The sequence below is a fragment of the Bos indicus x Bos taurus genome, chromosome 27, assembly GCF_003369695.1.
Source record: "Bos indicus x Bos taurus breed Angus x Brahman F1 hybrid chromosome 27, Bos_hybrid_MaternalHap_v2.0, whole genome shotgun sequence".
Taxonomy (NCBI): Eukaryota; Metazoa; Chordata; class Mammalia; order Artiodactyla; family Bovidae; genus Bos; species Bos indicus x Bos taurus.
In genome coordinates, this window is record NC_040102.1 from 24751001 (window position 1) to 25327716 (window position 576716).

The 576716-nt window shown below is 42.2% G+C and overlaps 2 protein-coding genes, 3 long non-coding RNA genes, 1 other non-coding gene and 2 pseudogenes across 8 annotated transcripts; 4 read left to right on the forward strand and 4 right to left on the reverse strand.

Annotated features, from left to right (window-relative positions):
- Positions 1-64791: 64791 nt before the first annotated feature.
- LOC113885050 lies at positions 64792-68086 on the forward strand. Its single transcript, XR_003509116.1, has 2 exons — positions 64792-64891; positions 67761-68086. It is a non-coding gene; the product is annotated as an uncharacterized LOC113885050 (long non-coding RNA).
- Positions 68087-107770: 39684 nt separating this feature from the next.
- On the reverse strand, positions 107771-111049 carry LOC113884964. The gene is made up of 2 exons (XR_003509068.1): positions 110762-111049; positions 107771-108252 (listed from the first exon to the last, which is right to left on the reverse strand). It is a non-coding gene; the product is annotated as an uncharacterized LOC113884964 (long non-coding RNA).
- Positions 111050-119748: 8699 nt separating this feature from the next.
- Positions 119749-239373, reverse strand: LOC113884994. 2 transcript variants are annotated; one of them, XR_003509089.1, is made up of 4 exons: positions 239150-239373; positions 204611-204818; positions 153293-153365; positions 119749-119918 (listed from the first exon to the last, which is right to left on the reverse strand). It is a non-coding gene; the product is annotated as an uncharacterized LOC113884994 (long non-coding RNA). The 2 variants fall into 2 exon arrangements; XR_003509090.1 differs by lacking the exon at positions 119749-119918 and adding an exon at positions 151982-152021.
- Positions 239374-239468: 95 nt separating this feature from the next.
- On the forward strand, positions 239469-401194 carry TNKS (tankyrase). Its single transcript, XM_027530098.1, has 27 exons — positions 239469-240211; positions 262615-262839; positions 281441-281536; positions 321554-321590; positions 322351-322426; positions 341175-341269; positions 342722-342788; positions 343086-343272; positions 347117-347238; positions 348678-348769; positions 348861-348939; positions 360153-360324; positions 361468-361547; positions 363363-363508; positions 365288-365453; positions 366780-366999; positions 367285-367394; positions 371313-371501; positions 373649-373886; positions 374879-374961; positions 381562-381682; positions 383366-383463; positions 385286-385360; positions 386048-386153; positions 386698-386884; positions 388831-388987; positions 395565-401194. Exons 1-27 carry the CDS (start codon positions 239539-239541, stop codon positions 395649-395651), a joined length of 3984 nt encoding a protein of 1327 aa, XP_027385899.1. The 5' UTR covers positions 239469-239538; the 3' UTR covers positions 395652-401194.
- LOC113884993 lies at positions 348946-351222 on the reverse strand (annotated as a pseudogene).
- Positions 401195-408621: 7427 nt separating the features above from the next.
- On the forward strand, positions 408622-412391 carry LOC113885015 (annotated as a pseudogene). The gene has a single exon (XR_003509098.1). The product of XR_003509098.1 is annotated as a ubiquitin carboxyl-terminal hydrolase 11 pseudogene (transcript).
- Positions 412392-418608: 6217 nt separating this feature from the next.
- Positions 418609-435670, reverse strand: DUSP4 (dual specificity phosphatase 4). The gene is made up of 4 exons (XM_027529968.1): positions 434778-435670; positions 424619-424764; positions 423424-423643; positions 418609-422790 (listed from the first exon to the last, which is right to left on the reverse strand). The coding sequence occupies exons 1-4, from the start codon at positions 435208-435210 to the stop codon at positions 422405-422407; spliced, it is 1185 nt and encodes a 394-aa protein (XP_027385769.1). The 5' UTR covers positions 435211-435670; the 3' UTR covers positions 418609-422404.
- A 72512-nt stretch (positions 435671-508182) lies between these two features.
- TRNAE-UUC lies at positions 508183-508253 on the forward strand. Its single transcript has one exon. It is a non-coding gene; the product is annotated as a tRNA-Glu (tRNA).
- Positions 508254-576716: the final 68463 nt, after the last annotated feature.

Below are 576716 nucleotides of genomic sequence, written 5' to 3' on the forward strand. Positions count from 1 at the left end.
TATTAAGCTAGAATTTTAAACCACTGTGCTAAATTTTCCCATAAGTGATTAAAGTGATACAAATAGGGATTAATACTCCAGGACTGACTCACTTATCAGATCATGTTCCAGTCCATAGGTTCTGATTTGGGGTTGGAAACCTTAGACTCTACATCCAAGTTGCACTCACATGGCAGGCTGATCAGAGGGCCCAGGTGTAACTTACCATCTCAGCAGACCCTCAAGTCCCCAGGGGGCCACATGAAGTTAAACCCAGGACCAGGTATTTCAAGGGTAGCTCCCAGAGCTCTTTGCATGGTTGTACACAGAATGCCAGAAGCTGAACTGCAGTCTCTGACCCCTTAGATCCTTGGAGCTCTGGAGAGGCTACTTCTTCTTTGTGCAGAAAAAGCTGAAGCCTGAATGGTGACTGAATTACAAGCAGGGAACCACGTGTGGCAGCTGAACTGCAGGACATGTCGAGTCAAGACAGGGTAGCTCTTAAGTTCCTGGGAAACCTGGGTTTTCTCAGCATCTAGATCCAATGTAGACCAGCACGTCAGCTCTGTATCCTCAGGCAAAGGACCTGGAAAAAGAAGGCACATGCCATGCTGGCATGTTTTATGTGTGTTTACGTAAATGGCCTTATTTTAGGGATAAAAACAATACCTCCATGTACACTTTTAGGTAAGAAGGGTCCTGTGGTTTGTTATGCAGGCCAAAGTCTCTTCTCTCTTTTTCTTATATAATCAAACCAAATACAGTTTCATCCTGAAACTAGGAAAGAGGCAATAAGTTGGAAAATTCTTGGCCAGCTGTCAACTTTGGGATGAAATTAAAAAAAACAAAACCTGCATACAAATTCCAGTCTTCTCTTTCATATGGAAATCTCAAGTTCCTTCTTGAACTGTAGTTTTTCCAAGATGAGAGTGTATCAGTTCTTTGAGTTCTGGTTTCCCACCTCAATGTACTTATTCACGGATTGATTTATTTTTTAATCTATGGGCTGACTTTGATATGTTTATAATGGCTGTCGGTTGTAGAGCACAGTTCCTGGGCTTATTAGGTTTATGATCCAGAAGGGGACAGCAAAGCCACTTTCCTTACAGAACCATGGGCTATTGGAGTTGGACTCTTGGATGTTTCGCTTCTCTGAGTTTTCCATAAAAAATATATAGTAGTGTGTATATGTTAATCCCTAACTCCTAATTTATCCCTTCTCTCAGTTTCCCCTTTGGGTAGCCATAGGTTGGTTTTCTATGTCTGAGAGTCTATTTCTGTTTTGTAAATAAGTTCATTTGTTTCATTTTTTAATATTCCACATAAAGTGATATCATATGATATTTGTCTTTCTCTGTCTGACTTGTTTCACTTAGTGTGATAATTTCTAGGCCCATCCACATTGCTGCAAATGGCATTATTTCACTCATTTTTTGGCAGCGTAATATTGCATTGTGTGTGTGTACCACATCTTCGTTATAAACATTGAGTAGTTTAGACTTGAGGTCAGAGGAGACCTCTCTGCATAGATGCTCTTTCTTGGCTATGTTCATCGGTGCAAAATGCATTGTTCAAATCTGTAGCCCACTGTGATTTTCTAGATACCATCTGAGTTGAGGCATGAATGATTTGAAGCCAACCATGTGGATTCCTGCGGAAGAGTGTTCCAGGCCAAGGGAATATTTGGCTTGGGAATCCAGAGTTGAGGACAATGAAGAGACAAAGTCTGGTGTGACTACAGTTCGGGATCAAGGCAGAGATGGGCATATGATGAAGACGGAGAAGTTGGCAATGTCTGCAACTGCAGAGCCCTGTGATCTATGGTAAGGAGTTTGAGTTTATTTCACATGCAATCAGGAGACTTTGGAGAGCATTAAACAGGGTAGTCATGGGATCCAGTATATGTTTTCAAAAGGTTGCTCTGGCTGTTGTGTGGAGAATGGATGTGGTGGGGCAAAGTGGAATAGGAAGACCAGTTAGGAAGCTGGTGGCTGAGTGCAGGTGAGGTTGATGGTGACACGGATGAGAGGATTAGAATGGAGATGAAGGCAAATGGAAGGATTTAGGGTACACATTAGCAGTGGCACCAGCAGGACTTGCTGATGGGATGAGAAGGAAAAGGAGAAATCAAGGAAGCCAGTGGCTGCCAAGACTGGGAGGCAGGCAAGTGTTTTAGCTGGAAATGATACCCTCCATTTTACATACCGTGAGTTGAGGTTGCCAGTAAGACATATATTCCTTTCAATATTCTCTGATTTAGTTTAACATTTGCCTCTATTTGTCTGAATCAAACGAGCCTCCTGTGTCATGCTCCAGAAACTCCGCTCGAGCTCCTGCTTGAAATTCTGAACAAGAATTGGTGGTTCCCCAGTGGCAACAGTGATGTTGTAGACTTGAGAGGATGTCCTACTGTCCCATTTAGACAGGCCCCTCCTGGTCTCTGGTTGTGCTCAGCTTTTCTTTCCCTTTATAGACCGCCCTGGGGCACCTGCATTACAGGTGGGAGAGGCAATGGGCAGGTAAACCAAGGACACGCAGGAGGTAGAGAGACAACTGGGTCATTGACCCCAATATGTGACCCTCAGGAGCCCAGTATTGGGTGGTTAGCCTTTGGGCTCCTTTCTATTTAGGTTTGGCTGGTAAACAGTAGATAATCAAAGACAAAGAGACCATATGACATGAGATGTTTAGTTAGTGTTAGTCGCTCAGTCATGCCCAATGGCTCCTCTGTCCATGAGATTGTCCAGCAAAGGATACTGGAGTGGGTTACCATTTCCTTCTCCAGGGCATCTTCCCAACCCAGGGATCAAACCCAGGTCTCCTGCACTGCAAGCAGATTCTTTACTGACTGAGCTTGGGAGAAAATTAAGGTGAGGGGAGAAAGCCAGCATCCCACTGGGAGAGAGGGGTGGGGATCAGGACTGCTTGTGCATGGATATAGAGAAGCCAGAGGAGGGTCTTGAAGAACCAAAGAGATGAGCTCATTTCCTTGAGGACCAGGAATCTGGAGAAAGGATGTGTTCCGATGAGTATGGAAGACATAGGTTACAACTATGAAGAGATGTGAGCCTCCCAGATAAGCAGTAGCAGAAGACTGGGCTGTGGGTACAGGGTGGATTTCAAGGACTAAGCAATGCACTGTAACTCTGTTTTTAGAAGTGTTTTTTCTCTCTCTCTCTCTTTGTTTTTGTTTTTTAGTGCAAACTAAAGCGATCTCTAGGGCTTCACCTGTGGCTCAATGGTAAAGAATCTGCCTGCAATGCAGGAGATGTGGTTCGATCCCAGGGTCAGGAAGGTCCCCTGGAGGAGGACATGGCAAACTGCTCCAGTATTTTTGCCTGGAGAATCCCATGGACAGAGGAGCCTGGTGGGCTACAGTCCCTAGGCTGAAGCGACTGAGCACACACACGCAAAGCAATCTCTAGAGGCGACTGACCTGAATGTTCGAGACCATATATTTGACTTTTCCCCACAGATCTTTATATCACTGATATTTCTACTATTATCATGGAGCTGAAATGTAATGTCTGCTCACTAATCTCCATCTATGAATGGTGAAGAGCAGGGGCACAAGAGTCAGAGAACCTAGGTTGGAATCCTACCTGACTCCCATCTACTATGAAATTGGATATATTACTTAAATCCTCTGGGCCTCAACTACTTCATCCTTTAAATGGGAGCAATTATAGTCCCTACCAGGACTGTTGTGAGGATAAAAGGAATGAATACATATTTAGCTCTTGAAATAGTTCCTGGCACATACTAAGCTCACTAAAATACCATTTCTTGCAGGAAAAAGAACAGAGGAGAAAACAGGCCAACACGTTGTAGCCCCCCACGTTTTTGTGAGATCAAGGAAGAGGCCAAAGTGCACCTAGGTCATCTTGGCATGCTGGCATGAGTACCTGGGGACCCACTGGGTCCTACATTAGAGGAAGAAGAGGGTGACTACACTAGTCAATTACAAAGTATGTGGAAAACATGAAAACAGCAATCCAACGTCTGAATCTGCCTCCTAAAAGCATTACTAAGTCATTCCCCGAGCCTGAGACATAGGCTAATGGTGAGATCCCTTGAATCCTCGAAACACCACTGTGACATGTCTGGAGGCTTTCTAGATTAATAGCATTAGAAAAATACTGTTAGAAAAATCCTGCATTAGAAACAGTCTATGCCTGGCTTTTACCACTGTCCCCTTCTATTAATGCCATTTTTCTCCCGAGGAAATGAATGTTTAAAAATTATTTTTAAATGTAATAGAAAGAATTATCAATCCATTAAGGAAAACAAAACCATTCTAATTAACCACCATTCATGGGAAAAGAGCTCGCTGCTGCAGGGCCAGATAAATGCCAATCCAAAGCTACATAAATTTAGCCAGCCACACAGTCAAGTTCAATTATATATCATCCTCACTCAGCCAAATTGATATCTGATTATTTTGCCTCATGGATGCTGATGGAGAGAGAGTGATTTCTCCCTTGGCTGGACCCAGCATCATGAGCAGCTTCTGGTCTTCTGTTCAAGGGACCAAAGAATGTACAGGGCATGCTCAACAGGTAATCTTTCCCCAGATCAACCTGCCTGAGGGAATGGAGACAGGGAGTCTCCATGAGTTCAGAGCAGAGACCACCCCACCCCATCACCACTCCCCCTGGTTCAGAGTTCTTTATGTCTCAGCACAGAGAAGAATTCAGGGAGAGCAAAGTGATAGGTAGGAAGTGATTTATTAAAATAGGATGCTGTGAGGCTTACAAGCAGGTAGGTGAGAAATGCTGCACCCAGGAACTTAGAGGGTTACAGTTCTATAATCAAAGGAAAAGTGGAGAAGGGGAGAAGAATTTATTGTCTTTCTTGAGTAGAGATCATATTTCCATCATCAGCTTTGCCTCCAGGTTGGGCAGGAGAGTTTGCTTGTCCCTACGTGGTCAAACTGGGTCCACAAATGATTGTTTTTTATGTCCTAAGGATCATTAACTCACTGAGTTCACTGGGCAGGAGGTGGGGCTCATGCCGCCCTTGTTTTATTGTTTGGGGGCATGTCTCATACCTTTGCTACATGGTTTTGTTGCTAAGCAAGCCTGCTTGATTTTGTGGTCAAGCAAGCCTGGATTCTTGAGTAATCATTAACTTATAGGAGTCTCCCATAGTTTCTCCTACTTACAGTCCCCCAGTGGGATTAACTATTTAATCACCTACCTTGTCGCTTCACTCTAACACTCGGGCAGAAAGAAACTAGGTAGTGATATTTCCCTTTCCGTCAGCAGAAGCAGTTATAACAGTGACAATGAATGTTGCTTTTAAAAATAAACAAATAAAGCCTAGCTTTAAATGACTAAGTCCTTCATTTCATTCTGTTTCATGACCTTGATAGCTAAATGGTTATTTAATGAAGGATTTGTAAGAGCTGTTGCTTCGTATTCAAGAATTAGGGGAGAGCATGGGACTTCTCAGGCGGTGCGAGCAGTAAAGAACCTGCCTGCCGGTGCTGGAGATGTAAGAGACGTGGGTTCAATCCCTGGAGAATCCCAAGGACAGAGAAACCTGGTGGGCTGCAGTCCCTGGGGTCTCAAAAAGTCAGACATGATTGAAACAACTCAGCATGCACACACGTCCTTCAGATACTCGTATCCACAGTGAAGTAGAGATAATCTCTGAATTTTCCTTTGAATGATTAGGGAATCTAATCCCAGTCCAGGGGATTAGAGATCCCAGTCTAGAGATTTCAGCACTAACCAAGACAAAGAAGTAAATTATAGAGCTAATTATCATCACCCAGGCAAATAAATGCTAGCCATTCAAATCTGCTCCTGTTCAAAAGTGCTGTTTGTTGAACTTCAGCAATGCCATGGGACATAATGATATAAATGTTTCTATTTGCTAGAAGGGCCTGCATGGAAACAAAGCCCCAAGAATCCAGCAAAGACTGAGACTGAGAAACATCAAAGAAACACTTCATCACGTTAGGTATCCCTGTGGAACCTTACTGGACAGCCGACGACTGTGGGGCTCTGTCTTGTTTTGATGATAATTCAGCGGGAAGAACTCTTGGACACCTGCCATATCAGCAAACTGTTCTTTCCCAAGAGAAAATTCCATATATTGGTCAAGAGAACCCATATGGGTTAGTATGAAAAATACACACGTAGGGTTTTTAGAGTAAATGGTGATGACCTTCTACTCAGAGAGGCAAAGACCCTGTGTGTCCGAGATCACAGTTAGGAAGGGGCAGACCCAGGACATGTAACCACCACGTTTTCTAGACAGCCGAGTCACTGCTCTTTCTGTTTCACTGAGCTGCCTTGTAGGGAAAACACTGGAATTACTGGAGTTAAAAAAAATCAACAGAAATATTCAACTTGCTTTACCCTTGAGACAGACAGCTCTCAAGTGCAAAGGAAAAACTGCTCCATGTCTCACAGCCCACCATGTCCTAGATTTGGGTGGAACTGATGTCTCAGGATCGGTGGAAGTGAGGCAAGCTGCGATCGGGGCTAGACTAGGGACAAGCTGGAAGTGGCTCAAAAGGGTTCTAGCGATCATGAGAGTTTCCCAAAGTACCACTGGGTTATGGCCCAGGGACTACAGGAACTGAGTGATTGGGAGGAGGCATTCCATCTGGGGAGGACAAGATGGGGGAGGTACGTTCTCTGAGAGAGGAATCCACATCCACACTCTGGGGGTGTGTTTGTTTAGCTGTTTGTTGTTATTGTTGTTCAGTCACTGAGTCGTGTCTGACTCTTCGAGACCCCATGGACTGCAGCATACCATGCTCCCTTGACCTTCAGTATTTCCCAGAGTTTGCTCAAATTCATGTCCATTGCAGACGTTTACTGAGTCTCTACTATGTGAACTGCATTGTATCTTTTAATGAAATGATTATAAAGGGAACACTTTATAAAGTACACACTTCCATGTGTGTACATAGAAGTGAGGATTGAAGAATAGAGGTTGTGCTTAGTATAAAAGTCATTTGCCTTGAAGTTCTATGTCAAGGGCAAAAAGGACTCCGAATGGGACTAGAGCAGGCAGAACAAGACTCCTGGTCTCAGGTAGAAACAGGAGTCAAAGCCACTTTTCTTTTCTCTTTTTTTTTAAAGGGTAAAGAAAATGGATTTTTTTGTTTAATATTTTCAGTTATTAGTCACTGAAGAGGAAGAGGAGGAGGATGTTATCTGCTACTTAAAATTCCCAGCAATTTCCAGAAAAGTTTTCATTCCATATTTGCTAGACACAGTCTATATTCATTGTGAAATGGAGTGGTGAATGAATTGGTGAAAGAACAACTAGTCAGATCTCATTTGAAGAACCGTGTTGAGTTGGCTGATTTTTCCAATTAACTAGGATTTCCTATAGCTGTGGAGTCACCTGGCTTTAACCATGTTATTTGATCATATTTTTAGTGCCTCAGTCATGTTTCTTTCTTCTTAAACATATTTTATGGAACATAATTTTACCTTTTCATTGGTTGCTTTACTCTGTACAACTATGGCTTTGGGGTGTTGGAAATGTGAGTTGTTTGCCCCCACCCTGCAGTGATTTTTTTTCTTGGAGCTTCTGTCTCCTTTTCACCTTACCCATCATCACGAGTGTGTGCTACCATGAGCCAGACTTGCCCTAGGCACCTGGAAACAACAGTAAACCAGCTGGATGTGCCTCCTTTACAGAGTTTCCAGTTTAATCTGGAACTCAAACAAACCAGGCAAATAATTACAATCTCAAGTTAATTCTTTCTTTTGCTTCAGTTCCCTGACCAAGGATCAAACCCACGCCTCCTGCAGTGGGAGCACAGAGCCCTAACCACTGACCACTAGGAAAGCCCCTGAGGTCAATTCTATGAAGGTAACTGCTAAGATAGAGAAAAATACTAGAAAAAAGTGAGTGTTCCTATAGCAGGGTGAGTCCTGAAGACCATGCCCTGAAGGTGACAGTTTAGCCACGACCGGAAGGAGGAGGCAAGTCAATTGTGGGGGAAATGCCTGGCAACTCTTCCCCTCAACCTTCCCCTCAATCTTGTTGCTAAAGTTGGCCAGCAAATATCAGAAACTCGCGTCTGTTAAATCATTAATCACATGTTCACAGGAAATATAGATGTTGCTCTTAAGGGGATTTCAGGTTTTCCTTAGGTGAAAATATATGTTTGTCACAGCTATTTTATTCCCTCTTCATCTCACTTTGGAAAGACCTGCAAAGCACTGACTCACAGGGGAGTGAAAAATGAATAATGCACGGCCCCCTCCACCTTAGGAATTGTGTTTCTCTAGGTGAGTGAGGTTGCTTTGTAGTAACAGGTAATCCCCAAATCTCAGTGGCTTAATGTATTAGTAGTTTATTTCTCACTCACACAATTTCCAAAGTGGATCAACAGCTCTCTTACAAGTCATTACTCAGAGATCTGGCCTCGTTTGATCTCCTGATTCTGGCCCCCTTTGATCTCCTGATTCTGGCCCCTATCCACAGAAGGTGAAGAGGGGCTGGAAGTTCAAATATTTTTAAAGACTAGTCTTGCAAGTTGCATTAGATTATTTCCACCCAAATCCCAGGTGGCACTAGTGGTAAAGAACCCACCTGCCAATCCAGGAGGCATAAGAGACTTTGGGCTGGGAAGATACCCTGGAGAAGGGCATGGCAACCCACTCCAGTATTCTTGCCGGGAGAATCCCCATGGACACAGGAGCCTGGCGGGCTATAGTCCATGGTGTTGCAAAGAGTCAGACACGAATGAAGCAACCCAGCAGGCACACACACTTGCAAGTTGCTTACATTATTTCCACCCAATTCCAAGCACATAGCTTCACATTAACTGCAAGGGGACTGAAAAGTGGGATATCCCTATGTCTCCAGAAAGAAGAAATGGGAGTGCTGAAGATACGTCTGGCCTCCATTGTAGGACGTTCTTAATTTAGTGGCCCAGAAAGATCATTAGACACCACAGTGTCCTTATTTGGAGAAATTATCAAAAGTGTTAACCAGAGTTGGAAACAAAGATGGGAGTCCACAGAGGTGACATTGATTAATTCCGATTAATCAGTAACGGATAGCTGAGAACAAGTCTGCTAGAGAAACCGGGTTTGATCAGGATCTTATAGGATAAATAGGTATTTAATTTGTAGAAATAAAGGAGTGAAGTTAGACAAAGGCACAAAAATGTGAAAGTTCATACCAGCCAGAAAGGGTAAGGCATCTTGTAAGACTGGAGGAAACAAGAGTGGAAAAAAAAAAGATGGACTAGATTCCCAAGGGCCTTGGATATGAAGTTAAATAGTTTGGCTTTTGGTCTATGGAAAACAGGAAACCATGAAAGCTTTTCGAATAGGTGGTAATATCATGAATTTTGTGTTTTAAAAAGAGGTATTTTCTTTTCCATGTCTTTGGTTGTTGGCTGAGGTTAGTGGAGAGCTCAATGTCTGGTAATTAAGGATGTTACTACTTCATAATAGGTTATTTCTTTTCTTTGGAGAATTGATAATACTTTCTGTGTGCTGGAAAAGCTCATTAGTCCTCCATGTCATCAAGAATAGCACTGATGAATTAAATATCCCTATAAGGCCTATGTACTTTAGTGAACTGTGGCACAAATGACATGTAAAAATGTTACAAGTTACATCATCTGTCAGCCTTGCAGAGAACTCGATCCAAATGCTATTAGGAGAACCGGAGCCATGTGCCAGCTCCTCAGCAGAGCTCAGAACACTGACATTAGAGTTCAGGGATTGTTGGCAACCCTTTGGCTCTGTTGTCATCCGTACCTTTGAGTTCCAGCTTTCAACTTGTTTCTGGTTGGCTAATAACAGCCCATATACCTTATTTTATTTTTAATTGGAGAATAATTGTGTTACAATGTTGTGTTGGTTTCTGCTGTACAACAACCTGAATCAGCTATAAGTACACATACATCCCTCCTACCAGCGCCTCCCTGCCACCCGTCTTGGTCATCGCAGAGCACTGAGCTGAGCTCCCTGTGCTCTCCAGCAGCTTCCCAGGGGCTGTCTGTTTCACACACGGCAGCCTATATATGTCAGTGCTCCTCTCTCAATTTGCCCCACCCTCTCCTCCCCACTCTGTGGCTACAAGTCTGTTCTCTGCATCTGCATCACTATTTTTGCTCTGCAAGTAGGTTCATCAGCATCATTTTTCTAGATTCCATATATTTGCATTAATATACTATATTTGGGGTTTCCCAGGTGGCCCAGTGGTAAAGAATTTGCCTGCAATACAGGAGATGTGGGTTCAATCCCTGGGTCAGGAAGATCCCCTGGAGGAGGGCATGGCAACCCACTCCAGTATTCTTGCCTGGAGAATCCCATGGACAGAGAAGCCTGGCAGGCTACAGTCCATAGGGTCACAAAGAGTCAGACATGACTGAAGCAACTGAGCATAGCGTGGCACAGCACACACTTTATTTGTTTTTCTCTTTCTGACCTACTTCACTCTGTATGACAGACTCTAGGTCCATACACCTCACTGCAACTGGCTGAGTTTTTGTTCCTTATTATGAACCGTCCATATCTTAAACTTTAACCCAAAAGATAAAGCTCCATCTCTTCGTGGAAACTCAGTCCCACTGCTCCTCTGTAGTGTTAATAATTACACGTACTTCTCCATTACAGCGTTTGTCTAAATGCACGGAAATTTAATTTAAGTCCTAACATCATCGAAGTTTCCTTAGTTTCTTTGTAGCTCTTCCACCAAGGTCCCAACCCTTTTCATTCCCACATCCCCAGTCTGAAGAACGATTAAAAATACAGAAACATAAAAACCCTGATGCTATGCAATCTTTCTCCAAGGAAGTTTAACACACCTCTCTTAAGTAGAAGTCTCTGTTGGTTCTTCATCCAATGACCAGTTCTTTCCTTATTCCTTGGTGTCAAAACCCTGATTTTGTCCAAATATCCTGAACTTTCCCCTCATCTGACTCAGGAATAAACCCAGATTAGTCTAGCCATGGCATATTTGTGTTCCTTGTCAGTGATGGACTTAAGGGTGACCCAGTCTAGACAATGAGGCATGAGTACAGGTCTGCTTGGGGGTTCCTGGGAAATGTCGCCTTGATTTTGAAGAGCACAGATACCAGTCTTTGTTTCTCTTCTTCCTTTGGATGCTGTTGTGTCAAGAAACAGTGCCCGGCACAGCAGTGGCCACCTTGCAGCCCTGGGGGAGCCCCACTGAAGCAATGCCAGTGCCCTGGGGAAAACCAAGCAGGAAGGTGAGAGGAGCCTAGGGTTCTGGTGGCATTGCAAAGTCACCACCTTAACCAAGCCCAGAGGAGGTCTCCATCAAGGACCTCTTTTATGTGAGATGACTTCTTTTCTTTACTTTTATAAGCTGATCAGTTTGAAGTTTTCTGTTACCTACAGCAGAAGCACTGCGGTGATGCACACCATTTCTTCCCATCCCAGTGAGGAAAGCAGATAGTCAAAGCAGAGGGTTCCTGTTACATCACTCCAGGCTATACCACCAAATCAAACCAGCCAATCTTGAAGGAAATCAACCCTGAATATTCATTGGAAGGACTGACGCTGAAGCTCCAATACTTTGGCCAACTGATACGAAGAGCCAACTTATTGATTCTGGGAAAGATTGAGGGCAGGAGGAGAAGTAGGTGATAGAGGATGAGATAGTTGGGTGGCATCATCAACTCAATGGACATGAGTTTGATCAAACTCTGGAGATAGTGAAGGACGCGGAAGCCTGGCGTGTTACAACTGAACAAGGATATAACGTAATCGGCGCCCCTGGGCCTGAACAAAGAAGGTTCCAGAAAGCAGGCAGTGAGCAAATGACTTCATCTGAGTCACAGAGGAGATCAGGGAGAAAGCCAGGGAGAAGGTAACCAAGACAGTGGCTTCCTCCTCGAAGGCCAGCTGAAGCATGAAGCCTGGTGCTTCTGGCTCTGATTCCTTCTGCCCACAAACTTGGGCCACTTCGCTCAACATCTCAAAGCTTCAGCATTTCTCATCTGTAAGATATATGCCTCGCGGGTTGTTGGGAGAATAGAAAATAATGCACGATACTTCCTCTCCTGTAGTACTTACAGCCCAGGCAGTGTGGGCATACAGTGAATGTATACATTTTATCTTAACAAGCATGATGATTCTTAAACTTTTGCTCCATCAGATCTTTGATGGTAGCAAAGACCCTCTGGGTCATTTACTCTTTTATTGTCAATTGATCTACCAATTTATAGAAGAGAAAGGAAGGAAAGTGTCCCACGAATGAGGCTCAACTCACAACTATGATCAGGGACTCATGACTTCATATCTGACACCCAAACAACTCCATCTCCTGTACGTGAAAGCTCACACGGATCAAGAAGGATCTCAGGATCATACCCGAGAACCACTTTTCCCCCTCAGATTTATTGAGAAATAATTGCCATATAACATTGTGTAAGTTTAAGGTGTATAATATGTCAAATTGATACACTTATATATTACAAAACGATTACCACTGTAGCTAACACCTGCATCACATCATATAATTGTTATCCCTTTTTTTGTGGGGAGAACATTTAAGATCTACCCTCTTAGCAATTTTCAAGTAAATACTTAAGATAGCATTATTAACTATAATCACCATGCTGTGCATTACATCAGGTCCCCAGAACTTATCCATCATATAAAGTGGAAGCATGTATGCTTTGACCAACACCTCCCCATGTCCCCTACCCCAGGCCCTGATAACCACCGTTCTAATCTCTGTTTCTATGATTTCAGAATTTTTAGATTCCATGTATAAATGATACCATATAGTATTTTTCTTTCACTGACTTATTTTGCTCAGGCTGTTGGCCTCAAGTTCTGCCTATGTTGTTACAAAGAGCAAGATTTCCTTCTATCTTAGGACTGTATGTACATCTTATGTATTTACCCATTGATAGATACTGATTGTTTCTATATCTTGACTATCATGAATGAACACAGAGTATAGATGTTTCTTGGAGAATCTGATTTCATTTCCCTTGGATATGAACAGAAAGTGGAATTTCTGGATCATATGGTAGTTCTGGGCTCCCCTAGTGGCTCAGTGGTAAAGAATCTGCCTGCCAATAAATGTATAATTATGGTTGACTCACGTTGTACAGCAGAAATCAATAAAATGTTACAAAAATTTAAAAATAAATGACAAAGAAACAACAAAAAAAAGAAATCCACTTGCCAATGCAGGAGACGTGAGTTCAATCCCTGGGTCAGGAAGATCCTCTGGAGAAACAAAGGAAAACCCACTCCAATATTCTTGCCTGGGAAATCCCATGGACAGATGGAGCCTGGTGGGCTGCACTCCATGGGGTCTCAAAAGAGTACAACTCGACTTAGCGACTAAACAATGACAACAACATGGTAGTTCTATTTTTAATTCTTTGAGGGAACTCTGTATTGTTTTCCATAGTGGCTGGACAATTTATATTCCCACCAGCAGTGCACAAGGGTTCACAGGATCCATTTTCTTAAGCTATATTGCCACTTACAAATGAAGGAAAATTTGGTATGGAAGAACCATTTTGACTGAGTGTTGTGCCACTTACACATATGCCACATTATTTTTTTTTTCATAATTACTTGTTAGCCTCCAGTTTGAGAGAAAGAGAATAAAAAAAACCCTGGAACGTTCTTGCTTGGAATGATAATTGCTCATTAGAACCTCATTTCGTTATAATTGTACAATTCATTATGCTGAGCACTTCGTTAGAAGTATTGTAAAACTCCTGACAACTTGAATATGTTACATCGAATATTGGAATGTATCTGATTTAGAGCTTTACTGTTTCTTGAGGGCATTTTCTAATTAATGCAAGTCTGAGAAACCAGAAAAAGTGAGAGTCTCCATAGTTTCTTCTGGGGGTCATTACCGGAGATGTGTTTTAAGAAAATCAGTTTGAAACAGGAAGCTTTCTTTAGCTCAGAGAGAAAAAAGTAGTCCATAAACCTGAAATAGTCACAATGAGGCCACATCTGTCTTTACAAATACAAATAGCTCAGAATGATCTGCAATTAATACAAAACTGATCTTTTTTGAGTGCTGTGAGGGACTTTGGGGTAAAGAGAGCAGATTGAACATTTTCATTTATTGCTCTTTCTTCTTGAAAGCCTACTGAAATGACAGCAACAGGGGCTCAAAAAACCCACAAGGACAAAGGAAATGAAGGAGAAGAACAGAACTGCAAAGTCCTGACAGCTGGAGGCAGAGGGACAAGGACTATTGACTTTTCAGACCCAAGAGCCAGAATCCTAAGCCAACAGCGTGGGAGGTGAGATGAACGCTCATTGCACTCAGCACCGGGAATATGCAGGGATTAGTGGCTCCAGTGATTGGGGTTAAAGGTGGAGTTCTAGAAGGATCCACTGAGAGTCTGCTTAGGAAGCATTTGAATTCCCAGCAGAGGGACTGTCACTCATCTCCACTGGCACAAGTCAAGAAGTTTCTCCCTCTAGAGAGGGTGGAAGAGGAGCCTCAGTACTGGAGGATCCTAGAAATAGTTGATGGCAAGTCTACCATAGTACAGGCTTCCCAGGTGGCCTGGCCAGTAAAGAATATGCCTGCCATGCAGGAGATCTGGGTTCCATCCCTGGGTCGGGAAGATCCCTTAGAAGAGGAAATGGTAACACAATCCAGTATTCTTGCCTGGAGAATTCCATGGACAGAAGAGTCTGGCAGGCTACTGTCCACAGGGTCACAGAGTCAGACACAACTGAGCGACTAACACACACACACACACACATACACACATACTACCATAATACAGTGGGGGGATCAGAGGAGCACTTACACGCCTCATGATGAGATCTTCCTTCCAAGCCCTCTTGGGTGAACAAGATGCTGGCAGCAGAGCCTAGACCCTGAGCATGAGTTAGGAAGATGCTTCTCTGAAGAAGCTGACCATCCCCAGGAGAAACACCAAACATGTCCACCTCAGGGAGTTCTCAAGAACACAACCAGCTGGAAAAGTGGTTCCCAAAGTGTGGTCTCCAAACCTGCAGGTCTGGTACCACCTGGGAACCAGCTAAAAATGCAAATTGCTGCACCCTGCTGCAGACCTACAGAATCAGAACCACTGGGGTAGGACCCTGAGATCTATGAATACTTTGAGAAGCCCTCCAGGTATTTACTAAAATTGAGAAGTACTGCTTTTGTTGGAGATAAGAAAACTGGGGCTTAGAGATGAAAACTAACCTGCAGGGAGGCAGACAGCAGCTCACTGCTTGCAAGAATACCCCAACAGTCTGGGTTCTAGAAAGCCTGGTGGTCAGCCTCATACAGAAGGGAAGTCCATGGATGCTGACATTCTTGTCCTTTATGGCTTCTAGGAGAAGTGTGGAAAAGGTTCGTTTCCTTCTTGGTTGTGTGTAGCTATCAGGGAACTTTCGGGGTGTCCAGGGATATTTCTCTGTCCTCTGCCTCAACCTACCGAGTTGTGCAAGCAGGAGTTGGTCCATGAGAACTTGGAGGCAGAGACCCTCAGGGCTCAGTCAGGCTCTCTGACTTGCCTCCTCTTCATCTCCCTGCCCTCCAAATCCTTCAGAGACAAAAGCTGGCCCTCAGATACTCTTCCTTCCCCAAAAGGGTACATAGCAAAAGCAGCTACTCTAGCTTTGCTACCCACATTGATTTACTTTTTTTTTTTTTATAACCCTTTAGTTTCCTCTTGATAGGATTATTCCCAGCAGATATATCAGGAGGAAACCTTGACTCAATGATCTGCAAAATTCCAATAACTCTGAAATTCTGTGATTCTGCTGTTATATAACTTAATGTTATATGAAAGATAAAGGTATGTATCACAGGTTTTAAGGGACTCCAGAAATGTCACTTGCTATTAGTCAAGGCTATGGTTTTTCATATGGATGTGAGAGTTGGACTGTGAAGAAGGCTGAGCGCCAAAGAATTGATGCTTTTGAGCTGTGGTGTTGGAGAAGACTCTTGAGAGTCCCTTGGACTGCAAGGAGATACAACCAGTCCATTCTAAAGGAGATCAGCCCTGGGATTTCTTTGGAAGGAATGATGGTAAAGCTGAAACTCCAGTACTTTGGCCACCTCATGCGAAGAGTTGACTCATTGGAAAAGACTCTGATGCTGGGAGGGATTGGGGGCAGGAGGAGAAGGGGATGACAGATGATGAGATGGCTGGATGGCATCACTGACTCGATGGACATTAGTCTGAGTGAACTCCGGGAGTTGGTGATGGACAGGGAGGCCTGGCGTGCTGCGATTCATGGGGTCGCAAAGAGTCGGATACGACAGAGCGACTGATCTGATCTGATCTGATTAGTGCTTTCTTGAAGTCTCTTTTAGGCATTGACAGCTGGGGTCACATTTCCACTAGGCTGAGGAGAAATCGGAAGAGAAAAGACTTTGAGCTGGCCTCATGCAGGCTGCTCTGTGGTCAGCTGAGAGCTCCTTTGTCCACTATTATCCACCCCAGTGCAGAAGGGTCCATGAAGAGTGCCTGAGGATAGACTACCTTAGAGGGGACATCTTGGGTTGAGCATGAGCTTGGTTATCAAACCCTCCAGGGTTCAACTCTCAGCTCTACTATTGACTGGCAAGGTCACCCTAAGCTCTCAGCCTTCTCAACTGAAAAAGGAAGGTTATGCCAACCTCTTCCTAGGACTATGGTGGGAAGGATCCACATATCATTCCCACCTGATGTCATGCCCCTCTCATAGTAAGAACTGCATCATCTGTAGCTCTTAGTCATAGCATCCCTAACAAGGCAAATTGTTTGCAAGGCTCAGGGCATGTAATGCAGGACTGGGGACCACTCTCATAGACATCAGGACTTTGAATTTTGATGACCACTGATTTGCAAGAACTAAACTAGAAATAGTTACAGCTATCCCTACTGTCATTAAAAAGAATCAAGAGTTAATTTTGTGAATTTGAATGGATTTTTAATTGGAGGTGGTTGTTCTCATCAGTGATGACGAATTTTCTGACACGTATAGATAACCAAAGATGGGCTGGTGGCTTCAATGGTGGGAGGGTTCATCTCCATAGCAGGGGAGGCTTGGGGCTGGGCCAATGGACCGCTTGGCCGGACCATATTAGAGGATACTGAAGAGCTGGTAATGGTTAGTGTGGCTGAGTTAAAGTTTTCCAAAATTTCCAAAAAGCCTCACAGCTCTCTGAGCTGCCCTGGTAATTTGTTGTTTTTGCTTCAAGTTTCTTTGGTCTTATAAACTACCCATCAAGTAATTGAGAATCTATAAATAAACATTAGAAGCCAGCCCCTAATTGATCAACTTTCAGGGTTTTTTTGATGAGTTTTCTTGAAAGTCGGTTCTGGTGTATAATTTTATTCATGCATCTCCCGGGGAAAGACCCTTCCCCCAGTCTTTGAGGAGGGCGGCAAACAGTTGCAAAGTCAAGGCAAGGAGACAGCAGTGCTGCGTTTGCAGAGTTAACAGCCAAACCTACGAAATGAATACCATTTCCATGCAAGGAGGAGGGAAAAGGACAAATGCCTGCCAGACCTGTGCATTTCCTGAATCAATGCCAGTCCCAGGCCACAGAGCCCTGTACTCAGATGCTTCAGCTGGATTGCTTGAGTATTGACATTGCCTCGTAAACTGAGACCCTTCAAAGGAGTAAGAAGAAAAAATACATTTAGAGGAACATTTACATAGAGGCTTCCCTTGGGTTCCTGCTGCCCAACTGAATTAACATCAAACCGTTGCCCTGGAAAGGGGTCGTGAGAGGTGGTTTTTCCTGGCCCCACACAATGAGCGCAGTCAATATGGAAGCTGCCTGGTTTTCATTTGGAAGAAATTTACATTTGATCCCACCCTCACCCCCAAACAGCTACCCTCCTATCTGTTTCACTCTATCATTCTGAGGCCCATATATTTGCAAAAAAAAAAAAAGCCTCCACTGTTCTTTCCCCTGACAATGTGGCTCTAAAGTTCCTCTCCCTCAATCTTTCTTCCACCTCAAACAAAAGTCCCAGTCTTCGGTTCGGACTGATATCAACGAGTTTGGAGGGAAAACGTAGAGAGAACCAATTCATCCTAAAAAGTCAATAGCTGATAAATTCTTGGAGCAGTCCTAACAATTTTATGAATTCAAATATCTCAGCTTTATAGTTCCAGGGTTTAAAAGTTAGCCTCTTGAACAGTTCATTTACTAAGATCATTTCATTCACTATGATCAAGGGCAAAAAAGAAATCTGAGCATCAGAAGAGTTACTCTTCTGTGTTGCTCCATCTGATAAGAAGAAAGTTTTACATCTGGGAAGAACAGATGCTAATGTTAATTCCCCAATATTCAGAAATCCACGGTCAGAATACATAAGAATCATGGAAGCCCCCTTAGACATACACGAAAAGAACAGTAACCCCACACAGAGTCCTCAAATTCCTGGTCCTTATCCTAGGGCCTCCTTTTTTTTAAAATGGTAATATAATTAGAGTCATGTAAGGTTCTGCTGCACAGTGAAGTGAACCATCCATAGGCATATATACATCCCCTTCCTCTCAAATCTCCCTCCCCTTCAACCTCATCCCACCCCGCTAGGTCATCACAGAGCATGAAGCTGAGATCCCTGTGCGTTATAGCAGGTTCCCACTGGCTATCTATTCTACACATAATAGTGTATGTACATCAGTCCCAATCTCCCAATTCACCCCACCCTTTGTGTCCACACATCTGTTCTCTACATCTTCGAGTCTATTCTTCCTTGGAAATGGGTTCATCTGTACCGTAGGGATTCTCGGGGATGAGCCTCCCACTCCTATTTATTCTTTATTCTCCTTTCCTTCCTACTCGCAGTGCCAAATACGGAGTGTCTTTGTCCTTAGGGAATGCGGGCAGAAGTAGCATCGTCTGATGTTAGAGTTTTGACATTCAAGTAATGTGTTAAAACTTGTCAATGGGTTGCTACATGTTACTACTGCTCTAAATGCCTTCATTCATTCATTCAACAAGTATTTACCGAGTGCATCCTATGTGCTAGTAGTCACTTCCAAATGCTGTTTATTCATTCATTTATCCAGTGCTTGACCTCTTACGTGTCAAGTATTGTTATAAAGGCTTTTCATTCTTTATTCATTCATTCAACAAGGATTTACCAACAGTCTCCTCTGTGTCAGGCACTGATCTAGACTCTGTAAAGGTGAGCCAAGCAAAACTTCTGCTACTTTATTGAGGGCTGCCAGGCAATACACACACACACACACACAAGAAAACATACCGTGTATCAGGTGACGCTAAGTCCCACAGAGAAAGATCAGTTCAGGGGAATGGACAGGGCACCGGGTAGATGTTGCTATATTTAGGGCTCACTGATGCATTTGAGCAGACAGGGAGCAAACAGGACAATTCAGAGGAAACACCAGTATGTGGGCCCTGAGGTCGGGGTGTGCTTGGCCTAGCTGAGAAAAATCAAGGAAGGAAGGGGTGATGTGTGCAAGAGGGAGAGGCATGCCTGAGACAGAGGGAGCTGGGAGGAAACCAGCAGGGACTCTTCGGGCTCTGCAAGGGCATGGGCTTTTACTCCTAGTTGGACGGGAGCACACTAGAGGGCTTTGACCATGGGAATGACTTGTTTTAAATGCATCCTCCAGCTGCTGTGCTGAAAATAGACTAGGACTTCAGGGTGAAAATCAGAGGGTCAATTCAATGGCTAGGAATCCAGGCTGGAGGGGATGGTGGCTGTGGGCTGAGGCAGTGACCGCAGAGGTGATGCTCAGGCCCTGGTTATCTCTGAAGGTAGAGACTGCAGGGACTGATGGACCAGATGTGGTACGTGAGAAATTGAAGATGGTCCCATGGATTTTGTTCTGAGCAACGTCATGGCTAGAGTTGACATTTACTGAGATGGTGGAAGTGTCAGAGGAGCTGTTCAGGGGAAGAGCTGGAGGCGGGGAGTTCAGTTCGAGATGTTATTCAGTGGCAGGTGCTCATGATAATCTCAATAAAAAGCCTGAGGCAGCAGCAGCAGAGCATGCTAAGTCTTCTAACAGTTAGAGGGTATGGCATTAGGTTGTCATTTATAGAGAAGAGGACTGTGGGTGAGGGTTGGCATTGACGTAGGGGTGTCTGGTTACGAACTCCACACTCCCCAAAATTTATCCATGAACTGATGGCAATCTCCATGTGATGATAAGCAGCAAACTAAAATGTTCAAGGTTTTTTTTTTTGTGTGTGTGTGTGTGTGCTAGGTAAATGTTCTTGTTAGAGCAGTCTTCATACACTGGTGCTACATTAAAATTTTAAAAGACTATTATGCTGAAATTCGTAAGTTCAAATGTAGCAGGAATGAACGTAGAGCCATGAGTTCAGTTTCCAAAATATCAACAGGGACAACAGGGAGGATATTTGTTTCAACAGCAGTTCAAATGAAACAGACGCGAGAGCTTTTGTTTACAACTCAGTAAGAACCAGAGGCATGAAGCGTGTACTGAAGAGCTGACACGATCTTGGACAGTTTCCACAGAAGGACAGTTTCTGAATCAAGGCTGGACATCACTACACTGCGCTCTTAAGTGATTCAGCCTTATCTGGAGAATAGGAGTTGATAATTAGTTGCCACATCTTAACAGGGACATTGATAAACTTAGACCACGTTCAGAAAATAGAGGGTACTGGGGCTAGAAGTCTAAATACCATGATTTATTATGCCTTGAAAGAGCTCAGAAGGTTTAGCAAGAAGAAACAGCTAAAAGTGGCACCAAGACTGATTACCTGATACTCTAAAATTCATAAAACTTTAATGACTATGAGGCAATATCCATAATTTATCACCAAAGGACCTGGGGTTGTTGAAGGTGGCATCCACTGGCACAAAAGTCTCTGCTCCCTTCACCCAAAAAGTATTCCAGGTATAAATTAAAATGCTTCACAAACCATTGTTCTTCATAAACAAGCGGTTTAAATTATCCTGATTCACGAATGAAGAGCATCCATATGTTATTTACCCAAATAACCAGTCTTGTCTGAAATCTTAGGTCATTCCACCAATAGATTTCTTCTATTGCTCCGAATCATTAATAAGAATTTTGATGGCCATAAAAACAAGAAAATAAATCAATCCTTAATAAATAATAAATGCTCTTTCTCTTTTGACAATGATTTATTAATATCCACTCCCAGAACTTCTTATTCCCTTTTGATGCAGGTTTTTAATTACGTATGAATTTACCAAACCATATTTCATTCAATTAATACACTTCTATCTGTTTTTAAGGAACTTTAGCAAGTGCTTTGCTGTGCCTGTGATTCCCCGTATGTGCTACGATATGAGCGCTATGAAAACTAATGAGGTTATTACTGCACAACTGCTTTTGTGATCGCTCAGCTCCTTATTTTCTAAGAAGCCTCAATTTTTCTGTTTAATATTCAATTGTCAAATTGTACCAGGAAATAACAATCTTCTTGCTCCTAGGTTTGAAATTCATCTTTTCAAAATTTAGAAGATCCTGTTCCCCAAAGAATGTTTCAGAGATTATAACCAAGGTTCTGGGATCTGCCTCTAAGTTCTTTCTAGACTCTTCAAGACCTCATCTAAACTGGGGAGGGGGCAACTGGCGTAGAAGAGGCAGCTTTGTGGGAGCAGACAAGTGCAGTCAGTGGTGATTGCCCAAGGGAGGCATTGAGCTGGCAGGATTCTTAAACCTTGTCCGAGTCACGCCATTGTGCCCTGGGCCATGATCTGTCACTGGCTCCCATGAGAAGAGTGGTGTGTGGGAACTCAGTGTTTCCAATCTAGAGCTAGGTGGTTTTGTCTTTGAGGTTTTTTTGTCTTTTTTTTTTTCTCTCTTTTACTATTTCTTTACCCCTCTAAGCCTTATTTTCCTTCAGTGCATCTTTTTTTTTACTCTTTTTCATTTTGGAGATGTTTCGTATAAAGGGATAAAATTGAAGAAAAATTGGAAGGAATTAGTTCTGTTGTTTATTAGTCGTTGTTATGTCGGACAAGTTGCTTAACCCCACTTTACAGTGTTCAACTTAATTTTTTCTTAAGCTAACTTTCTGTATCTGTGACTATACCATCTCAGTCTTCTTAAGTTCTCTTTCTGTCCATGGATTCAATCAAAGGCACTTATTACCCTTTTAAAAACATTTTTATTGCCATAGTTTATTTTTCCTCAGTTTTATTGAGATATAATTGACATATGACATTGTCTTAGTCCAAGGTGTAAAACATAGTGATTGATACATGCATATATTGCAGAATGATTGCCACACTAAGTTTAGCTAACATCAGTCAACTCACATAGATAACAAATGTTGGTGAGGATGTGGAGAAAAAGGAGTCCTTATGCACTGTTGGTAGGACTGGAAATTGGTGCAGCCACTATGAAAGTCAATATGCAGTTTCCTCAAAAATTTAAAAATAGGAACTACCACATGATCCAGCAATTCCACTCAGGTATTTATCCAAAGGAAATGAAGTCACTGTCCAGAAGAGATATCTGTACCCCCATATTCACAGCAGCATTATTCACAATAGCCAAGACACAGAAACAACGTAAGTGTCCATCAGCAGATGAATAAATACCCATTTTTAAACTTAAAAAAATGTTTTTATTGGAGTATAGTTGATTTACAACATCTTTAAGCTTTTAAAGCTTCCTTTCTTTACAAATTTATCCAGGCTCATTTACTCTCACAATCTCATGTGACCAATCTTTACTTTGGATTTTGGTCCCCATCTCACTCTTTGGACTGGTACCCTTGGGTTGTTCTGTGGTCCCCTGGACATCTTTTGCAGGCACATCCTGGGGAGTTCCCTGAGCTTTCTGCCTACAGACTCAGGCCAATCCCTGTTCCCTCCTGCCCTGCCCTTCTCCTGACACCCACACTCCAGGCTGGACAGCACAGCTTCTTAGAGCAGGAAGGCCAGAGAGTGACATTGAACTTGTAATCCTGCAAGTGAGAGCGCTGGAAAGCCTGTGAAACCTCTAGAGAGCTCTACATTGCAAAATAATCTTAATCCTAAAATGCAATATACTTGAAGACAGTATCAGTTCAAAAAACTTTTTTTTAGGGGAAAAATAATAGATGCACACTGGGATTTCCAAGGGATTGGATTTACGAAATATTTTAATGTTAAAAAAAAAAGAAAAGCGTGTCTTAGTACTGGGGAAACACAGCATTATTTGTTAGCTTTCAGCCCTGCCCTCTCTCCCTCATGTAACTTGTTGTTGAATACGCTGGAGTGAAATAGGAGAGAGCTTTTGGTTCCCCCGCCACGAATGCTGGCCCTTAAACCCACCCAGTCAGCTCTTTCCTCCCCAGGCCTTGGTGTCATCTCAGGCAGATTTTAGAATGCTTTGGTCCCCTTCAAGTCTAAAAAGTGAAAGTGAAATTCACTCAGTCATGTCTGACTCTTTGCGACCCTACAGTCCCTGGAACTCTCCAGGCCAGAATACTGGAGTGGGTTGCCATTCTCTTCTCCAGGGGATCTTCCCAAGCCAGGATTCGAACCCAGGTCTCCCACATTGCAGGCTGATTCTTTACCATCTGAGCCACCTTGGACTTGAGGGAAGTCCAACAGTTTGAATTTGGGAGAGTAGGGATTAAAACTCAGATGCCTATGATTATTTTAACAATATTCTGGAAAACTAATCTTGGGATATTCTTGCCTAAATGTTCATTTAAAGATTAACAACATTCTCTCTCAAGTCATTAAGTAAGTGTTAGTCACTGAGTCATACCTGACTCTTTGTGACCCCATGAACTGAAGCCCACCAGGTTCCTCTGTCCATGGAATTCTCCAGGCAAGAATACTGGAGTAGATTGCCCCTCCCTTCTCCAAGGGATCTTCCCAACCCAGGAATTGAACCCTGGTCGCCTGCATTGCAGTCCGATTCTTTACCGTCTGAGCCACCAGGAAAGTCCAGTATAATCCAAATCAAAACTTTATTCTGTCCTCCAACGGAAGCTTGTCCCTTCTCTCCCTGCCTCTTCACCTCAGCTCAGGTCAGACCTACTCCTTCTTCCTGTCCCTCCCCTGCCCTCTCTACTGCTTCCGGGTCCCCTGGGGCCAGAGGGGCCAGAGCTGGGGCACTACTGCTTCCGGGTCCCCTGGGGCTAGAGCCCGGGCAGTGGAAGGGCCCTGTGCTGTGTATATGCTCCCTCTTGTTGCTTATGCACATATATTGGGAAATTCCTCTGGGATCCTTCTGTGGGTTCGCTGAGTGAACCTCCCCACTGCTACCATCCCACCATCACCGCCCCTCCCCTAGATGCACCTCGAAGCTGGACAAGGACCTCAGCCCCCGTCAGGGGCCGCGCACTTGGGGAGGCCCGTTTAGGAGCCCCTCCTCTCTTCCTCTCTGTACTTTGCTCCTGGGCTCCCTTCCCCCAAGCCCATGGCCCTCTTGACTGTGGTCCTTTCCAAACTGGGGCCTAACGGGCACCCCTCCCTCTGCCCTTTCTCCTCTCCTGGCCCTCAGTGGCGGGGTCATCCAACACCCTCCTTCTGGCTGCTTCAGCAGAGTCAGACCCCTAGTCTTTTGACTAGCAAACCCAAGGGCCACATTTCAAGCTCTCCCAGGAACCCTCCTGGCCCATCAGTCCAGCCACAGCAAAGGGAAGGCTGGAGAGTTTGAGCAGATCAGCCAGCATGTGGGCCAGCGAGTGGGCTGTCAGTCCCCCCTTCCTGAAAACCACTGGCATCTCCCTCTTCACTTATCCTGGAGGCAGTGGTAGGTGGAGGAGGGGCAGGGAACCCACAAGGCTCTCTCTCTGATTCTAGGCATTCTCTCCAAAGAAATCTTTCTTCCCTCTAAGAGCCACGAGCCTCCTCTGATGCACAGGAGGTTGTTGGGTCGCTTGGCCTCCTCTGTCTAAATTCGGAATCACATGGTTAGCCCCTCCCCTTTGAACGGGGATGGTGCTTGTCATCCACTGTCTTTGGTTTGGAGGCTTGGGCAAAACTATGACACAGGAAGCCTTCCTTCTACCTGTTGCTCTTGTGCGACTTAACTGAACAAACTTCGAGTGTATGTTGCTTGCCAGACATCGATCTAAATGCTGAGATTACAATGTGAGCAAAACATATCCATGACCTCCAAAGCTCAGGGCAAAGTGGATGCGCTAACAGGGGCTTCAGATGCAGCCTGGGTGCCTGGGTTTGAATTCTTACCAGCTGACGGCCACTGGGCAATTCGCTTTACATCTCTGCACCTCCATTTCCCCACCTGTGCCATGGGGATAACCATAGTATGGTTATTGTGGTACAAACATAAGTACATAGAACAGAGCCTAGCATGCAGCAGTTAAGTGCATTAAACATAAAACACTGTGCTGTCCTTACTATTTACAAGTTTCAGCTCATCCTGGTATTTACTTTTTTCTCTCTACTTGCCTTCCAGATTCAGGCTCGTCCTTTGCCTGAGTCTCCAGACCTTGTCTTCTTTCTAGCTTGTTTCCCTGTCCTTTTAAGCCCCCACATCCTCATTGTAATTCTGTTTTTCAGAGTGCCTCATAACCTGGCCCCACTTTAGTTCCTCACTGTGGGTACCTTTGAAAAGTATACTTCCCCCTTCGAAATATTCTTTCTAAAAACAAAAGGTGGATATCTAGTTACACCCAGCGTTCCCTTCAGAACGTTCATACCAAGTTCAGAGCCCTAGTCCTTTCTCGTTCTCCTGAGAAATGAATCCAGGAGTAAAATCAAGTCAACATTTAGCACAATTAGATTTCTAGAAGCTCTACAACCACAAATGACTTTTCAGTCAACTCTTATCCTCTATGACACTGTTCTAAGGAGTTACTGTAATGAGATGGCCACAGGATATTCCTCCTGTAGGGAAATTTGGGTGAGGCCCCCAAGCGGAGAACTACCCTAAGACAGTGTTAGATCATCTGTGTGGGGCTGGCACAGGGGTGGTCCCAAACATGTTCCGTCACCCACCTCGAGAGCTTCAAAGAGGAAGCTGGGAACTTATTAGGAGCTTGAAGCAGCTAGTGGCAAGGATTAGTTTGAAGAGAGTTGGCAGGAGCTGGACATTCCCACCATTCTGCTCCACCCCACCCACCTGCTTGGGAGGAAGCAGATGGATATTTCCCCATCACCTTAAGCAAAGCGAGAGAGACTTCAAAACTCAGCTTTATCTGTTGAGGCTCAGAATTGGGTGAGTGCAGACTGGTAGCTGCCTTCCATCTGCAAAACCCAAAGAAAAGATGTGTGTTCAGCTGCCTCTGCCAGGGAGCAAAGAGACAGGGCTTGGAGGGAAGGTACCTGACTTAGAGGTGCACCAGGGGCTACTAGGGTGGTGGAGAGTGGCCGGCTGCATGCGACTTTGGCTTCATTAAAAGAACTGCTGGTTGGAGACCCACATGACGTTAGGCGAGATGCCAAGGGAAGACCCCCAAAGAACCCATGAAAGTGCCACGTGAGAGAAAAAAGCATCCTGACACCAGACTGCAGTGATCTCCACCAAGTGAGCTTGTTGTTGCTCCCGCCCTGTCCTTCACTCCCCTCCAGTACTGTGGGAGCCTGAATTGAGAAGGATTTTAAGCAGTGATGAAGCCAACCAGCTCCTGCACCACCGCCAGCTCCTTATCTTGTATCAGGCCCAAGCTGGCAAGAAGAGAAGAGTCTAAATTGTATGACAAATTTGAATCCTGGATTGAACCGGATGTTTTTATTATCTGAAAAATGAGGCTATTTGTTAATTTCATAGGACCTGCCTGAGATTTCATCCAGGAGCAAAGAAGCATTCAACTTAGCACATAAAAAATAGTGTAATTGTTTTCTGCTTGCACTCGTTTGTGCAGCTCATTTAAGGAAATGGTGACTCAGTAACAAGAAAGCAGAAATTGTATCATTGAGGGTATAGATGCTCTGTGGACACAGGATGATTTGTCTGGAATCTTGGAAGCATGAGCCTCACATTAAGCAGCTCCTACCCATTAGGAACCCCGCCCTGAATGACAATCCCCTCTCCTTTTAGTTTCATCCATATGCTTTGATTTTCCTTCATGGTGAATAGAAGATGCGATAGGACCGGGGGATTCCTGTTGCCATCCTCAGAAAGCAGCTGAGGTACAGCAGCTTACATGCCCTTGGGCATGACAGACATGGGCAACATCTGGAAAAAGACGGAACCCAAGGAGTGAGAGGGAAGCTTGGCATCCAAGGCTAGAGACGGGGTCTCCATGGTGGGGGCACCCTGTCTACAAATTCAGTACTTCAAGATGGGTGAGTGTGGCTGGAGCCACAGAAGCAAGCAGATGTGTAAGAGCTCAGGGTGTGGAGGACCCCTTAGGGTCTGAAAGGCTAGGGAAAGTAGAGGGTGAAGAGAGTGAGGGAGAACTGGGCAGAAGAGGAAGTCTCAAAAGTGAGAGAAGAAAGAGAGAAGGGCTCTGGCAGTGAGTTGCCAGTCCTAGCAAATAAAAATACAAGACACCCAGTCCTTTGTTTTCTTTTTTTTTTTTAATTTTATTTTATTTTTAAACTTTACATAATTGTATTAGTTTTGCCAAATATCAAAATGAATCCGCCACAGGTATATATGTCATTCTACTCTGCTGCTGCTGCTGCTAAGTCACTTCAGTCATGTCCGACTCTGTGCGACCCCATAGACAGCAGCCCACCAACTCCCCCGGGATTCTCCAGGCAAGAGTACTGGAGTGGGGTGCCGTTGCCTTCTCCCATTCTACTCTAGAGAGTAGAATTCTACTATTGGGCCAGGCGAATGAGAATCAGTATCGTTAGCATTTGCTGTTGTGGCCAGTGGAGTCATCCAAACTCAGGATGGAACCAGTGTGGAAATAGATTATTCTCCATGTGACTCAGAGACAGAGCAAAAAATGTTAGAAGTACTGAGGTGCACCACTATCATCATGAGAAAAGGGAGTTATATGGAAGATACATGACATACTTTAGTGATGGAAAAGACACTAGAGAGAGAAAATTTACATTACCTGCTTTACAGATAAATGGCTTAGATATAAATGACTTTAAGGGAAGTCATATAACAATGTAAAACATATTAAAAAGTAAGTACCTTCAGCCTTTAATTTAATTTTGAGTCAAATAATCAGGTTAAATTTATTCCTTGTGTGACACATAATTTCTATCTTTTATTATGCATTTCTGACAATTCAATTTAAATTGTGGGAGTCTGTTTGGCACAATTAATTTTAATGATATTTACTATCTGCTGGATATTCCTAAAAGGCAGAACATCTTGAAAAATGTGTTCGAGTTATTTCAAACCACTTTCAGACCCTTGTTAGCAAGCAGGAGCCGAGCTCCCGTCAGCAGAGGCTTTTGAAAAACTGACAGACACAAGTGCTAATCTGCTAGCAGAATCAGAAACGTGATTTTCATATCAACAAATTCCTGTGCAAGAGGAGGTCATTGGCACTGCCTAAAGGGTCCCCGTGACAGGACTTCTCAGCTTGAGTCATGTGATGAGAGCCAGCAATAGACATGTTCTTACAACAAAATAAAGCTGCCCCCACCCACACCCCAAGTATCTGAAAATCTGAAGCTCTGCATGATTGAGCAAAAAGTGCCTCACTTTCTCCTGTCCTCCACCCACCTGCCACTCAGATGAGCCGTGAGCATCTTGAAAAATGATGCTGAACATACTTTAGGATAACAGGGCATCGATGGATAAATCAGGAAACCCTTCAGGATGCAAATGGATGCTGCCCGAATTAAAGGGAGAGATGAAATGCATCTTGCAGATCTAAAGGGAGACGTGAAGCCCGGGTGGGTGAAATGATTCACTGAAGATCAATGAGACAGGGCCAGAGAGGCATTCCTGAAACCTGGACTTAATTCAAAACTCTTAAAAATCTTTTTACAATTTTTAAAGGTTACTTTCCATTTACAGTTATCACAAAATAACTGTATTCACTGTGCTGTACAGTAAGTCAGACAGGAAAAGACAAATACTGTCTGATAGCATTTATACATGGAATCTAAAATATAAGACAAACTAAGTGCATATGACAAAAAAGAAGCAGACTCAGAGATAAAGAGAATAACCTAGTAGTTACCAGTGGGGAGGGGAGAGGAGCAACCGAGGGGTGGAAGGGTGAGAGGTGCAAACCACTGGGTCTGAGACAGGCTCAAGGATGCATTTACAATAGAGTCAATATTTCATAATGACTGTAAATGGAAAATAACCGTTAAAGATTGTATTCAGTACCCTCTTAACATCCAGGTCTAAATTCCAGGGTTTTTTTTTTTTTTTCTTTAATTGGGTTTTCTTAAACTGAAGAGCACTTATACCTGTGTTGACATCAGCACCTTAAATCACAAAGTTCCTCTGTAAAGAATATTGTGATGTCTCTAGAAATTTCTCTCACTGGGGAATCCCAAGCTGTTCGCTCCTCACTGTCCCAAAGCTGTCATGTTGGGAGCCCAGGTGGGTCTCCCCGATGATTTGCTACACCTGAACTTGTACTTCGACCATGACCCGGCACTCTTACCTTCTTTTTGGATGCTGCATGTCCTGAAAACAGAACAGCTGCTCTTGGAAAGTCTGCAAAGCCTCTGTCCACTCACCCTCCTGAGGACGGAGAGCCCTTCTCCCACTTCCTGCCTGCACCTGCTGGCGTTCCCACGAGGGGCTTTGACTTCCAAGGTGCAGCAGCATCTGAAGGCTGACAGAGGGTTTGGGGAAGGCCAAGTGCTGTCACTCAACATGACTGCCCGTGAGTGCCGAAATTGTGGGTGTTGATAAGGTACCGCTAGGAAATCTTTGAAGGTTAGGATTTTGATGAATTCCTCTGTAAATCCAGGGATGTGGTAATAAGACTGAGAATAGTAGGAATTAACCTCTATTGGGGTCTTACTCTGGTTCCAACTCTTTTTAAGTAATTTACATGTTCAGTTCAGTTCAGTTCAAGTGCTCAGTTGTGTCCGACTCTTTGCGACCTCATGAATCACAGCACGTCAGCCCTCCCTGTCCATCACCAGCTCTGAGTTCACTCAGACTCATGTCCATTGAGTCAGTGATGCCATCCAGACATCTCATCCTCTGTCATCCCCTTCTCCTCCTGCCCCCAATCCCTCCCAGCATCAGGGTCTTTTCCAATGTGTCAACTATTTGCATGAGGTGGCCAAAGTACTGGAGTACTTTCTTTCCCAGAAGAAGTACTTCTGGGGAAAAAAAAAGAAAGAAATTGCCTTCTTTCTTTCCCAGAAAGAAGGCAATTTCTTTCCCTCCAAAGAAATCCCAGGGCTGATGTCCTTCAGAATGGACTGGTTGGATCTCCTTGCAGTCCAAGGGACTCTCAAGAGTCTTCTCCAACACCACAGTTCAAAAGCATCAATTCTCCTGCTCTCAGCTTTCTTCACAGTCCAACTCTCACATCCATACATGACCACTGGAAAAACCATAGCCTTGACTAGACAGACCTTTGTTGGCAAAGTAATGTCTCTGCTTTTGAATATGCTATCTAGGTTGGTAATAACTTTTCTTCCAAGGAGTAAGCGTCTTTTAATTTCATGGCTGCAGTCACCATCTGCAGTGATTTTGGAGCCCAAAAAATAAAGTCTGACACTGTTTGCACTGTTTCCGCATCTATTTCCCATGAAGTGATAGGACCAGATGCCATGATCTTAGTTTTCTGAATGTTGAGCTTTAAGCCAACTTTTTCATTCTCCTTTTTCACTTTCATCAAGAGGCTTTTTAGTTTCTCTTCACTTTCTGCCATAAGGGTGGTGTCATCTGCATATCTGAGGTTACTGATATTTCTCCTGGCAATCTTGATTCCAGCTTGTGCTTCTTCCAGTCCAGCGTTTCTCATGATGTACTCTGCATAGAAGTTAAATAAGCAGGGTGACAATATCCAGCCTTGATGTCCTCCTTTTCCTATTTGGAACCAGTCTGTTGTTCCATGTCCAGTTCTAACTGTTGCTTCCTGACCTGCATATAGGTTTCTCAAGAGGCAGGTCAGGTGGTCTGGTATTCCCATCTCTTTCAGAATTTTCCACAGTTTATTGTGATCCACACAGTCAAAGGCTTTGGCATAGTCAATAAAGCAGAAATAGATGTTTTTCTGGAACTCTCTTGCTTTTTCCATGATCCAGCAGATGTTGGCAATTTGATCTCTGGTTCCTCTGCCTTTTCTAAAACCAGCTTGAACATCTGGAAGTTCATGGTTCATGTATTACTAAAGCCTGGCTTGGAGAATTTTGAGCTTTGCTTTACTAGCGTGTGAGATGAGTGCAATTGTGCGGTAGTTTGAGCATTCTTTGGCATTGCCTTTCTTTGGGATTGGAATGAAAACTGACCTTTTCCAGTCCTGCAGCCACTGCTGAGTTTTCCAAATTTACATGTTAGAGGATATTTAATCTCAACTACTGAAGGGGTGGGCATACCACTACTAGGGGCTTCCCAGGTGGCGCTAATGGTAAAGTGTCGCCTGCCAATGCAGGAGACACTGGAGATGCAGTTCATTCCCTGGGTCTGGAAGATCCCCTGGAGAAGGAAATGGCAACCCACTTCAGTATTTTGCCTGGAAAAATCCCACAGACAGAGGACCCTGGTGGGCTACAGTCCATGGGGTTGCAAAGAGCTGGACATGACTGAGTTTGCACACACATACCATTACTATCCCCACTCTATAGATGAGTAAACTGAGGGCCTGAGTTGAGATTCAGAGGCTTGCCCAGCAGTACAGAATCTGTTCATGGTGGAGCCTGGATTGAGACCTCAGCAGTCTCGTTTGAGCCCATATTCCTAACTGCTAGGCAGCACTGCCTCTGCCCAGCTGCAGTGGGCAAGTGTTTGGGTAAGCACACTGTCAGGCCTGGGAACCCAAGGCTCACTGTTCCAGAGACAGAATCCAGGAAAACAGAGACAGATGGACAGTTGGCAGGATGTGCGTGGCTTGCCCTTGGCACCCTGAGGCAGCCACTGTCTGTAAATAACAATTTGGGGAGTTTAATTAACAGCCCACTTGCAGGAACGCCAAAAACAACGGGAACTCCATGGGTGAATGACTTCGGGGTGAAAATCAGAATTGAGCGGCCATCTTTGCCATCTTTCAAGCTGCTATGGATAGCAACAGACAGACTGAACTGGCCAGGTTTTGGCAGGAGAGTGGGCTCCATTAATTACACAGATGGATCGCTTTGCTCAGAAAAAGCCGATGGATGGTTTGATGGAGTAACTTCTGCAACCATAAAACCAGGAGATGTATGGCCTTCTCTGTACTAAATGGGGCCCTGAAGAGATTAACCTCACATACAAAGTACAAATGATATGCATGAATTTCACCAGGTAGGGGAAATGCCTCCTGACACTTGATTTCATGCCAGGGATGCTGGATTCAAATGTCAAACGATAGAAAACTTTTCTTGAAAGATGGTCTATGAGTCTGTAAGGAGAAGTGCTGGATTCTGATATACAGATGAGAACTTGATGTCAATGCCTTGAAGAGATCTTTGAATACATAAGCTTTAAGGAAGGGATGGAGTTGGGAGTTGTATTTATTTTATGGTCAAGATATATATTCAAAGCAAATGAATTTCGGTGTCATCAGCCCCGCTATAAGCTTTGTGACCTTCCTTCTCTCCCAGGGGAGTGTGAGAGTGGAGCCAGTTGGATGGCAGGCCAGGCTGTTAACCTCTAGGTCAGCACCCCTTACCACTTCATCAGCCTTACTAGCTGGTCCTGTGTGTGGACTGCATTTCTTTTTTTTTTTTTTTTTAATTTTTATTTTATTTTTAAACTTTACATAATTGTATTAGTTTTGCCAAACATCAAAATGAATCCACCACAGGTATACATGTGTTCCCCATCCTGAACCCTCCTCCCTCCTCCCTCCCCATACCATCCCTCTGTGTCGTCCCAGTGCACTAGCCCCAAGCATCCAGTATCGTGCATCGAACCTGGACTGGCAACTCGTTTCTTACATGATATTTTACATGTTACAATGTCATTCTCCCAAATCTTCCCACCCTCTCCCTCTCCCACAGAGTCCATAAGACTGTTCTATACATCAGTGTCTCTTTTGCTGTCTCGTACACAGGGTTATTGTTACCATCTTTCTAAATTCCATATATATGCGTTAGAATACTGTATTTATGTTTTTCCTTCTGGCTTACTTCACTCTGTATAATAGGCTCCAGTTTCATCCACCTCATTAGAACTGATTCAAATGTATTCTTTTGAATGGCTGAGTAATACTCCATTGTGTATATGTACCACAGCTTTCTTATCCATTCATCTGCTGATGGACATCTAGGTTGCTTCCATGTCTTGGCTATTATAAACAGTGCTGCGATGAACATTGGGGTACACGTGTCTCTTTCCCTTCTGGTTTCCTCAGTGTGTATGCCCAGCAGTGGGGTTGCTGGATCATAAGGCAGTTCTATTTCCAGTTTTTTAAGGAATCTCCACACTGTTCTCCATAGTGGCTGTACTAGTTTGCATTCCCACCAACAGTGTAAGAGAGTTCCCTTTTCTCCACACCCTCTCCAGCATTTATTATTTGTAGACTTTTGGATTGCAGCCATTCTGACTGGTGTGAAATGGTACCTCATAGTGGTTTTGATTTGCATTTCTCTGATAATGAGTGATGTTGAGCATCTTTTCATGTGTTTGTTAGCCATCTGTATGTCTTTTTTGGAGAAATGTCTATTTAGTTCTTTGGCCCATTTTTTGATTGGGTCGTTTATTTTTCTGGAGTTGAGCTGTAGGAGTTGCTTGTATATTTTTGAGATTAGTTGTTTGTCGGTTGCTTCATTTGCTATTATTTTCTCCCATTCTGAAGGCTGTCTTTTCACCTTGCTAATAGTTTCCTTTGATGTGCAGAAGCTTTTAAGGTTAATTAGGTCCCATTTGTTTATTTTTGCTTTTATTTCCAATATTCTGGGAGGTGGGTCATAGAGGATCCTGCTGTGATGTATGTCGGAGAGTGTTTTGCCTATGTTCTCCTCTAGGAGTTTTATAGTTTCTGGTCTTACATTTAGATCTTTAATCCATTTTGAGTTTATTTTTGTGTATGGTGTTAGAAAGTGGTCCAGTTTCATTCTTTTACAAGTGGTTGACCAGATTTCCCAGCACCACTTGTTAAAGAGATTGTCTTTAATCCATTGTATATTCTTGCCTCCTTTGTCGAAGATAAGGTGTCCATATGTGCGTGGATTTATCTCTGGGCTTTCTATTTTATTCCATTGATCAATATTTCTGTCTTTGTGCCAGTACCATACTGTCTTGATAACTGTGGCTTTGTAGTAGAGCCTGAAGTCAGGTAGGTTGATTCCTCCAGTTCCATTCTTCTTTCTCAAGATCGCTTTGGCTATTCGAGGTTTTTTGTATTTCCATACAAATTGTGAAATTATTTGTTCTAGCTCTGTGAAGAATACTGTTGGTAGCTTGATAGGGATTGCGTTGAATCTATAAATTGCTTTGGGTAGTATACTCATTTTCACTATATTGATTCTTCCAATCCATGAACATGGTATATTTCTCCATCTATTAGTGTCCTCTTTGATTTCTTTCACCAGTGTTTTATAGTTTTCTATATATAGGTCTTTAGTTTCTTTAGGTAGATATATTCCTAAGTATTTTATTCTTTCTGTTGCAATGGTGAATGGAATTGTTTCCTTAATTTCTCTTTCTGTTTTCTCATTATTAGTGTATAGGAATGCAAGGGATTTCTGTGTGTTGATTTTATATCCTGCAACTTTACTGTAGTCATTGATTATTTCTAGTAATTTTCTGGTGGAGTCTTTAGGGTTTTCTATGTAGAGGATCATGTCATCTGCAAATAGTGAGAGTTTTACTTCTTCTTTTCCAATTTGGATTCCTTTTATTTCTTTTTCTGCTCTGATTGCTGTGGCCAAAACTTCCAAAACTATGTTGAATAGTAATGGTGAAAGTGGGCACCCTTGTCTTGTTCCTGACTTTAGAGGAAATGCTTTCAATTTTTCACCATTGAGGATAATGTTTGCAGTGGGTTTGTCATATATAGCTTTTATTATGTTGAGGTATGTTCCTTCTATTCCTGCTTTCTGGAGAGTTTTTATCATAAATGGATGTTGAATTTTGTCAAAGGCTTTCTCTGCATCTATTGAGATAATCATATGGTTTTTATTTTTCAATTTGTTAATGTGGTGTATTACATTGATTGATTTGCGGATATTGAAGAATCCTTGCATCCCTGGGATAAAGCCCACTTGATCATGGTGTATGATCTTTTTAATGTGTTGTTGGATTCTGATTGCTAGAATTTTGTTAAGGATTTTTGCATCTATGTTCATCAGTGATATTGGCCTGTAGTTTTCTTTTTTTGTGGGATCTTTGTCAGGTTTTGGTATTAGGGTGATGGTGGCCTCATAGAATGAGTTTGGAAGTTTACCTTCCTCTGCAATTTTCTGGAAGAGTTTGAGCAGGATAGGTGTTAGCTCTTCTCTAAATTTTTGGTAGAATTCAGCTGTGAAGCCGTCTGGACCGGGGCTTTTGTTTGCTGGAAGATTTTTGATTACAGTTTCAATTTCCATGCTTGTGATGGGTCTGTTAAGATTTTCTATTTCTTCCTGGTCCAGTTTTGGAAAGTTGTACTTTTCTAAGAATTTGTCCATTTCTTCCACGTTGTCCATTTTATTGGCATATAATTGTTGATAGTAGTCTCTTATGATCCTTTGTATTTCTGTGTTGTCTGTTGTGATCTCTCCATTTTCGTTTCTAATTTTGTTGATTTGATTTTTCTCCCTTTGTTTCTTGATGAGTCTGGCTAATGGTTTGTCAATTTTATTTATCCTTTCAAAGAACCAGCTTTTGGTTTTGTTGATTTTTGCTATGGTCTCTTTTGTTTCTTTTGCATTTATTTCTGCTCTAATTTTTAAGATTTCTTTCCTTCTACTAACCCTGGGGTTCTTCATTTCTTCCTTTTCTAGTTGCTTTAGGTGTAGAGTTAGGTTATTTATTTGACTTTTTTCTTGTTTCTTGAGGTGTGCCTGTATTGCTATGAACTTTCCCCTTAGGACTGCTTTTACCGTGTCCCACAGGTTTTGGGTTGTTGTGTTTTCATTTTCATTCGTTTCTATGCAAATTTTGATTTCTTTTTTGATTTCTTCTGTGATTTGTTGGTTATTCAGCAGCGTGTTGTTCAGCCTCCATATGTTGGAATTTTTAATAGTTTTTCTCCTGTAATTGAGATCTAATCTTACTGCATTGTGGTCAGAAAAAATGCTTGGAATGATTTCTATCTTTTTGAATTTACCAAGGCTAGCTTTATGGCCCAGGATGTGATCTATCCTGGAGAAGGTTCCATGTGCACTTGAGAAAAAGGTGAAATTCATTGTTTTGGGATGAAATGACCTATAGATATCAATTAGGTCTAACTGGTCTATTGTATCGTTTAAAGTTTGTGTTTCCTTGTTAATTTTCTGTTTAGTTGATCTATCCATAGGTGTAAGTGGGGTATTAAAGTCTCCCACTATTATTGTGTTATTGTTAATTTCTCCTTTCATACTTGTTAGCATTTGTCTTACGTACTGTGGTGCTCCCGTGTTGGGTGCATATATATTTATAATTGTTATATCTTCTTCTTGGATTGATCCTTTGATCATTATGTAGTGACCTTCTTTGTCTCTTTTCACAGCCTTTGTTTTAAAGTCTATTTTATCTGATATGAGTATTGCTACTCCTGCTTTCTTTTGGTCCCTATTTGCATGGAAAATCTTTTTCCAGCCCTTCACTTTCAGTCTGTATGTGTCCCCTGTTTTGAGGTGGGTCTCTTGTAGACAACATATGTAGGGGTCTTGTTTTTGTATCCATTCAGCCAGTCTTTGTCTTTTGGTTGGGGCATTCAACCCATTTACGTTTAAGGTAATTACTGATAAGTATGTTCCCGTTGCCATTTACTTTATTGTTTTGGGTTCGAGTTTATACACCGTTTTTGTGTTTCCTGTCTAGAGAATATCCTTTAGTATTTGTTGGAGAGCTGGTTTGGTGGTGCAGAATTCTCTCAGCTTTTGCTTGTCTGAAAAGCTTTTGATTTCTCCTTCATACTTGAATGATATCCTTGCTGGGTACAATAATCTGGGCTGTAGGTTATTTTCTTTCATCATTTTAAGTATGTCTTGCCATTCCCTCCTGGCTTGAAGAGTTTCTATTGAAAGATCAGCTGTTATCCTTATGGGAATTCCCTTGTGTGTTATTTGTTGTTTTTCCCTTGCTGCTTTTAATATTTGTTCTTTGTGTTTGATCTTTGTTAATTTGATTAATATGTGTCTTGGGGTGTTTCTCCTTGGGTTTATCCTGTTTGGTACTCTCTGGGTTTCTTGGACTTGGGTGATTATTTCCTTCCCCATTTTAGGGAAGTTTTCCACTATTATCTCCTCAAGTATTTTCTCATGGTCTTTCTTTTTGTCTTCTTCTTCTGGAACCCCTATGATTCGAATGTTGTAGCGTTTAATATTGTCCTGGAGGTCTCTGAGATTGTCCTCATTTCTTTTAATTCGTTTTTCTTTTATCCTCTCTGATTCATTTATTTCTACCATTCTATCTTCTAATTCACTAATCCTGTCTTCTGCCTCTGTTATTCTACTATTTGTTGCCTCCAGAGTGTTTTTAATTTCACTTATTGCATTATTCATTATATATTGACTCTTTTTTATTTCTTCTAGGTCCTTGTTAAACCTTTCTTGCATCTTCTCAATCCTTGTCTCCAGGCTATTTATCTGTGATTCCATTTTAGTTTCAAGATTTTGGATCAATTTCACTATCATTATTCGGAATTCTTTATCAGGTAGATTCCCTATGTCTTCCTCTTTTGTTTGGTTTGGTGGGCATTTATCCTGTTCCTTTATCTGCTGAGTATTCCTCTGTCTCTTCATCTTGTTTAAATTGCTGAGTTTGGGGTGTCCTTTCTGTATTCTGGCAGTTTGTGGAGTTCTCTTTATTGTGGTGTTTCCTCGCTGTGTGTGGGTTTGTACAGGTGGCTTGTCAAGGTTTCCTGGTTAGGGAAGCTTGTGTCGGTGTTCTGGTGGGTGAAGCTGTATTTCTTCTCTCTGGAGTGCAATGAAATGTCCAGTAATGAGTTATGAGATGTCTATAGTTTTGGGGTGACTTTGGGCAGCCTGTGTCTTGAAGCTCAGGGCTGTGTTCCTTTGTTGCTGGAGAATTTGCTTGGTATGTCTTGCCCTGGAACTTATTGGTCCTTGTGTGGTGCTTGGTTTCAGTGTCGGTATGGAGGCATTTGATGAGCTCCTGTGAATGAATGTTCCTTGGAGTCAGGAGTTCCCTGGAGTCAGGGTTTGGACTTAAGTCTCCTGCTTCCGATTATCGGTCTTATTTTTACAGTAGTTTCAAAACTTCTCCTTCTATACAGCACCATTGATAAAACATCTACATTAAAGATGATAAGTTTCTCTACAGTGAGGGTCACTCAGAGAGGTTCACAGGGTTACATGGAGAAGAGAAGAGGGAGGAGGGAGTTAGAGGTGACCCAAATGAGATGAGGTGAATCAATAGTGGAGAGAGTGGGCTAGCCAGTAGTCACTTCCTTATGTGCACTCCACAACTAGACCACTCAGAGATGTTCACGGGGTTATACAGAGAAGAGAAGAAGGAGGAAGGTAACAGAGGTGGCCAGAAGGATAAAAGGGGGGAATGAAAAGGAGGGAGACAGATCCAGCCAGTAATCAGTTCCCTAAGTGTTCTCCACCGTCTGGAACACACAGAAATTCACAGAGTTGGGTAGAGTAGAGAGGGGTTAGGGAGGAGACACAGGCGACCTGGTGGAGAAAAAGGAGGGTCCAAAGGGAGAGAGAGCAGTCAAGCCAGTAATCTCACTCCCTAGTGAAAAATGGGTCCTGAAGATTGGGTCCTTAAAGGTACAAAATTGGTAACAAATACATAAAAGCAAAAATTAAAAATCTAGAGTAGAGTTTGGAATTTCAAAAATACGATGTTAAAGAAAAGAAGAAGGAAAAGAAAGAGAGAAAAAACGAACAAACAAAAACAAACAAGGTCGCGAAAATTATAAAGAAAGTACAGGTACAAAATTGATAACTAATACCAGAAAGCAAAAATTAAAAATCTAGAGTAGAGTTTGGAATTTCAAAAATACAATGTTAAAAAAAAAAAAGAAGAAGAAGAAAAATAAAGAGAGAAAACAAACAAACAAATACGAACAATGTCACAAAAATTATACAGAAAATACAGGTACAAAATTGATATCAAATACCAAAAAGCATAAATTAAAAATCTAGAGTAAAGTTTGGAATTTCAGATATACAATGTTATATAAAAGAAGAAGAGAAAGAAACAGAGAAGAAGAAAAAAAAAAAAAGTCACAGAAATTATATAAAAAAAAAACTATAGGTACAAAATTGATAACATATACCAAAAAGCGAAAATTAAAAATCTAGAGTAGAGTTTGGAATTTCAAAAATACAATGTTAAAGAAAAGAAGAAAAAAACAAAAACAAACAAACAAAAAAAACAAGGTCAAAAAATTATAAAATATATATATATGAAGTTTGCTGAAGAAGAAAAAAATAGGGTCTTTTTTTTTTTTTTTGCAAAGTAATAGGTTATAAAAGTGAAAATTAAAGGAACAATAGAGGACTTAAATTTTTTTTTTTAATTAAAAAAAAAAGAAAGAATGATTGTAAAAATAATAAAAATATATCTAGGACTTTTTTTTTTTTTTTTTTGTGGGTGTTGTGGGTTCAGTTCATTTTTGGCTAGTTCCTTGGTCAGATTTATATTTCTCAAGATCTATAGGCCCCTTCCTATGTAGTCCGTAGTAACCACAGGGTTTTGATCTATTGCCTGTAGCTTCCAAGGCGTTTCCCTCTGTTATATCTTCTTCTGTTTGCTAGTCTCTTCAGTATCTGGTTTCCGCCCTGACTCAAAGGGCACGGTGGAGGACACCTTTTTTTTTTTTTTTTTTTTTAGGCTTACTTGTTCAGTCGCGCTGTGGGGAGGGAGGGAGGGAGGGATGCTGCAAACAAATAACACTGGCGTGGGCTCGCAGTGCCTCAGCCATCCTGGGTCTGCCCCCGCTCACGGCGCGTGTAGCCTCCCTGTCCACACTGCTCAGACTCTAGGTTGTTCCGCCGGGAACAATCCGAGGCTGGCCCTGGGCTGCATGCACCTCCCAGGTCCAAGCCGCTCAGGTTCAGGCACTCGGGTAGTCCTCAGAGGCGCAGACTCAGTTGGGCCTGCGTTTTGTGCTCTTCCCAGGTCCGAGCGCCAATTTGCTCTTCCTAGGCGAGCGCCAATGCTGCGACTTATCGCCTCCCCGCCACTCGGTTATCTGGATGTAAAACCGGCGCACCTTCTCAGGCAGATGTTGACCGTCCAGACCCCCAAGAAGTTTTAGTTAGCAAAGAAGCCTGCTTACAATTTTATAGATAATGTCTCTCTGGGGCTGCGATTGCCCCCTTCCGGCTCTGGCTGCCTGTCACCGGAGGGGGAAGGTCTGCAGCCGGCTATCTCTGTTCAGTCCTTTGTTCCGTGCGCGGGCCTGGCGGTCTTAGGTTAGGGCTGGCTTTTCGCGTGGTAGGTATCCCACAGTCTGGTTTGCTAGCCCAAATTATTTCGCTCAGATAGCGCTCAGGGTATTCAGGCCAGATTCTTACTCTCAGCGATGCAGCCCACGCCGCGCCTCCCTGCCCAGCCCCGGTTTGCTAATGGTGGATGCAGGCGTCTGCGCTGCTTCTCTGCTGGGGGAGTTACCGTAGGGCTCGCAATCTGCGAGTTTTAAATTGTTTATTTATTTTTTCTCCCTGTTATGTTGCCCTCTGTGCTTCCAAAGCTCGGCACAGATTCGGCAGTGAGAAGGTTTCCTGATGTTTGGAAACTTCTCTCTTTTTAAGATTCCCTTCCCGGGACGGAACTCCGTCCCTCCCTCTTTTGTCTCTTTTTTTTTTGTTTTTAATATTTTTTCCTACCTCCTTTCGAAGAGTTGGGTTGCTTTTCTGGGTGCCTGATGTCCTCTGCCGGCATTCAGAAGTTGTTTTGTGGAATTTACTCGACGTTTAAATGCTCTTTTGATGAATTTGTGGGGGAGAAAGTGTTCTCCCCGTCCTACTCCTCCGCCATCTTGGCTCCTCTGAACTGGACTATCTTTGTGGACTGCATTTCTACAAGCTGTGTGGAGACTGCTTTAGACAGGCCACTGCAGCGAAGCAGGACGAGTACAGCATTTCAAGTGTGAAGACAAGCGTTAAATCACAGCTCTGCTACTGGCTGATGATATACTGTTGGATGAGTCAACAACTCTGAGCCTCAGTTTATCCATCAGTGAAATGGGATAATAATCCCCCACAGGGATGCTGGAAGGACTGAGATAGTGACTGGCGTATGAGAGCACCCATAAGCTGCAAACACCATGAGATGTTTCTGTAGTTAGGATTTTGAGGGATAGTTTACCTGATAGCCTCCTTCTACTTCTGGTCTTTCACATTCCCCTTTTGTTTTATTTGCTTTTGCTATTTTTTAATGCACTAAAATACACTCACATAAAGTTTATGATTGTAGCCATTTTTAAGTGCATAATTCAGGGATGTTATTAATAAATACATTCACAATGTTGTACAACCATCACCACTATCCATTTCCAGAACTATTTCATCATCCCAGACTGAGACCCTGTACCCATTAAATAGTATCTCCCCATTCTCCCCCCTCCTCAGCCCCTGGTAACCTCTATTCTACCTTCTGTCTCTGTGAATTTGCCTTTTCTACATAGCTTCATATAAATGGAATCATACAATATTTATCCTTTTCTGACTGGCTTATTTCACTTAGCATAATGTCCTCAAGGTTCCTCCATGTCGTAGCACGTGTCAGAATTCTCTTTCTGTTCAAGGAAATAATAATATGCCATTGTGCGGAGAGACCACGATTTGTTTATGCAGTCATCTGTCGGTTGTTATTTCCACCTTTTGACAATTGTGAATAATGTTGCTATGAACATTCGAGTACAAGTTTATCTTTAATTTCCTGCTCTCAGCTCTTTGGGGAATATGTCTAGTAGTGGAATTGCTGGATCAAATGGTTATTCTACATTTTTTGAGGAACTTTTTGAGGGACTGCTGGACTGTTTGTTACAGCAACTGCACCATTTCACATTTTCACCAGCAATGTATGAGGGTTCCAATTTCTCCATATCCTCACCAACACTGTTGATTTTCCGTTTTTAAAAAATAAGAGCCACTTAATGGGTGGAAGTGGTAACCCCATTTGCTTTGAAGGTATCAGTTCTATCTCCATATGGTAAGAAACGCCAGAGTAGATAAAGTTGCCTGTCTATCTCGGAACTGTGGTGTATTAGGGAGCACAGCTGGCACCAGGATTTCTGCAAAAGTTTTTATCCATTTTATCCAAACAAAATGATTTTCCAGGAAGCAATTGGGAGAACACCTTGAGACCATAGTCACCTGACAATTCTGTCCATCTATTCATTTATCCATCCATTCATTTCTTCACTCATTTCCGTGTTCCATAGATATTTCTTGAGTCTTGTTTTGTAGGGAGGAGGGAGGAATTATACTGAATGTTGTGGCAACTAGATTTTAGAATCCGCAACACCAAAAATTGGGAGGGATCTTAAGAATCCTCTTGTCCAAACACCTACCCCACTCTGCCATGTTTCTTAAAACTAGAGAGAGGGACAGAGTTCAGGTTTCCAAAGTCAGTGATCAGCCAGGAAAGAGGGACCCAAGCCCTGAGGCAAAACTCCTCAGACTTGTAGGAGAATGGGTTTAAAACAAGGGCAAGCCTTTGTAGGGAAGGTCTCTTTTCTTACAGCTCACTAAACAGTCCAGTCGCTTGATAAGCCAGTGGGATTTGAACACAATAAAACAAGTGTCAAGAAAACCTGATTAGATAAGACCTGAGCACTCACATGGTCCTTATATTGTGATAACCTCCCTCCCAAATGTCACACACAGGCTGTGTGCGATGAGGATACTGCTGACTTGAAAGCCAGGCAGGAGGATGAGTATTTGATTTCAATCTGGGAAAATTCCAGAGGACTGGATTCAGAGGATTTATGAACACCGTCATATCCAAACAACTGGATTTCATTAACAAACACAGACTTATTTTCTAACTCAGACTGGGATACATCAACTATGTGAAAAGGCAAAGAGAAAGAGATGGAAACAGTGGTCAGAATGCAACTCACAGATAAGAGTCCCCACATATATGTTTATTTTACTCTGGTCAATGTTTAAGCCTCAGAAGCCCAAAAATAAACGAGGATCATAGCATCATTTCCTAAAACCACGTTCTCGTCTAGATCCCGTACACCTGCCAAAGCCACACAAAAGTGCAAGATGGACTTCATGCAATCAAAGTTTCCCAGTCTTCATCACCATGACCATGGTGTTCAATATGATGGCTGCAGAATAAGATTAAATCCCATTACAGTGAACTTCCCATAACTTGGATGCCAATAGCCCTAGTTACCATTCCATCTGTATCCCTGGTGCTCTGCCTCATTTAATATTTTACTACCAATTTTTTTGTACATGTAAGTACTTCACAGAAGTAATTAATGTTTTAAATATATGTAAGCTCTTGGGGGCTTCCTTGGTGGTGCAGTGGTTAAAAATCCACCTGACAAGGCAGGGAACACGGGTCGGATCCCTGCTCCGGGAAGATTCCACCTGGCACAGAGCAACTAAGCCCTTGCATCAGCCCTACTGAGCCTGTGCTTTAAAGCCCAGAGGCCACAACTATTGAAGCCCACGAGCCTAGAGCCTGTGCTCCGCAACAAGAGAAGCCATTGCAATGAAGGGCAGCCCCTGCTCAGCGCAACTAGAGAAAGCCTGCCCATAGCAACAAAGAGCCAGTGCAGCCAAAAATAAGTAGATTACTAAATCTTTTTAAAAAGGCATTAAATATATATAAGGTCTTTCCACACTGGACTGCTAGGTTCAGGATTATTCTGTTGGGTGCTGCAAGGTCCTTTGTTTGTGTCCAGATTTCTGTGCTTATACAGCGGGATGCCAGACTCTTCAGAGGAAGCAGAAGGCTGAAGACTAAGGACCACCCTGCAACCTGGTAAGTGAAGAAGATTCAGCTGGTGCTTGAGTCATCTTTTGTCCCTAACCTCCCTGACTGCCTTCTGCTCCTAACGCTGGACCCTATTGAGAAGCCCTTCCCAACTCTGATCTCTTCTCCTGTCATTCATGGCTCAGCACCTTGAGCTGGTCTTGTATGGTTCTGACCTGCTTCCTGCTGCAAACTCCACCACCATCTAAATATTCACCCCATCCCATCAGCCGAGGCCTGTCTCAGATTAGTCCCACGGCAGGGGCTCTCCAAGAAGAGCCTAAACTCCTTCAATACGTTTTGGAAAGATTTGCTATATCACCAGCCTTTTAAAAGAAGGAGCAAGGCATCAGTTAAGCTTAACATGAAATTAAATATAGTCTTGCTACAAAGCATTCAGCTAATTGAGATTACCATCCAAAAACTAATACAAGGTTTGCTGCAGATACTAAAGGAGGTTATGGAAAATGCTATGCAGACGTCTATCTAAGAGGGATTGATGAGGAAATTTTTTAAAAGATTTTTACATTTTTATTAAGATATAATTTACATATATCATTGTACTAGTTTTGGGTGTAGGACATACCAATTTGATATATGTATATATTAAAAAATGATGACCACAATAAGTCTAGTTAACATCCATCACGCCACATAGTTAGAATATTTTCTTGTGATGAGAACTTTTAAGGTCCACTCTCTCAGCAACTGTCAAATACACAATACAGGGTTGTTAACTACAGACACCAAGCTGTGCATTACATCTGCAGGACTTATCTTTTACGTGGAAGTACTTTTTAGGCCTCTTCACTCATTCATCTCCCTCCCCACCAAGTCTTTAATGAAATTTTTCAGGGGGAGTTCGGGGTAGGAGATTGAACAAGGTGACCTTCCAACTGCAGGATTTGGTGATTATAAGATCAAGATTGGTAAGATTAGTCCTAGTTAATATCTAGATTTGCTAGTTTTCCATCACTGGGTGGACGGGGACCAAATCACTAGACCCTCGGGGATTGCAAACTGCAGAGGAACACGGTCAAGCCTGGGAAGGACTGAGCATGCGCCTTGAGCTCCAGGAGCGGATGTTCCTGCTGGAGGAAAGAGGAACACTTAAGAAGCATGAGAGGTACAGGAAGGTTTCGGGGGTCCCCATTTCACCTGTGTAGACATTCTTTTTCTAACCCCATTATTCACGCTACACTAGCTCAGTGTACCGGCCTCTCTGGGCTTGGAGAGTGCAGAAGCACCAAGCCACGTCTTGGAAGGTCACAGGATGCTCAGAGAGAGGCCTGTCTCTGCTCAGTTAAGGGAAAACTTATCATACAGTAACTGCAGATTCTAGCTGTTGCTCTATAAAGGCAGAGAACCTGCTAAGGAGTAGAGGCTTTTTTCTCCTGTATTTGTGCTTCCATGAGAAGGAACCTCTTTTAAGGTCACCCAGAGCTTCCATCCTCCCATTTAGTCCGGGAAGGAAGTCAATCGTCTGGTCTAGCATCGGGAGGAGAATCTGAGCCTGCGTGATTCAGCTCTTCCTGGCTCCTCCTAGTTCTAGATCTGCCTGTGGGCAGCGCCCATCCTCCTATGCTCTCTGCAGGTGTAGGGACCCAGACCCCTGGGAAGACCTGCTGTGTTCCCTGCCGGCATTTCAGAGGCCAAGTCACAACCATCAGTCTGCAGATCAACAGCACGCTCACTAGCTGGCTTATTTGTGATAAAGCTGACATGTGCATCCCCAGTTGTTGACTGCCTGTATCTTTCTCTCTATGGATTATGAACTCAGGTGGAGAAGATGGGTGTTATGCGTGAGCCCCTAATTCCCAAACAGCTTCAGCATTCAGAGCTTTCTTTATTCTAATTGTCCCCCAATCCAACGCATGTGCCTGGGTGTGCACACCCACACATTTCCCCCTCCTGTTTCAGAGGCCCTGCCCTCTGCTGTCTTCCTCTTGAGGTCCCAGGCACTTAACACATCAGTCTGGGTGATCTGGCCTGAAAGAGCTCCTCGCTTCCTTTCACTGAGGGGGTGCCATGGGTCATGCCCTCACTAATCTATCACATGGGTGTGTCTCTTCCACTGGGTGGATGGATGGACGTCACTGAACCCATCTTCCATGGAAGACCCTGGGCCTTCTTTTTGTCAGCCCTGACCTCCTTTTCATTCAGGATTCCTGGGGCTGTTCCCTCAACCTTGACAACGGAAGCCCTGCTCTGCCCAGCAGGTTTGGCCGGTCATTTATAAGACATGGGCAGTTTCTGCCAGGAAACCAACCACCAAGGAAATAAGACTGTCTCCACAGTCAGGTCAACGGCAGGTCAGATAAGACAGCCTGGAATTTTCAAGTACCTGCAGGAGCTGGTCCCACAATCTCATCTCACTCGTGTGTGAGGCTGGGGACACTGGTGATTTTCTGACAGTTGCCAGAACCTGGGCTCTGTTAGAGATAACATGTGAATGCCGAGTATTCCCCCACGATGGTGATGACGGAGAATTCACTCCCAGTAACACATGGTTCCTGACGCCACTCACCCAGCTGCCAGAGCCTGGGGGACCAGGCAGAGGCTCCAACACACCCTCCTAGCTCTCCAGCTCTGAGGATTGCTGGGCACCTTCCAGATGTGTTTATCAAAGTGTAAATGGGGTCACACGGGGTGGCCAGTGCCCCTTGTACAGGGGAGTGGGTGATAACAGCCCTGGAGTCATTCATTGTTCAACCAGAGAGACGTGGGACCACCCTGGGTCCTGGGGAGACAAGCAGGTTCTCACTGAATGGCCCTAGGGGGCAATTTTGCCACAGTTTGGGTTGGATTATCAGCTTCAGAGATTTGGTCATTTCATTTATGAGGGGAGCAGAGGCCTTTCTTAGAGAAGGAGCATCCTGAACCATGTTCACAGAGGCTGCTATGAAGAAAAATAGCAAATATTCACAACACGGGGAATATAGCCAACATTTTTAATCACTGTAAATGGAGCATGGCTTCCCTGATGGCTCACTGGGTAAAGAAACTGCCCGCAATGCAGGAGACACACGAGACTCATGTTTGATCCCCAGGTGGGGAAGATCCCCCAGAGGAAGAGATGGCAACCTACTTCAGTATTCTTGCCTGGAGAATCCCACGGACAGAGGAGTCTGGCGGGCTACAGTCCAAAAGGTCTCAAAGAGTCAGACACGACTGAGCACCCAAATTGTGAATCATTATGTTGTATACCTGTAACTTGTCTAATACTGTACAGCAACTATATTTCAATTTAAAAGAGAGAGAGATAGAAATGCACCAGCCACTCAGAATGGACCACTTGGGTTGGGACACATTCTCTGCGGACGATGCTATGACGGGTAGAGTGACCACTCACCCATGGTGTTCTCAGCTGTGTGGTCAACCGTCTCTTTTTCTGATGGCCATAGTCTTTCTTTTATTTTTATTTATTTATTTATTTTGCCATACTGCACAGTATGGTGGATCTTAGTTCCCCAACCAGGGACTGAAACTACGCCCTCTGCAGTTGAAACACAGAGTTTGAACCACTGGACCACCAGGGAAATCCCCACAGTCTTTCTTTAGAGATGAAGAAATGTTTCTACGTCCCTGTTGTCACCACGTCCTGCTGGAAGCAGTCTTTCCTAGATGACTTCATACCTCTTGCTTTGACCCACTCTGTGCAGCCCTAAACACACACACACCAGGCTCTCTCCCTGTTCTGTGACTTTGCAGATGTGAAACCCTCCATCCGACCCCTGCATCCTCCAAGCCACAGCTCTGGACCCCCTCCTGCAGGAAACTTTCATTTTTTTTTAATTAATTAATTTATTTTATTTGGATGCTATGTGGGAAACTTTCTTAACCTTCCTCCCCTTGCTGATCTCTCATTATCTGAAGCTCAATAGTACTTGGAGATAATGGAACATACTTTAGCCTTAATTGGATACTGGCTGGGTATTGATCACTGTCATTTCCTCTGTCTTCTATTGCACCAATCAGACTCTAAAGCCATTTGAGCCCAGAAAATGTATTTCATATTTCTTCAGCCTCCCCATCATGTCTAGTACATTGAAAATGTTTCTAGGCCTTGAATAAAAAGGTGCATATTAAATAATTCCTTGCTTCTTCAAATACCACTGTATATTTTCTATGCATTTTCCAGGAGACCTTCCCCAACCACTCTGGTTCACACTGATTTCTTGCCCTTCCTGACCACTCAATACTGTCTGGGCTGTGCATTTCATCACTCAGCTCTCTTCTGTCTGAATGTATACTCTGCTTAAGGTACGAAAGTCAAATCTATACATCTGTAGCCAGGGTTGGGTGATTTAGCCCCAGGCTGAGGTGCCACCAGCCAAGGCCCTGCGTCAGGGTCTGACCCTCGTGGATCTCAGCCAGTGTGTGTTGTTGCCCTGAAGCTCAACCTACCCAGCCTTGAGGGGCATGTTTAGCACCAGGTAGATCAGGCATGAGTTCTGGAGTCATCACTTACCAGGCGTCCCTCCAGACAGGACCTCATCTGAGCTCTCTAGACTTTCACCTGTAAAATTGGACGGGGTGTAATACCCACCCACCATCCAGAGCTTTATGAGTCTTAAATGCCATCATCTACTGAAAACATTAGGCAAGGAGAATAGGTGTTAAGATCAGGGTCCTTTGAAATCAACTCACATGACCTTGACCAAGAGACTTCATTCCCTAAACTTCATCTGTATAAAAGAGATTATCATGTGAACTTCACAGGCTTCTTATGGGAATTATGCCAGATGATATTAGGTACTTGTATGTTACAAATTATTGTAGGTAGTAGTAGTAGTAATCATAAAAGACTGTTAACACAGGACTGGCACATGAAAAGTACTCAAAACCTGTATCTCCACCTCACAGTGGGGCTTGTGGTCTCCTATTTCTCCCTGAGATATCAGTCTAGGTCCACTGACCCCTTTTCCCACATCTGCCATTAACACAGCTCAAAGTAGGGCTTGCAGCCTCGGCAGACCTTTGCAGTTCCTGGGAAAGCAAAGACTCTGCATGCCCTCAGCCCCGCCACCCATGTTACCCTGAATCTCCAACTCCTCCATGCTACAGAAGAGCTGTGATAAATTCTTACCGGAGGGCAGCATGTAACAACATGTAGCACAATAGAATCTGCAAGATTCTTCCCATGGCAGAAATTTTGACAGCAGCTCTTTCCCCAAAGGACAGTACATAGGATGCCTGCTTTAAGGGAAAATAAGCTCTCAGGGGGAGCCAAAAAAAAAAACCCTCTGGCCCACAGGGCAGGGGAAAATCAGCATTTTCAAGAGTTTGGCTTAGCTGTTGAATCCTGTAGTTGCAGATCTTTTGATGTGCAAGCTGTTAGCCCACCTCATTTGTGCAGGACGAGCCAGGTACCACCTTAGAGGACTGAAGTTTTCCACCCTTTGGTCCTGGGCTGATGCTAGAAGGCTCTCTGACCTCTCTGTCCTTTACCATGCACCACTGGTAGATTTCAAGATTGGGATCTACAAATGAAGACTCAGAGCCCTGGCTGAATTGAGACCTTTAGTACGGATAGCTTCTGAAATTCTTCCTTCAGGTTCTGTCGCTTATGGTGTTTTTATCTGCACCTTTTAGGTTAGTGATTTTAAAGCAGCTAAACAGGTGCCATAATTTACTCGTCCGAGGGCCCTGCTTTTCTGTAATGATGAAGAGATCCGTGTATTCCCTCTTAATCATATTAGCCTAAATTTGTGGGCTGCCTCCAGGAAAAAAAGAGAAAGATATAAAGATGCAGTGTGGCTGTTGTTCATTTTTTTCCCGTAGCTCGTTCTCGCCCATTTAATTATTGGATTTCAGGATATCAAGACCATTTAATCGTGTCAAGGGCACAGCAGGAAAACTGCAAAGAGGCTGTAATGACTCAGGGGGAAGAAGCCAAGTCCAGATGTAACAAAGGATGATTCTAGAAGCTTAACCAGAGCTAAACATAATGTGCTACAAACCCAGAAGGAAGAGCTAATGGAAAAAAAAAAGCAACACAGGGGTAATCAAAGCCATGATTTGCTGATAGAGGAAGGGAGAGATAAAAAGAACATTAAAACCACTGATAAGTCTAAAAATGCATTCACTTTTGTCTGTGAAATATAGTCATGCCCTAGGTCACACACCTAGGTCGCCAGCATCACAGAATAACATCTGTGGCTCCAAGAGGCTGCCTGCCATCCAATAATATACTGCTGCTGCTGCTAAGTCACTTCAGTCACGTCCGACTCTGTGCGACCCCATAGACGGCAGCCCACCAGGCTCCCCTGTCCCCAGGATTCTCCAAGCAAGAACAGTGGAGTGGGTTGCCATTTCCTTCTCCAATGCATGAAAGTGAAAAGTGAAAGTGAAGTCGCTCAGTCGTGTCTGACTCTTAGCGACCCCATGGACTGCAGCCAACCAGGCTCCTCCACCCATGGGGTTTTCCAGGCAAGAGTACTGGAGTGGGGTGCCATTGCCTTCTTCTAATATACTACTAATATTAGTATATATACTAATATATATACTACTAATAATATACTACTGACCCCAAATCAGTTTCGGTAGAGGTGGGGGGGGGGCGGAGAACTGTGACTCAAGAGGTCTGGATGGGGGACCATTTTAATAGACACCCTCAGGAGGTTCTGATGCAGCTGGATAATAGACCACACTTGGAGAAACTCAAGAGGAGATGACTCCAAGATTTTTCAGCTGTGTATAATATACACAGACTCTCTAAACATTCGACTCTTTGTATATCTTACACATTCATAGCCTCTGTGTACATATGCAGGGAAAGACTATACACCATCTGTCTCTCCTGTGTATATGGATTCCACTTGCCCCTCATTTGTAATAGAAAACTGAATTTTAGAAGTTTTTGGTAAAATCAAATAAATACAGTGTGTGGCTTTAAGTATTTTCTTTTCTTATTTGGCCCAGGAGAGAATTTAATTTCTAAAGGATGACCAGAATCACAAACAAAGCTCGGAATCTCTGAGAAGTAAATACAGAAGCGTTTGTATGCCCGACTTCAGGGACCATTCCAAACAAACATGGGTGTCTCATCTCTGCTGTTCTGATGGCTCCTCTTTCCTTTCAGCCTCAAATCTGGAGTTGGATCTGCAAAGTCAGAAGGCGTAAGTAGGCTCTGGCATGAGGGAATTATTACTACTGGGCTCTGCCCTGCCCTGCCCTGCCCAAGTGGAAAGGAATTATTTTTCTCCTCTGTTAACCAGTCATCTTCAGGGATGGCATATAGGCTTCAGCTTGTGGGCTGATTATGAGCATTTTGCAGAGGCTGAGCAAAGAGGGCGTAGAGGATTCTGAGGCTCTGTGTGGGCTCCAGATGAAGGTGTGTGACCTTGGTCCCTATGGGTCAGATGGATCCTTTTGTATCAGCTAGGTGATAGGTGATGGATCTTTTTGTATTACCAGTCCAGCCTTGGATTTTTTCTTTCAAAGGCTTACTCTTTGTAACCATAATTTTAGAACTGGAAGAGAACTTAGAGATTTGATGACTAAAGGATACAGCTTCTGCCTCCTGACTCCAAATTCCATGTCCTTCACAATAATCCCTCCTCTCCACACATTTATTATTTCTTGTCTTCCTGACAATAGTCTCCCAGATGATGTGAGGTGATATCTCATTGTGGTTTTGATTTGCATCCCCTTATGACTAGTATCTTTTCATACTGTTGGACTGCAAGGAGATCAAACCAGTCGATCCTAAAGGAAATCAACCCTGAATAGTCATTGGGAGGACTGATGCTGAAGCTGAAACTCCAATACGTTGGCCACCTGATGCAAAGAACTGACTCATTAGAAAAGACCCTGACGCAGGAAAAGATTGAAGGCGGGAGGAGAAGGGGACGACAGAGAACCAAATGGTTGGATGGCATCACCGACTTCAATGGACATGAGTTTGAGCAAGCTCCAGGAGATGGTGAAGGACAGGGAAGCCTGGTGTGCTGCAGTCCATGGGGTCATAAAGAGTCAGACACGACTGAGTGACTGAACATCAACAAGGAAATCTGAAATCTGAAAGGGTTCTATCCCGAAAAGCATCTATTTTGGTAAAAGGAAGTGAGAATTCAAACAAAGACAGTCCATGAAGTCAAAAGGAGCCAGACCCAACTGAGCGACTGAACAACAGGAATGATTAGCGTGACTGAGCACCTTTTCATGTACCCGTTGGCCATTTGCATGTCTTCTTTGGAAAATTATCTGTACAAGACCTTCACCCATTTTAAAATCAGATTATTTATTTGTTGGTTATTGAGTTGTATGCATTCCTTATGTGTTTTAGATATTGACCCTTAACAGATATATGGTTTACAAATATTTTCTCTCATTCCATAGGTAGTCTTTTCATCTTGATAGTTTTTTTAGTTGTGCAAAAGCTTTTTAGTTTGAGATAGTCCTATTTGTTTATTTTTGCTTCTTTTTGTCTATACTTTTAGTAGTATATTTAAAAAATCTTCACCAAGACCAAAATCAAGGGGCTCTTTCCTTATGTTTCCCTCTAGGTGATTTATAAGGTCTTTCTTTCAGATCTTATATTTAAGTCTTGAGTCCGTTTCAAGTTTGCTTTTGTGAATAATGTAAATGAGATCCTCAAGCCTTCAGTAGCTTATCAGAGATTTCTGCTCTAGACTCTATCAGAGTCTTCCACATCTTAACCCAATGTATAGATTTATCAAGTTTGCTGATTCTAAGGCTATGTACACTCATGAACCAACATACGACAAGCAGACTTTAACCTGGCAAAGTGTATGCCTCTTCCTCCAATTAGCAGGAATCCCAGTGGACACAGTTTTCTCTAGAGTTCTTGCTGGGCACTCTTATGATTCATTGGCTTTATTTATTATTATTTTTTTGACACAAGTTGGGGGAGGAGTGGAAAGAGAGATTGAATTAACAGGAAATAAATATAATTCCTATCCAGCACATAACTCCTTTGATTTCAGACAGGCTGATTTAGTGATCAGAATCCCAAGTGGAGGGTAATAGGAAAGCCAGAAAGGAAGGGAAGCTAGTTATAGGTAGATGAAGTTGAAAGAAGTCATGAGTTATTGGATAGCAGTACTGTTCTCATAGCATTTCTGTTGTATTGTTTTATTGTAAAGAAGAATCAATTTTTTAAAAAAATGATGCTCAGGGCTTTTAATTTACTAAATCTCAACCAGGATCAAATCTAGCTGACAGTAACCTGACTTTTTAAAATGCAAACACTGAGCTCAGATTTATTAATTTTTATGTTATGAATATTTAAATAAGCCTATCCCAATGGAGTCATTTTACACAGAGGTAATGCACTTACATTTTTAATGAAATGAGTAGTCGGCCATTAAAAATAAAATACTGGTATGAATTGTTAGACTAATTGATTGAGGAAGAAAGTTATTGTGCAGGCAATCAGAGATTTTAGAAAAATGAATAGAAATCAAACAACAATTATTGTTGACCCTTGGCCTTAAGGAAGACTCTATACAACTTATCTTTTTTATAAACAATTGCCTTTCAAAACACCTAAAGAAAATTATCGTTGCAAATCAAGCCTCAGGTAGGAAATCTGAGTCAGAAAATATATGATCTTCAGCAGCGGTGTTTAACTGCTTAGCTCCTGCTACAAAATATGGGAGAGGTGGTCTTCTTTGAAATTCAGTCCCCAAACTTGCTTTTTCCTGGATTCCACATAAACTCTAACAACTCAAACTGAAGGTGTCTCCTCTGAATTTTAAGACACCCATGCTCTTATCAAGATGTGAACAAATGTAGTTTTTAAAGTCACTTCAAAAATGACTCCGTTAAAGACCTTTTGAAGTCTTTTAAGTGGGTGAATTATAGTTTAAAGCAAACCCTGGCATTCCTTCTCCTAAGTATAATTTTCTGTGTTTGATCACCTTTAAGTGAAGCATACCTTTCTTTGAGTTGAAGGTTTAGGCTTAACTGATGAAGACTGCTTATTTCTCAAATTCCTTTAAGCAGTTGAGCCTATAAATGGACGAGCACAGTTTTCCCTGCCACGTTACATTTTTTGTGGGTCAATGAATTCTTAATTCCTATTCAGTTAGGAGTAAACTGATAAACAGAAACAGTGAAAAGAGCTACAACCCATTCAAGAGAAGATTGGGCTCAGGTTTCTCTCTGAATTTCTCTCAGGTAGCTGTTTGATGAGCAAGGTGTGTATTGAGTCAACAAAACAGGAGACCTTAGTGTGTAGGCACTGGGCGATCAAAGAATGAGAAAGGAATGGAGGAGGTGAATTGCTGGCATTTTGTAGATGGGAAAGGGAAACTTGAGGAGTGGGTGAATTGAGGATATTGGAAATAAAATAGTTAAAGTAATGCACTAGGGAAGGGAAGTGGAGGGCGTGGGGAGGATATGGGAAGAGCCAGGTTTGGGAGAGGCAGAAACCGTGGACCAAGAGAGGAAGGAAAGTTCAAGCACTTGGCAAATAGTGTCATTTAGAGCAGTGAGTGCTTCTCACACATACAAATCCCCCGGGGACCTTCTTAAAATGCAGATTCTGAGTCAGTTGTTCTGGGGCAAGCTGGCTATTCTGCATTTCTACCACGTTCCCAGAAGGTGCCAAGGGGGCTGTTACTCCAGACTGAGCTTGGAGTACCAAGATTAGAGGATCCCAGTTTCATCTCTCAGAACGTGAAGAATGTCGGTACCAATGAACGAATTATTTATTAAGTGCCTGTTATGTACCTAGAAATCTGCTAAGTGCTCTGAAGAGCAGAAAAGGAGATAAGAACCCCCTTGGGCAGGAGTTTAGAGTCTTAGAGAGGAGATAAGACATGCAAACACAAAGCCACAGGAGTGAAACAGAGGAGACAGTGTATTAGAGAGCCGATGTGCGGCCGGAAGGCTTCAGGAAGAGACGGGGTCTGTCTAGGTTCCGTGCGGCCGCGACCGGCAGAGGAGTGGCCCGAAGCAGAAATGAGCACAGAGGGGAGAGTGTGGAAGGCGGGTGCAAAGGACTGCAGAGACCTCTGTGGGGCCTGGGAGAAAAACATAAATAATTATGATAGCACGATAATATATGGAAGATATTTCAGTTCAGTTTAGTCGTTCAGTAGTGTCCGACTCTGCGACCCCGTGGACTGCAGCCACAGACACCAGGCCTCCTTGTCCTTCACCAACTCCTGGAGTTTACTCAAACTCATGGAAGATATTTAGTTCCCTTTTTAAAAAAATTTTATTTAACTTAGATTAGGAAAGCATGCATCATTTTAAAAAAATTTTTATTGGAGTATAGTTGATTTACAGTATTGTGTTACAATTTCAGGTGTATAGTTGAAGACGTTCGTTTCTTATTTGCTTTTACTTTACTGCTGATATTAGATTATGTTTTCCTTCTTGCTATCTTCTCAGAAGACCAACCACGAGTTTTTGTTAGGGTTCAGACTCTCTGAGTTTTGAAGTCTTACAGAATCAAACCCCTCCTAACTTTGGGGGGATCTGACCCACTCTAGGTTAGGCTGGAGTTGCTAGGGAGAGGACTCTCTGTACCCACAAGTCACGTGGGTCACATACTGTAACGTGATGATAAACGTGAGCATCTGGATAACTCAGCCAGGGCCAGGAGTGACAAGTGTGCCTGGAAAACAAGGGGAAGACTTCAGCCAGGAAGGACAAAGGTCTGGGCTTGAAGGATAAAGAGGAAGCTGCCAGCCGCTCCAACAGATCGGTGGTGAAATCCCTTTGTTATGAGAACGATGTGCCATGGATTTTAGTTGACTCATGAGGGGCTGTGACAGGAGGTGAGCACAAGACGGCAGGCGAGGACAAGCTGAGAGGGATTCAGTGCCAAGCAGCAGTTTAGACCTCATCCTTGTGGGACACTGGTGTTAGCCACGACTTTTCCATCTTGCTTGGGTAAGGTGTTACTGTACTGGCTTTAGACCACGTTTAGGAAAACAATGACATATTTGCTTAAACTTCCATTAGAAATCTTTGTCTTTACTCAGCTGTTTCCTGAATTATATAGAAATCAAAGAATTAACTGGGACAAGTGAACCACAGGTCAGTTGCTGTGCAATTTTTGTCAAGGAACAACTTCTCTGAGCCTCAGTTTCCCCTGCTGCACTAGGAGGAATGCTTGTTCTGGGACAACAACCTCAGGGGTTCTCACAATGACAGTTCCTCTGCGCTTTCCGTGTGCCAGTCACATGTATCAAAAATGTACAGTCATTTTGCAATATATAAATGTATATGTTGTAAAATATATTTATATAAATGTATATTTATATATTATAAAATTATACATTCAGTTCAGTTGCTCAGTCGTGTACAACTCTTTGTGACCCCATGGACCGCAGCACGCCAGGCTTCCCTGTCCATCACCAACTCCCGGAGCCTGCTCAAACTCATGTCCATCAAGTCAGTGATGCCATCCAACCATCTCATCCTCTGTCAGCCCCTTCTCCTCCTGCCCTCAATCTTTCCCAGCATCAGGGTCTTTTCCAATGAGTCAGTTCTTTGCATTAGATGGCCAAAGTATTGGAGTTTCAGCTTCAGCATCAGTCCTTCCAATGAATATTCAGGACTGATTTCCTTTAGGGTAGACTGGTTGGATCTCCTTGCAGTCCAAGGGACTCTCAAGAGTCTTCTCCAACACCACAGTTCAAAAGCATCAATTCTTCGGCGCTCAGCTTTCTTTATAGTCCAACTCTCACATCCATACATGACTACTGGAAAAATCATAGCTTTGACTAGATGGACCTTTGTTGGCAAAGTAATGTCTCTGCTTTTTAATATGCTGTCTAGGTTGGTCATAACTTTTGTTCCAAGGAGTAAGCATCTTTTTATTTCATGGTTGCAGTCACCGTCTGCAGTGATTTGGGAGCCCAAAAACATAAAGTCTCTCACCGTTTCCATTTTTTCACTATCTATTTGCCAAGAAGTGATGGGACTGGATGCCATGATCTTAGTTTTCTGAATGTTAAGTTTTAAGCCAATGATACATTGCAAAATGGAGAAGGCAATGGCAACCCACTCCAGTACTCTTGCCTGGAAAATCCCATGGATGGAGGGGCCTGGTAGGCTGCAGTCCATGGGGTCGCTAGGAGTCGGACACGACCGAGCAACTTCACTTTCACTTTTCACTTTCATGCAATGGAGAAGGAAATGGCAACCCACTCCAGTACTCTTGCCTGGAAAATCCCATGGATGGAGGGGCCTGGTAGGCTGCAGTCCATGGGGTCGCTAGGAGTCGGACACGACCGAGCAACTTCACTTTCACTTTTCACTTTCACGCAATGGAGAAGGAAATGGCAACCCACTCCAGTACTCTTGCCTGGAGAATCTCAGGGACGGGGAGCCTGGTGGGCTGCCATCTATGGGGTCACACAGAGTTGGATACGACTGAAGTGACTTAGCAGCAGCACATTGCAAAATGTATATATTGCAAAATGATTACCACCATAGCATTAGCTAACACTTTATGATATTGTGATTTATAAGAGAAATAAATATTTGATCATTCACATGACCAAATATATGCTTCTCATATATATTTGGTCTTCATCCACAGCTCCCAAAACCCTTGTAATTTTCTGCCACCACAACTGGGTTCATGCTAATGAAGGTGACTTTTAAATCCTACCCCAGAGTGAGGGCTGCTGCTGCTGCTGCTAAGTCGCTTCAGTCATGTCCGACTCTGTGCGACCCCAGAGATGGCAGCCCACCAGGCTCCCCCATTCCTGGGATTCTCCAGGCAAGAACACTGGAGTGGGTTGCTATTTCCTTCTCCAATGCATGAAAGTGAAAAGTGAAAGGGAAGTCGCTCAGTCGTGTCCAACTCCTAGTGACCCCATGGACTGCAGCCTACCAGGCTCCTCCATCCCTGGGATTTGCCAGGCAAGAGTACTGTAATGGGGTGCCATTGCCTTCTCCGAGAGTGAGGGCTAGTGGTCAGGAAAGCCAACCTTGTGATTACAGGTAGTAGTTACAGTCTCGCCCCTTGATTTCTGGGGCTGGAGGTTGAATCAACTGTCATCGGCCAATAATTTAGTCAATCATGACTGTGTAAGCCTCTGTAAACCTCCAAAGGACAGCTTTCTGACTCTTTTTCAGAGATCTTCCACCTTGCGGAATCAGAACACTTCTGTGTGCCTTTGTGCTGGGTCCCATGCTTCATGAAAACAGAAAGACCTCACCCTGTGTATCTTTTCATCTGACTGTTGATTCGTACCCATTAATATCCTTTTTTAATAAATCAGCATTCTAGAGAGTTCAAGGGTTTTCCTGAGCTCCGTGAGCCTTTCTAGTAAAATGAATGCAACCCAAGGAGCAGGTTGTGGGAACCTCTGAGATTCATATCCAGTCTATTAGAAGAAAGCACCCAGTTGTGTGATGGGCATCTGAAGTGGAGGGTGGTCCCATGGGACTGAGCCTTTTACCTGTGGAGCCTGATTCTATCTCCAGGCAAACAATGTCAGAATTAGGTTGACTTCTCAGACACTTGGCTGGCATCTGAGGCTTGCTTGTGGGTGTGGGGAAGTCCTCCACACAAGTTCAAATCGGGCCTGGAACACGTTTTCCAACTCCATCACATCAACCTTCTCATTTTATAAAGGGGTCAGTTAGTCCAAGAACACCTGGTAACTGTTCAGAACACAGAGAGAGTGACCCAGACTCCCAGCCCCTAGTCCAGTTCGTTTCTGTCATCCAGTGCCACCCCCCCCAAAGCTTTGAAATAAATGTCTGAGTGCTTTAAATAGGCATCTGCAGTTTATTATTATAGTGGAAAGTCTGAGTCTCCACTGTTCCTCTACGTGATTCCAGCAGCAAGCCCAGTGCCAGCTGAAATCACACTGCTGACTTGTAGCCAGGGTAGTTCTGTACTAGTTGGATCCCGGATACTCTTGACCAGAATGGCAACCACTCCAGGAGCTGGACTCCTGGCAGAGTGCGTGTCCAGGACCTGTGACGGGAATCCGAGTGGCCAGAATTCATGAAGGTGAAAGGGAGACGAGTGTCCCGTGAATGTAGCATTTTCAGAAACTGGGTTCAGCACACTGGTAAAGTGAGAATATTCTTAGCCCACTTCATGGAAATGGCTCACTTCTTCCTCTACTTCAGGCATCCACCCCAAGGAGACAATTGCCCTTGGAGGCAGAACAGTGAGGAAAGGTTGGGGTCCATGATGATAGCAAGGGGTTCCAATAAACAGAATGAGGCTCCAATGCAGAAAATCCTATGAGGATGGAAATGATGGATGTGGTGATCATGGAGGGAAATGGGCTGGGGGCAGAATCGAGCTGAGGGCAAAGGGAGAACCCTTTGGGAAGACATGGGGACCCCTTTACTCCTTCCAGGGCAGTGGAAGTGCTTTAAGCTTTCTAAGTCAGGGACACACATGGAATGGTGGTCTCAACATCAGACTCTAGTACTTTCTTCACTGAACGCTGCCCAGCCCTGTCTGGTTCCCGGAAGTATCCAGTTCATTCTAGTTCTGTTGGTACCTGGAATCCCAAAGCACCTGGAAGTGCCTGGGAGCAATGTCACGTTGGTATAGACAGCAACACAGGTGGTGATCAAAATGACTAACTATCAGGAAGTGGGGAGGGGGAGGCGGAGTCGGAGGCAGAGGGGGACGGGGAGCCTCTTCCAAGGTTGGAGGTACAGAGTGACCTGATGGTGACAGTAGAGGTCATCAGTGTTTGCAGGAAGATAAGCCTGGCTTCAGTTCAGTTCAGTCGCTCAGTCATGTCCAACTCTTTGCAACCCCATGGACTGCAGCACGCCAGGCCTCCCTGTCCATCACCAACTCCTGGAGTTTACTCAAACTCATGTCCATTGAGTCAGTCATGCCATCCAACCATCTCATCCTCTGTCATCCCCTTCTCCTGCCTTCAATCTTTCAGAAGCAGAAGCAGAAGATATTAAGAAGAGGTGGCAAGAATACACAAAAGAACTATACAAGAAAGATCTTCACGACCCAGATAATCACCATGGTAAGATCACTCACCAAGAGCCAGACATGCTGGAATGCAAAGTCAAGCCTGGCTTCACAGAGGCCATTTCCCAAGGACAACCTCAGGTGGAGTCCTGCCCTCTGCTTCTCATTGCCCAGGCATCTCAGCAATCTGGGGGCACAGACTGTCTACAAGGGGGTCAAAGAAAAGAGAAGGGACACTTAAAGCCAACTCCCAAGTCCTCCTTGGAGAAGCAACGTGATAGGTTTTGTCCCTTTAAGTCTGTGTGAGGCTGGAGGCCCTCCCCCCTCCGGAGGCTCTCCTCTGCCAGGAGCTGGGGCCAAGTCAGGAGTGAAGGCCAGACTTGGCGCGTTGACTGATGGCTCAGAGACGCACGGAGCTATCTGATGCTTCCTGAGGGTGCCTGCGTGGACCCCTCATGAGAGGGACGGCGGAACTGAGTCTGCCAGGCCCCCACCCTTGGAGAGCTCTCTCATGTCTGACCCTGGGGGCTGCCCCACACAGCTGAAGGCAAAGTTAGTTCCTGCTAGCTCTGGCCGGAGCAGCAATCCACTGGAGAAGAGCCCACTTTCTCTCCTCTCATTCGTGTTCAACATGAGCAAGTAAACGGACACAATTCTAGCAAAATAGAAAAGTTGAAAGAACTTGTTTGTACAAGGAAGACGGATGAAGAGGATAGCTATTCACACCGCCCCTCCTTTTCACCCCAGGACCTGTACGTTCAGGAAGAAGGCCTATTCTCCAGGGAAAGGAGAGGAGATGGGCAATATTTTTTTGTTGTTTGTTTCAGAGCACAAGAAAACTCAGGAAGCCTGGTCCAACTATGAAATGTGAATTATCATACACCAATAAATCTCATTTTTCATTTGCCCACTCTCCAACCCAGAGAAAGAAGAATCCAGAAGAATCTGCTCTAGATAGCCTGTCTCTCCAAAGAAATGCCAAGAATGTTTAAAGGGTGCAAGGTTTCCACCATAAGATACTCTGAAAGTCAGAAGCAGGAAAAATGGAGAAGGATGAAGCAATCCTTAGTAAAAACTGCCTACCTGACTGCTTCTCTATTCACTGAAGCCTGGGATGGTGGCTGCAACATGACAAGTAGTGGGCATTCATCTCTTTTTATTCCCACCTTTGGCTTAACAGGTTTCCAGGGAGTGAAGACTCAGGGATTAAAGGATAGGCAAATTCCCTCTAGAAATTCCACACAAAACAGGAAAAGTCAGTAGATTCTGGAATAATTTTCATCATGTCATCTGGGGTTACCTCCAAGTTGCAGGTTTTTATGGAGTTTTCCTTTGCTTTTTATATATATTTTTTCTGGATTATTTGAAATTTTTCTTTATAATAAAACTGAACTATGTTATAATCAGGAACAAAGTAAAGCATAGATGCAACTGTGGTTTTCTTCTTCTTCCAGAGACCTCAGTAAAATAAAAACACAGGGATAAACTTAACAGTCAAAATAACTAGAAGAGACAGTGAAGGACAGACCCCAACACATTTTCAGAAGAAGGGAATAAAAGCCCACTGATGGATAATCAGATCTCAGAAGCCATATTGCAGAATGGGGGTGGGGTGGGGGATGGGGTGGCAGAGGAGAGAATTCCAATTGTCTGCAGATGCACGAGCCAGTTGGTGGTACCCTACAGGCTCCTCACCCACCTCTGAGTCTGGACCCTTGACAGCCAAGCAGAAATCAGAGCTCCCTTTTCTCCAGTTATTGATATCCTTTCTGAGAAGTAGCACTTTTAGAGTAAACACTCTAAAAAGTGCTCGGGTAAACAACTCCCTCCCCGCCCAGTTTTTGACCCTTGAGAGCCTCCTAGCCAGACTCCTCTTTGTGCTCAACCAAAGTGACGCCTGCTTGTCAACAAGCCCCATAAAACAGCAGCATGATGGCCACTGTGAAAGGGTCATGAATGGAATCCAGCCACCTAGCGCACGCTTCCTGATTAGGCGACCATAGTATCGACAGAATCTTGGCTCAGCATCTGCCTGTGTGTATGGGGAAAAAATTGATTGATGTATTAATGCTTTCAGTTTATATTAACATAAAGTTGACTGGTTTCCCACCTTGAGAATCAGCCTGATAGAACACAGAAGTCTTACATATGGTTATAGGAAAAAATGTAATATGATCAACCTCAACAGTGTAAAAACAAATTCCAGCTGTCAGAAAATGAGAAGAATATGGGGAGAAGAAGGGTGGGGTGCTCATATCTTAATCTCATTTTGTTGGGGATCAGGAGGCACCTTCTATGTCTATTGGTGCTGCCCTTATGGGAAGTAGTATGGAGTTTCATCAAGAAATTAAAAATTGAACTTCCATATGACCCGGCCATCCCACTTCTGTGTGTATATCCAAAGGAAACAAAAAGAAGATCTGAAAGAGGGACCTGCTCTCCCATCATTGCAGCATTTTTTTTTTTTTTTTTTTACAAAAGTCAAGACAAGGAAACAAGCTAAGTGTCTACCAGTGGATGAATGGACAAAGAAGATTTGGTGTATATATGCCAGAAATAGAACTCCTGCGAGTGACAAGAACATTTCAGTAGGTTAGTTTCAGGTGATTGGATAGTTTGATGGGCTGTGATTTCCAATTTTCACTGCTAAACTTTCAAATCTCATTAAAACAGCTCTTTGTTGCTATTTGCTGAGTTCAATCAGCAGTGATTCAGCAAATAAGCGGACACAGCAGGTTCCCTCTTGGCAAGTAGAATCAGGGACCTCCAAAGTAGACAACTGAGAAGGAAAAGTGTGGTTTCAGAGCTAAAGCATGGGGAACGCCTTCCTAAGGATTGTCTTCTGTCGATCTTAATTGATCTTTATACGTGAATGACTCTGGAAGGAAAAGAAGACTCTTTCTTCTCCCTGATGTTGCAGTGTTTGCACTGGCAGCAGTCCGGGACGAGTGCATTGCTCAGGAGTTTGGAAATGTCTGTAAATGTCTGATGCAACCTGGTGTCCTGAAGAACATTAATTTTAAAAAAAAGTTCTGGACTAGGAAGTGTCGCTTTTAGATTTAGAGCTGCCTTTAATCCCCTCGCTGGCCCTTACCTAGGTTTTTTAAAGTTTTTCTTAGCATCTGGCCAGAAGAATCATGAGGAAAACATTGCAATGGCTCCAAATTTATTGCATGTCTCCCAGGGGCAAGGGATCATGTTGGTGCTAAGTCAGATGGAGTCGTCTCTCAAGTGGCTCTCCGTCTAAAGACGGAAGTGGGATGGGACTCTGAGAACTATAACTCAAGGGCCAAAGAAAGAAGGACCCTGAGAAACGCAAGGCAGGGACAAGTCCTACAGAAAGAGCTAAAGATCCACGTGCTCCTTCTGATAAGACTTGCAGATTTCCAACGTGGATGTGTCTAAGGACCCCCGTGATAGTGACAGAGGGAGATTAGGCAGCTTTGGGGTGATCTGAGGAGACAGGGACTTGTATGAGAATGTAGGGGAAGACTGGCCTTTAGGGTTGGGTTTTTTTTTTTTTTTTTTTTTTTGATGTGGAAGGACCATTTTTTAAGTTTTTATAGAATTTAAAGTTTTTATAGAATTATACAATATTGCTTCTGAATTATGTTTTGGATTTTTGGCCTCCAAGCATGTGGGACCTTGGATCCCTGACCAGGGATTGAACCCACACCCTCTTCGTTGGACAGTGAAATCATAACCACTGGACCACCAGGGAAGCGTCTGGCCATAGGCTTGAGTCATTGTGGAAACAGGACCTGAGAGGACCGATCAAAGGCAGATGTAAAGAGAGCCAGCCCCTCAGTGCGGTGACCTCCCCTCCCTGACCTTGACTCCTGCCTTTGGTCTTCGTGTGTATCTCGAGTGTGCTCAGGCTCTGAGTTGGTCAGCGGGGACATATTCCTGCCTGTCTTCATCCTGTCACCTTCTCCTCCCTCCCAAGGAGCCAGGTCTCTGCCTAGTAGGGACTCAATTACTCAGTGACCCGAGTGACCAAGTTGGTAATGGCTGCACAGATTTGCCTCTTAACAACCTGTCTCTAAGAATGCGCCCTGTCTCTCCACAGGAGGCCAGCAGGAAGACGTTTGAGGGCTTGGACATGCAGTCCAGCCTCTGACCATTTGTGTCCAAACTTCCTAAATCCACCCCGACAGGCAGCCAGCCCGCCCCCAGCCCCTCCTGCCTGTGGGTGACTCAGAGACCCATCCCATGAGTGTCTCTACCTTGGTAGCATTCAAGAGGATTAAGGTCTGAATTAAGGGCACAAAGCCCCTCTTTTCTTCAGCCCCAGGGTGGCGGGGTGGGGTAGGGTGGGAGGGGGCTCCTAGCGTTGGGGAGACCTGGCCCAGCATCAGCAGAGAGAACAAGCCGCTACTCAGGCTGGCCGGCTGTTTACACCGGGGACGCAGGCCCCACACCAGCTGCCCGGGTTTGTGGCTGCTGACAGGCCGGGGGGATAATGTGGGCATTCATCCCCCCAGCTGCTCTGCACAGCGTGCACTCGGGGCACAGAGGGGAGCGAATGGTGGGGAGAGGGAAAGCAGAAGGAGCAGGCGTCCGACTGCAGGGCCCTGTTGGCTCCAAGCGGAGCCATGGGCTGCAGGGGAGGATGCATGCTCTTGCCTGACCTGCCAAAACCTCTAACGAGGCTAGTTAAACATTCCCAGCATTTCCAAATCATCTTCGTGATAATTTCCCCCAATGAGCTGTCTGCTAAGAAAGGGTGGACAGACCCAGTACCCTCAAACCAATTTGGATGCACTTCAACCTTCTTTTCCGCCCCCTGTGAAGATGAGCTGGGTCAGTGTTTCTGTGATTTCCTGATAAGAGTCCTGGGTGGGCAATGAGGAGAACTGGCCTCAGCACAGTGACCATGACCTCAGTGTAGTTATGTAACTGTTCCAAGCTTCTGTGTCCTCACCGTTAAAATGGACATGCAAACGGCTGCCCTACCTACTTCACAGGGTGGCTATAAGGATGCAATGAAAGAACAGCCATAAATCATGCCATACACGACAGACCAAGAAGGCCCTGAAACCCGGGGTGGGCAAGCTTTTCTGCAAAGAACCAGGTGGTAAATATTTCTGACTTTATATATCATGTGAGGCCTCTATTGCACAGTCTTGTGTATGTTTGTGTGTGTGTGCGTGTGTGGTTTTTTTTAAACAACCCTTTAAAAATGCAAAAATTATTCTCAGCTCCTGGCCTACAGACACACACACAACAAACAAACAAATAAAAATCCTGGTTTGCAAACCTCTGATCGAGACAAACTGCAGGCGAGGACTAGAGGCAGGATCAGCCTTCAGTGGCTGTGATAAATCTAAATATAAATAAATATTAATAAATATATATGGATAGTCTGTGAAAGTGATTGTCGCTCAGTTGCATCTAACTCTGCAACCCATGGTCGGTAGTCTGCCAGGCTCCTTTGTCCATGGAATTCTCCAAGCAGTAGATTGCCATTCCCGTCTCCAGGGGATCATCCCAACCCAGGGATCGAACCAGGGTCTCCTGCATTGCAGGCAGATTCTTAACCATCTGATCCACAAGGGAAACCCTGGATAGTTTGTGAATATAAATAAATATACATCTAGGAGTTCTTAAACAAGATGGCCAATGGGCTTGGGTTCAATTTATTTCACTAATAGGGGCCACAAGTCAGAAAATACTATGAGGATGTTTATTTATTTGATAGTCTGTGAATATAAATAAATAAATATCCTCACGGTATTTTCTGACTTGTTCAGTTCAGTCACTCAGTCGTGTCTGACTCTAAAGAACCAATCAAACTAAAGGCAAGTTCTGTGTTACTTGGAAGAGTTGTAACCTCTGCAGCCCACATTCCCACCTATTGAAACAATGGAGATATAACACTCGCCCTGCCCATCTCCCAGAGTCCTTAAGGTAAAATAAAACAGCTTCCATCCATATGTGTGTGTGTGTCTGTGTGAGCATCAGTCGTGTCCGGCTCTATGGGACCCCATGGACAGTAACCCACCAGGCTCCTCTGTCCATGGGATCCTCCAGGCATGAATACTGGAGTGGGTTGGCATGCCTCCTCTGGCCCATCCATACAGTACTAATTTCTATGTAAGTTCTAAACTCCAGGATACTGTATTTTCATCTTTCAACCTTCAAAATTACTCAGGCCAGTGACTTAACACTTAGCTCAGTTCAGTTCAGTCACTTAGTCGTGTCTGACTCTTTGTGACCCCATGGACTGCAGCACGCCAGGCTTCCCTGTCCATCACCAACTCCCAGAGCTTGCTCAGACTCATGTCCATTGAGTCAGTGATGCCATCCAACCATCTCATCCTCTGTCATCCCCTTCTCCTCCTGCCTTTAATCTTTCCTAGCATCAGGGTCTTTTCCAATGAGTCAGTTCTTTACATCAAGTGGCCAAATTATTGGAGCTTCAGCTTCAGCATCACTTGTGGCCCCTATTATAAAATAACTTGAACCCCAGCCCATGGGTCATCTTGTTCAAGAGCTCCTGGAATATCTTGCCATTTACTGAGCTATTTGTTGTCTAGACTGGAGTATCCATGCTCACTGCTTAGCTGTCTTAAACTGGAGGCCAACCTTCAGCCTCAACTTGGCCCAAGATGCTCACTGGGTCCTCATGATGAGACCCAGAGCAGACCACCCTGCCTCCCTAGCCAGTGCTGCCTGGGTGCAGCTCCTGCAGGATGAGTGGGTTAAGACCTTTATTTGGGGACCACTACTGTCCGGGTAAGAGGCAATTAATGTCACTTGTGACAATGAGCACATAAACAGTACTTTGTTGACGATGGGTTTTTAAGTTGTGTCTTATTTCTCCCATAATACCCTAATAAGGTAAGCTGGCTTTGTCATTGTCATCTACAAAGGGGAATTTTGAAGCATAGTATTCAAGGCACTAACCTCCACTTTCATGGGGCGCTGGTTTCTGGCTCTTTCTCTCTCTGGTGAAGAGTCACATCCCTGTTTCTCCACGTATGTCTCTTTTTATGTTTTCTTGTCCTCACTCCTTGTTTGAAAATATTAGAAGAGGCTCAGAATGAAGCCAGGATGAAAACAGGAGAGAACAAAGAGTCTGTCTCATGGTCTGCACTTGTAAAGAATTTTCTAAAAGAAACGGCAGATCAGTACCATGATCTAGACTAGAATAATAAAAGCAGCCAGATTCAGATATACCCATACAAGAGGCAGCACTGATCTAATAAACGTTGCTTTTGTTCATACTGTGTGGAAATGTGATGAAATAAATGCAGCGCTTTAGAACCAGGTACTTAGATAGAAGAACGTTCTTTTTCTTTTTTTCTTTTTTTAATTCTACTTCATACCTTTTCTTTTCTTTTACTTCTTTTTTTAATTGGAATATAATTGCATTACAATTTGTTGTGCTAGTTTCTGCTGTACAACAATGTGAATCAGCCGTAAGAATACATATATCCCCTCCCTCTTGAGCTTCCCTCCCAGTCCCCCATCCCACCCCTCTAGGTCATCACATAGCACTGAGTTAAGCGCCCTGTGCTCTGCAGCAGCTTCCCACTAGCTGTCTGTGTTACACATGTGCTGGGTCACTCAGTCATGTTCAACTCTTTGCGACCCCATGGACTGTAGCCTGCCAGACACCTCTGTCCATGGCATTCTCCAGGCCAGAATACTGGAGTGGGTTGCCATGCCCTTCTCCAGGGGATCTTCCCAACCCAGGGATCGAACCCGGGTCTCTGGCATTGCAGGCAGATTCTTTACCAGCTGAGCCTCCAGGGAAGCCCCATGTGCTACACGTGGTAGAGTATAAACGTCAGGGCTGCTCTCTCAGTTTGTCCCACCCTGTGTCCGTAAGTCCATTCTCTATATTTACGTCTCTGTTCTTGCCCTGCAAATAGGTTTATCAGTACCATCTTTCTAGACTACATATATATGTATTAATATACCCTTTTTTTTTTTAGCTCAACCATAAAAAGGAATGAAATTGAGTCGGTTGTAGTGATGTGAATGAACCCTGTACCTTCTTATGACAAGAAGGGCTATGTGAGCCAGAAAGGGTGGGAGCTTTTCAGGAAGATGGCTGGTGTACAGAGCTGAGCCCGGCGCTGCAGATTCTGCCTCCGGACCAGCGTGTTGTCTGCTACGTCCTGTGTTTCCCAAGGTGCCAGCTGCCCCCATGGCCACATCCCCACAGGGCTACGCTTCACATTCGTCATTTCGTTGTTGTGATCTGGAGAAATCTTTTCCCACTGCAGATGAAGAGCACTGTCATTTCTAACTGACGCAATGTTCTTCCTCTGAGTGATTATTTCATTCTGTTAGTGCATGGAGCTAGAAGGTCAACACTACCACTCCACTGCACTGAGTAAAAGTTCTATTCTGCAGAGGAAAGTTCTAGTCTTTGAATTTAGACCACCTCAGACATGGACCAAAGATCTTACAAATGTCTGACCCCGATCACAAGAGGGAGAGCATGGGTAGTTCAGGGCAAGTTTGGCATCCTCCTGGGAAAACAACCCAAAGGACCCATCGTAGAGATGGTGACCATCTGCACCATTTTCACATATGAAGGAAAACACTTTAGAAATGAAAACCTAGCTCAAGACCCAGCCAAAGTAGTCCTCATGAAGCCTTTTCCTTTCCCTATTCTCCTTTTGTGCAAACTGTGATGATAGATATGTCTCTCCAGGAGCTATTTATTTACGAGTCTACCTTTTCCACTGGCCTGTAAGCTCCTGATCTGCTGGGGCTCTGATTACTTATTATTACGCCCTGAGCCTAGTCCCATGCCTGGCCATCACAGTCACTAAGAAATGTTGAGTGAATGAATGAATGACCTGGGACTAGGTCTTAGAAGGCCTTAGTGACCCAGCAAAATGATGCTATCTCAGCCATTGTCAGTGGTTTCCACAGTGGGGTATGCAAAATGATCCATTGGAGGACAGGGAAAAAATATTAGAACTGCTATTTGTGCTTGCCAAAAGATGAACAATGAAAATAAGCTTTCCTAATATTTTATCAGAATCTAGAGTAGTAAATTGGTATATACATTAAGAACGAAGGTATGCATTTAAAACATTCTAGGCTACTGTTCCATACAAGAAGTCACTGAAAAATTCTGAACAGGGAAAGACCATGAAAGAAAGGGAGTGTGTAGAAGAATTGAGCTTGTAGACTGGAGGGCAGAGGGCATGAATTGGTATGGAAAACACTACAGAGGTCTCTGCACATGAGATTAGAGACACGTATGGGGGCCGTAGGAATGGTTGGGGGGAAAGGAAAATCTACTAAAAAAACTACTTCATTATCATTATCTTCATTACGATCATTGCATCAGCAAGATGAAGTTTCATATTGGCCAACAATAAGCAGAAAGCCTTAGAGACTCTAAAAGGTAGTTGGCACCTGGGGTGGGGGCCAGGGGAGTGGGCAGACAGAACTCCAAAGTAGACTTAGAAGGCTTGGCCCCAGGTTTGGATTATTGTAAGTGACACTTAAAATTTTTTTCTCCACTTGTTTGAAGGGGCAGCAAATAGGGGCCGCCCATCAGGCCTGCTCAGTCCCCAACGCGGCTTCTTAATAAAGACTATTTATAGCCTCAGGTGGTTGCAGCAACATTTCGCAATTGCTGCGTGGGTGGGGAGGCCGGCGGGCCTGGCGTGGCTGCGAGGTGACAGTCTCCTGGCTGCTTCCTGCTGGCTTAGGAAATAACAGAAGAAGGTGGGTTTGTTTGTCAGTTGAGCAACCAGTCATCGCCTGGGCTATGCCTGACTTTCTTCCTTTAAATATTAACCATCTTTTAAAACATTTGGGTTCTGTGCCCAAGGCCAAGGGGGCCCCCAAGAGAAAGGAGAGGAGAAAAGGTTAGAAGAAGAGAAGGGAGGGAGGAGGAGGAGGAGGGTTTGCTGTATCAACAACTTATCTATCCCACAAACAGCATGGAGCCTCCACACTGACACAGGTTTGGAGAGCTAAGTAGAAACTGATTCCCATCCTAGAGACCCACGGTCTAGCAGAGGAGACAGACGGGTAGACACAAGACGATAGGGAGAGGCTAAGCCCTGCACTGCCTCGTGCCTTCTCAGCATCTTCCCTCTCCAGAGAAGGTTCCATGGGAGAGACGGAGGACAAGATCAGAGATGTGAAAGTTTCCAGGGTCTCTGTCCCCAGGGCAGTGATTTTAAAACTTCATTAATCAAACAGTGACCTGGAAGCACTATTTAAAAAGCAGTTCCTGGTTCAGCAGGACTGTGTCAGGGGCTCTGGAACAGGGCCCCAGGACTCTGCATGGGTCCAGGTCACTGAGCGAATTCAGATTGAGGCAGCCCCTGACCACAGAGGGGCGCTGCCCTTCCAGGGCAAAAGTCTGGGCCTGGTGCTGTGGGCCTTGATGGGAACAGTAGAGATGGTTAAGGAAGCAAATGGAGAAAGAGAAAATCCAGCTTTTTTAGAAAAAAAATTAACTTTTTCTTTTGTATTGAAGTATATCTGATTGACCGTTTCAGGTCAACAGCAAAGGGACTCAGCCATATATACACATGTGTCCATTCTCCCCCAAACTCCCCTCCCATCCAGGCTGCCACATCACATTGAGCAGAGTTCCCTGTGCTCTACAGGAGGTCCTTGTTGGTTATCCATTTTAAACATAGCAGTGTATACATGTTGATCCCCAAATCCAGTTTTCAAGAGAGAAAAGGACTGTCTCTCTAAGGAGAAATGAGCGAATGCTCCCAGGGGCCCTGGCACCGCTCAGCTGACTGGTGTCCATGTGTTAGTCATGATTTTAAGAAAGCACAAAGCATTGCCCAAGGAGCCAGCTCTGCTAGAGCCCTGGGCATCAACAGCACCCATGGAGCCCAGTCTTCTCTTCGTCACACCTCTTGTCTTTCTTCCAGGTCTGTCAGTGGCCACATCTTGCTCCTCTGCAGGTGCTGAGGCTGAATAAAGCTGTGGGCTATAGAAGGCGGTTGGGAGGGTGGGAGGGGGTGTGGTCCATGTTCTGGAGGAGGTACGCTGGCTTGACGGTGCCTTCAGTGACTTGCCTGGTTCTCGGGAGTTCTAACTACACGCCGCCCTCCACAGCCCCAGACTGGTCTGTACCAGAGCAGTGTCCAGCGGGCTCTAGGAGGAGGCCTCAGTGGACCAGGCTACAAGGAGGTTGAGCCCTGAGAGCCACCAGCAGTTTCCGCCGGAGAGTGCAGCCCTTGCTCCTCATCCTGGTGGCAGCAGGACTATTCTCTTTGTGAGACTGGTTTTCGGCCCAAAGCTGAGCCCCTGGGGTATGGCTGGTGTGACCCTAGCACCATTTGGTTATTTCTTGACTCCAGGCAGGGTGCTTCTGTTTATCCTGGCACAGTCCCTCAGTCAGCTGAGCTGTCCCAGGGCCCCTGGGACTATTGGCTCACTTCTCCTTAAAGAGGCATTCGTTTTCTCTCTGGAAAACTGAATTTGGAGATGGACATGCATGCCCTGCTGCATTTAAAATGGATAACCGACAAGGTCCTACTGTACAGAAACTTCCTCACTTCTCTCCACGTGGCCATCTCCTCACTCATTCTTTAAGCTCCTGTGCTAGTACTAGCCTCCCAAGACTCTTCCTTAATGGTCCCCTATCCAATTGGGGTCGGGGGGGGCCTTATCATATGGACTCTTGCTCTCATGCACCCCACCCATCAGACTACAAGTTTCAGGGATCTTTCTCCTGGGAGTCACTGGCCACAACAGTTGAGAACTCCCGCTGACCTGAGTCTGAAACAGCACCACCTGCCAGCTCTGGGGCCTGGTTACTCCCCTGCTCTAAGTTTCAGTTTCTTTACCTATAAAATGGGCAAACAATGGGAATTATGATTAAGATTAAATGAGCTAATAGTGAGCCCAGTGCCCTCCATGAATGCTTGCTCTTCTCCTTATTCATATGGACAGCCTCACTTTCACCCTCATCCCCATGGACTTAGAGCAGAGCAGATGCTCAGTGAATATTTACTGAATTCGCAGTGAAGACATGCAAACTTCCCACTGGATGTGTTAATTAGAACTTTTCAATAATGACTGGGTAACTTAATGGCACCCCACTCCAGTACTCTTGCCTGGAAAATCCCATGGACAGAGGAGGAAGTAGGCTGCAGTCCATGAGGTCTCTAAGAGTCGGACGCGACTGAGCGACTTCACTTTCAGTTTTCACTTTCATGCATTGGAGAAGGAAATGGCAACCCACTCCAGTGTTCTTGCCTGGAGAATCCCAGGGATGGGGAAGCCTGGTGGGCTGCCATCTATGGGGTCGCACAGAGTCGGACACGACTGAAGTGACTTACAGTTAACTTGGTGTTTTCCTTTATTTCATCGGTGTTTTATGGTGTTTCCTCTATTGGAGGGTTTGTTCACTCTATATGAGTGGAATTAATCTCAGCTCGGGTAGCTTTTTCCTAATCTCTCTTTTGCATCCATCAATTCAGCGTGTTTTTCCAACATCTGTTCTCATCCTCCTATTTGCTGTCCAGGACATGTGGCCGTTTAAAAGCACTTTAAGCTGAGCCTAAGTTCTCCAGGTTTAGAGAGGGAAAGAGCTACCGAATTCTATAAAGTCTGTTAGAAAGTTTGAATTCCGCTTCCCCCACTGTTCCTTTTCCACTTTGTGAAACGAAATGGGAAGAGCTAAGTAAACTCCAAAGTCCCTCTTAATTGTAATGGTCTCCTGTGCACAGCTGGGTCTTTTAGGGTCAAAAAAATAAAGCAACTTCTGTGAACAAACATAATTTTAATGACTAGTTTGACTCCCTGATATGGATCATCTCAGGAAGGGAATAGATACAACCTCTCTTTGCTGAGCGTCTTTCCTATTTGCCTGGAGTCACTAGTGGCCATCAGCATAGCTGAGCTAAACGTCTGGATGTTTTAAGTTCCCTCGAGGCCAGGGATTCTGAAGACAGATAACCAGGGTGGACTGAACTTAGAATGAACTAGGTTCTTTTAGTGATCTTAATCAAAAGATCGAAGGTTAAATATGAAGAAGAACCATCATAAAAGTAAGTGAAAAGTGGGTCAACAACTAAGAGCATTCCATCCCCATCCAGAAGTTGAACACAAGCCTCATCGATACCAGGGAGGCTGATGGAGGGAGTGCACCCCGCCTGACCACTAGGCAGGAGACCCCTGAGTCAAGGAGCCTCTCTCAGTGCAGAAGGAACGCCCTCACCCCAGCAGGGAGGGCTAGGGACAGTCCTTTGCCCTGTCTGTTCCTCAGTCTCTTATCCAGTATGACTCACTTTGAATGCAGTCCTGAGCTACTATTTTTCATCATCTTGTAATCCATTTTCCTTTTGAAAAGCATCTTCTAAATATCTCATAACTCTTTCCCTGGAGATTGCAACAGACACCCACTGGGCCCAGGGCTGTCCCACCCTCGCCTGGTGAGGCCAGAGCCAGCTCTGGGGCCTCCTTCTTGCCACTCTCCCTTGACTGCTGGTGACCGGTGATTGGTACACTTGTCTCAACACAGACCCAGAATTCCACAGTCAGAGACAGGTCCTAACTGAATCATCCCCTCAATTAATGCTTCGTAAGCATCGTCTACGTGCCATTAGGCGAGGCCCATGGGGTGTCACAATGGATGAACCAGGGGCCCTGATTTTCAGAAGCTCCAGAAGGTACACGAAGGACTCCAAGAACATCGGTATTGTCTAAAACTAGGTACAGAGGAGAACTTCCCTGGAAGTCTAGAGGTTGAGATTTTGCCTTCCAGTACAAGGGGGCCGAGAGTTCAAAACCTTGTCAGGGAGCTAAAATTGCCTCGCAGCCATAAAACCAAAACATAAGCAATGGAAGCAATATTGTAATAGATTGAATAAAGATTTTTAAAATAGCTCACATCAAAAATTAAATTAAATTAAAAGTACAGAGGACTGGGGGATCCAGAAGAAGGAGTGACTAGGTCTGCCTTAGGATGCTGGCAAGGTTTTGCAGGTGGAGAAAGGAAACCATAGCCAGGGACAGAGGGCAGAGTGAGTGTTGAAAGGCAGGGGTTGGAGGAAGTAGGGTCTGTTTGGGAAGTGGTGGTGGTTGTAGGGGAGCAGGAACACGATGCACAGGGCAGGAAAGGGATCAGAGAAGAGCTTGTAAAGCTGGGTCGCTGTCAAGTGTGAAGAGAAGCTAAGGTACTTGGATTTGATCCTGTTGGCAACAGTATATTCACCAGATAATGTAGCAAGGAACTGAAAAATAATATGAGTCTTAGGTCTTCCAATATAAAATTACCTGTTCAGTCAGCAGCCTCGTCAAGTAATTAGAGGTTAAACTTGAGAAGGGATCAGTGGGGGAGGAACCTCCGAGGCAGCCATGGGTGTAGTCTTGACTGGTTGATGCTGCTGTAGAAAGTGGGGATATAGTCACCCTAAGTCTTCAGTTTTCTGATTTAACTCCTCCATTAACCAAACTGGTTTCACCGCGCTCCTCAAAGGGAGTCAGCTTGGCTTCCCTGTCACTGTATTCCCGTGAGAGATGATAAGTAATCAGGTTTCTGTCAAAGTGCTTCGGAACACACAGGATGTCCAATAAATACATTGAAGTTTAGTACTGTGGCTTCCCCAGGAGGGGAGATGTCAGAAATCCCAGGCAGCATACATCCCTACGTAGATAACCTCCTTGGAGAAAGTTGTTCCCTCGGAATTTTAACAGGCACCTTTGAGGCAGAAACATCTGGTAGGAAGAGGGGACAGGCATAGCCTATCAGATCAACCAAACCAAATTTGGTGACTGTGAATATTACTATTCTCACTGTTCAGAATAATAACTGTACGGCAGAGAAGATAAAGCATGTTCTGTAGATCTCTAGCTTTCTGGCTTGTTTAGGGGAAGGGGGTCAATTCAACTGGGTTGTTTTTTTTTAACAGCAGAACACTTTAGAGCCTTGAATATGCTTCTGAGCATGTGAATTCAGAGGAGGTTTTAGACATCTTGTCTTTTGAGCTCATTTGACCACAAGCTCCCTTGTATTTCTTGGTCCACACTGCCTGGAAGTCCCCCCTAACTAAGACCCTCAAGAAATATTAGCATCCAATCTCTGGCCCTGCTGTGTTTCAAGAGGAAAAGGCCAGTTTCTGGGGGAAGTTGGAGGTGACCTGTGAGGCAGGAACTAGTGGCAGAAGCCCCAGCAGCAGCCGAGTCACCTAAGACCATGAGCGTGCCTCTGGGCTGGAGCCTTTGGGGCTGACCTGAGCGGCTTCCCCTCCTGCTTTTGGCCGTGACCTGGCCTGCCCTCCACCTGCCGCAGCCTGCATGACCATCTCCTAGTTACCAGCGCTGGCTGGGAGACTCATCCCTAATCCTGACCGTTCCTAGGCCTTGATATTTTTAGCCCTGGTGCAGAGCTTGTTACAAGAACTCAGCCAGCGGGACCCAAGGCTACATGGTGAATATTCTCTACTGGCTGTTCACACTGGCTTATGAAATGTGACTCTCTCACCTCACATTTTAAAGTTACTATTCGGTTCTCTTGGTGGGGAGGGGACAGGAGGCTCTTTTAGGACTCCTTTTGTTCCATATTCTAATTCACAAAGTTAGTAATTGTTTCTGTTGGTTTTGTTCGTGTTCTCCAGGGTTTGATCTGCATTGTCTTGTTTTCATCTCTGACACTTCAGTTATCTTTACTTGGGGGCATAATTTGGGTTTGCTTCCATGTTTAGCACTAATAAAATGTGGTTTTTTTTAAAGTGACCTTTGCAGGGGGTCATGGTGAGTTCAGAGGCACTGAGCTGGAGGACTCTTCCCTTTTTACCTGGAAGAACTATGCTCTCCTGATTTGGCCCTTCTGGGTTGTCACGTGTGTGTCTCTGCCCCTCTAAAGATACTCCAGAATTCTCTTTGCAAAGCAAAGCTGATTTCTGAAACCTCAGGATCCATTTTAAAAATTAAATCCCAGCTCCTCCGTGTGAATAGGGAAGTGGTCCTCTAGCGTCAAGCTTTACTGTAATCAGTATTAGTTTTATTCAAGTTAAAAATGTTGGTGTTTCTGGTGATCCAGTAGTCAAGACTCCGTGCTTCTGATGCAGGGGGCATGAGTTCTATCCCTCCTCAGGGAACTAAAATCCCATACGCCTGCTGTGCAGTGCGGACCAAAAAGAAAACAAAAGGCGGGTGGGGGGGGCGCCTCACAAAGAGTTCCCTGGTGGTCTAATGGCTAGGATTTGGCACTTTCACTTTGGAGGCGGGGTTCAATCCCTGGTCAAGGAACCATCCTACATGCCATGCAATGCAGCCAAAATACAAATAAATTAATACAATAAAATAAGATTTTTATTAAAAAAAATATCTTTTTAAAAAATGTCCTCCTGCTGTCCTCCTTCCACTAAGTCTTGATTCCTTTTAAAGCCTCATTTTACTCAAAATAATACACTTTCTTCCATTCTCTTATTCTCTAGGACTATATTTCTATCCATTTATGGGGAAAAAATCTCTCTGGAGGGCCTGTGGGCTTATTACACTCAGTCTGTGCTGAGATAAGGCCCACCACCCTCCCCAGCCCACCCCTGCCTTGCTGTTCTCAGACATCTGACAGCCTCCACGCAGCTGAGCAAGCTTAGATTTCTCAGGCTCATGGTGTCTTCCTTCTTCCCCATTCCACTCATCTAATCTGGTTTAATTCACTTTTTTTTTTTTTTTTCCAATTCTGAATCAGTAATTCCTCTTGCAGGAATGTCTTTCTCTTGCTCCTTTCTGCTGTTGTCAGCTCTTATCCTCTCTTTTCTGAACGGCTCAACAAGCTCCCTGGTAACCTTTATGAGAACAGCCCCTCCTCTGAATCCACCCTCTACTCTGCTGCAAGAAAGGCTTAATCAGCAATGAGTGCCCCCCTCCACTCCCTTCCCTACCAAAACCCTGTCACCTGGATCTGGCCTCAGGTCCTCAGCAGTAAATGGAGAAGTAGCCACAGGAGCTCAGGCCTTCTAGAGAACGGTTGCCGCTCACTGTGTATCTGAACCAGGAGACCCTGACTGCTCTTTTACCTGCTCACCCAAACTGCAGAAATCTTCCACAAAGGACCTGTGTTCCCATGGATCTGGGAACCCCTCCAGGCTCTCCCTCTTTCCTGGTTTCTCCACTTTCTATTCTATGCTTCATATCAAGATCTTCCTGCTCTCCTAGCTCCCAGCTAGCCGTGGCCCAGTAGGACTCTCTGATGAGTTTTGGAGGTTCATTCTTGCCTCACCCCAGGTATCCTGGTCTACTAGCCACAGGCAAGCCCTATGCTTCCTGGTGACTGGGATGCTGCCAACCAGCCCACTGGTCGAGGAGGTCCAGATGGGATGCCCAACACAGGTTTGAGACATGAAGTTCACTGGCAACCTTTTGGAATCCATAACAAAGGTTTCTAGTTTGTCCATTCATTGATTCATTTAACAAATATTTATATATAGAAACTGTCAAGTGCCAGGTACCTAGTGTTGAGGATCCAACAGTGAGGGTGGCAGACCAGGTACCTGCTCACGGAGTCTCTATTCTGATGCTGGAGGGACAGGGAAACAGATCTGTCAGCTCATACGCAGCATCAGTAACAGTCAATGGTTCCCAAAGTCTAAAGACAAGCTGTGTGATATGCAAGTGACTAAGTGGGAATGGCTATTGAAGACAAGATCTTCAAGGAATTAACCTCTGAGTATCGACGTGTGGCACTAGTGGTCAAGAACCTGCCTGCCAATGCAGGAGACATAAGAGATGTGGGTCCCATCCAGGGGTCTGGAAGATCCCCTGGAGGAGGAAACGGCAACCCACTTCAGGATCTTTGCCTGGAGAATCCTATGGACAGAGGAGCCTGGCGGGCTACAGTCCATGGAGTTGGACACAACTGAGCCAGTAACACGTTCCCGGAGGAGAGCAGCGGTGGGGAGGTAGAGAGAGGGTCCTGGGATTCAGGGAGCCTGGAGATGTGAGCTCCAAGGCCACATTATTGCAGCTCCAAAACAGATGCAGTTGTAGGTTGCAACAGGGGGGCCATGTTGGAGAAGCAAAAATACTCACACTTAACCCCGGCAGGCCCTGCACACCCTACTCTCATCTCAGTTCTCTCCTGTACAGTGGACATCCTAAAACAAAACACACGTCTGTAAAAATACATGCAAAACTGGCACTCTGATACTTATGTACGAGTGTCCAGTGTGCTGGTAGAAATTCAAACTCCAGGCAAAATGACCTTCTTGACCTTTTTAATGGTCTAATCAGCAGATCTCCCTTGAGAAGGGCTTCCTCCTATCATGACTGTCTTTTTTCTTGCATAGCTGTTTTTTCCTTGACTACTAGGTAATGGTTAAAAAAAAAATGAAAGGAAGAAAAAGAAAAAAAGCAATCCTACGAAATAGAGGGCACTTTGAAAGCACGAGGACCGCTCCGTTCTCTGTCAAGTCCTGCTACGCTGGCCAACAGTGAGGCTTTGGGATAAAGTTAGGCCTGTATGAAGGATGAATGGGCCCAGTCTGTCTCCTGCAGAGCTCTGCTGTGTGGATGGGGCCAGAGTCGTCACTTGGTTCATAAGCTTTAATAGAGCGTCTTTCATTCAACGATCCCAGGACACTTCACAGCTGCTAAAATGATCCTAAGCAAATATTTGTAGCCACACAGTACAGGTGGGTCTGTGGAGGCACCGAGAAGAAAAAAGGACTGACCAAAGACCCCAAGAGTCAATTGCAGAGGCAGGTCCAGATTCCAGGACCTCGACCCATTCAGAGCTCTGTCTGTAGGCCCAGGCCTAGAAAGGACCACTGGGGCTTTGTGATGGAGATGAGACTTGGCCAAACAAATTTGAGATCCATAGTAACAGCCAGATGCGAGCCCACCAGGTCCTAATCCTATGTCACTCGAGCACTTGTGCGTGGTGAGTTGGTGACCTGCTGCTGCCAGTGGTTGGGAGCTTTAATAATTAAAGCCCTCTAATTAGATTGACAGCATCTGTCAGACTGAGCTCACGCACTAGAGGGTGTTCTGTGTTGCTGGCAAATTCACATTCAGCTTCAATTATCCTCATTTCCTGTGTGCTGGGGCCCAAAAGACCAATGTAAAAAAACAATCACACGGCCATATTGCCAAGATTAGGGCAGACACAATACAATCCACCTGCGTAGGCTACAGGCTGGGGTCCAAGTCAGGGGGGCAGAGAGAAGATGGAATGTTATGGTCTGAATGTTTAAATATCTCTGCAAATTCATACCATGAATTCTTCACCCCTAAAGCTGATAGTATTAGTAGGTGGACTCTCAGCTTTGGCTTCACTGGTGACTCAGTGATAAAGAACCCGCCTGCCAATGCAGGAGATACAGGTTCAGTCCCTGGGTTGGGAAGATCCTGTGGAGGAAGAAATGGCCACCCACTCCAGAATTCTAGCCTGGAAAATCCCATGGACCAAGGAGCTTGGCAGGCTACAGTCCATGCAGTCTTGAAAGAGTCAGATATGACTTACTAACTAAACAGCGACAATTAGTAGATGGGGCTTAGGAGGACGTGACCAGGTCCTGAGGGTGAAGCCCCCATGAATGAGATTAGCGCCCTTATACCAGACCCCAAGGAACTCCTTTGCTCCTTCTGCCATGTGAGGACACAATGGGAAGCCTGTGACCTGGAAGAGGGACCTCACCCAACATGCTGACATCATGACCTTGGAATTCCAGCCTCCAGAACTGTGAGCAAGAGATTTCTGCTCTTTGTAAGCCACTAGGTCTGTAGTATTTCATTATAGCCACCTGAAGGGACCAGGACAGAGACTGTACTTTGATATGGTCCTTTGGGATGGGTGCTGCCCCATTCTTGCCACTGCTGACCTGAAAATAAACAAATCTCCACAAAACATAGAGCCATGACCTAGGGGCTCCTTCTTTGAACTGGCCACACTGGGATTGACTAGCTGACAGACAAGGCAGGAAGGATTCAGGAGGAAGGATGGGAAAGAGAGAAAGAAGAAGGAGTCCAAGACTCATGATGGGCTGCCTAACACTAACAGTACTTCTCACCTGATTTTCTCCCTAGAGGTTGGTTTGTTCTGGAGCTTCTCCCAGGGGCAGGATCTCAGTTGAGATCCCCCTGGATAACAGGAACTCTGCTGCTGCTGCTAAGTCACTTCAGTTGTGTCCGACTCTGTGCAACCCCATAGATGGCAGCCCACCAGGCTCCCCAGTCCCTGGGATTCTCCAGGCAAGAACACTGGAGTGGGTTGCCATTTCCTTCTCCAATGCATAAAAGTGAAAAGGGAAAGTGAAGTCACTCAGTCGTGCCCAACTCTTAGCGACCCCATGGACTGCAGCCTACCAGGCTCCTCCATCCATGAGATTTTCCAGGCAAGAGTACTGGAGTGGGGTGCCATTGCCTTCTCTGAACAGGAACTCAGAGCAGCTCAAAAATGTGTAGGCAACTGCCAGCATGGTTATGGGAGCTCAAGGGCCATTTTGGTACCAAATAGTGCTTATGAATTCAAATTCAGCCTCCTTCATTACTAGCTGTGGGATCTTGGGCAAGACACATCATCTTTCTATGTCTCATTTTTCTGGGCACATGTAGTATGTGCTTGCCAGGATTCTGAAGGAAGAAATTGGTAGAGTGAAGCACTTAGAGCTTGGTTGACAGTATGAACCTGATAAAATGTCAGCCATTATAATTACTATGATGTAGCAAGCTCAGCATACCCCAGAACTTATTAGATTTCTGGTTCCTTTTCAATGCAGATCCAATTCGCTCTTGGGTCCAATTTAACTTAGGAATTAGACACATAAGACTTAATTTCCCAATTAAAGAGCTTCAGCCAAAAGACCACATTTGTTGGCGGGTGAGGAAGGAAGCTGGGCTTTGCCTAGTGCTGCTCTCATCACTGATGTTTTGCTGGGCATCAGCCAAGGCTGGCCCTAGGTACCCTGAGAGACAGGCCAAATTTGCTTACAGGGTGCTGCTCCCCTCTGGTGCCCACCTTCCCAGGCCCACCCAGGATCTATGACCCCGGAACCCCCCAGGGAATGGGCATGGGTGGCAGCCTTCCAGTATCGATTAATCATCAGATCTGCCATGAACTGGGGAGCAGGGCCAGCCCGGTGGGGAGACCCATGGCTTGAGGCCACGGTGGGAGAGGTGGCCAAGGAGAGAGCCAGAACCCAAGAGGGGTGGACCTCAGTGCTAGGATTTGTCTCAGCAGGTCTTGGGCAATGGAAAAGCATTTTGTATACGTAAAGGACCACCCAGACTTAAGGGGTGCTATTCTATAACTGTTATAACTTTCCATTCAAAAACCACACTTGTTTAGTATCCGTTGCAACAGGTAATACAGCAAAGAAAGCCTGAGCTCTGGGTGTGCCCCGCCTCTGTGGCTGACGCACGTGTGACACCAGGGAAGTATCAAAGCCCCCCCTTTCAGAGCCTGACCTGTCCCTCTGTGAAGTCCCGGGACAACAGGGTCTTTGATGAACAGACAGTGACAACATAAAACGTCTGGCCTGTAGCAGAGAGTCAGCTGAGTCTGCGGTCCCCTCTCCCTGATGAAGACACAAGGTACTTGTTCCACATAGAAACGGAACTTCCTACTATTGGAAAACAAGACTGACCCCAGAGAAGGCGTCACTAGTAAGTGATTTTCACAGCATCTTTTCTCTCCTTCAAGACCATGCAAAGAGGGACTATTTATTTCAGCATGGTTCAGACACCAGCAGGAATTGCTCACAAAAAGTGGGGTCTAGGGATTTTTTCCATATGTGGGGTGCTTTTGTTTACTATCCTGTCTCAATGGACTCCGCCCAACAGGAACCTCCAGGTGTGTGTTGAAAGGGCAGAAGGAGCTTGCCAGGGAAGCCCAGCGTACTGGGAGCCTCAGTGCCAGGCTTTGTGTGTCGGCTGGAAGGCTTTCCCAGGCGATTAATGACCACAGCAGACAACCCCACTGGCCCAGGAAGGAGGAGGAGTGGCTGGGTACGGAGGGAACACCACTCTCACGTCCCCTGAACACAGCCAGCGTGCCCATGGCTTCCCACATGTCCCCTGGCCTGGGCTGCTCCCTAGGCTCCAGGCGGCTGGCCTGGGAGCTGAGAAGCCTCTTTGCGAAATCATCCACACCCTAGAGGCCCAGGCAGGTGTTTGTCACATGTGGGGATGGGAGTGTGCGGAGGTGGCATGGGTTTATTATTTCAAGATCAATCTGATTGGCTTCCCTCTATGCCCTGACCTGCTTCAGTTGTGCTAACGACACCACCTCATGGACAGACCTACTCACTACAGATGACGTGGGTTTTTTTTTTTTCCCCTGTCAGTGTTCTCTGGGAAAATGAACTCTTCTCCAGACATCCACAGCAACTGTCTAGGCCTGTGGGAATATGAGGGAAGTTGGGAACTCCAGGAACTTCAGCACCAGCATTTCTATATTGTCCGGAAGCTTCCTGTGGTGGTCAGGGACCACAGAGGACAACCCAAGGGAGAAAAAAGGAAGAGCCCAGGGAAGAGCAGCCCAGGAAAAATAACCATAGGGAGTGTGAGTAGATGAGACCCACGGTCCCAGAGATTATGCATATAGATAGAGAGAGAGGGAGAGAGAGGGGGGCTTCCCAGGTGACTCAGGGGTAAGGAATCCGCCTGCCAATGCAGGAGACATGGGTTTGATCCCTGAGTCAGGAAGATCCCCTGGAGAAGGAAGTGGCAACCCACTCCAGTATTCTTGCCTGGGAAATTCCATGGACAGAGGAGCCTGGCGGGCCACAATCCATGGGTTCGCAAAGAGTCAGACATGACTGAGTGAGTGACTAAAACAACAACAAACAGATAGATACCTTAGGCCTTGTACGGAGAAGGCAGTGGCACCCCACTCCAGTACTCTTGCCTGGAAAATCCCATGGGCGGAGGAGCCTGGTGGGCTGCAGTCCATGGGGTCGCTAAGAGTCGGACACGACTGAGCAACTTCACGTTCACTTTTCACTTTCATGCATTGGAGAAGGAAATGGAAACTCACTCCAGTGTTCTTGCCTGGAGAATCCCGGGGACAGGGGAGCCTGGTGGGCTGCCATCTATGGGGTCGCACAGAGTCAGACACGACTGAAGTGACTTAGCTTAGCAGCAGGCCTTGTAACTAATGTGAAGGAAGAGAATATGTTGGTATCCTCATCTGATGAGTGAGGTTGGTCTCAATGATCCTGATGTTTCCTTTCAGGGTCAGCAATCTCTAATGCTCAATGAAAAAAACTATAAAAAGTTTGAATTAACTTTAGCAATCCTAATTGAGTTGTTAAAACAATGACACAGAGAATCCCAAACAGTGGAAGATCAAAAAAAAAATTTGCATTTGATTCAGAAATGCAGATGGACCATTCTTTGTGTCATATTGATTGTTTTGCGGAGAACTAAGCGGGTCCTGGGAAATGAATAATTCATCTTAATAGTAGTTTGCATTCTATGACCACTAGTGGGGTCAGCCGAGGATGGAGTGTGTGCTTGAGAGATACGGATCCATTCACTGGTTTGACAAATATCTATTGAGAGTCTGCACCCAGCCCTCACCCTGGGAGAATGGATATATTCTGCCCTGCATCCATGCATGCTAAGCTGTTTCAGTTGTGTCCAACTCTTTGTGACCCTATGGACTGTAGCCTGCCAGTCTCCTCTGTCCATAGGATTCTCCAGGCAGGAATACTGGGGTTGATTGCCATGCCCTCCTCCAGAGAATCTTTCTCACCCAGGGATCGAACCCATGTCTCTTATGTCTCCTGTGTTGACAGGCAGATTCTTTACCACTAGCACCACCTGGGAAACCCATTCTGCTCTTGTGGGCATCCTAAAATGCAGATCCCAATTTAGTAGGCCTGGGGTGGAGCCCAGCATTTTTAAAAGGCTCCCAAGGGAAATCAGACACATGTGTGCAGTAAGACAGGTATCTTATAAGATTTTCTGTTGGTTGTTGGAGGAGGGATCCAGATCTTAAAGGCAGTGCAGTTCAAAGGTTGGGGACAGTCCAAATGTTAGAAAGGAAGGCATAGCTCTCAGAGGACGAGGATCAGACCGTCTGAGAAGAGAACGCTGCTGTCATTAAAATGTTTGTGGATAATTGAGAATTAACAGGGGAAAGGGAGGGAGGGTAAAGGAGTTCTCCAGGCAACAGGACACGGGCATTGTGATGTCAGCATGGCTATTAACATGCATCGATGGTTCTGAAACACAGAGACTCTCATCTCAAGGCTCTGGCCTTTCTATTTTTCGAACTGAGGTTTGCCTTTGACTTAATGGAACAATTTTCTTCTGGTACCACAACAGCCATTTCATTCCAAGATGGATTGCAATGTGAACGGATCTTTTTCCATTTCGTGTCCCAAACCGCAGCACAATTAGTTTCTAAATAAATGCCAGCGGCTTCTGGGGGAGGCTCTGATTGCGAGGCTGGAATAACAGTGGGCAGCCACAGAGCGGGTCCATGCTGGCTGGTCCCTACCAGGGCTAAGAGGTCCTGACGCCCCCATCCTACTTACATACGCTGGATTTCCTAAGAAGCATCCACTCTGATGAGCCCTTATTGAACATTTGGGTTGCAAAGTGGTTTTGGGGACAGTAAGAGGATGGAGTTTGTTTGGAAAGTCAACATATGTTTTAAGGTAAACACAGATCACCTCTGCCAAAAACTGTTGTGTCTGCTTCCCAGAACTCCTGATCCTGTGTCTTGACAGACTCCGATTGCATGGGGAGATGACTCCCACCGTGCCCCATGCTCTGATGTGAGAGAGGACAGATGTTAGGGGTTGAAACGTGTCCCCAGCCTTCCAAATTCATGTCAAAGTCCTAACCCCATCCCTAGTATGTGACCTTGTTTAGAAATAGGGTCATTGCAGATGTAATAAGATGAGAGATCATACTGGAGGAGTGCTCAGTCGCTCAGTTGTGTCCAACTGTTTGTGACCCCATGGACTGTAGCCTGCCAGGCTCATCCATCCATGGAATTTCCCAGGCAAGAATACTGGAGTGGGTTTCCACTTTCTCCTCCTTCATAGTGGAGGAGGGTGAACCCTAATCTATATGAGTGATGTCCTTACAAAGGGGGAAATCTGTGAAGATGGAGGCACAGACTGAGCTGATGCTTCTATTGGCTTGGCCAAAAAGTTTGTTTGGGTTTCTATTACAACAAAAACCTGAACAAACTTTTTGGTCAACTCAATACAAACCATGGAGAAGGCAATGGCACCCCACTCCAGTACTCGTGCCTAGAAAATCCCATGGGTAGAGGAGCCTGGTAAGCTGTAGTCCATGGGGTCACTAAGAGTTGGACACAACTGAGCAACTTCACTTTCACTTTTCACTTTCCACTTTCATGCATTGGAGAAGGAAATGGCAACCCACTCCAGTGTTCTTGCCTGGAGAATTCCAGGGACTGGGGAGCCTGGTGGGCTGCCATCTATGGGGTCGCATAGAGTCGGACACAACTGAAGTGACTTAGCAGCAGCAGCAATACAAACCAAGGTGGCCAGCAGACACCAGTAACCCGGGAAGAGACACGAACACACATGTCCTTGCAGACCTCAGCAGAATCCAACCCTGCCCACACCTTGACCTCTGGCTTCTAGTCTCTGGAAATGTGAAACGATATGCTTCTGTTGTTTAAGCCTCTTGGTTTGTGGACTGTCTCAGAGCAGCCCTAGGATACTAATACAATAGACTGAAATAGAGTTAGGCACCCATAATATTAAAATTTTTTCTGTATATGTCCTTGGAAAAATCATTTAATCTCTATAAAAAGTGAAAGTTGGAGCAAGTGGTTAATGAAATTCCTTGCATTCTGTGAAGGTGAAGCCTTCTGTGATTCTCAGAGATTCTAATGTATTGATCAACCAGGGATCATTTTGTCATCACACCGGCCAAGTGAGGGCTGAGAAACAACACCCACATCCACAGGAGGCTCAGGACAGGTGGAAGAGATGGAGTTCAAACTACTAGGTAACCAGGCAGAACCTTAACCCTGTGTGGCCTCAGATGCTGAACAGAGACTGGACCCTGCCTCGGAGGGCTGGGCCCCAGGAGCAGAGGGTAGTCTTGGCTGGTGGTATCCCCCAGGCTCCTCCTCCTGCAGGCAGCGTGGTCTAGAAGCAGCAGGCAGGAGTCAGGCTGAGACCGCTGGCCTGAGTTTCCATCTCCCCCGGGTAAGCAGTTAGCAATGAAAGGTCAAGGAGGACCGATTCACTAACCGTGGCAGGCAGATCAAGTGACTGTTCTGGAATACTTGTTGAAGGAGACCCTTAGTAAGTTGACGGGTAGGAGCCCAGAGTCATCGTAACTTGGGTATGAAAGGAAATGTGACTTCACATTGCGGTCACTGGTAGGTGGCATGTGGGCATTAGGGTGACATGTCCTGTGAATAGGACAGAGCAGGGGCCAGTCCACACTGCTCATTAGTGATTTCCCTAGTCAGGGCCCTGCACCTTGTAAACCATCAATTCATTACATGAAAGAAGGACGATGAAGTAGGAATTTGTTCCAGGAATGCGGGAAACAATTAGCCAATTTAGTCATTAGGGCCATGTTACCCTTCTAGACTCAACTTTAATTAGCTGCTTATTTGAATTAAGTAATTAATCACTACATTGATTCTATTTAGTGCATGTTGACAAAGGATAATGTGTATGACCACAAAGGTTAGCTTAGCAATTCGAGAATTTGAGTAGGAGAGGCAGAGTTAAGCATTCCCATATTATCAGTCACCAAATCTCAACCAGCTCTCTGATATGTGTAAAGTTTTGTGCTGGATGCTTGTAATCAATGTTCAGGGTCATGTAGAAAGTGGCCAATGATTATTCTTCAATTGTGCAGTAAGCAGAACCCCCATGCTCCCTAAACAGCTTTTGTTTTCTCTCTCTGTTTTTCTACATGTTGTTTTTCTCTTCCAGAAATGCCCCATCTTACAAAATCATTCCTCAAGGCTTCTTTCTCCAATGACTTTATCTACCTATCACCTCTGGATCTGCTGAGTAGGAGTACTTCCTCCTTTGCATACCCATCACTCATCACCAGTGTCTTCTGGAATTCATATGCAATCTTGTATTCTAGTTCACCACCATTTGCCTCATTTCTTTTACTAAATTAGATGTTCCCTGGTGTGGTGGATTGAATAGTATCTACCCTCCAGAATTTCTGTCCATCTGAAACCTCAGAATGTGAACTGATTTGCCAAGAGGGTCTTTGCAGATATAATTCATTTAGGATCTTGTGATGAGATTATGCTGGCTTTAAAGGAAGGCCCTAAATCCAATGACCGGTGTCTTTATAAGAGAAAGGAGAGGGAGATAAAGGTCACAGCAAGACACAGAGCAAAGATGACCTGCGAAGACCGAGGCAGGGATCAGCCACAAGCCAGGAGCCAGTGGAAGCTGAAGTCTTCAAAGGCAAGGAGGACTCAACCTTCCCTTGGACTTTTGTAGTAAAGTTGCTGATACCTTCCTTCCAGACTTCTGGTCTCCAGCACTGTGAGAGAAGAAATTTCTATTGTTTGAAACCACCACGTTTGTGGTCATTTGCTATGGCAGCCCAGGGAATTAATATACCTGAGTATAAGGTGATGATGCAAAGGTAATTCATTTGCATGATGGGTACCATGTTATTATTCTGAGTCACAAGTGAAAGTGAAAGGTGCTCAGTCATGTCCAACTCTTTGTGACCCCATGAATTATACAGTCCATGGAATTCTCCAGGCCAGAGTGCTAGAGTGGGTAGCTATTCCCTTCTCCAGGGGATCTTCCCAACCCAGGGATCGAACCCAGGTCTCCCGCATTGCTGGCGGATCCTTTACCAGCTGAACCACAAGGGAAGCCCATTATTAGTCACAAACCATGGGCAAATCACTATTTCAAATGGTGTTGATAATAAATTATTACATCAACTGCTCTAGACTTCTGTAGCAATGCTTTCCCCGCTGAGGCCCCTCAAGAATAGGAAAAAACAAAAGTCGAGCAAGATTTCAGACCAGAACCTCAGCACAGGGCTATTCCTTTGACATCTTGCCTCAGTGTCATTTCCTGGCGTTTCGAGTTATTTAACGCTTACATGGTGATATCTGATCTTTCCTTCTATTGTTTCCCAGTGGCCACCAGAGCTCTCTCATTCAAACACAAGCTGGTGTGAAACCAAAGAGAAGACAATAACACCACAGGGCACCACACAGCTGTGCTTTCTAGTATTTGCCCAAATGGCTTCCTAGGTTAACAGTGATCACTAAAGCACTCTGTTTTGAGTAAGCAACCTCTATTTTAACCATAGATGGCTCTGAGCATTGTGGCCCTCTAAATGATTCTAGAATACACATCCCTTCTCAGCCTCAGCATCCCAGTGTAGGAGTGTGCACTCACCAGCACGGATTACTGGTGTTTTTTTGGCAAGGCCAAGGCAGTTGCTCTGAGGGTGGGCTGGGAATGCAGCCACGATGCATTTATAAAGCAGACCTCTGCGCTTAAGGGAGAGAGTAACATGTATTGCTTCCTGGAAAACTGGACTCCATAGCTGAATCTGGGTCTATTGCCCAGTGTCTTGCTGTCTTTGGTCTGGAGGGAAGCAGTGTGCCCCATCATGGGCATTATCAGATCTTTGGTGGTCTTTATTTTTAAAAAATCCTATGCTTTGCGGTTTGAGAAGAGAGCAGAAATCGTCTATCCCTTTAAATGAATCATCTCAGACACATGGCTCTGCAGCAATGCATCCATACTCATGTGTGTAGTGTGCCTGGTTCCATCTCCACCCACCTATCTCCTCTTGACCTCTTACAGCAGAGTGACTCAGGAGAAAGGAAGAGGCTGATGAAGGAACCAGCTCTCGCATATCAAGTCGCTGCAGCCTCTTGAGTGTCTACTGCCACAAAGAGAAGCTAAGGCAAAAAGGACAAGTCTGGGTGAAGGAAAGCAACCCCAGCTGAGTAGGGGAATCATTCTAAAACCCAGCCCTGTCTATGTTATCTTGGGGGTGGGGGTGGGGATCGGCACTCAGTTGCAGGGGCAGACGGAAGTCCAAGGGGACTCCCCAATTTGGTGCTCACTCAAGGGAACACCCTTGAGTCAGTCAGTGCTTCCTGCCCCTCCAGGGGCCATATCATAAGTGGTATGTCTCACTGGGTGGTAAGATTCATGCCAACTGATGAAATCACCACCCAGAGTTGTTAAAAGACTATTGATGTCAAGCTGTCAGTGGCCACATTCCCATTGTCCAATCCAATTAAAATTAGCCTTTAGTCTCACACATGGAAACTCAAAGAATGTCCACAGGAGTAGTTCTCATTGTATGACTCACTCACAAGCAGTGGTCTCTGAGGGCTCTGCCGATGACCACAGACTGATTTCTCATAGGACAGGGAGACTGGCTCATCCTTCTGTATCTTCAAAAGCTTTCTTACTCCAGGATCGTCCCCACGGACATGTACATCTGACTTGACACAGCTCATCTTCAAAACAAAAACAAACAAATGTTCCCTTGACCTACATTCCCACACAACCGTGGTACATGGCTCCATTTCTCCTTAGAGTGCCTATGTACATGTGTGCTAAGTCACTTCAGTTGCGTCCGACTCTTTTCGACCCCATGGGCTGTAACCCACCAGGCTCTTCTGTCCATGGGATTGTCCAGGCAAGGATACTGGGATGAGTTGTCATGCCCTCCTCCTAGGGGATCTTCTTCACCCAGGGACTGAACGCTCATCTCTTATGTCTCCCACATTGGCAGGCAGGCTCTTTACCGCTAGTGCCACCCGGAAAGCCCCTCTCCTTAGAGTAAATCTCCTCAAGCATCGTGAGTTATCACTGTCTCTATCTTCTCAGCCTCCATTCTCTCCCAACTCTTTATTCCCAATTCTATCAGAGGGGAACCACTGACTCCACTTACTGAATCCAGAGACCGGTTAGTTCTCCATTTCATCTTACAAAACTTGTGAGCAGTATCGTCACGGTTGACCCCTCCCACCTTCTTAAAACTTTCTTCCCTAGGGTCCTAGGAGACCATGTTTTCTTAGTTTTCATCCTACCTACCATACTGTTTCTTTTTTTTTTTTTTCATTCTCATCTGCCCAACATCTTAATGTTAGATTCCCCTGGGATGAAATCTTCCGAGTTTCTCTTGTCTTCCCTTCCTTTTCTTTCTCTTCTCTTCCCTTTGTTCTTCTCCTCTCCCATCTCTGCACCCCTGCTCTCCACCCTTTCTCCAGGTAATCTCTTTCAGTCTCATATCACCTACATATTCATGGCTCCCAACTCTGTCTTTCCAGCCCTCATCTTTCCTCTAAGGAAGCTGTCTCCGTGACATCTCTGCTTGGATGTCTTATAGACACCTCAAATTGCATGTCTTGGCATCCCTCCAAAGCCTATTTCTCCCCCAGGATTCTTGTGTGAGGCAAATGACTCCATCATCTACCCAGTTGGCTCGTTAAAATTTAAGAATTGTTTATCTTTTATTCCTTTTTCCCCCCAGTTGTTATCTCACATTCAATGCCATAGTCCTATTAGCTCTAACTTCAGAATATATCCCAGAATCTAATCACCTCACCACATCCTTTGCTACAGCCTCATCCGTCATCATCTCCTGCCTAGCCCACAGCAATAACTCCTCTCTTTCTGTGTCCAACTTCCCCTACTGTACTGCCTTCTCTACCTAACAGGCCAAATAACCTCTGAAGAGTGTAAATCTGCTACTTTGCCCTCTTGCTTAAATCTTGTTAATGGTATCTAAATACATAACAGAGTAAAATTTAGGCTGCTTGCCATGGTCATAATCTGAGCCCCATCTACATGGTCTGACCCGGTCCTCCTTGCCTCCCTTCTCATCCTGTTAGGCTCAGTTACACTGGCCTTCTTTCTAGACCTCAGACACCCCTCGCTTGTTCCTGCACCAGTGTCTTTGCATTTGCTGTTCCTCCTGCCAGAAATGCTTTTCCCCCGACCTCGGTATAATTAACCCTGCACCTTTCAATTCTCAGCTTTACTGTCACCTCCTAAGAGAGAACTTCCCCAACTTCCGTTTAAAGCAGCTTCCAAACCTCTTCAATCTCTATCTCATTACACTATTTTCCTGCATGTTGATGAACACTCTTTTCTTGAAATGATCGTTTTATTGATTTATAGCTTTATTGATTTTTGTCTTCCTACACTGGATTATATAACAGCAATCTTGTCTGTCCTGTTCACTGTTAATTCCCTAACTTATACTAAAGCAGAGCTCATATCATATGTTCAATAAATATTTGTTGTGTAAGGAAATGCTCAATAAATTCTCTAGTGTGTTTCTGATTCTGGTTTGAAGCAACATGGCTTCTAAATCTGGCAGCACGGAAGAATTACCTAGACATATTTTTAATAATTCAGACTCTTGGGCCCCATCCCAGGATCTATTGATGTGCCACTGAGAGTGTCCTGATCTTTCCATTCACTCTGATGAAAAGTCTTGAATTGGCAAAGGCAAGATCAGGGGTTAAGATTCAGGCTAATATAATTTGTGTTAAGCGGTCATATGAGTCCTTTGTTCCACTGGAGTAAAAAACCTTTAGAAACCACTAGATTGCAGTTGCGGGTGGGGTGGAGAGAGATGAGAAGTTGGACTCTGTGGTGTGGGTCTATCTGGCTGTTGAGAGCAGAGGTCCAGTTTTACCGCTTTGGGAGCTGAGTGATTCTGTGAATTCCCAGGATACCTCTTCATTCAGGGAAAACCCTTTACTTTACATGTCCTTTACATGTCCTTCAGCTTCATGATCGAGAATCTGCTATTCAATATAGTAGCCACGATTTAAATTTGAATGAATAAAAATTAAGGTATTTGGATCAAATTTATTAATTAAGATCAGACAGAATGAAGAATTCCATTCTTCTGTCTCGCTGGCCGCATTCTAAGCACTCACTCTCGGCCTGGGCTAGAGCCTACAGCTGTGACAGTGCGTTTCCATCAGGGTAGAAAGTTCTTTGGGTCAGGGCTGGTCTGGAAAATGCGCTCCTGGGACATTTAGGGCATCCACCTGCTGTTGTGATTGCTTTAAATGCCACCCTTGTCAGTCATACACAGAATTAAGCTATATCCTGGTTAAGGGATGGGTCTCCTGAGGTCTGGGAATTTCAGTTAAGCAGGTGAGAAGCTGATGAAAACAGTTTATAAAAACACATGCCAGCAGACTGGCCCACACACAGAGGAGATGCACATTTTCACAGAAATACCTTTGTTGCTTCCAAGCACATGGAGAAAGCACATCTCTGAGATAGGGAGGACACTTTCCATAGCTTGTTCTTGAACTCTGAGTCCAAGGTCACTCATGGGAATATCAGCAGGATTTGTCAGCTAACTGTTTCTTAGGCTTACATGTTATATCCCCAGTGAGAGGCTCAGCCAGCCGCTCTAAGGCAGGGGAAATTATTTATACACTTATCTCCTCCTCGGCATTTCACATAGAGATGATAAACATTAGCACTTAGTCTAACTCATACTATAATGAGCTCTGTACATGCCTCTTTTTGTTTGCTCATGAGGTTGTCAAGGGCAAGGATTATATCTTATTCCCTTCTCTGCAGCAACTGACACTGTATGATGCATAATTGTTTCTATACAAATATTCGCTAGATTGGCTGGATAGGTGACTAGATGGATGGAGGGATGGATGGATGGATGGACTCTGAGCCACCCTGATGGAAGAGTCCACATGGTAATTTTACCACATGGTAAAAGAATGGTAATTCTGTGATATTACCATTTCTAACACATCATTTCTCTTCTCAGGACTTCAGAGGAATTCAGTATTATTCTTTCTTCTGAAGATGAAGAGACACAATCTTGTAAGTCAACAGACAGTAGATGAATGAGGGGAAGCTTTTCCAGCGTCATCAGAGCATCCTCATGGAACTTCATGGGAAAAGCCATTTCCTTTTCTTCTCTTTCTCTCTATGACAGAAAGCTCAGCTAGGGGAGGAACAGATTTAGCTCAAAAGGGAAACAGGCACGTAGGGCGCTTTGATAAGAAATTGCACATGTACCTTGCGAGGCGTTCACGTTCCCAGAGCACCTTGGGTTACTCTTTCAAGAACTCAATTTTGAGAGCTTATTATAGCTTTCAGAATCTTTTATCCCCCACATCTTGTCTCAGAGAAAGAGGAGAGTGAGATTGCATGTTGCGTAGCAATGAGGCACACGAGATCACAAAACCAGGCAAAGGCCAGCTCTGAGCCACCCGGCATAGGAGACAAGCTTGTCAGGACCACATTCCTTGTCTCCCTGCTGCTCATGACCATGAGGGTGAAAGAGCAATGGGAACTGCAACACTGCTTATTGAAGACGACATGAGTAGACTGGTCCCCCCTTCTAATACACTTTTGCATGTTAAATTATCAATTCTATAAGTATTGCTTGCTTTTCTTTTTTTGTAATTCTTTTCTGACTATAAAAATAACCCACATTCATTATAGAAATATAGGAAGGTATAAAGAAAGCTAAAAATACTTGTAACCCTCCTATCCTGAGTTTCTGCTGCATATATTTTAGTGTGTTTCCTTCTTATCCTTTTCCTGTACATATACAATATAAATAGGTATGGTTATATCTTTCTTTGAATAATGAGAATCACGGTCACACTTTGCTATTAGATTTTTATATTTGACAATGTATTATTATGAGTATATCTCCATGCCATTCAACATTTTTCAAAGCAGTCATATATAGGTAAAAAAAAACTTTGGGGAGAAGGGGTAGTTAGGGTGTTTGGGATGGACATGTACACACTGCTGTATTTAAAATGGATAACCGGCAAGTACCTACTAAGGAGCACAGGGAATTCTGCTCAATGTTATGTGGCAACCTGGATGGGAGGGGAGTTTGGGGGAGAATGGATACATGTCTCTGTATGGCTGAGTCCCTTTGCTGTTCACCTGAAACTGTCACAACATTGTTTATTTGCTATATCCAATAGAAAATAAAAAGTTGAAAAAAATCCTTCACCCCTCCTGCAAGATGTATAGGCTGTAAGTAAAGTATTATTTCGGAGAAGGCAATGGCACCCCACTCCAGTACTCTTGCCTGGAATATCCCATGGATGGAGGAGCCTGGTAGGCTGCAGTCCATGGGGTCGCTAAGAGTCGGGTACGACTGAGCGACTTCACTTTCACTTTTCACTTTCATGCATTGGAGAAGGAAATGGCAACCCACTCCAGTGTTCTTGCCTGGAGAATCCCAGGGACGGCAGAGCCTGATGGGTTGCCATCTATGGGGTCGCACAGAGTCAGACACGACTGAAGTGACTTAGCAGCAGCAGCAGCAAAGTATTATTTAGAGGAAATGTTATGGTTTCAAATTATTATATTAAGAAAGAAGAAAGGCTAAAAATTCATGAGTTAAACATTAATTTAAAAAGTCAAGAGGAGTAGCGTCATGAACGCAGGAATGTTTCAGATCTGCCTGTTGTATCTTTTTTCATTCTGTACTTTGGACTCTTTGATCCTTATATTTTAGATGTGTCTCTTCTAAAAGAGCATTTAACTAGATATTTTAAATCTAGTCTGACGTCTTTGACTTTTAACTGAGGCATTTAGTTTATTTTCATTTCAATGTAATCACTGAAATGTTTTATCTAGATCAATTTTGTGTTTTGTAATTATCCTACTTTCTCTATAGCTCTCTCTCTCTTTTTTTTTTTTTGCCTCCTTTGGACTCATCTCTTCATTTTTCTCTAGTACTTTGAAAATAATATATCTAATTCTTTTCTCCTAAAGCTTATCCTAGAACATTAATAAGCAAACTTATCATATTCTAAATGTAATTAATGTTTCCCTCCTTCCATACATTACAAAAATTTTAAAACACCTTAATCCTATTACCCCTTCCAATTTACATACTCTTGTTGCTGCATATTTTATTTCTATCTTTTACTCACAGAAGTTTATTGTCGTTGTTTTCTGCAGTGTTCTTTGGATTTATCCCTATATTTGCCACTTTCTGGGCCTATTATGCCATCTTTCATCTCGGTCTTTCCACTGAGATTATTTCCTCTGCCTCAGCCAAGCCTTTAGAATTTCCTTTAATCACAGTTTATTTTTCCTTACCTCAAAATGTTTTTACTTGACTCTTATTTTTGAAAGATATCTTCACTGCACATATACTTTTGGCTTAGTGGTTGTTTTCTCTCAGCATATTAAAAATATTTTCCCAGTATCATCTAGCTTCTCTGATGGCTCTTATGAAATCAGTTGCAAATGTGTCATTTCTTTGTAAGTAACCTATCTATCTTCTTTGCCTGATTTTTAGGTCCTCTCTGGCTTTAGTGTTCTGAGGTTTTATTATTGTATATATGAGCATTTCTTTCTCTTTTTTCTTCTTTTAAAAATACTGCTGGGTTCCTTGGGATGCCTGTATCTGAGGACTGGAGTCTTTCGTCAATTCTGATTACTTCTTTTTATCTCTTTGGAGTGTGTAAAAAGTAAACTGCTGGTCTGCCTTCCGGTTTTCTTATTCTTTCTTCAGCTATGCTAATCTTCTCTTAAACCACCCATTGAGGCTTACAAAAAATGTTTAGTTATAACATTTTTCATTTCTAGAAGTTCTAGTTGGATCTTTTCTCAAATCTGCTTGATAGCTTTTATATATCTTTTGTTCCTCACTTATACTTATAGGACATGTAGTGGTCTGAATTGTGTCCCCTCAAAATTCATATACTGAGATCCTAAATGCCAGTACCTCAGCATGTGACTGTATTTGGAGACAGGGCTTTTAAAGAGGTAATTAAAGTTACAGGAGGCCATTGGGATGGGTCCTAATCCAATATGACTTTTATGAAGAGATATGGTGTCCTTTTAAGAAGAGATTAAGACACAGGACAGACATACACAAAGGAAAGACACCGTGAGGACAAAGAGAGAAGACAGCCGTCTGCAAACCACCCAGAGACACCGCAGAAAGAGCCACCCCAGTCAGTACCTTGATCTTGGACTTACAGCCTCCAGAACCGTGAGAAAGTAAATCTCCATTCTTTAAGCCACACAGTCTGTGGAACATAGTTATGGCGGCACTAGCAAATTCACACCGACCCCTATGGCTTCTGTTTCCTTTGAGTCAAGTTCTGAATACCTGTTTTATATTGCTTGGCTGATAAATCAATATCTGAAACTTTTACAAGCTGTATCTCTGGTCTGTTTTTTCAGCTGTATTATACTTCAGTTCAGTTCAGTGCAGTTGCTCAATCGTGTCCGACTCTTTGCAACCCCATGAACCGCAGCATGCCAGGCCTCCCTGTCCATCACCAACTCCTGAAGTTCACCCAAACTCATGTCCATTGAGTCAGTGATGCCATCTAACCATCTCATCCTCTGTCGTCCCCTTCTCCTCCTGCCTTCAATCTTTCGCAACATCAGAGTATTTTCAAATGAATCAGCTCTTCGCATCAGGTGGCCAAAATATTGGAGTTTCAGCTTCAACATCAGTCCCTCCAATGAACACCTAGGACTGATCTCCTTTAGGATGGACTGGTTGGATCTCCTTGCAGTCCAAGGGACTCTCAAGAGTCTTCTCCAACACCACAGTTCAAAAGCATCAATTCTTTGGCAGTCAGCTTTCCTTATAGTCCAACTCTCACATCCATACATGATTACTGGAAAAACCATAGCCTTGACTAGATGGACATTTGTGGACAAAGTAATGTCTCTGCCTTTTAATATGCTGTCTAGGTTGGTCATAACTTTCCTTTCAAGCAGCAAGCGTCTTTTAATTTCATGGCTGCAATCACCATCTGCAGTGATTTTGGAGCCCCCCAAAATTAAGTCAGTCCCTTTTTCCACTGTTTCCCCATCTATTTGCCATGAAGTGATAGGACTGGATGCCGTGATCTTAGTTTTCTGAATGTTGAGCTTTAAGCCAACTTTTTCACTCTCCTCTTTCACTTTCATCAAGAGGCTTTTTAGTTCCTCTTCACTTTCTGCCATAAGGGTGGTGTCATCTGCATATCTGAGGTTATTGATATTTCTCCTGGCAATCTTGATTCCAGCTTGTGCTTCCTCCAGCCCAGCGTTTCTCATGATGTACTCTGCATAGAAGTTAAATAAGCAGGGTGACAATATACAGCCTTGACGAACTCCTTTTCCTATTTGGAACCAGTCTGTTGTTCCATGTCCTGCTCTAACTGTTGCTTCCTGACCTGCATACAGGTTTCTTAAGAGGCAGGTCAGGTGATCTGGTATTCCCATCTCTTTCAGAATTTTCCACCGTTTATTGTGATCCACACAGTCAAAGGCTTTGGCATAGTCAATAAAGCAGAAATAGATGTTTTTCTGGAACTCTCTATTATGCTTAGGGACCTCCCATCGTGAATTTTGTGTGCTGATGAGCTGATCTGTGCTGATGATGTGATCTGTGCTGAAGTGCTCATATTTTTTGAAAGCTTCATATGTGGCAATTCTATGAGACAAATCTGAGAGTATTCACTTTTTCCATAGTTCCATGAGCCCAGGACCACTTCCAACTCAGCAGCTCTCTATATTAATTCTCCACTTGAACTTTTGGGACTACACAGATAACGTGGATTGAGGTTGGAAATTATACAATGGCCTTGTGCTTGTGATTGCCTTGCTGTCTGGATGGTGGTGGAGAGGGACAGCAAATATCCATTTCATGTCTCTTCACTGTGTGAAGCTCTTCTACCAGATCCCATACTTTGAGAGGTCCTGAGGTCTTTCCTTTTTTGGCCACACAGGCTGTGCAGCATGCAGGACCTTAGTTCCCCAACCAGGGATCAAATCCATGCCCCCAGCCCGGAGGCTCAGAGTCATAACCATCGGATATAGAGGGAAGTCCCTGTAGGTTTCTTCTTCATGTGACCTGACCACTGGAGTTTGACAAACGCCCTTAGGATGAAAGTCAGCTTTAGAGTTGCAAAGATAGTTCCAGAAGGAGAGGTTGTTTTTCGCCCGGAACCTTTGTCTCTTCTCTACAAAGATAAGGCTGGCTCATGCTGGGAAAATTCAATGCTGCTGTCACCTCCATCTGCTGCTTTCCTGACCAGCCTCTTATTAAGAGCTGGGTCTAAAGGCAAGCATTTTCTGGAAGTCAGTTCTAGCTTGCCCGGCCATTGTTGTCAAGTCCTGGTCTGTGCACTGACTGTCCTGTGCATGAGCCCTCCTACCTTCCCCCCCAACACACACACAATCACAGAGTGCTTTAGAGATCCTGGATTCTTACCACCACCTCTCCAATCAATTTTTCTCCATTTCCTACCTGTTTCTTTGAAGAAGTCAATAAAAGAGCCATCTGTTTGGGGAGATATCTTGGTGACACTGTCCTCTTTCAGAAAGGGCTAGTAAGAGAGGCTAAATTCAAAGACAAAGTGAAAGTGAAAGTCACTCAGTCACGTCCGACTCTTTGTGAGCCCATGGACTATATACTCCCTGGAATTCTCCAGGCCAGAATACTGGAGCAGGTAGCCTTTCCCTTCTCCAGGGGATCTTCCCAACCCAGGAAGAATCCAGGTCTCCCACATTGCAGGTGGATTCTTTACCAGCTGAGCCACAGAGAAGCCCAAGAATACTGAAGTGGGTAACCTATCCCTTCTCCAGCAGATCTTCCCAACCCAGGAATTGAACTGGGGTCTCCTGCATTACAGGTGGATTCTTTACCAGCTGAGTTTATCAGGAAATTCTAAGACACGACATCCCCAAAACTGTATGAAGACAGGGCTAAGGTTCTTGTATCTGCTGCATCCACTCAAGGAGAGCCTGCCAACTCTTATCCCAAGAGGATTTTTTTTTTTTTTTTTTGGCTGCATTGCACAGCATGAGGGATCTTAGTTTCCTGATCAGGGATCAAACCTGTGCCCTCTGTGTTGAAACCAGGGAATCTTAACCACTGGACCACCAGGGAAGCCCCCAGAGGGAATTTTTTTTTTTTTTAAAGCTTAAGCCAGTGTACGATTTGGGTCTCTAACTGGAAGGCTTTTTGAGTCATCATAACACAAGGTAAGTGACTGAAGAGCGTCTACACACTCACGTGGCACTGCCTTTGATTTCCCCGAGTGCAGAATTGGACTCAGTCTCCAAGCTCTGTCTGGAAGCTCAGGGCATCCAGCATAGGATGACGGAGGCCATTGACACAGAGCAAAAATCTGCCAGAGAGATGCTGTACTTCATCTGACGATTCTCCAGTTGTAGGTAAAACCTCCAGTATGATTTATGACTAGCTCCTTTTTAATGAAAAATGTATTTTATTTCTTAAAAGAATGCATTTTATTAAATAGGTAGTAGGCTGATAGCTATAAACTTCTTCCACATCTTAATGCATTTGTTTTTCATCTTTATTGCTGGTCAGATAGCCATAACCACCTTTCCCTCAGGGATCAAGAAAGGGCTTGCTGTTACACTAGAGGAAATAATTTATGAGTCTTTAAGTGCATGTGACTTATTAATTTGCTCCCTAAATGCTAAAATACCATATTTATGATTAGTTTTTGAGTCTCTTTCTTTGGGGTTAATCTTGTTCGAGGAGCCATAGGAACTGTGTGACCCCAGGACCAAGGGTCCCTCTTACTGGGCTTCATGGTGGACCAATTTGTGCAGGTTAAGGAAAAAAAAAAGTTCAGACAATGGGCTTATTGACTGCCTTCTGACCTTTCTCATTAGCTGTTGTTGTCAGGCCCCTGTAGAGAGCCTCGGGCAATAACAAGAAAAGCTAAGCACATTTTCAAATTCAAAGTCGGGTCTGCAAAGAGCTGGGGGTGTGGACTTTCCCTGGGCAAGGGCAAGACCTGGCCCTCTCATGTCCTTACCAGCCCTGCCTTGTGCTTTCAACAGGATAAATCAGGCCAATAAACTCTGCTGTTTGATGGAAGGTAAAAGGCATAAAGGTGAATACTATTTAGGAGAGGAAAGATCAGTTAATGCTTGGGAAATGCCTACGTCAAAAGAATTCTTTTTCTATTCATGAATGTGGTCACTTGGAAATTCAGTTTAAGTTTACTATGAGTCTCATGGGTCTAAAAAGCTTTTCAAGTATTTGCCAACAGATTAACTACTGATATATATGATTTCCAAAATGGTGGAGTAAAATTCTGGAACATACAGGAACTAATATTTATAACCCCTAAACCATCCTGAAGAATATGTGGCACTGATTGAACTAGAGTGGGGCCTCCCTGCTGTCTCAGCAGTAAAGAATCTGCCTGCAATGCAGGAGTCGCAGGTTTGATGCCTGGGTCAGGAATATCCCCTGGAGGAGGGCACAGCAACCCACTCCAGTAGTCTTGCCTGGGGTGTCCCATGAGCAGTGGAGGGAAGCCTGGTGGGCTACAGTCCACGGGGTTGCAAAAGAGTCAAGCAAGACATGACTGAGCATGCACGCATGAACTAGAGCAGCAACAACAGGGATGCCCACAACCACAGCCGTGCTTGGCACGTGATAAATGTTGACTGAATGTATAATGAAGCATCAACTCTCCAGATCTAAGCAGGACGCTAACGTCTCTGAAAGTAAGTGAAAGAATTCTATAAAACCCAACCTGGGGTGCTATACTTGGAACAATTAAATTCCCAGAGAGGACACAGAGGAAAGAGGAACCATTTTCTGTAGTGATATTCTAAAGTTTCTTATTTCAGAATGGCAGGAGATGCATGGATAACATAGGATGGAATCCTTGAACCAGCCACCTGTGGGTTCTAAGACCTCCCTCCCTCAGCCCCTCTTACTGCAGAAGATAGGAAAGCCCAAAACTTAAAGCAGGTAGATATTCAGATCAGAGAGCCCAGCCCATTTGTACAGAAAACCTAGACAATAATAATTATGAATAAATTTAAAAGCTGTGCTTCATAACCTAAGGATATGATTAAAGCAATGCTCAGAGGAAAATTATCAGGTTTAAGCACTTAGCATTAATAAATAAAAAGTAATCACAATAATGCGTTGATTATTCAACTCAAGATGTCTGAAAAAGAGCCCAAGGTAATTACAGAAAGGAAGGCACAAGGAAAACATAATGCTGAGAGTTGAAATGAATAAATTAAAGAAAAAAAAGATATTTGGCAGAAAAATAAGTGAATCCAAAGCCTAATGCATTTAACTGAAATATATAAACCATTCTCCGTTAGCTATTTTGGAGGGTGGATATCCTACCCTCCAAGAAACTGAGGGTCAAAATACAAATCCATAAAATTAGAGAGGAGAATGAAGAGATAGCACAGAGATGGAGGAAATTTTGAAAAAAAAATGATGTTAAATTATCAGCAGACACATATAAAAACCTAAGGAGTTACTATTAACATATATGAAGTTGAATAGTTGTCTAGATGCCAGATCCAGATAAATTCACAAGTGGATTATTTTAAATCTTTAAAAAGTAGGTCATTCTAACACTTTAAAACCCTTCCTAGAGTAAGCAAAATACATGCTTCCAATGCCTTTGTATAAAGCCAGTATAACTCTGATGCCAAAATTTAACACTGATGGTATATCACGCACACACAGAATTCACACATAGCAGATGAGTTCTGCTAATACATCTCATGCAAGAATCTTAAATAAAATATTGATGCATTAGTTAGGATTTTCTTTTTTGCATGACATACTTTCTAATAGCTCCTTGACAAGAGAGGAAAAAATAGCTCTAACAGAAAAGAAATAATTTAAATATTTCAATGATACAGAAAGGTATTATGGGAAAACTGACTTTCGATCATGACCTTTGACTCCAAGGTCGGTGTTAGAACCAACAGGTGAAAGAATATTAAATCAGAATCGAGAGGGGGACTGCAGGTCGAGATTGCTCACAAACCCAGAATTATGCTCTGCTTTCCCCAATCAGAAGTTTCTTTGGAACAAAGTGAATGTTCTGGTTGGGTAAGTTCTTCCAAGAGGAGGCTGTGAGCCTGTGACCACATTTCCTCTTCCTGTTCTGTGATGGGGCAGCCTGGTGGGTGAGAGCGGTAGGGTGAGTAGAAGGGAGGGAGGGAGACGGGTCCATTCTCCAGAAGAATAAAGATGGAGTTTGTGCAGGGGAAGTGGATTGACAGCAAAAAGACGAGCTGGGACACCCTCAGGAGGCGCGTCCCGAGCAGCATCAGCCATAAGGAAAGGCCGTCGTGGCTGGTGGTTGCTGACAAGACCTTCACTAGTAAGAGATTAGAGCTGAAGTCCTTTAACCAACTCTGTGCAAGCTTAGCCGACTGTGCTCTGTTTAATCCTCTTAGGCAAACAAGCCCTTCTCACCAGGCCTTGGACAGCGGCTCATGCCAATTCTGGCCTCAAATGCCAGCCAGCTTTGGAAATTAGACCGGTCTTCTGCAAGCCCTGGCGGGGAGTACGAGCGCTGGTTTGTGAGGTGTGGAAAGCCAATCTGCTTATGGCACAAGACTTCCGGATAACCGCAGCCAAGTTCAGAGAGGGAAAAACAGCCTCCAAGGTAACCAGGGTGTAGCCAAGAAAGAACAAGGCTGCCACCCAACCTTGACTCTGCCTCCCCCGGGCTGGCCAGGCCCCTGAGGGGACATAAGGAGACGTGGTCCGGGCACAGGACCTGTGAGACTGGAGACTGAAACTGGCCTTTTGAGAGAACAGGACCAAAGCCAGAAACTCCCAGAGACACTCGAGATGGCTCGTTTTCCCAGAGGGAGGCCCATGTCACCTCCTGAGCCACCGCGAGCTGCTGTTATTGTCACATTTCAGAAATGCATGGAAAGTGAGTCCAGGTCTGAGACAAGATTTTCAGTTGACGGGGTATGTGAAGAACTTCCTCTGAGTAATTTCTTTCCTAACTGGCTAGAAAAAGAAGGAACAGGGCTTCCCTGGTTGTCTAGTGGTTAACTATCTGCTTGCCACTTTGCCAATACAGGGACACAGGGTCAATCCCTGGTCCAGGAAGATTCCACATGCCGTGGAGTAACTAAGCCCGCAGGCCACCACTGCCGAGCCCGTGCTCTGCAACAAGAGACGCCACCAAAATGAGAAGACTGCGCACCAGAATGGAGGCACAGCACAGCCAAAACTCAATCAATAAATAAATCTTTTAAAAAAAAAGAAGGGATAAAGTTCAGCTTTTAATTGGGTTAAGATCTCAAAGTCTGGGTCCGTCTATTTGGTTTAAGTATGCATTTATCACCCAATGTATTTAAGGGTCTTTGTTCTGGACTTGCCACCAGGTACAGTGTAAAGCAGTGTTCCCTCAAATAAATATAATGCCCCAACTGGTATTTAAAATGTGGTGCAGCCCCATTAAGAGGTAAAGGGATGTGCACTGTGAGTGATAGCAATATGCCATCATAGGTTCATCAACTGTAATAAACATCCCATGGAACTGCAGAGCATTGACAGTGAGGAAGGTTCAGGTGTAGGGACAGAGAGCATGGATGAGAACTCTGTATTTTCTGCTCAGTTTTGTTGTGAAGTGAAATCTGCTCTGAAAAATAGTCTATTTAAAAAAAAATAAAGGGGTACTCTTTCTACCCCCTTCTGATGCCTATGTCAGAAGCTTTCTCTATCTCCTTTATACTTTAATAAAAAAAAAAGAAAAAAAAAAAATCAGAAAGTGTGAAAGTGAAGTTGCTCAGTTGTGTTTGACTCTTTGCAACCCCATGGACTGTAGCTTACCAGGCTCCTCCATCCATGGGATTTTCCAGGCAAGAATACTGGAGTGGGCTGCCATTTCCTTCTCCAGGAGATCTTCCTGACCCAGGGATTGAACCCAGATCTCCCTCATTGTAGGCAGACACTTTACCATCTGAGCCACCAGGGAAGCCTGCTAAAATAAAATCAAATAGAAATTAATTTTAATAATATATTTAATGCAACCAAATATTATCATTTTGACAGGCAGTTAGTATAAGCATACAAACAAGATTGCTGACATTCTATTTTCATATTAAGTCTTAGCATTCAGCACATCTCAACTCAGAGTAGCCACTTTGAAGTTCTCGGTAGTCTCAGGGGGCTGGTGGCTACCGTGTTAGATGATGAATGTAGAGGGTTGTATCATAAGGTCCCTGGGAGCTTACAAACGGGCACCCTTATCCTGTATTCAATGCAGTGCAGGGGGTAGGATAGACACACTTACCTGTTTGGACCCCACTGGAAAGAGATGGGAACTTCTCTAGAGTTTGGAACCAGCTACTAGTACTAGGTGGGTTTCACAAAGCTCTCGCCTCTTCTCAAGTTCTAGTTAACTAACAACTTGACTACCCAACCACACCAATCAGAGCTAGTCCCCGATGGCTCCATAAATCAGATTCCACAAGACCAGTTCACATACCTCTTCTTAGTGTATTTGCAAGGTCTCCATTCTGCCCAGATTTAGGGAGACAACGCAAGGCAGGCAAGAATGAAACTGGCCCTCTGATGACCCTATAGCTTTACTTAGCTTCAGGATTGGTGCGCGCTCTTACCCGGGACCAGCACCAGTGGGAAGGACTGGTTCACACACACCACTCTTGCCACTTCTGGAGCGAGGTCTGGCCAGAACCTCCACAGTTTAGGGGTGCAGCTTTTTAAAGCACCCCTGCCTTCACATGCAGCCAGTCCCCTCTCCCCTTCCCCCTCCCCGAGGCAGCTGCAGCCGGCACACCGCAGCCAGTGCTGGCTGGGATGCCTGGTCTGTGTACTCCTCCAGCCTGGCCTCTCTTTATCCTCCAGACCCCTGATACCCGGGCTCTAATCCCTGGCTTACGCCTCAGCTTCTCAAATCCACATCTAGAGCCTTTTAGAGACTCTGGTTCTCTGACCTTAACTTCTCGCTCAGCTCTGCTTTCCTGACGCTGCCCGCACCTCAGCCTGGGCAGAAGTTCCTCTCTGCCACCAGGGCCCCAGGCGTGCTCAGGCGTCCCTGACTCCCTGCCCCCTGCCCTGGCGTTAGAGAGCCATTTGGGTGCAGTGAAGTCCAAGGCTTGACCTGCCGCTGAGGTCCTGGGCAGCCCCTGGTAGAAGGGCCAAGGGTGGGTCTCACAGTCTGGGCCTCGTCCGGCCTTTCTGCTCCCACCATCCTGCTCTATCTCCATGTCCGAGCTACTGTGCTCATTTCAGAGTGCTCAATTTCTACACGGGGCAAATTCTCAAAATTCAGCGCCTAAAATGTGTTGATATTTACTCTCTCGCTCTCTTTCTCTCTCTCAGTATTAATACAGCACAATTACATGCAACACAAGAATTTTTCTTTTTATGGGAGGTGAATACCACATCAGAATAATGCGTGATGACTTCCTTCGCAACTTTGGGTCTCTGCGGAGGCGAGGAATTGAGAGACTAATGTGTGCGATGGCACCCCATTCCAATACTATTGCCTGGAAAATCCCATGGGCGGAGGAGCCTGGTAGGCTGCAGTCCATGGGGTTGCGAAGAGTGGAACACGACTGAGCGACTTCACTTTCACTTATCACTTTCATGCATTGGAGAAGGAAATGGCAACCCACTCCAGTCCTCTTGCCTGGAGAATCCCAGGAGAGAGCCTGGTGGGCTGCCATCTATGAGGTCGCACAGAGTCGGACACGACTGAAGCGACTTAGCAGCAGTAGCAGCAGCAATGTGTGCACAGGCACGAACCCAATTGTTCAGATAAACCTGTGCTTTGGGCGGGGTGTGGTCTCTGAAGATTTCCTGAGCATGCGCTTTAGGAGAAGCTAAGGAGTTCCACTATTGCCGGCATTCCCTAAAAATCCACTGCCTTTGGTCTCCGTTTTTGCTCAGCTCCAACTAAAGAAACATTCAAAAATAGAAACCTCGAGACATTTCTATTGTTCTGAAATCAGATCACAGAGGCGGAAATGTCCCAGCTGTCCACTAGGGGGAGACTCTAACGCAGCCCAGGAGCCCCGAGGAACTATCATGGAAGAGACTGAACTGAAAAGAAATGGGATTTTTGTGAGAAACACAATTCTTTTCTGTATATTGGCTTTGATGTGATTTTGTGGTTAGATTTAAGTTGGGTGCTGAGTGGATGTTACAGCCCAATTTTTTTGTAATCTAAAAAGCTTAAACACTTTCTCTGCACCAGAGGGCTTCCCCCTCTCTCCCTTATCAAATAATACACACAATCATCTCTCTGAGCTGGGTACCTCACACGGTCAAACGAGTGGGTTAACCCATACCTCTTAGCGTTGTCCAGCCCGGTGTCAACCTCACCAGAGCCCAGTGTCCGCCCAGGCTCTCTGGAAACTGACCTCCTCATTCAGTCTGACCAGCAGCAGTGTATAGCAAAGACTACTCAATGCCAAGTCTACATGGTACAGTTATCACCCTTCCTGTATGAAAAATGGTTAAGAAAAAATGGGGTCATCCTTGCTTTTTGAATTCCTCCCCCCCCAACTGGTTGAAAACCAGTAAAATATACTTGCATCTAGTGCATTGATGTGGGGATGCTCTGCTCCAGTGCTGGGAGCACCATCGCTCTGGAGCCAGAGGATGTGTTTGAGGTCCTGCAAGGTCTCTTACCTACTGGTCCAAGGTTCTCAGTCTCACTTCTCAGGCTTCAATTTCCATCAATTAAATAGGGATAATAATGCCCATGTCATAAGATGTTTAGGGGAATGGAGAAAGATAGGCAGGGAAAAGACGCAATAGCAACCAGCACATAGTAGGTCCTCAGCTCGTTACTTCTCTCCTTTGGTCATGAAGCCTCTTTGCTGTCTCATCAGTTTTAAAGATACTCTCTCTCTATTGTTTTTTCTCATATTGCTGAGTGGCCTGTTCTCTTGGCCCGTGTGGAGAGATGGAGAGTGGGCAACTCAAAAAGAGAAAACCATTTGATAGGAACTGAGGCCAGGATGTTGTTGCATCGAAATGGATTAAAACCACTTCCCAAACAGGTGGTCAACATCCTGCTGCTTCTGCCAGAGTCCCAGCTGCATTTCTGCCCATCTCTTGCTCGCCTGGATAGTCTCCAGAGCCCGATGCCACCCCCACCAGGAGGACCTTTGTCTTCTCTTGATTGAGACTCTTTGACCTCATCCCAGGATGACAGATGTCGCAGTACTTTGGTAGATGGTATTAAACTGAGGCTCTGCTTCCACAGAACTAAATTTTAATTCTACACATTTCTTTGGAAGCTCCCAAGATTTGACAAATGATTCTGTGAGCATCTACATCCCATATTTCTCCACCCTCGGGGCTGGCTTACTGGTACCTGGCAGCAAAATCCCAACTACAGAGAGATTTCAGCTCAAGATTTATTTCCCTCTGCCTTCTTGGCTTCCCAGTTGGTAAAGGACATGCATTCCAACGGAAACACCATGCCAAGCAAGGTTGGGCTGAGTATCACTTTATTGCCTTGGTTCAGCTACATTTTGCGGAGAAGGCAATGGCAACCCACTCCAGTTATCTTGCCTGGAAAATCCCATGGATACAGGAGCCTGGTAGGCTGCAGTCCATGGGGTCACTAAGAGTCAGATACCACGGAGCGACTTCACTTTCACTTTTCGCTTTCATGCATTGGAGAAGGAAATGGCAACCCACTCCAGTCCTCTTGCCTGGAGAATCCCAGGGACAGGGGAGCCTCGTGGGCTGCCATCTATGGGGTCGCACAGAGTCGGACACGACTGAAGCGACTTGGCAGCAGAAGCAGCAGCTACATTTTGAAAGGCGGCCATGCTCACCACTCTACCACCCACCAATGTTTCATTTTGGAAAAGTTAGGCTTTTGTGGGCTGGCCTGGGAACTTTGCCATTATGTATCAGTTTGTAGCTCTGGGAGGTGAGGCCCAAATTCTAAATGACTGGTGTACCAACTTACTTTCAGAATTTACTTTCTCATACATTGGGAATAGCCGGTTCTTTTGGGAATGGCTGGAACCGGAACGGTGATTCAGATAAAGAAAAGTATTTCTAAATGACAAGAGAGCCCACAGGAAATCTGTTTGCAAGAGGGGCTGAAGCGCCTCAGGAAGACAAGCAAGGCACCCTTTGGTTCTTACAGCAAGAGTCAAGGTCAGAGAGCCAGGTGAGTGTCAGCTGTGGACACCGTCCTTCGGGTCAGCCCATGGACCAATGCCCACGTCTCAGAGCAGAAGAGAGACAAAAACCAGAGAGCCTGTAATTATTTTTAAAAAAATAGATAAAAATGATTTAGAATATCTAAAAAAGGGTTTTCACCATGAGTCCCTATGTTCCTGGGGCACTGGGCAGAAGTAGTGTTCTACAGCACACATGGAGGGAAATACACGTCAAAGAAACTCATCCTGGACCAACCATCTTTTTCCCCCATCATCATGACATCCCAGTCTCAGACCTGACCTGCCGGGCTTCGCCTCCCTCCGCGACCATGCTTGCCCTGAAGTCCTATCTCACAGACTTGGTTGTATTGGAGAGCATTTTCTAGAAAAGCTGTGTCCCGGTTTGTTTCTGATTCTTCTTCTTCTCACCCTGTGCTGTGAAGCTTCTGCTCCAGCGCACGTCAGTCGGTGACAGGCGCCTGATGGGATACCACACCGGTGGCAGGTCAGGGGAGTGACAGCCAAGAGCCTGGAGGAGACGTTCTTTGCTGTGATAACGAATGCTCTCAGAAGGTGTTGTCGCACGAGCAGAATGGATCTGGAAGAAAGAAGTCATTGTTTCTGATGCAGCTGATCTGCTGTGTGTGCACGCTTGGGTTGATATCTGTATCTCTACTGATGCGCAGCCTAGATCAGTGGTTCTTTGATTTCAATGGCCACAAGACTCACCCAAGGAAGCTGAGTTACTACAGAGGGTAGGGGAAGGGCTTTCCCAGGTGATACTGAGGCAGGAGTTTACGGGAGCTCACTTTCTACTACCATGTCACTTAAAAAAAAAATCATGTTAGGGCTTCCCTGGTGGCTCCATGCAAAAGACATGGGTTCGATCCCTGGTCCTGGAAGATCCCACATGCCGTGGAGCAACTAAGCCTGTGCACCGCAACTACCAAAGCCCAGGCACCCTAGAGCTCCGCACAAAAGAAGGCACCACAGTGAGAAGCCCTCGCACCACAATAAGAGTAGCCTCCGCTCGCCGCAACTAGAGAAAAGCTCCTTCGTCAATGAAGACCCCACACAGCCATAAATTGTAAAAAGTTGTTTAAAAAGTCATGTTATTGAGAGCCTTGTTACTTGCAATTTATATTACATGAAAATATAGCAGAGTTTCATGTCAATCTCAAGCTCTCTAACAATCCTTCCCCCACTACCCTTCCTTCCTGGTAACCGTAATTTCAAAGAAACATCTCTAATCATAAATGCTTTACAGATAAAATGGTACCATCAGGTATTATAGCTTCTGTGACTGTGCAACAACGCAGGGCGCTGGATGCCTACAGTACAGCCAGTTTATTAAGTCAGGTCAGGCTGACACAATAGAGGTCCACTAACTGGGTGGCTTCAACAACAGACATTTATTTTCTCAAGTTCTGGTGGCTAGGAATTCAATGGTAAAGTGTTCATAGGGTTGCTTCCTTCAGAGGGCAGTAAGATATATATATTTTTTTTAGTCTGCCAAGTAAATTTTATAATTGTATTTATTTATTTTTGATCGTGCTGGGCCTTCGTTCCTGTGCACTGGCTTTTCCCGAGCTTCAGCGAGTGGGGCCTGCTCCCTAGCTGTGGGGTGCGGGCTTCTCACTGCGGTGGCTTCTCTCGTTGCAGAGCGTGGCTCTAGGGTCAGTGGGCTCAGGAGTTGCACCTCCTGGGCTCTGGAGCACAGGCTCAGTAGCTGTGGCACATGAGTAAATTTAAAAGATCTTATTGGCTTTATTTGGGGCATCTCCGATGGCTGAGATGGTAAAGTATCTGCCTGCAGTGCAGGAGATGCAGGTTCGATCCCTGGGTAGGGAAGATCCCCTGGAGAAGAGAATGGCAACCCACTCCAGTATTCTTGCCTGGCGAATTCTGTGGACAGAGGAGCCTGGTGGGCTACAGTCCGTGGGGTCTCAAAGAGTCAGACACGACTGAATGACTAACAGGTGGCTTTATTCAACAGCCCCTGAATTGGGCAGCACCCAATTGAGCAGATAGGAGCTCCGAACGATACAAGCAAAGGAGAGCAGGAACAAGGAAGCTGTATTAGCCAAAAAAGCAGGTTATTGCAAAGTTACTTTCCTTTAAGGGACAGCAAGGGTCCATGAGGCAGATGACTTAACTAGTGCTGATGAAGTGATGCCTGATTGACTGGTTTACGATGACATTTCCAGGAGAGCTAAAATCATAACTAAGTTAACTCTTGGTTTAATGATTGATGTGGGGCTTAGCAAAAGTGACTCCATATTGGACTTGTTGTCTTGTTTTTAACAGAGGACAGAGCTGTCCATGTTTCTTTCCTAGCTTCTGATGGTTTGTTGGCAGTCTTTGGTTCTCCTTGTGACTGGTTGGCTTTTCCCTGTGTCTTCAGATCATTATTCTCTCTGTGGGTCTGTCTCTGTGTCCAACTTCCCTCCTTTTATAAGCACACTAGTCGTGTTGGATTAGGGGCCCGACCTATTCCAGTATGACCTCATCTTAACTCTTGCGATGACCCTGCTTCCAAATAAAGCCACAATCTGAGACAGTGAGAGTTAGGGCTTCCGTGTATGAATTTGGGAGGGACACAGTTCAATCCACACCAACCGTGATTACATAAAAACACTGTGGTTTGGGTCAAGGGCTGGAACTTGCTGAGCTTGCAGTTCAGCATGCCTATCACGGGATCACATCTGCCCTCAATTGCTTCATATGTAGCCTCCCTCCTGTACCCTCGAGTGGTACCCCACGGATAGAAACCCACCAGAAATATTTTGAGGCAAGCATCCATTCTATAATTTACATTCCTATCCCTGTCACTAGCCATGCCTTCCCACGGCTGTTTGCTCCTTTCCATATGTCATACCCTTTGCTCTTCTAAAGCTACAGACAAAAAGATTTCAGACCAGGCAACATCTCAGGGTGTCTGTACCATCTGTGAAATCGCATCCCAAATGAACAGTGAAAGGAAACACTTTAAAGGTCTTGTTTCAATAAGCTTTTCATTCTAAACATACTGAAAGTGGGATTAAAAAAAAAAAATCTTGCCCTTTACTCGCTTTCATTTTCACTATGAATAAAGAATGTGTCCTTACCTCAGGGCAGGATGCTTTCCTTCAGAGTACAGCAGCTAGAAATACGACACTGAGACAGTCGTAAATCCTCAGTGCAGGTGATAAACAGAAGGCATTCACGACCTGTGAGGATGAAAATCTTCCACAGCCATCAAGTGTCGCTTTTGGTATTCCTGTGGCTGCATCGTGGTTTGAATGATGAGGAAGGCCTTGGAAACAGCCAGCAGGCTTCCGCGGGGAGGTGGGTGACTCAGCTGCCGTAGGTAATTTCCAGCTAGAAATTACAAGTAGAAACTGTGAGTCGAACTGAACTTTCTCAACTGAAAAACATCTTCCTGGAATATTAAAATAACGTGATCTAAACCCAATACGGAGACAGCAGAACTGTAAATCTCTGGATCAGTGTGGTTCAATCGCTAAGTGGTGTCGGACTCTTGTAACCCTGTGGACTATGGGACCCCACAGAGAGGCACCAGGCTCCTCTGTCCATGGGATTCTCCAGGCAGGAATGCTGGAGTGGGTTGCCATTTCCTTCTCCAGGGGATCTTTCCCAACCCAGGGATCAAACCCGAGTCTCCTGCACTGCAGGTGGATTCTTTGTCACTGAACCACTAGGGAAGCCCCTGGATTGGTGGAATATACTTTAAAAATGTGTTTATAACTGCAATTTTGAGGAGCTCTTTGAGGAGACAGAATGAGTAATGGTTACAGGGTGTGACCTTTCTCTAAGATAGAAGCCATGCCTGTGTGTGGCCATTTGACAGGCATCCCATGGGTAATGAACGCGGGATCTTTCCAGACTCTTTCAACTTTGTGGTTCTATTAGTCTCTGAACTCTGGGAGGTGAAACATTCATAGGCAAAGCGAAGTGAGTTTGGGCCACAAATCCAAAAGCCTTTATTTATTCCAGCTCTGTACTGAAGTACTCAGTTCTGGAAATGGGGAGGAAAAGAGAGAGTTGGCATTCAAAAAAAAAAAAAAATGCAATGTGTACCCACACTCAATGGTAATTAGTTATCATTTCCATAAGAAAAGTAGGACAGTCTACCCCAGAGGCAAACTCTTAGGCCCATCTTACGGTGGATAAAAGGGATTCAAGCCATTCCAATACTTAAGCATTTAAGTCTTAGGAGTTAGTGAAGTTTCATTTGCTCTCAAATACCCCAGAATTAGACTGAGCAAAAATATCTGCCTGGTTCCTACGACAAGAAACAGCTTTGGTCACTGCTCCTAGGATAAGCCAAACCTACAGAAGGAGCAGAAGGTCACTGAGGCATTTGCAATCAAAAGAGGGAACAAGATGGCAACTGTTTGTTAATCACCACCACACCAGTGGACTCAGCCTCCCCCGTGGCTCAGTGGTAAAGAATCTACCTGCAATGGAGGAGACACAGGAGACGTGCGTTCGATCTTTGTGTGGGGAAGATTCCCTGGAGGAGGGCATGGCAAACCACTCCAGTATTCTTGCCCAGAAAAGCCCGTAACAGAGGAGCCTGGTGGGCTACAGTCCATGGGGTCACAAAGAGACACAACTGAGCACAGAGAACAGTGATTGGACTAGTCTATGATAAGCCAGTCCATTTTCTTCAAAAAATTGTGGTAAAATATACATACCACAAATTGATCCATCAAATTTTAACTATTTTAAGTGTATAATTCAGTGGCATTGACTACATTCAACAATACTGTGCACCCCATTACGATCCCGCATTTCCAAAACTGTCATCATCCCAAATAGAAACTCTCCACTTCCTCTTTAATGCAAAAGAAGTGAGTGTGCAGAGTGTCTTGTCTTTCCTCTCTGACTCCAAGCCCTACTGCAGTCCTCCTATGGAGAAATAGCAATGCTGAGAACAGGCTGCTGAGCACCAGAACTGCATGACTGTCCCCTATAAGATTCCATGACCTGCATAGGACCAGGGACCCGGATGCGCCACGCTGATGGCGAGAACACACTCACACCCTCCGTCAGTGTTTTTCCAGGAACTCTGCCTGCTCCACATGGCCCACTCGTTATGTGCTGAGATAAGTGCTCAATTAATTTTAATGATGTCATAAACTCGATAATCAGAAAATGAAATGGACTGGTCTGCTTTCACTCTTATGGGTTAATGACAGTGGACACACGGTAAACAAATAGTGTTAAGGCTGAAAAATGACTCTTGGTCATCTGTCAGACTGGGCTCTTGAAGCTCCAGTAGCTTTGTTTATTTAGGAGGCGGCAATAAATCTCTGGAATGGAATGACCAGAGCAAGAGGGCCACGGCATGGAGCTCCCTGGTTCTGTTAGGGGAAGCACACTGACTGAAACCGCCCACGCTGGCCAGGCACCATTGTATGAGTTGTTTTAGGACAAGAGGTCCTGGTAAGGAACACGGAACTAATAAGCTTCCACCAACTGGAAGAGTTTGGGAAAGGTCAAAAGGAGACACCACACATCCAACCACCTCCCAGAATCCTCTCTGGCATACATCTTGGCTGAACAAGGCTTGCACCACCAAGAAGGACTCTGAGTGAGTCAGAATGATTGGCTGAAGACAACCCAGAAACTAACCCCATCACCATAAAACCTGAGACTGCGAGCCTCGTGGTAGAGCTGTTCTCCTGGGTTCCCTTACCCTCCTGCCCTCTAACCAGGCACCCTTTCCCAATAAAATCTCCTGCTTTGTCAGCACGTGTGTCTCCTCGGACAATTCATTTCAAGTGTCAGATAAGAGTCCAGTTTCGGGCCCTGGAAGGGGTCCTCCTTCTTGCAACAGTTCTTGCTTCTCTTTAGCACTTGAGCTGTCCCACCCCCATCCCTGGGAATGGCTAACACCACTTCTGCCCCTGGGGTGAGGAAAGGTCACAGGCAACAAGGCTTCTTAGACTCATTCAGGTCTCCTTCTAGAATACAGGGTCAGTTCTAACGAGACACCAGTTCTATCTGTGCCTCTGCCTCCTCGGATCATCTCCCCTTCAGGTACTCATGGCCACCTGATTACACTTGCATGTTTTGTCTTGGGTGGCTTCTCAGCTGCGATAATAACCTGTTTCTTTCATCTCTAGGAGATAAACTGAGTGGCTGGGGCTTGTGAGTTACAGCCCTCATTACTAATGGCGAAATTCTAAAAGAACCAGTGAGCTAAACCCCCCACACTTGCCTATTGGCCAATTTCTAAGTGCTCCCTTTCCCAAAGAAACAGTTTCTGAAGACCAAAACTTGGGGCTGCCAATGGTAAGAACCAGCAGAGTCAGTAAGCTGGGAGCTTGAGACTATGGAACCAGAAACTGGACACAATACTCTGAATAATAGAATTCCAAAAGTGGAAACAACTCTAAGGGTTTTTTTAGACTAATAAGCCTCCAAAAATTCATGCTGGTTAAAATATAGATCCCTAGGCCCTTTCCTAACCTGTTCATTCAGAAACTTCTTGGAGGTGGTATCTAGAAATCTGTATTTTTTCACTGCATCCCAGGTTATTCTGATGCTGGAATAACATCATTCATATAACATCATAGGAAACAGTGGTAGCATTCATCATGCTTCCTGCAGAAGATGAATCTGAAAAGGCCATGAGACAATCTCCTCTTTGTTCTGGACTTGCACTCCTGTAAACACAGCCTGAGATGGCGTTGAATCACAGTGGAGAATCATTACTGAGCTTGGAGTCAGTGAATATTTTCTTTGCTCCTGAATCATCACCATCATATTTATTCTTGAATCTGGAAAGGCAGAAGGCAGGGAAGAGATTTGAAAAACTGGAAGCATAATTTAAGCCTAATTAGTTTCCTTTCCTATGTCCATCTTTCATTGTTAAAGTCCATGGTTTCCATCTCATCACACGTGCTGTGCTGTGCTAAGTTGCTCAGTCATGTCTGACTCTCTGCAACCCCATGGACTGTAGCCCGCCAGGCTCCTCTGTCCATGGGATTCTCCAGGCGAGAATACTGGAGTGAGTTGCCATGCCCTCCTCCAGGGGATCTTCCCATGACAGGGATCTAACCCAGGTCTCCTGCATTGCATGCGGATTCTTGACTGTCTGAGCTACCAGGGAAGCCCATCGCATCATGGGTATTTGCGGGGAGCGAGCTCCGCCCCTGGCAAAGGTCATGAGGAAGGAGGCTTGGCATATGCAAAGGCGGGATCAAGCCTCAGGAGTCTCCCTGGAAATTCTCGAGCAATCTACCCCCAAAACCAGAGTCTGCCTACTTTCTGCTTTGTGCTTTCACCTACACCTCTGACTTTACGGGGGGCTGTCCCCCACTACCTCTCTCTGAAAAAAGAGTTAGCTTACAGCTCCAGTTAATAATTCCTGGGTGTGACAGTGTTCAACCTACAAACTCCCTTGGAAGTCCTCTAGCCTGCCTGAATAGGTTTTTCCGGCCACATGTGATTGCTCAGAGCCTCCAAACTGTGAGAGGCATGAGATGTTCTAAACTGTCTAAATACAGATTCCTTTGAGCAGTTAAAAGATTGATTAGAAATTGTATTGGTGAAGGGATTTTCACTTGTTGGGCCAATGTTTGCTGCTAAGTCTCCATATCCCTTACCTGCTGTGTCCCTGGCAGTGTATTGATTAATATAATTGGTGTAAATAGTAGCTTTAATGTTTGTAACCTGGGACCCTTGAGTTAATTCTTTTTCTTGTTATAGCCCACCACACCTTTGCTCTGTAGGAATGCAACTTTATCTAAAGCTTTTTGGAGGCTGGCGCCTGACTTTAGAATAATCACCTTTAGAGAAAAAGGCCTCCGGGCCAGAAGATGATGCAAATCACCTAAACTTTTGCATATGATAAGTTTGCAGGAAGAAAGCCTGGCTTACTGCATGACTCTACCCCTTCCCCCATTATCCTCTATGCATAACTTAAGGTATAAAAACTACTTTGGAAAATAAAGTGCGGGCCTTGTTCACCGAAACTTGGTCTCACCATGTCGTTCTTTCTCTTACCTTCTGGCTGAATTATTCAGCCTCTTCTCTCCACTGAATTTCCTCACTGAGCTATCCTCATTCTATTACTCTTTATATCCTTAATTAATGTTTAATTAAGCAGTTGTTTCCTGATCCTCGCCGACGTCGTCCCCGCTTCGAATTCCCTGGATCCACCGGGGCTGGACCCCGGCAGGTATTAAATTACAACACAAACAGCAATAAAACCCATTCTATTGTGGTTCACATTTCAATTCAATAGATATTTAATTGTCAGATAATTCAGCAAATGATTAAAGTACTAGGCTCTTCATATATAAAATCTGTAACTCAAATATTCGGTTGGCCAAAAAGTTCCTTTGGATATTTCCCATTAGATCTTATGGAAAAATCTGAACGAAACTTTTGGCCAATTCCATACAAGGTGGAATTGATATTTGCCACAAGAGAGATGCAAAATGTTAGGCAAGTTCAAAGAAGGTGAAGATCACATCTGTTGAGGGTGGGCCAAGGACACAGAAGGGTCATTGGGGGAGAGGTCCCATTTGAACTGGAGCTTAAAGTACTCTACACATAGATGGGTGAAGGAAGGCACAGCAGGCATAGAAAAGGTTGTCAAGTAATGAATGTAGAAAACATGTGTGTTGAGGGTGTGAGTGGTCATATAATAGTCAATTTTAAGGCTAAACAAAGTGGGTTAGGTTAGTGCATGGGGGTCCTTTGGAGTCAAGAATTTGGATAACATTTTCCAGAAGGGGGGAGTCAAGGAGTGGCCATGGCGGGCAGACTGATGCCAGGGGAGATTTCAGTCAAGAGTTTCTATCAAGAGATGTGTGCTCAGTCATGTCTGACTCTGCAGCCCCATGGATTGTAGCCAGTCAGAGTCTTCTATCCATGGAATTCTCTAGGTAAGAATACTGTAGTGGGGTGCCATTTCCTACTCCAGGGAATAATCAGAGATAGGAGGTACTAAAATATTTACAAGTCCAAAAATCTGAAAACAATCTGTATTAGTTTCCTAAGGTTGCTCCAATAAATTACCACAAATGGCATGTATTCTCTTGGCGTTCTAGAGGGTAGATGTCCAAAATCTATTTCTCTGAGCCCAAATCAGGTGGCTCTACAGGATAATTTGTTTGCTTGTCTTTTCCAGCTTCTAGAGCTGCATTCCTTGTGCTTCTTGGCTTCTGGCTTCTTCTGAAACAAGCATGTGCCATTTTTGTAATTAAAATAAAGATGGGAGAAGTTAATGCAGGCCAGAAATAATGCAGTGAAGATGAATAGGGAGGGCGTGATATGAGATGAATCACAGAGATGAGGTCTCTAAGACTGGTTAACCCATCAGATCTCAGAAACAATGGAGGAAAAACCGCTTCCTGGCAGCAAGCCTAGGTGACAGAAAGCCCGGGCTGCCTGCAGACATCTGTGTGGGAGGAGCCAGTCTGGAGACGAGGAGGCATCTTTCAGATGTGTTTGTCCTTTCAGGCAAGCCCACTAGTACTTGGCCTTTCTGCTGTGTGACATGAAACTTTCAGAATTTCCATCAAATCGGTCAGTAGGAGGAAGGAAAACTTCTTTTAAAGAATCAAGACCCTTTAGCAGTTCTGCTCTTCCACTTCAAAGGCTCCTGACCTTTGAGCCCTAACCTTGGAGCCTGGGTCTAATGAGATGAGGCAACACATTTGTTCTGCCTGCTCATCAGATCTGGCAGCACTGAGATCCCCTAGGAAGTTCTGCTAGGTTCTGCTGCGAGGCGGAGTAGGGAAGGAATGCTTGGTTGGCAGTGGCCTTACTGGGATGGGACCAAGGATCTTCTTCGCTGCAGAGGAAGAGCTTCCACTGTCCCTTTCCAGTCCCCAGACTGGACTGGAATCTCTGTTCACCTCCCATGGCCACTCTTGCAACAACAGTGGTTGAGAAAGTGAGAGATCTTCCTGGTTAGTGAACTTATCGGAGAAGGCAATGGCACCCCACTCCAGTACTCTTGCCTGGAAAATCCCATGGACGGAGGAGTCTGGTAGGCTGCATGCCATGGGGTCACACAGAGTCAGACACGACTGAAGTGACTTAGCAGCAGCAGCAGCAGTGAACTTATGGATGTGCTGGGAGGTGTGCACAGGGACAGAAGCGCCTGTGCCGGGGCCCCTTTCAGAACTTCCCCTCCATGTCTCTTCATCTTGTTGTTCCTTCATGTCCTTTATAAGAAAATGGTAATTGGCAGGACAGTGCTTTCCTGGATTTTGTGAGTTGCTCCAGCAAATGAACAAAGCTAAAGGGGTATGGGAAGCTCTGAATTTGTAGGCAAGTCAGAGGCAAGAGAGGGTAGCCTGAGGACCCCAGCTGAGACTGGCAGCTAAAGCAAGGGCAGTCTTTTGGGGAACCTCATCTTTCAACTTGTGAGATCTGATGCTCGTTCCAGGCAGTTAGTGTCAGAATTGAGTCGTATTGGAGGACACAGTTGGTGTTGAAGAATCAATGTCAGAACTCAGTGCTGTATCCAGCTCTTGGGGTGCTCCATTTGAAAATCAATGGCAGAAGAAATAGCCTCTGATGGATCAGACAAGAAGGAACGTGGCAGCGTGGACCAAGCCCAGAGGATCTGGCCATGGGGTTTCTAGTACCGTTTCTGCTACTGCTCTAGATGAATACCTCAATCTTTCTAGGGTCCTCACCTACAAAGTGAGGCAACTTAGATCCACATCACAATCAACTGAGACACTTGAAAAATGCACACTCTCCCAGCCCTGCCCTTCAGAATTAGCATCTGAGAAGTGGGAGTAAGCCCAGGGTTCAGAGTTTGTTCAAAGCTCCCCTCACCCCCCACCCAGGTAATTCTGTTGCAATGAATGGGTAGTTGACCCAGTCAGGGTTTCTCAAGCTCCCTGATGATGAGTACAGCCTGAGCCTCACTGTAAATCCACAAAATCAGACTTTTTACTGGTGGGATCTGGCAATCAGTATTTTAAAGAGTGTTCTACGTGGACTGTAGCATCACAGGAGTTTGTGAAGTAAGACCTAGAGAAGTCACTCTAAAAGTGTGACGCTGGGACCAGCAACACCTACATCATCCAGGAATTTGTTAGAAATGCAAAGTGCCAGAGTTCGTCCCAAACCTCCTGTATCAGAAACTCCAGGGGTGGAGTCAGGGATCTGAGATTGAACAAGCCCTCCAGAGGCTTCCAACACATGCCCAGTTGGAAAACAACTGACCTAGAGAGCTGCTAAGGGTTCAGCTGTCGTTCAGCCACTCAGTCGTGTCCAACTCTGCGACCCCACGGACTGCAGCTTGCCAGCCTTCCCTGTCCTACACTGTCTCCTGGAGCTTGCGCAAACTCATTTCCATTGAATTCATGATGCCATACAACCATCTAATCCTCTGTCACCCCCTTCTCCTGCCCTCAATCTTTCCCAGCATCAGAGTCTTGAGGGTCCAGACAACACTGATAATTTCAGTTTAGACTTTTATCTTGCATGGGCAATTTTATTCCATCTCTGCTGTGGACCCAATAAAAAATAAACCCCTATGGTCAATCCTGAGATCTTACTCTCCACTGAGACTGACTGGGTAACTTGTATCACTGTCCTCAAGCTAAAAGTCAGGATGGAACCTTTCTACTATTAATTGCAGAAGAACCAGCTTTCCAGGAAAAAAAAAAAAAAATCCACTCTCTTCGTGGGACCTCTACATTGTAGAAGCTGCTTGGGCACTATATTATCCCCTTGACCGGTAAAAATATTTTCAGACTTATCTGATCTGAAACTGACAGACTCTTTAAAACTCATTGGCTCATGTTATTGGAAGAACATGGAACAGAGTTCTAGCCTAATCCCATTTTATCGGTTAAGAAAAATGGGGGGTGCCCAGAGCTAGTTCATAACTTGTAACAGAAATGGTAACACAGTTTGTAAAAATGCTGGACTCAGACCTTCAGACTCATTTCACTGACTGGCATTGGTTAGGCTTGGAAGGAACAAGTGCTTGGTCTTCTCCAGCAGTCTCCAACCTTTTTGGCACCAGGAACCAGTTTCATGGAAGACAATTTTTCCACAGACTGGGGGTGGAGGGGGGGAATGGTTTGGGGATGATTCAAACACATTACAATTATTGTGCACTTTATTTCTATTATTATAAATAAAGCTCTGATCATCAGGCATTAGATCCTGGAGGTGGGGACCCCTGTCTCTGCAAGCCCAGTGTAGCTGCCAGGGTCATCCATACCCATTCAGGGAGTTCAGGGTCTCCAGGAATGGTGCGGACTTCGGTTCCTGTTGGCACAGAGAAGGCAAGTAAGGGGAACATGGAGACATGTGTTTCTAGACAGTTACATGCTACATTAATAATAGTTCTTGCTACAGAGGTTCCCCCACGTACCAGGTAGATCTTGTCCTCAAAACAATTCCATAAAGGGGGCACAATTACCCCAGTTTTACCCATGAGGAAATGATATACAGAGAGACCAAGTACATGAGCAAGTCCAAATAGTGGACAAGGAGTGGAGGCAGGATTAACACCCTCAACTCTGAATCCTGAGCCCTTCCCAAGAAGCCCTACTGCTTCCTGGTGAATTGCTTTTGAACTAGCAGTGTGATTTCTTTCCGTCTCTGAATCTGTGACTCCTAACCCTCACTGCAGGTTAAAATCGTGGGAATCTTTAAAAAGTACTAATAGCTGCTGCCCTCCCACCCACTTCCATTAAATCAGAACCTCTGGAAGTGGAACCAGAATTATAACCCCAGATAATGATAATTGCTGATGGGCTGCAAACCACTTCTCTAAATGTTTCATTTGTTTCAAAATAATTTAGATTACCAGGAATAGACACTGTTCTTTAAACAAGGGGTAGAAATTTAATTAATTAAATTACTCAAACCTATGATTGAATTATACTTAGAAGTTAGATAAAGGGAATGGGGAAAGGAGGAGAGCTGGGTTCTGAAATAGTTTATTTATTTGTGTGCAAACTGTTGCTCATCTCGGGGACCCCCACCCGTACCCCCACACCCCAAGATTCCCTGGAACACAGTGTTATCCTAGTGTTTGAAAATGTAAACATGTTTAAAAGTAATTAAAGCAAATTGGAAGTTAATTATTCTCAACATTATTTTACCGGAGAGAAAGTTATCTTTAAATTTAACAAGTCTTCTATTTAAAGCATTTTGGGTCATGTTCCTAGGTTAAACGTAGAAGACAGTAATCTCATGGTAACTCCTTGAGTCTTATCCAAAAGTAGTCTTAATTAAGAGCACATTCATCATGGTTAAAAATAAATCTTGAACAAAAGTTTTTCTTTAATGCAATCTATACCTCCCACTCTTTAATTAAGGCTTCCTGTAGGATCCATGCCCTTAGAAATTATAATCCTTTTGATTTTTTAAAAGTTTATATCCAACGAGACTGGGAGTAATCAGCCTTCTCTTTTTAAGTATGTGAATACTCAGGCAATCACTAACCCCAGAGAGCCTCCACCTGCAGCCACCCCTCACCTCCTTCTTCACATGGACAACACATTGAACCTGATGGAAAAACCCAACCACTAACTGCAGTCTCAGAAAACTGCCATCTATCTGCCTTTAAACTCTTTTAAAACTGAACCCAAAACTGGTTTATGGACTACATGCATATGCTAAGTCACTTCAGTTGTGTCTAACTCTTTGGAACCCTATGGACCATAGCCCGTCAGGCTCCTCTGTCCATGGGGTTCTCTAATTCTGGAGTAAGTTGTCATGCCCTCCTCCATGGGATTTTTGACCCAGGGATCGAACCTGCATCTCTTATGTCTCCTGCATTGGCAGACTGGTTCTTTACCACTAGCATCACCTGGGAAGCCCCTTAGAGACTACATATTTACATTTTTTTCTGCCTGAAATTTTTCATACTTATTTACTTACACATTTATTTGGTCTTGAGACTTCAGTATTAGAGTTTCTTATGACTGGAGTAAATTTTTTTTTTCTATAAAGACCTTCTCTACAAGTTTCTGAAACATGCTTTCACCTCTCCAGGTCAGAGGAAAACGTTCAAAATTCTGCAATTTAGAGAGAAGGGTGCTGGAAAAAAATATTTGCGATAGACTTGGATTTCTTAGCCTGGAGGAAACTGGCTTCAGAGTAACTCATTAGAGTCTAAATGTATACAGAGATGACTCTGCGGAAGGGGGTAACCAGCTATTTTACACATTCACTGAGAAAAGAGCAAAGGAAGCCTAGTTAAATTGCCAGAGGAGGGATTTAGAGGGATCGATAAGGAGGGCCTTTGCTTCAGAAACAGATGAAAGAGCAAGGGCTCTTTCTTTTTTAAGCCTTAAAGAAAAAGCAACGTACTCCCTTGCATTGAGTGGTGTTAGTTATTCTTGAAGGGAGGAGAATTCACTGAGACCTTTCCACGGAACAGTGACAGAAATCCAACAACTAGCTCCTTTTCTAAAAGACGAAATCATTGGTTCATGTAAATAGAAGTCCAAGGGTTGGACTCCAGCCCTTGCTGGATTTAGGGGTTTGAACAGTAAGATGGGCACTCTGGCTCTTTTCATCTCCCACTCTGCTTGGCTTTATGCCCTGAAAGATATCCTTCTTGTGACAGCAAGATGGCTGCAGGCAGCTTTGAGCTTATTCTGCCCTTAAAGCTCCTTTTCCAATATCTGCTTCAGTAAAGGATTCTGATTAGCCTTGATGCTGCCCCTGGACCACTCACTGGTTCCAGAATAATTGAGTCTGTCAGGCTGGGTTACATGCCTGTCTTCAGAGCAGAGGCAATGAGACCCCTCTGAGAATCGGCAGAACCCACAGGTCATATGGAGTGCAGGAAAGAGAGTTCCAAAAACAAAGAGGCAGGACAGATGGAGAAATAACATGGTTACTGCAGAGATCATCCGGGAAGCATTCTTGTCTCCTGTAATCACCAGAGGACAACTATGAACCGAGATTTTAACAAACTATCCTGATGTCCCAAACCCAAAGCTAAAAAAAATTTTTTTTTTTGCGGGGGCCTATAGTTTAAGCTTGTGGTATCTTTCACTATTTTTGTGTTCTACTTTTGGATTTTTTAAGTGGGAGGGGTCAGCTAGAGGCAAAATAATAAGTTGCCTCTTATAATAAATAAATAATAATAATAAAATGATAAACAAGTTAGAAGAGGAAGCCATGTAACTGTCCTTAATCTTTGGATCACTACTAACCAATCAGAACTTGATCTGGTTTGAGTTCATGGGCCATGACTTCCACTGTCACCATGTCACAGGGGCCAGATAACTGCCCACCAATGGGATGCTGGCCTTCTTTCTCAGAGTCTAGACTGCAAACTTCCCTTGGCTCCAGAGCACAGGGAGTCCAAGGCTTCCCACTTCTGAAGCTCTAAGGAAATTGATTGTGACCTTGCTCCCAGGGCCCAGAGAAGACAATCACAATCGCTGACAGTACATTTGCCAACCTTTGGGTTGTTTGGTCTTTATTTAAACCCTGTGCATTACTCAGGGTCCTGGGAGGAAACAGAATTCATCGCAAATGGTTTGAAAGAAGAGATTTTATGAACAGCTATCTACAGATAGATGGGCAGGATTAAGAAAACAAACCAGGGACCAAAGATATCCAGAGACTGGCAATATTGAAAGCCATTATCATCCCTAAGGCAGAGAGACAAGGAGGAAATGGAGGTACCAGAGCCAATGAGAGCTGAAGACGGAGAAGGGGCCACACGGTGGGAGTCATGGAAGGGGTGAACAATTTGCTGCCTTTCTGATACCTTGGTACTGTCTCCTTGGACCAAATCCACCTGCAGCCAATCAGCAAAGGGCCCCAAGGATTGAGTCCGTAGGGGTCACTGTCCCAGGGCAGAGAAAGAATCAACTGGAAAAACTGGGTCTGGCTTCCCAACAAGGGATGTGGCATCTCAGAAAACTCAAGCTTGGTCAAGTCTATCTTCTAAAATTCTAGAGAAAGTGTAACTCTAATCCCATGATGCACTGAGTCTCTCAGTGGCCCTAAGGAACTTTTGTTCTCAAAGCTCTGAGAATTGTTTCTTCCAAATTTTATCCCAGGCAGGCATACAGTGACATCCATAATAGGATACTGCAACCATTATACCTGGGCTTCCCTGAGAATTAATGCTCAGGAACCAATTCAAATTAATTATCTGGCTACACGATGGCAGGATTAACCTTTAAAGTGGATGCAACGACCATGATTTACATAATCTATTTAATCATTTTCAATAGAGTTAATATTTAGAATGCAAGTGGGGAGAAGTAAATTACATCTTACGGCTTTTTGCGAATACCAGGCTCATCTCACAAAAGAATAAAATTAACATTATCAAAGGTATAGAACATATCAGGTGCCCAGAGCAATAAATTAGATTACAGGGATAATTAACAACCCTTCCAGAATCTTCTTGTAATATGAATTCATCCAGAAAGTAAATAAACAGTGACACACACAAGGAGCAGATTTTATTCATCACTTTCCTCTTGGATCCAAACAGAGATAGTCCAATCTGATAGGACCTTAGGAGATATTTGACAGGTGTGTGCAATAAATAGTGACGCCATTTGTTTAGGATCTGTGGGGGATATATCTAGAATAGAAGGAGCAGGCTGAAATGAAGCAAATAAAATTTAATTTGAATCTGGCTACCTTTTTATCTGATCATTTTCTTCATTTAAGTTCCATTCTGGGCAAGAACATGTGTGTTTTATTCTGCTTTCTAAAGAAACAAAGGCCATGAGACTTCCGTGGCCGTCCAGAGGTTAAGACACTGTGCTTCCAATGCAGAGGGCTTGGTTTGATCCCTGATTGGGGAACTAAGATCCCACATGCTCCATGGTGCAGCCAGTAATAATAATAAACAGTGAAGAAACAAAGGCTAAGAACTAAGCAACTGGGATGGTCTGTCCTCTGTTGCTAAGACAGCTAGTGCCTCAGAGCCATTCTTTGAGGAATCCGGAGAGTTCTTGGCGAGAGTGTTTACAGAGAGATGCTTTATTCAAAGCAAATCTCCTACAGAGCAAGTCAAATACTCTATGATATCCCTTATATGTGAAATCTTAAAAAAAATACAACAAACTAGTGAATATAACAAAAAGAGTTAGAATATAACAAAGAGAGGTAGAATCAAGTGTACACTAGAAGACACAGGGCCCTGGGAGTCCAAAGAACCAGGTCCCAGCCCTGCCCGTTCCTAACTAGAGGGTTCCAAGCAAACTCACACTACTCCTCCGGTGTCCAGGAGCCTCATCTGAAGTAAAAGAATCATATGGCATACTAGTTAGCATACATATAGACTTAGTTCAGCCTGTGTTTTGAATTTAAGACCTAATGTCTGCATGACTCTGAACAGGACATTTAAATTTTCAGCCTCGGTTTTCTTATCTGTAAAATGGAGAGATTAGTAGAACCTACCTCACAGGATTGAGATGACTAAATAAATGTATAAAGCACTTAGCACACAGAGCCTGGCACATAGTAAGGGTCTGATAAAAATTGTTTCTTACCTCTTAAAAAAACATTTTTCTGTTCATTTATGGTTGCACTGGGTTTTTGCTGTGGGACTCAGGCTTCTCATTTCAGTGGCTTCTCTTGTTGCGGAACACAAGCTCTTCTCTTGTGACGCGCAAGCTTTAGCAGCTGTGGCTCCTGGCTCAGTAGTTGTGGCATCTGGCCTTAGCTGCTCTACAGCATGTGGGATCTTAGTTCCTGGACCAGGGATTGAACCCATGTCCCCTGCATTGGCAGGCAGACTTTTAACCACTAGACCACCAGGGTCTTGTTTCTTATTACACATAACATAGCTCTAAAATCTCTCCAGCTATATTGTTCTGTAATTGCAGTTTTATAGCATAAAGAGAAAAACCCATAATTGAACAATATTACAAATGATGAGTCTGGAAGCTCCATTGATTCATGAAAACATACTAAACCATCATCTAAAGTAGAAGAAAGAAGTTGGGAATAGTTGTCCTCAGTGTAAATTTGCTGGGGAAAAAAAAATGAGGTAAATACTGACAAGTAATGGAAGGACATCATCATTGAAATAGTTGAAATGTCATCTTATCCTTTTCTCTAAAATTGTTTGAGAGTTCAGTACAGAGTTAATAAGAAACTGAAACTCCATGAAAGGTGGTTTTGTCTTCTTTTTCTTTGAAATTGTCCTGGATATGTAGAGATTACCATTTAGGGTTATAGTCAGTGCTCCAGGGCCCTTGGATAACTGTCCTGCCAAGGTGATGGATCTAGCTGTTTTGTGGCTCATCTGTAGCTTCATACAAAAAGTTTTTTCAAAATAGAAAGATAGTCCAATCTCTCCTAGTGAAGCTGGCTGAACATCTCTTCTCAGAAAATGTTCCTATTAGCTTTTCTCCAACTCAGCCTCCAGCATTTTAGGAAAAGCCTTCAAAGATAGTCTAATCCATAAACTACACAGACACACTCTTTATCAAACTTGGACTTTTTACTTCTTGAGTGTTAATGGGAAGAGAGGAGTTAAATAGCTTTGGAGCATGAGAAATCACAAGGGAGATCCTGAAGCTCTCTGGTTACTGGGATAGTTATAGAAATAAGAACAAGAGTCCAGTCACTGAGTGTTTTCTAAATGCCATGTGCCATGCTAAGAAGCACTTCACACACTGGTATTATGTGATTCTCACAACAGCTCTATGAAGTAAGTAGTAATATCGTCCCCCGTTTACAGATGAAGACATGGAAGCTTAGAAAATTTCAGTAACTTGTTCAAGGTTACATTGTTAGTAAATATCAGAGAGAGGATCTGAATCACTTTCAACTCAGTTCCAAAGCACATGATTCGAACAGTTACTTCTTAAGGTCCATCTGTTGGCTGATCACTCACCTTGACAGTCTTCCCCAAACTACTGTGGGGTCTCCTCTTCTTAAGGAATAAGGCATCTTATTGCACGAGGTTTCAGGAGACTCTTCCCCAGAGTGGGTACTTCTGTTACCCTGTAACTGGCCTGTTTTATGCCCAGCATTGTGCTAAGCTGGAAAACTCTTTGAACTTTCAGACTAATTATTTTCTAAAGAAAATGTACTGGAGCAGAATTAATCAACAGAGGAAGTTGTAAAAAATTAAAAGTCCATCCTTAAGTAAGAGACTCCTTTAAAAGTAAGCTCGAGGGCAAAAAAAAAAAAATCATCTAACCCCAAATCTGTTTGTATGTCTGCAAAAGGGGAATGGAAGAGAAATGTTGCCCATTTATCCCACAAAATGCCAACAGAGAAGATGAGCAAGATCAAGGCAAGAGAAAACTATAGCTATTTATTCCCCCAAAGAAGAGCGTTTGAAGAGACTCATCGGCTTGACATTAGCAGTCCTCCCAAATATTTATACATGAATTCTAGAAGACAAGAAAAGGACAAATCAAATGGGCACTCAGCATTTGAAACTATTGCATTGACCAGTTCTGTAGTAAGTCATTGACTGTGGATACAGGGTCACTCGTCTCCCCTGCACCTGGCTTCCTCGTCTTCCACCTCTAAGTATGAAATACAGCCTGGGTCAAGGCTATGGTTTTTCCAGTGGTCATGTGTGGATGTGAGAGTTGGACTATAAAGAAAGCTGAGCACTGAAGAATTGATGCTTTTGAACTGTGCTGTTGGAGAAGACTCTTGAGAGTCCCTTGGCCTACAAGGAGATCCAACCAGTCCATCCTAAAGGAGATCAGTCCTGGGTGTTCATTGGTAGGACTGATGTTGAACCTGAAACTCCAACACTTTGGCCACCTGATGCGAAGAGCTGACTCATTGGAAAAGACCCTAATGCTGAGAAAGATTGAGGACAGGAGGAGAAGGGGATGACAAAGGATGAGATGGTTAGATGGCATCGCCGACTCAACGGACATGGGTTTGGGTGGACTCTGGGAGTTGGTGATGGACAGGGAGGCCTGGCATGCTGCAGTTCATGGGGTCACAAAGATTCAGACACGATTGAGTGACTGAACTGATCAACTACATCAAGGAAACTGCATTACAAGTGGGCTCATTACAAGTTAATGAGCAGGAACCAAAATGGAAAAAGTCTACTTCTCAATCAATATAGTCAGTCTCTAAAGAGAGAACGCAGTCTCTTCCTGTAAATGGCTAGGAAGCGTGAGGACTGATTTCTCTTTCTCTTTTCAAGGGTGAGTTCTCCTGTGGTCATTCACAGAACAGAGCGTAAGATCAAATTGGAGGAAAGATCTTTTTGTTTCTCTATGTTGGTAATAGATGTTTCTTTCAGATCAGGGAGTTGGAGGGAGGAAAATGAGTTTGCCAATTAAGCATGAGGGAGGAATAAATTTCATCTCATGCAACTTTAAAATGGGCTACCCAGTGCTGCAGAGTTATGTCTCTGCCAGTTTCTTTAGGAAGATTCCTGACCTTAAGATAAGCCCTGTCGGAGCCAAGAAAGTGTTCCTTTCCTGTATAGAAAGTGACTTATTCACATGGATCTGGAATACACCAGTTCCCAGGCTAAAAGTTCTGTCCTCCACAGCACTGTGTGAGGCAATCGAGTTTGGCTCTCTGATCTTGAACTCTGAAAATGTGCAGACTTAAATTCAAGCCCTCAATTTCTTCTCAGCTTCAAGATCTTCTATGATTCAGGGAGAGAGAATAGAGGTGTCAAGAAACTACTGTTTACATGATAAATTACAGATCTTTGGGAACCATTGTCAAGGTTTGAGGAAAGGGAAGAGGCTTCTCACACCAGTCCTCTAAGGGCTTTATTATATATTTGAGAGAAAAATTCACCAAGTTTTTCTGACATGTTGTTTCTTCTTTTGTAAAATGGAATTAACCTCTTCTGCAGAACAGTCTACTAGAAGAGGAGTTTCTAGCGCACACAGATAGTGTCCCCCAAAAGTAGGCTGTCAAATTTTTGAGCAGTGCCTGCCACAGAGAAAATGCAGAAAAATGCCATTATTGAATGAATGAGTAAATGAAGGAAGGAGTACATCAATGGATTGACAGTAAAAATAAAAGAAAATTTATGAAGTCCTCTACACTAGTTGTAAGCACTCTTCTCCAAAGGCAATAAACTATTGGCACTTCTGTTGGCATAGTTCAGCCTATAAAGCATCTCAACTTTTGATTCGGAGCTCTTTGAATTATCGGTTTTTTAAATTCTGTTTCATCTTTGGCAAACCAATGCTAATACAAACATGGCTTTTCCTCTAAAGACTGTGCAACTCATCAAACAGCGTTCACCTAAGCTCTGTCTCATCTCCTGACTGGTCTCCAGGTAGCCAAAGGTGTTTTCATTTGTGACAGCTCAGTGGGAGGTTTTATGAAGCCGCTGCCTCCCCTGAGCTGCACTTGTAGAAAGCAATTCCCCTCCAAATATTAGTGGGAAGTGGTGCACTTAGTGGAAAATATTAATGAAATTTGAGGGTCCGGTCTCAGGTTCGGTTTCCCCAGAAGGCAAGTCACCAGAATCTAACTGGCTTCTCACATATGAGACATGCCATCTGCGTTCACCCTCCTTGTCACTTTCCCCAGGAGATGTTAGCGCCCAGCCCGTTCTGACAATGGGCCAAGCCTGCTCTGTGGGTAAGCCCAGGTCTTGTTGTTTTTCAGTTGCTAAATCGTGTCCGACTCTTAAAACCCCATGGGCTGCAGCATGCCAGGTTTCCTTTTCTTTCACTATCTCCCAGAGTTCGGTCAGTTTCATGTCCATTGAGTTGGTGATGCTATACAACCATCTCATCCTCTGCTGCCCCTTTCTCCTTTTGTCCTCAGTCTTTCCCAGCATCAGGGTCTTTTCCAATGAGTCGGCTCTTGGTATCAGGTGGCCAAAATATTGAAGCTTCAGTGTCAGTCCTTCCAATGAATATTCAGGACTGATTTCCTTTAGGATTGACTGATTTGATCAGCTCGTGGTCCAAGGATCTCTCAGGAGTCTTCTCCAGCACCACAATTCAAAAGCATTAATTCTTTAGTGCTCAGCTTTCTTTATGGTCCAATTCTCACATCTGTACATAACTACTAGAAAAACTATAGCTTTGACTATATGGATCTTTGTTAGAAAAGTGATGTCTCTGCTTTTTAATATGCTGTCTAGGTTTGTCATAGCTATCCTTCCAAAGAACAAGTGTCTTTTAATTTCATGGCTGCAGTCACCATCTGCAGTGATTTTGGAGCCCAAGAAAACAGAATCTGTCACTGCTTCCACATTTTCCCCTTCTACTTGCCATGAAGTTCTGGGATCAGACGCCACAGACACAAATACATAAAAGCTACCCAGTAATCCAAGCCAGCCCATTTAAGGGTCACCTGAATGAGCTAGAGTTGCCAAGACTCACAGGGCCATAGGAGCAGAGTCTTCAGGAAGATTCTGTGGAGAAGGTGGGCCTTGAATCAAGCAGAGGCTGTGTCTGTAACTGACCCTGCACTGAGCCAGCAGGACTCTTCACAGGTCCTGGGAAAAGTCAGCAGGCTACTAGGACTTTGGGTTTTCCTTTCTTGACAACATTTTTATCCCTCATATGGTCCTTGGAAGAATCCAATTAAATAATGGATGTGGAAGTTATTTGAAAATTCTAAACTATTATCATTGTTATTTTGGAAAAATATGGCCTGAAAACCTGACCAGACACAAATCAGGAAGGACATTGAAGTCTGGCTAAGAGCTGGTTAAACTTGAACGTCATAAGCCTGAAAAGGCAACGAACAGCCCTTGGGCTCTTCCCCACCTGCAGCTGCTCCTTCCCTCCCCTACTGGGTACCACCCACCACAGCTCAGACCTCTCTCATTCACCTAGTGGGAAAAGAAAGCTAATCTCTAAGCGTATTGATAAAGCGTGAACTCACCCCATTTCAGCTCCATCCTCTCCAGCTTTGCGTAGAAACTAAAAATGAGCAAATCAATTAACACGGTCTATTTTAGAATTCGGCAAACTCTGAACATCGGAAGCAGCACTGCCTAGCAAGAAGAAAGGATGTAGGGATCGCCTGAGCTCTCATTTAGAATGTCCCGCTGGTTAGCTGCTTAACATTGACCTAACTTACTTTCCTTATCTGGACCCCAGTTTCTTCCTCCGTGAGATGGGGGAGGGTGCTTCACATTCCCTAAGTACTTGTCAAATCCTCTTCGTGATGTTTCTGTACCTGAGTGAAGAAGGGGAAGCTCCAGGGCAGATGCTAGGGGCTCCAGGGGAAGCAGATAAACCACATGGAGGATACCCTGCCAACCACACATCCTGTCTAGAGCCAGGCGGACATGATCTGTTCTACCAACAGACACTGAGGATGGGCCAAGGAGGTCTTTGGATGAGCGACACAGAGCTTCTGCCATCACAGAGCTCACAAATCTGGGGACAAAATCAGACAAATAAACAGACCGATGCTCTGAAGCATGGGGAGTGTCCAGATGCAGCAGTGCTGGGAACTACGGGGCCAGGGGGGTGACCACTGCACCTGACAGATGTTTTCCAGCGTTTCTGTCCGGTGTGCCCTGCGGCGCTTTCTCAGCCTGTTTCCTGAATGGCTTCACCAAGAAGACCTGGACACATTCCATTTTCTGTTTTTAGGAACATTACAATGAAGGTAAGTATATCAAATATGCCCAGTGACAACGTTTGGATCCTCCCTGCCCTCCACGGTGAATCGTTAATTATCTAAGGCCCTTTCCCTGCACCGGGATCCCAGGATTCCCCATCTCAGTTTACACCAGCTGTTTCTGCGTGGTATGTACTGAACTCACTTCCAGAACCCTGCCCTTCCTTTCCCCTCCTCCATACCTGCCACTTGGCTGTGTTATACCTTTCACCAGGTGTCCAAATTTTGTTGGGAAAATTCCCTGAGTCCTAGGGCAGATACCAGGATACAGACTCAAGCAGTGATGGAGAGACAAATTATTAACCACCTGCTTGGATTTAATCAGGAAATCTCATGCCCAAAGCCAATTGAGAGTCTGCTGCTGCTGCTGCTAAGTCGCTTCAGTCGTGTCCGACTCTGTGAGACCCCATAGACGGCAGCCCACCAGGCTTCCCCGTCCCTGGGATTCTCCAGGCAAGAGCACTGGAGTGGGTTGCCATTTCCTTCTCCAATGCATGAAAGTGAAAAGTGAAAGTGAAGTCGCTCAGTCGTGTCCGACTCTGTGTGACCCCATGGACTGCAGCCTACCAGACTCCTCCGTCCATGGGATTTTCCAGGCAAAAGTACTGGAGTGGGATGCCATTGCCTTCTCCAATTGAGAGTCTATGGAATGGTAATTACTGGTGTTTAGCCACCATCTACAAGTTTTCTAAGGTTACTATTCACTAGAAAAATTCATATTTTATTTCTTTTTTGCTAAAATGACCTCTCTAAAACTCTTGAGCATTTGGTATCCAAGAATCTTGTGATCACATACACAATCTCCATCCTTTCCCTTCCCCGTTTCAGACAGCCGTCCCCTCCCTTCTTCATCTCTGCCCTTCTGGACTGAAGACCCCAGTATTTCCCTTCTGCCCAGGCCTCTGACCCCTTGATCACCTCATTGCCCATCCCTGGGCATTCTCCTATTCCATTAGGGTTTTCTTTCTTTTTTTAAATTTTTTAAATTATCATTATATATTTTTTTACTTTACAATACTGTGATAACACATTTACAGGAAACTTGGAAAAATACAGAACAAAGTTACATACAGTTCCACTACATATTACAATTATTTTTAAGTAGATAAATTAAGATTTGTAGTTAAGAGTTTCAATATCAAGCTCTCAAAAATTAATAAAATGAATATTCAGAGAAGTAAAAGGATTCAGAGAAGACCTGAAAAGCATTGTGAACCAATTCAACATAATTAAGATTTGTACAATTTTCACACAACAGTAGGATACAAACTCAATTTTCCTGAAGGCTTTCTTAAAGCAGAGATGAGAACACGCATAGCATCAAGTAAAAGCAAGTATTTGCTATTTGTTTTCAAAACTCTTCCTGGAGCCCCCAGCCTCATGCTGGCCTTTGTGGCCACATAAACCCATATCAGCCCATGAGCCAAAAGATAACATCTTGGCTTCCTCTCCCCCTCTATTCTCAGGGACAGACTCTTTCTCCAAGGCTCTCTGAAAATGACCCCTCACCAGACAATAGCAATTTCTTCTTGCTGCATGGCTGCTTTCTGCCATGGGTAAGAATCAGTAAAAAGCAAAAACCATTTGCAGCTGGGAGAATTCTAATCCTGGGGTAAGCGTGTTTATATCCCACATACATGCAGGGCACAGATTCTGACAAACAGATGACACAGGCACAGTTGTGGAAACAGAGCTGTTTAGAATCTGCCAGCTTCCTCCTGGCGCGGGGGGAGAAGCTCTCCATCACTGCCAGTCCTCGGAGTACACCCCTCCAGCACCACCCCGGCGTCAACCTCCTTTCAAACAGTGCGAGCTTAAATCCATGTGAAATGAATGAGCTGGACCGTATTCATCAAAACAGCTTCAGCAGCGATGGGAGCCATTCCCTTTCTTATGTTTGGATTCAGGACTTTTCTAGGTTTTGACAACTGAAAATTCTAACCTGGGATTTACTCCTGTTCACTCAGACACATGTGTGTGTGTGCACACACTCGTGTGTATGTATGTGTGTGTCTGCCTCCTCTTCCCCTCTCTCGTATCTCTTTCCATATTTCTATTTGCTTCTCCTTTTGTGTATTTGAGTGTCTCTTTTCTTTACTTCCTCCATCACTTCTCCTCCCCCTTTTTCTCCTCCTCCTCCTCCCCTTCTTCTTCCTTGTCTTCCTCTACTTCCTCTTCCTCTCCTTTTTCTCTCTCCCTTCCTTCCTTTTCTCCTGCTTCTCTCATTATCTCCCCTTTCCTTCTGCTCACTCCCTTCGTCCTCTCATTTTCTTCACCCACCTCTTTCTCTTCTCCTTGCTCTGTCTGTATGTGCTTCTCTACCCACAGTTCTACTAATTTCCCCAATGCCTTAAAGGCCACAAACAAGAGTTCAGCCCCACTCTCCATCACCCTCTTTGTGATGGAGGTGTCACCTACTCAGGCCCTCTCGCTATGTTCTGGGGTCTAAAGATTTTCTTTCATATGTACTTGATAAGCACCAACAACAACAACAAAAAATAAAGTAGAAAAAAGCCATAAAGATCAGATTATAATGAGCTTAACACTTCTGCACTCCCTAAAACTTGTTGATTGATACCATGGATTCTGTCAGGCTGACCTTTCCCAGCTGCAGCGTGCCATGATCTTTATTATGCCAGTGCAGAGCTCTGAAGTGCTTTCTAAAATATGAAAGAGAAAATGAAGAGCATTTGAGGGATTGTGGAAGGGCATTATATTACACTTCGATTTTCAGAAAATTGGTAATTTGTCTATGGTATAATTTATATGCTGACTTATAATCGACCAGAACATTTGATGGACCTAAACTCTTCATCCCTAATTGTGCCACATGGCAGACATGCACCATGGAAACAGCTGTACAAGTTCTTCATGTAACACATTGGAAGATAATATAGAATGTGTGTAAATGTCTCAGAGTATCCTGGAGTAGGATCCAGACGTGTGTGTAAATGTCAGCAGACCTCAAATCTCGTTTGTTGCTGTCCTTGGTGCTCTGAGGGCAATCGCAGCGGCTCTGACAGACCCTGTGGTGGGTCCATCCCTACTGACACACATCTCTTGATGCTTTTGCTCTGGGAAGGTCACCCACTCCTATTGGGTTCATCTCCCAGGCCTCTCAGGCTCAGTGCTGTCAGGTCTCAGCCTCCAAGCTGCAGATGTTTGTCATCTCAGCTTCCCTGAGAGTAGCTGATGCCCAAACTCCATCCTGCATGCATTTGGAATGAAAACATATTTTGTACTTGTCCCCGCGATCATGAATTATAGAATCATAAATCGGAAAGGAACCTCAGAGTTGTCTATTCCAATCTCTCATTTGACTAATGAGTAGGGTGACTGGTTTGTCTGGACAGTTTCAATTTATGCCTCCTGTCCCGACACAGTTATTAACAGCTCCCTCTTTTACTCTCAAATGTATCCTGATGTGGACAATAAATTATATGGTCTCCCCATAGCCGAGGCCAGAATACACACCCAGGTATCCAGAGTTTTTATTTTTTTTAATTAGTAATGCGCTGTCTCTTTTACTTTAGAGATATCCCTTTAGAGCAATGCTTCTTAACCAAAATCACCTGGATAGATGTTCCAAAACACAAATGCTTTGACCCTAATCAACTCTCAGGGTGGGGGTTGAACACAAGTCTTATGACGGAATCCCCAAGGCAATCCAGATGAACATCTCTGATTCAGAGCCACTGCTTAGAGAAAAGAGGGGGTTAAGAAAGTTTGTGCCACCTCCAAAACTGTGTGGCAAGATGTACTATTTCAGCGCTAATAAATCTGACCAACAATTCACCAAACTCTAAGGTTTCATCATGGATCCCTCCATTTTGGTTTTGTATATACTATGCGACTTTTAAATTAGGCTAAACAAGAAGCTAAAAAGTCCAAAGGAGCCTGCTCTCCTGCAACTCTAGGAGACATACAGGAAGACTTCTTTGATCCATAGAGGTTTCCTTTCAGCTTGACTTCCTCCTTCATACTGACCACATCATGCAGTCAGGGGTCAAAGAGCTAGATAAGGATAGATTGTCTTCACACTGTAACAGATGACGATTACAGCCTAAGAGTGGCTTTGAGATGGGCTAAAAAGTGATGCCAACCACCAGCAACATGGAGCCGATAACCAAAGAGATTTAGTAAAAGGCAGGAGTGCTTCTCACATTTTGGCCAGGAAGAAAAGAAATGGGCAGAAATGACTCCATGCCAGGAAGGAGAAGTGAACCACAGCTGGAAGCCTAAGAGAAGGAAGAGTAGTGATTAATCAGTGTTTGAAAGCCATCTGCTTTCCTTGGCTGCGGAGTTCAGGCCAGCAGCACTGGCTACAGATGCTTGAAAGTGGGCTGGGTGCCGGACAAGGGATAGTATTTACCTGTTAATTCACTGAAGATTCATCTTCCACAAGCCTGGAGCTGTGTGAAAGTGCATGCTTATTTAGGGCAGCACAAGTACGCCCCAGCCACCCACACACACATACCAAAGGAGTCACCCCAACATGGTGATTGTTGGTGGTCATGGTCTTGCCTTTTCATTATAGTCCTAACCACCAGGACAACATACCACCCCAAAAAGGAACAACATGAAAAGATGTTCAGCATCACTAATTGTTGGAGAAATGAAAGTCAAAACTAAATGAGCTAAGACCTCACATGGCTCAGAATGGCCATCATTTAAAAATCTACAAATAACAAATGCTGCAGAGGGTGTGGAGAAGAGGGAACCCTCCTACATCATTGGTGGGAATGTAAACTGCTACAACGACCATGGAAAACAATATGGAGGTTCATCAGAAAAACTGAAAATAGTGTTGACAATGATCCAGCAATCCCACTCCTGGGCATATACCTGGACAAAACTATAATTTGAAAAGATAACCTGCACTTGAATATTCATAGCAGCACTATTTACAATAGCCAAGACATAGAAACAACCTAAATGCCCAATGACAGATGAATGAATAAAGAAAATGTGGTGTATTGTGGAATACTACTGAGCCATAAAAAAGGAAATCATGCCCTTTGCTGCTACATGGATAGACCTATGGATTATCATACTAAGTGAACTAAGTCAGAAAGAAAAAGACATATAGCATATGATAGCACTTATATGTAGAATCTAAAATATTAACACAAATGAACTTATCTATGAAACAGAAACAGACACATGGGTACAGAGAACAGACTTGTGGTTCCCAAGGGGGAGGGAGGGTGAGAGAGGGATGGATTGGGAGTCTGGGACTAGCAGATGCAATCTATTATACATAGAAAGGATAAACAACTAGGTCCTATTGTACAGCACAGGGAACTATATTCAATACCCTATGATAAACCATAATGGAAAAGGATATGAAAAAGAATATATATATGTAACATTGAATCACTTTGCTATACAGCAGAAATTAACACAACAGAGCAAATCAACTATATGTCAATAAAATAAATTTTAAAATAAAAGGAGCAAAGGAAACTTGTTGGGAAGACACTACTTTTGGAGAACATACTTAGTAAGATCACTGAATTGGGAAACCTGGGTTCCAGCCCCCTCGGCCACTCAAGAGCCCGGTGGCCCTGGCCGAGTCATTCAGTATCACAGTTCTTCTCTTTCCTCATCCATAAAATAGGGACACTTCGCATGGTGCCTTTTAAGCTGTTCAGTGCTGTGCAATGATGGCTCCCCCCCAACTCTGGCAACTATACTTCCACATCCTCCCAGCATGTTGTACGAGAGAAAGATAGTGCAACTTGCTGGACAAGGAAGAAAAGCGGTCCATTATGACAATGACCTAGAAAATCTTAACAGTCAGAATTACCGGGAAAAATTATGGAGAACTGGGACACTGCCCTTTCCACTGTCAAGTGAGGCAGACATAATGAGGGCTGAGAGAACTGAGAAAGGAAGGCATTAGAGCCCAGACTTAATTTGACAATTTAAGTGACTCCTCTCCCCTTCCTTCGCCTTCCCCACTTTTACAAATAGCACCGGGTGACACAGGCTTTTAGCTTCACCTGCCTCAGACTTGTTCTGCTACACTTCCGGGGTGGAAGGGGTAATTATCTTCCCTCACCCCTGCTTTTTTGCATTACATAGAATGATTAGAGACTAAACTTCTCATCTCTGGAAGCCCTTCACATTAAAGGGTGAGATGTCCTGAGATGCCCGCACTGACTCATGCACGTGTATGCAGCCTGCCAGCATAGATGTCTTTGTGGGCAGGCAGGGTAGGAAGAGGGCTTCCCTGGTGGCTCAGTGTTAAAGAATCTGCCTGCCAATGCAGGAGATGTCGGTTCAATCCCTGGGTGAGGTAGATCCCCTGGAGAAGGAAATGGTAACCCACTTCAGTACTCTTGCTGGGAAAATCCCATGGACTGAGGAGCCTAATGGGCTGTAGTCCACAGGATCGCAGAAGAATCATATGCAACTTAGCAACTAAACAACAAAGGTAAGAAGGTGCTGACAGACACGAGACTCAGAAATATCTGGGGTTTTCTTCAAGAAACAGGCTAGTGCTGTCCTGAAAACAGGGGTGCACGTGTGGTTTCACTCTGGATTAAAGACGTTCTTGAATTTGTTCAGTATTGAGATACTTTCTCCATTCCCATAGCTAATGCTGGCGTAGCTACCTTATAGCAGATGTCTAATGTTGCCTGCAGCCATACTTTGGGGCAGAATTTGGCAGGAATCATTAGAGGTGCTTTAACCATTTCATTGCCAAAACAAGGAGAGGACCCTGCCAAGAACACCCACATATTAGCTTATTTGCATATGGGCACAAGGTGTTAGCCTTCTATTGCTTCCCAAATTTATCCTTGAAATCTTCCTAAAGGGCATTCCTAAGCATGCAATATGGAAAGACCTGCAATATGGTCCTTAGAGCTGGAGGACCACCAGCAATTCTGCACCTGCTACAGTACACGGCCTGCATCTTTTTACAGAAGGAATGCCTTGCAATTTGTAGGGGGAAGGAAATCCCTTTCATTATGCCATAGAACCCAAAGAGCCACATGTGTAGGACTGCCAGCTGTTTTCAGGAAAGGTGAAAATATACATATCCTCACCCCATCTGTGCAAAGATCTTCATTGTTTTAGAAATTCTCTAGAACGCAAATCTAAGCCCACAGTTCTGAACAGTATACTCATCTACACTCATCAAGGAGACAAAGAGGAAAATAAGGTAAAACAAATGCAGTTCCTCAGGGACTGAAAACAACAAATACTACAGACCTACAAGGTCATTGAGTTACATCAAGTGAGTGTTCTTTCTGCCGCTTTCATGCTGTTTCATGCAAGTATGGCTTACAAATTCATTTTTACATGACAGAATTACATTCTGTAATTCCAAACTACAGAAACATTTATAAGGCAGAGAGTGGTCTTGGCTCTAAAAAGGGAGGGAGCAATAATGGTGTTTTAGATAAAAAATTATGTTTTCATTAGTGATTCATCCACTTAAGCAATCAATATTTTAGGAGACTTCTAGGTTCTGGGATGTAGAGATGATTCAAGCCACACAAAATGATACAGTCTCTGCTCTCTGCTCTCTGGCTTGCAGAAGAAAAAGGTGAAGAGGGACATGGAAAGGCATGGAACGACGGAGAGACAGGTGAAGGCAGACGGAAAATCAGAGAGTGGATAAACATCTTTTAGCACCAAGCGTAGACCTGGGAAAGAAATGTAAGCCACTAACTGCTGTGGGATACTGGCCAACTCATTCAGTCTTTTTAGGCTTATGTTTTCTCATCTGTTAAAAGCTATGTTTTTTAATGGATTGGAAGAATTATATGATGAAATTAATTCTTTGAAGTTCTAGACACAAGAAAGCTTGATATGCACATAAGGGGAGTTTATTCACTTAACAAATATGAACAGCTGTCAAGACTGTGCCATGTATATTGCATACAATTATAAGAAAAATTTATACCATCTCTGGGTCTTACGGGGCTCACAATATCATGAAAACCCTCAAACATGGGCTAGGATCACGGATGGGACTTTTGTAAGAAAATGTCAAGTGCATAATAGAACGTAGTAATGCAATGTTCAGGTTCAGAGGAGACCCGGAGTCTGACTTGTATCCTAATTCCAGCTCCACCATTGAACAGCCTTAGACTTTGGGGCATTTACTTCTCAAAGCCTTCATTTTCTTATCTGTAAGACTGAAGCATCACTGACTCAAAGGACATGAATTTGAGCAAAATTTGGGAGATAATGGAGGAAGGACAGAGGAGCCTGGCATGTTGCAGTCCATCAGGTTGCAAAGAGTAGGACATGACTTAGCACTTGAACAAGAAGCTTGGAGCTAACAATGCTGATTTAGTACTGTTCGAGAACTGAATGACATAATGCATGGTGAGGGCTTCCCACAGTCACTTGAACACAGTAAGCATTCTATAAACTACAGCTCTTGTAATCATCTTTGAAAATCCTCCCAATTCTGAAATTTCTTGACTTGGTCTATTTTAATCTCAAAGGTCTAAGTAGAAGAGACAGTGGCACACAGCCATCTGAGCTTCTGAGGAAGGCATACTGGGAGCATGTGTCTGGTGTTGAAGATAATGATTTTTCACTTCATTAAAACCCTGTACAGGAACTAGGAGATACATAAATGCTTAAAATTCACATTTCTACATGTTGGTAGCTTATTTCCTTCTTAGTTGATTAGAGTAAGCGTTCAGTTCTGTTCAGTCGCTCAGTCGTGTCTGACTCTTTGCGACCTCAAGGACTGCAGCACGCCAGGTCTCCCTGTTCATCGCCAATTCCCGGGGTTTACTCAAACTCATGTTCATTGAGTCAGAGATGCCATCCAACCATCTCATCCTCTGTCATTCCCTTCTTCTCCTGCCTTCAATCTTTCCCAGCATCAGGATCTTTTCCAATGAGTCAGTTCTTCGCATCAGGTGGCCAAAAAATTGGAGTTTCAGCTTCAGCATCAGTCCTTCCAATGAATATTCAGGACTGATTTCCTTTAGGACGGACTGGTTGGATCTCTTTGCAGTCCAAGGGACTCTCAAGAGTCTTCTCTAACACCACAGTTCAAAAGCATCAATTCTTCGGCACTTAGCTTTCTTTATAGTCCAACTCTCAAATCCATACATGACTACTGGAAAAACCATAGCTTTGACTAGACAGACCTTTGTTGGCAAAGTAATATCTCTGCTTTTTAATATGCTGTCTAGGTTGGTCATAACTCTTCTTCCAAGGAGTAAGCATCTTTTAATTTCATGGCTGCAGTCCCCATCTGCAGTGATTTTGGAGCCCCCCAAAATAAAGTCTCTCACTGTTTCCATTGTTTCCCCATCTATTTGTCATGAAGTCATGGAACCAGATGCCATGATCTTTGTTTTCTGAATGTTGAGCTTTAAGCCAACTTTTTCATTCTCCTCTTTCACTTTCATCAGGAGGCCCTTTAGTTCTTCGCTTTCTGCCATAAGGGTGGTGTCATCTGCATATCTGAGGTTATTGATATTTCTCTCAGCAATCTTGATTCCAGCTTGTGCTTCATCCAGCCCAGCATTCCTCATGATGTACTCTGCTACTACTGCTAAGTCACTTCAGTCGTGTCCGACTCTGTGCGACCCCATAGATGGCAGCCTACCAGGCTCCCCCATCCCTGGGATTCTCCAGGCAAGAACACTGGAGTAGGTTGCCATTTCCTTCTCCAATGCATGAAAGTGAAAAGTGAAAGTGAAGTCGCTCAGTTGTATCCTGCGTATAAGTTAAATAAGCAGGGTGAGAGTATACAGCCTTGACATATTCCTTTCCTGATTTGAAACCAATCTATTGTTCCATGTCCTGTTCTAACTGTTGCTTCCTGACCTGCACAGAGATTTCTCAAGAGGCAGGTCAGGTGAGTGAGTATGAATCAACAAATAATGAGATTTGTCATAAGTGCTTTATGTGTACTTGGATCCCATCATTTGTTACTCTATGAACTCTAACAATCCATCATTTAATTGGCTTATCCTTCAAAAAGAACAGGTTTCTTTTCTAATATAGTATTTTGCTTAAAAAGGTTTGGATGATTCATTGTAACTAATTATGTATTTTAGCTGAAATAAGAATGTTTTCAAATAACCTAGAAAATACACAGGCAGGATATATCAAAGAAAAATAGTTTAGGGTGTGAGTTCACCTAAAACAATAAATCCTAAACTTCTATTACAAATGTATACTATTTTCCTTTAAATTAGGAAATTAAACTATTTTTCCCCATGGATTTACTCAAAAAGATTTTCTTAAGCATAATCTTCTCAGACTAAAAGGATTTTTTTTAAGATTAACTTTTAAGGTGCTCTTGAGTTTTGCATAAATCTCCTTTAATAATAAATTCCTGTTCAGCTATTCTGGTTCCCTCTATATTTGGAACCATTCCCCTCTTTAATACCTTTTGTCTTTTCAGTCATTTTTACAGAGGGTTAGGTAATAAAACCACAAAGAACTTATCCCACTGAAATTTCCCTGAAACATTTGCCTTTCTCAGAACGGATTGTTTTATGAGCATATTTTATCCACTTGCATAAAACAGTAAGACAAATTTTCCTTCAAAAAGAAAATAGGTTGCATGCATCTTTAACTTTATTTATTTATTTATTTATTTATTTTTTTGCCATTCTCCCAAATCTTCTCACCCTCTCCCTCTCCCACAGAGTCCATAAGCCTGTTCTATACATCAGTGTCTCTTTTGCTGTCTCGTATACAGGGTTATCGTTACCATCTTTCTAAATTCCATATATATGCGTTAGTATACTGTATTGGTGTTTGTCCTTCTGGCTTACTTCACTCTGTATAATAGGCTCCAGTTTCATCCACCTCATTAGAACTGATTCAAATGTATTCTTTTTAATGGCTGAGTAATACTCCATTGTGTATATGTACCACAGCTTTCTTATCCATTCATCTGCTGATGGACATCTAGGTTGTTTCCATGTCCTGGCTATTATAAACAGTGCTTCGATGAACATTGGGGTACACGTGTCTCTTTCCCTTCTGGTTTCCTCAGTGTGTATGCCCAGCAGTGGGATTGCTGGATCATAAGGCAGTTCTATTTCCAGTTTTTTAAGGACTCTCCACACTGTTCTCCATAGTGGCTGTACTAGTTTGCATTCCCACCAACAGTGTAAGAGGGTTCCCTTTTCTCCACACCCTCTCCAGCATTTATTATTTGTAGACTTTTGGATCACAGCCATTCTGACTGGTGTGAAATGGTATCTCATAGTGGTTTTGATTTGCATTTCTCTGATAATGAGTGATGTTGAGCATCTTTTCATGTGTTTGTTAGCCATCTGTATGTCTTCTTTGGAGAAATGTCTATTTAGATCTTTGGCCCATTTTTTGATTGGGTCATTTATTTTTCTAGAGTTGAGCTGTAGGAGTTGCTTGTATATTTTTGAGATTAGTTGTTTGTCGGTTGCTTCATTTGCTATTATTTTCTCCCATTCTGAAGGCTGTCTTTTCACCTTGCTAATAGTTTCCTTTGATGTACAGAAGCTTTTAAGTTTAATTAGGTCCCATTTGTTTATTTTTGCTTTTATTTCCAATATTCTGGGAGGTGGGTCATAGAGGATCCTGCTGTGATGTATGTCAGAGAGTGTTCTGCCTATGTTCTCCTCTAGGAGTTTTATAGTTTCTGGTCTTACATTGAGATCTTTAATCCATTTTGAGTTTATTTTTGTATATGGTGTTAGAAAGTGTTCTAGTTTCATTCTTTTACAAGTGGTTGACCAGATTTCCCAGCACCACTTGTTAAAGAGATTGTCTTTAATCCATTGTATATTCTTGCCTCCTTTGTCAAAGATAAGGTGTCCATATGTGCGTGGATTTATCTCTGGGCTTTCTATTTTGTTCCATTGATCTATATTTCTGTCTTTGTGCCAGTACCATACTGTCTTGATAACTGTGGCTTTGTAGTAGAGCCTGAAGTCAGGTAGGTTGATTCCTCCAGTTCCATTTTTCTTTCTCAAGATCACTTTGGCTATTCGAGGTTTTTTGTATTTCCATACAAATTGTGAAATTATTTGTTCTAGCTCTGTGAAGAATACTGTTGGTAGCTTGATAGGGATTGTATTGAATCTATAAATTGCTTTGGGTAGTATACTCATTTTCACTATATTGATTCTTCCAATCCATGAACATGGTATATTTCTCCATCTATTAGTGTCCTCTTTGATTTCTTTCACCAGTGTTTTATAGTTTTCTATATATAGGTCTTTAGTTTCTTTAGGTAGATATATTCCTAAGTATTTTATTCTTTTCGTTGCAATGGTGAATGGAATTGTTTCCTTAATTTCTCTTTCTGTTTTCTCATTATTAGTGTATAGGAATGCAAGGGATTTCTGTGTGTTGATTTTATATCCTGCAACTTTACTATAATCATTGATTAGTTCTAGTACATCTTTAACTTTAGTACCCATCTTTAACTTTAGCATTTCAATTAGAATAAGCAATAACATGCTTTCAAAATACTAGACAGGTAGCCCATGTGCTGGTTATTTCATTTTGATCATATAATTGTGCCTAATATATGGAACGGGAAGTAGTGGAGGACAGAGGAGCCTGGCGGGCTATAGTCCACAGGGTCGCAAAGAGTCAGACACAACTGAGCATGTGGCATGGCCCTTTCTTCATGCCATACAACCCATGCCTACCCATACAACCCATGCCTACCCAAAGGGTCACTAACCCAGCTCGGTCTACACTTCACACACCAAATTTTGAATTTTCATAAGTTTTGTAGAGCCAACCTTCATCTCACCTCTAAAATCTTTCCGGCATCGGTGTTTTCCAATGAGTTGGCTCTTCATGTCAGGTGGCCAAAGTATTGGAGTGAATAGGAAAATACTACCTGTATTTCCAAGTCCTTTACTGTTCTATCACTACAGCGACAATAATGGTAACAGGTAACATATTGGCCCCCTGCCCTCAGGTTGCTCAAAATCAGATGAGTGCACAAACTTCTGTGGGTGAATGGGATAAGTAATATCCCATTACAACTATGTCTAGATATTTATTTTTTGCCCCTCAAAGGCATTTCTGAAAAAACAGCAGTTGCAGAGGTGCCTAGCCATTTCGCTGAGAAAAAAATCAAGCGTATGGGCCCCTAATAGCCAGATGTGTTTCTAGACTTTTCTTTTCCATGGGCCACAGGAGTTCAAGCTGCCCATTATGCTTTCCAGCTAAAGTGACTCTCCAACTTTCTCTTCTCATTCAGCCCTTTCCTCCTGTCACGTTTCCCATACCCAAGGATCTCCAAGGAAGATTTTCTTCGTGCTGATAATTAGGGTTGATGTATTCATGGGGCTTTATTTTCCCATCAGATCATCCCATCTGAGGCCAACATTCCTTTTGAAGTCCGGAGAATCTGAAGCTTGGAGGAGCTGAACAACTCCCAGAGAACAGAGCCTCCAGGAATAAAACTTTAGAATGATCTTAAGATCATTAGCACTCACTTTCCTCCTTGCTCAAAGAGTAACTCTTTGGAAAATCTTTGGTGGTGAAAGTCATTAATGATCACATATAAAACCCTAATTAATCAAAGTATGAATCCAATTCTTGATGAGCTCTTTTCATCCCCATTAGATTTGGAGTTTGCAGAAATCTGGACTATTTTAGCCCATAACAAAAGGTGGATATGCTATAATGTTGAAGTCTGAATCACTGGAGCTATCTTTTCATTGCATTCAATTCCTGGTGACCTTGCATGAGTCATTGTTCAACACTGAGGATTTCAAATGCAGTCAAAAAGGAGCAATGAATGTTCATCTTTTGCTACCAACTCCTCAAAAATGTCATGTGTGAGTGCTCAGTCATGTCCAACTTTTTGCAACCCCCATGGACTGTCGCCCGCCAGGCTCCTCTGTCCATGGGATTTCCCAGGCAAGAGTACTAGAGTGGGTTGTCATTCCTTTCTTCAGGGGATCTTCCCAATCCTGGGATCAAACCCATGTCTCCTGAATTGGCAGGCAGATTCTTTACCACTGAGCCACCTGGGAAGCCCCTCAAAAATGATATGTACCCATAATATTCAGTATTCAGTTGGTTCTCGTAAATGAGCTAGAAAAATTGCATTTTGCCAGGACCGATCTTCTTGTTTCTCTGGCAGACAGCTGCCTAGGAAATGCACTCTGCACTGTTGTTTACTACTTGAGAATCTGCTGTTGTAGAAACACAGGCACATTTACAACACCAAAAAGAGATGGATGGAAACAAAGCAGGGTCCAGGAATGAACTCTGTGATTTTCTGTTATTTATTAAAGCTCTCTAAGCATCAGTTTCTTCATCTGTATAATGAAGATAATATTTCCTGCCCATCTTACAGGATGATTACGAAAATCAGTTCATCAATGCATAAGCAGTACATAGGAAGTACCACACTGTGATATCTACTTCTGGAAATATAAAGGTATTACTCCTTGACTTCATGACTTTAATGGAAAAATAAAATAATTTATGTAAATGGTTAGAATCCTTACAAATACAAAATAGTAGCAGAGGTCATGATCCACTCAAACAGTCAGTATTGGAAGGGAAGTCAGAGACTCAGCAATCTAGCCATATCATTTTAAACAAACTGAGTTCCAGAGAGATAAAGGGCTTATGCAGGGATGTACAACTTGAGCGTCAAATATTTGTTGTTAGAATATCCCAGTCTTTAAGGTGTACTATGTTTAGTCGCTCAATCGTGTCCAACTCTTTGCGACCCCATGGAATGAAGCCCACCAGGCTCCTCTGTCAAGGGATTCCCCAGGCAAGAGTACTGGAGTGGGTTGCTATTTCCTCCTCCGGGAGATCTTCCCAATCAGGGATCGAACCTGGGTTTCCAGCACTGCAGGCAGATTCTTTGCCGTCTGAACCACCAGGGAAGTCTTTAAGCAGATTCCTAGAAATTCAGTAAGGGCCAGTCTAATCTGCTAAAATGTAAACAGTTCTATGGGGAAAGCTGAGTACTTTTTAGAGAAACCACTTAGCTCTGTTGGACACTGCGGGTAAAAGGACAGACTCGGGAGACAGACTGACGGGTTTGGGATTCTGATTCTGTCACTTATTAACCAGTGGCCTTGGGTCTGGGCTATTTAACTTTTCTGTCCCATTTTGTCCTCTGTAACATGAAGATACCAATAGTACCAAACTCCACAGGACCATTGAGGAGCGTCAATGAATTAATATGCAATGGCCTCAGAGCAGAGTCTGGCAAAAGACAAGCTCTCAGGACCTGTTATTTATTAATATATTTACATCAACTGGAGGCTCATGTGGGTTACTCTGTTAGTAAGAGAGGTGCCTAGAGAAGGGGTAACTGGGGAAGACAGTCACACTAGACCGAAGGGTAGCGTTCAGAGAAGGGGTGACTGCGGAAGACAGTCACACTAGACTGAAGGGTAGCGTCCAGAGCAATGAATGCCCTGAATGAACTGTCCCGGCAAACCAATCAGAGCTGCTATAGCCTAAATAGCCTTTAGGCTATTTCTTCCCTTTCATATAAGTGTCAGCTAACATCCTGAGCATTTCAAGTATTACGCATGAGGACGAGGCTGGGCAGGAGACCATCCTTCTCATCAGCTCAGCTCCTGCAGCATCTCTGGTTCAATTTGAACAGCCAGTGGTTCGAAGGGAAGAGGCAGCCCCTGTTCTGAAATAAAGGCATTGATCACCCATCATTTGCAATTCATTAGCCTCCTTTGCCTGGTTGGAACCGGCCTGGACTTTGACAGGCAAAGCCTGGAGGCAATGTTCAGTCTACACACTGATCACATACGATTATATAAGGCTTCCTAACCTCAACAGAGTGTGACAGGCACTGCCAACCCTAGGTTAGGGTCGCTTAGGGACAATGGCCCATGTTCCAGCCTCACTAGGTGACGGGGCTGTAAGCTAGTCAGTGGAACTGGCGCTGGTGGAGACGGCCCAGAGGTGTGGCCATCTCGAGACAAAGCTGTGTCCACGGCTAGAGGGAGATGGGAACGCCCAGGTCTGTGCTTGGGGTAGTGACCTGCCTGAGAATTCAGTCTTCCGATTCCCTCCAGGTAAATCCCTTTGATGAAGAGCCAAGCATCCAGCTTCCTCTACATTCCAATCAGACAGCTGCCTCTTCTCGCTCAGATTCCAGGCTGCCTGGCTGTCTTCAGATAATTTGACTTCCCACGTAGATTTCACCACAGGGAGAGAATGTGCTTGAAACAGAGTGTGTCTGATCTCCTGGCCGATTCTACTTGTCGTTGTAAATTAATAAAATGGCGTTTTGATTTACACATCTGTCTCTTGTGAACTCGGTTAGTATGACTGAGGGGCCCGATAAACTGATCTTGCCCCAGCACGCTGACAAAACCAATTTTCTCAGGGTTTGAACCTGGAAAACAAAAGGGCCAGACCCTGGACGGTGTGGTTAAATCACCAAGGTAAATTCCCCTTTGAAATGTCTGGCAACGGGACAGCCAGACTTCCCTCTGCTATCAAACACATTTTTTCTCCTGGACTTTAATCTTTCAAGGTGAATGCTCCCTGTTCAAGGCCCACTCAGATGATTGATTCCATGGTGATAAATGTAGGAAATGGGAAGTTTGCCCCTACTCTGAGCTACCCAATCGATGTTTTGACGAATCTACAAAAGCACCTAATCAAAACATAATTCTGACGAGCATGTGATTTTTTGTTTTACACATGTCTATTCAAAACTACTAAGTTATTATTCATCTATAACCCAAGCTTTGCCAAGACTTCTCAGACAGTACAAATTAGGTTATGTTGTCTTTAAATCTAGAGGGTGGGTGCTTGCTGGCTGGATGGCTCTCAGCCCCTTTACTCAAGTCCCCATTCTGCTCTGGGAGGTAACTGAGGGCATCTCACCTGTGCTCACATCCCTCTCCTTCAGCCTCTTTTTAAAAAATTTCTTTTAAATTGGAGGATAATTGCTTTATAATGATGTGTTAGTTTCTGCCATACAACCATGTGAGTCAGATAAAATTATACACATATCCCCTCCCTCTGGAGCCTCCTTCTCACTCTCCCCCCATGTCATCTCTCTAGGTCATCACAGAGCACTGAGCTGAGCTCCCTGTGTTATACAGCAGCTTCCCACTGCTGCTGCTAAGTCGCGTCAGTCCTGTCCAACTCTGTGCGACCCCATAGACGGCAGCCCACCAGGATCCCCTGTCCCCAGGATTCTCCAGGCAAGAGCACTGGAGTGGGTTGCCATTTCCTTCTCCAATGCATGAAAGCGAAAAGTGAAAGTGAAATTGCTCAGTTGTGTCCGACTCTTCACTACCCCATGGACTGCAGCCTACCAGGCTCCTCCGCCCATGGGATTTTCCAGGCAAGAGTGCTGGAGGGGGTGCCACTGCCTTCTCCGGCAGCTTCCCACTAGCTATCCATTTTACACAAGGTAGCGTATATACGTCAATGCTACTCTCACTCTATCCCACCTTCCCCTTCCACCCTGTGTCCACAAGTCCATTCTCCACGTCTGTGTCTCTATTCCTGCCCTGCAAATAGATTCATCAGTACCATGTCTCTAGATTCCCCAGCTTCTTTTTGAATGTTGCGTGCTGACAGGTCACTTTCAGGGGAGCCCGAACTTTGCCACTACCACGGCTTTACGTGTTGCAGTAATTCAGAAGATTTCCTGTTCCATGTGTACTATTTTGGGGAGTCTGCAAAGATATTTTTTGAAGTCAAACCCATCTATAGAAGGTATGCATTTTTCCATCTTCCTTTTCAAGTCAGACAAGGCAATCTTGCATCTCATCATCAAGTCCTGGTCTTGGCACACCTGTTACCTCTTTTCAGGCAAGTTTGATCTGACAGTGCATCTGAACGGCAGGAAAATTCATGTGTCTGAAGTATTCAGATCTCTGCTGACAGATCAACAACAGCTATATCAAAATGTCCCATACTTCCAATGGCTAGAACTGTTGGCACTCATGATGACCGCCGATCTGAAGACACTGCTGGATACAAGCTCTTTCCTACAGGCAGCCCAGCAGCTACTTACAAAGTGCTTCAGAATCTCTAGGATTAGATCTGGGCACCTCTCAAGCCCAGATCTTATACCTGTTCCATGTTAATAGCAGGAAAGAAACTTGAAAGCTCATTAGGAAAGAAGGGACTCAGACTCTGTAGATCATCATCCACTTGTGTTTTGGAAACTGATGTGGTGTTTTAGTCATCTTAACTTGCCCAGTAATTACATGGATTCATTCTGTTTTCTCAGAGAAGGCAATGGCACCCCACTCCAGTACTCTTGCCTGGAAAATCCCATAGACGGAGGAGCCTGGTAGGTTGCAGTCCATGGGGTAGTGAAGAATAGGACATGACTGAGTGACTTCACTTTCACTTTTCACTTTCATGCATTGGAGAAGGAAATGGCCACCCACTCCAATGTTCTTGCCTGGAGAATCCCAGGGACGGGGGAGCCTGGTGGGCTGCCATCTATGGAGTCCCACAGAGTCAGACACGACTGATGCTACTTAGCAGCAGCAGCATTCTGAGTTCTGTAACAGATATTCAAAGATTCTCCACCCTAGTAGTCTGAAGATGGTAAATATATATATATATTTTAATATTTATTTATTCTTGGCTGCACTAGGTTTCTGTTGCTGTGCATGGACTTTCTCTAGTTTCATTGAGTAGGGGCATCTCTCCAGTTGCAGGGCATGGGCTTCTTGTGATGCTGGCTCCTCTTGTTGCAGAGCAAGGGCTCTAGGCACGTGGGCTGCAGTACTTGCAGCATGATGGCTCAGCAGTTGGGCACACAGGCTTAGTTGCACCTTGGGATGTGGAATCTTCCCCAACTAAGGATGGATTCCATGTGCCTTGCATTGGCAGGCAGATTCTTAGCCACTGGACCACCAGGGAAGTCCTGGTAAATATGTTTTAACACAACTATTATGGAACATTATGAGATCACATCAGGAGGCAAACCTCCTCTGTACATCCCCACACCCAAAAGTATCCAACAGTCCCATTATTGCAAAAAAGTGATAACTTGATTAACCAGGAACTGTTGAAAACTATGGTGAAAAACATTAACATGAAGATCTATGGACCAATGAGTCAGATTTTAGAGACACTAAGTGTCCACATTTTAAAAGACAGCAGTGTTTACACTGAGAAATATTATTTCTCTCCCCTGTCATATAAAGATAGCATACGATCCTCTCACACCTTGTCAAGAGTACACACAACTGTGACAGATCACAAGTACAAGGGTGATGGATGGGATGTGGAAGAATCTTTGGATGTGTGTGCACGTGTGTGTGCTTCTGCTATGTACGGTACCCTCAGTGTATCAAACAATACATCTATAGAAAAACACAAGAAAAGACGAAAGCCATAACGATAACAAAGTGTCATCTATTAGAGAAAACAACAACACAAGACCTGGAGCAAAAACCATTAGAATAAAGAGGTAATGTAGAAACACAATTTTTATAGCCACATCAGCCTATGACACAGCAAACAGATGCTCCCAAGTATAATAAAGCATCTGAGAATGTAACTTTAAAATAATACTATATATTTGCATAGTAATAGATGTATATGTATATATGTACATATATATGCAAATATATATATGTAGATCTTTATAATCTTCCCAGGGACGGGATCCAGGGTGTGGTTTTGTACCAGCTGGTCCCTGTGTTTTTAGGACAAAAAGCAGTAGAGCATGAAGGGTAAGGTGCTCTGGACTTAAATAGACACTTTAGTCCTCAGCTCTTTGATTCACTTAAGATGAAGGCTTCCAGATGACATGTTCAAAATAGGCAAACCCATTGAGACTGAAAGTATATTAATGGTTGCCAGGGTGACAAGGGAGTGGGGGTGACTGCTCACGGGTATGAGATTTCTTGAGGTGATGAAAATGTTCTAAAACTGCACAGTCATTATGGTTGCATATTCTTATTAATATATACCGATACCATTAAATTGTGTACTTTAAAAGGGCGAGTCTAGCATGTGGATTGCATCTTAAGAAAGCTATTATTCCTTGATCACTGACATATATACACTACCACGTGTAAAATAGCTAGCTAGTGGGAAGCTGCTGTATAGCCTAGAGAGCTCAGCTGGGTGCTCTGTGATGACTTAGACGAGTGAGATGGGGGATGGGAGAGAGGTGTAAGAGGGAGGGGATATATACATATACATATATTACTTCATTGTACAGCAGAGACTGGGCTTCCCAGGTAGAGCTAGTGGACCAGCACTCAGGCCCCTCCCCTGACAGAGGAAGGGAGTTGCCTCATGAACGGTTCAGACCGGCATGACAAAACCTCACTGGTTTCTGTAACAGAGGTTTCTACTGGGTTGTAGCACTGATCCACTCTGTGGATGCCCTTTCTATAGGGGTGGGAGAGAGAAAAGAAAAGGGCAACACTTCCTAGGCTCCGGTGACAAACTTTTCACTTCCACTTCTCAGACCATGGAGTTACCGACAGAGCTTCCGGGAAGGTTATTTAAACTCCAGGGCTCATTGGTATTGCTAGATGTCTGCCCGTGGTAGCACAGCCTTGCTCCAAGATCAGTTCCCCTACCAGAGAGATTGGTGAGAGTCTAGCCCACAGGCCTGATGCTGCTCTCTCTTATGGCACTTTTATTTAACTGTCTAATTCCACTCAGCAAGCTGAATTAACTTCCCAACATGCCCATCCACTAAATGTGCCTATGTATACATAAATCCCACTTGGGTGTCCCAGGAAGTGCTAGTGGTAAAGAACGTGCCCCAATGCAGGAGACATAATAGACATGGGTTCAACCCCTGGATTGGGAAGATCCCCTGAAGGAGGGCATGGCAACCCACTCCAGTATTCTTGCCTGGAGAATCCCCAGGGACAGAGGAGTCTGGAGGGTCAGAAATGAAGAAAATCTCAATAAATTAAATAACAGAAATTCAATAGACCACATTCCCTAGCCACAGTGCAGTAAAGCTAAAAGCAATTTACTTAAATTATAACCATAAAACACCTAACCATTTGGAATTCTTTTAAGTCTCCTAATAACCATGAGATCAAAGAGGAAATCAATAATACAAAAATATATCATTTAGAAAATAATGGGAATACAAATACGTATCAAATCATGAAATGAGGCCAAGCAGAATTTAGAAATAAATTTATAAACTTCAATTGTTTAAATAAAAATGAAAAACACAGGCTAAGCTATAAAGGAAAGATATCTGAGAAAAAAAAAAATGGTCCCAAGAAAGGAAGTAATGAAGTTAAGAGCAAAAAGAATATCATCTTCCTTATAATGAGTACCTACAATGTGTCAGGTTCTTTTCCATTTTCTAATCTCTCCAAAATTACAAACAGGTATCCTTAGGGGATTGGTTCCAGGACGTGGGTACCAAAATCCTCCAGTGCTCAAGTCCCTTGTATAAAATGGCTCAGTATTTGCATATCACCTATACACATCCTTTTATATACTTAAATCATTTCTATTTTACTTATAATATCTAATATAATATAAATGTTATATAAATAGTTGCTGGCACATGGCAAATTCAAAGTTTTGTTTTTATTGGAATTTCTGGAGTTTTTTAAAATATTTTTGATCAGAGTTTGGTTGAATCCACAGATGTGGAACCCACAGATACAAGAAGGCAGATTTTTATTATTATTTCAATTTGCAAATGAGGCTACTGAATATCATAGAAGATGAGGAATTTGTCTGAGGCTTCACAGCTCTTAAGTTGTGAAAGGAATCAAGCTCGGGTCTGTCTGACTCCAAACATTGCCCTGTTTCTACTATATTCCATCCACTGATATGCACTTTCTTTAACATATCTCATTCATACAAACATACATTTAAAAAGAGACTACACGCTGGGTCATTGAAAAAAAATTATATAATGGATAAGCCTCAGAAAGACTTAATGGACAAAAAAGATAACAATATATCATATCAGATGCAGGGATTTTAAAATCAAAGCTATAGTCTATACAAATACATAATACTAGGCTTTCTATCAGATAGGAAAAAATTAAAAGTTTAACGATATACTTTTTTGGCTAAGACTGGGGAAACTGGTACTCTCTCTCTCTTTTGCGCCTTCATTGCTGGAAGAAATGCAAAAATGGTAAACCAATGGAGGGAAATTTAGCAATACATACCAAAATGCCATATTTATCCACCTTTTAACCAGTCCAGCAATCTCACTTGTATAAACTTATCCTGAAGATACACCTACAACAACACAAAAATACACAATCATAATGTTATTCATTGTTTGTAATGGCAAATTATTGGCAATTACTTAAATGCCCAAGCATAGGAAGTTGGTTAATACTATGGAAAATGCACAGAGAGAAATACTATGCAGCTGGACAAAAGAATTGGGAAGACCTTTATTAACTTACATGGAATGATTTCCAGGATGTATTGTTAAATTAAAAAAACAAGATGCAAAAGATTTTATATGATTCAGTATCTTTTTGTGTAAGAAATGAGGGAAAATCACAAAACATACATAAATCTGAAATTTGGGGGAGAAAATCACCAAAAAGATGAATCATAAAGCAGTGAAACTTGTTACTTACAAGTGATAGTGGAATGCAGTAGAAAGGCTAAAGGAAGGGCAAACATCATTGAGTATCAGTACAAACTCGTCATTTCAAATATAAAAATACATATATTTCTTAGTGTGAGTGTGTGCTCAATCGAGTACAATCCTTTGCAATCTCATGGACTGTAGCCCACCAGGTTCCTCTGTCTATGGGATTTTCTAAGCAAGAATATTGGAGTGGTTTGCCATTTCCTTCTCCAGTGTTTCCTGGTACTGTCTGCTAAGAAGACCTAAAAGCGATCCACACATCTAGTGGCCAGATATTGGTTTAAATGCCAACCTTGCTTTGAAGGGGTTCCCATTGGCTAAATCTGGGATAATTTGAGCATCAGAATAAATAAGAACCATACTGGATAATAATCTACTGTTTTAAACTGGAATTATGAGTCCATACTGATAGTATAGATAACTAGAGAGATAGTGAATATTAAGTAGAAGGCTTCCCTGGTGGCTCAGTGGAAAAAAAAGTGCACACCAATGCAGGAGACATGGGTTCGATCCCTGATCTGGGAGAATCCCATGTGCCATGGAGCAACTAAGCCTGTGCCCCACTACTATTGAACCGGTGCTTAGAGGCCATGCTCCACAGCAGAAGCCACCGAAATGTGAAGCCAGCACACTGCAGCTAGAGAAGAGCCCCCACTCGCCACAACCAGAGAAAAGCCCACACGGCAATGAAGACTCAGCACAGCCAAATCAATAAACTTTGAAAATTGTTCAGTAGGTAGGTAGTCGGTAGATATATCTATATCTATCTATATATATGGGGATTCCCTTGTAGCTCAGATGGTAAAGAATCTGCCCGCAATGCAGGAGAATTAGGTTCGATCCCGAGATTGGGAGGATTCCCTGGAGAAGGAAATGGCAACCCACTCCAGTATTCTTGCCTGGAGAATTTTATGGATGGAGGAGCCTGGCAGGTTACAGTCCATGGGGTTGCAAGGAGTCAGACACGACTGAGTGACTTTCACTTTATATATATATATTCAGGAATATATTATGATTAGACTAAGGATGGGTTAAGGACTTTCCTCTTTTTTCTCGTTCTCATTCACTTTGGACAATTCTCTTAAAGTGAAACACAATACTGCATATTCTTATTCTCATCTTCATCTTTGACCAGATAAATCTCTTCCCCTGCTGACACTTTTATATGTTGTTTTATTGTACAGTTTTATTTTGAGGTTGGTAACAAATGAGAATTTTTCTTCCCAGTTGACAAGTGTTAAAAAGAGAGAGAGAGAGAAACTAGAAGTGCTCGCCCAGGATTAGGCACGGGAGAGGGCAGCCTGGTGGGGATGTTGCACTGGGGCAGCCAGTGGTTTCCTGGAGACCTCCAGACTGCAGCGGTGGCACGGAGTAGGATGTGAGCCCAAGGCTAGAGGAGACCCCGGGTCTTTGCAAGCAGCCCTTCTGTCGGTAGGGGTTTACCACTTCCTGGACGGTACCCAGGTTCATAGGGGGTCCCGTTGAGTAAGGCAGACCCCAGAGCTCAGCCATTCAGCTATCATTCTGACCCACAGACCATCCTCTCTCTTCTCCCTAACAAAGCCCTACAATGATAATTATAATGATTTTTTCCCCCACTCTTCCTGGACTCATTTCCATTTAGTTAAAAATGCACTTCCCCAATGATTCATTTATCAGCCTGCTTCTGCATTTAATCATGCCTTCCCCATCACCCCTCCCAATGACGTGAAATTGTTATCCAGCAGCCAGACCTCTCATACTCCCAAATGATTGCATGGCCCTCACTCCATCTCCTTAAGTTATAGCATTAATTAAACTGTGCTTTAATTAAGTAAGCCCTACCCTCCTCTTATAACAGTCCCATTCAGGCAATTTCCTTCAGGTAATTTCCTTCATTTCGATATTATGACTCACGCCTACTGGGGTTAGAGGCATATATGTACGGGCACAGGATGAGATTTTATGTTGTCTTTGGATGTTGATTAATTACCTTGGCAACCTGTGTAATTTCTACAGCTCTATAAAACCTCGATCCTTATTTTCTTCCTCCCAAAACTCTTCTTCTGGGGAAATAGAAAAGCAAGGCCTTCTGCCGTGTTCCACCTGAAATGCAATCAGCACACAAACCTCCAGACCTAGGGAAGAATTGATATTTACAGCTCTTGCTACTGTGGACATCGGAAAACATGACAGACTGGAGAGTACCAGTTCTGAGTGCATACAGGAAGCACCATATTGTGGAATTCCTCAGATCCCTATTAAGTTACAGAAAATATGAAGCTATCAGTATAATTCTGCCCTGTGTCAGCACTGCAAACAGGAAGTGCTGGTATATATTTCAGACCTGAGTGTCCTAAACCAACACCATCAGGAGACTCTCTTGCTCTGAGCTTCCTATCTCTGGAGGTTAATAGGGTGGATCCCAGGCCCCAGTTAAATCCCTGCCTCACAACTAGGAGTCCAGCTGGGCATTTCTGCCCCAGTTTATTGGAGACGCACTCCAGTAACTCTAGGGCACAAGAGGACCAACCATCCTGGTTTAGCTGGGACTGAGGGGTTTTCTAGGACCTGGGACTTTCAGTACAAGAACTAGGAGAGTCCCAGGTAAGGTGGCACAGTGGGTTACCCTGAGGGCAGGTCCCTAAGGAAAGGAGATGTGTTCTAAGTGACTGTCTCCAAAGCAGCCAAGTAGCTTCAGCTAAATTTGAATGGTTATCCACACTGAAATATATTAAACCATTAAGAACTTTGATCCTATAGTTGGACCCCAATTACAGAAAATTGTTTTTTTTTTTTTTTCCATTTGAAGAATGGGTATTCCTGAAACAAATAGCATCATCCCTTTTCTCAGTGGCCAGCCCATTCTGACTGAAGGACAGGCAGTAATGAGGTAAGATACCTGTTCCTGGTACCCCAGAGGAGAATGGAAAGGTTTACATGAGAGTTGAGAGGGTCTATATTTGAGGTTAGGGGGACAACACAGAGCTCTAAATCCAGGAGGATCCAGCTGCGCTGATCAAAAAACAGACTTAGAATCCAAGATGACCACACTGGACCTACAAATCTCAAATTTAATTATAAAGAATTACTATGGGTACTTGTTATGTAATAATAGTAACAACCAGCATATATGAAGCCTGACTGGGTTTCCCTGGTGGTGCAGTAAAAGAATCCACCTGCCAACCAGGAGACCCACGTTTGATCCCTGAGTCAGGAAGATCCTCTGGGGTGGGAAGTGGCAACCTACTCCAGCATTCTTGCCTGGGAAATCCCATGGACAGTGGAGCCTGGTGGAACTATGGTCCATGGTGTCACAAAAGAGATGGACACGACTTATCGACTAAACACCAACAAATGGCAGCCTGATTATGTACCTAGAACTGTTCCAGGCACTTTCATGGATTTACTCATTCAATCCTCTCTATGAGGTGAATATTAAGGTTATTATCACCATTTGACACATGAGACAGAGGAAGGTTAAGCAAATTTCCCCCCAGATCACACAAATATTAAGTGAAGGGACAGGTCATCACCAAAGCTGGTATTGTTAGTCATTGTTATGCTCTTTCTCATGGGCTATTCTCCTGGTGTTAAAATACACAAGGGTCCATCCTTATGTAATGAATTTGAGGTGAGATCCAGGGATTTGCATTTAAACAATAGCTTAAATGATTCTGATGCAGGGAGAGGCAGTATCTCAGGGATCTAAGTACATCTTCAACCCAACAGGTATGCAAGAGCCCAGGACTCAACACAGGACATTCTGGGTTTCTAGCAGCAGTTCCCAGAGAAGGCAATGGCACCCCACTCCAGTACTCTTGCCTGGAAAATCCCATGGACAGAGGAGCCTGGTAGGCTGCAGTCCGTGGGGTCGCTAAGAGTTGGACACGACTGAGCGACTTCACTTTCACTTTTCACTTTCCTGCATTGGAGAAGGAAATGACATCCCACTCCAGTGTTCTTGCCTGGAGAACCTCAGGGAGAGTGGAGCCTGATGGGCTGCCGTCTATGGGGTCGCACAGAGTCGGACACGACTGAAGCGACTTAGCAGCAGCAGCAGCAGTTCCAGTTCTGAACCCCACAGCTGATCTGCCCACTCTGGTGATAGACATTTCTATCACTTTCAAGCCTGACGTGTGCATGGGGGCATGATTACAGTGAATGATTTCAGCTAGGGCTGGCAGAGGCAGGGCTCACAGCTTCGTTCTGCAGGCCATCTTCATTTTGCTTGGGGAGAAGAAATTTTGAGGCCATCACGCTAAGCTGCACTGCTGAGTGTGAGCTGCCCAACTGCCTAAAGTGACCCCAGATCATGACTTTCAACCCTTGGAGAGGATGTGGTTGTCTGAGCTGAAAAGTGGTGGTGACATGCATGAACTGTCTGAATCCTAAGAAAAAAATGTTGGCACGCTTGGCATGGTTTCCAGTGAAACAAAGAACCCAGCCTCAAAGCCTACTGGTTAGGCCAGATTACGTGGTCTGAACAGTCCTATCTGGGAGGAAAAAAAAAAAAAAAAACCCACAAAACTGTGAGACAGGCTTTCTATCTTCCTGGGAAGATCTAAAGGTCTCAGGAAAATGGACGCTCTGCTTCTTGCTTTAAACAAAGGATTCTCACCCCCCTGCGTCTTCCCCAGCATCAGCATTTGCAAGTCATGAAGAGCACACTTGAGGCCACTGTGGTTTTACTGATCCATCTTGGTACTCTGGCTGTGTATGTGTGTGTGTGTGTGTGTGTGTGTAAGACAGACAGAAAAGTACACTAGCTTGAGCAAAGCCCTCATTTGCTATGGATATTGCTAGAAGTACAACTCGAAGCCTGTTTTCTTCCCCAGCAGTCACCACAGTATATGTTTCAGCTCCTCTTTACTATGCCTGTGTTCTGGAAGCTGAATGTCTCCAGTTGAGGAGAGCAGAGCTTGTTATTTTCCCCCAGTCGACTCTTGAGCAATAACCTTAAAGAACTGATGGAAATCATATTGGCTTTTGTTTCTTTTCTCCTACCCTTGCTAATGGAGATTTTTAGAGAACATGGCCACCCCCAGACAGACTGCTGCTCCTGATCAAAACTCCCCAGATCCTCTGGGCAGGGTGTGCACCTGCCAGCCAGCCGTTCGTAGAAAGTGAGAAAATGAAGCAGAATTAGCATCATATCCACATTCTTTTTTCTCCTAACAGGCTCGGCAGCTGGCTCTTCCCGCTGGGCAATTTTTTCCCTTTTTCTTTGTGATTTGCCAAAGGAAAAAAAAAAAAAGACAGAAAGAAAAGGAAGAACAATTAGGAACATCATTTTAAGGTGTGTGCACCGGGTGGAGCCCTTTTAAGTGACATTCAGAAGCCCTGGATATCCACAATTCCCTGTGCCCCAGGCTGGTCTGGCCCAGATTTCTTGTTTCAATGACATCCGTCCTTCAGCTTCTTCATTGTGTTCTGGTCTCTTCTCAAATGACAATACCCAGGGGATAAAACACTGCTCTTCTTTTTTCTCTTTGTCTTTATTTTAAGAGCAATTCCCTTAGTCCTTTTTTTTAGCCATGGAAAGGAACTCCTGTTCTCATCAATGGCTCTGTTGGACGAAGGCTAACCACAGGCAGCTATGTAGACAAATCTCAAAGCTGGCAGTCTGAAATATTTTACCCATTATAGGTAAAAGTGAAAGTGTTAGTCGCTCAGCTGTGCCTGACTCTGCAACCATATGAACTGTAGCCCACCAGACTCCTCTACCCATAGGATTTTCCAGGCAAGAGTGGTTTTTCAGGCAAGAATACTGGAGTGGTTGCTATTTTCTTCTCCAGGGGATCTTCCTGACCCAGGAATTGAACCTGGTCTCCTGTACTGCAGGCAGATTCCTTACCATCTAAGCCACCAGGGAAGCCCCAACTAAAAATACTATTCTGAGAAAATCTGAACTTTCATACAAATTATGAAAATGTTTAAAGAGATTCTTAACAAAAAGAATCCTCCGAAGATTGATTCTTGTAGGTAACTGCTTACAGATCATTTACTATCATTAAAGATTGGTGGAAAATTCACTGGAGAGGAAAAATTAACTTGGAGTGAAATTTAAAGTCAATCTGTCTGAACCACTAAAAAAAAAATTAAATCTCTCAGAAATGTAAATAAACCTTTGGGTTATAATAAAAACCTATGCTGAAATAGCATTTTGTATACAAATTTTAAGCCATATTTTTGTTTTTTAAAAGCTTGATTCTAACGGAATTTGATTAATCAAATGATTAAATCAAAGGCTCATTTGTAAGTACAAGGAACAAACTAGTGTGACCATCTTATTACTTTCAAATGAAGACGTAAATGCAAATTAGCTCATTATCAGGCGGAAGGAGAAAAGAATGTTCTCTGTTTAGAAAAAGGCAGCTACAGAAAGAACCATGCAAGTGTTCCATTTTTTTTTCTCCTAAACTCCTTGATAATCTAATAAATGAAAAATAATACTTGATTGTTCTAATATGTATTTCTCCATCCATGACAGAAAGAGATTTTTCATGTGTTTGTAGTCCTTCAGATTTTCCCCTTGTCAGTAGTCTTAAATTATTATTATAGTTGTCTTTTTAAACTTGTTTATAGGAGTAATTTCTATGCTGTCCAGTACAGTAGTTACAAACCACATGTGTGTGGTTAATTTGAATTGAGATATGCTTGGACTTCCCTAGTGGCTCAGACGGTAAAGCGTCTGCCTACAATGCAGGAGACCTAGGTTCAATCCCTGGGTCGGGAAGATCTCCTGGAGAAGGAAATGGCAACCCACTCCAGTATTCTCGCCTGGAAAATTCCATGGACGGAGAAGCCTGGTAGGCTACAGTCCCTGGGGTAGCAGAGTCGGACACGACTGAGCGACTTCACTTTCACTAAGTGTAAAATAGACACTGGGTTTCAAAAACCTAGGATAAAAACACCCCAGATCTGAACAAAGTGAAAAACACCAAAACAGAGAAAAAGATCCAAGTATATACTGTCTATAAGAGATTCTCTTTAGATTTAAGGACACACACGGGTTAATAATGAAAGGATAGAAAAAGGTATTGAGTACATGTTAACCAAAGAGAGCAGGGGTATTCATACTTCAACAAATAGAATATATCAGAAACTGTCACAAGAGACAAAGAAGGACATTATATAATGACAAAAGGGTCAGTTCACCAGGAAGAGATAACAATTATAAATGTATACATATACATATATATATATATATATGTCTATATCAGAGCACTCAAATATAGGAAGCAAACACTGACAGAACTGAAGGGAGAGAAAGGCAGCAGCACAAAAATAGAAGGGTCTTTCAACACCCCCTTCCCATAATGTATAAAACATTCATACAGAAGATCAATAAGGAAATAGAGAACAACACTATACTGAGTAGACCTAACAGACATATATAGAAAAAGCAATCCTAAAATTCATATGAAATCATAAAAGACCTCAAATAGCCAAAACAACCCCGAAAAAGAAGGACAAAGCTGGAATCCTAATGCTTCCTGACTTCAAAATATATTACAGAGCTACAGTAATCAGAGCATATGGTACTAACATAAAATAGATATATAGAACAATGAAACAGAATAGACAGCCCAGAGATAAACCCATACATACATGATCAAATGATCTTCAACAAGGATACAAAGACAATATAATGAGGAAAGGATAATCTCTTCAACAAATGGTATTGGGAAAACTGAATGTCCACATGTAGAAGAATGAAAGTGGATCCTTAGACCATACCAAAAATCAACTCAACATGGATTAAGAACTTAAACATAAGACCTGAAGCTATGAAACTCCTAAAAGAAAACAAAGGGATACATTTTCCTAATACTGTTCTTTGGAATGATTCTTTGATATGGCAACAAAACCAGAGAGAGAGAGAGAGAAACAGAGAGATACAGGGAAAGGAGGGAGGCAGAGAGAGAGGCTACACCAGACTGAAAACTTCTGTACAGCAAAGGAAACAATCAACAGGAGGAAAATGCAAGGCAACCTACAGGATGAGGGAAAAGTACTTGCAAATCATATACCAGATCAGGGGTTACTAGTCAAAATACAGAAGGAATTTCTTCAGTTCAATAGCAAAAAACAAATAAGCTGACTTTAAAAGTGGGCAAAAGACTTGGTTAGACATTTCTCCAAAGAAGACATACAAATGACCAACAGGTATGTGAAAAGATGCTTAACATCACTAATCATCAGGGAAATGTAAATGACAACCATAAGAGATATCACCACACATTGGTTAAAATGTCCATTGATCCAAACAAATAAACACGCAAACTCAACCTGAGAATAACAAGTGTTTGGAAATTGGAACTCCTGTGCACTGTCGCTGGGAATGTAAGTTGGTACAACCACTAGGGAAAACAACATGAAGATTCCTCAAAATATTAAATACAGACCTTCCATTTGATCCAGCAATCCCACCTCTGGGTATTTATAAAAAAAAATTGAAAACAGGATCTTGAAGAGATAGATATTTGCATTCCAGTGCTCATGGCAGAATTACCGTATTTAAGAGGTGGAAACAAGCTAAATGTCCATCGATAGAAGCAAACTGTTTGCTTTTAAATTAAACATTATTCAGCCTTTTAAAAAAGGGAACTCCTGTCATCTTACAGCATAGATGAATCCTGAGACCATTATGCTAAATGAAATAAGCCAGTCACAGAAGGACGAATACTGCATGATTCTATTTATATGAGGTAGCTAAAGTAGTCAAGTGAATTCTGGGAGATGGTGATGGACAAGGAGGTCTGGCGCGCTGCGATTCATGGGGTTGCAAAGAGTCGGACATGACTGAGCGGCTGAAGTGAACTGAACTGAAAGTAGTCAAACTCACAGAAGCAGAAAGAGGAATAGAAGTTGCCAGGGGCTGGAAGGAGAGGGAACTGAGGAGTTACTGCTCAATGAGTACAGCACTTCCATCATGCAAGATAAAATTTTTGATTGATGTAGTCAAATTTTTAAAGATCCCTTTAGGGCTTATGCTTTTAATATTATTGCCTGTATTTCACCCTTATAACAATATTCTATATTTTATCCCAATAGTCTTATATTTATTTTTTTCTCTTATTTAAACTTTATTCTGACTGGAATTGTGTGTGTGTGTATGTGATATGAGGTTTGCCTAAACTTTTTTTTTTTAGTTTTGAAGACCAGTTGTCCCTATATCATTTATTAAACAATGCAGCCTTTCCTCCATTAATTGTAAAACCATCTTTATACTAAATCAGATTTCTGTGGTATGCAGGGATGTATTTCTAAGCTCTTTATTTTCTATCACTGATCTATCTACTACCCCTATGCCACACTGCTTCAATTGTTATAGCTTTATAATATATCTTATCCCTTGTAAGAAACTCCCTGCCAACCCTCCTTGTTCTTTATTTTCAGTTGCTGTTAGAACTTTTCAGTTTCAAGGTTGGCTCCCCTGAAGCCCTGAAGAGGGTATGTGCTGAATAGTCAGGCAGCTGACTGTTATCTGGATCCTCCCCAAGTGAAAAATCAACTAATGATTTGTCTTTAAAGTCAAATCAGGCTGCTGTATAGAAACTTATCAGGACTAGGTTGCTGACAGCTCAGCGGGTGGGTGCCTGTTCCACCAGCTGCTGCAACCAAAAAAAAAAAAAAAAGTCAAATCAATAAAATGACAATAATGAACACATCTGTTCTACAAAGCGTGGAATGATATGATTATGATGCTGTTGATGGCATCTCTCATTTGCAAAGTAAATATAGAATAAAATGGAATTTTATCCATTTCATCACACTTGATTTCTACAGCAATTCTGTGTTGATAAGATATGAGTTATTATCCCCATTTCATAGTTGAGAAAATGGAACTCAGACAGACTGAGTAAAATCATGGAGTACAAATAGGATTCAGAAATGTTGACCCATTTCTTTTCCCAGTGCATTTTGAAACCTAGTAATAAAAATGTAAATGATTTCCATTGGAAAATACCATCATAACCCTCTTTGGTCACTTGAATAATATGACATACCACACTTCAACTCACAACTGTATTCCTGAATTCCCCCTTATGTTCAGTTCAATTCAATTAAATCCAGCAAACATTTGTTTTCTTCTCTTTTCCTAGTAACATCATTTTTCTTACAGAAGTGATACCTTGGAGATGTCCAGTCCTGAGGTTTTTACATTCTTATTATCTGATGCTTTGTTTGGCTTCGTGAAACACATCTGGGGCAACAGCAGCACTTACTTTATCCAAATATGCTTGATGTACCCAACTTTCTACCAGATGGGGAAGGAAGGAATGTTTCACATAAAAGAGCCTTAAAATACTAACGTTAAATTCACTACACTATATTAGTGCCAGCAACACTGTCATGCCCAAATTTCCAAGACCCCCAGAGTCACATGTTCAACTGCGCATAAAATACATCAGTCAGGCTTATATTTGACTATAAATAACAGAAAAATTGACTACAATGACGTAGGCAAATAGAGGTTGACTTTTTTTTTCCCCACATTCCAAGACATCCTGAGTCAGGCAGGCAGGTCTAGACAGACACTGAAAGATGCCATCAGGGCACCAGGCTGTCTACATCATTCTGCTCCACCTACTGGTCACAAGACGGCTGCTGCATCTACAGGCATCGTGTCCACACTCTAGAGGAAATACAAAGCATCGTTAGCCACTCCTTTGTTTGTGTTTATAAAAATAATCTTTCCTAGAAATTTCCTATAATTCCCTTTAGGTTTCAAGATTTCATAAGCCAGAGCTAGATAAACTGGCAGCTCTTCTCTGCAAGAAATGTAAAAATTGGGGAAATTGGGGCAGAGGTTTGTCATGACTGATTATGATCAGATACAATCCATCACCCGAGGCTGGACTCACAGCTTCTCTACACAAAACCAAGGTTTGTTTATAGTAATGCAGGTGACCCCACATGAATGTGGCCCCATGTTTAATTCATGTGGCCCCACAGGAATCAAACATTATGTGGTGATGGTAATAGAGACCCAAATTCAGAGAAAATGAGGAAAAGAAGGGAAGTAGCCCCACTGCCAAATGTGGGATGAGAAGGTTGCTTTTACCTATTCTTGAACCAAGTAAAATAGGGAAAAGATTTCAAAACTTTGGTTTGGTCAGTAAGAACAATTTTGGGCATGCCCATATTTTTTCTTTTTTTCTTTTTTTTTACATTTTACATTTTACATTTTTTACATTGGCTGTGTTGGGTGTTAGTTATGTCATGCAGGATCTTTTCAATGTGGTGCACAGACTCTCTAATTGTGGCCCACAGGCTCAGTAGTTACAGCATCATGACACTTAGCTGCACTGAGGCTCATGGGATCTTAGTTCCCCTACCAGGAATCAAACCCACGTCCCCTGTATTGCAAGGCAGATTCTCTACCACTGGACAACCAGGGCAGTTCCTATGTATGCCCATATTTTAAAAATAGATTTTACTGTCTGTAAAAAGCTTTGGAACCCTAAAATCTCACAAGGCACAGAGGACTACAATGGGGCTGTCCCAGACGGGATGCGTTCTGAAGAGCAATAGAGCTGGCCTAGGATGGCAGCGCCAGCCAACATCATGCTACCAAGAAGCGTATGATGATTCAAATTACTAAAATGTCTGGGAGTCACTTTCATTATCCTTACTGACAATTAATTTTAATGGCAAAATGAAATAATTAAGCAATAGGAAGTCTGGAGCACATAGCTCTCCAGTTACTGTTATGAAAGAAAATCAGTGGTGCAAAGAGAAATTTACCAAGTCTAGGGTCCGTCTAGTCAAGGCTATGGTTTTTCCTATGGTCATGTATGGATGTGAGAGTTGGACTGTGAAGAAGGCTGAGCGCCGAAGAATTGATGCTTTTGAACTGTGGTGTTGGAGAAGACTCTTGAGAGTCCCTTGCACTGCAAGGAGATCCAACCAGTCCATTCTGAAGGAGATCAGCGCTGGGATTTCTTTGGAAGGAATGATGCTAAAGCTGAAACTCCAGTACTTTGGCCACCTCATGGGAAGAGTTGACTCATTGGAAAAGACTCTGATGCTGGGAGGGATTGGGGGCAGGAGGAGAAGGGGATGACAGATGATGAGATGGCTGGATGGCATCGCTGACTCGATGGACGTGAGTCTGAGTGAACTCCGGGAGTTGGTGATGGACAGGGAGGCCTGGCGTGCTGCGATTCATGGGGTCACGAAGAATCGGACATGACTGAGCGACTAAACTGAACTGAACTGAACTGAGGGTTCTTTCATATGAACCAAGGTGGTGAGGAACTAAGACTACGGTGAGAAAAATGCTGAGTCACTGAATTCATTAGCCAAGTTAACGTTCCATATGGCATTCAAGCTATTGTTTTACAAATTATTTAGGATAATTAATAGAAAATGTGCTACAATAATGAGCAGTATTTTAGTAGCTTCTTTGCCAATATGCATTACAAAGAGCGCTCATTTAATACTCCCTTTTTTTTTGTTTGTTTGTTTCTGCTCCTTGAAAAGTATTTTGCCAGGAGCTTGTCTATATTTAACATCATCGCCTGTTGACTTTGTCAAAGTCAACGGGACTGTAATTTGCCTCTCAGTCACTGTCTTAGAGAACAGATTTCCACCAGTGTTTTTTCAACTGAGAAACAGTTACAATCTTGGTCAGACTATGCATTCTTGTGGTGGGGGACTGACTCCCATATTGCATGGAATTTTTATCATCCCTAGTCTCAGGACACTAAATGTCAATGTAATTTGGATGACCCCATACACTCCCATTCATTCCCAAATATCCCCTAAGAACACAGTTAAGCCACAAACTGAGTTCCAGGAGGTGTCTTAAATTTACAGAGTCCAAAGTAAGATGCTCAGTAGCCCAGATCATATATTGATTGGTAGTAGATGCAGTACTGGAACCCAGGACTAGAACTCTGACTCTGGGGAGCTTCACACAACAGGCTTTTTCTGACATCTGATAGAAAGTTAATGTTCTTTTTTGTGCATAACAGCTATTTAATAATATTTGCTGAATAACTGAGAATCCAATTTCATCAAAGCCAATGCTATTCATTAACGGGTAGTCATCTGTGAAAAATGGAATCCTTAATAAATAAATAAGGAAAGGTATTTTGCATTTGGGCTCTAGCCAAATATTAACTGCAGAGGCTTTGCATTGCCTACAGGGTCAGACAAAGAGCAAGAATAAGGTTGTTGTGTATAGAAGTTTGATGCCAAGGAAAAGTCAGTGATTCCATAAAGGAGGCAGCTAGGGGTCCAGAGAAACATTTTGTGCAATACCATGCATATGGACTCTGAGAAAAGGATTCAGAGATTTTCAGCAATACTTTCCCTGCTACCTTTTGCCAAATAAATTTTTATTTGTTAATATTTCACTTCCTTGACCTGGCCTTCCACCTTTATCATTAAAATGAACACTAAATACTTTCCTTCACTAAATACTAAACAGCATTCTTTTTGCCTTTGGGGATACCAGACCACTTTACCTACCTCCTGAGAAATGTGTATGCAGGTCAAGAAGCAACAGTTAGAACTGGAAATGGAACAACAGACTGCTTCCAAATCAGGAAAGGAGTATGTCAAGGCTGTATATTGTTGCTCTGCTTATTTAACTTATATGCAGACTACGTCATGAGAAATGCCAGGCTGGATGAAGCACAAGCTGGAATCAAGATTGCCGGGAGAAATATCAATAACCTCAGATACGCAGATGACACTACCCTTAGGGCAGAAAGGGAAGAAGAACTAAAGAGCCTCTTGATGAAAATGAAAGAAAAGAGTGAAATGTTGGCTTAAAGCTCAACATTCAGAAGACTAAGATCATGGCATCCAGTCCCATCACTTCATGGCAAATAGATGGGGAAACAATGGAAACAGTGAGAGACTTTATTTGGGGGGCTCCAAAATCACTGCAGATGGGGACTGCAGCCATGAAATTAAAAGATGCTTGCTCCTTGGAAGAAAAACTATGACAAACCTAGACAGTGTATTAAAAAGAAGAGATGTTACTTTGCCAACAAAGGTCCATCTAGTCAAAGCTATGATTTTTCCAGTAGTCATGTATGGATGTGAGAGTTGGACTATGAAGAAAGCTGAGTGCCGAAGAATTGACGCTTTTGACCTGTAGTGTTAGAGAAGACTCTTGAGAGTCCCTTGGACTGCAAAGAGATCCAACCAGTCCATCCTGAAGGAAATCAGTCCTGAATATTCATTGGAAGGACTGATGCTAAAGCTGAAACTCCAATACTTTGGCCACCTGATGCAAAGAACTGACTTATTGGAAAAGATCCTGATGCTGGGAAAGATTGAAGGCAGGAGGAGAAGGGGACGACAGAGGATGAGATGGTTGGATGGCATCACCGACTCAATGGACATGCGTTTGAACAAGGTTAGGGAGTTGGTGATGGACAGGGAAGCCTGGTGTGCTTCAGTCCTTGGGGTTGCAAGGAGTTGGACACAACTGAGCAACTGAACTGACTCTTTTTGCCTTCTTTGCTGGCCACCAAAGTACACATTCTATTTATCACTTAGTCATTCCACAAAAGTGGGTGCAAGAATAGCCACAATGTGACAGGCACTATGCTCAATGTTAGAATACAGCGGAAACATATAGGTTGCAGAAATGTGAGAACAGATGAGTGGCTTTGGAAAACCAGGCTCACATTCCAACGAGGCCACTTGAAAGCTCCTTAGCTTGCTCATATTCCAATTCTGAGCCTCAGCTTTCTCATTTCTAAAAGTGAGAAAAACACCTATGCTCTAGGTTAGCACAGGAATTAAATATAAATTATGTGAAAATTCTAAGCACATTGTCTAGTACATAAGTTTCTTTTTGCTTCTGAGCATTTTGTCACTTTAACAGTGACAGCGACGTTTTGCCAGTGTAACTCTGCCACTGCCCTCAGCTGAGACTCTGAGTGAGCTGCGAACACACACATGGTTTCCTCAAGTGAAGCTGCTACCTGCCTTATCAACAGGTTAACAAGGGGGTTCATTCACAGGGACATTATGAGGTTTGAGAGAGATGACAGAAAAAAAGAAAGTCATGTGGATCTCAATCTAATTTTTAAACTTAATTGAAATTTTAAGTGCACCTAGTAATATATTTAACTTATTTCAGATTCACAGCATTGAGTATGGAATCAGAATATCACAAATGCAATTCTAATAATGGTATATGCCTTGAATTAATTTTAAAGAACTAATTCTTACATTCTTTGGGCTAAAATGATTATATTCTCATAAAGCTACTTACATCACTACCACCTTTAATCACACATAGAAAGAGTTCTCTCTTGTTCTTTTATAATAAGCCCCCAAATATACATATATATATTATATCTCAATTCTATTTTAAGACTCTATGATGTCACAGTGATCAATATAATTGTCCTGTAGTGAATGCAAATATAGCTGATCCCATATCTAATAGCAGGCCTGACTCAGGTTGTGAAGGAGCATTTCTTCCCACTTAGTGTGGCTAACTCCTATTCACCTCCCAAGATTTTGACCTTGGGATACCCTCTCTGGGCAGCTCCCAGCCACTACCAATCCACTCTGATTCCCAGATGGGCCAGGCATCCCTTCTTGTATTCCCCTGACACTGAGTGAATCTACCTCAAATCAACCAACAGTCCAAATGAGTTGCCGTATTTTACCTCTTTACCTCTGCTGGTAGACTAGAAGAGCTTAGAAAGGTCCAGGGACTATTCTCACCCTTACATTCTAGTTCCTCACATGTCTTACGTGTTAAAAACATAACACTTGATTTCAGAAAGTTGAAAGAAAGACACACTTTGTGGCTCCATAAAACCATGTCTCCAAAGTGTTAAAACACTTTTTTTCCCCCATCTTCCCACCAGCCATGAGAGCTGCAATCTTATCACTGAAGCCGGAACTTTGAAGTCATTTGATAATGGTGTTAGTGGTGCCAAAAAAAGCAAATTAAAAGACTGTCTAAGGGATTGTTTTTCTCTTGAATTTGAAAGCCAATGTCTGAACACTGAGATCCTGTGGCAAGAAGTGACAGTCCCTTTAGGACAAGCAAGAGGAGACATCCAGTTACTTCTTTGTTTCTATAGCTTCTAAGAGGCCATTTCTTCCCCAAAATGAATATATGAGATAAAAGCAATCGTATGGCATATTTAAGATCATTATTCATTTGAGATCCTCGTGGAAGTGTCATGAGCTAAAGATAATACTGTCAAAAACTGCTATACTGTTGGGCTCTTATCTCTCTTGACCCTGCTTGGTTTCGTCTCTGGTCAGGGCAGCCAGACAGACGTCTGAGGACAGTGTGTTGTCTCTATGGCATAGGCAATGAGGGAGAAGGGAAGAGAGAGTATCCATTACTAACTGATTCTGCCAGCCTTTATGTATTTTGCATACATTATTTCATTTAATCCTCTCAAAAGCCCTGTGAGATGGTTAAGCAGTTCATTATCTTAGTTTTACAGTTGCAAGCCCACAAACTCAGAGAGAGTCGGTAACTTGCCCAAGGTCACACAGGCGGGAAGAAGCTCTCAGAGCCACATGGAGCTCCCACACAAGCACATTTCTTGAGAAGTCACCAAGCTGCACATGGTTCTTTCATTCATTCAGGGGCTTTGGAGCCACACAGAGAAGTTGAGTCCCAGGCACAGAATACACTGAGTGAACGCACAATCTGCAGGCACGTTTGTTACTTAAACTTTTTCAGGCTCAATTTTCTTATCTGAAAATGAAGATTATAAAAATGCCTGCCCCGAGGATTGTTTGGAAGATGAAATGAGACAATCCACGATATGCTCAAGACGGTTCAACTGTGCTGGTACAAGATGTTTAAATGCTGCCTCTCCCGACGAAGCAGTCGCAGTCCGGTGGGAGAGCCAGTGGCATAATCAACCCGCTAAGAAACAGTGGGCACTGGTTTAATAGTGATATAAACCAAATTGTATAGGAATACTAATGAGGAAGTGAAGGCTTCTCCCTGAAGGACAAGAGAGGGGACTCCCAGCGGTGATGGCCTTTGTGCTGTGAACTGTCTTATTTCCCTGATCTGGGAGATTAGAGGTACAATGAGCTGTATCACAGGTGTGGGGAACACTGTACACAAAGCTTGGGATGCTAGATAGGGGTCCATTAGGGGGTCCCTGCAAGAGGATGGCAGGAGATTCAGCTCGAGCTGTAGGTTGGATTCTGTGTGAAGAACCTGGCATGTCGGGCTCCAGGGTTTGGGTTCCTGATGTAGGCAGTAGAGAACCTTGAGAGCTTCCCAAGCAGGGCGCCACCTATTCCCATTTGCATGCTGGAAGAAGAACGGGGGAGGCCATCTGGACCACAGATTAGAAAGGAGAGAGCTGGAGGCAGGGAGGCTGTAGTGACTCTTCAGAACATAAGGGCTGAGCAAGACCACGGGAAGTGGACAGAGAGTAGGGCTCCCATCTGACAGGATGGATCACAAGTGTCAGAGATACAGGGCCGTTATTCGTTTCTCTAGGGAAATGCTGTTTAGTGTTCCTTCTTCTTTTTCAGAATCAAAAAATGTTATAAGTTTAAGGCACTACTTGAGAGTTTGAGAAGTGAAAGCACTTCCGTAAGAAATGAAGAAAAATAAGGGAAGTTTTTTGTGGGGTTTGCAGCAACATGATGTGCTTGGTCTGGATGACCTTCCGACTTGCTCGCCAGATATCTCCAATGAGACTTCAAAGTATAAGGAGTTACTGAAATTGCCATTATGTAAATGGACTGTGAAATGGATTATATTAGCCATTTTCCCAGGCTCTGTATTCTAACATGCTTCTGGAGAAAGTATGTTGGTCAAAATGAAGTCATTAAGAAAGAGAATACCTACAGAGGGGGTTTCTCCAGGAGCTATTTTACAAACTTTGTCCACAAAACACAAATGGCAAGATTGGCATGAATGTCCCAGTACTGGGTGCAACCAAAGTCTGCAAGATGCTTTGTGTTCACGGATACACCTAGATTTGAAAGGTAGAAGACATTTGTTTTCAGATTTTTATTTAAACCAAGAGGTAGAATGCTAAGAGTACAGAAACTTTTTTAAAGCCTGTGAACTGAAAATTTTTGTCCAGGACTGGGTTAGGAGCTGACAGGGAAAGTGACAGTGAATACATAAGAAATAAACACTCAAAGGGCAACTTAGGAATTTTGATGAATAGTGTCGGAACATTAAGTTGGCCATGTAGAAAAAGCAAAAATCCAGATTCCTATATACTCATTAAACCAAAATTGACTCTGCTGCTGCTGCTGCTAAGTCGCTTCAGTCGTGTCCGACTCTGTGCAACCCCATAGACAGCAGCCCACCAGGCTCTGCTGTCCCTGAGATTCTCCACGCAAGAACACTGGAGTGGGTTGCCATTTCCTTCTCCAATGCATGAAAGTGAAAAGTGAAAGTGACGTCGCTCAGTCGTGCCCGACTCTTAGCGACCCCATGGACTGCAGCCCACCAGGCTCCTCCGTCCATGGGATTTTCCAGGCAAGAGTACTGGAGTGGGGTGCCATCGCCTTCTCCAAAAATAGACTCTAGATGGGGAATAAAAATATTAAAACAAAACATTTTTAAATGTTTTTATTCTAAGAAATTTGTAATATTTATAATGATTTTGTAATAAGGAAGGCATTCTTAAGTAAAAAATACACCTTGAAGTCATAAAGGAAATAATAATTTTGACAATATAAAAAGTAAAAACTTCTATAAACATATATTAATATATTACCATATATCAATAAAGTCAATATGTAGTATACTTATGAATATGTTACTAATATGCAATAAAGTCAATGCAAATATTTATATATTGTTAATATTATATGTATTAATAAAGTAAGAAACAACAATCTGAGAAAATAGTCATTTGCAACACATATGACCACCCGTCACTTGGCCTCCACACCTCTATCTACAAGTGTTAAAAACCTCCCTAAAACCCCATACGCTCATGGCAAGGCTGCCTCTTCTCCCAGCTTCAGTTCCCCAGCCCCTTCAGCTCCACCCTCATAGCCTCACCCTCATTTACCTCTTTGTGGTCATCAGCACTCATCTCTATCGTGACCTTTATCTTTGTTCATGTTGATCCCCTCAAGAAGCCCAGATGCCCCTCATTACTTGGACTTACTCCCATTTGGCCCTTGCGTTCCTCTTCCAACCCCACACCTCACCCATCCCTACTTCCTAAAACTGTTCCACTGTGTTATCACTTCAAAGCAGGTCTCCTATATGCTGTACTTCTTCTCTAAACATTCCCATCACTTTTTTTTTTTTTTTTTTGTCTTCGAGGCATGTGGGATCTTAGTTCCCCGACAAGAGATCAAACCCACACCCCCTGTGTTGGAAGCTCAGAGTCTTAGCCACTGGACCTCAAGGGAAGTTCCTCCCATCAACTTCTTACTCTAACTACTACCCCACTGTCCCTGAGCATAGTGCTTCCTCACAGCCCAAAGCAGTCTACAGAATGTGTGTGTGTGTGTGTGTGTGTGTCCATTAAATTATCTCTGGAAGGACATATAAGAAGCAGTTAATAATTATTGTCTCTGGGAAGCAGTTTCAGAGGTTGAGGAAAGGGAGATTTTGTTACTGTTATATTTTTTTCTACAGGGTTTACTTTTCATGACATGTATGACATTTTTTTTTCCAAAGGAGAGCAAAGCATCTTAAAAGACAATGATCAAGTTCTTTTTTCTTTTATCATTTCAACATCGTGTGTGTGAATCTATTCACGTGCATGCCCACACACACTTACACATCACCTTTGATGCAGTGCATAGAGTGAAAGCAATTTCACATCAGCTAATGGATCCAGTTTTTGTTTAAAAGCTGTTTTCAGAGGGCAGAAACAGCTTGTCAGGATAGTTGATCAAGTGTTTCCCAACCCCCCATGTACACATACATAAATCTGATAATAGAAAAAAAAAATCATTCAGACCATTTGTTTGGCACTTTGAAGACAAAAGCTGCTAACCAATAAACCGCTTCTCAGTTGTGTGTGTGTGTGTGATTCTTCAGACAAATATTGTATTTCTGGATTTAGATGGGGAAGTCTATTTTATCTGCCATATACCCACAGTTGTCCAAGACTGGATTAGGTCCTAAATTAAACAAACTAAGCCTCTTCTTCAAGATGCTCATACTCTTTGAAAAGGTGGAAAGAACAATATAATCACACCAGAAATTGTCGGGAAAGACTTAATGGAAGAGTGAAGACTTGAGAGGCCACAGCAGAAATCAAACCACATAACCAACAATCAATGTCTTTCTTCTAGCTTTTGAAATCACAGTTTTAATAGTCCATGTACTCCAGTAAATTATGACAAACCAGAAATGCTGCTATTAAAATGGACCCCTGGGGCAAAACTCTTTACCAAGCCAATTTGAATTCAAATGGGCAGCAGGATATACAAAGAGAGGAAAACAACGGACCCTATTTACAACACTGTTTCATAAAGATAATTAACTTTTATTTATTCAGATATAAGAAGATACTGCAGAGTGGAAAACAGGGACTATTGGAGATGTTGCTAAGGACGCAAGCCTTTCAGATTTCCTCCCCTCTGTTCACCCTTTCTGAATTATTATGCCCATTACCAACCCCATGTCTAAATCAGAAAATTACTGAAATGCAAATTGAACAGAGTAATTTATCTGTGCCTGAAAATATCTCCGAGTTAACAGAGCTCCACTGATGAGATCTAAACAAGCCCAGGGAATCGTGGTACCTAATTTACAGCAGTATTATGTAGCAACATAAATTTAACCACAAGCAACATATATTGTGAAAGTCATAATAAACACCAGAGAAAAATGGAGGAGAGATGAGGAGTCACACAAAATGTGTTTCATTAAAAGAGAAAGGAATTGCACAACTATCGCATTAGTACTTGATGCACAGTCCAGTTTCAAATTGGTCAGAGTGAGGAAGCCAGCAAATTAAAAATCGTGATTCCTTCCCTTGCTCCACTGGAGATTTACAAATAAGTAAATCAACTTTTCCATGTGATGGAAGATTTCCACAGAAAACTCTTTCCCGTGAAAGATTTCCACAGAAAACTCTTTCTCTATTATCTTGTCATGGTGCCTGAAATCATCAGTATTAAAAATGTAAGGATTTTGAAAATCTTTTGGTTTCTAAGATTTCTGTATTAAATCTCAGAGAACACTGACTCTTTATCAGCTAATGTATCATCAGGAATGATATATCAGAAAACTTGTATTAAAACTTGTAGACAAAAGAGAGTCTAGTCATGCAATTACTGTTTCTTCTGAATTTATGAATGGGTAAATAGAGGCTCAAAGATATTATCCAAGGTCATGAAGTCAACTTCTGGCTGAACTGGAACTAAAATTTCATCTTTTACATTCCTGATCAAGTACCCTTTCCCTACTCTGTACCTCAGTTTTCTTTCAAAGCTCTATAACAATGAGACATGAGTGAGATAGCTGGGGCAAGAAATAGGAATTGTCAACATGTCCCCAGAAAGAAAAAGAGAAAGCACCATAAAGTAACTTCACTAACTCTACAATTTTGCCTAGATGGGCTCTGTGTCTGTGTTAGTTGGTCATTTGTGTCTGACTCTGCAATCCTGTGAATTGTTGCCTGCCAGCCTCTTCTGTCCATTTCCTTCTCCAGGGAATCTTCCTGACCCAGGGATGGAAGCCGGGTCTTCTGCATTGCAGGCAGATTCTTTTCCATCTGAGCCCATAGATAGGCTCTATTAAAAACAATTGAGATTAGGAATTCCCTGGCGGTCCAGCAGCTAGGACTCTGCCCCCCACTCTAGTGGGGCATGGGCTTCATCCCTGCTGGGGAAACTAAGATCCTGCGAACCATGTGGTGTGGCCACTAAGTAAGTAAACAAGTAAAATAAAATGGACTACACTGCCTTTTTTTAAAAAATTGAGTTTGGGTTTTCCCCTCTGCCATCAAATTCAAAGCTGACCAAAGTAGACTGGAATTGAAGCTTGGTGTTGGAAAAGTTAAGACACTGTGTACAATGTTAAATTTTGTTCTTAGTTGTAGGTGATCTTAGTTCACAGGCCTTACAAGGTAAAATCCCTAAATCAACACTATTTATTGTTCTACCTGTCAAAGTCGCTACTGGTCAAATTGATCACTTGTTATTTGCAAGAGTGGGTTATTATACCAGGTCGATATGTACTCACCCACTTATGGTAGTGAGGTGCTGGGTTACCTGGTGAGTCCATAAATGGTTGGGAAACTTACAAAGCAGAGGCAGTAAGGAAAACGGAAAGAATCTGAGAGTTGTTATTTGTAAAAACCAAAACAGACTTCATTTAGGAAAGAACATTGTTAGATGGCTTTACACCTGTTTCATAGTTTGGTGATTCACTTTAAGTTCATACAGCTGAAAGATACCTTAATCTTTTTTAGAGCTCAGTGCTATTAAAGCTTTTGTACTAGAACTTCAGGTCAGGATGGCACAATGTCCTCATGCTTTGCTACATTCCAGCTGCCTCACTCTCAACCTCTGATCAAAACCAACCATGATAGATAATGAAATGGCATAGTCAATGTAAGAAAACAAGATAAATATCTCTGTGGACCAGGAGCAGAATGGGACCTCAGAATGGTGATAAAGACAGAAGCCCCAGCCCTGCTGGGATCTGGGTCTGGAAGTCCTTGAGGAGTCACCCTTGAGGAGTGGCTTTTGAGGAGTCATCACTTTAGAAGGACAGGGTGAACAGTGCTCCTCCCCTACATGCACCTGGAGCCGCATGGATGGAGAGCCCAGGGACTGGCATGGGGGCCTCTGTTCTTGAGAAGATGCTGAACACAAATGCAGCCACCCTCCGCCTGGAGCCATGACGTTATGGGAACTCAGAAACCTGGGAGAGCAGAGAACAAGCCAGTCCTCAACTGGAGACTGAAGTTTTCCTCTTCTCTCGTGAAAGGATCTGTAATACCCTCAAGGTCACCAAGCACCACTCTTCCCCAAATTTCACTCTGAGCATCTGGTTTGCTTAGACAAAGAATAGTGAACACTTTCTTAGTCCAAACAATCAAAGTCCACCAGGGACAAATCTATAGTCCAACAAAATCAGGTTCATTTGCTCATTGCTATGAGTAAGACAGCACATGAGAGAAACCAAGTGTCTCAACAAACAAAGGAGGAAAATACATTGATTATAGGATTTGGGGAAGAGTGGAGTTTGGGTGAAATTTAAATGAAGAGGGTGATTTTTTTTAATAAACCATTTGAACCATTGTGAAGTGTATGAAAATGAAAGTATTATTTGTTCAGTCATGTCTGACTCTTTGCAACCCCATGGACAGTATCCTGCCAGGCACCTCTATCCATGGAATTCTCCAGGCAAGAATACTGGAGTGGGTTGCCATTCCCTTACTCCAGGGGATCATCCCAACCCAGGGATCAAACCTGCATTGAGAGAGAGAAGACCTGCATTGAAGGCGGATTCTTTACTGTCTGAGCTACCAGGGAAGCCCTTTGAAGAATATAATCCTGTGGCATTTAGGACACTCATATTTTTGTGCTACCATCTATAGAACACTTCCATCTATAGAGTACTTTTCATTTTGCACAACTGAAACTCTTTAGTCATTAACCGTTAATTCCTCATCCCTTCTCCCAGCCCGCATCCCTAGCAGCTACTCCTATTTTCTGTCTCTATGAATTTGATTACTTAGATACCACATGTGAGTGGAATGGTACATCTCTCCTTTTGTGACTATCTGGTTTTACTTAGCATAACGTCCTCAAGGTTCACCCCTGTTGTATCACATTTCAGAATTTCCTTCCTTTTTGAGGCTGAATAATATTCCATTGTATATATATTATATACAAAATTTAAACATTTTGTTTCTCCATTCATCAGTTGATGGATATTGGATTGTTTCTACATTTTGGCTATCAGGAATCATTCTGCTAAGAACATAGATGTACAAATATGTTTGAGTCCCTATTTCAAGAGCTTTGGGGCATATATCCAGAAGTGGAATTGCTGGGGCATCTGGTAATCCTATATTTAGCTTTTTAAAGAACCACCAAATTGTCTTCCATGGTAGCTACACCATTTTACATTCCCACTAGCGATGCATGAGGGTTACAATTTCTTCACATCCTCACCAACACTTGCTATTTTCCATGATTTTGATTATAGGCATCCTAGTAGGTATAAAGTGGTATCTCATTATAGATGAAGCTGTGTTTTGATGGGCTCAGTGCTAAGCAGGACTGTGAATAAAAAGGTCAACACCAGGTTAGGACTATGAAGTGGACTCGAAGTCTCATTTCCTTGGAAACTGCAAAGTTAATGTGAAATGTTGTGTTCCGAAACCCTCATCTGAGCCCCTGTGCCTGGTTCGGCCATTGAGGCTGCTTCTGTCACAGAACACCTTTTGTAGATCTTCCTGGCCAAAGTGGAATGCTTGCTCTTCCTGATATCACTTTAAGCTGAAAAATTTCAGACAATCTCCGATTTTTGAAAATAAGGTTTCACGGAGAACAAGTCAAAGAAACATCCCTTAAAAGTGGGGGTTGTTGTGAAAGTTTACAATGGCAGAGTTGTCCTTGGGAGGAAATAATGGTTACTATTCACTTTGAAGCTGGCTTTATCTGCTACCTGCTCTGCTAGTCCAGAGTGACGACAGCAGCAGGGCAGATATTTTATTTACTTTCTTAGTCTGGGCTTTTACTTTTTCAAAATCAAGGATACAATAGAGAGAAAGGAAAAAATAAGTCATAAATCAAAAGCTTCCTACTGAAAAATGCACCTACAAACCAAAATTCCAAATCACATAAATATAATTAAAGAGAGACAGCTACCTAGCTATGATTACATGGGCATGGCACTGAGGGCAGATGTGATGGGGTGCGGGGGGTCTGCCTACTTTACCATTATCCAACAGGTGGCTAGGTGAATCATCAGCTTTTATTGGGATTTTTATCCCGTTATGCACAAAATAGAATTAACAATATGACCCACTCCATAATCTTGTGCAATATGTGAGACAGCCGTAACATTTCAATACACCTTTAAAAGACCTGGTATTACTATCAGTGGTGCTATTTATTCTTCTCTGAAAAAAAATATTTGGAGACAATTGGTGTTGCTTCGCCTGCAAACAAGACCATCTATTCTTTCCATGTTAAACGAGATGCATGGAATATCTGCTTTATAATCCTAAGCTGTATGAAACCAGGGCAGAGTCTGGGCTGGACTTACTCTACCTCTTCCCTCAAACCTCTTCTGCTCTTCTGAAGGGTTATTTCAGCCCTTTAGACTGCATCTTCATGGATGGAGATGTGGTTGGTAATCTCATACTATTTCAGCCTTTCTCCTTTAAGCAGCAGAAACAGAGTGAGCCTGTGAGCCTCAAGTGCCAACTGTGCAATTTACATCCATCATTACATAATTAGCAATTAGCTGAGCACTACAAAGGGAGATCCTGCCATGAATACCTCTGCACACAATCCAGACTGGGACACTGTGTTTACTTCTGCCTTGCAAAGTGCAAATTGGGAGCCATCGAAGTCTTTAGCGAGAATAAAGTACAACATTTAAACGAACTGTTTAGAGATGATGGGGGCGCGGATTTCAGTGGATAGTCAGGGCTTCTTTGGGGACCTCATTTTCATTGAACTTCAGCTTCCTGAGCCCCGGGGAGGGAGGACTCCCTAAAGAAGTATTTAAGATATTTTCTAAATGAAGATGGGGCATTATTTTGGGTAATGACTTCAGACCCTAGGCTACAGTTAGCAGCTGACGAGGAGACTTTCAAGCTGAAAAGCTAATACCTAAGAGGGGAAATAATCGGCCCTTTTCTCTCGCTTCTTGCATGCTGAAAGCCAAGTAGAGCAGTCCCTCGCTGGCAGGAAAGGTAAAACAGACCCGTGTAACCACGGCATCCTTCAGCTTTGCGATTAGAGTGATAATCACTGTGCCCCCTCATTTTCCTGCCACTGCAGGAACTATAAATGGCATTCTGTGAGGCCGCAAATTGCAAGGGAGCACTTTGTACGTGAGGGAAAGTCTCCCATTGTGTAAATGGATCAGTTCCCACCCCAAAATTACTGGCCTCTCCCTGACAAAATGATGTGGGAGCCTTGTTATTGCCTGCTGGGTTGTGTAAAATCCAACTAATTTTACAGGGAGAAAGCTTTTCCTACCTTATGATCCATCAAAATGAGGGTTGGCAATCTGGGGCCAAACTAGTGAGAGAAACAGCGGTTCTTTTCTTCCTTTTTCTCTTAGGAACGTTCATCTCCTAAACTGTCAAGGTCCAGGAAAAGAGAGGAGATTCCCCTCAGAGCACGTTTTTGAAATCTTTTCCACCATGATTTTGGACCTAAACCCTCTAAAACGTACCCCCCGCCACATCCAAAGATAGGAGCCTACCTATCTTTCTCATCTCCACCGCCTTCTACATCCACACCCATCCCCTACAGATTTACTGTTAGGAATTTGCCTAAATTCCTGCACCCTCTAGGCAGTAATTCTTGGAATATCCAAGAGAGGTAAACATGTCCTTCTTTCCTCCTACACTGCCTTGCTCATGCTTCTAAAGTAGCTCAGCTCACATCCCCCTATTTTTATCCCCACTAAACTGTAACTTGTTAGACACCAGAAACCATATCGTATTACATTTAACTTTGCTCCCCCAATATTGACCACAATGCCTGGTATACAGTTGGTTTTTAATGAATGTTTGCAGTTGAATGTCTTCTAAGTGATAATTTACCTGTTCTTTCATGACCGGCAATTGAAGCAGAATTTTAGGATACTGATTTAAGAAAAGATGGATAGATTTACTTCCTAAGTGTATATTGTATGTCTTCTCTGGATTGGGCAACCTGGGTACAAAGAGGACAGAGACATTGCCTACAGCCCGAGGAGCTCACAGCTCAATTGCAGACAGACTTGACGACACGTCATTACCATACGGAAATAGAGAAAGAAGTCAGTGCTAAACAAGTATGCTGGAAGTGGCCGGCTCCACCAGGGCCAACTCCAGAGGATTCCACAGTGAAGATGACTTTTAAAGGGGTCTTGAAATATGGGTATAATTTTCCTTGTATAGGGGGATGAAAGGTATTCTAGGGGAAAGAAACTACATTTGGAAATAAAAATTTCAAGTCTAAAAAGGCCATGAAGGGCGGTGTTTCTGTCCTTCTTACACTTGTGTTGTTGTCATTCAGTCACTAAGTTGTATTCTACTTTTTGCAACCCCATAGACTGCAGCGTTCCAGGCTTCCCTGCCCTTCACTATATCCCAGAGTTTGCTCAAATTCATGCCCATTGAGTCAGTGGTGCCATCCAACCATCTTATCCTCTGTTGCTCCCTTCTCCTCATGCCTTCAGTCTTATTCAGCATCAGGGTTTTTTTCCCAGTGAGTCAACTCTTCACATCAGGTGGCCAAAGTATTGGAGCTTCAACTTCAGCGTCAGTCCTTCCAATGAATATTCAGGGTTCATTTCCTTTAGGACTGAATGGTTTGATCTCCTTGAGTCCAAGGGATGCTCATGAGTCTTCTCTAGCACCACAGTTCAAAAGCATCCATTCTTCTCAGCCTTCTTTATGGTTCAGCTCTCACATTCGTACATGACTACTGGAAAAACCACACCTTTGACTATTTAAACCTTTGTCAGCAAAATGATGTCTCTGCTTTTTAGTATACTATCTAGGTTTGTCATAGCTTTCCTTCCAAGAAGCAAGCCTCTTTTACGTTCATAGCTGCAATCATCATCTGCAGTGATTTTGGAGTCCCAGAAAATAAAATCTGTCACTGCTCCCACTTTTTCCCCTTCTATTTGCCATGACGTGATGGGACTGAATGCCATGATCTTAGTTTTTTAATGCTGAGTTTCAAGCCAGCTTTTTCTGTCCTTCTTACACCAACCTAATTCCCTCCCCTCCCCACCTCCCATCTCCAGCATGTGTTGTGGGCTTTCAAAAATGAATCTCTTCCAGTAGGGGACGGTTGAAATGCATGAAAGGGGTCAAAAGGTACAAGCTTCCAGTTATAAAATATAAATGAATCCTGGGGATAAAGTGTACAGCACGGTGACTATTAACAAGAGGTGTATTGCATATTTGAAAGTTGCTATGAGACCAGATCTTAAAGTTCTCATCACAAGAAGAAAAATTAATACCTCTGCATGGTGATGCATGTTAACTAGACTTACTGTGGTGATATTTTCTCAATATATACAAATATCAATTCATTATATTGTATTCCTGAAACTAATACAATGTTACATGTCAATTACACCGTTAAAAAAAAAGAAATGTCTACACAACTATTTCAGAGTCTTGTTTGCCTTTCCTGTCCTGTATTTGGGTCCTGGTAGACAGGGATAGGAATTCTGTAGGGGCTTAATCACTTAAGTCACAATTCTCAGAAGGAAAAGAAAAACCTCTCTTCTCAGCTATAAGTGAGATCCCTGATTCCTTGTTTCTGGTTGCTTGTTTGTAGAATCGGAGATGCTTCTTACCAGAGAAGCCTTTAGAAGTCATAATTTCTGCCCCAGTAGGAATGTCTTTGGAGAAGGAAATGGCAACCCACCCCAGTACTCTTGCCTGGAGAATTCCGTGGACAGAGGAGCCTGGTGGGTTGCTGTCCATGGGGTCGCACAGAGTTGGACACGACTGAAGTGACTTAGCATGCATGCACTGGAGAAGGAAATGGCAACCCACTCCAGTATTCTTGCCTGGAGAATTCCGTGGACAGAGGAGCCTGGTGGGCTGCCGTCTATGGGGTTGCACAGAGTCAGACACGACTGAAGTGACTTAGCAGCAGCAGCAGCAGCAGGAATGTCCTAACACAGTCCCTCCACACTCCTACCCTCCCTTGTGTGTATCTAACTGGCTGAGTTCCAAAGACCCTGGAAAAAATTCCAGAGCATCACTAGAGAACATCCTAGACAAAATCTCACCTGAGAATAAGAATGTAGCCTAAGTTCCTACCAGTAGAATCCAAGGTGTTACCTTCTACCCTATGTTTTCTTCCTCACTGCTCTTTTATCATCTACTATTATATCTGAAATGACCTCCCACAAGATTCTGACAACAGTACCAGATACATTGCATACTTAAAAATAATGGTTAGGCTATTCTTTGTCTACTCAAGGCAATGGTTTTTCCTGTGGTCATGTATGGATGTGAGAGTTGGACTGTGAAGAAGGCTGAGCGCCAAAGAATTGATGCTTTTGAACTGTGGTGTTGGAGAAGACTCTTGAGAGTCCCTTGGACTGCAAGGAGATCCAACCAGTCCATTCTGAAGGAGATCAGCGCTGGGATTTCTTTGGAAGGAATGATGCTAAAGCTGAAACTCCAGTACTTTGGCCACCTCATGCGAAGAGTTGACTCATTGGAAAAGACTCTGATGCTGGGAGGGATTGGGGGCAAGAGGAGAAGGGGAGGACAGAGGATGAGATGGCTGGATGGCATCACTGACTTGATGGACGTGAGTCTGAGTGAACTCCGGGACTTGGTGATGGACAGGGAGGCCTGGTGTGCTGCGATTCATGGGGTCACAAAGAGTCGGACATGACTAAGCGACTGATCTGATCTGATCTGATTCTTTTCCAGCCAGGCCAACTTTAAATGTGTTCCTGAATTGCTCCTTTTAACTGCAGCCATCCTGGTTTAAGTGGGCTGGAGGGAATATATTAAGCTGATTTGCATTGTCAACTAAGATACAATGGCTAGCTATAGATCAACTTTAAGACACTTTGACCTTATGAAAGTCCTGATTCAACTCCCATATTTTGTGTCTCTCTTGCCCCTTTGAGTGCCCCCCGACAGGTTTTTTAGTGCTCCCATCCACCCACTTCACGGTCCACGGCCTCTGCAGGGGCACCTTGCCTGGAATTGACCTTGTTCCCTATACCAGTGATTGCTCAACCTGGATGTCCAGTCGAATCATCTGGGAAGCTTGTTTTTTATTTCAATTCCAGGGCAGACTGCTGGTATTTTTAAAAGGCCCCCAGACAATGCTACCGTGCAGCCAGGGTTGAGAATCATTGCTGTAGACAGTGTTTTGTTTTGTTTTTAAGCTTTTGAAAGCTGTAGAACTCAGTTCAAGGGAACACTTAGGCCAAAACCCAAAGTGTAAATCAAACTGAAGCAGAGTCTTCTTTGGTTGATGAAGTATAAGCGTGGAAAGGAACACACATCTGTAGGGGACTCCACAGGACTGTCTAATAGGCTTCATGGATATCTACTTGGTCCATCAAAATGTACCTTCCCTGAAAGTCACTGCATTCAACCCATGGGTCTGCAAACTTTTTCTATAAAGAGTCAGTGATAAATATTTTTAAGCTTTGCAAGTCATATGGTCTCTGTTGCAACTACCCAACAGTGTTATTGACCATGAAAGCAGCCAGAATTTACAATAGGTATATTAATGAGCATGGCTGAGTGCCAATCAAATTTTATTTACAAAAGCAGGCTGCAGACTGGATTTGACATGCTAACCATAGTTTTCTGACTCATGTCTTAAAACATCATCCCCTTCTAGATGATGGATTGCTAATCTTAAAAACTAAGTATGCTTATGTTTTGCTTACGTCCAAGTTACATCTATGCTCATTAAGTTACGTGTGTGTTAATTGGAGACCTCTGATAACACCCTCAAATACCAAGAATTGGACTTCTTAGATGACTTTGGTAGAACAGAACTGAAGGAAGAATTATTCGGTGGGAAGTGGCAGGTCTATGCCAAGGGCTAAACTGGGACGATGGTAACTCCGTCAGTCGTCTCTTCTGAACAGGAGTTTAAAGAGTAAGGAACAGAAGTCCCTCCAACCTCCTGGAGGGCTTCCAAGCTGGTGCTAGTGGTAGAGAACCTACCTGCCAATGCAGGAGACCTAAGAGACGTGGATTTGACCCCTGGGTAGGGAAGATCCCCTGGAGTAGGATATGGTAACCCACTCCAGTATTCTTGCCTGGAGAACTCCAAGGACAGAGGGGCCTGGCAGGCTACAGTCCATGCAGTCACAAAGAGTTAGAGACGACTGAGCGCACACACACACACACACACACCCTCCTGGAAGTACCTAGTAAGAGGGCCCTGATCTGGGCCAGCTAGAGCTGTAGTGATCTTACCCTCTTTGCCAGATAATCGTGATATTGTGTTGAGGTGAAAACTGCCCTTTCAACATCTGCCCTGTTTGCTTGTATGAATCTTTGTGTCCGGGCTTCTCCTACTTAAAGAATCACATCCAGTTCCGTTTAGGAACAAAAGCTGAGCCCCCATGCTGCAGGGAGGCTGTAACTGCTCCTACCAGAGAGACCACAGGAGCTGACGTGGGGGCTGATCAGAGTGTGGGGATTTGATTCTGCCTGCCAACATTTCTGCAGGTGTCTTTACCTTTGTGCCACCTACCTCTGGATTGCATTTCCCTTGGGCCTCATTCAAGATCGACTTGTCCTCCTCCGTCAACCAAACGGTCCTCTTTTCACTGGTCATGCTGCTCCTGAGATGCTGGAGCTCAGTTACTGAAGAGCATTTTTAAAAACCACATTCTTTCTACTGCTTTATGTTTCAAATCTTCTTGACACTTTTCTTTTTCATTCAGAATGCCTTGATTTTTTTTTATCTATAGCCTCTTGTAAGCAAGAAAAGAAATGAAATGTTGGAGCTAAAGACATGAATGCTAAAGTCTTTATGGAGAAGTATGCTGATATTTTGGAGGAGGAAATGGCAACTCAGTCCAGTATTCTTGCCTGGAAAATTTCATGGACAGAGAAGCCTGGTGGGCTATAGTCCATGGGGTCGCAAAGAATCAGACACAACTGAAGCAACTTAGCATGCATGCGTGTTCTGATATTTGCAATTTACTCTGAAATATAACAAAAAACTGGGACAGGTTGATTGGATGGAGAGAAGGATAGATGGGTATGTGATATAAGTAGAGCAAAATGTTACTGGTAGAACTGAGGTAGTAGGTATACGATGTTCATTGTAAAATTCTTTCCATGTTGCTGTAAATTTGAAATTTTCATAACAAAATGTTGAAAAGAATAAATGTTTGAACATTTAGAAAAAAATAATTTCTTCCTATGAATTATGCCAAGGCTTGAGTCAAGACTCAAAAACTTGGACCAATATATGAGAACTACTCTGCTTGGAGTACTAATTATGAGTAACCCTATTACAAAGGAGCCTAATTAGATTCAAACATTTTATTCCACCATCATGGTTTTGAAATTCTATTAAACAACAAGTACTAAATGAAGTATTCTAGAATCAGCATAAATTATTCTTATTTTCCTCTTTCATCCCTTTAGCTCTCAGGTGGCCAGAATTAGATTTACCCTAATCCTGGTCACAGTCTTATTATTGGCCTATGCTTGACCCATTTCTGTTTATTCATTATTTAGTCATTTGTATTAAACAACTATAAACCCACCACCCAAAATAATAGCCAGAACCTTGAAAACCCACATCCAACTATATGGTCTCCTCAACCCATTCCACACCATCCTCAATTCTATGGACATCACTTCCTGTTCTTATAAGTGCGTGTGATAATAACATTTTAAAAATTGCTTTTAACTTTGGAAAAGGAGTATATTCATTTTGACCAGTCTTAATTTTTCCCACTTAACATTACTTGCAGAGATTTATCCATACTGTTGCAAAACTGTTGTGGTTCATTTGTTTGATTACTATATAATATTCTATTATGTGACTACTACTACTACTAAGTCGCTTCAGTCATGTCCAACTCTGTGCGACCCCATGGACTGCAGCCTACCAGGCTTCTCCGTCCATGGGATTCTCCAGGCAAGAACACTGGAGTGGGTTGCCATTTCCTTCTCCAATGCATGAAAGTGAAAAGTGAAAGTGAAGTCGCTCAGTCGTGTCTGACTCTTAGCGACCCCATGGACTGCAGCCTACCAGGCTCCTCCCTCCGTGGGATTTTCTGGGGAACAGTACTGGAGTGGGGTGCCATTGCCTTCTCCCTCTATTATGTGAACCTACCATTTATTTGTTCCCTTCATTTATAGACATTTGGTCCCAAGTTTAACATTCTCATAGGGAACCCATGCTGCGTATGTGCAAGGTTGTATCTTGGCTATTTGCCAAGATAGAGTAGCATTGCTAGGTACCAGGGTATACAAAGGCTCAACTTTAAGAGAGAATACTAAACCACTTTCCAAAGTGGTTGCAGCAATTTCTACTCCTTTCTCCTACATTAAGGGCTTCCCAGGTGGCCCAATGACAAAGGACCCATCTGCCAATGCAGGAGATGCAGGTTCAATGCCTGGGTCAGGAAGATGCCTTGGAAGAGGGCGTGGCAACCCACTTCAGTATTCTTGCATGAAAAATCCCACGGACAGAGGAGCCTGGCAGGCTACAGTCCATAGAGGATCACAAAGAGTTGGACTTAGCACACATGCAAGCACCCCTACATTAATATGGTTTCTGTCCTTAAACAACATTTAATCCAGTGGAATATAAGGACATATAATGATATGATTTAATATTACACATACATAAATGGGGTGAATAATGGAATAGAAGCTTCAGGAGAAGACTTCTGGCAGTAGGAAAGAAGTGGTATTTGTCTCCCCTCTCAATTGATACTCAATGGAGTTACATGTAGATAGATGTTTGTGTTTCTCTCCTTCCACTCCTGTTTTGAAATTGTTTGTACTAGGGGAGTCTCTTGGGTTCCTCTCCATCTTAGAGGCTGTGGCTATGTTTTAACCTTCCATTCCTTGGCAAAACTGGAAGCCCCTCCCTACAATTCTTTCTGTACCAAAAAGCATTCTGTACTCCCCACTACCCATGTGCTTCTGTCCAACAAGTGGCTTTGTGCTTGGAGGTCAGAGGTGCCGAATTCACTTACTTCCTTATTCAGCATCCAGAGAACTTAGCTGGGCCTCTGGGTTTGTTAAAAACACTCCTGCTGCTAAGTCTCGTCAGTCGTGTCCGACTCTGTGCGACCCCATAGACGGCAGGCAGCCCACCAGGCTCCCCAGTCCCTGGGATTCTCCAGGCAAGAACACTGGAGTGGGTTGCCATTTCCTTCTCCAATGCATGAAGGTGAAAAGAAAAAGTGAAGTCGCTCAGTCGTGCCCAACTCCTAGTGACACCATGGACTGCAGCCCACCAGGCTGCTCAGTCCATGGGATTTTCCAGGCAAGAGTACTGGAGTGGGGTGCCATTGCCTTCTCCGAAAAACACTCCTGGCTGGACACAAATTGGTGTAATTCATTTTATAGCTGTACAGTTGGGCTCTCAGTGTCCTATGGGTATCCAATCTGTCTCATCTCTGGACAGCCAACCCTGAAAAATGGATGATCTCTGCAGCAGCCGTGATAGGCCCCTGACCACCCCCCACCACCCTCACTAAGAGCTTTCAACATTTATTCTGCGTATCAGTTCGCCCAGACAGCGACGGAATCTGCCACCTCTGCGGCAGGTGTGAGGGTCACCTCAGGTTTCCCGGCAGCCAATGCTCAGCACGCCGCTCTGCTTGCCAGTGCGTCTCCTGCACCGAGGCGGCCTCATCAGATAGTGAGTTTCATTATGCACTGTCCGCTGGGGACTCCACTAAAAGCAATAAATTCATTTCACTGTGCTAGTCTCTGGACTACTAAAGCATTTTAGTCCTGTTTCTCCTTTAACCTCCCAGGAGCCAAATATTCACTCTGACAAATGCTATTCATTACAAAGTTAAGATGACTTTGACTCTGTTTCTCTCCCTTATAATACAATGAAGGCTCTTTGTCCTGGATTCATCTACAGCCTGACAGTATTAGGGATAAAAACATGCCAAGGCAGGCAGCCTTCTCTCCAAAATGGATTGAAATTACCTCTAGCGAGCTATGCCTTGCTTAGATAAAGGGTAGCTGAAAAAAAAAAAAAAAAAAGAAAGAAAAAACAGGTTTTCTGCTCATTTTTAATATCCTGACCAATAGATTGCTTAAGGGTGGATGATCGGAGAAAAAATAAAGTAGAAAAATGAAACATCACTGGAATATAAAAAAGATCAAATCCCTTTCACTCTTCTTTAATCCACAGATATTGTCCCCTGCTGTTTCTCCCCAGGCTGGGAGTTAGCAAATAAATGGAGGAATTTTGAGGAGGTATGGAACATCTCCAGAGCTGGACACGGAGAAGAGCTTAGAAAGATCTTGATGACTGATTGATTTGAGCAGAAATTAGAGCTGTATTTGATGTATCATAAAAATCAGCTGTGGGCCCAATTCATGCCCCTAACATATACCAGCATCGGGTACATTTGATAACCTCTAGGGTGGTTAACCTCTTTTTTAACCTCTTTCCTCATCTATAAAATGGGAGAGAGAGTACTTCCACTACAGATTCATTGTGAGGACTGAATGAAACAACATATATGAATCTCCTAGCCCTGCACTTAACATATACAGTAAAAAAAAAAACTGAATATTTATTTCCTTTTATTTGTCCTCCATCCTCTGTGGAGAGATAAAGAGAGAGGCAAGTCAAACCTTTCCTTGAGCAACAAAATATAAAGAAACTATATGGGTCTGAAAATAACTGTGTGCATGTGCAGTTGGGGCAAATTATGAGGAAAAAGATATGAAAAGACCAAAAAAAATCCTGATTGTGACTTCTGAAGAGCCAGGAGCAGAAACTGGGTGTTGGGAGCAAAACGAGGGTACTGCACATGGCCCCTGCACTCAGCACCACCAACGGGGTGGGCAAGCCACCTAAGCCACCCCTGCAGCCCAACCCCTGGGCACACCGGTGCCCTCACCCCATATACGGAACAAGGTCATCACCCTGCACCCCTGCCTTGGGAGCTAGCCGAGCAAGCAAGGGAAATTGTGTGTTCTTAGTCCCCCTACTCGGAGAAGGCAATGGCACCCCACTCCAGTACTCTTGCCTGGAGAATCCCACGGACGGAGGAGCCTGGTAGGCTGCAGTCCATGGGGTCGCTAAGAGTCAGGCATGACTGAGCGACTTCACTTTCACTTTTCACTTTCATGCATTGGAGAAGGAAATGGCACCCCACTCCAGTATTCTTGCCTCCGTCCAGAACATGGAGGGAGGAGCCTGGTAGGCTGCCGTCTATGGGGTCACGCAGAGTCCGACACGACTGAAGCGACTTAGCAGCAGCAGCAGCAGTCCCCCTACTGCAGTAGGGGCCCCAGTAAAGCCTTGCCTGGAAAAAAAAAAATGAGGCAGGAGTGAAGAACACAGACATAGATAGCTGTGAGTCAGACAGAAGGCTTTGTCCCACCTATTTGACTTCAGAGAATGTGATCTCTCCTCTGTCTATACTGACGGAATCAAACCGAATAACCACAGAAAATCTGATCACTGTGTTTGATGTAGGAATGAGAGTGCAGATCTTTCAGATAAAAGCTGCTGGAGGAATTTCTTTGAGGTCAGAAGCTGGAGAAGAGCTTTGCCTCCCATGAGACCGGGCTTGCTCTGGTCTTAGGTATAACTGATCATCCTACACTCTTTATGTATCCAGGGCTTCATAGCTGTGTTTTCGGTACCAATTTCCCACATAGTTTCATCTTAATCTTCCTGTTTATGTCCTTTCTCTTTCACCCACTGCTCTTCTTATTTCTGTGCTTATTTTCTGCATTATTGTATGCTGGGTACTGTTGAGAACAACCTTGTCCCTATCTGATTACTTTGTTGACTAATTAAAACTCCCCAGAGTTCTGCACCAGGCTTTTCCTTTGCACGCCCGATGGGAACACTGGAGGCTTGTGAGCTCTAACAGCTACAGTCCGGCCTCAGGAACAAAGGGAGGCTCTGTTGCTTCCACAGCCGTGGCCGGTCCCATCCCAGAATAAGGAGCGACTTGGGCTGGACTTTCCAGAACACTGGAAAAACAACCCCCCCATCCGCCAAGAACAGAAAAGCCAAGTCACTTGTCTTTTCACTTTTCTGTCCCATTAGAGACACTGCTTTATAAATATTTTTCTAAAAATGTTCCTGTCTACTCTCTTCTGGTAGAATAATACCTGATGTTGTCAACTCTGTGGAGTTCCTTGGACAGCATGCAGGATACAACAGGATATGAAAAACTCTCCATTAATGCTTTCTTTTAGAAAAAAATGTCTTCTTAAATCCTGGAATTATTTTTGAAGGACACCATTAGAATACAATAATGGGGGGGGGTGTGGAGAATAAGGACAAATAAGAGGTTTTTTCCCAATTAAAGTTGTGTATTTGTGCCTCAATATATTCAAATAACCCATAAATTATTAACCAGCTGGGAAAATTTCCAAGTGCTGCATCAAAACACAACACCAGAAGGCATTCACCAAAACAGGTTCTATTTATCGAACGTTGTTTACTGTCTCTTGTCAGTTTTGTCTTTGGGGATGCTGTTGGAAGTCTCCCTAACATATACACTGTCGAGGGGAGAGATCTTTGTTTGGGTTTTTCAAATGAAAGACTGGCGCACACCCAAGGGCAAGCGTGCTCACTTCAGATCCCTAGAGAGATCAAAGCAAAGTATTCAGTGGTAAATCCACCTATGCAGAGTCCTGCGATATGTTGAATCAGTTCAGGACTCTGATACAGTGGTAGGGATTAGACCTGGAAAACTGTGGTATGATATGATGAAATCTGAGATTAAAATATTGTGAGTGTGAAGCAAAGAACAGATATGAGTAGGGAAGAAAATAGGAAGAGTAGGAAGATCTCCTGGAGAGGGCATGGCAACCCACTCCAGTATTCTTGCCTGGAGAATCCCCATGGACAGGTGGTCCGTAGGGTTGCAAAGAGTTGGACACGACTGAAGCGACTCAGCACAGTAGAGAAGAAAATCCATGGTATTTAAGAAGTTAGTTGGTGTTGTCCATTTTCAGCAGGACTGAATATTTCTTTTTATCCTAAAATTCTTGAGTTTGTTAATCTGAAAGGTAGAAAGAGTGGAGGAAGAATGAGAAATACAGGAGATTCTATTCTGTATATCAGACAATATTTTGTTAGCGCCTACAAATATAAAGGCCCAGCTTTCAAAACCACGCATAATTGTGAAGCCTTTTACGTGTGAAACTGTGAATTTGTATGTCTTTTTATTGAGTTTTTTTTCAGATGAGCATTTTATTGACACCTTGCTTACTTTCAAAGGAGTAAACAATGAGACCATAGAATGAGGGAAAACGGTTGGGAAAAACAGACCCACTAAGATCTCATGAGTGACTGGACATGACCTTGACTTTGCAACGCAGTCTCAGAGATGATGACAATCTCAGTGTGTTAAAGATCACAGGGCAGAGCAGCCATTCCAGTGAATGACCTGGGCACTGGGCCAGGCACAACAATTTAATGCATGCCTGAGTCTATAAGCGGGTACTTTGGAGGCTGTTTCTACCAAAGTAACCCAGAATCTCAGATGTCTATTTCAGGCTAGAGGTATGTGAAGGAATCTGGGGTACCTGATGTGCAGGTACAAAAGCCAAGATAGGCAGATTCCTGGTGGTGGTATCCATCAGCATCTTTTGCATCCCCTCACCACCAGCCTCCCTCACAACCTGGGTGAAGGCCCATGTAGGATTCTTGGGGCACTGAATGCCACAATGCACGGGGAATAGCTCTAGCCAAGCACTTAGATGACTTTTTCTATATTAACCCTTATTTCTTGGAGAGACTTAAGTCCAAGGAGGTTCAAAGTACTTGTTTACATCCAGCTGAAGCAAGGCAATGGCCAAGAATTTACTAAAACCTATGAATTACATATTCCAGGCTCATGATTAAATGTTCAAATGGGCTGTTTTCTTCTCTGTAGAGCAGTACCTTAGAGTGAATAGTCCCAGATCATATAATTTTTATTCTAACATAGAGAGGGATAACTGGAAAATATTTCCAAGTCTTTTTTAAGAAAAAAAAATGAGAGCATCTAAAGCTGTTTTTTAAATTTTATAAATCCAGAATATAATAATGGTTTTATTACAATATTTCATTACCACCCACATTTCCAAGAAACATTGTCCTACTTAATTAACCTCAGGGGACTTGAAATAGGCAGAGTCCCACTCTGTCTAGAACACTTGAGGAACTGGGGCTCTGTCTTTCTTTGGGGACACTTGAGAAGGACATATTCTTGCTATGTCATCTGAAGATTTACATTCCAGAAATAACCATTGCATTGTACTCAATTAACAGCATTCATGCATGCTAAGTGGCTTCAGTTGTGTCTGACTCATTGTGACGCTATGGATTGTAGCCCGCCAGGCTCCTCTGTACATGGGATTCTCCAGGCAAGAATACTAGACTGGGTTGCCAAGCCTTCTTCCAGGGGATCTTTCCAACCCAGGGATCAAACTCATGTCTCTTAAGTCTCCTTCACTGGCAGGTGAGTTTTTTACCACTAGCACCACCCGGGAAGCCCTGATTAATAGCAACCATGTTCTATAATATTACTACCCTGGTGGTGGCTCAGAGGGTAAAGCGTCTGCCTACAATGCGGCAGACCCAGGTTCAATCCCTGGGTCAGGAAGATCTCCAGGAGAAGGAAATGGCAACCCACTCCAGTATTCCTGCCTGGAAAAGCCCATGGATGGAGGAGCCAGGTAGGCTACAGCCCATGGGGTCGCAAAGAGTCTAACACGACTGAGCGACTTCACTTTCTTTCACTTTCTATAATATTAATAATACTCAGTGTACTTGCTCCATGCCATCCCTAACACAGAATCATAAAACGGAGATAAACACTTGTAATACAGCCTTCCTCATCGCCTACCTTATTCCTCATTATATGAAAGCAGTGGCATTTTTCTCTGAACAACAGACCTAAGAATACTTTTCTTTTATACTTCCCCAAGGAGCACATTTTGCAAGAAACAGAGTTATAGCCACCAAGAGCAATTTGTGTACCTAAGGCACACAGAAATGCTCAGCCTGCAGAACCATCATTAGCATTCGATCATACACTTTATATTTAACAAGCACTCCTTGGCCCTACGAAAGGAAATAATTGTACTTCTTCTTCATTCACTTTAAATTAATTTATCCTTGGGGGTCACAGGACTGCCAGGTTAGCAGCCCTAGAATCTAACATTATAATTATTAGCCTTACAAGCCTCCTTTAACAATCACTTTTTAAAAATTATGATTCTCTCCCAATCCTGGAGTTTAGAAAATAGGCAATGAGGGATGACATCTAACCAACCTAGACCTAGAGGTTGATTCCTAAATTACACAAGACAGGACACAGAGATTTATATACTTATTATACATATTTATCTGCATAATTAACAGATACTTACAAAGTATAATTAGGTTATATTATTATGAGTGATCTGAATTAAACAAAATTAATTAGAGAAAATATTAATAAAACCACAATCTTCCCTAGAGTTTGCTAATCTTGGTGGATTTGAATCCATTGTGTCTTTTTGTTTGTGTCTACTTCAAAAATGTATTTAACAAAGATAATAATAAGGTGTGCTGGGCTGTGTTTAGTCACTCAGTCATGTCCAACTCTTTGTGACCCCATGGACTGTAGCCTGCCAGGCTCCACTGTCCATGGGCTTCTCCAGGCAAGAACACTAGAGTGGGTTGCATGCCCTCCTCCAAGGGATCTTCCCAACCCAGGGATCGAACCCCGGTCTCCCACATTGCAGGTGGATTCTTTACCATTGAAGCCACCAGGGAAGCCCAATAATAAGGTGTAGTCTGAAGTAAACAAAAAAACAAAACTTATGGAGATTTGAGAGATCCAGTTGATGCCACAGATTTTAAGTAGCAGCTCTAAAAGTTATGAAGCAACCAACATTTTAAAAAGAAATTTATTTCTGGCTTCACTGGGTCTTAGTTGCTGTGCATGGGCTTTCTCTAGTTGCTGTCCATGTTGGAGCATGGGCTCTACAGCATGTTCTCAGTAGCCGTGGCACACGGGCTTAGTTGCCCTGTAGCATATGGAATCTTCCCAGACCAGGATCGAACCCATGTCCCCTGTATTGGCAGGTGGATTCTTAACCACCAGACTACCAGGGAAGTCCCAGGAACCAACATTTTTAAGCAGTCACTCTATGCCAACTTATGTGCTGATACTGTACATTTCAGTCAGTTCAGTTCAGTCACTCAGTTGTGTCCAACTCTTTGCAACCCCATGGACTGCAGCACACCAGGCATCCCTGTCCATCACCAACCCCCACAGTTTACTCAAACTCATGTCCATTGAGTCGGTGATGCCATCCAACTATATCATCCTCTGTCATCCCCTTCTCCTGCTGCCTCCAATCTTTCCCAGCATCAGGGTCTTTTCAAATGAGTCAGCTCTTCACATCAGGTGGCCAAAGTATTGGAGTTTCAGCTTCAACATCAGTCCTTCCAATAAATATTCAGGACTGATTTCTTTTAGGATGGATTGGTTGGATCTCCTTGCAGTCCAAGGGACTCTCAAGAGTCCTCTTTAACATCACAGTTTAAAAGCATTAATTCTTCGGCACTCAGCTTTCTTCACAGTCCAACTCTCACATCCATACATGACCACTGGAAAAACCATAGCCTTGACTAGACAGACATTTGTTGGCAAAGTAATGTCTCTGCTTTTTAATATGCTGTCTAGGTTGGTCATAACTTTCCTTCCAAGGAGTAAGCGTCTTTTAATTTCATGGCTGCAGTCACCATCTGCAGTGATTTTGGAGCCCCCCAAAATAAAGTCTCTCACTGTTTCCATTGTTTCCCCATCTATTTGCCATGAAGTGATGGGACCAGATGCCATGATCTTTGTTTTCTGAATGTTGAGCTTTAAGCCACTTTTTCACTCTCCTCTTTCACTTTCATCAAGAGGCTTTTTAGTTCTTCACTTTCTGCCATAAGGACACTGTACATTTACTGTCTTATTTAATATCCACAACAGCCTGATGAAATAAATTCTGCTTCCTTCAATTACACTGTAATTGTTACAGAGTAGAATTTGAAATTCATAGATGTGAAGTAAATTAATTACCCAAGATTACACGTATTTACAGGTGGTGAAGCCAGGTTCCAAAGCATGTCCTTCCCACTACTTGAAGCAACTCTCAAACACTGTATTCTCCCCTCTCCAGTAAACCCATGCTGTGGTGGGCGTCAGAGAATGGGTCCAGCTGGCAGAGCAGACTAGGAGTCCATGAAGGAAGATCAGGATCCATGGGTGCTAGGATCCACATACTCGGCTGAGCCCCTAAAACTTTGTTTGACCCAACAGGTCAAATCCAAGAAATCACACAGTAAAGTACTTCTCCTGGGGCCAAACCAAGCCCAGAAAAACTGTTGTTGGTTTTTTTTTTTTTTTTTTTTTGTGGTTACAATCAGAGCCCATGACAGAGTCCAGGAACAATTACAGGAATTAGAGGCTGTGTTGAGCAAAAAGAATAGCCATTTACAGGGTCAGACTGTGCTCATCGGAGAAAGATGATTGCTGAGCAAAGTGGAGAGGATGCTGAACGAACCCAAAGTCAGAACAGAGAGATCCAAGCTGGCCTGAGCTGACTGCCTGCTGCTCTGGTGGGTACCCAGGGAGCAGTCACTTTTTGAAGTGAGAGCTCCATATTCTGTCCTTACTTGACCTTTGTTTCAAATGCCTTTCACCTTAGTAGGCTGAGGAGCTGCCTGGGTCCTCCCAGTATTTGGTGACTCTAGAGAGAGCCGTGCAGGGAACTCTGAACATTAGTTTGAACCTTTGTGTCCAAAAGGTTGAGCGCGCAATGGAGATCCTAAGAAGGACTCAATAAATATTTGTGGAAGGCGGGAAGGTAAGGAAAGGGTGAGTGGGCCAGATTCAAGTACCACTAGCAAACCATTCAAAACAAGTCCTGGGTCCGAGGCTGTGTCCAGAAAGGACAGAAAGAGACATAGCTGAGCTCCAAGCTGCGGGATGGCAACCATCAGAAAAGAGACTGGGACCTCGGCCGCTGGTCAGGTGGGTAGTGAAACTCTCCAGTCACAAAGAAGGCCTGAGGGGACCGCCCTGGCAGTCCAGTGGTTAAGATGTCACCTTCCAGTGCAGGGAGGTGGAGGTTCAATGCCTGATCGGGGATTTCAGATCCCAAATGCCTTGTGGTCAAAAAACTAAAACACAGAACAGAAGCAGTATTGTAACAAACTCAATAAGGACTTTAAAAGGAAAACCCATTCAGTAGTGAGAACGAGCAATATAGCCTGCCTCCAAGGAACTAGAAAACCAAGGATGACCTCAAACACCAAGACACAGGAAGGAGGGGAGACCAGGGTGTCAGGGTTGGGAGGCATTGAGAATAGCAGGACTAGTAACCACAAATCCTGACCAGGATATTCCCCTCACCAGGGTCACTGTTAGTCTGGGGTAGAGTTGAACCCGCACAAGTGGCTCCGTACTCTTCACAGAGAATGTTCGAGGTCGGGCAGAAATGGAAACCTAACAGGCTATTGCACATCCTTCTGGTGGCTGGTCATGAGGAATGCATTCTATTCCTCTGGATAGCTGGGGAGGTGGGGTCAGTCCTCCTCAGTTTGGTAGAAAAGATCTCCCTGTCCTGTTTTTTTTTTTTTTGAAGAGAGAAAGGACAAAGGATGTTAATGAACTGTTACTTGGAGAAATAGGTGGTGGGGAGGTTCATCTATCAGGACAATTCTTTTAGGAAAGTGTGATGGAAGGAAACAGAATAACCCTTAACGGAGAGGCATGGTGTTTCAACTCAACAGTACCCTATCAATCCAGCCCACGGCTGTATATGATATTTCAGCTCCCATTGTGGGGCTATTTGCCCCTTCCTAGCATCCTTTACTATTCCCATCTTAGTACACTCTGTACATTCTTTACAATTTTATTTTTATCTCTAACAACTCCAAGAGAATAGATACCATGTGTACTTTTTAAAATCTCTGTATCCCCAGAACCCAGTTCTGTGCCTGCGATGCTCAATAAATAACTGTTGGATGGATGAATAAATACATGACTGAATGAATAAAGGTCAAGAATTTATCTCCAGGTTCAATTACAGAGAAGAAAAAACTTTAGTTTAATTCTTTTTTTTTAATAATTTTTATTTATTTATTTATTTATTTTTGGCTGTGCTAGGTCTCCCTTGCTACACAGGCTTTTCTCCAGTTGGAGTGAGAGGGGGCTGCTCTAGCTGTGGTGTGCAGACCTCTCATTGTGGGGGCTTCTCTTGTTTCCGAGCATAGGCTCTAGGGTGGGTGGGCTTCATAGTTACAGCACAAGGGCACAGTAGTTGTAGCTCCCTGGCTCTAGAGCACAGGCTCAGTAGTTGCGGCTCATGAGCTTAGTTGCTCTGAGGCAAGGGGGAGCTTCCCGAATCAGGGATCGAACCCGTGTCTCATGCACTGGCGGGTGGATTCTTTACCACTGAGCCACCAGGGAAGCCCAAGAGAAAACTTTAGAGACAAGTGAAGCAGAGATAGTGTTGCTTCTAAGCTTCTGCTTGGAAGGCTCCTGAGGGCCGCACTGCAACAACATATAATCTCTCTCAACTTCTGGGGCTGGAAGTCCAACACTGACAAGAAAAGAATGGATGACAAGATGTCTGCAATAACTTAACAGTAATTTCTAGGTCACTTGCAAATGATTACCGTTAATAATTACCAGCTTTTATTGGGCCCTTTCTATTTTCAGAGCGCTTGCAGTCATTAGTTTGTTATTTCTCACAACATTGCTATGAGGTAGATCATCATTATTATCGCATTACAGATGCACTAAAGATGTCAAGTTGGATTTAATTGACCCAGGGATGTAGCTATTCTTAGTGGTTCATTTGCCCCTCTGCTTTCTGTTCTTAAAAATCTATTGATGCTGCCTAGAGGGAGATGCTGCTGAAGTGCAATATAGAAAGAAACATTGCAGACAACCACAGCGAATCACAGGAGCAGAGTAGGTACTAAATTTCTGAAAGGTAAGAGATGCCAGAGAGAAGCTTCGGTGTAGTCTAGAAGTGTACGCACTAGCTTCCCATCATTTTCTAAAAACTTCCTTTTCTCTTTAAGGTGACTGTCACCTTGAAAATACTGATTTAATTTAACATGTATAGGTTTGAAAGCAATTAACACAATATGGCCTCAAAATGCTAAGGCAGCTTTCCTATCCATGACAGAGCTGAGTCTGGGGACCAAATTGTTTTACTCATATGGGAGCAAATGATGTTCACTCCAAGGACTAAAACTGATAGGATCAAAGGCTGGAAACAGTATTGCCCGAAAACGCTGGTGAATCTGGAGAGCAGCACTTCAACTATTGGAACAATATGTCTCCAGATTCAAGGAGAGAGCTTTACCTACATGTCTATGGGAGGTTTTTCCTTCCTTCCTTTGTTTAGCTTTCCATTTGTCCACCTGTAGAGAGTTCTCAACAAGCACTGAAATTGTTCCTGCTGTGAGATGAATTGTGTCACTCAAATAAGATATGTTGGAGTCCTAACCCCCAGCCCCTCAGATTGTGACCTTATTGGGATACAGGGTCTTTGTAGAAATAATCATTTAAAATGAAGTTGTTAAGGTGGGCCCTAATCCAATATGACTGGTGTCCTTACAACAAAGGGGAAGGTTGAACACAGAGACAGACAGGCAAGGAGGGAAGAAGGCCAGGTGAAGACAAAAGATTAGAGTGATGCATCTACAAGCCAAGGAACGCCAAGCACTGTCAGCAAACCAGAGGCTACAAAGAGACAGGGAGGGAACCGACCCCTATAGGTTTCAGAGGATCCACAATCCTGCTGAGGTCTTGATTGCAGACTCCTAGTCCCCAGAACTCTGAGACAATAAATTTCTGTTTTTCTAAGTCACCCAGTTTGTGGTAATTTGTCATGGCAGGTCTAGAGAACTACGGCAGTTCTAGTAACAGATTAATTTCAAAAGAGGATGAAAAATGACATACCGTCCAAGGCACTGCCCAGTATCCAATTCTTCTTATTTTTTTAAATAAATAATTTATTTACTTGGCTGCACTGGGTCTTGGTTGTGGCATGCAGGATCTTTAGTTGTGGCAGGTAGGATCTAGTTCCCGGACCAAGGATAGAACCCAGGCCCCCTGCATTGAGAGTGTGGAGTCTTAGCCACTGGACCACCAGGGAAGTGTATTCAATTCTTCTCTGGGTAAGTCACTTCTTACTATATAATAAATTGGGTGTGCAAGAGACGATCTCCACCCTCCAGACCAATGGGCAACATTTCCAGTTGTTATGTTAACAACATTGTAATTATGGCCACAGTTCTACACCGTAGAAACTGTGCTGAGTCTCTCAGTCCTGACTCTTTGGGACCCCATGGACTGTAGCCTGCCAGGCTTCTCTGTCCACGGGGATTCTCCAGGCAAGAATGCAGAGTGGCTTGCCATGCCCTCCTCCAGGGGATCTTTCCAACCCAGGGACTGAACCCAGATCTCCCACAATGCAGGCAGATTCTTCACCAACTGAGCCACCAGGGAAGCCCAACTACCATCTAAAAAAATAAGGCTTTTGTACTTAGTTTCTTAGGGATCCTCATTTGAAAACACATGCTTTTGGTTCCTTAAAAGACAACAGGGATAAAGGTGAATGGTATAATGTAATCTATCACCACTATGGAGAAAGTATTTTAATGTATTTCTTCCTAGTATCCATCCATCACAAGCAATTTTTTAAAGCACAGTAAATCAAATTCAAATAATGAAGAAAAGAAATAACAAAAGGGGGAAATGAATGAAATAGTAAATATAAAATGAAAAAAATCAACAATGTCAAAAGTTGGTTCACATTTAAATGTGACAGATACTAAGAAAAAGAGAGATAAGACAAACTGTGAATATTGGGAAAGGAATAGGGACATTACTGTAGATTAAACAGATGCTAAAATCTAATAAGATATTATAGATAACATTATACCAACAAATTGACAATTTAGACAAAATGTATACATTCAAAGCAAAACACAATTTAATAAATTGACAGAGAGACAAATTTAAAATTTTAAACATCTATCTATTAAGCACATTGAATCTGCAGTTTAAAGCTCTCACAAGGAAAACACCAGGGCTCTATGGTCTTGCTAGTAAATTCAGGAGTAACACCAGTCTTAACAAAACCATCCATAGAATTTAAGGGCAGAAGCCGTCTTCAACTCATTTTATGAGGCCAGCATAACCTAACAATGACATTACAAGAAAGGAAAACTACAAGACGATATTTCTCATGAGCATCAATGCTAAAACCCTAAACAACATGCTAGCCAAGACCTCTACAGAAAACCATAAAGCACTTTTACAAAAATTAAAGTGGTCCTAAATAAATGGATAAACCATATTCACCAATTAGAAAACTTGCTATTATAAAAATAGAAATTCTCGGGCCTTCCCAGGTGGGCCACTGGTTCGGACTCCTTGCTTTCACTGCTGAGGACAGGAGTTCAATTCCTGGTCCAGGAACTAAGACCCACAAGCTTCACGGTGTGGCCAAAAAGAAAAAAGAATTTCTCACACAAATAGATATACAGATTCAATGAAATACCAATCAAAATCCCAGAAGGTTTACTTCTGTGAAAATTGACTGTAAAGTTTAGAGGAATAGAGGAATAGCCAAGACAACCTTGAAGAAGAAAGTTGTAGGATTTCCCTCCTAAATGCCAAGACTTAATACAAAGCTGGAATAGTTAAGACAGTGTGCATTGGCACACGGATGGATAAATAATTTGACTGATGGAAGTAGATAGAGATAGCAAATAAACACAAGAAAAGATGCTCAACATCACTCATTATTAGAGAAATGCAAATCAAAACTACAATGAGATATCACCTCACACTGATAAGAACAGTCATCAACAAAAAAACTGTACAATAAATGCTGGAGAGGGTATGGAGAAAAGGAGACCCTCTTGCACTGTCAATGGGAACGTACAATTGATACAGCCACTATGGAAGACAGTAATTAGATTCCTTAAAAGACTAGGGATAAAACTACCATATGACCCAGCAATCCCACTACTGGGCTGAGGAAACCCAGTATATATATATCCTGAGGAAACCATAATTGAAAGACACATGTACGCCAATGTTCATTGACTGCAGCACTGTTTATAATAGCTAGTACATGGAAGCAACCTAGATGTCCATCAACAGATGAATGGATAAAGGAGCTGTGGTGCATAGACACAGTGGACTACTACTCAGTCATAAAAAGGAACACGTTTGACTCAGTTCTAATGAGGTGGCTGAACCTAAAGCCTATTACACAGGGTAAGTAAGTCAGAAAGAGGAAGTAAACAGAGAATCTAGAAATAGATAAATATAAATACTTGATTTATGACAAAGGTACAATGCAGTACAACGCAGGAAATTATGGATTTTTCAATAAACTGAGTCAGGTGGATATCCATATGGAAATACCATACTATGATTTCTGCCTCACATCATATTAAAAAATCAAGTCTAGACTATTTCAGATTTAAATATGAAAGGCAAACAGTAATGCTTCTAGATGAGAGAAAATCTTCATAAACTGAGGAAGCGAATTTCTCAACTAGACACAAAAAACGATGACCATAAAGATTAAAAAAAAAGAAGAACATACTGGACTTCAGTAAAATTAAGAATTGTGTCCATCAAAAAGTAACCCTGAAAGTGAAAAGGCAAGACTCAGAATGAGATAAATATCCATCCAAAAATAACGCTGAAAGCAAAAAGGCAAGACACAGAATAGGATCGATGCACATGTGTATATTTAGGATGCCGAGGCTATATAACTCCAAATATATAAATAATTCCTAAAATCAATAGGAAAAAATGAGCAAAGGACTTGAATATACACTTGACAAAAGACAAAAATCAAAATGGCCAATAAACATATAAAGAGTTTTTCAATGTCAGTAGTCAGTAGGGAACATAAAACCACAGGGACATAGCACTACTCATCCACGGGAACGGGCAACACGAAAAAGGGCGATGTTACCAAGTGTTGGTGAGGATGCTGACGGACATTTATCCACTGTGGGCTGGGAATATAAATTAGCACAGCCATCTGAGTGAACTGTTTGGTGCTATCTATATGTATACCAGGGATATACACACCCTGAAAGTGAAAGTTGCTCAGTTGTGTCCGACTCTCTGTGACCCTACACAGTGCATGGAATTCTCCAGGCCAGAATACTGGAGTGGGTAGCCTTTCCCTTCTCCAGAGGATCTTCCCAACCCAGGGATCGAACTCAGGTCTCCTGCATTACAGGCAGATTCTTTACCAGCTGAGCTACAAGGGATGCCCAAGAATACTGGAGTGGGTAGCCTATCTCTCCTCTAGAGGATCTTCCTGACCCAGGAATCAAACCAGGGTCTCCTGCATTGCAGGCGGATTCTTTTACCAACTGAGTTATCAGGGAAGCCCTAAATGCTGGAGTGGGTTGCCATTTACTTCTTCCAGGGGACCTTCCCAACCCAGAGATCAAACCAGGGTCTCCTGCATTACAGGCAGATTCTTTACCAACTGAGTTTTCAGGGAAGCCCTAATTGCTGGAGTGGGTTGCCATTTACTTCTTCCAGGGGACCTTCCTGACCCAGGGATCGAACCTGAGTCTCCTGATTACAAGGGATGCCCAAGAATACTGGAGTGGGTAGCCTATCTCTACTCCAGAGGATCTCCCCGACCCAGGAATCGAACCAGGGTCTCCTGCATTGCAGGCGGATTCTTTTACCAACTGAGTTATCAGGGAAGCCCTGAATGCTGGAGTGGGTTGCCATTTACTTCTTCCAGGTGACCTTCCCAACCCAGAGATCAAACCAGGGTCTCCTGCATTACAGGCAGATTCTTTACCAACTGAGTTTTCAGGGAAGCCCTAATTGCTGGAGTGGGTTGCCATTTACTTCTTCCAGGGGACCTTCCTGACCCAGGGATCAAACCTGAGTCTCCTGCATTGCAGGCAGATTCTTTACCACTGAGCCACCAGGGAAGCCCTATACATATTTTATGGCCTAGAGCTCTTACTCCTAGGTATACATCCAACTATAATATATACCAGCAGTTGCCAAACAAATATACAAGAATATTGAGAGTAGTGCCATTCCTAATAGTCCCCAAAATAAAACAACTTCATGTCCATCAAAATAAAATGGATAAACTGGAACACAACACAGCAATGAGAATAAACCACATATTGTTACACACACTAACACAGACAAACCTCATAAACATATATTGAACAAAAGAAGCTAGATTTGAGTTGGCCAAAATGTTCATATGGATTTTTCCATTAGATGTTACCAAAGTCCAAACCAACTTTCTGGCCAAATCAATACAAAAGGGAACATACTCTACGTAAATAAACTTTACGTGAAGTTTATTATATAGAGTTGAAGACTGGAAAAACAAATCACAGGCGATAGAAGGCAGGGGGCAGGGAGTGAGTGGAAGAGGAGCTGAGCAGACTAATCGGGGAGCTGGTGATGGTATGTCCTTGATTTGAATGAAGGTTATGTTATGAAAATTAATCAAGCTATATATTGATTATTATTGTATAAACATAAAGGTCTGTGCACTTATCTGTTTGTATAATTTAATACCAATTCTCCTTGAAAAATGCATCTCACCGATAGTGGATCTTACAAAACCACTGGACTCTAAAATCTGGTGAATTCTTAGATTTAAGGGTCAAGGGAGAATGACTGACTCACCCTTGCTAGCAAGGTGGCAAGAAATGGGGCTGGGAGGATAAACTCTGGAAACACTGTGGTGGTCTTTCAATGCAATGTCAGGGATATGAGAATTTATTCAATGAACCCTAGAGGGTGAGATGGGACTCAGGGAGTCAAAATGAACAGATTCATGTTTACAGAAAAAAATCCTATACCAAGATCGAAATAAATTGAAAATGTAGAAGGGAGAGAAGACACAGAGGGACTAGGTAAGACGCTGTCAAAATAATGAGGAAAAAAATGAAAGCCTGAGATGGCAAAGAAGTAGAAAGTGTATGTTTTCACCCTGCCCATCCATGTCTGCCCTTGATCTGGACCTACCCAGTAAACAAGTACCGATGCGGAAAACACTGGTTATGCCTGGAAAGTTGCCGTCTCCTCAGCCTAGGAGCATCTTCATGTTGATGGCTAGCAGGAGAGGGGCTGGCCCCCAGAGCACTGCTGTCAGACTGCTTTTATTCTGATGAGTTCTTGGGTGTTAGTTCTTGCCATGCTTCACATCTCAAGGTACATTCAAGCATGGCATTTCCTGGGGAGTTAAAAGAGAAAGTCACGTTATCCATTGAAAAATCACAGGACAGAAACTGCAAGAAGCAACGATCTGAGGACTACAAAGGTAGATTGACGGTTTTTGATGCTAACTTCTTTACCTGGGTAATACAGTCTGAAGTTTCAGGTAGACTGGAAAGGTTTTCTGGTCTCTTTGATGGATCTTTGTGCATAAATACCTTGTTCATGAATGGAAGGGGGATTTCAGATGTCCACAGGGCTGGAAGAATTCTTGTTATATATATAAAACCATAAACAAATTACAGCATTCCCTATCTTTTTTCCCTGTTTCCAGATAGACAGATGATAGGTAGGTAGGTAGGTAGGTAGGTAGATAGAGAGATAGACAGAGATCTTAAGGAATTGTTCTCATGATTATGGAGAGTTTGGCATATCCAAAATCTGCAGTGAGTTAGACACCCAGGGAGATAACCAAGACATCTGAACACCTGCTTTCCTTCTGGGAGTTTGGACATACGGTGCCATCCAGGCAGAGACTGCCTCTGTGAGCAGCTCCCAATAAAACCTTGGGCGTGGAGTCTCTAATGAGCTCCCTGGTGGACAGCATTTTTCAAGTGTCGTCACAACTTGTTGTTGGGGAAGTAAGCACATCCTATGCAAGTCCACTAGGAGAGGATCCTTGGAAGATTGCATCTGGTCCCCCAGACTTTAATCGCATATTTATTTTCCCTTTGCTGATTGTGCTTTGCATCTGTTTCTGTAATAAATCACAGTTATGATCATGACTCGGAGAAGGCAATGGCACCCCACTCCAGTACTCCTGCCTGGAAAATCCCATGGACGGAGGAGCCTGGTGGGCTGCAGTCCATGGGGTCGCTAAGAGTCAGACACGACTGAGCGACTTCACTTTCACTTTTCACTTTCATGCATTGGAGAAGGCAATGGCAACCCACTCCAGTGTTCTTGCCTGGAGAATCCCAGGGATGGGAGAGCCTGGATGGGCTGCCGTCTATGGGGTCACACAGAGTCGGACATGACTGAAGTGACTTAGCGGTAGCAGCAGCATGATAATGACTACATATCGACTTCTGTGAGTCTTCCTAGGGAATCACTTTTCACTTTCATGCATTGGAGAAGGCAATGGCAACCCACTCCAGTGTTCTTGCCTGGAGAATCCCAGGGATGGAATCCCTGGATGGGCTGCCGTCTATGGGGTCACACAGAGTCGGACATGACTGAAGTGACTTAGCGGTAGCAGCAGCATGATAATGACTACATATCGACTTCTGTGAGTCTTCCTAGGGAATCATCAGACTTGGTGGTGATCTTGAGAACCCCCAACCCAGGGTAGTACAAGAACCCATCTTATTCCTTTTCCCCCTTGAACTACACAGAGACACGTACGAGAGTAAATCACATATTGTGTTAAAAGAACATTATAATGGGTAACATAAAAACAGCTCAAGAGGAACCAGTGATTATATAGTATTTGGGGAATAAAAAGTACTAAAAAATACAAAGTAATGATAATAAGACAAATTATACTTTTCCATTAATTCCAAAGGACATTTCCACTGATTTTCACAGAAAACAAACTTAATTATGTATGTCCAGCAAGAACTATTGTAAATCTTTTAAATAGATCCAGAATATTTTTAGTGACGATAAGTACAGAGATCCATTAACCAAAGAGAAAAATGTTTAGGGACAAGTGAATGAAATTTCAAGCCTAATAGGTTTTGAAATCAATTTATTAGAATTATAAGGAAATCTTTCATGTATAATGATCTCTGGGTTTTGCTTAATAGTCACATTAATTAACTTCTCAAATTCAATAAAAGTGTAGGAAATTTACTTATGTTCAGTTCTTGACAAATAAATCATGGTAATTACATATTCACATGGCCAATGATAATTCCTCTAATTCAGTCTAATAAGCAAGAGTTCTTTTAGATAATTACTCCTTTTTAAAAAAGAAAAAAATCACATGTATAAAATGATTCCTACTGATTAGGAGTTTTGAGGCTTTGTTATGATGTATGAACAAGAGTTTCCGAAATCTTCAAGTCAGTAGTAACATCCTTTCAGGTCCAGCTTTAGTAAGATGTGTATTCACAGGATATCATAACACATCCATATGTGATCTCTGGGGTGGCGGGGGTTGAAGGTGTTGGGTGACATAGAACTGGGATTTTTTAATTTCAGGTCTGCCTGACTCCCACTGTTGCTTTATGGGGAACAAGTTAATATATCAAAATCCCAGGAAAACCATAGATGATGAATATCAAAACCCTAAGAAGTGATTAAAATCTAAGAAGTAAACCATACACCAAGCAAAATTTTCCCATCTTTTATACCACAAATAAGACTGGGATTCCATCACTTAACATTTGTAATCTAAAACAGTGATTTTCAAAGTATTATTCTCAGATCAGAGAAGGCAATGGCAACCCACTCCAGTACTCTTGCCTGGAAAATCCCATGGACGGAGGGGCCTGGTAGGCTGCAATCCATGGGGTCGCTAGGAGTCGGACACGACTGAGCAACTTCACTTTCACTTTTCACTTTCCTGCATTGGGGAAGGAAATGGCAACCCACTCCAGTGTTCTTGCCTGGAGAATCCCAGGGACAGAGAGCCTGGTGGGCTGCCGTCTATGGGGTCACACAGAGTCAGATACGACTGAAGCGACTTAGCAGCAGCAGCAGCAGCATTCTCAGATCATCATCACCTGGGAACTTGTTAAGAATAAAAACTATTCAACAACAAAGACAAACCAGTTGAAAAATGGGCAAAGGACTTGAACAGGCATTTCTGATAGATGGATAGATAGATAAACAGTACATTTGTGCAAATGGTTAATAGGCACATGAAATGATACTCAATATCACTAGCTGTAGTGTAAGTGCTTGACTTTCAATTCCTGAGGCATTTATTTCAAAAGATATCCATTCTGAATAAACACATTGCCAGCTCTATGACACAGTTATTAATACTAACAAACCAACCAGATAAGGGACCAGACTGTCCCACCCATGGAGATCCCCTTTTGGAAAGCCCAAGGTAATCAAGATTGAATTATCCCTTTGAATAACCCACTTCTCCCTTCTTGTGCTATGATTCCTGCTCTTATACTTTCAATTAGCCAACAAGTAGTGAATCCAAGAAACTCGAGACACACTTCACTCTCAGACCCTAATAAAGGCAGAGCCCAAGCTCTAAGCTCTCTCTTTTCTCCCATGACCTCACTGTGGCCCTTGGTTGCGCAATATATCCTCCAGGACTTGTGAGTTAAAAGCATCTTCCTCAAAGTCCCCTGGTGGTTTTTGCTGAAGTATGTCCTGCGATCGTAACAACCACAAGAACAGGTCCAGTTGTAAGTAGGGTCTCCCAGTGGGAAAACATCTATAGAGATAGCTAGGATTAACATGAGCCCAGTGAGTTCAGCAGGCATTCCAATGGAGAGCACTACCCCAGGAGGCTTGGGACCTGTGGAACATTAATCATCAGGGAAATGCAAATCAAAGTCACAGCCAAATACCACTTCCAACCCACTAGAATGAAAATGTAAAATATTTAAAACAAACAAACAAACAAACAAAAATAGCAAAGTTTGGTGAGGATGTGGTTAAACTGCAGCCCTTGAGCACTGCTGCTGGGAATATAAAACAGTGGGGCCACTCTGGAAAATAATATGGAAAAGCTAAACAGAATTATCAAATGATCTAGCAATTCAACTTCTAGGTATATTTCCAAAGAAATTGAAAGCAGGAACTCAAACAGATGTTTGTACATCGATCTTCATAGCAGCATTATCCACAGCAGCCAAAAGGTATGAATGACCTAAATGCTGATTGACAGATGAATGAATAAATAAATGTAGTTTATACCTAAAACAGAATATTACTTAACTTTAAAAAGGGATTAAATTCTGATTCATGCATATTCACACACCATGCATGAACCTTGATCTTATTATGCTAAGCCAGACATGAAAGGACAAAGACCAATTCCACTTACATAAGGTGCAAAGCCACAGCTGGAGACATCCAAGACAAACAGACTAGGCTTTCTCAACCTCAAAGGACAGTGAAGTCCAATCTTAACATTACTGAGTTCTCACCCTCTCAGTAGGCAGCAGTAGGCAGGAAGAACTGATTCATTAACAGTCATAAGCAACCCTGGGAGTTCTAGAGAGTATTTGGAGAGGAGAAACCTAGGAAGAGTTGGACTTCTTAATCACCTGGCAAGTGAAAGTGTATAAATTTGGTATAAATATGTGACCATATTTTATTGTTGCAGATCAGTAAGGCCCAGACTCTTGTGTTACAAAAGGGAAATAATAATGAGATGTGATTCTCAGCAAGGTTTTTTTTTTTTTTCAACTATCCTCTTACACACTTCCTTCCCATGGTACTTGTCTGCAATAAGTCATAGTGGGAAAGAGTTTCAGCAGCCAATTCAGTAATATCTAAATATCCCTGGCAATGGAGAAGCTAGGCATTCAAGAAAAGTAAAATAGGAAATAAAATAGGAAGAACAGAGACTTTCAAGTCAGACAGATGGTGGTAGGTTCTCCAGGGGTTCCCTGGGGGCTCCATTTCTTAGTGATACTTTGAGAAGCATTGTAGCCTGTACTTGATTAATGGATGATGTTATTATTCCTGTTATACCATAGCAGTAGATCTATGAAAGGGGCTTCCCTAGTGGCTCACTGGTAAAGAATCCGCCTGCGATGCAGGAGATTCGGGTTTGATCCCTGGGTTGGGAAGATCCACTAGAGAAGGGAATGGCAACCCACTCCAGTATTCATGCCTGCAGAATCCCATGAACAGAGAAGCCTGCAGTCCATGGGGTCGAAAAGAGTCAGACATGACTGAAGCAACTGAACAACAGCAACTGCAGACCCGTGAAAGAAGTGCATTTAGTAAACTCTTATCTACTGCTTACTTATATCTGCTTCGTTTTTTTGTTTTTTAACTTTTTAATTGGAGGATAATTGCTTTACAATGTTGTGGGGGTTTTTTAAAAAAAGATTTTAAAAATATGAACCATTTTTTAAAAGCCTTCATTGCATTTGTTACAATGGTGCTTCTAGAAGCTTTATATTTTGGGGGTGTTTTTTGGCTGCGAAGCATAAGGGATCTTAGCTCCCAGATCCCATATGGGGACGAACCTGCAACCCCTGCACTGTAAGTCAAAGTCTTAACCAGTAGACTGCCAGGGTAGTCCAGTCTTAACCAGTAGACTGCCAGGGTAGTCCCAACTTACATCTGCTTTGATTTCACAAGACCCCATAAGCACTCTGAGTATTCTCAACAGGGACCAAGAGCCACTGGATTCTCTATTTTAATCCATTGTCTCTATCACTTTGGAGCAACTCCTCTTCCACTAATAATAACCACTCTTGGTAGCAGACCTCTTTGGGTATTCTCTACTTCTCCAAGTCTGAATAGTGATGATTATGTATTTCCAATCTTAATCAAGGCTTAAGATATTAAGTCAGCCCAATCAATAGAAACTTTGTATAATTCAAGTTGAGTACCTCTTATTTTGCTTGAGAAAAGCCGTAAGGATGCTCTCGCTTCTTAGAAAGGGTTGGCTGAAGTCTAAAGATTTTCAATAAGTTCAAATTGCCAGAGACATTTGTTTCTCAGAGGGTTTGAAAGAAAAACGATGAAAATGAGAGTACTGTATAGGAAAGAATTATAAAGGTGATTACCCACATTAGTCACATTTTATCCATTTTCTTTCTCTGCTTTTTTTCCTAAAAAACTAGAAAAGGGACCCAATAAAAACACTGAAATCTGTGAGATTTTCAGCGTTGTACAAAATAACAGAACTACTATTTAATGAAGGTGTGATTCCATGAAGCTTTCAACATAGTAGAGTCGTACGTATTTGCAGCCCTCTGCATGTGAGGACCCATATGCAGGGTGACAGTGGTATTAATCTGCTCTTGGGATGTAAATAAAAAGCGGCAGTGCTGTAACTGCCAGCACCTGTTCAAATGTTCTGTCCAAGTTAGGGGCTGAGACGACACTCCATAAAGATACGGATCAGTGGTGGTCATAAGAACTTCTCGGGTGCCCTTGGGTTGGCATGGAGCTCATTAAGGGAGATGGTGGTGTGAATCTGGGCACTTTGCTCACAGAGTGGAAACAATGATGCTGCATTCGATCTGCCTCTAGAAGCATGGGAGGCCTGGGAGCCCAGGAGGCAGCTCCTTCCATGATTTTAATGCCATTAATACCACTCACAATTTAAAATGAGATCTTGGTAATCAATAATGGTGCTTCATGAATACACACCACACCTAACCGGCTGATTGGTGTTTGCTGGAGATCAGTGAGATTTTCGGTGTTGTACAAAGTAACAGAACTACTATTACTGAAGGTATGAGTCCATGAAGCTTTAAACACAGTAGAGTTGTACGCATTTGCAACCCTCTGCATGTGAGGAGTTCATTTAGTAAAGTCTTATCTTCTGCTTACTTACCTCTGCTTTGTTTTAAATTTTTAAATTGGAGGATAATAGCTTTACAACATTGTGGTTTGTTTTTTTTTTTAAGATTTTTTTAGTGATAGTCAACCCACTCCAGTGTTCTTGCCTGGAGAATCCCAGGGATGGCGGAGCCTGGTGGGCTGCCGTCTATGGGGTCGCACAGAGTTGGACATGACTGAAGCGACTTAGCAGCAGCAGCAGCATCAGTGATAGTCAAAGTATGTAATAATCTATATGGTCCAGCCACCAGCTTGTCAGATGTCAACCTGACATATGTCAGTCAACAACAATCACTGCAGCCCTACTACTGCTTTTTTTTTTTTAAATTATTTTATGTTGGAGTACAGATGATTAACAATGTGTATTGTGTTAGTTTTAGGTATGGCAAAGTAATTTAGGTATACATGTATCTATTCTTTTTCAAATTCTTTTCCTATGTAGGTTATTATAGAATATTGAGCGGAGTGCCCCGTGCAGTACGTCCTTGTTGGTTATCTATTTTAAATATAGCAGTGTGTACATGTCAGTTCCAGGCTCCCAGTCTATCTCTCCTTTCAGCTGTTCCCCCCGGTAACCACAAGTTTGTTCTCTAAGTCTGTGAGTCTGTCTGTTTTTTTAAGTAAGTTTGTTTGTATCGTTTCTATTTAGACTCCACATACAAGGGATGTCATACAATATTTCTCTCTGTCTGACTTACTTCACTCAATAGGACACTCTCTAGGTCCACCCCGTCACTGCAAATGGCATTATTTCATTCTTTTTAGTGGCTGAGTGATATTCTATTGTGTACATATAAAACAGCTTACAACATCTTCCTTATGCAATCCTCTGTCAATGGACAACTAGGTGCTTCTCTGTCCTGGCTCTTGTAAAAAGCACTGCAATGAACATTAGGGTGCACGTATCCTTTAGAACCATGTTTTCTTTGGATATATGCCCAGGAGTGGATTGCTGGATCGTATGGTGGCTCTATTTTTAGTTTTTTAAGGAACCTCCATATTGTTCTCCCATAGTGTCTGCACCAATTTACATTCCCACTAACAGTGTAGCCCTACTACTGCTTTTCAGCTGAACAGCAGTCCTGCTTATGTTGAATTCTTTAGAATCTGGGTACATTGTAAGAGATCTGCCATAGACTGATTACCAACTCCAGAACCCAAATGAGAAGACCAGATCTTCTTGAGATCTTTGACCCTAAGCATGAAAGGATACATGGAGGTAGATACAGAACAGTCAAATAAGGGACAAAAGAAAGGAGTGTAAACATTTACCTTTAACGTCCCTATGAAACTCTGATTTTTTGAAAGGACAGAATCTCTTTAAAGAGAAGCTCCATTGTAGCAACAGTAATTCTGATCTTAAATACTTAGTGCATATTTCAGCAGAACAATTTGAAAGAAGAGATCAAATTCTACCACTAGAGAAAAAATGCTGCTGGCTTTAACCATAGGGCATGATTATACCAAATTTCCAAGCAGATTTGGTATACTGAATAGTACTCATCTCCATTTTATACTAGCAGCCCAATTTCCCTTTGGTAATCAGGATCAATCACCCCAGCCAGTATAGTAACTCCCTTCTTTGCCTATTAATTCAGGGGCAAAAGGAGCCCCAATTACTCAGGTACTAGCCTTAACTTCCAGTTCAATGAAATCATTCGTGTGTTTCCTGGCAGAAGTATTCCTTGCTTTGGAACTAGGACTCCTAGACTAGCAGAGCATAAGGTCACAGGGACAGGAAGTTAACATTTTGCTGGTGGGTCATTAGGCATAATAGTAAATGGTGACACCTCAATTTCCAGCCTTTGATTCCTGGACTCATGAATCCTGACTATGGGAGAAACAGCACCATGGGGCTTTCCTGGTGGCTCAGACAGTAAAGAAACCACCTGCAATGCAAGAGATCCAGGTTTGATTCCTGTGTTGGGAAGATCCCCTGGAGAAGAAAATGAGTACCCATTCCAGTATTCTCACCTGGGAAATTCCATGCGCAGAGGAGCCTGGTGAGTTACAGTCCACAGGGTCATGATTAACACACACATCCTCCCAGAGAATATTGCCCACACCCTGCAAGTACTGCCACCTAACTTGTGCTGTATGTCTGACCCTGTTCAAACGACTGTTTTACACGCTACCTGCTTTAGAACAATGGGGAACTTGGTAAGACCTGTGAATTCCATGAGCATGGTCCTATTGCCATAGTTTATTTGGTGTGAAATGAGTTCCTTGATCAGAAGCAATGCCTATTACAATGCTGATACTATGACAGTGGGCGAGGCATTCTGTAAGACAACAGATGGTAATTTGGGCAGAAGCATTGCAAGCCGGAAAGGCAAATTCATATCTAGAGTATCTATTCCAGTAGAAGCAAAACACTGCCCATTTTGTGATGGAACTGATACAGTGTAATCAACCTGCCACCATGAAACTGGCTGATCATCCCAGACTGGTGCCATATTGGGGACTTGGTTTTAGAGTCTGCTTTGAAGAAGGAAATGGCAACCCACTCCAGTATTCTTGCCTGGAAAATCCCATGGACGGAGGAACCTGGTAGGCTACAGTCCATGGGGTTGCAAAGTGCCGGACAGGACTGAGCGACTTCACTTTCACTTTTCACTTTGACAGACTGGACACTCAGCAGTGACTGCAGCCAGATCAGCACTGGTGAGTGGAAGTCTATGTTGCTGAACACAGGCTAAACCTCCGTCCCTACCACCAGGGCCACTTTGTTCATGGGTCCATAGGATGATGGCAAGAAGGGCTGGGGAAAGGCTGACTGGAACCCACAGAACATGTCATCTTGTCCTCTTGATTATTAAAACCCTACTAGTTAGTATTAACATGGGATACAAGTATCTTGATTTTTTTTTTACCCAATTACAGAGGTTTATCTATATACTACTTCTCAAGACTTCTTTGTTAGTAATTTTTCAGTCACATTCCTTTTAAGTCCCTACCTATCCAGCTAAACTGCCGGCCACAGTCCCTGACTGGTATGTAATTGCACATCTGGCCCTTTCCCTTTGCAAGCACGATGAACAAGCAGGTGCACCCCTCCAAGTTTCACTTGGTGGGAGATTTCCCTTCACCACTCAGAAAGGGGCGGCAGCACTCCTGTGTATTGTGGTGCCTGAATCCTGTGCAGAACCATCTGCGACTCAGGCACACATTCTGTCTTCATTAGTCAACTGGCTTTAGGGAACTCCCCACGAGGCCATAAATGCAGGCCGGGAGAAAACAATGTTAAGCGTGGAAGTGGGAGCCAAGGGCACTTGGGCCATTTCCTGGTGTAGCTAACTTGTTTCCTCAGGGCCTGCTCAAGCCTGATCTCCTCTATGCTGCTGCTGCTGCTTAGTCCCTTCAGTTGTGTCCAACTCTGTGGACTGGAGCCCCCCAGGCTCCACTGTCCACGGAATTCTCCAGGCAAGAGTATTGGAGTTGTCACGCCCTCCTCCAGGGGATCCTTCCAACCCAGGGATCAAACCTGTGTCTTCTACATTTCAGGCAGATTCTTTCTTTAAAAAATTAATTTATTTATTTTAATTGGAGGCTAATAACTTTACAATATTGTGGTGGTTTTTGCCATACATTGACATGAATCAGCCATGGGTGTACATGTGTCCACCATCCTGAACCCCCCTCCCACCTCCCTCCCCATCCCATCCCTCTGGTTGTCCCAGTGCACTGGCTTTGAGTGCCCTGTTTCATGCATCGAACTTGGACTGGTCACCTATTTCACATATGGTACTATATGTTTCAATACTATTCTCTCAAATCATCCCACCCTCGCCTTCTCCCACAGAGTTCAAAAGTCTGTTTTTTTTTTTTTTCATGTCTGTGTCTCTTTTGCTGTCTCGCATATAGGGTTGTCATTACCATCTTTCTAAATTCCATATATATGCGTTAATATACTATATTGGTGTTTTTCTTTCTGACTTACTTCACTCTGTATAATAGGCTCCTCGTTAGAACTGACTCAAATGCATTCTTTTTAATAGCTGAGTAATATTCCATTGTGTATATGTACCACAGCTTTTTTATCTATTTATCTGCTGATGGACATCTAGGTTGTTTCCATGTCCTGGCTATTGTAAACAATGCCGTGGTGAACATTGGGGTACACATGTCTCTTTCAGTTCTGGTTTCTTCAGTGGGTCAATGCTCAGGAATGCAGTGGGATTTGTATGGGTCGTATGGCAGTTCTATTTCCAGTTTTTTAAGGAATCTCCACACTGTTCTCCATAGTGGCTGTACTAGTTTGCATTCCCACCAACAGTGTAAGAAGGTTCCCTTTTCTCCACACCCTCTCCAGCATTTATTGTTTGTAGACTTTTTGATAGCAGCCATTCTGACTGGCATGAGATGGTACCTCATTGTGGTTTTGTTTCGCGTTTCTCTGATATGAGTGATGTTGAGCATCTTTTCATGTGTTTGTTAGCATTTCTTCTTTGGAGAAATGTCTGTTCAGTTCTTTGGTCCATTTTTTGATTGGGTCGTTTATTTTTCTGGTATTGAGCTGCTTGTATATTTTTAAGATTAATTCTTTGTCAGTTGCTTCATTTGCTATTACTTTTTTCCCATTCTGAAGGCTGTCTTTTCACCTTGCTAATAGTTTCCTTCATTGTGTAAAAGCTTTTACATTTAATTAGGTCCCATTTGCTTATTTTTGCTGTTATTTCCATTACCCTGGGGTCATAGAGGATCTTGCTGTGATTTATGTCAGAGAGTGTTTTGTCAGGCAGATTCTTTACCACTGAGCCACCAGGGAAGCCTCAGTCTCCTCTACACTGGCTCCATTGGATGTTGGAGCATGCTCTGCATGCTCAACTTTATGGCTCCGTGGATCTGACAACATTCAGCTCATGAACACAGCTCAGGTCTCATGGTCACTTGATGATCCATACATAAGCATTCCAGTCTCTCTAAGACCCAGTAGCAAGCAAGTTTCTCAAAAGGTGAATAATCACCCCCAAAAGCTGGCAAAATTTGCTCCAAAATCTTAAGGGTTTGTCCTGTGGTTCACATACAGGGGCTGCCAAAGGCTCCAAACAGTGTTCTCATCTGCTACTTCAAGCCCCATTCCATCTGCTGGCTTGTGTGGGCCAAGTAGGAGAGCAGTTTGCACAGTGTCCTGGCCTTGCTTCAGAGTCTCCTCTTGCTCTGGACCCAATTCCAAACCAGCAGCTTTAGGGGGTGAGGGGTGGGGTCACCCAGTAAACAGGCTGGAGTCATACACTCTGAGGAAAAAGGGAAAGTTGTTCAGTCATGTCTGACTCTTGGCGACCCCATGGACTGTAGCCTGCCATGTTCCTCTGTCCATGGAATTCCCCAGGCCAGAATACTGGAGTGACTTAGCTGTTCCCTTCTCTAGGGGATCTTCCCAACCAAGGGATGGAACCCAGGTATCCTGTATTGGAGGCAGATTCTTTACTGTCTGAGCCACCAGGGAAGCCCAAGAATACTGGAGTGGATAGCCTATCCCTTCTCCAGGGGATATGTCTCCTCTAAAACCCAAAGAGACCCACTAGGCTTCGTGTCTCTTTTTTGACTGTAGTAGGGCCAGATGCAACAACTTATCCTTCACCTTAGGAAGGATGTCTTGACATGCCCTAGAAATTTCACTGAGGCTGAAGACCCCATCCTCAGACATGCAGATGTCTTACTAATAAGTCTGCTGTCATTACAAACTCTTGCTTACTAGGTCCAATCAGAATTCTATCCTCTGGAATTCGCTGGCTGTCCAGTGGTTAGGACTCTGCACTTTCACTGCTGAGGGCCCAGGTTCAATCCCTGTTTAAGGAACTAAGACCCCACAAACTGCATGGCACAGCCAAAAATTTTTAAAGATAATATCCTCAATGTGATGGGCCAGTGTGGTATCTTACGGAAAAGAAATCTATATTTCTGTGGACTAATCACAGGAGTCTAGGAAGCTGACATGCTCCTGATTTAGGACAGTGTGAAGCACAAGCTGGAATCAAGATTGCTGGGAGAAATATCAATAACCTCAGATATGCAGATGACACCACCCTTATGGCAGAAAATGAAGAGGAACTGAAAAGCCTCTTGATGAAAGTGAAAGAGGAGAGTGAAAAAGTTGGCTTAAAGCTCAACATTCAGAAAATGAAGATCATGGCATCTGGTCCCATCATTTCATGGGAAATAGATGGGGAAACAGTGGAAACAGTGTCAGACTTTATTTGTTTGGGCTCCAAAATCACTGCAGATGGTTATTGCAGCCATGAGATTAAAAGACGCTTACTCCTTGGAAGGAAAGTTATGACCAACCTAGATAGCATATTCAAAAGCAGAGACGTTACTTTGCCAACAAAGGTCTGTCTAGTCAAGGCTATGGTTTTTCCAGTGGTCATGTATGGATGTGAGAGTTGGACTGTGAAGAAGAATTGATGAGCGCCGAAGAATTGATGCTTTTGAACTGTGGTGTTGGAGAAGACTCTTGAGAGTCCCTAGGACTGCAAGGAGATCCAACCAGTCCATTCTAAAGGAGATCAGCCCTGGGATTTCTTTGGAAGGAATGATGCTAAAGCTGAAACTCCAGTACTTTGGCCACCTCATGTGAAGAGTTGACTCATTGGAAAAGACTCTGATGCTGGGAGGGATTGGGGGCAGGAGGAGAAGGGGACGCCAGAGGATGAGATGGCTGGATGGCATCACTGACTCGATGGATGTGAGTCTGAGTGAACTCCGGGAGTTGGTGATGGACAGGGAGGCCTGGCGAGCTGCGATTCATGGGGTTGCAAAGAGTCGGACACGACTGAGAAACTGAACTGAACTGAACTGAACTGAAACCCCATCATGGTTCTTTGACTGAATATAATGCTTTGACTTCTCCTGCTACTTTCATGTTGTAAATTAACCCAAATCTGCCGCTTAGAGCAGCCTCTCTCTCCTCTTCAAATGAGCGGCTTTCGGCATTCTCATTGTAAGTAGGCTGAATAATGACTTCCCAAATATTTCCACATCCTAAATCCAGAAGCCATGAAAGTGACCTTATATGACCACATTGACTTTGTAGATATGATTAAATTAGGGATTTTGAGATGGGGAGATTATCTGGGTGGGCCTGAGTAACCACAATGGTCCTTTTTAAGAGTGAAGCAAGAGGAGTCGTAGGCAGACAGAAGGTGATGTGATGGTGAAAGCCGTAATTGGAGTGATGGGCTTTGGAGATGAGGGCATTATAAGTGAAAGAATATCAGCAGCTATGAGACGCTGAAAGAGTCAAGTAAACATTGTGCCCTGGGAGCCCCAGAAGAGACCAGCACAGTCAACTCCTGAATTTTAGCCCAGTGACATGGTGCAAACACCTCACCCCAGAACTTTACATTTACTTTGTGGAAACTTATTACAGCAGCTGTAGGAAACTAAGATGTTCTGCTTAAGTCTCTGAGGTCAGCCTGTGCTGTGAACTGTGAACTGTGATTGTGAAAAGTGAGGACCTCAGGACATTTTTGGGACTGCAGAATCCATCCCATGGTCTCCCATTCAACATGAACCATGCCATTTTGTGAACTGATCCCTGCAGGGGGTCATGATTAGTTCAAGCCCAACTTCCTTAGAGCTGGTTGATTCAGGAGCACAAACTCAAGTCCATCAGTGCGCAGAGTTCTCCTGGCAACAGGGATTCATTTAGAAGCGGGCATGTGATCCAACTGGAGCCAATGAGATACAGGGAGAAACAAAGACCCATCTTTCCCTTCTGTTTTCTATTTTACTAAGAAAGAAGAAGAAATTAACCCCACCTGCTCCCACCTGCTTCTCTTTATGTGAGATAATAAACCCTTTTTGTTAAAGAAAGACAAAAAGAAAGAAGCAATCAAGAGTCTTTCTCAATATCCCACCATGATGTATAGCCATTTATTGCATATGTACCCATACACTCTGCCTTTTTCTGTGGTACTAAGGATGAATTACCAGTTACTGCCCTCTTGATTTGAGTCCTTTTACCTACTTAAGGACATATGGCCCCAGAAATTCTCCCATCTACTGAAATATGAATTTCCCGCTCTACACTAGATTCTCCTTATCAGGATAAAAATATGCTTTTATTTTTGCCATCCTAAAAATGCCTCTCTTTAGTGACTAATAGTGGGTATGCAGTTTCTTTTTGGGTACTGGAAATGTTCTAAAATGAATTATGGCAATGGTTACACAACTCTGAATCTACTAAAAATCATGGGTGTTTGCACTTCAGATGGGTGAACTGAATGTATGTGAAGTGTCTCTCAAAAGAGCTATTTTTTGAAAAGAGGATATTGGCAAATATGATACTCTAGACGTTTGAAGCTGGGTAGGTCAGGTCACAATGATATTTTAACTACTCTAATGGAATATCTGAGAACATTTGCAAACTTATTCTATCAGTTCAGTTGCTCAGTCGTGTCCGACTCTTTGCGACCCCAGGAATCACAGCACACCAGGCCTCACTGTCCATCACCAACTCCCGGAGTTCACTCAGATTCACGTCCATCGAGTCAGTGATGCCATCCAGCCATCTCATCCTCTGGCGTCCCCTTCTCCTCCTGCCCCCAATCCCTCCCAGCATCAGAGTCTTTTCCAATGAGTCAACTCTTCTCATGAGGTGGCCAAAGTACCGGTGTTTCAGCTTTAGCATCATTCCTTCCAAAGAAATCCCAGGGCTGATCTCCTTTAGAATGGACTGGTTGGATCTCCTTGCAGTCCAAGGGACTCTCAAGAGTCTTCTCCAACACCACAGTTCAAAAGCATCAATTCTTTGGTGCTCAGCTTTCTTCACAGTCCAACTCTCACATCCATACATGACCACAGGAAAAACCATAGCCTTGACTAGCCAGACCTTTGTTGGCAAAGTAATATCTCTGTTTTTGAATATGCTATCTAGGTTGGTCATAACCTTCCTTCCAAGGAGTAAGCGTCTTTTAATTTCATGGCTGCAATCACCATCTGCAGAGATTCTGGAGCCCAAACAAATAAAGTCTGACACTGTTTCCACTGTTTCCCCATCTATTTGCCATGAAGTGATGGGACCAGATGCCATGATCTTCGTTTTCTGAACGTTGAGCTTTAAGCCAACTTTTTCACTCTCCTCTTTCACTTTCATCAAGAGGCTTTTTAGTTCCTCTTCACTTTCTGCCATAAGGGTGGTGTCATCTGCATATCTGAGGTTATTGATATTTCTCCCAGCAATCTTGATTCCAGCTTGTGTTTCTTCCAGCCCAGCGTTTCTCATGATGTACTCTGCATATGAGTTAAATAAGCAGGGCAACAATTTTTTTTTTTTTAAGTAAAGGCAATTTTAAAAGTAAACTTTAGTGCAAAGAGAAGAAGAGGAATAACATAGCAACTGGAGGGAGGAGTAGGGTCAAGACAGGGCTTTTTTATGGATGCACTTATTTTTTATGTTTGTTTTCTTTTTAATCATGCTTTTATTAATGAATAGATGCTATTTAAATCATTTTATAGAGTAAGTTAAATATATTGTCACCCTGCTTATTTAACTTAATCTATAAAATGATTTAAATAGCATCTATTCATTAATAAAAGCACGATTAAAAAGAAAACAAACATAAAAAATAAGTGCATCCATAAAAAAGCCCTGTCTTGACCCTACTCCTCCCTCCAGTTGCTATTTTCTTCTTCTTCTCTTTGCATTAAAGTTTACTTTTAAAATTGCCTTTACGTTAAAAAAAAATTTATTGGGGTATAGCTGCTTTGCAATGTTGTGCTAGTTTCTTCTGTACAGTAAAGTGAATCAGCTATACATATATACATATCCCTCATTTTTTTTATTTCCTTCCCATTTAAGTCACCACAGAGCACTGAGTAGAGTTCCCTGTGCTGTACAGTACGTTCTCATTGGTCATCTATTTTATACATAGTATCAATAGCATATATATGTCAATTCCAATCTCCCAATTCATCCCACCTCCCCTTTCCCTCTTGGTGTCTGTACGGTTGTTCTCTTCAATCCTTCCTTTCTCCCACACTCTATTGAACCTATCACCTCAACACGTCAACAAAACTGCTCTTTGGGGTTGCCAGTAACTTCCATGTAGTTAAATTCCATTGTCAGCTCTCAATCCTGATCTTACTTGTTCTCTCAGTCGTATTTGACCCAGTTTAGCATCTCCTTCCCTGTCTTCCTTTATCTCGATGATGGCTACAAGAGTACTTATAACAAGCCACCCCCAAACTCAGTAGTTTAAAACATTTTTGCTTATTCATCTGTGAATCACATGAGTTTTCTGATCTAGGTTTGGCTCAGCTGGGCTGGGTGGGCTCCAAGCAGCAAGATAGGTTCAGATCTGTTCCACAAGTCTCTAATTTTTCTTAGACCAGTGTGCTAACTAGGTCATGTTTCTCTCTTGCTGATCATACACTGCAAGAAGGCAAGTGCAAACACAGGATGCCTCTAAGGTCTAGACTCAGAACTGGCATGGACGACTCCACCATCATTCTGCCAGCCAAAGAAAATCATGCCTTTGAGCACCAAATCAGAGAGCTGGTGAATATGCTCTATCTTTAAGGGGTGTATTTACAAAGTAATATGGCAGAAAGCTTGGACACAAGGGAACTAAGGCCTCTCATTTGATCAACTGTATAGAGCTTCCTCAGTGGCTCAGTGGTAAAGAATCCACTTGCAATGCAGGAGACACAGAAGATGCAGGTTTAATCCCTGGGCCAGGATGATCCCCTGGAGAAGGAAATGGCAACCCACTCCAGTATTCTTGCCTGGAGAACCCCATGGAGCCAGCCTGGTGGGCTACAGTCCACAGGATCACAAAGAGTCGGACATGACTGAAGCGACTTAGCACACACATTTCTCCTTGAATCACTTTCTTCATTGATTTCCAGAATACCCCACTCTGCTAGTTTTACTCTTTGACCATTGACTGCTTTTCAGCAGTAGAATTGTGATGCCTCGAGGCTCAGTCCTTGGACTTCTTCAGTTTAGTGACTCATTTGGTGATCTCATCTAGTTTTATGGTTTTAGAAATTGTCTATATGCTGATGACTCCATTGTTTGGATCTTCACTCTGACTTCTCTCAACTCCAGACTTACATACCCAACTGTCTAAACTTGTATGCCAAACAGCAAGTTTAAACTTAACAAGTCCAAAAACAAACTCCTGATCTTCTCCCTAAATAGTTCCCTGGGTAATAAATGGTAACTCTTTTTTTTTCCCAGATGCTCAGGTAAACCCTTGGCGTCATTCTTACTTCTTCTTGTCACCACCATCTCTTACATTTTAATGGTCTCTTCCACCCTAGAATCTGTTTTAGATACAGCAGCTAGAGCAGTGGTCCCCAGTTTTTGGCACCACAGAGTGGATATGAGGAAGACAATTTTTCCCATGGATCAAGTTGTGGGGGAAGTTTTAGGATGATTCAAGCACATCATATTTATTGCACACTTCATTTCTATAATTATTATATCAGCTCCACCTCAGATCATCAGGCATTAGATCCCAGAGGTTGGGGACCCCTGAACTAGAGTAAGCTTTTAGAAATGTAGGTGAGATAAAGCCATTCTTCTGCTCAAAACCTTCGATGCCCCCCAACTCACTTGTAGCTCAGTTGGTAAAGAATCCATCTGCAATGTGGGAGACCTGGGTTCAATCCCTGGGTTGGGAAGATCCCCTAGAGAAAGGAAAGGCTACCAACTCCAGTATTCTGGCCTAGAGAATTCCATGGACTATATAGTTCATGGGGTTGCAAAGTGTTGGACACAACTGAGTGACTTTCACTTCACTATGACTTTATAGTACAACCCGATCTTCTGTTATTCTTTGACCTTATTTCTTTTCACCTCCTCATTCACTCTGCTCCAACTACATGAACTTCATTGGTGTTCCTTGAATAAGCCAACTACTTCCTGTCCTAGGAACTTTGTATCTGGTGTTCCCTTTCCCCGCAACTCTCCTCCCCCAGATACAGCCAGGCTTGCTCCTTTAAATCATGACCCTTATTTTTATCACCCATTTCCCAAGCTATTTTTTCTGTTTCTTATTTTTTACCACCATCTGACAAACCATAGGTTTTTACCTGTTTGCTTATTGTCTATGTCTCCTCGGTGGATATGTAAGTTTCATGAGAACAAGACTTTTTGTTTTATTCATGGATATATTCTCAGAATGTAAAACTGTGCCTGGCATTTGGTATGCACACTATAATGGTGTTTGATGAATGACCAGATGGATGGATAGATGACATTGAAAAATTTGGTTAACCTGATATTAATAAACTCTGCTTGATTCACTGTGGTTGAGCTTAATGACTGCTAAAACTAACCTGACAGACCTTAAATGTCTAAGTAAAAAGTGACTGCCTGATGAGTGTTATTATTAATAGCCTGATAGGTATGATGGAACTACCTAGGAAGTACATATACACAAGAAAAAGAGGGCAAGGATTCCCTTGCTCTTTCTTCACCTATCTGTCTAGCTACTTTCTATGTCTCCTTGAAGCATAACCATTTCTTTAAAAACATTTTTTTTATTTTAATTTTTAAAAAAAAATTTTGGTCATGCTGCATGGCTTGTGAGATTCTAGCTCCCTGACCAGGGGTTGAACCCAGGCCCTCGGCAGCGAGTACATGGAGACAAACCACTGGATGGCTAGAGAATTCCCCATAGCCATTTCTTAAAAGCTATTTCCAGTAAAAACACTGGGGCTACAGGGAGTTATTTTACCTTTGAAAAGAACTGGTATCTCTGCAAATCAGAGTCAGATAAAGCTCCAGAAGAGACCTGGGTCTCACAGCGTGGAAACTCCTGGCATCCAAACAACAGTCCTGGAGTTATTACAGAATGTAGTAGAGGGTAGATGTTAAAAGCCCAGATGCCACAGCCAAAATGTTTTGCTTCAAATGGTGGCTCCACACTATTAAGTGTCCTGTGACCTTGGGCAAGCAACCTAAATTTTCAGTTCTTCCCTGTATCATCTGTGCAATGCCTTTAATAACAGTAGAGTTATTGAGAAGATTGCAGGCTTCCCTGGTGGCTCAGACGGTAAAGAATCTGCCAGCAATGTGGGAGACCTGGGTTTGATCTGTGGATTGGGACAATCCCCTCAAGAAGGGAATGGCAACCCACTCCAGTACTCCTGCCTGAAGACTTCCATGGACAGAGGAGCCTGGTGGGCTACAGTCCATGGGGTTGCAAAGAATCGGACACAACTAAGCGACTGACACACACACACACACACATTGGGAAGACATGAACTAATGAAGGCACTTGAGACATATAGTACTATAGACGTACATATGATACATAGCAAGTGCTGTATAGTGACAGTGATATGGCTGCTGCTTGAAGCTAGGATCTTACTATTTGAGACACGGCACCATCCCCTCCTTGAATGCTCATGCAGGGCTGAGTTATGAGAGAGTCAATTCCTAGGCAGGTTGATAAGAAGCCCAGGGGTCCCTGAAGAGAGATGGGTCTGGGGCTCTTAAGGAGGAGCAAAGGACAAACATCTTTTTTTCTCTACATTCCCTAGTCTTAGTCACATAAAATGTTTTTTTATTTTAAGCCCAGAACTGATGATTATACAACAAACAACTCAGTTTAAACTCTGTACTAAGGATTATATGGGCTTCCCTGGTGGCTTAGATGGTAAAGAGTCTGCCTGCAATGCAGGAGACCCGGGTTTGATCCCTGGCTTGAGAAGATCCTCTGGAGAAGGAAACGGCAACTCACTCCAATACTCTTGCCTGGAAAACTCCATGGACAAACATGTATCCTGCTTGAGGACAGTTTCTACTTCCTGAAAACATTCTGGCTAATCCTGTTATCTTAAAATGTAAATTATAGGAGTGGGTCTAGTAAGATCTTTACAACCTTGAGACATACTTTTGATTTAGTGTAATAACTGCTGCTGCTGCTGCTGCCAAGTCGCTTCAGTCGTGTCTGACTCTGTGTGACCCCATAGACGGCAGCCCACCAGGCTCCCCCGTCCCTGGGATTCCCCAGGCAAGAACACTGGAGTGGGTTGCCATTTCCTTCTCCAATGCATGAAAAGTGAAAGTGAAGTTGCTCAGTCGTGTCTGACTCTTCGTGACCCCATGGCCTACCAGGCTCCTCCGTCCATGGGATTTTCCAGGCAAGAGTACTGGAGTGGGTTGCCATATTTAAAAAGTATATAAGTCCCTTGCTAACACTAGGGATGGGGGCATTCTCCATCCCCTTCTGATGTCTATGTCAGAAGCTTTCTCAGTCCCTTTTCACTTTAATAAAACTCTGCTATATGAAAGCTCTTGAGTGATCAAACCTGGTCCCTGGCCCAGAAGGTAAATCTTCAGAAATCACAAATTCAACACTGTTCTGGGGGCTTGTCCAGGATCTTCAGGACAAGCTAAGAACACTCAGAGCTCTAGCCTCTCTGCTTTCTGAATATATATGTTTTCTGCTTTACTCTTTTTCACTTTACTAACTCTCCAGTGTGCTTGTGTGAATGAATGACACGCCATGCATGAAACAAGCGATGAGCCCTGCTCTGTGGTTTCGAGGTGCCTCGTAATGACTGAAGGCAGCCCCCAAAAGGGGAGTCTTGTCCGGGGTTTATACCAACCTGCCAATGCCAAGAGACACCCAACCTCCCTGAGAGGGGAATGGCCAGGGATGGGCAAAGCGTGTGGACCTAACTTTCCTTTCTCAGTTATCCTTTCCTGGTCTCTTTGACCATTTGGTAATTGCATGGGGGAATTAGAACTACTAACCTAATCTGTTGGGTCAAAGACTTTCAAGGGACTTGTGATCCATGCCATTACTGTTTACTTTTACTTAGACCTCAAGCTTGGTAGTCATGGGGAGCCCAGACTTGCTGGGAGCATGTTTGGGAGCAAGGCGGAACTCTAGCTCCAGGAATGTCTCTTAGGCGAGAGGTCACTCTCTTGGCTGCCTCAGGGGCCAGCCACCTGAAAGTGAGTCTTTGTCATGGCTGTGCCTCCAATCTATGTGGATAGCAGCCCTTCTGGTGAACATGAGGTTTGTGAAGACACAGATCAGGAATTGCAAGATCTGGTCAGATTGGAAGTGCAATGGCCTTCTTGTTTTGGTAGTGCTAGCTCTTAGCAGGCCAGAGGAGGCTCTCTGATAGCTTCTGTCTCAACTCCCTAGATATTCTTTCTGTGGTATCTGTGGAAATGAACTGGAAGGACTGGCCCTAGTACCTTGAGGACAAAAATCACTTTTTCCTCACTGGGCAACCCTTTCGCTATCACATATACTGATGTGGCAATGACTCAATGACTCACTGCTTCTACCTGCGGTCAGGGCTATACTCAGGAATATGCATAAGCACAGGAAAGACCGATGCTTCCCCTAGAAGTCCCAGGAAAGATTCCAGGAAAGCTACTCTGCTGCACTTGGGGTGACATCAGAGGAGGTGTGAAAATCAAACAAAGGTCTTGGTGGTAAGGAGCTAGAAATCAATCTGGGATGCTATCAGGTCTACCCTGGTGCACTTCCACCCCACCTCAGTGGTAGAACCAGGAGGGACAAGTAAGATGCCTGCGTTGCTAAGGGACAGACTAAGACCGACCAAGGAAGGAAAGCTTCAGTGGAGAGTCTGTCTACAACCCCATCTAGAGCAGGAAGGGATGCCTCTGGTGGAAAGAACCCATGGCTGTGGATGCTGCTTTTTTCTTTCTTACAGATGGGAGCTAATAGTTCCCGGACCACTTCTTTAAAATGTATTTTAAAAACAGGGACAAGTTTGATCCCAAGGGTTAAAAAAAGACACTCCTGATCTTCTTCTGTGATACTGAATGGCCACAGTATCCTTTAGAAGATGGGGAACACTGGCCTGTTGAAAGGTCTGTTAATTACAATACCGTTTTGCAACTAGACCAGTTCTGTAGAAAACAAGAGAAATGGGTAGAAGTGCCATATATGTTGCTCTTTATCTCTCTGCGAGACATGCCAGACTTGTGTCCTAAGGGTACAGATTTGGGTGTGAAACCTACAGCTGCCTCCTGTTCTCTTACTTTGACCCTGTATCTGGAGCTCCCAACTGAACAGGTTGAGAATCAGGACACCCCTCCAGAAGGGGTCGCCTCAGACTCATTACAAACTCAAATAGTCTCAACTGTGGTTGAGACTATTCAGAGAATCCAAAAAGTACATAGAATCCTTTACAGGACTAACTTTACTTTATAAGATTACTTGGAGAATGTAATACATGTCTGGGGACAGATGCTGACTCCTGACTCCAGAGCTTGAGTTTTGGGGGAAGTTACTACTTTTGGAGATGAATGGCTTAAAGGTAAGCAGAAAGAAGGAACACGAAATAGCCCTCCTCCCTACTGGGAACCAAGAAGTTCCCAAACAGAACTTATCATTCCATAAGAGAGCCACTCTGCTGGCCGTATTCTTGAAGGACTCAAGCCAGCACGCACTGACTTTAAACTATGCTAAGTTGGCTGACATAGAACAGGAAGAGAAGAAAACTCTTGGTAAATTCCCAGATAGACTACGGGAGGCTCTCTCCAAGTTTACGGACATTGATCTTGAAATTACAGAGTGAGAAATGATCTTAAAAGATAGATTTCTCACTCAGTTGGCTCCAGATATCTGCTGAAAGTTACAAAAACAGGAGTTTGGACCCAATCAGTCTTTAGAAAAACTGTTGCAGTTGGCTCAGATGGTATATTATGGTAGGGAATATAAGGAGGAAAATAGGAAAAAAAGAACCAGACAAAAGACTGATGCCCCAACAATGGCTGTTCAGTTCAGTTCAGTCGCTCAGTTGTGTCCGACTCTTTGCAATCCCATGAATCACAGCATGCCAGGCCTCCCTGTCCATCACCAACTCCCAGAATCTACTCAAACTCATGTCCATTGAGTCGATGATGCCATCCAGTCATCTCATCCTCTGTCGTCCCTTCTCCTCCTGCCCCCAATCCCTCCCAGCATCAGGGTCTTTTCCAATAAGTTAACTCTTCGCATGAGGTGGCCAAAGTATTAGAGTTTCAGCCTCAGCATCAGCCTTTCCAATGAACACCCAGGACTGATCTCTTTTAGGATGGACTGGTTGGACCTCCTTGCAGTCCAAGGGACACTCAGGAGTCTTCTCTAACACCACAGTTCAAAAGCATCAATTCTTTGGCACTCAGCTTTCTTCACAGTCCAACTCTCACATCCATACATGACCACTAGAAAAACCATAGCCTTGACTAGACAGACCTTTGTTGGCAAAGTAATGTCTCTGCTTTTGAATATGCTATCTAGGTTGGTCATAACTTTCCTTCCAAGGAGTAAGTGTCTTTTAATTTCATGACTGCAATCACCATCTGCAGTGATTTTGGAGCCAAACAAATAAAGTCTGACACTGTTTCCACTGTTTCCCCATCTATTTCCCATGAAGTGATGGGACCAGATGCCATGATCTTCGTTTTCTGAACGTTGAGCTTTAAGCCAATTTTTTCACTCTTTCACTCTCATCAAGAAGCTTTTGAGTTCCTCTTCACTTTCTGCCATAAGGGTGGTGTCACCTGCATATCTGAGGTTATTGATATTTGTCCCGGCAATCTTGATTCCAGCTGGTGCTTCTTCCAGCCCAGCGTTTCTCATGATGTACTCTGCATAGAAGTTAAATAAGCAGGGTGACAATATACAGCCTTGATGTACTCCTTTTCCTATTTGGAACCAGTCTGTTGATCCATGTCCAGTTCTAACTGTTGCTTCCTGACCTGCATATAAATTTCTCAAGAGGCAGGTCAGGTGGTCTGGTATTCCCATCTCTTTCACAATTTTCCACAGTTTATTGTGATCCACATAGTAAAGGGCTTTGGCATAGTCAATAAAGCAGAAATAGATGTTTTTCTGGAACTCTCTTGCTTTTTCCATGATCCAGCAGATGTTGGCAATTTGATCTCTGGTTCCTCTGCCTTCCTCAGCAATCAATACAAAAAAATAGAGGAAAACAACAGAATGGGAAAGACTAGAGATCTCTTCAAGAAAATTAGAGATACCAAGGGAACATTTTGTGCAAAGATGGGCTCGATAAAGGACAGAAATGGTATGGACCTAACAGAAGCAGAAGATATTAAGAAGAGGTAGCAAGAATACACAGAAGAACTGTACAAAAAAGAGCTTCACAATCAAGATAATCATGATGGTGTGATCACTCACCTAGAGCCAGACATCCTGGAATGTGAAGTCAAGTGGGCCTTAGGAAGCACCACTTTGAACAAAGCTAGTGGAGGTGATGGAATTCCAGTTGAGCTATTTCAAATCCTGAAAGATGATGCTGTGAAAGTGCTGCACTCAATATGCCAGCAAATTTGGAAAACTCAGCAGTGGCCAAAGGACTGGAAAAGGTCAGTTTTCATTCCAATCCCAGAGAAAGGCAATGCCAAAGAATGCTCAAACTATCACACAGTTGCACTCATCTCACACGCTAGTAAAGTAATGCTCAAAATTCTCCAAGCCAGGCTTCAGCAATACGTGAACTATGAACTTCCAGATGTTCAAGCTGGTTTTAGAAAAGGCAGAGGAACAATGGCTGTTAGACCTGCTCTGAAACAGCTTGAGAAAAATTCCCAGAGGGACCCAGGTGAAAAGAGATGGACTTGTTATTACTGTGGGAAGAAGGGGGATCTCAAGTGGGATTGCCCTCAAGCATTTAAGCCACCCCTGGCTCCATGTCCCGTCTGCAAGGACCACACTGGAAAAGAGACTGCCCTCCAAGGTGTAGGTACCAGGGGTCAGACTCTCAAGGTAAGTGGGACTGAGGGTGCCTGGGGGTCCCTGCACAAACTCCCATCCTAATTACACCTGTGGAACCTCAGGTATTAATAACTGTGAGGGGCCAATCCATCAGTTTCTTTTGGACACTGGGGCAACTTTCTCTGGGCTCACTGAAGCCCCTGGTCTGCTTTCCTCCTAATCCACTACTGTAATGGGACTGTCAGGACGAGCCAAACACTGTTATTTCAGTCATCCTTCAAGCCGCAACTGGGATTCTGTGCTATTTTCTTGAGTTTTGATTGTGCCAGAGTCTCCCCACTCCTTACGGGGAGGGATATACTGAGCAAGGTCTGGGCCTCTGTTTTCATGAATATGGAACCTGCTCTTTTAACTAAAGAAAATGTGAATCCTAGAGTGGGGGCTGATGAAAAAACTGTGGGCTGAGCACAAAATACTGGTCCTGTAGTTATCATGTTCAAAGACCCTCACTTATTTCAAAAGCAGTATCCACTAAAGCCTGAGGTTAAGGAAGAGTTAAAACCCATTATTGAAAATTTAAAGGAATGGGGGCTATTAATTCCCTGTAACAGTCCATGGAACACTCCTATTTTGGGTGTGAAAAAAGTCAAATGATAAATGGAGACTTGTTCAAGATATGCAAATAAGTGCCTAATCCTTATATTTTGTCTGAAATTCCTAAACAAGCCAAATATGACTTTAAGACAATATAGACATTGGACATTACAGGCTATTGCCGCATTTGGATTCTGGGTTATGGGGAACTTGCCCAGACATTATATAAACTTGAGACTCAGTAGGCCCAAACCAACAAGCTGGTTTGGTCCCCAGAGACTCAAAAGGCTTTTAAGACTATTCAAACTTCTCTCCTACAGGCTCCAACTTTGAGCTGTCCCACAGGATCAGAGTTTAGTTTGTTGCTGAAAAAAGGTTATGGCCACATCAAATAAGGGTAATTGTTACTATTGTTTTACTAATGCCTAAGTCAAGGCTATGGTTTTTCCAGTGGTCATGTATGGATGTGAGAGCTGGACTGTGACGAAAACTGAGCGCCGAAGACTTGATGCTTTTGAACTGTGGTGTTGGAGAAGACTCTTGAGAGTCCCTTGGACTGCAAGGAGATCCAACCAGTCCATCCTAAAGGAGATCAGCCCTAGGATTTCTTTTGGAAGGAAGGATGCTAAAGCTGAAACTCCAATATTTTGGCCACCTCATGCAAAGAGTTGACTCATTGGAAAAAGACTTTGATGCTGGGAGGGATTGGGGGCAGGAGGAGAAGGGGACGACAGAGGATGAGATGGCTGGATGGCATCACTGACTCGATGGACATGAGCCTGAGTGAACTCCAGGAGTTGGTGATGGACAGGGAGGCCTGGTGTGCTGCAATTCATGGGGTTGCAAAGAGTTGGACACAACTGAGCAACTGAACTGAACTGAACTGAAAGCTCCTAAGTTTACTAATGGGCAAAATCTCACTGTACTGACTTCTCATAATGTAAGTGGGATCTTAAACTCTAAAGTTCAGAGCAACAATGCTCCACCTTTAAAGCTGCTGTAACTCAAAGGGTGTTGAAAGCTCTAGGAATAGAATATCACTTACACTGTTCCTGGAGACCCCAATACTCAGGCAAGTTGAAAAGGCTAATGACATTATTAAGAGGCATCTGTGTAAGCTAACTGAGGAAACACAAGACAGTTGGTTTAAAGTTTTATCCATACCTTTAATGAGGGCTTGAACTGCCCCTAAGAAGAAGGGACTGTTGCTATGACAGACCATTTTTGTGCACAGATACTTTCATAGATCCTGAAGCCTTAGAATTAACTATGTGACTCAGCTTTTAACTTTTCAACAGACATTACCGGGAGGTTAACTCCTGACCCAGCCTTTGAGTCAAACTAGCCACTATTTGAGCCAGGAGCCAAGATGGGCCAGAGACTCTAGATGGGCTTGCTTTTGCTGACTCCAAAAGTCATGAGTCTGCCGTTTGACCCTCAAGACAGTGACTTCCTGTCCTGGACTCATTCCTACAGTGCATTCCACAATCCGTCTAATTGCTGGGTCTGCGGAGCACTCCCCTCCTCATCAATTGAAGACTTCCCATGGTGGGTTTCTCTGCTTAAAGCAAAGGACTTTCTTCAATTCTGTGATGACATCTAACAATCCTAAGATGGACTGATGTAACTATGGACATAATGTGACTTTTAATTTTGATTATGTTTTAACTTGGTTTAATGCCTATTTTGCCTTACATCTGTAACTGTATAATGCGGTTTGTTTCTAACCGTCTGAAAGCTTTTAAGTTATAAATGGTTGTTCAAACTCCTAAGAGTGCTACAACCATCTCCAACTATTACTTGGGGCCCCTGGATCAAAGACCTTCAATATGAGGGTTAGGAGAATATGTTGCCTCAACAATTTAGGGATGATGCCCCTCAACAGCAGGAAGTAGTTATGCAACGAAAATGATGCTCCTTTTCCATGGAATGTAATTTTCCTAAAAGAAAAGGGGGGAATGAGAGAGTCAATTCCTAGGCAGGTTGATAAGAAGTTTGGGGGCCCCCAAGGAGAGAGGGTCTGGGGCTCTCAAGGAGGAGATAGTGTTAGTTGCTGAGTCATGTCCAACTCTTTGCAACTCCATGGAATGCAGCCTGCCAGGCTTCTCTGTCTATGGAATTCTCCAGGAAAGAATACTGGAGTGGGTTGCCATTTCTGTCTCCAGGGGATCTTCCCAACCTGGGGAAGCTCTTGAGTGATCAAACCTGGTCCCTGGTCTGGAAGGTAAATCTTCTTCCTTCTTCAGAGATCACGAATCAGACACCATTCACTGTAAGCTATCAGTTATGTGCTGCTTAGTACCCTAGATGCACTGACCTTGGAGCACTCACAACATTGTGTTCACATCTGCTGATGAATCTGTTTCCCCCACTAGACCATAAACCCTCAATGTTTAGAGCCAGGTCCAATTTATTTTGATAATCACTGCCTGGCATGGCACCTGGCACCTAGAAAACACTTTTGTGCCTATAGGGGCCAAGGTCTACTGAGTAAAGTCATTTAGATATCAATCACTAAAAGGAATGGTAGAGAATAGTTGCCCTCTCACAATACCAAGTAGCAGGAACTATGCAAATTCAGTTTATTGTCACATGGAAAAATAAGTCAGGGGCTTCATATCACCTGATTTTCCAAAGCCCTGTATTAATTTTCTATTGGTGCTGTAACAATTAACAACCTTAATTCTATCTGCAATCTTGAATCCACTTTGCCATGTAAGGTAACATATTCACAGATCCCAGGGGTCAGGGCATGGCTATATTTGGGGTGCTATTATTTGGCCTACTACAAGCCCCAAATATAGACAGAAAAATAAACGTTGGATTGTAGAACATGCTTTCTCTGACATAGGGCCTTTTATTTGTTGGGTTGGCTTTTTCTCTCTCGGGTTATAGGTCCTTCTCATGTATTTGGTGACTTATTATGTAAGCTCATCTTCTCTGGGAGATTGCAGCAAACGTTCATTGACTTTAGGAACTATGGCTGTGTGGGTTTCCCTTGAGGTGGCTATGGTTTCTCAGGCTCTGTGGTTTTTCAACAGGCTCTGTGATTTCTCAATATTGTGGGCAGAATCTTTGGAGGGAGAATTATGCAAACTTCCACACTGAGGAGCCTTCCTTTGCAGAATCTGCACCTCCTCTACATCATGACTACATCCAGAAGGGAAGATTTCAATCTTCTCTTCCAGTTTTCAAGCTTATTAGACCTTCCTTTAAGACACTATGAAAAAAGACATAGAGATCAACGTTAGCAGGTGAAAAGGAACTTACTTGTAATTGGGCAGGCAAAACCAGTCCTATCTCCCAGATAACCTTTAATGTCTCATACCAGAGGCCTTCTCCAGTTTTTGATAATAAGAGCTGACATTTACATAGCATTTAGCAAGTGCCAGAAGCTGTTCTAAGCAACTTGGCATACATTAACTCATTTATTTCTCCCAACTCTTAATATCCCCACCTTGCAGACGTGTTTACAGACATTGAAAACTTCTGGATTATTCAATGTTTTATTCTGAGCAACGTCAAAGCAAAGACAAGATATGAAGGAATGGGCAACAGCCAGAGAAACTGCATGCACACACACCATTTAGCTCACAGCTTCTACTCATTTATTTCCTTCAACCAGCCAAACAATGCAAGCAGGCAGGAGGAGAAGTGGGTGGAATCCTGTTCCAGGACTGACTAGTGCCTCTCACTCCCTTGGGTGCCACTTATTCTCGCAGAATGAATATTCATCAAGACTTGGCTGGCTGGCACACTGTTCTGATTAGGGAGGCTGAGCCCTAGGGCTTTGCCTCACAATCTATTGGTCTGCAGTAGCATCAGCCCTATTCTGATTGCTGTGCTGTGCTTAGTAGCTCAGTCCTGTCTGACTCTTTGTGACCCTATGGACTGTAGCCCACCAGGCTCTTCTGTCCATGGGGATTCTCCAGGCAAGATTACTGGAGTGGGTGGCCATGCCCTCCTCCAGGGGATCTTCCCAACCCAGGGATTGAACCCAGGTCTCCTGCACTGCAGGCAGATTCTTTACCATCTGAGCCACTGCTGCTGCTGCTGCCGCCGCTGTCAAGTGGCTTCAGTCGTGTCTGACTCTCTGCAATCCCATAGACGGCAGCCCACCAGGCTCCCCCGTCCCTCGGATTCTCCAGGCAAGAACACTGGAGTGGGTTGCCATTTCCTTCTCCAATGCATGAAAGTGAAAAGTGAAAGTGAAGTTGCTCAGTTGTGTCCGACTCTTAGCGACCCCATGGACTGCAGCCTACCAGGCTCCTCCATTCATGGGATTTTCCAGGCAAGAGACTGGAGTGGGGTGCCATTGCCTTCTCCATTGAGCCACTAGGGAAGCCCAAAGTTATGTAGGCCATTACATCATTACATATGCATTATTATATATAGTTATATCATAGTTACATCGTTTCCACATCAATATCTTCCAGAACTTTGGAGAACTTTCCTAAACATGTTTATGACTTTGGAAGTTTTTCTACACTTATTTATGACCTTGGGAACTTTTCTAAACTTGTTTATGACCAGGTGTTTATCTTTTTTGAATGAGAAAGCCATGTGCTAATCCTTCATGGGGAATATATGTTCGATTTTAATCACTTTTGGAAAAATGTTTAGAAGAAATGCTTTGGGAAAGCTAGTTTACCATTTTTAAAGTACAGCAAATAGATTTTTATTTATCCTTGTTAAAATGTAGAATAAGCCATCCTTTAATCACACACAGCTAGTTAGTGACAAATTTAGGGTTCACATCCAAGCAGTCTAAATGCAGAATCCACATGTTTAACTACTGTCTAATATTGTCCTTCTGTCATCAATGCCCATGATGCCAGAAGCCCAGATTTCTCTATGAAGGTATTACTACTAAGCTGAGAGAATTTTTAGCTGAAGTTTTGTCCGGAAACCCAGGAGAATCTTTTTTTGTAAAGCTATAGGTGAACACAGCCTGGAACTAACAGTTCCTTGTTCCACTCAATACTACTCCCAAGTGTACAGTTCATACCCGGAGAAAATCCAGTTCATCAGAGGGCAGACAATGGATGTCTTGTGAGCAACATCCAGAGGACCCTGCTATGTAAAAGATATAAAGCAACCGAAAATTTTAATGGTGGGGAGGGGGCAGGGGGGATGCTAATAAACTAATATATAGGGAATCTTTAAATTATTATAATTTTCCTCCCTTGTAATAAGTTGCTTTACCTAATAAAATTTTCTCTGGCACAATGTGGTTAGCATAACTGCAGCTGTTAGAATTATTGTTCACCTATCAGTTCAGTTCAGTCGCTCAGTCACGCTATTTCAAATCTTAAAAGATGATGCTGTGAAAGTGCTGCACTCAATATGCCAGCAAATTTGGAAAACTCAGCAGTGGCCACAGGACTGGAAAAGGTCAGTTTTCATTCCAATCCCAAAGAATGCTAAAACTACCGCACAATTGCACTCATCTTACATGCAAAGTGATGATTAAAGTTGTTCACCTATAGCTTTACAAAAAAAGATTCTCCTGGGTTTCTGGATAAAACTTCAGCTAAAAATTCTCTCAGCTTAGTAGTAATCCCTTCATAGAGAAATCTGGGCTTCTGGCATGATGGGCATTGATGACAGAAGGACAACATTATCTTCTTCTAAGGCTCAGGTGAGGAAACGGCACTGTCTCAGCCAAAAGATAACTTTAGTTTGGGCTCCGGTTGTAGAGGAGGCAATGCAGAGAGCACTGAAGAATAAGTGGACTTAGTACATAGGAGATGCCGCCAGTGAACGTGTATCTGGAGCAGATCAGTGGGAAGGATATGGACGGAATAAACACACCAAGTCTAACGGCAATAAAGACACCAAACAAGTTCATGACCATATAATTTACAAAGCTTATCCTATGGGGAGAAAAATAAATATCACAACACTGTCCTGAAAAATGAGTGTCCTTTTAATTGGTGGCTCTTTTGTGTCAGCAATATGGTTAAGAGAGAGTGCTATGTGCTCACAATTTTATACCACTTGGCCATGATTTTTCTGAAAACATTTTTGAAAATAAGATGCTATACAACTATGATACTCAACAACAAGTTACTGGAGAAAGTGAGGGGCTGGGCGGGATCTTCAATTTTCAGAAGAAACAATTAAACCTGATTTTCTCTGTTTAAGATTCCCATTACATGTAAAATAGTGATATTTATTCCCAGTCAGTATCTTTGCCATAAAGGAAATTGTGAGGTGAGTGCTATCAATAGTGGCTATTAACACATTATGTATGACACACAAGAGCAAGAAACTAAAAGCGAAAATATCCTCACAAAACACCCTGGTCTTTTAATCCTCATGACAATGCTACAATAAAATCAGAATTTTAGAATGACAGAGCTGAAGCCTATCTACCAAGACTAGCCAGCTAGTAACCACGAGAGATGTGATTCGAGCCCAGGGTTGTTTTACTATAAGCTTTGATTTTTTTCTCATGAGGGTACAGTGCATCCCGCATGGAATTGTGTTTAGCTATAAAAGATCAGGTAATGATATCTGCTCTTCATGTTTAGAGCTCAACATTAGTCCATACAAACCCAAACCTTATAAATACTTAATGTTAAGCACTTTTACTACTTTCCAGTGAAGGGGAAAAAAAATTGCAATTGATTGAATGCATTTTCAGACACAGTTTACCAGTAGAATAGTTTCAGGCAATTCAGCCTTTTTAAAAAATCTCTATCCAGCAGAAAGTTTTAAATTTATTTTGTACAGATAAACAGACATACTAGATGCATTTTGACTTAGGGTGAACATTACTATGAGTAACTGGCATTCAGGGTAGCAGGTGACATAATTCCTGTGTTTCCATTCAGGGACAGGGTCACAGTAAACAGGGCAAAGGGGAGTTATGGACACCTAATGCATCATGTTGATCCACCAACTCCTCAGTGCCACCCCGTGCTGTCCATTAGGATTCAAAACCAGGAGAACGTGTGCTGTGAACAGATTTTAGTTACACTGAGGGAAGTTTTTCTATCCAGTCACACATTTGTCAATATGTGAACAATGGCACAAATTTATAAAACAAATGGATAATGTTAGTATTATAATCTGTAACCACAGACTAGATGGCAATAAATGTCACTCATAACATTAATTATGTTTTTGACCTTATTGTATTTAACGGTGCTGCTGCTGCTGCTAAGTCAGTTCAGTCATGTCCGACTCTGTGTGACCCCATAGATGGCAGCCCACCAGGCTCCCCTGTCCCTGGGATTCTTCAGGCAAGGACACTGGAGTGGGTTGCCATTTCCTTCTCCAATGCATGAAAGTGGAAAGTGAAAGTGAAGTCGCTCAGTCACGTCCGACGCTCAGCGACCCCATGGACTGCAGCCTTCCAGGCTCCTCCGTCCATGGGATTTTCCAGGCAGGAGTACTGGAGTGGGGTGCCATTGCCTTCTCCGGTATTTAACGGTAGTCATCAATAAACTTACCTACTTATTTGGATGGGAACGTTAGCATCACACTACACTGAATAATGAACATGTGAAAAAAACAGTTTATCATGTGGTTTAATATTCTGCAAAGCGCAATTTCTACCTGACCCATCTAAATCTTGGACATTTCTTAAGACACAGACTCTCCATCTATGTCTCCTCTCTTGGAATAATGCTATTTTTCTAAATTTCCATAATGCCTACTTTACTATTAAACAAGAAGCAGGAAATGGAGAACTTAATGAGATGATCCAAATCATCGATACATTTCTTTTGATGGTAGACAATAAAAAAAGGAAGGTATAGACAGAGGAAAGAGAAAGAAATTGCTGAAGAATGGCTTCTGAAGGTGAGTGATGGGTGAGCAAGCCAGTTTTTATCTTAGTTTGGGAAGGAGAGGGAAGAAGGATGAGAAGGTCAACTAAAAAGAATTCAAAAGAAAGGAACATGTTTGTAATTATTTCAGTCAAGTTTAAGATGAGAAATGAAAGCACAGAGATAACAGAATAGAAAAAAACATAATTTTAGTAGTTAACATTTATTGAACTATTAATTCCATTTTGCAGAGGGGAACCTAAGACAAGAGGGGTTAAATAGCTTGCCCAAATCTACACAGCTCGTTCATGGCAGAGCCTGGATTTCAATCCTTCAATCCGAACTTCTATTTTAAAATGAGGTACTTAACGAAGCACATAGAGTGAGAACTCTCATAGAGAGGGGACATAGAGACCAAGGGATTAACTGGGAGGGGGAGAAGGCCGCATTAAAAAAAAATTTTTTTTTAACCAGTGGGCTAATTATATGTGTTGTATGTTAGTCGCTCAGTCGTGTCTGACTCTGCGATCCCATGGTCTGTAGCCCATCAGGCTCCTATGTCCATGAGATTCTCCAGGCAAGAATACTGGAGTGGATTGCCATTCCCTTCCCTAGGGGATGTTTCTGACCCAGGAATCGAACCTGTCTCCTGCATTGCAGGCAGATCTTTACCATCTGAGTCACAAGGGAAGCAGACAGAACACTTTGTATATGTTAGCTCATTTAATTCCGCTAACAATTCTATTCGATAGATACTAGCTCATTTTTCAGACAGGGGCACTTGACATTTGATAAACGACACATACCTTGCACAGAGTTCCATCTCAATAGCAGGTTCTGCAGCAAAACAAGGAAGACTGAAGGAGACTTGGCAACAGAACGGTACAGGGCAAGGTAAGCAGGTTCAAAATGAGAAATGCAGGAAAAGTTTCTCACTTAAGCCCAGGCTAGTTTCAGTTTTCAAATCTCCCCGCCCAGCCCGCGAAGGCGTCACAAAGCCCGCCCCTCGGCAGCAAGGCCACGCCCCCTTCCGCGGAGGGGCTCGGAGCTCCCAATACTTCCCTCCCACCCTTTGACCCCGCCCACTCCTCCCAGCATCATTTCCTGTGCGCTGGGCGCTAATTGGTCCGGCAGTCGGAAGTGAGGGCGGGCGGTGGGTCCGTTGCCGCAGTGACAGAGCTGGGGGAGTCCGAAGATGGCGGCGTCGCGTCGCTCTCAGCATCATCACCACCATCATCAACAACAGCTCCAGCCCGCCCCAGGGGCTTCGGCGCCGCCGCCGCCACCTCCCCTCCCACTCAGCCCGGGCCTGGCCCCTGGGACCACCCCGGCCTCCCCTACGGTGGGCGGCCTGGCTCCGTTCGCCTCCCCGAGGCACGGCCTAGCGCTGCCGGAGGGGGATGGCAGTCGGGATCCGCCCGACAGGCCCCGATCCCCGGACCCGGTTGACAGTGCCAGCTGTTGCAGTCCCACGAGCACAATCTGTACGGTCGCCGCCGCTCCGGTGGTCCCGGCGGTTTCTGCCTCATCTGCCGTCGGGGTCGCTCCCAACCCAGCCGGCGGCGGCAGTAACAATTCACCGTCGTCCTCTTCTTCCCCGACTTCTTCCTCCTCTTCCTCTCCATCCTCCCCCGGATCGAGCTTGGCGGAGAGCCCCGAGGCGGCCGGAGTTAGCACCACAGCACCATTGGGGCCTGGGGCTGCGGGCCCGGGGCCAGGGGTCCCAGCAGTGAGCGGGGCCCTGCGGGAACTGCTGGAGGCCTGTCGCAATGGGGACGTGTCCCGGGTAAAGAGGCTGGTGGACGCGGCAAACGTGAATGCTAAGGACATGGCCGGCCGGAAGTCTTCTCCCCTGCACTTCGCTGCAGGTCAGAGACTTTTTGAATTGTTTATTAAGGGTTTTGTGTTTGGCACTGGGCTCCGGGTAGGGAAAGAAAACGAGTTATGATGATGCGAACGATGGGGGCGTGGTGATGATGCCTCAGTACTTCTCGGGAAGCCTTGAGGTTCCTTTCTTTAGGTGGTGCCAGGGTGACGGGGGCGTGGTAGGGGACCGTGTGAGTCCCTTCTTTTTAGTTTGCACAGTGATCCTTGTGCTCATCCCCAGCCTCCCTTAGTGGTCGTCTCAGGACATGGATATACTTAACTTTTTCAGTTCCGAGTGTGTCGGAATAAAGTTGATCTGAGCAGTGTTAGAGTAGTTTTGTCGTGTGTTTGCTGATTTCCTTTTTACAGGAGTAATGTCGCATGAGGACAAACTAGACCAAGAGAGGTTTAATAAAACTCAACAAGTGTTAAGTAGCTATCGTAACCTTATCATTAATATAAGAGACTTAAATGAAGTTAGTGAAACTTTCTCCGCTTTTGAGGTAGTGTACAGTCCGATTGGGTAGATCAAAATGTGCCTATGTGAAACAACTGGAGAAGAATATTTGGATGCATTATGTGATGGCAGAAGAAAAAGCTTTGAAGTTCTGGCAGCTGCTGTCTGTTGCTTGTGTAACATAATTTACCTTATCTCAGTAGCCTCAGTCTCCTCATGGGCAAAAATGTATATGGGGATTGTGTGAGGATTTACTGAGAAGTATCTGGAACCTAAGTTCTCCCCCTAAAATACTTATTCCTAAAACCTGGACCGCTGCACACTTTTATTTTTAAAGCAAGTAATTATTTTTTTTAAAAACCGATAATATGTTTTTATAAAATACAGAGAAATTTAAAACAAAAAGGATCATAATCTCATTGCCTAGATACCTCCTATTAACATTAAAAAATAAAAATGCTAAGGTTATATACCTTAGAAATGTTACATTAGAAATGTGTATGTTGTATGTACATTCATATAGTACAGAAATATACGAAATGAAAAAGCATCACACATAATCAGAGATGATACTCCGAAGATAACTTCTGTTAAGTTTCATGCTGTATTTCTAATATATACCACTCTTTGAGTTTGTTCTGTTAATGTAAAGCGTATGTTAAGAACTTAATGTATTGTTTATTTCTACCAGAACTCGGAAAATATTTTTATCCTCATTTTACAGATGATGAAAGTGAAGCATGTACACTTAAATAATCCTAAATTCACAAAAGAAGTAGTGGAACTTGGATTTAAACTTAGTTTGATTTTGAAATGTGTGAAGTCCAGGTTAAACAATTACACTTGGTTTAAGATGACTTTTCATTTTTGTGAGTAATTTTTATGGAGTTTTCACTTTGGCAGTGTTTGGGGAGAAGAATTAATTGGGGGCATATACACTCCAAGAGTAATGTTCACATTTTTTTTTTTTTTTGCAGTCCATACTTAGCAATAAATTTTATTTTGTAACATGCAAAGTGAATCAAAAGTTTCAGGAAACACTTCTTTGCCTTGCTACATGTGTTGTACTCTGATATTTTATATCCTAATCCATTTCCTTTCTTGCAAATGCTATTTGTTATCCCATTAATGAGTCATGGTCAGCAGTGTGAGAAATACTTAACAGGAAATCATTATTAGATCGCTGGGAATGTGGACACTACTATTAGGAAAGATTGAGGGCAGGAGGAGAATGGGGCGACAGAGGGTGAGAGGGTTGGATGGCATCATCAACACAATAGACCTGAGTTTGAGCAAACTCGGGGAAATGGTGAAGGACAGGGAAGCCTGGCATGCTGCAGTCTGTAGGGTCACAAAGAGTCAGACATGGCTTAGCAACTGAACATCAACTATTAGGAATGTAGAATTGAATCAAAATCAGGCTCCCATTTAAGTGGACAGATGCTCACAAGTGTTGCTTATTTTAGATGAAATCATTTCTTTTTTTTAGGCAGGATGAAAGATCTATAATAAATGAAGCAAAACTGCCTTTGTAGACTTTATTCCAAATTTTCCTATTAGAACACGTTGTTTCACGAATCTTGCCATTTTTCATCATACTGCATTGTAAGTAATCACTTGCAGATGATAGTTACATTAATTTTGGTAATATTTAGGATTAGTCACACATAAAATAGTGCTTATCTCCCAAGTCACATCTTCTGTTTGCCACAATAGTTACTTTTTATTCTGTTTTTAGAGTTTTATGTGTACCCAGCTAAGCTAGAAGACAAACAGTGAAACAGTCCTGTAATTATGTTGTAGTTATGAGACCCTAATCTTGAACTGGCTTATTTAGGGAAAAAAATAATCTGTTTTAGTTCCGTGTGGAAAAGGGAACAAAAACAGTGAAACTGTCTATGGTGTAAAAGCGTAATACTATAGTCAATTTACTGTATTTCATGTTTATGTTCATAGCATTAAAGCTTTGTTTAATCTAGTCTTGTTCATGCCTAGGCTGGGTAATTAAAAGTGATTCTCAGTTGACTATTACATGATTGGAATGCTAGTCACTGAATGTCATGGAAGAGCTGTTTTAAAGATAGGAAATTGGTACCATGCCTTGGATGAAAAGATTTAAAAATTGTAGTTCCAGTGTTCCACAAATCTTTAATTACTTAAGATGTGAAAGTCACTCAGTCGTGTCCAGCTCTTTGGGACCTTATGGACTTTACAGAACCCCATGGAATTCTCCAGGCCAGAATACTGGAGTGGGTAGCCTTTCCCTTCTCCAGGGAATCTTCCCAACCCAGGGATTGAACCCAGGTCTCCCACATTGCAGGCAGATTCTTTACCAACTGAGCCACAAGGGAAGCCCAAGAATGCTGGAGTGGGTAGCCTATCCCTTCTCCAGCTGATCTTCCTGACACAAAAATCAAAACGGGATCTCCTGCATTGTAGGCAGATTCTTTACCAAGTGAGCTGATAGCTTATCATAGGTTGGTGTTAAATATTGACACAGTTTTGAAGTGGTCAGTTGTCCTTACCCTTATGGAGCTTACAGTCTACTGGGGAAAACTAAAAGCAACAATAACAAAAACCCCACAAAGTGTCCTAGAGTGATAGGAAAAGTAAACTGTTCTCTTTTGGAGCAGGCAGTAAGGACGTTTGTCCTGATTTTAGATCATTTAAAGAAGTCTTTCTAGATAAAGAGATGTTTTAAAGCGAGGATTTAAAGGATGAGTCCAAGCTAGCCAAGCAAAGATGGGAAGGAAGAATGTTAATTAATGCCTTTATTTCCATTTAAAAATAAGTATAGTTCTATGGAATGAAATGAAATCATTTTTAAGGCTCTTTGAAGTGGTGTGAAGTCGTATTCATATTTAAATCCTTATGTCTTTTTTTTAAACCATAAGTCTTTCCAGCAGCGGAGTTAAGAATCCTTTCTATCCCACTTTGGACTCTGATAATTGTTAAATGTGTCTTAGAGACAGTATTAATAATGTCCACAACTAGAAACATAATCTTTAGTTTCCACTATTGGTATAGATTCTTACAGTACTGCTTCTGATACCTTCTTAAAATGACTATATTAAAATGATCCAGAAGAAGGAAATGGCAACCCACTTCAGTGTTCTTGCCTGGAGAATCCCAGAGACAGAGGAGCCTGGTAGGAGGCCATCTATGGGGTCTCACAGAGTCGGACACAACTGAAGTGACTTAGTAGCAGCAGCAGCGGCAGCAGAGTTTATATAAGACTTTTACAGATAAGATGCTTGACCTTGGTTGTTCAAAGGACTATCAAAGCTGTTGAAATAGGATCAATTTAGAGTGATGTATCTCCTGAATTCAATTCCTAGTAATGACGTATTTTTGTTAAAGGACCAGTATATCCTGAGTTTTCTTTTTAAAGAAAAGTTCGGATAAGGTCTTTGTGAAAAAACAACGAAAAAAGTGTTTAATGAAGCACTGATTTCTGAAATTTCATGGTATTTACTTTAAACTGAAGAAATTTTGAAGTAGGCTTCCTGGTTACTTGAATGGTGAGCATTAGTTAACATATGACTTGACTAGGACTTGTAATATAGGGTACTTCAATATCAAAACCAGCAAAATATGTATGGGAGTTTTGTGCTTTCTTTTGATTTGAGAGATATCTCCCTCAACGCATATTAACCGTATAGAGATTGCCCTACTCATTTCTCTTTCTGTTCATTTTTTCCATCATGTCCATACTTGTCCCCCTACCTCCATCTCCTTCACTGTTTCAATTCTGTTTAAAAAAGAACAAAACAAAACACCAGGCTCTAGACTGTTGTTGCCCATCAGTAGGTAAAAAAATGAGTCAGAACACTTTAGTTCTGGAATGGGAATCTTTCTATACATTATCTGGCAAAGTCCTTGATTATACAAATGTTTATATAGTTATATAGTCCTTGATTATAGCAAATATTTTTGCCTCAAGGTTTAGTAAAGGTCCGATTTGATACAAGAAGAAAAGGAGCTAGTTTCATAAATACCTTCTCAGACTTAAAATTGTTGACTACAAATTGAATTATCTTTTACTTAGTCTTTTCTCAACACCTTATACTTTGGTTAAGGTACCACTTTTAAAAAGTTCATATAGAACTTTTAGTTAGACAGGTGTACAAAGTGTCTCTTTCTTTTGGATTAATGGTACTGCTCTTTGGAAGCAAATGATTGAAAGAGCAAATTAGTTAAATGAAGGTGTTACGTAGAAGTGTCTCTCAATAGTAATAAGTTGGTAACAAGCAGACTGCAACCATAGAGGAATACATACATCGGTTAAAAATACTGTCTGATTTCTGTTATATACGTGTCTGCTTATATTTTCCTTTATACATCAGTATTTTTTTTTATGATGTGTAATTTGTAGACATTTGTGCAGCTGCCCGTAAATACACCAGTATACATATCATTATCCAGAGTTTAGTGTTTGTTTAAAGATTTGTCTTTTCATATAAAATCTGTACAAATCTTACATCTTATATTCACAGAATTCTGACAAATGCAAATACCTGTATAATCCAAATCGTTACAGCTAATTTAGAAAGTTCCTTCATGTTATTTCCCTCTATCCCTACCCCTCCCCTCCCAGCAGACACATTGTTCCAACTTTTTTCCACTATAGATTGGGTTGTCTGTTTTAGAAGTTCATATATATGGAATTATGCAATATTTCCTTTTTTGGTAAGACTTCTTTTGCTAAACATAATGCTTTTGATGTAACTTGTATCAGTAGTAGGTACTTCATTATATGAGCATGCTACATTTGCTTTATACCTTCAGTTTGGTTTATCCCTACTTTTAGACCCTTAGGCTGTTTTCAGTTTTTGACTATTACGAATAAAGCTGTTACGCTCATTCTTGTAAAATTCTTTTTGAGAACGTAGATCTTTCTCAGTACCTCGTATTGAAATTGCTGGGCTTTAGGGTAGGTAAATTTTAAGTTTTATAAGAAACTGCCAGACCTTTTCTCAAGGTGGATGTGCCATTTTACATTCCCATTAACAACATACAAGAGTTTCCATTGTTCCATGTCTTTGCCAACATTTAATGTTTTCTGTTGCTTTCATTTTAACCAGTCTGATGAGAATGTGTGGTATCTCATTCTGCTTTTATTTTGCATTTCCCTGACCTTTCCATGTGTTTATCTGCCATTTATATTTTTTCATAAAGTCCACTTACCTTTTTTTAAACTGGGCAAATCAGTAGGACTATATTAGTAATTATTAAAGCCTTACTGTATTCAGTTCAGTTCAGTTCAGTTCAGTCGCTCAATCGTGTCCAACTCTTTGCAACCCATGAATTGCAGCACGCCAGGCCTCCCCGTCCATCACCAACTCCCGGAGTTCACTCAGACTCATGTCCATTGAGTCAGTGATGCCATCCAGCCATCTCATCCTCTGTCGTCCCCTTCTCCTCCTGCCCCCAATCCCTCCCAGCATCAGTCTTTTCCAATGAGTCAACTCTTCACATGAGGTAGCCAAAGTACTGGAGTTTCAGCTTTAGCATAATTCCTTCCAAAGAAATCCCAGGGCTGATCTCCTTCAGAATGGACTGGTTGGATCTCCTTGCAGTCCAAGGGACTCTCAAGAGTCTTCTCCAACACCACAGTTCAAAAGCATCAATTCTTCAGCACTCAGCCTTCTTCACAGTCCAACTCTCACATCCATGCATGACCACTGGAAAAACCATAGCCTTGACTAGATGGACCTTTGTTGGTAAAGTAATGTCTCTACTTTTGAACATGCTATCTAGGTTGGTCATAACTTTCCTTCCAAGGAGTAAGCATCTTTTAATTTCATGGCTGCAGTCACCATCTGCAGTGATTTTGGAGCCCAGAAAAATAAAGTCTGACACTGTTTCCACTGTTTCCCCATCTATTTCCCATGAAGTGGTGGGACCAGATGCCATGATCTTCATTTTCTGAATATTGAGCTTTAAGCCAACTTTTCACTCTCCTCTTTCACTTTAATCAAGAGGCTTTTTAGTTCCTCTTCACTTTCTGCCATAAGGGTGGTGTCATCTGCTTATCTGAGGTTATTGATATTTCTCCTGGCAATCTTGATTCCAGTTTGTGCTTCTTCCAGTCCAGCGTTTCTCATGATGTACTCTGCATAGAAGTTAAATAAGCAGGGTGACAATATACAGCCTTGATGTACTCCTTTTCCTATTTGGAACCAGCCTATTGTTCCATGTCCAGTTCCAACTGTTGCTTCCTGAACTGCATAAAGGTTTCTCAAGAGGCAGGTCAGGTGATCTGGTATTCCCATCTCTTTCAGAATTTTCCACAGTTTCTTGTGATCCACACAGTCAAAGGCTTTGGCATAGTCAATAAAGCAGAAATAGATGTTTTTCTGGAACACTCTTGCTTTTTCGATGATTCAGCGGATGTTGGCAATTTGATCTCTGGTTCCTCTGCCTTTTCTAAAACCAGCTTGAACATCTGGAAGTTCATGGTTCACATATTGCTGAAGCCTGGCTTGGAGAATTTTGAGCATTACTTTACTAGTGTGTGAGATGAGTGCAATTGTGTGGTAGTTTGAGCATTCTTTGGCACTGCCTTTCTTTGGGATTGGAATGAAAACGGACCTTTTCCAGTCCTGTGGCCACTGCTGAGTTTTCCAAATTTGCTGGCATATTAGTAACTGTATTTCCTAATGTGTATGAAGCTACCCCAACACTTCCCTGATTTCCCTGGTGGCTCAGATGGTAAAGGATCTGCCTGCAATGTGGGGGACCCAGGTTTGATCCCTGGGTCAGGAAGATCCCCTGGAGAAGGGAATGGCAATCCACTCCAGTATTCTTGCCTGAAGAATCCCCATGAACAGAGGAGCCTGGCAGGCTACAGTCATGGGGTCACAAAGAGTAAGACTCGACTGAGTGACTAACGCTTCCGCTTTTCACCCCAAAACTTAGTAGCTTCAAATAACAAGCATATTTTATTTTCTGTGGTTCGAGATTCCAGGTGTAGGTCAGGAATCTGGGCAGGCAGGTCCCTTACCATCTGAGCCACCAGGGAGGCCCCTTTTGTGTGTGTGTGTGTGTGTATATATATATATATAAAACTTATATATATGGGTAACTGAATCAGTGTGCTATATACCCGAAACTTACAAACATTGTATATGTTCAGTTAAAATTATTTCTGTGCATTACTACAACAGAACAATGTATAGCTATGTTTTCCATCCTTTGCAAAAAAGAATAATGTAATTTTACTTTTTCCTTGTAATTTACCTTGTAAATTTATGTTTTCATAATTTTACTGGCATTGTTAGATGTATAAACTTAGGCATGTGAAAGTATTAGTCGCTCAGTCCTATCTGACTCTTTGTGACCCCATGGTTCCTCTGTCCATGGAATACTCCAGGCAAGAATACTGAAGTGGGTTGTCATTTCCTTCTCCAGGGGATCTTTCCAACCCAGGGATCAGACCTAGTCTCCCACATTGCAGACAGACTCTTTACCATCTGAGCCACCCCAAAAAAGAAAATATATCCTTATTTCTTTTAAAAGATTTCCCCTTTTACCTTTCATTTCTCATAAGCAGGAGTTAGGAAACTTTATATATATATGGCCAGACAGTAAAGATTTTAGGCTTCATGCCCTGTGGATCTCTGTTTCAACTGTGTCAACTGGTCACCTCTGCTTTTGTGCCATGAAAGTATCCATAAACAATGCATAAATGGATGGTATAGTTATGTTCCAATAAAACTTTATTTGTAAAAGGGATGGCCAGATTTGGCACATGAATTTTAGTTTGCTGATCCCTGTCATAAGGCATTGTGTGTATTTTTTTTTTTCACTTTTGTTTTCCTTCTTGTTTAGTCTTTACTTCTGAAATACTTTTTTATTTTGAGTAATTTCTGAGTTCCGTCATCTTATTCTAACTCACATATATACGAGGCTTTCATATCTTACATCTTTTTCATATTGTCTTTTAGCTAATATTGAAATAGTAGATCCTAATTTTGGTTTTTTGGGGGGTCATTTTCTTCTAGTCTATATTGCTAATAGAGGTGTTACCCTGCTCACATTCTTATGAAAACTCTGCATGGAATTTGACCTCATTTTTTTTTTTTTTTTTTTACTGCTCATTTTTAGAGAAATTAATTGCTAAATAATCAAGGATAAAAATAAAAGCCTGAACCTTGAGGGTAACTCCCCTTGTCCTTTCTCCTCATGTTGGACATGGAACTCTGACCTAGAATAGAGTAAGTCTCACAGGAAGGTTTGCAGGATCATCTCTTACAGGCATAGCATTTAAATTAAGCAGCATAATTTTATATTGATATCTTAGTTTATATAGCATACATTGCTGCTTTCTAGGAGCCTTAACCAGAGACATCGTGCTAAGGGCATTTTATAGGTAAGATGTCTTCCTCATAGTCTATTTACATAGAAATTTTCATGAAGAGAGGCTTAGTCTAGTCACCTGCCTTTTTTTCCTCCCCGCAGGCATCCCTTTCTTTCGCAAGGAACTGACTAGGTCACAGGCTAGGTATGCCTTTCTTCCAAACCAGACATGATTCTTTGGCAGTTTAAAGACCAAAGAAATATATCTGAAGGATATATCTTCAAGAGCCAAGTTGTGAGCATAGATATGTTTAAAAAAAAAAAAGTTGGATCTGCAACTTAGAGCCCAGGAGAAGAAAAGTGATAGAGGAATGTAATAATGCTAAGCACATGCATTTTATTTTAGTGTTAGGTCTTAGAAAGGAGTAAACATCACCATGAGTCTTGCAATGAAATGCAGGTGAAAACACTAGAGTAACTTATTCATAAATGTATTTAATAGCCTGTTTTTGCTTTTTGGACAAATGTTTTGAGTAGTTGGTTGTAAAATATGAGAGAGATACAATTGAAGACACAAGAGCCTCTTAAATTCTCATTTTTCCCCTATGTCAGGGTACTTAAAGTTACCTTGGTCTATGTTTATTCTTCTGACAGGAACACTCAGAAAGGTAGGTTGTAGCCCTGATCTTGGGGGGAGCCTAACACCTGTATCATCAATGTGGGTTCATAATAAGAATTGAGGAGAAGGCAATGGCACCCCACTTCAGTACTCTTGCCTGGAAAATCCCATGGACGGAGGAGCCTGGTAGGCTGCAGTCCATAGGGTCGGTAAGAGTTGGACGCGACTGAGTGACTTCCCTTTCACTTTTCACTTAGACGCATTGGAGAAGGAAATGGCAACCCACTCCAGTGTTCTTGCCTGGAGAATCCCAGGGATGGGGGAGCCTGGTGGGCTGCCGTCTGTGGGGTCGCACAGAGTCGGACACAACTGAAGTGACTTAGCAGCAGCAGCAGCATGGGTTTCTGGGGTATTTATACTAAAGCCCAGGTGCTCAAGATAACTTTGAGGTTCATGTTCTAAAAGTTATTTAATTTTGAATAATTGAGGAAAGTTATGAGTGTTTTGTTTTTGTGTGCCTACTGGGTTTTCCTTAATAGGCTTCATCAGATATTCAGAATTGCTTTTCCCTACAGTGAGTTGCCGGGACCTTTGTCGAGTAGAAACTTGCTTTGCCTGTTGGTTCAGGAATCTATGTTTAAAATGAGAGCAGTGTGAGCTTAAACCCTTTTTTTTTTTTTTGAGTGTTTTCTTGGAATGTGTCAGTTCCCTTTTGAATTAAGGTTTGTGAATTTTTTAATTGTAACAAAAAAAGGAAATAAAGTGTTGTAAATTTTCCTTTCCCTTTAGCCTTTTTGGTGTAACACAAACTAAACCAGTGGTTGGTGGCAGATGATTTATTGGCTTGTTTGTGTGGACTTGCAACTTTTTTCTTCTGTGGTAGACTTTTTTTAAAAAAGAAGCAACTTTTGTTTTATTTTATGAAGAACACTCTTATGTGAAGCTGGTGGGTTTTTTAAAAAAAACTGTGAGGGTCTGATGGTGAAGAATGCAGTGACTAATATGTGTCCAAGTATGTCAGCGCTACAGAATACAGTGACTGGCTGGTGCCAGTGTTTTGGTTCATGTCAAGGTGTCAGCAGTTTTACCTACTGTTGCTTTTGCATTATCATGAGCACTGTCTTAATATTATTTTGTAAGTGGTTTTGACTTCTCAGATCCCCCCAGAAAGGGTCTCTGGAACCACCAGGGGTCCACAGACCACACTTTGAAAACTGTTGAGCTAATACAAATAGTTCCTAATTTTGCTAACCTTTTTTTTTTTTTTTTTTTGAGAATCTGATAATAGGTATGGACATTTCCTCTGAAACACATATTTAAACATCAAACTTACATGTAGTTTTCAGAGGGTTATAACTTCGAGAAGCACTAGCTCAGTGGTTCTCAAACTTCATATCACAGTCACCGGGAAGGCTTTGTTAAGGCAGGTTGCTAGGCCACACCCCCACTTCTTCTCATTCAGTTGGTCTGGAGTAGTCTGAGAATTTGTATTTTTTTCATCCATCCTATTTGGTACTAAGGCAATGGCACTCCACTCCAGTACTCTTGCCTGGAGAATCCCATGGATGGAGGAGCCTGGCGGGCTGCAGTCCTTGGGGTCGCTAAGAGTTGGACATGGCTGAGCGACTTCACTTTCACTTTTCACTTTCATGCATTGGAGAAGGAAATGGCAACCAACTTGTTCTTGCCTGGAGAATCCCAGGGACGGGGGAGCCAGGTGGGCTGCCGTCTGTGGGGTCGCACAGAGTCGGACACGACTGACTCGACGTAGCAGCAGCAGCAGCAGAACTCTTATTAATCTGGAATTTTGCATTTTCCTTTAATTAGTAGATGTCCTGTCATTATTTCTACATTTATCTGCCCTCTCTTCCAGTCCTCTGTCTCGCCTCTCTCTTCTCTCCTTTACTTCAGTTTCTCCTTATCCGATGTTTTTTGGGAGAGTTCGTCAACCGGTTTTTCCTCAGGAATTGTTTCGTTTATTTCCACTGTTACCCAGTCAATTTATTATATCCTTCATTTCTCCTATTATATTTTTCAAGATAATATTTCCAGTTGGTTTCACTTGATAGATTTTTGTTCTCATGTTTTCAGTATTCTCCAGTTTTTCGCTGGCAACACTTAATTTGCCAGTTTTAAATATCTTTTTTTGGTCTATTAATTCTGCTCTCATTTATTCTGTCATGGTGCTTGCACTCCTCAGACATCCTATTATTTTCTGCTGTGAGCTTATAATCCCTTGGAAATGACAGCTACTTGGGCCAGTATTGCATTTGAGAGGATGAGTTTGGGGTTCTAGCTTTTGGTTCTCCATATGGTTTTAGCCAAATAAGGGCATGCGTCAGGGTAGAGAGGCCCTGGATGTGATGCCATCCTAGGTGCTCAGGGTTCCCCTGACTCTCTTCTGTCCTGTAGGCATGTGCTTTGCTTCCCACCTCAGCCAGGTTCCACTGTTCTGCCTCGTATTGTCGCTTCTCTTTTGGCTAGAGGTGCACTGGAGATACCGAACTCGTGTTCTGCTGCAGCACAGGGGACAGGGTGGCAGAGGTGAGGGGAGGACTCAGGTCACTTGCCCCTGTTCTCTGTCCTAGCCAGGGTGACCGATCATCTGCAGTTAAGCTGATGTTTCTTCCCACAGTGGCACTCAGCCTTTTTTTTCTCTTCCTTCCCAAGGAGCTGTGATTTTTTTACCTTGTTTTTGTTTGTTTGTTTTGTATTTTTGTTGTTGTTTAAACTGGCATCTGGAATTCGTGTCTTGTCCTTTCACTTTTGGTGTTTTTTCCCAGTGTTTTGGGGGAAAACATACATTTTTCTACTGCTTCCTAATGAAATACTTCATTTTTTAGTGCTTCCTAATGCCATAGTTCTTTTCTTCTATCTAACTATAAATGTTTTCCTTTCTAAATCAGATTCTGTAAGATGGAGAAATTAAATTGGTCAGAATCCACCTTTGACAAATGAAAAATATATGCAACTTTATTGCTTTATAGAAGTCATTTTGTAGTTGGCTTTCTAAACTGTTATTTTAGAAGTAACAGGGAATATACTTCCTTTTGCCTAACCATGACTTCTGATCTAATGAAATGTAAAATAGTTCTTTATTTAAAAGCTGATATAGTTAGAATTGAAATTAGAAAAGGAAGTAATAATGACTTTGAATGTTAAGTAAAAAATGTATTTTTTTTGTCATAGAACATTTCTTATAAAGTAAGCAGAAATCTAATAGGTATCCAGAGATCTGTGTATATTGGACTTCGTAAATTTAACCCAGTCCATAGAAAACCTTTGACATTTTAAAGAATTATCGCAAGACTTCCCCTACCTCCCAGTTTAGAGCATAATATTGTGGCATGTAATTTCCTCTACGTGTGCATGTGTGCTAAGTCGCTTCAGTCGTGTCTAACTCTTTGCGACTCTGTGGGCTGTAGCCCGCCGGGCTCCTCTGTCCATGGGGTTCTCCAGGCAAGAACACTGGAGTGGGTTGCCAGTGCCCTCCTCCAGGAGATCTTCCCGACCTAGGATCGAACCTGTGTCTCCTGCAGCTCCTGCATTGCAGGTTTCTTTACCACTGAGCCAGCGAGGAAACCCATAATTTTCTCCATAAAATGTAGTGAAACTGAAAACTTAAAAAAAATAGAACTACCCATCATGTTGAAATGGATCTGCTCTGCTGGGTGTCCTCCTAATTTTGAGGCTGCCTCCTGCACATCAGCCAAGATACAGGTGTGAGTCAGGCTTTTTTCCTTCTAGTTTTATTGAGATAAAGTTTGCTTTATCACACTGTATAGTTTTTAAGATGTATGGCATAATGATTGATTTATGTATGTCATGAAATGATTATCAGCGTAAGTATAGTGAATATCTGTCATCTCATATAAGTAGAAAATGAAAAAGAAACAAATGTTTTTTCCTTGTGATGAGAATGCTTAGGATTTACTCTCTTAACATCTTTCATGTGTAACCTAGAGCAGTTGTAACTGTATTTGTTCTGTTGCACATTACATCCTTCATACTTACTTATAGCTGGACTTGTCTGTATTGACAATCTTTATTCAGTTCCCCTTCCTGCAGCCCCACCCGATCTCTGATAACCACAAATCTGATCTCTTTCTCTGAGTTTGTTTACTTTTTAAATACAGTTGACCTACGAATAATGCAGTGAACATAGTGGTGCAAAAAAGATATTTTTTTGAATTAGTGTTTTACTTTTGTTCAGAAAAATACCCAGAAGTGGACTTGCTGGATTGTCTAGTAGTTTTTTTTCTTTTGAGGAACCTCCGTACAGTTTTCCATAGTGACTACATGGTTTTCATTCCCACCAACACTACACAGCAGTTCCCTTTTTTCCACATCCTCACCAGCACTTATTATTTGTTGTCTTTTTGATAATAGTTATCCCAAGAGGTGTGAGGTGGTTTTTATTTGTATTTTCCTGATAAATAAGGAGTTGAACATATTTCATGTGTTTCTTGGTCATCTGTATGTCTTATTTGGAAAAATGTTCAGATCCTCTACCATTTTTAAAATTGGGTGGGTTTTTTTTTTTTTTTTTTTTTGGTGTTGAGTTGTATAAGTTCATTGTATATTTTTGGTATTAACCCCTTTATCAGACACATCATTTGCAGATATTTCATTCAGGAGGTGGCCTTTCATTTTGTTGATAGTTCCCTTCATTGTGCAGAACTTTGTAGTTTGATGTAGTCTCATTTGTTTACTCTTGCTTTTGTTTCTCTCACCTGAGGAGTCATAACCCCCAAAATATTGCTAAGACTGAGGTCAGAGAGTGTACTGCCAGTGTTTTCTTCTAGAAGCTTTGTGGTTTCAGGTCTTAAATTTAAGTCTCTAATCCGTTTTTAATTTATTTTTGTACATAGCGTGATAAAGTAGTTCACTTTGGTTCTTTTGCCTGTAGCCATCTAATTTTCCCAACATCATTTATTGATTTTTAATTCAGTACAGTTATAAATTACTGTGCTTAATAGACCTTTAGAGATGCTCACAGATACCTGGAACTGCTGCTGCTGCTGCTGCTGCTGCTGCTAAGTCGCTTCAGTCATGTCCGACTCTGTGCGACCTCATAAATGGCAGCCCACCAGGCTCCCCAATCCCTGGGATTCTCCAGGCAAGAACACTGGAGTGGGTTGCCATTTCCTCCTCCAATGCATGAAAGTAGAAAGTGAAAGTGAAGTCCCTCAGTCGTGTCCGACTCTTAGCGAACCCACGGACTGCAGCCCACGAGGCTCCTCCGTCCATGGGATTTTCCAGGCAAGAGTACTGGAGTGGGGTGCCATTGCCTTCTCCATACCTGGAACTACTGGTATTAAATTGGTGAATAAGTTTGTTGGCTGGGAAAGAAAAGTTACTTTAGAAACCTTTCAGCTATTGCATAAATGTGTCATGGCTGAATTTTGTTTCATTGAAAGTAATTTTATTGTCATTGTAAGAGCCTTGTTTTGTTTTTTTTTTGGGGGGGTGGTGGAAATGGATTGGTATGCTTAAGAAAGTAAGCAGGTTATTCTGATATTTTAGGTTCAAGTTCTTCCTAAAGATTTTAGAGAAAACAGTGAACACATCTGTCACCAAGTAACATTTTATGTTTCGTAACTTTCTGTTATTTCTTCTGAGTTACTAAAATAGATATAATACATATATATATATATAAGTTAATGAGTTGTTTTTCTAGACAGTTCCAAACATATTTTATTGTTACTTCGAGAGTCTTTTGGGTACAAATTTTGTATAAATTATAAAATGTGAGAGATGTGATATAAATTTTCTCGTTGGTTTTATAAGTATAGATCAATGAATTTAGCAGTTCAAATGATGTATAGCCTTGTTGCTTTGCTGACAATCCAGTTAGGTCGAAATGTCTTTAGGCTATGATTTTCTACTATAAATAAAAAAACATCACGTTTAAATACTCCAGATACCTTAGGTTTTTCTCCTTCTATTAAATTTTAGAATGCATAGTTATTAGTTACAAGATTTAATATTGCCTAAGGTTGTTCCTTTGAGGCTTTAATTTTAAGCAGTTTAAAATTCTGAACACAAGTGAAACAATTTTCTGTCTATAAACTCAGGCCTAGTGAATAGATACCAATGACCTTACATTTGATATTGAAACATTTTTGAGAGACTTTAATTGAAACTCTGACATTAGAATAAGAAAATTGTTATGTATATTGCGTGTAGATAATGTGTTATCAATTTAGGTTTTCCTCATAGTGCCAGTACAATACTTTCCACATAATATATTTTTTAAGCTTTCTGAGTATGTAAAAAAATAAAATTGTCTCTCACACTCTTTAGGGGAAAGAAAATGCTAAAATTTATAAAAGAGGTTCATAAAACTTAGTTTAGTTGAACAGTTCATCAGGGTGAACTTTTTATTGCTGCTTGCTTGCCCTACTCAAATTCAGATTGGTTATGTATGACTCAGAGGTTCTGTGCGATCTGGTTTTACTGACCTCCCCTAATGCACCACTGCCCCTTTCACCGCCAAAAAACCTTAAAATACCCAATAATCCTTGAAAAATAAGGTATTAATGGAGAAAAACACAAAATAGAAGTACATATGAGATCTGAATTGAAGGAAACGTATATCATACAGATGGATTAGAAGACTCACTATTCTAAATTTGCAACTTACAGAATTAATTCTAGAAGAGGAACATATGTCAGCATAATAGAGGCCATATGTGACAAGTCCATAGCTAACATCATGCTCAATGGTGAAAAGACAAAAGCGTTTTCTTTAAGGTCAGGAACAATATAAGTGTATCCACTCTTGCCACTTTTATTCAACATAGCATTAGAAATCCTAGCCAGAGCAATTAGACAAGAAAAAGAAAAGTCATCCAGATGAAAAAAGAAATAAAACTATCATATTTGCAGATGATACTATATATAGAAAAACTTGAAGGCTCTATCAAAAAGGTTCAAATAAGAAAATTCAATAAAGTTGCAGGATATAAAATCAATATATAAAAATCTGTAGGCTTTCTTTACACTAGTAATGAACTAATAGAGAAATTAAGAGAACAATCCCATTTACAAGTGTAAAAAAAGAATAAAATACCTAGGGTAAATTTAATCAAGGAAATGAAGACCTGTATATTGAAAGATGCTAATGAAAGAAATTGAAGAAGACAAATAAATGGAAAGATATTCTGTGCTCACGGATTAAAAGAATTAAAATTGTTAGAATGTCTGTACTACAATATAGCAATAAAGATTCCATGCAACCCCTATAAAAATTCCAATGGTATATTTCATAGAAATAGAGCAAAACAGTTCTCAAATTTGCCTGATATCACACAAAAGACTCCAAATAGCCAAAGCAATCTTGAAAAAGAAAAACAAAGCTGAAGATACCACGTTCTCTGATTTCAAACTATATTACAAAGCTAACTTAATAAAAACAGTATGATATTGGCATAAAAAAAGACATACAGCTCAATGGACAGAATAGAGAGCCCAGAAATAAACCCATTCATATATGGTCAATTAATTTATGACAAAGGAACCAAGAATATACAATGAGGAAAGGACAGTCTCTTTAATAAATGGTGTTGGGAGAATGGACATCTACATGCAAAAGAGTGAAACTGGACCACTATCTTACACCATACACAAAAATTAACTCAAAATGGATTAAAGACCTTAGTGTAAGACCTAAAACCATATATCTCTTAGAAGAAAACATAGGTGAAATCTCCTTGACATAGCTCTTGGTGATGATTTTTTGACTCTGACACCAAAAGCAAAGCAACAAAAGCAAAAATAAGTAGACTACATTGAACTAAAAGGCCTCTGCATAGTGAAGGAAACCATCAACAAAAATGAGAAAGCAACCTACTGAGTGGAAGAAAGTATTTGTGAATGATGTTTCTGGTAAAAGGTTAATGTCCAAAATGTACAAAGAATTCATGTTGAAAACAATTTTGAAAGAATGTGTGTGCGTGGGTGGGTAGATTGACCTTGAGTAATTAGAGTCTCTCCAAGTTTTTATCTTTGGGCTAAGAATTGGATGACAGAAGGAGCTAGGCATGTGAAGATCTGGGTCTTCAGGCAGAGAACACAGCAAGTACAAAGTCCTATAGGCTGAAATAAGTTTGTCATATCCAGGGAACAGAAAGTGAAAGACAGGGTTAGTAAAGCTCAATAAGATAGGAGAGGTGAGAGTGGCCAACTCACTTGTTAAGGCATCAGATCATATCAGTCACTCAGTCGTGTCCGACTCTTTGCGACCCCATGAATCGCAGCACACCAGGCCTCCCTGTCCATCACCAACTCCCGGAGTTCACTGAGACCGCGTCCATCGAGTCAGTGATGCCATCCAGCCACCTCATCCTCTGTCGTCCCCTTCTCCTCCTGCCCCCAATCCCTCCCAGCATCAGAGTCTTTTCCAATGAGTCAACTCTTCACATGAGGTGGCCAAAGTACTGGAGTTTCAGCTTTAGCATCATTCCTTCCAAAGAAATCCCAGGGCTGATCTCCTTCAGAAAGGACTGGTTAGATCTCCTTGCAGTCCAAGGGACTTCTCCTCAAGAGTCTTCTCCAACACCACACTTCAAAAGCATCAATTCTTCGGCGCTCAGCCTTCTTCACAGTCCAACTCTCACATCCATACATGACCACAGGAAAAACCATAGCCTTAGGAGCTTTTATTATGTGTGTTATTGGAATCCATTGCAGGATTTTAAGCAGGGAAGTGACCTGATCTGGTGCATGCCTTGAATAGAGACACACTCTGCTCTGTTAAGGATGAATTGTTAGGCAGCAGATGTGACAGTAGAGAGACCAACAAAAGGTTTTGTGCTGAAGTCTAGACAAGAGATTGTGGAGCTTGAAACCAAGCTGGTGACCCTAGGGAGTAGGCAGATTTGAGATGTGTGTTTGGAAGTATAGTTCATGAATATCAGAACTGAGGGAAAGAATTCTTCAACAATAAAATGAGGAAAATGCTTGTCACAGGATGTTATCACAGGAGCTAATACTTGTCAAGCATTTGGCATTCTTCTTGTCAGAAAAAAAAAGCTTACTAAATGTTAGCTACTTAACCATTATTGCTGCTATTTTTATTTTCAGGAATAAGGCATATACTTAAGCAAAAAGAATTTTTCTGTAAGAAATTTTCTGTAAAAGTTAAATTATACCTTTTGTACAACTCTCAGTTTGGGAGTCTCTTCTAATAGCACATACTGTTTTGTTGGTAAAGATCAGAGTGTTACACTGTCTTGATTTTTAACAGCCTCTGTTGGCTCAGAGAGAGATGGTTCATTGGTTTTTCTTTTGTGCTTTGTAACTCTAAGCCTGGAGAAGGCAATGGCACCCCACTCCAGTACTCTTGCCTGGAAACTCCCATGGATGGAGGAGCCTGGTAGGCTGGGGTCCATGCGGTCGCTAAGAGTCAGACATGACTGAGCGACTTCACTTTCACTTTTCACTCTCATGCATTGCAGAAGGAAATGGCAACCCACTCCAGTGTTCTTGCCTGGAGAATCCAGGGACAGAGGAGCCTGGTAGTCTGCAGTCCATGGGGTCGCACAGAGTCAGACACGACTGAAGTGACTTAGCAGCAGCAGCAACACTAAGCCATAAAGATATGTATAAATAGAAACATTATTCCTTTTAAAAATTGTAACTTAACTTTTTTTGACATGTGCTAGATTGGTGGAATGGGACACTGAACATCTTGTGTGGGTCTGTAATACTTTCACTTAGAAGCTATTTCCTATGAGTTAATTTATAGGTAAGTTACTGTGTGGTCAAATTCTGTGTAGTTCTTTGAATCAGCCCTAATTATTATTTTTATTTTGGTTCTTTAGACCCCCCCAAAAAAAATCAGTTACAGAGATAATTGCTACAAACCTTGGTTATGAAACAAAGGCCTTGTATGACCATTATAGGTAATGAATTCTCTTTATGTATAAAAAGTAATTAATGCATATGCATTAAACATGGATAGAGTGGCGAATGACCAGTTATGAATTGTACTTAATAGTACAGGTAGAGTACATGTTTTGATAAGCTTTTTATGTATGGTTTTCTAAATTACAGTACTTTAAATAGGGGATTAATTTTTTGTGGGTAACACTGATTTAATGAATTTTAATACAAAATCAAATTAGATGATTTCATAATTGACACATAAAATGTATCTTTACTGATTTTGGCTGTTCACCTCCACCTTTTTAAACTTGCATGTGTACACATACATATATTTTATGCAAAATTACGTTTTATGTAATAAGAAAAGAGATAAAAAAGAAGAAAAAATTCCGTATTTCTAGTACCTAGTGATTTAGTCTCATTTTCTATCCATCTATATTTCAAATATCATATTTTTTCTCCTATATTTTATTTTATATATTTGCAATGCAAAAGGCTAATTGAGGGACTTCCCAGGAGGCCCAGCGGTTAAGACTCACGCTTCTACTGCAGGGAATGCAGGCTTCATCCCTTGTCAGGGAACTAAGATCCCACGTGCAGCGTGGCACAGCCAAGAAAGAAAGGAAGGGAGGGAGGAAGGGAGGGAAGGTAGAGAAAGAATGGGAGGAGAACTGATTGATGTATAAGCAACACAAATCTATGTTGGAATTTTTTATAATATTGTGTGTGTATCTGTGAGGGTGCGTGGGTGGTTGGTCTATACCTTTTTTGTTTTTTTTTTTTTACTATGGTAAAATATAAATTTAAATTTTTTATTAATTTTAAGCAGTTTAAAAGTAAAATGCCATTTTTGCCATTTTAAAATATATGGCTCAGTGATATTAAGTCCATTCAGTGTTCTGGCATCCTTTCAATACAGATGATTTTATTCAAAAACTGTCATTTTATCATTTATGTAACAATATTATTCAGAGAAGGCAATAGCACCCCACTCCATTACTCTTGCCTGGAAAATCCCATGGATGGAGGAGCCTGGTGGGCTGTAGCCCATGGGGTCGCTAAGAGTCAGACACGACTGAGCGACTTCACTTTTCATTTCACTTTCCTGCACTGGAGAAGGAAATGGCAACCCACTCCAGTGTTCTTGCCTGGAGAATCCCAGGGGCGGGGAGCCTGGTGGGCTGCCGTCTTTGGAGTCACACAGAGTCGGACACGACTGAAGTGACTTAGCAGCAGCAGCAACAATATTATTGGGCATCTAATCTCCATGATTTTCTGTAAATAACATTATGGTAAACATTCTTGATGCAAAATCTTTGTCCATGAATAAATCATTTTTTAAATGATAAAAATTGAAAAGTGGTATTTTGAGTCAGAGAGTATATTTGTTTAAGCCTATTCATGATAATGCTACATTTTCTTCTGAAATGTGGTACCATGAGACTTCCCTGGTAGTCCAGTGGTTAATACTTTCCTTCCAATGTAGGACGTGCAGGTTCAATCCCTGGTCAGGGAACTAAGATCCCACATGCCTCCAGACCAAGAAAACAAAACATAAAACAGAAGCAATGTTGTAACAAATTCAATAAAGACTTTTTAAAAAATGACCCACATCAAAAAACCTTAAAAAAAATGTGGCACCAGTTCATATTCACATTATCAGTGTGTGAACACAACTCCATTTCACCACTTTCTTGCTGGTACCAAGCATTTTTTATTTTACTTCAATTATTAGTGAAGAAAGGAAATTAGTTTTCAAACATTGTTAGTGCACTAATTAGGGAAATGTGAATTTGCATGCAGGCTTTACTCAAATCTATAAAGCAGGAGACTTTTTCTTGGCCTATGTTCCTGGAGTGAGTGAATTTCTAAAGATAGTGAAAAGGACATATATTGAAATAAATCTTTTTTTGGTTTCTATTTTCCACATAATTCTCATTTATTTAGTTAATATATGCGTAAAATGAAAGAAGATATGACCATTACTGCTTTCCACTGTTAAAATGTCATGTTCTGTCATTTTCTAACAACATTACATGGTAAGTAATAGCATGGAGGCAGTGATACCTAGCTGGCAAGTCCTAATAAAATTTAAAGTAGGAAAGGAAAGATCACTAATAAAAGTATTAAGCTGGTAAAGATAAAAATGCTAATATTTTCAGTAATCTTTTTTTTTAACCCATTGCATTGTAGCTTAAAATTTCATCATAGTACTATGATGACCTTCAAATTATCAAAATGGCTATTTTTTCCATTTTTAATTATCTCACTAAATCCTCATCATGCTGGACTTGGCATAATGTTGTGGCCCTTTAACATCCGTAATGTGTTTTCTTGGTATTTCTTACCATTCCCAGTGTTTGCCTAGTCTGTACAGTGCTTTAGATATTTTTCTGGCTCTTCTAACAATACCCTCCAGTACCACCATTTTTCTGTCTGAAAATTGTGATGCTTTTCACCAGTGTTCTGGTTCTGTATTTCCAAAAGCCTGTATTCTCATTTATTTGTCCTAAAATTCCCTCAAACTCAGTAAATCCAAATTTGAATTGTAACTGCACATTTCATTTAGTTTGGGTACCAGTCCCAAGAGTAGATATTATGGCATTATTTTTAGTTCTTCCTTTTCAAATACCTTGTAACCAAGATATTTGTTTTTTTTTTAATATATTTGATAGTTTGATATTTGATAGTTTGTAACCAAACTATCACCATGTATTTCTGATATCTGTATATTCTCCAATTTCCCTAGTGTAATGTTAAGTGCTGTGCTTTGTCTTAGATTTGATTTTCATTGGTATTTAAAAATATAGAAATGGATTTTATGCATCTGATTTTGAGAGGAAAGTGAATGCCTTGGACAGGAATCCTGCCTCATTCATCCTGCATTTCTAGCATGGAATAGGTGTTGAAGAAATGTTTTTGGAAGGAATTGCCCAAACTAAAGGAAGAGCTTCCTTAGTTCTCAGTTCTGTGAGATGAGGCAATCTATTTGAATGGCATCTTTTTTTTTCTTTACCTTTTTGCTGTAGAACATAGTACTTCAGTTACTCATATTTGTTGATATTATTGTTAAAGGAATTCTAATGGTTCTTTTTACAAAACTGATTTACAATATAAAATATTTTCCCTATTTTTAGGTTTTGGAAGAAAGGACGTGGTAGAACACTTACTACAGATGGGTGCTAATGTCCATGCTCGTGATGATGGCGGTCTCATTCCACTTCATAATGCGTGTTCTTTTGGCCATGCTGAGGTTGTAAGTCTGTTACTGTGCCAAGGAGCTGATCCAAACGCCAGGGATAACTGGAACTATACCCCTCTGCATGAAGCTGCTATAAAAGGAAAGATCGATGTATGTATTGGTAAGTATTATTTGGTGATATCTAAATTGTAAGGTCAGCCCCACAGATAGAATAACATTTAAAATAAAGGTTTACCCTTGCTTGTTTTTTATTGTAGTGGAAATAATGTTTCCTCAGAATACGGAACACTTTGTTACTTCTTATAAGCAATTATTTTCCATCAAAGGGGAAGTAAAGACATGGTAATCTAAAGTTGGTTAGGAACAAGATTCACAATATTAACTCTCCAAATGTAAGGCAAATGCCAGCTGGGGTGGAACTAAATTTTGATGGATTACTGTTATCAAATTTAGTTAATTTACAGTCTTTAAAAGTCTGAAAGTTTTCCATCCTAGCATCAATGAGAACCATTATAAAGTACAAGTTCTTACTGAATTGGATGACATATTTGGATGTTCAGGTTGATTCAAGGAAAGTCATCTAGTACCAAGGCAAAACCTTTTTCTTTATGTTGCTAAAATTGAACACCAGCTATTTTATTAGCCCTGGAAAAGCGTTGAATGATTCGAATACAACAGTTCAAGGCTTAATATTTTCAACAGAGTCTAGAGAAAAAGCAATTTCAAACAAAATTGAACTTTTCAACAATTTTAAGTATTGCGATTATATGAAATTGTATTCAATCAGCATTTCTTTCTCCTTTATATGTATATCTAAATAGGCATCTATTTTAGACTTTGCTTTATTGTGTAAAATCTTTGGTTTTGAAATCTAAAACAGGCTTCTAGAGAACAAGCATAGTGTCTCCTGAATGTATCGTCTCTTTCTTGAAACTCAAGATGATGGATATTTGTTTCGCCTTTAGCAGGTTGATTTACAAATTATCTTCTTGAATGGCACCCATTTTGGTATAATTGGCTATTTTTTCTGATAAAACTCAAATAAATATGTCACATTTAAAGATACAGAGGTGGTGCTGTTATAAAGATTTTCTCCCACTTCATAGCCATCTATTCCAGCTTCAAATATATTTTTTTGTTTTCCTCAAATTATTGCATTGTCTGACAAAACTTCTTTATTCTATTCTCTGCCATTATCCTTTATCACTTCACCAGCCAATTTTACCAAATGAAATTCAAGGTCATTTCAACATGACCCTTATACCCTATCCTTTTTGATCTTTGACATCTTACACTTGATTCTCCCATTTCCTCCTAAGTCTCTCACTAAAACAGCCATGTCCTAGACTAAGTCATTCATAAAACTAATCTGAAAAGCTTGAGTTTACCACATATTTTCTGATTACTAAATCTCTTAAGTTATTTGTGATGTTACTATGTGATAACTGTTATTGAATTTGAAGTGTACTCTTACCAAATCTTCTAGACCTTCAACCTCCCTACTCTCATTCTTTCTTGCTTCACTTTGTCACATCCATTGGATTTTTCTGTTGTTAAAGAATTTTACACAATTTTCACCTTCCAGTGTATTATCTCTTTTAGGCTGAAGTGTTCTATTTTCCTACCTGTACCTCTTGAATTTTTCATTCTGTCGCTGCTTTTAAGAAAATTTCCTTTTATGTTGTCTTTGCAAGATTGTTGTACTTATCGGTAAACCACAGATCTTAAAAAATCATATTGCTTTATTATATTTGACTCTTTAGAACTCTTTACATAATAAGAGGCATTTATTATGTATTTTTAACTTTTTGTTTTGAAATAATTATAGATTCATAGAAAGCTCCAAAAATAGTACGAGAAGGTCCATGTATCCTCCTAGTTTCACCCTTTGGCTACATCTTACGGTGTCATAATACAGTATCAAAAATAGGAAACTAGTGTTGGTACAATGTGTAGAGTTCTGTGCCATTTAATCACATGTTCAGATTAATGTAACTGCAGTCAAGATACAGAACATATTATTGGAAGCTCCCCCTCATTCATTTTATTTATGAAAGAAAGTGAAAGTATTAGTCGCTTAGTCATGTCCAGTTCTTTGCGACCCCATGGACTGTAGCCTGCTAGGCTCCTCTGTCCATGGGATTCTCTAGGCAAGAATACTCGAGTGGGTTGCTGTTCCCTTTTCCAGGGGATCTTCCCTACCCAGGGATTGAACTCACTATCTGAGCCACCAGAGAAGCCTACTTATAGCCTACTTTTATAATGATCTACTCCCCATCCCAGATCCTTAACTCTTAGCAACCAATAACATGTTCATCTGTATAATTTTGTCATTTTGAGAGTGCTATAAGTGGAATCATACAGTATGTAATTTTTTTGAGATTGGCTTTTTTTTCTTATTTGCCTTCCAGATCTTTTTTAAAATTGCTGATTATTATGCCATGGTTTTGGTGTACTGTAGTTTAGCATTCACAACCGAAGAACGTTTTGGTTGATTCAGCTTCTTGGCTATTACAAATAAAGCTCCTGTGAACATTTGTGTACAAATTTTTATGTGGAGATGAGTTTTCTTTTCTCTGAGATAAATGCTTTAGATTGTGATTGCTGGGTAATACAGATATTTATATACAAATATAAAACATTTTATAGTCAGATATAAACTATGTTTATTTAATCGACTGTTCGTCAAATTGTTGTTATTTTTCATTAAGGATGGGTTGTTGAATATTGGTCCTGAGCATGCATTGACTTCTGGTTATGGATTGTTTATAATGAATGGACTGTCAAACATTTTTTGTTGGTACTTGTTTGAAGAGTTGAGATAGGGAGGGAAAAGAAAGAAAAAGGTGATGCTGGTAAATCTACCAAAAACTTCTGTGGTTAGATGATATATAATTCACTGTTTTCCCTTGAAGGCAACTCAAAGTACTTAACCAAAGTTCTTCAGTAATGTTTATATCCTATGCATGAAATGGATGATTCAAATTTCTTACCATTTTACTAGTAAAGAAAGGAGAAAGCTGTTTCTTTGCCACAGTCTCTAGAGCTGATATAAAGTTGTTATAATAAAAAATGTTTTCTTGACTGAGAATGAAAAGTTCTCTCTGCTTAGTGAGATTTATTTAAGAGTGTATTGTAAGCCTAAAAAATTAATTTCATTCTTTAAATGCGCCAAACATTCTTTATTCTTAGTTTTTTTTAGATCATCCAATACTTAACAAATTTAAAGTGGCAATCTTTACTGTACTTTAAAAAAAACTTAAGGTAATCTATTTACTAAAGCTTAAACTAAGTCTTTATTATTATAACTCACTCCTAAAGTAATCTTGCTTTCATGATTTCCAGGAATGATTTCTATTTTCTGTGTCTTCCATCTAGAAAGATATATTTACTTTCCTTGTTCAAACTCTAGTTTAAATTATCTGTTCTATGTACTCATGTTTCTCTTCAAATCATATACCCCTTTACTAAATTACCTGATCACTTCCATGGTCCTTTGATTAAAAAGTCCTGGAACTTGAGAGTGGCATGGGATTGGGAGCAGAGGAGGGAAGAATGGTACCACTTCTGATACACTCTTGTCTTTTGTTATTTCAAATATAGTATATTGAAGATGAACAGCTTTCTGGGTTTACTAGCAAGTACAATGATATTAACCGGCACACCTCATTTTCTGTCCATCTAGATTTATGCTGTCTGATATTGTAACCAATAAATGAAACCTGGTTAAAATGTAAAAGTTTTTAAATTTAATTCTTCAGTTGCACTAGCCACATTTCAAGTGCCTAATAACCATATCTGTCCACTGGTTACTGTATCCGAGTGTGTGAATATTGAAATCTCCATCATTGTACAAAGTTCTGTCAGATAGTGCTGTTACAGTCAGTGTACCTATATACATAGTCCTTTAATGAGATCATTCCACATATGCCATTTTCTTATTTTTTCACTGTGTTATGACCATATTTCATTATCAGTGAATATTTTTTAATCTAACCTCACTTTTAAAGGCTGTCAAGAATTATATAGAAATAACCACTTTTTAGATCTTTCATCCATATTAGGCCATTTAGAAGATTTCTGATTTTTCACTATGGTATAAACAGTACTATAGAGAATATCATTTTCATTAATCACATATGTAAACCCTGATTACTTTTAGGAAACTACTGGAAAACTAGAGCTTCTTAATAAGAATCAAAGAAATACAGCTGCTGGAGAACTTGACTAGGGCTCTGGATTTAGCTTGTCATTTTATCTATCCATATGTCGTCTATAAATGAGCTAGGTTAAGAAAAGTCATTTCCCACACCTTTCTTACTCCTTGCAAAAATTCATTGAAAATTCAGCGAAGCATTGAGAATTTGATTCGTTTGCCTTTGTTTCATTATTCCATCTCTTGCCTGTTCCTGCCAGAGTACCTCCCTTTGGCATTTTTAACATCCATTTTCCATATAAAAACTGAATTGGGATCTTTTAAACAAGTCTCAATGTTGCATTTTTGTAAAAGTAAAAAATTGGCAAACTTCCATACTTGGATCCTTCAAAAGGAGAAGAGCCAAAAATGATAGTAATTTTTCCCTTCTGAAATAATCCCTGCTGACACTGAGCACCATTATGTTGATGACTTGCCCACTGATTCAGCTGCATTCAAGAAGGTTAGTGTTTTTGCATTTACCTGGTAAATTTGGGACTACTTCAGTAGGCATTCTGGTTAATAGTGTTAAATATATATATTTATATAGAGAGTTTATTTGTTCATTGTATTCTACTAAAGTTTCCAGAATGAATGCCTTCATTCTCATTTAAGAAATACATCAAAGATGCTTAAATTAGAGGGGAAAAGGTCAAATAACAGAACAAAAGAATGACCAAAAAAGACCTCATACATTTTTGAAAGTGAGATAATGCTTTACTTAATGCTCAAGACTGTCTGTTAAGGAAATTAATTGTATGCTTGTATTTACTTTTAGATTAAACATGGTCATTCAGATACTCTATGGAGTTCATTGAGATGCATGGCTTAAGCTTGGGGTTGTATGAAAGAGGTATTTGATTCAAATGGCTCATGTAACCAACTTGGCTTTCTCTTTACGTGGTCACCATGTTATCTGAAATGGCTGTAATAGTTGTAGTTGTGATATTATTTAAGAAATTGTGTCCTTGCTTTGTACAGTTCCCTGGTGACAGATTTCAGAGGCAGGCCCAAATTGGAGATAAAGATTTATGGAGTCCTTCTCATTCCTCTTTCTCACTGACCAAACTAGAAGTTGTTAAGTATAATTGCAGTTTCAGGGCTTTAAAAAATTGTTTAGTTGTTCAGTTATTTAAATCTGCTAATTCTGTTTTTTAAATGGAGTGGGTGTTAGTTAGACTTTTCATCTATAAACAGAATCTGAGATTAAGAATGTTGCTTTATTGTGAGTTGTTTGATAGTCTACCCTCAGGTATGACAATCCAGATAAGACAGTAAGAAATGCCACAGTGTGTCGAAATATGTTTATTTTGTGTCAAGCCAGAACTTTTCTATATTTGCTGTGGTATAAATAATCGTGGTTAGAGATAGAGTGTGTATATTTTATTTTGCCTGTGGGGGCACCATTTTGAGTGTTGATCTTTTGAAATAATGTACTTGACTGTAAGGATGGAGGGAACAAGAGCAAGAAGTATTCTAGTGGGTCTCCTGAAATGAAACCCTGGTGTCTCGGTGTTCTTGCAGAGTTGTGGTTGCGTGTTGATGGGATTAGGACAAGGTCACTGGTCATTGGAAGAAGGTATTTAGGACAATTGCATAGATGCCCCCATTAGAAGTCACATAAAGGAAAGAAAGCTTGAGTTACAGTTCTGGTGTGGTCTTGACTTGTACTTGTGTAGAATGATATGGCAGAAATTAAATGCTTGGCTTTAGAATTAAGTATGAATTCTCTTTTATCACAAACAATTGCATTGAACCTCAATTTCTCATTTATAAGGCAGGCATCAAACTTGCTGCACTGGGCTGTTATGGGAAGTTAACTGAAATAATAAAGCGGGTAGAGCCTCAGCAAGTGCTTGTTCGCTTCCATGCTCTTTCTCCCTTGGGTGGCAGCATAAGATGTCCTCAAGAGATCATTTTTGTATTCTGACCGTTAGTAAAACCTTAGTGAGAGATATGTGGCTCTTTGTTGCCATCACTGTGAACTCATTTATGTCTTTTGTTTCAGATTCATTGTAACTGTGTAAACTTGAATTATAATTTGATGAGACATGAATTTTTTTTTTAATGATGAGACATGAAATTTTTTTTTTAATTGCAATTTTGGTCTTTTAACTTAGCAGAGATATTTGCAGATAGGATAATGGAAAATCACTGTGAGTTAAACCTTTCCCCACAAATATTTCAATAGCAGTTGTATGAAGTTCTAGTATGATTTGCTGTGACTGAGTAAAAAGTTTGTGAAAGCTTGACAGTTGTGAAGAAGTGTGAACAATGATAATTTTTTAAAGGCAAATTAATTATGAGGAAGTAGTTCTTCAGGCTATTGGAGGGCATCATAATTGGCTGTTTCTGAAAATTGCAACCCCCTAGGAATGAGAGAAGGGAAAGAGCAAAGGAAAAGCTCAAATAAAAGAAAAAGGTATTCTTTTCCTCCTGAACGTGGGCTAAAGGAGCTAAGGTGGGAGAAGTGTGACTAAGTACTATCGTTAAGAGTATCACTCGTAGGATAATTTATTGAATCTAATACAAAATAAGTTTCATTAAAAAAATATTTCTTTTATTTCCCAAAGAATGAAAACTTAACAGTTATGTTCTTTTCCTCCTTCAGATTGAAAGTACAACAGTCATACGAAGTTCCAGTCATTTGAATTCTTAGACACATAAGAAAATAATAAAGTTGTGATATTATTGAAGAAACTGAAATTCAAAGCAGAATCAGAATATTATGACATCAGCTCAACCCTATGTTCTTTGTGGAAAATATTTTAAAACGTGTGACTTTAAACCTTGTGTCTCGTAGCACTAAAACTGAATTGGTCTTAATATTTTATACTAATGAGGAATTTCCCTGAAAATACTAGTAAGTCCTTGAGGCCTTATTCGGCCCTTGACAATTTAGGTATGGATTCAGAAAACCATGTATCTGAAACTTCACTTAGAGACAGATCGGAAAGCAGCTCTTATTTGTGGTTGCTGCCCCTAGAACTGTGAGACTTCTATCATCCTGTTACAGGCTTGAGGGCTTCCCAGGTGGCGCAGTGGTGAAGAATCCGCCTGCCATTGCAGGCAGGACACAGGTTCAGTCCCTGGCGGTCTGTGATTTAGGGGGTCTCAAAGAGTCGGACACGACTGAACACCCGTGTTATAAACTTATTTGGTCAGACTGAAATGTCTGCTTTGTCCCTTAATTAGTATTTTATCTAGCTGAGTCTAGTCGAGTGTTAGAAAAAGTAATCTTCTCCTAAGTACAAGCAAGCATAAAGCAATACTTGGGCACAGATTCCTTGTTCCTAGGGCTCTTACCAGTTTGCCTTTATTTTAATCAACTGGTATTTATTTTTTTAGCACCTTCTGTGTTTGCAGTTCTGTTTTTGAAAGCAGATGAAAAGCTGAAGGGACAGGGTTTTTATTGAGTTCCTATTATGTGCTAAGAACCAAGCTAGATTTATGTATATATATATAATATATATATATATATAATATATATATGTATTGATGTCATAATTGAGCCTATATATATAAGGTTTATAATTGAGACTATATATAAGGTTTATATATAGTCTCCATTATGACAGCAATCCTTGGTGGAAGGTAGTGTTTTATGAAAGAGGAAATTGAAATCGACAGAGGTGAAGTCATTTGCCTCAGGCCAGACAGTTGCTAAGTAGAGAGCAGTCTTCTCAAACCCACATTCGTCTGACTCCTAGACAGGACTTTCTTTTCGACTTGATTCCCTAGGGTTTCCAGGTTTCCAGGAGATATGCTTTGTCATAATCACTCATATTTATTCTACTACCTGCTTTATCTTAAAATAAACTGTGGTTTGTGTAAGAAGATAAGACTGATTTCCCACATGTATTGGGGCCTGCCTTAACTTCTTATTGCAAAAAGGATATAATTGAATTGGATATTAAAATCTGCTGTATACACATACAGAATAATACCTCAGTTACTCCAGATGTAACAGGCTTCTTGAAAAATTCTTGGTTTTTTCTATTTATAGGAAGACTGGGTTATAGGAGCAAAATTTAATTGGATGATTCTTTTATTAAAACATTTCATGCCAAAATGTTACCCTAAAGAACTGCTCTCTTATGTAAATTTGGTAAAATTTTGTTTTCTGGAATTAGTTTTCTAATGTCTTCAAAAAATTCTTATATGCACATGTGGACTATATGTTAGTCCCTGTTCTAAGAGTGCCTCAAATATTTATTTTGTCCTCCTAATAGCTCCATGAGTAGATACTGTTACTCTCTCCTGATTACAGATGAGGAAATGGAGGCACAGAGAGGTGACGTTGCTTCCAGGGGTCCTAGAACTAGGAGATGGTGGACCCGGGATTCTATCCCATTCAGTCTGATTCCAAAGGACCACTCTGAACTGTGGTGATTTGCCACTAGTAAGTCAAGCAGCCTTAGGAGAGTTTTTGAACTTAATTTTACCTCAGTGAACTATCTTCCCTTATGTGCCTCATTAAATAGAAACCTATTTTTAATCCATTTATTCCTGTGTACTTGACCAGGAAAAAATAAGAATGCACTTTTTTTCTAAGTTCAAAGGCACATAAAGGCAGATAGTTCACTGAGGTGAAATTAGGTAATATATCACAAATATGTTGACAGAATTCTGAATTTTTGGTGACTTTTTTATCAAAGGCAAAGACAAAAGGTAGTATGGTTAAAAATCTGGACTTTTATACAGTAGAAAATTACTTCTTGACAGTTTTACTTAAGATTTATTCTCCAGTCTCAGCATTATCACAGTTTCTAAATTAATGTATTTATTTTATATTGGTCTTGTTAATTTAATGTTACTGCCATATTTAATGTTATTCAGTTGATAAGAACTACCTGATTTTTATTTCTCCATTGGTTACAAATTAATTACTTAAACAACAACTTTAAGAGAAGTATTGTTTTGGTGAACATACTTGCACAGTGTGCATAAAGATCTTTTTTGTCTGAGGAGAAATATCTCTCTCATTTCCCTCTCATTATAGACATAATATATATTTGTAATAATTGGGGCTTCCCAGGTGGTACTAGTGGTAAAGAACCCTCCTGCCAGTGCAGGAGATATAAGAGACACAGGTTCGATCCCTGGGTCAGGAAGATCCCCTAGAGAAGGGAATAGCAACCCACTCCAGTATTCTTGCCTGGAGAATCCAATGGATATAGTAGCCTGGCAGGCTTAGTGTCATGAAGAGTTGGACATGACTGAAGTGACTTAGCACAGCATGGCATTTGTAATAAACATTAAAACACTGTAGAAATATGTTAAAATAGAAACATTTTTGTAAGCCTACTCATTTACCATGTATTCTATATAATACTTTAAATTAAGATCTCTTATTGCTGTAGATGCCCACTGAAATCCACCCAAGTACTCTGGAACTAATGCCTCTTTCTCCATCATCATTGTTTTTATTGCCTCTTCCTCTTCTCTGAAAAAACTTTTGAAGTCCAGAACAGGATTTTGAGGCAAGCTGGAGCAAATTCTCTCTAATGAGAATTTGGAATTAAGATTCAGATAGCATAAGTATATGTATTGTCTGTATCTGAGGATGATGGTGACAGAGCCGAGAGACAGGGATTGGCAGCAACAGGATAAATTTGGGGACATGTTTCTGCCTTTGCTTTTGATGAGATACCTCTCTTCTTTAATAAATTTTCATGTTGTTTAAGCCACAACATATCTCCCTTATAATAAATAAAACCGCTTTATTAATATAAAGTCGGTACCCAAAAAATATTTTGATAGGTCACAGCATCTTAAAAGACTCCTTAGAAATCACTTTTATATTTACCATTTACTACTATTTACTATTACTTTTTAAAAAGTTATTTACGAGTTACTATTTTACTAATTTACTATTTGCTTCTTTCTTATTAAGATATTAAACCACAAAAATCTTCCTTCAAATGAAATCTAATGCAGTAACCCAAAATGTAAAAGTGTGGAGAGGAGAGAAGCAAAGACCTTCGTGTATTCCACCTCACACAAATGCATGTGTATAAGGGGATTGGCTGTGGGCCCCTAAGACCCTCAGGAGCAGTGGTTTCAGCCACGAATAGTTTTGCCCATTGAGGAGATATTAGCAATGTCTAGAGCCTGGTGGGCTGCCGTCTGTGGGGTCACACAGAGTCGGACATGACTGAAGTGACTTAGCAGCAGCAGCAACAGAGATGATTTTGGTTGTCGCAGTGGAGGAATGCTGTTGACGTCCAGCGGGTAGAGGTCAGGGTGCTGTTAAACGTCTTCCAGTGCCCAGGGCTGCACCCTGCTGTTCATGTTGCATGACAGTCCAGGGCCAAAGCCAGGGCCTGACTGACTTGATTAGAAAAGATGCCACAAGCCACTTTTAGATTCAGATAGTTTGTTACATACATAGATTGTGAAAAGAAGAATCGAGTGTGCCAGCTCCTTGTGGTCCTTCTACCATGCGCTACAAAAGATGACACTGAGCGAAAAGGGCCGAACGACGGCAGCAGGCACTATGGGAAGAGTGCCTATTGCTCTCTTGCTCTCTTGCTGAAGAGTCAGCAGAGGGGAGAGGAAGAGCGCCCCCACCCGACCTCATCGGTTTCTTCAGTTTACAGCTGAAATGGTAGACTCACATATCTAAGGTGTTCAAAACAGATTAAACATTTTCCAGTAGTTGAATCATGCTTCAGTTTTAATATTTAATTAAAATTAAATCAGTAATTCCCCTGGAGAAGGGAATGGCAACCCATTCCAGTATTCTTGCCTGGAGAAGATTATGGCCAGATGAGCCTGGGTGGGCTACAGTCCATGGGGTCACAAAGAGTCGGATACCGCTCAGCCACTGAGCACATGCTATAGTTAGGGTAGTTTCGCAAATTGTTGATATTTACCTCTGATGTGTTGTACGATTACTCTATTGACGTATTGACTTGTCTTGATTTATCAGCTGTTTTTTATAGTCAGTTCAGTTCAGTCCCTCAATCGTGTCCGACTCTTTGCGACCCCATGAATCGCAGCATGCCAGGCCTCCCTGTCCATCACCAACTCCCAGAGTTCACTCAAACTCACGTCCATCGAGTCCGTGATGCCATCCAGCCATCTCATCCTCTGTCGTCCCCTTCTCCTCCTGTCCCCAATCCCTCCCAGCATCAGAGTCTTTTCCAATGAGTCAACTCTTCGCATGAGGTGGCCAAAGTACTGGAGTTTCAGCTTTAGCATCATTCCTTCCAATGAACACCCAGGGCTGATCTCCTTTAGAATGGACTGATTGGATCTCCTTGCAGTCGAAGGGACTCTCAGGAGTCTTCTCCAACACCATACTTCAAAAGCATCAATTCTTCGGCGCTCAGCGTTCTTCACAGTCCAACTCTCACATCCATGCATGACCACAGGAAAAACCATAGCCTTGACTAGACAGACCTTTGTTAGCAAAGTAATGTCTCTGCTTTTCAATATGCTATCTAGGTTGGTCATAACTTTCCTTCCAAGGAATGTCTTTTAATTTCGTGGCTGCAGTCACCATCTGCAGTGATTTTGGAGCCCCAAAAAATAAAGTCTGACACTGTTTGCACTGTTTCCCCATCTATTTCCCATGAAGTGATGGGACCAGATGCCATGATCTTCGTTTTCTGAATGTTGAGCTTTAAGCCAACTTTTTCACTCTCCTCTTGCACTTTAATCAAGAGGCTTTTTAGTTCCTCTTCACTTTCTGCCATAAGGGTGGTGTCATCTGCATATCTGAGGTGATTGATATTTCTCCCAGCAATCTTGATTCCAGCTTGTTCTTCCAGCCCAGCGTTTCTCATGATGTACTCTGCATAGAAGTTAAGTAAGCAGGGTGACAATATACAGCCTTGACGTACTCCTTTTCCTATTTGCAACCAGTCTGTTGTTCCATGTCCAGTTCTAACTGTTGCTTCCTGACCTGCATATAGGTTTCTCAGTTATTCCTAATTTATATATTTAATATTTTTTTCTGTATCATTGATTTTATCCTGTGTGAGCTTCTTGAACCTGTAAATTGCTGTCTTTTTTCTTTTTTAATGTCTTACTTGTTATGGGAAACTCTTAGGCATTCTTTCTTCAAATATGTATGTGTTTCTTTTTCTTTTAAGACTGATTACAACTTATTAGACATTCTCACTCCATCCTTTGCCCATGATAATTTCTCCTTGTAGCATTGTTAGAAGTATCTATGGATATATTTTCGAAGTCAGTAAATTTCTCTTCAGGTGTTTGTAATCTGTTGTTAGACCCCTCTTTGAGCTTTTAAAAAAATCAACTTTATTGAATTCTAACATAAATTATTTTGATATAATGAAATAAAATGCATCCATTTTAAGTATGTATATTGATGAGTTTTGCTAAATGTATAGGCCCATGTAATCACTACTGTAATTTTGTAGAACATTTTTATCACTCTAAATTTAAAGTTCTCTGGTATCTATTTGCAGTCAGTTTTCTCTTCCCCCTCTACCATCCCTAGAGAACAATTGATCTGTTTTCTGTCACAGTAGATTAGCTTTCTAGTCTAGAAATAGGTTCTTTGCTGTATGGCTTCTTTTGCTAAGCATGTTTTAGAGATTTCATCCCTCCAGTGTGTTGTTGTTGCTTAGTCCCTAAGTCATATCCAACTCTTTGTGACCCCATGGACAGTAGCACTCCAGGCTTCCCTGTCCTTCACCATCTCCCGGAGTTTGCTCAAACTCATATCCAATGAGTCGGTGATGGCATCCAACCATCTCATCCCCTGTTGCCCTTTTCTCCTCCTGTCCTCATTCTTTCCCACCATTAGGGTCTTTTCCAGTGAGTTGGCTTTTCCCATGTGGCCAAAGTTTTGGAGCTTCAGCATCAGTCCTTCCAGTGAATATTCAGGGTTGATTTCCTTTAGGATTGGCTGGTTTGATCTCCTTACTGTCCAAGGAACTCTCAAGAGTCCTCTAGCACCACAGTTCGAAAGCATCAGTTCTTTGGCACTTAGCCTTCTTTATGGTCCAACTCTCACATCTGTACATGACTACTGGAAAAACCATAGCTTTGACTATATAGACCTTTGTTGGCAAAGTGTAAGTCAATAGTTTATTTATTTTAATTGCTAAGTAGAGTTTTTTTGTATAGGTATGTTAAAATTTGCTTATCCTTTCACCTGTTGATGAATATTGAGATGTTTTTCATTTTTTTGCTGTTCTAAATAAACATGCAGTATTCACGTGCAAGTCTTTTGTATGGCCATATTTCTTTTCCTTTTGGGTAGATATCTAAAAGTAGGATGTTAGCATGTAACAGTCGTGCATATTTACCTTTGTAAGTAATTGCCAAATTGATTTCCAAGTAGTTACGTACCACTCTATATGCCCACCAGCAGTGTATGAGAGTTCCAATTTAGTATATTCTCACTAATACTTAATACCGTTAATAATAAAAGATGGATTACTGCCCATCTTTTACATTTGCATTTTTCTTTTGAATGATGATGTATAGAGCATCTTTTCACATACTAGCGGTTTGTGTATCTTTTTGTCTTATGCATTGGAGATTACAGCTCGTTAAAATTTGTTTCCGTAGTATTTTGCTTTAAAATTTAAAAATTTTTATTTGCTGAAAAATCTAATAAACTTAATGCTTTGTATGATTTAATTTTAGAAACTCAGTCAAATGAGTGTCTCTGTGCTCTTAAGAAAGTCAGATGATAATTGAAATACTTACAAAACATTTCAACATAAACATAGCTTCTTTTAAAATTAAATATCTGTTCATTGTGAAGAATAGTTTTAGATCCTTAATGTAGCTCTAAAATTCACATAACAAGGAATTTGCCATGGTTTAATAGGTGAATTTCTGCCATTAAAAGTGAAAACTATACAAAATGGTTTTTCATAATTTACATAAAAGCCTTGCTGCATTTTTAGCTTGGAAAATTCACATTGCTTCTATTTCTTCCATCTTCTTAAATCAGTTATTAATGCCTGTACTTAAATATAATTTACCATTATAGCATTTCATTTTTTCTTAGGAATGTGATGAGACTTTTTTGCACATATATAAAAATATTTCTTTTTGTTTGGAAGAATTAAAATCGTGTGAATACTTAAATTTAATAGTTTTGAGGAATTAAATGAGTCCATTTCTATCTCTGCTTTATTGGTCACCAGCTGAAGGCATGCTCTCTGAATCTGGTTTTTTACTACAGGTGAACATTTGTCCCAGAAATAGGAAAATCACATGTCCTTATTGCCATAGCTCTTTTGAGAATGTCATTTTGAATATTGGGATAAACTCCCTGTTATTATGTATGCTAGCTTCTATATTTTCTCTACTGTTCTAATTTCCAAAGGAGATAAATGAATTTGAGATGTATAGCCTAGTCATTTGGGATTTGAGGTTTGATAATGCCCTAATTGGTTAAAGATATTGTAAAGAGATTTTGAATGTCTCCAGTAGTCTCAGATTTACATACTGAATATCATTCAGATCTTGGTTTTCTGTTTTTCCTTCAACCTTATTTTGTGTACTGATTCTGTATTTGGGGGACTTTCTTCAGACATATGTGCTACTTTTGAAGAAGAATCTATTACAAAATGAATTTCTTATTGTATTATTTGTCTGTAGTCATATTTTATTATTCCTTTTGGTAGCACAGAACTTTGAAAGCAAATTTTGAAGCCTTTAGCATTGAGAGTCCTACTTGTCACCACTTCAAGTACAGACTGACATTCTTGAAAGGCATGGTTGTTATCTTTGACCTATGTATGTGCTGTTCTTCTGGTATTAGAAAATAGTGCCACACAAATCTTTGTGGAGAATAATGTGAAACAGAAATTTGACTTGAGCAACTGCTCGAGAAATCAACTTTTTTGTATGTACCCTACAACTTTCATTGATCTATAGTCTCAACTTTTAGTTTTGTTTTTGTTAGATAGTGTTAGGATAAATAAATCTTTCTTTTTTCTTTGACTTAAAGGAAAGGAGGAAAAAGGTCTATTTGAGGCAATTCTTTTTTAGGATTTTAGATATTAATGCTTAGACTGTAAATCTAAAAGCATCATCAGGGATTTGATACCATTCTGAACAAAGAAAGTTAGTCCCTCGTTAGTGTCCAACCCCATGGACTGTAACCCCCCAGGATCCTCTGTCCATAGAATTCTCCAGGCAAGAATACTGGCGTGGGTAGCTATTCCCTTCTTCTGGGAATCTTCCCTAACCTAGGGATCGAACCTGAGTCTTCTGCATTGCAGGTGGATTCTTTATCGTCTGAGCCACCAGGGAAGCCGAGACCATTCTCGATACCTAGAAATCATCTATGGTGGCTCAGACAGTAAAGAATCCGTCTGCAATGCGGGAGACCTGGGTTCGATCCCTGGGTTGGGAAGATCCCCTGGAGGAGGGCATGGCAACCCACTCCAGTATTCTTGCCTGGAGAATCCCCATGGACAGAGGAGCCATGGTGGGGTTGCATGGGGTCCATCAGGTCATAAAACATCAGACACGACTGAGTGACTAAGGACAGCACAGTCCAACTCCTTCACTTTGTAGACCTGGTAATTGTCTAAGTTGTGCTCCTCAAGCTGTGGTTAGGGACGTTTTTTTCCTTCCTCAATGAATGGCAGGCCAATAATTTTGTAAACTACAATAAAGACAAAGTACTGGAAAAAGTAATTTTTACATGACATGCACAGTTTTAAATGCTTCTTACTTTTTGTGGTTATCTCAGTGTCGATTACAGAGAATTCTGGAACTAGAACGGTCCATAGACCGCACTTGGTCTATCCCTGCCCACACTTTATCTGTTACTGCCCAAGGTCAAGGTTGGCAAACTATGACTATGGGCCATGCTCACCCCTTGTTTTTGATATGTCCTTTAAGCTAAGAATTGTTTTTATATTTTAAGTGCTTTCTTAAGCACATTTTGATATATGGCAAAACCAGTACAATATTGTAAAGTTAAAAAATAAAATAAAAAAATTCACCATAATAGTAAATTTTCTTATACATGAAAATTATACAAAATTCAAAATTTAATGAAGTTTTATTGGAACAGAGCCACACACATCCTGTAAGTATTGTCTGTGACTACTTTTCCTCTTTAATGATGGAGTTGAGGCAAGGCAAGACAGTAAAGAAGGCAAGACAGTTGGGACAGAGACCATATGATCTATAAAGCCTAATATATTTTCTCTCTGGGCCTTTACAGAAAAAGTTAAAATCTGAAGGTTTGGCTCTAGGACACAGCATAGAATTAATAGTTAGTGCTAGAGTTGAGAGTACAAATAAATTTTAAAATGTGTTTTAAACATTATTATTAGCTTATATGTATTATCAGTCGCTGTGCTTAGTACTTTTGCTGCCATTTCTGTTCTCATTTAATCTCCTCAGTGCTGTCCTTTTCTAAAAACTTAGGTAAGTTAGATCTTTTCCAGTCCAGTTATAGATACCTTTATTGCTCCTAAAGCTCTTAACTCTGCTCTATGGTGAGTTTTTTTACCCATATCTGATCAATTTAAATGGTTTGATATTTGAATTTTGTTATCAGCATCTGGCTTGGAAAATCCAGCTTCTTCTCTGTTGCTACATAACTCTGCAGTGATATTTCTGTGTGTTCAAGTCCAGTGAATGAAATGCATATGACTCAAAAATGTTAAGAAAACAGATATTTCTAGTGAAAAGATTAATCCTTTAAAAGTGAGCCAAAACAAAACAAAACTGCAGCTGAACTGTAAGGGCAGATTTCTGTTGCAGATAGCAAAGATACAACAGCTACGGTTGAGGCTTTAGGTGACTTTTGGAGGATCAGTAACGCTTTCAGTGTTTTGCCTCTGCCACTCATTAAACTGCAGAGTCAAAGCTCCCATCATATTATCGTCAAGGCTTGTTAAACTAACATATTTCTTTACTTCTTGTTTAAAGCAGGTTCTTAAGTTCTCAAAGTATGCAATTGAAAAAATAAAACTGAGCTTTTCATGGTAGCTGTTATTTCTTTGTTTTCCTACCCTTTGCATGTGATCACTCAAGTAAAGATAGAGCAATAACTGTCATCTTTACATTTGATACATGAGCCTGCTTCATGATGTAGACCCTTTACAAACCAAATCTTCATGTTGGGATTTCTTCTTGGAATAAAAAATTACATAATATCAGCGAAAGCTTATTCATTATATGAGGAAAGAATAAAACTGCAGTTTGATATTATGGTACTTGCTATTTTGTGCTGCTTAACTCTTGTCACTTTATAAACATATGGAAATGAATTATGTTCATTGCTTACAATCAAGAATGAAATATTATAGACAGTCTTGACAAAATCTCACTGCATCTTTTCAAGCCATGGCTAGTTGTTATTACCCCAAATCTCAAGGTACCCAGGGTTCAGTGCAAGAGATGCTGGTGTACATTGTCCTGGCAGCTGCCTCCCAAGTCTAGATGAGGCTCTTCCTTTGTACCTTATAATAAAGCCGTCGACTAAGTAGCTTGTGCATTAAAGGGAGAGGAAAAGCCTTATAAACAGCAGGATTTATTACTTAGTAATTTTTGAGGATTGCGTTCCCAATATTCCAAAAGATTGTATGTACTTTAGCATAAGACTGTTAATGAATGAAAATCTGGGACACATAAACAGTCATTATATAATGTCTTTAACCATTTATTTGAATTGAATATTTTCTGCTTTGTTTTAAATTTATCCTATAGAATATTGGTAAGTGGAAACAACTCCTGTTCTCTCCAGGCATACACAAAATCTTGTGTTAAATTTGAACTGTTAGAATAACTTGTGATTGAACATCCCTATACACACACATACCAGATGTATTTGAAATCTTTTGAATTAATAATTAAAGTGTTCTTTCTCTTGGAAGCCTACACTTCTCAAAATTCTCTGTAGCTACTTTTTATCCATAATAGCATGTGTAACATTCATGCCTCAGCATATATTATAGTGATCGAATTTCTGATTCTGAAAATTTTTGATGGCCAGGATTACTGTGGAAGGCAGTTGTTTTCTGCAGCTTGGCTGCAGGGAACCCGAGTTGCATGCATTACTGTGTCTGGTAAACTTCCTGGAAGCCAGCCAGTGTGTTCTGGTGAGTTTCCACATATGTAAGCGGTGAGCTCTAAAAGGCTTACCCAGTATTATAACCGTTCTGAGGCGAGGAAGCGGTGGGAAGTTCAGCAGTGAAGCAGCAGCAGCAACAAGCAGCCACAGTGGTAGGAAAGACAGGGCAGGCTCACCGTGAGCGGATTTCCCAGTGCGAGGCAGCGAGCACACAGCTCCCCATCCTGCTGCCCGAAGGAGGCAAACCCAAACTGTCTGTGGCAAGATTTCTCTAGTTTCATGTTTATGATGTTCAGTCACGTGATAATACTGTACCACAAGTTGCCAACTTCCCTGTACTCTAGAGAGGAGCCTTTGCTGCAGTGCTTTTTTTCCTCCTTTCTTGCTTTTTCTTCCTTTGCTTTTTTTTCTTGAAAGAGAAAAAAAATCGTGCAATGTATGTTTATGCCTACACCATGCCGAGGCGACACTTACCAGTAAATAATCTTTGTATCCCCGAGGTAAGATACTGTTTCTGCTTTCCCTGCACAGTGCTGCTGCAGCACGGAGCTGATCCAAACATTCGGAACACCGATGGGAAGTCAGCCCTGGACCTGGCAGATCCTTCAGCCAAAGCCGTCCTTACAGGTAAGGAGACAGAGCTGCCCAGTTATCCTATCTACGAGCTATTAGATCTATCAGCTTGCTTGTATAAAACCTTTATGCTTTGAATTTTATTTTATTTTTTCCTACTCATAAAGGCTCAAGAAATATATCCCATTACCTCTACTTTATTATTGATTTGTTATATTAATTGTTAACCTTAATTGCTATACTGTCACAGCAGAAGCAATAGGATTGCTTATTCTGCTTAGAATGTCTGAGAATTACAGCATGAAATGAAAACGTAATTATTCATATTTTAGACTTTCTGTTTTATGGTTTAGACCCTCGTTTCCTGTACTTCATCTTCTCAGTTAAACCTTGTGAAGACCTTCACTATGGAGCAAGCAAGGGCATTTGTGTTACTTTATAAAAGTAGTTTTGATCAGAAAGACAACCTGCTGCCTCATTGCTTAGGTCAATAATTAAATAAAATATGGTGCTGCTCCTCCCTTGCCACTCTATTTCTATTTTTTATCGTTATCTTCTCCCCATGATAACTAAGTAAGTACTTTTTAACTGAGGCCATGCATTGCCTTTTTACTTCAGATAATAAAAATTTGGGCTTAAGTATTGGTTTTATTAAGGCAGATGTCAAGAACAGCAAAGAAGGAATGCTGGAATAGAAAGGCTCTCAATAACAATATAGGAAATAATGCTATGAGTGATGTGATATTGAGCAACCATTTTCATTGATCTTCATTCGCAAAATGCTGCGTTGGGTCTATTTTTGTTTTTATTCTTAGCATCTGAGTTCTGCTGGCTTTGCCTTTTACTTAACTGACCTTTGTAATTTGGAGCCTTTTAGTCACTGCAGTGCTAACAGTATTGTTTTAGGGTGCGTGAAAGTAAATGCCTTTTAGCTTCCTTTTAAATTTGTCCAAGCTTGAGAAAAATAAATCTTGTATTCACTTTTAAATTTAGAGTCCATTTTTAACAAAGCCCCTGACATGAATGAAAAATATATACAGAAAGGTTTAAAATTATGTGGACTTTTGCTTAATTACTCTGCATAGAAGGACAACTTCCCTCAGTGTTAAAATTAATATAATCTCTGCTAAATCTGAGTTATCTGATTTATCTAAATTAATAAAAGGTTAGGTGATTCAGTTGCTGAATCAAGATAACATACACTAGAGGGATGAAGCTATTTTAAACCAGAGTAGATAAGGAAAAATTTAAATGTAATTATGAAGTTTTAAATAATGAAATGAAAGTCCCTAGCCTCCGGTCTGCTGTTTAGGTTCCACAGCCTTTCAGTTTTTCCATTTAACAAAGCCCTGGGCAACAGTTGCAGCCTTGAAGTGGTCTCTGACCAAAGGAGAAATACGATTCACAGCAAGAGAGGGATGTTGTAAAAGCTGACCAAGACTGTCCGTGCCTCTGTGTCCTCCTTCTGACCTTTGCTTCTCTCCAGCCCTCAGCACCTGCCTTGTGCATGTGCTGGATTTGTTCATTTGTTCATTTACTGCAGCACTGCTTAGAGCCACTTCCACTTTTTTTAAAAGACAAAGTTTGAATATGTTATTAAAAAGAAGAAACAATCTTCTAATTGGAAATGAATTTCATGGGAGATTATATTGCCTGTTGTTAGTTTGGGAAAGAAATTTGGCAGAATAACTCATAGACCCCAAAGATTTCCTTGGAGGGCCAATACTGTGTCTGTTAAACTTCACTTGAAAAGCATCTAGCCTGTATTTTGCTTAGTAGGAAAGTATTAAATTCTTCTTGGTCATAATACTGAGCTCATTAATTGTTTTTTTCAAGAATATGCTCTCTTGGAAATGATATACAACTTTTCAGGTATGATTTATAAGAAAAACATTCTAGTGGAAAATGTTTGTGGAAAATATAAGCTAATGATATTTACACATTGGTGTTATATAATGCAATGAAATATATTCTAAAATATGTTTCTGCCCATGCAGGTTCTCTTCTAAGCAGTTCTTTCTGATGGAATTATGGTGGAAGTAATATTTCCAAAGTTAAATTTAAAAGATTGAGCACTGATAAAAAGATAATCTTTTGAAAGGAAAGCCTTAATTTAGAGTTGTTATTGATTATTCTGGATGATGTGTCATTATTTTTATGCCAGATATAGTTGTAGTACCATTACTTACCTTGAGGGTGAAGTTTCTGTTCTTAATTTTTTTCCTCTTTGGGAATTTAATTGCCAAAGATGACTTTCCAGTATTTTTTATGTTATTGTTTTTGTGCATTAGCCAAAATTGTATATAGGTATATGTATAATCTTTAAAAGAAGTTAGCAAAGTGAAAATCTCTTTTACTGAATATTTTAAATATGTAAATATTTTAAATATGTAAATGACTAATACCCTCTTCTGTATAAAGAATGCCTGGGTTTTTACAGAGCTGTATAAAACAACAACATACTTCTTGTTTTACAGCTAAGGGACCCCAGCATATAGCCATCTGCTTTGAATAGTCATTTAGGCATTTTTAAGAGAATAACTAATTGGAAAAGCTCATTAAACTCTTTGTTGAATTATTATGTTAAGTGACTGATATGCTTAGAAGAGATCTTGAGGGTTTTTTGTTTTTGGTTTATAAGTCTGAAGTTCTGGGCAGTCAACTGAAGGACTTGGATATGGTTTTGTATTTTTGTTTGTTTTTTAGGAAACAAGGATAGGAAAAGTTTAAAGAAGCCTGTGTAAATTTCACTGAGGAACAGTTTTGGTGTGTTAAGATGATGAATTTTTAAAAACTTATTTATTTTGACCTTTGTTCCTAGGTATATAAATAAATTCATTTAGAAATTGGGGGAAATAGGAAAAGTACAAAAAAGAAAAAAATTGCTCATTATTCTGCCACCTAGAGAGAACATTTTGGTATATTTTATTTATAACCTTTTTTTCTGAGCACACACACCCCACATTCTTCTTTCTCTTTAATCAAATCAGCCTTATACATTATATATTGCTTAATAATCTTTTTTTAAAAATGAGTTATATGAATATCCCCAGAAGGTGCTAAGTATTATTCCGCAACATGAATTTATAAAGACTTCATGGTATCCTCCTATGGATACATTTTAGTTTTTTGAGTTAATCCTCTAGTAGGATTTAGGTAGGTTGTTTTCATCCTCTATTCTTTCTTATGAATTTAGAGTTATTTTATCAATTCCATTGGCATTATCTTCTTTACCATTCAGTTTTAGCATCCACACACGTTTCTATTTCTGAATGAAATAGAGAATTTGGTGAATGAGGGACTTCCTTTTTGAAGGACTGCACTGTATGTGGTATTATTTTGAGAGAGCTACATGTAAATTGAAGGTGGGTGACAAAGGGAGTATTCATTGAAGAGGATAAAGATGTAGGAGTGTTGGTTAATCATGTAAAGGGGATTCTGTGGGGCAGAGTGGGAAGTTGGGTCATAACAAGAAGTGACAGCAGATTGAGGCTGAGAGTTTGGAAAAGGCTAGATGGCCAAAGGAGAGTTATGGCTGGCAGAAGCAAGGATGATGGGGATATAACAGTGAGTTTAGGTGATCATGTTTTTGCCAAGGTAATTTGTCCCAGAAGTTTCCTAGTAGATTTAGGGGTAGGGGAATAAGGAAGAGGGATATATTTGTACCAGGGTGTCTCAAGAATAAACTTTAATCTGGATTCATTGCACTTCTGAGGAAATTCTAATCTGTGATTGATGGGCTGGCTTTTGGCTCCCTTTTTAGAAGGAATCAGCTGTGGTTCAGTCTAAAGGCAACATTGAGGAGTCTTAATGTTTAGCTTGCTGAGCCTGGTGTGCTAAATCAACAAAATTTATCTGGAATCCTATCTCTTTTTTGTGTTGTTGTTATTCTACTCCACTGCTTCCTCCTGCTTTTCAGATAAAATGAAAACCTTCAGCATGATCAGTGAATACTTAAAGTGATCTGAATCCTGATTGCTAGGTTTTAGTTAAGCAAAAATTTAGGATTCCTTTCTTTCTCTCACATTTCAAAACCAACCTGTCAGTAGTTCAGGTCTACATACTTTCAGATCCCCAAGCCAACCATTTCTTACCAGCTTCACTACCCTAGCCTTAGTACATGCTTTTTGTCGTCTTTCTTTCCTGACAGCAGTAGCTTCGTAATGGGTCTCTGCCTCCACTATAGCTGGAGTGAGTTTTCTAAAGCATAAATCAGTACTGTGATTAGAAAATTCATTAATATGTTCTCATTACCACTGAATAAAATCTAGACTCTAACCATAGCCTTCCATGGTCTGACCCCTGCCTTGCACATCTCTGATCTTGTCTTCTGTGTTCTCCCTTGAGCCCTCTGCTTCAGCTACAGCAGGATGCTTGCTGTTGCTCAAACAGATGAAGCCCATTTTGGTGTCTGGACCAACGCATGCTCTTTACTAAAACTGGAACACTGGCCCAGAGCGTCACATGGGTCATCAGTCAAGTCTCCACTCAGATGTTTACTCCTCAGGGAAGGCTTCTTGTCCTCAGTCCCGTTAGCTTACTTTAGCTCCCTTATGGATTTATTATTGTATTTTCTTTACAGTGTCTAAAATTGCATTACTTTGTTGTCATTATGTTTTTGTCCCAATAGAATGAAAGCTTCACAAGAATTTGGGCTTTTGTCTGTTTTGCTCATTACATTGTGCCCAGGACTTGGATGAGTACGTGAAACTGTTGAATAAACAAGTACATCTAGGGTCTGATTATTAAATTTTCTGCTTCTTAAAAATTATTTTGAATTGCTAATAGTCATGTACACCTCTAAAAACATAATGCATTAAAGTTTTTCCTGTTTTTTTAATCAGTATATACCTGATGGGTAAGATACTTACTGAACATTTTATCAACAGAATTCTTGGATAGCTCCTTTGATTGAGAATATTTCAGTTCTGGAAAGATCAGACTTCCTGCAGCTGTCACATCAGGATTCCAGGTGTCAAGCCAGGGCCTCATTTTAACTCTTCTTTGCTCGTTGTTCTGTTAATTGACTCCTTTGCACATCACCCATACTATGGTGTAGCCTATTGCCTTTCGTGTGTGTACATTTTTACTATGTCTCCCATGATTGAAGACAAGATTTACCAGATTAATATTGCCTGTAAGATTTATCATTATATTATTATAAAAAGTTAATTATTTAGATAATAATTAATAAAAATAAAAAATTAATGATAAATTGATTTATCCAACATTATAAATGTTCTTCTTAAGTCTTTGCTGTCTAAGCAGTAGGCTTGAATTCAGCATTCATTTGAAATATTAAGACAACAATATTTAGAATCTATAAGGAAAGATCTAATAATCAAAATGTTCGAGCTATTCATAGTTAAGAGGCAACTCAAGTAATGTAAGTGTGTAAGCCGTATATGAGTTATAGGCCGTTAGACATAAATATGAATTTCCCAGGTGGCTCAATAGTAAACAATATGCCTGCCAGTGCAGGAGATGTAGGAGACTCAGGTTCAATCCTTGGGTCTGGAAGATCCTTTGGAGAAGGAGATGGCAACCCACTCTAGTAGTCTTGCCTGGGAATTCTATGGACAGAGAAGCCTAGCAGGCTACAGTCCATGGGGTTGCAAGAGTCAGACATGACTTGGTGACTAAACAACACAACAACAGACATAAATACATGGAATGGAAGAGAATAGAAACTTTGTGTTTGGATAACCCGGAATTCTAGTATCTCACTCTCTTCCTATCAGCCTTTTGTGTAATTAACGCCAGCAGGCCTGCATCACTAAAACCAGCATGATCTTTCAGCTCATCAAAAATCACCTGTTTGTGAGGCATAATAACTTGTTAGTGTGTACTCTGAGAGCAACTGTCATTTTCCACAGTAAACTGTAGCAACCTTATAGTGTTTTCACTGCATTTTGTATTAATACCTCAACTACAACCAAATTGCTATTTTAAGTGATTCTTTTAAAAAATTCTTATAATAATTACTGTTAACATTTGCTTTCTTAAATAGCACATGGGACATTAGAATTCATTAATACTTTAGTATTATAAGGGTTAATAACTCTGTTCTTTGCCATTTTTATTGAACTTTTATTTTGACAATATTGTAAATTCGTATGCAATCGTACAGGGAAGTCCCCTGTACCCTCTGCATTGCTTTCACCTAGTGAAACAGCAGTGTCTAGCGAAACTGTGGTATGGTATCACAGCACTGCTGCACTCAAGGTACAAAACATTTCCATCACCAAAGATGTTCTTCTGTAGTTTTCCCTACTTGTAATGCCTTTATCTATTTTGGTATTAGGGTAATGCTGGCTTCATAGAGTGAATTAGGAAGTGTTCTATACTTTGGCCACCTGATGTGAAAAGCCACCTCATTGGAGAAGACCCCGATGCTGGGAAAGATTGAGGGCAAGAGAAGAAGGGGGTGACAGAGGATGAAATAGTTGGATGGCATTATTGACTCTATGGAAAGGAGTTTGAGCAAACTCCGGGAGACAGTGGAGGGCAGGGAAGTCTGGCGTACTGCAGTCCATGGGGTTGCAAAGAGTCGACATGACTGAATGATTGAGCAACAGCAACTATCTGCTTTTATTTTCTGGATGAGATTGTTTTCTGAAAGAGATTTTTTTTGTTTTTTTTTTTTAAATAAATGTTTGGTTGAATTCACCAGTGAAACCATCTGGGCTTGGTACTTTCTCTTTGGAAGAGTACTATTAATTCTTTATCTCTAATTGGTACAGTGGTAACTATGTTATGCATTTTTTCCTGGTGTGAGTTCAGTAGCTTCTGCCTTTCAAGGAATTTCATCTAAGCTTTCAGATTTCTGTGTATAGAGTTAGTTGTAGTTTTCCTTTGTTAGACAGTTTTTAAATGTCTTTAAGATACATAGTGTTATCCTCTGTTTCATTCCTGTTAATATTTGTGCTTTCTCTTTTTGTTTTCTAATTCTCTGTTGAATTTCTTACAACACTGCTTCTGTTTTATGGGGTTTTTTGTTTGTTTGGTGACAAGGCATGTGGGCTCTTAGCCTTACCCACCAGGGATTGAACCTACAGCCACTGAGTTGGAAGGCAGAGTCTTAACCACTGGGCCCCAGGGAAGTCCCTGTTTTTTCTGTGTTATTAATGTTGCTTAGAAGTTTGTTTTTTGACCTTTTTCAAAGGAGCTAGTCATTTTTTCATTGATTTTCTTTCTCTTTTCCGTTATATAGATTTCTGTTCTCATATTTATTATTTCCTTGTGCTTACTTTGAGCTTATTTCACTGTTTTTCTAGGTTCTTGAGGTGTTTAGAAAACTGATTTGTGATTTTTCATCTTTTCTAATGTGCCATAAATGTCCCTTTTAAGTACTGCTACTGTGACTGTGTCCCACAAATTTTGTATTTTCATTTTCATTCAGTTCAATGTGTTAGTTTTTAATTCTCTAAGACTTTCTCTTTAGCCCACAGATATTTAGTAGATGTATGTTGGTCAGAACCTTAAGTGTTTAGAGATATTTTATTATCTTTTTAATACACCTTCTAGTTTGATTCCATTGTGATTGGACAACACTTGTTATGTTTTCAGTTCTTCTCATTAAAAAATTTTTGTTTTATGGCCTAGAATGTGGTCTATTTTGGTATATGTTCAATGGGCATGTAAAAAAAAATGTGTTCTGGTTGTTGTTGGATGAAGTATTCTATATGTGTCTGTTCCATCCTGTTGGTTGATGATGATGTTGAGTTCTACTCTATCCTTACTAATTTTTTTTCCTCACGTGGCCTTGATTGGCATCATAGGAAGAAAGGAGCAGTGACTTCATTACTATTGGGCTGTAGTGAAAATCTGTGGAAGTCTATTGTCTCCACCAACATTGTGGTGAGGAGGGGCTAATTATTACCTGGAAAAGATGAAATCTTGATTCCTAATGAGCTTGCAAATTTAGGCTCATCCCAAGGGCTTTGCTTCATGAGTAGGGGTAGAGCGACAGGTTTTCTGTTTTTTTTTTGAGGTGTGATTTTTTATTTGCTTATTTATTTTTGGGATTTTTTTTTTTATAGTATTTGACTGGAAGAGGCAGTTATTGTCTAAAGGTTTACTCTCGTGTTAGATTATACTTGTCTTGGTCCTTTGGCTTGAGAGAACAGACTTTTGTTTGTCTGGACCTATTGGTGTTTTCTGAGTTGCTAGCTTCTTCAGTTCTTAAAGTCTGTATCAGTTCAGTCACTCAGTCATGTCCGACTCTTTGTGACCCTGTGGACTGCAGCATGCCAGGCCTCCCTGTCCATCACCAACTCTCAGAGCTTGCTCAAATTCATGTCCATTGAGTCAGTGATGCCATCCAACCATCTCATCCACTGTTGTCCCCTTCCCCTCCTGCCTTCAGTCTTTCCCAGCATCAGGGTCTTTTCCAGTGAGTCAGCTTTTCACATCAGGTGACCAAAGTATTGGAGCTTCACCTTCAACATCAGTCCTTCCAATGAATATTCAGGACTGATTTCCTTTAGGATTGACTTGTTTGATCTCCTTGCTGTCTAAGAGACTCTCAAGATTCTTCTCCAACACCACAGTTCAAAAACATTGATTCTTCAGCCCTCAGCTTGCTTATGTCCAACTCTCACATCCATACATGACTACTGGTGAAAACATAGCTTTGGCTAGACGGACCTTTGTCAGTAAAGTAATGTGTCTGCTTTTTAATATGCTGTCTAGGTTGGTCATAGTTTTTCTTCCAAAGAGCAAGTGTCTTTTAATTTAATGGCTGCAGTCTCCATCTGCAGTGTTTTTGGAGCCCAAGAAAATAAAGTCTCTCACAATTTCCATTGTTTCCCCATCTATTTGCCATGAAGTGATGGGACTGGATGCCATGATCTTCATTTTTTGAATGTTGAGTTTTAAGCCAGCTTTTTCTCTCTCCTCTTTCACTTTTACCAAGAGGCTCTTTAGTTCTTCTTCCCTTTCTGCCATAAAGGTGGTGTCATCTGCATATCTCAAGCTGTGCTTCTTCCAGCCCGGCATTTCACATGATTTCAGTATACAGCCTTGATGTACTCCTTTCCCAATTTTGAACCAGTTTGTTGTTCCATGTCTGTTTCTAACTGTTGCTTCTTAATCTACACACATATTTCTTAGAAGGCAGGTCAGGTGGTCTGGTATTCCCATCTCTTTAAGAATTTTCCAGTTTCTTGTGATCCACATAGTCAAAGGCTTTGGCCTAGTCAATAAAACAGAAATAGATGTTTTTCTGGAAATCTTTTGCTTTTCCTGTGATCCAACGGATGCTGGCAATTTGATCTCTGGTTCTTCTGCCTTTTGTAAATCCAGCTTGAACATCTTGAAGTTCTGAGTTCATGTACTGTTGAAGCCTACCTTGGAGAATTTTGAGCATTATTTTGCTAGCTTGTGAGATGAGTGCAATTGTGCGGTAGTTTGAACATTCTTTGGCCTTCCTTTCTTTGGGCAAGTTTTCCAAACTTGTTTTCCACTGTTGAGTTTTCCAAAGGCATTTTCACAGCATCCTCTTTTAGGATTTGAAATTAGCTGGAATTCAATCACTGCCACTAGCTTTGTTCGTAGTGGTGCTTCTTAAGGCCCACTTGACTTCACATTTCAGGATGTCTGGCTCTAGGTGAGTGATCACACCCTCATGGTTATCTGGGTCATTAAGATCTTTTTTGTATAGTTCTTCTGTGTATTCTTGCCACCTTTTCTTAGTATCTTGTGCTTCTGTTAGGTCCATACTGTTTCTATCCTTTATTGTGCCCCTTTTATCATGAAATTTTCCTTTGGTATCTCTAATTTTCTTGAAGAGATCTTTAGTCTTTCCCATTCTGTTGTTTTCCTCTCTTTCTTCTCACTGATCACAAAGGAAGGCTTTCTTATCTCTCCTTGCTATTCTTTGGAACTCTGCATTCAGATGGATATATCTTTTCTTTTCTCCTTTGCCTTTCGTGTCCCTTCTCAGCTATTTGTAAGGCCTCCTCAGACAACCATTTTGCCTTTTTGCATATTTGCAAAGTCTAGATATATGGGACAAAAAGGACTTGGGAACTCACCACCATGTCTTTCCTTGGGTTCCAAGGTCCTTAACCAGTATGCCTTCATCATTGAGAGTCTTCTCATGTATATTTTATATATGATGTCCAGGTTTTTAAAGGTGTACTTAGTGGGGAAAGTATGAAAAATGCATGTACTCCATTTTCCTAGAAGTAGAAGCCTTGAAACTATTTTTGATTGGTTCTTATTGTATTTGCAATTAGTCTATTCTCATATATATACTCTGAATATTTAAGCATTGAGTGTAACTGCATGAACAATAGGGACAGTTTGGATGGCATGCTTATTTTTCTAAGCTATCTGCTGATCAGAAACCTAAATTTAAGCAACTGTGAGTTATGAGGGGTATGATTGGACTCTCAGTTCCAGTCACATAGTCCTGCAGAGAACATAACTGTGTAGTATGTTTGCTTTTTTAGCTGAATCAAAAGGAAAATTACGAGTTTACAATTGAAATAATTGTGACCAGAAATAACAGTTATCAACAGCTTGCTGCTTTATCTATCAGTTGGTAACTGGTAGACAAGCCCATCTTCCATGGTCTTCTTTCTGTGCTGTTCATTATTTCCGTTTATTTTGACTCAGCCCTAAGGTTGGAATAGCCCAGCAGCCAGTATTTTCCTAGTTGGTCTAATGTAGGAGAATTATTTTTCTGAAACTTTAAACAGTCATTGAACACATGGCGTGAGGTTTTATTATTTAAAAAAATGAGGTGTCCCTGAGTGGAATAAAGGGAGTAATTGGTAATTATTTCAGATCAAAGAAGCTCCATAATTAAAGTAAGTTAGTGTTGGAGAGTTTCCTGGTAGAATTTTTGTAGAAAACCATCTTTTCCTGCTGTACTCCAGCTTTGTCAGTGTGCCTGCCTAACGTTACTCATTCATAAGGCTGAGGAAACTGGAGCAGGATATGATGATGCAAAAAATATAAGTTGACCTAAAACAAACACCTCCCCTTTGAACATATACCCGCTTTTATGCCTGATATTTTCTAACAGAGTTTGCCTTACACCTACGTTTTCACACCTTCCAACATACTGTATAAGCAGATGTCAAGAAGGAACATGTGCTAGCTGGTAAGAAGAGGCGAACGAGTTGTGTATACCCTTTTACTTAGGGAGCAGTTTAGCCAAGCTTTGGACTGGGAGGGTGTTGACGACCTAGGAGACAAGGCTTTTCTTAACCCTTTCCCCTCTTTACAGAGGAAAAGGCATCACGAGCTGCAGGTTCATGGCCATGCTGTAAGACTACGGCATTCCACCAGGCCCTCAGTCAAGAATGGGGTAAAAAGAGCAATTTCAAACAAACCCTGAATTCCTTCCATTAAGCTGTTTTGCAGTAATGTGATATAGTAACTATGAAACTATTTTAGGTGTACTGTAAGATTGAGCCAGGGTGTTAGAAGTAAATGAGTTAGGAGTTCTTTAGGGAAAAAAATGATTGATTTCAGGACTAGACTGGGGAAGGTATTACGAACCTGGAATATTTTAATGTGCTGGCAAGTAAAGAAGTGCTCAAAAACTAATGCAAGCAGGTCTGAAGGACACAGGGGCATGTCAAAAGGACGTCTTGAAGGGGCTCCCACTGAGCAAATCTAGGACAATTTGACCATCAAAATAAGTGAGAGTAAAGGATTATAACCCATTAGATAACATAGGAAGAGCTGTGTTCATCCAGTGATCATAAATGTGTAGAGAGAGTTCCTCTCACTGCTCAAATGCTCATTGATAAATGTGGATTGAACTGTTGGAACTGGAAAATCCCCATTTGCAGCCACGGGTAGCAGACTGGCTGGGACAAGAATCCTTAGTGGATGCTAAATTTCAAGGACCAGATTTGATGAAGAGCAGGATATTTGTGTGGTTCTGAGCATGACTGCCAATAGATTGATTATTACTTGGGGGGAAACAGTAACTATACAGTAGAGAAATCTGACAGTACACTTGTTGAGGAAGCAAAATTAATATAATCGGTGAGAGTCAGATAAGCCTTGAGAGCTGGCAGATGTAATACCTGAGAAGGACACAGCATCTCTCATGTTGTATTCCAGCCAGAGATGCATAACTAAATCTCACCAGGAGACATTCGATGAATACAAATTTAGGTGCATTCCACAGAATAATTGGCCTGTAGTTTTCAAAAATGTCAATGTCAGGAAAGACAAAGGCTGAGGAATTATTTCAAATTAAAAGAGATTAAAGAGACATGGCAACTGAATGCAAAATAGATGATCCTGGACTGGAAGGGGAAAGTGCTATAAAGAATATTATTGGAACAGTAACAAAATTTGAATGTGTACTCTCTATTAAATAAAAATATTGTACCAGTGTTAAATTTCCTGACTTTAATTACTGTATAGTGCTTACATAAGAAAATATCCGTGTTTTTAGGAAATAAACAGTGAAGTAATAAAAGACAAAGAGACATGATGTATTGCAAGTTTCTGAAATAGTTTAGAAAAATTACTTATTGCTTCTGTGTACCTACATAGAGATATAGAGGAGAAAGAGAGGATATAAAAAACATGGACAAAATATTAAAAATTGGCGAGAGGCATTCCCTGGTGGCTCAGATAGTAAAGCGTCTGCCTTCAATGCAGGAGACCCAGGTTCGATCCGTGGGTCAGGAAGATCCCCTGGAGAAGAAAATGGCAACCCACTCCAGTATTCTTGCATGGAAAATTCCATGGACAGAGGAGCCTGGCGGCAGGCTACAGTCCATGGGATCACAGAGTCGGACACGACTGAGCAACTTCCCTTTCAAAAGAATTCTCTGTACCTATTTTGCAGTTTTTCTCTGTGTTTGAAATTATTTCAAATGAAAAGATCTTAAAAATTAGTACTCCGGGCACACACACAAAAAATGTGACAATTTGGTTAATAAATTATATGGTTACCCTGTACTATTTTTTTGTACTTTTCATCCTCGGATAGTTTCATTTTTTTTCATTACTAGTGTTTATGAAAAGCTTAAGCTCTTTTTTTTTTTCTTTACATTTTACTTTTAACTGCCTTGGTGTCCTCTTCTATTTGTTACTACCTCAAAATTAAATACTTGTTTCTTTTCTATGAATACAAGTTTCTTTGCCTTGTTTTAGATTGAACACCATCTTATGGTCATTGTTACAACTGTTAACTTTCCCTGTTTTCTGTCTTGTTCTGAAGAAAACTCTTGGGCACTAGATTTGTTGACATTGTTTTGAAAGAAATATTATTTGTACCCTTTTGCCTTTTTTTTTTTTTTTTTCGGTCTCCTCCAGAACACAGTAAATTCAGTGTTCCTACTTGGGCAGGAGTATATTCCCTTTGGTTCTTTGAGGATACATGGCCATAGTGGGCCCGAGGTTGGTACTGACTATTTCCTAAGAAGCTTTTTGATCAAATGAGCCTTCTCGTGCTTCTGTGAAAGGAGCAGTATTTTCTTTTCTCAGGGAAAGGATAAGGTTTAGTTACAGTGTCAGTAGCTTAAGGATATCTACTGAAAAGTGTGTATTTGGGACTTCCCTGGTGGTCCAGTAGCTAAGAGTCTGCCCGCAGCCCCAATGCAGGCGGCCTGGGTTCGATCCCTGGTCAGGGAACTAGATCCCACATGCTGCAACTAAGACCTGGTGCAGCCAAAAAAAAAGGAAAAAGGGTGTGTTTGATCATCAGCGTCTGACAGTCTTAGAATTGCTAGACTTTTTTTGCTGTGGACATTGAAAGTCATCTGAATTGATAGCCTGACAGGGCATGGAGAGAAATACAGTGAATCATATACTCGTCTTTCTAAATGAAAGTGGAAAATATAATCTGAAATAACTACAAGTATTGTTTTTTATATGCGTGGATTTGTTTTAAAAGAAGTAGTTATTAGGAAGTTAATTAGACAGGAAATCAGTTCTAGATAAGGAGTGCTTGACTATACTTTGATTTGTGGATTATCAGAATTTCATTATCCCCAGTTTGTATCATGTTTCTTTTCTTTCTGAAGCAGAGGAACATTCTATGTATCAAATTTTATTTATGTTTTTTCCCTCACAGTTTTTCTTTGTGGGGAAAAATTCATTGCTCTTTATAATTCTAGTTATATGTATTTGGCTTCAGTGTTTGGAAATGGGCCCCAGGTGAGTGAAGAAGAATCCTTCTTTCTTTATTGATGTTCTAATCTTGCCACATGTTGTTTTTCGATTATTCTATTATCCTCCATTGTACTGAAGATGAATGATATTTTGCTTATGACAGGACATAAAAATGAATCTGGTTTTTAAGAAGTTATTAGAATGCCAGTGGCAATAACAGATAGACATGGGAGAGGATCCTTTCCTCCAGAAGAGCAGCTGATTTTGTGAACTTCTTTACAAAATAAAGTCTTCTTTTTTGAAAACCTGCTAAGAGAAAATAAAATAACTGCTTGCCTATACTCTTTGTAAAACAAAAACATGCCAGGTAGTAATGTTAATGATGATTTATAGAAGAAAAGGCTGGCCATAAAGTAGAAGGAAAAGAAGTTCAGTTAAGAATAGAAGTAATCTTTATACCAGAAGTTTACAATATTACTCATTCCTTTTTCTTAAGGATATGTTTTTATACTTACCCTTCTTCATATTTTAATTCTTAATTAATTGAGAATTGACCCTTACCCTTAATTGACCCTTACACGACTAGAACTTCATAGAAAATTCTTGGATCTTTTATATTTCCCTATATTCATCTTAATTATGACTTTTCAATGTCAATGTTACTTTCTCTTTTATTTGAAGTACACTTTGGGCCAAGTTCAGTTTAGTTCAGTTGCTCAGTCGGTCCGACTTTGTGACCCCTTGGACCACAGCATGCCAGGCTTCCCTGTCCATAGCCAACTCCTGGAGCTTACTCAAACTCACGCCAATGAGTCAGTGATGCCATCCAACCATTTCATCCTCTGTCGTCCCCTTCTCCTCCGCCTTTAATCTTTCCCAGCATCAGGGTCTTTTCCAGTGAGTCAATTCTTCGCATCAGGTGGCCAAAGTATTGGAGTTTCAGCTTCAACATCAGTCCTTCCAGTGAATATTCAGACTGATTTCCTTTAGGATGGACTGGTTGGATCTCCTTGCAGTCCAAGGGACTCTCAAGAGTCATCCTCCCAACTCCACAGTTCAAAAACATAAAATCTTCGGCACTTAGCTTTCTTTATAGTCCAACTCTCACATCCATACATGTCTGTTGGAAAAACCATAGCTTTGACTAGATGGACCTTTGTTGGCAAAGTAACGTCTCTGGTTTTTAATATGCTGTCTAGGTTAGTCATAGCTTTGCTTCCAAGGAGCAAGCATATTTTAATCTCATGGCTGCTGTCACCATCTCCAGTGATTTTGGAGTCCAAAAAATAGTCTCTTACTGTTTCCATTGTTTCCCCATCTATTTGCCATGAAGTGATGGGACCAGACGCCATGATCTTCATGTTTTGAATGTTGAGTTTTAAGCCACCTTTTCCTCTCTGTCCCTTCACTTTCATCAAGAGGCTCTTTAGTTCTTCTTCACTTTCTGCCATAAGGGTGGTGTCATCGGTGTATCTGCTGCTGCTGCTAAGTCGCTTCAGTCGTGTCCAACTCTATGTGACCCCATAGATGGCAGCCCACCAGGCTTCCCCGTCCCTGGGATTCTCCAGGCAAGAACAGTGGAGTGGGTTGCCATTTTCTTCTCCAGTGCATGAAAGTGAAAAGTGTAAGTCAGATCGCTCAGTTGTATCCAGCTCTTCACAACCCCATGAAATGTAGCCTACCAGGCTCCTCTGTCCATGGGATTTTTCCAAGCAAGAGTACTGGAGTTGATTGCCATTGCCTTCTCCCTGTGTACCCGAGCTTACTGATATTTCTCCTGTCAGTCTTGATTCCAGCTTGTGCTTCATCCAGCCCTGCATTTCACATGATGTACTCTGAATATAAGTTAAATAAACAGGGTGACAGTATACAGCCTTGACATACTCCTTTCCCAATATGCAACCAGTCCATTGTTCCATGTCTAGTTCTAACTGTTGCTTCTTGACCTGCATACAGATTTCTCAAGAGGCAGATAAGGTGGTCTCGTATTCCCATCTCTTTAAGAATTTTCGACAGTTTGTTGTGAAATCCACACAGTCAAAGGCTTTGGCGTAGTCAATAAAGCAGAATGGATGTTTTTCTGGAACTCTCTTGCTTTTTCGATGATCCAACAATTGGATGTTGGCAATTTGATCTCTGGTTCCTCTGCCTTTTCTAAATCCAGCTTGAACATCTGGAAGTTCTTGGTTCACGTAGTGTTGAAGCTTCGCTTGGAGAATTTGAGCATTACTTGACTGGTGTGTGAGATGAGTGCAGTTGTGAGGTAGTTTGAACATTCTTAGGAGTTGCCTTTCTTTGGGATTGCACCAAGTACCATGTTTAAATGTTGTGGATAAAACTGTATAATCTAATTCCTTATTTGTTTGACTGTCTGGGTTTTCCTAAGTATTTTTCAATGGAACACTTTGTATCTTTTCATGATGTAGAATAACATAATAGGTATTTACTATGTTTTATGTGTTTTAATGAAGCTCAATAACTTTTGTATTTATCTGATTTAATTCAGTTCAGTTCAGTCGCTCAGTCGTGTCTGACTTTTTGTGACCCCATGAATCACAGCACGCCAGGCCTCCCTGTCCATCAACAACTCCCAGAGTTCACTCAAACTCATGTCCATCGAGTCGGTGATGCCATCCAGCCATCTTATCCTCTGTCGTCCCCTTCTCCTTCTGCCCGCAAATCTCTCCCAGCGTCAGGGTCTTTCCCAATGAGTCAACTCTTTGCATGAGGTGGCCAAAGTACTGGAGTTTCAGCTTTAGCATCAATCCTACCAATGAACACCCAGAACTGATCTCCTTTAGGATGGACTGGTTGGATCTCCTTGCAGTCCAAGGGACTCTCAAGAGTCTTCTCCAACACCACAGTTCAAAAGCATCAATTCTTCAGCACTCAGCTTTCTTTACAGTCCAACTCTCACATCCATACATGACCACTGGAAAAACCATAGCCTTGACTAGACAGACATTTGTTGGCAAAGTAATATCTCTGCTTTTCAATATGCTATCTAGGTTGGTCATAACTTTCCTTCCAAGGAGTAAGCGTCTTTTAATGGCTGCAATCACCATCTGCAGTGATTTTGGAGCTTCAAAAAATAAAGTCTCTTACTGTTTCCACTGTTTCCCCATCTATTTCCCATGAAGTGATAGGACCGGACGCCATGATATTCGTTTTCTGAATGTTGAGCTTTAAGCCAACTTTTTCACTCTCCTCTTTCACTTTCATCAAAAGGCTTTTGAGTTCCTCTTCATTTTCTGCCATAAGGGTGATGTCATCTGCATATCTGAAGTGATTGATATTTCTCCCAGCAATCTGGATTCCAGCTTGTGCTTCTTCAAGCCCAGCATTTCTCATGATGTACTCTGCATAGAAGTTAAGTAAGCAGGGTGACAATATACAGCCTTGACATACTCCTTTTCCTATTTGGAACCAGTCTATTGTTCCATGTCCAGTTCTAACTGTTGCTACCTGACCTGCATATAGGTTTCTCAAGAGGCAGGTCAGGTGGTCTGGTATTCCCATCTCTTGAAGAATTTTCCAGTTTCTTGTGATCCACACAGTCAAAGGCTTTGGCATAGTCAATAAAGCAGAAATAGATGTTTTTCTGGAACGCTCTTGCTTTTTCCATGATCCAGCGGATGTTGGCAATTTGATCTCTGGTTCCTCTGCCTTTTCTAATACCAGCTTGAACATCTGGAAGTTCACGGTTCACGTATTGCTGAAGCCTGGCTTGGAGAACTTTGAGCATTACTTTACTAGCGTGTGAGATGAGTGCAATTGTGCGGTAGTTTGAGCATTCTTTGGCATTGCCTTTCTTTGGGATTGGAATGAAAACTGACCTTTTCCAGTCCTGTGGCCACTGTTGAGTTTTCCAAATTTGCTGGCATATTGAGTGCAGCACTTTTACAGCATCATCTTTCAGGATTTGAAATAGCTCAACTGGAATTCCATCACCTCCACTAGCTTTGTTCGTAGTGATGCTTCCTAAGGCCCACTTGACTTCACATTCCAGGATGTCTGGCTCTAGGTGGGTGATCACACCATCGTGATTATCTGGGTCATGAAGATATTTTTTGTACAGTTCTTCTGTGTATTCTTGCCACCTCTTCTTAATATCTTCTGCTTCTGTTAGGTCCATACCATTTCTGTCCTTTATTGAGCCCATCTTAGCATGAAATGTTCCCTTGGTATCTCTAATTTTCTTGAAGAGATCTCTAGTCTTTCCCATTCTGTTGTTTTCCTCTGTTTTGTTGGATTGATTGCTGAGGAAGCCTTTCTCATCTCTCCTTGCTATTCTTTGGAACTCTGCATTCAGATGCTTATATCTTTCCTTTTCTCCTTTGCTTTTCGCTTCTCTTCTTTTCACAGCTATTTGTAAGGCCGCCTCAGACAGCCATTCTGCTTTTTTGCATTCCTTTCCATGGGGATGGTCTTGATCCCTGTCTCCTGTACAATGTCATGAACCTCCATCCATAGTTCATCAGGCAGTCTATCTATCAGATCTAGTCCCTTAAATCTATTTCTCAGTTCCACTGTATAATCATAACGGATTTGATTTAGGTCATACCTGAATGGTCTAGTGGTTTTCCCTACTTTCTTCAATTTCAGTCTGAATTTGGTAACAAGGAGTTCATGATCTGAGCCACAGTCAGCTCCCGGTCTTGTTTTTGCTGACTGTATAGAGCTTCTCCATCTTTGGCTGCAAAGAATGTAATCAGTCTGGTTTCGGTGTTGACCATCTGGTGATGTCCATGTGTAAAGTCTTCTCTTGTGTTGTTGGAAGAGGGTGTTTGCTATGACCAGTGTGTTCTCTTGGCAAAACTCTATTAGCCTTTGCCCTGCTTCATTCCGTACTCCAAGGCCAAATTTGCCTGTTATTCCAAGTGTTTCTTGTCTTCCTACTTTTGCATTCCAGTCCCCTATAATGAAAAGGACATCTTTTTCGGGTGTTAGTTCTAAAAGGTCTTGTAGGTCTTCATAGACCCATTCAACTTCAGCTTCTTCAGCATTACTGGTTGGGGCATAGGCTTGGATTACTGTGATACTGAATGGTTTGCCTTGGAAACGAACAGAGATCATTCTGTCTTTTTTGAGATTGCATCCAAGTACTGCATTTTAGACTGCTTTGTTGACCATGATGGCTACTTCATTTCTTCTAAGGGGTTCCTGCCAACAGTAGTAGATATAATGGTCATCTGAGTTAAATTCACCTATTCCAGTCCATTTTAGTTTGCTGATTCCTAGAATGTTGACGTTCACTCTTGCCATCTGCTGTGTGACCATTTCCAATTTGCCTTGATTCGTGGACCTGACATTCCAGGTTCCTATGCAATATTGCTCTTTACAGCATCGAACCTTGCTTCTGTCACCAGTCACATCCACAGCTGTGTGTTGTTTTTGCTTTGGCTCCATCCCTTCATTCTTTCTGGAATTATTTCTCCACTGATCTCTAGTAGCATATTGGGCACCTACCGACCCAAGGAGTTCCCCTTTCAGTATCCTATCATTTTGCCTTTTCCTACTGTTCATGGGGTTCTCAAGGCAAGAATACTGAAGTGGTTTGCAATTCCCTTCTGCAGTGGACCACATTCTGTCAAATCTCTCCACCATGACCCGCCCATCTTGGGTGGCCCCACATGACATGGCTTAGTTTCATTGAGTGAGACAAGGTTGTGGTCCATATGATTAGATTGACTAGTTTTCTGTGATTATGTTTTGTGTGTCTGCCCTCTGATGCCCTCTCACAACACCTACCGTCTTACTTGGGTTTCTCTTACCTTGAACGTGGGTTATCTCTTCACGGCTGCTCCAGCAAAGCGCATCCTCTGCTCCTTACCTTGGACGAGGGGTATCTCCTCACGGCCGCCCCTCCTGACCTTGAATGTGGAGTAGCTCCTCTCTCCCCTCCTTTGCCTGCGCAGCCGCCGCACCCTGGACGTGGGTTTGCTCCTCTTGGCCGCCTCCCGTGACGTCGAGCATGGGGTAGCCCACGCCCGATTTAATTAAATGGGCTTGATTTAATTAAATGGGCTTAATTGACCAGTGAGTCTATTCCTCAGAAACTATGGTGAGTTCTTAGTGTCATAATTAGGGAATTTTGCTTTGTGTTGTGAGTCTGCTGCAGTAAGGAGGTGCATGGAAGAAGGTGCAGAAACAAAAAGATTTCTTTGAGTAGTTGCAGCGAGTCCCTATGCTTAGAATCTTCCATTCATTTTCCCTTAAGACACTCATGTATACATTATGTCTTCTAGTAAACTATATAAAGCTTGATGTCCAACACAAGAAAGATTAAGAGCAGTGGGAGATGTGCTTTTTATTTACTCAGCAAGGGATGATTGCAACAAAGCATTGTGGGCCTCTGTAAATCTTTCCCACTGTATCCGAACTCCTTAGCTGAAAAGTACTTTTACAGGGAATATATCAAAAGGTGTCTCTGGTAATTTTGATATTCTTTGATCTTGATCATCCCAAGGTTAACCTTACTTACCCAAACATACAAGGCTATACTAGTTGGGAAGGTCTCCCGGGGGGAGAGCATTGCAACCCATCCAGTGTTCTTGGCTGGAGAATCCCCATGGACAGAGGAGTCTGGCAGGCTATAGTCCAGGGGTTTGCAAAAAGACAGACATGACTGAGCAACTAAGCACATACTTTTGGAATTATTTATTAGAGAATTGTTCTCCCCTTGAACATTTCTAGTTAGACTATAATATTGGAAAGTAAATAGATCACTGTCTGCCTCCATTGCATTCAAGAATCTGTTGGTTATATGGATGGCAATGATCGAGAAGTAAATTGGGCATAGGAAGAGTTTCCAAAGAGAAGTTTACCATTTTTTTAACTTGTAAATCTGTGCTCAGCTAAACAATAAAAATGTTAGAATAATTTTTTCATTATCAATTAATTAAGTGTTCCTTTTGAGAAAGAAAATAGAACTTTATAAATGGGAACTGTTTTAATACATCTGGGCCACAGATAGAAACAAGGTCATGGTGCACTCACAGCATAGCAAACATCTTCTTCATCTGGTTAATATGAATGACAGCTCTCTTTTGCCATTTTCTAATAGCATACAGTCTAGAAGAAACCTTTGCTTCCTTAAACCCTCTCCCAATACTCTCAACTCAGCTCAAAAGCTGTAGTGGAGTCTTAACACCCTGTGACTGAGGTGCCAGCTGTCCCCTATGGCCTGTCTTTTCCCTCACTGTAGCAAGTAACAATCCCAATGTATTCACCTGTAGCTGTCTTCCTGGTGGACTTTGGCTGGAAGACATCAACATTTTCCTTAAAGACGTTTCTTAGATTCAAATTACTCCCCCAACACTTAAAAGGTGAATGAAGGATTTGTTAACTGTGTGTGTGTGTGTTCAGCTCAGCATGTTTGTTGGTACTTACATGTTCATTTTGATAGTTGTTAAGTATATAAGGATAAGGAAGACACTATCTCTGACCTCTAAACTGAATGATTAGTATGTTTTCATATGATAATAACAGTGAGTCTGGTTAATTTATAAATCTCTTTCCTTCATAGATTTTAATCATTTTTACCATGTTTCATCTGAAGGCAAAAGAAAATACTTGAAAATTTGTTAACTTTGTGTAGTGTAGGGTATGGAATTCTGATTACTAGTACCACAGAATTTATAAAGGAAATTCTTACTGAAAATGTATTTGTATGCGTGTGTGTGTCAGAGAAAAAGAGATGGGGAGTCATAATGATTTACACAGAACCACTGATGGCAGTTTTGATGATATAGTATGTGCCTTTCCGAAGAGAACTTCTGGAATTACTGTTAGTTCCAGCATCTGCCCCAGGATATATCTATTTCCACAAGTCATTTTCAGTAAAATGTGAAAGTTTCTCAGTTTCATCTATGTCATGAAAACTGTAGATCTTCATCTCACACAAAGAGAATGAATCTTAATATGTTTCTTAGTTTTGCTCTTCAACAAATAACCTTGCCAAGTCTTCTTAATATTCCAAGGCAAATCAGTGGACCCTGGGATTTAAAATTTTACACTTCCAAACAGCTACAGATATTTCTTTCCACACTGGATTAGAAATGTTTGCCTTAAATCTTTTAAGATTATCAAAATGAGCAAACACTAGGCTGTCAAGAATCTGAAAATACCTTCCTTTTATACTCACTCACTCTTAGGTATTCCTTGTCAGGATTCCTGGGTAATTATGTGCAGAAGCCATTATACAAATGACTGGTTTTATCAGTTAAGCCACATTTACTCAAAACGAATGCATAGTATTTTTTTGCTAGCATAGAATGAGAGATTATGTATGGAAAGAAACATTTTCAGTATTTAAACAGTGCTAGTTACCCTTAACTATAACTTTCTCCAAATGATATGGTTATTATTATATAATCACAAATTAGAAGTATTAAATTATTTGAAATAATTATATACTTTTGTCACACTAAGATTTCTACAAACATTATTTAATTTTGTGTGTGTGTCTATATGCTACTGGGCTAGAGACAAATAACTTGAGATGGTGACAGGTGGGTCAGAGTAATGTCGTCTTTCATGAACACGACTGGCCATGAGCTATCATAGCTGTCACTTGTCAGACTGTTCGTTTTATGTATAAAATAAATTTCTTAATGGTGTCCTTGAAGTGAGACTCAGTTTTAGTTTAGAATGTTGTATACCATTTTTTCTTTGATTTTCTTAGCACTGGTTTCTCATCAGGTCATTTCTGGAGATACTTTCTGTTTAAAATGTGTAATAGTACCTTTAGTGAAAACATGTTATCTCTTTCTAGCATATAAACGTTGGTTTATCACTGCAAAGAAAATACGACTAAATAAATATACCTACTTTTGTGTCTCATAAAAATGTACGTAAACTCAAAATATGGAAAATTTATTATTTTACCTCTTTAGGAGGACTACTATCAGTAATAGCCTGCTGAAAGTATATAGTTACTATACTTCTTTATGTTGTTGTTTAGTAGCTAAGTCATGTCTGACTCGGCGACCCCATGGATTGTATCCCGCCAGGCTCCTCTGTCCATGGGATTTCCCAGGCAGGAGTACTGGAGTGGGTTGCCATTTCCTTCTCCAGGGGATCTTCCCAACCCTGTTGTTATAAAGTAACTGATTACACTACACTCCCATAATACTGAGAAAAAAACGAATATTTTATTAAGTCAGTGAAAGGAAAACAGATCAAGTAAAAACCAAAATCTGCTTTAGTAAACATAATTTGATATAAGAAATCTTTCAGATAGGTTTGCTTTTTACCCATATTTTGAAGTCATTTATAGAATCTTGAAAAGTCAGCTTTTATTAAAAATTTATCCATTAGGAATAGTCTTGAAAAGAAATTTAAGGTAATACCACTTCACACCCATTCAGTTCAGTTCAGTTCAGTTCAGTCGCTCAGTCGTGTCCGACTCTTTGCGACCCCAGGAATTGCAGCACGCCAGGCCTCCCTGTCCATCACCAACTCCTGGAGATCACTCAGACTCACGTCCATCGAGTCGGTGATGCCATCCAGCCATCTCATCCTCTGTCATCCCCTTCTCCTCCTGCCCCCAATCCCTCCCAGCATCAGAGTCTTTTCCAATGAGTCAACTCTTCGCATGAGGTGGCCAAAGTACTGGAGTTTCAGCTTTAGCATCATTCCTTCCAAAGAAATCCCAGGGCTGATCTCCATGGCTACTATTTTTTTTTAAGAGAGAGAAAAAATAAATATTAGCAAGAACGTAGAGCAGTCGGAACCCTTGTGCACTGTTGGTGGGGATGTAAAACGATGTGGTGGATGTAGGAAACGCTATGGAGGTTCCTCAAAATTAAAAATAAGATTACCGTGAGGTAGCAACTCAGGTTCAAAAGAGTTGAAAACAGAGACTCAAGAGAGATAATTTGTACACTCGTGTTTGTAGTAGCATTATTAGAGCCAAAACGTAGAGGCACCTTAAGTGTCCATCGAGAAATGAGTGGATAAACTAAATGTGGTCTGTACATAAAGTGGAATTTTACTCTGCTTTATAAAGGCCCACCACTCATTAGTCCAGTATTCTTATAGAGAAAAGTAAGTTCTTTGCATAATATAAAGGACTATATGTTTGACTAGTTTACTATTGCTATTAATTTTTTCTTATACTAATTCAAATAGCTCTCTCCCCAAAACTATTTGCCTTGCTTTCAGGAACAAGACATGTTCGCAAAAAGCTAAAAAGTAATAGCGACCCAAACTTTGTACTGTAAAGAACTGTTATACGTATGTGCTTATAATAATTGTTTTTGACTGAATTAGAATCATAACAGTTTCATTCAACAATTTCAAATTGCCACATCAAATTTTGTTTTTATTCCAATTTACGATGCACTTATATCTGAATCCTGTCCTATTGGTACTCCCTCCTCCCCGTGCCCGCAGGGATTTCCTGTGTAATAACCTGGTGGTACTTTCATTTTTATATCTAAAATTAGATACGGTAGACTCTCTCATTGTTGCAATGGAGCTTCCTCCAAATACAACATTTCTTTTAAGAAACACAGGCAGCTCCAGGGATGGGAACGTGGGATAGGTATGCCTTTTTTATAAATAAAGTTCATTGTGCACTTCTGGAGATATAAGAAAGAGTATAAAATATGGTCCCTGACTTCAAGGGTCTCAAGTTGGGCAAGGGACACAGACCCACAAGTGATTTTTCATACAACATGAAAAGTATTATGGAGCACAGAGAAAGGCGCAGGTGGTTCTTTGCAGAAAAAACTAAAGCCAGGTATTCGGCATTTACTGCCCCTGGGTTGTTCTCTGTCCACTTTTGTGACTTAGTATTTTCTGTCTAACATTTCTGTGTATTTTTCCATTTAGAATATGTTATTTTTCTGTACTTTTGATCAGCAGTGTCAAAAGAATATGGCCTAGACTAAAACCAAACAATCTTATTCAGTTTCTCTCCCCAGTTACTTCTGGGGCATCTGAAAGCTTGGCACCAAATAAAGACAATAAGCAAACTAAGGAAATGGAAAAAAAAATAAAATTCTTCTCTAGCTTGTCCTCAGCAACAACAGTATCACTCTACCAAGTAGACAGTACTTTCTTCTGAATCCATCAGAGGCATCAAGTGATCAGTATCATCGTGCAGGACTTGAACACAGAAAATTACTGTCTAGAATGAGGGTACAAGTGTGTTTGCCTGTGTATGCACAATGGTTTGGTAGTTGTTTCTTAAAGTTAGAACTTGTATAACCTTGGAACCTTTTCCGGAAGACGGTGATTTTCGTAATTATTTGAGTTTCAAATGTGCCTTTTCTTTAATTTTCTAAGCTATTAATACCTTGCTACTAAAGAAGCAAGAAGAAAGGAAAAGGAAATACTAATATTACTAGATATCCCCAATCCACAGATCGTAGATTTCTGTGCTAATTTATTTAGTGTTTAGCTGGTACACTGGGTGGTACATACACCTATGCCTACACACATACACCCCCCTGCCCCCGACATACACAGGTATGTGACTAGCAGCCCTGATCCTGAGCTCAGGTTGACAATGTTCTTATTAAGAAAGCAGCAGTAACTCAGAAGAAAGGCTTGTGTGCCACTTTTTCATAGCTATGGTATGGCCTTGTGGAGAAACATTGTTTTATGTGGCCTTGTCCATGTCCTGTTGGAAACGGTCATTGTCAGCAGAGCTGACTTGCACATCCTCAGTGTTTAACGTAGTACTGATGGTAGATTCAATGGACATGGGTTTGAGCAAGCTCCGGGAGTTGGTGATGGACAGGCAAGCCTGGTGTGCTGCAGTCCATGGTTTGCAGAGTCATACACGACTGAGCAACTGAACTGAATGCTAGATTAATTTTATTTTTAATTTATCTCTAACTTCATGCTTTAAAATACTGGCTACGTGTATGCTAACCTTCAGCCACATGTCATAAGGATTGCTACATTGCAGAGTTGGAACATTCCTGTGGTAGATAAAAATATGCCAAGACTGATACGCATTTCATGAAATCATTGTAATATAAAGTACATCTAAAGTTTAAAATTAACAAAGAGCAAAACATCATATATAGTAACATTCATAGTTTGCATTATGACTTAGCATTATTGACTCATGGATATAGGTGAAGCTGGCTACTAGAAAACAATAGTTTATTAAGAAATATCAAATATCTAAAACAGGCATTTACTATACACACACACATATACCTTTTGGACTGAAATTTTCTCTCTAATGAGGAAATGAGGTTTACTCTCTGTAAGGTTCTATCAATCTCAATAAAGTTCTACCTCTTCACAATATGGAGGAGAAAGGAGAGTTCATCTGCATGGTTTTCTAATTATCTTCCCCTGAATAGCTTTCACTTTTTCTTGGGGATTATTCAGTTTTTTTAAAACCTATTTTTTCCACCAGTTGATTACTGTTGTACATCAGTTTTTATAGCCTTCTGCTCATATTGTGATTGCAACTCTCTGTGGACCCAGCAAAATGTTTAGGACAGAAAGATAAAATGCCTCCCCTTTTTTCACTATATAAAAGCCATTGTATTATACAGAAAGTTAGTGGAGTATGGAGAAATCTGTTCTCTCAGATCTCTTAAATGTCAGTTGTTTTGAATAAGAGTTCTTTCACTGATGTTAATTAAAAAGAGGTCCTATCTCCCTGATGATTTACAGGGAGAAATAATAAACAATTGTCAGTAAAGCAATTGCTTTAAAATTTGAAAAGCTTTTTCACCATCATCGTCATCACCATTATCTTGTGTCGAAGATTGGGAAGCATCGTTGGGTGTTGTATTTATATTATCCCTGACCCTCAGAGTAACCCACAAGATAAGCTTTATCTCTCTCATTTTACAGTGAGAAACATGAAGCTGAGAGGAAGGTTAAATGATTTGGTCAAACTCTCATGGCTAGTCAGTAGCCGACCCAGGATTTATTCAAAATATCTGGCACAAAAATTAATGTTCCTTTGATATGACTTACTGGTGATTCCCAAGCCAGACCCAGGTCACGCACCCCCTGGATATATGCACAAACCACCCTGTCTTTGTGATGAAAGTCATAAAGTTAGAGGAAGAAAAAAATTTAAAGACAGCAGTGATATACAATTAGAGCATTTTACCTTCTCCTTCTAAGTCGGTTCAGTCTTTTTTTTTTCAACATGCCCTTAATTCCCTATGCCATTAATTCACTATTTCCCTATGAACTTGCTGCCATAATTAGTCCATTGTTGAATCCCTTAAATAGTTAGGAATAGTCCCCTATTTTTTAAGCCAAACACAATACCTTCTTTTTTGGAGCCAAATTGTATATGGCTAAGCATTTTTCTTTTTGAGAACCTCCTCTGAAATACCGACAAGAGTAGACAGGACCCTTTCTATAACTGTAACCATCACCTCTACCACCTTGTCTTTTTATCGTGTAAGCCAAATAGTTGCCTTCCTTCCTTTTTCTTTTTTAATTCTGCTGATACAACATGAGTTTCCACGTGCTTTTCTGTAAATTTGTCACGTTGATTCATTGAGTTTCCTGTCAAATCAGCTCCAGAGTAGTGAATCCAGGCTACTCTTAAGCCAGTTTTTAGTCTTTCTTGACTTAACGTATTTGAAGAGTTGCATGTGTTTCGTTTTTTTTTTTTTTTACTCTAATATCAGGACACTGCATTTATCCTCCTCATTCTTTTGTTCTTTTTGTAATGTTCGCCATCAGTTGCCATTATTCTGTATCCTGAGTTCAGGTTCTTCAAGATCAGATATTGTTCCTCCATGTTATCTAGATAACCAGCTTTTTTTTTTTTTTTTTCAAATTTCCATTTCTCTTAAGTTAGTCAGCAGGAAGAAATGATGAATTTACCAAGTCCTTTGGTCTTTTGCCCAGGACTTTCATAGTCACTGGAAATTGTCTATATTTCTTTTGTTAAAGTTATTCATCTCTACAGGATTCAGTAAAAGTGGTTAGTGGAGTACGATACACTTTCCAAACACACTCTCAGTCACTTCTTGGCATGTACATTTGAATGAGGTAACCTTCTAAAAAGCTTGTGCTGTCCCTATGAGTCATCATTAACCATACTGGTCCCTTTCTCTAAATGCTGTAGCATATTGCAGGGACTCTTCTGTGCTTAATACCTGTGGATTGTCATCAATTATCACGTACATCTTTAAAAGCCTTAGTTGCCTATTAAGACAACCTTGTTTTTGCATTATGCTGCTCATTAATGTTCAGTGCTTCTTATGTATTACTCATCTCTTGAGTTTCTAGCCTTCTCATCAACTTTATTGTTAGATTCTCTTCTCCTCCCAGCTTCATTCCTACCTCTGTTTTTACTACTTTCCCCTTTCACGGCTCCTTCTTCCATTTCCCTTTCCCTATTCTCTCTCCCACCCATCACTCCCCTCCTACCAAAGAAATGTCCAGGAGTCATGCTCTGAACCAAGAGAGCTTATACCCAGGAGAGCCCTTCTTAGATCACTCAAAGAGAAGGTGCTCCCCCATAGTGAGTGTCTACTCAGTTTTGTAACCTTCCAGCTCAGGGAAGTTTTAGATCCACACTCTGCCAGGCTGTAGCTACTGGCCACGGATGGCTATTGGACACGTAAATGGGTCTAGTGCCACATGTTGAAATGATAATATTCTAGATATACTGGATAAAATAAAATATTAAAATTAGTATCCTCTGGTTACCTTTTTTTCAATGTGGCTACTGGAAAACTTTAAATTACATATGTGCTTTGAATTATATTCCTACTAGACAGCAATTTTTAGACACTCTAAATTAAAAGGAAATACATAAAGAGATTCATTAGCACAAAGAAAAAAAGGAAAATGAATTATACATGAACAAATAATAAAATGTATGCATTCTGGAGCCATTTTGGATCGGCACATGTCAGTATGCCTGGAGCGCTTTGATACATTATTGCACAGACTGGTGGAGGTTGAACATAATCAGCCCTGATTTGTCAAGAAAGGTTAAATTATGTTTGGAATAATCCATTTTTGAATGCATAGAAGTGTTTAATATGTTTCAGAAAGAAATTCCCTCAAGAGCAGAGGAATTAAAATGCTAAATTAGCAGTTATGTTGAAAACTTGGCTGTCTAGAGCGTTTTAGTCCTTGAGTTTTCCAAGAGAATTAATTTTTATGGCTGCAGCTTTTTAATAAGGCTAAGTGATAATTTTTATGTGAGGGTAGTTGATAAATTTACGGGAGCAGAATAAGCCCCTAAAAGAGTAAAAGTACCAAAATATCAAAACCACTTTTTCTTCAGCAATGTTTCTTAATATTTGATAGGAAGTGTTATATTTATATTAAAATAATTTCAAAAAGAATTTATTTTTGTTGTTTAAAATTAGTACACGAATTTGATCTTTTCATTGAAGAAGCTTTGGTATTTAATACCTGCAATCTCTGTCTTTGTTCATTTACATTTAGAAATGATAGTAAATGTTTCTCAAAGGCAAATTCTACAGTAAAGTTGTGGATAATACAAAACCAAAACCTAATCATGGAAAAACAAATTAATGTTTTGAGCATCATGGAAGGGTTGTATGCATGAAGTGATATTATATCACAGGTTAATCTAAGCAGCTTTCTAAACAAGGAAGCTCTGAATAACCATCTGCTGAAAAGATAGTAAAATTACATAAATCTAGTTTCTGCTAAGAAATTCATAATAGCACACACAGAAGACATGGAATGTTGACACAGATTTCATTATTATCGATGTCAGTTCAGTTCAGTCGCTCAGTCATGTCCGACTCTTTGCAACCCCATGAACCACAGCACGCCAGGCCTCCCTGTCCATCTCCACCTCCCGTAGTCCACACAAACCCATGTCCATCGAGTCGGTGATGCCATCCAACCATCTCATCCTCTGTCGTCCCCTTCTCCTCCTGCCCTCAATCCCTCCCAGCATCAGGGTCTTTTCAAATGAGTCACCTCTTCCCATCAGGTGGCCAAAATATTGGAGTTTCAGCTTCAACATCAGTCCTTCCAATAAATTGTCTTATTTATGTTTCTGATAGAAATGTCGCTGCCCTGTTTTGCTAAGTGTTTACAATAAAAAAGAACTGACAATAGACAATAAAACTGATACTAAGGGGTCGAGTTAATATATTCCAGATGAGAAAATCAAAATGTACAGTTGCCATGTGGTTTCTTGCCCTGTTACATAGTAGAATGTATCCCAGTAAGATAGTAATTGTAAGATTATCTGAAATTGAACATCTACTTCTATTTCTTGGGTTTGCTACTTCAAATAAAGATGTTTTTTCTGATTTACATTTTGAAAAACTTGAAGCAATTTCCCAAAATAAAATGCTGTGAAATAATTTTCCCCAAAAATTGCAAATATATTCTCATTTCCTCAACTTTAAAATCTTTCCTCCATATTTTTCTGAAATAATAAGCATCCTTATATATCTCCTCAGTTGAACAAAATAAGAAAAAGTAGATAAAAGTATTCAAACAAAATCAAAATCAGTAGTTACAATGATAGTACACTGCCCCATTACACTAACCTTAGAATAAGGAAATGAAAATGATTAAGTAAATTAAGTGAATGTGCAACTGTGTTAAATTTTTTTTAAGCTAATATTATGCTCAGGAAAGGAGCAAACTGGCCTTCCAGATATTATACCTCAATAGCTCTCGTATAGTTGTCCTTTTTTTTTCTAAAACTATTTCTCATGGAGAACATTTTCTTTAATATACCTGAAACACCTCCTAACTGAACTATGAACTCTCAGCGTCTGTCTCGGAATAGACTGTGCAAGAATCAAAGACAAATTAAGTTTTGACAATTAAATTAATAATTAAATATGCTATTAATGGCTATATTATTTAAATAGATTGTTCTGATTTTATGGACATTTCTGAGCCTGTGATTATATAGCCGTTAAGTAGAAGCTGAATTAACATGCTGCTGCTACTATGATCATGTTCAGAAAGATTATTGGATGAAGTATTAGTCTAAGATTGAGAAGTAAATATTTTAAAATTTGCTGCTGATTTATAGCTATGTTAGATCATATCCCTTAGTCACACATAAGACCAGCACATGAAATATAAACTCTGCTGCACTGTGATCCATTCAGTACCTTGTCTGTGCTTGACTCTTTCCATTCTGTCACCGTTTATGTACATTTCCTCTCACCATCCTCCTACAATAGTCCTGTAACTAATCTCCAGTGTCTCCAGGTCCCGATTCATCGAGCTACCAGGTTAAGTTAAGTTTTAATTAGTTTACTCCCCTGCTTAAAAAAAAAAAAAAGAGTGACTCCCTGTTCCTTTTCCTTATAAAATCATGTTCAACTCTACAAGCTAACATTCAGGATCCTTTATAATATAGAATAAATTTACTTTTAAATTATTATTCAGTGCTCCCCATTCCACTTCATCTTCCCAACATACACTCTAAATTTGACATTAGTCACCTTTCTCCAAATATGTATTCCATTTTCCTGCACTTCTTTCCTCATACTGATAATTATCTAAATTCCAGTCCATCTCCACATGTTAAAATCTTGCCCAAAACTGTGTGGCCAAGGTTCTGTGTGTCTTCATGAAATCACCCCATATTATTCCAATTAAAAATACTGTCAAAGGACATAGATTCTAGTCTGAGCTTTGCCACTACATAGTTTTAGAATATTAGGCAAATTATTTGTTTATTCTGGGTCTTAACTGAGTCATATATAAAATAAGGATATCTAATTTATCTTGCCAAGCCTGCCTTAAGATTATATTTAGAATCAACAAGTCTAAGTCAAAGATCCTTTTTTTTAACAGTAGTTCTTAACCTGTAGTAACTTCACAGACTTAGGCGAAATTCTGTGAAAACTCTAAAACTGGAGGCAAAAGTTTATCTTACAGTATGCAAAGGATTTTCTCCCTAGGGAGAGGGTCTAAAGCTACTTTCATTAGCTTCTTAAAATGGTTCATGATGCCCAAAAGGTTAGGATCTATCATTTCCCTGACCTAAATCTTTTATTAACAGACACAGTCAAGGGCTCCGTCCCTCTCTCACTGTCAATGGTAAATACCTAAAAGTTTTAAGAACATAGTGCTTAGGTCGGTTATCTTCTATTAGAGGTCCTCAGCCCCTTTGCCTTAACATACCTGACAGCTGTGCGCACATGTGGTGCGCCTCCGTCAGCAGCAGTAGTGCACTGCAGCGTGCTGAATAAGTTCTTCATCATTTACGCTGTGGACCTGACGCCACGTCCTACAGGCTTGGCACCATCCCTCGCACACTAGCTCCAATTCCATCACTGACGTCCTACTAATTCCAAGGTTCAAGACGTGATTCAGTAGTAGTAGCTGTAGTATACTTGGCATGTTATAGATAGTAAATATTTGTTAAATGAATAAATGCATTTGTTCAAAGGAGAGCTAATAAATGAATGGTATTTTTAAAAAGAGAGTTTGCATAAGAAAGATTATGCCCAGGATAAAATACCATTACTCAGGTTGCACTAAGGTTAATTAACTCTAACTGTGAATAAGAGATTTAGTGATACTTGAGGGAAATATAAGAAAGAAAAGTAAGTTAAGCATGTGCAGCTTAAAGAAGTAAATTGTAATTGCTGCTTCCTGAAGAGACCAAAATTGCAAAGTTATTGTGTCTTTCAGAGACTTTGTTAACAGGACAAAATATACAAAGAATAAAATACAGTCATACACAATAATTACAATGAAGGCAGGATAGTTCTTATATCATTCATGCAGTAATCACTTGTACTTCAGTGTTAACTTTAGTTTCCTTAATTTTTTATATCTAATGTAAGAGGGCAGCGGTCTGACAATCCCAAATAGGTATCTCTCCAAACTCCAGGCCCTCAGTAGGCTGATGCATTGAGAGGCCAACCATCATGATAAGAGCAAGGACTGCAGAAAGGTAATTTTCTTTTCACAGATAACAATTTGATACCTATAAATCAAAATATGCTTTGTACATGTCTTCTTATAGCTCTCAGTTCACAGGTACTGCATACAAAACAGTCCTTGAGTGAAGAGGTCAATTTTATTAATATATATTCTTCCTATTTAAAAAAATACAAAAGTTAGAACAAGTGAGCTGTAAAGAACTAAAAGCTGTGCACTTAGCTCAGTTTAGGTGAATTCTCCTCACAAAAAGGCAAGAATGTGATTTCTAGCTGTGAGGTGGGATTTCTAGCAGTACTGTCATATTTCTCATTAGTCAACTTCTTCTCTTTTGTTCTTTTTCCTTTCTATAGATGGCATGTTTATATTCCAGAATTAAGAATTTTTCAGATTTTAAAAAAGATGTGACTTGGCAGTTTCTTATAAAGTTTAACATTTACTGTACATTTTAGCAGCCCCACACTTTTAAGTATTTACTCAGGGGAAATGATGACATAGGTCCATACAAAATCCTGCCTGAATTCATGATCGCCAAAAGCTGGCAACAACCCTTATATCTATCAGCCAGTGAATGGATAAGCAAATTCAGGTGCATTTATATAATGTAATGCTACATAATCAAAATGGTCAAATATTGATACGTCCTTTTCCAGGGGACCATCCTGACCCAGGGATCCGACCCACATCTCTCTGTCTCCTACATTGGCAGGAGAGTTCTTTACCACCTGAGCCACCGGGGAAGCCCTGTTTTTGGCCAGTGTGTGTTTGTAGTTATGTCCCAAATTTTAATACTTAGATTTTTTTTTTTAAGTGACTAGACCATCACCACCAAATGTATTTATTATTGCAGAATAGATATAAATTTATTGGCATTAACAAAAGGGTTTAGTATAGTGGTTAGCTATAAGAGGTACCCAGAAGGCATTGACAAGTTAGAAAAGTCAATCCAGCAAAGTACATTAAAGATATCTCATGACCTGCTGCTGCTGCTGCTGCTGCTAAGTCGCTTCAGTCGTGTCCAACTCTGTGCGACCCCAGAGACGGCAGCCCACCAGGCTCCCCCGTCCCTGGGATTCTCCAGGCAAGAACACTGGAGTGGGTTGCCATTTCCTTCTCCAATGCAGGAAAGTGAAAAGTGAAAGTGAAGTCGCTCAGTCATATCCGACTCTTAGCGACCCCATGGACTGCAGACTACCAGGCTGCTCAGTCCATGGGATTTTCTAGGCAAGAGTACTGGAGTGGGTTGCCATTGCCTTCTCCAATACTTAGATTTTTAACTAACAGAAAAAATTAGTGAAAAATCTTGAGTTACATTCCAAATACAGTTGACAGTAGCCTGCCAGCTTGCTCTGTCCATGGGATTTTCCAGGCAAGAATGCTGGAATGGGTTCCCATTTCCTTCTGCAGGGGATCTTCCCAATCCAGGGATCAAACCTGGGTCTCCCGCACTGCCGGCAGATTCTTTACTGTCTGAGCTACCAAGGAAGCAGATACAATTGACAGAATGTCAGAAACAGGTATAAATTATTTGAAACCCTGCTTGTTGTTTATTGGCTAAGTCGTGCTCTACACTTTTGCGACCCTGTAGACTGTAGCCCGCAAAGCTCCTCTGTCCATGGGATTCTCCAGTCAAAAATGCTGGAATGGGTTGCCATTTCCTTCTTCGTTGAAAAACCCTGCTAAATGTCCATAAATGAGATATGTATCTAAGTTGCTGGGGCTAAGTGAAGACACATTACTGCATACAAAGAAACTTGTTGTTAGCAATCATCTATTGACTGCATTATTTTCTTTTTTTGTAGAACCTTTGTTACGGATGTAATATTGTGGTAATGTTTAAGGACATTTTTTTGTTAACATATGTAATTGTTGTCATAAATATTATGATATAAGATAGTATAGTTGTATTTGGGAGGGGGGAGCTTTTATCTTTGAAAATTGATTTCAGCTGCCCTGCAGGGATTGGGACATCTCCATTTTCCTAAAAAACTGGAAAATTTTGTTCCAGCTGTACTGTTTGGACAGCACAGCTTCAAGTTTATGTTGCACAAGTTGACTGTTAGCTAATTAGAAAGGTCAAAGTTGTAGAAGACAAAAGATAGAAAGGATCTCCACCAGGAAAATACTCTGTTGACACCTAAAATTTTAAAGCCCCCAATTTTCCCATGTTTAGCACAGATATGGAGTGTTTAATTTGATCACGATTTTAGACTTAGCCAATGTATGGACTTTGAAACCAGAATCAGAATGAGCAGGAAGATTGATAGGGTTCAGAAATAGGAAGTAGGCATTGAGAACTTTTAATACTTTGGTACTTTTTTCTCCAAAAAATTGTCCTGAAAATGTTCATGAAAGATTTCAGACAGAGAAATAATAAATTCAATTAACAAGTAATTGAAATAAATAATTCAAAAAATAATTTCAGAGAGAAAAGTCAAGTCATTCCTAGGATCGTGTTTCTGTATGGTAGATATCAAAGACCTAGCTTAACACCTTGAGATTAGATTATTTCCTGGTGCTTCAGTGAAATTCCTTCCACAGCTACATAACTGTTTTTAAATTTTCAAATCTATTAGTGAAAACACAATGGATTATGTCACCTAAAGTGATATTTTATTTCCCCATATTGGCTGTCAGTTTAGTTACAAGAATCAGTTCATCTCTTGTATTTGTCGGCACTTTAATGAGAAAATACCTATATGAGAATGATCAATTCATGGTTTTGGCACTCAGCAACCTGAGTCCCTAAACTTGTTAATTGAGATTCTTGAAGTCTTTACATAGCTCTTCTCTTGAGAAACCTAAAGCATGAGAAATTAATGCATGCTATGGGAAATGCAAAATGCATTGATCATTTTAATAGACCTGGAATACATTTCCTCCATTCCTATTCCTTTGGTCCAAAATATTAAACTAGAATGTAAAATTGACATACCTATTTTTGGGTAGGGGGGCCCATGTTTACAAGCTCATGTGAAAGTTCACTGCTTTAAAGTAGTTTTGATGGAAATATTTGGCTTGTGTTATATAAATATGTTTGGCCTATTTAAAGCTAGCTGTTGTCATTGTTTTTAAAACTATTTTATTGCTATTACTGTTTTGTTACTCTTTTCTTTTGTTTCCGTCACTTCTTCCAAAACTCAGATTTGGTTAGTTTCTGCTCACATGTTAGCATTTTTCAGGGCTTGACAGATAGTGAATAATACTCAGTGAAACCTTAGACAGTTCATTTAATTGCCTTGGCATCAGTTTCATTAACTGTAAATGAATATGTTGATGATCACTTAGGACAGCAATTCTGAAATTGGGGATGAGGTGACAAGAGAAAGGTGACTTTCAAATTACATCCCCTCTCATTGCATATAACAAAAGATGTTACTGATAGGCATGCATTATGTGTGGTTTCAAAGTAGAGAAAAGAAAGGTCACAATTCTTTTTTAGTCCTTTATTGCTTCTAGAATTTATGATTCTGTGTTCATAATCTTTCCATATTGTTCCACCTCAACAAAAGCAAATGACTCATTTTTAGAAAACTTAGTCTGCTTTGAATCCTGTCAGTTGCTGAAGAAAGGGACAAAAACACTTTAAGATGTTGAAATTAAGATAAGTCATTAATTATGACTTCTGTTTATTGATTCAGTTTTTCTTCATTTTTATTCACAAAGTAATTTTGCCTTCACAGTAAGTGAAAGAGAAGTTGTTTCTAACTACCTCAGAGAAATACAAAGGGGGGTTTTACTTTTATCCTTTATTTTTTAACTTTCATTTTTAACCTTTCTGACAGTATACTCTTTTTAACACAGTAACTCATATCCCTGCCCCCACTGTGTATGTCTGTGTCTGTGCGTGTGTGTATTTATCTTTCTATGCATCCTGTCAATACTTACACTAATAAACCATTTTTACTAATAAAAACAGTTCAGACTTTGGAAAGTAAACTTTGTGGCTTGCCTTTTATTTTTTATCCCACTTATTTTATTCTAATAAAAAAATTTTTTTTTTAAGCCATCTATTTTATCCTTTCCTGAATGCTATTATCTTGACTATAATTGCCTGGTTTCCTTTCTGGCTGATCTATTGCTAGCCTTTATCTGGATGTGATTAAAGAATATAAATGCTCCATAAAGCACCAGAATCTCAGCCAGAATATTTTCAGATTTGCGGCTAAAATGAAATAGAACAAGGGGTTTAGCTGTTAAGGAGCTCAGATTTGTTGTCAGAGTATGTGAGGGACTCTAAATTCATTATGCTAGTTGTTCCTGCAGTGTAGCATTTGAAAAATAGCTTCCACTGTTTATGGATTGTGGTCCTCGGGCACCAGATAGTGGATGTTGGAATGTATTGCAGAAAAGCTGATTAAAGTGCTAGGATCTCTAACTGTGAGTAGAAAGTCATTTGTAATAACTGAGTCTGACACCTTTGGGTGTACTTATATGTTTCCTTTTGAAAGCTTTGGTTTATTATCAGTTTAACCATGAGGGAATAACTTTTTCCCCCCGCCAATAAAAGTGCCTTTTGGAGAAAAAATCAATAGGCTATACTAGATGAGAAGTTTATGTAAGAGGCTTGATTTGAACTTTGAAGATCCCAAATTCTATGTGATTTTATTTCTTAGGTTATTGGAGTCATGCTGCACTGTGACTTTAATTTTAATAGTAGCTGCTTTCAGTTCTCAATTTCAGATTACTGTATCTCAGGAAATGTATAACTTACTCCAAAATATAAACTATGCCAGAATTTATTGTTTTCACCTCCCATTACCCCCACTTTGGGCCACTTTACTCTCCAACAAAAAGTTCACTGGCGTGGAATATGGGAAGACTTTACTTTTACAAATCTCCTTGTTGAACTATTTCAGTATTTTCTCATTGTTTTCAAAATAAAGTTCAAACTTCTTAGAGTGCCATTCTTGTGATCTTTGTGTTTCTTCTCTGCCTAGTTTTTACTCAGTCCCCTGTAAAATGTCCTTCTTTTGAGGTTTAAAGTGGCCATTTCCTCTCTTGTTTCTTTTCCTTTGGTTGCTTCCTTCTCCCCCACCTTTCATCGGTGTATCACCTGGTCTTACTTTAAAAACCCTGCACAAGTTTTCCCTCTTCCGGGAAACATTCTTTGGACTACAGTTAGCCTGCTTCTTATTTATCCCATTAGACTAGCCTTTAAACTCTTTATAGCACTCTGTAACACTCATTTCCTACTCTCATCATTGGTTTACTTGTTTGTCTTGTTTAATAGACTCTTATTTCTTGAGTTCAGAAATGATAATGTCTTTTTCAGTTTTGAATCTGGCCTATAGGCCTTTCAAATAAATGTTTTTTGACTAAATGAGTGACTTTTATAGATAATTCCATAATTTCACTTACTTTGCTCTTGATTCTTAAGGCATTTTGAGGGTATGGGTCGAACCATTTTCTCAAAAGGATCTTAAATTGACTCACTCACTTCCATATTGCCACCTAAAATATTTAATAAGGGTAGAATATTGTCTTTGGAAAGATAAGAACCTTATTTGCTAGGGGATTATAATATAGATTTCAAACTGTTAATCAGCTGAAGAATCTGGGATATAATATATGGAAATTGGAAATGCAAACTCTTATCGTGAAGCAAGCATTCTAGCTTATTCACATATATTGTTGAACCCATGACTTCATTGGTATATAAAATTCCTTTAGGAGAGAATAGACATTTAACAACTTTTTCCTGGTTTGAAAATTACTGCTTACAGTTCCTAGATTTTAATAAAATCAACCCAAGAATCAAGAGAAATGTTTAAACTAAAAAAATATTTGCTAATGAAGGGTTATAGAATTTAAACATATGCTTAATGGTCCTGAGATGGCCTTAAAATATTTCTATCAGTATTCCACATTATGTAGCAGAGCAAACAAAATGCAAAAAAAATTCATGTTTATAAGTGATAAGATTTTTAAAAGTAATTTAAGCTTATTTCTTAATAGAGTTATAACATCTTAATCTAAAATTTTATTTCTTATACATATATATATGTATACACACTTAACATTTGCCTTCATATAACTATTTGCTTAGACATTTTATGTAATTATTTCTTTAATGATATAGCAAACTGAGTCAGCATATTAATAGCTGAATCATGGTCCTAGCTGTTCTTTTTATTCATTCAGTGAGCAAACTCTATATTATTAAAATTCCTTGTCCTTCAATTGTGCTGGCAAAGACTTGCTTTTTAGTTCTTGAATGCCCTAAGAAATCTGTGTTGAAAATTCTAAAGTATATACCTATTTTCAGTCTTTGGTGTGTTAAGCAATAGAATGGAAAAATATTATCCATATCTTAATAGACGAATGTCTGCTCATTCTCAGAGACCCTAGGCTTTTTTTAAAAAAATATTTTTAATATTTATTGTTTTTAAAATTTGGTATTGAATTTGCATAAAGTGTAGATTGCAGCATGCTAGAATATTATTGTCATTTAAGAACATATTCATGGGTTTTTAGAGCACTGCCTCCAAGGGGTTCACAGCATTTGGTACGTAGTTCACGTATTTCTAGTCTACAGACTCACCCTATTGAGGCAAAGGCTTCATGATCCTGATTTTTTTTTCTACTGCTATAAAGCTCAGCAATGGTAATTAATGGTTGTGTGGGGTTTTTGTTTTTTTTTTTTTTGGAAAAAAACTTTCCGTGTCATTAAAATAAAATTGAGGATTTTTGAAGACTAGTAATTTGTACCTTTAAACAGCCACATTATTTTGCTTTTGTCTCAGAATGTATTATGCCTCACAAGTATACTGTGACAGTCTGAATAGAAAAGGGGGGAAGGGACATTGTCTTCAACTGGCATGCTGTTATCAGAGGGAATGTGTTTCTGGACACGGGATTTAGCATTCATTGGTCGTCTGAAGAAAGCTATTTCATCTGAGGATTGGACAAGAAGCTGCGTCAATTTGCTGCCCGTCTCCAAGGCACTGGTGATGCTGCCTTCACAAGCTGGCTAACGTCACGGCTCCATCACCCAGCGGGGTGTGGACTCTCTTTTTCTGTTCTTCTCTATTTAATTCTCTATTTGCTGCCTACTGCATTTCTTAATCTGTCTTCTGCCAAATGCTAACAGCATGATATTTTGCAATCATCTAGGTGAATACAAGAAAGACGAACTCCTAGAAGCTGCTAGGTAAGTGATTCCATTCATTTTAAGTGAGTATCAGGCATTTAAGGGAGAAAAGGGGGAGGGCAGGTAGAGGTCTATAAAAATTAAAGCATGTTATTGTCTTGCTTGGATTTTATGCGATAATGTGGATAAGACCTTAAACTAAATCTTTGTATACTTTATTTTGCATGGTTAGTGTATTAATGAGACTGTCTTTCAATATGGTGATGATTATAAGGTTAATTTATTTGGAACATTTCTTAAGGTACCTGCAAACTGAGTTGCCCAGCTCTTCGGTTCATATTCTTGAAGTATTTAAATAACTATATCTGTATTTCTCTCTAGAAATTTTTCTAGCCAAGCTTGAATGAGGGGCATAAAGTAAATGTTAAAATTCTCATCCATTTTCTTTTGTTCTTGTTCATTTATAATTTAATTGATTAGCTTTTTACAACATTTTGTATGTTTAACTCCAGTGTTTTAGATCACTTATCAGACTAAAGTTTGTTTGTAATTAAGAACATGACTTTATGCAGATAAATAAAGCAAATAATAATGTAGAAAGCTCCCTTATCTAAGATATACCACTATATGATGATTAACAGAAATTAATTAGGAATATATTGATTGAATTGAATTAAGTGTAGCAAAAGACATTCATTCAGAACCATATAAAAGAAATCAAAGAAGTCATATGATTTTCCATTCTGTTGTGAAAAATATCCATAAATATTCATAAGAAGCACTATAATTTTATAGGAATTGACTTCCTACCTTTTTGTAGGAGTGGTAATGAAGAAAAACTAATGGCTTTACTGACTCCTCTAAATGTGAATTGCCATGCAAGTGATGGGCGAAAGGTAAGTCATTTCAGATGTAGTATTCCCCTTCAATGATTCTTTTTTGCTTTGCCGTTAAAATTTTTGAAGTTGGCATATATATGTGTGTGTGTATACATATATATACACATACATATATATATGGCTGCATTTCACTGGCATCTTTTTGCTGTAAATGAAATGCTGTCGTATCTGTTATTGGCAGTTGTGACATATTCATAGAGCTGGTGAAGCAAGGATTTTAAGCCCTTTCTCTTAAATGTCAGACACTGAAAGTTATTTGTTAAATGGAACTGCACCTTTTTCGGTGATTATGATTATAACAACATATATTATTTTCTGTGTGTGATTATGAAAATTAAAAATTTTTGTTTATGTCCTAATTACCCATCTTTGTTAGGATATATGTATTTTTTGTTTCTTTCTGGCAGAGGAAAATTTGTTTGCTAGATAACCAATACTTTTTCAAGCTGAGAAAATGCAAATGATTTTTCAGGTCTGTTGTAACAGCCCTGCCTTTTTTTCCCCCCATTGGCTAAGTTTTCGTCATTATATATTGAAAGAAAGTAGATTAGAGCAGTGAAAAATATCTATATTAATACACACTTATCATAAGGTAATATATGAAATGTGCAGTTGGTATCTTCATTCTCTGCTTAGTATTCTTGCTGAATTTAGACTGAAAATGTAACCCTTTATATCCTTTGGTATTTAACTGCAAAGTTTTTCAGTGGTTTACCTAAAAATACTTTGTAGTATAAAGTCTTTTTTAAAATGATGATTAATTTTTTAATGTTAAACAATAGCTTTTATATTTTTAAAACCTAAAACAATTTTAAAGTAATCTGTAGACACTGAAGAAAATTATCTTGTACCTAATATTTAAATAATTAACTGCTTTGGAATTATTTATATCAAAAATATGCTATGGATGGTATCAGAAAGATGGTACCCCCTTAGAAATAATGAGCTGTTTTGCATTTAAAAAAACCATTTTTCTCTGAGTGGTAATTTTGTAGATTAAAATTCTTCAGCTTTCCTTGGCACCTCCATACTGTTATCCCTATTCTAATGAAATTCATATAATAGTGGCATGAATTAAATCCTTCTGAATATATGTTGTTATTGAAGATGGCTTGAATATTATTTCACGTGGCCTAACATTTATCCATCTAACGTGTCTCCATTTATCTCTGAATAAATAAAGAGAGACTTCTGCTTTCTTGGAAAGTTAAACTATTTATAAATTAAACTATAAATTAGCAAAGATTTATTCAGTACTATGAGTGACTTTGGGGAGATGTTTTCAAATGATAACTGCTCATTTTCCCTTCAGTTTTGAAGTTGTGTTGGAAATTTTAACTTTATTGAGTTACTTTGAGTTCCAGATTTTGTTTGTATCCTCCTAGTAGATAGGTGACTTTTATCACTACGCACAAAAAGGCCATCTTGTCTGTAAGTGCAGCTATATCTTTAGACAGAATTCTCTGAGAACCCAGTCTGCTTCAGTTTCTCACAGCCATTTTAATATTACAAAATTTATGTGAGATTACTGTAACAGGAGTCAGTTTCTATCCCAGCCTTATTTCTCCCTTCCTCACCCTTATACCTTGACAACCCCATTTCTGGCTCAGTAAATCATGATAATTAAGGAGCATGAACTCTGATAACTAACAGATTACCTCTTCTCTCTGCCTCAACCCTACACAAATAGGTAGAACTTCTTTATTTTTCCTTCTCCCCAAAGGAGGATACCCTTTCCTTATTCCTGTAGCTGAAACTAATATATTCCTCATTTAAATTCCTATGGTTCTTTTTCTGTATTACTCTGTGGCATTTACCACAGAGTTCTTGAATTGTAGTTATTCATACATATCTTTTTCTTCTACTCGTCTGTTAGCTCTCTTTTGTACCGGACCATGCCTGGCACTTTGCATGTAAGAAGCTTAGGCTATGAATATGTTCCCTGAAGAACATAATTTTATCCGAGTGAAAAAAAAAACATCTGTACTCTTTGCCATGTAGGAATTTAACTCAGAAGTATATGAATGGGAAATTGTGTATTTTCTGTTATTATATATTATTACTAGTATTATTTTATTAATTTATTTTTGAGTAATTGTAACACAGAGGAGAATTATATATCGTAATAGGTAGAACATTTTAAATGTCTCAGGTATTATTATTATACTGAAGGTCTCGTAACATTATAAATAATGCAATAATTTTCCAAAATGTGCTTCTATACTTTTTTAGATTATCAATTTTCTCAAATTAGCTAGAAAATTAGACCTAAGCATTTATTGGGTTTTGGTGCTATGCATAAAACATAAAAAATCGTTCAATATTGTTCATCAATATGCAAAATGCAAATAAAATTTCATGATTAAAATTGAATAACGTGCATATTTAGATATTACCCTTATTTATGGCACAGAGCAGTTCTTATTAGATGTACCACTTTCACTGAAGCCAGAGAATGGTAGATAATCTAGGTGCTGAGGGAGGCTGGGAAAAGATCCTTTAGTTATGAAAATCTCTTTGTTTTTTTGCTGTTGATGTCAAGAGAATGTGTAAGCAAATCTAGCTGCTAAATTACAAGTCTAACTGATATATTCAGTGTTTTTCCAGGCCATTTAATTCATTTGTTTATCTAGAATTAAGGAAGTCTGATGGTACATTAACAAGAAGACACAGATGCTTTACATGTATAGTAAGGCATATGAAGTTTCATTTCTTGACTCTGCATTTTAGAGCACAATGCAGAATCGAATTCATTTTTAACAGGTTTTTAAATGACTGTCTTAATGCTTACCTGAATCTTTGGTTGGCTCTGGTTTTACTGTGATTCTTGGTTTGTAAATTTTAAAAGCCCATGGAAATGTCAGGTGGAGAAATTGCCAAGTTATATGTGGGGGTTTTAGACTTTAGTATTCCTTTTTCAAGTAGTATGTGGGCTTATACAATGACAGTGTAAATTTTAAAGTCTCCTAATTCTATACTGTGACTTGATGATTATCTAATTAGGTAATAATCTGAGTGGTTAAAATTTTTATTTCGGACAAACATTTGGTTTTCTAACCGGTAGAGTCTGAAAATAGTGAATAAGGTTTTAAGCAGTTTGTATTGTTATATTTTGTTTTATTTTACATGTGAATCAAAGCAGAGCTTGGCTCCTCTAAAAATTTCCAGTTGTTGTTTTCCCTAAAAAGCAAAGGCAAAAAAGTTTTTAGTAATGTTTTGTTTTAAAATGCTACTTTCATTTAATTATACGTGTATTCTAATGCTGGCCATTTTAGAAACATAGGGCATTGATATAGTTAGACATAGCATTCCAATTTCCTATTTTGAATTGTAGTGACCAGGTCCTTAAAACAGATTGCTTCTCTTCTATAATTCTTGTATTTTTGAACTTATATTTCTTGTCCTTTAATCTCCCTTTACAGCATTTTCTGTCAAGATCAGATGTTTTATTAGCAATTATCCAAATATTCTAGTCTTGTTTGATATGTAAATTTAAGATGGTGGTCATCTCGTTTTTCAATATTAATTTTTATAAGGATTTTACAATGCATGAAAATAAATATTTGAATACATCTCAAATTATTCCAACACTCAACCCTTTTCAGAATTCTTTTAGGTCTCTTTGTGTCCCTTCCCTGATTGCCTTTATCCCCTTCCAAAATAAATGTCCTAAATTTATCCCCTCCTTATAACAAGGAATAGATTGGAGTTTGACGTTACTGTATGTATTCCGAAATATGTGTCTTTGCATGCATTTTCTGTGCCTACCATTTCTGTAACTTTACATCACTAAATATTGAAAGTAAGTAAAGTTTGGTTGGAATTTTTATTTTCATTATTTTCAGTGTAATTTCTGGTGGTTCCTCTCTGCTCCTTTTGTTCATTCAGTCAACACTCAGTACATACCGTGGATAGGTCACTATGCTAATGTCATGGGAGCTAACTGTATATTTAATAGTATTGGTTCAGTCGGAGTTCAAAATTGATAGAATGATTAAGATACTATCGTAGACATTGAAGCCAATGCCTAAAAATGTGATTCCTATGGCTGTGATACAGTTATACAATGTAGATTTGAGGTGAGGTTTTCTTTCCTAGCTCTTTTATTTTGAAGGCATTAGTATTTAGACACGTATGCTCTTCTGTAAGAAACCACAAATTTAGATGAAAGACAACTGGAGAAGCATGTTTTAAATTCAGAAAGATTACTGAAAGAGTTTCTTTAAATGTCAGATTTCTACTGTGTAAATGTTTGCTTCCATAAAATAGTTAATAATGAATAAGACTTTGGAAATGGAGAAAGTAAGGTGTTTAAAAACTATTTTTTAATGGAGATCAATCAGAAATAAAGTAGAGTTTAGTACCATCCCTCGAAGATACCATAAAAAACTATGTGATAGAGTTGAAAGAGCAAATAGGCTTTGAGGCCAAACAGATGGATTCTGTTCTCTGCTTGTCTGCTTTCTAAGCGTGTGGCTATGGCACTGCAGCTTTCAGTGTATTCTTTACCAAATGGGGATAATGATTCCCGTTCCACAAGACATTTGAGAGGATTAAATGAAATTATGTGATTAATATAACCCACAATAGAACCTCAGTAAATTAGATCCCCACTCCTTTGATACATTTTTTTAAAGCTTTTGAACATATTTAGAATGGACATATACATAGTTTTGGGGCTTCCCAGGTGACACAATGATAAAGAATCCACCTGCCATTGCAGGGGATGCAGGTTCGATGCCTGGGTTGAGAAGATCCTCTGGAGAAGGAAATGGCAACCCACTCCAGTATTCTTGCCTGGGAAATCCCATGGACAGAGGAGCCTGGGGGGCTATAGTCCATGAGGTCACAAAGAATCGGAGATGATTGAGTGACTGAGCATGCACATACATACTTCTGAGTACTTTAACAGTCCCTAGTTCTCCAGTACTCTTTCCTGGAAAATCCCATGGGCAGAGGAGCCTGGTAGGCTGCAGACCATGGAGTGGCTAAGAGTCGGACACGACTGAGCGACTTCACTTTCACTTTTCACTTTCATGCATTGGAGAAGGAAATGGCAACCCACTCCAGTGTCCTTGCCTGGAGAATCCCAGGGACAGGGGAGCCTGTTGGGCTGCCATCTATGGGGTCGCACAGAGTCAGACACGACTGAAGTAACTTAACAGTAGCAGTAGCAGTTCTCCAGTTAAATTGTTTATTATCCAAGCTCAGTCCCAGGTGGCATTTAGATAAAATGTAAGTTACCAGGTAATCTGTAACACATTCAGTTGAATTAATTGTCTTGAAACTTGGTCTTTGTTCCCTGCCCACCCCATATCACATGTAATAAATAAATTTATTTTCACAGATTATAAATTGAGAAATGTGTTCATAAGACACATATGCCCATTTTAAGAATATCTTTATTAAAAATTAATATCTGGCTGAAAAATAATTCCATGATGTTCATCTGAATTCCATTTTAAGCACATCCAGTGAGGTACAAAGGGTAAATAGGATTAGTGCAATGTTTTTTGTATTCATACTTAAATTTTAAGATTATATGAATTTGTCATATTCTCATACGGTATTCTTGGTGAACAGCTTTCTCCTTCAGTGTAAGTCTTCTCTAAATATCATGTTGGAATGGATATTAACAATCTTCACATTGTTACTTTGAAGATCCCTCAGTGAACAGGCCTCTCATTATTTATGATCTTGACTGGTCCTTTCCCATACAACCTGTGAACAATGACGGGGACTGCTTTGATGAATAAAGTTGAAGTGATGCTATGCCAGGTTTGGGACTAGCCCATGGAATTGGCCTGGTAGCTGCAGTTTCTTGCTCTTGGAATACTCTTTCTTGGAACCCAGATGCCACACCGTGAGGAAGCACAAGCAGCTGTGTGGAGAAGTTCACGTGGAAAACGGAGAACTGAGGCCTCTAGCCAAAACCCCCACCAAACTTGGTTAACCATCTGAATGACTCTTTTTTTTTTTCTTTATGTTTCTTTCTTTTTTTTTAAAATTTATTTAATTGGAGGCTAATTACTTTACAGTATTGTGGTGGTTTTTGCCATACATTCACATGAATCAGCCATGGGTGTACATGTGTTCCCCATCCTGAACCCCTCCTCCCACCTCCCTCCCCATCCCATCCCTCAGGGTCATCCCAGTGCACCAGCCCTGAGCACCCTGTCTCATGCATCGAACCTAGACTGGTGATCTGTTGCACATATGATAATTTACATGTTTCAATGCTATTCTCTCAAGTCATCCCACCCTCTGAATGACTTTTAACTCTCCACGTGTCCTAGACTTTTAGCTTCAGTTGAGTGTCCAGTCTAGCCTCCAGGTGACACTAACCATCCTAACACCTAGTTCATACCACACAGAGCAGAAGAACCACCCAAGTAACCTACCATTTTAGGGGTAGTGTGTTATGTACTAGTAGCTAACTGAAATACCCTATGCGAAAATACATCTCAGTGCCTATTATATAACTCAGTGCATATTATCTATTGGGCAAGAAAGTTTGTGTCTCTTATCAGGTGGATTACTGAAAATGGTTCTTCCTTAGCTACTTGAAAGAATAGTGAACATTATTAAATAAATCACCAAACATTTATTTCTTTTGATATGCTCACTTATTTTATATCTTACAATTTAAGATACTTTCCTCTCAGAATGCAAAAAAAAAAAAACCACAAACACAAAATTTATGCACATCTTTTTGGTCATGACATTGCAGGAAAAAGCAGAACATTGACGCTAAAAGACCAAGTTTTAAGTTAAAATTATTACTAACTGTATGATCGTGGCAAGTTTTATTATATCTCTTGAGTTCTCAATCTTTTAGCTTAAGAAATGATGGGTTTGGGCCTCATGAACTCAGATTTACCTTTCAGCTCTAACATCTTAAGATTTTTATGTGTTTTGTTGTTTTTCATCAGAGTTAATAATACAGAATTGGATTATATAAGAGTCAGTAAGAGTCAGTAGTGTTACATGACATAAAACACACCTGATATCTAGAATAAAGTTTACATACAGCATTTTTCACCTTTAAGAAAGTCTTAGTGTTATCTGAGGACACATGTGTAGATCCCTGTGGCTTTCAGTGGCCTTTATCATCCTCCTCTGTTCTTGCCAAATCTTGGTTTAGAAAAGGTCAGAGCATTTTTTAATTTCCAGCTTTTCTGGCTCATAGTTTAGATGTTGCTTGGGATTATAGGAAGGTCAAAGTGCAGTTAAGTCTGCATGAGGGAACTCTTCAAATACTTAAATTATGTACCTAATCAAATCACTTCTTTAAAGTACATCTTACTGAGTAGTGTGTGTGATACTGTAAGGCAGAAATCACTGAGAGCAAGTGTTCTTGCCTGCTGGTGTTGGGATATACTGTATAAAATCTTTATGCTTGTTTATATTCATTTTATAACAATAAAGGCTTGAAAATGCCTTCTTTATTTTTCATTAGGGAATCACTTCTACTAAAACAGTCTCTATTTTGTCTACCATGACATCTCTAGTGGTGAGGGTAATTAGTACCCATGCCAACCATGTTTTGTTTCTCTCTTTGAGAAAAAAATTTTTAGTAGAAAGGGGTATGTGTAAAAAAGCAGGTGGTAAAACTTAGGAGTTCAGTTTAGCTCAGCTTAGCCACCCTCTTCTGAACTTTGGTTTCTCCTATATGCTCGCATTAAGTCACTAAGCTGTGTTTGACTCTGCAGCCCCGTGGACTGGAGCCCACTAGGATCCTCCATCCTTGGCATTTCCCAGGCAAGAATACCAGAGTGGGTTGCCATTTCTTTCTGCAGAGGATCTCCAGGGATCAAACCCGCATGTCCTGCATTGGCAGGCAGGTTCTCTACCAGTTAGCCACCAGAGAAGCCCCTGGTTTCTCCTATACTCATATCCAAAAGACCCAAGTTTCCTGCAGTTTTCCGTATAGACAAGTTGAGGGATAAAAAAAGGAGTGAGTATGAAATCATTTTGCTATGAGTATGATTCATTATTAAAATTCAATTTAGAAGCGAAATTACAAACGTGACACTTCAGTATAGCCTTGTAAGAATCTAAAGTGATTCCTCTGTCTTTCCAAATGAACCAAACTTTATAGGGTAGGTTAAATTACACCTGCAGCAGTAGCTTGAAAAACATCCATCTGGCAGAGTGTTAAGGGAATAGGAGATTAGGAAGAAACACAGAAGGTCACTCTAATGCTATTCCTAGTTCCTCAGTAGTGGAATTGTCAGTGGTGTTATTTACATATAATTATTTATCAATTATTACATGGTAAAGATATTTTAAAATAGTTCTCTGATGATTATGATTGGTTATGATCTCTTTGGCCTAAACTGTTTATTTAATATCACTTGAAATAGAGTATTCCCCCATCAGCTCTTAAATCCTTTTAAGTGAAGGGTGAACCTTAGTCTGTGAAAAGGCTTCCTTAGTTACAAAGAAAGTCTGATTTCAGAAACTCTTCTGGCCTAATGAGAAGCAGCAAAAAGTGGAGAGTTCATTATGGATTGAAGAACCTTGATATTATCTGTAGCTTTGGATTGGTATTATGAGAAAGAGTTGTTTGGCCATCATATAAAAACAATGTAAGCCATTCATTGTGTACCACCATCTGGTGCCTCAGTTAGCTTGGGCTACCATACCATAGACTAGGTGGTTTAAATAACAAAAGTTTATTTCTCCCAGTTCTGGAGGCTAGGAAATCCAAGATCAAAGTGCCAGCTTGGTCATTTTCTGAGGAGGGGATCTCTTCCTGACTTGTGGAGGGCTGCCTTCTTGCCAAGAGAGAAAAAGAATTCTTGGCTGTCTCTTTATAAGGGCACAAAATCCCATCTGGAGGGCTTTTACCCTCATGACCTCATCTACCCTGATTATCTCCTGGAAGTCCTATCTTCTGTCTCCTGGAATATCCCGTCACAGTGAGGGCTGGGGCTTCAACATATAATCCGGAAGGGTGACCCAAACATTCACCTGGTTATTTTTGTATGCTGCCTTTTTTTTAAAGTATAATAATTGCTCATGAAATCTCCACACACACACAAAAGCATATTCATCCATTTCCTCACTTCCTCAATTAATTTAGAATTATAAAAGGAAATTTCTAAAAGTATTAAGAATCTAAATAATATTCTTTTTTAAGAGAAGACTATTTTCAGTGACTAATAAAATGTCCTTCTCTGCTAAAAATGGCATCAAGAGTAAAACTTAAAAACACTATAAATACCATTCATATTTACCCAAATACATATTTGGGTAATCAAGTTAGTAAATTTGGAAATCAACTAAATATTAAATACTTTATATGTTGATTTTTTCCTTTTGTAAAGATATTTTTATTTTTCAATAGTAACATAATAATCCCCTACTCTGAATACCATAAAAATGCCCTTTAAAGTTATCTCCTAGATTGTGAGAGGGCGCAATACCCTTAGAGTTGAGTAAGGGCAAGGAATCACTTCTTTTGTTAAGAAGTCCTACATTTTTAGGGAACCCTCCTACACCGTTGGTGGCTATGTAAATTGGTGCTGCCACTGTGGAGAGTGGAGCTTGGAAGTCTTGGGCAGGGAATACCTACTTGGGCAAGAAATAGAGCTGGAAATCTCCGCACCTGGCTGCCTCTGGCTGCTGAATTCATATGTGCAAACTCAGAAATAACAGGACTTGATCACTGAAGGAACTTTGAGATGACACTATGTCTCCCAAGTCCTGGAGCTCTGGAGACACTAAAATCAGCTAAAGGAATTTCTCATTCTCACAGTTTATATTTTAAATGACTCCCCAAGGATCTAAGGTGAAATGATTTCCCCATAAATAATCTTTAAATGAAACTCGGTGGACTCGTTTCCTTGTACTTACAGAATAAGGCATCTGTCTGTTGAACTTTAGTTAGAATTTTTGATGTTTAGATTTGAAAACCTTAGATTGTAAATATTAATTATAAAAAGGAGTTCAGGTGAGATTTGAATAGTCCAAAAACTTTTCTTTTGAAAAGTATAAAACATTAGGCTACTGTCAGACCACGCAACCTGATTTCCATAAAGTCTGCCAGCTGTTTCTCATTAAACAATGCAAAATTAACATTGTACCCCCTGAAACTGCTAAACATTCTTTTTTCTTTCCCATACAAACCCTGTGAGAGGATGCTAGGAACTCATTTTCATGCATACATTTCAATTCTTCTGCTGGTTCTGCGGCTGGTAAAGAGAAACACAAATTTCTGGCTGTTGAAGAATCCCCTTGGAGTTTCCACAATGATAATGTTAAGTTAAAATTTAATTAAGTTGGCATTCAGAGCTTTGCCCTCACAAAGATTACCCCAAGGATTACCTGCTCTTTCTTGTCTGTTCATTTCCTTTCCCCTGTCTGATAGTCCTTTATAGTCTTACTTTAAAAAATAAACTTTTACTATTAAGGCAATTGAAGTATAGAAGTTTTATGTTATTAGTTATTTCATAAATTCTACAAATTTTCAAATGCCTTAGGTTCCTTCCTAAAGATAACTACATATGTTACTTTGGAAAGGCATTCTCTTTGAGGCTGTAAAATATCAATCATTATTCTACCTCGTTGAACTTTATTTGGAAGAGGACTTAAATGGCAGCTAGTCCAGCCTCCCAGTACAGTGTTGGAAGCTTCCCTCCAATAACTCTGATAGGTTGTCATCTCACTCTACTTGATCTGGCTCAACAGATCATCTCTGGATTTAGCACCAAACTTACAATTTCACACTTTAAGGAGAGATATTGACCCAGTCAGAAGAAGCACTGGAATCAACTGGAGGGATTTAGTTCAGGAAGAGACCAAATGACCATCCATTAGAGATACGTAGAAAAATCCAGCACTAGGAAAGAAGCAGATAAATTATCTTCTTTAATTTCAGTATTCTGTTATTCTTCCATGTCCTCTGATGCTTATTCTGAATCACTTCTTTTGTTAAGAAGTCCTACATTTCTAGGAAGCCCTCCTACACTGTTGGTGGCAGTGTAAATAGGTGCAGCCACTATGGAGAACAGTATGGAGGTTTCTAAAAAAAATAAAGTTACCAAGTGATCCAGTAATCTTTCTCCTGGGCATGTATCCAGAAAAAGATGAAAACTCTTAAGTCAAAAAGATATATACACTCCAGTGTTCACAGCAGCACTGTTTACAATAGCCAGAACATGAAAGCAACCTAAGTGTCTATCAACAGGTGAATGGATAAAGAAGACATGATGTACATATACAATGGAATATTACTCAGCCATAAAAAAGAATGAAATAATGCCATTTGCAGCAACACACATGGACCTAGAGATTATCTTTTACTTCCTAAGCAAAGGAAGACAAAGACAAATATCATATGATATCTAAAATGAACTTATTTATAAAACAGTCTAACAGATATAGAAAACAAACTCTTGGTTACCAAAGGGGAAAAGGAAGAGGAGATATAAATTAGGAATTTGGGATTAATAGATACACACTACTATGTATAAAGTAGATGAACAGCGAGAACCTACTGTGTATCACAGGGAACTGTATTCAATATCTTATAATAACCTATAATGGTAAAGTGTATATATATATATATATATATGAATCACTTTGCCATATGCCTGAAAATAACACAACAGTACTTCAATTTTTTTAAAAAAAGAAGTCCTACATTTCTGGGGCACTCATCCAATAGTATGGCACACTCTCAATATTGATAGGGTCTGATTTGAATGCTGAGTTGAGTCAGAACTACCAAAGTGATCCCTGCCCACCAACAGCAGTTTCCCCTCTCTCTCAGCCATACTCATTCATTTCTGAACATCCTCTCCCGAATCTGAGGGTCAGAACCCAGCCAAAGGAAAGGAAGGAAGGCAGAGTGAGAGTTCTGAAGTCAGACTTCCCTGCATTTGATCTGACTCTGCTATTAGCTTGCCATATTAATCCCCATGTTTCTTAGTTTCCTTATCTGTTGTGTGGAGATAATGATAGTCTCTAGACCTGGTAGTGGTTATGTAAAGTAAGCAAATTAATACATATAAGGCACTTTAGTACATAGAAAGTACCCAGTAGATTTTAGCTATTATTTTAACAAAATACTTTGTATTTCAAAGTGTTTTTATATCTTCTATTTCATTTTCACCAGAAAATAACACAGTAAAGAAGCCAGTACTATTATTACTCTCTTATTTCAGAGATTGAGACTTACAAACATTAATATGTTAAATGCTCCTAGGTTGTAGGAATAGTATGTCTTACTAATGAAAAGTAACAGTCTTGATGTAGTCCACTGTGATGGGACTGTAGCTATTATTAGGTGCATGAGCTCTAGGCGCTTTGCTTTAGAGAACTGCTGACCAAGTGTCCCAGCACCAGAGAAAAAGACTCATAATGGGAAAGAAAACATTATTATTAGAAGATCTAATAATGTGTGGTCTGTAGAAAAAAGAAAAGTTAAAGGAGATACTGGGGAAAGAAGTGAATTAAGGTATCTTTTTAAAGTCTTATTTCTACTTTGGTTCATCAGTTTTCATTCTGCAGATAGTTTTTCTCTTTTAAACTATTTTTATAATAGCTCAAGAGTTGAGAAGCTACAAGGAAACTTGTTATGATACTATGTAAAATATCTATTCTAAAGACAGGTGTCAGTGATGAGATATAGTTATTTCCATGGACTCATGCCCGTATTGATTCTCTGGCTTTTAATTTGGTTTGATGCTGATTTAAGTTTCACTGTCTCAAAGAACTTCTTAGCTATACCTCACACTCTATGCCTAAAGGAAATTTAATAAGCTCTGATTATGCATTTATTATATCTTCCTGAGAGTTTTATATTAATGGCTGATACAGTATTTTGTTTGTAGAAGGGGCACACCGATCTGTCTTAACCAATGGTAAGTTTGAATGAGATACGTTTTGTTAAGATAGCCAGAGCAGAGATGGAGCATTTATAAATGTCCATGTATAAGGTGTTAGTCACTCAGTCATGTCCTATTCTTTGCGACCCCATGGACTGTAACCTGCCAGGCTCCTCTATCCATGGGATTCTCCAGGCAGGAGTACTGGGGTGGGTTGCTATTTCCTTCTGTTTATAAGATCCAACCAGTCCATTCTAAAGGAGATCAGTCCTGATGCTAAAGCTGAAACTCCAATACTTTGGCCACCTCATGCGAAGAGTTGACTCATTGGAAAAGACTCTGATGCTGGGAGGGATTGGGGGCAGGAGGAGAAGGGGACGACAGAGGATGAGATGGCTGGATGGCATCACTGACTCGACGGACATGAGTTTGAGTGAACTCTGGGAGTTGGTGATGGACAGGGAGGCCTGGTGTGCTGCGATTCATGGGGTCGCAAAGAGTCGGACACGACTGAGCAACTGAACTGAACTGACAAGGTGATAGTTATTAAATAATTATAGCACAGGACTTCCCTGGTGGCTCAGATGGTAAAGCGTCGGTCTACAATGTGGGAGACCCGGGTTCGATCCCTGGGTCAGGAAGATCCCCTGGAGAAGGAAATGGCAATCCACTCCAGTACTATTGCATGGAAAATCCCATGGACAGAGGGGCCTGGTAGGCTACAGTCCATGGGGTCGCAAAGAGTCCGACACGACTGAGCGACTTCACTTTCACTTTACACAGTGGAAATACTATACAAAGAATAAGATGGACCTATATGTGCTAGTATTTTTAAGAGAAAAAAAAAAAAAAAGCCAATTCAGAAGAATATTGTGTAATCTGTGTGTGACAAGTGAAAGTGTTAGTCCCTCAGTTGTGTACAACTTTGTGACCCTGTGGACTTATCCTGCCAGGCTCCTCTGTCCATGGAATTCTCCAGGCAAGAGTACTAGAGTGGGTTGCCATACCCTTCCCTGGAGGATATTTCCAATTCAGGGATCAAACCCAGGTCTCCTGCATTGCAGGCAGATTCGTTCCCATCTGAGCATTTCCCACCAGGGAAGCCTTGTGTGACAAAAGCAACAGCACAAAGAACTCAGACGAAAACAAACATGCCTTCATATAACATAGAAAAATATCTCAGATGATACAACTGTAAGTAGTGCCTATCTTTAGGAAAGGAGTTTGTTGGATAAAGAATGGCAACCCACTCCAGTATTCTTGCCTGGAGAATCCCAGGGATGGAGGAGCCTAATGGGCTGCCATCTATGGGGTCACACAGAGTCAGACACGACTGAAGTGACTTAGCAGCAGCAGCAGTAAGTCTTACCTCATCACAAATGCATGTGTGCCCTTGGCGCACACACTCAGACACACACGCTATTTTCTGACTTGAGACAGGTCCAGAATCCAAGAGTCATTCAGTTTGAAGTCTGCCTAGAGTTGGATTATCAACCATCCCAGTTTGCCTGGGGTGAATGGGTTTCCTGAGACTAGGAATGGCCTGAGCAAACCAAGATGAATTGATTACCCTAGCCTGAAAAATCCCAGAGGATTTCATCTAGGTCAAAATGAAAATCTTAATGAAAACCGAAATACACTATACATCATGAAGTTAGGCAACTCTCTGTTGACTTACATCATGGCTTCACAGTTGTGGTTTTGTTCTTTCTTAGGGAATGCTTCATACATCACACAGGCCTATGTTGAAACGTGGTATAAATCTTTTACACAAATTCAAAGTCATATTCACCAAGCTGGATTATATGTATCCCCTCTTCTCTTTCACTAATGTAAATCAAAAGCAAACTATAACTTTCATTTCATTACTAGCATGAAGCACTGTGTTAAGCCTTCAAACATAAAATTAAAATACACTCCTCATTCTCAACAAGCTCACAGTGGATTAGAGGAGACAGACACATAAATATCAATGTTTAACTGTGTTATTTTGTGACAAGTGTTAAAGTATAAGATAGTGGCACACAGTTTTAGAACCAGTCTTTAGCAGTCTTTTAAGTGAATACTTTTTGTTGCCATTAACAGCCATAGGAAATTCTGCAACTAGAAAAGAAGTGTGGGTACCTAGGTGTCCTGGATACCAAGGAGAAAAACATTTCAATAAGGAATAAATGATCACCTGTGTCAGATGATGCAAATAGGTGAAGTAAGATGACGGCTGAGAAATGACGATTAGGAAATAACTTCTAAGTGTGCAAGATACTCAATAAGGTGATAATAAGTAATAACCACCATTTGTTGAGCTTTTTCTGTGTGATACTGTATTAGGCGCTTATTTATATAGTTAACTTTAATCCATAAGATAGTCTTACATGGTAGGAATTATAATTCTCATTTTATAGATATTAGAAGCCAACTCAGACATTAAGAAACTAGTCTAAAGCCACATAGCTTGTAAATTTTGTAAAAGAGACATGCAAACCCCAAACTTAAAAGTCTCTGCTCATCATTTCTTCTTACTGTGCTGCCTGCACTTCTGTTACAAAGTTGTGTCCACAGTTTTTTATATACTTTTCATTTAAAATGTTTTACATTTTTACAGTGTTGTTTTGTTTTCTGCCGTACAACAATGCAAGTCAGCCGTAATTATCATCCAAAATTTTATAACAGAATGGTTGTTGTTCCTGTTTTAGCTATGCATGTATAAAGTTTAGGATAAGGTAATGCATTATTGTGTGCTTCAAATCTGTATCATAAGAAGCAAAGATAAATATACATATATGTTTCTTTTTTCTCTTATGGCCTGATTCCAAGAAGAAAACTTTGAATTATGGGATTTAAGTAAGGATTCTTTTTTGAATAAACATTTTACAATATAAAAATAGTAGTAATAGCAAATCTCTTACAGCAGAATAGTATTAAGATAGGTTTTTTGATAGAGCTATTATGTTTGCAGTTGTTTCATATTTTATCACTCTACATGTTTGACTTTTAAAGTATTCACAACAAAAAAGTCTGTTTTAAAAGTAAATCTGAGATACGCAAACTGACAGATTGCTGTGCTGTCCTGTCCACAGCGATGCCTTAAATGTTTGATTCTTGTGTTTACTGATTTACAGCCACCACAAAATTATCAAGCGCCATGTGTGAGTACATGGGTCTGCTTTTTTTTTCTCCCAAAACCAAAATTATACTCTGTTAATTATCCTAGCATTTAGAAAATTACTCTTACCGTTGTTTTGCCATTTGGTAGTTGAGGTATAAAGTTGACACTATGTGGTAACCATTCACTAAATTTAGTCCTGCACCATGTGATTTTAATTGCTTTGCATCGGAAGATAGCATTTAGTATATAATGTTTAGTTGTAAATTTTTTTCTAGAGGAAAAACCCCTGGGCTCAGTAGTAGAAGCTTGTTCAAATCACCCTTTGTTCTCAATTTGTACTTTTTCTTTTTGCTTTATACCATTTCCTCAGATTTACTGCATGCATTTCACAGACTTTTATGCGCCTTCCAATGATACTATTTAGTTTGCGTAATTAGCATCCACAGTAGAATGACTGCTGGGAAAGTTTCATCCAGCGTGTTCAGCACTCACTGCCTACGAATTCATCTGCTCCTGTAGCTCATCTGTCTCTGCCTAGATGCTGCTGTCATTTTGCTAACTGACACTGTCATTCTCTCTCTCCTAGATTAGTCCTGCAGGCTTCTATTCAGGTCTTGCTGCCATCAGATTTGCCCTCCCAGTCCAGTCTATTGAGTAACTAGAGTGATCTTTCCAAAACTCCATTCTCAGCCCCATTACCGCCAGGGTATCATATGGGCACTTCAAACTCAATAAACCCGAACTTCGCATTCTTTCCCTTTGGGTTCCCTTCCCATCTCCCCTCTATCCCTCCCTCCCTTCTTTTCTTCTTAAAAGCAAGCTTCAAAAGCAGTCTAACATCTGTATAAGGAGAGAATGGTGAGAGAGAAGGCAGAAAAATATTTGAAGAAATAATAGCTGAAAGTTTTTCAGATTTGGTGAATACTCTACATAATAGATCCAAGAAACTCAGCCAGCCCCAGGCACTCACATATACCAAAAAAAGAAGAAAAAGGCTGTACCAGGGTACATCACGAATCAAATTGCTTAATGTCTCTTAATGATAAAGAGAAATTATGAATGTGTCCAGAGGAAAAACCACATGTACACAGGAATAAAGATACAATGTAGGCGGATTTCTAGTCTCAAAGAGTATAAGCCAGAAGATAGTGAAACGACATCTTTAAAATGTTAAAGGAATGGGAAAATAAGTCCTGAAAATAACTTGATAGTCCTTGGAGGTATTTGCAATAACATTTGACATGTGTCTGAAGGCAGAAACTTGGACAGGCTTGTTGTTTGATAATTCAGAAATTTTAATCATCTATTTTCATATGGCATTTTACATTTTAAAGGTGTTTAAATATGGGAGAAAACTTTGCACACTGTTTTGAAATAGCCAAGAGGAGTGGTTTTATCTCCATTTTGCAGGTGAGAAAGCTAAGCTGGTAGTTAACATGACGTTTACAGTTCTGTAAGACCCAGGACTGTGATCAGGTTTCCTGACTTCCTATTCAGGACCTTCTTCTATCTACCCGACCTCGTTATTAGCTATGTTTTGCTCAAGAATAATTCCTAAAGTTAGAGACTGTCAGAATAAATAAAATGTATGGGGTGCCTTGAAAGCAGTAATAGGTAATACAGTAGTTAGTAATTCTTTTGTATCTTGACAAAATATGTGAAGAAAATAAAATGAAAATCTTTTAAAATCCCACTGCGTATGAGAAGCCATTGCAGTATTTAAACTTGAAGTGAATGAGTAGAGGTAGGGAAATTGCTATGATTGTGGAGAAACTTTTAATTAAAATAATGTTATTTCTGATTTTTTTTAAAGGTAAGAAGTTTGATTATTTTTCATTTTCATATTATATGTGAGCAGAGAACCTTTTGATAACAGGTCAAATTAAAATGTGACAAATTTGTTGAAGAGAAACTTTATTTTCCTCTTGTATTTATACTGCATATAAATTAAATACCATCTTGGCATATTTCATTGCATATCCTACTAAGGTAGGAAGTTAGTTTTGACCCATTGCTAGCAGCAGTCTGGTGGGATGAATACAGTCCGTTATCTTGTTGTTGTTTTTTTTTTTTCCACTAGAATTTCTTCAGATATTCTTTAGAGATGTTTTTCAGCTTTTCCTATTACGGAGGAATTCTGAAAGCTAGCTCTTTATAATAGAATTGGGATTTAAAAGTTAGAATTTGAATGGTGGACAGGGCATAAGTAGGATAAAGAAGAGTATTTCCAGTTATGGGGAATATGAACTCTGACATCCCAGAACAGTTGGAATGGTCCTTGATGTAAAGAAACTAAGAAATAATGTAGAGTAGATAGAGTAGGGCATGATAACTGAAGGCCTTGAAAAAAACCACTAGGAGAAATAGGTGAATGACATGAAGTTACAGGGCTTCCCTGGTGGCTCAGAGGTAGAGAGTCCTCCTGCCAATGCAGGAGATGCAGATTCAGTCCTTGAGTCTGAAAGATCCCCCGGAGAAGAAAATGGCAACACGCTCCAGTATTCTTGCCTGGGAAATCCCATGGACAGAGGAACCCGGCGGGCTACAGTCGGGGTTGCAGAAAAAATCAGACATGACTTAGTGACTATAAACAGCAACAACAACTGAAATTAGAATTTACTTCTGAGATGAGTGAATTGTCTCTTATCCAATTAAGAAAGATTAATTTGTGCACTTCACCTCAGTATTTTCTGTATGTGTTAACACTCACTGCCTTTAAAGAAATACAGATTAAATGCCAAAATAAGAATTATTTACCTTTATTTTACCTGATATTTTACCTTTGTTTCTTTTTCTTTTCTAGTCAACTCCTTTACATCTAGCAGCAGGCTACAACCGAGTTCGGATCGTTCAGCTTCTTCTCCAGCATGGTGCTGATGTGCATGCAAAAGACAAAGGGTACGTGTATCTGCTTATTTTCTTGAATGGTGTCACTCATGGGTCATTTATTACACTTGGTGTTCAACATCTGATACACCAAAGTTTTTGAGCACTGGGCAGAGTCTTACATCCCATTGTTTTATGGCTTGTACAGCATTTTGAGAACGTTCACAGTGATTTGACTTATTTTCATATTCCTACTAATTAAGGATTTGTCTCATAACAATTTTGTAAATTAGTTTAATTTTACTGTATTCTATTATTTGCAGTCAAAATTTCTCTCAATTGCAATTACTATTTTTCAACTCTTAAGTTGTACTTCAGAAAGATAGATGAATCAAAAATTCTGATAACCCAGTAATATGACTATTCTATTTATCAGATATGAAAGGATCATCTTTTATTAATAAGCTAAAATCTTAAGTATACAGTATTTTAATGTTTTTCCTGATGAAATCGACCATCTAAACTGAGAAAACCTTAAAGATACTTATGAAGATTGATGTGAAAGAGAGGTGTCTGGGAACCAAAAAAAGCAGTATGTCATTTATTTTATAAACAGGTGAATTTTGGAAAACTTTGTACCAGTCTCCTAGCTAATCTCCAGGGACGTGGAAATTGGATCTGTTAGCCTATACATAGGGCTAACACTTCTCCTTATGCCACTTTAATATCTAAAAGATAATTACCTGACTGCCCCTGTGATGTAGATTCCTATTACAGTCGTGATGGGTAGCGTAAAGGAAAGAAGCTCCAGAGAAGGCTGTCTTTCACTTTGCCCCTCTCCACATGAGGAAACAGAGACAAGAAGAAAGAGCTCAGTACTTGAGACAGTTCTCAGAAGGGGAGTCTACCATTTCAAATCTGCTGTTTTCGGTGCTCTGTTTCTCCTTTGCCTGCCCCGTTCTCTGTGCCATATGTACGTGGTGTTCCCATAGTATAGGGCACACATGCCTGATGCTCTTGTACACCTCTGCAATCCTTGTTCATGTCTGAAAGCAAATGGGTGAACCATAGGTGAGTCCTCAAGAGAAGTACACCCCCAACAAGAGGGTCCTTGATTTGTGCAGAGTGACATTTGGGTATGCAAGCTATAATAATTTAGATATTGAATTCTTGTGTTGGAAATCACCATGAAAGTAAAATAATATGGTAGGAATATTTCAGTTCACCATCAGTTAACATTTATTTTCTGTAAATACTTAACATATAAAGCAGGCAGTTTGTAATTAGTACATGCATTCTACCTTTACTTAAAAGCTTTTCTACTTGGTTCCTTAATGATTGACATAAAATAACATAAGTAACGAAAGGTTGGACATTAGTTATGCTTTGTATTCTCTTATTACTTTAAAATATTTTGAATATAATTGTATTGGAATTTGTTAGATTTTTGTTTCTTAGCATTTCTTGGATGAATGACTAAGTTGTTGGACATTACAGTGTCTTAGTTTGCTTTTTTCCATTTAGCGGACTTGTGCCTCTTCATAATGCGTGTTCATATGGACATTATGAAGTCACAGAACTGCTACTAAAGGTAAGAAGAATTAAAGATATTGAATATTGTTTGCCTTTAATTTGTTATGAGTTTACTCATGGGGATTTTTTACCAAGCTTTTTAAGAGAACAAAATTGTTGTGGTTTTTTTTTTTAATATTCACTGTTGCCTTGAAATGTTTAAAGTATTCAGCTTATTTTAAACTGTATTTTAAATGCTGAAATTAAAACAGTTGTTGACATTTCAGAGTTATAACTGAAATTTACAGTGAAATGAATGTTGTATTTGATTCACTGAAATGATTGCTGACCATTAACTTTTCTTTTCTCAATTCAGCACGGAGCTTGTGTTAATGCTATGGATCTGTGGCAGTTTACCCCGCTTCATGAGGCCGCTTCCAAGAATCGCGTAGAGGTCTGCTCTCTGTTACTTAGCCATGGTGCTGATCCCACTCTAGTCAACTGCCACGGCAAAAGTGCAGTGGACATGGCTCCAACCCCTGAGCTCCGGGAGAGATTGACTTGTATGTATTTATATCCTAAAATCAACACTGCTTGTTGTAAATTAGAATATCTTCTTTTTGGTATTAGGGCTGATGTTTTGTCCGACTTAGATAATGGCCTTGTCTTCTTGTATGTAGACTAACTAGTTATTCTCTTTTCTGATTCTTTATGAATTCTGCAGGAATCTTATATATGTACACTATATTATTTTGTGTTTATTCAAGCTTAATTCTAATTTATGTGTTCAGGCTCTTTTTTTTTTTTTTAAGACTAGAGAGGATAAGTTCATCAGTAACCATTTATTGAACATTTACTATATGTCAGAAACTGGAAACGTAGATGTATACAAACCAGAAAAAAAAAATCTCTAAGCTCACAGGGCTTATATTCTTACACTGTTGGTAATAAAGATGCTATATAACATCATGGAATGCTCACTGTTGCCCAGACCCTCCAAGTTGCACAGTCATGTTTTTATTTGTGCTACAGCCCAAGCACAGTCACTAGTCCAAATTTAAATAAGATAATTTTTACGACTTGGTTGAAGTAATTTTCTCAGATACTGATACATCTTATATTTACATATGCATGTTTTTTATAAACTTTTGTTTTAGAATAGTTTTAGATTTAGAAAACTTACCAGTTAATACAGAAAGTTCTCATATGTCTCATACCCAGTTTCCCCCCATAAACATAATAATATGGTACATTTGTCATAATAATGAACCAGTACCAATACATTATTAACTAAAGGCTGTAACTCTATTCAGATTTCCTTAGTTTTTACCTAAAGTTCTTTTTCTGCTCCAGGATCCCTTTCAGAATTGCTGTTGCTGTTCAGTCACTCAGTCATATCTGACTCTTTGCGACCCCATGGACTGCAGCACAGCAGGCTTCCCTGTCCTTCACAGGGAAGTCCTTTTTCTGCTCCAGGATCCCATTCAGAATACTGTATTAAATTTAGTTGTCATATCAAATACCAAGATATATTTAATTCTACCTGTAGGCATTTCAGGTTTAAATTAAAGTAGGTGTCACATACCTAATTTTAAATTTGTCCCATAGTTGATACTGTCTTACATCTAGGATGCTAAGAATCAGATAACTGGATTTAAACACCTGAGAAAACCTTTGAACGATCATTTAAGAAAAAGGCATAGTCAAAATGAAAACATCAATGAAGTTTAAACAGAATATAAATTTATGTTAAAACAGGAAGAATTCCTTGCGATTTTGATCTCGTTTAAATGGAAATCCAAACTTATTTTGGTGCCGGAACAGATGACATCCACTAGATTACAGGCCCGCACAAACCAGGTCATCACTGGGCAGATGTCTTGGCAATGAATCCTTGTGGAGTGCATATTTTCTCTCTCCCACTCATATGACTCTTGTCATGTGTTATCTTCCATTATATAGTTTATTTTTCTATGTGATGTTCTGTCTCCTCACTTTAGTTTTAAATTCTTAGGAAGATCTTTGGTTTTATTATTGTATCTTCTTAGCACCTGCAGAGTGCCTTATTACCTAATAAAAATGTGTGGATGGCGTTCGTGTTTGGGCTTGTACCCCAACCTAGCACGGTACATTGTGCATGCTATGTGTCCAGCAGGTTTATTGAATTAAATTTAACTTAACTCAAAGTGTATTTATTTTTTAATATCTTTTTCTAATTTCTTTCTTTTAGTTTTATACCCCAGACTTGGCTTTATCCCCTGTCACCAATTGACTTTTTTCCTTCCAGTCATTTTGTAAATACAAGTATTGTCATGGGTTTTTACATTGTCTTTCATTGGTCTCTCTGATTCCAGTGTAAACATTAAAATTTAACCAAGATTTCTATAGTTTTGTAAAGGAAAAAGTTCCCTGATTAGAGTATTTTGCAACCTTCTCAGTATCTTCTTAAATAAAATTCTACTAATGAAGGAAAGCATTTAACAAAGTTGGAACTTTTCTAACCAGTTCTCATCCTCATGCTCACTGCTTTATGCTAGGCAATCACAGTAACAGACTTTATTTCATATGTACTTTATGCTAGGCAATCACAGACTTCATTTTAGGAAAATTATACAGGAAACAGAAAACAACATTTTGATCATACCCATCATTACAGCATTTTCTCCATACATTTCTTCTACTCTTTCTTGTTGACTTTTTTATTTGTTGTTTTCATGAACCCAGATGAACACAATAGTGTGGGTTCTGCACATACTGGAGTTGAAAATCCTAAAAGTAGCTTTCATTCTTGTTTCAAAAGGCATTTATAAAGAGAAACTTCTAAGGCATTCTATAAATGTTAAGTTTTCAAGGTAATTAGGATTTCTGAAGTTTCAAAGTCATGTACTTCAAGGAATTTGGCAATGATCAAGTACCACTAAACACACAGTTAAACAAAAATGTTTTCCCCCAAACCTGCCATGACTTATTTTATGCATATCAGCATTCATGCAACAATTATTTATTGGCTACCTACTGTATGCCAAACACTGTGGTCAGTGATGGGACTACTGTCACAGATGAAACAGTGCGATAAGCCCTGTGACAGAAGGCTAAAGGCAAGTGCAGAGGCTTTTAGAAGAACGAATCCTAACAGGGAACATCGGAAAGGCTTATCCAGAGTATCTGAACTGAGGCCCTGAGCAACGAGTAGTAGTTAATACGTGTGTGTGCGTGTGTGTGTCTCTGTCTCTCTCTGTCTTATAAGGGAGAAAAGAAAGTGACAAGGGGCCCTCAAAGGAAAGAGAGAAAGGCAAAGAGAAAGAGTTCAATGCCAGGCAGATGCAAAGGCCTGAACGTGAGCAGGACTGGAATTATGTAACATATTATGTCACATATCATTTATATCTTTTCAGAACAATTTTCAGCTTTTTGTTAACAAGTAGTCTTATCAAAATATACTCCAGTCTTTTAAAATAAAAAATAAGACTGTTTGCTTTTAATAAATGAGAGTAGTGGATTCTTATTCATGTAGTTAATTTAGAACTGCCTTTTAAAAAGTCTTACTTGCTTATATAGATAATAAATATATAACATTAACTGTTCTTTGAAAATTTTTCAGACTCTGGCACTTCCCCCATAAATCAGTTCTCCCTTCCTCTGTGTTAAGATATAATCATTGTTAATACTTTGGTGAATATTTCTCTAAATGTATTTTTTAAATCATTAGTTGTATTTAGTTGTGCTGATGGTAAGGTAGTAGTAATCATACCCAAAAAATGGGTCAACCTTCCCTTTCTCATTTGCTACCTGAATTTTCATTTTAAAATATATACTTTCATGTCCAATATATAGAGAGCTATCGTTTTGTTTACGAGTTAGAAAGTATTCCAGTGTGTGAAAGTGAAGTCACTCAGTTGTGTCCGACTCTTTGCGACCCCGTGGGCTGTAGCCCACCAGGCTCCTCCATCCAAGGGATTTTCCAGGCAAGAATACTAGAGTGGGTTGCCATTTCTTTCTCCAGGGGATCTTCCCAACCCAGGGATCGAACCCAGGTCTCCCACATTGCAGGCAGATGCTTTAATCTCTCAGCCACCAGGGAAGCCTATTCCAGTGTAGAAGTGTTCACAAATTACTTAACTGGTTTCTGTTTGGTGTACATTTAAGTCAACTTGATTTAAAACTTTGCTGGAGTGAGTATCTTTATATGTGTATCTGTATGTGAACGCTGAGTAGAAAATAGTCTTATTTCAGACATTTTCATTAACCTACACCCTCCTCCTCTGCACTTGTATCATTGTTTTGTCATGTTGTGGCTGTCACTAAAATAGAGGAATATGTAAAATTAATAAGTTTCCTACTTTATAATCATGATAATGATTTTTATAGATTTTAAAGATTTATATGTCACCATTATTTCATTAACAGATGAATTTAAAGGTCACTCTTTGCTACAAGCAGCCAGAGAAGCAGACCTAGCCAAAGTTAAAAAAACACTTGCTCTGGAAATCATTAATTTCAAACAGCCACAGTCTCATGAAACTGCACTGGTAAGATCTTATTGTTAATCCGTTCCTTGGGTCTGTAACAGTAGTGTAAACTCAAAATACAATTTTCATTTCAGAAACCTTGGTAACTTTAGTATCTCAAGTGCCAGGAATTTGCATTTTAATATTGGTTGCATTGATTTTTAAATTTGGTTCAGGAGATGATTGCTTTCATGGGTGAGAGAAGAGCCATTTGCTCAACCTTAATTTGAAAATTATTTTTACATTTGCCTTTATCTAACCATATTATAACAAACCTACTTTTTGCTCATGAAATACAAAATGTGATTTTTCTCATAGAATCTCCCTTTTCTTGTGGTTGCTAGTTGCTAGATAAAATTTGCTTTCTACAGAAGATTAAATTATTTTCAAAGGTACTTGCCTCATCCTTTTGAGCAATTGTAGTCAAAGAATTATTATATTACTTAATGAAATATAGTAAGACTAGGAAATTTTTTGTTCCAGACTGTAAATATTGTTTTTTTTTAAACTATTCATCTTCTTTCTGTTAATGTACTTGGAGAAAGATGATTCTGTTTTCTTTGTCAATGATCACATTAAGTTTCAGGTATAGGACTGGTTGGATTACACTTTAATACAGAATTTAAGCATAAGGGATGCCTCTATCACAAACCTCTAAATATGCTTCAGTTAACATTCTTAACTTATATCTGGCACAGAAGGGTCAAACTGTAGGCAATACCTGCTGAAAACAACATTGTAAGAGTTACCAAACCAAAATAGGCCAGCTGTATGTGTGGCCCCCATGCAGGGGTTTAGATACATTCAGGCTACACAGTATATACCAGGACACACTCAAAGCCATGGACTAAACCTGACCTGCTTTTTCAGAGTGTTCATTTTATTCATTAGTACATAGTTTTTTACTTTTTAAATTTTAATACAAATATGAAGTGAAGTTGAACACAAAGGTTGTATAAATAGAGGATAAAACATAAAATTTCTGAGAATACGTCTCCCTCTAAGCTCCTTCAAGTCTCTTACCTTCTTACCTATCCCTGGGCATATGGACTTATTCTCCAATGGTGTTAGGAGTACCTCTGGGGAAGAGCTTGAGAAATACTGACTTTTGTGGCTGACAACCTACTGGAGGACTAGGTAATTCAGTTATGAATTTTTTTAGCTTTCGGAGAGGCAGTATTCTGATACCTCAAGTAAATATATACTGGATAATTGCTTATTGGCTAAAGGGAAAGGAATGAAGTCTCTCTAAATGCTCAACTAAGAGCGTAATTTCACCTTGATTTAAAGGCTTGTGTTTCATACTCGCAGTGAATTTAGGAGGAATTTCGATCGTCTCCGTAATGTGAAAATATATGTTTTGAGACAGCAGTGTTTTAAATAGTCAGCAGGTGCTTTTCAATTCAGAAATCTACTTTTACACAGTTTATTTTATTCACTGGTTTTTCTTTACGTTACAGCACTGTGCTGTGGCCTCGCTGCATCCCAAACGCAAACAAGTGACAGAATTGTTACTTCGAAAAGGAGCAAATGTTAATGAGAAAAATAAAGAGTAAGTGCAGTCGCAGAAGGCGTTGCTCTGTAGTTAAAGCAATACTGCGGTACAAGTTAAGAGGTGACCTTTTCCTTTCTCCTCTCCGCAGTTTCATGACTCCCCTGCACGTTGCGGCAGAGAGAGCCCACAATGATGTCATGGAAGTTCTGCATAAACACGGAGCAAAGGTAAAAGGCACACCTGAGATAAGGTGCCAGTCTCAGCACTGAGTATCTAGCTGCACTTAAAGATTGTTCCTCTCCTCTCTGATTCTCCTGAAGAAATTAATCTTATAAAGGACTGTTAACATGTGTTTGAATTCACTGATTCTCTTTTAAAGCTGATTTAAATCTGGTTGCTAATAGAGGTAATTCCTGGTGCTTTATGTTGTACTTTACTGTCATTCTTCTCTAAAGCAATAAATGTGGTTAGGGTCTTACCGTTTGAAATGCATTTCAACTTTACACTGTTTTACCTTAATACTGGAATTGATATATTTTGGTAGTCAACATCAATGATGGCTTATCAGAAAATAATTTATGTAAATGATAGGCAAAATATTGCTACTTATTTTAAAGAACATTTGTTCCTTCAAACCAGTAATGGTAATCATTTTTTCACATAACCTCAATAAAAAGAAATAAAATTTTAATAACCATTTTTATTGGCATTGTCTGAGTGACATTATCTGCAACTCCAGGACTCCCATGAATTGCTTGAGGAAATTTTGCTTGAAGGAAACAAGCTGGTTGTTTTTCAGAGGTACTTGAACGTGAAAATTTTTAAATCTGCAACAATTTTTTTTTTTAACAGCTCAGCTTTTTATTGAATATGTTACTAAAGAGGTTTAGTGAAAAAGACCAAAGCTCATGTTATCATCATACTCTTCAGATTCTTCTCTTTGCTTCTACTTTCTTCTCCTCAGCTGGCAGCAGTGGTGGATGGGGCAGGACCTCCTGCTGGTCCAGCGCCAGCTACCGGAGCAGGTCCACCAGCCCCCGCATTGCAGATGAGGCTCCTGATGTTGACATTGGCCAAAGCCTTTGCAAACAAACCTGGCCAGAAAGGCTCCGCATTTACACCGGCTGCTTTAATGAGGGCATTGATCTTATCCTCTGTGACTGTCACCTCATCGTTGTGCAGAATGAGGGCAGAGTAGATGCAGACGAGCTCCGAGACGGAGGTCATGGTGCGGTTGGGTGCTCGGTGGGAGCTGCCAGGCACCGTGCTAGTTGCTGGATGAAGTGAGGGCCTCACCCCAAAATGGCCTTAGCTTCCTCGGAAGACCCGAGCGCCTTAGCAGAAGCTAAGGAAAGAAAGCAAGAGTGTATATTTTAAAACAGGGGTCCCCAAAGTAGGATATAGACACTCTATGGAACATACAAGAGGAGCCACTGGGTGGAGGGGGAAAATACTAGAATTTTTATTTATTGAAAGAATAATTTATTAATAACTAGTAATTTATTAACTTATTAAGAACAGAGAAATTAACATCTACTACTATTTCCTACTCCAGGGGATCTTCCCAACTGGGGAATCAAACCTGCGTCTCTTGCACTGGCAGGTGGATTCTTTACCAGCTGCGTCACCTGGGAAGCCCTAGTAATTTATTAACTTCTTAAGAACAGAGAAATTAACATCTACTACTATTTCACACACAGATTGATACTGCCATCAATCTGTGTGTGTGTGTGTGTGTGTGTGTGTGTGGTGGGGGATTGACAGGGATACACTCACTCATCTGCTCATATCCAGCACGATGTGACACGTTGCACTTTACATGAGTAGATTAATGGGTATTATTTTAAATGGTAGCATCTTGATAAATACCATTGTTGAAAATCAGAGGAAACAACCATGACAATCTTAAAGAAAGGTTTATCTGGCTATTTCATAAATGAGGATTTTTCAGGAATTGACATACTTAGTTGTTTTGCCTTTTTTTTTTTTAATGAAAGTGAGTTCAAAATTTGCTTATAGTTCTATATAGTGACAAATGATTATTACTTGCATGTAGGTACATATTTTTAAAAAGAAACATAATCAGAACCTTAAAGATCAAAGTTACATATTTTAGAGAAATGAATGAGAAAGTAACTGCTTTTTAAAAGGAACTTTTAACAAATGAAGAGGCCATTTTGAAAATCAGTTTTTAGAAAATATCTGCTGTTTTTTGAGTTTCTTGCCAAAAAATGATGTATGTTTATCAACTAGCTGTCATCTGTATAATTTGAAACTGGGCAACAGAATTTTCTAACCTGTTTTAAAGTTGTTGTTTTTTTTTAATTTGTTAGGTAGTTTTTGAACCTATTTATGACATTTTAGTGCAGTATCTTATGATAAGTTTGCAAGAATCAAGAAAGATGCAATTTTGCTAGCAAAATTCAATTAAAGCCTTAACATAGTAAATTACATGAAAAATTAAAAATAAGCATTGTGATTTAGAAGACTTCGCAACAATGTACTTTTCCCAGTTGCACCACATATCTATGTGAAATCTAGCTGTTATTGAAAATGAACCTAGAATCACACCCTCAAATCTATATCACAGTTTTATAAGATTTTTAAAAATCTTTTAATTGAGCCAAATGACATTTTGTACAACTGATAATTTAAAATTTTTTAAATATTTTATTGTTTCATCTGCTTCACATCCTCTGTAATTTCTCCTTTTATATAAGTTTTATAATATTCATTATACATTAGTTTAGCACTGCTTGGTTATAATTTACAGATGAACATAAATGAATATTGAGAGGGTTCTCAAAACACATTTTTACTCCTGAAGTGCATGATCCAAAAATTAGTATATCCTTGCTTTAAAAGGACCGTTGATGTTTTTAATTAAAGAGGCAGGATGAACCGAATGAAAGGAGCAGTTCTACAGATTTACTACCTGTTTCGAGGGTACAGCTACTGTGTTCTTACATAAATAATGTCTTGTTGCTCTACCAAGCAGAAAATAATAAGCTAAGTGGGCTTTCTGCTACTGTTAAGACCATTGTATGTTTATCATTGACCTATTTTTAAAAATATCTTATGGCATTTATAATGTTCTTGAACAACCATGAATAATGCCCTTCATTTTGGGAAAGTATCTATTTGTTGCCTCCCATGAGTCATTTTATTTCATGAAAGTTCAATGAGAAATAACATTATTTTATATAACCTATCCTAGTCAGCATTACTCTAGGTCTGTGGCTGTAAATCTTTTTCTGCCCTTCATGTTCACAGTACATTCTCATCAATAACATCACAATTCATCAGTCAGGCATGTGTATAATTTTAAACGCCCTGCCAGTGTTGTAGAATGACTTTTAGACTACTATATCTTCCCTAGTCCTCCCGCTGTAGTTCAACAAAATTGAGAACTCCTGCTACTGAGCACCTTAAATGGAAAAAAAAATTAAGCAGGGCTATGAACCCACAGATACCTATTTCCACCCTCCCATTCATTCATTCCCTGATCCCAAGGCAGACTGCTGTCCCTTAGGGTTGTTTTATCTGGTGAGTAGCATTAGTAAAATCTCACTGTAAAAACCCAATTTAGCTACTGATGGGCCCTAATGTTTGCCTGCCTGGTGTTCTTTCTGGGGAACTTATGGTTTCAATTTGATTTTTGAACAACTCATTTTTTCCATTTGATCTAAAAGCACCTTCCCAACAAGCAAGCCTAGCCTTGAATTACATTCAGCTCTCTTATGCTGCTTCTACCCTTCTGCTGTTTTCACCTCCTCACCGTGCTCCCAGTTCTTAAGCTAAGACTAGTAAATCAGAAATGGCAGAGAATTTGGTAGGGAGATCTGATGTCATTAACTAATTTGCCTTACTTAAATAGAACTTGGTAATATAAGCCAAAACATTCTTTTGAGTAAAGCTTGGTAATACAAAGTTTAGGTTCATTGTGCCTGTTAAATTAAGCACATTGTGTACATAACATAAGCAGGTATACTTTTCTGTTTGGAATCTTCCACTTTCTAGTTTTATGACCTTGGACTTAATTTTCCTGAACCTCAGTTGACTCATTAGTAATATATGGGTATTAATACCTCCCCTACAAGTGTGACTGTTGTTTTGGTAAAAATTAAATGAGCTTATATATATATATATGTTATATAGTACCTTGCATACAAACCATACTTTCTTTAATTAGTAGTAAGTATGAGTGTTGTAATTTTTTCCATATTTGTCTTTCTAAACTTATATAATATGTATTTCCCTTCATTATCTAAATTTTATATAAGACATATGTGTATAATCACTTTCTAATTTTTGATCCACTAGTTCACCATTGAGATGTAAAATGATAACGATAATGTGCTGGTTTCTATGACAAATACCAGTTTGAAAGTTAATGCAATTACCAAACTTGAAGCTAATCCTGAATCAGTTTAGTGGCATCAGTAGTGAAGAAGGAAGAGAATGACGAAAGTCATTTGTGAAAGACTGTGAAATACTAAGCTGTGTTACTTGAAAGTGAGTTGGGTACTTGAATAGACTTAGAAAATGGTGGTACAGTTAAGGAAGTAAGAAAGCTACGTGTTGGCAATGATTTTGTACTTGGAGTTAATATGATAGGAGGAATAGAAGGACATTAAATAAAACTAGTAGTTGGGAACACAGCACTGGAGCATGATAGAGAGTTTAGGACTAGAAATATGTATTGGGAAGCCCTTGACATAATGATCACACGCTGTGGGAATGAGGAAGGTTTCAGGTAGAGAATGTGGAGAGATGAGCTGAGAGTCAAGGAAAGAACCTTTGAGGGTTGCTCATCTTTGTGGAACAGTAGTGGGAAGAGGGGGTTTCCCAGGTGGCATAGTGGTAAAGAATCCGCCTGCCACTGCAGGAGACAAAAGAGATGTAGGTTTGATCCCTGCTCGGGAAGATCCCCGAAGGAAATGGCAACCCACTCTTGTATTCTCATCTGAAAAAATTGCGTGGACAGAGGAGCCTGGTGGGCTGCAGTACATGGGATCACAAAGAGTTGGACAGGACTGAGCGTGCACACACACACACACACACACTTTTGAAGGAGATATTCCAAAGGTATAGAGGTAGAAAATTGTATTAATTAGGGTTTTGGCAATAAATACACACTCAAAGTGGGTAATCTGGGGAATATTTAATAAATTATATACAAAGTTGTGGGCAAGGTTTAGGAAGTGAACAGGAATGAGGGAGTACCAGCAGCAAGTGGGAGCCGTTGTCATCCCTGGGCCTGAAGGGGCGCAAAAGCGGGGGCTAGCTAGAGAAGACCGCCTGACAGCATCTGTAGCCTTTGATAAGGGTAGACCTCATCCACATTCCTCATTCCGGTCCTGCCCACCACCCTCTGGCCAAATACAACAAAAAGTTAAAGACAAAAAAGCCATTGCTGTCATCTATAGAAGTGATTTTCCCAGGAGACGAAGCAGGGTCAAGGATGATATTATGGGTCTGGAGAGGCAAACAGGCAGGATTCAGTAAAAGGATAGAAGACAAAGGACTAGTAAGGAAATGATGGTTATAAGAAAATGGGGTTATTAACCAACTTATTTGAGAAGTCCACTTTTATAGGAGTAAATGTCTGTATCTTAAAAAAATATGTCTATGAGCCCCCTGCTTTACAAGATTACTGTAAACCCTAAATAAGAGAGACATAAAGACATTCTTTCTTTATTATTGTTAATCTACTCTGACATTCTGCATTCTATTGCTACTGCTTTGTCTACTGTCATTATTAAGTAGAACCTAAGCCCCAGTTGCATATGGTATTGTTAGTACCTAGAAATAAAAGGTTTAATTCAGAAGTTCTTTTTCTCATATTTGAAAGCACTACTGTTTTGTCATTAATGAGCATCTGTTAAATGTGTGGAACATGAAGAAATTTTTTTGATGTTCATGTCTCAATTTGACAGATTTATTTATACTGTATGTAAAAAGAAATTGTGTCAATACTAATTGGTGTTTAATGAACTTATTTCTCACAATGAGAGTGATTAAGAATCTTTGCTGTCTTTAGAGAAATGTGTTAGCTTATTATAAGGATTTTATTAATTCTCTTTCAGAGGTGAGTTGATAAGCAGATTCTGTCAGCCCAAAAGTGTTAAAGTGCTTTTAAAAATGTAGATCCCAAGTAGCTTTTATAGTTCAAATAATATCTGAGGTTTGATCATATCAGAATAAAGTCCCAAGGGGCCAGGGTCTCAGAGACATTTTAGTTACCATTCAGTTAGATTGACTGGATATAGATTAGGCAGAAGTAGAAATCTGGCTTATTACTTCTGTGAGATAACCACAGAGTTAATCCCAAAGAAATGATCTGCAGGAGTTATAGCTGAAATTCACAAAAGACAGAACAATAAATTTGGAAATAACTGTTAGTTTCCTTAGCTGCCATTCTCTCTGTATATGTCTCTCTCTTTCTGAGATTGCATGAGTTTCTTTTCTCTGCCAGTCTTTGTTCATCTGTTTCATTCTTCTTTTTATAGACTGTATTTTTCTGTTGTACTTCTCTGTGGCCTGAATATGATCTTCACAGCCCTTACTTTATAAACTTTTGGCTTAGAAATATACCACCTGCATTTGCCATCTCATCTCAGAGATGAGAAAGGGAGCATAAATAAGACTTCAGTTTGTTTAGCACAGCCATGGCATTGGCACCTCGAGTCTAATCAGCTATGCTCCGCAACTTATTTCTCTGACAGTTAGGGCATGTGGGCAGTGTGAGTACCCATTTAAGAAAGCAAAGAAAATAAGTACCATTAGAATATAATATATCTCTTTTCAGAAAACCTGATTTCTTCTTTTAAAATTCCATGTGGATGTTGAGATTTACAAATAATAATACTCAAGTGTGGCTAGTAAACACTAATCATGTTTCTCAGATTATATTAAAATTTAACTTCCTAGAAAAATTCTATACTCTGCGATGGATTCATAACACATTAAAGGATTAAAAACCTTTGAGTAAAATATTGATCACTGTAGCAGAACTCTAGCTCAGAATTAAATTGGTAGTCATTTTGTTTATTTCATTCCTCATAGGAGATGCTTTGACCTGTGTACATCCTACCATGGATAACAGTGGCCTGTAATAATCTGTAAAAACTTAAATTACACTTTTACTGCAGATAAAGTGAGTCAGTTATTTTCAGTATTAAACAATTCTATCAACACAGGCATGTAGGTTTTTTTTCCTCCAGATTCTGGGGAAAGAAGAATACATGGTTTTTGGTTAGAGAATGTTTCAGTAGTCTCTGTTCATCATACAGAATGGTACATCAAAAACTGTATTTATCAACAGAATTTACTAATTTGTCATTCTTTTGAGCCATCCATTTACCAACCATTTTCAAACACCCAGTATACAAGGCGTTGCACTTATTACCATGAGGTATATAGGAAGTTTGAAGTTGATAAAGCTTCTTGTCTTAAGGGATTTAAAATCTAAAAAATAGTCTCAACTAATACAGTCTACTTGAATATCTATTATCAGATTGGAGAGGACAGGTAGATTGTTATTTAGAGGAGAAACCAATTACTTCTGTTAGTGGTGGCAGGCTGGGGAGAGAATGGGAGAAATTTCATGAATAAAATAGAATTTTCACTAGGAATGTCCAGGAATTAGATCTATAGAAATAGCAGTAAATATAGTTGGCATCCCTTTCTTATACTAGTGAGTGGTTGATTTTTGCTCAGAATACATTTTAAATAATGACTCAATCAGGACAGCAAAGGAGTTTGTTAGTCACAAGTTAATGACTAGTTAGTTCAGTAGATAGAATAATAGGTACTTAGTTCATGGGGAAATAAGGAAAATCTGAAAAGACATATTGGAGCAAGGTCTTAGTAGTCTCAATTGGAGAGTTTGGGGTTTGTTCTTATAATACTTGGAGAGCCATTGGAAATTTTTGAATAGGCAGATGGCATGAGCAAATCCTGCTTCAGGAAGATAAACTTCCTAGGATACTACTTTCTCTTAGAAAACCAATTACAGAAATGTAGACTTAAGATGTGTGTATGATAGTTGGCATAATCATTTAGCAGTATTCAACAAAATTAGTTTAAGACTTATTTTTTTTAAAAAAAGGGGGATGATACAGAGTTAATGTTTCTTTAAAAAACAAAAAATGGTAACGATAACCCTGTATACGAGACAGCAAAAGAGACACTGACGTATAAAACAGTTTTATGGACTCTGTGGGAGAGGGAGAGGGTGGGAAGATTTGGGAGAATGGCATTGAAACATGTAAAATATCATGTATGAAACAAGATGCCAGTCCAGATTCAATGCACGATACTGGATGCTTGCGGCTGGTGCACTGGGACGACCCAGAGGGATGGTATGGGGAGGGAGGAGGGAGGAGGGTTCAGGATGGGGAACACATGTAAAAAGAAAAAAAAACAAAAATAGAAGTTAACAGTTTCAAAAAAAAAATGGAAGTGTTAGTTGCTCTGTCATGTCCAACTCTTTGTGACCCCATGAACTGTAGCCCGCCAGACTCTTCTTCAACGGACTTCTCCAGGCAAGAGTGCTGGAGCGGGTTGCCATTTCCTTTACCAGGGCTCTTCCCGACCCAGGGATTGAACCCGAGCCTCCTGCATTACAGGCAGATTCTTTACCATCAGAGCTACCAGGGAAGCCCAGTGTTTCTTAACTTCAAGCTAAAAAGTTTACAGTATGCCTGCCACCTGTTCCCTAGGTTGTAGTTTCTGTCTACCAGGATATAGACCTGTTTCAGATGCCTATCTTTGTCCCTCTATTGTGGATTTTATTTTTACTATTCTTTCTTTTAATTTCAATTTTAATTTGCCCTGATTTGAACAGAAAAAAAATAGCTAAAATAATATACAGACCGTTTTCAGTTCTCAGATTACTTGAAATCAGATTGGGACATCATCACATGTTCATAGTTAATGTAAAATTCTGTGAGTTCACATTGCTAAGTTCAGAAATGTCACAGAATAAGTCACGATGAATTACCACATAAGTGATGTGGACAAAGATAGCTTAAGCTTAGACGAGGTGAACTCACAGTTAGCTGTTGAGACTAGGCTGTTCACACTAACTAGAATTTGGAGAAGGTCCCCTTACCATTTCCTTTAAGCTTAGACAAGAGGTGAACTCACAGTTAGCTGTTGAGACTAGGCTGTTCACACTGACTAGAATTTGGAGAAAGTCCCCTTACCATTTCCTTATCGTCTGCTTGTTTGGGGCATTTTTTAGTCATAATTTTATGTCCTATACATTTCCGGCCACATATCATTACAGTACTCAGTCATTCTCTTTAGGAAAATCTTAAAAGCATAGGCTCTGCTTTTAAATAGCTTACAATATATTAAAACATATAGTATCAGGCACAGAGTCTAATATTGGTAAGTACTTAGTAAATGTAGTTGCGTCCCTTCCTTATGCTCGGGAGTGGTGATTTTTGCTCAGTGTTGCACTCCATGAGTGCATGCCCCGGAGCGAGTGAGAAATGGGAGAGGTGAATCTGCAGTTTTCTGTGTTGCACTCAGTTCCACCACGTGTATTTACAGAGATAACCACTTCTTACACACAGTGTTTTGTTAGTGTTTAAAAATATTCTCTGCACTTCATCTGGTGTTTAGTTGATTTGCTCAGACAGTGGAAGTGAAACTGGCTGATGTTGGGTTTACTGAGAAACTATATCTGTCTCTACCACTGCATTGCTAAGGTATCTTCAAGGATAATCTTGGCCAAAGGCAAATTTTACCTTTTGCAATGACTTTAGAAACTACAGCTCCAGAAAATAGAGTTTCAGTGTACGTTGGAGCATAGCAAGCCTATCAGATTGTGATGAAAAAATTACTGTAGAAGGGGTGGTGATGTAAAAGTAAATGACAGATGGTCTTTAATGAAATGTGGAGGGATGCAAGTTTATGTGACGGCACGAAAGAGTCCCTGTGTTTGAGCTGAGGAGTAACTTGGTAAGATCTGTATTTTAGACTAGTAGTTCTCAAACTGTGTTCTCATGATTTGATGAACTGGATTGAGAATTTCCATCACTGTAATTGAATTGGTGTTTTATGCAAATTCCAGGAAAATGTTAACGATTAGAATGTTCTCAGTTTTAAGTTCTTCTCCTGTGATGAGAACGTAATCCATAGAAAAATTCAAATTTAGTTTGACCACTTGTGTTTTCCATCAGTACATGCTAATAATGACTGTGCTTTAAGTATAAATAGTCATTTTTCTGCTGGCAAATACGATATAATTAAATTTGTCAGTATTTCATGGTGAATCTTGTGAAACACTGTTAAGAATTTATTTGAACCCTTGCCAACAGTGAAAGACTGGAGACAGGAAGACCAATTGTCTTAAATCGTCTCTTATTCTTGTATTTGGTGGGGGGGTACACAAGTGTTTTGAATAACTAGCCAGTATGTATTTGAGAATTTACTGTGTACCATTAATAGGAACATTCTAGACACAGAAAACCTATGCAATATAGTCCATATTTCAGTAACCTTAATTTTACTTGGTTAACAAACACTATCCCAGTGTTCTACTTTCTAAAATAGTGCTGAATTGATATAGGTGTTCAGAAAGGAAGTAATCATCAAGGTTTAAAGTAATCAAGGAAGACATCCTAGAAAAGGTGAGACTTGCCATGAATCTCATAATCCAGAAAGGCAGAACAAAGGGCTTCTCTGAGAGAAGCATCGTGTATAATGAATGTGGACTTTGGTCTGACTAGAGTAGTCTTTACTGGGGCATTCCAGAAAACAGGTTAGGACTAGTTAGTTTTGATCAAATTATAAACATGATCCCAAAGTTTAACATTGTCTTAACCATCTTAAAAGTAACCATTCTTTCATTATGATTTTTCAAAGTTTTAAAAATGGAACTTTTGAATTTTTGAAACAAGTTTTTGGTTAAATGTGTTTGTAGTGCAATTAGGTCATTCTATTATAATCATTTACTAAAATTAGAAAAGAAATACAATTAATTACTTTATCTTTGCTTACTTACTCTATTGCCTTTACATTCTGGGAACAAGTTTGGTAGAACCCATTCATCCAAAAGTATTTAATGTGCATCTTTGCTGTGGCAGGCAGCGAACCTCAGACAAGAGTACCAGACCTTGGGGACCTTACAGAGACCTCGAGTTGTCAAGGAGAGTGGCAAGGAATGGAGGATGGACAGGAAGGCAGTCATTCAGGGAAGAGATGGGTATACTATAATTTTCGATAAGATGGTCAGAGAAGGGCAGCTAAGAAGATGGTATTTCTTTAGAATCAGTATGCAAGAGTTCATGAATAGTTTATAAATAGTCTATTGTATTTTTCATAAAAGTCGACAATTGATTTTTCTCAAGAATTTATTTAGTAGGGTGTAAAGGGGAACAAAACAGCTGCTCAGTCCCATGTGCCCCCTTCAATGATTTTTCAGATGAATGCACTGGACACCCTTGGTCAGACCGCTTTGCATAGAGCTGCCCTTGCTGGTCATCTGCAGACATGCCGCCTGCTGCTGAGTTACGGCTCTGATCCCTCCATCATCTCCTTACAAGGCTTTACAGCAGCACAGATGGGGAACGAGGCCGTGCAGCAGATTCTGAGTGGTAAGTTCATACAGACAGACCTTGCTTTCTGTTCTTCCGCTTCCAGGTCTGTCCACTGATACACAGACTTTGTGCCCCTTGCTTTAAGGGGCTCTTTGGAATGTTTTCTTGGCCTAAAAATTTTTCCTGCCTTTCTTTGCTTACAGTTTAGCCTGTGGCCCTGCCCATCAGCATTCTCCTTTTTGTAATTCTTTAACGTCAAACATTCCAAATTTTTCTCTTATACTTGTACTAAGAACCATTTAATAGTGGATTTTAGGTTAGTTTCTGCAATTTGGAACTATAAATCAGGCAAACATATAGCTATTACATCAGAATTTCTCATAATATTATATGTAGTTTTTAGAGGTAATTGATAAAATGGGGAGGAAAGGATTGAATAAATTAAGCAGACTGCTCCAGCAATGCTTTTAAAATGTCTTCCAAATGAATAAAGTTAGAATATATGGCTGCTAATAAAAGATAAAATTAAATACTGAATCACAAATGAAAATTTTTTATTATTTTGATAATTCTTCTTAAAAATTGATTAGTAAGATAAAACATTATATGGGTCATTAAATGCCTAATTTAGTATTTGCCAGAACTTTTTAGTTTAAGTCTTCATATTTTTTATTGATCAGGAAGGATAATACAAATAATAGAATTTGGTGGTAAAATCTTGTCCTTATAAAGGTTTCTTTTTAAAGAGAATTCTTTTTTTTTATTTAGAAGACAATATAATTTTTAAATTAATATTTCTACAAAAAATTTGTATGTCTATAGACCATATACTGGCTGAACTTTATAGTTGTACCTGTATTTACTAATCCAATTCCAGGTTATGTCTATAATGACTCCTGAAAGAATACATCAGTTTTATAGAATGTATAGTAAATTATTGGGGTTCTGTTCTGGGCAATATTTTAAAGGTTTATTTAACAACCCCTGTTAACACCAGGTTTGAGATCCACTTTTAGAAACCAGCACTTTTATCTCACAAGCCTGTAGTTACCAACAGTATACAATAGTAAAGTTTTAATGGTACACTCTGACAGCATTTATGTTAACATCTCTCTTTCCATTTACCAAATAGTTTTCCCTCCTTTGCTACTCTGTGGCTCCTTAAAAACCAGCAGTAATCTTCCCTTGTCTTTTCTGCAGAAAGTACACCTATACGCACTTCTGACGTTGACTATCGACTCTTAGAAGCATCTAAAGCCGGAGACTTGGAAACTGTGAAGGTATGTCAGTGCTTTTTAATGTCTTGGGTAGCTCTTTGAAACCTTTGCTTCCCAATTCATTTTAAGCTTGTAAGTGAAACAACTCAAATTCAAACAATAAAAGGGATGAGCAGAGTGGACTCATAAGGGGAGATCTTTATGAAGAATTTCCTAGTATGTGTCTTTCATTAAATCACTTTTTAGTCACTTTACTTCTGGTTATATGAATGCTCTTTTTATTTCTTTCCACTTTTTAAAATTCAAGTGTTATTTTGGACCACACTTATAAATTCGCAAGCTAGTGCAAGCCCAGGTAATAGTACAGTAGAGTTGAAACAGTGTTCTTGACCTTTTCCAAGAGATTCTCACCTTTGCTCTAGGAAATCATCCTTACGATCCTGCAGTTGGGAAGTATTTTTTGATTCTACAATTTATGTATTAATGTAGCTACAGACTCACTTGTCATGAAAAGATACAATCTGACCAAATGATGATGGCTCTTTAGGTTATAGAGTCTCTCCCTTATGCCCAGACTTCCTTCTGTTGTGTAAAAAAAACTACCACCTGAAAAATCCTGTGTTCACCCTACCAGCACCTTCTCAGTGTATCTATAGTTAACTTCCAGGTTCTGAGTTTTTGTTACAACAGCTCACTACAGTGGCAGGAGCAACAACCAGACTGTCAAATACCTGGAAAACCCTTGACATCAGACCTTGTAGCCTAGAAAATGTCACTTTTTCTCTGCTTTTTTTAACCTTTTTTAGTTTTCTTTTCATTACCTCTCTTCACATCACTTCCCTAAATTTGGGATAATTAAATAAGTAAGCAGTGACTAAATAATTAAATAAGTAAGCAGTGGCAGAAGGATCGCAAGATTAAAAATCAGGAAAATGGGGTTTGAGTTTTAATTCTACCCCTTACCACTCTAGGACATAGGATGTCACTTAACCTCTCTGAGCCTTGGTTTATTTATCTGTAAAATGGAGATGATGTTTAACTTCTCAAGTAGATAATAATTCTCTCACTGGAAAAAAAATGAAATTCTTTATAAATTATTACTTACATATTTGTTTGTCATCCATCTGTCACCACCAATGATGCAGCCTCTCCAGCCTGACTTTGCTTCCACTGCTTTATAAGCAGACAGAGTTGAGCTTGTGCTGAGATGATAATGTCCAAAAGGAAAACAAACAGGTGACAGAGAGGTGATTTGGAGGACACAGCTGAAGGAGACAGAAGGCCAAAAACTAGTGTGATCAGAATCAGTTTGACTTGTAGACCTAAACAAATATCCCCTTGAAGATCAGGTAAAACATTGTTGATTGCTTGGCTCTGCTCTGATGGACCGAAGGGCCAAAGGGGTGGCCCAGACAGAATGAATGTAATTTTTTCCAGAGCCTTCTTGTTGCCATGTCAAAGCAGGCAAAAATTTTGGGTCGTTCTGCCGTCAGCCAGGGTTAATCTTATTTGAGCAAAGGGTGGCTAAGAGCGTGCTGGTACAAGCAGACAGGCTCTCAGGGGGAAGAAAGCCTTGTAACAATGAAAGGAAGGCATCGTTGCCTTGGAAATGCTTGCTTTATTATGTTTTCTTCTTTTTGAGTAGGATTTCGGCCAGGAAATGTTGAAAAAGGTGAAATTGCTGTGCAAACATAATATTTGTAGACACTGTAAAGCAGAACATCTTGCTGATTTTAAAACGTCACTTGTATTATCTAATCAAAGAAATATTCATTAGAAAATCACAACTTATCCAAGATGCCTGCATTATTTTGGTGCAAGATCCTTAAATAAATACTAATGTTCTTTTTGTGTTTGTGTGTGTGTGTGTCAATAAAGCAACTTTGCAGCCCTCAGAATGTGAATTGCAGAGATTTAGAGGGCCGGCATTCCACGCCCTTACACTTCGCGGCAGGCTATAACCGTGTGTCTGTCGTGGAGTACCTCCTCCACCATGGTGCCGATGTCCATGCCAAAGACAAAGGGTACGTGTTAGACTGTCACTGTGTGGAATTCATTTTCTTGATACTTTAAAAAAAAAAAAAAAATTTTTTTTTTCATGATAGATTTTTTCCCCTTGTTAAAAAAGTAAATTTTTTTTTTTAAAGCTTAAAGCATAATGCTTAAAACTTTGTTGTTGTATAGTAGCTAAGTCATGTCCAACTTTTTGCAGCCCCATGGACTGTAGCCCACCAGGCTCCTCTGTCCATGCGATTTCCCAGGCAGAAATACTGGAGTGGTTTGCAGTTTCCTTCTCCAAGTCATCTTCTCCAGCCCATGCATCAAACCCATATCTCCTAAATTAGCAGGCAGATATATTTTTACTACTGAGCCACCTGGGAATCCCCCCAAATTAAAAGTTTATGAAAATGTATAGAAAGTGAAAAGTCCTTCTCATTCCATCTCCTAGATTACAACATCAAAATTTTGTTGTAATTGTCAGGAGTTTTGAAGCACATGTACCAGTGTGTGTGCTGTTGTGGTGGGGCTTGGTTTTAACATAAATGAAGATGTCATCCCACACAGTCTGCTCTACAGTTTGCCTTTTTTATAATCGTATATCTTGAATGTCTGTCTATATCAGTACTCAACAGTTCATTTCATCCTTTTAATGCCTATATATAGTATTTTATTGAATTTTGTAAATATGTTTATGTAGTTCATAGTTTATTGTTCATCCCTCCTTTTGCTATTAAAAAAAATGTATAGTCTCCTCCAAAAAGAAGCCATCCATCCCAGAGTCATCCATATTAATAGAAACATAATTTCATTTTTACTAATTCAGATATTCTCTATTTTTGTATTAGCTTATGAAACTATTTCAGTTTATCTAGACAGGGTTTAAAGCAGCCATGGGAGACATTTAGAAAAGCACATTGGAAATTTTAACTGAAATGAGCTTCCATATCCTGAGTTAATTTCATATCATCTCAAAATATAAATAAGCACCTTCCTGTGCAGTTACATTGCTAAGAAATAAACCACACAACTTAAACTTCAGTTGGGCTTCCTTGGTTGCCCAGACAGTAAAGAGTCTGCCTGCAGTGCAAGAGACAGGGTTCGACCCCTGGGTTGAGAAGATCCCCTGGAGAAGGGGATGGCAACTCACTCTAGTATTCGTGCCTAGAGAATCCCACGGACAGAAAGGACTGCGGTCCTTGGGATCACACAGAGTCCGACCTGACTGAGCAACTACCAGTTTCACTTTCACTAGGTTTCAGTTAACCATTTTGCATTTATTTCTCTTTTAAAAGAAACATATCAGACATGAACATTTAATATTAATCACTATCTCTTTCAAAGTATTATAGTTCATTAGCGAGGAGCCAACATTTGTTTCTGTTGCCCCATTTTAGCACTTAGTATTTTTGGTCTCAAAACATTCAAAACAAAAAACAAAGAAACCCGATCTCTCTAAGCAGAAAGGACTAACTTGATACCTTGTGTCTATGTACTAAGTGCAACTTAAACTTATCTTTTGAGGCACCCTCCTTTTTTATGGGGACATCTTTTTGTCCTTTTAGAAGGCCAGCTACCTTGTAATCAGAACTTAAATTCATCACAGAATAGTTTGCACATGTGACTAGAGTTCTTGGTTGATGTCATTATTTTCATTACTGAATACTGACTTCAAGATCAGAGAATTATTTTTCTTAAGGGAGTGCTCAGTAATAGTCAGATGCCATAGAGAATTATTTTATTGTATGTATCATTTTAACACACAGCTTTATTGTATGTCTTTAAAATAATTTTCTTTGGTTTAGTGGCTTGGTGCCCCTTCATAATGCTTGTTCATACGGACACTACGAAGTAGCTGAGCTCTTGGTAAGACACGGGGCTTCTGTCAATGTGGCGGACTTATGGAAATTTACCCCTCTACATGAAGCAGCAGCTAAAGGAAAATATGAAATCTGCAAGCTCCTTTTAAAAGTATGTACTTTTAAAAATTATAAAATATAAGATAATTATATTTATTATTTGGTTAGGATGTAAAATAACATCAAGGTAAATTATTCTGTAATACACTGCAGTAAGTGCTGTAGAGACTGCTTCCGTTTTCTGTTCTAGGGGGATGTTTAAGTGTGGTATCATGATACTTACGTAGCTTTGAGTAGTGGCTGAAGTGCCTTTCTGAACTGATTTGATTATGTTGAGTTCATCACAATTCAACAAGGTAGGTTTTGGAAAGAGTTGAATTAGCTTGCGTTATTTATCTGTAACTGACAGAATTAATATCAGAAGATATTTATATAAGAAGAAATGTGTTTTTCCATCAAGTTTGATTTTTTTTTTCTTGCTAGCTATTTTTATCATTGTTAACAAACTCATCTCTAACTATTAAGCATTAATTAAACATTAAAATATATAAAATTAAAATATGTGAAAAATTACTGGACATGTATTTATATCATTTCCTTTCTCTCTTTTTTAAACTAGAGAGAAACTTGTCTTAAATATAAAATTCTTCTCCTACCACTTTTATGGGATCAGATACGTTCATATGAGTTTTAAGAATAACACTGTATTTGATACTCATTTTTATTGTCACTGGTTAAGTAAGAAATAACTTCTAGGTCATTGGGAATTCACTGTCTGGGTTGGTTATTCTAGATTTCCCCAGTGGGCCAATAATATCTGTGTCAGGCCTGTAAATAAAGATTCTTGACTTTTAATTACTTTATTTCATAAGTATAAATGATTAAACTTATAAAATCAAGTTAATTGTTAATATATTTCTACCTAATTTCACCATAGGTGGTCAGACTTAAAACAGAAATATTTTTAAATTACCAAACTTTATTTTTACTGATTCCGTTTGGAATTGAGTATTAATACTTTTTCCACCTGTCTTCCTCTTCTCATTTCATCAGCACTGAATATGTTTATATATTAATAATTAAGATTTGATTAACATTAATATCCAGGCAATCATTAAAAGGAAAAGCGGTTTCCAAAGACAGCATAGAGTCCGAGATAGTATATGCTACAAAAGTAAAAGACATTTGACACCTTTCCCTCTCATCATCACAGGTGATCCTGAGGCATGGGGCTTTGGTTGGGAAGTAGTTAGAAAGCTGATCCAGTATGTTGCTTAGTAGGAAATTTGCAAGAAACACCAAATGTTGCCTCTGTTTTTCACAATGCACATAGAATAGGTACTTTTCTTTGGAGGAGTGAAAGTGAAGTTAAAAATAAAGAAACAAAACATAATGAAGATGCCACAGAAAACACAAACACCATTTGGTTATTTTGTAGCATGGAGCAGACCCCACTAAAAAGAACAGAGACGGAAATACGCCTTTAGATTTGGTGAAAGAAGGAGACACAGATATTCAAGACTTGCTGAGAGGAGATGCTGCTTTGTTGGATGCTGCCAAGAAGGGCTGCCTGGCGAGAGTGCAAAAGCTCTGTACCCCGGAGAATATCAACTGCAGAGACACCCAGGGCAGGAACTCCACCCCTCTGCACCTGGCAGGTAGGCATCACCAGCACTTCCAAGGCTCGTGTCCTTTCTTGGATACAGTTCATCAGAAGAGGAAAGAAATCCTGACCAGGAAGAGTGCTGCTACTCAGTAAAATGCTTCCCTGACATCATTTTATATATTTTTATTATAAATCTTATACATTTTTTTATTCTTAATCATTCTTAACTAGTTTTTAAAGCAAAAAGTATTAAAAACCCAATATTTTCTGGTCATTATCATTTATATATATATATATTTTTTAAGCTGACATGTTTGCCTTTTTTTCATTCTAACAGCAGGCTACAATAACCTGGAAGTAGCGGAGTATCTTCTAGAGCACGGAGCAGATGTTAATGCCCAAGACAAAGGTGGTTTAATACCTCTTCACAATGCGGCATCCTATGGGGTGAGCATGCTGAAGTCCAGAAAAGTTCACTGATACTACTTGGTTAAATACATACCATGCATGAAGTAACCAACAGATACCTAACCAACAGCATCATTTAGTACAATTTTAATCTTACTATTTAAAGTGTTTCTAGCCTTCTCAGTTAGGCTTAACTGTCTTTTGCTCAAAGACTGTATTTTTTTCAGCTTTTTGGACTCTTCACATTATGTAGTACAATAATAGGTATTTAATGGCTGCTCAGCTAATATTTATTGATACAGATAATAAATCTTAACTGTACCTTATGTAGATTTTATAAACTCTGAAAGCCAGCAGGTTACTCTGTAAGCATGGAAATTATGCTTGCTTATGTTTATCATCAGCATCTTAGAAATATTCAAGTAAATGGTTGAGTGATTGCTATATATGGTTTCATACAGTTCAGATAACTAGCTGAAACCCCACCATGAAAGCCAAAATTTCTTCTTTCAAAGCCCTGTAACTGTAGTCATCAGCTGAAAGAGAAAAAGGATGTATTCCAACCTTGATGGTATTTGTTGGACCGCCTGCCTGAAGTCACCAGGGCCCACTGTAGGTCTGATGACTCACGCAGGAAGAATATGAATGCTCCTGTGCTTTCTGCTGAGCCGCTCAATCCCTATTTGACTGTAAAAATGCCCAGATGCCAGAATGTACATACCAGGGGTTCTCATAAGTGGAGGCATTGTTGGTGAGGACAGTTTCTAGATTTGAAGAAACCTGACAGACTATAAGTAAAAAGTAATCACATGACTTCCGTATTCTTTTACTCTCTGCTTCCTTGCCCTTTATGATGAGCGTATCCACATCTCCTCATGCCCCATCTCAGTGACCAGTATTTCAGGGAGATGACATGTCCTGAGTTGAAACACTCTTCAGGAAAGCAGCAAACCAGTTTCAGGTTGGACAGATAGGAAAGAAAATATTACTTGCGAGTGTGTGTTTGACCAACTCAAAATCAGTATTAAATAGACACAGATTAAGTGACTTCAGGAGTAGATGATGACTGGTATCCTGGGGATAAAATAATTTTGTGAGAGAGCTGAAATGACATAAAGTTACTTAAGTTGTTATTTATTGTTCATTATTCTTTGGTACATATTTTACCTTTTTCCTCTGAGAGGTCAGTCAGCTCTCTGTATCTTTGGGCCTTTTTATATAGAAAGAACTTACCACTTCAGTTTTTCCAAATGGAGAAACAAACACATAGTTTAAGAAGTTTGAATAAAAGTTAAAGGTTTAATGAGAATATATATTAATGGTAATGTGTATTATCCTGCTTAGCGTTTTTCTATTATAATGCCTTATATTATTTTTAATATATATTTATACATGACCATTAATATTTTTGCTCTTCAGCAGATACAAGGCATTGATATTTATTTACCACACAGCATGTAGTTTTGTATTTTTTCATAAGAGTAAATCAATTTACTGAGTTTTCTTTCTCAACTTTTTCATTTTTTAGTGCTTTCTCTAAAATGTATAGTATGATGTTAGGGGAATTGCATGACATTATTGCAAAATGAAATTGCTCTAAATGGAGCCCAAGCACATTTCTCTTCTCCTTGCTTCCCAACTTTCTAAAATTGAATTAGGGCCCTTGAAGTTTTTTTATGTCACATTTGTCATTTAAAGCATTTTGTGTTGCAGCTGAATTTTGAAACCTGGGAAATTGACTCCTGGAAACATTCCAGCAGAGTTCAGTTCCTTTTCTAGACCTTCCGGTTCAATACTTCGCTCAGTCCTGTTGTATAGGACTGAGCTGTAGGCTGTTTATTGCATTCACCAGCCTTAAATTTCGGTTATAATTTTTGCCCCAGTGATGTGGCTATTTAAAAGACTTAAGAGTTGTGTTTTTAAGACTAAAAAACACTATATTTTTTAGTGTTTTAGTGTATAGTACTATACAAGTACTCTATTACATGTTTAGTAATATGCTTCCTGTTTTTGCGTTTTTAGATGCTTGTCAGCAAATTTAACAAGCATGTAGTTGGTTTCTCCAAGCATGAACTACAGATTTTATACAAAGAAAGTTTAATAATATATACCATATATATAATTAATTTCATCCTCACATAATTTTCCTTGGACTGCCTTAATTTTGGAGACCTATACAAATTCGCCTACCTGATTATATTATTCCATCAACACACATGTGTGTGTTAGTTGCTCAGTCATATCTGACTCTTTGCAACCCCGTAGACTGTAGCCCACCCGGCTCCTCTGTCCATGGGGATTCTCCAGGCAAGAATACTGGAGTGGGTTGCCATGCCCTCTTCCAGGGGATCTTCCCAACTCAGGGATCAAACCCAGGTCCTCCTGCATTGCAGGCAGATTCTTTACTGTCTGAGCCAGTAGAATAAAATTAATCATGAGGAACATAGTTTAAATACCCTGTAACCTTACTGGGGAGAAGCTTGAAATTACTCCATGGTTTTGTATTAATAGAATAAAAATAGCTATTCTTTTCAACATGTATCCTCTGAATAAGGGAAATAAATTATGGGGATTTGTTTTAAGTGATTTTGATAGTACTACAGATGTTACCTCTTTCTATCTTTTGTGTTAGAATCAATTTCATAATTATGCCATATCGTTCATATGGCATAGAAGATCCAAAACGTGGTCTGTTTTCAGAAGCCCTGGTCTGATTATGCTCTGTTGCTGTTGTTTTTATATTGTCAGAGCAAATATGGAGGCTTTCTTAGACGCTTCTGATTTGTATTTGTCTAATAAATCTTCTTCTGTTTTCTGAAATCACTTTTCCTAAAATATTGTATGAAAAAAAATTTAATATACATTTCTTCTTCTTCAGAATAAGTACCTATTCCTTTTTGAAGTGAGTATATTTAAGAGAACAAAGAAAATATTTTAAGGAATTCTTAAGGAAAATTTGAAGAAGCCTGCCCTACATACATCCCACTATTCCTGTCTTTACTTTCCTTATCTCTTCCCATTCTCATGAAAGTCAGCCTCAGATAGGTATTCAGCAAATGTCTGATTGGTGGGCAAGTGCATTAGAGAGAATAAGTGAATAAATAAATGACCCTCCTATCTGTGCTCTGACCTTTTGTGTCAAACCATTTACAGAACACCATTATTTAGATATTTTACTTTAGAAACCACATACCTCGAGTGAACCTTCCTAGAAGAGTCCTTCCTATTTAAATTTGTGCTACTCGATTTCTGTTAATGCTTCCCTATACCTTTTTTGTAAATCTTCTAGACTACATTAAAAAAACAAAAGACAGTCATCTTTGAATTCTTTCTCCTCTTTCTTCCTCTGTAGTTAATTTGTCTTTCTAAAACCCAATTTTTTTCCTTCAGAATTTCTCAAATTTAGCTCTTCTTTTGTGTTCTTCTCGAACCATCACAGTTCAGCCTCTTATCACCTCCTGTCCAGATGTGCTGCTGCTGGCATTTCCTCCACCCCCAAGTCACTTTGGCATGACAGACTAGTTTTTGTAGAATGTTGCTTTGTTACATTACATTACTTCCCCAAAGGCTAAAGAAAGAACATTGAGAATCTTTGAGATGAGTGTTTCAATAAACAGAGATCAGATTGCAATGGGTTAGAGAATTTAAGATAGGTCTGAATATGCTATAGGACTGAATAAAAAAAATTTTTTAAGCTCCCATGAAGAATTACAGAGCAGCAGAATAATTACGAAATTGATATTTTGGAGGAAGCAAGAAAAAATGATGAAGTCCAAAATACAGGTGGAAGGGTGCAATGAATATTCTTTTTTTTTAATAAAAGATACTTCTGTTAAGGATGTTTAGGAGAATAGAGATGTAGGGGCAATGAAATGTTAAATAAAAACAAGTGTACCTGAAGGAGCTTTACCAGATAATCTCATTGTTACCTCTTGGTGTCCTCTTGTTTTTCTTCAGCATGTGGACATTGCAGCGTTATTGATAAAATACAACACATGCGTAAATGCAACAGACAAGTGGGCATTTACCCCTCTTCACGAAGCAGCCCAAAAAGGCAGGACGCAGCTTTGTGCCCTGCTCCTAGCACACGGTGCGGATCCGACGATGAAGAACCAGGAAGGCCAGACCCCTTTAGATCTGGCAACAGTAAGTCCTCACTTCAGAATATTTAGAATTGCTTTTTATAATTCCAGGGATGACAGTAAATCCCAGGGTTTATTAGCAGGTTTGCTTTAGTGGTGCATATTAGCCCTGGGATTTCTTTGGAAGGAATGATGCTAAAGCTGAAACTCCAGTACTTTGGCCACCTCATGCGAAGAGTTGACTCATTGGAAAAGACTCTGATGCTGGGAGGGATTGGGGGCAGGAGGAGAAGGGGACGACAGAGGATGAGATGGCTGGATGGCATCACTGACTCGATGGACGTGAGTCTGAGTGAACTCCGGGAGTTGGTGATGGACAGGGAGGCCTGGCATGCTGGGATTCATGGGGTCATGAAGAGTCGGACACGACTAGCGACTGATCTGATCTGATCTGATTATCCCTTAGGAGAAGAACAAGTTTCTTTGCTTCTGGAAACTTGAGAATTTCTTATTGTTGCTTTAATTTCAAACTATTAAAACAAACTAAGCAGTAAGTTACATTTTTTGACCATACTTGGAGGGAAAACATGAATCATAGGAAAACTTGTGTAGAGATTGTATTCTCAAAGAATTATACTTAGTAAGCTATCTTATCACCTTCTGCATTTCACATAGTATGCTGGATCATTTGGTGTTTATGGTAATTTACCTGAGGGGATGAGATAATCAAAGAAAAATGATCTTCTAAGCAGTATATCATTTTTCTGAAGATGGAAAAGTAAACTGATATAGAAATATTTTCAAAATTAAATTGTCATGATTAAATGTGTTATTTAACTACAGAATTAAACACAGTACAGAAACATCTTTCCTGAACTTTCTGGAAATCAGGGAGTTACTGTATGGTCACGTAATTTAGAATTTTTTAACCAAAAATCCTTCTCTAAGCCACATTCTGGTTTATACATCTATTACTGAGTATTAAACAATTTCAAAACCTGTAGTAGCTTAACCAAAACCAAATGAGTGACTTACTACGATGACTTAGAATTTCTCAGAGTTGCGTGCATTGACTGGGCTCAGCTGGGCAGTCCAGCTATTTGTGCAACGCCTTTAGCTGGGAGCTCGGCTGAGGCTGCAGCATCCAGGATGGCTTTAAATCCTGCAGGACCTCTCTGTGCATAGTATCTCAGACTCAGTGATCTAGTCCACACTTCTTTATAGCATCGGAGGACAATTTCTAAGAGAGAAAAGTAGACGCCACCAGTCCTTTTAAAGCCTGGCTCAAAAGCTTCAGAGCACCACTTCCTTTGCATTCTAATTGTCACAGCAACTCACAAGCAACCCAAATTGAAAGGAAGGGATATAGGTGCCACCTCTTGATGGGAGGAGGGGTACAAGATGTACACGGAGGAAGGGATTTCCGCACATACTCTAACAGCACTTGTACCTAACAGACTGAAGAGTTCATGAATAAGTTGGCCAAAGTGCTGTCCCTTTAAGATTTTACCAGGTTTTTATTAATTAAATGTGCACTAAATGAACAAAAATCATCATAGTTGTTAAGCATAAACAAACATAGTAAGTATGGGAACTCCTTCTAAAGAAGAGATTGAGAGTCAGTGTTCTGAAAAGTGCTCTTTTTTAGAAGAAGGATGAAATATTTTAATTTTTAACTCTTCATATCTTTGTTAGTTTATTTGTCCTTTGAATACATGGGTAATCAGTATGAACAGCTGTGTGTGTACTTTTCATTTAGTGTTAAAAAATGTGTTTCTGGGAATCAATATAGTTGACATTCTTGGATTCTTTTCACAGTGAACTTTTTTCTGTGTGTGTTGTGGTGAGAACACTCAAGATCTACTCTCAGCAAATTTCAAGAATATAGTACAATATTATTAACTGTCATCACAGGTTGTACATGAGATCCTCAAAAAATGAAATATTTTGAAAAATATTTTGAAATAGTTCGAAAAAATTTGATACTATTTTTTTAGTATTGAATAGTTTCTCCAGTTCTACCTACTGAAACTACTGGGACTCTTTGGAGCTGTCGATCAGAGAAGGAAAGAAGAAGGAATTATCAAAAACTAATAGGGAATAATGGAGCATCAATGAAAGAAAAAAATTCACTACGCATTCGGTCCTTAGTGAGAAACTTATTTTAAGATGTAATATTGTGTGTGTGTGTTTTATCTATTTGGTTTTTAGGCTGATGACATCAGAGCTTTGCTGATAGATGCCATGCCCCCAGAGGCCTTACCTACGTGTTTCAAACCTCAGGCTACTGTCGTGAGTGCCTCTCTGATCTCACCAGCATCCACCCCTTCCTGCCTGTCTGCTGCTAGCAGCATAGACAACCTCACTGGCCCCTTAGCCGAACTGGCAGTGGGAGGAGCGTCCAACACTGGGGACGGCGCGGCGGGCGCAGAAAGGAAGGAAGGAGAAGGCAAGTACACCGCTGAACGCCCATTTGGTTTTGGTGTTCTAAATTAACAGATTCCCTTTTTTCTGTTGGTAGTTATTGAACACCTCACTTAAAGACATCCTGTCTATGAGTTTTCATGTACACAACAGTTCGTAAGAATCATGTCTTCATAAATTCCCACTGTTCTGGGCACCAGAATCAGACAGCCATGGCCCCTACCCTCACGGTCTTACCCTCTTTCCCCCATGTTCTGCTGTCCAGGTACCTGAAACTTTGCAACACACTCTTTATTTAATCAGTTGTTGACTCTACTGAAAAGTGTCCTCCATTTGATTTCTCCTGTGCTCAACTCATGGCAGAAAAGTCTAAACAAGTGTATTCCATCCTTTGTATGGCCCTCCTGCCTGTCTGCCATGAGTTTCCCTGCCATGAATAATATATTTGAAGAACTAAGGGCTGGCCTGGGCTTATGCCTTCCTCCAGCTTCCCCAAGAGGGGAAATCTTAGCATTTATATAAAATAAGATGTTTTCTTAAAAAAAAAAATGTGTTCATAGCATAAATGCCTTGACATCTACATTGTTCTTACGTATATCCCAATACATCCTATTCCAACTATAGTATCTTACTGAACTACTGAGTGAGTCTTGTTACTGAAATTATATCAGAAAAATGAAGAGAGATTATGTAAGAAATGAAAACTGAAACAACAGCTGATATATTTTGATTTTTAAATTCCACTGTTAAATATTTCACTAAAATAATTATATTGTGCTTTAAAATATTAATATAAATACTACTGATAAGATAAACTCTTCTTTTACTTCCCCATAAAATTCAGAGTTAACTTGAAGTGTCTGAATTAAATTTATGTAATTTAGATCATTTTATGCTGTGTAGAAGCAGCTGCACAACCAAGGGTGTGTCAGAGAGCCATGGCTTTAAATAAATACTGAAACTTCCTTTAGATTGATGTACTTCTTTCTGAAAAACTTTAACGTGTGTCTGTTTTAGTTGCGGGTCTTGACATGAATATTAGCCAGTTCCTAAAAAGCCTTGGTCTTGAACATCTTCGGGACATCTTTGAAACAGAACAGGTAAGCTCTCATATATTGTCCAGTCTTTTCAGTTAAATACTAGGAGTTATTAATTGCCAGTTATTCTTTCTTTTTTGCTTCTTAACCACTCTTTTAAAACTCAAAACAGATTTGTGAAGAAGCTAGGGGCATCTACTAATTACGCTTCTTTGCAAAATTGTCTAACAGATGGTGAGAGTCTTTAACGTTATGTTGTTGTATCTTCATAAGCAGTCTGGCTCAATATGTTTTATTACATGTCAAAATTTAGGCCATGAAACCACCTCAAAAGAATGTTTTCAAAATCTTCCCTCATTTTGTTTCCAAAAAGTTATTAGCCTTTATTCACCTCATTTTATTACTAATATGACTGGATTCATTTAAAACTAGTAAGAAATTTTTATGTTAACTATTTAGCAAAATCTTCCTGCAGCAGTTGTCCATTAAACTGAAAAGCAAAATAATTCCTAGGCAAGTGTACCTTTAAAAATTGCTCCTTTATGAAGTTTCCACTGTCTAGCTAGAGACTGAAATATGTTGAACCGGAACTTGGCCATATGCTTAAAGACTTAGACTGTTTTCAGACAGATCTGAAATGCCTGTAAAGATCTTAGTATGAAGTCATCATTAGGGTGTTTATGAATTAAGATCCTTCTGTTTGTCAGTCTGTTTTTATATGGAATAATGAGTTTTTAACTTATCACTATGTGATTTTACTACCATTAAACATCAAGTAATAAATTCCTGAGTTTAACTTGGGTATTATCAATATACAGAATCTTAGAATGGGAAAATTTTTTAGAGATCAGTAAGTCTTTCTCCCAGATATAGGAATTATCCTTTTTATATTGATGTGGAACAATATCTTGTTACAATTTGGACAGGTATAATGAAGTGCTTCTAATCTAAAATACACCCACATCTGCCCCATGTTTAATCTGTTAATCTTCCGTTTATCTTTACACTGTTTTGCACAGAAATCTCACCCCTTTCTGCCTATTAGACTAGCATTAGTTTCATTGGGCTGCCTTGCCAGATTTCCACAGACCTGTGGCTTAAACAATAGAATGGTATTCCTTCACAGTTCTGGAGGCCTGAAGTTCAAAACCAGGGTGTCAGCAGGGCTTCAGTTGCTACAGGGGGTCTAGGGGAGAATCTGCCCCACACCTCTGCTAGCTGCTCGGCCCCTTCAGCTTCTGGCCGCATCCTTTCAGTTTCTGTGTCTGTCTTCACCTGCCTTCTCTGTGTCTGTCTTCTCTTCTGCATGTCTTTTGTAAGGATGCTTGCACTGAGTTTAAGCCCTCCTCACCTAGTCCGAGATGATCTCCTTATCTCAAGATCCTTAACTAAATTTACATCTGCAAAGTTGTAAAAAAAAAAGTTTTCCAGATAAGGTTCTTCTCAAGTTCTGGGGATTAGAACTTGGACATATCTTTTTGATGGTCACCATTCAGCTCGCTGCAACATACTATAGCCCTTCTTAATTTCTAAGACCTAGTAAACTTATTGTGGATTTATCCTTCTAATCAACTACCCACCCCTACAAAGTTTCTCCTAATTTAGCATAATAAGTTCATCTTCTTTTTTAGGTATTCTTTTTATGGATATAGTGTCCAAATTCATGACTGGCCTCTCTGGCCCATTCTGATTTCTTTGTAAGCGTATAGTCAGTTCAGAGTAAATTTAAAACTCCAGGTCTTTTTCATATCAATGATGAAAGATTTTTTATGTCAAGATGTTATGATGTCTTTCATTTTAGCTAAATTTCTTTATGCCATACATTGTAGTTGATCTTTAATGATCAAAACGGTTGGGTAGAAGTAGCACTGGACTGAAAAAAGACCTTGATTCTGATTAAGGCATTTAACCTATCACTCGCCTTACCTGTAAAATATAACACTTTCAAAAGTCCAGATAATTAAAATTCCCAGCCTCATACTGCTGTGCCAGTTTTTTTTTTTTTTTTTTTTTTTCAGTTTTTAAAATATGCTTTAATGAAGCAATGGTTGTATTTTCTGTCTGGTGGTAAGGGTTTTATAAATGCTATAATAATTACCTTTGCCTTTAAGCTTCACCTGCCATTGATTCACCCTCTGGCTTGGAGATTTCTTACGGGAATATCCTATACTGTAAGACTCTTCTTCCCTTATCCTCTCCCTGAAGGTATTAAAGCTGTTTTAAAAGCAGTATCCTCAGCTACAGCCATATTCTGGCCATTTCTCTTCTTCCCAAATCATATCCACAATAACTGTGAAATTTCACATAGCTTTGCTTAATAAAAACAAAGACCCAAATTCAAGCAAATCATTCCAGTTAGCCATTTTTCAAGAGTTCAGCCTCTACTGTTATAGTCAGTTTGCATCATAATTTTTTTTTTTACTTTATATGTTCTCTTATAGTAATGGTACCCTGTGGCATACTTATTTTATTGTTTTTAATAGTTTAATCTTACAGTTGGTCCTGTTGACAGCTTATCGTAGTTTCATCAGTTTCATTGTTATCTTTTTCATTGCATTTTTGTTCTGAGTAAATGGTTCCATTGATTTTCCTTTTTCCAGAGTAATTTCTGTATCTTTTTTTTTAATCAATATGTTGATGCTTCCATTTAACGTGTATTACCTAGCCTAATTCCTTCCCTACAGACAAATAATATTATCATTCTCTGTATGGAACTGTGTGTGACTGTCTTCTGGCCCAGTCTTCAAGCAATCAAAAGTTTTATTTTGACTGTATTTGTTTCTTGACTAGCCTTTAGTTCTAGAGTAATAAGTTTGTAACCCTTTCCATAACTTATCCAGAGGACTTTTCTGCCACTGACATTCTACATGAGTCCAGTAGACTGTGATGAGGGCGAGGCGTTCAGGAGGCGAGGGCAAGAGTGACGGTGTGTGTGCGTTGCACCCGTTTAGTTCTTGTCTGTTACTCATCTTGAGCCAGTCATTCTGTTTCCTGAGATGCTTTGACACATAACAGAGTATTACTTCTATTCTGATAGATACTTTTCTCCCAGTGGAGTGGGGGAGGAAGATCATTTATTTCTCCTCCTTCAGAGCATCATCACCCCACCTCTTACCTTCACTTATTCTCTCAGAAGTCTCTTAGCTAGCTTGTTTGTCATATAGTTTTTGCCAAGTTCTGTATTAAGTAACATACACCTATTCCTTTATAGTTCAGTGTCGTACCAATGTCACTCGGGCCCTTTCTCTGTAACCTAGCTTCCTGACTGATACTTTTTCTGTGGGAAAGGCTGTTTGATGTACATTGCAATTCCTGGACATAAATGCTATGACTTAGAAGACTCCTTGTGAACATACTTATGGTCCACATGTATATATGAAAAGTGACCATTTCAATGTTTATTTCAGAATCTAAAGACAAAGGCATGGACTCAGTAAATTCATTATGAACATGATTGCAAAGTTAATTCTAATATCTGTTACTGGAGCCTGCAACCTAACAACATAAAAGAAAGGCCTTTTTTGTTAAAACCCCAGTGTTTCTGCCTTCACCCCAGAGAAAATAAATAAATCTTAGAAACAAGAGGCAGCTCTTAAAGTAACATTCTTGAAGTGAAATTTGCTTTATATGCAAGATGATTTAACTGACACATGGATGATCTTTATGTTAAAGGTTATAATTTGGTTTTAATGTATGCTGAGTATAAATAACTGGCCCAACAAACTTGTAATTTCCTAGATGTAACTAAGTTTTTTTTTCTTAAGTGAGTTAAAGATAATTTTCAGAAAAATATTTCTAGCAGTATAAAAGCTTTGAATCTTGGAGGAACATGTCTAAAATCCACCTTCCAGATATTTCCAATTCTTTTATTATTAATACAGTACTATCATATTCACTCATCATCAGAATTTGGAATAATCTTTACTCCCATGCCTTTCTTTTCCTTCCCCTTTTCTATTACCAGGCCCTTTGAAGTTGCTCTCCAATTCACCCCTTCCAGTCTCCTCCACCCCACCGTTGTCATCTTGTTCACAGTCACTTTCCCTTCCAGATCTGCACTTCGTACACTGTCCTCCTGAAATACAAGTTTGTATTGCTCTGCTGAAAAGGTGTCCTTGGACATTGTGGACACTATCTTCGCTTGAGGTGTAAGACCCATAGAGACCTGCTCTTAGCCTACTGCTCTGTGTCCATCACTTTTTTGTTCCTGTATATACATTGCACACTAACCGTTTTGAACTTTATTACTGATACTAGAGTCACAGATGTTTTATATTCACTTGGTTTTCCTTTTGTACATAGTGTTCCCTTGGTCGTAAACACCCTTCCTTTCTTCCTCTAAGTCTTCCTCCTCAGCTGAGTTATTACCTTCTTTTAAGAACCTTTCCTGATCCCCTTCTTGTTCCTTTCTTAGTTCCCAGTGCCACTTATAACCTCAACACAGTAACCTTCCTGAGAGTTCCCGTGGGATTCCTCCAAAACATTTACCGACCTTTACCAAATATTTGTGTTTACTTTTTAGCTCCTTGGTAGAGGAACTGTCATGACCTGTAGTGCTAGCGTTCTGTTTGTTCTCTGGCTCCACTGTTTTACTACCAACTGGGGCCAGCTATTTACCTTTCTGAGCTGTAATGGGTCATTTTAGAATTAAATGAAATGTTTAATTAGTCACTTTTTGAGAAATACCTAGCATATAGAAGGTACTTATTAAATACATTATGTATGAATGAATGAACAAGCGAGCGTAAATGTAAATTCAGTAGCTAGTTATTTAAGGTTTTCCAGTCCCAATACTAATAAATATAAGGACAAATTGAATACCATGTAACTCAGAGCAGTTAAATTTAATATTTAATTATTTTAGCTCTCTAGTCATCCCTTTTAAGACAAATAAGCAAAGGGAAAGACAAATATGGCAATACATTTCAGCTCTTCTGTATACTATTTTTATGATTTCACTGAGCCTGAATTTCTTCATAAAGACAGTAATAGTATATCATGGGTCATTATGAGGATGAAATGAGGTATTCATTTCACGATTGGAATCACATAATGAACAAACGTATCAAACATTCTCCATTTCTTCTCTGGAACCTAATACTATGTTTTGTTGGCCTGGTTTCTGCTTCTTTCAGACTTACAATATACGTATCAATTTAGAAAAGCTAAAAGACTCTTTAAATTGAAGCTGCCACATAGATATGAGATCCTGTTTTTATGTCTACCTGATCTGAAGTTTAGAAGAAAAAAGTGGAATATCAATAATGTAGTAAACCTTGTACATGGTTTCCAAATTATATTAAAATCACGTCTAGCTAAAAATGTAAAGACTCCTATTATGTTTCAAACTATGCTGTCTCAAAGATGTACATTTCAGAACTGTGGTTTTTTTACAAGCTCTGCGGAAAACTTCCTTTGGGTGATTGGAAGTGAATTGCCCATTTTGTGCGACGGAGAGATTATTTCTTAAATGGCCACTTAGGAGCAATATAGCAGATTATTTCCAAAGAGTGAATGATGTATGCTTTTTGCTCTGAGAAGATCAGACTCATTTTATTCTGACAGTAAAAATCATCAGAGTTCCAGACCTAATTTGTTAGGTTTTTTTAATGTTATGTGCAAGTATAAAGGTAGAGAAGGCCATAGATAAAAATATCTTGAGTTGGAAAAGAGTGTTTATCAACGGATTTCTCGGTTTCCCAAGGAAAAAGAAAATCAAAAGCTAATCTTGTAAAGCAGTATTTGGATTGTCACAGGACCAGCTGCTTCTGAGCTGAAAATTCAGGAGATGCCACTGCTGATTTCACCCTGTGCATTCAGAGCACCACCACTGGGTGGCGGTAGAGGTGCAGTTACTCTTAGTCAACAAAGAAAGGACTAGAGACCTTAGATCTTGAATTGTAGAAGCGAACCACCTCCATTTACAGGGATAAATCACCAAAACTTAAAAAAAAAAAAAAAGACCAAAACTTTTAAACCACTGTTTTGAACAAAAATAAAATATATGTTAGACTTCAGGGATTGTTAGATGGCTTTTAAGCTCTTAAAATTCTACCTACTCTCTTTTCTCCAAAATGGAGTTCTTTATATAGTTTCTATATATGATGGTTTGTAATCTAATTAAACACTTGTGATATAAATCTTGCTACTTTCTCAGGCAGCCTCTTCCATGCTTGAATACTTCTTAGCACCAGGAAGTTCTTTCTTATTTTTATATAAATCCCATTCCCTAAAGTTTCTTCTGTTTCATTGTGCTGAGCCCCTCTTTCCACTACCATTCATCTTTGCCTCCTTCTGGATATTGAGATCTGGTATTTCCCCCATTTTCAAGCTGCTGGTTGTCTCCTCTTATAGCTTGAGGCAAGCAAAATGTGGTAGAATGAAGTAATCAAAAGGAAAAATGGCAGTGATCATTTTATATTTCTATAGCATTGTTTCTCCCATTTTCCTTCTCCATGGACTGAAAGCAAATCAAGGAGTATTTCAAGTGAGCAAAACCTGGTAAGTTTATGAAGGCAACTTTAAGAAGATTTAAGTTCATGCTGATAAAGGAGACAAGAATTTTATTAATTTGACTGGATACTGGAACACTGAAGACAAATGGAAGAGTTTTCATCATCTGAAGAACTGTTAAAGATTTAGCAATTTTGTTTCATTTTTCAGATTACACTAGATGTGTTGGCTGATATGGGTCATGAAGAGTTAAAAGAAATAGGCATCAATGCATATGGACACCGCCATAAATTAATCAAGGGAGTAGAAAGACTCTTAGGTGGACAACAAGGTAAGCTGTTGAAAAATAAAGAGGTTTCAGAAATTAGTCATAAGGTGTCCTGTGAAGTGGAAGTCGCTCATTTCATGGCCAACTCTTTGCAACACCATGGACTATACAGTCCATGGAATTCTTCAGGCCAGAATACTGGAGTGGGTAGCTAGCTGTTCCCTTCTCCAGGGAATCTTCCCAACCTGGGGATCGAACCCAGGTCTCCCTCATTGCAGGCAGATTCTTTACCGGCTGAGCCACCGGGGAAGCCAAGTGTAAGTGTCCTGCCTGGCATTTAATCAGGTGGCCTGACCCCAGAGCTTATGCACTCAGCTTGTGGCGTCTCCTGCCTGTCCGTCTCCATCGTCAGTCTTGCTCTCCCTCAAGTCATTCAGGCTAAAAATCAGAGTCACTCTTCCCTCTCCCCCATAACACTGCATCCTAAATATCCCTGGAATCTGCACTTCGGTCCTTTCCCACTGCTGTCACCTAATCCACATCACTATCGTCTCTCTCTTGGACTGACACAACCACCTTCCAGCTTATCTCCAACAGTCTCCTTTGCGGCCTCCCACCCCCACCCGGCTCCCCGAACCTTCCTTAGGTGATAACCAGAAAACTCTTTTCAGGATGACTGTATGATCGTATCATTCCGCTGCTTGAAATCCTTCAACAGAGCACTGTTGGTTTTAGGATAAAATCAAACATTCATAACATGACTGTTCATAATCTGACCTTTCTGTCTTACCTTGTGTCCTTTCCCTCCTTCAACATCAGTGCAGTCTTTTTCTGTTGTACTTTGCTGTTACACCGGAGAAGGCGATGGCACCCCACTCCAGTCCTCTTGCCTGGAAAATCCACGGACAGAGGAGCCTGGTAGGCTGCAGTCCATAGGGTCGCTAAGAGTCCGACACGACTGAGCGACTTCACTTTCACTTTTCTCTTTCATGCACTGGAGAAGGAAATGGCAACCCACTCCAGTGTTCTTGCCTGGAGAATTCCAGGGACGGGGGAGCCTGGTGGGCTGCCGTCTCTGGGGTCGCACAGAGTCAGACACGACTGAAGCGACTTAGCATTGCTGTTACACACCTATCTTTGTCTTTTTTTGTGTGTACCTCCATGTTTATCATTTCTCTGTTTGTTAGAAGTGCTTTCACTATAGAAAAGCAAAGAGAGAGAAAAGAAACAATTTGAATTAGTCTGCAGAGACAGTAAAATTTCAAGAGTGACATGAAAGTAAATGTTAGCAGGTATTGATCTTGACTCTTGCTTATTTAGCTGTACGAACTCAACAAGAATAATGTACTTTAAACTTATTATATAAGTGACCATTTCAAGCTGTCTCACAGATGATAATTCTTTTAGAAGATAATTCTTACATTTTAGACCTGACTGCATTTAATTACAGAGTGTTCTCTTTTGGATCAGAGTCATGTATGTTCATGATTGAGTTCAACAAATAATTGTTGAGTCCGTTGTGGATATCGGGAACTGTAAGAACAGAGCAAATTGAACCCCAAACACATCTCCCTTTTTTTTGTCTTGTCTTTGGATGTGTTTGTTTAATATAAGCTTATATATTGGGTTCAAGTTGCAAATAGCTTAGACTTGTTCCATAATGTCAATTATTTATGAGAGTTTTCCATAAAATAGAGCCTGGATAGTGTAGACCTTTGCTTACTATGTTAATTTTTCTTCCGGCAGGCACCAATCCTTACTTGACTTTTCACTGTGTTAATCAGGGAACCATTTTGCTGGATCTTGCTCCAGAAGATAAAGAGTATCAGTCAGTAGAAGAGGAGGTAATGTACATCAGAATTTGTCATTATCTTTTCCTGAAATCCCTGCTTAACGTCTCTTTTTCCGAGAGAGGTGAACTTGCCTTGTATTGACCGATGGTCCGTGCCCGCTCATCGTCTTGTCTCCTTTGGCCGTTGTGGTGGCGCGCTGCCAGCATGAGAGTAGGACTGTAGACGTGGCGCTGATGCTGGCCCGTCGGAACCGCTCGGGTTTCCAGTGGGTGGGCCACACGTGCGTCTTTACTCTGGAGACTTTGCTGAAACTCGTAGAAGTAAAGACACTCTATAGAACTATTTTCTCATACTGATAAAATGCTACCTAAAAATAATATGGAGTGAGAATCTTGTCTCATAAATAATAAACATCTTCTCATCTTTCTTTTGGAGAAGGCAATGGCACCCCACTCCAGTACTCTTGCCTGGAAAATCCCACGGACAGAAGAGCCTGCTAGGCTGCAGTCCATGGGGTCGCTAGGAGTTGGACATGACTGAGCAACTTCACTTTCACTTTTCGCTTTCATGCATTGGAGAAGGAAATGGCAACCCACTCCAGTGTTCTAGCCTGGAGAATCCCAGGGACAGCGGAGCCTGGTGGGCTGCAGTCTCTGGGGTCGCACAGAGTTGGACACGACTGAAGCTACTTAGCAGCAGCAGCAGCAGCATCTTTCTTTTGATGAAAGTTTTAAATGTGGTTATAAGATAATGTGTGCCCAGGAAACCTGCCTCATAACTCCAGTCATCTTTCATTTCTACAGTCAGTTATTTTAAAGCACCAGAGTCGGACTGTGTGTGAACCTCCTGGTAGATGTGATGCCACAGAGATGCCCCCGCTCCTGATGGCTTATGCCTCACTGAGCTTGTACATCACTAAGTGCCTAATGGCGTTATCATAATAAATAAGCTTCCTAACTAATTCCACCGTTTTGCAGAGAAAGGCCTGCCTATATTTTTGTTTGTTTTCCCCCTCTTAATTAGTGCTGATATGATTCCCACCCCAGGGTCTCAGGACCCTGACCCCAGGGTTGCATTAAAGCTCATTCTTAGTTTATCAGGAAAGCATCCTGTTTTCTCCTGTCTTACTGAGTAATCATTCTCCTTGTAGGAACTAAACTCTGGTTATAAGGTCAAAAATTTGTAGTGACTAACTTCACAAAGGGAGCAGTAAGATAGAGAATCAACTCTTTGAGTCAGTTCTCTGAGAACCTTAGGAATTTAAAACATCTTAATTTTCAAATTATCATAATTCTTAATTTGGAGAGTAGAAGAAGGGTAAGTAGTGTTCAGAAGATAGTTATTCCACTTACGTGTTATACCCAGCTTCCTCCGTCTGTGCAAATATACTTTGAGATCCCAGAGCAAAGAGATGACATGGACTTTTTCACCTAAGGGACAAAAATTTATTGATTTTTATCAATTTTTTGTGTTTATTTTCAGCATTAGTGCAATGGGGTATTAGTTCAACGTTAGGAGTTTTAGTTAGACTCAATCACAATGTTGGTTCTCCTCAGTAACAAAAAATAGTAACGTGGATGACTCACTATGGTATTTTACCCCATGACATTTGCAGGAAAACTTTTCAAAGCTTTTATTACAAAATAAATAGAAAGTGCAAAAGTTTGATATTTATGTCTATTTTCTCACCAGAAATACTTACTCACTAAACTTGTTGACTCATTTATAGTGAACTCCTATTTACTTACTAGTGCTGAGTCTTAGACTCATTAGCGAAACAATACAATAGAATTAAAATGTTGAAAACAGGAGGACTATCTTCCGAATTCCACACCAGCATATTTTCAGAAGGTTATTTTGTCTTGTTCTGTAGATGCAAAGTACAATTCGAGAACACCGAGATGGTGGTAATGCGGGTGGCGTCTTCAACAGATACAACGTCATTCGAGTAAGTTTGGAGCGCTTCAGGGTGAAGACTGGATTGCACAGCTTGCCTGACTATCAGATATAGCTAGATCAGTTGACATTCATGAGACTAGTATGCTGATAAGACTACCAGCTCCCCCACAAATTTGGACTGTAATTTCTGTTTTCACTATTTCAAAGTAGTATTAAAGGCCTCGATTTTTAATCTGACTGAGTCAGTGATTATATCAGAATGCATACATCTCTTAATCTCAGTATTTTAATTCATAACATGAAATAAATGACTGACTGCCATATGCTTTTTTCAGAGGGGTGTCATAAAGATGAATAAAATCTGTTGATAAATGGTTTAACCCTTTGGGTTAATGGACCTATTGACATTACACCAGTACACATCAGAATTACCTGGGGAGCTTTCTGAAAGTACAGATTTATAGGCCCCTACAACCTGAAGTCCTCAAGTGATTCTGAAGTATAGCCAGGTCAGGTGTAGATAACGAACAAAGAGTGTAGCTGAAAATTGTCACTAAAAACAGAGTATTAACTGAATTATAGTGACCTGGCAACTGTATTGTTTTTAAATAAGGTTTTAAGCAAATGAAACAAAAATTGAACCTCCCTAAAGAAAAACATACTTTTGATTTTAAATTATAAACTGCCAGTTAACATGCATTTCACTGATTCGCTTCTTTCTTCCTCATCTTTAAAGATTCAGAAAGTTGTGAACAAGAAGTTGAGAGAGCGGTTCTGCCACAGACAGAAGGAAGTGTCCGAGGAGAACCACAACCACCACAACGAGCGCATGTTGTTTCACGGTGAGCACCCGCTGTCATCAGCTCTGTGTTTGCGAACTCCAGGAAGGTGAAAAGCCTGTGGCATTGATTGTGTTCGTGTTGTGTTAAAAATGGTTTTTATTTATCTTTTTCATTACATGTTGGTACCAGCTTTCTAAAGCATTACATGTATGGGCTTTCCAAGGCACGTACAAGGCAAATAACTTATCTGAAATTGTCTCAGAATTTAAATTGCATGCTGAGCCATCTAGATGGTGAAACACTGTTTTTGTTGTAGCTCAGCAGAATTGTTTTAGTTTATTGGATTATCTGTTTTTGCTTAAATCAATACTGGGTGTAAAATAATCTGTATTTTCAAAGTTACATTGTACTTTGCTATCTAAAATCTCACTATGAGTCCCTGGTAAAATTCTAGTACATGATAGTAATTTATGCATCGTAGACCATCCTACAGAGTAAACTTTTCATGTAAGCATTATTAGTGTTACTCTGCCAAGTGCAAATAGTATGTAGATAATAGAGATTCTAGAAAGTGCTCAAAACTGATCTGTCTTTATGTTTTTAGGTTCTCCTTTCATTAATGCCATTATTCATAAAGGGTTTGATGAGCGACATGCATATATAGGAGGAATGTTTGGTGCCGGGATTTATTTTGCTGAAAACTCTTCTAAAAGCAACCAGTATGTGTATGGAATCGGAGGAGGAACAGGCTGTCCCACGCACAAAGACCGGTCATGTTATATATGTCACAGGTGAGCATCATGCCTTCTGTGTAAGGGTTGCTACCCTCAGGTCATGGACCAGATTAGCTTCTCAGGCTCTGCAGAAGTCACAGGTCATTCTCACTCTTACTCCTAACAAATCAGACCGTCTTGAAGGTTAGATAGGAATAGCTGATCTGCCCCTACCCTAATCAGAGCAATGACATCAGAGCTGACAGCAGTTGTGGTAAAAGCCAGGTATTTGTCTGGGAAAAGCCATTCACAGGTTACAGCGAAGCTCCCTCCATCTTGACTTTCTCCCTGGGCTCCACTCTTGACTTTCTCCCTGGGCTCCACTCTCCTTATTTTAGATTCAGGACAAAATTGAGAATTATTTCTGGAGAACAAGGAACCTCTAGCACTAATCACATTTGAACTAGAGCACATAACTTCTCTAAACAAGTAGAATCTTTCATTTGTTCCTGGTCAGCGTTTGCCCCACAGGGTATTGGTATCCCACACTGGGACCACTGCATCTGCAGGCCGCACACAGGCACAAGGCAAGCTGGTGAGCAGACATGAGCCAGCCAGGCAGGGCCTGCATCTTCTCCTGTCTCCATAGCAACAAGGATGCCCTGGGGCAGGAGGCAGAAGGCAGGAGCGCGCTGTCAGGTCACACTCTGTGTGACATACGGACACTGGGTATAGCATGGCAGTGGGCCCAGCAGGCTGAGCAGGCAGAGTCTCAGCCTGCTCTGAGTAGTGCCACCACAGTGTGGAAATCGAGCTCGAAAAGCTTCCTTCTAATGCAAGTCCAAACCTTTTCCTCTGGGACCTACAAGAGGATACAGTTGATGCCAAGCCAACATTACCAGTAGCATCACACTAAAAAAGCCAGCCCAGGCAGGTTTCAATTAAACTGGGTCTAGCACAGTTTTGATTCACAGTAATATTTGTTTAGTCATAATGCACAGATCATACTTCATTACTTAAAAACTATTTGACTGAATAATAACTATTTACAGTTAACAGTAGGACCAAATCTTATAGCTTAGTTAAGATGTCTATTAATATGTTCAAGTATTTATTAAGGGTTTGCAGACTTTTATTTCAAAGGGCCACAGTGGTAAATATTTTAGGCTTTGCAGGCTGTAGGATCCCTGTCACAGTGACTCAGCTCTGTGCTTGTACAAAAGCAGCTACTGCCAGCCTGTAATGAATGTGTCTGTGTTCCAATAAAGTTTTATTTACAAAAACAGGTGGCTTTGCAGGCTGTAGGATCCCTGTCACAGTGACTCAGCTCTGTGCTTGTACAAAAGCAGCTACTGCCAGCCTGTAATGAATGTGTCTGTGTTCCAATAAAGTTTTATTTACAAAAACAGGTGGCAGCCTAGATTTGGCCCATAGTTTGCCAACGCCTAGTTTATTTAATACACTCTCTTCCCAATCAATCTTTCTTTTCCTCCATAATATTTAACAACTGCCTCAATTCATGTTTCACTCAGGTAGTGAACTTTCTGGCCATATATTGAAGCTAAGTATTTTTATATATAATCCACTTTTATTATTATTCTTTATCTCCTCTCAGACTTTACGTCTTCATAGTGAGTAAACCTAATTTTAACTTCAGACGCTGTTGCCGTCTGCTTATTTTCTTCACTTTCCTCCTGTCTGTCCACACTCATTCTTCCAGAATGCAGTTTCACCAGTATTTGTCTTTTTCCACTAGTCAGAACTTGCCAGGTGTTAATCTGTGATTGATTTCTAAACCATACCAAAACCACTTTAAACTTTAAGTGGAACTATTGAACCTGCTAACTGCTTATAGTAAATCAGTATTTCAAATCTCATCCTATTCCTACTCATAAAATTAAAAATGACATTTAAATTAGCTTGCCTTACGTTAACTATCTTTTTAAAAAATCAATAAACCTACCAGTTATACCATTCTAAGATTTAAAGCTTCCTTCATAGTATTGCTTTGCTTTTTTCTTCAGGCAAATGCTTTTCTGTAGAGTGACCCTTGGCAAGTCCTTTCTGCAGTTCAGCACCATGAAAATGGCCCACGCCCCGCCAGGCCATCACTCTGTCATTGGGAGGCCAAGTGTGAATGGGCTGGCCTACGCCGAATACGTCATCTACAGAGGAGAGCAGGTATGGTGCTCGTGAGATAAGCGAGCCCAGGCTGCTGTAAACAGTGGATTCAAAATGCGAAGACCACATAAGAATTAAAGAAAACCATTTACTGTAATAATGTAAATATGAATTTAGTTGAATTTTCAAGTGGATTGAAAAGGAGAAAAAATAGATTAACTATATACATGAAAACAATGTTTTATTATATGCCAACAGTCTTGGGCCAGGTGAGGTGTGGAGTAGGGCGAAGAATTGCAAACAAATTCTGGATTTCATTTAGATCTGTTGATTGTGGGCAAAGATTTGAAACTCTTTCAGGGTGTATTCTGGGATTAAGCAAATGAGTAAATATGTGATGTGTTGATTTGGGGAACTGGGTTCTCACTGTGGAAGAAGAGATGTAAATATGGAATGAGGGAAGGTGAGAATGACTCTAGGGACAGACAGAGATTGGAGGTATTGATAGGAACGAATGGTTTCTAGTAAATGTGTATATGTTTGTACACATTTAAGTATATGCAGGTATGGGTTTATGAACAAGAGATATGCTAGGCACATATATATATATGAGTACATATGTGCATGTATTTCTTAGCACTGTCTGCTGAAAGCAAAAAAAAACAAAACCCAGTAGCAATGAGGACTCCTCAAGCCCAGATCTTGGCCTGTAATACCATGCCCCATAGAAGGATCTTTGAAGAAACAGCTAATTCCAGGGCTGGAGCAGATTAGGAACTTGTTACACCAGAAAGGAATGAAGTCCTCAAAAACAATGATGGGAGCATGTCACAGGGACACAGAGTCAGCTCAGAGTGGCTCCCAGTGGCCAAATCTGAGATAATTTGAACATCAGAATAAGTATAGTAATAAATTTTACACCATTGGAAAGAATAGGAATTTATGATTCCATATGGATAACCAAGAAAGGAAGGGAGAAAGGGAGGAAGGAAGCTTTCAGGTTAAATGAAACCCCAGAGACAGGATAGCTAACTGCAGATTCTCCCCCCAAAGTAGATCTGGTATTAGAAGAGAAAGGACATTATTAGATCTACAAATAAAATTGAAATATAAATGGTAGGTTAAAAAATGTAATATGTCCGTATAAAATTTATATATGAGAATATCCCTATTCTTAGGAAATAAATACTGGCATATTTAGGAATTAAAAAAACCATGACAAGGTATACTACTAAATCTGAAATGACTCAGGGAGAAACATATCTGAATCTCTCTGTGTGTCTGTCTAGTATATAGAGAAGTAGGGAGAAAGTCCACATGATAAAGCAAATAGGATAAATAAAACCTTAACAATATTTGGGTGTAGGTAAAGGGTCGGACTCTTCGCATGAGGTGACCAAAGCACTGGAGTTTCGGCCTTAGCATCATTCCTTCCAAAGAAATCCCAGGACTGATCTCCTTCAGAATGGACTGGTTGGATCTCCTTGCAGTCCAAGGGATTCTCAAGAGTCTTCTCCAACACCACCTTGGAGAAGTGGTCTTCTCCACCACTTTTGATGCTCAAAAGCATCAATTCTTTGGTGCTCAGCTTTCTTAACAGTCCAACTCTCACGTCCATACATGACCACTGGAAAAACCATAGCCTTGACTAGATGGACCTTTGTTGGCAAAGTAATGTCTCTGCTTTTCAATATGCTATCTAGGTTGGTCATAACTTGCCTTCCAAGGAGTAAGTGTCTTTTAATTTCATGGCTGCAATCACCATCTGCAGTGATTTCAGAGCCCCCAAAAATAAAGTCTGACACTGTTTCCACTGGTTCCCCATCTATTTCCCACGAAGGGATGGGACCAGATGCCATGCCATGATCTTCGTTTTCTGAATGTTGAGCTTTAAGCCAACTTTTTCACTCTCCACTTTCACTTTCATCAAGAGGCTTTTTAGTTCCTCTTCATTTTCTGCCATAAGGGTGGTGTCATCTGCATATCTGAGGTTACTGATATTTCTCCCGGCAGTCTTGATTCCAGCTTGTGCTTCTTCCAGCCCAGCATTTCTCATGATGTACTCTGCATATAAGTTAAATAAGCAGGGTGACAATATACAGCCTTGATGTACTCCTTTTCCTATTTGGAACCAGTCTATTGTTCCATGTCCAGTTCTAACTGTTGCTTCTTGACCTGCATATAGGTTTCTAAAGAAGCAGGTCAGGTGGTCTGGTATTCCCATCTCTTTCAGAATTTTCCACAGTTTATTGTGATCCACACAGTCAAAGGCTTTGGCATAGTCAATAAAGCAGAAATAGATGTTTTCTGGAACTCTCTTGCTTTTTCCATGATCCAGCGAATGTTGGCACTTTGATCTCTGGTTCCTCTGCCTTTTCTAAAACCAGCTTGAACGTCTGGAAGTTCATGGCTCACGTATTGCTGAAGTCTGGCTTGGAGAATTTTGAGCATTACTTTACTAGCGTGTGAGATGAGTGCAATTGTGCGGTAGTTTGAACATTCTTTGGCATTGCCTTTCTTTGGGATTGGAATGAAAACTGACCTTTTCCAGTCCTGTGGCCACTGCTGAGTTTTCCCAATTTGCTGGCATATTGAGTGCAGCACTTTCACAGCATCATCTTTCAGGATTTGAAATAGCTCGACCAGAATGCCATCACCTCCACTAGCTTTGTTCGTAGTGATGCTTTCTAAGGCCCACTTGACTTCACATCCCAGGATGTCTGGCTCTAGGTCAGTGATCACACCATTGTGATTATCTGGGTCGTGAAGATCTTTTTTGTACAGTTCTTCTGTGTATTCTCACTACCTCTTCTTAATATCTTCTGCTTCTGTTAGGTCCATACCATTTCTGTCCTTTATCAAGCCCATCTTTGCATGAAATGTTTCCTTGGTATCTCTAATTTTCTTGAAGAGATCTCTAGTGTTTCCCATTCTGTTGTTTTCCTCTATTTTTTTGCATTGATCACTGAGGAAGGCTTTCTTATCTCTCCTTGCTATTCTTTGGAATTCTGCATTCAGATGCTTATATCTTTCCTTTTCTCCTTTGCTTTTCGCTTCTCTTCTTTTCACAGCTGTTTGTAAGGCCTCCTCAGACAGCCATTTTGCTTTTTTGTATTTCTTTTCCATGGGGATGGTCTTGATCCCTGTCTCCTGTACAGGGGCAGGAAGAGAAGGGGACTACAGAGAATGAGATGGCTGGATGGCATCACTGACTTGATGCATGTGAGTCTGAGTGAACTCTGGGAGTTGCTGATAGACAGGGAGGCCTGGCGTGCTGCGATTCATGGGGTCGCAAAGAGTCGGACACGACTGAGTGACTGAACTGAACTGAACGGAATGATGCTAAAGCTGAAACTCCAGTACTTTGGCCACCTCATGCAAAGAGTTGACTCATTGGAAAAGACTCTGATGCTGGGAGGGATTGGGGCCAGGAGGAGAAGGGGACGACAGAGGATGAGATGGCTGGATGGCATCACCGACTTGATGGACCTGAGTTTGAGTGAACTCTGGGAGTTGGTGCTGGACAGGGAGGCCTGGCGTGCTGCAATTCATGGGGTTGCAAAGAGTCGGACACGACTAAGCTATTGAACTGAACTGAATTGAAAAAGGTCGGACACGACTGAGAGACTTTTGAACTTAATGTGCCAGTTTGCAGTTGTTTACAAATAAAGAGTTTTTGAAGTACCACAGAATACTTTTATCAGATTTTTCTTTTTAAATCAGAAATGCCCAGCTTCTAGAAAAAATATTTTCACTTTGACTCAGTAATTCTACCTTCAGAAATCTGTTTCAGATAAAATCAGTGACAGTCACATCCCCCAAAAAGCGCCTAGAAGGATGTTCATTGCTGTCTCGATTATCATAATGAAAATTTTAAACAAACTAAATATTTAGCAAAAAGGGAACGATTAAATGAATGTTAGTATATTTGTGTGCCTGTGATTTAAAAATATGTCTACATGGTATTTGCTAAACAGAATCAACCAAAACATAAGAGCAGTTATCTCTGGGTATTAAGATTATAGATGATTACAGTTTTCTCTACCGAACACTTTTCCAGATCTTGTAAGTTAGCTATGGGAAATAGAATTTCATTCACATTTGGGTGGGAAGAAATAACATGTCTAGTATTTGCTGATCTTTTAACCATTTCCCAAGTACTTTGACTTGATAACTTGTTGAAATTCTCTTGCTAGAAACATTTAAAGAATGATGTGGTCCACATCATATTTGAAAGAAAAAAAAAGTACCTTAAAAATGGATAAACTCTGTTGTTTCAGGGGAGCACACCTGTGCTTCCCTATGCAGGTAAACACATGGACAGTGTTAATTATAATGTCTACTAATTGGGTCGTTGCCCATGAGCAATTTCTCCTGACTTATGGTAGTTTTCCTTTGCCAACTTTTCTTTCATTCCCCTTAGTTATACCTTATATCATATTTCACCTTTAGTATCAACATTTCTAAGAACATGTAAATGTTTTATTCAGAGGGTTGATCTGAGGAGCATTATATATTATTGGTGGGATTGTTTCTTTCTTTAGAATTGAAAAGATATATTGAAAATTAACTGCACTGTACTTGAAAGAAAAATAGTTCCAATTTTAGTATATGACTAGACTTAAAATATCAGGAACGTTTTTGTATGTTGTACTTTAAGCCTCACATTAATTAGACATAGAGGAAGTATTCTCTGGTCATTGGCAGTTACAGGGATGTGGCCTGTTTTACTGAAGTGATATGAACAATGCAGAGCAACTTAACCTGGAGAACGGAACAGAACGATTTGTAGAATGATTTTCAAACATACAAAATCATTCAAGGGAGCATGATGCCTCCTCATCTCAGTGGAGAATAAACTATAAACACTTGAGTTTAAATTATAGCATTGAGGATTTGAGTTAAGAAGAATTTCCTGAAAGTGAAAGTCACTCAGTCATGTCCAGCTCTTTGCGACACCAAAAAAGTCCATGGAATTCTCCAGGCCAGAATACTGGAGTGGGTAGCCTTTCCCTTCTCCAGGGGACCTTCCCAACCCAGGGATTGAACCCAGTGTCTCCCACATTGCAGGTGGATTCTTTACCAGCTGAGCCACATGGGAAGCCCAAGAATACTGGAGTGGGTAGCCTACCCCTTCTCCAGCAGATCTTCCGGATGCAAGATTCGAACTGGGGTCTCCTGCATTCTAGGAAGATTCTTTACCAACTGAGCTATCAGGGAATTTGGCTTCTAAAAGTGATTGTTGAATCTTTTCTTCTAAGTACTTAAAAAAATATGCTGTATGCTCTTAGAACCAGCTTGGGTTTAGAGTAAGACTTGACAGGAAATAATGTTTGTTGGTCTATCCTGGGCCCTTCTGGTCCTGAAGTTTATTAATTCCCTTGCCTTAAAGCCTACTTCTGGACTTTGATATGATTAATTCCTATCTCAAACTATATGCTCAGTCACTCAGTTGTGTCCAGTTCTTTGCGACCCCATGAACTATAGCCCTCCAGGCCCCTCTGTCCATGGGATTTTCCCAGAAAGAACACTGGAGTGGGTTGCCATTATACACAGAAGCAATTCAGTAGCCTAGTGAGTAAGAACCAGAAGCACTCAGAAAATGATCTTTAAGTCATTCATACCATTAGAATCTGCCTAAATTTTACATGTGTTGGGAATCTAAAATACCATACTACCAAATTCAAATACTTGCGTTACCGATTCCTTTGCTTAAGCAACTTTTCTACAAGCAAAAGGATGTATCACACAAAGGATCATAGAAGACAGGGGTAGAGGCTCATCTTCAGAGCCATTCTCTTTCCTGTCAAAGTTGCCTTTCACTAGTCAACTTGTCAAAATGACCTCCAAACTCTTGCCTCTAGGTTACTGGTGACCCCGCACACCTCGCCTCCCCCCACACCTCACTCAGTGGGTTACCTCATCATCTATGATTAACTTGAAATCAGTTCAGTGAATTATTCTGTCTTTGACTTTTCTTGAAAATGCTGTGTGACAGCAATCGATGAGGTGACATGAGAAAGATTTTTCTTTGCCTTAGTTTTCTGGTTTTTGGCACGTGACTCTGCTGCTGCTGCTGCTAAGTCACTTCAGTTGTGTCCGACTCTGTGCAACTCCATGGACTGCAGCCTACCAGGCTGCTCCGTCCATGGGATTCTCCAGGCCAGGACACTGGAGTGGGATGCCATTTCCTTCTCCAATGCATGAAAAGTGGAAAGTGAAAGTGAAGTCGCTCAGTCCTGTCTGACTCTTAGCAACCCCATGGACTGCACCCTCCCAGGCTCCTCCATCCATGGGATTTTCTGGGCAACAGTACTGGAGTGGGGTGCCATTGCCTTCTCCCATGGCATGTGACTCTAGGGAGGCGTAAATGTGGTGTGACGAATTTACAGTATTCAGAGGTAAAATAACATGATAGCAATTCTAGGATTACAGGGTTTACACAGGTTTACGTACAGAGATGAAAGTGGACCTCCTCACTGTCCAGGCACCTATGAATTAGCTGGCCTTTGCAGGCTCTCAAGGTGTATGTAGAGTATGGGTTATGACCAGCAGCCTCTGAAGCATCCACGTGAAGCTGGGCTTCAGTATCTTACCTGCCCAAAGGATGATAATGCTTTCTTCCTGTCCTTTCCAGGCATACCCAGAGTATCTGATCACATACCAGATCATGAAGCCGGAAGCTCCTTCACAGACCGCGACAGCCGCAGAACAGAAGACCTAGTGAACGCCCATTGGTAAAGGCCGGATCGGATTTCAGCCCAGGCCTGGATGACAGTGGATTGTTTTCAACAAAATCAATATTCTGTAAATCCCTGACAGCCTAGAAATAAGCTGTTTGTCTTTTATAAAGCATTGCGATAGTGATGAATATAGTATGAGTAACTGATACATACTCAACTGCTACTGTTCCCTTTGAGGAAATGTTTACAGGGGCGGCCTTTTAATATATCTCAGGCTCATTTTCATTGCAGTTATCCATCGCTAAGACAGGACTACTTCGATCTAGACTTAATGGGAAAAAAGACAACATAACCAATACTTTTCCCAAATGTTCACAATTCACACACTACATTTGCTTTTCTACATATGGCCCGTGTATATAATAAATATACACATATGACAGGCTCATTTTTTAGTTTTTTCTGAGCATTATCATCCACTTTTTGTTGCTATCATTGTTGTTGCTTACTTTGAAAATGAGCCCGAGCCTTCCTGAGGATATTTTGCACAGTCACACTGACTAAAATCACTAGTGACATAACCCGAGCTTCCGGCTGAGCAAGGCTTTTAGTGTCCACTTTTTTTCCCCCACTGATTTATTTTTTATCTGTACCTCTTATCAGCATAAACGGAGATGGAAAGGAAAAACGCCACATTTCAGTTTCCTTTTATGATTGGCCAGTCTTACAAGGGAAAAGCACCCAGCATCCACCTGATTTAGGAACTCCCGGGTTCAGAGCAAGTCGAAGCCCATGAGAGCCACTCGCACTTCCCAATGCAGGCCTGCCTCCAAGGCGTTCAGGATGGTGCTGGAGGGCCAGGAAGAGCCCAGCCGGTGAGAGGCTGTGGTGAGGCTGTGGTGACGTTCAGAGGGGAGACCACCGGGGAGGCCTGTGAATCCAGAAGCATTGTTAAGACGCGTGAGGGGCCTGAGGTGCGAAAATACAGCAGCAGAAGAGGACCACGAGGACTTCTCCAAGATAACACTACTTCCCTTCACTTAACCCGCACCACCAGAACTGTCGCCCCAGAAGCAGCTGCCTTACTTCCCAATTCGGTGGAATTACCATACTCCAGTAGAAACACAAAAATACTACTTGATTGCTCCTCTAGTTTAGAAAGCTGGGGTTCAAATCCTGTTTAGTCACTGGGTAGGCACAAATGGGAGAACTCTTTTGTTTGCTCCAGATTTGGGGTTTATTTTGAGTGAGGTGCTTCAGATAGTTTACATAGGTCCCTGCACTAAATTTTTGAACCATTGTCTCAAACTGCTTAATAGATGAGGAGAACAAAAATGGAAACCAAAGCTCTTTCGGTTGTTTTTTAAATGAGAGAAATAGTCATACTGTTTCTTCTTGAAATCACTGTTTTGCTTTTTTTCCCTCAACATTTGTCAAGTGCACGTTGACACTTGTAAAAAAAAAAAAATTATCTGTGACGTTTCTCACACTGGTCCTTTTCATCTTAACTGAATATTGAATTGAGTGCATTAACATATTTACATGGACATGCTGTGTGTCTACTCAGCTTCGAAGCAAAGTAATATAAATGTGGCAGAAAAAAAGGAAAAACAGTGTGATGCAAACTTGCCATTTCAATTTACAGTCCTGAAAACTGATTTGCTTGTTTGTTTTTTTTTAATGCAGGTTGATTAAGCTGTGACTTCATTTAATCTCCTAAAGAAAAATAAAATGGTTACATGCAAAGATTCTAGAATAGGGTCTTAAAAACACACATTTTGCTTTCCTTTTGGCTTGAGTCCAATGCTAGAACTAGGCATCAGGAACTAGTTTTGAGTTTTATAGCTGAATCTTGCATGGGTCCTCAAAATTAAATCAAGAATTAGCCTCAGTTGTTGCTTCTATTGAAGTTTTAGTGACCCAAGCTGGGTGTTTGTGTCTTGGCTACTTGTTTAATAGCACTAGAATTCCACACAGAGCTCCCAAGTTTGATATTCATGAAGAGGGCTGTTTTCCTCCCTTCCTTCTTTTTTGCTGTGTTTGTAACAGTGGGTTGAAGGAATTGGCATTTGTGTCGTTTTCAGTAGCTGTGAAAGTGTATACTACTTGCCTCCAATTAGATATAGTTTAAAATGGTAAACACAGCTGTGATTTTTAGTTAAGTAAAAAGGATGAATATGGTATGGATCTCAAAAGCTTTATAGCTTCATTAAAAACAGAAGCCACTACCCACTCAACTGTGGTTATATGTCGTTTCCGTCACACTAACTAGGTTAACGGATGTGCCAGTTTGAAACTTCAGCCTTATATTTGAGAAGCTAAGCCGTGGTTCGGTATTTAAACTGCCAATGTTATATCTGACATTCTGTGTGCCGAGTAAAGGTACTGTGTAAGGAAGACATTTGCTGTGCTTCTTGTCTTGTAATGATTTGAGTATGTAGTAGTTCTTGAAGGAATGTGTACATACTACTCATCTGCTGAAGAGAATGAGGTAATCAGTATCTCATAGGAGCCAAATACATTTTTTCAAAACTTGAAAACCAAAGGTTACCCTGAGCGCGTTTCAACTTAGCAGACATTGATTGCATTTGGAGTTTCCACCCATAGTAGTGGGTCTTAAAAGCATGGCATTCGGCTAGGCTGAGATGCAGTTAATTTCTTGTACACGCTCTACAGAAACACTAGCAAGTGAGGGCTTCCAGTACGCCCGCCCCTGAGTGGGCCCTCTGTTTCCCAAACCACAGAGAAGAGAGAATCCAGACCCTCCAGCCCACTGCACGTCTGACATCAAAGGGCTTCTAGCCCTGATGGCCCGGTTTGCTAGCTGTTGGCATCAGTTAAGTGGTCTGGACTGGGCACTTTTCTCCTTGTTCTTGGCCTCCTTCCCTTTTCCCCAGATTGCTAATCCGGATTTAGGATTAGCTCCAGCAGTTACCTTTGACCCCACTCATTTGCCTCCTTTCTCTGTCTTGAGTCTTGCATACATACAGCGACTGTACCTCAGTTTCCAGTTCACAACCAGAGTCAGGTAGTAGGCCTCATGTTCTCTGCCTAGAAGATTCGGCCACTTTGTTGACAGATGACAGCATGGAACCCACAGTTCTGATTCTGTGCAGAATAATAGCAGTACAACCAGAATCCTTCCTTCATCTTTTTCTTCTTGGAATTTGGAATTCCTGGCTTTTCAGTGACATAAGTAAACAACACTAGGACGTTTGTGTGAGATGACATCCTGCTCCTTTGAGCTTGATATTAGTGGCTACACTAATTTCTCTTTGCTCTCCAAATAGCGAAGTGCATTGATACGTGCAGAGAAATGCCTAAATGTGGCAAATAAAGTAATATAGAGTAATATCATAGCCTCTATTCAAAAAATAAAATTTTGGTGTACGCTAGAAAACAGCATTAGAATGCAATAAGTTGTCTATGTTTATCTCACAGCTGCACTTGGCCACTGCTCACCCTCGTTCTTAAACACCTGTACCTTCTGGATTTCCGTGAACACTTTCAAACAGAAATGGTGTGTATTTTTAAGCACCTTTCCCCTAGGATATCCAGATCCTATTTGTATGATAATCTATGATAAACAGCCTTTTTTCTGTATTTTTCTTTTGGGCAGTTATCTGACATAGAGCTATAGATTTTAATCATTCAGGCAGCGCTCAAAACTAACATTAAGATAGGGTTTCATGTGTCAGAAATTTAAAGACTAAACTTTGATGTCAAATCAGTGACAGAGAAATTAAAAGAAAGTAATTGTGAAGATGATATTTGTGCTTTGGCTGGATACGTCTAGCATATGAAAAGGAAATGCATTAAAAAAAAACTTAAAAAGTAAGACTACTTCAGATACCTTGTGCATTTTGAAATTAATAGACAATTAAAATTTCTTAAGAAAGCCTTAGCTATGGCAGAGAACTTTTCATCTTTTATATCCTAATAAACACAGAGTTGTAATTCCATTTCTCAGCATGTGAAAGATGTCAGCATGTTGGGTGTATCTCCATGTATCTCCCACCTGGTAAACTTAGTTGACAAGAATCTATTTTCTAAGGAATCCTCCTTTATCTGCAGAGGAGCTGAGAGAATCAAACCATCCCCCATTCCTCTGCAGCTGAACTTCCTCAGCTATCAAACATTCTGGTTGAGGGAAATGATTTCAAAACCCATGAAGTTTTGTGCATGTAGGGATTACCAGCAACTCATGAAGTGATAGATACCATGTAGAATTTGAGTGTTGCACAAGCTAATTTTGAATCATTTAAAAATATAAACCACAGTGATAAGTGACAAGCAGTAGGAAGCTAAGATTTTACATACTCCCCAAGACCAAATATGCTCACAAAGTGACCAGTTTTAAACATCTGCAGAGGTTGTTAACTCCTTTGAGAGAATATTCACACGGTAGAGGTGACTGCATTCTGACTCTTCATTTTTTCACATTTGCTTTTATGCTTTACACTTTCACATCTCCATACACACCCCACCACCCATCTTTTTCAAACAGATTTCTCATGCTCTAGGATCTAGAGTGTTTGGTTATTCTTCATAAGCCTGCCCTTTTCCGCAGGCAGCTCTTGAAGCCCCTTGATGTCTCTTTGTGTTTGCAGAGAAGTACAGTTAAACCCTGGTGGAGCGGGGGGAGGTCCCTTACATGCCTCCAGCCCCTCCCAAGGCTCAGGAGGAACAGCTAGAAAACACAATAAAAATTGGAAAGGAACCAAAATCTTTGAGGCTGATAGCCTAGACCTAGAAGCCGACCTTGACTATATAACCATTCTATTCATGACACAGAATATTTAAACTCTTCATGTGCATAGAATACCTGCTTCTGCTTCCATTGTTTCAAGCTCACCCTGTCTATTGTCTTTGATACCTACAGACTAAAAGGTACTTATATCAAGGTTTCTCAAAAACATTTACAAAACCAGCTTTGAGGAAATCAAGAGTGTTTCCTGGCAACAGCATTTGAAGTAGTAAGTGTATCTTCTCATTGTGATGTTGGTCTGTGTACATAACCAACGTAGTGACTCTTCGGTTATCATTATTGGTAATGTTTTTATTTGTAGTCTCTGTGACCCACCAATGGCAGGGAGTTCAATTCACTCTCCTGTCCTGTTTTACGTTTGTCTATTTGTAGAATTGCCAGATAAAAGACACCCAGTTAAATTTGAATTTCAGATAAATAATTGTTTTGCTTAAGTATGGTTTGCATTATTTGGCATATATTTACTGTAAAAAATTATTATTTATCTGAAATTCAAACTTAACATCCTGGGCTTTTTGGCTTTGTTTTGTTTCGTTTTACTAAATCTGGCAACCCTGTTGATTTGGTTGTAGGAAATTGCTTACAGCATGTAAATTCTTCTAGACTTCACTCTCACATGGATTGGAGGACCTTTTCTTCCCCCTCACCCTCTTCTTTCCAAAAGAGAGCGTCAAGGAACTCAACCTGCCTGCATGGTGGGTTTCTATTTAAGACATCTTTATGATTATATTTAACCTGTAATTGTGCTTTGGCTAAATGTCTAACTTACAGTACTTGTAATTGTTTAATATTCAATAAAAACATTTTTAAAGTATACGGTATGTGGGTAGCAGTTAGCTCTGAAGTGTTTTCATTTCCCTGTTTGTTCCATTCAACCTGACCAACCTTAATGCGACTGCCCTAAAACTGCCGGAAAAGACAAACAACAGCTCCCTCTCATCTTCGGACAAGTCTCTATGAGACCCGCACGAAGGGCCTTACCCTCACCTCGCAGCCCACATGGGAGTCACTGAGGTAGGTACAGCAATAGCAGAAGCACAGCTGCCTTTTAGAAATATCTTCACAACAACGGGGCACGCACTTTGGAGACAGACTTCACTCTGGCTCCCAAGGCAGCTGGGAGGCCGGCAAAGTGGTATGGCTCCGGACCTCACTCCCTCCTTGTATCGTGGGAGTGTGGGGCACAGGAGCCAGTGGACTACCTGCCTCTTGTGATGGCACTGCTTTGGTGGCTGTGACTCAGGCTAGAGAAAGTGCACCCTATGAATAGCACTTGTGACCCTTTGTCATTGGGCACGGTTCATTTTTCCTTGTTATTTTATAATCATAAGACAGCACAGTGGGCGTCTAAGCTGAAGGAGCACCTGGCATTACAAAGGTCATCCAAAGACTTTGCTGGTGGCCCAGTGGTTAAGAATCTGCCCACTAATGCAGGGGACGCAGGTTCGATCCCTGGTCAGAGAATTAAGATCCCACATGCCACGGGGCAGCTAAGCCCACATGGCCATAACTAAGATCCAACGCAAACAAATAATATAAAAGGTGATCAGTTCCCATTCAGCTGAGACCTGGCTGCCAGATTTGCAGCTTAGCATCTGCTCTAAAGATCTGCGTCTAGAACAAGGGGAAGGGGATGGTGCAGGACTTCAGTTGGCCAAACCCCACCTGTCCTGTAGAGCTAACAATGAATAAGACGTCTGACAATATGTAGGTGACATGTTCATTTTTTTAATAGGATTCTTGGCATACTTTACTTGGTCAAAGGCTGATTTGAAAAGTAATTCTATTCATCTCTACTTTGATAATTCTGCTTACAAGTCTGGAGAATGTTATACAAAGCATAAGATAAATTAGGTGTTTAGGAATTACAGATCCAAACTACCATATATAAAATAAATAACAAGGACTTACTTTTGGATGGCATCACTGACTCAATGGACATGAGTTTGAGCAAACTCCTGGAGATGGTGAAGGCCAGGGAAGTCTGGTGTGCTACAGTCCGTGGGCTCGCAAAGAGTCAGACATGACTGAGTGACTGAACAATACAAAAATATAGAACAGGGAACTATAATATCTTGTAATATCCTAAATGCAAAAGAATCTATATATAAAGCTGAATCACTTTGCCGTATACCTGAAACTAACAGAACATTGTAAAATACCTATACTTAATTTTGTTTTAAACAGTTTAAAAAGAAGAAAACCATGGATTGAATCCATGGTGGTATGAAGAGGCTGGAGTTTTCAGGAAACCATGGCTGCTGTGGACCACCAGATTGGTTCACAACCCCCAGGAAATTCTACGGGGGCTCTGGGTCTCTTCCATCTGCCAAGTAGGAATAATTTCTGCCAAAGTTATTTAGTAGGAATATTCTGAAGGTCTTCAAGTGCTCTTGGGGTCCTAGGAGAAAGCAGAAGTGTAACGAGAAATCTGGCCGGCTACGTAGTCTGTAAGTGCAGCAAGTTTGCTGAAAGACCGTATAGGATGAAGACACCTCAAACTGCCGGAGTTCAAGGCCTGGCTCTGCCACTTACTATTAATAGCCACGTGACTTTGGGAAGCTTCTTACCCTCCCAGTGCCTCAGTCCCTTCATTTTCTTTTTTTTATAAATTTATTCATTTTAATTGGATGCTAATTACTTTACAATATTGTAGTGGTTTTGCCATACATTGCCATGAATCAGCCACAGATGTACATGTGTTCCCCATCCTGAACCCCCTCTCCCCCTCCCCATCCCATCCTTCTGGGTCATCTCAGTGTACCAGCCCCGAGCACCCTGTCTCATGCATTGAACCTGGACTGGCAATTCACTTCACATATGATAATATACATGTTTCAGTGGTATTCTCCCAAATCATCCCACCCTCGCCCTCTCCCACAGAGTCCAAAAGACTGTTCTATACATCTGTGTGTCTCTTGCTGTCTCACATATAGGGTCATCGTTACTATCTTTCTAAATTCCATATATATGCGTTAGTATACTGTATTGATGTTTTTCTTTCTGACTTACTTCATTCTGTATAATAAGCTCCAATGGAACATCCCTCATGGTCAAGTGGTTAAGACTCTATGCTCCCAATGCAGGGGGCACAGGTTCAATCCCTGGTTGGGGAATTAAGATCCCATATGCCCCACAGTTCATGGGGTCCATGGGGTCACCAAGAGTTGGACACAACTGAGCAACTTTCACTTTTCATGCCCCACAGTTCAGCTAAAAATAAAGACTATAAAATGGGTCTCCTACTACTAGAAGTTCATAGAGTTGCTGTAAGAATTAAAACTAGCATTTTCTGCTGAGTTTTGTATGGGAACTGAGCTCCTACAGAGTAGACCTGGACACACGGTGAGCGCCTGCTGATTTAGACCCTGGTCAGCTAGTTCTCATAAGGGAAGGTTGTTAAGAACAGAGGTTGTGGTTTATTTCAAAATGGTTCCTTTCTCTCTCCTACTGCCTGAAGAACAAGGAAATTTTTCTCCAGTGTTTACTATGAGAACCTATTTGAGCTCCTGTAAATAAATCTCACAGAATTGTCACAGTCCCCGATGACTGGGTCCCGCTGGAGTTTTGAGCTCTCAGGGTTATCCACATTCAGCCTCTAGCAGTTCATTGCAGTTCTTGTTTTCCTGCTCAGTACTGGTTCCCCGAGCAACCTCAGCTCATGAATCTCAGCTCCAGTAAATTGTTATTCTCTGTATTTGCCTGTCAACTTCTCCAGTCTCGGGGACAATTTCCCCTGTGTCCTTACCTCTCTTACATATCCTAGGAGAGCTGATTTTTCACTCTGTTTGGCTTTTGACGTGTTATTAGGACTTACACCTTCGAAGTTCCTTACATGTAGAACTAGAACCCCCAGATCACAATGACTGTTTAAAATATAGCACTAAAGGCATCATCTATAAAAGAAACTGATAAGCTAAATTTTTATTTACAACTTCTGCAAGAGATTCTGGGTAGAGAATGAGAAGATAAGCCACAGACTGGGAGAAATATTTGCAAAAGGCATATCTGATAAAGCACTACTATCCAAAATATACAAAGAATCCTTAAAACTGGATGTTAAGAAAATCAACAACCTGAGTAAAAAATAGAACAAAGACTTAAACAGACACCTCACCAAAGGAGGTAAACACATGACGAATAAGCATAGGAAAAGATGTTAATGCAAATTTGAAAAACGACATGCCATTACACACCTGTTCAGATCAGATCAGTCGCTCAGTCGTGTCTGACTCTTTGCGACCCCATGAATCGCAGCACGCCAGGCCTCCCTGTCCATCACCAACTCCCGGAGTTCACTGAGACTCACATCCATCGAGTCAGTGATGCCATCCAGCCATCTCATCCTCTGTCGTCCCCTTCTCCTCTTACCCCCAATCCGTCCCAGCATCAGAGTCTTTTCCAATGAGTCAACTCTTCGCATGAGGCCAAAGTACTGGAGTTTCAGCTTTAGCATCATTCCTTCCAAAGAAATCCCAGGGCTGATCTCCTTCAGAATAGACTGGTTGGATCTCCTTGCAGTCCAAGGGACTCTCAAGAGTCTTCTCCAACACCACAGTTCAAAAGCATCAATTCTTCAGTGCTCAGCCTTCTTCACAGTCCAACTCTCACATCCATACATGACCACTGGAAAAACCATAGCCTTGACTAGATAGGCCTTTGTCGGCAAAGTAATGTCTCTGCTTTTGAATATGCTATCTAGGTTGGTCATAACTTTCCTTCCAAGGAGTAAGCGTCTTTTAATTTCATGGCTGCAGTCACCATCTGCAGTGATTTTGGAGCCCCCCAAAATAAAGTCTGACACTGTTTCCCCATCTATTTGCCATGAAGTGATGGGACCGGATGCCATGATCTTCGTTTTCTGAATGTTGAGCTTTAAGCCAACTTTTTCACTCTCCACTTTGACTTTCATCAAGAGGCTTTTTAGTTCCTCTTCACTTTCTGCCATAAGGGTGGTGTCATCTGCATATCTGAGGTTATTGATATCTCTCCCGGCAATCTTGATTCCAGCTTTTGTTTCTTCCAGTCCAGCGTTTCTCATGATGTACTCTGCATAGAAGTTAAATAAGCAGGGTGACAATATACAGCCTTGACGTACTCCTTTTCCTATTTGGAACCAGTCTGTTGTTCCATGTACAGTTCTAACTGTTGCTTCCTGACCTGCATACAAATTTCTCAAGAGGCAGATCAGGTGGTCTGGTATTCCCATCTCTTTCAGAATTTTCCACAGTTTATTGTGATCCACACAGTCAAAGGCTTTGGCATAGTCAATAAAGCAGAAATAGATGTTTTTCTGGAACTCTCTTGCTTTTTCGATGATTCAGCGGATGTTGGCAATTTGATCTCTGGTTCCTCTGCCTTTTCTAAAACCAGCTTGAACATCAGGAAGTTCACAGTTCACGTATTGCTGAAGCCTGGCTTGGAGAACTTTGAGCATTACTTTACTAGCGTGTGAGATGAGTGCAATTGTGCGGTAGTTTGAGCATTCTTTGGCATTGCCTTTCTTTGGGATTGGAATGAAAACTGACCTTTTCCAGTCCTGTGGCCACTGCTGAGTTTTCCCAATTTGCTGGCATATTGAGTGCAGCACTTTCACAGCATCATCTTTCAGGATTTGGAATAGCTCAACTGGAATTCCATCACCTCCACTAGCTTTGTTTGTAGTGATGCTTTCTAAGACCCACTTGACTTCACATCCCAGGATGTCTGGCTCTAGGTCAATGATCACACCATCGTGATTATCTGGGTCGTGAAGATTTTTTTTGTACAGTTCTTCTGTGTATTCTTGCCATCTCTTCTTAATATCTTCTGCTTCTATTAGGTCCATACCATTTCTGTTGTTTATCGAGCCCATCTTTGCATGAAATGTTCCTTTGGTATCTCTGATTTTCTTGAAGAGATCTCTAGTGTTTCCCATTCTGTTGTTTTCCTCTATTTCTTTGCACTGATCGCCTTTCTTATCTCTTCTTGCTATTCTTTGAAACTGCATTCAGATGCTTATATCTTTCCTTTTGTCCTTTGCTTTTCGCTTCTCTTCTTTTCACAGCTATTTGTAAGGCCTCCCCAGACAGCCATTTTGCTTTTTTGCATTTCTTTTCCATGGGGATGGTCTTGATCCCTGTCTCTGGCCAAAATTTGGAACACTGATACCAAATGCTAGTGAGGATACGGAGCGACAGGAACTCTCATTGTTGGTGGCATGCAAGATGGTATAGTCACCTCAGAAGACAGTTTGGCCATTTCTTACAAAACTAAACATACCGTATGTTCCAACAAGAGTTCACTTTGATATTTATGCAAAGGTGTTAAAACTTAGGTCCATACCAATACCCGCGCGCAGGTGTTTCTAACAGCTTTATTCACAGTTGACAAAACTTGAAAGCAATCAAATGCCCTTCAGTAGCTGAATGGATAAACAAACTCTGGCACCTCCAGACAGTGGGATATTTGTTCAGCGCTAAAAAGAAATGAACTTTCAAGCCATGAAAACACGTGGAAGAAACGTGAATGCTAAGCAAAAGAAGCTGATCTGAAAAGGCTACAGGGTGTGTGATTCCAACTATATGACATTCTGAAAAAGGCAAAACTATGGAGACAAACAGAGAAGTGGTTGCCAGCAGTCAGGAAGGGAGAGATGGCTAAGTGGAGCACAGAGGATGTTCAGAGCAGTGAGAATACCTTCAAAGATACGGTAGAGGTGGATGAATGTCACTGCACGCTTACCAAAACCCATAGAATGTACAACACCCAGAGTGAACCCTAATGCAAACTGTAGACTTTGGGTGATTTTGATGTGTCAACATAGGTTCATCAATTGTAACAAATATACCACTCTGGTAGAGGATGTTGATAATGGAGGAGGCTTTTATCAACCGGGACCAGGGGTTTATGCAAAATCTCTATAACTTCTGCTCAATTTTGCTGAACCCAAAACTGCTCTAAAAAAAATTAAACCTATTTTATAAAGAGAGAGAAGGCTAGAAACACATGTACAAGCATAATGTATACATCAAAACTTCCTCTTTTATTTTTTTTTTTAATTTTTTATTTAATTTTTTTAAATTTTATTTTATTTTTAAACTTTACATAATTGTATTAGTTTTGCCAAATATCAAAATGAATCCATTACAGGTATACATGTGCTCCCCATCCTGAACCCTCCTCCCTCCTCCGTCCCCATACCATCCCTCTGGGTCGTCCCAGTGCACTAGCCCCAAGCATCCAGTATCGTGCATTGAACCTGGACTGGCATCTCGTTTCATACATGATATTTTAAATGTTTCAATGCCATTCTCCCAGATACAATTTTATTGAAATCTAAAAGAAATATTGCAAACAATTTCATGTAAAATATCATGTAGGAAACGAGTTGCCAGTCCAGATTTGATGCATGATGCTGGATGCTTGGGGCTGGTGTACTGGGACGGCCCAGAGGGATGGTATGGGGAGGGAGGAGGGAGGAGGGTTCGGGATGGGGAAAACTTCCTCTTTTAGAGAGGAGACATAGAGATGCACATGAAGAAATAAATAATAAATAAAAAATAATTAATTTAAACCTAATCCTCCTTTGACTTCAAGGTGGTGAATAGTGTGAACATGTATTTTAAAAAAGGCTGATGTTTTAAATTCATTTAAAACTGGGGAAGAGAGAGGGTAAATTCAAATATTCTTTATGTTTCTGCCATTTCGAACTGAGGAACTGATTTTGTACACCCGTGCTCCAAAGTTCAGACCCAGGGGAAGTACTGGGAAGAGAGAACAGTAACCCAAGCAAGCCCATCTCTCAGGCACTGACTCAACCTATGATGTTGAAATAAAACATGTTTCCTTGCTCAGCACTGGGACCAACCTATAAGGTAAGCAGCTGTGTTCTCAGTCTCAATATTCTTTAAAATAAGACAGGAGAATGTATACAAAAAGAATGGAAAGCAAAGACTCAAAAAGATAACATATTTTTTTTAAAACTATTATAAACAAAGTCAAAAGACAAATAACAAACTGGGAGAAATATCTGCAAATCATACTGTAGAAGGGCTTCCCTTGTAGCTCAGTCTGTAAAGAATCTGCCTGCAGTGCAGGAGACCCGGGTTCCATCCCTAGGTTGGGAAGAGCCCCTGGAGAAGGCAATGGCAACCCACTCCAGTATCCTTGCCTGGAAAATCTCATGGACAGGAAGGAGCCTGGTGGGCTGCAGTCCATGGGGTCGCAAAGAGTCGTGCACGACTGAGCGACTAAAATTACTTACTGTAGAAGGGGGCTAATCTCTTTCATACAGAGAGAGTTCCTAAAAGCCTGGAAGATTATTAAAAAAAAAAAAAAAAAAAATCAGGTGAAGCAAAAAATGGCGCCTGCAAATGAGCAAAGTTTGTGACGCAGCAAGCTTTTTGTCTCTGGTCGAGCTCTTCTTCCCAGGACGGAAGAAAGTGCAGGTTCCTCATTGGGCAGCACGGGTACGAGCAGTGGGAGGCGATCAAGACTCCAGCATCTTCCCTGGCTGCATCAACAAGGCTGAGGTCTTTGAAGACCAGGTAAACGGACGCCTCAAGAAGGGACTGGCGGAAGGTAAGGACTATGTGCTGCTCCCAATGGCTGCTCAGCGTTACCTGGTCAACTGGTATGTTCTAGAGCACGACCCGCCCCGCATGGAACGCAAGGTCGTGGAACTGCCCAGCGTCCACGAGGTTGAAGAACTGGTGCTTGTCCAGCTCAGTGATACGGACACAACGCCACGTCTCATCTCAGCCCCGCAGATTCTAGTGACCTCGTTTTTGCGCACCGCTTGAGAGCAGTTTCCGGGGCACCCCAGGAAGAGACCCGGCTGTGGCTCAAGAACACGGAGGGCCCTTTTGAGAGGTTGTGCGACGCCTGCGTCACAGTGCTTGACGCCCGCTCTCGAGACTGAGCAGGTGGTCGTCATGGAGACCCGAAACAAGGATGGCGCCTGGCCCAGTGCGCGGCCACAGGCCACGAGCGGAGCGTCGGAGGAGGGTGAGGACTTCCAAGGCCAGCCGGGCATCTGTGGTCTCACCAACCTGGGCAACACGTGCTTCATGAACTCGGCCCTGCAGTGCCTCAGCAACGTGCCACAGCTCACCGAGTACTTCCTCCAAAACCGCTACCTAGAGGAGCTCAACCTCAGCAACCCGCTGGGCATGAAGGGGGAGATTGCAGAGGCCTATGCCGACCTGGTGAAGCAGGCGTGGTCCGGCCACCACCGCTCCATCGTGCCCTACGTGTTCAAGACCAAGGTCAGCCACTTTGCGTCCCAGTTCCTGGGCTACCAGCTGCATGACTCACAGGAGCTGCTGTCGTTCCTCCTGGATGGACTTCACGAGGACCTCAATCGGGTCAAGAAGAAGGAATACGTGAAGCTGTGCGACGCTGCTGGGAGGCCCGATCAGGAGGTGGCTCAGGAGGCCTGGCAGAACCACAAACGGTGGAACGATTCTGTGATTGTGGACACTTTCCATGGCCTCTTCAAGTCCACCTTGGTGTGCCCTGAGTGTGGCAATGTGTCTGTGACCTTCGACCCCTTCTGCTACCTCAGTGTCCCACTGCCTGTGAGCCACAAGAGGGTCATGGAGATTTTCTTTGTCTCCATGGACCCCCGCCGCAAGCCCGAGCAACACCAGCTCCTGGTCCCCAAGAAAGGCAAGATCTCGGATCTGTGTGTGGCTCTGGCCAAACACACCGGTGTCTCTCCAGAAAGGATGATGGTGGCGGATGTCTTCAGTCACCGCTTCTATAAGATCTACCAAGTGGAGGAGTCTCTGAGCAGCATCTTGGACCGAGACGATATCTTCATATACGAGGTATCAGGCAGGGCGGCCGGTGGGGAGAACTCCAGAGAGGACGTTGTGCTTCCTGTCTACCTGCGGGAGCGCACCCCAGCCCGGGACTACAAGGGTTCCTACTATGGCCTGATGCTCTTCGGGCACCCGCTTCTGGTGTCGGTGCCCCGGGACCGGCTCTCGTGGGACGCCCTGTATCACATCCTGCTGTACCGCCTCTCACGCTACGTGACCAGACCCAGCTGGGATGATGAGGAAGATGGGGATGAGAAAGACCTGGAGGGTAAGGACAGCCTCCCTCAGCCTGGACATGGGTCTGGGGGCAGCTCCCAAGACCCTGGGCTGGAGCAGGCTGGGTCCAGCTCTGGAGTCGTGAGCGGTAGTCCGGGCCCTGTGGACACCTCTCCTGGGCCATCTCACTGGCCCCAGAGGGTGCGGCACAAGCACCTCTTCACCCTGCAAAGGGTTAATTCCAATGGGACCAGTGACCGCTCGACCTTCAACGAGGATACCCAGGCGCAGCCGTACATTGCCATTGACTGGGAGCCAGAGATGAAGAAGCGTTACTATGACGAGGTGGAGGCTGAGGGCTACGTGAAGCACAACTGTGTCGGGTACATGCTGAAGAAGGCCCCAGTGCAGCTTCAGGAATGCATCGAGCTCTTCACCACTGTTGAGACCCTGGAGAAGGAAAACCCCTGGTACTGCCCCACTTGCAAGCAGCACCAGCCGGCCACCAAGAAGCTGGACTTGTGGATGCTACCAGAGACACTCATTATCCACCTGAAGCGCTTTTCCTACACCACTTCCTCCCGCGAAAAGCTGGACACCCTTGTGGAGTTTCCTATCCGGGACCTGGACTTCTCTGAGTTTGTCATCAAGCCGCAGGACAACTTAGCTCCGGAGCTCTACAAATATGACCTCATCGCGGTTTCCAACCATTATGGGGGCCTGCGGGATGGACACTACACGACGTTTGCCTGCAACAAGGACAGCGGCCAGTGGCACTACTTCGATGACAACAGCGTCTTGCCTGTGACGGAGAATCAGATTGAGTCCAAGGCAGCCTATGTCCTCTTCTACCAGCGCCAGGATGTGGCACGCCGTCTACAACCCCAGGCTGGCTCATTGAACCCCCCGGCATCCTCTGCCTGCGATGCACCACCTAAGTCGGGGTTCATGGATGTAAACTGAGGGGCCCCAGCCCCACCAGAGGGAAGGAAGCTGTCCCAGCTCTCTTCCTTCCCAAAGCCACCCCCGTTCTCTTACCCGTTAGGTGCCCCACACCAGGCGTCGCAGGCTTAGTCGTGGCTGCTGTTCTCCTGTGCTGCTACATCACTCTCTCCCAGGGAAAAAGAGCTCATGGCTCCTTCCAGCAGTGTGTTCCCCACCCGTGTTTGCCCTTCAGAGCATCAACCTTCCCTTCTATTCTCTATTTATGAGTCTCCCCTTCTTGTCCTCAGTCCAGGGTGTTCTCAGGGGGTGGGGGTGGGGTGCACCTGAACAGAATGTATTTTCTTTCTGAGACCTTGTACCTTGCACTGTGTATATAAAAGTGCCAGTGTGTTCCTAAAAAAAAAAATTCAGATCAGAGTTATAAACACACAGTTCATAGAAAAATACAAATGGTTCTTGAATGTGTAAAAATTGCTCTATCTCATAGAGAAATGCAAATTAAAATTAGTTAACACAAGTTACTTCTCAGACTGACAAAACTCAGGGATTTGTATAACAAGTGTTAGTGAGTGGGTATAAAAGCAGTGGATAGGGAGAGAAGTTACAAAAATATGAACATACTATACCTTCATGTGCTTACTCAAATGACTGGAATACCTTCTTGGTGAATATGTCAAAATCTGGCAACAATTTTTTTTTAAATCTAATAACATTGGTAAATCGGTGGTGAGGTGACTTAGTTGAAAAGGAGGCATTTTATTATATAGGTGTCTATATTTTTAAGATTATTGATCTATGTGAATAATTTATCTACATAAAAGAATTGGGAGTGGGGGCTTCCTTGGTGGTCCAGTGGTTAAGACTTCACACCTGCAAGGGGCTTGGATTCAGTCCCCAGTCAGAACTACGATCCCTCATGCCATGCGGTACAGCCAAAAAATGTTGAAAAGAAAGAAATTAGGAGTAAATCATCTCATTTATCGTTGGGTTGAAGCGATTTCCACAATACATCAAGGGAAGCAAGATGCAGAAACTGTGTATTGTATGATCTTGTTTTTATAAAACAAATACCAATAAAATCCCTATATGTAGTTAAACATATAGATACATGGTGTATGCACTTTATACTTTTATACCATATAATACAACACATCATATTGTGTATGACTCTGTGGGGATAGAGAGAAAAGGAAGGACATGTGATGGTTAACAGTGGTGGTTTGCAGAATTTGGTGAAGGGAGACATGTGAAAAGAAAATATTTTTTAACAATATGGCTGACATTTTTGAAAGAAAAAAATGGGTGTGCATATATATTTATGTCTGTCTGGAACATAGAACAAAGAAAGAACCATCACCTGCAAGCCACAAGAAAACATAACTATCATGACTCTTTGTTCATGAGCTAGAACATGAAAACACACACGTGTATATATGTATGTGTGTATATATGCACACATGTATATGTAGAAAGATGGTCATGGAATGTTGAGGGTAAGTGTTTCAGAGATACAGGATTTCAGGAGATTTTTTTGCTTTCTAATATTTGGATGTGTTTGACTTTTTCAATAAAACTGTGTAACTGTGGGAAGGGAAGAAATTGAAACAAGAATAATACATGTTTTCTACATCATGTGGCTCAGTAATTCAAGGCCTGTCCTCTAAATGTACAGTCTGATTTCCAGGTGAAGTGCTTCATTCTGTTTGAAAACTTAAAAGCAGGAGCAATCATCTTAGAAATGAATAAAGTTGTGACGATGACGACAGAACCATAAATGTGCGATTCTCCTAGCATCTCTGCTATTTTTGCCCGTTTGCTCAGAATGTTGGAAGAAAATCATTTCCACTGGGAGATGAAAATGAAAAGGGCGTGGAAACATCACTTCGGTTTTCTTACTGGATCCCTTCAAAGCCATGGGTTATATTTTAGAAGGAATAACATTGTTGTAAGCATATATCCAGAATCCGCATTCACCCTAACTACAGAATTCAACCTATAAATCTACAGTCATATTTCTATCAATGGTCATGTGTTCTCTAGGATTAAAAAATAAATCCCCAACTGCTACTTAAAATGAAAAGGAGATGTATAAAGACATACCAGACAAGAGGTGACCAAGCAAACGTAGACAGGTATTATTGATTCCAACGTATCAATAGAATGGCCTTACATACATGGAAAACAAGAAACATCACCTACCTATCAACCACGTGCTGCATGCATGCTGAGTCACTTCAGTTGTGTCCAACTCTTTGCAACCCCATGAACTGTAGCCCGCCAGACTCCTGTGTCCATGGGGATTCTCCAGGCAAGAATACTGGAGTGGACCACCGTGCCTTCCTCCGGGAGATTTTCCCAACCTATGGATTGAACCCTTGTCTCATGTCTCCTGCATTGGCAGGCGGGTTCTTTACCTCTAGCACCACCTGGGAAGCCCAGCTGCTGACCACAAGAAGTTGTATAAAGCACAACTTCATGCGTGCGAGGCATCATTGAAATAGAAAACACAAACTGTTAAAGTCTTACACTGTGATTCGGAGTTTATCAAATCCTCCTCATATTTGTAATACATTCCTCTAAGAAACTGACAAAATAAAAATGAAAATATCAGGGTGTTGAATATCATATTTAACTAACTTGATTTTTAGCAACAGAACAAAAGCAGAGACTGTACACTCTGAATGTCTATTTAAAATAACTGGCTTGGCTAACAACTCAAATGTTTTCCTGTTGTCTGGGAGGAAGAAATTTTCCCACTACCCTTCTACGTTATTTTGACTGGTCTAAGAATTAAACTGGCATGAGATATGTATAGATAAACGGGAGAAAAGCCCACAAAAGTTGAATGACATGTATCTGTGGAAGAGACTCAGGAAAACTGAGTAACTCAAAACGGCTGAAACCCTCCAGTTAAAGACCATCTTCGGCTAAAGATAAAAGAGGATGTTGGGGGTAGTGATTTGGCACTTCAAAGGAAAGGAAGGCAATTTATATGGAGATGAAAAGCAAATGTTTGGTAAATAAATATTTGCTGGGCCCTGCGGAGACAATGGGACGGAGGAATTTTAACAGACTTTGCTGGATTCCTCCCCGTCTACACACCTGGTCCAGGCTAGGTTATCTAAGGTGATGTTCTCTTCCTGAAGCAGGTCCTCTGTCTGCATTCTTCAAGAGGAAGGTCAAAGTTTCTTCCTGAGCCTTTTGTTCCTTCCTTACTTTCAGCTTGAAATAATTTGCATGCCAAAAAGACATTTAGGGATGGCCAGTTTTGCTCCCCTGCACTGTCAAACACTTGAATTTATAAAATGCATAAATCAGAGTCTTGAAGTAATTACACCCAATGGCTCATCTTGGTTACTGAAAATTTCTTAGAGTGGGGTGTAAGGCAAGGATATGCAGAAGGAACTTTCACTGTTCTTTGTATTTGCAGTTTTGAATTGTGTGGCAGTGAACATATGTATTTATTTTCGTGTATTAATCATTGAACAACTTTATTGGGATGTAATTTACATACTGTGAAATTTACCATTTTAAGTGTACAAGATTTTTTTCATAAATTTACTAAATGTAAGAGTTGTACAGCCACCCCAAGGGGTCACACAGAGTCAGCTTGGCAGCACTTTGGTGGAGATGCCTGGAACCCCAAAGTCAAGTGCAGGAGCTTAACCACTGAACTTTTCTATGGCAACTAGTGGAGAGTCAGTTCCCTCAGCTACTGTTCTAGTTAAAAATAGATTCCCTGGGCTTCCCTGGTGGCTTGGTCATAATCACTTGTAGGAGTTTGTGGAATCTTTGACTCAATGTCTTAGATGGCCCCAAGGATCTCTATTTTTAAAATAATCTATAAAAAAATTTAAAACTTTTTATCACAATGGTGATAGATGGACAGTACAAGTGGTCCCCTTCCAACCTTATGACTTCCTTTCTTTTTTCCATTTTCCTACACACTTCTGCATATTTGTCTCTTCAGGTGAAATCAGGAATATTTTGCCCTGTTCCTCCCAAATTCTGCTGGTGTTTTGATTGAGATCATATTAAATGGATAGGTTAATTTATGGAGAAATAATATCTTTTCAATACTGAGTCTTTTAATCCAAGAATATAGTATGTCCTTCAGCTTTTTTTTAAGTGTTCTTATATGTCCCTTGATAGGACTTTTTTTTTTTTTCTATGTCCCTTAGTAGGACTTTATTTTTTTTTTCCATTGAAGAATTTTTTTAGTTTTTGGCCTCACCGTACCATCTTAGTTCCTGACCAGGGATTGAACCTGTACCCCCTGCATTTGGAAGCACATAGTCTTAACCACTGGACTGCCAGGGAAGCCTAGTCATGCTTAGCAGGTCCATCAGCTAGGTCTTGCCTATCTCTGGTAAAATTTACTGTAGGCAGTTTATCTTTAAGCTGATATTGTAAACGAAGCTACTACATCTATTTTAAATTGATATTTCATATGGGGAAGCTATTGATTTTTTTCATGTTAATACAATCAACCACTAGCTGAATTCTCTCATTTCTGATAGCTTTTCAGTTGATTCCTGTTTTTCAGATACATATCATCTGCAAATAATTTGGCCTCCCATTTTTCAAACCGTATACCTCATTTCGTTCACTTGCTAATTACATTGACTCGTGCTTCCAAATTGCATTGCTAATTGCATTGCTTACAGTGTTGGAGAAAACTGTTGAGAGTCCCTTGGACAGCAAGGAGATCAAACTAGTCGATTCTAAAGGCAATCAGTCCTGAATATTCATTGGAAGAACTGATGCTGAAGCTGAAGCTCCAGTACTTTGGCCACCTGATGCGAAGAGGGACTCATTACAAAAGATCCTAACGCTGGGAAAGATTGAAAGCAGGAGGAGAAGGGGATGACAGAGGATGAGATGGTTGGATGGCATCACCAACTCGAGGGACATGAGTTTGAGCAAGCTCTGGGAGTTGGTGATGGACGGGGGGAAGCCTGGCGTGCTGCAGTCCATGGGGTGGCGCAAAGAGTCAGACATGATTGAACTGAACTGAGTGCTTCCAAAATAATGTTAGATAAAAATGACACAGTGGAAATACGTGTTTACTAACATAGCTTTGGTTTACACTTTGGGACATTTGTACTAACTGAATCTGATAGAACCAATCCCCAAATGACCACTGGGGAACCACTGCCTTATATCACCTTCATCCGTTTACTTCTTCAGCCTGGCCTCGATGCATATTGCTATTTCCATGCTCCCAACAGAACATGAGGGAACACAAGGTCTCTAAAATTTCCTAAGATTTTGGGAGCCAGGTCCCTTTGCTCTTGTTGGGGAAGGGTGCGGCAACTCCTTGTACAATCTTTGCTGTAGCCCTCATCACTTGTGCTGTAAGCTGTTTAAGATAGACCTCTCCTGAGAGCCGTCCTTATCACTCCATCCTGTGTCTGGCAGAAAGCAGACTCTCAAAAGCAAAGATTGTATATTAACACATATAAATGCAATCTAGAAAGATGGTACTGACGAATCTAGTCTTAGAGTAGCAATGGAGATGCAGACATAGAGAAGAGACTTGCAGACACAGTGGGGAAAGGAGGGGGTGGGATGAATTGAAGGTAGCATTGAAACATATCCAGTACCATGTGTAAAATAGATAGCCAGTGGGAATTTGTTGTATGACTCAGGGAGCTCAACCCGGTGCTATGACAAGCTAGAGGGGTGGGATGGGGTGGGAGGTGGGAGGGAGGTTCAAGAGGAAGGGGACATATATACCTGTAGCTGATTTACATTGATGTACAGCAGAAACCCTGCGTATAAGTTAAATAAGCAGGATGACAATATACAGCCCTGACGTACTCCTTTTCCTGTTTGGAACCAGTCTGTTGTTCCATGTCCAGTTCTAACTATTGCTTCCTGACCTGTATACAGATTTCTCAAGAGGCAGGTCAGGTGGTCTGGTATTCCCATCTCTTTCAGAATTTTCCACAGTTTATTGTGATCCACACAGTCAAAGGCTTTGGCATAGTCAATAAAGCAGAAATAGATGTTTTTCTGGAACTCTCTTGCTTTTTCTGTGATCCAGCGGATGTTGGCTATTTGATCTCTGGTTCCTCTGATTTTCTGTTTATTTAACTTATATGCAGAGTACATCATGAGAAACGCTGGACTGGAAGAAACAAAAGCTGGAATCAAGATTGCTGGGAGAAATATCAATAACCTCAGATATGCAGATGACACCACCCTTATGGCAGAAAGTGAAGAGGAACTAAAAAGCCTCTTGATGAAAGTGAAAGTGGAGAGTGAAAAAGTTGGCTTAAAGCTCAACATTCAGAAAACGAAGACCATGGCATCTGGTCCTATCACTTCATGGGAAATAAATGGAGAAACAGGGGAAACAGTGTCAGACTTTATTTTTCTGGGCTCCAAAATCATTGCAGATGGTGACTGCAGCCATGAAATTAAAAGACGCTTACTCCTTGGAAGGAAGGTTATGACCAACCCAGATAGCATGTTCAAAAGCAGAGACATTACTTTGCCAGCAAAGGTCCATCTAGTCAAGGCTATGGTTTTTCCTGTGGTCATGTACGGAGGTGAGAGTTGGACTGTGAAGAAAGCTGAGCACCAAAGAATTGATGCTTTTGAACTGTGGTGTTGGAGAAGACTCTTGAGAGTCCCTTGGACTGCAAGGAGATCCAACCAGTCCATTCTGAAGATCAGCCCTGGAATTTCTTTGGAAAGAATAATGCTAAAGCTGAAACTCCAGAACTCTGGCCACCTTATGCAAAGAGTTGACTCATTGGAAAAGACTCTGATGCTGGGAGGGATTAGGGGCAGGAGGAGAAGGGGATGACAGAGGATGAGATGGCTGGATGGCATCACCGACTCGATGGACATGAGTCTGAGTGAACTCCAGGAGTTGGTGATGGACAGGGAGGCCTGGCGTGCTGTGATTCATGGGGTCGCAAAGAGTCCGACACAACTGAGTGACTGAACTGAACTGAGGGCAGAAACCGGCACAATATTATAAAACAATTATCCTCCAATTAAAATAAATAATTTTTTTAAAAAGAAAGCAGACTCTCAGATGAGGACATCTGTGTCTTACCCTTCACTTCTTTCTGTCTAAAAAATCCAGTTCTCAGAGATTTCCTCTCTGCCTTCACCTGTCACCTTCCGTGGTGTTCAGGGAGCTCACAGATTTGAGTGGCCCGTCTTCACAAGACTACCATAAATGATTCAGACCTTCCAAGTCATCATATTGGCAGTTTTTCGGGAAAGGATAAACCAAGCCAGAGGTGGTCGAAAATGTATTTATTTTTCTTCAAATGATCTTTGTTTCAAGCAATAAATAAAAACAGACATGTTGACTTTTCTAAAAAAAAAAACAAAACAACAAAAAAAAAATTCCCCTAAACTATATACATCCTACAGAAATACAAGCATATCAAATGTAGAAATGACATCACTCTGAAAGATGGGGCTATTTACAGAAATTACAAGTATTGCATTGCTGTCTTGAAGAAGCCTCTTTCTGGCACGACTCATAAGCTCTAAGGGAGAGCAGGGTCCTCTTCAAAGAGGTGGCACTCTCCATCCTTTCTTTCTGACTGCACCATGCGACATGTGGGATCTTAGTTCCCTGACCAGGGATCGAACCCACACTCCCTGCATTAGAAGCACGGGGCTGGACTGCTAGTGAAGTCCCTCTCCATACTTCGTGATAAACAAACAAACTTGCAAAGAAGAGCACTGACAGCCAGAGACGTTCTTCAGTTCCTTAACAACCACAGATCAGCTTTCAAGGGGCGTGAAAAGGGACCTCATCCAGGTCTTAGGCCCCGTGAGCTCCTGACAGAACCCATATTGTCCCTCAGCAGAGCTGGGGCCACGCAGGGCCAGGGACAACTGTCTGCTGTGGTTTCTGCCACACAAGCCAGCTCTGTGTTATCAAGCCCCGGCCTCCAACAGCACCTTGCCATCCAGAAGGTTAAGTTTCCCAAACTCAGTTATGCAAGGACAGCACTTGGGGAGCTTTGAAACCTACTGATGCCCAGGTCCCTCCTCCAGAATTCCTGGTGTACCTCGTCTGGGCTAACGGGCAGCCAAGGCAAACCCCTACTTTACCAACAAAGGCTGGCGGCCAAACTCTGATCTCACGGCCCCCTCCCCTCACATTGAAATCACCCATCCCACCTCCCTCTGCCCATCTTCCCAAGGATTTTGGATTTTTTCTCATATAGAATCAGAATCAACTCTCTAGAATCAGGCTAGAATGGACATCTGAGGAAAATGGCCTCAGAGGCCAAGACTAAGGGTGGGAGCTCCCTGCCACCAGCTCACAAGTGGCTTCAGTATAATACTGCTGGGAGGGGGGGGGGCTCCACCCACACCCTGGGGTCACAAAGACACTGGAGGGAACAGCAGCATTCTCCAGTCTCTATACATGATCCAGTGAGTCAATAGCACAGGTCACCGTGGATCAAAGTGGCAAAGCTTTCTGACTGCGACAGAAACTGCATGTCACCAGAAATCACTTCATGGGAGAGACACCTGTTGAAACCCAGTGGCTATTTGGAGGGACTTCATGGTTCCGTCTTCATTAGAGCTCTTTCTTGCAAGTCATCAAAGAGGCTTCTGATGGTAAAAGTAGACAGTGACCCCAAATCCCCGATTCCAATCAAGCCCATTTCCTATTTGATTTCTAAGGGTTTGGGGACTCACACTGTTATCAAGTACAAAGAAAATGGCTTTATAAATAGTGGTTTGACACTGCGACACAAGACTTGAATTGGAAAGCAGGGAAGAGACCCAGTCAGGGCGGGTCCTGGGCTCCGACTGTCTGGGCAGCAGGAATCTGGTCTGGGAAAGCACGATACGCAGATTTTGGCAAATGTACACTCATTCTGTAAAAAGTCAATCTGTTCTAAGCTACTTTCCCTCCCCCTTCAAGCAGTCCCTCCTGCGGACCTATCTGTCTGTGGGAACCCACACTTTTCCAGCAGTGGAGCCCATTCGACCTCAATTCATCACACAACATGAAGCAACTTCCAGGAATCAAGGAAGACAAGGGAACGTCCAGCTGAGCTCTCTCAGTAGGCCCAGTGTCATGAACCCGACCCCTCCACGTCTTCAGGAGGGGTTCAGCCAAGCAGCTCCCAGGAAAGGAGGGGGCCTTGGGCTTTTCTAAAAACAGGAAGTGGGAACTCTGGCCACACCCAAGACAGGGCTTGACAAAGGTAAGACAAATGATGCCAAGTTCATGTTCATGGAAGGAAACGTGAGGAACCTGGTCCTGTCTGGGACGTGGGGACAAGAAGGAGCATTCCGACACTATGCTGACATCGAGGCTTGAAGTTACTAATGGGTGAGCAGCACTTCGATTCTCAGAGGGCAAAAACAACCCCAAAAAGCAAAACCTAAAGCATGCTCTCATTTCTAGACAAGTTTGGAATTACTGCTAACCTGGCATGGGTAACAACACCGTTCCACAATACTATAAGTTAAATAACCCGTGGTTAGTTCCCTCCTCCCTCCCCCCAAGCCCAACCCACCTGCTCCTTGTTCCAAAAGCCACTCCTCTATTTGGAAAGGCCCCCTGAAAACGGCTTTATCTCAAGAAAGGATTCTACTCGGGCACTCTAATGCCCATCCAGAAACCAGCTTCCCTGCAAAGAGTCTGCCTGACTCCTCACTCACGCTGTCTTGCTGTCCTAATCTTCCACAAGACCTCCAGTGGGGTGTCCACGCCCTTTTTATTCACCTATTCACTTTACAGATATCCACCTACACCAGGAATCTTTTAAGATCACAAGAATTTGTTGGCATACTTCATTCCAAGCAAACCCCCTAAAATTAAAATCTCTGATTTAGGCAAAAGAGGAAAAAAAAAAAAAACCTGGTGCTTCCACTTCCCTTTCGGGTCTCTCTCTTATTAGCTGGGTTCCCCAAGGACCTTGGCAAATGATTCGCTGCAGGAAAATCTGAACTGCACCCAATTTTAATTTTAGGAGCACCTTACACGATATGGCATTTATCACAGATGATATATAAGTCCTCGGGCAGGTCTAGGAGAAAAACGCTTCCACCGCCAAACTGAGTTACTGATCATCCGAAACGGTTGCATGGTTGCGGTTTCAAATCGCTTCGGTGGTCCACGTGCCCAAGAACCAACTTCAAAGACAGTCTCCAGTCCATATTCAAGGATGCGCTATCTGCGGATGTACACGCCCACAGATTCTGGTATCCGAGATGGAAGGAGGGGGTGCTGGAACCAACCTACCAGATACCAAGGGTCAACGCTAATAACGCCCTCCCTCCCCTTTCTCCTCCTCCCACCCTGCCCCCTTCCCAGCGAAAGCAAATGCAAGCTGATCGTCATGCCATCTCGAACACACCACCTCACTGCACTGACGTCTGCACGCTGCTGTGCTCGCCGGTCCACACCAACATGAACATATTCTAAAGACACGGTCCCTAGACTTTGTGTACTTACATACTCTGAGGAAATTCTCAATAAATACTTTTATTTATTATTAAGCGTAAGTATTCACCCGTTGATGGTGACTTAAAAAGGAAAACCATGTCCTAAAAGATTTCTTCAAAAAAAAAAAAAAAAATTCCTGTAACTACAACATACAGAAGGACCAAGCACACAGAAGCAGGCACTTCTGGTCAACTTGTTTTCGGCCCTTTGCCTCCCCTCCACCCCCGTCCCCCTAATAAAACCGGGAGGGCACATTTGCCGGGATCTGTGGGTTTCCTAACTTCAAGCCTTACTGCTTTAAAAAAAAAAAAATGAGGTAAGAAATTCCTATCTGAAAACTAAAACTGACACACAAACCAAGCCCCAGGTCTTCCCTGCCTCCCGAGGAAGCCGTTATTGCTCTAAGTTGGAGTGTTTTGTTTGCGTTTAAATATGTATTCGAGGTCCTTATTGCCATTCTAGCTGGCCCCACGGTCGGCCAGAGAGATGGATGGAAGGAGCTTGGTTGCCAGGCCCCCTACGGGTCAGTCCGGACCTGCTGCCCGGCCACAGGGCCCCACCCAACGTGGGCTGGTGTCGGTTGGGGAGCGGGGGGGCGTTCCAAGGATTCTAACAGCTGGGGGAGGTGGTGATGGGGCTGTGCAGGTAGGGCAGGCTGCTGGGGGCCGGGTGCACCCCCACAGAGACCGGGAAGCTGAAGACGAACTGCGACGTGGGCGTGGGGGTGGCCTTGCCCCGCTCGCGCAGGGGCCCCGAGGGGCTGGCAGCCTCCACCGCGCAGGACGTGGCCAGCACCTGCGACTCAAACTGCAGCAGCTGCCCCATAAAGCTGAAGTTGGGCGAGATGATGCTCCGCCGCTGCTTGACGAACTCGAAGGCCTCCTCCAGCCGCACGCGCTTCTTCATCATCAGGTAGGCCAGGCAGATGGTGGCCGAGCGGGAGATGCCAGCCTGGCAGTGCACCAGCACGCGCCCGCGGCAGTCCTTCACCGCATCTGGGGCAGAGAGCCACGCGCCCGTTAGTGTCCCCAAGTCCCCGTCCTTCCCGCGGGCGGAACAAGGGCGCTGGGGGGAGGATCTGATAAGCATCGGTCGGAGCCCTCCCTCAGAACCACAGAAGGAACAGCCCTCCGAGGCTGACGCCGGGAGAGAGGAAACCCACGGGGCCAGGGAGTGCCGTCGGTTCTAGGCTGTTTTGGAGACTTAACCAAGCAAATGTGCCAGGCTTAGGAAATACACATGCTAAAGCCCGGTGCCAGCACACACGGAGGGGTTTTCATTTGCAGGAGAACAATGACCCAGTTCTCTCTGTGTTTTCCTCCCCACCCCTAAGTCTCATCTGCTTGGCAGGTGGGACATCCAAGGCAAAAGCTCTTGGCTCTATCAGCTACCAATGCCTACGGTTTGTGTAAGTCCATCTTCCTACCCCTGGGCAACTCAACACCCCAAGGGTCAGCCTTCCTACTCAGAAAGAGGGAAAACAGGCACCCTCTGGCAGGGCCCTTTCTAAGTCCCTCCTTCAACACTCCAGCTCCAAGTGGTTCCCTCTTCCCTCGATTCCTGTCTCTGCCAGCCTTGCACCCAGCGCCCCATTCCTGAACCCGGCGCCCCGGCCAGGGCCAGCCTACCGATGTACTCGATGGCCTCCATGAACCAGGAGCTGATGTCGGCCTTGTGATTGTCCTCCACCGGGATACACTTGTACTGATAGTGTCCTTCGAAGTGGTTCGGGCAGTCGGAGGAGACGTTCAGCAAGGCCGTGATGCCCAGGGCATCCAGCATGTCCCTGCGGGCCGCGTGATAGGCACTGCCGAGGTAGAGGAAGGGCAGGATCTCCACCGGACCCCCCTGCAGAAGGGGAAAACAAAGGGGCCCCCCCAAACATCTTAAGTGTAAGACAGCAAGGGAGAGGGCTAGGGTGGTGGGACGGGGAAAGGGGAGCCAGTCTGGGGCGGGTGGGGGGTGCTGTCACAGGCCCTGGGAAGATGGCCTGTGGACACAGCCCCTCCAGGTCTCCCCGTGTCCTGCTGGGGCTCCAGGAGGGAGGGATGCGCTCAGTGGTACCTCTCTGGCCTTGATGCTGTGCTCTGCCTTGATGCTGGGCCCCCCTCTCTGGTTCAAGCAGCCCACCTCCCCCCCACCCCCTGTGACCAATGAAGCGGAAGACACAACGCTGGCCTTGTTCCATCGTTTGTGATGTGAGGAGGTTACACCTGCTACCACTAAGCTACTTGCTGCAGATCAAAAACAGACGCCACAGCAACCTCAAAGACAAGAGGAGGGATCCTGGCAAAAGGAGGTTATGTTGGCTTTGCTAATGACATGATTCTGAGGCGGATCAACACAAGTGATGTGGGATTTGCGGAGCCGAGTTGCGGGACCCCATCAATTTAGTCCATCTCTGTGTAAAGGAGAGGGCTGGAAGGGGTGTGCTTGTTAAGAATAACAGTGGCATGAGCTGGTTTTCTTAGAAGGGCTGGTTGTCCACTGATGTTCACTTAGCATTTACCATTAGCTTGTATGGGGGGCGGACAGCTCTGACTGTTGTGAGCCAGGGCTGGGGTCTCAGCTTCCTACAGAGCAGCCCACACATTTCTGGGCTCCTTGCTTGTCTGCACGTAACTCTGGGAGAGAAGTCAGGGACTTATGTCTTTACATTCTTTTTTTATGTAAGGGTAATGATAGAAGGAAGGGGAAGAATTTCAAAGGAATAATGGATTTCACCTAAGGTCACATCCCAACACTCAGGGTTCATCAATTCACCCAGCATTGAGGCCCTGAGTCCTGAGCCTCTCCAAGCAGAAGTCTGATCTCAGCCCGTACCTGGTCATGCAGTGGGGTCCCACAGGAGCTGCAGCTCAGGTCCAAGGACTCCGCCGTGCTTGGGGGCACAGCAGGTGGGATGGCTGCCAGAGCCTTGGTTTTGGAGCAGAATTCTGGGTACTCAGAGGAGAACCTCTCATAGCCACCTGTAAAGGAGAAAGATGCTCGGGTTAATGGGGTCACTGAACAACCAGGAAACCAAACCAGGGGAGAACTTGAACACTACCCTTCATAGAGGAGAGCTGTTGGGAAGCTAGGGCTGGTTGCACCTATATTGGCCACTGGGTGGCGCTGTGGGCCCAGAGATAATGGTTAAGGAGCCCTTCTTCCAGAGATGGGAAGACTGCCTTGGGGAAGAAGGCATCCTAAAAGCTGGAAGAAAAGCTTTAGGGACAAGACTTCGGTTTAGAATGCAGATACACAAAGGAGGATGTGCAGGGGGAGATGAAGAAGGAACGCTTTCTTTACAGTGATGACAAAGAAAGAGGGAAGAGCCACTAGGGGTTTCCATGAGGCCACAATTGAGTCCTGGGACCCACAAAGATGTCTGTCATCCCCCAACTCCAGCTCTTCTTTTAGAGAGGTTCTCTAGTGTGGGAGAGAATAAAAAAACTATTATCCTGGCACCAGGCCTTCTGGACCTCAGCAACAGAACAGATGCCAATCACACAGCCTCATAAACAGCTGTTCCATCAACAAGGGGCCAAAACTAGAGGAAACGGGCTTAAATCTAAACAAATCCCTCTTGCCTCATCCAGGTTTGGGGCACGGGAGGATTTCCTGACCTGAGAGTTGCTAAGCCCTGGAATGGTTCTCTGTGGAATCATCTTCCGGGGAAGGAAGGTCGTTTAAGTAAAAGGAGACAAATGGCCAACTTCTGTGGAGTAGCTTTAGTGCCATTCAGGCAAAGGCGGCTGGGCAGGGGTGGGCAGAGACGCAGGAGGAGGCGGGCAGGGAAACACACCAAGAAAAGACAGTCAGCCTGTGTCTCTGATTTTCTTGTGCACTCTGGGACTTTGCTTTGCGGGAAACTTACCATCTATTATTGTCAAAGTTTGGCCCTGCTTGGGTTTTTTTGTGTTGTTTTTTAAATTTTTTGTTGTTGGTTTTTGTTTTGATGTGGACCATTTCTGGAGTCTTGATTGGATGTGTCTGGGGGGCTTCCCAGGTGGCACAGTGGTAAAGAATCTGTCTGCAGTGCAGGAGATGCACACAGGTTCAATCCCTGGGTCAGGAAGATCCCCTGCAGGAGGGCATGGCAACCCACTCCAGTATTCTCGCCTGGAGAGTCCCATGAATGGAGGAGCCTGGCGGCTACAGTCCACGGCGTCACAAAGAGTCGAACATGACTGAGCATGCGTGCACTGCTTCCGTTTTGTGTTTTGGTTTCTTGGCCCTGAGGCAGGTGGGATCTCAGCTCCCCAATCAGGGGGATCACACCTGCGCCCCCTGCACTGGAAGGTGATGTCTCAACCCCTGGACCAACAGGGAAGTCCCCCTGCTTGTATTTTTATTTTGCAGTTTCTATTGGACCAAAAATAGATTAAAAATGAACTCAGCAGGGTCTGCAGGTTGTGGAACAACCACTCAACGGATGGTCACGCAGGCAGCTGGCCCACTACACCTTTATGACTAAGTGACGGGGGGGTGCCATTGCTCTCTATCCCGACCATTCAAAGCAGTTTTCCAACATGTGATGGTTAGTCAATTCCTTGCCCTGAATCCCAACCCTTGACACTACCGCTTCGGAGAGGAAAGAAAATGATCGTTTGCCACATCATAAGGCTTCCAGAAACAGGGCAGACATTTTTTCCTCTCTGAGCGGGAGGCTCCTGGTTTCCCTCCCCCAGGCTATAAATGGCCATTTCTCTGGTCACAGGCCCTCACTCTGCTGAGTCATAATGACCAGCCTCCCTGGAGGGAAAACCTGCTGGAGGGCCCAGTCCTGCCCTCTTCAGAGGTGCTAGTGGCCTGAGTGGACTTCTTGTCAGAAGCAGCCCTCCCTTTCACCTATAAACCTGCTAATGCTTCCGCCCCCAACGCAGGCTATGAGCAATGAAAGCCGGCGAGTGCCTTTAGCTGAAGCCCCCTGGGATGGGCCTCTGGGATGGAAACTTCGGCAAATGCTGCCCTTTGGACAAAGTAAAAGGAGAAGTGGGTCCATCCACAAACCAATGTTGAGTGTCTATATGAAACACCATCACTTGCTACTCTGTACTTCTAGAGGATCTGAAAAATTGAGTGAAAGGATCTGTGTGTTTATTACATAATTTGAACATTAAAATACATCTCAAAGAGATACAAGACGTTGAGGGGTGCCCTCCCAAAAGCTCATCACCTGGACGGGCAGGCCAGCAGTCACAGGAGGGTCAGGGCGAGGCTCCAAGGTCATAGAGAACCAGTAGCTCTTAGGGCTGAAGGAGCCAAGGAGACTCAGTGGTAGAAAGAACGTTCTTCCCGTTGCTGAGAAGGCACAGACCAGGGCATCAGACGGAAGTGAAAGAGCCTTGCCTTTGCAGTCAGATTCACAGCTCTGAGTTGAAATGCCAGCCCTGTGAATGAATCATAGGCTGTGCAGCCTGGAGACATCACTGAACCTCTCTGAGCCTCCTCCTCATTTGTAAAATGTAATGAAACTTCCAGGCCGGGAGTCTCTAGTGGGGACTGACTGGAACAGCCAGTGTGCGCTGTGCCTGGCCCCAGGGAGACACTCAATGAACGTTTCCTTCTTCAGTACCTAAGGGGACTCCAGCTTCACTCACAATTTCTCACACTCAGGACAGCTTTCTCCTCCTGGGCTTTCCTTCTTTTTTCCAGTGGGCATCTCGAGAGCTGGTAGTTAGGCAGCAGAAGAACAGGTACTAGGCACTTCCTGCATCCCACATCCCCTGCCCAGTCAAGGACATCTGCTACCTCCAGGGCTGACCATCAGTCAATCCCCAGGGAGCAGCAGAACCCTGGAGGGGTCCCCAGCCTGCAGTTGACCCTGGGGGTGTGGCAGGTGTGGGGGATGGGGGAGGGCGCAGGCAGGCCCAGAGACCAGACCAGGCTTGAAAGGGGGAGCTATCTGTCATCTCCCCAAGGCTGCACATAACAGGACAGAGAGATAGCAGTGGTCAGGAAAAGGCACCATTACAATGAAGCGGCAAAATGATTACTGAAAAGTTCTTTCGCTCTGGAGACAGGAGCAAAGGGAGGGTGGAGTCCCTGACATGGGAGCAATGGAAAGGATTTCCCTCCGGAGCCATCATTAGCTGTGGTGGGATCTGTGGCTGGTAGTTACGAGGAGCATCAGCAAAGGACCTCCTTCTGGGGCCCAGGAGCTGCAGTCAGGCCAGGACCTCAGATGAGTAGAACACACCCTTGTGGGGTCGGGAGCTCCCGAGTGATGCAGTGCAGATACAGGAGTGCAGGTCGGGGGCCATTCAGTCCACACCCCAAAAGATCACACTCCGATCCAGGTTAATAAAAATGACAGACCCTCTTAAAAGGAAATGTTCATTATGTGTCAGGCTCTTCCCACCCCGGTATCCAACCAGCAGCCCTGGAAGAAGGCGTGCTGAGCCCCAATTTAACATTAGAGAAAACTGAATTTCATGGCGGCCCCCATGTAAGGGCATTCAGCCCACAGCTGCTGCTGCTGCTGCTGCTAAGTCGCTTCAGTCGTGTCCGACTCTGTGCAACCCCACAGACGGCAGCCCACCAGGCTCCTCTGTCCCTGGGATTCTCCAGGCAAGAACACTGGAGTGGGTTGCCATTTCCTTCTCCAATGTATGAAAGTGAAAAGTGAAAGTGAAGTTGCTCAGTCGTGTCCGACTCAGTGAATCCACAGACTGCAGCCTACCCTGCTCTTCCGTCCATGGGATTTTCCAGGCAAGAGTACTGGAGTGGAGTACTGCCTTCTCCAGAAGGGGCCTCAAAGTCACTTGGACCCTGGTCATCAGGACCCATCCTGGTGCTTCCCCACCACTGCTTCTCCAGTGGCCCTTCTCTCAGCGACCACCCGCCCAGTGGTTCATCACTCTAGGAAAGAATTTTGATGCGGAAATAGAAAGAATGTCAACAGGGCACTGCTGACATTTCACTGGACCCTGCTTCTCTCCGATGCTTTTCGAACTCCAGGTAGTTATGGAGGAGTCGTGACCAGCATTTTTTTTTTTAATTTAATGAAACAGAATAAAAACAACTTGAACGCACTGCATTTATAGAGGGTGTGATTTCATGGCACTCTGGTTTCACAGTGATGGTCCCCATCACAGGGACTCCCCTGGCACTTAAAGGCACTTGCTGGCTCTTCTTCTCCCAGACTGTACATGGCATGTGCTGCAGTGGGGCACGAGCCCAGTACAGGGCGACAGACACCTGGCCTGGCCGTGAGCTGTTGCAGGACACCACTCATGTCTTACATCTCTTGGGGGAACGTGTATTTCAAGAGCTCAAATTACGTAATAAACACATGGATCATTTCACTTTTAAAAAAAGGTCAGCTCCTCTAGAAGTATATAGAGTAGCCCTATACTAGGTCCTGATGGAAACGAAACTCAGTTTCTTATGGTGGGTGGCGGGGAAGAAGACTGTTCCCAGCCTCTCTCCTCAGTGCCTGCCTCCCCAGCTCACATCTGTGCAGGTACCACAGCCACGACCCTTTCAGCAAGAGCGAGATTGACTTGTATTTTTTTATCTTTGACCACATCCTGCAGCATTCGGGATCTTAGTTCCCCGACCAGGGATAGAACCTGTGCTGCCTGTACTGGGAGTGCACAGTCTTAGCCACTGGACCCCCAGGGAAGTCCCAAGAGCTAGATTTAGATCTCCAAGCTTTATCCAGAACTCATGAGAGGGAAAGTTTATTGCCACTGTAGACACGGTGGGGTGGGATGGGAGAACGTCTATCCTGTGGCCTTGGAGCTATGCGGGATGGGAGGGGGTAGGCAGACGGGTGCAGAGGAGCCCCAGCTCTGTTGTGGGAGCTGGAAGAGACACATCCCCTCCTAAGCCCCGTTTTCCACCCTCAGAATGCAAGGATTCCAGACACTATCTTGAAGTTCCAACATTCTGTGCTCCTGAATGGTCATGAACTGACTTGCCGACTACCAACTGACAGCAGGTATATATTTCCATCAGACCTGTGTATTTCCACCTTCTGAACACAATCTCACAACACATTCGCCAGTGAATTCCCTTTTTTTTTTTTCTACGTCCTGTCGCATGTAATTCGGTAACAGATAGGCTGACTAATTTTGACCTGTTTTTCCCATGTTCTTATTTAATAATATACCTTCTAGCCTTAAAGCTCTCATTTTCTCATCTTAATTTTAAAACTGGAGCGTCTGGGGGGGCGGGGCAGAAAGGACTATAATTTTCTACCCAACTTCCTTGAGGAATAACTACGCCTACGGTTCAACTCTGTGTTCTTTTCGTCTTCTCACACAGACAGGGAGGCAGTTTTCAAAGTTGACAGAAACCGTGAAACTGGCTGGCCCCCTGCTCATGTAGGTGGGGCGGGGGAGATGTGTGAGAAGTCCTTTGAAAGGGCAGGCTGCTGTGATGCCCATCATCTCGCCATAATAGGACTCTTAATGGGGTCTGTGATGGGAAGGACAGCCTCTTGGTGGTGACGATGGTCGCGGATCTTAATGTGGCTGCCACTTTTTCCCTGTTACTCTCTCTACACTCTCATATCAACCTGTTCACAAACAGGGCTCATGGCCTTGCTGTCCTGGGACGTCTTATCAATATCAAACACTGCCCAGCAGGCAAAGTCTGGGGACATCTGAAGGTCCTTTGGCTTTGAGAATTTCCAAGACTTCCAGTTTACATGTATGGGCTCCTCATCTCTGGGTCCTGGGTCTGCTACCTCTGGTGTCCCGGGCAGCTGGCTGGACACTCGAGGTCACACTCTAGGCTGGATCTCGCTTGCAGCCCCTCCAGGTACTTCTCTGCCATCTGCTCCCTTCAGCAATCTGGCTTCCGTCTAGTCTTCATTTCTTCCTCCCCAACTTCCTCTTTGTTAAACGGGAACTGCCTTCCAGGAAGGAAACCAGCTATCTGGTTTCGGATGTTCTGATTTTTTGTAAGGAATTCCTTGGCTCTTTAAAAAGGTCACCCTTTCTCCTCTCTGAGTTCTCGGTGAAGCCCACCTTTCCTGTAAGGGAGCTGAGATGGACTTCCTGACAATCAGGCTGTCACTCTCAGTCAACACCTACTGGAACCATCCAGTGCAGATGATGCAAAGAGTAGTGACTTTGCCTAATTCTTTATAATTCTTTAAAGTCTCACACTCTGGGTTAGGAATTTCCCTTAAGGCCTACCTTTATTTTTACGTTTGTAATTCTAACAGTTCTCCGCTGTCATGGGTATATCGTGTCCTGTTTGCAAGGAGAAAAGCCAGTCCTTTTGCCTTTGGGTGAAAGAGCTGCCCTTAGCATCCCCCAGGATTCTGCCGTTTGGTGCCACTGACCTGGAAATGAGGATAGGCAGGGCAGATGGACACAGAAAGAGAAAAGATGGAACACAGCCACCTGACCTCTGCCCATAGCTCTCAGGACGGGCCTTAGTCGCTGTTCACACGGAAGCTATCACGTCAGGTCGCTATGATCAGGCTTGGGGACCATCGGGTATGAGACTTCCGACCTGGAAGGAGAAGCTGGAGTATATTGATCTTCCCAATTTCTCAAAACAGCTCCAGGACGGCTTTTAAATCAGAACTTGAGTAAGAACTGACAAAGGTCACAGGCTGAGAAGAACTTTAGATAGAAGAAAAAGTAAGATAATGTTTTTATACCTGAAATCTTCTGTGTAACAGACTGATCTCTTATTGGGGGGATGTGGGAAGTAAAGAATGACGTCTATTAAGGTAAGAAAAATGCTCTTTTTGTCTTTCTCTACTGGGGGGAGGGGGTCTAAAACCCTAAACCAAGGATCTATGAAAGAAAGAGAAAGGGATTTCAAAAGAGATGTGTACTATAATTAAATCTGAAAAGCTGAAATCTCTAAACTGTCCCAAAATGCCTTACAGGGTTTTCAATAAAATGAGTTTTACCCCAGTGGGAAGATTAACTAGCCAAAGGACCAGAAAATGTAGTGATATGGGTTACTGCTTTTAGCAAACCTTGGGTATTATTAGGAATTGTAAAGGCCAGCTAGCACTGCCTTAATCTTAAGTAAAGCTATGAATTCTTGCCTGTGGTATTAGTTATTAACTACCTGTAATATATAACCAACTGCCCTTCAAAGTGGCATAAATAGAAAAATCAGCTGTTTAAACACAGTTAATTGGTAAAAGTCCATAGCTTGTGACCAGGAAGGGTAATAGAACCTCTAAAAATATCCGGCTGTTTTTACTGTCCCCCCAGGATGGCAGATATCAACAGTTTTCCACGGCTTAATGTCTGACCACTTTTACTCCACACCCACCACCACACATGAATGGTTGCACAGAAGGCCCCACTGGCTGCAAAATAAAGGAACAAACTGGGGGGGGGGGGGGGCGTGGAATCATCCAAATTACCCAACACCTAACCAATTCAGGTATTTACTAAAGATAAATCTAAGGGGCTTGTCTCCTCTCATTTCCCTTTAGTTTCCTGCCCCCAGGGCCTCCTGCGAGGAACCCACGTTTCCTGCTGTTCCGCTGGCTTCTGCACTGTCCGCCCCCAGGCGCACCTCCCCGCAGCGCCAAGGGAGCCCATTTCCTTCTGCCCTCACTGGGGGATTCCTTTGCAGGGGAAGGCAAGGAAAAGAAAGAGGAACTGTGTGAAGACCGCCTCTGTTTAGCACCTAAATGAAAACAGGCTGAGCTGAATAGAATTTGAACCAGTTAACCTCAAAGATGTTCTATCACCACTGCAGAACAAGCTGGAAGGAGATACCCTCCCTCCCCACACTCTGAATTTTAGGCGGCAGTTGCGTCCAAAGGCAGGCTCCCTTTGCTTAGAAAGACCCAGCTGAACCTCTCCTGGCCCCTCCCGGGAGGGCCTATGAAGAGAAGTTGGACCCCACGCCCAGGCCATGACCCTCCCCAGCTCAGAGGATGCGGTCTGGGAGAGGCAGCGAGCGGTCCGCCCCTGCGCGCGCCGGGTCAGGCAACAGGAGGCAGTGCAGGCCTCGGGAGGAAACAGCCTTAAGCACTCCTTTTCCTTCGGCCAGGCACCTCGCCAACCGCCAGGGGACTGCCGACCCTACAGACTAGCATTTGCCTCGCGCCCGGCGGCCGGCCCGCGGGGCGGCTCTCGGTACAGATCTGGCTCCGGGCTCTCTCGGCGGGATTCGGGGGAACCAGGCAGGTGCCGTGAGCCCGAGGAGGGAACCTTAAAAATCTCCTTCTCTCTCCAATAGCGAGGCCTAAGTGCGCGCCCGGAAACCCTAGGGCGGTCCTCTCTGGATTTCTTCCAGGAAAAAAAGAAAACAAAACGAACCCAGACGCCACGTGCGTCCGCTCTGCCTCGAGAAGGGTCCCGGGTTCGGAAGCCGAGCAGGCAGGCGTGCGATCGGGGTCCAAATCCGGAGCGATCGAGGTGAGCACAGCTCGGAGAACACAGCGGCCAGCCCTTGCCACTCGAAGGGGCTTTCGTCCCAGAGAAATTTCTCTCACTGTCCCTACGTGCGCCAGCACCACGCAGAGGACGAGCTATGTGCTCAACCTCGGGGACCCCATCCCCGCGCTCCACCCAGTCCGGGACCACTGGGCTCCCGGCACACCTCGGCGCCCGGGGCCCCAGGGCCCCTGCGCCCAGGTCGCCTCGCTTAGCGCCTGGTCCTTCCGGTGCAAGGCCCTTCCTGGCACTTTCCCTTAAAGCGCTGGGAGGAGAAGGGAGGAACGCTGGGCCCAATCAGAGGTGCCAAAGGCCGCCCTCGCAAAGAAAGAAAAATCAGCAAAATCGCCTTAGTGGTTCAACCAAAGGTCAACAGCAGCATTTCCCCAGCAGCTGACAGGTCAAATGGCCAGGAAACAACTGCCGAGAACAAAGCCCCCCGCTGTTCACAGGGGCCAGCCCGACCCGCCGGCACCGAGCGGTGTGGTCGTGCCTTTTGGAAGGGGCGGTGGGGAGAGGTTTCCGCCGCCGCGCCTCCCGCCCCATCTCCCTTCCTCTCCGGTGAGCGGGACCGGAGAGGAAGGGCAGGAGGGAGGGGGCCGGGGGCGCCGGCAGGGAAAGGGGCGGCCCTTTGATGGCGGGGGTTCGAAACGCCTCCCTCGGGTCCTGGGGCGGCCAGGACCCGCAGCGGGCTAAGGAATGCGCGGAATGCGGCGCGGGTGAAAGGGGCGCAGCGCCGCAGGGCCCCAGCGACTTGCCCGCTCCCGGCCTGGCCGGGCAGGTGCGGCCGGCGCCCGGGTCCTTCCAGGTACTTGGGTAGCCCTCGGCCCTTTCGGAGTTTAGATTTGGTAAGATCTCCCCTTCCCTGGAGTTTCGCACTTAAGCACGCGCCGCCATCTGAGAGTCTTGAGTCTGAACAAAAGGTCGTTACTTCTCAGCTGCCTTCATTTAAGAGGCCCCGTCCCCCTTGGCGACCCCCGCAAATACTCGGACCTCCAGCCTCCGTCTCCGGAGCCTAGGTCTAGCCCGAGGCGGGAGGGGTTGGCCACCCTTCCTGGTGGAGCTCGGAGTTGGGCGGCACAACCAAGCCCGCAAGCTGACCCTCGTTTTTGCATTTATGAACGGTTGGTTTCCAGCAGGAGCCGCAGAACCGATCGCACCCCAGCGCTCACCCTCCTTCCCTCTCTTCCCCACGTCTTGGAATCTCGTAATCGGATTCGGTGCGGGACCCGGCCATGCCAAACCAACAGGCCTAACCTGTCCCCCACCTCCCGCGTAGTGGCACTTGAGAGCGCTTCCCAGGACTCGAAGGTGGAAAAGCTGTTGAGTCGCTTCTCCCGCAAGGCCAGACCGTTGGTGTAAACAAATGCAGAATCGCCGGGAAGGGTCCGGAAATTGCAGGTGACTGAGCCCTCACCATCTCTGAGGACTTCAGGAGCTCGCACTTGCACACAAATATACAAAAGCCTTGCACACCAGCGCGCGCACAAATACGCACAAAAAAGCGTTCGGGGGGCATCCCGCAGCCACGAGTCACCCCCAGGCACCTCTTCTGCCCACTAACGCGCAGGCCGCCCAGCCCCGCCGCACCGACCCTCCAGCTCGCGCCCGGCGCCCGCGTTTACCTTTCAGCAGGCAGATGTCGGTGCGCTCGGCGTTGCGACGCAGCGCCTGCACCACCAACGACACGGTGCTGTCCTCACGGAGGCTCTCGGCGCGCGGGCTGCGCTCGTCGTAGACGATGACGGCGGAATAGAGGCCGGAGCGCAGGCGGGCGCGCACCTCCTCCTCGGCGGGCAGGATCTGCTCCAGGCTCACGGAGCCCTTGGCCCGCCGCCGCACAATAGTGTTGCAGCGCACGTTGACCGAGCCTCGGATGTAGCCCGCGCTGTGCGCCAGGAACGGTCTGCAGTCCAGCAGCAGGCACTTGCCGCCGCTCAGCAGCCCCAGGGCGCCGTGGCTGCCGCTACCGCCCGCGCCGCCGCCGTTCTCGTCCCGGTTCATCAGCCTTTTGAGCACGCTGCAGTCCATCTCCCGCAGCTCGTCCACCGTCACCATGGTCGCCGGGAACCGCGTCTGTTGGACACCCGAGGAGGCGAGGGACTCCCGGGCGAGCTGGGCTCCAGGAAGGGGTGAGCGGGGGTCTACAAAAGGGCGCGCGCGAGCAAAAGCGGACGCAAACTTGGCCCCTAGGGGCTCTCACTGGCGAATTTCTTCTCCCGGGTTCCCCTTTCTCCCGCAGCTTCTCGGTTACATAGCAGTCCGGGCGGCCTCGGGCGCCGGGCAGCACGATGCCAAGGGGGAGGTGGTAGTGGAGTGGAGTGTGTTTACGGGAGAGGTACGAGGGCTCCTTTCTGTTGTTGCCTCTATTGTATTTCGCCCGTTGCGCTGCCGTTCCGGCCGCGGTTCCCCCACGAACTGCCGGAGCTCCGCGCTCTGCCCCAGCCAGAGTTTCCTCTCCTCGGCGTATAGATTTATTAATGCTCCTCGGCTCTCCCCCGGGAGGGGGCAGATGCATTACTACCTCGCGAGGCTCCGCCTCTTTCCATTCTGGGCCACGAGCCCTGCCCCGCCCCCCGCGCCCGCTCCCCGCCCCCTGGCGGCTCCCCCCGCCCCTCCGGCCCCACCTCCTCCGCACGCCCCAGCGAGTGAATGGAGTGCCGGCCGCTCGCTCCTGGTCACGGGGACGCGACGTCACAAAGAGCGGAGTAAACAGGGCGCGCGGCGGTCGCCGCCAGGCCCATTCATAAAACCGAGACCTAGAGGAAAAGGGAGGAGGCCTCCGACCCGCAGGCGAGCGGCTGCGCCGGGACTTTGTGAATGGAGCGTGGCGGCGCCTCTCCCCTGCCTCCGTTCGCGTCCAGCCCGACCCGAGTTGCCTTGCAGCCACTGCACCCCCGCCTCGGTGGTGGCGGCGATGATACGCGGAAAAAAATCGCCAGCCGAGAAGCTGGCCTAGCGGAGGGCCGGACTCGGTTTTGAGCTTTCATCCCGGTTTACCTCCGCGCTTCCCCCTTGTCAGCCCCGCAGGTGGGCCCCTAGTACCCAAGGGGACTGGGAAACGCCGCATCGCAGCCGGCCCAGCCAGGCCCTCCTCGCCCCAGCCTTACGGAGCGCGTTTGGCCCGCCAGGCGTTTTTGGTTGTTGTTGGGTTTTTTTTTTTTTTTTTTTCAATTGCAGTTTCTCAGACTTTAGCTTCTGCCTTAGCCTGATCGATTTTCATCTTAAGGTATAAATCAGTTTTATAGCTTCCCGAGGAACATGGGCAAACCCGAATCCAGGAGATGAAAGAGAAAGCCCTCGCGCCCCGAAGCCCGGTAATACGAGTGAAGTGTTGAGTTTGTTGCTTTATGACCCAGAGGGAGACATTAATTGGATCCGGAATGTTGTTCCCAAGGAGGAAGGCGGAGTGCCACTCCCTTCCACGCTTCCTAAAGATGTTTATTTAACCCTGAGTGGGGGGGGGGGGGGGGGTGGGGAACGGACATTTTCGGCTTTTGGAAAAGTCCTCACGCCTCTCGTACTCGTGTGAATTGTCTCTCAGGAAATGACAATTAGGGTCCACATTTGGTGCGAAACTAGACCCGGAGAAATTGACGGGTAAAGAATTTAATACGTCCCAGGGCCGATTCGGGTTTCTTTGCGTCCCTCTTTCCCGGTCCGGTCTCATTTTCCCCGCCCCCGCTTCTACTTATGCATTTTATTTCCCAGAGGCCACTTTTGGCAGGGGGTGCGTGCGCGCAGCGGTGGGGGACACGACAGAAGCCAAAAATGATGCGTCCGACATCTTGCCAAGTCTTGTTAGTGAGAATTAACCACCGAACAGGGAATTAGGGGACTCGCTCGGGGCCCCGGTGGCAGTGGGATCGAGTCTTCTGTTCCTGGCTGGCGGAGGCGACAGGGGTCGGTGAACCCGCTCCCTCCCCCGAATCAGCCTTCCGCTCCGCCTTTGTTCCCCGTGGAGCGGCTCTCCAGGGCTGTAGACTCCGGGCCCCAGGGCCACCCCTTCAGTCCCCAGCCCGGCCTCGGCGGCGGCCTCCATCTCCGAAATCTACAGCCCTCGATCCCCTCCCGCTGCGTCCGGGCTCCCGGAGCCCAGGCCCAAGCTGAGTGCCCCAAAATAGCTCTGCGATGTACTGGTCCCGTCTCTATTTAGAATTTACTATTTTATTCATCGTGGACTTGTGGGGAGGCGGCACTAATTTTAATTGTTTAAGCCACTACTTTATTTATTTTGACTACTCAATTTCGGGTTCCCCTCGACATTTGGCGCACGAGGAGCGGCCACCACTGAGGACCCAGTGAGGCCGCGGGGCACTCCAGAGGGGAGGTCAGCGGTCAAAGGTTTGCTGCTTGGCTTCTCCGCTGGGAAGGGGACTGTATTCCCTCCCAAGGCTTTTGTCCGGTTTTTCGCGTGCTGAGGTGGTCGTGAGGCTCTGTGTAAAGACTCGCTTTCCCTGGCACACCAGGAGCTCGCCCTTTCCAAGGAGCCCCCCGCGCGCCCACGTTCCCCGGCTTTCCCGGGACGCTCTTGGGCAGTACTGGAATCCGCTTTCAGAAAAACGCCGATGCCTTTACAAGGACTTCAGCTGAACATCTCGGAAGAGCCTCTCAGTCGGAGGCAGGTCCGGGCGAACTGCACACGTGTCGCAAGAGCTGGGGGACGTCCCCCGGCGGCACGGCCGGGCTCCGCTAGCCTTTGTTTGGCATAAGCCGGGGGCGCCTCCGCGTCCGCCTGACCCCCTGCCCGGCCCTCACGTGGCCCGTAAATAACAGGTCCGGAGGCAGGAAAATGCCCACCGAACAAAGACTTGCTTTCTGCACCTGATGGTAATCCGCGGTGGCAAAGCCCGTAAATCCCGCAGGCAATTCACACGGAAGGGGGCGTGGGCGGGCGCGTGTGAGTGTGTCTCTGTGTCCACGTGTGCCCGCCCGCGCCTGCGCGCCCGCAACCTGGAGGCGAGCCGCAGCATCCAATTCAAGTACTTAAGCCAAGATCCTTTTGCATTACCAACGCGAATGCCTGATATTTGAAAAAAGACTGGGAAAAAAAAAATCCTCTCCCTTCAAGTCAGGAATTAGCTTTCGGTTATGTGAATTTCAGCCAGCAAGATTTAAATTTTGTTTTTATCCGGGTTCTCTGTAAGCACCCTAGATAATTTTTGTAATTTTTGGTATTATAAGTGTGTGGGTCATGTGCTACCCAAATAAATACAATGTAAGGGATCCTCGATCCTGGCTATAGAGGTGATAGAACTTGTCTCCAGTGAGTATGCAGGCGGGGCCAGAGATGTTGGTGGGGGGGGAGCCTTAATCAGTGTACAGGAGAACCTCGTGAAACAGCTTGTCTAAAAGATCTTGGAGAAAACAAAGGCATTTGGAAGGAAGACACTGAATGTCATTTCAAAGTTAATTTGATTAAGGAAGGCATTTCTGCGGGAGCTGGAATGGGATTGCCCACGGAGAGAGATTTTATTTATACTCAGCAGGAAACCTCCGGGTGAAAATACTTTAAACATTCACTGTGACATGTAAATCCAACTTCTCTTTCACCAGATAGTCCTCAGACCGACCTTATTAGTCACTGTTAGGCCTGGCAAAACCCTTGTTCTTGTTTAAAAACATTTCTTTCCAATTAGGAAGTTGTGTGATCTGGGAATTTAAAGCCCAGAGCAGGATCCCCTGAGAGGACTATCTATGGCTTCTATTCTGGTTTTGATGGCAACCTCTGACTCACTGCGCTGTCTCCAAGTGCCTGAATAAAGCTTGCCTGAAAAATCACTAATGAATTAAAGTGGTGATGAAAAGCAGAGTTCTGTGGATTCCTCTTTACTGAGTGGATCCCTCTCACCTTGCTTATTACTCTCAAGTGGAACAGGAGTGGTCCTTTTGACATTGAGCTGTTGGCTAGGTTTCTTAGATCAGCTGATGGGGGAGCTTCCACCCTAGTAATGAGAATGCTCAAAAGAACTGAGAGGCTGTTTCATGCTCTTCAAGGGAAGAAGTCTGGATATACTGTGTGTTCTTAGGTAACAGGTATAGATAGATGAATTGAAGAATGTCTTGTCCTTTCCTGCCCACCTCTGCTCATCAAGTCAGGACTCAAAAGCCTTCAGTGTTGAGTGAGAATGAACATCACCAAACAGCCTCAAAAGCAACCTGAAAGCTTTTTTTAGTCCTGACTTTGTCATAGATTTGTTCAGTAACCTCCATTTATTTTCCTAGCCACAGTACTGTAGCACTTGCTGATGATTTAAAGTGCTAGGTCTCTAATCCAGGGTCTCTACAGAAATGTTTTAATACATTGCCTCCCCCCGATACTTTATTTTAAAAACAATTCAATCTAGGCTATGCCAGCATCTAGCTTAGTGATCTTGGGCAAGATAATCTCCCTGGAGTTCAGTTTCTTCATCTGCAAAATGAAGAGTTTGGGCATGATTGATTTGTCAGAGCCAGTTCATTTCCACCCCTGTGTGATTCTGAGTTGGAGAGCTCTCTGCCAGCCTGAAATAACCACCTTCTTTCTCTCAAAGCCAGGCACTCTGAAATCCACAAGTCACAGCACAGTCTCTGCCTCCTTCCTGTCCCTCATTTGCTTAACGCTGGTAATTTTAATTTATATGTTAAGTCAAGTGCTAATGTCCCAAGCTTCTTATCAAAACTTTAAGTTTTGAAAATCAAATTTTGAAAGCAAGTACTCCACATAAAGTACTTTATGTGGAGATAAAAAGTGGGCTCAGATTTTTTGGGGGGTTCACTCCAGCTGTGAATATTTTCATATTCATTTATTAGACACACATGTTAAACTCAGTGGGGGAAACAAACTTGTCTCAAACACTGTGCCTTCAAAGAGTTTATGATCTATTTGGTTTAGTCAGGGTGTGATTGTTATGGTTTGTTACTGTAGGGCAGGATCAAATATCTTTAGGGAAGAACAAACACAATGCCAAGGGGATTCAGACAAGAAAGGGGTTGAAATGTTTTGTGAAATCCATAGGGAAATGGAAGAAAAAGGCCATCATGAATAAAATGAATTTCATCTATTTAGATGTTATCCTTGATTTCTCTTGGTTGGTCCCTATTCTTTTTTTTTTTTTCCAAGCTTTTATTCCACCTCTGACATTCATTCTGTCCTTGTGACTTGTGTCTTTTCCTTTCATCTGTTAACTTCTCTCTTCCCCAGTGGGTTTGCCTGCTGAAAATAGATGAGCCCTTGGTCTGAAGCTGCAAGGGAGCCAAGATGATGCAAAGGTTCTGTAGAAAATCTCTGCCATGGACAGAGTCCATGGTCAGTGAGCTGACCCAGATGTAAGGTGACCCAAGTGTGGGCCCGACTCTAGGTTGCACTGTCCTCTTCAGCAAATCAATTTTCTACATCTTAATTTTACCATCTGTAGAAGTAGGGAAAATAATGGACTTTTTACTTTTCTCAGGACAGCAAAATATCTAAATCGCTTTCCCAGGAATCCTGCTGTGAACTTCTTTTCCAAACCAAATATTGGCATGCTGCTACTGCTGCTGCTAAGTTGTGTCAGTCGTGTCCGACTCTGTGCGACCCCATAGACAGCAGCCCAAAAGGCTCCTCTGTCCCTGGGATTCTCCAGGCAAGAACACTGGAGTGGGTTGCCATTTCCTTCTCCAATGCATGAAAGTGAAAAGTGAAAGTGAAGTCGCTCAGTCGTGTCTGACTCTTAGCGACCCCATGGACTGCAGCCTACCAGGCTCCTCCGTCCATGGGATTCTCCAGGCAAGAGTACTGGAGTGGGTTGCCATTGCCTTCTCCAAAATATTGGCATAAGTGGTCAGAAAAGATTTTGGAATTGTGAGATTATATATATATATAATTTAAAAATTCTTACCAAGAATTAAGCATTAAATCACATTTATGTATTTTCTAAATTTTTTTTGAAAGCAATAAAACAACCCTAAATTAAGACTATCACAGGAAACCTGAGACTTTGTGGCATTATTTCTTCACTGGTGAAACAGTGTGTGCTCGGTCACTTTAGTCATGTCTGACTCTTTGCTACCCCATAGACTGTAGTCTACCAGACTCATCTGTCCATGGTATTTTCCAGGCAAGAATACTGGAGCAGGTTGCCATTCCTCCTGCAGGAAATCTTCCCAACCCAGGGATCGAACCTGCGTCTTCTGAGGCTCCTGTACTGGCAGGCAGGTTCTTTACCATCAAGCCACCTAGAAAGCCCCATTGGTGAAACAGTAGAGGAAACAAAATTTATAGAAGACCCCTGTCATGCCACCTGTTTTCTATCATAGCCCCTTGTCATCATTATCCACTGAGGTCTCCATAATCATTCTGCAGAGGGTCCCGGATGCAATCCTTCCTGCCCAATAATGTAACAAAGGGAGTATGTGTCCTGCCTTTCAGATGATTTAGCTATACTTTGCTTCCACATTTTGGCCTGATTCAAGTCTTTTTGCGTAATGGTTGGTTCATCCTCTTCTTAACTGTATAGGAGAGACCAAATATCTTCCCTCAACTCTCTTAGCTTTGTACCTGGAGCAAATTAAACTGACAAAGACAGGCTGTGCACGTGTGCGCTCAGTCACTTCAGTCATATCTGACTCTTCGTGACTCTATGGACTGTAGCCCTTTAGGCTCTTCTGTCCATGGGATTCTCTAGACAAGAATATTGGAGCAGGTTCCCATGTCCTCATCCAGGGGAATCTTCCTGACCCAGGGATCAAACCTAAGTCTCTTATGTCTCCTGCCTTGGCAGGTGGGTTCTTTGCCACTAGAGCCACCTGGGAACCACCCCTCCCCACCAAAGACAGGCTAACAGGAGAAAAAGCACACAATTTTAGTTGATGTTAATATATACATATACTTTTTTTTTTTTTTTAACATGTACAAGGGATTCACAGAAAAGAAACCCAAAGAAGTAGTTAGACTTGGAGGCTTATATGCCATTTTAACAAAGAGCAATAAGTTGTGAAAGCAAAAGTTGCTCAGTTGTGTCCAACTCTTTGTGACCCCATGGAATTCCAGTCCATGGAATTCTCCAGGCCAGAATACTGGAGTGGGTAGCCTATCCCTTTTCCAGGGGATCTTCCCAACCCAGGGATCAAACCCAGGTCTCCCTCATTGCAGGTAGACTCTTTACCACCTGAGTCACCAGCGAAGCCCAAAATTACTAGAGTGAGTAGCCTATCCCTTCTCCAGGGGATCTTCCCGACCCAGGAATTGAACCGGGGTCTCCTGCATTCCAGGTGGATTCATTACCAACTGAGCTATCAGGGAAGCCCTGATAAATTGTAGAGGAGCAATTAGACAGAGAAAAGAGAAGTTGAGCTTCTAGGGCTGATAAATTATGGAAAGGTGATTAGGAAATAAGTGGGGGAAATAATGGTAGATTAGGGTTATTTAGGACTTCCCTTGTGGCTCAGCTGGTAAAGAATCCACCTGCAATTCGGGAGATCGGGGTTCAATTCCTGGGTTGGATAGATCCCCTGGAGAAGGCTACCCACTCCAGTATGCTGGCCTGGAGAATTCCATGGACTGTACAGCCCATGGAGCCACAAAGAGTCAGACACAACTGAGCGACTTTCACTTTCAGGGTTATTTAGTGAGGTTTTATTTGCGCAGACTCATCTAGGTACCGTATCTGTCTCTGGTGACAAGGGTCATTCTCCTCCCCCTGAGCAGGAGGAGGAGGCACTTACACGGGGGTGGTTGGGGGGAGTGGTGGGCGGTGGAATTCATGCCCTGCTTCTAGGCAGATGGGAAGTAGGGAGGCAGAGAGCTCTTTTCACATCTGTTTCTCAGTTGCCTTTAGCTGACAATAGTCTTTATGCTAATACAGCATTTCTGGGGGTGGCACAATGTGATCCCCTTCAGAACCATCTCGAAGCTTGACCAAATGCTGGGCTGGGCAGGGCAAAGAGAGATGCCAGAGTCTCAGCTTGAGGCTTGCTTGAATGATGAGTAAGTCGCCCATCAGTGAATCATTGAATGATTCAGCCCATTAATGGTTTTAGAAACCCTTTAGAAGCTAAAGCCCTTACTTCTGAGTTTTCAGGCAGATGGAAGGAAGGGGCCAAGAAGCAACAATTTCTAAAGGAAAAATATCCACAGTCGATGGAACTATTTTAACAAAAAGCAAAATGCCATGGATACTCCATGATCAGTTCATAAATCATTGGTTCAGTTCACCCTGGTTGAAATCATCTGAAATCAGGACCAGCCTCTCCCAGCTGGATGGATACTCAGATCAACAACCCTGGAAAGGAACAAAAGAAGCAGAAGGAGGCGGGGCAAAGGGGCTCCACCGGCCACCTCAGGCTTCTCAGTGAGCTGCCAGAAGGTGGGCAGAAGGACAGCCCACCTGCTCAGGGGCCCCAGACCCACCTTTGCCTTCATCATCCTGCACGGTGAAGCTGTCCTCAGACTGTGTGCATTTCCTCTGTGTGATCTAATTGTCCAGGCTATCCAGTTTCTGTCTTTAAAAAAAAAAAATTATTTGGGCCGTCCAGAGTCAGTATGCCAAAGGAATACAGCTAAATGTGCTCCATCCATTCTTTCCCAGGTAAGAGTTGTAGTCTCTGTCTACCTTTTCTGTTGGAATTAGCATAACAATCCACAGAGATTTACTCACTGAAAGAAACACCCAGGGCTCTCTTTAAGCAGTGGTTAATTACATCCTGCTATTTATCCCATTTATCAGAGGTTAACTAATTAGCACCAGCCAACTCCATTTTTAATCTAACGTGGTCCTCCTCCCCCTCCCCCCACAGACTCCCAGTATCCTGAGTGGTCTGAGTCACATAGTCCTGAACCAGGTAAGCCTGTCCTCTCTTCTAGGTGACCCAGGCCCATTTAGCAAGGCCCATCCTGCTGCCCCTGCCTGAGTCTGAGCTGTATCCTCTCTAGCCCTCTCTGCAATGAGAACAGACCCAGGCTTTGGAGCCAGGCAAATGTGGGTTGTTGGCTCTGCCATATAGCGGCTGGGGAACTTTAGGTAAGTCTTTATTTCCCCTTTCCTCATCTTTTCAGTGGGAATGTTACTAACATGTAGACTAATTATTGGGAATGTTATTCAACAACTCTTATTCCCTTTTCTTAAACAACGTTTTAAAAAGAAGCTAACAGATGTCTATGAGGCAGCATTGTTTTGTTTTGTTTTTAATATTTATTTATTTGGCTGTGCCCGTTCTTAGTTGTGGGATCCAAACTCTTACCTGTGGCATGTGGGATCTATTTTCTAGACCAGGGATCAAACCTGGGCCTCCTGCAATGGGAGGTCTGAGTCTTAGCCACTGGACCACCAGGGAAGTCCCAATATTTATCCTTTTATGTCTGATTTATCTATCTCAGCATTGAAGATATGCTTTGAAGAGTGGTCTATATTGCACCATGTATCAGGATTTCATTTCTTTTTTAAGACTGAATAGTATTTCATTGTATGCATAGACCACGTTTTCTTTATCCATTCATCTGTTAATGAACATATGGGTTATTTCTAGCTATTGTGAATAATGCTATGCGCATTGGTATACAATATCTGCTAAGTCCCGCCTTTCAAATCTCTCAGGTTTATACCTACAAGTGGAATTGCTAGCTCATATAGTAATTCTCTGTTTAATTCTTTGAGGTTCATCTTTTTTTATCTGTTTGATACTCATATGCTCTATTTACTTTTCTATAGCTCACATGTCTTATAAGTTAAACAACAAACATTTGTTCCTCGCAGTTCTGGAGGCTGGGAAGTCTAAGACCAAGATTTTGGCAGATCTGCCGTCTGGTTTTATCTTCTCATTGTGACCTCACATGGCAGAAAGGACAAGGAAGTTCCCTGGGGTTCCTTTTATAAGAGCATGAACCCCATCCCTGAGGGCTTTGCCCTCATGAGCTAATCACCACCTGAAGACCCCACATCTAATACCATCACTTGGGGCTTAGGGGCTCCAACACATGAGTTTTGAGAGGACACAAACTTTCAGTCTGCAGCACAATTCTCTACTTAGTTTTCCTCATTTTCTGTAGCAGAATTGAGTCATCTTAGGTATTGCAGCCGATTCTAATTACAACCCCTGCCAAGCAACACGGTTCAGATCTGATCATGGACCTTGACAAAACTTCTACAGTCCTCAGGCCAGACCTAAACACAGAATGCCTGGATCCGAGATGTATTAATTTATTAATTGCTAGGGCTGTGCTCAGAAAAAAGCCCTGAGTCCTCCACGCCTCTGTCCTGCGCTCCCACCAGCCTCTCTGCACTGTCAGCGCTGTTTACATTTTTTCAAACGCTGTAGGATTCACCTGCTCTCCACACCGTCCCTGTGGCTGCCTTCTCTAACCTCCACTTCCTGCTCCTTTTATGTAGTTCAGATGTTTGCTGCCTGAGAGGTAGGGGGTGAAAGTAGGGGTAGGGGGTGGAAGTGGCAGTGGGTGGGTACCCAGGGCCACAGCTCACTCCCCTGGACGGGGAGCCTCCACTTCTTGGCTAGTCCACCCAACCAACTGGCCCCGGCCCCCCTCAGCGTCACCAACAGCCCGAGGGCTTTTCCAGTCTTCTCCTGAAAAGGCAGATTTAATCCTTTCGAGTTCTCTGCAGCAACTTCTGACCAGACAGACTGCTTCCGCTCACCAGAGGCTCACAAACCCAGTCACACTGAAATGCGCTTATGTGTGGGGATGGCTGTTCAGAGCTGAACCCACGCTGGAGGGTACATACGCACTTCCTGGCCCCAGGCATAAACACCACGTATGTATTCTTTCCTTTCAGAAGGGTTGCTTTTCATGCTTGTCATGAAGTGTGGTCAGAACATATTCTCTTCTAGAATATTAGGTCAGTCAGAGGTTTTCCCGTCTGCTTTGTACATGTGAATGAAAACGGAAGTCAGCAAAGCCTGTCGTTGAATACTGTACACACGTATCAGTAGAGGCAGTGCTGGAGTGGACTTTTCCCTGGGGTATCTGTTGGTGATTTAAAGAGAAAGGCAAGGGATTAGACTGTGTGCCTCTTGCTGTAGCTTCCATCTATGGGTTGGGAAAAACACGGAAATATCTAAATATTATATAATATCTAAATAATTGTCTAAACATGATCAAGTTTTCCACTTGGAAGTTATCAAGTCTGAAGTATATCAAATTGAAGAGTGCTGTAAATATAGATTCTTTTTTGAATCTTACGAGGACTCCTGTTTCTGCGCCTTCTCTCCAGTTGACTGAAGAATGAAGGAAAATGTTTTGCTTGAACTTTCTCTGTAGGGCAACCCTGGCAAAGGTCTTTTCCTGTATTAAATTCCCCATGGCCTTGCATGGCAGAGGTGAAGTGTGTGTGTGTGTGCATATATATACACACATACATATATGTATGTATGCGTAGGCACGTGTACATATACACATAGGTGTGTATAACATTTATTTTTTTCCTTCCTGAAACACCCATTTCCACCTTCCCCCTCATTTTCGTAAAATCCCCTTATCCCTTTCCCACCCCTTGCAATGCAAAAGGGGTTTTCTCCTTCCCACTCTGTGTTGCTATTAACTCATATACACTCGTGACAGGATGTATTCAAATTCAATGCTCACAAAATTCAGAGACCGGTTTTTCTTCCACCCCCAATGTGCGTTTTCTGACTCGCGATGCAGGTTTAGTAAGTTTTCACTTTAAAAGGTCAGCAGCCCTCCCTGGGTGGTGATTGACAGGCGAGGATGGGGTGGGGGAGGGTCGCCCCCCTCCCTACCCACCCCCTCCCCCGGGGAGTCAGCATCTTGGCAGAGGAGGAGAGTAGTTGCTCAAGCTGGCTCGGCTACACACCCCCAGTCAACACCTCGGGGTCCCCTTGTGTCTGGGTACCTGCCTCCCTCCTGTGCTCCTTCAAGTCCTGTTCTGAGAGGAGACAGAGGTCGTCGCTGCCAGGATAATTAAAATGGAAAGGTGGTTGACGGAGGCACTGACTGTGTGCCGAATTTGTAGCCAAGGTACCCCATTAGCTCAGGGTGCCTGTGGACACCTGTGATTCTCCAACCTCCTGCCTACCCCCTGGATGGGTGGGACTCCACTCTGAAGAGAACGCATATAAAATACCCTGCATCGGGGCCAGGAAACAAACACTGGTACCGGGGGCCCGTTCCCTAGGCCTGCCGTGATGAAGGACCACAGACTGAGTGGCTTACGTAGCGGATATTTGTTTCTACACAATTCTGGAGGCCAGAAGTCGAGATCAGGGGTGGTTTCTTCCGAGGCCTCTCTCCTTGGTGGATGGATGGATGGTGGTCTTCTCACTGTGTCCTCCCATGGCCTTTCCTCTGTGAGTCTGTGTCCCCATGGCCTCTTCTTATAAGGCACCAGTCATACTGGATTAGGACCCACTCTAAGGTCCTCATTTTAACTTAAGTACCTCATTAAAGCCCTCGCCTCCAACTATATTGCATTCTGAGGTCCTGGGAGTTAGGACGTTAACCTATTAATTCTGGTTATGTAACGGGACTGCTGTGAACTTTTCCCAGGAGGAGATCTGATCCCCTCAATGTATTCTTCCTGACCCTGTCTCCCCAGGAGGTAGCTTCTTGTAGGTTCTGGAGTCAGACTTGGACTCTGGTTGGATCCTTTCTACCTGTGTCACCTTAGGTTGGTTACTTGATATCTCTGAGCTCAGGTTTCCTCTGCTGGGAAATGGGGGCCAAATACACACAGGCCTGACTTGGTACCAGTCTCCGTACCCAAATCCTCTACCATTCTTTCCTCTTGGTTCTGTTCCCTTCTGAGGTCCCCAAGGACATCCTATCCACAGGGAAGCAGATGCATTTATTTGTGATGTGTTATCAGGTGCCGGCTGGGCCCATCACTATGCCCATCTCGGAACCTCCATGGAAGGAGGTCCATCTCCTGGGGCCTTGTCTCTTCCTGGGTCCCCCAGGCTCAGCTGAACCTGCTTGGGGCTCCTGGTCTGGCTTGGGTGTGGGGGCAGACTAGAGAGTCTCACCTCCAAGGCCACCTGTCCCTAAACAGGCAGGGGGCGGGGCTTAGACTCCAGAGGGGACGCAGACTGAAATCAGAAGGCTCCAGGCTTGGATCAGGGCCAAGGCAAAAGCCACTTGTACCAGTTGTCAGATTCTAGTGATTAGCAGTTTCCCAGACTCGGGAAGGGGACCTGTCGCTTGTCCAGGAGGGTGGGAAGCAATGGCTTAGGGCACTGGCGGAGAGAGAGGAGGCAGGGAAAGGACCAGACTCTCTGGGAGAGAAAGCAGTGCGTGGAGGATGGCTCTGAATTCAGGGACGAAGTTTCTCAATCAAGAGTGTCACAGGGCAGCTGGCATCAGCCCCGTCCCAGTGCCACACCCACCCCTCCCGCCCTGATCCGCGGGCTCCGCTGGAGCAGGGGGCTCAGGGCAGGAGCACGGGGCTCTGGGCAAGGGGCCCAGCAGCCTCTGGCAGAGAAATGACGACAGAGGGGGGAGGCCAGCCCCGCTAAGGCTTTGCACGGGGACAGGCTGGCCCGCTGGTGGCCCCGTTCTCTGCCTGTTGTCTTTTCCTGCCCTTCGTGGCTGGCTCGCATCTCTCCAGATGGTGCAGAGGCGGGGAGAGGTCACAGAGAAGCAGGACTGCTGTGCTTGGCGTGGAGGGGAGCCGAGTTAGGGTTTGTGGGTACTGTGTGCTCGGAGGCACCCCCTTTCTTCCCAGAGCAACAGAAAACAGACACGAGTTTAAGTCAGTGCCCTAGCCCCAGTGTCTTCCTGCAGCTCTGCTGGGGGTGAGGGGGGAGAGATCAGATGGGCACAGGACTCCCCGGGCTCCCCAGCTTATCCAGGAAGACACAGACGCCTCTCAGCCCTGAAGTCCCTCCCCCAAGTCTAGCTGGGTATTGGGAGCCCATTCCCCACCGACTGGCAGCCCCGGGGGCTGGCTGTGTAGCCCAGGCCTGGCCTTTCCCCACGATTCCCTGGTCTTGGCTCCACATCTGTCCTGGGCCTGGGCTCTTGCGGTCTTGAGTCTGGCGGTCAGGCCTTTCCCACCTGGGGCTAGATGCTGCCTGTTGAAGCCCCACTTCCTAGATAGGAGCGGGATGTGCTCTATCTGGCTGGACTGAAAGGCCCTGCACCCCGTGAGTGACCCCCTTGGCATGTTGGCGCCAGCTGCGGTGAGTTGGAGCTGCCCCGCTGACCATGGGGATTTACATTTCCTGTCCTCCCCTTCTCCCCGACCCAGTGAGCAGCGAAACCAACCGGGGTTAATCCCTCCAGGCCGCTGGCTGCCACTGTGGGGTCAAACGTGCCTCCTGGCTGAGCCTGCAAGCCCTGGGATCTGTGGGAGTGTCCATGTGAGAGGTACATGTGGCAGTGGGCTGTGGACCCTCTGCGGGCCCTCCCAGAGCCATCTCGACTTTTCTCAGTCTCTTCTCTGAGCACTTCCCTGGCAGCTGGCTCATCTGGCTCACTTCTCTGAATCTTTTGACTTGGATGACCTCCCATCTGGGTTACTGCCCTGGCCTCCTTACTTGCCCACCCGCCCCATCCCAGGCCCCTGCCCTGTCTCTTCCTGCTTGCATGAACCCTACGCACGAGGCTGCTCTGATCATATATCCTGATTTCAAATGTTTATGATTCTGGCCACCTTCATGGAGTCTGCAGTGGACCCTCCATCTCCTTTCCCAATGTCCACCCTTCGTCTGGAATCACTCTTTGCCCCAAGTCATTCCTGGATGTGCTCTGTATTTTCTTTCCCGAGTGACTGGGCTTGCCCTGTTCTCTGTGCCCCCAACGCCCTCCTCCTGGGACTCTTGAGACAGTTTAAGAAAGATCCTGCCTCTGAGCTTTGAGCACACACATCCGAATCTGCCATTCATGTGATCCCCAGCCCATTCTCACCAGAGACTTATGCAAGCTACCCCTGGTCTGTTTGAGAATTGCCCCATGCCTAAATGATGCAAAACCAGAGTCATAACGCCCTCAAGAGAGACTTTGAACTTCACTTATTAATCAATTGGAAATTTGGACAGAACTTCTGCGTGATGTCTGTCCCTTTCACTTTCAGTTCGGGGAGGCTCACTGAGCTTCCTTCAAGGACGTGGCTCTCTTTGCCTGGCAAACAATACATTCTGTACATTTAGGCCACTTTGTTTGTCTTTGTTCCATGAAAGACCTAGTCAGTGTTTTCTTAATTTTTCAGCCAAAAGTAATCTTCTTGTCTCTCTAGCTCTTGTAACATTTTTTCTGTTTCCCTATCTTCTTTTATTCATTCATTTAACAGATACCCAGGCATTATTATTATAATCAGACACTGTTGCTTGCCCCGAGCTATGGTAGTGAACAAAACAGACAAGGATTAAAAAACGTGATCTCATGGAACTTACATCATATACAGAGAAAGACAATAAAAACACAGAAGTAATTTGTATAATGTGTTACATATTGATAGGTCATGCAGAAAAATAAAGCAAGGATAGAGATACAGAACATTACAGGATGCTAAAAATTTTAAATAAAACATTTTATAAACTTGACCTAAGCCATTTTGGATATGCTCAATTCTTAGGGGGTTTTTGGTAGATGGCGGCAGCTGCTGAGAAATATGAGGTAGGTGGGGGTTAGCCGTTCCCCTGTAATGTCACTGTCAGGAAATAATCAAAGTACAGCTCATACCAGACTCTGCTTATGACGATTATTAATCAAATACTTTGTTCACAAAGCAGATCTGAAATTGTTCAAATAACCTATACTGGATTCCCATCGACTTTTCGTATTTCCCAGGTCTGTGCCTTCTGGTCAGGATCTTGGTTCACAAATCCCTCTAAACCAACCTCTGGGTATGGCTCAGAGCAGGAACTCCAACTCTTTGTGACCACATGGACTGTAGCACACCAGGCTCCTCTGTCCACAGAGATTCTCCAGCCAAGAGACCAGAAGTGGGTTGCCATGGCCTCCTGCAGGGGCTTTTCCCAAGCCAGGGATCAAACGCAGGTCTCCCACATTGCAGGTGGATGCTTTACCATCTGAACCGCCTGGGAAGCCCAAGTCCCTAAATGATTGCATCCAATTATCAAACCAATCCCCCTAAATAAAATTTTAATTTTACTAATAGAAGCACTATTGCTTTGCTGCTTCATATGTTGCTAGCTTTACCAGAAAAACTTACCTTTTGAATTTAATGAACTCATCAGCAAAGTGTTGGTTGTGACTTGAGAAAAGTCGAAGTGTTAGTTGCTCAGGTGTATCCAACTCTTTGTAACCCTATGTACTGTAGCCCACCAGGCTCCTCCATCCTTGGGATTCTCCAGGCAAGAATACGGGAGTGGGTTGCCATTTCCTTCTCAAGGGGATCTTCCTGATCCAGGGATCGAACCCAGGCCTCCTACACTGCAGGCAGGAGATTTGAGATGGGGGTAACAGAAATTCTTGGAATAGCATCCTGGGAGTGAGGCCTTTTCTGGGAGAATACCAGCTGAGTATTCCTGGACTGTGGATTCTTTTTTTTTTTTTTAATTTTTTTTAGAAACTTCCCTGCTGGTCCAGTGGCTAAAATTCCAAGCTCCCAGGGAGCCGAGGTTCCATTCCTGGTCAGGTAACTATTTCCCACAGGCCACAGCTAAGAGTTTGCATGCTGCAACTAAAGAGTCCTCTTGCCGCAACAAAGACCCAGCACGACCAAATAAATAAATAAATATGAATATTTAACATTATTTTAAAATTAATTATTCTTGGCTATGCGGGGTGTATGTTTCAATGCTATTCTCTCACATCATCCCACCCTCTCCTTCCGCCACTGTGTCCAGAAGTCTGTTCTTTATGTCTGTGGCTCCTCTGCTTCCCTGCATGTAGGATCATTGGTACCATCTTTTTAGATTCCATATGTATGCTTTAATATATGATATTTATCTTTCTCTTTCACTTTACTCTGGATAACAGCCTCTAGATTCATCCACCTCATTAGAACTGACTCAGATGCATTCCTTTTTTAGCTGAGTGATATTCCATTGTGTTTATATACCACCACTTCCTTCTCCATTCATCTGTTGCTGGACATCTAGGTTACTTCCATGTCCCTGCTATTGTAAATAGGGCTGCAGTGAACATTCGGGTACATGTGTCTTTTTCAGTTATGGTTTCCTCAAAGTATATGCCCAGGAGTGAGATTGCTGGGTAGCATGGTAGTTTTATCTCTAGTTTTTAAAGGAATCTCCATACTCTTCTCCAGTGGTTTTATCAATTTGCATTCCCATCAAGAGTATACTTCAATTTTTTAAAAAATTTGAAATTAAGAAAAAAACAAGGGAAGGAAATGACAACCCACTCCAGTACTCTTGCCTGGGAAATCCCACGGACAGAGGAGCCTGGTGAGCTACAGTCCACAGGGTCACAAAGAGCTGGACATGACTGAGCACCTAATCAAAGAAAGAGCAGATTAGGGCGATGCTGTGAGGAGGTGCAGGAGGGGACCTCTGCAGTGAAAATAACTGAAGGAGTGATGGCCTGCGATGGAGACTCAGGGGAGGGAGACATCACTCCAAGTTTGTGCCTCAAACGGGGGCACAAACAGTGCCTCAAACAGTGGTTGATGAAGCTCTTTCATCATAGACGCCTGAAAAATCTGTCTTGGTTATTGAACTTAAATATGAAAAACCTAAAGGAGAGTTTTTAAATCAACTTGTAGGACATCAGGACACACTGCCGCAACCCACGCATAGAAGGTCTAAGTTCCTAGAGGCCGCGGACATGTCTTAGATGTAACTGACACCTACGAGGGGACTTTCACTGAGATGGGTGCTCACCATTTCCCCAAGAGGCAGAGAGAACCATGCCGATGAGTAACCCGAGTAAAACCCATTGACAATATATTGTGAAATAAGGTCTATATCGTGTGATTCAGATGAGATGTTCTGTGGGAGTTTGGAGAAGAAAAAGAACCCCTCCTCCCGAGATGTCCAGTTGGGCCCAGGGGGTTAGGTAGGTGGGATTAGGACAGGGGTGATAATAATTATAAATATTTATCAAGCAGCAGCTGGTGCCAGGAGCTGTTCTGCCAGGAGCTGTTTCGGGGGTACTGTGACTATGCCCAATTTACAGATGAAGACAGTGAGGCCCGCAGAACTTGGAGCGCTTCCGGAGGTTCCCTGGGGCGGGGGGATCTCACAGAGCCAGGATTGTGACCCCTGCACTGGCCCCAGAGTCCTATGCTAACCCCTCCTCCTTCCTGACCCTGGTGCACACAGGTGGAAGGGGACAAATGAGCAGCCAAGTGGGGCTCAGGAGGGAGTCTGGGGTTCAGTGAGCCCCCTTGCCTGGCTCAGAGGAACCACGCTGGGCCAAGTGGGGGAGTTTTCCAGGCTGTTGGGGGACAGTTTTGACGGCTGCTGTCCTGGCTCTGGACAGTTGATTGCCAAGGGGAGACACTTTCTGAGCATAGAAGCTGGCGGGGGCGGGGAAGAAGCAACAGGAAGAAAGCCAAGAGGGGGCTGCGTTAGGGACCGCATCAGCAGACCCCAAACACCCGTGGGGGTGGGCTGGCAAACAGGGCTGCACAGGACACCAGCATGGAATCAGTCCCTGCAAAGGGCATCTCCAAGGAGACTCAGTGGCTTTAAGGCCCATCAGCCCGGCTGGGTGCAGTGGGAGGTCCCTTTTAGTGCCTAGGGGAGGGGTGTGCCTGCCAAGTCGCTTCAGTCTGACTCTTTGTGACCCACCAGGCTCCTCTGTCCACGGGATTCTCCAGGCAAGCGTACTGGAGTGGGTTGCTATTTCCTCCTCCAGGAGATCTTCCCAGGCATCAAGCCCACATCTCTTACCTCTCCTGTATTGTCACGTGGGTTCTTTAACACTGATGCCACCTGGGAAGCCCTGGTGGAGGGGGGCTTGAGTTATATGAGCATTTGTCTCTCAAGCTCAGTGAGTGAAGCTTTTTCAGCCACAGGGTTTTTTCCACCTCCTTTTCATCACACCCTCTGGAGTGGCAGGAAGAAAGGCAGCCTGGGCGTAGTGGCCGAGGACAGCAGCCTCAAACCCCGTCCTTCGTCTCTTACATAAGCCTCCTGCTCTCCTTCCGGCCCGCAGGCTTCAGCCCCGGGCTCCCGTGTGCGTCTGTGTGCATGTTTCTGCTGCGAGCTGCTGCCCAGAGGGGCCGGCGGGCCACGTCACAGCCTCTTGGGCTCAGTGCTGAAGGCCGAGCGCCTGACTCATCCAGCCCTGAGCCTGCAGAGCAGCTGGCCGGCTGCCTGGGCCCGTCCCTGGGCCGCCTCTGATGGCCTTTCCAGCCCCTCTTTACAGGCACCCCAGCCTCAGAGGGAGAGGATCCCAAGCAAAGGAGGCGACACAGTGTTATCCCTTGAAGCTATAAGCACTTCTGTCTCCCAAATGGGCTGGGTGCTGCTCTAGGTGGTGAAGACCGAGCAGTTAACAAAGCCCGCTGGAGAAGCTGCCCTTCAGGAGTTCACATCTTAGCACGTGAATGAATGAGCTTAGCCAGCTGTTGGAGAAATCCAGCCCTAAGCTGATCTGGCCCCACTGGACACCCCGTCATCCGTGTCCTGCAGTCCCTGCTGCTGTCTCCTCCCCCAACCTGGTCCGACCTTCTGATCCTGCTCATCTTGGGAGTCGGCCTGGATGCAGAACGTGGGCCTCTTCGACCCTCTAAGCCCCCACCACGGCCTCCTGGAGGCACAGAAGACCTCCCTAAGGCCCTCCCGGCCATGCGAGACAGAGGTAACTCAGGAAACTCATTCCGGTGATGCTCAGGGACAACCCCCCATCAACTTGAATTTAGGTTCATCCAAACTGGGGGGGGGCCTGGGAAACTCACATTTGTGAGCATCATTTGGCTGGTGGGTTTGGGGAAAGGTACAGTCCGGAATCCACACTGTCTACTCCCTGTGCTTACTATCTGAGGTCCAAGCTGGGAGACTACAGGGGAGGGGATATGGCGGAAGCTGAGGGCTGGCGGGTGCCTTTGGACGATGATGCTCCGTAACGTGCTGTCACTTGGAAGTTGCCCTGCGGCAGATGATGGTGGAACAAGGCCAGGCATCTCACCGGCCCCGTGTTTCCTCTTTCAGCCACAGCACCATGATTTTTGTCTGGAGAAATGAGCTTTCCCTCAGTCGTGGTGGGGTTGTCAATCCAGCTGCCTGCCTGTGATGGACACATCAAGGTGGCTTCTCAGAGCGCCTTTCTCTTGAGTACGCGTGAGATCAGCCGTGTGGATTTGTCCCAATGGGCTTGTTGATAGGATTCTGGTACTCACATCCCAAGTGGCCCTGGTTCCTGTCCTTTTCCTGCTTGATTATTCAGTTCTTTCTCCTATGCTGGGAACCACTCTGTATTCTCCAATACACTGGTTTTCTTGCCTAGATTATCTGGAGTTGTCTTCCATTGCTGGCAACCTTAGAACTCTAAGTGATGGCAAAGGTAGCCTGCAGCTGTCCCTTAACCTGATTCTGGGCAGGGAGACGTTGACACAGAACCAGTCGGGCTCGCAGGGTCCCTAGAACCCTGCCTTCCCCAGTGACGGCTGAGAGAGGAGGGTGCTGCTAGCAGAGTCGCTCAGCTGCACTGCGAGCTCCATCCAAAATAGCTCCCGCCCCTCTGCTGCATGCTCTAGGTGGCATGAAGAAAACACCTTCGTATTTTGAACAGCGGGTTCCAGAAGATTCTTTTCACCTTGCCTGTGTCCTGGGTGGAGCGGAGGGAGGTTCTCTCATTAGGTGGCCAGCATCCAGCCTGACCTCTCAGCTCTGACTCCAGGCCAGGCTCCAAGTCTTCTGTCTTCCTCCTTGCCCTGCCCCTTTCTTCCAAATCAGCTCACCCAAGTAGCCCTGGAGCTGGGTCAGTACCAGCAGACAAGGAGAGTGTATGGCAGAGAGGAAAGAACCCGAGTCTGACCAAGCTATTGGCTGCAGCTCTGCAACCTGCAAGAGTGTGGCCAGTTTTGCTCACTGTTGCATCTCCAACGGAGGCTCTGAGGAAGGGCTCAATGGATGGTCATTCTCGAATGACCCAGCTCCTAAGGAGGGTGGGCTCTCCTGGGGGCCCTCCCTTTGCCCTCTCAATGTCCAAGACACTTCGTCTCTCTACCTCCTTGGCTGCTGCACCCATCATTGCAGTTTTGGAACAAGCTGCTCCAGGAGGCAGTACACACGCTCCCTCCATCGATGTGCTCCAGCTGAGTCTGGGAGACCATCTAACAGGGATGTTTTAAGGGGGTCCAAGTTCAAGGTGGGAAGTTGGGTTAAATGACCTCTGGGATCCCTTCTCACTTGGGGGTTTGATTATTCTATAGCTATTTTTTTGTTTTTTAATTAAAAAAAATTTTTACTGTGAATTTTTCAAGCATGCAGAAAAGTTCACAAGTAATACAATAACTGACAAACGTATATGTACCCAGCACCAACTGTCAAATTTAGCCTCTTGCCGTGTTTATTCTGGATACAAATGAATTCCCTCTGCAGATTTGTGGGGTCTTTTTTAAAATTAAATATTTATTGAGGCATAATTTACATATACAGAGTACACAGATTTTGAGTGTACAGTGTGGTAAGCTTTGACAACTGTGTACATAGGTGGAACTACCACCCCAGACAAATTGGAGAATTTTCTCCTATGTATCTTTCCCGGTCCATCCTCCCCCACGAGGCAACCACTGTCCTGATTTCTCTCGCCATAGATTCATTGTTCCTGATCTAGAACTTTCTATAAATAGAATCATACAGAATGAACTCTTTCGTGGCTGGCCTCTTTTGCTCATCGTTATGTATTTTTTGGATTCTTCCATGACACCGTAAGTGTCAGTAATTCATTCCTTTTTATTTCTGAGTAATATTCCATGAGATGCAGATACCACAGTGTATCTGTTCACCCAGTAAAGGACCTTCCCATAACATATTTGTCCAAGATAAATGAAGACGTATGTCCATGAAAAGAATCCCACAAGTATATTCATAGCAGCTTTTCTCATAATAGCCTCAAACTGGAAACAACCCAGATGAGTGTTCTATTTTGATACGATCATCTTTCCTCAAAGACAGTGAGGACAGGATGCCCCCCTGATTCTTCCAGGGACCACTGCAGTGGTTTGAACATAGGAGAGAATTGGTAAGTCTTTGTTGAATGGGTGGAAGGCGAAGAAATGTGCAGCCTAGTCTCTGAGCCTAGTTTAAGAGATGAGGGGTAATGCTCACCCCTGATCAGCTCCACCAGGCATAAGACAGAATGTGAGCAGGGAAAACATGGGGTTTGTTCATCCGAGAGCCACAGTGCTAAGCTCAGCTCCTAGGACAGGCTAAGTGTTCAGAATATATATGTCGAACAAATGAAAAGAAGTAAACACACTGGAGTGACAGTCACTAGCTTCTCTTCCTTTTGGACCATCCTGGCTTCCACAGTAAACTTGCTTCCTGGAAAGACACACTCACCAGGCTACGGGGACAAAGAGTCAGTGTAAAACGCAGAGCAAGGTCCACTGGGAAGGCCTGGAGATAAGGATGAGGAGGTTAAGAGTTTCCAGAAGAAAGTTAAAATAAGCTGGTTTCTAGCTCTTGCCCCCAGGCCCTATATGTTAGCTCTTTGATTTTCATCCCTGGTAGACCCAAGCACAGGAATCCACCCATTTACAACTGAGAAATTTGCCTGGAGATCCCCAGGGACCCACCGCCTCTAGAATGCCCTGCCCCCTCCCTTTCCATGGCTGCTTCAGGCTCACCCGTCCTTCAAGGTATCCAGCAGAGCCGGGAGGAGAGCTTTTCCTCTCCCCCAGCCGTGGGTTCCAACAGCTCAGCTCTTCAGGAAACCAAACACGTGCCCATTGACGGAAAGTTGATTTTACAAGGGATAGAAACCACATCCTCAGTTCAGTGGGTCTGTCCCAAGGCAGGGATAAATATGTTCCCTTAAATGGCAAGTCTTCATAACTTCAAGTCCTTTCAGGCAGGAACAAAAGGTTTCAAGGGAAGGCTGGGCAAAAGGATGTTTCCTGGGTCCTCTGACTCTACTGTGACTCACAGGAGGATTAGTATCTAAGGATCTAGAGTTGGGCCTGTAATGCCCCAACTCTTTCACTTGTCCTGGAACCCACAGGCACTTTAGTTTCCAGGAAGTCATAGTGGAAAAATGATGTAAGATTCCAAATTCTTGAATCCTTCTGGTTGTGCACCTAGCTATTTATAGGGCTTCCGATGAGCCTGTTTCCTCACCTGTGCAATGAGAATGCTGGATTAGACAATCTCTAAGCACCGCCTTTCCAGCTCCAAAACCTATGCTTCTAGCATCACAAGTTCAAAACCTTGATCCCACTGGTTCTTATCGTGATATTATTTATTCATTTTTGTTGGCGTATCATTGCTTTACAATACTGTGTTAGTTTCTGATGTACAACTTGAATCAGCTGTAAGTACACATATGTCCTCTCCCTCTTGAACTTTCGCCCCATCTCCCTCGCCACCCTGCATCCTGAGCCATTCTGCCCATCTAGGTCGTCATAGAGCACCGAGCTGAGCTCTCTGTGCTGAACAGCAGCTTCCCACTAGCTATCTATTTTACCCACCAGTCTCATCCCTATAAATGCATGGAGGGGAAATATTCACAGCCATCTCTAGCATCGAGTTCCTGTGTTTTGAAGACTCACACGCATGTTTTAAAGACAGCAACGTTCCTATCAAGGCGATTTTCCTGCTCGTGATGTTTTTTTTTAGGGTCCAATTCGGAAATGCTTTTAGTCAACTGTCAGTGTAGATGGGAAAAAAAAAAAAACTCTGAAAGATTTTCTGCTTTCTATCCTTGTTGATAATACAAACAAGGCCCCACCGCCTTGAGAGGATGGTGGAGGGATAGGAAATTCTCATCCTTTCAGGGCTAAAAATAAGCAAAGGGCTAAAAATCAACAAAGATGATCAGGACAATCTGACTGCTTGAAACGGCAGCAGCCTGGAGTCTTCCACCACGTGAACGAGGAGGGTGCGTTTCCCTGGCTGGACCCAGGGACACAGAGTTAAAATAAAGTTGACCTTTTGAAGAGGAACACTGAGAAACTTGTGTCCGTGGTTTCCATCCCCTCCCCCCGGCCCCATTTTCTGGGCCAAGCACTGAGTTTTACATAAGTACATACTCTGAACATCCTTTATTTCCTGTTCAGACTTACAGTGGCATACATATTCAGCCTGACCTTTAAAGAAGTTAAAGAGGAGGATCTCTAAGGATTCACTATATGGAAGATCCTGAGGATTAAAGATAGTTCAGTCAATAAAAAGGGCTTTTTCCCTACTTGTTGACTGACAGAACCATTGGTCTGTTTGTTCACTTTGGCCTTCGTCCTTTCTTTCTAGAGGTCGAGGGCTTGGAGAAGACGGATCTGGCCCCAGATTCCGACTTTGCCACCGCCCCACCCCCACCCCGCCCCCGCCCCCGCCCCACCCACCTCCCGCCGCCGCCCCCGCCCGTGTCAGGGGACTATTGGTGATGTACTGAAGCCAGGCTGACCACTGGGGCAGATGGCAGGATGACCTCGAAGGATGCTGAGAATCTGGGGAGCAGAGATAAGTGGGTTGGGCCCCCACAGTGGTGTCCCAGTGACAAGGAAAGCCAGTCTTAGGCTAAATCCTGCCAAGCAGCCAAAGGTTTATTAGCACATTGGCACAACACAGTTGTATTAATAGAACCTCTCCAGCCAGCCTGTTTCGCAGGGCTCTGAGACGACCTTGCCTGGAGAGTTTGCTCAAAGGTGTGGGGTGTGCCTTCTCAGAGGTCAGCAGGGACCTGGAAGAACACAGCGGGTATCATCTCTAGGGCCCTCGTCCTGAAAGGTGCCCAGCGGCCTCTCCGGACTGGTCAGTTTCCTCCGCAACAAATTCGTGATCATCAAACTGTTAGGGGAAGCACCCTGATTGAAACCGCCCACCCTGGCCAGGCACCATAGTAACCATTTGCATGAGGTGTTTTATGACAGGAGATCCTGATAAGGAATATGGAACTTATAAGCCACCACCAACCGGAAGGGTTCCGGGAAAGGTCAAAAGGAGACACCGCGTGTCCGTCCACTTCCCAGAATCCCTCTCACTAGCATCCATCTTGGCTGAGATATGCGAGCGCCACCAGGAAAGACTGAATTAGAAATGATTGGCCAAAGACCACCCGGAAACTAATCCCATCACCATAAAACCCGAGACTGTGAGCCATGTGGCAGAGCAGTTCTCCTGGGTTCCCTTACCCTACTGCTCTCCACCCGGGTACCCTTTCCCAATAAAATCTCTTGCTTTGTCAGCACATGTGTCTCCTCGGACAATTCATTTCCGAGTGTTAGACAAGAGCCCAGTTTTGGGCCCTGAAAGGGGTCCGCCTTCCTGCAACAAAACCTTGTGGGGTTGAGTATATAATAATGTTAACTAAGAAGCAGACACTTTATTAGAAGCATTTCATAAATGAACAAAGCGCTGCTTTAAAATGCTTTTTTAATTATTACACTTTAAAAAGATTCTGCTTTCTCAATTGAAATAATGTGTCATACGTTCATTTCACAATCAGAAAAATAGAAGACCTTCTGTGCATTCATATGGCAAAACTTGTTTGCAGGGAAGGACCTAAGAGAACAGACGCCCAAGTGACTACGGCTGGGTTACACTGAGGTGGTTTCAAAAGACTTTCTGACCATTATGACCTGTATACTGGCGATCTCCACTTCTTCTCGTCTTTTGGATTTTAACCTTAAGACCCTTTGACTTCACCAAGGACGTCAGAGCACGTGACGACTTGGATTCACAACTCAGCTCTACCCCTCATTATGCTCTGCGACCTGGTTAAGCTCCTTAACTTCTCTGAGCCTTAAGGTCTTCCGGTCAAAATCAGGGCTAATAAAACATGCTTTGCAGGATGGTAGCGTGTGGTGGGGGGAAATGTGTGACTTCATAAACTGCTAGATGGAGTTTGTCCAAGCACTCTTTTGTGAAACTGATTTTTAAAATGTTGATAAAATCATGTCAGCGAGCTGGATAAGGCCCCTGGTCAAGAGAGCCATTTAGAGAGGAAGTTGTTTCTTAGGGTGGTGTATGCGCATAGGGAGAAGGAAAGGAGCAGGAAAGGAAATTGAGAGTGATGAGCAGCTGTTAGCCTCTTTCCTTTCCTGAACCATCTCCGCTACTGCCTCCAAATCCCCCTCCACCCCACCCCCAACCTTCCTCCCCCTCCATCCCCTCTCTCTGACTTTTGAGAGGTAAAGGCCTTTATGTGGTCCTGTCCTTGAGCACATTACAGCCTTTGATGTCGGAATATCCATTTCCAGCCCCCTCCCCGCCACCAGCCAGGTAGACCACACCCTCCCCAGGGCCTGACCTGGCCTCACCTGCAGCATTCTCATCTCTTGCCTGGCTTTCAGAAAGAGCATCTCCTCTGTTGCAGAGGGTCTGGAGGGCAGTTCTGTTTCCATCTTTTGCCCCCTCCCCCGTGGAGTCTGGATGATTCTTCAAGTCTCTTTCACACCCCGTTAAACCAGTGGAGTTAATTGCTTTCCACTCCCCCGGAGACACACACTGATTTTCTGTCCCCTCTCTCCTTCCATCTTCCTTATTTTAAAAAAACTTTATTGATTTATTTGGCTGTGCCGTGTGGCATGTGGGATCTGAATTTCCCAACCATGGACCAAACCTGCACCCCCTGCGGTGGAAGCGCAGTCCTAACTGTTGGACCTCCAGGGAAGTCCCCTCTTTCTTATTAAGTTGTGGGTTCTAGGTGCACCAGGCATAGCATGTGTGTATAATGGCTTCAGTCATGTCTGACTCCTATGGATGGTAGCCTGCCCGGCTCCTCTGTCCATGGGATTCTCCAGGCAAGAATATTGGAGTAGGTTGCCATTCCCTTCTTCAGGAGATCTTCCCGAACTAGGAATCGAACCCACGTCTCCTGTGTCTCCTGGATTGGCAGGCAGGTTCGTTACCACTGAGCCACTGGGGAAGCCCTTGGATGCACCAGGCTTTCAGAATTGGAGCCTAGCACTTTTCAGCGGAATAAAATAAACGCTCCCAACCTAGCTTGGATACTAGGGTCTGTCTTCCCTTTTGTTCCTGTTTCTCTTTGTTTTCTATGTCTCCCTCACCTGGCCACCCCCAACGTCCTATACCACCTTGGAGAGGTTTTATCTGCCTGTCTGGTCCTTGCTTGAAGAAATAATAAAAACAGGATGGTCTTAATTTAAACTACTTGGTGGAGGTGGGGGTGTCCAGACAGAAAGAAAAGGAAGGCCGTGTCCTCTTAAAATGTCACAAGACAACCTTTTCTCTTTTTCTGTTGTTTTTACTCACATACAGCCATGCTTTATCTGATCTTTGTACCCCGGAAACCAGGGGTAATCTTCAGAATCTCTTTCATCACTTTGAACTTGACCCCAGGGAAAAGTGATACAGCATCCAAGTGCAGAGGAGTATATTTGAGGTTGGGGGCTTATTTTCTTTGTCCTGGCAGGTAGCAGTGTCTCTGACTCATTTGCTGTTTTTTATTTTCCTCTGAGGAGTGACCAGAATCACAAATCTTGACATCTGTCCCATAAAGCAGCTGGGACAGTAGCAAATGCTGGGCACCTCCTTCCTCCCCGGCATTGAGGAGTCAGCGCGTGCTGCTCAGAGAGGACCAGCACGTGTCCCCCCGTGAGCAGGTTTGCACAGCATGTGTGCCCTGGAGCACAGATGCCACTGACTCCTCAGACAGAAGCCCAGGTCTCGCTGTCTTACCAGTGAAAATCGGTTTTGTCTGTGCCCATGCATATGCTTCAATACAAAAAGTTGACAATAAAGACATTCTGCATATAAAGAAGAATCCCACCCCCACCCGTAATTGGCATTACCATTTCAGTATGTGTTCTTCTAACCTTTTCAATATAAATATAATGGGTACATTGGGGGGAGGAAAACATTTAACCATACATATATGTGCCTATTTTTCTGGCCATGGAGTCATACTATAAATGCTATTATTTTTAAAATGTATATGTTGTAGAATCTAACCTTGTCACTAGGTAAATTTTCAATGTCATTTTCATACTATTGTTTTTATTTTTATTAAAAATTTTTCTTTTACAATATTGCTTCTATTTTACATTTTGGTTTTTTGGCTGTGAAGCATGTGGGATCTTAGCTGCTTGACCAGGGATCAAACCCACATCCCGTGCCTTGGAAGGCTAAGTCTTAACCACTGGACCACCAGGGAAGTCTCTTACTAAAAAAAAAAAAAAAAATTAACACTGATGTTTTTAAATGGCTCCATAGTAATCTGTTCTGTGGATATACCACAATTTATTTAACTTCTGTCTTATTCATAGTTTTGTTGATTTTTTTTTTTTTTGCTGTTTTATAAATAAATGACACAAAGGTACAGATACATGTTTGTCCAGTTATATCTTAGGATGAACCTCTAGACCTGGGATTGCTGGGAGTACCATCATTCTCCAAGTTGTCCTTCCATCCCAACACTTATCATGAATTTCACCTGTTTTTGGACACTTTGTATAAATTTCCCAACTACTTCAGGGGCCTGTTATATTGGGTATAAAGTAAAGGAAAAAGAAACAAATGCCTTGGATAAACAGCGAATGTTTCTTTATCCCACTGTCCAAGTTTAAATACTTGTCTTCCTAAAGACCCCTTCAAGGTCACCACGCAGCTAGGTCCCCGTGTGTGAGGTGGGGGATGGGGGGACTGCAGGCAGACGGGACCAGCCCTCGGAGGCGAGCTCTGCTTCCTTTTCCAGCGTTAACCCTCCTCTCTCAGCGTTAACCCTCCTCTCTCAACGTGCGTATCACTTACCAGGACCTGTAACATCACGGCTTTGTGTGTGGAGCACTCTGTGATGTAAATTTTTTCCCTCTAAATTCCGAGAATGAAGAAGCACCGAGTGTTGGCGCTCTTGTGATTTCCCACCTGTGACCACCGCGTCGGTAACCTGTCTGGTCTCGTCGCCCTCCTACTCTGGGAGTCAGTGTTCTGCTCTACCTCTTAAAACCTGATCTGTTGAGAACTGATCATTTGGGGTTGGACACGGTGGAGCAGGGGAGGGCTGGGAGGGACAGGCATAATCGGAACCAGGGGAAGACCCAGCAGAGAGATGCTGGTTTCTTCTTGTTCCTGTTTCTATCTTCTACGGACTCACTCTTTTGACCTGACCAGGGGGTTGAGAGGGAACACAGGGGCGAAAAAGCTTCCGACCTTGAGGTCACTCAGCATCTCCTGTGAATGGATGTAGTTGGGATTTGAATTTTGTGGCTGGGAAAGTGGCCTGGAGCGTCTCCGTGGGAGGCCAGTGAAACTGTAAACATTGAATAAACAGAAAACTGGAGTCCACACCACTCCTGTGAGACAGACCACACCTGGGTTTCAGTTTAGTCTTTTGATCTCCTCAGATTACGGATGAGAGGAGCAAATGGGATGACATTTATTTGCTTTGAAAATAAGTGAGAGCACCGGTAGAATACAACAAATTCAGAATTTAGGTCATCAGACTATTTCTAGCCCTTACCAACATAGATTACTAAAAAATTAACTATACAAGGGCACACAGCTGCTGGAAAAATAACTTTTCACCATGCATTGTAGGCACCAAGCTATCTTGAAAGTGAAAGTGTAGTCGTTCAGTCACATCCAACTCTTTGGGACCCCATGGACTGTAGCCAGTGAGACTTCTCTGTCCATGAAATTCTCCAGGCAAAGCATACGGAGTGGGTTGCCAGTTCCTTCTCCAGGGGATCTTCCTAACCTAGGGATCGAACCCAGGTCTCCAGCCTTGCAGGCAGATTCTTTACCATATAACCCACCAGGGAAACCCAAGCTGTCTTGAGGGGCCTGCATAAAAACGTCTAGGTCTTAGGATTTCCTTGGTGGTTCAGTGGTTAAGACTCTGCACTTCCAATGCAGGAGATGTGGGTTCAGTCCCACAAGCTGCCTGCTGCTGCTGCTGCTGCTAAGTCGCTTCAGTTGTGTCCAACTCTGTGCGAACCCATAGACGGCAGCCCACCAGGCTCCCCAGTCCCTGGGATTCTCCAGGCAAGAACACTGGAGTGGATTGCCATTTCTTTCTCCAATGCATGAAAGTGAAAAGTGAAAGTGAAGTCGCTCAGTCGTGTCTGACTCTTAGCAACCCCATGGACTGCAGCCTACCAGGCTCCTCTGTCCATGGGATTTTCCAGGCAAGAGTACTGGAGTGGGGTGCCATTGCCTTCTCCGACAAGCTGCCTGGAGTGGTCTAAACAAATAAATTTAAAAAAATAAAATAAAATAACAGAAAAACAAACACTAATGTTAAACAAAAATCTAGGTCTTGGTTATTTTATTTGAAACAAAACTGATTCTATTTTTAAAAGCCCCAATTCATCTAATTTATCATATTTATAGATATCTTTCTTTAAAAATAAACAAATTCTCTTTCTCTAAAGTTAAGGTTGCAAGTGCAGTAAAAATGCAGGCAGGAGATGTGGGCAGGCTCTATTCTCATTGAAAAGATAGAGCAAGTGAAGTAAGAAAATGTGGTGCTGCTGGTTTAGTCACTCAGTCGTGTCACAAGTCGTGTCTTGCGACCCCATGGCCTGTAGCCCGCCAGACTCCTCTGTCCATGGGATTCTTCAGGCAAGAATACTGGAGTGGGTTGCCATTTCCTTCTCCAGGGGATCTTCCCAACCCAGGGATCGAACCCTGGTCTCCTGCACTGCAGGCAGATTGTTTACCAACTAAGCTACAAAAGAAGTCCAAGAAAATGTACAGTCCCTGATTTGAGACCAGACTTTCCCCCCGGAGATCCTGGCCAGTAGGTATTTGAGGATATAACCAGCATCTTTTCTTACTGTTTTCCCAGCGCTAAAGGACTCATGAGGATCAGCCTGGAGTGGGGGAGATTTATGAAGAGTCAGAGTGAGCAGTGAGGTAGTGGAGCCTCCTGCACGTGGGGGACAGATGGATGCTGGAGACGCTACTAAAACCCTTCTTTCACCTCGGTCCGGGGACTCCTGTTTTGTAAATTCTTCATCTGACACCACCTCGGTTTGCTAAAACGCATTTCATCTGCTTTGTAGGTCTCTACTCCTGGCATCTCTATCTCTCTGTAGGAGCTCTGGGCAACCACAGCTGTCAACACCCCAGCTCCCCACCAGCAGCTGAGCAGTCAGTAAGAGCAGCTGAGCCTGGGAGGGGCCCCAGCTGCAGTCCTGGTGTGGGGAGGGGACCAACCGCAGGGAAAGAAAGGGGCAGGCCCTGGGGGGTGGCGGGCTGGCTGTAGAGTGGGGTGTGAAGCTCAGTGATGCTCTTCCAAACCCGAAGAGTCAACACGACCAACCTTCGCTAATGAAGTCATCGTGAGACCTACCCAAGTGAGATAGAAGGACTGGGAAATCTCAGATGACCTTGTTAGATAAAGTCCTTTAGCATTTTATAGTGCCAGGGCCCAAAGAGAACAACCAGAGAGAGGTAAACTGTGCTATGAAATGAAATGGAGTACTAATTAAAGATGCTTCTGAGCCTGGTTAGACTTTTGCCTAATAGTTTTTGCTCCCTACCCCCTATCAGCTGGAATGGAAGCCTGAGCCCTTTCAATTTTCACAAATAAAAATCATCCCAGGTGAACTGATGTACTGTAGGATGACCATCTTAGAAGTCTGGTTCTGCCCTCATAAAGCTCTGTGTGTGTAGGTGTGTGTATCTTTCTCTTTCCCCTTCTTCTCAACCTCTTGTAAACTTTAAGGAAAGCATTTTGGCTCAAATTAAAGAAAAGCTGTTTGGTTTTTTGTGTGTCAATTATTGGAAGTAATGGAAGCTTCTGAGTCTGTTTCATAATGCCTGGGTCTTTTGCATAACATCACAATCAAGAATTCTAACATTTGAAAAAATCTAGGTTTTCCTTCCTAAGTCTGCATTTTATACCCACTCAGAAAGCTTTGGGGGACTTTCAGAATTGGTTAGACCATGTGTGTTAGGTCTCCTGGTAAGTGACTTAAAAAGAAACAGGATTTAACAAACACAAGGAAAGTGTCTTACAAACAATTTGCCAGATGGCTCTCCTCCGCTTGTCATATCAGCTTGGCTTTGTGACTTATGGGTAAATTTCCTCATACAATTCCCACCGGAGCTGCAGAGTCAGCAAGAGTTTGTCAGAGGAATATCTAAATAAATCCTGGGCAAAGTGGAGTTTTCAATCATGAAACTTCTTGGTGACTTTAATCACACGGAGAAAGCTCCAGGGCTTGGAAGGGTAGCGTTTATGAATTAACCCACAAAGCCTGTGTAAGAGGCGGGACTCACTTTCCACCACAAAATTCGATGGAACCCACTTGGAATACAACTTGTGGTTCAGTCTCTCTCCTTTGACTTGATGTAACTGTGCCTTTTTCAGCTCTGGGATTAGAGATACCAAAATAGTCTGCCTGACACTAGCTTTTCTCAGGCTGGCTGTGTGGATCACAACCGGGAATAGGAAAATGCCAGAAGCTTCTCAAGGCAAAATGTTTTCTTCATTGTCCATATGGAAAGGGGGTGGGAAAGGTTTTTCAACTCCTTCAAGGCAAATATAATACATTCTAATGGCTACTGTGCTCTGATAAAGAAAAATGGGCAGACTCCTTGGCCAAGAGTAAGAGGTACTTCCACAGTAAGGTCACCTGTTCCTTCCATTGCACAATAATTATTTACTTTAGGTTTGATTTTTCCAAGTCTGAAGTTGCATATACAGGAAACGGCCTCAACAGCAAGGGCTGTTTCTGAGCCGGTAGGTGGAATTGAGGCCGAGAAAAGACAGTTACAAATGTGTTTAATAGACACCAAGACTCTTCAGTGTTCACTTGTGTAACTGTCCCTCTCTTGTGTGTGATTCTGTTTAAGTTGAAATAGAAGAGAATGGTGAATATCCATTTTTAGTCCAGTTGTGTAGACTAATATTGGCTAAAAGCCTGAGCTTTTCTTTTAAAAACAAAAACCCAAAATTAGCAAAACCGTTAAACCTGGAAGTCAGGAGGCCTGGCTTCTCTCTGGCTCCAACTTTGCCATTGATTTAGTTTATGACCCAGTATGATTCTTGTCTTCTCCATCTGTGAAATGGGATGAAGGAGGAGGGTTAGAATAGACCACTTTTAAGATCCTTTCCACTCTGGATATGAAGCTATAATTTTCTTCTTTAGTCCTCTTTGGATTATAAATGGTCAACCCTGACCTCCTTGTAACTGGGAAGGATTAATTTTAAATTTACACTGGATCTGTTTCTGCAGCTTTCAGTTAAGTTCAGTTCAGTTGCCCAGTCGTTTCCGATTCTCTGCGACCCCATGGACTACAGCATGCCAGACCTACCTGTCCATCACTAACTCCCGGAGTTTACTCAAACTCATGTCCATTGAGTTGGTGATGCCATCCAGCCATCTCATCCTCTGTTGTCCCCTTCTCCTGCCTCCTTCAATCTTTCCCAGCATCAGGGTCTTTTCAATTGAGTCAGTTCTGTGCATCAGGTGGGCAAAGTATTGGAGTTTCAGCTTCAACATCAGTCCTTCCAATGAATATTCAGGGCTGATCTCCTTCAGAATGGACTGGTTGGATCTCCCTGCTGTCCAAGGTACTCTCAACAGTCTTCTCCAACACCACAGTTCAAAAGCATCAATTCTTCGGCCCTCAGTTTTCTTGATAGTCCAACTCTCACATCCATACATGACCACTGGAAAAACCATAGTCTTGACTAGATGGACCTTTGTTGGCAAAGTAATGTCTCTGCTTTTCAATATGCTGTCTAAATTGGTCATAACTTCCCTTCCAAGGAGTAAGCATCTTTTAATTTCATGGCTACAATCACCATCTGCAATGATTTTGGAGCCCCCCAAAATAAAGTCTGACACTGTTTCCACTGTTTCCCCATCTATTTCCCATGAAGTGATGGGACTGGATGCCATGATCTTCGTTTTCTGAATGTTGAGCTTTAAGCCAACTTTTTCACTCTCCTCTTTCACTGTCATCAAGAAGCTCTTTAGTTCATCTTCACTTTCTGCCATAAGGGTGGTGTCATCTGCATATCTGAGGTTATGGATATTTCTCCTGGCAATCTTGATTCCAGCTGGCGCTTCTTCCAGCCCAGCGTTTCTCATGATGTACTCTGCATAGAAGTTAAATAAACAGGGTGACAACATACAGCCTTGACATACTCCTTTTCCTATTTGGAACCAGTCTGTTGTTCCACATCCAGTTCTAACTGTTGCTTCCTGACCTACATACAGATTTCTCAGGAGGCAGGTCAAGTGGTCTGGTATTCCCATCTCTGTCAGAATTTTCCACAGTTTATTGTGATCCACACAAAGGCTTTTGCATAGTCAATAAAGAAGAAATAGATGTTTTTCTGGAACTCTCTTGCTTTTTTGATGATCCAGTGGATGTTGGCAATTTGATCTCTGGTTCCTCTGCCTTTTCTAAAACCAGCTTGAACATCTGGATGTTTACGGTTCATGTATTGCTGAAGCCTGGCTTGGAGAATTTTGAGCATTACTTTGCTAGCGTGTGAGATGAGTGCAATTGTACGGTAGTTTGAGCATTCTTTGGCATTGCCTCTTAGGGATTGGAATGAAAATTGACCTTTTCCAGTCCTGTGGCCACTGCTGAGTTTTCCAAATTTGCTGGCATATTGAGTGCAGCACTTTCACAGCATCATCTTTCAGGATTTGAAATAGCTCAACTGGAATTCCATCACCTCCACTAGCTTTGTTCATAGTGAAGCTTCTTAAGGCCCACTTAAGGCCCAGGATGTCTGGCTCTAGTGAGTGATCACATCACTGTTATTATCTGGGTCATGAAGATCTTTTTTGTACAGTTCTTCTGTGTATTCTTGTTACCTCTTCTTAATGATCTTCTGCTTCTGTTAGGTCCATACCATTTCTGTTCTTTATTTAGCCTATCTTTGCATGAAATGTTCCCTTGGTATCTCTAATTTTCTTGAAGAGATCTCTAGTCTTTCCCATTCTATTATTTTCCTCTATTTCTTTGCACTGATCACTTTAACCCTTTTAACCCTTCGACTTTAACCCTTTTCTTATACATAATGACCTGCCACAAGGAGATAACCTGAGCTGCCCACCTGTGAAGGGCTATAAGGAAGTGAAACTAACACTTTCCCTGCTGCCCAAGGCTGGCCATTCTAGGAGCCATTTGCAAGGATTGGCAAGGATTGAATAGTGTTTTTACTTTGTTTCCTCAGCTCCTCCCCATCTCTGATCTATAAAAGAACCTGGCAAACAGGCCCTGACTGGACGGTTATTGTGAGGAGCTAGCCTGTCATCTTCTGGGTCAGCCTGATTAAAGTCTCCCTTGCCTCAACCCCTCATCTCTCGGATTCATTGGCCTTTTGTAGAGCGAGCTTGGATGCGGTAACACCCTTTCATGGGGAACTAGATAGGTGGTGGTGTAAATCAATTTTCTTCAGAAGATCTTAATATAAACACCTTAGAACACTGGTGTAAAGAGTTGATGTTTAACTCTGTCAGGGATTATGTACTTATGTTTTAGGTATGTTGCAATATCACCCCCTGAACAGAACTTCAAAATCAGTGGTGAATAAAAACTTGATGTCTTAGCCATCACCTTGGTGGGTAAGGTTAAGTGGTCCCCTCACCGTCTCCAAATTTGCTTTTGCATCCTCTCTTGGAACCCCTCTCCTTGGGCCTGTCTCCATCACATTCGGTTCCCAACGTCCTCTCCGCACTTTAGGGCTGTCTCTGACCACCTCTTTAAAGAAAGTCCATTTCCCTCCCCATCACTTCATCCTGTTTTGTTCTCTTGCTAGCCCTTATCTGAAATTCTTTTATGGTTTTCATTTGTTGGCTTGTTTCCTCTCTTCCTGCGTGAGAAGGTGAGATCATGAGCCTAAACTTTATCTTGTTCTCTGTTGTATCCCCAAGGCCAAGTTGAAAATTCTTTTTTTTTTTTAAACTACAATTCCCTTTTTTATTTTTAAAACTTATTTATTATCATTACTTTTTGGCCCTGCCGCACAGCATGTGGGACCTTACTTCCCTGACTAGGGATCGAACCCAAGTCCCTAGCATTGGAAGCACGGACTCTTAATTATTGGACCTCTGGGGAAGTCCCCCAAGTTATTAATAGGTCTTTGTAGAAGGCAGGAGCAAATCTGTTTCTCTTTCCCCCATCATGTTCCTATCATGCTAAACTTCTTTCTTCAAAAGTGCCATGCCATGCCATCCTCTTCATGTTCTTTGCTCTGCCAAGAAGGCCCCCTTCCTTGTTGCAATTCTACCTAAGTTTAAAAACAGCTCAAAAGCTGTTCCTCCTCTAGCACTACCCTGGGACTGAGCCTGGAGCTACTGTAGCTCTTAGCCCTTGTGCTGACTTCCTTTATCTGTCTACCCTGTGGGTCGGAAGGGATCCCTGATGTCAGGGACCAGACCTTATTTACCTCAGTCCCTGCAGGCTTAGCAGCACAAGTCTGACCTAGTGGGTGCTGAGGAGTATTTGTGAATGAATGTGCTGACAAAGAATGTCACCTACCATTTCAATAAGAAAAAGGATATTGAAGCCATCAAATCATCAGCCACTATCGTGGTCCCTAATGGTGCACCTTGAGGGGAATTCAGGATGCAGGGGGGGGAATTCAAGATGCAGGGGGGGAATTCAAGATGCAAGATCCTTGCTTGCCACCAAGCTACCAGCCTCTGCAGCCACCCCCATGGTGTACCCCGAGGGGCTTCAGCAGAGGGAAAAACAGAATACCTGCCCTAGACTCTTATCACTAAATTCATTAACTTGAGATGTCTGGTTTTCTTTAATTAGCAGTAATCTTTTGATGTTCTGACTACCTGGGTTTTTTTGTTTGTTGTTTGTTGTGCAAAAAAATGCCTATATTCCTGACTGCTCCCTATCTCTTTGGAAGAATCCCTCAGAGCTACCTGAGATGCTGTGTCTGGAGCTTAAGTCTTCAGTAAGTCCACTGAATACAACAGAATTCTCACTTTTTAAGTTGTGCCTTTTTTTTCAGTTGACAAATGATTTCCTGCAAAGCTCTTGGATACCCAGACTTCTCTGTGGAGACACAGCCTAGCAGACCCTCAACTTTTGGGAGACTCCGTTTACTGCCGTTGTGTCTCTGGAGGGGACCTCCCTGGTGGCTTAGTGGCTCAGATTGAACCGGAGATGCCGGCTCAATCCCTGGGTCAGGAAGATCTCCTGGAGGAGAAGATGGCAAATCATTCCAATATTCTTGCCTGGAATATATCGCGGACAGAAATTTCTGGAGGGGACCTGACTAGGGGAGACTGTAATGACCATCTGGGAGTAGAAGATATTGTCTGACTAGAAGGTGAGCAGGTGCTGCTTGCTGCCCTTTGGGTGAGGGACGCCAGACCCTCAAAAGCGTGTCAATCTGTCTACTATTCTTTGGCCTTTTCTCAATCAAGTTGTGGAACAGATTCCCATTCCACAGTTGCTTGCAGCCCGAGAGCTGTGGAAGAACTGGTCACATTTTCAAGTATTAGTCCCCTGGGTCGGAGAAGGCGATGGCACCCCACTCCAGTACTCTTGCCTGGAAAATCCCATGGGCAGAGGAGCCTGGTGGGCTGCAGTCCATGGGGTCACACAGAGTTGGACACGACTGAGTGACTTCCCTTTCACTTTTCACTTTCATGCATTGGAGAAGGAAATGGCAACCCACTCCAGTGTTCTTGCCTGGAGAATCCCAGGGACTGGGGAGCCTGGTGGGCTGCCGTCTATGGGGTCGCACAGAGTTGGACACAACTGACGTGACTTAGCAGCAGCAGCAGCAATCCCCTAGGTCACAGATTCCACTGAGACCCAGGAGAAAGGTACAGAAAGGCATGTCAGCTTCACCTGCTTCAGGCACCATTTTCGGGGATCGCTTGACCGAAATCTGGCTGGAAGAAGGGGTGCCCACAAATGATCAGGTTCTTCCCAACCTGTTTCTGATTCTCTGGTGAGTTAGATGTGAAGACAAGCATGACAGTTCCCCTGTTAGCTGCATGTGAGCTGTTAGGAGACTAGTCATTTAAATTAATTTTTCTTTTTAAAGAAACTTAAAAAAATGTTTTTTTGATATGGACCATTTTCAAAGTCTCTATTGAATTTGTTACAAGCTTGCTTCTGTTTTATGTTTTGGCTTTTTGGCATGAAGCATGAGGGGTCTTAGTTCCTTGACCAAGGATGGAACCCACACCTCCTGCAATGGAAGGTGAAGTCTTAACTGCTGGACCACCAGGAAAGTCCCTAGTCATTTTTATTAGAAACAGTTATAACAGGGCAAAACATCTCCACATGGTACTGCTAACTTCCACTCACAGGGGATGTTACTGCAGAGTTTTAGAATGTAGAAGAGATACCCTAAACCTACAGACAATGGGGGAAATAACACCTGCAAAACAAAAATAGCATGTGTAACTGTTTTTTGATTGAAAAATGAATTTTTTTCTGGTTTGCCAAGGAAACCAGAATGTGGAAAATAGGAAGCTCAGGATAATAGCATTTAAGTAACTAGCCCAGCCTTTGGGATGAGTTTTTAAAGTCTTACATCCTGGGGGATTCAGTGGAGGGTTTGATTAATGGAGCAAGATTTCCTAGAGGACTTGATGCTACAGTTCTGGTATTTTTAGATGTTGGCATCTCCAGTGAATGTTATAAAGGTTAATATAAGACGATTCTTCTTGGGTTACTCTTTTGATTGCCTTCTTTATTGTGTAGGATTCCTCCTTTGTTTTAATGCCTCCCAGAGCCTTTTATGTTCTTCTGTTTCCATCTTATGTCATTATGGCTTTATCCTATTTCTCCTATTAATTTAAAATTCTTTAAGGGCAGGACTTGTAGCTCAGTTATCTCTACAGCTCCTGCATCATTCAGCACAGAGGTAAGACTTCAATACATTGACATCTTAGTAGAAGAAATATTCTGTATGTATTATAGACATGTGGCTATAGTGTAAGACAGAATGTTATAAATGGCAAGATCGGTACAAGCACAGCAGGCACAGGGAATTCAAAGGACCCAGAGTTATAACCTGCTATCACATTGTTTTGTGCGACAGTCATATTCTTTGACTCTCCTCTGTGTAATGTCAGCTCGTCTCTACTGATATTTATGCCTTACAGCATCCTCTGTAGAGTATCGACTCACCTATACTTTTTCTCTTCTTCTAGGAAATGAACTCCATCTATCATGTCCTATGGGTCACTTGACGCCTTTACAATGTCCCCCGTTGAAAGGGTGAGTATATAACTTATCATCCAAACAAAGACAGTTTGGGGACTAAAAAAACGTGCTGCTGCTGCTGCTAAGTTGCTTCAGTCATGTCCAACTCTGTGTGACCCCATAGACGGCAGCCCACCAGGCTCCCCTGTCCCTGGGATTCTCCAGGCAAGAACACTGGAGTGGGTTGCCATTTCCTTCTCCAATGCATGAAAGTGAAAAGTGAAAGTGAAGTCGCTCAGTTGTGTCCGACTCTTAGCGACCCCATGGACTGCAGCCTACCAGGCTCCTCCATCCATGGGATTTTCCAGGCAAGAGTACTGGAGTGGGGTGCCATTGCCTTCTCCAAAAAAACGTGCTATTTCTCCTTAACCTGGAGCTACAATCCACAATGTCAGTCAACCTGGAATGAATGATCATCCCACTGATGGGAAAAAGCCTCTGGGATTATTTCTGGGATATAAGACTTTCCAGGTACCCAAGAGTCCCCTTCTCCATCTACCTGCTTTGCCTTCTCAACTGGTTTCCTATAGGTGACAGACTCTTAGCTTACTGACTCATGTTAATTTAGATTTTTAAAAAATATTATTTACTAGGGTTAAATACAGAATTCTCCAGGCCAGAATATTGGAGTGGGTAGCTGTTTTCCCTTCTCCAGGGAATCTTCCTGACCCAGGAATCGAACTGGGGTCTCTTGCATTGCAGGCAGATTCTTTACCAGCTGAGCTACCAGGGAGGCACTAACTAGGGTTAGATGCCCTAGTTTTTGGTTTTGTGTTCTTTTTTTTCACCCTGCTCAAATAGTTCTCTTCAATACCGAGATATGCAGGGTTAAACTTTCGTTCCTATAGCCTTTGTTCTATTCAGTACAATAACGCCTTCTGTGAATGGCCCAAGTGACTTCACTCTTACTTCCCTACGCATAAAATAAACAGGATGCAGCCTACTTTAGGAAAACTTATCACAAAAACGTAAGGCATCTCATTTACTAATTTTTTAAAGTTATAGTTACTTGGTGGGGTGGGGTGGAATGGTAGGGGTGGAGTGAGGGGGAAAGTGGGAGAGCTGTGGGGATATAGCACATCTTCTCAGGGACTCCTTTCAGGAACACAGTGCAGGGATTTACAGACCACATCAAGCACTCTGGAACTAAGCCAGTCTGCATGGCTCTGTCCTTGTATCGGTGGGAAAGGGTTCGTTTTGAATAGAAGTGCCTTATACGCTGACATTTCTCAGTGCTGTGGGATATAGAAAATGTGCTTTGTCGTCATTTTTTAAAATTCCAAATTGTGTGACCCCGAGGCCTTCAGCACAAATGGTCTGGGAAGAAGGGTTGGGAATTCTCTGGTCCTTCGAAGTCCCTTGCTCTGTCCTTAGCAGTTGGGCTTCTCCCTTCCTGTAGAGAGAAGTCGGTCTGGCTGCTGCTCTTAGTGGACTTCGTAAGCTTCTTGCATGGGACCAGTGGGATTTTTAAAAATGTTTACCCTCTCCTTGCCAAGCTTTCCAGACTGTTTGAGATCTAAAAAAAATTTTTTAGTTTTTTTAAAAAATAATTTAATTAACTTATTTAGGCTGTGCTGGGACTTTGTTGCCGTGTGGGCTTTTCTTTAGTTGTGGTGAGTAGGGGATACCCTCTAGTTTTGTTCGGGCTTCTCATTGCAGTGTCTTCTCTTGGGGTGCGTGGGCTCCAGGGCACGTGGGCTTCAGTAGTTGCGGCTCGCAGGCTCCAGAGCACAGGCTCAGTAACTGTGGCGCACAAGCTTAGTTGCTTCACGGCCTGCGGGCTCTTCCCAGATCAGGGACGGAACCCATGTCTCCTGCATTGGCAGGAGGATTCTTGACCACTGAGCCACCAGGGAAGCCCCTCTCCCAATTTTTTTGTCAACTTTTTATTGTTCAGAGTTCTCTTAAGGACAGCTCACCTAGGATGTGGGTTAAACCCTAAATGATAAAAATCCACGTCTTTATGACAATGTAGCGTTCGCTTACTCATCAGGGGTGAGGGATTGGGGGAGGGAATGAAACTGGATGGAGCCCAAGCAATCAGCCATGACTTTTCTGACTCCGGAAACGTCAGGGGCTCTAGAACCCAAAGAGATAGACTGTAAAAGTTTAGGTCGCTGGAAACTCTGAGCAGTGTTTACTCACCCGTGAGACAGGCACTCTTGTTTCCACAATGTGTGGACAATGGTATCAGAGAGTGTTGACTCAGTGTGTGTCGTGTAATATGCGCTGGGTTTATTTTTTTCTGTATCCTCTCATTTAAACCTCACAAATACTTCATGAGGGAGGTATTGTTATCCTCATTTCACGGATGAAAAAATAGAGACTTAAAAGACTAAAAATGTAGCCCTAAATCCCAATTAAACAATCAGCAGCACCAGTAATTGGATTCCAGTCTGGCTGACTCCAAAGCCCTACTTTTAACTGATGTACTCCACCATACGGTAGTAAACAGGAAAGTGAGTCTGATGTTCACGTAATATAAACATTCTGCATGCCATATTGAGGGTCTGTACCTCTGAACAATGCAAAACAACACACTTTCTATCGCTTCTGTTTGTGGCATCTCTGAATTTACTTCACTTGGCTTTAGCCCTGCAAAGGAAGTTTATCTAAAGGCATACAAGGCAGTAAAATAAGCTACGTTTTTATTTCTTTAGAGGGTGTGTTGGGTGAATACTAAAGTGGTGAAGCAGTGAGGAGCCCACGCACCACCGTTAGAAAGTAGCCTCTGCTCCCCCAAACTAGAAAAAAGCCCATGAGCAGCAATGAAAACCCAAAATAAAAAATAAATACATTTTTTAAATTAAAAAAGTAATGGTTAAGAGGTGCAGCTGCCCTTGTTCAAGATTGGAACTTATGGTCGATGGTGGCTCATTTCTTCTTTTCTGGAAAGGCTCAACCTTAGTCTATCCAGATTAGGAAAAGCCAGTATATTTTCTGAAGAGATCCTAGAGTATCATCCATCTGACTGGAATCAGATATATGACTCCCTCAAGAGAGAAAAAATATCATCCTTCTTGTTGAAAGATTGTATATGGAAAATATTTTAAAAATCTAGCAGTGGGTTTGGGTTGCTGATTTTTTAATGATCAATCTCTTTCTGGGCCAATTCTGTATTCAGTGTAGTCAGATATGATCACGTGGCCTTGTGATCTCAGCTCTACTCCCTTAGGCACGAATGAGTGCTTGAAATGGTTGAATGTTCCTGTCACTCCCACCTCCGGGGTGTAGGAGCTCCCAAAACCTGCCCCCTTCCTTCCCGCCCACTGCCCTCTCCCCCTAGCCCAGTGGATCACAGGTACCTCAGCACCTTTGGTATTATTAGTTATTACAGTATTACTAGTGACGAATCACAAGGTTCAGACTTTTTTTTTTCCCCCTCCCAAAGCAATTTACCCTCGTCTCCCACTGAAGCTGCATCCTGACTGCGGGATTAAAAGTAATTAAAAACATTTTAAATTATTTATTAAAAATTGTTAGTCAGTTGCTGTGTGCAGGCTTCTCCTTGTAGTGGCTTCTTCTGTTGCAGAGCTCAGGCTCTAGGCATGCGGGCTTCAGTAGTTGCAGCACATGGGCTCGGTATTTGTGGCTCCCCGGCTCCGTGAACAGGCTTAATAGTTGTGGAGCATGAGCTCTGTTGCTGTGCGGCATGTGGGATCTTCCCCGACCGAGGATGGAACTCATGTCCCCTGCATTGGCAGGTGGATTCTTTACCACTCAGCCATAATGGAAGTCCCCAAATGTAATTTTGTTGCTTTAAATACTTCTCCATATTTTCTGCATTTGGTATGTGATATTTTACAATCGTGTGCTTAGTCGCTCAGTCATGTGTGACTCTTTTTGACCCCATGGACTGTAGCCTGCCAGGCTGCTCTGCCTATGGAATTTCCCAGGCAAGAATACTAGGGTGGGTTGCGGATTTCCTATTCCAGGGGATCTTCCCAATCCAGAGATTGAACTTGAGTCTCTTGCACTGGCAGGTGGATTCTTTACCACTGTACCAGCTGGGAAGCCCATTTTACAATGACTAAGCCGGTGCTGCTGTGTTGTGCTTAGTGACTCAGTCTGACCCTGCGACCCATGGACTGTAGCCCCCAGGCTCCTCTGTCCATGGGGGTTCTCCAGGCAAGAATACTGGAGTGGGTTGCCATGCCCTCCTCCAGGGAATCATCCCAACCCCAGGGAGAACCCAAGTTTCTCGTATCACAGGCAGATTCTTTACTGCTTGAGCCTCCAGGGGAGCCCAAGAATACTGGAGTGGTTAGCCTATACTGGAGTGGGTAGCCTATCCCTTCTCCAGGAGATCTTCCCAACCCAGGAATTGAACCTGGGTCTCCTGCTTGCCTTGAGAATCCCAGGGACAGGGGAGCCTGGTGGGCTGCCATCTATGGGGTCGCACAGAGTCGGACACGACTGAAGCGACTTAGCAGCAGCAGCAGCAGCAGCTCCTGCATTGCAGGCGGATTCTTACCAGCTGAGCTACCAGGGAAGCCCTATTAAGCTAGAAATATTATTAAAGATTTACATATTCTTGAGTCTCAAAACTAAAATCTCTTTACCTGCCATGTATTTGAAGTGTGTGTGTGTGTGTGTGTGTACACCTGATTGTGAAAACCTCCCATCTCGACTTTCATCTCTGTTTAATTTGCTGATAGGTTAAATTACTTATAACATTATCCCCATCAGTTCTCAGATAGGGGCCACCAGCTCTTTGCTCTTGTTCGTGGCGAGTGTTCATTGATGTGCACCCTGAATAGGAAATTTATCCACCTCCTTCAACATTCAGAATGTACCAGAAGTTCCCTCCTAGAAACAAAGTTATCAGTTTCTTGAGTGTTTTCCCTGAGATTTTTCTTGTTTATTTAAGCATACACACACACACACATACACACACACACACTGCCCATAAGTTTGGGCCAAAATAAAAACAAAGACCGGAAGTAAAGTGAGGCTGGGGTTGCTCCGCTTGACCTACGTCCCTACCCTGTGCCTTTTTCTTTGGGACCAAGATGCCTGACTTCTGGTTCAGATTCTAATCCCCACAATTTTCTCATACTTCCCTCTTCCAGCTCGGAGAGAAACAGCCACTCCTATTGATTTCTGATCCCCAAACACCTGTTTCTTCTTCCCTTTAGAAAAAGCTGTTTACGGTCACACGATGGAATGGGTACTTTCACAGATGAGGCACAAGTGCAGGGAAAATGGGAAGAAGGGAGGCAGCGGAGGACGAGCGGGTTGACACCCACTGTGGGCAGCACCCCTCACCCTGCAGCTGCCCAGCTGTGTCCTGTGCAGCTCACAGCCTGTGGGAGGCGAGAGTCCAGGGGTCCTCAGAACGCGCAGTGTTCTCACCACTCCCACCTCCAGGGCATGGGGGTTCAGCAAGCCTGCCCGCTTCCTTCCCGCCCCTGCCCTCGCCCCCGCTCCCCAGCCCAGCGGATCAGAGGTACCTCGGCGCCTTTGGTATTATTAGTGTTATTACAGTATTATCAGTGATGAATCACAAGGTTCGGACTTTTTTTTCTCCCTCCCAAAGTAATTTACCCTCCTCTCCCACCGAAGCTGCATTTTAGGCAGATTTAAATACGGTTCCTCCTACCAGGTTTCCAAGCCCGCTGAATCACCCGGCTTTCTGAGGAGAGAGGGCCCCGCGTGGCAGAGGGTCTGGTTTTCCCAGCTGACCGGCCCACGTGCGTTGGGCTGACCTGATTTGAGACTCGGGGGCCTCACTCGCAGGAAGTGCACTTGGTTTTCCCAGAAAGAAAAAGTCCCATGGCCAAGGTCACCTGTCTCTTTCTGATGGTGTTTGTCAGCTTCAAACACAGTGACTCATAGTCACAGGTCGAAATAAACCTACTCGCTATCATTTGTTTGAAATGAGTTCCCACCACCTGGGAAGGTTGGCTGCCTCTGGTAAGTCACGTCTCTGGAGCCCGGGCGCTGATGAAATCATTTTTAATGACACGGTCTCTAAATAGCCCAGGCTTGCTTTTTTATCTTGTTTCGGTGTGTTTTTGTTTTGTTTTGTTTTTTGGTTCACGACAGGTCCTTGGCTCTTATTTTAGGCCTCAAATGAGGTGTAGTATGAAAAATTTTTATTCTTTTCTTTCCTTCCAGAACCGGCCTAGGTGAGAGGAAGGTCTGGTTGGAGGGTGAGTGGGAGAATGTGGAGGTGGGAGGCGGGGGCGGCTGACGTGGGCTCCTGGCATCAGCTCCTGGCATCTTGGGCAACGGGGCTCTTCCTCTGCCCTGAGCATTAGCCACCCAGTGGTGGATGGAATATTCCAGATGGGCCAGCTGGTGATGTCCTGCCACGTGGGCCCCATACAACAGAGCCTGCAAGGCACATCCCCCTCCCGGGATCTGGTCTTCTGGTGGGAGTTTCAGATCTAGATATTCTGATTAGGCGTCTGAGCTGATGTGTCAGTCATGTCCGACTCTGCCACCCCATGGACTGCAGCACGTCAGGCCTCCCTGTCCTTCAACTTCTTCCAGAGCTTGCTCAAACTCAGGTCCATTGAGTCAGTGATGCCATCCAACCATGTCGTCCTCTGTCATCCCCTTCTCCTCCCACCTCTTTCCCAGCATCAGAGTCGTTCCCCATGAATCAGCTCTTTGCATCAGGCAGCCAAAGTACGGGAGCTTTAGTTTCAACATCAGTCCTTCCAGTGAATATTCATTGGAATATTGATTTTCTTTAGGATGGACTCGTTTGATCTTCTTGGAGTCCAAGGGACTCTCAAGAGCAGAACGACACAATTTAGAATCAGAAATATAACCAGCAAAAGTCAGTTCTTTGGGTGGGTCAATCTTCTGCCTGTCGATTTATGTACTTGAGAAGCCAATTAAAATTTTAAAGTCTTGGTAGAGGCTAGAATCACAGGAAAAGGAGAATTTAAAATGTACAGCCAATTTTGTTTACCCCTCTTTGTTACTCTAGTGTGTGTATGTGCACGTGTGTGTGTGCGTCAGTCTTGCTAAAGTTTCAAAAAAGGAGAATTACAGATTATCTGTTTTGTATTTTAATTACTATTTATTATTATTCTCCAATAATAATAAACAGGCACAAGCTAAAAAATTTAAATAAGATGCAGCGAAAAGAGATTCGTGTTCCCCACTGCATCCCCAGTTCCCTAGTCCCTCTCCACAGTTATCTGTCTCATGCTTCCTTCTGGAGATATTCTCTGTATGTAGAAATGTGTTATGTTTCTTCCACTCCCATTTTATATGTACACCTGTAGTACTGTAGACCCACTGTTCTATGCTTTACATTTTTGCTTATCATTATGCTTCATACATCTTTCCAAGATGTCTGATTTTTCCACCGTTTGGATATACTGTAATTTGATGGGCACATCTATTGCTTATAATCTCTTGCTATTACAAAAGCTACTGAAATGAACAAATGATTTAAGAGATATTTTTACCATGGAGTGCTCTAGTAAAACATCCTCTCTTTTGAAAGGAATGGTCTTGTCTACCAGCTCCAGTGATTTTCTTCCTGGACACTGATGAACACTGACAGATTCTGAGCACCCCCCTTTTTTTTAATGCTGCTCCCACCACCCCGCTACCCCAGTCAGGTTTCACGTTTACTATTGCCCTTCCTCCTGAGCACAATGCAGTTAATTAGATTTTTGTCTTTTTATTTAGTCTCAGATTTCACTAAGTGCCTCTCTGAGACTGTATCTAAGTTGCCAAGGTTACATTCACAAAGCTTCTCAACCTTATCTTTATAAAACATCATGTTACTCTTAGGGTTGTAGAGTATAGAGGTGTAGTGTGTGTGCACACACACTCATATCAAACTTGTTTAGCTTTCAGGGAGAAGGAGGTTTACACTGCAACAATGCAAATAATTAATATTTGATATCTATCTTTTTCAAAGTCCTGTTAGCACGTTGCCTCCAGAAATTCCTTACTGACCACATTTCTGCAGACTCCAACTGCCTTGCCCTCTTTCGGAACCTACTTTGCCTTCCTTCGGTGCCTTATTAAAAGCCTGTGCTGTCTAACCCTTACGCTATCAGCTTCTTTCCCTCCGAAACATTGGAGCATACATCTCTGAGTATGTAATACCCTAACAAGTACAAAAGTGGAACGTGTAAGCACTAGAATCATGCTATCATCTGGCAGACAGTGCCTCTCAGATAGACGCTCAACTTTCAAAAGCCATGTCACTGAAATATCCAGGAGGGGAGGCGCATCCCTCCCTTATTTCCTTTCTATTTTTAAGTTTTATTTATTTTTAATTGAAGGATAATTGCTTTGCAGTATTGTGTTGGTGTCTGCCAAACATCAACATGACCTCCCTTACTTCTTGTTATTTGCAACTGCTGTAACACACAAATCTCCAAGTACGTAATGGCTCTAGCTCGCTCAGAATTTATATCTTGCTCACATAACAAGTGGGAGGTTGAGCAGTTCATCAGTGTGACCCTCCTCTGTACTGTAATTCTGGGAACCAGGCTTCACCAGCGCTGCTGTCTCCAACACATGGCTTCCAAGACTGACGCTTTATCAGCGAGAAGGGGAGGAGAATCATGGGGGAACCCTGCATGGCAGGCTTCCGCGGGCCAGACCTAGGAGCGCTGAGCATCCGTTCTGCTCACTTTCTTCTGGCCAGAGCTCTCTTGTTGCTCCCCTAACTATGAGTCCAGGAACTTTAGCCCTTGGCTGGTCATCTACTTTCTAGCAAAAATTATACACTAGGGAAGGGGAGCCTTGGCTTTTCGTCAGATGCCTAGCTATCTTTCTCTTTAACCATTATCACATTTTTATATATCATCTTCTGAACACACTATTAACACGGCATTGTATTGTATATATATATATGGATCATCTAATTAATTCTTAATTAGTCATTTCTTGTCAATACTACCATTATCATATTTTTTTTAGATGAAGAAATTGAGACTCATTCTAGATTTCTTGCCCAAGAGAATACATATAATAAATCTGGGAATTGTGATTCAAATCCTGGTCTACCTGGTTTTAAAACCTAGTGACTTTAAATTTTCTATTATACTGTCCATATATGAATAGAAGTGGCATATCTGGGTCTTTAACAGCTAAAACAGAATACGGTACTAACACCAATGGTCGCCTTTATGTTTTTCATCAGCTTTGTAGCAGAGTTGAGAAGGCCTGATGTTCTGAGTAATCTCAGTGATTTTCACATTCACCTCTTGTTTCTTCTTTTTTATTGTCTAGAATCTGAATTATTTTCAATCATTCTCAAGGATTCAGTTTCTAGTCATGTGAGGATGATGCTTAGATATTTGACTTCAATCCCAGCATCTCATCTTAGTTTGGGCCCGTGATTCTGACTGCCGGCTCAACACCTCCGGAGACACCCCAAATTCAACCTACTGAAGGCACTGTCTTCCTGCCTTTGGAACTGCCCATTCCTTAGGCTGGTTAGTCAACAGCTCCCCCAGCTTTGATGAACTCCCCAAGACGGGAGTGCCAAACGTGTTTTTCCATCACTGCTTACCTCCTAAAGATTAAATAGATTCTTAGCTACTTTGCATGTCTTCTAGACGGGCCAAATGTCACCACTCTTGCTAACAAGGTTGAGGACTATTTTGAGATGGTGATGATGGTTATCTCAACAAAAATTCTTCCATGTGCCAGCCTCTTCTCACTTTCTGTTTGACACTGAAAAGGCTGAGGAGAGTGTCTAGATGGTGCAAATCCTTTGGGGCTCAAGCCTGGCCTGAGTCATGGACACCCACTCACAGAGATGTGTTCGTGCTTATGAACATGACTGCGGGGGCCATATGCATATATTTGGATACCCCAAGTCCCTCTGTCCAACCTACTCTCTGGGAACATTTTTTCCTCTCCCTGTCTCTCCTACCCTTTGAGCTGATCCAAGTGCAGAAAAGAGTCCAACACATCAGAATTCCTCTTCTACACAGGCGTTCCTGAGAGTTTCTAGGAAGAAGATACTTGTCCTTAGTAATTTCAGCCTAGGGAAACACAGGGGCCTCTCCAAGATGCTTCATCTTCCAAAAAAACTTAGACTACTTGTTATAGACCTTGAACCTAGCTAGAGAGGGGCTGGAGGGCCAATTGGTACCAATGACTAAATTTAAAAAAGAAATACCAACACCAAGACATCCTAGAATCAAGAATAATGTGAAAATGGCAATTGATGACCAGAGAATTTAAATTCTTAATTTTCACCACCTTTTCATACTTTGCAAAAATAATTTGCTTATGAAAATGAAAGAAAATATTTGCAGCTGCTTAGTTTCCCTCTTGTATGCCAGGCATTGCTGCTAATCTACCAAAATCCTATAAGATGGGTATTATGTATGTTTTACAGATGAGGGAACTGACCTTAGAGAGACTGACAAGCCAAGTTATTTGTGCCCTGTGGCATAAGGGATCTCACTTCCCTGACCAGGGATCAAACCTGTGCCCCTTGCATTGGGAGTGCAGTTTTAACCACTGGCCCACCAGGGACGTGCCAATCCAAGTTTTTTAAATGAATAAATTATCCCCCTCCCATGCACACACCATTTTTATATCTGTAGCCACAGACCTGGGGCACAGGATCATGTCTGCCTTCTGAACTCTTGGGTCCCCATTACCGAGTCCAAGCTTGCTCTGCTTGGCGCAGGACAGGCCAATGAATCCAAGAGAGGAGGTATGGAGGCAAAGGAAGAGACTTTAGTCAGGGAGCCGGCAGACTGAGAAGATGGCAAGCTATCGCCTCAAAATAACCAACTTATGGAGTCTGGATGCCAGGTTCTTTTAGAGATCAGAGAGAAAGAAGCAATGAGGAACAAAAGTCAAAAGACAGAACAGAGAGGGAGATGCAGTGGGGGGAGTAAAGTGAAAGGGTCTTCAGTCTTGCAAAACATCTCCAAGGAAATGGCCAGCCCTCAGAAGTGCTGTGTTAATCTCTTCTATTCACAGGTGGGCAGGGACAAACCATCTCTCCAGGACCCGAACAAAGACACTTTAGTTTACAGTCAAGCAGAGGGGCAGTATCCTCCAGGAATGCCATGAAGTATGATTGTAATAATAAAAGCAAGTTCAGAGAAACAGTTTCCAACATGGAGTCAGAATTGACTTCCTGCCACACCCAAAGCTAGTACAATTTCTAGTAAACGTTTGCTGAGTCAAGTAGCACATGAAAGGGTGATGTGATTAAAATGATGGTCTCCTTCCAGAGGTGGTGTAAATTGAAATGTGTCAGTTGTAATGTGCTCACAAGCCACCTTAAAGTTTCAGCCGTTTAGAACCGTGAAGGTGTGTTTCTTGTTCTTGCTCTGTGTCCGTCACAGATTGTTGCGGCTGGCGATGGGGGATTCCACTCACCGCAGTCACTCAGAAAACTGGGCTGATGGAGCGACTCCTACCTTGGATGTTGCTGATTGTGTTGTGATGAAATCATGTAAACTGAAAAAGACACCTGTCTCTTGCACTCATGACTCACCAGCCAGAACTATCACATGCTCTCACCTAACTACAAGGGAGCCAGGAAGTGCAGTTCCATCATGTGTCTGAAAAGGGGTGGACCCAGAAATATGTGGCAAATAGCACTAATGACCTCCGTGGGATGTGGGGGTCCAGTGAAATGAATGATATAAAAATGCTTTTTATCGTAAGTGATTCCTGGTGATTATTAGGCTTAAGAAGCCTCAAGTCAGGCCTTCCCTGGTGATCCAGTGGCTAAGGTTCCATGCTTCCAATGCAGGGGGCCCAGGTTCGATCCCTGGTCAGGGAGCCAGATCCCACATGCTACAATTAAGAGTTGGCATGCTGCAACTAAAGATCGAAGATCCTGCTTGCCCCAACTCAGATCCAGCACAGCCAAATTAAAAAAAAAAAAAATATATATATATATATATATATACATATTCCCAGTATTCTTGCATGGAAAATCCCATGGGGAGGGGAGACTGGTGGGCTCCAGTCCATGGGCTTGAGAAGAGTTGGACACAACTGAGCACACAGACACACACACACAGACACACACGCACAGACACACACACACAGACACACACGCACAGACACACACACACAGACACACACGCACAGACACACACACACAGACACACATGCACAGACACATATATAAAGATGCCTCAAGTCATTGTGTTGGTTTCGACTTGGGTATCTCATGAGGAATTCATCCTGGGCCATAATAAAAAGGCCCTGGGACCTGGTAAGAGGGAATATCATGCCCAATCCTGACCCTTAAAAATAGATGGTTTCCAGTCCAAATGCACCTTCTTAACACCCCAGTCCTGTGCGATCCCCAATCACATGTAGGTCAGTTAGGAAGTTGCTTTCTCAGCCAGAAGATGAGGCTTCAAGAAGTCTAATCACTTGCTAACCTTGGGCTTACCCTCGCTCTTAAATGGTGGAGACTATTGTTCCCATCCTTTCTTTGCAACAAAATATTCCCGGCTCATATGATTTGGAGACTTGGACCTCAGTGACTAGGGAGCAGGTAATAGAGATTTGAGGTCCACTGGGGTGATTACTGGGGGACAGAGGGGAGTAGCAGAACCTTCTAACCCACTTCCATCATCTGGTAGGGCAGCTGGAATCTGACCAGATGATGTTCCTTTCTGTTGTTCTTGGCTGATGTTGTAGATCTGGGGGAAGCAAACCAAATGGAATCCCTCAGTTCATGTCCTAACCGTGTAAAGTGCTGAATACATCCAAGAGGAGCAAGGGAACATTAACGCACAGTGAAGTCATTTATGCTTACCTTGTCATCACAGCATTAAAGCCATTTTGCTACTAGATGATGTCTAGTCCCACTCCTCTATAGAAGACAGTAGACAGACTGGCACACCCAATTTGAGTCTTTGTTCTCTGAACCACAAGATATTGCCTGCCTTGGCTTGAAGGATAGAGATGGAAACCAAGGTTCCCCATAACTCAGCTCCTCCAGATGTCTATCATTGATTGTGTCTGGGAGTGTAAAGGGAATTTCTCTTTTGTGCATCAGCTTCTCCAATTTTTAGAGTACTCAAGACTTGGTAAGCCGATGGCAAAGCTACTTTAGGATGTAAAGCGTATTTTGCAGGCAGCTGCTCTGATTAATTCTCCTTCCACCTACCTGTGTATTGTTCTGCTCTCAACTCAAGCTTGGGATCTCTGGTTTTCTTTTCCTTTTCTTTCTGGTTCTTGAACATTTCCTTTACTTTCTAGAATGTGCTGCCTGTATTACCATTATAACTTTTGTTTGGTGTAAGGAATGAAGAAAGGAGTTCAGTGGGAGTGGGAGCTGCAGGGCATTTGGTCCACCATGCAGCTGCCACTCTCAATTTTCCTCTCTTCTCCTCACTTTGTTTTTTATGTACTTATTTTAAAGATTTTTTAATGAGGACATTTTAGAAGTCTTCATTGAACTTGTTACAATGTTGCTTCTGGTTTATGTTTTGGTTTTATGGCCATAAGTCATGTGATATCTTAGCTCCTGTACCAGGCATTGAACCCATACCCCCTTGCAGTGGAAGATGAAATCTTACCCACTGGACCACCAGGGTGGTCCCTGTCACTTTGTTTTAACTTAACTTCTTATAAAACAGTATAATGAACTCTCATGAACATTATCCAATTTTGACAGTCATCGTTTTATTATTCATATTTCTGCTAATCACACCCTCCTGCATGCTGCTTGTTTTTTTTTTTTTTTTTCTTTTTTGAGAATTTTAAGGCCAGTCCTTGAGCTTTGATCATTTCCTTCATAAGAACACCAATATGAATCTCACTCATAAGAAACCTGCAATACTATTATCATGTGTTAATATCCAATACCCAGCCTCTGGAAACATTAGTTTTTTACATGTTGTATCCTTGATCTATTTGCTGATTCTCTCAACCTTTCCCCCATAATTTGTTTCTCCCCATTCTTCAGGATGGTCTTGATTTTTCAGGCCATTATGTCAGTTATAAGAGTTTTCCTGGTGGCGCAGTGGTAATATGCTTGCCAAGGCAGGAGACATGGGTTCAATCCCTGGATCTGGAAGATCTCCTGGAGACAGGGATGGCAACCCACTCCAGTATTCTTGCCTGAGAAATCCCATGGACATCCCTGTAGGGCTTTCACTTTCAAGTCAGATATAAAGAGTGAATTCGGCTACTAAAATTTTTAGTTTGCAAAATATATTTTTTGCTGCAGGATTTTAGGGGATGAGGTTCATTTTTTTTTCCTTCAGATATCCAGCTGTCACCTTAAATAGCAATTTCACTGGCCCATGTTCTGATGATTTAATCTCATCCTTCTCTTTTTGACTGCTCCCGCTTTGCAGGTGGGTGGTTATTTTCTCTCTGGGATATAAGTCTTGCTGATGGAATACTTTAATGGCAAAAATCTCGCAGACTGTGACAGCAAAGATATCTTAATTAGTGTTTGTTGAATCAGTAATGAATCTGTAGCCAGGGATTTGTGTACCTCATTTGTATATTTCATTACTGTTGTCCCCTGAACAGACTGAAGTCACAATAAAATTTGCACCTAAACAACTGATTTGAATTTTCATTTCTAAAGGTGATCATTTCCAGGAAACATAGTCTCTCTTGGATATATTTTTAGTTGTTACATGGGCTGTGCCAAGCTTGGTCTTGAAAACACCCCTTGGGTTAGAGGAATATTTGTCATATGTAGCAACTGAACTAAGGGTATGAGGATTCTGTAGGAATGTGTGTGTGTGCATGTGTGGCAGAGGTTGTAGCATCCAATTGCTCAACCAGGGGTTTAATGTAAGTGTAGGGTGGGACTTCTCTGGCAGTCCAGTGGTTAAGACTCTGCGTTTCCACTGTAAGAGGGGTGAGTTTGATCCCTGGTCATGGGAACTAAGATCCCACATGCCTCTCAGTGTGGCTAAAATTTTTTTTTTTTTTTAATAAATTAAGTGTAGGGTTTTAAAAGAAATGTCTTTTTTATTTTCTGTTTTCTGTTAAGCTCGGTCCTTTTTTCCTAGGGGAAAATATAAAAGCGCAAGTAAACATAAGCAGTTGCATGTAGTTAATCTCAGGTTTCCACAAGCATCTTCAGATCCACTGGAAATGATGCAGTTTTGAGAAAGGAAGGAAGAAGAGGCAAGAAGGCGCCATCCCCAGAGTGAAAAGCTCGATGCATGTGAATCAGACAGAGTCCTGTTTGTTTGGCAAATAAGAAGACTTTGTCTCAGATTTGCCTTCAGCTGGCTCTATGTATTCGGAGAAGGCAATGGCACCCCACTCCAGTACTCTTGCCTGGAAAATCCATGGACGGAGGAGCCTGGTAGGCTGCAGTCCATGGGGTCTCTAAGAGTCCAACTTTCACTTTTTACTTTCATGCATTGGAGAAGGAAATGGCAACCCACTCCAGTGTTCTTGCCTGGAGAATCCCAGGGACGGGGGAGCCTGGTGGGCTGCCGTCTATGGGGTCACACAGAGTCGGACACGACCGAAGCGACTTAGCAGCAGCAGTAGCAGCAGCAGCTCTATGTGTTAAAAAGCAGAGACATTACTTTGCCAACAAAGGTCTGTCTAGTCAAGGCTATGGTTTTTCCTATGGTCATGTATGGATGTGAGAGTTGGACTGTGAAGAAAGCTGAGTGCCGAAGAATTGATGCTTTTGAACTGTGGTGTTGGAGAAGACTCTTGAGAGTCCCTTGGACTGCAAGGAGATCCAACCAGTCCATTCTGAAAGAAATCGGTCCTGGGTGTTCATTGGAAGGACTGATGTTGAAGCTGAAACTCCAATACTTTGGCCACCTCATGTGAAGAGGTGACTCATTGGAAAAGACCCTGATGCTGGGAGGGATTGGGAGCAGGAGGAGAAGGGGACGACAGAGGATGAAATGGCTGGATGGCATCACTGACTCAATGGACGTGAGTCTGAGTGAACTCCCGGAGTTGGTGATGGACAGGGAGGCCTGGCGTGCTGCGGTTCATGGGGTTGCAAAGAGTTGGACATGACTGAGCGACTGAACTGAACTGAACTGAGCTCTATGTTCTGGGCAAGCCACTTATATTCTAAAATAAGCATAATGGTGCACACCTGGTAGGGCTGTTTCCAAGATTAATGGAGGCATGATGAATTGCTCAATAAATGTTAACATGGTTATCTACAATTTAAGTGTTGGGTCCTAAACACTATGTGTTTGCTTCTGTGGTATTCTGTATTCTGTGGTATTCTGTATTCTGTGGTATTCTGTACTCTGTGGTATTCTGTATTCCGTGGTATTCTGTATTCTGTGGTATTCTGTACTCTGTGGTATTCTGTATTCCGTGGTATTCTGTATTCTGTGGTATTTTGTATTCTGTGGTATTCTGTACTCTGTGGTATTCTGTATTCCGTGGTATTCTGTACTCTGTGGTATTCTGTATTCTGTGGTATTCTGTATTCTGTGGTATTCTGTATTCTAGAGTTTGCCTTTGACAGTCCCAGCACGTCTAGACTTTAGGCTGCAATGGCATTTTTCAGTCATGCACAGAGTATTTCTGTAAAGCAGGGGTCCCCAAACTGTGGGATCGAATGCTTGATGATCTGAGGTGGAGCTGATGTAATAATAGAAATAAAGTGTACAATAAATGTAATGCACTTGAATCATCCAGAAACCATTCCTCCTCCACCCCATCCTCGGTCTGTGGAAAAATTGTCTTCCACGAAACCAGTCCCTGGTGTCAAGAAGGTTGGGGACCGCTGCTATAGAGGATTACCTTGGTGTTAGTAAGTAAGTGTTATTTTATATTTAAAAGTCCATTTAGATGTTAATGCCCTTTTCCCTTAAATGGGTCTCAGTGGAAAGCCCTAACTTTAGGGGAGCAAATTTGCCTTGAGGGGGAAGGGGCGGAGGAGGATTCCTCACCACTAATGGAATAATGAATACGACGTGTTTAAGACTGAGAGTGGAATGATTAAGAAAACCCTTGATCCGAGTGCTTGGAAATCCAGCCTAAATTTTCTGAAGAAGTGTTTGTGAGCTGAACTTGGTATTTGGTGGACGACTTTATCAACAAGACCAGGAGAAATGTGGGCAGGGTGACAGGACAGGAAATTACTACAGAAAGTTGATTTAAAAATAGAGAATGAGACAAGTTAACTGACCTACTGATTTTCTTCTTTAAGCGAAAAACCAGAGGCTCTAATCTCCCAGAAATCAGAATGTTATGACTTTTCTACACAGAGTGTAAGGCAGGAACAGACACGACCATGTACTTCCTATTATACATGACTCACTCTTCTTTTGAAGCTGGGTGTTCTCAGTACTTCTCCAGATGGTCTGTTCTGAGTGGACGAAGGATCCACCCCAAGGACACAAGGATTTGGGAGCATGGGTCAGTGAGGTTAATAAAGACAGAATCCAGAGAACTTGTTCAAGAGAGAGACAGAATGAGAACCAGGAAGGAAGAGTTGATATTTCTGTGAGGTGTGATGGTGGCTGTATGGTCGTAGTTTTGTGAGGGTGCTAATGCAGGTGGCTCTGGATTTCTTGCAGCATTGTGGGATGGAAGTAACGTCGAAGCTTTTAAGAGATGCGTGCAGGGATAACATTTCATAATGCCTTAGATTTGCTTTTAAAAATATGAAGACCAAAGCTGTGACAGTCATTTTGTGTAGAAGGTGTGGTTAGCGGCGGCCCCTCTGCCTGTGAGGAATATGAGAAATGGTAGAAAAACAATCATGTTGTGTGTTAGCAAAGGGAAAGAACAATAAAGTGATTTGCAAATTTAAAATATATATGTTTTTATTTCTAGGATCAGGTGACTTTGATAAAGCTCTTTTGGTTCTGTTGCTCCCCAGTGAAAAGCAGAAAATATTTGCTTGGATGGAGAGACCCCTTTCTTTGTGTCCTGCCTGCCAGTCTGGAAGGAGAAAAGCTGTTACAGTGTAGGTTCTTCAATAGGACCATAAAGGGGATCCCTGCGTGGTTATTCCTAGTGACTGTTGTGGTTAAATGAGACATGTACTTCATCAAAAATTGAAAAATGCCTCTCCCATCCTCCCCTCTTTCCTTCCCCTCCTGTGGCCTCCGTGTTTCTCAGAATGCAGGGAATATACACTCTTTCCACAAACCCCCATGCCAACTGCAGGAGATGGGAAAACTCCTTTATTCAACAAACATTTTAAAGCACACACTGCGTATGAGATAGAAGGGCCCTATGCTTTCACACTCGGCTGGTGCCATCTTGAAATTCTTAATTTTTGAACAAGGGGCTCTGCGTTTCCATTTTGCAGTGGGTTCTGCAAATTACGTAGCCAGCCCCGAGTGGTGAACAAAACAGACGTGTATTGTTCTCATGTAGCTCATTTTTCTACGATTAGATTTTGGTCCCGGCCTGGGTTGGGTAGGGTATGTAGTCCCCAGGGAGGAGAAGCAGCTATGTAAACAAGTCCAGCAGAGCAGGGGTGGGGGAGGGGAAGGAAGAAGGAGGGAGGCGGGAATGGTCCCTGGGGGTGGGGGTGGGGGGCAAGGGTAGCCTTAAGAGAAGAGTGAGATGTTTGCTTGCAGGAACGTGTGTGGGTGGGAGAAGCTCGGGCTTCTGGGAAAAGGCTACAGAGATGCTGATGGGAAGTGCTCCTGTGTGCCCTTGGCAAGGGTGAGTTCACGGTCTGATGGATGCACTGTGGTGAGAGAGAGAGAGAGAGAGAGAGAGAAGATCAGCAAAGGGCTCAATCCTAGAGGAACTTCCCTCCATGATAAGGCACTGAAGCTTCGTCTTTGGGTCACTGGTTCTCAACTCTTGTCTACTCATTAAAACCCTTGGGAGACTTTGAACATTATACCAAGCTCCCACTTCCATTAAATCAGAATTTTAAGGACTGGGGCAAAGGCGTTGATCCTTTAGAGCAACGCAGGTGAATCTGATGTTTAGCCAGCATTAGAGACTACAGATTTAAGCAGAGGGGCATCAGGATGTAGGATATCACACTGATAAAACTGTTCGGGGAGGACTTGGTCATAGCTGAATTTTAGAAAGATCTACAGTAGCCAGAGGAAGAGTTCGAGAGCCAAGGTCAGAAGGTAACATCAGTATTGAATGCCTGGTTTTTGAAGTTACTTTCAACAGGTCTGAGTGGACAGTATAACAATGCATACTGAGGACTTTTAATATTCAAGTCAAACAATAACCTTTTAGTACCTCCCAGTAGTACAAAGGAAGACATACATCCATCAATTTTTGGGGCATCAGTTGTACTTCTCCAGGGCTTGATATGAAGCCAGCTGGTTTCATAGATGACAGCTCTGAGGAAACACTGAGTAGACATGGCTATGGAAAATCGCAGGTTTTGTGTTTGTTAGTCTTTAGGACAGAGTAGCCAAAAAGTAATGATGCTGTGTGATTCTTTTCAGCTCACCCCGAGATGGAAAGGGCATGGGTCACTGAAGTGAAATACTCACCTCACCTGCATATGAGGTGACATCTTTGTTCTCATCCTTTGTTTTTAACCCAAATGACAAATGCATCTGTTTATTCCTAGCTATCCCACACCCCCTGGATGGTTATGTTGTTGTACAATCTGTGCGTGTACAGCTGGATGATTTTATGAATGTTGTGTCAGTACATGTCTTGGGTTTAATAAAACAACCCTCCCTTAGAGGCAGACACATTATGAGCGGAGCACCATCTCAGGGTGTGGGGTTTCCTGCAAATACTCTTTGTCTTTCATTTTATGAGAAAATATTTTTAAAACCTAACAAGTATATTTTGACTACCCATTAGCGGTTTCAAATTTTTAGCAAAATACTAACCATCCATCAGGTTGAAACAATTTAAACATTGAATCTCAAAAACAGATTAGATGAAAACCAATTTAACTTTAAAGGAAAGTTTACCCGAGAGGCCCTGGAGAAAATTACTGGTAGAGGAATTTCGGAAACGGAAGAGTTTTAAGTCACTGTGGTTGGTCTCACCCCGGGAATAAAGTTGAGTGCACACCGTCTACCTGGTATATTTTGTGATGGAGTAAATTTTTGACTCCATCACAGTTTGAGCCCAGACTCAAACTCTAACCATTTCCCTCCCTTTTCTAACCTTACCTTCTATTTACAAAGGAGGGTTCTTCCCTTATCAGGCCAGATCATACTCCCCTTGCACATATGGAGTTTGGGACTTTAAAGGATCAAAACTTGCTCAGTTTTTTAGGGAATTAGAATATGCAGAAGTAGGACTTCTTTGGTGATCTAGTGTCTAAGACTTTGCCCTCCCAAGGCAGAGGACCTGGGTTCAATCCCTGGTTAGGGAACTAGATCCCATATGCCACAGCTAAGACCTGATGTAGCCAGATAAATAAATAAATATTGGGAAAAAAAGAAAAAAAGAGTCTCCTTAAAAAATATGTGGAAGTAGGAGAGACTTCAGAGGTGAGTTCCAAGGCTGACATTCTCGTGTTGGAGAGTAAGAAAAAGCCAAATGTAATAGAATTTATTAACCCCAAGAACATTAGACTTTTATTATAATAAATAGCCACTCGTATTTGAAGGTGGTAACAGTTCCCATTGGGACAGGCATATTATATGGGAGGTGGAAAGAATTTCCAAATTATAGTGGAAACGCAGAGTGGAGGGTATAGGTGCTAGTGTGGGTTATTGGATTATTATCTGCTGAGACACAAAGATCGTCTGATTGAGAAAAGGACTTCTTTCCTCTCTTGATTGATGATGTCAAAACCTTGGCCATTGTCCGTGATGAATCACCACCCACATTTAGCAAATGCCCACATATGCTGAGGTGACTTCCAGGCAGAAAGGGCACCTCGTGGCTAATTGAGAACATTGGCTGTTGGTAAAGAAATCCTGAAAGAGGAAGAAGGAAGGTACGTTGCCCTGGGGCTCCTCAGATAAATAGAACTCCTTTTGGTAGCATTTGCCACATTTTTTAGAAGGTGGTCATTCTGAAAGGTCCTGCCTGCTGCAAGCATTTCTTGCAGATGAGTTTGTGTGTGTAAAGGGATTTCCCTCTGAGAACCAGAAGCTCTGTCAGGGCATTTGTGTCTAAGAAGGAACCATCTAGAGGGTGGAGGTGGCCTGTCCGTTGCCAGAAAGACCAGCCAGGTACGGAGTCAGGCAACCTTCTCAGCGGGCACACGCTCACCTCCATTGTGGATTCATGCAGCCTTCTTTGAACAAAGAATTGCTCAGTTGAGAGGATTTAAATCTTGACTAAATCATGATGGGGGGAATAAAGGTACTATGCCAAGAACAGCATTTTTATGTTTTTTTGTTTGTTTTCCTAACTAGTCTGATAATCAGCCATGACAGAGAGCTTCCTCAAGCAGCCTCTGGAGGGGATTTTTCCATCTGATTCTAAATTATATTCTTTATCAGAGTAGAAGAGAAGGCTTGAGACAGCCCTTGGCACCCAATCAAGTGGGCGAGGCTATGCCCTTGTCTTGATTTTGACCTGCCAAAAGGCTAGTATTGGGTCAGCGGTGGATCTGAGGGCCTGTGTTCTTTGTCCTAATGTTTGTGAATGATGCGCATTATGCATAATATGATTATGATTGCCGAGCTAAGAATTCTACTCCAGCTCCTTTTAAAATGTCATCACATTCTAAGTGCTTTCTTAGTCTTTCGTGAAGATACTGGTGGTTTTCTTAGATGACCAATCGGCATAAAGGTGATGAGATGGCACGTGTCGTGTAGCAATATTGTCTGTGCTGTCCTCTGCCCCTGTTTGCTCCTCAGTCCAGGGCTTGTCAGAGTGGATTAAGCAAATGAAGTGTAATTTGTCAGATTCCAGAAAAGGAAATGGAAAACTATTCTCATGTGCTTCAGTGGCTGAGTCCCTGGTCTGGGGACAGAGTAAGCACCTCCATGACGTGGGTTAGCTTGGTGGTGAAGCTCGTAGCCTTTGGCACCATATTGGTTTTGACACATATGGACCTTGGCATTACACAAACCTGAGTTTGATCACCAGCTCCCCACTAGTACATGCATTCTCAGTCATATCTAACTCTTTGTGACCTTATGGACTGTAGCCCTTTAGGCTCCTCTGTCCATGGGATTATTCTTAACATGGGATTATCCTGAAACTATCCATGGGGTGGGGTACCATTTCCTCCTTCCAGGGATCGAATCTGTGTCTCCTATGACTCCTTCGTTGGCAGGTGGATTCTTTACCACTGAGCCACTGGGGAAGCCTTACTATTACTGTGTGGCCCTGGGCAAATTACTTAGCTTCCCTGGCCCCCATTTCTCCACCCAGAAAAATGGGTTAATAGCACCTTATTTATGGGGTGCCATGAGCATTGGCTGGAATAATGTTGAAAATGAGACTAGTGGCATGTGCTTGTGTTTTAAACATTCTAATTCCTTTTATAAGAGGGGAGCTAAGCAGTGGAGTCCTTGAGCAGGGTTTGATCAGTCAGCACTTATATTCATTCTCGCCTCCCTCCAGAATGCCTCTCCTTACTACAGAGATTAGAAAACCCCAAGCTACCACATTTCCCAGACTGTCTTTTAGCTAGAAGATTGTTTCATTTCATGAGATCTGTGTATATGTTGTTTGCAAGGAGGAAATGGGGTAGTGGCCATTTTTCAGGCTGTTTTTGGCTATTTTCTGCAGGCAAGCAAGATCATGAAATTTTCTGGAGCACTTGTCCAGCTCTGTAGGTGATGAGAAGCAATGACATTCTGATCCTGGCATTCAGATCCCTGTTTCTTCACTCCTGGATTGCAATTATGATGACGTTCTTGAACTCCATACACTCAGGGGCAGCCTCGAAAGTCCCCAGTGTCTTGATTTCAGCACAGGGAGCAGCTTCCTAGTCATTGGCTCTTTGGAATTATGGGAGTACCCCGAGACTCACCCAAGAGCCCCCTTCTCTTGTCTTTCCACCACTGCCCTAATTCAGTCCATTTGTGTTTAAAATTGAATGGAGTATGTTTCAAACACCAAATCCTAATTTGTACAGTAATGAGTCCCATGGGAAGAATGAAGGAAGGGACCATATAGAAGGAAAGAGAGTAGTGAGAAGAAGGTGCAAGAGGTAAGGAAAAGGAAAGATACTTTTAATTGATGGCTAAGGTAACACTGACCATTGCTTACAGTTCAGATAAGCATGGAACACTCAAGAAGGGAGAAGCAAAACTGCTATGAGGTCTGGGTTTAAGATCTGCTATTTAAAAAAGAAAAACCTGCTATTAAGTGGACATCAAGGATTACATGGATCCCATAGGGGCTTTTCTGATAGCTCAGTTGGTAAAGAATCTGCCTGCAGCGCAGGAGACCCCAGTTTGATTCCTGGGTCAGGAAGATCCCCTGGAGAAGAGATAGGCTACTCACTCCAGTATTCTTGGACTTCCCTTATGGCTCAGCTGGTAAAGAATCTGCCTGCAATGCGGGAGACCTGGGTTTGATCCCTGGGTTGGGAAGATCCCCTGGAGGAGGGAAAGGCTACCCACTCCAGTACTCTGGCCTGAAGAATTCCATGGACTGAACAGTCCACAGGCTTGCAAAGAGTCAACCATGACTGAGCGACTCTCACTTTTCACTTTCTATAGGGACTTGAACCAACTCCAGTTGCTTGGTCATCAAGTTTGTATAAACAGTGTAAGGGCACCAAGTCTTTGATGAAAGCGTTTGCACAATATAAGACATCTACTGGCTTCTTACTCTAACAGGGACGTGTTAGAAATAGCTAGCCCATTTCAGAGAATTATCCCATAAAGGAATAATGAAGTTTGATGGAAAAGGATTCTTTTGGCTGCCGTCTTGATTGGACTGGAAATATACAGAATCTATAGGAGCATCCCTGGGCTGGGAAGTCATTACTTCGTGGTCCTTTCCTACCTGAGGCTTGTTGATTAAGCTGCTCTCTCCCCTGAGGCTGCGTTCCTATTTCAGAGGCTGATCTGTGTAAAGGGGATTAAGTATTACAGGAGCATTCTAGGCTATTAAGCATAACACTGTCCTGATGATGTTTGCATTCAACTGTGGCTTGGAATAATCATGGAGATAAGAGCCCTTAAGAAAAGTCTCTCATTAGCACATTTATCCGCAGGTGTTCTAGAGATCACAGTTCTTAGTGAAATGTAGCCGGGTTACTGGTTTTCGGCTAACATTAGTTTATCAGCAAGGGTGCTGTGAAAATGACACTCGAATGTAAAGAAAGCAGTTATTTCCCTAGCAATCTGCTGTGGGTAGCAAATTGGGACCATTCTGTCTCTTCTCCACCTAAGATACTGGCAACAGTTTCAGGAAAGGTTTGATGTGCCCGACCTCATCAACAGTCACGGAGGAAGTAATGAAGCTACAGTTGCCTTGTGGCAGTTGGAATCTTTTTGGAAAAACTTTCCATACCCGACCTGTTGGAATATCATCACCAGAGAACACAAACAGACAACAGGACATCAGTACCAGAGATGATAAAGCTACGTGGATTTACTGATGTGGTAGATTACAAATGGCTGCAAATTCTTTGCAGGTCCTTCCATCAAGAGATGAAATCTAAGGACTTTACTGGTGGTCCAGTGTCTAAGACTTCATGCTCCCAAGTGGTAGGACCCAGGTTCTATCCCTGGTCAGGGAACTAGATCCCACATGCCACAAATAAAGATCCCACATACTGTGACGAAGACCCGATGCAGCCAAACAAAACTTTTTTTAAAAAAGAGATGAAATCTATCTCCACCCCTTCCTGCTGGACTGGCCTTGTGACTTGCTTTGACTAACAGAATATCGGAGAGGTGATGTATGATTCCAAGCCTAGGCCACAAGAGGTCTTGTCCCTTCTGTTCTTGTTCCAGTGGAAGGCTTCCACGGCTATGAGCCCAGGCTAGCCCACTAGAGGACAAAACTATGTAGAACAGAGGTGAAGCATCCTTGCTGAGGCTCCCTAGGTCAACTAGCCTCCGGCTGCCCCACCAGGACTGCAGGTTCACTGAGTGATTCACTGATATGACCCGTATTGTGAGAGGCCTCTTACAATCCAGCTTCCATACTGGTTTACCTGTCTCATACAGGAGTTTTGTTGTTCAGTAATTCAGTCATGTCCAACTCTTTCAGACCTCATGGACTGCCAGGCTCCCCTGTCCTTCAGTATCTCCTGGAGTTTGCTCAGATTCATGTCCATTGAGTCAGTCATGCCATTCAACCATCTCATCCTCTGTTGCCCACTTTTCCTCTTGCCCTCAATCTTTCCCAGCGTCAGGGTCTTTCCAATGGGTCAGCTCTTTGCGTCAGGCCAAAGTATTGGAGCTTCAGCTTCAGCATCAGTCCTTCTGTTAGGGGAAGCACACTGATTGAAACCGCCCACCCTGGCCAGGCACCATAGTAACCATTTGCATGAATTGTTTTATGACAGGAGATCCTGATAAGGAATACTGAACTAATAAGCCACCACCAACCAGAAGGCTTCCGGGAAAGGTCAAAAGGAAGGCAATGGCACCCCACTCCAGTACTCTTGCCTGGAAAATCCCATGGGCGGAGGAGCCTGGTAGGCTGCAGTCCATGGGGTCGCTAAGAGTCGGACACGACTGAGCGCCTTGACTTTCACTTTTCACTTTCATGCATTGGAGAAGGAAGTGGAAACCCACTCCAGTGTTCTTGCCTGGAAAATCCCAGGGATGGGGGAGCCTGGTGGGCTGCTGTCTATGGAATCGCACAGAGTCGGACACAACTGAAGTGACTTAGCAGCAGCAACCGGAAGAGTTCGGGAAAGATGGAAAGGAGACACCACGTGTCCGTCCACTTCCCAGAAGCCCTCTCGCTAGCATCCATCTTGGCTGAGCGATGCATGCGCCACCAGGAAAGACTTTGAATTAGAATGATTGGCCAAAGACCACTGGGAAACTAATCCCATCACCGTAAAACCCAAGACTGCGATCCACACAGCAGAGCTGTTCTCCTGGGTTCCCTTACCCTACTGCTCTCCACCCGGGTGCCCTTTCCCAATAAAATCTCTTGCTTTGTCAGCACATGTGTCTCCTCGGACAATTCATTTCCGAGTGTTAGACAAGAGCCCAGTTTCGGGCCCTGGAAGGGGTCCCTTTCCTGCAACACTTCCAATGAATATTCAGGGTTGATTTCTTTTAGGATTGACTGGTTTGATCTCCTTGCTGTCCAAGGGACTCTCAAGAGTCTTCTCCAGCATCACAATTTGAAAGCATCAGTTAGTTCTTCGGCACTTGGTCTTCTTTATGGTCCAACTCTCACATCCATACATGACTACTGGAAAAACCATAGCTTTGACTATACAGACCTTTGTCAGCCAAGTGACATCTCTGCTTTTTAATAAGCTGTCAAGGTTTGTCATAGCTTTCCTTCCAAGGAGCAAGCATCTCATACAGGAGTGCAGACCAGCAATGCTAGGAGTTACCTGTCTTTTTCTCTGTATGTTTCTGAGTGCTTTCCTGGAAATACACTGCATCCAAGAGCCAGAAGCTAAAAGTTCAGTTTTGCTGAAAGTGAAATTCCAGTACTTTGGACACCTGATGTGAAGAACCAACTCATTGGAACAGACCCTGATGCTGGGAAAGATTGAGGGCAGGAAGAGAAGGGGACAACAGAGGATGAAATGTTTGGATGGCATCACCAACATGATGGACAGGAGTTTGAGTAGGCTCCCGGAGTTGGTGATGGACAGGCGTACTGAAGTCCACGGGGTCACAAAGAGTTGGACAGGACTGAGTGACTGACCTAAACTGAACTGGAGGACCAGAAATCCTCCCAGAGTCTCAGGAGAGTGATATTTCACATGGAGTCCACAGGAAGCTCATCCGACTGCTGGTTTTAAAGGCCTTGACCCTTGCTGATGGAACAGTGCTCTGGGGGTGGAGGGGGTCTTGCATTGAGTTTAGGGAGCACCTGAGCACAGTTAAGGTGGATTTACTTCTTTCAGACTTTGTTGATTGCACTTCCATTTCTCCACCTCACAGTGATGGTTCTTTTTGGGGTCTTTGAAAATGGATGAGTTCTCTGCACCCTTTCCCAAGGAAAGAAATGTGAACAGTTACTTTCAAAACAAAAATTTTGCTTACAGTTTGTAGGGGTGAGGAGAGGGGAGGGAATGGAGGTAGGAAGAACCCCAGGGAGTTAAAATAGCAGGATTAGTGTAATTGGTTTCTCGGTTAAAAAAAAGTCAGAAAGCTCCATTGGAATTAACTTCTTAAATTCCCTCCATTGCTTAAAAAAATCCTTTGGATTGTAAATGAAGCCTTTATCAATCAAGTAAGTCAACACAATGTGGGCTTTGAGAACAAAATGAGGGACTGCAAGCTATCATCAAACACAAAGGAAAGCCCAGGGTGTATCCTGCCTGATTCTTTTAGAAAAGAGGGGAAATGGCTATTTCTGGCTGTGAGGAAGAGCTTTTCCATTCATCAAGAAATTGAAACAGAGAGCCCTGAGGCTTTTGGGGGTAGGAGGGCGTTGACTGGTCTCTCTTAGATTGTTGGGTTTCTCCAAGAATACTCTATAGAAAGTGGCAGGAACATCTCAGAACTCAGATCTCCCCGCTCTGTGAATCCATTCCAGGCTCTCTGAGGAGCTCTGCTGGCCTTTCGTCATTTGAGCTATCATAGGCAAGGAGTCCAGCCTGTGTAGTATAGTAGGTGGTGTGTGTTGAGTTGCAGAACTAACCCCTTTCAGTTCAGTTCAGTTCAATTCAGTTGCTCAGTCATGTCCAACTCTTTGCGACCCCATGAATCACAGCACGCCAGGCCTCCCTGTCCATCACCAACTCCTGGAGTTCATTCAAACTCATGTGCATCAACTCCATCCTTTGGATGGACTGGTTGGATCTCCTCGCTGTCCAAGGGACTCTCAAGAGTCTTCTCCAACACCACAGTTCAAAAGCATCAATTCTTCGGCTCTCAGCTTTTTTCACAGTCCAGCTCTCACATCCATACATGACCACTGGAAAAACCATAGGCTTGACTAGACGGACCTTTGTTGGCAAAGTAATGTCTCTGCTTTTGAATATGCTATCTAGGTTGGTCATAACTTTCCTTCCAAGGAGGAAGCGTCTTTTCATTTCATGGCTGCAGTCACCATCTGCAGTGATTTTGGAGCCCAGAAAATCAAGTCTGACCCTGTTCCACTGTTTCACCTTTGCTCTCCCTTAAATCCTTGCTAGCAAAGGGTAGTAGAGAGGGAATAATTTGTACTTATAATTTTAAATAATAATGTACTAATAATTACCAAAATAATTTTTATTTGTACTTACATTTAAGGACCCAGTCTGTTTTTAAAAATGCTATCCCAGCTAAAGAGGAATTTTAGGTCAACAGTAAAATTCTCTTATTTTTGTTGTTTAGTCACTAAGTAGTATCCAACTCTTTTTCATCCCTAGGGACTGCAGCCCACCAGGCTCCTCTGTCCATGGGATTCTCCAGGCAAGAATACTGGAGTGGGTTGCCATTTCCTTCTCCAGGGGATCTTCCCAACCCAGGGATAGAATCCGAGTCTCCTGCATTGGCAGGGAGATTCTTTACCACTGAGCTAGCAGGGAAGCCCTTTAAAATTAATTCAAATAGCTACACAATTCCATTTACTTTCTTTCATGTTAAATGATAAACTGAGGCATATTAAGAATTTTGAGAGTTTATTTGAGCAAACATCCATTCCAATCTGTTTGGTACCAAACAAGAAGCAGTTAGGAGACCTTATTTGGCAAAGCCTGGTTGGCTGTTTGTGATCAGTTGTCCTCAGGTTTCGATTTCTCTACCTTGAGGTGTTCATAAGATCAGGTTTTGGTTTGCTTACTTAGGTAGCCAAGACATTAGAACCACCTCTGTCTAACAGCTCTTTGTTCAATGAATTTAGCACTCTGCTAAACTGTTCGGGGTTTCTTTAATACATAAGAGCTTTAGAAAATACTTTTCCTCATGTCCCTGTTGGAAATTGAGTTGTCAGCCAACTTCTGAGAGGTGCTGCTGCTCCTAAGTCACTTCAGTCGTGTCTGACTCTGTGCGACCCCATAGACGGCAGCCCACCAGGCTCTCCCGTCCCTGAGATTTTCCAGGCAAGAACACTGGAGTGGGTTGCCATTTCCTTCTCCAATGCGTGAGAGTGAAAAGTGAAAGTGAAGTCGCTCAGTCGTGTCCGACTCTTAGCGACCCCATGGACTGCAGCCTACCAGGCTCCTCCGTCCATGGGATTTTCCAGGCAAGACTACTGATAGGTGCTACTTTAACAAAATACCTGGAGAGAGTCAGTCTTTAAGCGAATTGGCAGTTCTTGGCACCAATGAAGCTCGTTGATTATAGTATGTTTGCTTTCATGTAGCATCTAAAATTAGAAGCAGATTCTCCACTAGAGGCTGAGTAAAGGGGCATGTGGACAAATCTGATGCTAATCGAGCAGCTCTTCCAGGATGATTCCAGTTGGTTTAGACTTTCCCCACCACTTCTATAACCTGAACATTTGTCTATGTCTGTACATTAAAAAATCTAGGGGACCTTCAAATCCAAAGACAGTCTTCTAAAACTACTTTGGACTTCAAAACACTTGAAGAAAATGCCTACTTAAAAAAAATTCTTGGAATTGGTCATAAAGTCTTAGAATTTGAGATGGACACACAGCCCTTATTCGTATGTGAACTTATGACTTTACTAATACACTTTTCATGAGATCTCAAACATAGGAAGTGGCTGACAAAGATTATGAAAATCAATGGTAATAACAACCAGACAAAAATTCTTAAACATATAAAAAGACCTATCAGAATGACTTAAAGCCTTCCAAATGTACTAGACAAGTCATTTTCATTTTTAGAAAAATAAAAGAAAAAAAATTTTAGTGATAAATTACATGAGCTAGATTGATGCAAATTTAGACATTCCAGGAATGCAAACGACTTAATTCTTAGTAATTCATTTGACTTAAAAAGTTATTTTCTCTATTTCTGTATTGGAAAGTCCAAAAAGAATCCAGGACATAGTGAAAGCTCCTTTTTTTTTTTTTTTTGAAAGCTCCTTTTTTAAAAGCATTTTGAGTTGAGCATTTTCTATGCTTCTGCCTGTGTGTTAGAAAATCAAACTCAAGCAGGGCGGCAGCCTAGGGCTTAGAAGGGATATGCTTGAGTTAGGAAGACCCTCCCCTGAGTCTTGTTTTAGGCCAATGCAGGTTCAATCCCTGGGTTGGAATGATCCCAGAACATGGCAACCCACTCTAGTATTCGTGCCTGGAGAATCCCACTCACACATTGGCTGCAGTCCATAGAGCTGCAGTGCAAAGAGTCGGACGCAACTGAAGCAACCTAGCACACCACGAAGGTACATTTCCTACTTGCAAGGGGAAAACCTTTAACTCCTCCAGTTTGATGTCCACTGTAGCTTGGAGGTTATGAGAAAATTCCTGGTCCCAGGCTATTTCTATTGTAGGACACCATAGGCAAGGGAAAAAAAGCTTTTTCCTATGTCCATCTTAGGTTCTCAGGCCCTGTAATTAGACTTAACAAAAACAGATTAACCAGAGAAGAACAAACAGAAGTTTATTAACAACTGCATTGAACGTACACATGGAGCTACTCAATAGGAGTGGTTAGAATTGTGCTTACACAGCATCTTAAAAGGAAAACAAGGTTTTAGAGAAGTGACAAGTCAAAGGAAAAGGACTCTGAGTTTCTAGGGTTGGCAAATTGTAGGAAGGCAAATACGTGGAGGCACGAAAGGAAGACAAGGGCAAGTTTTAGCAACGTTTTTTATGTAGATTCCTCTGGACTGATCAGGGTCTAAAGGTGTCTCTGGTGATTACCTTCTATCTTTCCCAGTAGACAGCTTCCTTAGTGGCTTAGATGGTAAAGAAACTGCCTGTAATGCAGGAGACCTGGGAAGCCATGAGGCATGGTGGAAAAAAAAAAATTACATGTTAATCCTCATTCATATGCTGACCTCCAGTGTGACCTTGGACAGGTCAGTTTCTCTCTCAGAGGTTCGGTTTCCTCAACTTCAAATGAGGATATAAATAATGTTTACAGTATTAACAAATAATAAATGAATGGAATAATGTCTGTGAAAATGCTTTCTAAACCATCACTGCTGTACAAGTAATAGCCCTACTGATTTTTATTCATCTATATTTTGGTAGGGAGGTAGAGGAAATTTGGAGAGAAGGATATAGATAGATTTTCTCATATGTATATGTGTGTATGTGCCTGTATTCATGAGTTTGTAAAATATACACCAAAGTAATTAAAGGAGATAGTTTGTACAGTTTTTATTAGTAAGTAAAAGTAGTCACTGTAGTTGTGACTACTGATCTCTATTCTATCAGTAATTAGATTGTAGGGCCTTATGTCTGTTCAAATCATGGAATGTTAGAGATCTGCCTTTCAAATAACTATACGACCCTACGTTATTTTTAGCTTTATTGGAAAATACTTTCTCCTTCTTCCAGCCTTTTCTCTTCAGTTATTGCCCAGTCCTTCCAAACCCCTAACGTCAGGTAATTGCCCTTATTCTGGTACTGGTAGATGCTACTGATTCATAGGGAAAGACTTTGATCTGAACCACCATGGAGTAAATAACCATCCAAGTTGTGGCTTCCAATTTTAGTTGCTTTCAGCTTGTGCATTTGGATGAATCACTACACTTAAGTTTAACCCTATGAAAGTTGGTTGAGGAATGTTTTCATCATGTTTATAGAATACATGACTGAGTGTTCTTAGAAGATCTGTTTTGGACTGTTGCCCAGCTACATTTACATTGCTGCTTGAAAGAATTCCTCTTCTCAGATGGTCTGATGTATTCATGGCATCTGGAGGAATATGGTTTTTGAAAGCTCTTGGATCCTCTAATTTTCACAGACAGTAGTGTGTGTTCCTACTTGTGCCCGGTGAATGTAGAAAGCTGGGGAAAATCCTAGGCTTTATCATTTGGCACTGGTGTGCTGGTGAACCAACGTCCCCACCCCCAATATCCATTATACGTCAGTTTCTCTGGTGCAACTACTTCCAACATGGCCACCTGCAGGATAACATCAGGTTAGCCATGGACTCTGTAGAGCAGCTACAAGCTGTCTCCAGCACGCCCTTGAGACCGTAAAATTTAGTTAGTCATCACTTTTCTAAAAGGAAAGGTGAGATGAAGAGGAGTGGAGATAGTGGCTGGTTTTGGTCTGAGCTCCTTGGCATACATATAAGAAAGATGTCTGAGTCATTCTTCACAATAATTAGTCCAGGAAAACTCAGTGTAGGATGCTTTTTCCTATTTGTCTATTACTTTTGCTCCATTAAGTCTTTTCTAACCTTAAAGAATCTCTAAAAAAGATCTGTTTATTGGAGATGATACTATAGATATTGTTTGCTTTTTTTTTTTTTTTAAAAAAGCAGACTAACACACAGGAGTGTATGAAGATACAACTCATCAAAATTTATGTAGGCAACAAAAAAATGTGGCTGAGGGAATTGAATAGTGTTGAATGCATGTGTTGGAAAAGAAGACAGATCTAGAATCAATAATATAAGCTCCCACCTTAGGAAACTGGGGGCGGGGGGGAAGAAAAACTAAATCCAAAGAAAACAAAAGCAAATAAATAAGAATTAGAAAGCTGAGGAGTGAAGCTGAACACAGAAAATCAACAGAGAATATCAACAAAACCAAAAACTGATTCTTTGAAAAGATCAATAAGACTGATAAAACTCTAGCTGGACTAGCCAAGAAAAAAGAGAAGTCAAAAAATCACTAATATCAGAAATGAAAGAAGGGCCATCACTACTGATCCTATGGACATTAAAAGAGTATGAAAGGAATATTATGAGCCATTCTATGCCCCTAAATTTGATAAGCTAGATGAAATAAACCAATTCCTTGAAAAGACACAGTCTGCCAAAACTCATACTTGGATACATAACTTGAATATCCCTATATCAATTATAGAAATTGAATCAATAATTAATAAATTTCCCAAACATAAAGGATTAGATCTAAATGGTTTTATTGGAAAATTATATCAGTTTTTAGGGGGTAAAATGAAACCAAGTCTCTACAGTATCTTCCAGAGAACGGAAGCACAGGACATACTTCATAACTGATTTCATGAGGTTAGTATTCCCTGAAGACAAAACCAAAGACATTACTAGGAAGGAAACTACAGACCAATATCTCTCATGAATATAGCTGCAAAAATCCTTAATGAGATATTAAGCAAATCAAATCCAACAAAGTATAAAAAGAATTCTTCAGCATGCCCAAATGAGATTTATCCCAGGTAGTTAAGGCTCACTCAATGTTCAAAAATCAATTAATATAATCATTTACATCAACAGACTAAAGAAGAAAAATATAGGATTATATTAATAGAGGCAGAAAATGCATTTGACAAAACCCAGCACACCATTTGTGATAAAAACTCTCATCATGGTTAATGGTGAGATAGCAGGTACCTTTCCCCTAAGAGCAGGAATAAGGGAAGGCTGCCTCCTCTCACCATTCCTAGTCATTATATGCTTGAAGTGCTAGTTAATACAATAAACCAAGAAAAGGAAACAAAATGTATGCAGATGGTGAAGGAGTAAATAAAGCTGAAAACTAAAATTGTTCACAGATAACATAATTGTTTACATAGAAAATTTCTATGTAATAATAATAATAATAAAATCTCCTAGAACTAATAAGCATGTACAGCAAGGTTGTAGGGTGTATACAAGGTTAACATACACAGGTCAGTTGGTTTCATATGTGTCAACAATGTACATCTGGAATTTCAAATATAAACACAGCACTTGTTTGTGGTTGCTAAATCATGTTCGACTCTTTTCAACCCCATGGACTATAACCGGCCAGGGTCCTCTGTCCATAGGATTTCCCACGCAGGGATACTGAAATGGATTGCCATTTCCTTTTCCAGGGGATCTTACCCACCCAGGGGTCAAACCCCCATGTCTCCTGTATTGGCAGGCAGCTTCTTTACCGCTGAGCCACCACGGAAGCCCTTAAAACAACACTACAATAGTACAAAAAGAGAGATACTGGGAGTTCCCTGTGGTCTAGTGGTTAGGACTTGGTGCTTTCACTGCCATGGCCCAGGTTCAATCCCTGGTCGGGGAACTAAGACCCTGCATCCTGGGCATGAGGCAAAATCAAATTTTTTAAAAAGAAAAAAACAAAAAAGCCTCTTAAAACTTGCCAATAAGAAAATGTGTGTGCTAAGGTGCTTCAGTCGTCTCTGACCCTAACAGACTACCTGATTTAAAAATGGGCAAAAAATGTGAACTTATACCTCATTGAAGAAGATATATGGATGGCAAATAAGTATCTGAAAAGACAATATCATATGTCATTAGGAAATTGCAAATTAGAACCACAGTGAGGGACCATGACACCCCTATTGGAACAACCAATATCCAAAATACCAGAAACATCAGCTGCAGTGAGAATGCCGAACCACAGAGCCTCTCATTCACTGCTGGTGGGAGTACTAAATGGCACAGTCTCTCTGGAAGACAGTTAGCAGTTTCTTCCAAAACTAAACAGGCTCTTACCATATGATCTGGCAATGGCACTTCTTAGTATTTACCCAAATGAGTTGAAACCAACATCCACACAAAAACCTGCACACAAAGAATATATCAGCTTTATTAATAATTTTTGAAACTTGGACGTGATCAGAATGCCCTTCAATAGGTGAATGGATAAACAAGCTGTGGCACACCCATGAAATCAAATATTATCCAGTGATAAAAAGAAATGAGTTCTCAAGCCAGAAAAAGATACAGAGGAATTTTGAATACATATTGCTATTGAAATGAAGTAAGAGAAGCCAGTCTGAAAGGCTACAGGCTATATGATTTTAACTATGTGACATTCTGGAAAAGGCAGTTACAGAGCCAATAAGAAGATCAGTGGTTGCAAAGAGTTTGCATGGGGGAGGAAGTGAAGGAATAGATGGCGCGCTGGGGATTTTTAGGGCAGTGAAGCTATTCTCTATGATGCTGTCATGATGGATACATGACATTATGCATTTGTCAAAACCCATAAAACTGTACAACACCAAGTGTGAACCCTGAGGCAACCTATCAGTTCAGTTCAGTCGCTCAGTCATGTCTGACTCTTTGTGACTCCATGGACTGTGGCATGCCAGGCTTCCCTGTCCATCACCAACTCCCAGAGCTTGTTCAAACTCATGTCCATTGAGCCAGTGATGCCATACAACCGTCTCATCCTCTGTCGTCCCCTTCTCCTCCTGCCTTCAATCTTTCCCAGCATCAGGGTCTTTTCCAATGAGTCAGTTCTTCTCATCAGGTGGCCAAAGGATTGGAGCTTCAGCTTCAGCATCAGTCCTTCCAATGAATATTCAGGACTGATTTCCTTTAGGGTGGACTGGTTGGATCTCCTTGCAGTCCAAGGGACTCTCAAGAATTCAAGAGCATCAACTCTTTGGTGCTCAGCTTTCTTTATGGTCCACCTCTCACATCAATACATGACCACTGGAAAAACCATAGCTTTGAGTAGACGGATTTTTGTTGGCAAAGTAATGTCTCTGCTTTTTAATATGTTGTCTAGGTTTGTCATGGCAACCCACTCCAGAACTTTTGCCTGGAAAATCCCATGGATGGAGGGGCCTGGTAGGCTGCAGTCCATGGGGTCGCTAGGAGTTGGACACGACTGAGCGACTTCATTCACTCTAGGTTTGTCATAGCTTTTCTTCAAAGGAGCAGGCATCTTTTAATTTCATGGCTGCAGTCACCATCTGCAGTGATTTTAGAGCCTAAGAAAATAAAGTCTGTCACTGTTTTCATTGTTACCCCATCTAATTGCCATGAAGTGATGGGACCAGATACCATGATCTTAGTTTTTTGAATGTTGAGTTTCTAGCCAGCTTTTTCACTCTCCTCTTTCACTTTCATCAAGAGGCTCTTCAGTTCTTCACCTTCTGCCATAAGGATGGTGTCCTCTGCGTATCTGAGGTTGTGGACTTTAGTTCTTTAGTTAATAATAATGTATTGGGACTACACTGTTCTTTTAAAGCAGGGGGCGTGGATTTGAACCCTAGTTGGGGAAGTAAGGTCCCACATTCCACTTGGCCAAAAAAATTGACCAGTGTTGATTTATCAGTTGTAACAAATGTACCATACTAATGCAAGCCAAGAATGAGAGAAACTATGTATATGTGGTGGGGCAGAAGGGGCATCTGGGGCAACTCTGTACTTTCTGCTCAATTTTTCTGTAAATTTGAAACTTATCTAACAACATAAAATGTACTAACTTTAAAAATACAAAGTAGACTAACACCCAGAAGTGTGTTTTTTCCCCTTCTAGAGCAGAGGTTGCAAACGTTTTCATAAAGAATCAGATGGTGAATACTCCAGGCTTGTGGGCCGTGTGGGTCTCTATCATTTCCTCTCCTCACTTCTTTCTCTTCCCTCCTTTTTCTTCTTAAACAATATTCTTAGCTTACAATCTGGGCCCAAGATCCCTAGTTTACGAACTTCTGCCCCAAAACACTTTCTCTTTTCTTACTCTTGGCCAGACCCATCCACGTTTCCCTCTCCTTGTTTCTATTCTCATCTCCATTTGAAACAGAAACTTGTGATATGTAAATCCTCTCCACCTGGTGTGATTTCCCCTATGATTTGCCATGCTTATAAATAGGGTAATTTCCAAAGCTTAGTAAGAAAAATGAAGAGTCAAGAATTAACTTATTGGCCTGATGTAAAAGAAAGGGTATTTTGTTTGTTTGTTTTTGGATTTTCAACTCCTCTCACCAAGATTTGGAATATTAATCAAGAGAAGAAATGTACTGCAGATAATGGATTTATCTTGTGCCTGCTGAGAATACTTTATTCAAGATAAATTTTCATTACAAATATTTTAGTAAAAGCATTATCAAAGCAAGATTAAAGACAATAAAAATAATGAAAATGTAATTCCATAATCTAAGTGAAGTTTGGTTTGCATATTAATTTATAATTGTATACACTGGCTTACTTTTTGTGTATTCCTATTTCTTTGTATTTTGTTAATTTTTACTTATTATTTTATCATATATTTCAAATTTTTACATAGTCTTTAAAAATTATTTTCTTTAATATATGAGTCCATCATATATATTACATATATTATTATGTTCTACCATAATATAGTAAACAGTTCCCATAGCTTGGGAATTATTTATGTTGCAATAAGGTAGCATTACCAACTCAATGGACATGAACTTGAGCAAACTCCAGGAGGTAGTGGAGGACAAGGAAGCCTGTGTGCCGCAGTCCACGAGGTTGCAAAGAGTCAGGCATGACTTAGCGACTAAGCAACAACAACAAAACATTTAAATACCTTCATCTTTTTGCTTAGCTGAATTATTTTCTTGTGATAAATTACTAGAAGTAAAGTAGCCATACTGAATATGATTATTATATTTGTCATTTATACTACATGTTTCTATTTTCCTTGAGGGACAAGTAATGTATTTTTTTACTAAAAATTTTAAGGATTAAATTTAGGGAAACAATTTAAATGTGAAATTAACTACTAGCCCTAAGAATCACTTTTGAGCATTTAATGAGTGCTTGCTATGCACCAAAGATAAATAACCCTTGGTCTCTGCCCTCGGTGTATATAGTCTAGTGAGAGAACAGAGTTGACTAGGATGTGAAATAAATTTTAAAAGGTACCAAAAAACTCAGCTACCAAAACAAATAATATTTTAATGCACTATATTAAAAAATGGACTTGGCAAACCATGGCTCATGGTCTGTCTCCTTGTTTATATAAATAAAGTTTTATTGGAACCAGGGCCAGGATTAGGGTAAGGAAAGTGAGCACGGTTGTGCAAGGGCAGATTGGATTTTGTTGTTATTTACAATTGCAATATTTTGTTATCGTGTATTTTTTCATTTAATTTTAGTTTATAAATAATGTATTAAAACACATTATTTATCTTGATAACTGAGGGGTTTTTTGCATCCTCTTAAGTTTTTTTCCTCAAGTCAAATACCTCACTCACTACTCACATCCTAGTCCTGCCTTTGGGGTGGAGATGAAAGAAATAGATCATCGGAACCTTAGTGAAAGACATTGGGTGTTATGAAGTTTGTGTGTATGCATGTGTTTTCCAATGGTGATGGTTTGTATTTAACTGCCCACAAGGACCACGGTGCTAAGCAACATATAATATGAGCCGCCCCTGGGAAAGGATGCTGTGTCATCTAGAATCAGCAAAGAGAGCTGTTTTACCATCAACATAGGTTGCAACCATGCTTACACCTGCATAGCATCAGTTGGGCTTCCCCAGTGGCTCAACAATAAAGAATCTTCCTGCAACACAGGAAATGCGGGTTTGATCCTTGTTTTGGGAAGAGCCCCTGGAGAAGGAAGCGGCAACCCACTCCAGTATTCTTGCCTGGGAAATGGACAGAGGAAACTGGTGGGTACAATCCATGGGGTCACAAAGAGTCAGACACAAGGTAGCGACTAAACAGCAGCATCAGTTACATAGCCTGAAAATCTAGGCCAACCATTGCCACTTAGCAAGGACCACTGGCACTTTTTGATTGACTGGCTTATATAATCTTTATTGTTCCTTAATGCATTAAACATATCACTATTTTCTTTAAAAGGAACTATAATGTGGGAAGGATTCATGCTGTGTGTGTTTTAAAAGCCAGGTCACTAAAGTATGCGTAAGGCTCATCCTGTCAGAGATTGCTGCCTGCCAGAGTATAATCAGAAAATCTTTCCTTGTCCAAAAATTGGTTTAAGAAATGGTTTCCAAGTTTGCTAGAAAAATGAAAAAATTTTCTCAAAGTCCAAATACAGCAGACTCTAAGTTGGGTGATAAACATCTGGTCCTTTCTTAAACATGTTTTCCTTTCTAAGTCGCACTTAATTTATGTTAAAATCAATTTCAGGAAATGCTGACAAATAAACCCTAAGTACAGCTACTCTTCCACTTTTTTCCAGACATTCATTGGAACATAAGACTATAAATACCTAGGATGTTTGTAGAAAGATCAAAGCATTAACACAAGAACATTTAGGCCAGTGTTCTGTAACTAAAAAGATAATTAGTGGTAATATTTCTTTAGTACCTGTGATGAGGGTCTTGTTGTTCTACAATTCAATAAATATATGAAATCTGGGCTCTATGTGAACTTTGAGAAACAGAAACTGATAAAAAGGGGCAAAATATTGTAATAGTCATCATAATGGATCATTATGGAAGAAGAAATATCTACTGTTTGAACAGATGGAGAAGCAAGTCACTTCAGAACTGTTTTAAGGTTTTGTTGTGTTTCTAGTACACGAATGCCACACTCCGTACTGGGGAAAGGACATTCATCACCAGGATTCCTGAGGGCTTGCTGCTGGCTCACAGTATCTCCAGGTGAATGGATATGGTTGAATTAGAAAGTCAGTGGAGGGAAGAATCAGCCTGCCCAGCCCCCAGACAGGAAATGGCAAGGAGATTAAAGATGGGCTGGTGTCAGTTGTGGGCTTCCCCTAGGCTGTGAAAACAAATAGAACACATAATTAATATTCTTCCTGCAGCTTGTGGAAGGCCTTTAGGCAGAACATCAGTGTTCGTTTTGCTATCTATATTCAGGCTGCATTTTGATGCATGATATTTTGGGAAAATGGGGAGCGTTGCATAAGCTGGGATCATCTGTAAACACACGTCAGGTTTCTAAATAGGAGGAGAGCCCATAGGGGGTTGTTCTGTAATTCAAGGCCAACCTGCTCAACCAGGAGATGTGGAGAAGTGAAGAGGAGTGTGATTATTGGTGAAGAGTAGGAAGATGTTGTTTTAAAAGAGACAGTTACTGTCTGGGCAATAGCCTGCTGACTGCTCAGTTTCAAATCAGTTCAATAAATATCTTTTGAGCGCTTAGTGCACACCATGTTCTTTGTTAGCACCAGAATACGGAGATAAATAACAGGACTGCTGATCAGTTTACAGTCTAATGCATACAGAAAAGAGGAAGGAGATTAATCACAACAAAATTCAGAACCCAGTGTCTAACCACCAAATTCAAGAGTTGCAAAGCTCTTTCCCACTTGCTTATGGCACTTACAACTGTCAGCCTATGGGACTCAAGAAGTTTGTGGACAAAGTTTATTCCTTTGTTGACTGAAAAAACAAAAAATACCATCTAAAGGTTGTGAAATATGATTTAGTCATAGGACTTACTGAGGACTTAAGCCTAGGAGACAGCCTCTCAGACAGTGTTAAGGGACTTTTCCAAAGAGATGAGGGAAGAGCCAGGATACATAGGAGTTTTTGCAAAAAGACCCAAAAAACCCCCAAACCAAAAAATCCAGGTAATCAGAATATCAAAAGATACTATTAATTAAAGAAAACCAGATATTTCAAGTTAATGAATTTGGTGCTTGCCACGTATGGGACGGTGACTGAGCCATGTAAAAGACACTTGCTCCTTGGAAGGAAAGCTGCGACAAACCTAGACAGCATATTAAAAAGCAGAGACATTACTTTGCCAACAGAGGTCCATATAGTCGAGGTTATGGCTTTTCCTGTAGCCATGTATGGATATGAGAGTTGGACCATGAAGAAGGCTGAGGACTAAAGAACTGATGCTTTCAAACTGTGGTGCTGGGAAAGACTTTTGTGAGTCCCTTGGACAGCAAGGAGATCAGTCAATCCTAAGGAAAATCAACCCTGAATATTTATTGGAAGGACTGATGCTGAAGCTGAAACTCCAATACTTTGACCACCTGATGCGAAGACCTGACTCATTGGAAAAGACCCTGATGCTGGGAAAGATTGAGGGCGGGAGGAGGAGGGGGTGACAGAGGATGAGGTGGTTGAACGGCATCATCGACACAATGGACGTGGGTCTGAGCAAACCCCAGGAGATGGTAAAGGACAGGGAAGCCTGGCGTGCTGCAGGCCTTGGGGTCACAAAGAGTCTGTGAGACTGAACTCAGAGACTGAACAACAGCAACAAAATGTATGGGAAGATGCAAGAGTCTGGCCTCACTGAATCATTCGCTCGACGGCACTTTAACTGTCTGGGGCCAGGATTCTGCTTTTCTCCATCCTGAATCCCCTCAGGGTGCACAGTCGGAAGTTGCTACAGTGGCTGGTGGCTTCATCGTTACAACGTCCTTTGTGTACTGGTTTGGCAGGGGACACTCCTCATCCACACCTTCTTATTGTGTGTTTTATAAATGCAGGGGGGGAAGTTCGGGGTTGGACTTAGCCCAGAGTCACTGCTATAAGCCATGGGAACCAACATCCTGGTTGGTTCCATTGTGTTCCTTAGTGGATGAGGAAACTAAGAACTGGGCCCAGTTTCTGGTGTCTATATTCACCTACCCATGTGCCCAGCCAGCAGTTTTATATTTTGTATACATTATGTATACAAATACATAATGTGAAACATTATGTATACATACATTATGTGTACATAATGTGAAACATTATTTGGGGATGAATGTTTAGCCTTATTTGCATTTTATGAAGGTAGATTAGCTTAAAGATATAAAACAATGGTGCAATTCAAGGAGTCGCAAAACTCGGACAGAAGTTAGTGATTGAATGACACTAACTATAAAACAAGGCACAGTCTCCCCACTGATGTGATTAATAAGATTAAGTAACATGTTAACTGGCCTTCCCTGGTGGCTCAGCAGTGAAGAATCCACCTGCCAGTGCCTCAATGTAAGTGACACAGGTTCAGTCCTGGGTTGGAAAGATCCCCTGGGGAAGGAAATGGCAACCCATTCCAGTATTCTTGCCTGGGAAATCCCATAGACAGAGGAGCCTGGCAGGATCGCAAAGAGTCAGACATGACTAAACAACATGTTAACACAGTACTTTGCAGTTAGAACCAGGAAACTAGTGTCCATGGTTTATTGGCTGAGGTGTGTGTGTGTGTGTGTGTGCGCGCGTGTGCACGTGTGTGTGTGTGTGTGTGTGTGTGTGTGCTCAGTCCCTCAGTCATGTCTGATTCTTTGCAATGCCATGGACTGTAGCCTGCCAAGCTCCTCTGTACATGGGATTTCCCAGGCAAGAATACTGGAATGAGTTGCCATCTCCTCCCCCAGGGGAATCTTTCCAAACCAGGGATCGAACCCGCATCCCCTCTGTCTCCTGCACTGGCAGATGGGCTCTTTATCACTAGCACCACTAGTCAAACCTTGTGGCTTTCCCTTTACGTTTGTAAGGCAAAAACATTTTTAAAAGGCAACAACAAACCAGCATCCAGAAATCTCAGGAGTCCTGTCTAAAGCAGGTGGGGAAAGAATTTTTAGGTCTCTCTTGGGCTGATCAGAGGTTAGTTCAAAATTATACTGTTTAATTCTGTCATAAGAGACAGTAGCCATTTGGTTGCAGACCTGGGAAGGTAGGTGTATTAAGAATGTGTGTGTGTGTTTCCTGGCAGTGTCTGTGAGTTAGATGTACAGTCATCCCAGTAGGTGATGCTAGATCAGGTTCTTCATTTAGGAAAAGAGTCCCTTCATAGATTCAGCTCTCTTCTAGATCTAAAAAATTCTGTGAGCCTCTCGTTCTATGTTGAGTTCCATAGTATGCTCAGCTTTTCTTTTTCTTTTTTCTGAGGTGGAGGAAGGGGGAGAAGGGAGTAAACTTAAAGGAAGTCTAACTCTCCACACCATTTATCATCAGGAAGTTTATCAAGATGAGAGAGATTAACACATATGAAACAGCTATAAACAATGGAAGACAGTCTGTGGTTAAATTGGCAATTATTTTAAATGCCTTAAGAATTCCAAAGGGCTGGGAATCTGTAGGACCTGGGAGTGACTAGGGAACATTCAAGGGAAGACATGGTCATGTAGAAATTTACCAGGGCAGAATTTGAGAGATGAAGATGTAGGCATTCCAAAGTAATAAATTCATGGTGCCTGAAAATATATGTCTACATTCACCATATATATATATATATATATATATATATATATATATATATATACATTTATTTGTGTGTTTGTCGCTTGTTTGTATATTTATACAAGGAAATGCAAGTTACCTATCGTTTGTAGCATTTGTCTCTTTCGCCCACTTTGGCTCAAGGCAGGAATGAAATGTGCTGTTGTGACTTCAAGTAACACACAGACCAAGTCCTAAAATACAATGAATGGGTCGAACCTGGTTAATTATCTTCAGGTGTTGAAATAGGACCAAGCTTCTTAAATCTAGGGGGAGATTCTGAGACCTTGGTGTGGGATGTTTCCAGTTGAGAATGTCTTTTGTTTTCACCACCTGTTCTAATGCATAACTTCTTCTCTGGCCCCCTAACCCAAGCCCTCACGGGGGTGCCAAGTGGGAAAGGCTTTCTGGCGCTCACAGACAGTGTCTCTCACCTGAAGTACCTGTTTGTTTTGAGCCTGTCCCCTTTCCTCGGAAAAAAAATCCACGTGGTTTCCAGACACAACTTTGACCTCTAGGAAACTGTACGAGTCTGTGTGTTTTAAGTTGCTCTGGTCGTGTCTGACTCTTTGCAACCCCATGGACTGTAGCCCGCCAGGCTCCTTTGTCCACAGGGATTCTCCAGGCAAGAATACTGGAGTGGGTTGCCATGCCATCCTCCAGGGAATCTTCTGGACCCAGGGCTGGAACTCGCATTTCTTAGGTCTCGCACATTGACAGGCGGGTTCTTTACCACTAGCGCCACGTGGGAAGCCCAAGAAACTAGCAGTTATTAAAGTATGATGACGAAACAAGTAGTAATGGCACCATGTTTAAATGTGAAAGGGATAATATGAATCGTGTGTATGTGTGTGTTAGTTGCTCAGTCGTGTCTGACTCTTTGCGATCCCATGGACTGTAGCCCCCCAGGCTCCTCTGTCCATGGATATTTCCAGGCAAGAATACTGGAGTGGGCTGCCATTCCCTTCTCCAGGGGATCTTCCCTACTCAGGGACTGAACCGGGTCTCCCACATTGCAGGTAGGTTCTTTACCATCTGAGCCACTAGGGAAGCCCCCAGTATTGCTAATAACAAAGGCTTATAGTGTGCTGTGTTCCAAGTGCTGTGCTCTAAGATTTGTCCCTCTCTTAGCTCATTGCCTCTTCATAATAATCCTATAAGGTGTAGGTTATTGTTATTATTTGCATCTTACAGATGGGAAAATCAAAGCATGGAGAGGCTAAGAAGCTTGCAGCTGACCCAAATTGCGGACCTGGAATTTGAATCCAGGCAGTGTAACTAGAAGTCCATATTCAGCATCATTCTAGCAAAAGAAAGCCATTGAACATAGAATATTCCTGACTTCTGTTAACTCCAGTGGAGTCCTTCCGTCTTTAATTATGTTGTCTGTAGTCAAAGAAAAGGCCGCTGACCCTGTCACTGGGGCAGGGCTGGCGGTGATTTTCTCTCTGTGGTGGCAGCTCTGTGTTTCTTGTGCTCTCATGTGGCCCAGCTAAGGCCAAGGGCATCATCTAGGACCTGCGGATACCACGCAGATGCTGTGGTCCTAAAATCTTCTCTCTATCCACAGCCAGACAAAACCTTTCCCAACCCTGAAGTATCAGCATTAAACTCATGCCCACAGGACGTGTTTTTAATTTTAACAAATGTCACCTGTAATTAACCATCACTCTTAACATCATGGCATTTTCTCATCTAGTTTATTGTCTATGAATTTCCCCAGTTGTTCTCTTATTATTGAAACTTTAACATATAAGCAGTTTACTGCTGTTTTGTTTAATACATCACATGCATTTTCTCCTTGTATTATAAATCATTCATAAATATAATTACATTTTTGACACATGAAAGAATTACATAGCCATGGCAAATGTTTCAAACGTGAAACATTTTGAAAGATGAAAGACATGTCAATGCATGCAGCAGCATATATGTGATGAATCATTTTTACTGATATAAATAGATCATGTGATACACACTATTCTATGCCTTGCTTTCCTCTCTGTCTCACACACACACACAACACACTTCCCCCCAAACGCAGAGAAATATACCAGTTTGGAACTAACATTTTCTTTCCATTTTCATCTCATTTCTTTTTAGTGATGTTTTTCGATATGAGTAAAACATGCTTACTGTAACAAAGGAAATGGTGCAAAGACATATAAAATAAAATAAAATAAAAGCAAACTATCTCCTTTGGTCCTGTCTCCAGTCCCATCTCTCCCCATGCTCCCAGCTCTCATGCTAACACCTGCTACCTACTGCCCACGCTCATTCAAACAGATGCAAATGCATATTTACATATAAGATAGATTCCTTTTTGGTTTGTTGTTACTCAGATATAATTAAAGTAAATGTATCAGTCTGTAATCAGTCTCTTGGTGTCCACCCCCTGACAATATATTAAGAACGTTCCTAACAATTCAAGAGATGAGGCTCGATTATATTTTTCTTTCCTAACTCTTCTTTCTCTTGTTATGCATGTGTGTGTTTATATATACAGGTGTATTTTTTTCTTTGTCTCCCACAATTCTTATTTGCTATTCAGCTTTGCAAGCCCCTCAGGTCTGCTGATGTTCCAGGAGGTTCCTAAGCTCCCAGTCCTACCAGTCAAGGGAAAAGGTCATCACTCAACTGAATGTACTTGAGAGATGCAATTGAAATGAATCCCTGATCTTTCAGAGAAAAGAGAACGAGGGTCTCATGGTCCAGCAGCTTCTGCAGACAGAAAGCCATCGAGCACTTATCAGGTAAATAACTGGATCCAGTTCTCCTTTCCTGAGCCTTTAAACTCACTGTCATAGAGGGAGAATGTTGTGATTTCAAGATGGCCAGTTAACATAAGTCCTTTGTTCATCTGAGTTTTGAATCCATCAAGAGATCAAAAACAAGGGCCAAATGAAAATATCATTTTAGTGATAAGCCAGACCCAGCCAGTTTAGAACTAGAACCACAGTGAGGCTGAGTCAATTTGCTCGGCCCTCCTCGGGCACGTGTGAAGAGTCAGAGCTGATGGCATCAGGCCTGTGGCTGCCGAGAAGGCAGCCTTGGGGGACAGCACTCCAAGTAGAGCTCCTCCAAGACAGGAGCTGGGTTGGGCTTCCCTTTCTCCCACCTGACCACTTAGATGGACCAGGCTTTGTCCTTAGATGAGAAGAGAGAGAGGTGGGGAGATGCCTAGACAGTTCCTCCCTCTTAATTCTGAAAGGGAGGAGGTTTGACTTTAAGGGCTGAGAAAGGGAGATTGCTGTGGAGAGGGTTGCTCCTGCTGATCATTCATTGAAGAGTGAGTCATGACTCAGGAGGCAGGTTTATACTTCAATCTGTTGTTCAGCAAGTAGATTTTCATCATTTTGTTCATCCCAGATTGGGCATCGATCCTATACATTCATACTGGGTTGACGTACATTTTTGAGAACACCTCTTGTAGCCTTGGTGGCAGCTGTATTTCCAAAAGTATGCCCCCCTCCATCCCCCAAGGCTGCACTGGAAACACGCCAGTGATCTGGATGGCTGATAAACTCCCACATCTCACAGAGGGGTGGGTGGGGGCCGAGTATTGTGCACCCAGAGCCGGCGCACGCCCACATCTGCATTTGCTCATCTGTCAAATGAGGAGGTCGATTAAGTCATCTCGCCAAGGACCTTATGGTGCCAGCCTTCTGTGATTCTGAAACACTGCCTCCCCCGCAACTGCTGAGGACCACCTTTTCCATAAATAAACCATCAGAGCTGTATATAAAGGTGCTGAATTTCCAAGGGTGGAGAGCACCTTTTAGTCATGCTGGGAGCCCAGGATTTTACTTCTAAGTCAATGCACGAGATTGGGACCCACCAAGACCTCCAACAATAACATACTCCCACTTTTATAAAACCCACTTCTCCGGGAGGATGAATGGTACAACCTCTTGAAAACATTCATCAAAAAAGAAAAAAAAAATCTGCATGTACCCTTTGATTCAGCAATTTTACTTCAGGAAATTTACCTTACAGCAATCAGTTCAGTTCAGTTCAGCTGCTCAGTCGTGTCCGACTCTTTGCGACCCCATGAATCATAGCACGCCAGGCCTCCCTGTCCATCACCATCTCCCGGAGTTCACTCAGACTCACGTCCATCGAGTCGGTGATGCCATCCAGCCATCTCATCCTCTGGCGTCCCCTTCTCCTCCTGCCCCCAATCCCTCCCAGCATCAGGGTCTTTTCCAATGAGTCAACTCTTTGCATGAGGTGGCCAAAGTACTGGAGTTTCAGCTTTAGCATCTGAATCGATGCAATTGGTAAGGATATCTATACAAAGATACTTTTTCTGCAGCATTCTGTACAACTTAAATGTCTGTTAATAAAATGTGGATTAATTAGATATGGTTCATAGAAGGGAATAACCATGCAGCTATTAAAAAGGTAATGAGGAAAATGTGTATAAGGGCTAACATGGAAAATTTTCCAAGATAGAGTATTGATTGAAAATGGCAAGATGCCTACACTTCTTTTGTATGATGACATTTCTTGGTGTGTATTATGTGTGTGTATTCTTATAAATACTTAGAAAACAAAACAGACCCCAAATCTCTTCACAGTCTCTATCTCAGAAAGTCTCAATTGTCTGCATGGGAGCGAGGGCAGCTGAAAAACATAAAAGTAAAAACTTCTGTTTTTTCACTTTTATCCATTTCTGTACTCTATGTTCTTAAAAAATAGGCAATGGAATTATAATCTCTGAAAAAAAAAACAAACCAGAACCACTATGCTATACACATGAAACTAACACAATATTATAAATCAAGTATACTTCAGTAACTAAATCAAAACATAACAATAGGCACTTATGATTCTTGTGGCACATACAAAGAAAACCCCTTCAACCTTCAAAACCTTCCTGAGGAAAAGAGTTAGCCTCTTTATGTTCACAGTTCAGAATGTAAGATAATGCTCTACTGAGTCAGTGGAAAGGCAGTGCACAAACTCTGAAGTGTTAAGGTGATATCACCTTGTAGGGTGCACTTTTTTAATTTAACTGGTTTATTTTTGACTGCTCTGGGTCTTCGTGGCTGCTTTCTAGTTGCAGTGCGTGGGCTTCTCGTTGCCGAGGCTTCTCTTGTTGCCCAGGCTTCGGTCATGGAGGCTTACGGGCTTCAGTAGTTGCAGCACATGGACTTAGTTGCTCTGCAGTGTGTGGGATCTTCCTGGACCAGGGATCGAACCTGTGCCCCCTGCGTTGGTAGACAGATTCTTAACCACTGGACCACCAGGGAACTCCCAGGATAATCTTTGGCATTATTGGTAAATGCAGTCTGTCCCAGAGCACATGGGATTTGGGTGAACTCAAGGGCAAAGTCAGTACCCAGTCAGTCTGAGACCGCATATACACAGAAAGACTGCTCACAGAATGAGAAAAGATCACAAAGAACCTGCATGCAATTTAAAAATACAGGCTGGAAGGATTATTTCTGAGCGTCACTGTCCTGCAGCAAACTGCATTCCCCCGTGGTGCCTAACAAGTTTCATGTGCCCACCCTGGTCTTTTCCCCTTTTATGGGTGTATACATGCCTAATTGGAGAAACAGTGGAAACAGTGTCAGACTTTATTTTTCTGGGCTCCAAAATCACTGCAGATGGTGACTGCAGCCATGAAATTAAAAGACGCTTTCCCCTTGGAAGGAAAGTTATGACCAACCTAGATAGCATATTCAAAAGCAGAGACATTACTTTGCCAACAAAGGTCCGTCTAGTCAAGGCTATGGTTTTTCCTGTGGTCATGTATGGATGTCAGAGTTGGACTGTGAAGAAGGCTGAGCACCAAAGAATTGATGCTTTTGAACTGTGGTGTTGGAGAAGACTCTTGAGAGTCCCTTGGACTGCAAGGAGATCCAACCAGTCCATTCTGAAGGAGATCAGCCCTGGGATTACTTTGGAAGAAATGATGCTAAAGTTGAAACTCCAGTACTTTGGCCACCTCATGTGAAGAGTTGACTCATTGAAAAAGACTCTGATGCTGGGAGGGATTGGGGGCAGGAGGAGAAGGGGACGCCAGAGGATGAGATGGCTGGATGGCATCACCGACTCGATGGATGTGAGTCTGAGTGAACTTCGGGAGATGGTGATGGACGGGGAGGCCTGGCGTGCTGCGATTCATGGGGTCACAAAGAGTCGGACACGACTGAGCGACTGAACTGAACTGAACTGACATGCCTAATCACCCAGAATGGTTCACAGAGACATCGGGGGCCCCTCTTTCTGTGAATGGTTAAAAGCTATCTGTCAAAGAAACCTTCTCTGTGTTGTTGAACTTAACATTTATGACCTGACATCACGAACCTCAAGAAAAATGAGATCACCTTTACTATGCAGGCCCAAACATTGCTGGATCCTTCCATCTTCTTGACTGCAGGACTCCCAGCCCCTTTCGAGGTCAGTTGCCTCCCTCCTGAGGAATGTCTGAGAGTTCACTGAAAGGAGGTCATCTTTAACGATGCCCTTGGCAGTTCTGGCTTCATCGCTCAGTGTTGGTTTCTTGGTGACACCCCTTGGGACTCTCTTGGGCCACCTGGCTGGAGCCACTGCCACTGCTCTGTAGGAGTGCCCCCTCCAGAACCCCATGGACATCCCAGGGGGCAACTTCTCACACCATCACCACTCTCCCTGGGGTCTGCCATTCATTTGAGCAGAATACTCACCCTCTGAGCTGCTTTGCCCAGACCCCAGCTCCACACTCCTCCAGCTGCTGAGGTCCAGATTGCCGATGTTTACTCTTCTCCAGAAGAACATGCACAGGGACAGGGCTCCCCTGCCTCTCTCTGCCTTCCACAGGAGCTGTTGGGGTGGGGGAGCTGAACTGGAAAAAGATTCTGGGAAAAGTCTCTGTGTTGTTCCAGAAACCACTTCCTTCCATCTCTTAAGTCTCTTTCAATTTCAGCACACCAGTGGCCACCTTCCCGAGTCCAGAGTCTTTGCAAGATGAAGTTTAGTTTCTGTTCATTTTGGGCTAACTTGCAGGATGTGTCTGTAGTCCTCTGACTCCTATATATGGACACACTTGCCACCTTTTTCCTAGGGTTCTTCTCTCTATTAAAAAAAATATTTATTTATTTATATTTGTATTTTTTTAATTAAAAATTTAAATTGGAGGATAATTGTTTTGCAATGTTGTGTTAGTTTCTGTTGTATGACAAGGTGAATCAGCTGTAAGTGAACATATATCCCCTCCCTCTTGAGCTGTCCCCTCACCCAATGTCCCTTCATCCCACTACTCTAAGTCATCACGGAGCCCTGAGCTGGGGTGTTTCTCTCTGGATGAAACTAGTTAAAAGGGTACCAGAGGGTGCCATGGCAGGGAATATCACCCAACTCCAGGGGCCATATGTATCTGAATCTCTGCTCTGGTAAACTGAGATCCACCAGTACACTAGTGAAACACTGGAAGGACCCTGCAGTGGAAACACAAAGACCATTGAGTTAGACAAGTAAGAAAAAAAAAAAAAAGCCATAATGAAAGAGAAGAACTAGAGCTGAAGACTAAGAGGAAACGGCAGGTACCTGCCAAGAGAATGGTGAAAGAATTTCAAGGCAAGTAGGTCAAGGGGTTGCATTGTTTCAGTCTTCAGCAAGAGGCCAATGCAGTGCCTCTGAGAAATTCCACAGAGAGATTTTTGTGGAGTAAATCTTTGCTATTTGGGAAAATATTAGATCTCTGAAAATTCCCACACAGATAGATACTATTCTAACATGCTTTCATGTTAGAAGCTGAAATCCGAAGGACAATAATAAGACCCCAGTGAAGTATGTAATTTGAATACTCAAGAATATTCATTGTAAGGACTGATGCTAAAGCTGAAACTCCAATACTTTGGCCACCTGATGCGAAGAACTGACTCATTTGAAAAGACCCTGATGCTGGGAAAAATTGAAGGCAGGAGGAGAAGGGAACGATAGAGGATGAGATGGTTGGATGGCATCACTGACTCAATGGACATGAGTTTAAGTAAACTCCAGGAGCTGGTGATGGACAGGGAGGTCTGGCGTGCTACAGTCCATGGGTTGCAAAGAATCGGACATGACTGAGCGACTGAACTGAACTGAAATGAACTTGACTGAGAGACCTACCCCTTTACAGCTGACTCAGAGTATGGATTCAAACTGGTACCTCCCCAGTTATAAATGAGTATGTTATGGCCTGTGCAATCACATGTCACAGCTGAAACCAAGCACATCAAGTGTCAGAGTGCTAAGGGCCTACCGTATTGTGCAAGAATTTGGCCATGGCTAAGAGCTGCCTCAGCTCCTTGTTTTCCATCAAGGTTCACTGACCTGTCTGTGATTTACCTACAAAGGTTCTTCAGTTCACACCCCGCACCACTGCTTGTCAGCCTGGGAACCTTCCGAGGAGCCTGTTTCCTTAAACCTGGTCTCAGCCTTCTCCTGGGCTTAAGCCAGGCCTTGATGACCAGGGGCTTGTTCTGTGTTCTTCTAGGTATGTAGAACCTCTTCCTTGTTCCTTCTTCCTGATTTTTTTTTTTTTAATAGAGGATAGGAGAAGGGAGATTAGGGAAGGAAGTCTGGCAAATGAGATTCAAGGTAGGAAGTTGTAGTATTCAGTGGAAAAATTTGACTATAAGTCTAGAAACTTAAGATGATAATTTTTAGATTCGAAATATAATTTTAAAGATGCTTCCATTTTATGCAAGGTCAGCCCCAAGCCTCCATGTATATGAGATAGAAATGAAGAAGCAGGTGATGGAGGGAATGTGGGAAAGGGTCTGGGGACCTCTAGAAGGTATAAGGCAGTTTCCTGGCTTACCTGGTGTCAGGAACTCTGGGTTTCCCTGTCAGTTCTGCCTCTGACCAGCTACATGATCTGGGAAACATCACTTCTTTCCACACCTCAGTATCCTCAATGTAAAGAGGAAGTTGGATCAGATATTCTAGAAGATTCCTTTCAGTTCTAACAGATAGGAATTTGCAGTTTGATTACCCCCTCCACCCAAAAGTTAACTAAAGAATAATGGATTTAAGACAAACTTAGTGGTTCTTAGAGGTGAATAAATAGCATCAAATTTAATAATGGATAATTAAAATTGATCCAAATGAGCTATTTGTCTTCTGTTATAAGACAATGTACACTGAACTTTTGGTTTTAGCATGAATATAATGTAAAAAGTCTTTTAATCCACTTTTCAAAGTGTTTTTGCTTGTATAACTTTTAAAGCTACTCTCATTACAAAGAGTTAGTTAAAAACCTGTGGCCAAGAGACTGAACTCAATCATGAATTTTGGCCACATTCTTCCTTGGCTTGGCCACAGAAAGGTCCAAGAGGTGTCATTTCTGGGCTCATACATTTTTTTTCTGGGTAGCAGATAGCCACTGGGAGGGTCCCTGGTCAGTTGGTCCTACTGGCCTTCTCTGTGCAATGAGAAGACCCTAGTGACTTCCTTCTCCAAGTTACAGATCTGTCACCTCGCTTCTCATTTCAAGAAGAAAGCATTAACCCCAAGCAGCACCTGGAAGCCATCACAATATATTGACCTTTGGCCCCTTTATTTCATGGAAGATGTATTTTAGGAAACTTTGTTTTTATTCTATGGAATCAATAACATCGATTTCATCATGCACTGGATTCTCTTCTCTTTCACCGGCTTTTTGGCCAGTTGCCTTGTGTATGCTTAATGACAAGAGGTTTCTAATGGGCTACGCAGGCCGTTCACTGTGTAGGGTAGTTTGCCCAGGGTAGGGCCTCTGTGGCTGAGTCCAGGCCCTCGGTCCAGCAGGAAGGGCAGAGCAAGCCAGCTCCTCTGGTGCTCTGATGCTGAGGGATCGTCTTAGACTCAGACAGTGCCTTTCATCTGACATGCATGTGAAGTCACTTCAGTCGTGTCCGACTCTGTGACACTATGGACCATAGCCCACCAGGCTCCTCTGTCCATGGTATTCTCCAGGCAAGAATACTGGAGTGGGTTGCCATCTCCTTTTCCAAGGGCTCTTTCTGACCCAGAGATCGAACCCACATCTTTTATGTCTCCTGCATTGGCAGGCGGGTTCTTTACCACAAGCACCACCTGGAAACCCCTTGTTTATTCCACTGAGTCCTGGAACAGGAAGAAATTTGAGAATAACCAATAGCTATTTGCTTTTACTCTTCTTATAAAAGAGTTGAGTGAACTAAATGCATTGATTTAGAAAAATTGCATAGAACAAAACATGGTAAAATAAATACTCATAATATTATTATTATTACTACCATTATAGACTCTACAGCACTTTGCTAATGACTGACTTTAAAGACAGGACCTAGAAAACTTCTAGTCTAAACCGTCGCTTTGCAAATGGGGAAACTGAGATTCGAAGAGGAGACAAGACTTGCCTGAGCTCACAGAATTTACTAGTAATGTAAATGGGATTAGAATTCAGGGGAAAAATACAAATTTAGAAATTTTGTATCTTTGAAACCAGCCAGCACATCTCAGAAGCTTTTGAGACAATACGGTGGCAGGAAAATCCTGGATTCCCCAGAGAAGATTTGTAGAGGTTCTTTCCTTCCCATAGTTTCCTATTCCATTGATCCTAAGATCCCCTCCATGGGACTCCAAGGAGCCCCCGCTTCTTCTGGCTGCGGTTCCTTCAGAGTGGCTGCACTAGAGCTGTGTCTTGGCCATATGCATGGCTGGGAATGCTTGTTGTTGCTGGGAGGGATGGAAATCTGCCATGTTTACTGGAAGCTGGACTTCTCCCACAGTAGAAGAGAAACTGGAAAAGTTCTTTTCAAGTTTTTCATGAATGCTTCCTTTTTAAATGACATCGTTTCATAGAAGGCATTTGCATTGAGTTTACTAGGGCTGTGTTACAAAGTACCACAAACTAAGTAGTTTAAGCAACAAAAATGTATTGCCTCATAGTTATGGAGAGCATTGCCGATTCAATGGACATGAATTTGAGCAAATGCCGGGAGATAGTGGAGGACAGAGGAGCCTGGCGTGCTGCAGTCCATGGGGTTGCAAAGAGTTCGGCATGACTTTGCAACTGAGCACAGACAACAACTGAGTTATGGAAACTAAAGTCTGAGATCAAAATGTCAGTGGAGCTGGTCCTTCTAAGGGCTGGGAGAGAACGTTTGTTCCATTCCTCTCCTCTGCTTTCTGGTGGTTTGCTGGCAATCTTTGGTGCTTCTTGGCTTACTCCCCCTGTGTGCCTATCTGTTTCCAAAGTTCCCCATTTTATAAGGATGCTAGTCATTCTGAATTATGACCAACTCTAATGCCTCATTTTAACTTGATTTCTTCTTTAAAGACCTTAGCTCCAAAGAAGGTCACGTTCTGAAATACTGGGGATTAGGACTTCAACGTATGAATCTGGGGGCACAATTCATTGCCCCTTGAATTGTGGAGCACAATTCAAGCCAATAAAAACACTGAATAATTTAGACCAGTAAGGATGGCATCTGTTTCATTTACCACGGAATGTCCCAATGTCTAGCACAAGGCATGGCATGTATTGGGCGCCCACAAATTTGTTGATGTAATGAACACACTTAGTAATCCTCATTTAATTATACTGGGGGTTTTCAGATTGGCTGTTCATAAGGTGTTAATTTTCCCTCAAAGATGCTGATTATCCTTTTGGAAGACTGTCTTTTCAGTAATCCCCAGTCCTGAGTGTAGCCAATTTAATGTCAGAGTCTTCTCGCATGAGCACATTCAATTGCACTAATACTAAGTATAAAACTGACCGACACTGACTTTTGTCTGTCCTGTCTGGAGCCTGATGGAGGGTATGTGAAACCATGAATTGATCTGAAAGCAGCAGCAGTAGGAAGAGGAAAAGAGAAGAGCATTGGCAGCCCTCTGTTCTTGTCTTGGAAATCCCATTTTGATTTCTGATGGTACCAGGAGATGTTGACACAGGAGCATCTGTGTGGCACTGGCCATGGGAATGCTGCCCAAGCACATGAGGAAATTCTCAGAAATGTCTTTGTGATGGGAGGAGAGACAGTTCTTAGATATCTGTGTCCCATCTGTAGGCATAGTAACTCCTTACAAATTCAACCTGATAACTCAGAGGCCCAAGTAGGAAATCCTGGGTCAGCCTTTCCCATTTCCCATTAGAATTGTTCGTACACATAAACAACAGATGGACGAGATTAATGAGACATCATATTCAAGTAGAATAAATTGGTCTGTAATGTCGAGGTAGTGCTGTCACTTGGCAGAGGGTAGTATCTGCTTACGTGGAAGGTTGCAGTTGTGCTTCCAGGCTTTCTGGGCATTTCTGACACAACCAACTAGCATCAGTATAAGAGGACCCAAGTCAGAGAGCAAAAATTTAAAACCCTGAATGCTTTCCATCAGATAGTGAGGCATCCAAATCATGCCTCTTGAGTTGTTTCAAAAATGGATGATGACAGTAATAGCAAAAGAGCACATGACACAGGATCCAGTCACTTGTTTATTTTTATGTGTTTTGTTCTGTTGTCTTTCCGTGGGTGAGTTGGCCTGTGAGTACGTGCCTACACAACCATCTGGGCGAGACCAGATTTGGGGCCCCCTGGTTCTTCTGTTTGATTGGGAATTAGCTTATTCTGTGGAGTCTAATTTGCAATGTTTAGTGGATCAGAAATGATTGGGAGAATGTGGTTGACTGTTCATGTTAGAGAGAAAATCATACTTAGTGTCATAAACAACTCTTTGCCCGTGTTATTGGTTAGTTCCAGTCCATGTACATAGATCACTGAATCTAAGCCCTTAGATGCAGAACTCAAGGGCTCAGACCACTACCAAGACTCCAGTGCTCTGAAAGATCACATGTAACCCCGCATCAACTACTGGGCTTCCAGGTCCCCAGAAATCAGTTCAAGGTCAGCTGCACCAGGGGATCCCATTCAGGACTCAGCAGGCAGCAAGGGGATGTGTATCTTTCTGGCAAGTCCTGGAAGACTTGGCTCTGTGCATCTTCTGGGCAGAGAGAGGGCAGTGGTTCTTTTCATGATGCAGCCGTATCACCAGAACTGCTCTGCAGTGAAGGGGAGGCTGAGAACCTTGTCTGGACTGACACCCTTTGTGGGGCACACAGTGCTCACTGGTGGGCTGCCATTTTCCACGGTGACACTCCATGAGCTGCTGGCCTTGCCCCTGCTTGTAAAACTTCAGAAACGCTTTGACTCCAGCCTACACCTCCCAGGTACCCTCCTGTTTCTTTTCTGGCCAGTTTGTGTGGGCTGACTGGTCCCGGTCTCCACTTACTAGTCAGCCGCCTGTTCATCTGTGGACTAAGTACACATGCAGTGTTGCAGATGGAATCTGCCGCATACAGATTAGAGTGGACGGACCTTATTTTACCATTTTGGTGCCTTATTTCTGTTAATACTCTTCCCTGGTGGCTCAGAGGTTAAAGCGTCTGCCTCCAATGCAGGAGACCCGGGTTGGATCCCTGGGTCGGGAAGATCCCCCAGAGAAGGAAATGGTAACCCACTCCAGCACTCTTGCCTGGAGAATCCCATGGACGGAGAAGCCTGGTAGACTACAGTCTATGGGGTTGCAAAGAGTCAGACACGACTGGGCGGCTTGCCTTGCCTAAGTTCATAGTAGGTTTAAACATTTTCATTACGAAACAAACATACAGAAAAATACAAAGAACAGTATAATAAACACTTAGGTACCCGGTCCCAGACCCTCTGGAAAGCTTTTTTATTTTTTGCTGTAAAATCTTAGAGCTACACTTGATATGTCCTGGGAACCACCCCCCCCTGCCGCCCCATTTCATATACACCCCTTCTCCCTTGATTCATTCCTTTCTCACACCCTCCCTTCTCAGAGGTAACCATAATCCCAAATTTAGAATGTTTCAATTTCTTGCATATTTCATTGACACTAATAAATGTGTATGTATTCTCAAAAATATAGAGCACCGTTTTGAATGTTTTTAAACTTTTACATGCATGGTGTCATTCAGTATGATCTTTTTATAACTTGTTTTTATATATAACACTTTTGGGGTGGAAATTTCCCCATGTTGTTTGATTTTTTTTAATTTGCTATATCACTGAATAGTATTCTGTTTTATGAATATAACATTTATGTACTCTCCATTTGATTGCTATTAATGCTGTTTCCTTTTTTTTTTCTTGCCTTTTACAAAACACTGCATTGCATATCTAGTACCTGTTTCCTAGTGTGTGAACAAAAGATTTTTTTCTAGCAAGTGTACCTCTGAGAACTGCTGGGTCTACTAATACTGACAATCATGCCCCAATAAGTATGTGTGAAGATTCATTTCTCCACGTTTCCACCCACCCTTGGTGTTATCCCATTAATATTTTCTAAGACTAATTTTTTTAGAGCAGTTGTAAGTTTACAACAAATTGGAGGAGAGGAAGTTCCAGAGATTGCCACATATCTTCTACCTCCACACATGCATAGCTTCCCCCATTATCAACAGCACTCATGAGAGTGGTAAATTTTTTTACCAAAGATGAACCTACATTAACTCATCATAATTACCCCAAGTCCATAGTTTACCTTAGGGATCACCCTTGGTATTGTATAGTCTGTGGATCTGAACAAAATTATAATAATGTACATCCATCATTACAATATCGAGTCTTTGCAACCCCGTGGACTGTAGCCCACCAAGCTCCTCCATCCATGGGATTCTCCAGGCAAGAATACTGGAGTGGGTTGCCATTTCCTTCTCCAGGGGATCTTCCCGACCCAGGGATCGAACCCAGGTCTCCTGCATTGCAGGCAGATGCTTTAACCTCTGAGCCACCAGGGAAGCCCATGGAGTGCTCTCACTGCCCTCCAAATCCTCTGTGCTCTGACTACTCTTTCCTCCCTGACTTCAACCTCTAGCAACTACTGATCTTTCTATCGTCTCTTTAGTTTTGCCTTTTCTAGAATATCACATTGTTGGAATCCACGGTATGCAAATTAGCATCTTTCATTTAGTAATATGCTTGGGACTTTAAGATTCCTCCCTGTCTTTTCAAGGTGTGACAGCTCTTTTCTTTTACATTAACATTTTCCACCAATCTGAGCCTTTCTCACTGTTGTCTTAATTTGCATTTCCCTAATTATCAGTGCCGTTGAGTGTGTTTTCCATATGCTTGTTTTCAGTTTTCTTCTGTGGTTTGCTTCTTTCTATATGTTGCCTCTTTTCTTCCATGGATATATTTATCTTTTATTCATTATAAACTTTGGACAGAATCCTTTGTTAGTTTTAAGTAGTGCAATATCTTTTCCCAGACTGTGCTTTGTCTTTTAATTATGTATGTCTTTTGGTGAACAAAAGGATTTATATTTTAATGTAATAAAATGTACTTTAATGGTTCGTCCTCTTTTTGTGTGTGTGTCTTTTTAAGGAAATCTTCCCACTGCTCACAAGTGGTCATAAATAGATTATTCTATATTTTCTTCATTAAGTTTTACAGGCCCTCCAACCTTAATGTAGGTTTCTAATTGACTGGGAATTGATTTTTGTGGGTGGTGTGATGTAGGGATTTTAATTTCATTGTATTTTTCATAAAGATCACCAGTTGACCCAGAATATTTTTTGCAGAACACTGTTTTCTCCTACTGGTCCAATTCCGCCTGTGTAGGTAAAGGTAGGGAACAGTGTTGGTGGAGCCTGGGTGAGACCTGGGGCTGAGGAAAAGGGGCCAGCTATAAGAATTACTTCAGCGAACAGATGTAGCCCCTGAAAGAAGAATGACAAAGTGAGAGGGGGTGGGCGAATAAAAGTATTGACTTCTCTTTTCTGTCTTCCATTCTTTTGCTGTTACTTCCTATTGGTCAAACCCAAAGCAAGCCAGACACGACTGAGCGACTTCACTTTGACTTTTCACTTTCCTGCATTGGAGAAGGAAATGGCAACCCACTCCAGTGTTCTTGCCTGGAGAATCCCAGGGACGGGGGAGCCTGGTGGGCTGCCGTCTATGGGGTCGAACAGAGTTGGACACGACTGAAGCGACTTAGCAGCAGCAGCAGCAGCAAAGCGAGCCAGAGGGTGCCGGTGCCCTGGTGATGCAGTCTGTAGGGGGTGGGCTTCCCCAGGACTCAGAGCGTCATAGTCCAGTGTAGAGGAGGGATTCATGTGGGGTACACGTGGAGCCCAGTTCTCCGTGGTACACACACACACCTCAGTTTCCAGTCCCTCTTTTTCCTTGTGGCTCAGTGGTAAAGTATCTGCCATCCATGCGGGAGACCTGGTTTGATACCTGGCTTGGGAAGACCCCCTGGAGAAGGGAAAGGCTACGCACTCCAGTATTCTGGCCTGGAGAATTTCACGGACTGTATAGTTCATGGGGTCACAAAGAGTCGGACACGACTGAGCAACTTTCACTTCAGTTCTCTCAGAGATGCGTCACTCTGTTTCATTACAGTTCTGCAACCTATATATGTATCCCGATTTAGCACGTTTTGAAAGTAGGTTTCCCCAAACTGGGTAGCAAGTCCAAAGCAAGCTGTGCAAAGAAAGCAGAAGTTCCCCTGCCAGAATAGAGTCTTGAAGTCACACCATGGCTTCAGATTTCTTGAGAATTTATATTTTTCCCTTTCGGAGAAAGTGGTCCTCGGCAATCTGCACATGTTTAAAAGTAGGAGATTTAAAAGCTGTTTGGATGTACTGAGAGAGGGTTGAGGCTGGCCAAGATGTATCTTCACTGTAAAGTGACCCAGGTGGACTGTTGGAGAAACCCCTGACATCAGTGTGTTTAGAATTTTCCTCTTGGGCTATCAGAGTCCCTGAAGATAAGTTTTACAAGTTTCTGTTTTAACCAAGTAGGGGAAGAAGGCTGGGATCTCAGTAATCAGCATTAAGTTACATTAGACGGTCTCTCTCTTTTGGGCAGAATACTATGTTGATCCATTTGTGCTGCTCTGACAAAAATACCATAAGCTGGGTGGCTTATAAACACTTTTTTCTCACAGTTCTGAAGTCTAGGAAGTCCAAGATCAAGGTGCCAAAAGATTTAGTGTCTGGTGAGAGACCACTTCCCCACTGAAGTTCATCTTCTCTCCATGTCCTCGTATGGTGGGAGGGGTGGGTGGGGCTCTCTGGGGTCCCCTTTTAAGGGCACTAATCCCATTCATTAGAACCGGACGTGGAAAGGACTGATGCTGAAGCTGAAGCTCGAATACTTTAGCCACCTGATACGCAAAGCCGACTCATTGGAAAAGTCCCTGCTGGGAAAGATTGGGGGCAGAAGGAGAAGGGGGTGACAGAGAATAAGATGGTTGGATGGCATCACTGACTCAATGGACATGAGTTTGAGCAAGCTCTGGGAGTTGGTAAAGGACAGGGAAGCCTGGCGTACTGCAGTCCATGAGTCGGACACAACTTAGCAAAGAATCGCAAAGAGTTGGACATGACTTAGCAACTGAACAGATCCCACTTATGAGGGTTCCACCCTCATGGCCCCTTCACCTCCCCAAATCCCCACATTCTAATACCATTGCCTTGGGGGTTAGGTTTCAACATACGAGTTTCTGGAGGACGCAAATATTCAGATCACGGCAGACACCCTTACTTCCCGTTGTGTCTTGGCAGTGCCCAGTCCAGAAGAGTTTCTGGTCGTCTTCCAGGTGGTTATAATGCAATTCGGTGTACAGGAGGCTTCTAAGGGTCATCTGTTTCACAAACAGCTTTCACCAAGTCCTCCTTCATACCTCCTTTCTTCCCAATCTCAGAGTTACTCAGCGCTGCCAGGATGTGAGCCTGTGAAGTTGCTGCTCTGAAAGCCAGGTTGGCTCACAGCTCTGCCCACCGCCATCTGAGAATTTGGCTGTGGCAAGTCTGTTGAGTCAGTCATCACTCATCCATCTGTGCTCCAGCTTCCATGTTTTACTACTGTTGCCTCCTCTTCTGTCCTCCCCAAGCTGCGCTTGTCTGTCCTTTTAAATCATCTCTTTACTGTACATTTAGTGGAGTCTCTGGAGGAACAGGAATTAGATGCATGTGTTCAAACACCCTAACTCAGAATCCTTCCATTTTCTGTAAATGTATTAGCCTTGAGAGGGGAACGGTCTATTCACTCACTTTCAATCCTCCTTGTTTTTGGATAAATGCATTCAAAGCTATCAATTTCCCACTCAATATTCATCCCACAGATTTTGATAGTACTTCCACTGTTATTGGATTCCAAAGATTTTGTCCTTTCCACTGTGATTTCTACATGTTGACAAGTTACTTAGGACAGTATTTTTAAATTTCCAAAAATATTGTAAAATGGTCTTCTTACTACTGATTTCTAATCAACATGTGGTCTTAGAAGATGGGTTGTATGTATGACAAGGATCTTTGAAATGTGTTGAGATTTCTTCTGTCTTGTGGTCATGGTTGATTTTTGTGTAGGTTCCATCTGTGCTTGTAAAGAGCATGGCGTCCCCATTCATTAATGAAAGATTCTATGTATATCTGTTAGATCAGACTTGATCTTATTATATGATTGCTGCTGCTGCTGCTGCTAAGTCACTTCAGTCATGTCTGACTCTGTGTGACCCCATAGATGGCAGCCCACTAGGCTACCCCGTCCCTGGGATTCTCCAGGCAAGAACACTGGAGTGGGTTGCCATTTCCTTCTCCAATGCGTGAAAGTGAAAAGTCAAAGTGAAGTCGCTCAGTCGTGTCCGACTCTTAGCGACCCCATGGACTGCAGCCTACCAGGCTCCTCGGTCCATGGGATTTTCCAGGCAAGAGTACTGGAGTGGGGTGCCATTGCCTTCTCTGTATTAGCATAATTTTATTATTCTAATCTTCTATATTCTTATTAATTTTTCATTGGCACAATCAGCTTCTACTCTGTGATTATTTTAGTTTTCACTTTATTTGAGACTATGTGGTTAACTATGTACATGTGCATGGTTGGTAGGTTTTTTTCTATTAAATTTTATATAATATCATTCTTTGTCCCTATGAATGCTTTGACCATCCTAGATAGCATATTGAAAAGCAGAGTTATTACTTTGTCAACAAAGGTCCATCTAGTCAAGGCTATGGTTTTTCCAGTGGTCATGTATAGATGTGAGAGTTGGACTGTGATGAGCGTTGAAGAATTGATGCTTTTGAACTATGGTGCTGGAGAAGACTCTTGCGAGTCCCTTGGACTGCAAGGAGATCCAACCAGTCCGTTCTAAAGGAGACCAGTCCTGGGTGTTCATTGGAAGGACTGATGCTGAGGCTGAAACTCCAATACTTTGGCCACCTCATGCTAAGAGTTGACTCATTGGAAAAGACCCTGATGCTGGGAGGGATTAGGGGCAGGAGGAAAAGGGGACAACAGAGGATGAGATGGCTGGATGGTATCACTGACTCAATGCACATGAGTTTGGGTGAACTCTGGGAGTTGGTGATGGACAGGGAGGCCTGGTGTGCTGCGATTCATGGGGTTGCAAAGAGTTGGACACGGCTGAGCGACTGAACTGAACTGAACTGAACTGATGAATGCTTTTCTCTTACTTTTTTATTTTTGTCTGATTATGATTTATTCCCCAGCATTCCTTTGCTCTTTATTTACTTTTTCATAATATATCTTTTCCATCCATTTATTTCCAACTTTCTTTCTCTACCCCATGAATGTGTAGAGTTTAGAGTTATCTCTTATAAGTATAGAACTGCATTTAAAAATTAAATTTTATTTAATCTTTGAAATACTTAATCCCACATATAGTATCAAATTCTAAACATAATAAAGATATAATATAGCTTGAATGTGGAGTTTAGAAAAATGGTACACATGATCTTATTTGCAAAGCAGAAATAGAGTCACAGATATAGAAAACAAACTTATTGTTACCACAGAGGGAAGAGGAGGTGGGATGAATTGGGAGATTTAGTATTGCTATCTATACACTTCTATATATTAAATAGATAACCAATGAGAACCTACTGTGTAGCATAGGGAACTCTATTCAGTACTCTGTGGTGATCTAAATGGAAAAGGAATCTTAAAAAGAGAGGATGTATGTATACACATAGCTGTTTCAATTTGATGTACACCAGAAACTAACATTGTAAAGCAACTCGACTAGAGTAAAAGTTTATTTTAAAAATAAATATACTAAAAAGTAACTGAAAAATTTCCCTCTCAGCTTCTTTCCCCATCTTCCCAGTCTCTCTCTTTAGCAGGCGGTGAACATCATTAGTTTCTTGCTGGAGATAACCATTGGGAGTATAAGTAAATATGATTTATAAATTATTTCTTTTATGGTAGCAGTATATGCACTGTCCCTTATCTTGCCCTTTCATCTTTTAGGGATTTGTTCTTAATTGTACATGAAGAACTTCCTCATTTTATGAATGACTACATATTATTTTGCTTTATGAATGTACCCTAATCTATTAACCGATCTCTCATCAGTGGACTTTTAGGTAGTTTCCAATCTTTTACTTTTACAAACAATGTTGCAATGATCTTGTGCAAACATTATTTAAACATGGACAAATATATCTATGAGAGAAATTTCTAGAAGTGGAACTTCTGGGACAAAGGGTATAGGCTTTTGTAACTCCGATAGATATACGGATGTTGCCCAACTATCCTCCATAGAGTTTTGCCAGTTTACACTCCCACTGCAAAGAATGTTCTAATTCATTCTAATTCCCGCTTGCTGGTTTCCCCACTGTGTCACCTTATCAGCCAAGGGCCAGTCAGGAAATAGAGTCATTGTTAATGATTTTCAACAGAGGGAATCTTAGAAGGGGGACTGAGTATACAGGTGGTGGGAGAACCGAAGTCAAACATGGGCTAAGGAGGCAGCTCAGGGCAAGAACCATCGCAGCAATCTGCTACCACCCATGGGCTGCTGGACCCAGAAGCCAGGACCATCAGAAGAAGCTGTCACTGCCTCCCTGGTAGGAGCTGGGAGGATGGAAATAGGGGTTGTCAAGAGGGTGCTAGAGGAGAAGTAATTGTTGAAGGAGATGCTCCCAGGAGCAGAGAGTGAAGCGCAGAAATACTCTGGCTTCTCCCTCTCCTCTGCCCTCCTGTTTTTTGGCCCGTGCCTCCCATTTCTGAAATGACCTGAAGTCAGCAAGAGAGTTTGAGAAATATCTTTTCCTGTGACTGGAGACCAGAGCAGAGAAAGATGGAGAATATACAGATCTGAGAGCAAAACAGGGAAATGAATGGCACAGTCCGATTTTTCTGCAGTTCAGCTCCACGTGCACCATCTACGCCATATTTAAATGCCACTGTCTACTGGGTCTCACAGGATACGACTGACCCCTAGCTGCTCTCCAATCTCATTTTCTACCTCTGTCCCCAAATTTTCTCAGTTGCCCCTACTCTGGCCCCTTACTGTTGTTCAAGCAAGCCAACTTCTCCCGAACGCCCCCCATTCATCTCTGTTCAGCAAGTTTGAGATGCATCCACTCGGGACCACGCCTGCATCTGCAGTTTTTTGGGAGAGAGCTCCCTCCAGCCCTGGGACTTTGTCTCGGGTCCAGTGGTCCCAGGCAGTGGGCAGTTCATTCAGTTCCTGGTCTTGGAGCTGAGTCTTAATCCTTTCCATGCCTTAGTGCCACCATTCTCCATAAAGCCACAGCCCCAGGCAATGAGCAGCTGTCATTATTTTTCAGTTACCTCATATGGGTTGTATCTAGCAGTGAGCCTGGCCCACTTGCCACTGCCCCAGCAGAAACACATTTAATCCTTGTTATTTGAGGCAACTGACCCCTTAGCCACTAATGCTTGATTCAGGCCACGGAAGTCAGCAGGCTCAAGGCTCCTGTTTCACCTATCACTTTGGTTTCTGGTCCTTGGAGATGTTTAGTTTATTTCTGACACCAGTTGTGTTTTACTGGTTTTCTCTTCAGATAATCTGTCATTGTGTGTGTGTGTGTGTGTGTGTGTGTGTGTGTGTGTTTGAAGCAGAGGGAATGTAATGAACCATGACCTTTCAGCACCATCTTTTTCCTTTTTTTAATGTTTATTTATGTATTTGGCTATGCCGGGTCCTAGTTGCAGCACATGAGATGCAGTTCCCTGACCAGATATGGGACGTGGGCCCCCTGCACTGGGAGCGTGGAGTCCCAGCCACTGGACCAGCTGGGAAGTCCCTCGGCCATGGCGACCAGACCACGCACTTAGATTGGCAGATGCTCAGTTAAAACACTCCATTAATGGACTCAGGAATCCATTTCGCACATGCTGGTGCTAAAATCATACATGAACCAGCCTGTACTTGTGTGGTGGTAGAACCATTCCTTCCAGCAGCAGCACAACTGGAGAATGTATAGGTGGCTGTGATGGCAAACTCGTGATCCCCAGCCCCAGCAGGGCCTTCTACAGGGCTGCAGGGGAGCTTGGCTGGCTTCCCCTCGTGCTTGCTTCAGCACTAGATCTGACCCTTCATTGCAGTGAGTGTTAGTAACACTACCATCACTGATATTATCGTGACTCTAGTCATCAAGTTAAACTCCTGCAACAACTCTCACTCTTTAAACTGGACTCAACCTTTCTTCTTAATTTTCATCTCAAGGGAGTTCCTGCCCCTCTTTTTCACTGAAGGCTTATTTCTTAAATTGCTCTAATTCTTAGCCCCGGTGAGCAACTTAGGTTTCCTGTGTCATCAATTTCCCCTTCATCTAGATATGAAAACGGTAAAATCTGTACTGATTGATGCCAGCCTACTACGATGTGGTTAAATGTATCTCACCTTCAAAACAGTAAATAGAACTTCCCTGGCAGTCCAGTGGTTAAGACTCTGTGTTTCCACTGCAGGAGGCACAAGTTTGATCCCTGGCTGGGGAGCTAAGATCCTGCAAGACTTGTGGTGCAGCCAGGAAGACAGAAAAGAAAAGTAAATAAACAAAAAGTCTCCCCTGATGTGGCACCCCTTCTAGCTATTACCAACCTTAGCCATCCATCACGGAGGCATACCATGGAGCAGTCTTGCTCCCACCCCTCACCCCCGTCTTAACTGTTGCAATCAGGCCTCCGCTCCCATTGCTTCACTGAAACCAGGCAATGAAGGTCATTCATGAGTTTTCATTGCCAAATCCAGTGGCGCATGCTTGGGTAATTGCTTGGATTTTCTGCAACATTCGTCACCTCCTCTCTTTGGAAACCCCACACTTCTTTGGCTTCCATGACCCTCTCTCCTCTTGTTCCATTTTTCCTCCTTGTGGCTGGAGCGTCTTCACCCTCCCCTGGCCCCAGCCTTGATCTTTCCTCACTCTGCTCCCTCCCTCTGGCTTTCTCATATGGTCAGTGTGACTCCTTTCGTATTTGCCTGCAGTTGACACCTGTACTGGATTGAATGATGTGCCCCCAAATTTACGCCCACCCAGAACTTAAGAATGTGACAATACTTGGAAATAAGGTCTTGGAAAGTGTCATTAGTTGAGACGAGGGCATACTGGACTGGGATGAGAGAATAAAATGTTGTTGTTTAAAGCCACCCTGTTGGTGGCACTTGGTTACAGCAGCCACAGGAATCTAATCCATTGGTTCTCTCTGGACTTGCAGTAGACCTCGCTGGTGTCAGGGGCTGGACTCAGGCAGGGCAACCCAGTCCCCCCCTTATAGCTCATTCATTCACTTTGTTCTCTCTAGATATTTTCCAGTTTCAGACAAAAGGTCTTCCATTTGACCGGGACAGTAGCTTTGTCCAGAAGAGAAAGTGAAAGTCACTCAGTCGTGTCCAACTCTTTGAGATCCCATGGACTATTCAGTCAGTGGAATTCTCCAGGCCAGAATACTGGAGTGGGTAGCCTTTCCCTTCTGCAGGGGATCTTCCCAACCCAGGAATTGAACCCAGGTCTCCCACTTTGCAGGAGGATTCTTTACCAGCTGAACCACAAGGGAAGCCCAAAAATATTGGAGTGGGTAGCCTATCCCTTCTCTGACGGATCTTCCCAACCCAGGAATTGAACCAGAGTCTCCTGCATTGCAGGCAGATTCTTTACCAACTGAGCTATCAGGGAAGGCCCTGCAGAAGAGAAAGATAGCTCTTAAATCTTGACTTACCACTTAACTGCTGTGTGTCCCCAGGCAAGAACTCCTTTTGTCAGCTCAGTTTTTCCATCTGTTCAGTGGGAGATATTAGTTTCTTCCTGGGTTTTAAGATTCAGTGAACTGACGGGAAAAGTTTTTAGTGGAAAGTCAAACTTGTAAGTTTACCTTTCTTTGGAAGACAGAAACAAACAAGAAATGTTTGGACTTCTTTTCTTGCTATTCCTTAACTTGACATCAGCAGCCTCAAGCTTCAGTTGGTTCTTTTCACTCAAGCAACTTTAGAAAAACCCTTTCTGAGTCTGGCACCTTTAAGTGAGTCTTTCCTCTGGGCTAAAACTTCAAGGCATCTTCCTGGTCCGTGACCTTGAGGTTTATTCTAGGTCAGCTGCCCTGCCATTGTCATTTTCTCCTATCTCCCAGCAATTACTACATTTTCGTAAGAATTCTGAGGTTGTCAGAGAGTTGTTTTTATAGCAACACTATTTTCTTTACGCTTGCTAGTCCCTTCCAGCTTTCCACAGCTGGTGATTTACCGCCCTTAGAGCCTCCTGCGTGTATTAGTTACTCAGTGTTGTCCAACTGTTTGTGACCCCATGGACTGTAGCCTGCCAGGCTCCTCTGTCCATGGGATTTCCCAGGCAAGAACACTGGAGTGGGTTGCCATGCCCTCCTCCAGGGGATCTTCCCGACCCAGAATCAAACTCTCATATTCTGTGTCTCCTGCATTTTTACCTGCTGAGCTATCAGTAAAGCCTTCTCAGTTCAGTCGCTCAGTTGTATCCGACTTTTTGCGACCCCATGAATTGCAGCACGCCAGGCCTCCCTGTCCATCGCCAACTCCCAGAATCTACGAAAACTCATGTCCATCGAGTCGGTGATGCCATCCAGCCATCTCATCCTCTGTTGTCCCCTTCTCCCCCTGCCCCCAATCCCTCCCAGCTTCTGGGTCTTTTCCAATGAGTCGACTCTTCACATCAGATGGCCAAAGTATTGGAGTTTCAGCTTTAGCATCGGTCCTTCCAAAGAATACCCAGGACTGCTCTCCTTTAGGATGGACTGGTTGGACCCGCTTGCAGTCCAAGGGACTCTCAGGAGTCTTCTCCAACACCACAGTTCAAAAGCATCAATTCTTCGGTGCTCAGCTTTCTTCACAGTCCAACTCTCACATCCATACATGACCACAGGAAAAACCATAGCCTTGACTAGACGGACCTTTGTTGGCAAAGTCACGTCTCTGCTTTTTAACATGCTGTCTAGGTTGGTCATAACTTTCCTTCCAAGGAATAAGCGTCTTTTAATTTCATGGCTGCCGTCACCATCTGCAGTGATTCTGGAGCCCCAAAAAATAAAGTCTGACACTGTTTCCACTGTTTCCCCATCTATTTCCCATGAAGTGATGGGACCGGATGCCATGATCTTCGTTTTCTGAATGTTGAGCTTTAAACCAACTGTTTCACTCTCCTCTTTCACTTTCATCAAGGGGCTTTTTAGTTCCTCTTCACTTTCTGCCATAAGGGTGGTGTCATCTGCATATCTGAGGTGATTGACATTTCTCCCGGCAGTCTTGATTCCAGCTTGTGTTTCTTCCAGCCCAGAGTGTTTAGCTCTTTATTCTCCCAGAGCTGAATGGCAGCAGCCGTAACAGAGATGATGACGATGACACTTCTGTAGCATGCCCCATCTGCCAGCACTGTTTAGGTGCTTTACATACGTGAACTCACTTCATAGTTAATCTTTTGTACTTCTTTTATTGTCTTGTTTCATGTTAAACATTTTTTTAGTGCACCATTTTGGTTCTTCAGTCAATTTTGCAGACATTTTTAAAGGATTATTTTCCCAGTGATTGCTCATACATCTTAACTCAGTACAAACTACTTCAGGCTATTTTTGACATAATTTTGGTAAAATAGAGTAACTTCATTTAGTATCTCCCTTCTGCACATTATGCTATTGTTGTCCCATGCTGTATGTTTATAATAAATTCATCAATAGAGTGTTATAGTTATCACTGTATGCAATCTTATTTTTTAAATATAAAACTTAAAACCTATTTTAACATTCTTCATATTTATGTTTACCCACATATTTACTATTTCTGGGGTTCTTCATATCTTCTTGTGGATTCATGTTACTGCTTTGTGTCACTTTGTTAATTGGAAGGACAGCTAGCAAAACATTCTTTCAGTTTTTTGTTTTTTGAGAAACATTTTTGTTTTGCCTTCATTTTTCTAATTGCTGTGTATAAAATTCTTGATTGGCAGTTTTTTGTTCCAGCTCTTTTTGTATGTTGCCCCACTCCTTTTGGCTTCCCTGGTTTGTGGTGAGACATCAGCCATTAATTGCATTGTTGTTCCCTTCGTATATGGTGAATCATTTTATTCTTGTTTCTGTTATGATTTTCTTGTTTTCTTTGGTTTTTTCTTTGGTTTAGTGATATATGTGGGTGTGGATCTCTTCATGTTCAACCTACTTGGGATACATTAAGCTCTTTGGATCTATAGATTCATTTTAAAAAATCAAATTTGGTAAAATTTCAACCATTGTTTTTTAAAATTCTCATTTATTTGTTTACTTTTGGCTGTGCTGGGTCTTTGTTGCTGCCCAGGCTTTTCTCTAGTTGCGGTACAGGGCTGTCTCATTGCAGTGGCTTCTCTTGTTGCGGAAGAGAACTCCTTTTGGGCTTCTCTTCTTTGGGGCTCCAGAGGACAGGCTCATGGCTATAGCACACAGCCTTAGTGGCATGTGGGATTTTTCCCAGATCAAGGACTGAATCCATGTCTCCTGCACTGGTAGGTGAATTCTTTACCACTGAGCCACTTGGAAGCCCCATTATTTCTTAACTATTCTTTCTGGCTTTTTTTTTTTTGGAAACTCTCATTACATTTATGTTGGTTTGCTCGATATTTTCCTGCAAGTCTCTGAAATTGTTTTCCTTCAATCTTTTTTCCCTCTGTTCTTCAGATTGGAAAACTTCTGCAAAATTCTCTTCAATTGACTGATTCTTCTGAAACTCGTATCTTCATTTAAGTCCAACCTGCTGCTGCTGCCGCTAAGTTGCTTCAGTCGTGTCTGACTCTGTGCGACCCCATAGATGGCAGCCCACCAGCCTCCCCCATCCCTGGGATTCTCTAGGCAAGAACACTGGAGTGGGTTGCCATTTCCTTCTCCAACCTACTGAGCACAAAAGAGCTTAGGTAATTGTCTAAGGCAAACCCTTACTTAAAGGGCAAAACAGCAAATATTTTAGGCTTGCAGTTCATATGGTGTCTGTCACAGCTACTCTGCTCTGCCATTTCGGCTCAAAGCTATATAGCCTATGTAAATCAGTGGCTGCCAATGTGTTCCAATAAAACCATTATTTACAAGAACAGGTGGCTGGTCTGCGGACTGTAGTTTGCTAATCTATGATCGCTGGTCTAAGTTTTGCAATTATTAATAGCAACAGGCATACCTGGGATTCAGATGTATGTCTTCTTTCTTCAAAGTCTGCACTTTTTCCAATATCTCACATTGCCTCCCACTAATGGATTGTTTTGGTCTTTTTAGTGATGAGAAGCACCACAAATACTAGTCAGAACACACCATCTATTTTTGCATCACTTGCTTCATTCCAGTATTTAAATGTGTAATAGGAGAGTCTTTTCCCCTTTTTTTCCTTACTCTTCTTTCTTTCCTTCCATTCTTTTATTTCTTATTCCATTCTTTGCTTCTTCCTGACACTGTCTTTCTTTCCTTCCTCCCTTCTCTCTCTCTCTTCCTATTATTCACCTTTGTAGACTGACCATACTTTTTTCTAATTCCGTTTCATTCTCCACTGAACTGTTTTCATTTTGCCAAAGAAAATTGCTGATAACGTAATGTGTTACAATAGTCACATAGAAAAATAGTAAGTAGGAAAGAAAATAGGAATGTAAGTGCTGTTGCTAGCAGGATTACCACCCATAAGTTATAAATAGAGTAGAGGTCATCTGTTTTCCTCTGGCGATGTTTGATTTAAAAAAAAAAATTGCTTCAAAAAGTCTTCTGGGGAGCAGGAAGCAGGGGAGCATGCAGATTTCAATTTCTTCTTCATTTTCTATGAATGATTTCTTTCTAAAACTGTTTCCTCCCTCAACCTGGTTTTGTCATTCACAACGTGAAATGGACTGCTCCAGTCAGTCTTGGGTTGTATCAGTTGTTCCCTAGGCTTCTTGGGAGAAACTTCCACCTCTAGAATTAAAGACCTATGTGTGTGCTGCTGTGTGCTCAGTCACTTCAGTTGTGTCCAACTCTTGCGACCCCATGGACTGTAGCCCATCATGCTCCTCTGTCCAAAGGATTCTCTAGGCAAGAATACTGGAGTGGGTTGCCATGCCCTCCTCCAGGGGATCTTCCTGACCCAAGGATCGAACCCATGTCTCTTGCATCTTCTGCATTGTAGGTGGATTCTTTACCCACTGAGCCACCTGGTAAGCCCAAAGACCTATGTAGCTGCCCCAAAAGGTGAGTTGGTTCCTGGAATCACGCCTGTCATAGGCCTTCTGCAGCCATGGGACTTGTATACACGGTATAGAATGTTTTTGATAAAATGAGATGAAATAATCAACTAAAAGTAGCTCAAATAGAGCCTGTGCTCTAGAGGAACCCCAACTACTGAGCCCACGTGCCACAGCTGCTGGAGTCCATGTGCTGTTAAAGCCTATGCCCTGCAATAAGAGAAGCCACTGCAATGAGAAGCCCACGCACCACAACTAGAGAGGAGCCCCCGCTCGCCGCAACTAGAGAAAGCTCTCAAGGAAGACCCAGTGTAGCCCAAAATAAAAATTTTTAAAAAAGAACATCTCCACTGTTCTTCCCATCCTCTGATTCCCCAGTGATCCCTGGTGAGATACCTTTCATTTTAAGATTCATTTTTATCACTCTGAAGAGTTGGCAACATGTTAATCTATTTGCAGAGGGTTTTCTTTTGTTTACACCCAGTTATAGCAACCTAAAATAAGTTCTGTGGTCAGACTTTTAGTATTTGTTTACTCATTCAGTTCTGACTCAGTGTCCATTGTGTGCCAGGCACTGTCAGCCACTGGGATTACAGGATGAATCAGAAAAATGCCTACTCTCAGGGACCACAGGCTTGGGGTTTGGGCGTGCTAGATTTTCTTTCTGGCGCCATCTCTCTGCAATTTAAAAACTTTATTTATTTTTTCCTATGCTCTGGGTGATTATAGTCCTCAGTTAGCACTCCAAGAAGTTGCCATTATTCAGTTAGAATTAGCTCTTAAGATGGAAAATGTTTGCTATCCTTGTCCAATCTCTTTATTTTTCAATTGGAGAAACCAAGGCTCTTGCTGAACAAGTCTACCCTCTTCTGAATCTTCAGCAGTGTATAAGGTGGGTATCGGAAATGACCACAGTCCTCTGCATTATCTGCATTCCTCCTAGAAGGTTATATGGGAGAGGCATTACATGACTTGCCATGAGTTGGCTCGCAATGTATACTATAGCGGGTGTGAGCAGTCCTAAAACAAGTGTGGTCTGAAATCACATCCAGATTCATTGGTGTGAAATCACATTTCACATTACAAAGTTTGCTAACAGTTTCTGCTTTGCCCAGCAGCCCAATCCTGGAATCTGAGGTTCTTTCACCAGACAAGGAACTAAGCTGAGCGTGGACTTGGGTGAGAAGATCAAGTGACATTGATGAGAAAGGAACGTCCTTTCCCTGCTTTTTCCCTGGAAGAAAAGCACTTTCTCCTACCTTGGTGTTCAGAGAAGAACATAAAATGGTACCATCAAGATCCCTTATGCATCTTCGCACAGGAACTTCTCGGACTACCTTCATAGCTCAGTCGGTAAAGAATCTGCCTACAATGCAGGAGACCTGGGTTCTATTCCTGGGTCAGGAAGATCCTCTGGAGAAGGAAATGGCAACCCACTCCAGTATTCTCACCTGGAGAATCCCATGGACAGAGGAGCCTGACAGGCTTCAGTCCATTGGGATTGCAAAAGTTGGACACGACTTAGCAACCAAACCACTGCCACCACCACAGGAAGTTCTAGCCATTGAAGAAGGATGGGCTTTGCCTCAGACAAAAGGGTAAATAACAAGGCAGCTTGAACTCATAGGTTGTTGAATGTCAGTGGATGTAATATACTGTTGTTAAAAAAAAAAAAAAAAAGTTCAACCCAGTGTGGGTCATGCTGGGAACTATGTGCACAGATTTCATTAAAAAAAGAGATTTGTTGCTTAGGTTTGGATGTGGGCCATCTGTTCTATTTTTCTTGAATTTAAAGTCACTTTCCCAGTGGAATTGTATTTTGAACTTGTTTGGGGAAAGCAGGGCACTTTATTTATATGTTAGTCTCTTTGGCTAAGCATGGGACTGATAAAATCAATTCTAAAATGCCCTTTGATTGATAACTTTTATCTTACCCACATGGGATGACTTTTGCATGTAAGATGTGACTGAGATAAAATTTAAATTGATCATCTGATGCTTGCCGTCAGAGACTGGCAGCTCTGACCTGAGGCTTGTGATTTGTGAAGGAAGCTGAGTCAAATGACCTGCACAGAGCTGATAAGATGACCCCAGACTGTTGACTATCACTTTCCTGCCTGAATTTCTTTCATTAGTGAAGGTAGATTCCATTTTCCCACGGACTGATTCTCAGAGATTCATGTCCAAGAGATATTTATCATAGTACTATTTATAATTCAAAATAGTTTGAAAATGATGTAAATGTGTGTTGTTTGGAGATAGGTCAATAAATTATGGTTTAAACATACTATTAAAAACATTATTCTAGGAGGATATTTACAGACATGGGAAAATATTTACATTATGATATTAAGTGAAAAAAAAAAACCTAAGTGTATAATGGTATGGCTTCAATTTTTTAATTACATAAACATAATTATATGCACAGGTATATAAACATGTGTATTTATGTTGTCATTTATTCAGTAAGCATGGATCAAGTGCATTTTATGTATCAGACACTGTGCTAAGGGCTGAAGGTGTAGAGTTGAATGAGATTAATTCAGTTCCTGCCACAGACTTAATAGTTTAGTATGTATAGGAAAAAGCATCAATAACAAACGTATCAAATATTCATAATTTTTTTTCTGGGTGGTGGGTAACTTAAACTTTCTTTTTTCTGAGTTTCTGTATCTTCTTGATTTTCCACTAAAAGAAAATGCCTCATACAGATAAAGAAATACAGCAAATAATATTTTAAAAGATTAGTGGAGCTGAAAACCTGTTCCCTGGCAGGAGGCTTTCTCCCTGAAACTGGAGATTCAGCTCCACAAACTGCAGGAGCCTTGGCCCAGGGACCAGGAGACTGTCACTAACCCGCTACATGACCAAGGATTAGTGACTTTCCTCTCCTGTTCTAAGTTTCTTTTCCTATATGATGATAGTCTGATCCAGGTAATGGCTAAGATCTTGCCAGGTCTTAGGGTGTGGAACAGTGTTTTCAGAGACTTTATATGGGGAGGCACATTTCCATAGATGCAAATCTACTGCTCTTATAATTGTCCTAATTCATAATTTGCTTGTGCCTTCTTATCTTATGCACAAGTGTTGTCTTCAGTTTACGGGCAAATCATCTTTTGGGCATTCTAGACCTTCCTTCTCCATCCTTTTGCCGTTTTTTAGACCTGAAAGAAATGAGAGAGAAAAAGATATCACAGTCTCTCTTGGTCAGCTTCTCTCTGTGCTCTAAAAGCAAATGATTCCTCTGGGTCGTCCCAGTGCACCAGGTATGGGGAGGGAGGTGGGAGGGGGGTTCAGGATGGGGAGCACGTGTATACCTGCGGGGGATTCATGTTGATGTATGGCAAAACCAATACAATATTGTAAAGTAATTAACCTCCAATTAAAATAAATAAATTTATATTAAAAAAAAGTAAAAGCAAATGATTTTCCATCAGTTATTGACTATTTAGCCTAGTCCTATGGCAGATGTTGGAGAAGGCAATGGCAACCCACTCCAGTATTCTCACCTGGAGAATCTCCATGGGCAGAGGAGCCTGGCGGGCTACAGTCCATGGGGTCGCAAAGAGTCGGACACCACTGAAGCGACTGAGCACGTGCTAGATGTAACAGAGGATGCAAAGTGGGAGTGAGGCATGATTTGCTCAAAACAACTTGAAACCTTGATGCAGAGAGGCAGTGAAAGCTTATGAAAATGTTTGCGAATGGGACAGCGGCATACCCCAGGCTGGCTCCCAGGCTCCCATCTGAATACATTATAGGTATTCACAGGAGGGAGACAAATGGCTTGGGTGGGACTAGTCAGGAGAAGACTTCAGAGTAGACAAGGTGTGACCTCAGCCTTACGGGATGGGCATGATTTAAATAAGGGCAAGGACAAGGGATAACATTTCTAGCAGGAAGAACACACTGGACAGGGAAGAAGAGGCCCTGGATGTTAGGGTGGTAAACTTTAGCAGATAAAAATACAAGATGCCCCAGTAAACTTGAATTTCAGGCAATTAATGCATTTTTAATATAATTTTGTCTCATACTTGGCACATATAATATCGGGAAGATACTTATACTAGAAATTATTGGTTATTTATCCGAAATCCAAATGTATCAAGGTGTCTTGTATTTGATCTGGCAAATCTGATTGGTGTTTGCTCATGTGAGTGGACACCAACATCCAGGTGAACTCATCTGATCCAAGCAGATGACTCGAATTTCTGTCCCACTGTCTTGGATATTTAGAGAGTCCTGTACTAGCTCTGGGATTACATCTCTACTGGGTTACGTTGAGCAAGTAATTTTTGGACTCTGTATCTTTATTGTATCACTTGTAAATTAAAGATTTCTGTATTTATGTGTTAATGTATATTCTAGGGCATTATAGTGTGAAAATATTTGATATTAAATAAAGAAGGGAGCCAGACCCCTCCTGTCATGTCTCATACAGGAAAAACCAATCCTTTTCTTTCTGATTCCCAGCCCATGAGATTCACTGCTACTTGCTGGTATTTTGCCTCCTTTCCCTTTATCTGGGTATCGGTTTCTCTTGTGTCTCAGAACAATGTCTGCATCTTCCCTGTGTGATGGATTGCCTTTCCTTCACATTGTCATCCTGCTTTTCTCAAATCCCTTCCCAAATATAACAGACCCTCTAACTCCTCTTGAGTAGTTACCAGAGGGGAAGAGAAAATATTCAATTCTCAATTCTGTTTCCCTCCCCTGCAAAGAGTATGACCACCACAAAACTCAGAACCAGGGAAGGCGGCTGGGGCAGACGTCCATCGGCTCCTTCTTAACAGGAGGGAGTCAGGCTGGTTTTCATGAGTGGGGACCATTGCTTCTCCAAATGGGAGAGCCATATATGCTTATCTCAGAAAACTACAGGTAAAAACCATGGCTTTTTCCAGATCTCTGAAGCACCTGTGTGGTGTTGACACATGATCGTTCTTATACAATTATGAAGGATTCCCTTGTTGCTCAATCAGTAAAGAAACTGCCTGCAGTGCAGGAGACCCAGGTTTGATACCTGGGTCGAGAAGATCCCCCTGAAGAAAGAAATGGCAACCCACTCCAGTATCCTTGTCTGGAAAATAACATGGACAGAGGAGGCTGGTGGGCTGCAGTCCATGGGGTTGCAAAGAGCTGGGCATGACTGAGTGACTAACTAGCTAGTGGAGGTGATGGAATTCCAGTTGAGCTATTTCAAATCCTGAAAGATGATGCTGTGAGAGTGCTGCACTCAATATGCCTGCAAATTTGGAAAACTCAGCAGCGGCCACAGGACTGGAAAAGGTCAGTTTTCATTCCAATCCCAAAGAAAGGCAATGCCAAAGAATGCTCAAACTACCACACAATTGCACTCATCTCACATGCTAGTAAAGTAATGCTCAAAATTCTCCAAGCCAGGCTTCAGCAATACGTGAACCATGAACTTCCAGGTGTTCAAGCTGGTTTTAGAAAAGGCAGAGGAACCAGAGATCAAATGGCCAACATCTGTTGGATCATCGAAAAACCAAGAGAGTTCCAGAAAAACATCTATTTCTGCCTTATTGACTATGCCAAAGCCTTTGACTGTGTGGATCACAAGAAACTGTGCAAAATTCTGAAAGAGATGGGAATACCAGACCACCTGACCTGCCTCTTGAAAAACCTATATGCAGGTCAGGAAGTAAGAGTTAGAACTGGACATGGAACAACAGACTGGTTCCAAATAGGACAAGGAGTACATCAAGGCTGTATATTGTCACCCTGCTTATTTAACTTCTATGTAGAGTACATCATGAGGAACTCTGGGCTGGAGGAAGCACAAGCTGGAATCAAGATTTCTGGGAGAAATATCAATAACCTCAGATATGCAGATGACACCACCCTTATGGCAGAAAGTGAAGAGGAACTAAAAAGCCTCTTGATGAAAGTGAAACAGGAGAGTGAAAAAGTTGGCTTAAAGCTCAACATTTAGAAAACTAAGATCATGAAATCTGGTCCCATCACTTCATGGGAAATAGATGGGGAAATAGTGGAAACAGTGACAGACTTTATTTTGGGCTCCAAAATCACTGCAGATGGTGATTGCAGCCATAAAATTACAAGACGCTTACTCCTTGGAAGGAAAGTTATGACCAACCTAGACAGCATATTCAGAAGCAGAGACATTACTTTGCCGACAAAGGCCTATCTAGTCAAGGCTATGGTTTTTCCAGTAGTCAGCACCGAAGAATTGATGCTTTTGAACTGTGGTATTGAAAAAGACTCTTGAGAGTTCCTTGGACTGCAAGGAGGTCCAATCAGTCCATCCTAAAGGAGATCAGTCCTGGGTGTTCATTGGAAGGTCTGATGTTAAAGCTGAAACTCCAATACTTTGGCCACCTGATGCAAAGAGCTGACTCATTTGAAAAGACCCTGATGTTGGGAGGGATTGGGGGCAGGAGGAGAAGGGGACGACAGAGGATGAGATGGTTGGATGGCATCACTGACTCAATGGACATGAGTTTGGGTGGGTTCGGGGAATTGGTGTTGGACAGGGAGGCCTGGCGTGCCGCAGCTCATGGGGTGGCAAAGAGTTGGACACGACTGAGCGACTGAACTGAACTGAGTGACTAACACTTTCACTTTCACAGTGAAGGATGTAGAAAAATGTTCCCTGGGATTCCTGGGTGGCTGGGTGGTACAGAATCTGCCTGCCAATGCAGGAGTCATGAGTTCGATCCTTAGACCAGGAAGACTCCACATGCCATGGTGCAACTAAGCCCGTGTGTCACAACTATTGTGCTCCAGGGCCCACAAACCCCAGTGACTGAAGCCTGCTCACCCTAGAGCCCATGCTCGGCAACAAGAGAAGCTACCGCAATGAGAAGCCCACATACCACGATTAGAGAGTAGCCCCCACTCGCCATAACTAGAGAAAAGCCCATGCAATAAGGAAGACTCAGCTCAACCAAAAAAGAAAAGAAAAGTGTTCCATTTTGTGCTCATTTATTAAGTGCTCATCTTACTAAGTGAATTCCTGTTATTGCAGAAGACTGGGCCTTCAGAAGAGATAATTTGCTCTATTTATTTCCTCACCAACTAAAACTCTGGAGTTTTGCTCCAAGCACTTGAGGTCTCAGGTGCCTTGAGTGGCCCAGAGGGCTCACCAAAGCCACAAGGAGCAGACGCAGCAGACACAGAACGGTTACTTTGATGTGAGTTGTTCAAAATCAGCTCTGGATCCAAGCAGATTGTGTGTTTACTGCCTGCTTCTGGCCTGGGTTACTTTATACCCGATCACAACCCGCAGCCTTTTCAGGTCACAAGCTCTTTCAAGTGGGCTCATGAGGGTCTACCTTGCTTAATTCTGTGCCCGTTCTTGGAGAGACTTTACGGCTGATGCTGGAGTTCAGTTTGGCCCCCAGAAGTGAGCATATCCTTCTCGCTTCGCTCTGACACGAGCTTGTATCAAGCCTGAAAAGTACCTTCCCGTAGCCACGGTATAGCGTATTCTGGGGAGCATTGCATAGTCTGTGTGTTTTGATTCTGGGAAAGACATTAGAGCCAATCTCTGGGATCCAGATGACTCCCCTAGACCCTCAGAAGCCCACCTTCCTAGTCAGCCTCACTCTTCACCTACCTGGTCTCTGGATCCCACACACCTAGGTATGTAATAGGATAGCTGCCTGAAGGAATATAGGCTTTCAGGCTTTTGCGTCAGGCCCGAGCCTTGGCAAGGCAGTGAGAGCTGATCTGGCAAAGGTCACGCTACTTCCTTTGTCTGTACTGAGGCCAAGTAGGAGAATTAGGAACATAAATTCTGAAAGATTAGATTGGATCAGAACAAGGCAGCTGTTGTTTTGCTAAGGTTTAGAGAACATTCCAAAGGTCATCGGACCCACTTCTGTTTTATTTAGAGGTTTCCCCTGTCTTGGTCAGCGTGGGCTGCTTATAACAAAATAACATAGACTGGGGGTACCAAGTACCAGAAACCGAAACAGACATTTATTTCCCAAGTTCTGGGGCTGCGAAGTCCAAGATCAGGGTGTCAGCATGGCTGGGTTCTCGAGGGCTCTATTTTGGACTTGCGGACGGCTGCCTTCTTGCTGTGTCCTCACATGGTGGAAAGAGAAAGAACAGATTCTCTGATATCCTATCTTATAAGGATAGTAATTCCACCTGGAGAAGCCCAAGCTCATGACCCCATCTAAACCTAATTACTAGTGCCATCACAATGGAGATGAAGGCTTCAAAATATGAATGGGGAGTGGGCACCAACAAGTAGTCCGTAACACTCCCTGAATGATTTGAACACTACTTCTGTTGTCTTTTCCCTGATGTGTGCTCCAAGGTGTGTCCCATGAGGTAGGGAGAGGCTGTGTCCAGGCCTGGAAGGAGGGTGGACAGCTGGTGCACTTCTGAAGAGTCAGCTGAAAAGTCAATAGAGGAATAGAGGTGGTTACAGAGACTTGGTCTCCCACTGCTCATCCAGAAGATCTCAAGCCTGGGAGCACATCTGACATAGCAAACATGCCTTTGGTGCTAACCTTTTCCCTCCAGTCTCCATTGAACAGGACATTTCTAGAAAATGATGGAGTAAGTTTTTAGCATCTTCCTTCCCTTTTCTATTTATTAAGTTTTGGTGACTAAATAAATGCATTCACTTTTCCAGGAGCTTTACTGAAACTATCATGGAGTCACCATGTCCCTCTATTTCCTGGTCTCCATGGTATTGGTTTCTTCCAAATTTCAAACCAATTCCAAATTGGTTTCTTCTTGCTGTCTCAATCTAGGTCAGGCACCTAAGGATGCATCAGTTCAGTTCAGTTCAGTCGCTCAGTCATGCCAACTCTTTGCGACCCCATGAATTGCGGCACATCAGCCCTCCCTGTTCATCACCAACTCCCAGAATCCACTCAAACTCATGTGCATCAAGTTGGTGATGCCATCCAGCCATCTCATCCTCTGTTGTCCCCTTCTTCTCCTGCCCCCAATCCCTCCCAGCATCAGGGTCTTTTCCAATGAGTCAACTCTTCACATCAGGTGGCCAAAGTATTGGAGTTTCAGCTTCAGCATCAGTTCTTCCAATGAACACCCAGGACTGATCTCCTTTAGGATGGACTGGTTGGATCTCCTTGCAGTCCAAGGGACTCTCAAGAGTCTTCTCCAACACCACAGTTCAAAAGCATCAATTCTTCGTTGCTCAGCTTTCTTTATAGTCCAACTCTCACATCCATACATGACCACTGGAAAAACCATAGCCTTGACTAGACGGACCTTTGTTGGCAAAGTAATGTCTCTGCTTTTTAATATGCTATCTAGGTTGGTCATAACTTTCCTTCCAAGGAGTAAGTGTCTTGTAATTTTATGGCTGCAATCACCATCTGCAGTGATTTTGGAGCCCAAAAAAATAAAGTCTGACACTGTTTCCACTGTTTCCCCATCTATTTGCCATGAAGTGATGGGACCAGATTTCATGATCTTAGTTTTCTGAATGTTGAGCTTTAAGCAAACTTTTTCACTCTCCTCTTTCACTTTCATCAAGAGGCTTTTTAGTTCCTTTTCACTTTCTGCCGTAAGGGTGATGTCATCTGCATGTCTGAGGTTATTGATATTCCTCCCAGAAATCTTGATTCCAGCTTGTGCTTCTTCCAGCCCAGCATTTCTCATGATGTACTCTGCATAGAAGTTAAATAAGCAGGGTGACAATATATAGCCTTGACATACTCCTTTTCCTATTTGGAACCAGCCTGTTGTTCCATGTCCAGTTCTAACTGTTGCTTCCTGACCTGCATACAGGTTTCTCAAGAGGCAGGTCAGGTGGTCTGGTATTCCCATCTCTTTCAGAATTTTCCACAGTTTATTGTGATCCACATAGTCAAAGGCTTTGGCATAGTCAATAAGGCAGAAATAGATGTTTTTCTGGAACTCTCTTGCTTTTTCTATGATCCAGTGGATGTTGGCCATTTGATCTCTGGTTCCTCTGCCTTTTCTAAAACCAGCTTGAACATCTGGAAGTTCACGGTTTATGTATTGCTGAAGCCTGGCTTGGAGAATTTTGAGCATTACTTTACTAGCGTGTGCTGCTACTGCTGCTAAGTTGCTTCAGTCATGTCTGACTCTGTGGGACCCCATAGACAGCAGCCCACCAGGCTCCCCCGTCCCTGGGATTCTCCATGCAAGAAACTGGAGTGGGTTGCAATTGTGCGGTAGTTTGAGCAGTCTTTGGCATTGCCTTTCTTTGGGATTGGAATGAAAACTGACCTTTTCCAGTCCTGTGGCCACTGCTGAGTTTTCCAAATTTGCTGGCATATTGAGTGCAGCACTGTCACAGCATCATCTTTCAGGATTTGAAATAGCTCAACTGGAATTCCTTCACCTCCACTAGCTTTGTTTGTAGTGATGCTTTCTAAGGCCCACTTGACTTCACATTCCAGGATGTCTGGCTCTAGGTGAGTGATCACACCATCATGATCATCTGGGTCGTAAGCAGAGTCCAAGGCACTCTCCCTCAGTCATTCAATGTTAGAATAGTCCTTGGTCTAGAAAGGTCCTTAGAGAAATTTAGTCTGTTTCCTTTAAAGATGGTTTTTCCCAGACTACATAGAGATGAAGAGATGGATGAATTAGAAGGAAGCCTCCTGACTCTTTCCAAAGCACTAATGAACCTTGGTGATGATGCTCCAGGGAAGTCTCAGCGTGCAGGGGAAGGAGATGCCATACATGGGCTGTGGAAGCCAGGAACCTCACACTCTGAGCAAAACTGTTGGAAACATTGTCTGTGTTTCTCAGTAGCTTTATGAAGCATATGCTTCAGATTTTACTTTCAAAGGAAGACAGCTGAGGATCAGAGGTCTGTGGAAGGGTGGTGAACAACTTTTCTCCTCCAGAAAGCTCCGCACCACTAACATTGTGCAATGTAACTGCTGCCCTGGCCACCCCCGCTCATAGAGCCCTGTCCATTGATGGACAGTTGCTCTTTGGCTTATGGAAGCCACCAGTGCCTCTGAGCAGGTGAATTTGCAGCTGAGTTAAGGTCCTTTCTTCTCAGAAAAGGAGAAAAGAGGGGAAGAAATAATATTGCAGAGTCAGGCATGAGGGAATTCTCTGGTTCGCTGGACTCTTAAAGGCAAAAGCACAGTAGAGAGTCAATGTAAGGATAGTATTACCCTTCTCAGATGTCAGTGAGGCATGAGGCCACGGGGGTCTTGTGTGTGTGTGTTCATTAAAGCAGATGGCAACAGAAAAGGGAGTTTCATTTCAGGCCCAGGTGGCCAGGAATCTTTTTGCTTTCTTCTTCTTTTTTTTTTTATTTTGGCTGCATGTGGGATCTTAGCTTCCCAACCAGGGATTGAACCCATGTCCCCTGCATTGGAAGCATGGAGGCTTAGCCACTGGACTTGCAGAGAAGTCCTTACTTGCTTTCTTTTTTTGCCAGAGAGGAAAACGTCTGTTGTTCTTTTCAGAGGAGGCACAGGAGGAGAAAAACCATGGATTCTACCTTGAAGAAAGTGATATTATTTCAAGGTACAAATTTGCAACAAGTAGCAAATAAGCCATAGAGATCTAATGCACAATGTAATGAATATAGACTATATGTACTGTAATTATAAAATATGATATTGCTACAATGGCAATTACATGACAATATTCAAATATTTCAAAGTGATGTATTGCACACTTTAAATTTATACAATGTTTTATGTCAAATCTTTTCAGTTAAAAAAAAAAAGAATCTGTGGCAGAGTTCCACTGGGTTTACCTGAACTTGTCCTACATACATCAACTTAGACTGACAGTATCAAGTAAGATAGTGCATATCCTCTGGGGAGGTAACGATGCAATATTTGCAAACTACCTATTCTGGACCCAGATATTGGCAGCCATGATGGAAATCCCAAACTTTATTCTGGTATTTGAATGCTGAAACCTTAGCCAGTTCATGGATGCACCCTGTAAATAAGACCAAAATGTCAGGACCCTATCTAAGCTCTCTCTGCATGGTTTTAAGATAGTCTTTGTATCCAGGAGCAGTCTGAGGTTGGATACGGGACTTTGTAAGTGTTTGTGAATAGTGGTAGGTTCCACCCTGTTTGGTTTTGAGGGGCGAAGCTATTATAGGAGTTGGGGGCACTGGGCTCGGTGGAGGGTCTTTCTTTCCTGAAGTCTAGGTGTGCAAGTCATTCGTGGACAAATGTTTACTCTTCTCTAGGAAAATTCAACCCTGTACGGGGCTCAGGGAAGGTTTATTTATTTATTTAAAAAGAATTTCCTGTAAAATCCTAAAATCCTTTTGTTGCATAGAAAGCCTTCCTAAATCCTCCACATTTTTAAAAGCTTTAATTGTGTGATTGTGTTTGGAAACCACCTCAGGAAAGCCTCTGCAGATCTGGATAAAGGATTATTATAAAGGTTTTCACTTTGATGGTATGTATTAAAAGGCCAAGATGGGAGGGCTAATTGAACTACTACACCTGAGGAGTTAACCTGTAAGGAACAACCACAGCAACAATAGTAGTAAAATTCAGCAGCACAACTAACATTCATTTAGCCAATCAAAGGGCTTCCCTAGTGGCTCAGATGGTAAAGAATCCGCCTACAATGCAGCAGACCCGTGTTTGATCCCTGGATCAGAAAGATCCCCTGGAGAAGGGAATGGCTACCTGCTCCAGTATTCTTACCTGGAGAATTCCATGGACAGAGGAGCCTGACAGGCTATAGTCCATGGGGTCACAAAGAATCAGATACAACTGAAGCGACTTAGCAGCAGCAGCACAGCATGTGCCGGGCATTGTGCTAAATGCTTGATAAGCCTTATTTCAGTTAAATTTTAAGACCTATCAAGTGGTTATCTAGGCAAAGGGGCAGTCAAGGAGTCTCCTGTCTCAGGTATTTTTTAGCATCTTGGCAACATGGCTGAGCGACTAACTCTTTCCAAATGGTGGAATTTTACATCATGTGCTAGAGTGCGGTGGATATGTAAGCCTCTTCACCACTTTTTTTCTCAAGGGAAGAAACTATTCGGCTCTCTGGAAAGGCCATTGAAAATGCCTAGGTATGCAACAACAGAGTGTTCCGTGCTTCCCACTCTGGAGAAGGACAAAGGGGCATTGGAGGGCTGGTCGTGCATCCAGTCATTTCCTGAACAAGTTTTATTGTGGGTCCACAGTGTGGGGAGCTGGTTCTGTTGCTGCCATGTTGCTGCTGATACATCTAGTTGAGAGATGTTCTTGGAGAACAAATTGAGTTCTACAACATCCGTCTAGGGTCAAGGGAAACAATGCTTGATGGGAAGTAATGGAAAAGGCTAAAAGATATGGAAAAGAACATGACTAATGCATAAAGAGGAACGAAACTGGGTCATTTGTAGCGATGTGGATGAACCTAGAGTCTGTCCCACAGAGTGAAGTAATTCAGAAAGAGTTGTATTTTAATGCATATGTATGGAATCTAGAAAAATGGTAACCAATAAACCTATTTGCAGGGCAGGAATAGAGACGCAGACATAGAGATGGACTTGTGCACACAGGAGAGGGTGGGAAGAATTGAGAGAGGAGTACGGACATGTATACGCTACCATGTGTGAAACAGACAGCTTGTGGGAAACTGCTATAGAGCTCAGGGAGCTCAGCTCAGTGCTCCATGATGACCGAGAGGGGTGGGATGGGAGCAGGGTAGGAGGGAGGCTCAAGAGGGAGAGGATATATGTATACTTACAGCTGATTCATGATGTACAGCAGAAATTAACACAACATTGTAAAGCAATCATTCCTCAATTTTAAAAAATAAATAATTAAAAAAAATTTTTAAAGAGTATGGCTAATAGACTCAGAGTTTCTTCTACCCTTAAGAATCTATTGCTGGGAATCTGCTGCTCCCAGGCTCCAAAGTATGGTGTCCTTCTTAGGTGATATCTCTTAAGCATGTATGGAGATACAAGCAGGGTCTCATCACTGACATCCCACTCGACACTCCTGAACACCTTCACCGCTTTCCCACAATTGATTTCTCTTAACATCCTGGGGTTTGCATTTTCCTTTCATGTCAGTCCCAGATAAAGCTCCTTCCTCAGTTTCCCTGGTTAAAAAACAAGATCCGCACTGGCTGGTTTGCTTGATTCACACCTTGGATGTCAGACTGTAGCCCAGGTGAGAGCTTCTCATTCTCCACTGAGACATTTCCCTGAATTAGTTTCTCCCTGGGGTCATTGTCTCTGACCATTCTTTTAGTTGTTACTGTTTTTTTTTTTTTTTAAATACTACACTATTTAGGCTCTTCTGTTGAATGTATATTATAGCTTTAACAATGGCATCACTCGATACTTTGGTCTTCTATAGTTTTCTGAAAAGTTCCTTAGAAGAAAAAACTTTATGCCATTTGCGATTATTCAGGAAGTAAGACATGGTAACCTACAAGCAGACTTCACCTTATTGTGCTTCACTTTATCTCATTTTGCATATACTGCATTTTCCACAAATTGAAGTTTTGCGGCAACCTTACATCGAGCACATGCCGTTTTTCCCACAGTATTATTTTTAAATTAAGATGAGTTCATTTTTTTTTTTTAGACACAGTGCTATTGCACACTTAATGACTACAGTATGTGGTATATGTAACTTTCATATGTTCTGGGAAACCAAAATATTCATGGGACTCACTTGCTCACAATACTCACTTTATTGTAATGGAATTGCCTGGAAATGAACTCGTAGTATCTTTAAGGGATGCCTGTACTTTTTTATTTATTTAGGGATAGAGCTGGGTTGTCAAAAATAGCACCTTATCATCTGATATCTTAGTCAGATTCTCTAGGTAAAAGAGCCTAATGCACACTTCAGTGCTAGTATCTATCACAAGGTAGAATCCCAGGGCAACCAGAATGAAGGACAGAAGACAGGAGCAGAGAAGGAGCCTCGCCGACCTGGCTGCTACTTTGTGAAGGACACAGCTAATTGCTCGGCTCTCTGGAATGGTTCTAGACAGGCTCCACAGAAATATCACGCTCAGAATAGTCCACTGGTGGGCGGAACAGAGCGGCCATTTATCTGTTGGCTCTCTTCTGTCTTTTGTTTCCGTAGGTCAAGGTTCGTCCGCTGGGAAGTGGAGCCCTACGCTTGCAGGTTGCACATCCCAGCTCCCGGGAAACTCAGAGCTCACATCTGGTGGTTTGGAGCTTCAGCCAAACGCGGTGGCGGAGAGAGCAGCAGGAGATGAACAGGGTCAGCCTCAGATGGACCAAGTGAAGCTGAGGAGCCTGAGAATTCCATGTGGTCTCCTAATGTGGCTCTTTCTGATTGGGTCCTGCCCAGTCAGGAGGCTGGAGATGGCCTGGGTGAGGCGGGAAAAAATACTTGTTATCCGTGCTGCTGACAAGGTTCTAGGAGGTGGAACTGGCTTTGTCTTCCAGACCCTTTAGAGCAGGAGCCAGCAAACGTTATCTGAAAGAGCCAGATGGTAAATATTTCAGGCTTTAGGGATTGTGTGGCAAGGAAAACAATGAAGGCTATCATGTAAGTACTTCTGTAACTATTGAAAATGCTACTGTTTCAAAAACATAAAAATTATCCTTAGCTGGCAGACCTTAAAAAGTAGGCAACTGACCAAATTTGGCCCGAGGGCTGGAAGGGGCTGATCTCTGTTTTAGAGAACAGGTGCAAAGGTATCCAACAAGGAGTCTAACTCAACTTTCGGTAAAGTCTTCCATGGTCTCAGGCACTAAACAGAATTGTTTTATTCTAGGGCTGTTGAAGGAAACGCCTATGAGAGTAGAGGCCCCTTGGGGTGGCCTGATGGGCCAGGATGGTTTGGATTTGGCTATAGGGCTATTTATTTAGGTATTTATTTCAGTTTAGAAATATTTATTGATTTTTGGCTGTACTGGGTCTTTATTGTGGCACACAGGCTTCTTTTCATTGCGATGGCTTCTCTTGTTGCAGACCACAGGCTCTAGGATGTGCGGGCTTCAGTAGTTACAGCTTATGGGCCCTAGAGCTTGGCGCTTCAGTAGTTGAGGTGCGTAGGCTTAGTTGCTCCATGATATGTGAGATCTTCCCGAATTAGCGATCGAACCCTGTCTCCTGCATTGGCAGGCGAACTGTTAACCAGGAGACCACCAGGGAAGTCCTTTATTTTAGCTCTTATGGGTGTGTACAGTGACTCACACTGGCTTAAGAAAGCTGATCCTGCCCATCTCTTCCCAACTTCACATTCAGAGATGTCACAGCAGTATCTTGAACTTGGGCATAGTGAGACTATTTATACTATGGAAATCAGCAGGTGCTGCAAAGGGCTTCCTTGGGAGTGGGAGGAATAAGCATTTGCAAATATTAGCCAGCACACCACTGGGTCTTTGCCTGATTGGTGCAGAAGCACAGTCCTTACTACTTACTGTAGCAAGTGAAGGAGACAGGAATCGTGTAGTTATCCCTGACATGTCATGGCCATGGGAAATGCTCCCATTGTTCTTCCAGCAGTCTGTGCACTTGAGTTTAAAACTCATGCTTTTGAAATGAAGACACAGACATAGAGAACAAACGTATGGAGACCCAGGGGGAAAGGAAGGGGGTTGGATGAATTGGGATATCGGGAATTACGTATATACACCATTGATACTATGTATAAAATAGATAATGAGAACCACTGTATAGCTCAGGGAACTCTACTCGATGCTCTGCGGTGACCTAAATGGGAAGGAAATCCATAAAAGAGGGTACGTGTGTACAATAGCTGACTCACTTTGCTGTCCAGCAGAACTAACTCAACAAAGCAACTATACTCCAATAAATATTGAATTTAAAAAACAAAACATGCTTTTATGTCAAGTGGTCATGATAGGGATAATGATGAGTTTCTGTATGTGGGACAAATTAATAGCATGCTTTGGGGGTATTACTATTGAAATTATAGTTTTAAAATTATGGTATTTTGGACCTTGCTTATTTTTTAATTAAAAGATAATTTTTTTTACAGAATTTTGTTGTTTTCTGTCAAATCTCAACATGAATCAGCCATAAGTATAGGTATGTCCCCTCCCTCTTAAATCTTCCTCCCATCTCCCTCCCCATCCCACGCTTCCAGATTGGTACAGAGACCCTGTTTGAGTTCTCTGAGCCATACAGCAAATACCCATTAGCTATCTATTTTACATATGGTAATATAAATGTCCATGTTACTCTCTCCATACTTCTCACCATCTCTTCCCCGCCCCCCTGCCTGCCCCGTGTCCATAAGTCTGTTCTGTATGGACCTTGCCTATTTTATTTTAAAGGATCAAGTTTGAATTAAAATGGGAATGGTTCAGGTACAGCCAGAGAGCAGTCATGTCAAAGACACAATACAGAATCTCCCGTGATGGTGTCGGGAGAGGTGGGGCGAGATTAAGGTAGAGCTGGCTGGATCAGGCTGCCTTCCTTCTCCATCTCGCTTGCCATCTGTCAGCTCCCAGCACTCTCTAGTATTTAAACAAATTTCCAATCGCCATCTCTTAAAATAAAGCTTAATATATTCACATCTGGTGGTTTCCTGCTCCAGTTATGCTTAGTTTTGGCCTTCACTTAAAAAAAAAAAAAACTCAACTATTCTGTGATTGCTTTGTGGTGCTTTGGAAGCCTTTCTGGATTAAGGATTTGTGACTCTTTGATTGCATTGTGATTGCATTTGCAAGTGACAGGATACAGAGGAAATTTGAAGCCTGTTTGCACCATGCTTCTGTGAGTCCTAGCCCCTATGGTAGATTAATCTCAGATTATCATCTGACAGATATTTTTAAAGTGCAGGTTGTCTGGCTCTGCCCTAGACCGATGACAGGGACAGAATCCCTGAACATTTATTTTTTTTAATTTAATTTTTAAAAAGATTTTTTTTATGTGGATCATTTTAAAAGTATTTACTGGATTTGTTACACTATTGCTTCTGTTGTTTTTCAGTGTTTTGGTTTTGTGGCTACAAGGCATGTGGGATCTTAGCTTCCAGACCAGGGATCGAACCCTCACCAGCTGCATTGGAAGGTGAAGTCTTAACCATTCATTGGACTGCCTGGGAAGTCCCCTGGGCATTTATTTTAAAAAGTTCTCCCACATGATTCTAATGAGCTACCAGGATGGTTAACTATGAACACTAGTGATTTTTAGAAGTCTTATCAGAAATTGTCAGTTGAGCATTTCTCTCTGGAAGGATCCTTTCTTCTGTGTTGGCCACTGAGGTTCTTATTCTGAGTATTAACAATGTTGAAACATCTGCATTGACTGTCTAAATATCAAGAAAAATAATTTCAGTCCTTAAAGGGCCTATGGAGCAAAGTCTTTGAATCAGGACTGTCATGCACGTTAATTCCTAAAGATTAGAACAAGTGGGCTTCCTACTGGAAATATTAAGTCACAGTGAATACTCTCATTCTCACCAATAAGGAAAGAACATCAGTTTTGGAATCAAGGTTTAGTTGGCTTCAAGTCCTGGCTCTACCAACTTCTTTGTTGGCAAAACCTTAGGTTCTACAACTGTAAAATGGGCATAAAATATTTTTATTTCAGGATTATAATAATTTTTAAAACTATAGATCATGTCTGGTGTATCACAGTTGCTAAATATATGCTAGATATTCTCCTCCTGGGTATAATGAAAAGCCTAGCATTTCTGTGTGGTTCTAACACTCCGGAGCTGTTCTTTCTTCTCAGGGAGCTGGTCACCAAACTAATGAGTAAAGCTCTTGCCCCTCCTGGATTCTGTTTCAATTTTTTTTTTCCAGTTTTCCCATTGGGTATTTTTTTAAAGATTATTATTATTTAAAAAATTTATTTGGCTGCACTGGGTCTTGGTTTCTGAGTGCAGGCTTTCTCTAGTTGCAGTGAGTGGGGTCTACTCTCTACTTGGGATGCTTGGCCTTCACTTGTTGCAGAGCGTGGGCTCTAGGGCGTGCGGGGTTCAGTAATTGCAGCACATGGGCTTATTTGCCCCACAGCATGTGGAATCTTCTTGGACCAGGGATTGAACCTGTGTCCCCTGCTTTGGCAGGTGGATTCTTAACCACTGGACTACCAGGGAAGCCCCCTATTTGGTATTTTTTCCCCAAGCAAAGATGGAAGCAAAATAGTTTTGTCCTTCTGGACAGTAACCCCTTCTGGTATGGCCAGATAATGGAATAAAACCCCTCAGGTTAAAGCAGTCTATAAAGTTTCAGGGACAGACTGCCTGGATGGTTTTCCCTGCTCTCTGTACAAAAGACAATCTGGGATTTCCGTGCTGGCCAGGCACTGCCTCCCATCTCCTCTGATCTTTACAAAACCCTTTCCTCCCTCACCTGTCTGCCTCACCAGGGAGAAGGATCAGCTCCCGCCTCTCCCTGCCTGGCTTCAGCAACACAGCTTCTTCTACTTGCTCTTCTGAACCCTGGGGATTTTTTTTTTTTCCAGCACAGCAGCCTTTTGAACAAAGCTCCTCCTTTGCAAAAACTCTCACCTAGGAGGTGTTACAAATCTCTGCAGCTGAATGATGAGTGGCTCGGTCTCTTGAGAAGACCTGTTTTCTTTCCTTTGACAGAGTAGAAAATCCCTCTGAGGAAGAGAGGCGGAGCTTCCATTGATGAATGCATTTTCCTCCTTGCATGAATTTACATTCATGAATGATAATGGCAGACCTCTTCTCTCTGGATCTTATTTTAAAAAGCTGCTACCTGGTATTATTCACATACCCTGCCACCCTAGAGGAAAATGTGCCTTTATTAAAACAGGATACTTGGGACAATGTTGTAGGACAGATGGAAATTTTGCAAGATGAGAGAAATTTACCAGATGGGGAAGGGGAAGTGGGGACTGGGTGGGTGGGTGGGTAAAAACACCTTCCGATGGGAACATGTTGCATAGGACCTTAAAAATGTGGATGAAATCAACAAATGAAGAAGAAGCAAAAGGCAGAGCTCAGTAGGGCAGGGGGACTTGAATTGGTGGTGGGGGACCAGTGGTTTGGAATGAGACTAAGAATAAGTTATATTAGAAAGGGCAAGTGTGGGATGGAGGGGATGAGGGAGGGAGGCTTCAGAAGGAAGGGATATACGTACACTTATGGCTGATTCATGTTGTTGACAGCAGAAACCAACACAACATTGTAAAGCAATTATACTCCTATTAAAAAACATTATAAAGCAATTACACTCTTATTTAAAAATAAAAGAGAAAGGAGACGTACGTCCAACCCGAGACTGATGGGCCAGATAGCAGCAGAGCCAAATGAATGAGATGGTTCCAGATGAGGAACTACACAAAGATCTATGACGGAAGAGAACTCATCTTTTCCTGATGACAAAAAATGCTTGTGACACGTTGGAGTGAATTTCTAAAGGAAGGGAAGGGAGAGGGGGAGAGATTGAGAGACAGAGACAGAGAGACAGAGTTTTATAGATGCAATATTTCATTTTAAAAAGCCTAAAAATAATGAAATTCAGTGTTTGGAAAAATTTACAGGAGGGACAGAAAGAGATATTTACTGACGCTAACTTGCATATCCAGATAACATGCATACTGTTTATAATACAATAGCCAGGAAATACATCTTCTCTGTAATGTTATAGGAAGAACAGAGCCATCAGGGATGATCAGATGAGCAACAGTCAAATACAGTAGAAAAAGTCCGACTTAGGGGTGGATCAGACGTGCTCAGTTCAGTTCAATTGCTCAGTCGTGTCCGACTCTTTGCCACCCCATTGTCCACAGCACGCCAGGCCTCCCTGTCCATCACCAACTCCCAGAGTTTACTCAAACTCATGTCCAATGAGTCGGTGATGCCACCCAACCATCTCATTCTCTGTCGCCCTTCTCCTCCTGCCTTCAATATTTCCCAGCATCAGGGTCTTTTCAAATGAGTCTACTCTTCCCATCAGGTGGCCAAAGTATTGGAGTTTCAGCTTCAGCATCCGTCCTTCCAATGAATATTCAGGACTGATTTCCTTTAGGATGGACTGGTTGGATCTCCTTGCAGTCCAAGGGACTCTCAAGAGTCTTCTCCAACACCACAGTTGAAAAGCATCAATTCTTCAGTGCTCAGCCTTCTTCACAGTCCAACTCTCACATCCATACATGACCCCTGGAAAAAACCGCAGCTTTGACTATACAGAACTTTGTTGGCAAAGTAATGTCTCTGCTTTTTAATATGCTGTCTAGGTTGGTCATAACTTTTCTTCCAAGGAGCAAGTGTCTTTTAATTTCATGGCTGCAGTCACCATCTGCAGTGATTTTGGAACCCAAAAAAATAAAGTCTGTCACTGTTTCCACTGTTTCCCGTCTATTTGTCATGAAGTGATGGGACCAGATGCCATGATCTTAGTTTTCTGAATGTTGAGTTTACAACCTAAAAACTGAGACTGATGTTCTATTGGGTGGACTTGCTGAGAATTTAAACCTGGGATGCAGCTTCTCAGGTAGCTCTGAGGATCTGTTCTTCAGAGGTAAGGGAGGAGCCAGGAGATATGAGTTCAAACCAAAAAACCCAGGGAGTCGAACTTCAAAATAATTAAAGAAAACCAGGCATCCTGAACTAATGAATTTAGCGCTTTTCTGTGTAAGGGAAGAAGCAATGGCGTGGCCTCAAAATCGTACCTTTGATGCGCACCTTCGCTATCTGGGGCCAGAATCCTGCTTTTTTCATCGTGAATCCCTTCGGGGTGCACAGCTGGAGCAGCTGCAGTAGGTGATGGTTTCCTGGCTGCAACATCCTTTGTTTACTAATATGGTGGGGGTATTTTTGTCCGCATTTCCATTTCAGCTCTCCTGGAATTTCTTTACGCTAATTTATTTGATTTTTCAACATCCAGTTCAACATGTAGGCTAATGGGGATTCAATTTTTTTATGTGAAATCTCTTGTCAAAAAAAAGGTGTTTTATTTAACTGGTGAATGTGAGAGTTTTGCTTTCCGAGCTGTCAGGACTATAAACACTTCTTTTCAACAGTGACTCAGAGCTGAAAGGGGTGGGGGCAGGAATCAAGCAAATAGTGTGAAACCCATGGACACTTTTAAAGACAACATAAAATGATGCAATGATGGACAACCTACTTAGTGTTAGATTACTTCTTTTGACATCTTCATCTGTTGCATTCATACGTCTGACTATGAAAATCTTTGACCATGAACTTCTGTATGAGAATGCTCGGCAATGCGGCCATATGACTTCTTGAGGGTCCCACCAGTTCTCATAGAGTAAAAATCTCCTGGGTGCTTTATTCTGTTTTGATTTCAGTGGTGATAAATGGTGAGCTTTCTGACTCCAGATTGATGTTGTATTTTATTTCTTCACTACCGATCTATTACTTTGCATTTATTTTCTGGCGTTTTCAAGATATTTTCATGTGTGCTGATGTAGAGGGTGTGATCCCCCACTTTATATCCCTGACTCATTGGAAAAGAATCTGATGCTGGGAGGGATTGGGGGCAGGAGGAGAAGGGGACGACAGAGGATGAAATGGCTGGATGGCATCACTGACTCGATGGACGTGAGTCTGAGTGAACTCCAGGAGTTGGTGATGGACAGGGAGGCCTGGCGTGCTGTGATTCATGGGGTCGCAAAGAGTCGGACACGACTGAGAGACTGAACTGAACTGAATTTTGGTTTACTTGTGTGGTAGGCAGAACAATGGCCCCTGTATTGTGTGCTGTGCTAAATCACTTCAGTCGTGTCCAACTCTTTTTGACCCCATGGACTGTAGCTTGCCAGGCTCCACCATCCATGGGATTCTCCAGGGAAGAATGCTGGAGTGACTTGTCATTTCCTCTTCCAGGGGATCTTCCCAACCAGGAATTGAACCCTGGTCTCTTACATTTCCTGCATTGGCAAGCGGGTTCTTTACACTCCTGCCTTTACAACCACCAGAGCGCCATGTGGTAGGCAGAACAACTGTCCCTGAAAGAGGCTAAACACACTAACCCCCAGAATCTGTGAACATTTCATTACGCAGCAAAGGGGAATTAAAGTTGTATGGGATTAAGGTTATTCATCATCTGACCTTAAAACAGAGATTATCCTGGAGGATCTGCATGGGCACTGTGTCAACATGAGGTCCTAGAAGTGGAGAGGGACCCAGAAGAGCAGGTCAGAGTGATCGGATGTGAGAAACTCTCCGTCTGTCTTTACTGGCTTTGAAGATGGAGTGAAGGGGCCATGAGCCAAGGACTGTGGGTGGTTTCTAAAAGCTGGAAAAGGTGGGGAAAACGATTCTCCCCTGGAGCCTCCAGAAGGAACACAGACGTACTGACACCTTGATTTCAGCCTGGTAAGACCTGTGTCAGATCTCCGACCTCCAGAACCGTAAGATAATACATTATATTGCTTCAGCCGCTATGTCTGTGGTGATTTGTCACAGCAGCCGTAGGCATCTAGTACAATTTGCATCACTCAAAACACTAGCTTGGTCAGTAGTGCAGCAGCAGATAGACCATGAGTGTGAAAATGAGCCCCTGCAAGGATATGGGTTTGTGGCTTCCACAGGACTCTCGTGTCTGGGCAGCTGTTCCTAAGAGGTAAGGGAGGAAGACCATGCCCCAGGGGAGCTGTCTGGAGAAGTCTGAGCCACACCCCCGTGGAAGCTTCCTCATCCCTAAACAGCCTCCTCACAAACCTTCCTCATCCGTCCACAGCATCTCCCCACTGCTTGTTGTCGCGGGTTCACTTCCTGTTTTGGTCCTTTATTTACCAGAAGCGTCTCTCACTTTCTGAGAACAAGCCCACTTGACCATGCAGAGAGAAGCCGTTCAGGAAACACGTATCAAGGTTTCATTTTGAAAATCTTCATATATGAGGTGACGTTGGAAACCTCACAGACCCCCCAGTTTAGTAATGGTTTAGAGAACTGGTTTGCATGAAATGTCCCAGTGAATGGTACACTGGGCTTTTCAGAAATTAGGTTTTCAAATACCTATTCTAGTCTTCACTCTAAAGGATCAAAGATGGCTTTTGAATAATTTTAGCCTCTTGGTTGAAAGCCTGCTTAGGTTTTAAAGGTGTATTTTTATTCCCGGGAACGCCTTTGATAGAACCATCCCTGTTGAGGATCTTGTATCAACAACTTGAGGTTTATTGGAAATGTTGAATTTCTGCCTTAGGGTTTCTGAAGTGCAATGAATCAGATGTTTGAATTGTTTGTTCTAAGTTATTAATTACAAAGCTAGAGAGAGCCGTGGTTAATGGCACTCCTAGGATCATATAAATCTGTGAAAACAGGGCTCTCAAGTTACCCAGTCATACGACCTCAGACAGTGCCAAACATCTTCATATGGTCCACGGAGAAGCCTCAGAGACGCTCTCCCACGTGGACGAGCCAGTGGGCCTTTTTAGGATGTCAGAGCTTTCAGTGAGCTGTTGATAAATGTTAGATTGCAGGGAAAGTCAAATTTGAGATGAAGTTAACCAGAAAGTAGAAGCTTAAAATGTAAATCCTGGAGTATATATAGTAAGGAGAGAGAGAATTACACAAGCAATCACATCACAGTCTGATAAATGCTGCCATAGGAGAAATACAGACTGCTTCTCCTTTCTCTCTGTCTTCCAGTTTCTCTCCCTATTTCCTTCTGCTCAGTTTTTCTTTTCTCTGCAGAGACCAAGAGCTGTTGCTGATCTGTTTCATTTCCCCCCTCACTCCCACCCCAGGGCTCTGCTTTGTAGGTACTCTCAGTGTATATCTAGCCTCTTCATCTCAGCAGTTGGGTTTTTTTTTTTTTTTAGAAAATATTTTGTTTTCTACTTTATTTTTTTTAAGTTATGTGAGTTGGATTTTTTTCAAACTTATTTCTCTGATTTCTTTTTTAATTGAAGTGTAGTTGCTGCACCATATTATATAAGTTCCAGGTGTACAGTATAGTGAGTCACAGTTTTTAAAGGTTATATTCCATTTATAGTTATTATAAAATATTGGTTATATTTTGTGTTCTATTTTAGATTTGGTATGGAATATTTTATTTTGGGGGCTTCCCTGGTGGCTCAGTGGTAAAGAATCTGACTGCCAATGCAGAAAACATGGGTTTGATCTCTGGGTCAGGAAGATTCCCTGGAGAAGGAAATGGTAACCCACTCCAGTATTTTTGCCTGGGAAATCCCATGGACAGAGGACCCTGGCGGGCTACAGTCCCCAGGGTCACAAAAGAGTCAAACATGACTTAGCAACTAAACAACAGCAACAATTTTATTTTTTACCTCCAGCTTTATCAAAGTGTAATTGACGAATAACGTTTTACATATTTAAAGTGTACATGATAAGTTAATATACATATATGTTGTCAAACATTTGCCATAATCAAGTTAATTAGCACATCCCTATCACTTCACATAGCTTTTTTTTTTTTTTTTGACTACTTGCTATTTTAGAACTCCTGAAAACACTGAAGTAAGTCTTTCACTGAGAACTATCCCAGGTTGATAGGCAGGGAAAGATTTAAGGGCCAGTGTTTCAGGCTCACCTCCAGTGCCGACCCTCATCTATTTGAACAGCCAGGGAAGCACTTTTCCGAGGATGGTGAAAAACTTCAGCGATGAAAAGAAAGCCCTTTTCTGCTGTGTATAATATGTCATTGCAAAAAAAAAAAAAAAATGACCCAATGAAAAAGGAAGGCTTGGAGCCTAAGGAAAATCCTATTGCCAGTGGAAGGTGTATTTTTTCTTATTGCTTTAGGCAGTTAAGTAGCCGGCGTCAGCAGCCGGGCAGCCAGCATCCGGGAGCCTTGGGTATTGGACAGGATGTTGGTCTGCCAGCTTCATGGAGGGAAGGAACAATGGGTGTTTAATTTGCTTTTTATAGCAAAGCCCATTTGGGAAGAATGAAGGCAGGAGGATCTCAGAAGGGCTTCCTTTCCCTGAGGGCTGGCCCATCTGCTGGGGGAGAGGAGTGCCGGCTGCAGGCAGGAAGCCACTACCCTCAGCGTCGCCTTTGCCAGGATGCTGGCCCACGTGGCCACTGAGCAAATGACAGGCTCTGAGTGCAGGGAGGTTAGTTAGGGGCCCTTTCTGAGCATAAGACAACTGACTTCTGTCCTGGGATTACCGGGACATATGTTCCGTGAACATCCTAAGTATATCCTTTCTCTAACAAAGCCTCTTTTGTTGGGAGAGTGAAGGCTCACTGAAACTCACCCCTGCAGGTGATGCAACATTCAAGACAAATTAATCAGACTTTGTCTAAGTATCACATCTTAATGACTCTGAAAGTAGAAAACAGACCAAATTATATGCCTTTAGGTCATTAATACGGATATCATTTTCTGCGTATAATGAATGTAATTATTATAACTATTCTTTTATTTTGATGTTATGAATTCTCTCTTGAAACTGGCAGAGGTATACCAACCAGCTCCGAGGCACTGCGCTTTTAGAGTTTGTAAGCCTGTCTTTCATCATCTTAATCTTTCTTCCTGCTTGCACATCGTTTTGGAGTCTAACTGAAGAAATACTTCCTTCTTTTTTTTGTTCTTCCCTCTCGTTTCTACTGAAACTAATAAATTGCTTTGTTATATTTATCTATAAAGTCAGAATAAATAAGCTCTGGAAAGAACCTAATCAGATTCTTATGAACTTAACTGATAGCTCTGTTGACTGTTCTCAGACCTGTTTTTGTTTTATTCTTGTAAAAAGGTTCCTGCCTGTCTCACAGTAACCTCCAGATAAGGAAGGTATTTTAGACTCTGAGAGGGTGAGCCAGAGGTCTTCCCTGAATGGCTCTGGCTAGTTTGAGGGTTTAAGGGCACAGGCAAAATCTGGGTAAGAGAAGGCCCTTTCTGCTTGGAGCTTGGTCCCTAAACTCAGTGAAATTTGACATTCCGGATGTGGGTTGTTTTTACACGTGACCTTTCCCTCCTCAAAGCTGAGAATGATCCAGTTAAGATGCCTATTTTTGCTTCATATTTTCACGTATATGCTATGCTTCTACCCAGGTGAGTCGCTCTGCAAGATAACAATCCTTTCAGTACCTTAGAAGACATCATTTGGGGATTTGGTGAGGGACCACACTCCTGCTGATGAAGAAGAGATAACTGAAAATATTTGTCATCTGAGTCTCACTATTTTTCTGAGTCACATGTGTTCTGATGTGGTGGTGGGAGTAAAGAGGACTCTGATGAGTGCTCTAGACAGAAGGATGGAAAATTCTTAGATCATTCAGTTTACCCTTCAAGACTCATAGAGAATGGGGCTGGCTTCATCTTTTGGTTTATCTTTTGGGCTGGCTTTGTCTTCCCATGCTTCCTTCTCAAGAGACACGAAGTGGTGGATGAAGATCTGAGTGTTACAGCCATTAAAAAGAATGAAATGTCATTTGCAGTAACAGGGATGGACCTAGAGATTGTCATACTGAGTGAAATAAGTCAGACAGAGAAGGAGAAATATCATATGACATCCCTTCTATGTGGAATCTAAAAAGAAAGGATACAAATGAACTTATTTACAAAACAGAAACAGATTCATAGACTTAGAGAGAAGGAACTCATGGTTATCGATGGGAGGCGGGGCAGGTGGTGGGAAGGACTGGGGGAAGGGATAGTTAGGGATTTGGGGTCAATATGCTATATTTAGAATGGATAACCAATAAGGACCTACTGTAACACACAGAATGCTTCTCAATGTTATGCGGCAGCCTAGATGAGAAGGGAGTTTGGAGGAGAATGGATACATGTATTGCTGAGTCGTTCTACTGTCCACCTGAAACTATCACATTATTAATCAACTATACTCCAATACAAAATCCAAAGTTTTTTTTTTAATTTTGATATTAGAGAAATATTTTCAAAGAATCATGCCAAACAGCTATTGTTTTTTAGTCCCTAAATCATGTCCAACTCTTTTGTGACCCCCATGGACTGTAGCCTGCCAGGCTCCTCTGTCCATGGGATTCTCCAGGCAAGAATACCGGAGTGGATTGCCATTTCTTTCTCCAGGGGATCTTCCGAACCCAGGGATCAAACCCTTGTCTCCTGCAGTGGTGGATGGATTCTTTACCACTGTGCCACCAGGAAACCCTACCAGTCCTATTGAACTGGTGAGATGAGTATACTCCCACCCAGGCTGTCAGACATTGACTTTAGTTCAAACTCTCTGTGGAATCTGGAGCAAGTCACTTAAAAATATTCCTGTGCCTCAATTTTTCTTCTTTATCAATGGTGTCCAATAGAAATAAAATGTGAACTACACATGTAATCTTAAATGTTCTAGGAGTCCCATTAAAAGAATAAAGAGAAATGAACAAAATTTGTTGAATATATTTTATTGAACTAATATATCTGAAATAGCATCACTTTAAGGTAAAATCAATATAAAAATTAACGAGACATTTTACATTCTTATCATTCATGCCAAGTCTTTAAAAATCTGCTGTGTATTTTATACTTATCAGATCAGATCAGATCAGATCAGTCGCTCAGTCATGTCTGACTCTTTGTGACACCATGAATCGCAGCACGCCAGGCCTCCCTGTCCATCACCAACTCCCGGAGTTCACTCAGACTCACGTCCATCGAGTCAGTGATGCCATCCAGCCATCTCATCCTCTGTCGTCCCCTTCTCCTCTTGCCCCCAATCCCTCCCAGCATCAGAGTCTTTTCCAATGAGTCAACTCTTTGCATGAGGTGGCTAAAGTACTGGAGTTTCAGCTTTAGCATCATTCCTTCCAAAGAAATCCCAGGGCTGATCTCCTTCAGAATGGACTGGTTGGATCTCCTTGCAGTCCAAGGAACTCTCAAGAGTCTTCTCCAACACCACAGTTCAAAAGCATCAATACATTTTAATTCAGACTAACCACATTTCCAGTGCTTACGAGCCACATGTGGCTGGCAGACAGAGCAGTTCTATATTTTGGAAGATGTCTATTGCTTTTTTTTTTTTTGGTTTCAAAAAAAGTCTTTTAACACGATAGCACAAAATGACATCATATTATGGTACTATTGAGTCATGAGGGTTTTTCTACAGTTGATGAACAGATGTACTGTTCTCAAAATGAAGAATCAATGTCTGTTGCTTTTTTAAAAATATATTTTATTTATTTGACTGTGCTGGGTCTTCCTTTCAGCATGCAGGATCCTGATAGTTCATGGTTCTCTGATGCCCTTTGAGCTTTATGAAATAGATTCTAGTGGGTGTGGCATGACCTGAATGAGTTTCAATCTGTGCCTTGATTCCTAATAGCCATATGTGCGTGCGTAGTCATTCACTTGTGTCTGACTCTTTTCAATCCTTTGGACTGTAGCCTGCCAGGCTCCTCTGTTCATGGGGTTTTTCAAGCAAGAATTACTGGATTGGGTTTCTCTTTTCCTCCTCCAGGGGATCTTCTTCACCCAAGGATCAAACCTGTGTCTCGTGCATCGCAGGTGAATTCTTTATCCAATGAGCCATCTGGGAAGCCCAGTAACCATATCAGCGAGTACATATTCTGTAGCCTTTCTGAGCCTCAGTTTCCTTGTCAAGAGATTGGGATTGTACCTTGCACTTTGATGGAAATTTTAGGTAGTGTTTGTAAAGCGCCTGGTGAGTGCCTGGTAGGTGCGTGGGTGCTTCGTTGGTCAGTCTTCTCAACTCTTTGCGACTCCATGGACTGCAGCCCACCAGGCTCCTCTGTCCATGGAATTTTCCAGGCAAGAAATACTGGAGTGGGTTGCCATTATTGTCCTCCAGGGGGTCTTCCCAACCCAGGGATCAAACCCGTGTCTTCTGCGTCGGCAGGTAGGTTTTTTACCACTGAGCCACCTGGGAAGCCCTCCCTGGTAGGTAGGTGATGAGAAAATTGTCAGCACACAACACCAGCAGTGTCTGTCTCTGTGGAACTGTGGGTCTACAAGTCAGGGCCTACGTGACAATCTGAGGGGATGTGTGGGGGGCTGCCACCCTGAGAGTTCACACACAAGGTTCCACCATTTTAATTTCAGTTTTGAAATTGTCAGGATTTTTTTTTTAAACTGCCACTCTTGGGACTTCCCTGGTGGTCCAGTGGCTAAGACTCCATGCTCCTAACGCAGGGAGTCTGGGTTCCATCCCTGGTCAGGGAATTAGATCCCACAGGCCGCAACTAAGGCCTGGCATAGCCAAATAATTAAGTAATAAATAAATACTAAGATAAGATAATAAATAAATAAATGCTACTCTTTGTCAGGAGAGATTGATTAGCAGGCGTTTGTTGCCTTTTATTCACTCAACAAGCATCTCGTGAATTCCTAAAGTAGTAACAGAGTCTTTCACAAAGTTCTGTGAGAAATACCTGAGGAGCTTGCTTATGATAAAGGTTCTGAGATGCCTCTCAAGACAAGACAGTTTAGTTGAAGAGGGATGGGGCCTGGGGATCTGCATTTTCACAGCTCTCTGGGGATGCTAATGTAGCCCATCCTCCGACCAAAGATGGCGGCACAACTGGTCCCATTCCTGCCTGGAAGGACGTCTGAAACCGCCCTGGCCACCCTCGGGTACAGCCTTTCCCACTGGGTGGTCTCACCTGGGCCAGGTAGCACTCAGGGTGGATCTGGGGGTCAGCCAGGCGGGAGAGAAGGCAGGAGACAAAATCCATCTTAAATAGATGGGCTGAAGTCAGATGCCTTACAGTGGAACCAGCCAGTTCATTCTTAATAAAGTGAAACTCTCAAGTAATAAAAGAGGACCGTTTCAGGGTCCTGAAATAAGCAGTCACTGCCAAGATGGGCTAATGGTGTGTTCTGACCTCCAGGCCCCTAGTTCCCATCGGCATAAATAGCTGACTGGGCTAAAGCTGCCAGGAGTGGTTTTCTTTCTCATCAAAGACCCCTGTGACAAGAGTCGCTAGCACGCTTGTGGCTCTAACAGGCCCAGGGACTATCAGTCATTTCTCGGCTTCCCACCCACGCAGCTTCGTGTGGTGGGCCCAAAGACACCCCCTCCTTTCCTCGGAGTGAAGTCCCCGCGAGAGTCAGAGAGAGGATGTGACACCAAGCAGAAGTCTGGGCTCAGGCCTTGGCACCTGTCTGGTTCTGTGAATGCTGTGTGTCTGCGCCTCCGCTGCTGCTGGACCACGTGCGGGTCTGGGTTATGACATTTGCTGCCCAGGTTTTTAAAAAATTTTTTCCAACAGCATCTGCAGGAGACTCTGCGAGGCTTCTGCAAAGCACATGGTGTTCTCTGGAAGCTGAGCTGAGGCGTGTGGGCGGAAACAGCCTCAGGTCTCTCTGCTTTTCTTTCTGCCTGAAACACTCACTGCACATACCACAAGTTTTTTTTTTTTTTTTTTTTTTAGAGGTTAGACAAATTTGCATCCTCCTTCTTCAAGCCAGAGGAAGTGTTGGAGGAAGTTGTGTATTAAAAGAATC

Coding starts and splice junctions, on each gene's coding strand:
- TNKS (XM_027530098.1), top strand. CDS start 239,539: ATGGCGGCGTCGCGTCGCTCTCAGCATCATCACCACCATCATCAACAA. Junction 363,509..365,287: donor GTCCATGCCAAAGACAAAGG/GTACGTGTTAGA, acceptor TCTTTGGTTTAG/TGGCTTGGTGCCCCTTCATA. Junction 367,000..367,284: donor CACCCCTCTGCACCTGGCAG/GTAGGCATCACC, acceptor TCATTCTAACAG/CAGGCTACAATAACCTGGAA.
- DUSP4 (XM_027529968.1), bottom strand. CDS start 435,210: ATGGTGACGGTGGACGAGCTGCGGGAGATGGACTGCAGCGTGCTCAAA. Junction 423,644..424,618: donor GGACCCCACTGCATGACCAG/GTACGGGCTGAG, acceptor CCCCTTCTGCAG/GGGGGTCCGGTGGAGATCCT. Junction 422,791..423,423: donor GGAGGCCATCGAGTACATCG/GTAGGCTGGCCC, acceptor TCTCTGCCCCAG/ATGCGGTGAAGGACTGCCGC.